At 44.6% G+C, this 576716-nt stretch overlaps 10 protein-coding genes, 1 long non-coding RNA gene and 2 pseudogenes across 12 annotated transcripts; 4 read left to right on the forward strand and 9 right to left on the reverse strand.

Annotated features, from left to right (window-relative positions):
* Nucleotides 1-30844: 30844 nt before the first annotated feature.
* On the reverse strand, nucleotides 30845-36947 carry LOC137917787 (claudin-4-like; annotated as a pseudogene).
* A 40488-nt stretch (nucleotides 36948-77435) lies between these two features.
* osr2 (odd-skipped related transciption factor 2) lies at nucleotides 77436-79007 on the forward strand. Its single transcript, XM_068760327.1, has 3 exons — nucleotides 77436-78073; nucleotides 78363-78462; nucleotides 78775-79007. The coding sequence occupies exons 1-3, from the start codon at nucleotides 77436-77438 to the stop codon at nucleotides 78955-78957; spliced, it is 921 nt and encodes a 306-aa protein (XP_068616428.1). The 3' UTR covers nucleotides 78958-79007.
* A 3212-nt stretch (nucleotides 79008-82219) lies between these two features.
* On the forward strand, nucleotides 82220-385646 carry LOC137917696 (intermembrane lipid transfer protein VPS13B-like). Its single transcript, XM_068760421.1, has 68 exons — nucleotides 82220-82309; nucleotides 83394-83552; nucleotides 84946-85089; nucleotides 102354-102471; nucleotides 108153-108320; nucleotides 109377-109558; nucleotides 110475-110649; nucleotides 115414-115679; nucleotides 118252-118347; nucleotides 119766-119888; nucleotides 120541-120678; nucleotides 122802-122889; nucleotides 125091-125279; nucleotides 127766-127935; nucleotides 128217-128411; nucleotides 131849-131973; nucleotides 149618-149802; nucleotides 162706-162840; nucleotides 163452-163631; nucleotides 207073-207182; nucleotides 210487-210619; nucleotides 223573-223706; nucleotides 236060-236294; nucleotides 237539-237756; nucleotides 242402-242605; nucleotides 247140-247311; nucleotides 249680-249794; nucleotides 254332-254473; nucleotides 255303-255575; nucleotides 255838-255994; nucleotides 256387-256498; nucleotides 277003-277206; nucleotides 282153-282279; nucleotides 285169-285312; nucleotides 300472-300813; nucleotides 301457-301874; nucleotides 302124-302261; nucleotides 309747-310142; nucleotides 323163-323365; nucleotides 324387-324603; nucleotides 326407-326591; nucleotides 334303-334499; nucleotides 336259-336440; nucleotides 336695-336915; nucleotides 337015-337146; nucleotides 343210-343371; nucleotides 359188-359343; nucleotides 363227-363493; nucleotides 365364-365447; nucleotides 365580-365755; nucleotides 370199-370369; nucleotides 372290-372497; nucleotides 373399-373587; nucleotides 373864-374010; nucleotides 374965-375251; nucleotides 375585-375712; nucleotides 375792-375988; nucleotides 376484-376602; nucleotides 377134-377584; nucleotides 377800-377964; nucleotides 378036-378264; nucleotides 380849-381025; nucleotides 381108-381278; nucleotides 382108-382284; nucleotides 383098-383200; nucleotides 384470-384638; nucleotides 384708-384788; nucleotides 384914-385646. Exons 2-68 carry the CDS (start codon nucleotides 83406-83408, stop codon nucleotides 385160-385162), a joined length of 12198 nt encoding a protein of 4065 aa, XP_068616522.1. The 5' UTR covers nucleotides 82220-82309; nucleotides 83394-83405; the 3' UTR covers nucleotides 385163-385646.
* LOC137917697 (uncharacterized) lies at nucleotides 247014-261132 on the reverse strand. The gene is made up of 4 exons (XR_011106670.1): nucleotides 261012-261132; nucleotides 247467-247608; nucleotides 247320-247381; nucleotides 247014-247238 (listed from the first exon to the last, which is right to left on the reverse strand). It is a non-coding gene; the product is annotated as an uncharacterized lncRNA (long non-coding RNA).
* A 5-nt stretch (nucleotides 385647-385651) lies between the features above and the next one.
* LOC137917788 (regulator of G-protein signaling 22) lies at nucleotides 385652-404085 on the reverse strand. Its single transcript, XM_068760522.1, has 24 exons — nucleotides 404064-404085; nucleotides 403954-403982; nucleotides 403793-403855; nucleotides 399279-399458; nucleotides 399123-399208; nucleotides 398679-398771; nucleotides 397872-398528; nucleotides 397596-397757; nucleotides 396947-397109; nucleotides 396754-396861; nucleotides 396581-396682; nucleotides 395536-395730; nucleotides 393756-393848; nucleotides 393374-393564; nucleotides 393034-393196; nucleotides 390969-391133; nucleotides 388890-388958; nucleotides 388251-388409; nucleotides 387479-387658; nucleotides 387205-387381; nucleotides 387012-387134; nucleotides 386357-386456; nucleotides 385856-385942; nucleotides 385652-385785 (listed from the first exon to the last, which is right to left on the reverse strand). Exons 1-24 carry the CDS (start codon nucleotides 404083-404085, stop codon nucleotides 385757-385759), a joined length of 3396 nt encoding a protein of 1131 aa, XP_068616623.1. The 3' UTR covers nucleotides 385652-385756.
* A 574-nt stretch (nucleotides 404086-404659) lies between these two features.
* fbxo43 (F-box protein 43) lies at nucleotides 404660-407288 on the reverse strand. The gene is made up of 5 exons (XM_068760495.1): nucleotides 406567-407288; nucleotides 405690-406436; nucleotides 405332-405434; nucleotides 405021-405215; nucleotides 404660-404908 (listed from the first exon to the last, which is right to left on the reverse strand). Exons 1-5 carry the CDS (start codon nucleotides 407286-407288, stop codon nucleotides 404660-404662), a joined length of 2016 nt encoding a protein of 671 aa, XP_068616596.1.
* Nucleotides 407289-408773: 1485 nt separating this feature from the next.
* On the forward strand, nucleotides 408774-419424 carry LOC137916014 (sperm-associated antigen 1-like; annotated as a pseudogene).
* A 1566-nt stretch (nucleotides 419425-420990) lies between these two features.
* Nucleotides 420991-428114, reverse strand: LOC137917789 (E3 ubiquitin-protein ligase RNF19A-like). Its single transcript, XM_068760523.1, is given in 11 exon segments — nucleotides 420991-421132; nucleotides 421134-421524; nucleotides 421594-421679; nucleotides 421781-421930; nucleotides 422015-422207; nucleotides 422291-422452; nucleotides 423253-423367; nucleotides 424839-425001; nucleotides 425214-425358; nucleotides 425435-425643; nucleotides 427417-428114. Coding segments are annotated over 11 exon segments (2454 nt in total).
* Nucleotides 428115-435605: 7491 nt separating this feature from the next.
* LOC137910268 (polyadenylate-binding protein 1A) lies at nucleotides 435606-444250 on the reverse strand. Of its 2 annotated transcripts, none has more exons than XM_068754721.1 (16): nucleotides 444048-444250; nucleotides 443517-443730; nucleotides 443054-443247; nucleotides 442823-442938; nucleotides 439025-439155; nucleotides 438831-438925; nucleotides 438595-438732; nucleotides 438253-438348; nucleotides 437872-438144; nucleotides 437688-437775; nucleotides 437457-437579; nucleotides 437233-437375; nucleotides 436501-436585; nucleotides 436274-436404; nucleotides 436076-436163; nucleotides 435606-435962 (listed from the first exon to the last, which is right to left on the reverse strand). In XM_068754721.1, the coding sequence occupies exons 2-15, from the start codon at nucleotides 443707-443709 to the stop codon at nucleotides 436077-436079; spliced, it is 1893 nt and encodes a 630-aa protein (XP_068610822.1). In that variant the 5' UTR covers nucleotides 443710-443730; nucleotides 444048-444250; the 3' UTR covers nucleotides 435606-435962; nucleotide 436076. The 2 variants fall into 2 exon arrangements, with proteins under 2 accessions (XP_068610822.1, XP_068610814.1); XM_068754713.1 differs by having other exon boundaries at nucleotides 439016-439155; nucleotides 444048-444249.
* Nucleotides 444251-445140: 890 nt separating this feature from the next.
* On the reverse strand, nucleotides 445141-453514 carry LOC137916724 (14-3-3 protein zeta/delta-like). Its single transcript, XM_068759698.1, has 6 exons — nucleotides 453423-453514; nucleotides 450256-450558; nucleotides 449108-449231; nucleotides 447646-447809; nucleotides 446549-446644; nucleotides 445141-446135 (listed from the first exon to the last, which is right to left on the reverse strand). The coding sequence occupies exons 2-6, from the start codon at nucleotides 450547-450549 to the stop codon at nucleotides 446091-446093; spliced, it is 723 nt and encodes a 240-aa protein (XP_068615799.1). The 5' UTR covers nucleotides 450550-450558; nucleotides 453423-453514; the 3' UTR covers nucleotides 445141-446090.
* Nucleotides 453515-459887: 6373 nt separating this feature from the next.
* On the forward strand, nucleotides 459888-473397 carry LOC137917790 (grainyhead-like protein 2 homolog). Its single transcript, XM_068760525.1, has 15 exons — nucleotides 459888-459907; nucleotides 460521-460698; nucleotides 460773-461120; nucleotides 461270-461325; nucleotides 461739-461958; nucleotides 463817-463928; nucleotides 465250-465344; nucleotides 469357-469515; nucleotides 469620-469677; nucleotides 469756-469895; nucleotides 469973-470010; nucleotides 470775-470866; nucleotides 471819-471904; nucleotides 471982-472046; nucleotides 472193-473397. Exons 1-15 carry the CDS (start codon nucleotides 459894-459896, stop codon nucleotides 472305-472307), a joined length of 1776 nt encoding a protein of 591 aa, XP_068616626.1. The 5' UTR covers nucleotides 459888-459893; the 3' UTR covers nucleotides 472308-473397.
* Nucleotides 473398-476945: 3548 nt separating this feature from the next.
* On the reverse strand, nucleotides 476946-481356 carry ncalda (neurocalcin delta a). Its single transcript, XM_068760598.1, has 3 exons — nucleotides 480979-481356; nucleotides 478004-478109; nucleotides 476946-477043 (listed from the first exon to the last, which is right to left on the reverse strand). The coding sequence occupies exons 1-3, from the start codon at nucleotides 481354-481356 to the stop codon at nucleotides 476946-476948; spliced, it is 582 nt and encodes a 193-aa protein (XP_068616699.1).
* An 81314-nt stretch (nucleotides 481357-562670) lies between these two features.
* Nucleotides 562671-564293, reverse strand: id4 (inhibitor of DNA binding 4). The gene is made up of 3 exons (XM_068760381.1): nucleotides 563886-564293; nucleotides 563326-563391; nucleotides 562671-562744 (listed from the first exon to the last, which is right to left on the reverse strand). The coding sequence occupies exons 1-2, from the start codon at nucleotides 564291-564293 to the stop codon at nucleotides 563344-563346; spliced, it is 456 nt and encodes a 151-aa protein (XP_068616482.1). The 3' UTR covers nucleotides 562671-562744; nucleotides 563326-563343.
* Between the last annotated feature and the right edge of the window lie 12423 nt (nucleotides 564294-576716).

The following is a 576716-nucleotide window of genomic DNA, read 5'->3' on the forward strand; positions in this document are numbered from 1 at the left end:
GTCAAAAGACCCGCACCACTGAGGCACCAGGACTATATGTCTTGATTCTGCTCAAGTGTAGACTAAGTGGAAGAACATTTGAGATTGAGCAGTCATGGAAAAAGTAATAACTGAAGAGGTGTTTTTTGGCCACATGATGACAATGTAAGAAAAAACTTCAATATATTAAATGTAAGAAAAGAAAATAACGCCACTAAGATCACCAGTCAGTTAATGGTCTGCCAGTGTGAGCGTGCTTTCAATCAGCTTTTCTCTATAAAGTAAAATAATGCTGGGGAGGAGTGAGAGAAATAATAATGAGGACAGCAGTAGCTCAGTCCACAAGGACCGGAGGCTGGCCAGTCCGAGTCCAGCAATTAAAACATCTGACATCAGACACTGACTAGTGTCTGATGACTTCAGATGTTATGCATTAATTGCAGTTTGACCCTATATAATATTCAATTTGCAACTGAAAGTGCTAAAACAACGCTCGTGTGTGGTCCACGTCTGCATTCGCTGCTCGGCAACCCCGAAATAGGACAAATGACCTAATTTCTAGGACACGGCGAAGCCCCTCACACAGAGGGGGTGCAGCTTTATTTAAAGAGGCAAGCGAGAAAATGAGGGATGAGCAGCGCGTGTTTCACGAAGGAAGCTGGAGGACGGACAGAAGAAGGAAACATGTCAAGTGATGGGACTCGCTTGCTGCACCGGACGCGGGAGAAGGGAGACACTGCCTCTTGTTTATTCGAATCCCACTGGAGGCACCCAGGGTGTGAATCTGAGGAAGCAACTGAAGATCACAGATGGACGGCTCCCCTTTAGGTTTCATTATAGCATCCTGTCACCTGTATATCTGCTAATTCGTGTGCAGAACAGTTCTTGTTTGTTCTCAATACGCTTGTTGTGTTTTTAATCGGGCTTGTAAAAGCTTAAAGGAGCTTCATGTAGCCGTTCACAAAGATAATGCCTCTTTGACATGGACACAAGCGGCAGCTGGATGGCACGCCGCCGTGACGGCCGTCCAATTGCAGGAGGAGCACAATATCTTTCTCAACAGGGACACATGAGCGCACGCACGATTAAAATGCCAACGTCCAAAACTCTGACCCATCACATAGAATCATTGGGGGATAGAAAGAAGGCAATGGTGGGAGGGAGTCGTAGAAATGTGCACCCCCCCCCCCACCCAGACACTTCTCATCTATCTGTCTGGGCAGCACGGGCAGCATTTTGGTGCTTTCCGGCGTTTCCTGAATATGCGCTCTGCCTTTCGATGAGGCGTCTCTCCCGACAGCTCGTCTGGATTCCAGTCACATCTGCAACCTGGAGCGATCCTTCTGCATCCCAGGCTGTACCCGGGGCTGGCGGGCGGACCAGGGGAGGGAGACACAGTGGGACCTTTGCCGGCCTTTAAGCAAGCTGCCTTCGGGGTGCTTCTCACCGTGGGAGGGCACTCTGCCTCTGAGGGGCAGATGGTAGCGGTTGCTTTCTGGTGCGCCGTCACTGCCAATAGCGTAAAAGCTCTTGGAGCCACTGGAGACTGATGTCTCATTTGTAGGAGCTCATTACTCTTTCAATATGCTTCTAAGTACACCGCCCCCCCCCCCCCCCCCAAAAAGAAAGAAAGAAATGCACTCATCCATTCCTAGTGCAAGAGAAGATTTGTTTATAAAGACAGATGTGGGACAGTGATGGATGGCTGATATTTCCTCAGAGCACATGCCGTTGTGGATGCCAGGTAAACAGTTTAGCAGCAAGGGTTATGCTGTCGTCTTGTTTTTGTTTGTTTGTTCTGTTTATCCACAGGCAGGCAGCTAATTTCTTCTGTTTGCCGAAGCCACTATGCTGCAAACACAACAAAGAGAATGGCATCTGTGTGGATGTGTGGCTCATCTCTGGTGCAGGTGTCACAAGGAGCCCACCTCTCCTCTCAGACCTGCCAGGCATGGCGCATAGACGGACACATGCAGGGGCTTTCTTCCTCTCTTTCACTCATATTATTAACTCTTCTGTTATTTTTAAATCTTTCAAACACACTCTGCACTCACAATTTTGCTTTCACCACATTAATGCTGCAGGAAAAACTATATAATGCTCTTTCATCAATTGTTCGTGGCATGAGGGATGTGACAGAAGACCACAGCATCCTTCCTCCACTGTTTATTAGACCTGTCTGTTCGTCTGCAGATAAAAGTATCCAACAAAGTCCAAAGTCCTGAAAGTAATATTTAAACATGTCATTACCCCCATGCAACTAACTATCCATTTTAGCTGCGCTGATGTTATTCTCTGTATTCAGTACTCTGTGTAGAAGAACGGACTCCTATTCCACCTGCAGCTGTTTCTTATACAAACAGATTTGGAAGTTGCATCTCTCAATACCTGAATGTCTTAAGTAAAACTAAAAACCGAAGGGCATTTTTAAGATCTGTATTACCTGTGAAATATACCTGACAAACAAAACAGTAGAATGTAATCTCTATAGGAAATTAGTTGAGCCTTGGAATGAGGTTGTAATTTAACAATGATATTCTCAATGGATAACTTTGCCAGAATTAAAAATGCAAACAAGCTTGCAAATTCCCAATGCCAATTCCCAATGCCAGCCAAAACCGGAATCCAATAAGCACATTCGGAACAACAACAGCAGGGTAGCACATCTTAAATTTCAAAATGTGCATGTTTCAAAGATGCAGAAATTGGACTGCAAGACTTTCATTACCGTTTGGCCTTGTAGCGTTGTGGTGGAAACTGAATTCAGCATTAACCACACGAGGTAAAACAAATCTAAATGAAGTTAACATTTTGATGTTGGTAGTATTCAGCAACAAATTCAAAAGCAGATGATGAAGGAGAAAGGAGGAGCACTTCAAGGACTTCCTGTTTACAGCCGGGACTGGTCGACAACAGAAGCATAAAGACAGCATCCAACAAGGTAAGATGGACAATGTGACATTCAGAACGGGGTCAAGCAGGATGGCGAGGGGTTAAAGTCTACACCCACATTATCAGGGAAACACTGGCAACAGCATATTAATATTCACACTATAATCATGGCATTGCTTTAATATGAAACTGTAAAACAGCACTTGCTCAAAAAGGGAAATAGGTTCTATTTAAATAATTGTTTAATAAAGGCAGAATAAGAAATTATACTTTTCAATTGCCTATATTGATTAGAGTGTTGTTCTTCTTTCAGTTTTGCAGGGTAGGAATCCAATCATTCCCATCATGCTTCAGCTACAAACCTTAATTCCGTTCTGTGTGGTTCTTCCTGTGTCTGGTTCTCTCCGGGTTCTCCGGCTTCCTCCCAACAACACCAAACATGCAGTTTAGGTGAACGATCACTCCCAATCTCACCCATCTCGCCTGGGACCGGCTCCAGCAATACCCGCAATCAACAAGGTGGATCAGCAGCTGTAGACGAGATTGAGATGATCTCGTCTACAAGAAAATGAATGAAAGCATGCAAGGTGGACAGATTTGTGAGCTGTAGAAAGAAATGTCAGCGATTTCAACCTAAAAGTAGGAGATGGCTCATTTTTCTGCATCAGTTACAGTGGTACCTCGACTTACGAATGTCCCTACATCCGAAATTTTCAGGTTACGAAGTTTCTGAATGGGAAAATATTGCCTCTTGTTACGGAAGCATTTCAGGATACGAGGTGAACTCTGGGAGCGGCGAATAGCGCTATTCGCCGCTCCCAGAGTTCCCCGAACGTAAACAAACTTGTAGCTGCTCTGCCATCTGCCTGGCAACCCGTTGCGTATGCGTGTATCTCAGCATGCTATTCGTGTCCCCCTCGTGTCACCCGGAAAAAGTGTTGACAAGTCGGGCTATTGCTCATTATGATGACGTCTGCCTCGCACATTTCCGACGGATTGTCAAAAGCCGGCAAAAGCAGACGTCATCGGATCAGTTTTTCAAGAAACGCGAGGCAGAAAACACCGCAAAGGACCAGTAAACAAAGAGGACAAAAAGTAACAGCTAACAGGTAGATTAATATTTTAAAAAAATATCATAATGTAGCGTCCGTCGGACGCTGGAATAAGCACACGACGGGTAACTCTCTGTGTGTGTGGGTGCCGCGAGGAGGAGGAGAACGGGAGAGCTGCGGGAGCTACGCAGCTCTCCCGTTCCCCTCCTCCTCCCCGCGGCACCCCCACACACACACCGCCCCTCCTCCCTGGATGCCTTTGCGGACTCTCTGCAGCGTAGGAATAATGAACACTCCTAAAACATGAACCGTTACAATACTTTTGCGGGGCTTGGAACGGATTAGTGCATTTACATTCAAAATGCGTCTCTACTTACGAAGTTTTCACGTTACGAGGTTAGTCCCGGAACGGATTAAATTCGTAAGCTGAGGTACCACTGTATTTCAGGTTGCTGCTGAGACTCTTCTGAAGTCAAGTCAGTGTCAAAACAGAATAATGGCCCATGATGAATGCTATTTTATTTTCTTCTCTCTTCAGAACAGGATATGAAAGTACCTAATTTGTAAATATGCAGGACACTTCCACAAGGGATGATCAACCGCTGAGGACCTGAGGATATTTCGGCTAGACAACTGTGCCACAAACACCTCTTAACCAGTACATCAAAGCTGCAGAATGAGGACAAGAATCCATAAAAGTAGTGCTCAAAACAAAGTGTGGAATCTCTGACAAGCCATTGCTCACTTTCAAATGCAGGCAAATAAAACGTCTGACATTCCCCTACTGTGCAGGATCAGAGGCTCATTAAGAGGGAAATGTGGAGCAGCTGATCACAGGGAGTTCATGCAGATCCAAAGCATCATCGACCTCAAAGCGTCAGAGTCTGTCACTGCTGCGCCGGCAGTTGGATGGATGTCTGCGCCCTGATTTTAATGGGCTGCACTGATATCCACAGATTGATCAGTGGCTTCAGCTGTTTGCCTGATCAGCCATTCACAGCTTCCTTCCAGGTGAATCACACAGGATCAGTCACTCGTCCAACGATTTCTCCACTAGCGGCTCACGCTATAGGTAGGGGAACTCTCCTCCACTGAGATCATTTATTTTTACCTGCATTCAATTATTATTATCCAAATATAATAGCACTTGATGTTTTTTTTCATCAGTGTGCAATGTGATTTTTAATATTTACTGAAAGAGTTGTGATTGCATACTGACACAGTCAGGGTGTTTAAGTTTATCTTGATTGGTGACACTGACAGATGCTAAAACACTGCTTTACCCGAGAGACTCAAAAAGGGCAGTTAATGACCAGATAATGAAGTTATGACAATCCCATTCATTACTATTACTAGTAACTAAGCATTATTATGTCACTAAAAAGACATTGCTATTCCTTCTATTTCAAAGTGAGGGTAGATTAACTCTTCAATGAACTACTAGCTGAGCCCGGTAATATCATATTTTTTGCTTTGTACATATATATTTCAGAAGGAAAATCTTAATATACAGATTTAGCATTTTGTACTAAAACCATGGCATGGTCCTAAAAGACAATGTACAATTAGAGAATATTTTCATCTCATGGCTCCCTTTTTCATTTTATAGATAAGAGGATATACGTTTACAAAAAAAAGTGGAATTCTGCTCTCCGAACCGGCCGGCCCAAACGCAACAACTCGACAAAGCACCAAGGCCTCAGTCAAAATTTGGACTCTCAAGGAAGCCGAATGCAGTTTGTTTTACACTCTTTATAATATTTATAATATGAATCTGTCCGTCTCTCTGTTAACAACATAACTCGAAGCGTTACGGACGGTCTCTGAGAGCTTTTCTAGTTATGTCCATGTGAAGATGCGTCTGCAGAGACGGAAGAGGAAGCGCCTGGTCACACGCACACACAGACACGCACGCACACACACACACACGCACGCACACACTCTCTCTCCCGCTGCATGACTTCATGAGACTTTGTGTGTGATTTAATGAGCGCTCCACATGGAGAACCGGTCATGTTAACGTGAAGGAATGGCCGGACGCGCAGCAGCAGCGCGTCCGTGTGAAGCCCAGAGCTGGTGTGAATGAACCTCATGCAGGAATAGACTGGAGGACATTTGTCCACCGGAATCCATCGGGTCCAAGTGGGTTTTATTAAGGGGAGATCGGCCTTGCGCTTTTTAGCGCTCATTTGTAGCAGCATATGTTCCTCCATCAACTGCGCCCACGTACAAAATGACAGAACCCACGAGAACCGGCGGATCGCGCGTCTGGAGCCGGAACCTCCTCAAACACCACGCCAATCAGCTGATCGGAGGAAACACACGCACGTCACAAGAGGCCCCAAAATAAATGTTACATCAATTCAGATCATGTTCTTCGTTTTGTTTTTTTATTGTACAATGTCTGGTTTATTTAAGGGTATCGCGGGGTGGCCGGAACCATCGTGGGGTCCCCCCCCCTCACATTCAATTTGGAAACACGCAGAACGCAGGTATTGAAACACCTGTGGAAATCATGAGCATTGGCGTGCAGCAGTGTTCCGCGTTGTCGTTGACAACCAGCGTATAAGTTGGTCAAGTTCAAAGCGTCAGTTGGTGGCAGAGGAATATGGAGCTGTCGAACCTGCAGACTCTCATTGTTGTCCAGAGAAGCAGAGAGTCAAGTCGCACAGCAGGAGAGAGAAAGAAGAGAGAGATGGAGCCAAACACACAACATGAGTGGTGAGTGATCTCTGCAGGAACGAGGACGTGCGTCGGTACGCGCGTCCAACCGCGCTTCAGTGCGCGGCTCGATGGAAGCGGGAAAAGTCTGTTGAAACTTGTGCAAGTGGCGGAGGATCCCGGTGCTGATCAGAAGTGATCGGATTCACTTTCATCACATCATACGCGCAATATTGTTCAAAAACGAGGTGCAAAGTGAAACGTTTGGCTGCAGGAGGTTAAACCGGCTTGACTGGGTCAATATTTGAACAACTTTGTTTTGGATGTTATTAATTGTGGCTCAATAAGAGTTTATTTAGATAAAAAACACTTCCTGTCCTCCTGAGCAGTTTATTCAGGACAACGTTTCAGTCCAAACATTAACGCTGTTCCATGAATGAGCTAACGTTGATGTGTGTTGCCGGTTGCAGCAGCAACGCGCCCAAAGACAACCTCAGATATGAGACTGAGCAGTCGGACAGGATTTCCCTGGAGGAGCAACTAAAACTGCTGATTGAGTCCATGGAGGAGGATCCGGGCACAGCGTCACCCAGCAGTGACCCACCAGAGGCGTGCCCCCCGGGGAACGTCCCGAACGCGGCCCCCTGTTACCCCCCTGCTGCTCCACCACAGCACATGCCGGACCAGTGGGGTGGACAGAACCTCCCGACACCGGAGATGTCCTGGAACGCTCCACAGTTTGCTCCTCTACAAACTGTAAGTCCAGCCCCAATTCATTTTCTTCTTCTACTTCAATGTAAATGTTTAAGGGGGGGTAACCCAGGTGCCACCTTGGAAGCTCATCTAAGCACCATGTTCTGCTCATGCATGCAGGTTCAGAACCTCCCAGTGGTGAACATCCCTGCGTGCATGGACCAGCACCGGCAGTTTGTTGGAATGCTGTAAGTGCCGGACAGAATGAAAGCAGCCGCTGACGGTCTCACGCTGCTTCTGTGATCTAACGCTTGTCTCGTCTCTGAAGGAACGGAGAACCGCTCTACGTTCTCCCACAGCCCGTGTTCTGCCAGTACGGCGCTCCTCCAGATGGAGCATCCAAATCTGAGATGCTACGGTGAGTTTCTTCCAGAACGTTTCATCCTGGCATTAAGAATGAGCTAACGTTGAATGTGTGTGTTGCAACAACAACCTCAGATACGAGACTGAGCAGTCCCACCGTCCGGACCCACGGAACCGGAGTGAGGACAGGACTTCCCTGGAGGAAGTAATGGACCTGCTGATTGACTACGTGGAGAAGGACCCTCTCTTTGCTGCAAAGCTGGAAGAGTTGTGTGACGAACATGTGAAGAACACTCAGTCCAGCATGGATCCGTCTGCTGCTCCTCCACAAACGGAACGCCCGGCCCCAAACACCTCCAAACGGTGAGTTCCCTCTCTCTGGACACTTTCATCCTGAATGGACTCTTCTACCAACACACGTTGTGAATCACTCTGTTGACTTGGGCGCCCTAAATGTGTGACATGATTCGTACCTCCAGCAATTTGAAGGACGGCCGTGCATACGTGAAGAAGCCTCCAAACGCCTTCATGCTGTTCCTGAGGGAGCAACGGCCTTTTGTGGACCCTAGCATCAGACGCCTGGGGAGCGGCGCCGTGAACGCAGCGCTGGGGCGGCAGGTAAGACGTTTAGTTTAGGACGTTTGGGACGCTCACATTTCATCAGTTTCGTCTAACAGCGAAATACGCTGCAGAAATGAAAGCCACGGTTTGGACAGAGGCTCCGTCTGCATCCATGCGTTTATAGCGCTGAGCAGAGATGAATCTTTTCCTGTGTTCGCTGCATCATCGCTGCATCATCGCTGCATCATCGCTGCATCATCGCTGCATCAGCGCTGCATCATCGCTGCGTGTGCTAGTGTGTGTTCCGCATTATGACTCACTGTGTGTGTTTGTCATCCGTCCACAGTGGAAGTCGCTGTCACTGGAGGAGCAAAATCAATTCTACGCTCAAGCCGACAGAGAAAGATTACTGCACCAGCAGCAGCACCCAAAATGGACGGGAAGAAATAACTACGTGAGTATATAGCGTCACCACGACGACAACATCGGCTCACACACACGGGTCGTCTGAGCCAAGATCTCACTGGACTTCATGTTTCTGTGCAGGCCAAGAAAAGGAAGAGAGAGAGGCAGGGAGTGGCACAGAGCAAGATGCAGAGAGTGGAGTGACCACAGTCTTTAAGCAGATGTAATTCATCTGCCTGACCAACTGTATATATTCTTTATTGTTATGTAATAAAATATTTTTTTCTTAAAAATCATTTGAAAGAATTTTTGTTGTTAAATATTTCAAATCTGGATTTTCCCATTTACTTATAATGGAGGATATGCATTCAAATTCACTCAGCAAAAATCCCGGTCATAAAGGGGTCCGAGATGCGCCATCATGAAAAATGTCTTCGGGATCTGATCCAGAATGAGGTCAGGAAAAATATTACATTCATTACAAGTCCATTTATTGATTCAAAAATCAGTTAAATATACACATCAACACCCGATTCACTTTTACATTTCGTGGTTGGGTGTATAAAGATGCCGACAACAATTTAGAACCTTTAGGTGACGATCCAGAGCATCCAGGAATGTTTAAATACCTGACTGGGTTATTTATTTATTGTACCTTGGTGGAGTTTTTAGCGTGCTTTCCTACTTATTATTATTGATCCCTACTCAGGAAACACAGTTGCTCTTTCCAGACATTAAACTGGAATGATTCTAGCTGAGCTCAGATTTACTGTTGATGTTATTTAAGGATTTATCTTGGTAGCCAAGCTCTTCCTCCACCCTGTTTGTGTTTATCTACTGATGAACCCCCCCGGCCCCATTCCTAAACCACCATCCACTGCTCCAATACCAGTCTGATCCAGCCCTCCCAGTCCCTATAAGGGAGATGGAGCAACTTCGTGACTCAGACGTAAAGATGGGGACTCGTGACAGAAGGCGTGGTCCCGTTTTTAATCAACATGCCTCATTTTGTCTGCAGTAAACACACACACACACACACACACACACACACACCAAAAAAAAATTCCACACTCAGAGGCTAAACTGAAAATATGCTTTTTTCTTTTTATATTTGGTTTTATTTTGTTAATTCATGTTGAATTGGGCGGCTCGGTGGCGCAGTGGTAAGCACTGTTGCCTCACAGCAAGATGGTCGCAGGTTCGTCTCCGACTTGTGGCCATTCTGTGAGGAGTCTGCATGTTCTCCCCGTGTCTGCGTGGGTTCTCTCCGGGTTCTCCGGCTTCCTCCCACCACCAAAGACGTGCAGCCTAGGAGGATTGGTGACACTAAATTATCCGTAGGTGTGAGTGTGTGTGTGGCTGGTTGTATGTCTCTGTGTTGCCCTGCGATGAACTGGCGGCTTGTCCAGGGTGTCCCCCGCCTCTCGCCCATTGATTGCTGGGATTGGCTCCAGCTTGGCCCGCGACCCGATAACGGATTAAGCGGTTAGAAAATGAAATGAAATGAAATGTTGGATTGTTTTACTATGAGGTGAAACTTTGTCATCCGTCTTTGGACAACTTTCTTTCTGTCCCACATCTTGTGTGCGTTGCTGCTGTTGCGTTTTGTTGGCTGGACTAATGATCAGGAGACGCAGGAGGGAGCCAGAATTGAATAGCTGTTGCTTTCATCTTCCAATCTGTAATCTACATTCAGATTTATGTGTTTATATTATTACTAGCTCCAGTCCTGGATCCAAACGACTCCCCTCATCGAGCCTCTGAATCACCGGAAGACAACAACACATCTGGCCTGGCCATCTTCATCGGCTGGGCCGCCACTGCGCTGCTGCTGCTCGGGGGCACCCTGCTGTGCTGCTCCTTCTCCCGGGGGGTGAGAGGCGCGTATCCCATCAAATACGCGCCCACTGAGACGATCGCAGCCAACAGAGAGTTTGACAAGAGGCATTATGTTTAAACCCCAAACTGTTGCAAGTGCGTTAAAAAAGATGCTCCGGCGCATCCTGGGACGGAACGAGCACGGACTGCAGATATAAAGCGCTGAACTGATTGGCAGGTCTTTATTTTTTATTTTTTTATCAGATGATAACTCAAGCCGAAGTTGTAGGATTTGGAGGCTGAGATTTTTCTGTTCTTCATGTCGGGTCAGAAAAGCTGCAGAGTTCCTTTGACAATAGTTTTTTTTTGTTCATCCCTGGTTCCCACAGTGAACCACGCATCGACGTGGGAAAGTTATTCAGGCCAATGTTCACGCATGTTGTGATCAAACAGGGGGATTTGGGTTTTGAATGCATGTACAGTGTTTGTTATCTTTTAACTGAATGGACTTTTTCTAATAAAGAGAAAATATTTTATTTGTCTCAATTTGTCATTTATAACCTCATATAGCTGCTATTTAGCCCTCTGTAGTCATTTATGTCTGCTGAAAATTCATTATTAAATCTTGATATACAGATTTAGCATTTTGTATTAAAAACATGGCATGGTCCTAAAAGACAATGTACAATTAGAGAATCTTTTCATCTCATGGATCCCCTTTTCATTTTATAGATAAGAGGATATAAGTTTACCCAAAAAGTGGAATTCTGCTCTGGTATTTTCTATAATTAAACTACAACTTTAATCGCTTGAATATTTCTTCAAATATTGCACTGACACACCGTTTTAGAGATGACCTGAGATATAGATATCAGGAATATGGGCCTAATGTCCATGAATTTGTTTTGATGAAGGCTTTTGCCATTAGATTCCTAAAGCAACCACTGTTTACTGTAGCACATTAACCAAAGTTAGAGGCACAAGTCTATTTTGAAAAGAAGATAATTAACATGATAAACCTGCAGTGGAACCCACCGACACTGTGTGTGCTGAAGAATTCAGTGAAGCGTAACTATTGAACGTAAGACTCTACCACAGCCTGTCAGTGTGGTGTAAACCTATTATTTAACCTGTCTTCAGCTGATCGGCGTTTACAAGCACAACGTTGGCGTTAATTCATTTCATACACAAATACATTGTCCAGAAATTGCAGCCTGTCATCATGAATGCTGCCACACTGACCCTCTGACATACAACATGAAAATATACAATGCTTTGAAAAATAATGATCAGATTGCAGGTTGTGTTTGGCTTTTATTAATCACGGCTAATACCCCAACACAATATAAATAATTAGTGTTAAACAACTGCAGGTAGCACATCTTGATTTTAGATTGTCACTTAGCATTTAAGCCTTGGCTTAAATTCCTTAAATTATTCCAAAAATAATTGTAAAGGCTATAAATGTGAGAAACTGATTTGTTGTCATTTCAAGCTCAAAGATAAGCCTAAAACTAGAAAAGCACTCCAAGAGTGCAGACCTTCACCAAGCAGCTACTCAATTTATTCCAGATCAGAAATACAGGAAGAGAAACCTCTTTCCCTGAGGGGGGGAGAAGAAGATAACAGGAGTGTGAGTGCATGATAGAAGGATTTGGGCCCAATTATCAGTCTGGTCGGAGATAACAGAGTTTCTTATTCACGGTGACTTAACAGTGAGATGAACAGGGAATTCTAGTTTGGCAGTTCAGTCTGGAAATACATCTTCATTTACTCATGAATAAAAGATTGCCCAAATATTGGAATGAATGAATCATGGGACGTAAAGTAACACAATGTGACCGTTTTGATGGTTGAAGGGTGGATTTAAGGGTGGTAATACAGTAGTTCAGGAACTCTTAATATTTTGACATCAGCCATGCTAACACCACTCAGAATTTAAGCCATTAGAGGGGGGGGGGGGGGGGGGGGCTGATGGAGAGCCACCAGAGGAGAGCAGCTTTACGAGGTCTGTGGAATCTCTACGCCAATAAAAGCTGCCCCCCCCCCAGTCAGCCCAACACTCACTGGTACAGCATGCTGTTTGCAGGCCGGTGCTTCAGTCAGCGTTTGCTGGCTCGCTGAAAGGCCGTGAGTGTGTGTGTGTGTGTGTGTGTGTGTGTGTGTGTGTGTGTGTGGTCAACCGGCACAGCAGCACGCACCAGATTTGGCCATTTCTCCTGTTGGCTGGCTGACAGAAAGTGCTGCCGTGCAACTCGGGCGTCACACAAACAAAATGAAACGATGATGGCGGTGAGTTTCCCTCGTTGTCTTTCGAATAGCTACGACAGGATGGAGCCGTAAGAGGAAAGGGAACATCCTGGAGTGGTTGCGCAGGTACACTCATGAGATTCTTATATGGGGGGGCGATTAACGATATTAAATACACCTGGCCTGCTTTGCACTGCATTTAAAACACTGTTTGGATGACTGCAAGGCAGACATGCCAGATTTTAATATGCCAGGAGCATATTGCAGGTCATCTTATCTTCTTTCCACCACAGAGCAGCTGCTCTGCTCAATTGAGAATCAACCTTTAACAAGGATTCCTTTTTTCTTTTTTTTTTTTTTTTTTTTAATTTATTTATTTCTAGCACGTAAACAACCAAAAATGATAAAACAATGCCAAATACATGTGCACACATATACATAAACATAAATACATATATATACTGTACACACATATGTAAAGACATATTCACACACACACGCAGCACATGTAATATTAATTAACAATAACTCAAACAATAAATAATAACCATAATGCACTAACTATGCAATTTACGTGAGCGAAAGGGAGTAGGAAGAAGTAAATACTTATTTAACCCTACCCCTTCTGAACTTAAACATCATCTTTCCTTATTAATTTGCTAGCTAATGTACATAAAATTCTTTTCCTTTTTATAATATACATTATTTGCTAATAAAGATAGCAATTCACACCATGTTTGGACTCACGAGTGATATTGTCAGGTATTGTCCCTGTATGTTTGCAAAATCATTTCTTTGTGCCTTCTTTTAAATCAAGTCAAACTCAACATATTTTTCATTTCATTACTCAGTCTATTCCACAGTCTTACTCCACAGACAGTAATACAAAAACCCTTCTTTGTTGTGCGTATTCTACGGACCTTTAGATTTGACATATTTCTGAAATTGTATCCCTGGTGTCTCTCATGAAACATTTTTTGTATATTGTGTGGTAATAAATAGTGTTTTGCCTTATATAAAACTTGAATTGTTTTGTGCTGTACTAAATCAAAAAATTTCAGACTTCGAGATTGCCAGAATAAATCATTAGTGTGTGCTTTATAATCCACATTATGAACGATACGTATAGCTCTTTTCTGCAAAATAAAAATTGGTTGGAGTGCAGTTTTATATGTGTTTCCCCATATCTCCGAACAATAATGTAGATATGGCATGATTAGAGAGTTGTAAAGAATAAATAAAGCTTTATGATCTAAGACATGCCGAGCTTTGACAAGGACTAAGATACTGCGAGAGACTTTTGATTTAACATACTTAATGTGAGGTTTCCAGCAAATGTTGTTGTCGATTATCACTCCCAAAAATTTTGTTTCCTTTACTGTTTCAATGTTCATACCATCAATTTGTACCTGATTCTGTATATTATAATCTCCAAAAAACATAATTTTTGTTTTGCTCAAATTTATTGATAATTTATTTTTGTCGCACCATATTTTTATTTTACTTAATTCCAAAGTGATAACATTCAAAAATTGCTGCAAATTCTCACCCGTACAAAAAATATTTGTGTCATCAGCAAACAAAATACATTTACCGTATTTTCACGACCTTATGGCGCACCTGCTGATTCGCCGCAGTCTCATTAACAGCTGATTTTTCGGTATTTCAAACATACAAAGGACGCGCGGATCAAAAGGCGCCGGCATGATAGGTGCGCAAAATAAAGCAGGAGCAAAACTGAGTTTGGTACTCACATCTTTAATCGTCATCAATCAAACAAGCATACTGGTGCGCGTTTTAAGAAATAGAGCCGGAGCAAAACAGAGTCATTAATCAAACCCATCAAAGTCCTCATCCTCTGTTTCTGTAGTGAACAGCAGCGCTAGATCTCCGTCAAACATGCCGGCCTCTTTCTTCATTGCCAGTCACTTTCCGTGCGGCGGCGCCTCGGAAATGATGCGAACAACAATGCTAGCAGACAGTTAGCCGAAGCAGCTACAATCCAGTCAAACTGTGGCGCTGCACTGCCTTCCACTCTGAGTGGAACTGTGTTCTCCTTCTGTCGTCCAGCGCTCCCACGCAGCCCGCAGTTTAACGTTGAACGGCTGGAGTTCTTTGGTTAATCCACCGGGGATGACGATGTTAAGCTAGCTTGCTAGTTAGCCCGTTAGCGCGTTAGCTAGCTTCACTCCGGTTTAGACCGTATCGGTGAGATCGCCGCGCACGGAGTCGCAGATCTCAGGAGCTGAGTTGCTGCAAGTCGTCTTCTTGCTTCCTCCTCTTCCTCCATTGATTCATTAATGCTGGATTCTCTCCCCGCTGCTCTATTCCCGTGTTCTGCTGCGGGACCGGCAGCCACTTGCGTCAACACGCCATAATAGTTTACTGTGGTGGAGCGCGTCGCGTATCACTCCGCCAGGCGCCTGACTGAGTCCGCCTTACAACAACAAATAGGCCGCGCGGACCAATGGACGCGCTGCACATTTTGAAAAAAATCTAAGACTTTTAGGTGCGTCCTATGGGTGTGAAAATACGGTAACCAGTCTGGATACGTTGCATATGTCATTAATGTAAAGGAGAAATAGTTTTGGTCCCAATACTGACCCCTGGGGGACCCCACACGTAATTGTCAGTCTTTCTGAAGAACAGTCACCAACCTTAACATATTGCTCTCTATTTTCTAAATAACTTTTAACCCAATTCAAAGCCACACCTCTGATCCCATATAACTCCAATTTCTTAATCAATGTATCATGGTTAATTGTATCAAAAGCCTTCTTTAAATCAATGAATATTCCTGCTGCATATTGCTTTTTATCTATTGAATCTGTTATCATTTCTACGAGTTCAGTTAAAGCAAGTGATGTTGAATGTTCTGATCTAAATCCATATTGACTATCAGCGAGTAAGTTATATTTTCCTATGAATTTGTCTAATCTGTAAGAAAATAGTTTTTCTAGGATTTTTGAGAATTGAGGTAGAAGAGAGACTGGCCTATAATTAGTGAAATGGTGACAATCCCCAGTTTTATATATCGGTATAACTTTTGCTATTTTCATATGTTGTGGAAATTGCCCAGTTTGAAATGAAAGATTGAAGATGTGAGTAAGTGGTTTAGAGATCCCTATGATGACCTTTTTTAGCATCTTCATGTCCATATCATAATCATCAGTTGATGTTTTGTTTTTACATTCATTAACCGTATTTATTATTTCATTTTCCTGTATTGCATTTAGAAACATTGAAGAGGAATTTCTTTCCTTAACTTCCTCGAAGGGTCCATTCATATTTGTCTTGGGTATGTTTTCTGCCAATTGTGGGCCAACACTTACAAAGAATTGATTAAATTTGTTAACGACCTCCTTCATATTATCAATCTTTAAATCATTATCCATAAAGAAATTTGGAAATTTATGCTGTCTCGAGCCATTTCTTATTATCCTGTTTAAAATATCCCAAGTACCTTTCATATTGCCTTTATTCCTTTCTAATATTTTATTTTAATAATCCTTTTTACATATCCTCATAATACTCGTCAACTTATTTTTATATTTCTTATATTTATTTTCAGCTTCTAACGTTCTGTACTTTAGGAATTCTCTATATAATGTACCGTATTTTCCGGATTATAAGTCGCGGTTTTTTTCATAGTTTGGTCGGGGGTGCGACTTATAAATCGGAGCGACTTATATATGCTTTTTTTTACAAAATCTGTGAGCGCAGAGACAGTAGCCTACACATTTCTATAACAGGTGTTACAGGGAACTCTGTGACCCGTCAGAATCTGTCGCGGTTTCTGGAGGTTCAGAGTTATCTGTCACACCTGTTATCTAAAAACACAAATTAGAAGGGCTGATTGAAAATGGCGCCGAAAAGAAAGTCATATTCCGCGGCTTACAAGCTTCAGATAGTGAAATATGGAGCCGAAAACGGCAATCGAGCAGCAGAAAGAAAGTTTGGAGTGAGCGAAAAACTTGTAAGGGACTGGCGAAAAGCGGAGGTTACGCTTACTGAAATGAAGAAAACAAAGAAAGCTAATCGCGGGCAACAAGCTAGATGGCCGCAGTTGGAGGAACGAGTTCACGCATGGGTGCTTGAACAACGTGCTGCTGGGAGAGGTTTGTCAACGGTGCAGTTGCGTCTCCACGCCCAGGTGGTTGCCAGGGAGGTGAATATAAACGGCTTTGCGGGAGGACCTTCTTGGTGTTACCGCTTCATGCAGCGCAAACGCCTCTCTATCAGAGCTAGGACGACACTGTCCCAAAAACTGCCAGCGGACTTCCAAGCCAAGGTTGACAGTTTCCGCGCGTTCATTGAAAAGCATGTAAGTGATCACAACGTGACACCGGATCATATTATTAACATGGACGAGGTCCCCCTCACTTTTGACATCCCCATGGGCCGAAGTGTTGCAGAGAAAGGGCAAAAAAGTGTGAATATCGTTACAACTGGTCATGAGAGATCACACTTCACAGTGGTGCTGGCATGTTGTGGAGACGGATCAAAACTGCCACCGATGGTCATTTTCAAACGAAAAACCATGCCAAAAATCCAATCCTCCTCAGTTGAAGTCGCCGTGAACGAGAAAGGGTGGATTGATCAAGAAATGATGAACTTGTGGCTTACAAAGTGCTACAATAAGCGACCGGATGGCTTCTTTAGAGCACGCAAAGCTCTGCTTGTGATGGATAGCATGAGAGCGCACATCACACCACAGTTAAAAAATAAATTTAAATTTTTCAACTCCATACCTGCCATCATCCCTGGAGGCTTAACCAAAATACTCCAACCACTTGATATCTCCGTGAATAGGAGCTTTAAGTCAGTTTTGCGTAACCTGTGGGAGCAGTGGATGACGGATGGAGAGCACAGCTTCACGGCAACCGGGAGAATGCGCCATGCAACTTTCCTGGAAGTCATTGAATGGATCGACAAAGCATGGGCTTCAGTGACAACCGCAACCATCCTGTCGGGATTCAGAAAGGCTGGAATAATTGGAACTGCAACTGACGACGAGTCTGATGTAAGCGACGTAGAAGAGGAAGCGGCGTCTTGTCTACCTGCCGAGTTGGGGGCGTTGTTCAAAAGTGACACCGAGGATGAAGATTTCCTTGGATTTCGTGATTCGGAGTAAAACCTGATATTTTGGTAAATGTGTTAGCATGTTCTTTGTGCTATATGTTGTTTGGTGTTGGATTTTATCAAATAAATTTTCCCCAAAAATGCGACTTATCCTTCAGTGCGACCTATATATGGTTTTTTCTTCTTAATTATGCATTTTTTGGCTGGTGCGACCTACAATCCGGAGCGACGTATAATCCAAAAAATACGGTATTCTTCTTTTTACAAGCATTTTGAAGACCCTTTGTAATCCATTGGTTATTATTGGAACTTTGTTTTATTCTGTTGTGTTTAATTGAACAATGTCTATTGTATGAGGCAGTAAAAATATTTATAAATAAATCATATGCTTTATCACTCTCATTTTCTTTATATACAACTTCCCAGTCCTGCGCTAGTAGATCATTCCTCAGTTTATCCAAAGACTCATCTGTCTTAACCCTTCTATACTGTGGTTTGTTGTCATTCTGGATATTTCTATAGCTATTGTTGTAAATTGTGAAGACTGGCAGGTGGGCACTGATATCACAGACTAGTAATCCACTCACTGTATTATTGTCAATATGATTTGTAAAAATATTATCAATGAGCGAGGCACTATGAGAGGTAATACGGCTAGGTCTGGTGATTTTAGGATAAAGACTTAAACTGTATAATGTGTTGATGAATTCATTTGTTATTTTATGTTCGTTTTGGTTCAGTAAATCAATGTTAAAATCACCACAAATAAACGTGACTTTTTGATTTATGGAAAAATTATCTTCCATCCAGTCCCTGAACAGGTCTATATTTGAACCTGGTGTTCTGTATATGCAGCTCACAATGACATTTTTCTTTATCTCTAATAATATTTCTATCGTAATACATTCAAGAACATTATCCACTACCACAGACCGTTTTTCATCAACTTTGAAAAGCATCTTCCTGTCCACAAACAATGCAACGCCACCACCCTTCTTATTTTCTCTATTCACATACACCAGTTCATAACCATCCAGCTCAAAGTCAATACCCCTTTCACTATTCATCCAAGTTTCTGAGATGGCAATGATGCTAAAAGACTGTGTGAACTGGCTTAGGAAATATTTTATATGATCAAAGTTAGCATACATACTTCTGCTGTTAAAGTGAATTATTGATATTTTGTCTCTAGAAATGATAGTATCGTTAAATTGACCTTCTGTGTCATTTGTTATTCATGTTAATGAGAAGGTTATTTTCTGGATCAATGTCATTTTCTATGTCCTGTGGATGATGATCAGTGTAATGAAAAGGGTTTATTTCCAGTTCCTCATGTTCGTTAATCCATTGTTGAACATTCATAATTCCAGGATGCATGAATGTTGTGTGTTCTGTCATTGAACTTGTGCGCGTAGTTACCCATACTGGCTGGCTGGCTGGCTGCTTGCTGTTGTCGCATCTACTTTGAAGCACTGTTGCGAGGGCGAATGATCAGTTTGTCATGTCGTAGATAAGCGATGTCTCCTCTTTCTCTGGCGGCTCTCAGGTCTGGCATCAGCTCCTTCCTCTTCCTCCTCACGACATCTGTGTAGTCTTCATTTATGTAGATCTTGGTTCCCTTCAGGTTCTTGGTATGTTGAAGTATGATTGATCTGTCCGTATACCTTAAAAACCTCACCAAAATAGGCCTGGGCCTATCTCCGGCAGGTTTTCCTATACGGTGTGCTCTCTCCAGCTCCATGTCCTTTCGTATCTGTAATTTCTCTACCAAAACGCTTTTCACCTTTTCCTCTGTCTCAGACCAAGTCTCTCCAGGTGACTCGATTATCCCATCAAAGACCAAGTTGTTCCGTCTGGACTGTCCCTCCAGATATTCCATCTTATCAGTGACAGCGGGCAAACTGTCACAAAGTTTGGACAAATCTGTCTGTATAGCATTGCAGTGGTTAGCTTGTTTAGCGTTGTTCGTTTTGATGTCATCCACCTCTTTCTGAGTAAATTGCAAGCTTGTTTTTATTTCCTGTACATCTTTTGTTAATGTCTCCAGCCTAGTGTTAGTGGAGTCCATTATCATTTTGACAAAGCCTTTAAAGTTTTCTTGCTGCTGCTGGAGTAAGGCTGTGAACATCTGCTGCTGCTGTTGCAGCATTTCTTTAACTTGTGCGAGCGATACTGGATCGTCTTCATTTTTTCCATCTTGTTTGGATTTCGGTGGCATTTTACTTCAGGCTAAGTTACTCACACTTCCTGAAGTTGTCGGTGTTGCCCGAGTTGTTATTGTTGCCGCTGGACCCGTGGTTGTTGGCTGAGGTAAAGCCGCAACACGACAGACAACCCCACCACCGAGTTCCAAAATTAGATCCAAGTCGAAAAAATCCAAAGCCGATATTTTTCCTTGGATTCTATTGTTACTGTCCCGTCCACCCGCGCGCCTTTACTTCCTCGTGAAATCGGTTTGGGTCCGCAAAATAGCTCCGGATCTCGGCCTTAGCGTCGCTAGCATCAGGCCTTAGCGTCACAGCGGGCAGCTTCCTTTACTTCCTCGCGAAATCGGTTTGGGTCCGCAAAATAGCTCCGGATCTCGGCCTTAGCGCCGCTAGCATCAGGCCTTTCTGTGCAAACTGTGGAAGCAGTGATGCAGCACTGGCACAATGCCAGGAGCATGCAGCTTCAATGACTCCCACTTGGCTTTTCCTGAGAACTGCCAACATGTGCTTTGATTGATTGACCGATTTGATTAAGTAAAAAATGGTAAGTTCCCTGCAGCTTCTTAATCAGAGCCCACAACCTCATGATTTCAGTCATTCCTGCTGATTAGGTTTCGTTTGAAGATGGCTGGAGCCAAACCCCTTCCTACCATCAGGTCAACCGACGTTTGAGTTTTAAAAGAAGCCTCATGCTTTTTCCCCACATATAGAGGCCTCTAACCAAGCACTAGAATAATCCTCCACCAGGGATTATCTAAGGAGAGCTAATGCAACATGGCTCTCTGACAATCCCCGGAAGAAATCAATTCTAGAGGTCATTCCTTTCTTGTAAAAGGAAAGTCATGGAGGAGCTGTTTCGAGTCATATGTACACATTGTGTTCATCAGTGCAGCTGCATACATGACCCACATTCAACCATCCCACAATATGCAGGAAGAGAAGTCGTTGCAATCTGACGCGTTACCTAGGAAACAGCTTCCCACTCCACTGTTGGCTAGGAGGAGTTTTTGGCTTTAACTTTTCACTTCTCACGCAAAAGATATTAAAATCACATTTGTCTTCTTTTATTGTGTCGTATGTCTTTCAACATGACATTTATGTGCAGCAGTTAGATCGATGAGAGTCAGAGGCAGCGAGGGACACAAGAAAGAATCATTACTTTAAATCGCATCTCTCTCTTGGAGACAAATCTTCATTTGGTGGACTCTCGGTCGGTTGGCTTCCAATTCAGAGTGATTCAGCACTCAAATGGAGGATAACAAGAGTGGCGTTGGATTCAAACCACCAACACCACATTGCAGAAAGAGAGGAGATCCTAATGACAGCAGGAGGCCGCCGCCGACAGGACAGCTCTTTTCACCCGGAGAGTTGTGCCCTCTTTCTGCTGATGAGTTTGCATCATCAGAATGTTCCACAGCCCACCGCACTCCTGTTGCGTCAGAAATGTCACAGACTCCTGGTTTAAAAGCTCAGGTGTGCTGCTAAATACAGAGCGAACGGCAAGGCTTGGTCACCAGTCGAATCGAACATGATGGACTAATGTAAACGTGTGACCACGTCTTCTACACGCAGCCTGTTGATGCTGTATTAATAGCATTGTACCAAAATGAGATGCAGTTCACACAGGGCACATGCACAGAGTGGGAGGGGAGCTAAAAGAAAAGATAATGATTTTCACCTACTTTTAAACAAATAAATCCCACATTTTATGCACTTTAGTTGACGCAAACTTAGCATTGATTCTATATCCATGACATAATAACATAAGTTTGCTTTCTTACTCGCCTTTTAAATCCTTAACCATGACATAATTGCCAAAATCAAACTATTCAGACAAGAAGGAGCCCGGAGAAATCATCCAAAACCCTGAGGCTAAGATGAGAGAGAGAGCTGCAATATTTCATATCGGTCAAAGAACAAACATCTTTCATTGCTCTTCCAGCTCATGCCACGGACACATGAGCTGTGTCTGTGAGACACTGGCCTCATTTTGGATTAGTGGATTTAAAGCTGGAGGCCCTCTGCAATGAGCCTTCTCGTCCGTACACTCAGGAAATGAACAGCCTCAGTCAGCCCTGCGGACCAACTTCAATAACAAAGTAACGAAGAAAACGATACAGTCTCAGAAACACGAACCTACATCTGTGTGCAGGTGTTGCACTATCAAGATTTCTTGTTTATTGCACAAATCAGTGCCGCCCTGTGCTTGATGAGGTTCTCAGAAGGACCATATTCATAACTGACAAGGAGAAACAACATCATGGAGCAGTTTCTTTTACCAGACAGACGCAGCCATCATTTGTGTTGCTTATTCTTACAATTACAGGAAGTGCGAGAGCAGTTTGGTCCGATGAGACTGCATTGCTATGAGAAATCAGTCACACCGTTCTAGCAGAGAGAAGAAAGGAAATGCACTTTTGGGAAAGAGTAAACAAGGATGTCTGCGGTGATGGGGGGGATGGAGACTCTTAGCTAAAGACTACAAGACATGCAGCATCAGGATTATTCTCATCAGAAAGACAAACATGGACTGACCTGAGGATAATGGTGAGAGAGAGAAGTCCTAAAGCAATCAAAGAATAAGCAAGTATAAGGGTCCAAACATGGGAAGCGCCTCTACCCGACTGACTTTTGCAGCTGTGGTCCCGTACAGAGACCCTGAACTGTGGTGGAAGGAAGGCAAATAAGGCCAGAAGTAAGTCATCATTTGCAGCAAAAAGTTCTGATCCATCACATGGAGCCAAAGAAGGGAAGCTAACATTTGGGTTTCATTCATTCATCTTCTTGAAGACGAGACAACGGCAATCACCTTGTTTTAGGCCGCTCATCCAAAGTTACGGGTTCTGTCGAAGCCGGTCCCGGCACGCAACGCCCTGGATGAGATCTAATTATGTTTTACACTTTCAGGGCCACATGCAAAGTGCCATTTAGATCTATTAGAGAAGATAGACCTCTCCAGAGTCGAAAGCGCAAAACCTTACCACCCTAAGACAATAGAGTACAGAGAGAAGGCTCCAACGGGGGCACACAGCCTGCTGCACACAAAAAGAGGACAGACTCAAATGGGTTGCACAGGTACTGATAACCGTAGGAAGAGACACCCACCAAAATGTCATCCCAATGCTTATACATTTAGCATTTACAGCACATTCATCGGAGAATGCACGTTGCATTAGGTGTGCTTCAGCGCCAGAGCTGAGTTTTCACATAGAGAAGCTCCGACACTATTTCTTCTCACAACAGAACCCCTGCTTCACTCTTCACGCGATCTGTTCAGTTCTAATGCGGCACGAGATGATACTGGTGAGGCTCCTCTGTCTCCTCTGTCTCCTCTGTCTCCGTTCAGGCGCTCACAGGTGGGCGACGCGACCTGCGTGCTCCTCTTTGCTGCTCTAATTGGTCACAAACGGCCCTCTCCTTTCTCAAGCCACGATGACAGCTGCTGGAAATATTCGTCCACTGACTGCAAGTAATGATGTACTCTGTGACTGTTACTGTGTAATGAAATAATAAACTAAATGTACTTTATGAGTGTTTGCATCTGTAGCATAAAGCAGAGGTATGGTGCAGCCACCGCATCTTCAAATGCCCAGACAGATGGGAGAGTGGGCGGAACAGCAAATAAATCCGAGCATCACCTGTCGGCTGCCTCCTGAGCCTTCCTTTGTGGGTGACATATGCTCTTATTAACAGCTACGGTTGTTTGAATCACTGCACGGCTCAGCCTCGTATACACCCTGCCCCACTCGACAGCCGAGTCGCACTTGTTTTCTTTATTCTGGCAGCTTCCCTGTTCTCCATCTCCCCTCCTCACGTCATTTTCTCGAGCATTTCTCTTTGCCTCTCTGTTGATGAGGTGATATTGCAGGGAATTAAGTTGTGAGAGGATGTATGTGGTCCGAAGAAATGAGAGGGTGTGTGCTTGACAACAGGCCAAGGATAATGACAAAATAGTGGGAGCCAGCATTGGGAGCTGGAGAGGAGAGGACGAGTGTTGTCAACTTGTCCTGCACACATGGGGGATTCACACACTGTTCCTCCTCATCCAAGCAGGTTCTGATGTCGGTGTTCTTGGAAAGTGGTCATCACAGAACATGCGTTTTGTGTCTACCATCCAGAATAATGACACAAAGAAAGTTTTTGAGGTTGTTACACTTTTTGAAAAAATACCGATCATTCAGCTCTATTATACTGGGTTAGGGTTAGGGTTAGGGTTACCGAGCGCTTGAGCAGACCAATGCTGTGTAAGTAAAAAAAAGAATATTTCGATATTTTTTGTCCTGAACCTTAACAATTAAAATAAACTTGTCCTTTGAGATTGTACTTGTTTTGTTATTCTTCTACTGGATGTTTCATCATCGTACATACCTGAGCATGGCTGTAAAGAAATATAAAAATCCAATCAGCCTAGGGCAGCACGGTGGCACAGTGGCAGTGTCAGGGGCCAAGGCAGGTAAGAACGAAGAACCCAAATGCAGGAGAAGGGAAATCCAGAAGCTGAGCTTTATTATTCAGAACCAGGTGGTCTGTCCAAACCAGCAGACACATTTCTCTGGGTCCTCCGGTTTCCTCCCTCCTCCAAAAAACATGCAATTTAGGTGGATAGATTGCTCCAAATGGTCCCTGAGTGTGTGTATGAATGACTGTCCGTCTCTGCTGGCGACGCGTCCGAGGTGTACCCGGCCTCTCGCCCATAGCAAGCTGGGATACGTGACGTGCGAAGAAGAAAAAATGGATGGACGGACAATTACGCTACAAAAAAAATGGCTCAGGTGTCCACACAGACTCTGCAAAACCACATCAGAGAGGGTTGAAAATGAATTCATTATCACTTGTGTTTGATGTTTAATTAGGAACCTGATTGGTGCCAACAAAACATTCTAATGAATTATAGATACTGTATAATTACTTACATTCTATCCCCATGGACACTAAAGATCAAGCAAACATCACCTGTCCATCACAGTTTGGACTGATACACAATAAAAGAAAAAGTCAGTCAAGCCCATCGCTCCTCCGCCAGAGCGCTCTGTCCCGGGCTGCTCTCCAGCTGTCTCCAGGTCCTTCCCATCTTCTTGATGTCAGTATCAAGAAGATAAATAAATAAATAAGTATACAGTAATACAAAAAATAAGACCGCCCCCTCATTTGAATAACATATTTTGCTGCCTTTTTCATCTGCAGCATGAAAATAAATAAATATAATAGCAGAGCGCTTTTATTTATTTATTGATATTTATTGATATTTATTTTCGTATTTATTTCCACATATATTTAACATTTTTGAATCTTGTTTTATATTTTTGTATTTATATTAACTGTTTTATTAATTAATTTATGTTTAATGTGTTTCCCATTTATATTTATTTTTACTTGTGGCAGTTTTGGTCCTCCATATGTATGAGGTGTGAATGATAAGATATGAGAAACAAACGAAAGGGATAGTCTTCCTCACACAACGTTCAGTTGAGCGAAGGATACAATTTTATTAAAATAAATATGAATATCTTTAAGCCAATCCTGTTTTGTGTCATAAAGTTCAAAGCATTGTATGGAAGGTAATCAGTGATCCAAAAGAGGAATGAAAGTTAAAGCATGGCTTAACAAATGTTTGATTCTCACACTCTCTAAGGTTTACACACCAAATGCAAAACCATTACATTAATGACGCCGTGCGATCTTCTAAAATCTCCCGTAGAGAGCATCGTTATAAAGCGATCACGATGAGAGGCAATCACACTCAACAAAAGCAATACTGGAGATGGTTTTTGTAAGCCTTCTGTCTGCCTACTTACACAGTAGCATCAACACGGTTACTGCCTCCCAAAGCCCACACACACTCACTTCCCACTCACTGCAAGCCGCAGAATAGAGCATTCAGGAGGCACAATCCGGAGCAACTGTTCCAGTTACTGGCCAGCTTTGTTTTAGCTATCAGGGCAGCTCCTTTACTCAAGTTTTGTGCATCTGACCAATTGGATACCTGGAATAACTTTGAATTCTGACCCTATATATATATATATTTCCTGTACTGCAAACAGAACTGTGCATAATCATGATAAATGTATTTATGTTTGTCGTTACCAAATCCTCTTGCATGATTATTATTATTGTGGTCTCTGGTGTGCAGCAGCTTATCTTTGCCAGCGTGCCGATTAATTCATAAAACACTCAATAAAGCATTTCAGCAAGTGATTTATGAGCACATATCTACTCTAAGAAAGAGTATGATTACTATGTTTGAATGTGCATACTATCCCATATGCAGATTTCTTACTAGACTCCAGCTTCATCTCTTCAAATATGTATTTTATGTTATGTCACTCGGCTCTGTGGATTTCTCATAGGAACCGAGAGCTGGCTTTATCCTCATATCTAATTCATATGAATAGTTTATGCTCTCAGGAACACCTCCAACAAAGTGAGCATTTAAATATAAATGACTCATAAACATTAAAGAATTGATGCAACATAACAGCAGGATGCAGATGATAGTGTACGACACAGCAGCGCCGCACAGCGCTGGTGAATTCCTCTGCGTTCCGGTTCCTTCTCTGATTTTACAGATTTATTTACTAGATTTTTATGAGGATTTAGGCTAAAACGTGTGTAAAACTGCTTCCAAATCTTTGTCAAATGTGGTACTTCACACTCAAAGATATTGTAGGCTTAAATATTTTCCCTGCAGTATGACTCAAACTCTGCCTCAGAGAAATTTGCGACCGCCTCATGTGTTGCATCACATGAATTCAGTGCCTCTAGCTTCATTCTTACCTTCTCCAAGGAGGGTAAGTGATGAGTCAATATTGTTAGCAGGATTACACAAACACTGTTTGAGGGATTTTCATGAAGATTAATAGCAGAATTGGACATGTGGCAGGGAACAACCCGTTAGAGTTCAGAGTGGATACAGGTAGGGCCAGACTTGTGCTACTGGAAAATCGCACCGGTGTCAACCAGATTCACCCCTCCTGATATTACTCTGAATTTACTTTGATCTCTGTGTTCCTTTGAGATCAGAGAGAGCCAGTCTCTTCCGTCTCCGGGCCTGCTTGTGGACAATGCCTGCCACGGCAATCATTCATCAATGCCTCAATTTTCTTGTAGATGCTTTGCGGGTCACGGATGTGTTGCTGGAGCCTAGTCCAACTTGCTATGGGCGAGGGGCGGTGCATACCTCAGATGCATCGCCAGCGCATCGCAGGGCCACACAGAGACAGACAACCATGGCTGGATCCCAAACTGGACCCCAAAATGCGGAGACGGAGGCGGGAGATAAAGTGTACAGGTAATTTAAGAATACAACTTAAGCGCCAAACAAGAAACAGAGTAACGACAGGCAGGCGGCAGAAAAACGATACCTGAAATACGCTGCCCATAATAAAAGTACTGGAATGAACAGAGCGACAGGTTGGAGTCCAGAAAGAAAAAGGAACATGACGTCAGCTGTCGCTTCCACATTCCGCTTCAAGCATTTCAGACTGCAGCCCTTCTGATGAGATTTTTATTTACAGCACAATAGATAATGGTGCAAAAAAAAGCAATCACAGTTGGGAAAGGATCTGTGGGAGGCGGCAAGGAAATAGCCAGACTTGTTAATGCGCAGGGGTGGGCAATTAATATGCAAATCAGGAGGCAGAATTTGTCAAACTGTGACAGCTTTGTCAGTTCAATAAAAGAAGCAGAGCGGACATGCAATTAGGAAAGATAAATAACTTGTCTTCTATAGCGTGTTCAACCCTCGTGTCTTTGCCACAAAAACAAGGGAACAGATGGTATATATCACACATGAAAGAAGACTTAATGTTCCTCAGAGATTGTTAATCTTAAAAATATCAGTTGGTCTTGGTTTCCAATCTTAAATAGTCTCTGCGTGCCCCAGAAAATGACAGGATGCCATTACGTGAGCAGTTTCCTATTGGTTTTTTAGGGCAACATATGAAATTCTCCTCCTCCCCTCCCACATCCTCCTTATTGTCTGACCTGATTGTAGTTAAGTTTAGATTTGAGTCTATTTCCTCTCTGTTTTTGAATCCGTTGTCTTCTCAGAGGCAATGGAGAACACGGCATCTTGGGAAAGGGAGGCATCCTCCACAGCCGAGCGACTATTCCTCATCTTTGAGCAGCGAAGCTCACAGATGGGAGAGTGCAGCAGTTATGAGCAGGTTTCTGATGGATGCCATTGTGAGGTGACACACACACACACACAGACACACACATGCACACTCATCAAAATGACAGAGAGCTTTAAGAGCTGTCGTAAAGAAATTTTCAAAATCTCAAGAATCCTTGTTAGGGAATACATGACCGCTCCCTCAGCCCATCTATGGTTGCACATCTGTGGTTTCATCACAGTGTCCGCCTGTGATTTGGACCAAGGAGCTGTCAAACCATCCCACTCCATTTGGACTCCTCCGTTTGTGGAAATGCGACAGGCATTGTTCAATTGAGGGGGGGGGGGGGCGTTTGTGGGATGCTTTGGAAAATGTTTGTTATGGACTGTCACAAGATCTTAGCCCCAAAATTCAGACCCCGAAACACGGAGAAGAAGAAGAGGGAAAGGGTGAATGGGGCTTATGATGGAGTCCAGCTGAGGCCTGGGCCTCCGGAGAACTGAAACGGGAGAGCTCGGGAAGCGGAGGCAGCAGATGGCTGCTGGCGTGGGGTTCCTGAACACAGGGAGGGAGAGGATGAGCAAACAGAGCACTGATCCAAAGTGAGCAATGATATTAGCAATTAGCAAGGATGTTATGGAACCGATATTTATCAACCACTTAAGTTGGTCAGTAACCTGGTGAGTGGTTGAAGACCTGGAGTAATGAGGAAAGGACACACACACACACACACACACATACAGGATATGGAGGAGGTGGGAGCACACACACGCACACACACACACACACAGCCACGGCAGGTTCTGCCAGCCCTTCAGCGAGCCAGCAAACGCTGACTGAAGCACCGGCCTGCAAACAGCATGCTGTACCAGTGAGTGTTGGGCTGACTGGGGGGGCAGCTTTTAATGGCGTAGAGATTCCACAGACCTCGTAAAGCTGCTCTCCTCTGGTGGCTTAAACTCTGAGTGGTGTTAGCATGGCTGATGTCAAAATATTAAGAGTTCCTGAACTACTGTGTTACCACCCTTAAATCCACCCTTCAACCATCAAAACGGACACATTCTATTACTTTACGTCCCATGATTCATTCATTCCAATATTTGGGCAATCTTTTATTTATGAGTAAATGAAGATGTATTTCCAGACTGAACTGCCAACCTAGAATTCCCTGTTCATCTCACTGTTAAGTCACCGTGAATAAGAAATTCTGTTATCTCCGACCAGACTGATAATTGGGCCCAAATCCTTCTATCATGCACTCACACTCCTGTTATCTTCTTCTCCCCCCCTCAGGGAAAGAGGTTTCTCTACCTGTATTTCTGATCTGGAATAAATTGAGTAGCTGCTTGGTGAAGGTCTGCGCTCTTGGAGTGCTTTTCTAGTTTTAGGCTTATCTTTGAGCTTGAAATGACAACAAATCAGTTTCTCACATTTATAGCCTTTACAATTATTTTAGGAATAATTTAAGGAATTTAAGCCAAGGCTTAAATGCTAAGTGACAATCTAAAATCAAGATGTGCTACCTGCAGTTGTTTAACACTAATTATTTATATTGTGTTGGGGTATTAGCCGTGATTAAGAAAAGCCAAACACAACCTGCAATCTGATCATTATTTTTCAAAGCATTGTATATTTTCATGTTGTATGTCAGAGGGTCAGTGTGGCAGCATTCATGATGACAGGCTGCAATTTCTGGACAATGTCTTTGTGTATGAAATGAATTAACGCCAACGTTGTGCTTGTAAACGCCGATCAGCTGAAGACAGGTTAAATAATAGGTTTACACCACACTGACAGGCTGTGGTAGAGTCTTACGTTCAATAGTTACGCTTCACTGAATTCTTCAGCACACACAGTGTCGGTGGGTTCCACTGCAGGTTTATCATGTTAATTATCATCTTTTCAAAATAGACTTGTGCCTCTAACTTTGGTTAATGTGCTACAGTAAACAGTGGTTGCTTTAGGAATCTAATGGCAAAAGCCTTCATTAAAACAAATTCATGAACATTAGGCCCATATTCCTGATATCTATATCTCAGGTCATCTCTAAAACGGTGTGCCAGTGCAATATTTGAAGAAATATTCAAGCAATTAAAGTTGTAGTTTAATTATAGAAAATACCAGAGCAGAATTCCACTTTTTGGGTAAACTTATATCCTCTTATCTATAAAATGAAAAAGGGATCCATGAGATGAAAAGATTCTCTAATTGTACATTGTCTTTTAGGACCATGCCATGTTTTTAATACAAAATGCTAAATCTGTATATTAAGATTTAATAATGAATTTTCAGCAGACATAAATGACTACAGAGGGCTAAATAGCAGCTATATGAGGCTATAAATGACAAATTGAGACAAATAAAATATTTTCTCTTTATTAGAAAAAGTCCGTTCAGTTAAAAGATAACAAACACTGTACATGCATTCAAAACCCAAATCCCCCTGTTTGATCACAACATGCGTGAACATTGGCCTGAATAACTTTCCCACGTCGATGCGTGGTTCACTGTGGGAACCAGGGATGAACAAAAAAAAAAAAACTATTGTCAAAGGAACTCTGCAGCTTTTCTGACCCGACATGAAGAACAGAAAAATATCAGCCTCCAAATCTACAACTTCGGCTTGATTTATCGTCTGATAAAAAAATAAAAATAAATAAATAAAGACCTGCCGATCAGTTCAGCGCTTTATATCTGCAGTCCGTGCTCATTCCGTCCCAGGATGCGCCGGAGCATCTTTTTTAACGCACTTGCAACAGTTTGGGGTTTAAACATAATGCCTCTCGTCAAACTCTCTGTTGGCTGCGATCGTCTCGGTGGGCGCGTATTTGATGGGATACGCGCCTCTCACCCCCCCGGGAGAAGGAGCAGCACAGCAGGGTGCCCCCGAGCAGCAGCAACCCCGATCTCCCTCTTCTTGGACGGGGGCACCTGCGGGTTGTAAAGATCCACTATGATGTTGTTGGCCCTCCAGCAGAGCGGCACCAGCACGAACAGCCCGCTGATGACGTAGATCAGCCCGCCGGCGTTCACCACCCTCGCCTGCACCAGCTCGTCCCTGATGCAGTTGGTGCACCGGGCACCGGCGACCGTCACCGTGAGGGCGCGCGCCGTCTGCAGGTCCTGCGGCAGAGCCAGCAGGGAGTCGTGGACTTTGCACTGCATCTGGCCGGTGCTCTGCGCCACGCAGGACATCCACAGACCGTCCAGGGACTGCGCCACCACGATGTTTCAGTCGATGAGGGCGGTCACCTTCCACATGGGTAGCCCGCACGCCATCATCACCAGCAGGGAACCTGTGACGCACGGCGCCATCCCGAAAAACTCCAAACACGCAGCGAGCACGGTGCGGGTCCTCTCAGTCTGAGCTCCGGAGCCGTGCGCTCGTCGTTTATATGGGACCTCCAGAATGTCGGCACTTCGGATCAAATCCAAAACTTTGGGCCAATCAGGGGTAAATGCGTCACGGCGTCGGCCAGTGAAGGAGTTTCTACAGAACAGCAGCGTTTACGCACGTCAGGAGCGCGCCAGGCCAGATGTGTTGTTGTCTTCCGGTGATTCAGAGGCTCGATGAGGGGAGTCGTTTGGATCCAGGACTGGAGCTAGTAATAATATAAACACATAAATCTTAATGTAGATTACAGATTGGAAGATGAAAGCAACAGTTATTCAATTCTGGCTCCCTCCTGCGTCTCCTGATCATTAGTCCAGCCAACAAAACGCAACAGCAGCAACGCACACAAGATGTGGGACAGAAAGAAGGTTGGCCAAAGACGGATGACAAAGTTTCACCTCATAGTAAAACAATTCAACATGAATTAACAAAATAAAACCAAATATAAAAAGAAAAAAACCCTAATTCTGTTTATTTAACATTCTTCAAAAATGTGAGCATATTTTCAGTTTAGCCTCTGAGTGTGGAATTTTTTTTTTGGTGTGTGTGTGTGTGTGTGTGTGTGTGTTTACTGCAGACAAAATGAGGCATGTTGATTAAAAACGGGACCACGCCTTCTGTCACGAGTCCCCATCTTTACGTCTGAGTCACGAAGTTGCTCCATCTCCCTTATAGGGACTGGGAGGGCTGGATCAGACTGGTATTGGAGCAGTGGATGGTGGTTTAGGAATGGGGCCGGGGGGGTTCATCAGTAGATAAACACAAACAGGGTGGAGGAAGAGCTTGGCTACCAAGATAAATCCTTAAATAACATCAACAGTAAATCTGAGCTCAGCTAGAATCATTCCAGTTTAATGTCTGGAAAGAGCAACTGTGTTTCCTGAGTAGGGATCAATAATAATAAGTAGGAAAGCACGCTAAAAACTCCACCAAGGTACAATAAATAAATAACCCAGTCATGTATTTAAACATTCCTGGATGCTCTGGATCGTCACCTAAAGGTTCTAAATTGTTGTCGGCATCTTTATACACCCAACCACGAAATGTAAAAGTGAATCGGGTGTTGATGTGTATATTTAACTGATTTTTGAATCAGTAAATGGACTTGTAATAAATGTAATATTTTTCCTGGCCTCATTCTGGATCAGATCCCGAAGACATTTTTCATGATGGCGCATCTCGGACCCCTTTATGACCGGGATTTTTGCTGAGTGAATTTGAATGCATATCCTCCATTATAAGTAAATGGGAAAATCCAGATTTGAAATATTTAACAAAAAAATCTTTCAAATGATTTTTAAGAAAAAATATTTTATTACATAACAATAAAGAATATATACAGTTGGTCAGGCAGATGAATTACATCTGCTTAAAGACTGTGGTCACTCCACTCTCTGCATCTTGCTCTTGTGTTGTCTTGGCTGGGGTTATGTAATGGCCGGGGCTGATTGATGATGCGCTGCAGCTGGTGACGGGAGCAGGTGACAGGGATCAGCTGATTGCCGAGCGGGGCAGTGGGTGTGGTGAGCGGCACAGCCGTGACAGTGTGAGGCCTTGGTGCTTTGTCGAGTTGTTGCGTTTGGGCCGGCCGGTTCGCAGATGATGGCGGTGAGGATGATGTGTGTGACCTCTATGTGTGACCTCTGTGATCTGTTTTGTTTCTGCGCAATAGAACGGAAAGATTTTACACAACAGCGTCATTAAAACTGCAGGTTAGAGACCGCAGAGAGAAATCTGCACCGATGTGAGCCGCTGTATTTAACCTTTATTCAACCAGGTAAGTCAATTGAGAATGAATTCTCTCTTTCAATAAGGACCTGGACCGAAGTTGCATGTTTTTGGTGGTGGGAGGAAGCCGGAGAACCCGGAGAGAACCCGGAGAGACACAGGGAGAACATGCAAACTCCTCACAGAAAAGTCCACCCAAGTTGGATTTTAACCTGCGACCTTCTTGCTGTGAGGCAACGGCGCTAACCACTGTGCCACCGTGGCTGCAATGAGACCAATAGAGTCAGGAGGCGGGGCTTCCTCCTCTGCAGCCTTCACCTGTCTCACCCCGCCCATCGATGGGAATGCATCCATCCTCTATAGACGCTCCTCTCTTCTAACGAACTCGATTGTTCGCCTCCGTCGACCCCATCTCCCAGTCACAGAAGAGGAAGGAAACGATGACGAGGTGAATTTCCCTTTTGATTACTCCTGGACGTTGGTTCAATGTTTTTGAATGCCTTAAAGGACACATGAATCAGGGCTGGTGTAATTAGCTGAATTATTGTTTTAGAATTTAGATATCCATTTTCTGCTTCCTCAGTAAATGATCTATTGATTGATTACATTGTCCCTGAATGTAAATCGTGGTGCAGATCCAGATGTTACTCCGGTCCTGGACTAGGCATAGCGAGGCGGCGTTGCTGATGCTAAGATTGTCTTTTTCTGTTTGTCAGCAGACTGGCTTCCATGGAACTGGGATGAAGGGTGGAGCATGGCCCAAAGACCAACCTATTAGATTATGGAGCAGATCAGAAATCAATAACCTTTCTGTTTGCATGAGTTTGATTTTGTTACAGGTTTCCTCTGCCTTCCTGATTTGAGACAGTAAATAAGTGGGGGGGGGGGGGGGGGGGGGGCAGCAACGCTTCTGATTCATTCATGGTGGTCTAAAGTACAAATAAACACCCCAAACAAATCCTGTAGGAAGGGCCCAGGTCACACACACACACACACGCACTGGATACACGGTGACACGCAGGTGAAAATACAAGAACAAGGATCCTGGGGAGAGCAGTGAGTCTGAGCCATGCTTGTCCAGACTGAGATCATGTTTATTATGTTAAGATCCTTGTCATGTTTTTCCAGGAGTTGGAATCCTTTCAGGAATTCACTTTATGCTGGTGAGCAAGCCGTGTTGCCGTCGACTCCCAGGGGCCTCATACGGATCTACTTTCTTGTTTATTACCTTTTTTCTTCTTCTTTAAATTAGGAGTCTGTAGCTGTTTTTCATTTTAATCCAGTTTAAGCAAAGATCTGCACCCTAGATACGCTTACACTCATCAAGTGCTGCAGAGAAGAAGGAAAAGAATGAGCTTTATGTGTCATACAATTTAAGGGGCCCCTTTCCTTTTGCCTCCAGCACTCAAACAGCTTTACACTATTTATCCAAGTACTGTGTGAGATGAACAAACCAAACGTCCACCAGATGGCCCCGTTTTTTAATCCTTTTAACCCATCTATTTGTCCATAATTTTTCGATGGACGAAGCTGATATGACTTTGTTACAATTCCTCTCATGTGTAATATTTGCTGCATAATAGTTAATTCATCAGGGCATCCAAACCAGAGCTGGGATGACGATTGCTAATATTCCTCGTGCATGTGGCAACAAGCTTCTCAAACAGTGACTCAGGCCCTCACGAGACGAGCGATGGCAAAGAAGACGATGCACAGATGAACATACCGCTGCGTCCTCACAGTAGCAGAGGTGCTGCGCGTGTAGAAACACAAGCACACTTACTTCGCTCCTTAGGCCTGGCTGCAAATAAGATTTAGGGAGTCAACAAAAGGATATTTATTCCGGAGAGTAGCAACGGTCAGCAATGTGACTGCAGAGTGATTTTGTTCTCGCAGTCGGGTGCAGAGCAAACCCTCGCTGTCAGTAACTATAAAGCTGTGAAGTCAAGAAGGAGTGAAGCGTTAACGTTACATAAAACAAATGCAAACAATACACATTGCACAGCCCTGCCATGTCAGACTGCTTTCCATGAAACAGAATCTTTATTCTGCTGTTTATCCACTCAGAGGCCCCAGAGCTTTAGTGTGTTTCAGCGCAGCGCAGAGCCGAGCGGCTTTAACAGGGCCTGGGATCCGTACGACACTCCCTCATCCCAGAGACGCCGCTCCGGGGCAGACTCATGCTGACATGTGTTGGGCAGATGTGCCTGACTAAGAGCCGAGTCGGTAAGTTGGTCTCATGTGACTCACGCGGGTCACTTTCCTGAGTCTCTGTGTTTTCTTATTGCACTGGCAGCAGGTTAGGTTTGTACCAGCGGTGCCATGGTAGCTTGGCACAAATGTTTCCCGGGTGATGGATCAATCACTAGACAGTTAACCATTAACATTCTGCACAAAAGTAATTTTAGGTTATTACGCTGTAACTTGCCTGCCGTGCGTTTTACATGACATACCAACTGGTCGGATGTTCTAATCGTCTAACACCTCAGACACTTTACCAGCTAAACCTCAGCATGTTGGCCCAGTCTGTGTCAGAAAGCGCACGCGCGGCCCTTAGCATGGTGGTACACCCTCACGCCCATAGCGGGTGTCTGTGTGTTTAACCCAAATCAGGAACCTTTCCCTGAAGCTAACAATGCAGTTGTAGTCCCTAAGCCGAACCAAATCACTGAAACTACAACAGTGAATCACCGTTTCTGTTATCGGGCTCTACATCCGGTCTTTGTGTGACCCACTCCCCACGCCGAGTCTTCAGCTGTTGATGCTAAATGTTTCTGACAGCTGACTTCTCTCATCACTTGTGAGCCTCATCGAGCATCAGCTTGGTTTCATTTCGATCAGTGGCAAGTACTTTTTTCTAAAACAAGCCAATCCCAATAATAAACTGCAGCGCAACACAATCCAATGTAGTCAGATGGGGGAGCGCTTGCGATAATGAATGCTTCTGTTCTGTCCCACCCGGCACCATAACCGTCCGCACGGTTCACGAGATTGTGGGAGACGTTTTCACTCTTAACTACGGAACCCAGCCGGTACGTGGAAATTCTACTACATTACAGGAGCAGGAACATTTCCCAGAAACACACGAGCGATTTCTGTTTTGACACGGAGATGCAACTAGAGAGCCGTCTTGTGCGCCAGCTCTCCTCATATCAGTTTCTACTGTCAAAACCTAATACAAAAATATAAATAATACAATAAGTTGTGCTTGTGGAAATTACTAAAGGAAAAATGAGACATTGAGAGTTGAGGGGAGGACAAATTTGCAAGCCTATAAACGTGTTAGCGAAAGGAAGACTGCACAATACTGAAAAAAAAATCCCATTCACATTATCAGCTGCTAGCAGTTTGTCGCTGTCTAGAGGCCAACTTCTTATCAGAGACGGCTGCTCTATTGGAGAGATAAGACTTCCTGTCCAACAAGTCTGAACACCCCAGAAGCTGTAAAGTCTTTCAGATGTAAAGTAGCATCTTCTGTTGTTCGTCTCGCTGCCTCTCATCATCCAGCATCAGTTCTTTCCCCCAACCAAAGAGGACAATTCAATCATTGTGCTCCGACACGGTTCGGTTTCATCGTGTGGGCCGGCGTGCTTGACAGCGCAGATGTGGGTGGCATTTTTCATCAATGAGGCAACCTTAGTAAGCTGCAAGGTGAGGTAGCCACATTCAAGCAGATATGTAATACCCTGATTATTTTAATGGATCATTTTCACCTGGTCAGAACAAACACAGCTTACCTCACATTCATTGTTAATCTCTCGTTGGACATAAATAGTGCTCGCCGCTCTATGCCAAGACGCAGAGCGGTAACATGATGACTCGTTTAAGCCCTTGTTCTGTCTCACCTCTATCCCTTCTGTCCATTTAAAACATTGCACTCTATCCTCTGCTCTTGCTGCCATTCCGAACCCTCTAATTTTAGTTTAGATAATAATATTTTTGAAAATCCACTCCACAACTTGTTGCATTTCAAAGAGGGTTTACAACAGATGATTCAAAAACATATAACACAGATTCCAGGGGCTGAGCTGGGGCATCAATAACCGGGGCTGCAGCTGGTGCAACACTCACATCTAGTGGTGGAGCGCAACCTTGCAAATGTAAATCCCTTGTAATCGACGCCTCACGCTGGAGGAAGAGGGGAACACGCCTCCCGCTTGTGTCTGAGCAGCTCTAAGCTCCCATCGGTCCAGAACCAGATGATGACTTTTACAGGAATAAAGCATCTATTTAGAGTCACTTCATCCCACTTCATCATGAGTCCAGTGGGCCATGGAAAGGCTGCAGCAACTTTTCCATGACTCTGCATGTAACTGTGGGCCTGTCCTGACCCCTGGCTACGGGATGTTCCAAAATAAGTCCATAACATGGCCGTCCCACCTACGTATCTATGCTGACTCGCAAAGTTCTTCAAGGTCCATTTTCCTCACCGTCAGCATCTTTTACCGCTGTCGCCGACATCATCTCATCCAGGGAACAACTGTTTCTTCACTCTGTCCCTGCTCCGTTTAATCCCGCTTCACGCTGTATGGGCTCCTGAATGTTTTTCTGTTGCTTTCTTTCTAGTTCATCTTTTCTCACCGTATGTTCATTGGCAACCAGATTTAGAGAAAAAAAAAACTTCCCTGGTCCAGACAGCTGCGGTCAGACGTAAGCATCAATCACCATGGCAACCAGAGCCTGAAGGCAGGCGTGCCGCATCAACGATGGTCCTCATTTTCTGTCCTTTCTCCGACAGCAGCCACTCAATCCCAATGTCCTCACTGCATGGACAGGGAATTTGTCGTCTCCTGGCTATGTGCACCGAGAGTCTGCTGGCATCTGTTTGAAGTTCCTCCGATGCAAGAACTAGTGCTGCTAGGAAAAACATGTTTTAAAGGACATTAGGCGTCCAATGAAAACTCAGTCAGAGTTTTGCAGCATCTCTGGTTCTATTTGAGATTGACAAGCAGTTAAAGGCGTTGGAGTTGTGAGGATTGCGCTTGTAAAGTGTTGGGAGAAACTTTTGTTGGATGGGTTTGCTGTGCCAGGTTCAAAAACCTAACTCTGACCTGAAACACAATAGATCTAAAATGGGTTAGCACAGACGATTACAAGGTGCTTCTTGGTAAGTTTGAAGTGTTGTAAACGGAGCGTGTTTGTTTGGACAGATGTGAGCTGAGATAATCTGGCCGGGGGGGTGGGGGGTACATCATGTTGAGAGGAGCAGGTCTGGCTGGAAGCGGCTGAGATGAGCTTCTGGTTTGGGATGGAGTGCATAATGCTCGCTGGACTTCATGCAGCTGGGCTGATGATTCACAAAAAGGATATATTTTCGCCTCTTCTTCACGGATGAGAGCATGGGGCCATATGATGCCATCACAGTAGTAACAGCGGTGACTGATTCAAATGTGTCTCAGGCAGTGGACGCAGTCCATCGCACACCTAAACTCTTTCTTATGATGCCTCAGAGGGTGTGAAACTCCTACAACCCCCCCATGCATTTATCTGCTCATTGAAGCAGCTAAGGCCACGGATCTCGAATGTCCATGTCATGACTGTGTGTGTGTAGAGTCCAGGGCAGATAGATGGGGGGGGGGATTTGCCGCATTCACCCCCAGCTACATTCTCTAGTGCTGGACACCAGATCCTGACTGAGGCTGAGTCTGATTGGTGGCCTAACTTGTTCACGAGGAACCGCAGCCGAGCTTCCCTCACATGCACACTAGCGTATCCATTTAACTACCGACAGAACACGTGGGGGGAAACGTTGTGATAAAGTACACCATAAGCAGTTCCACTTAAAGGTCAATCAAGGCTGTGAACATTTTCAATAATCTGATTTTTTTTTTACACAAACTGATGTGTTTTAAATTGTCTCTTAAATACTCTACTCAATAACTCCTTACACATACATGGATTTATCACATTGTAATGCACTGTTGTTAAAAAAAAACAAAAAGTACTTATATGAGGTCACACATCCAATAGTGTTTAATTTGACTTGAGCTTTGTTTGGACAACAGGTCACAGCATCTGCTGAGCTGCAGCTAAACTGAAGCAGGAATGTTCTAGAAAAAGAAACAGCGGTACTGAAATTACATCTCCTGCAGATCAGCGCAGCCGAAACTGAATGTGTGGTCACTAAAGATTTGTTAAGACACGCAGTCTGCTGCCAATGGCCGAGGGGGGAGCAGTAATCAATTAGGCTCATATGGTATTGCAGTAATTACTGTATGTACTCCAATTTGCTCCTGGAGGGTGGAGAGAGAGAGAAGGGGTGTAGACAAGAGGAAGGTAAAGAGGCCAGGGAAACCATTTCATGCTACTCCAAACCACTTCCATCCCTGTATCTTTCAGATCGTATCACATTACAGCATCAGGATGCCGATTCAAACTGGCACGGAAGAAACCAGGTCCACATTACCCAGTAATTGGTCATTTCCAGGGGAAGACTTGGTTTGCAAGACTTACTTCCAGGACAGGCTTTCTTAAACAAGCAAGGGCTTAAGACTTAGGCTACATCTGGGTACCAGGCAGGCAGGCAGGCGGGATGACAGGCAGGCGGTGATTGGGTCCATCCCAGCAGCACACAGGCTGATTGCAGGATTGGCAACATGTTGCATCAACTTGTAGTTTCCTCTATTTACCTTACGCTAGAAGAAAGGTACCGTATATACCTCAGGGAGCTTCAAAGTCATTGGCGAAGCAGCAGCCTGGATGCATTTTAATTACAACGTCCTTGACTGTGAAACAACACAATTCACTGATGCTGCTGATTGCAGAGCGAACAAATACATGGTGAAGCATTTTACAATAGGAAAGACTCTGTGTAACTCCTGGCTTACCATGGTGTACTTGTCTGTACAATCTGTTGATTGCAGGCATGTGCAACAGGTATACAAAAATGTGTTTCCTCAGACGCAAATGCAACAGCGGAACCTGGAAATACTTCATCCACACAGTAAAACACAAGCGTGGATGTTTAACCTCAATCTTGATCCATAAAAGTCTTTGTTTTACACTTCTGCAGATGAATAGCACTGATTTCTCTTGTGCCCTTTTTTGCTCCACCTTGCCCAAGGACATTTCCTGCACGGGACCTTAATATGTAGTAATATTTAAGAAATATTTGTTTCCACTGCACCACATGTGCTAAAGTCCTGCACACGGACACACAGTGGTTCAGCTGGGGACCAGACTGCTAAAGACTCTGATTCCAATCATATGAGTGGCTATTGGGTTTCTAGCTGCAGGTTACGAGTAATCAGCAGATCCATATCTAATAGATGCTAATGTGTAATTTCTGTGTCACTCCTGTGTGTGTGTGTGTGTGTGTGTGTGTGTGTGTGTGCATGCATATCTTTGTTTCTCCACTATGTGTACACATCTACCTATACTTGCATGTAGGACTGCAAGCAAGGACTGATTCTGTGTTCCTATAGTTTGGTGTGTGTGTGTGTGCGCGTGTGCGTGTGTGTGTGTGCGCGCGCGTGTGTGCGTGTGTGACCCTGGGGAAATGTGAGGTTGCGTTGATGGCTGTCAAACAGTCAGCAAATCAGTGAACAGTAGGCGACCGTGGATCTGATTGCAGTCATATTTTAGAGGCATGGAGATGTGTTGAGCACACGGGGGCAGTGCACTGTAGGGCTGAATGTGCCCCCACAGTCCATCGTGTTTCACATCGGTGCGCAGGACTAACAATAGACTGGCTGTTACAGCATGCGAGCCAGAGCTCTCCTCACCTCCAGCAGCGGAAATCACTGACGGAATTTCTCCAACTGGTGTAGTGAGGACTGAGGCCTCGGCGCTCATCACAGAGCTGCAGCGCCGTGTTAAGACTTTAAAAGTTAACCAAACACGAGTGGGTCTGGACAGCCTTTCAGAAAGTCGCACAGCACTCATGGCTTAATGAATATTCCTAATGGCTTATGTAATAGCAATCGTTTTGAACCGCAAGAACACACAAGGTCAACACGGGAATAGTTAGGTATCAAAAATAGAAAGACAATTATGACTAAAGGCCATCAGACACGGTGTGTGTGTGTGTGTGTGTTGGTTTGGGCGCTGTTCTACTGTAATAACATCGGCAGGTGGCCCAGCTAGTCCCGCGCCCCTCCACCCCCACTGCTCCACTGCAATGGAAAGCAGGTGTCCGACCCCGGTCTGGGGACGAAATTGAATTAATGTGCAAAAACAAATGACTCCATCAGCAACGTCTAGAGGGGCCACAGTGACAGGCCCAACGCTGACCACACTGTCACCCGACACGGGGCCAGCCAGCGCTAATATCCACACCCAATAGACAAGGTTTCATGGGAAAACAGCAGCCGGGGCTAAAGGTGAGGATGAGACAGGAGTTTCACGGCACACAGGGAGGAGTGAGGAGGTCAGGGAGGACAGACCTGTTCTCATTTAGAACCTAACAGCCTGTTCGTCTGTGCCGAACATCCAACTAGGAGTGTGTAAGTCCCTCCAATCTGCGAGGCTTTGAGGAAATGTTTTGTCTAATTGGAAGCGACGGTAGTCAATACACAGGCAGAATCCCACCCTTGAATGACATGTCCAACTCTAATACGCTCTCCAATTTCAGGATTACCCCGATAATAACTGAGACAGCCATTTCCAACACACACACACACACATCGGGCTAACAATACACACAGACAGTCCTGGCATTGACATTGTAGCAGGGCACAGAGAACGTAAACGTCTGGAACCATTAACTGCATTGCCTCCAATGAGGCTCTCTTGGCAGGCTGTTCATGAGAACCAGCTAGAAGAGCTGTAAAAATGACAAAGTCAATATCGGCGATGACCATAATTGCAGGCTTTCAGGGGACAGACGAGTCACTGGTCTTCCTGGGACGTATGTCTGCATGTGGGCAGTGATTTCTTCTTTATTATACTTTTAATTAGGTGTCAGCTTGCACTTATAGTTAAATTAAAAAGCTACCAAAGTAACCTTTAATCATAATATGCTAATGTAAATATCTGGTCTAACTTTTTGGCCCCCCTGTTCTTCCTATCTACACGTTTGAATTGTGTTCTCCCCTCAGTGAATGCCATTCTCATAAATAGGCTGCTAACAGCGGTGAGATCTAGAATGCAGAATGGCTATATTTACAAATGTTTCCCACTGGTTCCCAGGCAACCAAGGGCTTTCCCCCACGATGAACGCCAAGCTTCCAGTTGCCCCCACCTCGTATGCTCCTTTACACCCCCACCACTGCTGCAGCTACCACTAACCCCTGGTAATCTTATCATCTCCCATCATTATACCCTTCTCCCCTGCAAAAAAGAAATCCAGCCGGGCCAGAGTTGAGACGCTGAGACTCCTTTGCCCTTAACTCGCTCTCCCAAAAGCTCGTTTCTATCATTTGGTGATTTGTAACTACCCCCCCCCCCCCACTGCCCCACCGCTGCAGGAACCCAACTTTCTGTCACTTCAAATAACAGCTGGTGGGTCAGACGGGTTCGGACAGAGGCCACCGTATCCAGTGATGCTCGAGCCAACAGCCAAACTTTGATATTGAGGATTACGCTCCCGTCGGGCTGGCAAAACATGGTGAGGGAAAGCGAGGCAAGGCGGCCCCTTAATTTCAGCCCCCTAATTTGTGAAAAAATGTATGGAACGACATCAGCACCTATCAAAACAAGAACGGCTCGGGAGGGGGGGGGGGTGTCCTGTGGCCAACCGTGGCCGAGTTAGTGATGAGCGGTCTATCAGTCCAGTCTAGTCAGCTCAGACAGACAGGCATGGGGGGTTAAAGGATGGGATAGATGTTTGGGGGGGGGGGGGGGGGGGGCACTGGCATCTCCATTTCCTTTAGCCCACTAAATCCCAGATGATGCTGTAAAACCAGTGGCCCGTCATGTGGGGGTTGGCGGGGATGAGGAGATGAGGGGTAGTTATCAGCTCTGATAGCATTATCTGGGAGCAAACAGGGAACGCGTAGGGGCTGGGAAGGTTGGACTCCGGAGCGCTGCGGGCCGGCCACCGTGTTACGTACAGACCCGCCTGCATTGCCAGACTCTCACACCATCTAAAGATATCAGCGGTCTCACACTTCACGACTGGCACGCTAATCATTCCTAATGCGCGTCGCGTCCCCCCCCCGTGAGTTCATGTGTTGATTTCACCAATGGATCCATCTGGATCAGGGGAGAGGCCGTCAGCAGGCTGATGAAGTTTGAAGGTGCCCTTCCTAAAAGTCATTCACAGGGGAACGCTGGCAGGAGTTGCGTATTCATATATCAATCAGCAGGTGTATTCATGTTAATGGGGCTCATAAATATGTGGCTTGATAAAGATATTGGTATTTGAAGCTGCTTCAGTTTGATGGAGAGCTCTCTGTCCTGCCGTCTTTCTTTACCAAGTGTACAACCTTCCTGAGGGGTCATCAGCAGGGTTGCAGGTTTTACATTCCCAACAGAGAAAAAGGAATGAGGGGGGGGGGGGGGTGAAAGCGGATGAGCAGATAGTCGGTAAGAGAGTGAGGAGAAACAGGAGATTGGGAGGGAGAAAGAGATAACAAGTGGGAGAGCAGTGCTGATGGCTATAGGTCAAATGCCTGAGAGAAACCGCCAATAAAATGGGAGCCCACCTTAAAATGTGATAAGAAGTTGTTGTAAGTGTGTGCCATATATCTCAGCAACAACCCCCCCCCCATGTTTTTTTTTGTTCCACGCATAAAGCAAATGTTTTTCGATCTTTAATTCCTTCCATTGTTAAATATTCTGGTCCTGTTAATGAATAAAATGAAGCATCTTGTATTTAACACAAACAGCGAGATCTTCCATTTCTAAAGGAGCAGCTGTCATTAGTGAATGAATCCTAGTGGACAGGTTCTAAAGCTAAACCCAATCTGCATGAAACCGCAGATGGAACAGGGACACGACGGTTTGGCTTTCTATTTCAAAAACCCTCTGAAATTCTTCTAATCACTGACTGACATCAAAACATTCAGGAGTCTGGCTCCATTAACCAAAAACCAGCTGGAGCTTCGCCGTGTTTCTGAGCTGGACTTGGTGGAATTCACTTTCATAATCAAGACCAAGAACTTGAAATATCAGCGAAACAACACACACGCTGCCAGAGCTGATCAGCTTCCAGCAGGCTTTGTTTGTTCTGCCGTTCCTCATTGATCAAAACAGAACAATTCATTTATTCAACTCAATCATCCTGATCAGGAAATACTTAGAGCTGGATGCTGTTGGTGGAGCTGTTCTCTGTTTTTTCCAATGACATTATTGACTTTCTTTTCAGCTGCTAGGTTCGATGGGATAAACTGTGCTGTGATCAGCGCTCAACTTGAAACCTCGGAGTAAATTTGGATCGTCACTGAGGACCCCAGAGGTTAATACATAAATGTGATTGACGGTGTTGTCAACAGGTTATCAAAAGTGGCTGAATTTATCTCTGTCTTCTCACCCAGTCAAACCACCCACATGGGGCTCATATGTCCAAACGCATCCTCCCACACGCGCTCACGAAAGACAAATTACGACTCTGTCCTGCTCTCGTGAATACACACACCATAAAAGCACGTCCTGCTCAGACATCGACACACACACACACACACACACACACACACACACACACTCCAGCAACGTATCTGACCCCTTCTCAACAAGGCAGCAATTTATTTTTGGCCTGCTCCTCCAGCATCCAAGATACACCTGTGAGGGTGGGGGGTGGAGGGAAGTCTGAAAAGGGGCTGGCAAAAAAAAAAAGAGCAAAGACAGGGAAGCGTGAGGCACACGCACACACACACACACACACACACACACACACAGACACGCAAATGAAACAGAGAAAGAGACAAGCAGACAGCAGGAAAAAGTGCAGAAAAATATGAACCCTTGTTGCCTGAGATTCGTGGAAAATAAACACTCCCTGTTCAACCCCCTTCAATCATACCGTAAATCTAGAAAAGGCATTCAAAGGGCTGGTGTGTGTGTGTGTGTGTGTGTGTGTGTGTGTTTTTTTTGGGGGGGGGGAAATGAGCACCCGGAAACTCCTCCATCTGCTACCAATGTAGCAACTTCCATTAAATTTCCTCCCAAAAAGGGCATCACAGAAAGCCCATCACTTCTGCATCGTTATCTCCACCCGGCTCAAAGCTCCTCTGGAGGCGCCCACCTAGTCAACTCATACCTCCGTCCATCGGAAGAAAGTTATGTATCCTGTCAACCTTGAGCGCTGCGTGCTGGAGAACACACCCGAAGGCGAGCGTTGCAAAAAAGACAGGAAGACACGGCAGCTCGACTTCTGGGGGGTCACGACTTTTACAGTCTGCACATGTCCTGTTCTCCATGAAGAACGGTTCACTCATTTCAAAAATAGATTTTTATCTTAAGGGCCCGAGACGGTTCTCTGCCCACGCTCGCACTAACAATTTTGGTTCCGCTGGGTGGAAGGGAAATTACGGAGCGTGTCCTGACAAATAAACACCACTCAGCGCCGCCCAGCCAGACTGCAGAGGCCTAGACAGGCACTCATCCCCGCCGCGCCGGCATTTATTCATCTCCCCAGCGGAAAGAATGACCGACTGAGGCTGAAGGCCACCTTCAGGAGCACTGACAGCCTCCAGCGCCGCCTCTTCAGTCTGGAGTTCAAAAATACAAAGAGAATGAGAAGGACAGGAAGAACGATCGCCAGCTATATCTCTGGTGAGTGTTTTAGTACAAAGGGCAGTAAAATAAATAATTTGTGTGCATGATAATTAAGCATTAAGCATTTGTTATTAAAGAAAAATACATTAAAGGTCACATATTAAAAACTTTTTCCACAAGTTAACGCAGTTCACACTTATATGAAATATTTGTGCCGGTCTTTGGTCCAAACAGCAAACAGATGCTGCAGGACATCTAAACTAAATTCATAGCTGGCACACGCGTGCAGCTGCACGCTACCATGGTAACCCATGAGGTGAAATCTTTTTTTTAGCACACACTAAAACAGTTTTGCCAATTTTCGCCGGAACATTACCACCGGAAATAAACTTTATCCACTCTGTCCTTCTTCTTAGACTCATGGATGAGCCACAGGTAGCGTGGACCGTGGACGGCGCGGAGCGCGGACATGGGGAAAGTGCACGCACATCTTGTGAACGTCCCCCCTGACAAATGAAAAGAGTGTTGGCAGACGTGTTTCAATACTTTATTATAAATCTACGTAAACTATGCAGGATTGGCTGGATGGTTTAATTTAGCAGTTTTTGGGTTGGTAATGACCCAAAACCACCAAACTATAGCGTAGAAACATGGGAAAAGTGATTGTTTGTTTTTCACAACATGTCCCCTTTAAGATAAACTTGAACTCAGTGACTGCTGCCTTTTGAGCAGTGGCTCAGGCACATCTGAAGAATGTCCCCAGTGTGAAAGGACGGGTGAGGGCAGCAGGGCTGGGCCTGAATGGATGGATAGAAGGATGGATGGCGCAGCAGCAGGGGCTAAAATAGCATAGGCATTTAAAGAAGGTAACTAATCAGTGCTCATTATAGGCGATGTCTAGCCAGAACACAAACAGAGGCTCAGTGAAGGCTCAGGCTGAAGTGACACTCGTTAGCTGAGTGGGCACGAGCCAGGCTCAAGACTCGCCCCGCAAAACCTCAAATGATGGGCATTAAAAATACGCCACAACAAATTATTCAAGTGCTCACTCAATGCTGTTGCTAGTTAGACGCTTAAATTATGAGGGCAGAATGAAAATAGCCAAAAAGCATTGTCGGAGTTCCAATCTTAATCTTAAGTATTCATTAGATATATAATACATGAGAAAGGCGTTGAGCATCTCAGGGAATTAAAAATTGGACTTGCTTCAGAAATCATGTTCAAACCGATGGGGTTTTTTTAGCCAGAGGCTAAAAATGTACATGTATTTCACAATTTAAAAAAAGGGTATTTCTAATGTATAAGGATATAACAAAGGCCATTTGTTTGACAGGCACTATTGATGGGATGTCACAGCAATGTACAAATATTTATGAGAGAACCAAGTTCACTGACTTTGACCTATTCATTTCCCCAGCTTTCTATAGGCGAGAGGCGGGGCACACCCCAAATGTGTCGCCAGCGCATTGCGGGGCAACGTGGAGACAGACAAGCCGGTACCTTCTTGCTGTGAGGCGACAGTATTTATCTCTTCGACCTATTTTTAGCCTTATGCCAGATATCTCTGGTACTAAGACAGTAAAGACACAACTTACTTACTCGAGCATCACATTTATGATTCTGGGTAAATTGCCTGACCAGCTGACCTGTGCTGGGACAAGTTTTTTTTAACTTGAATAACATTTAATGGGGGGGGAAACTACCTGCTAAACTGATGACATTCACGCTATCCCCAACATTCCCCTAGATTTAGTGCAATGGTATTAATACTAATAAAATGCATGCATAACTGTATGCTTGCAATGCTATTAAGATCATGTTAGTATACTGACCCATCTTCAACTACATCTTGTGCCTCGGTGAATCATTTGTACATATAAAAAAGTCAAACTTTAAGCTGCTTAAAGACCAATTAATGTCTTTAATCACACAAACAGCCAGCATTTGGTGTTTTTTGCTTTTCTTATTTAAATGTATTTCTTTTGGTCAGTTTTCTTAGAACCAATGGTTTTAACATGCTAAATAACCCAGACGGGCATCATTGTTTGATTTTGAAGAGAGTGAGCTCTGCTCCTTGTACCCTTTGAGCCCTGCAGCACTCTTCCCCTTATCTCAGCAGATAAAGAGAGATTTCCAAACAAGGTTGGTGGCCAACGATCCCCTCACTGATCTGGAAGAAAATCCAATGTAATATCTTCATGATGCAGCAGTACAGAGCGGGGCTTCCAGAAGATGGAGTGGCACTAATAAAGAGCTCACCTTTGTACTGGGCCATCACTGCGAGTGTCGGTGATGGCATTGGGAGAGATGGAAGTAGGATAAGGAGGCCATACAACCGAGCAGACTGCACCTGTTTACACAGATCCATAAGGCAAACTCTTATTTTGAAAGTACGGCTTATATAAAAAATTGATTTTGGAATGGTAAAAGATGGGGGGATGATGTGCACAGCAAAAAGCGGCAGTTATTGACATGCAGAGGATTAGGGAGTGTAATGATACAACCACCGGTCCTTATCACATCTCAATCGATGTTATATAGCTGCAGCTACATCCCAGAGTAGTTAAACAGGTGCTCTTTATATTTGAACCCTTCCCTGCAGGCCTCATTGCTCTAATGGACCTTTTACTGATCTGTCATCAGAATCGGACCACCGGCCACAGGGGACATATACCAGATAGGGACTGCGATATGTTGTGGTCAACTGATTGATATGGAAGCCAGATAGCGGCCTTATCATTATCTTATCACAGGCATCTGCTTGCACAGAAGATACGCTCTGCTGACAGTCAGCTCATTTTTATGCCCCCAATAGGTGTGGTTTGAAAGGTCATAATGACAGCCATCATACCATGAGCTACAGAGGTCACCATCCAATCGCCTGATTGGATGGTGACCTCCACGTACATGCATAACGCCTAGCCGCATGAACATTTGCACGTAGGCAAGCTGATGTCCTGCAAGCACACTAACGCCTAGGCTCTAACAGACGGAGCCTCTATTTAGAAGATACGGGAGTGCATTAGTCAGGAAGGAATCCTAGAAATCAATGGACAGCAGCTCTGATGATGCCAAACGAATATTTGGTTGAAGTTTTACTTGGAGCACGCCTGCGGCCCATTCATCCTCTTAAACATGTCAATAATACACGGTGATGTGCAGCAGATTATAATGAGAACATGTGGTAAACCATCCAAAAGACGTTTTGTAATCTGACTGATGTCAGGATGAGGACATTTTTGATAAACTCTTGACTTCACTTTCCTTCCCGTGCATCCTTGCAGTGTGCAGTGTGCGGTCTATTTCATTCAGCAGGATCCATTTTCCACTTGTGAGCAGGCTCTCTGTCCAACCATGACAGGCTTGAGTTTGTTCTGCTGGATTAGCCCTGACATTATATCATGGAGATTTACGCCTTACATAAAGAGACACTGACAAAGTGACAAAGTGCTCATTCTAACAAACGTACATAAAATTCAAAAACTCCAAATGTGTCCAGCTGTGTGCGTGAGTGTGTGTGCGATGCAGGAAAAAAGTGTTTGTGTGTGCGTAAATGTTGCAAAGTTTACAACTGCTGTCAGATTCAGCGAACAAAAAGTCACGTAAAGCATGAAAGCTGAATTATGGATCGCTTGTTCTTTAGTGTGCTCTTTAAAATAAGTCGGTCAGGTTGTGTACACTGTAAGTTTGTAAAATCTCTGACAGTAAAGGAAGCAAAGGTAAACGTGCATGTCAGAGGCGATGCACTCAGCCAAGAAATCAAATGGTGCCCTGCTTTCATGCAGCCCGCCCTCCTATCAATAGAAGCCGAGGATGAGCTCCAAATAAAACACCCCCCCCCCCCCCCGCCTTCCTGGAATGGAACGCGTCTTGGGCTTTATTGTGAGCAAAGGTCTGCAGCAGCTGGCACTAAGGGGTCCAAAGCTGAAATAATCTTATCTGCCATCAGCTATAAATATTTGACAGACAGGGGAGAGGGAGAAGTGAGGAGAGAGGAAGAGGAAAGGAGGAGGACAGGTGGAGGCAGTGGGGTGGCAGGTTGTCTCAGGGACGTTCTGAAAGCCTGCCGATAACGCCACTGGGACAGGCCCAGGATTTGCTCGTCTCTTTGAGGCGGGAGCAGATTAAGAGGCATTTTATAGTCTTGTGCTTTGGCTCAGGAGCGCCCAGGCAAACCTCCAGCCCTGCACAGACTCTGTTCCTCATCACGAGCTCATTCCTCTGTAAGGAAACACAGGTGGCACCACAAATAAGCAACATTTAAACCGTCTGGACAGGTTTTTTTACATTTGTACAGCACTCCCATAACACTCTTAATCAAAGGAAACAACCCCCAAACACATTTCAGGTGGTCTGTATGACTTTGTGTGTGTGGGTGGACGGATGAGTGCGGAGGGTGGGGTGGGTGGGGTGGGTGGGGTGGGGTGGGTGGGTGGGGGTGGGGGGGGTCTATTCTTACATCCAACTACGTCAAGTGTTTTATTTATTTTTATTGAATCCATATTACCTACCGACCCGTTCTGTTTTGCTCTCCAGCTCATGGTCCAAACCCTGACACCACAGAAGAAGATTATAGGAAGAGTGGAAAGTCAAAACTAATTACTCAAGGTATTTCAACCAGCCAGTGCTGCTTAAAATCTAATTACATGGGTTTACATGGGTTTAAATCTCACATAGACCCTGGATGACAGCGGGTGTCATGTCGCGGTCGCCCACTCGGAATTTCCTTTTTCAGAAGTAGGGTTTCTCGAAACTTCATCCTGAAAGCTCAGTTGGTAGAGTGGGTTGTCCAGTGATCAGAAGTTGGCGGTTCGAATCCGAGCTCTGACTGTCCGCGTGTCGAAGTGTGGGCCACTGGACCCCAAATCGCTCCCAGTGGGCTGGGAGCCCACACACATTCACACTCCAGTGGAGTGTGAGAGAGTGAATGGGTGAATGTGAGGCCTAAAGCGCGCTGCAAAGCGGTGGAAAAGTGCTATATAAGTGCAGTCCAGCAGATAAAGTTCAGCCAATCAGCTGCCAAATACAGCAAGATTGATGCCACCATCATCAACCGGACCAACGGGCCTGTTCACACAAGCGACTTCAGCACCCGACATTCTGTGTGAATGCAATGAAGGTGCAAGAGAGTGTCTGTTTGTCCTGCCTCTGTGGCCCTGTGGCATTTTTGCTCATTCAAAAAATTGAAGATTTGTCGTCTGATTAAAGGATGAGATCAAGCAAGACTTTAGATGAAAGTTAAATAGTTTTATTGTTGCCTCCGCCAAGGAGCTTTTACAGAAAAACTGCTGGAGGGATCTTTATGAAATAAATCTTAAGGTGGGACTTGGTCTACTTAGAGCCCATTGAATTTTCAGAGCGACCCAGATGCCCGTCTGGCTTGTTAAAAAAATGTCATATCTTGTAAAATATGCATTAAATTCAGTCACAAAAAATCACAGTCATAAAGGGGTCTGTCATACAAAATGTCTTCTGGATCGGATCCAAATGTTACATTTTAGCATTGAAAACCTCATTTTTGGATTCAAAGATCAGTTGAAAAAAAATTACTGATTCACTTTTACTTTTCATGGTTGGTGTATAAAGATACCAAGAACAATTTAGAACCTTTTGATGATAATCCAAATCACCATGTGGACACTGTAGAGTGTAGATCCACTTCCACTTCCACTTAGAAGGGAAATGAGCAGCTTGGCGGAGGTCTGCCCTATAGTGTTGCACTCGCCGTGTTAAACATCAGACTTCCTTTGCTAGCTGAACGCTGAAACTATTTAAAGGGACTGTTTGAGAGATTGTTTGGGGTGAAAGAACAAAGGCGTTGGTGAGAAACTAATTTCTTGCGGTACTGTGCGGAAGTCTAATGATGAGCCAGCATCTCATTAGCTTAGCTTAGCTTAGCAGGGAAACAAGAAATCGGATGGTGTAATAGTCATAAAATGAATCTATCAATGGCTGAAATAGTAGATTGCATTTAGTTTAACATAGGGTTAAATACGGAGACGGGCTTCTGTCCAGTGACATCGCCCAATCATGGCGTTTCTACGTCTACTGAGCAAACAAATTCTCATTTTGGAATAGAATAAAATCCATTGCATCTTTTGAAAGCTTATTAAAAAACACAACACAGGTAGCGACATTTTACAAGCCCATCTCGTCGTTTAATCACCAATTAACTACTGTAAACTGTTATCTTTGGGCGAATGCACCTTGGAACGCTATCCCAGCTGAAGAGCTGCACACAAAGAGTGGTAAAGCCATATAATTAGGGTAGCTATTTGACAAAAGGCAGATACCAGTCTGTGCAAGGCAGAGGTGAAGGCTTTGCATTGAGAGAGCTGATAAGAGAGGCTCATCTTTCCTCAGTCCGCCGACCGCTGGAGAAGAGTTTTGCTTAAATGTCCAGAGAGTTATCTGTGGTAGCTCTGGGATTTTCCATGCACACTGTGCTGAGAGGATCCTGAAAATCAGTACCCTAACAGGCAATGTGTGTGTGTGTGGGAGTGGACTAATCCTTGTTGATCTGTTCCTCCAAACACCTTTACCCCACATCTAATTCATTCAGGTGTAGGAGTAAAAGTCCAAACATTTCAGAGGAGCATCAGAGGAGGTTCTCGTCTCCCCTGAAAGGCTCCCGCCTGCCCTGCTTATGCAACATGACAGTAAAACCCCAACCATAAACTACTGTTTATGTCCCGGCTGTAAAAGCAAGGTGTGTCTCCTCTGCCCGGTTTACTGCATGTCCTCTGCAGCCCTTCCATCACTTCGCAGTCTTTTATAAGGCTGTCTGTAAAAAAAGGAATCAAATGCAAATGTTTGGGAATCAAAAGCAAACACCAGCCACTGCGTTTGCCCATAAATGCAGAGTTAATTGTGGCGTTAAACTGAGGTATGGCGTGTTGTCCTGTGTGGCCTCATTGTGACTCCCCTTGAAACACAGATTTGTTTCGTGTGCTGCATCGTTTCTCACTTTGAACTCTTCAAACAAGCCTCAATTATCACTCCTTTCCATCATCTTCTATTTGGCAGCGTGTGTCTGCTCTTGCGTTAAGCTGATGTATGTTACTAGTGATTGAAACTGACACAGAAGCAACTTGCTCTCCTTCAGTCTGCTCCTGTCTCCAGCTTGATCATACAAGCTGGGGAGGGAGGGCTGCGTGGAGGGGGGGGGGGGGGGGGCTGCTCCAAGAGCAACAGAATCAGTGCTATTAGAATTGCATTACAAACCTGTGTAAATATGCCAAGTCCTTTGACAGCCTCAGCAGTGCAGAACAGGACTTCCTCCACACACAAAAAAAAACGTAGATGAAGTTTTGGGCAGATGGAGCACATGGGCCAGGGTCTGGCCGGTGATTTAATACAGTCAGTGTTCGGAACAACAAAGCACGGAGCAAGCAGCCGCTTGGACTGCGCTTCAAAGTCCAGTGCGTTAAACACTTGCAGAGAGACATTCTTTGGACTCGTGATCATTCAAAATGGAAGGGGTGGGGTGGGGGTGGGGGTGGGGGGGGGAATTAGGGAGGAAGTTGAGAAGGAGGAAGGGAGAGACTAAGAAGAAGAGGAAGCCAAACACACAAAACTGTCAGCTAGATGATGCCGCAGCAACATGAAAGGAAAAGGGAATTCATTAAGTGTTTCATTGAGTTTCAGCTTAATCTCCCGGATCCGTCTTCTCATTCTTCGTCATCACGTCATACCATCAGCCGCTGCCTTTCGGATTAATGATAATTCGGCGCAGGTCAGCTGACTCTAATAACCTGACGCACAGCAGAGGTGCAGACTGAACAGCGGGTGAAGGCCCTGCAGCCAGAACGTGGCTGTCTCTCATCAGGTGGCTCAGTTCTCTTCCTGCACCAAATCTAGAACTCTGGCATCGCGTTTCTCAGGCCGGCCGGATCAGGCCGACTGGCACGGAGATCTAAAGAGCCTGTATACAATATAATGTGAAATAATAAACTTCCTCAAAAGTATCGGTTCTGTAAGTCAGAACCAGCTTACATGTGGTTTAAAGAGGATTTGGTTTAAAAATGAATGGCAGATTGTCATACGTCATTGTTAAATCCAGATCAAATGTGGCTGCAGTTCAATTTGGACTCTCGAGCGCTACAGAGTCACACCTTGGACAGCAGAGGGCACAGCTGCGTTTTATCTGAATTCATTATACAAAGATGGGGAAACACCGCTTTGTGATAATCAAAGAACGGAGTCCTGGTTTGAATAAGGTTGTCCTCAGTGGGACAATCATAATTAAGTCATAAAAAAGGCTATTAAAGTTCTTCTTTTCCTGCTCCAAATGACCCTGACTTCATCATGCAAATGAGAGGAATTGGAAACGAGGCTGTTCATTATAGCGCTCCGTGAACGAGGAGTGTTGTTTTTCATTACTTATTAGATTTCTGTTAGGTAAGCAGGAAACTATTCCTCGTGTGCTTCAAAGGGGAAGCGGAGGATGCTTTGACACATCCTCCAGTAAATTAAATCGCACGCCAAATGCTACTGCAAGAAAGAACAGAGTGTTCTCCTCGCTAAATATCTAGCCAGCCCCGCTATAGCTTTGCTCCGAGTAATTAATCAAAGTTAAGAAAAGCCAACCATCAACTGGGGGGCATGTTTTGCATTTCCTTCTGCATGTGGACGAGGGCCCGGCTGCTTGGCCTTATGACGAGTTAATTGAAACCTTGTTTAGAAATACCAAGGTCAACATTTCCAGCCATGTTATCCCAATTACTCTGCAACGAATCCCGTTAAACACGGGGGAACTGCGTGGCCGACGCGATGCGCTACTTGAATTCCCAGCTGGACACCAACATTCAAAGCCGGACAATGAGATCTGGGCGACTGGAGGAGACATCAGGGAGGGGGGGGGGGGACGGCCTACTGTAACTGCCCCGTCTCTACATTTTAATATGTGCACCTTTATTTCCTGGAGCTGTTCCTGAATACGCTCAAGCTCTGTAAAGAAGCTGCAAACAAAAAAGGCACTCAGAAGAACACACACCTCTGTTTTTTGTGAAGTAAATGAACCAACCAATGGACAACAGCGACTTTAATTGGAGATAGAGTGTGCTAGTTTTGGTGCCAATCTCCAAATGTCGGGTATTTTCGCAGGCAGTAAAGTTCATGATGGGCACACAGCGTCCTCTGCTTATTCCAATGCTTTCCTGTCCGCCTCTGCCCTACAGAGAGAACAGTTTGGGAACGGGAACGCTTCGCTGTAAAGCTTGTCATGCAAGCGTTTCGATCCAACCAAAAGGCTTCATCAGCTGATTTCCATGATTAGAAGGAGAAAGACGGAAAACTTATCATCATCATCATCAATCAGCTGGTCAACAATGAAAGCCAGCGCGCTTGCAGCCTCCTGGGGCGTGCGAGAGTCGCCGTGAGTGAGTCTGAAGGAGAGCTGGAAAATAGAAACTGCATTCGTTTGTAATGCGAGTTGGATGACAGGTCGGATGCAGTTCAGACACGCTAATCTAAGCCGCGTATTCATCCTGTAAACCATCCGATCACATGACTACAGCAATGGCTTTTTACTGATGCAGGTTGCCTCCTTGCTTTCATGACTTTCTTTTGCAGTAATTTCCAAACCCATATAGATGTTTAGGTCCACATCCATGCAGGCTTCTTGCTCCAGCCGAGGTTTGAGCATGCTGAACACAAGGCACAGCTGAAGCTGACTGCTGTTATGAGCTTTGCGGGTATTTGGCTCAAATAATGGACAAATTAAAACTTGGACCTGATGATGATGACAAACAAAAACATGGCAGCAAATCAAAGTTATTACATTTCATCCTGAGGAGAACATGAACATGTGTCCCAAATGTCATGGCAAGCCTTTGCTGAAAAATGGCAAATGTCAAGCCTCATGGTGGCACAAGAACAACAGCAGATCGTGACAATCATCGGGCTTGAAGCGGAAGATGAAGTGGAGTCGCTCACATTCCTGCACTGATGAATCCCAATAGAGTCGGCTCCGCATGTTGCAAAGACGCAGAGCGCAAACACACTCCGATAGCTGATTACATTTCTCAGAACAAATTGCTGCATCTGGAAAGGAGTAATGCAGACATTTCTTAAAAATATCAACCCGATTCTGTCGGACACTTTTATTTGATTGTACTCCAAGGAAAGGATGCAGTTTGATTTCTGCTTACAGCCATGTGTTATATTACTCCACGCTGCTCGAGCATCTTGTAAGGGAGGACAAAAGCAGTTCTTAAAACACTAAAATGTGATTACAACTCGTCTGTTTCGAGTCACTTGATCGCTCAAAAACATGATTAAAGTGTTGTGGCTGTTTGAGTCTTAATGCTGCTTTTGAACTAGAGCAGATAGAAATCTATTCAAGCTCTATAATATTTGTTTTTCCTGTATCATCCCTGAAACATTTTCTCAAATGCAAAAAAAAATTAACCATCGCCCTTCTATGCAAAGAGGTGACATCATGATTGGTATAATAATACATGGATTTTATACAAGGGTGTTTTGGCACGGTGGCGCAGTGGTAAGTGCTGTTGCCTCACAGCAAGAAGGTCAAATCCGGCTGATGTAAGCGCAGCACAGGACGGAGACCACGCATTCCCGCTAGCAGTCTGTATCAATATCTCTGTGATGTGAGCAATAGCATGGAATTACGGTGAAGCAGTTCAGGGGAACCCCCCCCCCCCCCCCCCCCTGTGGTTTCACAGCTTCCAGTAGCACACGCAGACAGTGTCATTACTTTGCTTTTAAGCCAGCGATGTTGAACGCCACCGCTTCTCCTTTCACTGCATTTCCACCCCAAATACACAGATCTCAGCGCAAGGTTAAGAAAGCAGGGCCTGTGTGTTTTGGCAGGTGGAATGTATTCTGAAAGAGCAGCGAATCTGCTATATTTAGCTTCGATGGCGAGGGAGGGAGAAGAGGGAACCTTAAATCCCACAACCAGAGGAGGGATGGACAATGTGCAGCGTGACCAAGCTGATAAAGGAAGACGCAAACCTCATGCTTGCAGCAATGCCAGCGCACATAGTGTGCTACAAACTTGGGAATTGATGATGATGTTGCACAGATATAGTTTCAGCATAAAGTCTTAGGTGTCAGAGTGCTGTTTATTACAGATCTGTCCTTCATATTGTCCCTGAAGAGAGTGCAGCTTATCCTAAACTCCCATCAGAGTGTGACAGAATGAGCATTAGCATCTCTCTTTCCAGCACGCAGCTCCGCTCAGCAGCTGCTTGTGCTGCCGCATGAGGGAAGAGAATCCTGTTTACATTCAATCGGTGATTTCCTCACCTCTGAAACCTTGAGAGAGCAAAGTCATGCAATAATTTGTGTTAAAATAAAATAAGCGTAGAAGCAATGGGTCCACTGGCAGCATGCAGTGAGAGGCGTTTGTGGCCGGGCCAAGAGGGCCTGCGGAGAAACGCAATCGATACGCTCAATATTCCAGTGTGTACTCTCGACTAACAATAACCCACATTTAGACCTGCACCACAAGACCTCGAGCTGCTCCAGAGAAAATAAGGGAGACTACTTTCTGTGTCCATGTTGATTTGAGCCAGTCGGTGAGGATGATGAAACGCAGCAACTGCTTGTGCGTGTGTGTGTGTGTGTGTGTGTACCGATGAATGTAACCGTGTGAATCTTAATACTAAGTTTAAAAAAAGAATAAAAATGATAAAACACATAATAAAATGTTAATTTCAAATTTTTTCAGGACAAGCTGGTCTTTCAGCAGATCCATCATAACACCTCGGTGTGACAACTTGGGATGTTGGTATGATGATGAGGAGGAGGAGGAGGAGGAAGAGGAGCAGTTTATGGGTAAACTCAGTTTGAATTATATATAGCAGGTCATGTGTTCTGTAGGTGAGCAGGATACTGGGTCTAGAATTATTACAGCTTCCTTGTGACGCTGTGGCATGAGAATATCTCTGCCTGGGACTTGGAATATTGTTTGGAAAGGCCGGATTCTTGTTCGGCGGTCTCTGGATGGGTTTTTCCTAACAAATGCTGCCTGTATTGTGGCGGAATTCTCTGCCAGAAGTGGAGGCTTGGCTACAGGAAACGAGCAGGCAAATTTGCAGCCATCACAGCCCTCTGGTGGGCTTCGGAATGAAACAATTGAAACTTCCTAAAGAAGGTGAGAGGCAGTTCGGAGCACAAAAGGTGGCTTTGAAAGCGAAGCTAGCATTTCATTGCTGGACTGAGCCACCGGTGTGGAATGCCCACAGCACAGTGAGGGAGGGCACAGAGGAAGAACGCCACTGCTGCGATGTCAAACCCAGTTCCCAAACAGCTGTAGTTAACCATAAATGAAAAGCAAGGCTGGGACTACGCCTCCCTCAGGTGTCATGCACCTTTGATTTCTCCAAGACGGCTTGCTTTTGCCAAGAATCCCAAAGTCCCCTTCCTTTATTCATGGAAGTTTATGGATTTATGGAAGGTCTGGTGCCATAGCAGCACTTTCTCAATGAAGACACACACACACACACACACACACACACACACTGCATGCACAAGTGTATGGAAAGATGCACACACAAAAAAGCATGGTTTGACTATTCAATGAAACCAGCTGCAGCCACTAGAATTACCACTCTCACTCTCGTCCAAGGTTTGAAGAAGAAAAAACAATCAAATTGTGGCTTAAACCAGAAAAGAAGGAAGTTCAAGAAGAGTTCATATCACATAAGTGCTGACTTTGTGCAAGCACCTTGGAATAAACACAAAGCTGGTCGTATAAGCAGCAAATGAAAGGAAGTCGGGATAGAATAAGGTAAAAACACAATGGAAAACTGCGTTCTTTTTTACAGAAACGACATTTCAAACTGCAACCATCCAACCACCACATTAAAGGGCTCCCATTCTTTTGTCGACCACTGGAATGCAATGTGGACGCCAGGGCGGTGTTTCCCATTAGATTCCTCTGTTTTTCAGTTGATCTGGCAAATTAACTTACAACAGGCTCAACACAAAGACGTAGGCTGGAAAGGAGCACAGCAGCAAATTGCATTTATCAAAAACACTCACCAGGACTGTTTACTATATGTGATCTAATAAAAAAAGAAAAGAAAAGAAAAGCTCGTGCTGAAAGTGTTTCAGTGATTGCATATGGATATCAGAGAGCAGCCAGAAACCACCCCGACCACATGAAGGCGCGCCACATTTAAGGCCTGTTATTTGTTTATCGCTTCAACTCATTCATGGTATCTCTGTGAGACACTTTTCCCATGCTGATTCGTCTGAGGGAAATGCGATTGCTCATTCTCATTGTCGAATTCTTCAAGGCTCACCCGGCTTATAAAAGCTGCAGGTCATATCCTCACTGGTCATTTAGCGCTCCTAAATTTGCACATATACAGCTATTACTTCTAAAAGTGCCGTATTCTGTCAAAGGCCAAGTTCTGGCACGCACATTTTTTTTGTTTCCTACCACAGTTTTTATTGGGCCATGATATGAGTTCAGCAAGAGACGTGCAAGGCAGGCATATGGTTTGCACAGCAGCGCTCTCATCATCCCGCCACCCTCCTAAAACAGCATATGAGCTGATCTCAATAAACAAAAATGCAGTCGCTTCAGCGGCCTTCCTCTTCCTTCGAGGACCATTTCTGTGTAAAGCTATTAAGGTTATGCCTCCTTCTAACATATCAGTGGAGGGGTTCCCTTCATTTCCCCGCAGGTGTTTCCACAAAACATACAACTGTTGCTCAAGCTTTTGGATGACGTCCTCTGTCAGCCAAATGGGTCTTTTGGGCTTCAGCATCTTGAGACGTGCAGGGAGTGAGATGAAACAGGATCATGCTTGTGAGAAGAATCCTTCCAAATAGGCCAATGGAGCCTTGGACAAGAACAGGGATGACCCTGTGAAATGCATCACCATTACACGCCATTATCCAGCCCTTTCCCCCCTCAGAGCCTTGACGGAGAAATGCATGATGAATATTGCAGATTTCGTTGGCCGTAGATCGGAAAAGAGAAGAAAAAACCAACCTGCTTCTTACCCCCTGGCTTCTTTTCAAATTATTTCTGTGTTACATATGTTACGTCTGATATTTAAAATGGTTCATTGTGCTATATATATTCGTCATGCTAAATCGAAGCCCGTTCTAATAACTCCACCCTGTTCCCGATGTCCCATCCAACTCAGCCAGCGCAGGTTTTTGAGGGTCATGGTCCTCCAGTTTTTATGGATCTATTTAAATCATCAAGTGCTTAGCAAAAATTGCTAAGTGTCCAAAAAAGTAAGACAATCCAGCCAGGTAAGTAATGGGGCGCTCGTTCTCCGTGGACTGCGGACCACCCAGCCGGTATCAGCAGCAGGCCTGGTGCGTCTGCAGCTGTTTGGTTCGGAACCTCCAAGCCCTTGTCATCAGCTCTCGCTAGGAACATCCCAGGAGACTCTAGTTAATAAAACATTCCTTAATTCAGTAAAAAAAAATCTTCATCCTTTTCAGGGTTTTATTTTAGTAACTTAAAAATAATTATTTGCCATTTTCCCTAAGGGACAATTCCCTAACTCCTGGCCTTCTCCATGTGGAGTTCAAAGGTCGCCATTAGCAGCACTCCTGCAGCTGGTAGGGATTTCTTGCTCAAGGGCACTTCAGCAGAAGGAATCATCCGGACTGCTGCTCTCAGTGTCGTGTTTTTTGCGGCGTTTTTCTCGTCAGGCTACAGCGCTGTGTTTCTCTTGCCCACAGTACCGGAATAGTTCCTCGCCCACACATTCTCCACTGACTGACCGTCCACAGAGAGGTGCGCTCTGAACCCCCCCTCAGAGGGACGCTTGGCCCATTGCTATGGAAAGAAGTCAGATAAAGCCAGTGAAGATACGCCAGTGTGGGAACAGTAAAGCAGCAGCAAGGACCCAAACCACAAACTTCTGTTGGAAATAAGACCATCAGCCACGGCCTGAAAAAGATGCACTGGAGCTCGGCGACATGCAAGTCGTGATGGATGTCCAATGTAAGGAAACTTAAACACGAATCAATTCGGCTGCTTGCATCAGAAAAGTTCGTTTCATCGATCGAGGGCAGAAATGATTAGCACATTCCGTATTCTCTGAGGGGGGCCTGTTTTATTATGTTGACTTTTAGAAAGCGGAGGGCCCAGTGGAATCCCAGCTCACCGTCGACTGTCCAGCTCGTTTCGCATGACCTTCCTTGTCACAGAGTAAATTCCCAGCTTTCATCTCCCGGTGGATTTTCATTATAAAATGCAGCACAGGCCCTTCAAGGTTGATCTGAGGATGGAGACTATCTCATCCTCGTTGAACTGTGCAACGAAAACATACAAAGCTTATTCATCCAGTGATTAAGACGCTCCGAATATCCGGTAACCAAAGAACATCGGTTCGGTTTCACAAGCCTTACGTTTCGGAGCAACAGGTTGCATCACTGGAGGCTTGTCGTGATTCTGGTGGTTGTGAATCCCGTGGAAGCGAGCAGCCGTGTTTGAAATCATTTCATCTGCATGTTTTATTTTTCACTCTAAAGAGATCAAAATCGCAATGGCAGCTTCTCTTTTTTTTCAGCTTCAGCAACAAATTTCTTAATATTGTCTGAACTATTTCAGTGTTAGTTGGTGAAGATGTACTCGACTTAACTCTACTTCTGCATGCGCATTTACACATCTTTTTTATCTTATCATTGCTCAACATCTCATTTCAGCCGTGACTTTTCAGCCTTTTAGCTTGTCAGACAAGGCAAGTCAGCTCTCTGGCCCAACAGTGGCAAACATAAAAAAGAGAGTCTTTACCCAAACGGCCCCCGGCTGATGGTTAACTCTTCAGGACGTGAGTCACCACCAGTGTGTAGCAGTGGCAGAGAGAGCGGCAGGCAGATATGGATGGAAGATGGGGAAATTCCCATTAAGAAATGCCCAAGGAACTGAGCTCAGCACAATATGCACTTCATTAATGGTAAAGTGCTGGGAGAACCAGGCCGGGCCAAGTTCTCTGAGGCTCGGGGAAAGGCTCATAAAAGTCCAAGCCAAGGAGACATACAAGTGCACTCAAAGTAAGACATGACACAAAGCAGCAACGCAGCAAGGCAGCGTTCTCATCAGAAAAGGGACCAAGGAGGAGCAAAGGTATGGTACCTCGTTCCAGTGGTCAGGTGTGTGCGTGTGTGTAGCATCACCTGTAGAAATACGAGTTCCAGGGCGGCAAAGACAGGCAGCAAATATAAAACAAATAAAAAGCAGCTTTGATCCACACTTCTCAGAGCGGCCCCCAACAAGCTGAAGAGTCCCCGTTCTGCCTACAGTATCCTGCCCGATTACGGCCTTTGCAGCTGGGCTGGAACTGACTCACACCAGTGCAACCCCCCCCCCCCCCCCCGGTGCTGCAGCTAAACACATCCCCAGAACCCCTCCAGCTGTCTGAGAGCGCACATAAAACACAAGCCGTTTCATTGCCTTTACACATACGGGTACACTTATATCACCTCGCACTGCTTTGACTTATGCAAAGAGAGTTTTCTGCTGGAATGCCACAGTGACCTGTAGTTGGAGGCGGAGCCATCAAGTGGGAGAAGGCGAGCCGGGATAGCAAGTGGAAGCTGACTATATGTGGAATTCTAAAGGAGCTGGAATGAAAAGTGTTTCAGAAGGGGATTTCTGAGGGCAGACACAGGAGTTGCGGATGTGATTCACTCATCATGTCGGCACAAAGGGAAGCGACCAGGGAGAGTTTGTGTGTTTGTTGCTATTGAAGTCTTGTACACAAAAAAGGCAGGATGGCTGAACGCTGATAGCAGCACGTCCTTCTACTCCAGTGAGCAGGGTTCGACCTGCAGAGGTCTGGCCTCCAGCTTGTAGCACCTGAACAGTTCCAGACCCTCAACGCCAATTCTCATGGCCTGGAGGAACTGTAGGAGTCTTCTTCGCCTTACCATCCAGGCACAGAGTCCTCCACGTCAGTCTCTCTGCATGCACTTAGCCTGTGTTTATTCTCAAATAGTAACAAAAGAATGGGACCGCTGGGAGCTGTATTTTTTTACAACGTGGTGACATCACTTGTAAAAGCAGCGAGGTAAACAGTCAAAACTAGAGCTCCTGGTCTTCCAGGTTTACAGTTCTCTGCTTGTCCATCCAGAGGGGCCCAATATACCCCCCCGCTGGCCTCTGGGTGGCTATCCGACTAGCGATCAGGGTCAGAAACATTGCTCATGTTGATTTCACAGCCCGGTGAAATCACCTCGATGGACACGCTGCACTGCACTGTTAATTTGCTCTCAGAGGAAGCCGGGGGAAAGAATATTGTTCATGCTGTGGCATGAAAAATGTAAAAGCATAAGAAGAAACGTCTGCACTTACAAGGTGAGTGAAAACATAATTGAGATAATAAGTAATAATATCATCCAATTTATTTTATAGAAAGCAGGAAGCAGCTGGGAACATGAAGACACGGGACACAAACAGGAACTGTTAGAGAAGCCTAATTTATGTTTTTGGGGGTCTTTAAGGGTCTTTAAGGGAATAAAATGGAAAAAGGGCAGATATTTTATTTTCTACATGGTCTTCAGATCTTTGGATTATAAGAACAGATTTCTTTGATGGTTTGAATCGTCTTTGAGAATCAGCCTGCAGTTACACTCGGCATGTCAGTGTTATTTGTGATATTAGATCATAAAGTGAATTTCTAGCGAGCCCCAATTGACCTGAAAACCTCGGTTATATGTCTCATGTGGTTGCATTTAATTAAAGCTGCTCATATTTTCCTTCATCTCGTTATGTTTTTCCGATGAACAATGCAACTGGACAGTGTCCAGTTAGTTCTGTTCCACTGAAATCCGACCACCACGGATGTGGTCTCGCTCATTGTGCTGTAAACACAGTCCCACTTGGGAGTATCCTTGACCTGTCAATCAATGCATCGCTGCATGAGTAGATTGCAACAACATGTAAAACTAAAAAAAACTTGAAACTTCAGCTTGAATGAAGTCACCATAAGTCCACATCTGCTGCAGATGTTGGCAAACATATGAGCATCATGTATTTATTTTGAGCGTCTACCCTGTGTTGGTGCCGCTACAGCTGACACAAACACAACAGATACTTTATCAGCTGAAGCAATAACGATGAGCGTTGACTCTAAATGAAACCATCGAGACATGGTGCTGGTTTCTGCTGGTTACTGGACCGCTGGGCAGCAGTCGGTGCTGTAATGACGAACGTTTGTCCCCCCCGTGGTCACTTTGGCAGCATTTGTTGACTGTTGCTGTACCCTCAGTCGCCTCCACCTCCACACCAACCAAAAGTCCCAGATGCACAGTAACAAAATAAAAGCACACAAATTAGCCCAGTTTCTCAATGCAGAGCAGCTGGAGCGTGCCAGAACTACATCTGCTGTATTTGAACAGCAAAATCAAAGACACACACACACACACACACACACGCACAATTTGGAGCCTCCAAAGATTGAATGTCCCTTGCTCCATCAGTTCAAATCTGTGAGGTCTCATGTAAAGCGCTTTGAGCACCGCTAAGGTGGAAAAAGCGCTACATAAGTGCAGTCCATTTACATCTACAGCATATATACAATAGACTTAGTGCAGCAGAATTGGATCACCTCTAAACTTGTTTGTTTTTAATTTAAAAGACAATTAGGAGAGCAAAACTAAAATCACCGTATTCAGCCTGAAACTGTTCTTTTGGCCACTTGGGGGCAGAAGAATCAAGTGACGAATCCAACGTGTTATGAATGTTAACAATAAACGTGCAGCCCCACCAATACCGGTTTACACATCCATCAAACACACAACACCATTAGCATCCACCAGGTGAACACTTACTCTTTTACTCTGCCATATCCTCTCATCTCTGCTGGAGACGACCTCATGTCTGTTTTCTAGCTCCAGCCAACGTAACAGTCCTAAAAGCTAAGGAAGTGCTGGAGCCTATCCCAGCGGTCCACGGGCTCGGGGAAAGGTACACTCTGGACAAGCCGCCAGTTCATCGCAGGCCATGGAAAATGTAGAATAAGTGAAATATGGAGGAAGAGTTGTTCACTTCACTGTACGAAGATCTGACAAAGATGGACATGTGAAAAGAAAAAAAAGCTATTTTAAGCACATTTCTAATTGTTTCTCGATGAATGAAGGAATGAACCTTTTCTCTAGTGTCTCATGGCAGGGCTGTTCTCATTCATGCACTGGTCACATAGACTTCCAGAATTCTGTCTTCTATGATCTTCTTTGCAAACATAAAATACTGCTGATTTAGAAATCATCTGCCCATATCCATTTATTCAAGCATATCACTTCACTAGTTCTTTAAACATCATGTTGACTTCAAGACTTTTTTTTGCTGCTTCGATTCCACGTTAATAAACCTCTGTAGCTCTCTGAGCTCCCTCACATCTGCACACCTTCTCACTCCCTTTGGTCATGGTGCTCCTCATCTGCAGAACCTCTTCCCACAAAACAATTATATCAGAGAAGGAAGGACCAAGTCACAAACAATCTGGCAGAGAGGTGTGGCTGGAGCAGAGAATGCGTAGAGTCAGGCCTGATGGGAGATGAGCTGCAGGTGAGCGTAGGAGGCGCAGGTGACGGGAATGAACTGACTGCAGGAGGAGGATCTTGCATGGAAAAATGCAGATCCTCCTCATGCTGTGTTAGTGTAAGTTATCAACGTTAGAGAGTGTCAAGAGTTGAATGCGAAATAGCACAGATATCACACTTCTATTTGAAATGTGAGCTTGTATCAGTATAAATGCTCTGTGTTCATTTAAATCAGTCAGAACCTGGACAGGCCACTGCATGCTACCTGTGCCAGATTCTGTAAATGATTGGTGCCTTTATGGGTTGACATAAATCAACCATGAACTTTAGCAGAGGTTTATGAATCTGAAAAGTCTGAATAACTATGGCTATGGAGAGTTTACTGTGTTTTAACAGCTCCCAGAGCCGTGCAGCCAGGCCTCAGGCCCCCAGGGCCTCCAGCCATCCCTCCATGTACATCGCAAGTACTACAATCCCTGTCTTCTCCTGCTTGAGTCGTGGTAGTCCTGCTCCACATGTGGAATCAATACCGCATCATTTATAGCCGATTCTCACTTGCGCCATCAAATCTGAAACGCATTGGCAAACGCGTTGCCTTTTTCCTATATTCTCTCCTCAAAGATGAAACTCTCATAATGAGAAGACACTCCCAACAACTGGGAAAGACGGCCGTGATATGACAGGACATTTAAAGGGGTGACAGCATTTGCCCTTTCAAAATGCATCAACGAATAATTATAAGGTTGATGTTTGACGCTTGGTAGTAAAAGGATTATTGAAAATCATTTTCATTTCATGCCCAAATGGTAAGGACGTGTGATGAGGGTCGCCAGGGAAAACGAAGTTGGATGTGCACGGGCCTCCACCAACTCAAGGACCTCTCATAGGTGTTTAATAATAAAGCCGTGGTTCATCCAGCCCAGCACTTTGAGATTATGTGCTTCCCAGACCGGCCCCAGGGACCTTTAACTTTCATAAAACATAATCCTGGAACACACGTCCACCATCCATCACTCTGACATGCGCTGCACATAGAGACACGCACTCGCTGCAATGGCAGGTACAAATTCAAGGCTTTTAGGAAATATTAAATCCAGCGGAATACCGTTCCACTCCGACAGGTTTCTTCACCTGTCTCGTTCAGGACGGGGCTGTGTGAAGTTGAAACGCAGCAGCAGCGATTGGAGTGGCACGGCCAGGGAATGCGGGAGCCTGGATTTGAACTTCCACCGAGGTGAGAAATATATGATTTGTGAGCAGTTTTAACACTACATCACACCTCGCTCTGCAAACCCCTTAACATCCAATTACAGCATTCGTGCACCAGCGGCAGGGGACTGGTTCCATCCAAAAGAGTATGAGGGGAATGTCGTTTTTCTTTCCTCTGTGGCACAAGGAGCATTTTACCAGAGCCTGGGCACCAATGTCAAGTCTATGCAAGGAGAAATGCGAGTGTTTTCCGGTGCGTTTCCACTCCCGCCACACACAGCAGCACACAACACGCATATGGTCCTGCCACAGGGGGACTTTTTTCCACTCGCTTCAAACAAATGCTCGAGTTGTGACTCGACTTCCCTCATGGTTTTATGACAAAGCACCAGTGTTGGCATAAAACAGGTCACTGGGACCTCCCCGGGAACAGCTTGGTGAAGCCATGCAACCTGCCAATATCCACAGCCACATCCCACTCCCCCACACCAATAACTCCACTCTCACCCGTATGTCATAAACAGTTTTAAAGCCTATTAAAAGCACAAACACATTTCGAAACCGAGTAGACATTTATCAAACAATGTTTCCTGACAGAATGTACGGCATTATGGCTGTCTTGGCTGTGCAGCTGCGTGGACGCAGAGGCTGCTGATGTGTTCCTGGTGGTGGTCAGAATTTTCCCCAGCTAGGAGTTGTGAACATGCATCCTATACAAGCATCAGGAAAAGACGGTGATTTACGAGGCTGAAAGGGAAGTGATTATCAGTGACTGATGAGAAAGCGAGAGAAGCTTTCCCAAAGACTGCACCTGTGTGCATTAGCATTTGCTCAGTGCACGTGAGCTAGTCCGAGTGCGGTGCTGTAGAAATGCATGAAAATCATTCACTTTCAACACAAGCACGTGCGTCCACACACTAAATGCAACCACACTGGCATCCGAGCGATGGAGCATTAATCCATCGATAGCACAAGAATCCGTTCAACGTATTTTGTTATTTTAGTTCAAAGCAAGTCGGATTCCAGCCAAATGGGAATGTTTAAGCATTGAGGAAAAACATTTGCCTTTTCATGCTTTTATGTTAATAACCTCTCAATGAGTCATTGGCAGGATAATGATAATGCTCTGTAGAAATATTGTTCTTCGGGGGTGCATTTAATTGGATTGTTCCCACTCATATGAGAATCTGAGAAACGGGCCCGCCTGAAGAGCAGCCGTCCCAGCGGCCCTTCACAGCCAAAGGTCCTTCTTGTAACAGTGTCAAGATGTGCGCTCATTTCTGAAGTGGAGAGCCATTTCCGGACTCTCTTTGTAATGCGCATACGTCTGGCACATCACAAAGGCAGATGAAGGGCAGGGGAATAAAGAAATTATATGAACTCACACAGGATGGATATTATTGTTGTTGCTGTTGATGTGGGAAATGACTGGAGCCTATTGCATTATTCATTCCTCATCCAAGAACATCGCAGAGGCCTGATGACACCGACACCGGGCTCGCAATCCAGATGAATATTTGCAGCCATTCATCCATTCCTCGCATCAAATCTGTCTCTCCATCTTTCCCCTGCTTTCCTTTCTTTCCAATCACAGATGATTTATGAATTAGTTATTTACTCTTTTTATTTCTATTTTTTGTAAATATATATATTTGTTTACTTTATTTTCTATTTTGTGGACATATCGGGTTAATTTTCTAATTATTTTCTATAAAAAAATAATAACAATAGATATGTTTATTTACTATTTTAATTTTCTATTTTCTGTAGATATGTATTCAATGCATGTGTTGTTCATATTATTATTGTTGTTGTTTTGACTTTGTTATTGTTATTTTGACTATTATCATTGTGTTCAGTTTGTTTATTTGTCTATTTGAATTTCTAAATAGCATGTTCAAAATAAAGCATTCATTCATTAATTCATTCCTTCATTCGTTCTCCCGCAAAGTCTCCTGAATCTTCTCCACACAGGTTCTGTGAAACTTCCTCATTCCTTGCTCTGTTTTGATCTTTCCATCCCACCCCGCATACAGGATGGGCGGGGGGCTGGGGGGCAGCAGTCAGTGGGACCTTTCATAAATGTCACTTCTGATATACTGGATGAGACACGCTACCGCTGTGTGGAGTTCTCCATGCAGTGCTCTGCAGTAACGTTTGTTAGGGTCTCTCATCAGCCTATTAACAGCACATGAGCACAGCCAGGAAACAGGTGTTGGGAGAGTTTAACTGTCCATCACCTCGGCAGCAGGAGCTGATCAGCAGCAGGGGTACAGGCGGCGGGGCTCACATGATGCGGGCCCGCAAAGTCACAGCCTCAACCGTAGGAAAGAAACAGGATTCCAGCAGTGACGGGCAGTTGAGTCCTGCATCATGGTACCAGAGCAGTTCCAAGGCAGCAGCTTGATGCTTTGGGAACGACATTTATTTGCTGTCCTGCCGAGTTGATACCAATCTTCGGCTGCCAGTGTGCAGAATTTCTTGTCAGATGGTCTAATGTCGGACCTCCCCACACTCCTTCCACAGCTCTCCGACATCAGGTGAGGAAAGTGAAGTTTTTCCAAAACTGACAATCCGGCTTTCACGCCCGTCGACTGGCCGGCTACGCTGAGGCGAGGAGGGAGCCGGGGCTTTGCCTTCTCTGTCTCGCTCGCTTTTAAAATTCTTAACACAACTACTTTGCTCAATATTCATTTGAACAACAGTGTGCAACATCGAGGCGGCACACTGTTGCAGTGAGTAGCGCTGTTGCCTCACATCACAGCTAGAAGGTTCCAGGTTCCATTCCCTTCTGGGTGGACTTTTTAATGTTCTCTCCGTGTCCACGTGGGTTTTCTCCGGGTTCTCCGGTTTCCTCCCGCCTCCAAAAGCATGCCACTTAGGTGAAATGATCACTCCTTAGGTAACAAGTGTGTGTGTGTGTGTGTGTGAGGGGGTGTCTGTCTATCTGTGGCCCCGCAATGTGCTGGTGACGCATCCGGGATGTACCCAACCTCTCGCCTGCAGTCAGCCTGGATAGTTTCCAGCAGCATTGGAGACCTGCAATATGACCTGCAATATGGATGAATAGGAAATGGATGAATATATACAGTATATATGGTACATAATATACTCTATATATCCATGTACATTACAACACAGTGGAAAAAATGTACATCACCAGATCCTCCAAATGGAAAAAAGTACAAAATTATTATCCTCAAAGGTAGGAAAGGCTCTACATTAAAAAAAAAAAAAAAACCTTGGATTCCTATCAGATTGAAACTAAGCCGTTAAACTGAGGTGCCAGTCACACAGCGCTCAGTGAGAAAAGAGGCAAAACAGCCATGATGCAATGGGGCAATAAGAGCACCACAGCCCTCACACCAGCAGGGCAGCTGCAGCCAGAGAATCCCCACCCGGCAGCAAAAAGGTCACGCCTGTCACAGCTGGAGCACGAAGGGCTTCAGAACATGCTCTGGGAAACACCTTTTTCATGATGAGTATAGCAACGCAAAACACCAGCGAGTGTCAAGCACAGAGAACATGGAGACACTTTGATATGACCCCGTGTGCCTGTATCGGAGCTGCGGAGGGCGTTGAGCCTGGAGCTCGCAGGATACCGTTCACCTACTCCAGATCTCCTGCTGGCTTTTTACACACAGGCCCTCCATGCACACACACCCACACCCACACCCACACACACACACACACCCACACACTTACACAACTGTTATGAACCGGGGAGTGATACGGTATGCAAGAATCCTTATTGCTATCTTTCTCTCTCAATTTCCATTTCCTTATTTTTTTCCATGTATCTAATAAAACCTTTCCATCCATCCGTTCCAGCCGTTCCTCTCACTTCATCCCAGATCTCCCATCCTTCCAGCGTTATTATGCCAGTCATTTTTTGATAGAGCTGAAGTCTCCTGTCTTTAACCTTCACGTCTCAGCTACCAGCAATTAAACCAGCAATTGATTCAACAGATCCGACTGGGACGCGTCTCTGCCGCCCCCCCCCCCCCACACACACACACAGACACACACTCTCTGTGCTTTGTCCTCGCTGTGCTTGCCATCAAATCAGAAAACGTGCAGCTCAAGATGTCATGTTAATGGTGGAGAGCACTTCAGAAGTGCTTGGCCAGCACAGACAAGGAGGAAGCTATTTGCTGACAAATGGGATTTAATGCCGGGCTTGAGCAGTATTAACTGGTGGGTTTTATTGGTTGAGAGAGCACGATATGCCGGTTTTCCTCTATGCCTTTCTGGCAAAGGGGATGCTCTCGAAGGGAGCAAAGGCATTTGGTCACGCAAAGGTGCCGAACGCTGTTAAACAGATGGCAGGAGACCAATGAAGAGAGTGGCAATGGACAGCAGATGGAGAAGAGATCATGCAGGAGACCAGAGGAATGCAGTGAGTGCATTCAGCCAGCACGCTGCCAGGCCACTGCTCCGGCTCGCACAAATACATGATCGGCCTCGTCTCCTTGCCTCATCAGCAAAGTTCTGAGTTTAATTTCAGGCATTTCTAGAAAAGATGCATAAATGAGAAGAGAAAACAACAGAGGAGATATTTGAATTAAAAGCATTAACTCTATCAGACCTTTTTATGTTCTTAATTTAATATCTGATAGCTGATCTTCGCCCCGACACTCGCAAAAATGCGTTTTACACGTGCATAATGCTGGACGTTTCTGTATTGGCAATTTCAGGATGGACCAATAGGGGGCGGTCTTGTACAATAAAGCAAGGCAGGACCGCGCATGTTGTTTTCACAGATGACATACAGTATGCGTTGTTCCGTTCAGCGCCCTGGGGTTCTGCAGAATGTCTTCATCATCTGGACTCTCAATCCAGTTTTAGGCAGTCGTTATTTCACTGGACCATTTGTCCAATATTTAAACTACATGAGATATGCTACTGCATCTGTGTTCATTTTGACTGATGTGTGTTTTTGGATTGTGCAAGTTTCAATATTTCTCTGTCACATTCTGACAAACAGCAAGACGTCAGCCTCGCGTTGCCAACAAGTGCTCTCAGTGATATTGTCCATATTCAGATTCAGAAAACATAAAAAAAATAGTTCATTCGGGAATGTTGGGTTCATGCAAATAATATTTCAGATTATCAGAGCAAAAATTGAAAAGAGTTAATACAGATACATTTTGACTCGATCAATCTGCCTATTTGATCTTCCCTGGCCTTATTTAAATACTCATTCCACAATGACAAACTCTGCAGAAGTGAAACAAAGAACAGCAGACACCTCTGAAAACGTCAAACCCGAGGCCAAACATAGTGCCGCAAACAGTCAACATTTCATTTAATTTTGGAAAAAATAAACTGTTTAGCGGCCTGAAAACATTTGATGATTATCAATGATTTGCTGCTCCTCAAATCAGTTAGCTTTTATGTATGTCTAAAAAAAAAAAAAGCACCAAAAGGGGGAATAAAACATCTGCAGCACAGATTCCTAATCCATGACACATTTATTTAGAACATAAAGAATCAGTAACAAAGAGAGAGAGAGGTGTTTTCAGGTGAAAGCGTGTGATGTGGAGGAAAGTATGACTATACTGGGGTCGTTGAGAGAAAAACAGCCACTGAGACCTGCTGCTGCCGGGACAGGATGAGCGAGAGTGTAGGTGGGGATGTGGGGGCTTTAAAACCACAACAGGTAAATAAGAATGAGAGTTTTAACCTCCCCACATGACACACACACACATAGTATGGACCTGACATCCTGTCTGCCAGCATACAGTTAGCTGCACAGAGAGACATATTGCTGTATTCCACAACAGGACAGTCGCTCCACGCTTTCTGACAAGGACTGTACATGCGAGAAGGACAACGGTAAGGATCTGAATGGGAACGCAATGACAGGATATTCAAAGCATCTGATCAAAGAGCAGAGACACAAGATGAGTACATGATGAACACACAGAGGGGATCTGTGCTTTATAGGAGGGGGGAGGAAATGAACAGTCGAATCTGGGGACTGCTTGCTTAGTTTGACTTCATTTCCTGAGTACAATATTTGTTACATTAATATAATGAGTTTTTTTTTTTAACTATTATTTAAGACAAAGCCTGGATAAAGGTCTAAATCTATTTTCAAGCCATCATTAGACCACACCGTGATATGTCATACTATAGGACACATTTTTTATCATCAAATTGGAATGTCGAGTCCAAAGGAAATGTCTTCCTGTAGATCCAGTAGTTCCTTGTCATTGCTGTCTCAGTGCTCGTGTCACTCTGTGCTGCTGGAAGAGGAGTGTCGGCCATTGCAGGCTTGGCAGCTGCACTGAGCTGCAACACTGATACTCTGTGGGAGTCAGATTATCACAGAGAATGATGGCGGCTGCAGGAGACTCAGGGCCAGGCCAAAGGGCAAGGCACTAACTCTCTCGCTCTGACATTACCCCCCACTATAAAGAATACGGTAATCCTATCTCACAGATTAGTGGAACAGTAAAATAAAAACTGTAAACTGGGGAGCAAAGAGAAAGCGTCCTGTGAGGAACGTTTGAAAAGAGATAAAATTCCACCCTGTTTTCAGGTCGCCATAAACTGAGTCCGGAATGTGTGAGTCACATTTTAAGTGTATAACTATAATATTTTCTCAGTAAGGCGAGATTTAAAAAAAAATACAATAATTAAAATACACACATTTAATAATGTACATCATTATTATTGTTATTTGTGAAAGCTACATGTAATAGGAAAAAAACAACCACCATGAAATGGATTAAATCAGGAACATCCTGGCTGAAATGCATCCCAGAAAACACGAGTTCCTGTCACATGAGGAATCTTTTAAAAACACATCATTTATCGGGGATGCTGCACAAATAAGGCTCAAGTGTTTCGCAGCTCTACCGCAGGAAGTCGAGGCTTCTCGCAGATTCTAATGGATTTTGACGTCGAGCATGACTCGAAAATGGAAAAATGCATTAATGGTGATTGTACTACAAATCCAGCATGAATGTTAAAATACCCAAGTAAACATCATTTTCATTGCTGCACAGGATATACGCGCTGAGAAAATGCCATCATCTGTAATGTCAAAAAATGTGGGGTTTTGTGTGTCTCATAATCTGCCGGCAATTGCGCAGTGTTTTGACAGTGAAGATAGAGACCCGGGTGATATGAAACCGAACGAAAACCACAAGCATGTTGTGTGCAGAGAATGCTCTGCAGCTCTACAGACACTGAGGCTGAGGCTGCCGGAGCTCTTGGGTAGAGACGCTGCGCTTTATCTCCCATTAATCTGTCACCTCTCTCGGGCCCTGCAGTGACATTAAATCGAAGACTGGTGTGAAATGGTGTTAGAAGCGCTCGTCTATAATCGGAGCAGTGATTGTTCTGAATTTAAATTGTTTTTCATTCCGTTGCCTAAAACACTTTTCCCTATTCCGTTCGTTCGTTTCGTTCGTTAGGATTAAAAGCACGGATTTATCCCCATAGCGATGCATCGGATTATTTTCTCAGAGAATATGAAGTTGTTGGAGCAGACAGTTCAACTGGCAGAGCCGCAGACGCGGAGGACGCACGCTTGTTGTTGCATTGCCGTCCCAATAGGCGGCGCTGCAGACCTGCCTACGGTGACGTTTCCAGCCGAGCGTCAGTGCGGTTGTTCTGGAGATTAAAAAGTTGAATTTTCATGCTCTAAACTTAATGTTTATTCTACTCGTGTTTTCATGCGTGTCAAAAAAAATCACGAGATAAATGTAAATGTAAATAATTAGACCTCAGACGGGATTTGGCCATTTCACATACATCTATTTCTCATTATTATTATTGTGATTTATTCTTATGTTAATTCACACTTAATTACATTTTATTTATTTCAGTATTGGTGAAAAATTCTTCAAATTACCGGTAATAATATATTTTAATAACAATCTATATGAAGTACATTACATGGAGCACAAATAAATTTTCATTCAGCCTTAATCTCATAGATCTGCAACCAGAAACAAACCACAACCGAATTAAAACGATACAAAAACATTCCAGATATCATATATGCTGTCACTCAAAATAGAATGAGACCTCATTTTCTTTAACTCATTTCTTTTCTAAATTGGTTTTAACTAATGGGTCTTTTCCTGATTTAGGTTGATTGCTGCTCATCAATGTAACCTCATTATTACTGACTATTTTATTGCACATAATCAATCCAATATAGTATAGTGTTGACTTTCGAAGAACATAAGATGACTTGTATGGTCAAAATCCGATTTAAATGCTGTGAATTACCCAGTACACTGTCCAGGATACCTCTATGACTTTTATTTTATTTTATTTTTATGTAATTAGTTAATTTTGTTTACTTGTTTGCAGTTTATTCAGTAAAAATGAGCAGTACTGAAATGGAAACGCAGCTAATATATGGCGTTAATTGTTGCTTATCTCAGGAAATTATTTTTCTGTCACAAATCTCTCAACCTATTATTTTTTTTATTTTTTTTTACTGTTACTACAAATAAATAAACCGATTTCGTGTGACTATTACATGTGCCCTCTATTTTCAAAAATGAGTCTTTATATGTTTTCGAAAAATGATCTTGAAAGCCGGAGCATCCAAAAGCACGTTTTTAAATGCGTGGAGCTGGAGGGGGGAAACACGCGATCAGGGTTTCCTCCTGCACTTCCAACCAAGTCTCCAGGAGAAGGTATCAGCCTCGGCTGGATATGGCGCAGGAGAGGTGTCAGAGGCAGGTTGAACCGAACACGCTTCTCCATGGTCTGCAGCCGCAGTTGCTATCCAAACACAAATAAACAGAGGAGGAACATTGGAGTTAATGATAGGAGGGGGGGTGGAGGCGTGTCGGAGGGCGGGCTGAGCGATGAGCCCTGAAAAGTGAAGGACCGGTGCCCATTACGCACACTTCCAGCCCCAGCTCCGGACGCGGCGCTGCTGTTGTCTCTCCTCCAAACCGCCTTCGCTTCTTTCAACAACTTTTCACAACTTGTCACATCTGCAACGATCCCGCGCGTCACGGTCTGACTGCATGGCTACATGAAAGTTTCATGGACTTGGAACTTGGGAAACTTTTAGCGGCGCTTTATTGGAGCTCGTCGCTTCTGGTCACTGTGGATTACTGACATACCGCAGGACCGTTGGCAGCTGATTGTTGGGGTAAGATTCCGATGGACATCAGTGCCACTCTGCTGCAGGAAGAACTGACCGTGCTCAGCTCGCTCGGTCCAGGCTTCCAATCGAAGACATGTTTTAACGCTCACTTTGAATCCAACGCGATCTGGCTGTCAGTCAAAAAACAAAGTTAACTTTTAATCGCAAGGCAAATGTTCCCAGAAGTGATTGTTGCTTTGCCTTGAGGTCATAGTTCGTCCCCTTTCGACATCACTGGTCTCTGTCCTCTGAGCGTGGAGCTGCTCAGAGGCGCGGTGGCCTTCACGCTGCCGATGCTTGTCAGCGGCTTGACACATTCAAGTCTCCTGTCATTCAAAGAGCCGGGCGCAGGGATTCAAACTACAGGGCACGGGGCAGATTGTGGTCGAAGTGGAAAAGAAGTCCAAAGGTTATTGAGAGAACAGGATGCGCGAAGTCGTGGGCAAGAGCGAGCGCATGCACGCTGTCCTGTTGCACCTGTGCTACATTACATTTAACCCCATCCCGTCCGTGGATGAGGGAGCGCAAAGTGATCATGCGTAAAACTAATGAAACTACCGAACTATAAATCAACTGCTCGGTCCTGTGGTTGGCCTTCCCGCAGGACGTGCACGTCCAGCGTGTGCACGATGCTGTGCTGTCCAGAAACATTTAGGTTGGACAGATTTCCGGCGTTGAATATGTTTTGGCGAAATTAGCCGAAAACACAACTCTGGTCTAAAACGAGAAGCCCAAGGCTCGTTTCTTATTCCGTTCCCCTCCAGGTCGCCGTTGCAAACCTGGCTTGCTGCCAGTACCGCGCTCACCATCCGGAGCCTTAGACTAACACCGGGGACTTTTCTGTGTGTCAGTGGGCCGCAGCTCCTCTAATTTCTTGCACCTTATTTGACCTACACTGTGGAGAAAAGTCGCCCCTGCTTTCAATTAGCGCAGAACAGTTCTGTGGAAAAAAGAAGGTTAGAATACACAGAAGTTATTCGCGACAGTCGCCTCAGAAAAAAGAACAAAAAATCATTTTACATATAAAAATAAAATAAAATGCAGCTCAAATAAATGTAACGCATCAGGGAAACAGTGGGTCCAAAAAAACCTACTAAAAAGCATGCAAACGATCAGGCCACATGATGAGCCCCAGCTTCTCTACGCTTCCCTGGGACTTTCCTGCGGCTCGCGTAATAATGATGACTGCGAATGTTCTGACGTCTTCAAATCTGGGAACAGAACATTTGTTTTGCGTCGTGGAAAAAAAAAATAGTTATAGCCGGCATGCACAAACAACAGCGTGTCTTCTCTAATTACGCGCTGCATTAAACTGATTTACGCACAATGATATTGGCGTTTCATTTACAGCGTTAACTGATGACATATGGGCCGATTTATACCCAATTCAATAAAGTACGGTGTTGGTGACTGTTACTTTTTAATTGCATTGAAGATCATCGCTGTTTTTAAGGGACAAAATGTTGTTTTGCTTTTGCGTAAAATCGTAAAACGTATATGCGTTAATTTTCTTATGACAAAAAGTACTGCGACGGCATCCTAAAATACTACTTTATTCAATCAGCTCCACAACCTTGTGAATGTTGTTAGAATGGATGTAACTGTTCATGCTGTAATTTGATGATAATGTAATAACTCTGTGGGCGCGTTATGAATATTACCATGTTAAGATTAGAATGAAAAGTGTGTATGAAATATTACTGCATGGTCAAACACTGAAAATAACCGTCTTACATAATGTGTGCATTCTCATCGTTTTGTGTGGTTCTTATTTTCTCCAGGGTTCTCACCGTGTCTTCTGCAGGCGTCTGAGGCGAGATGGGAAGCAAAGCCCTGCACGCACCGATCCCCCTGCACCCGGCCCTGCAGCTTACAAACTACTCCTTCCTGCAGGCCGTCAACACTTTCCCCGCTGACCAGTTGCAGGGACTGTACGGCCTGAGCGCGGTGCAGACCATGCACATGAACCACTGGACTCTTGGTTACCCGCACATCCAAGGACTGAGGTCGACGATCACTGAGATGGCAGCCGCCCAGGGTCTGGTGGACCCCAGGATTCCCTTCCCAGCGTTACCCTTCACAGCCGCAGCGCAACTCTTCCATCCAAAACAAGCTGGCGTTGCGCACGGTGTCCCCTCGCTGTATAAGGACAGGCCCAGATTTGACTTCGCCAACCTGGCTCTCGCCGCCACTCAGGAGGATCCGCCGAAAGCTGCGGATCTGGCAAAGTTGGCAAGCATCTCTGATTTGAGCAAGCTGTCCCCGGACAGGAAGCCCACGCGGGGCAGGCTCCCATCCAAAACCAAAAAGGAATTTATTTGCAAGTTCTGCGGCAGGCATTTCACGAAGTCCTACAACCTCCTCATCCACGAGAGGACCCACACAGACGAGCGGCCCTATACCTGCGATATTTGCCACAAAGCCTTCAGAAGACAAGATCATCTCAGAGACCACAGGTAAGACAGAGTTCGACCAGACACTGGGGGGGGCTGACACTTGGGGGAAAGCAGGAATATGCGTATTTCACTAATGGCTCACTTAAGGACTTGAAATCCAAATCCATTTGTGATTTGGATAACAGCCGCATGCAGGCCTGTTCCCAGAGTTCTCTCCATGAGGGCGCTAAAGCCCTTTCTTTACGCAGTCGGCTCCTCAGACGTTGCAGAGTTGAGAGTTTGTTCGTCCGATGACTGGAGTGTGTGTCATGCTTCTCGAAAATGATTAAGTGATATTTCTGTTTTACAGATACATCCACTCCAAGGAAAAACCATTCAAATGTCAAGAATGTGGGAAGGGATTCTGTCAATCTCGAACTCTAGCCGTCCATAAAACCTTACATATGCAGGTAAGTTTAATATAATTATAGACAGCATGATTTTATTCTCACTGAACCTACCGAAGTCTATTTAATTTTTTTTTTACCTGTAATGTTAGATCTGCACGCATCGGGAAATTAAAATAAGTCTCACTATGCGATTGCTTTTGTCATATAATACCAAATAAAAAAATGTTTGATGAAGATAAAAATCTATATAAAATACTGTGTAAATGAGTGCGTTTTAATTCACGCAATAGTTATCTAGTTTGAAAGATACAATTGATAGACGTTCTATACAATTAAAGGGAATAATCCTTTGCTTGCTTTAAATCTAAACAGGAGTCTCCCCACAAATGCCCCACATGCGGAAGAACCTTTAATCAAAGAAGTAACCTGAAAACTCACCTTCTCACCCATACAGACATCAAGCCCTACAGCTGTGGCCGCTGCGGAAAGGTGTTTCGGCGCAACTGTGACTTGCGACGGCACAGTTTGACGCACAGCCCACATCAGGACTACTAGCCTGGACAGACTAAATAAAAACAAAAACAAAAACAAACAAAGGACAAAACGCGGGAAGACATGCCAGCGATATATATATTTTTTTTCTGTCCAAAGACAATCTCTGAATCAGGACACGTTCACTGCAGCACATATCAGAGTGGGATTTGGTTGCTCCGCATCTGGAACAGCTGCGGAGCCACGGTGGCGTCCAGCTTTCACGTCGCCTGTAAATATCATCCATGTACATAATGTCTTTTTTATTTTCTTCTCTGGCCTTGAAATGATACAGTCATAAATGTTAAAATGTATTTTAGAAATAAATATTTCCATTATACATTTGTATTTGTTTGTCTTTATTTCATGAAAGAGGAGACGCGGATTTAAATCCAAGTGACATTTATATGAAAGCATTTATGCCCATCAAACTGATGGCTATATGTGTCTGCTGTCAGCCAGCAACAAGAGCTCAGTGAGAAGGACTTTTACTGCCCAGCGGAGCTGCAGTCAGGACCTAACAGATAGAAGACATGGAAGTTAACTAAAATAATAAATTGTCTGTTTTTGAGCAATAATCGGAAAAAGTTCGAAACTAATATTTTTGAGGGGACTCTGTTGTATTTTATATATGATGAACCCCTAAGAGACTGCAGTCATTATATTAGCCCAAATATCGCGTGTCTTTACGTCATCTGTGATATCACAAATAAAACAAGAACAAGCGCAGAAAGAGTGTTTTAACCCCAGAAGATGACAGCTGGTCAAATTAGTATTTTTTTGGGGGGGGGGGGGGCAATGATACTAAAATCTGACGCGACTAACAAAAAAGTGAAATAAAACAATTTGAGCCTATTTGGTCATGCGGAAATATTCGACATGCCAGATTGACCTGAGTGAAAATAAAATCGGTGCTCCTCGGGGATGGAGGGTAATTCGGTTTTGCTTTTTTATTTGGAGGTGTAACATGAAATAATAAAACTATATAAAAACTGCATTATTCATTACCACAATAAACTTACATTAGGAGGCTTAGATTTAAAGAAATGGATGCGCTGGGGTTTGAACATTGGTTGAGTTCCTGTACTGATATATCATCGGCTACTGAAAACGTCATACTGTGCTTGAATAATAAGAGAACTGTGGAGGTGATCTATAATATTTTTATTATTATTATTATTATTATTATTCGGTGAAGATAACCCCTCGTCATTGCGCCCTTGTGTTTTTTGTTTTTTCTCTTCTTGGCCTTCAGGTCACGTTTCATGACCACTAGAAACTCTGGCCGCTGAAGAACCGTTTTTAAAGTGTTCATGTTTAATGTGATGAGTGGCTGAAATAACAAGAGGGCGTTTCAAACTCTAATCATGGCTGCTGAAAGCCATTAACCGGATAGTCTTTAGTTTATTACGCAGTTCAGACATTTCGTAGTTATTTTCTATACGGAAAGATAACGCGCAACGTCCGCAGCAAACTCATACTTACAAAGAGGAGCATTTTTTAAACTCAATAATCGGGAAAAATTATTACATTATTAAAAAATAAAAAAAGTGGAAACGCTGAAAATAATCCACAAAAATGAGTGTTGCGCAAGAAATATCAATAATATACCGCCAGTGAGTGGGAAAGCATTTATATCTTACTTGCAAATAATTATTTGACAAAGTTACTTCTGCTGGATTTATTTAAAATTCATTTAAATGCGCGTTCTCTTGAGAATGAACACGTTCCATTAAACATCAGATAACTAATTACACAAAATATGCATATCAATATGTAACAGAAAACAAATTCCAATCAACGAAATTCATTCACAAATGCTATATTTTAAAGTACAAATATTAGAACATTTGTAAATTCGTTTTTATTCCATATTTTTGGAGCACTGACGATGAACTGGAATTTAGAAATATTTTTCCAACTCTAATTGATATGAAAACACTGTCATGGTGAAACCCCCCCCCCCCCCCCCCCCCATGTACTGACCTTGTAGTGATTGTAATGGTGAGCGTGACACGGAGTGGACAGTCGGACGGGGAACTTCTTCAGTGACCGTGGACTGTGTACTCAGGAAGCTCCCTGACAGGGGAGAGGCCGCGGCCCACTGAGCCTCACCGCTGCGACATGATCACTAAATGACCCTCAACGACTTAGTTTATTTTTATTCATTTTTTTATTTGCAGCGCAAAACAAAATTCCTTAAAATCATGAATTATTTTGAGCTCACAATGACACGAATCTCTGAAGAATACATGTACTTTCCTTTTGGCAGGTATCTGTGAATCGGTGGAAGTGCTAAAAAGTAAAGCCTTGACAAATACATATTTGACATAAATCCAAAGAACCAATTGGCTGCAGAAACCACTGACGCGTCCAATGTGGATTGCTCATGCACGGGGCCGAACCCTGCAGGTTGTCAGACCGACATTATATATTTGTTGGGACAAACTTGTTTATATGCTTTTTATTTTTTAATTTTTTTTCGATTTGCATATGTGTTAATATTAAAATGTTAATATCTAAAGGAATTTAGCCTTACACGTATAGGATCAATTCTGCCCCCAGTGAGATGCTTAGAAATATATAATACATAAATGTAATACAAATAAAAATAAACAATTGACCAACGCGACAATAAAGCAAATGTGCGCCTATTATAGTCAATATTTACTTTGCAGGACTTTTCCACAGGTCTCCGTCTCAATCCCTGAACAACATCTGAATGCAGTGGAGCTGCAGTATATATACTGCATATATATATACTGGAGCATATATACCGGTATGCTCTAGTACTTCAGTCACCTTATAAAAGGAAGCGACACCAGTCAGCATGACGAGGTGAGGGGCGGAAGAGAGATTTGACGCAATGATGCCTTTAATGTTCGGTGTAAACACTTTTATTTTATTTTATTTATCTATTGGAGAGATCGGTGTTGTAGCTCGAAGCAGATTTTTACAAGCAATACTTATACAAATGACTTCGACGTGTAATTATATAATTTAATTTTTAAACTGGTTGTCATTACGGCGTCTGGTCCGCACCAGCGGCTTAAATGGTCTCCTCGAGGATTTTTCTTTTTTCTTTTTTGTACTGTGTCCATTCTCTGATTATCACACTGTATTCAGTTATGCCTTCAATGAAACGTCCAGCGTGTCTCAGGTGACGCAAACTTTGTTGTTCGTGCAATGAATAGTGAAAGGCAAGTTTCCGACCGTCTCAAATGCAGCACCGTGCATACGGAAGCCGCGTTGGTGTTTACTGATGACGTTGCGTCGCAGCTGTTGAGAGATGTGGCTAACGCTAGCTCACAGCGCGAACAATGTTATAACAAAAGCCTCAATCGAGCAGTAACAACGCGATATAAGCGGGAGTCAAGTAAGAGTTGATTTATCTCATTTCCCGGTGGATACACGTTTTAGCAAGCTGAAACGAAGTTAGGGGGACTTTCTCCACATCAGCTAGCTTAGCTTCTTTGCTGCTCTGTCGTGTGTAGCTAGAATGACAGTGAAGCATGTCTAACCCTTCTGATGATCTACTTCACACGAAATTACATTTCTCACTGCTGCGTTTACAACACCGCTTTGAATCGAGTTATCGATATGCTAACCTTTGCTGCTGGTAATATGGCAAAAGCAACAACAACAAAAAAACATTCAAAACAGGCTAATTCAGCTGCTTGAATGAATTGAGACGAACCAGTGAAATTAAGTTCAATTTAAAAGTTGAACCTACAACTGCATCACCTAAGGCTGACACGTTTTCTGTCTAACTATAGTTTCTGTTTAGTTTTAAATGCTCATTTATATATTTTCGACCCTAAGGTATTTGTATAGCACCTCACAAAAACCGGATGTAACAAAGTGTACATAGCGACACGTGAAAAGCGTTGAACTATAAAAAATAGGCACGTAAGATAAAATAGGAGATTGGGAGAATTACAATATTTACTATACAATAACCTAAAAAGTACAGTCTCTTTTCTTTAGCCTGTGAGGCAAGTGGACAAAAAAAACCAAACGATAAATAAAATAAATCTTCTGAATACTTGGCAGGAGCGTTTTGGCCCACATGTAAGCATTTTCGGTACGTTTTGCTAATGCAGGTTAAGAGGAAACTTCACCTGTTGTAAGCAGGAGGAAACCAGACATTTTATGACCTGGTTTGGAGAAGCGGCTAAAGACAGATCAATCTTGTCTTCAAAAAGATCACTGAAGATGGAGCCAGCATTTAGGGCTGCTGCATTGGGGCTGAGTTTGTTGAATGTAGTAATTATTGTACTTTATTCCACCTCTGTGCTTTGACATAGAAAAAAAAACTCTGTTGTGTTAAAGATTTCAGAAGAGATGTTTCTTTAAATAGTTCTGCTATATAATTCTGACATGGGATTTACTATTTCAATAATGCAGAAATAATTGCAATCTTAACTAAAATAACAATGTTTTGTGTGACCTGTGTACAGGACTGGGACAAGATGCTGGAGTCCTACGTCACACCGCTCCTTATGAGCTATGTTAACAAATATATTAAGAATCTGAAGCCATCTGACCTGCAACTCTCTCTCTGGGGAGGAGATGTGGTGCTCAGCAAGTTGGACCTCAAACTGGATGTGCTGGAACAGGTACTGTATGTCGAAGGTGTCCTCTGCTGCGTGTAACATAATCAAAGCAGGACGTCCTGTGAAGACAGACATACCATAAATAGCCTAAAATAAGTGTTGTGTTACTCTAAATACGTATTGTTTGCAGGAATGTCTTGCAGTTATAGTTGTATGTGTGTTGTTTGCGTGTGTGGTTGTGTGTAAAGAGAGAATATATAATTTTTTTTTGTTTGTTTTTTTTGCATATCGGCACTGCTGTAATTTTGTTATTTCTGTTTTGTTTTGATTGAGGACCCTCTTGAAAACGAGATGGTTTCCTCTCAAGGGGTTTTATCCTTTTAAATAAATAAATAAATAATGATACTATTATGAGAATTAGGAAAAATATGAACTCGTTTCTTTTCTGTTGTTCATAATATCCACTGCTAATATTACACAACATCTATACAATAAAGTCAGAATTTTAGTGTCCGTTTGACGATTAAAATAAAAAGCCGGACTGTCCGTTTGTGTCATTACATTTCATTTGCTCAGCATCTCGTCCAGAATGTGCACTGGCAGATGTCAACGTAATAGGGAGATAAAAAAAAAAAAAGAAATTTCTTTTTGTTTTATCAAACAGACATACTGTAAACCAGTGTCAGATTTTCCCCTCAAAAATATTTGGTCATTTCTTTTTTGGCTTAGGTTTAGGCCTGGGAGGCAAAGAAATGTCAGTATTTGGTCTTATGTAGTGGGACTTGCGCAAAGTAGTTCAGCATGCAGAAGAATGATATCAGAATCAGAATACTTTATTGATCTCAAGGGGGAAAATTCTTTTCGTACAGTTGCACTGCTCCAGGACTTATGAGAGACAATGTTCCCACGATCAAGAGCGAATTAAAGAAAATAAAAAGTATCTTACCACAATATGCTATCCATATGTTCAGAATCAATAAGAGAATGAAAGTTCTTCCAGAGCTACAAATGTCAATACTTGCATATTTGTGGATGATAAAGTTTCACAAACATATAAAGAAAGAAATAAGTAAGAACAAGTGAGTAACAGTAAAACAAACACTTAAATTGAGCGTAGCAACCGTAACATGCAGAATGCACGGTGGCACAGGAGTACTAAGATGATGTCTCTGAGAAAACATGTGTATATATTATATACTATATGTATATATTATATTGATAAAGGTATGATCAGTATGTATTCTGTAGCTGTTGTTTTTTTTTAATATCCTCTCATTTTAATTTCAAATAACTGATGACAAAATTAATGATTGAAGGTTACACTCATTCTTGAAACCTCAGTTTTGATATCATCCCATGCCGTTATAATGCTGCCTGCAACACAGAGTAGTGCCGCTTGTTCCATCAACACCTTGCTGTCTGTTGTTTTCATCTTTATCTGCCTCTATTCTGGTAGGAGCTGAAGCTGCCCTTTACATTTTTGAGCGGTCATATCCATGAGCTGCGCATCCACGTGCCCTGGACCAAGCTGGGCTCAGAGCCTGTGGTCATCACCATCAATACCATGGAGTGCATCCTCAAGCTGAAGGATGGAGCCCAGGTTAGTAACTTCCTCTTCATGGCAGTGCTGATCAGATCTCCTGGCTATTGATGAGAAATTAATCTTAATGTAAATGTTTAGTGTTTCTCTCTCTCAGTAATAACAATAAGATTGATAATGGCTTTAGAAAAAAAGAACAATATATTATTTAGTTTGAGTCCAGCAGGCAGCTTGACTCTGGTGATTGATTGTGTGTAAAATCACTTTAAGTCAAAATGATCATTTATATTTTCAGCTGTTGCTAGATTTGTAAAATGTAAAAATTTTGAACTACATTTGCAAATGTGTGTTTGTGTATTTGCTTAAATGTCCTGAGAATGATATATATTTTTTATTTTTAAAAACTTCATCTTTATTAAACTTCATGTACACAATATATCATAAATAATAAGAAAATATGTGCTGCTTTTTAACCACAATTTGTTAAAGTAATGAATATCAATTTAAAATTTAATAAATGTAAAAAATGTAAGCTTATTGATAGTCTGAGCTCCAGGATCAATCCCTCTGCCCTTTTGAAGTTTTGTGATTCTTTGATTGCGCCCCACCTTACTTGAAATTTATTTTGTGGAAAAGAGCTGTGCTCTGTGGTCTAATGTGAATCCATCTTTAATGAGGTAGCATGATGGCATCTTGTTAACCCCCAGAACAGGATAAAAAGGACACTCGTGATGTTGGGAAAGGTTCATTCACATTTTACTCAGTGAGGTTCCTCGGTATGTTTTATATTCTGTTAATATAAATTACAATTTCATTTTTAATTACCACTATTTTTAATTGCCACTATTGTGATAATAAATGCACTGAACAAAAACCAAAGCAATCACAGTTCCTGGTAGCTCCCCTCCCCAAAAAAAGAATCCTGCCTCACTGCGGGAAACTCTTGAGTTTATTCCTCATGAAAACAGTGTTTATTAATAATTTATATATCTTTTAAAGCTGGGGACACTTGCCGGTGCTATAAGGGCTCTGTTTTAATAAAATGTAGAATTAAATCAGTTGGCAAATCGAGAGCCCTGCCATTTGTTAGCATGAACATAAATCTCAGGATACCAACCCTCAAGAGAAATACTGACCATTGTAAAGTGTGGTGTATAGAAACTATTTTTCATAGAGTTACCCAGCGTCTGCATTTGCCACCCATGCTGTTTATAAAATGAAGTGTTGGTTGCTGCTCGCCCTCCTAGTGGGAAGGTTGAACTTTCAAGGCCAGATGTCCCAGAAGAAACATATTTCAAAGGGAAGTCAATTAGACCTTATTATATAGACTGCAGCAAAAACATTTGTAACACATGAGCTGTAGCTACCCAAAACTAATGGTAAATATCATACTACTGGTCATGGGGAGCATTACTGTGGTCGGAGGGAACTGATATTCCCTTGCATGCCTCATACACAGCTTCAGGTCACGTCCCAGTACCTGTCCTGGTGTGCATGTATGCATGTATTTTCCAAACAAGCATTTGCTGCAGATGTTCCCGAAACAGCTTCCAGTTTAGTAAAGATTTTTTGGCAATTACAAATGACGTTTGGACAAATTATTCAGTGGTATGCAATCCCATGAGACATACTTTGGAGCAAAGCCAGACCTGCAGCAGAAGTCCTTCTAGCACGTGGAATTTAATTGAGCTGCTACACTTCTCTCTAGTGTGAACGGGAGGCAGGAGACTGTCTACTGTGATCCCAGCTACTAATATATTACTTACATGCTGGAGGTATGCGTAACCCAGTGACTTAAATGACCTTTATTTCATTTTTATTACACTTTCAACAGTATTGGAAGTTGAAATGCAGTGGCATTGCTTGTGGTTGCTATTTCTCACTTTGGTCAGCCCATAGAAACAATATAATATTTCTCTGGATGTTAGATATCCTGTTGGTACCTCTCAGGGATTCAAGGAGTTTGGCATAGCTGTATACTAAATGTACTCCATGACGAAGCCCACGTCATTTGGGTGATGGGCCACAGGTTTCTTAAAAGCCTCTGGAGAAATTATCTTTGTATGGGAAATATTACTTTTAAAGTTTTGTAGATTGTTATTGTTTCTTTTGTTCAATGCAGATGGGAACTTTGTGCTGCCAAAGTGTGGGATAATAAATTATACCATTGATACGTTTTGTTTTCATAATTACTGTTAAAGCTTCAGCACTGGCCTGTAAAAACATCCGCAGATCTTTTGAAGTTCATTAAGTGTGCTGTAATTTGTCCTGAATTATTTGGACTTTTTTTTTAAAGGGAGTCTTTTCCCTCAAACGGGAACTGAGTAATAGGAATATTCTGATTGCTCAATAGGACCCATCTGCAAAGTACTGAGGGCAGCGTGCAATTATAGTTTCCAGCAAATGTTGAAATCTGGGCGTTTAGCAGCAGTTGGGGATTACAACTCCTGCTGACAGTGTAATTGCTTCAAATAAGCTGCATGGAGAACTTCAGAAAGAAGGGTACCGTATTTTCACGACCTTATGACGCACCTGGTGATTCGCCGCAGTCTCATTAACAGCTGATTTTTCGGTATTTCAAACATACAAAGGGCACGCGGATCAAAAGGCGCCAGCATGATAGGTGCGCAAAATAAAGCAGGAGCAAAACTGAATTTGGTACTCACATCTTTAATCGTCATCAATCAAACAAGCATACTAGTGCGCGTTTTAAAAAATAGAGCCGGAGCAAAACAGAGTCATTAATCAAACCCATCAAAGTCCTCATCCTCTGTTTCTGTAGTGAACAGCTGCGCTAGATCTCCGTCAAACATGCCGGCCTCTTTCTTCACTGTCAGAGTCTCTTTCCGTGCCGTGCCGTGCGGCGCCTCGGAAATGGAGCCGGCTTCACAGAACAACAATGCTAGCAGACAGTTAGCCGAAGCAGCTACAATCCAGTCAAACTGTGGCGCTGCGCTGCCTTCCACTCTGAGTGGAACTGTGTTCTCCTGTTATCCAGCGCTCCCACTGTTAGGGTTTTCCTTAACCCTCCCCAGTTCTTCTTCTCCGTGTGGGTGCGTGGTCAATAAAGAGGATTTGGGTCATGATTAAGATATTTATATAACATGCAGATCAATACAAGTTGGTTCAGATATCAGCGCTGAGGTTCGATCCTGCTCCGTGGGTGAGTCTCAGGACCGAACAAAGACGCGTCCGCGTCTTTCAATGTCCATGAGTCCGGCCTCCTCCAGGTGGGGGTCCCGCCCCCAGCCAATCTAAGCCCATGTTTATCTGTGTTGTGTGACATCACTGTTGTGATGCGTTCAATTGAAATCAGTCATTAAAATAACAAACTAACTGTGGTGCGTTCCTAGTGGTGTCGGCATGTAATTACTTTGTGGAATCCCATCTAAATACGGAAATTCCCTACAGCTCCCACGCAGCCCGCAGTTTAACGTTGCGCGGTTGGAGTTCTTTGGTTAATCCACCGGGGATGATGATGATAAGATAGCTTGCTAGTTAGCCCGTTAGCGCGTTAGCTAGCTTCACTCCGGTTTAGACCGTATCGGTGAGATCGCCGCGCACGGAGTCGCCGATCGCAGGAGCCGAGTTGCTGCAGGTCTTCTTCTTGCTTCCTCCTCTTCCTCCATGGATTCATTAATGCTGGATTCTCTCTCCGCTGCTCTATTCCCGTGTTCTGCTGCGGGACCGACAGCCTCGGCAGCCACTTCCGTCAACACGGCATAATAGTTTACTATGTGTAGTGTATCACTCCGCGAGGCGCCTGACTGAGTCCGCCTTACAACAACAAATAGACCGCGCGGACCAATGGACGCGCGGCACATTTTGAAAAAAATCTAAGACTTTTAGGCGCGTCCTATGGGTGTGAAAATACGGTAATTGAAAACAATGTTGTCAACTTTTTTCTGACCTTAATATTGCAAACCAGTGGCCATTTACAACAAAATGCATTTTGTTTTACACACTGTATTTGCGTTATGCCCTAAAGTCGCTGATGCAAACTCGGAAGTGAAATTTTTTTATAGGTCAAATATTGATTTGTTCAGATTCGATATGTTGATATTTCTCCATTCAGCTGTCGTCCAAAAGTGGAAGTAATCGTACTTCATGTATGAGCTAAATTATTAGCGTTGACATATCCATGCTAAATTAGACTAAGCCCCGGTCTATGCCCAAGAGTTCAGTTTGTGTGGCAGGAGATTGGTCATGGGGCTGAACTCAACCAAAGAGGCGTGTTCTGTTCCCCTTGTCCGTCCATCCATCCGTCAATCCTTCCATATGCAGATTGATGGGGGGATATGGCCTGCCCACATCTCCTCGAAAGCTCATCACTGAATTCTGGGACATTTTTACGTGTGCTTAGTAAATGTGCATATCTCATAATTTGTTTCCTCAGTTTGTCATTTAGCATCTGAAGGCATATTTGGGTTATTATTTTATCTTGTTTTCATTCTACTATGATGGAGATTGTGGCTTGTCCATATCAGCACAATCTGAATCTTTCTAGGAGTTGCGGGGGAAGGGCATCTGAGTCCTTGGAGTCTAGTTAGTGGTTGACTTTAAGTTCTTTTTGTTGCCCAAAGATGCACTAAATGTTCCTCCTCTTCAATTACTTGATGAGGAGGAATTGTTCAGTGTGAATTGAAACGCAATCTGATAAAATGGTGGCTTTAAAATCTGCCAGTCTAAAAACAGAGCCCCTGCAGAAAGTCGGGCTGTTAATAAAAACCTTTTTATTATTTGGTTGATCTTGTCATTTTAAAGTTTTCAGCTTAGATACGATGGATTGTAACTTGCCACTAATATGATGCTGATCATTTTGTTCCCTGCATTAATGCTTTAAGCTTACAATTAAGTATAAAGTTTGAGTAGTTTTTTTTTTTTTTTACATTTTTTGCTAGTTATAGCAGTAACAGAAATCGGTAAGATTGGCCTCTGCTTGGTCTAACTGCTTACATTATTGTAATATTGCTAAATTGTGGGCAATTGACATCTTTGTAAACTGCTCCAGATGTTAAAGATGAGGTGTTATCGACAAAGACAGAGGAGAATTGGCTGGACAGCAGTTAGAGTGGATCATAACACTCTCAGACGCGCTTGATTCTTCTTGAGACAAAGATAAGGCAGAGGAGAGCCTTTCTGGTTTTGGCTCTGCTTACACCCTGATCTGGGAGTTTTATGGCTGCTGCATGTATTTGCCACTGATGTGGAGGTTTTGATTGATGCATTGCCTTAAGATGATTGGGGAGAGGGATGCTTCTGGGACTTGTTGGTTTGGCACATGGTCCAACTGGGCCCTTTATTCTGCGAGATTCCTTCCAAAGCATTTTAAGGGCTTTACACTACCTAATTCAGTGCTCCTAAATAATGGGTAATACATGTGAATTAGGGAAGACCTTTTTGAAGATGTCTGAAAAAGCCCAAAATTGTTGTTCTGTTGCACAAGTACCAATATGAGAACTTATTAATGTTAGTTTATTTCCAAAATATGCTTTGTCATCGTCTGATGTCTCTTACGCTCTGACTGCAACAAAATCAAGTTTGCAATATGATGCTGTTGCATCGTGTCATGTGTTATAATTCAGCTGGGGCTTTCTCATCTAATGACCTGAGCGGTGAAGTCAGATTTTAGCTGGTTGAAAAGGTTTTAATGACGAACCTGGTAAAAATAATAATTGACAATGGAGAACTCTGATGTGTTCCAAGAGACCATTAAATACTTCTTGATTGTTGTGTCCATTCACATTTGTTGCATATAAGTTAATGTTACCTTGTCCATAAAGTGGCATTGGATTTGGTGGTACCGGGTTCCATTCCCTTCTGTGTGGAGTTTGCATGTTCTCTGCTGTGTCTGTGTGGGTTCTGTCCGGGATCTCCGGATTCCTCGCACCTCCAAAAACATGCAGCTTAGGTGAATTGGTCAAGCCAAATTCTCCGTAGGTGTGACCATTTGTTTCTTTCTTGTGGCCCCGCCCTGAGCTAATGAATTGTCCGTGTTGTACCCCGCCTCTTGCCCGTTGTCCCCGGGGATAGGGTCCACCAATGCCTGTGGCCGGAATAGTGATACTGGTATCGACATACAGTAAGCTCGTCCTTATCCATAACCCAGGAAACCTTGAATGTATGGACTTTCATCAGGTTCTGAATGTAACCCTTTTATTAGTTCTCCTGTTGTTGTGCTTTACGTTCTGACTTAAATTGGATTCATATTTCTCACTGACAGAACGTGAACCTGTTGTGTAAGTGTCAATGAAAAACATAGGACTAAAGACTATGAAAATATCAGTCGCCTAGTCGTACGCAGCCCCGTTTGACAGTTTGTTTGTGCTTGTGCAACTCAAATTTCACGTCAGAAAACACAAAGGAAAAAAGTTAAACAAGTAAAAGAAAAATAGCCTGTGGAAGTTTGTAATCAGATAGCACAAACTGGATAATCTCTGTCCCAATGCCATCCGGAAATCTTGCCTTTGATTCTCTGACTTGCAGGGAGTAAATAGCTCACAGAGATTGGACCATTAATCCATCTGATCATCAGCTCAGCGGGGCCTTGTCTTCAGGACTGAGGACACAGAGGGCAGTCATGGAGCTTTGCAGAATCTGTTTTCTGTGGATCCAACCCCCTGCAGCAGTAACAAAACCCATCTCTGACTGTTAATAATAAAAACGTTTGAGTAATATTGGCGCACTGTGGATTCCTCAGGCGGGTTGGAAGCCAGAGCAAACGTTCTGATGAGAGACAAAGACAACTATATAAAGACAAATGAAGATTGAACATCAGAGTGCATGTGCTTGGGAGTGGTTATGAGACAATATGTGGGTGTAGTGTGCATGGGTAGTGTGTGAGTAGGTCACAGTAGGCCATTCCTTTTGTGAGAAATTGCAGCATATCCATGGCTATGAGGACGAAACCTCCAGATTGTTTGTAGTTTGTCAGGCGTTTGTGTAAAAGCTCCCATCTATTGTTTGTTTTATGACCCATGTATAAATGAGCCCTCTACTAATCCGTTGTACTGGCAGATTCTAATAAAATTCCAACCCCAAAATCAACATGCCACTGGCCTTGATTTGCCTGATCTTTTCGTGAGTCTTCAACCCGTCACGCTCCGTCTCCACCCTCATCCTGATGTTGACTCCACTTCTTTTGTGATTCCGTCATCCCCGCTGAATCGCGTGCTGGCCGTGGTACGGTTGCCACACCCGATCTCAACCAGTCAGCGCTGAAGCTTGTAGATGCTAAGTGTGTAGTAGCTTGTTTGAGAAGCATCCCAAATGTGACCCTGTGTTCTGCTCTGTGGAGAATATGCATGTAGTCTACGTTTGATGGAAGAGGCATCAAGCTTCCCCGAGTGGATTGAGCTCGGTAGGAAGTCAGACTCAGGAGCAGCTTGTAAAATCCAACAAGTACTGACAATTAAAACACCCTTTGCTGCCTGCTGATCTTAAAGGAGCAGCTATATTTCTTGTAGTGGTCGAGATTCTTGTTTGTCACTCTGCCTTGTTTATGGCATAGAGCTTGAGAACACCAGAAGAAAGTTGGTCCCCCGTTGGGCTCATTGGACCATCTGCTCCTTCAGATAAGGAACTGCTGTTTTATGCCACTATGCCAGAGAAGTCAAGCGATTTGGTGGAGGGAATGTGTTCAAGAGTCTGATAAAGGTGACAAGACTGCTTTAAAACAGCTGCAGAGGGCAATGTCAGTCCCGTAGATGTGCCTACATTCAGCGCCGTTGCCTGCGAGTCAGCCAATGCTGCACAACCCACAGTAACTTTGAGATTTGAAGGAGTTTTGGGTTGTAGTGGAATGAGGTTATTCCAGCTCCTCAGACAGTCCTCAGACACAGGAAAGCATTTGGAGGGAAGATTAAACCTCGTGGCTTCCTGCATCCAGTGAGTCAAGTGGTGATCAATACCCTCTGGGCAGGATGCTGCCGCTGCATGGTTTAATCCCTGCTCTCAGGCCATCCGGACCACAGCAGTTCTTCATTGGAGTTTATTACTTGCTGGATGCTTCTGGTGACATTGCAGTCTGGGAAATTATTACCTTGCAGTTAAGGCTAATGCTCATGTTCATAGTGCGTTCTTTGGGCGGAAAAACTGGCAAGATATTGTGTTGCAATTAAACACAGCATCCAATTAAATCTTAATTTACACCAGAAGTACGGATTGCATTGAATTGGGGGGTATTTATCTTTATAATGTGGCATGACCAGCTTTCTTTTAATTCATTTCATTTCATTTCATTCTTTTTTTTTTTTACACTGAAATCCTTTTTGTGTGGTTAGCTACATTTCTAGAGACATCTGTTGCTGAATGCGAGACAGCAAGGAGTAACACAGTAACTGGGGGCCTCCGAGTGTAGTTTCTCTGTAGAGAAAGGTAGTACTGCATATTACACAAACTGTGTGTGGTCTGTAGTTTTATGTCTCAGAGTGAGTGTGTGCTCCGCTGAGCAGACCCCTTTGACCTATGAATAATTGCACTCTTATTATAGAAATGCTGATAGCATAAATGACACCATATAAGGCAGGACATTTGAACCAGTAAAATCAGTCACACAGAGCTACTCGGTCGCAAGCTATTTGGCAGAGCATAATTCTTGTGATTTCCAAAAAATTTAAATTCTACTGGACTTGTTGCGTTGAGTCGGACTTGAAGACAGCGTTGAGTTAGATTCCACTTGTACTAGAGAATGAGATTGTAACGTGCATTACTGCACAGCCTGCTACTCGCTGGAACTAAATTCGATATGTGGGGAGAAACCCAGGATGGCGAAAAATTCACAGGCTGCAATTGAGTAATATTTGATTAAATATTTAATTAAAACCCCTTTTGATAATTAATAAAATACGGATCGATTCCAGTTGACAGAACAGGGAGTATATATTCAGATGCTGTGGCGATACATCACAGACAGATATCATGGAGTGCAAGGCGATATCTGATTCACTGAAACTAACGGCGATATTGAAAGAATGGCTTAGGCTTCTGGGAAGTCAGAAATGGGATGGAATGTTTCAAATGTTTAGATTGAATTTGATTTGTCCTCACCCTTCATTTCAAAGATTGCTTGGATTTATAAGGGGCTTTAATTATAGGAACAATCATAAAGTGCATCTTAAAGCCAGTCAAACCAGCCTGGCAATACCAAAGAGGCAAGCCACCCCTTCTGGTCCCTTTGCATGCTGTGTTCAGGAACTCCTTCTAGAGTTGTCTGGAACATTTTTGCCATCGCTGACTTTAACTTTAACTCCATGTACTGCATATGCCCAATTTAGCTTCTTCAGCTAATGCTGCTGCGTGCATGATTTAAGCATGAACCGCTCGAGGACGGCAGATTAAAATTATGCTGTCATTTATGCTCAATATTGTGCATTTTAGATAAATCAAATAAAAGTAATATTCAAAGCCAGTTTTGTTATCATTGAAGCATTGTATAGTTTTTCTTTTCTGCTTTTGCTCTCACCTTCTCAAAGATTACTTTAATAAAATTTTAATTGTATAGTTTTTCAAGTTTCATTTTGGCCATTATAGCTCATAATTCAGAGCCCTGCTCTTGCCAGGCTTCTTGCTCCAGTGATTTGTAATGCAAGTTTAAGTGAAGAAATGAAACATGCCTCCTTTCATTAGACTGATGAAGATAAGAAGAGAGCCGAGATCCTTGGACAAGGACTGAGTTACAGCTCCGAGATGTTACAAGGATGAAATTGTAATATGTTTTTTTTTTGTTGGTTTTTCCTTTCCAAAATAAGGTTAACATCCCTCAAGCAAGCTGATGAATGTTGACAGTACCTCAGTTGCTTTGGAAGCCGAAGTATAAAAGCTATGCAAACATGAGGCCTGCTGCATTCCACTTGCGTGCTCAGACCTTCTGCAATATGGCTTTGGTATTTCTCAACACTGTCTTCAAGTCCTCTCCCGTTTCTCTGTTTGATTTATTCTATCTTGCTGGTTTCAGAACATTGATACTTTTCCAGATAACGTAGGCCTCTACAGTTCAACCCTTTTCGCTGCACCTCGCGTGTGAATTTAAATTGTTAGCGTAGCCACCGCGTGCATTGTGTGAGTGCGAGTATCATTCAGGGGCTCTTGGTTATCCTCGTGTAATGGGACTGAAGTAATGGTCAAAGCTGAGGATAGAGATGGTTGGTCTTCTGACAAATGAAGGGCTGCTCCCATTGAAATTAAGGTTGCTTCTGTGAATTTCAGCAACGCAAGAAGATAATCGAATCTGTGGGTGTTTGTTTTCATTGGTAGGGGTGATGTTTGTTTTTTCATAAAGTCAAGCAAAGTATCAGCGACGTGCTTGAAGTGAATAATGACACAATAAATAATTGACACACAACGACTGATTATCTTTGGATAAAGAATGAAGAGTTTAGATTAAAAGCTCTGTGTTTGGAATTCCACCATGTGTGTTGTAATTGACATGACTAGTATGCGTCTTTGACTCTGGGGGACTTGTGTGTGTGTGTGTGTGTGTGGTGTTTTATTGCAGCTAACACATTGCAGTTATTAGCATTAGGGGGTAGTCGTGCCAGCGTAAGCAGCATGCCTCACATGCTCAGTCTGGGCTTGCGGTTAGCGGATGGAGACATCTGAAGGACCAAAGTCTCTCAGATCTAAATCAGGAACAATTTCTTCCTCTCTCCCAATTGCTCTGTTTCCTTCTCTTTTTCTTTTTTTTTCTTTCTTTCTTGCCAAATTTTCCTCTGACTGTTTATCTTACTGCTTTTCATTCTTTCATTCGCTTCTTGTTTCTTTGCTTTATGTTTTCTCCTATATTCACTCATGAGAAATTAGCGTGTCAGGTGCAGGAAAAAGATGCAGGTTGGTATGACGCTTTAACCTTGGGAGGTTGCAGAGTTAATTGGAATCGGCTGTATAGAAGAGAAGACGGAGATAGCGGCGATCAGCCTGGTTCCAAATTCCATCGCTGTGCCTTCATCAGGAATAGTCGCTAGCTGTCTGAAGTCTTTGCTCCTTCATCGAGTCTAGGGATTTCCATTACTCTGACTGAAATCCTTTGCTTGAACAATAGTGGGAAAACAACAATTGTAAGCCCAGATGAATGAGCAAAGACCTGAGCAGTCCGTCTGCTATAATATCGTACTGCGGACTCTCATACGGCTGTGGAGAAATGATCAGGAAAAAGGCTTTCTCCAGCAAAGAAGTCGATTCAATATGTGAATAGACTGGCTTTGCGATTTCCTAGATTAATGGAGAATCAAACGTGCTTTAACTCAAACAGCAACAGCTACTGTAACACAAACACAAGATTGGTTTCTGTTGGTAGGACTAGAGACTTGAGAAACACAGACTTAAGATCATTTCCCAGGGTTTGCCACGGAATCTACTCTGTCCATAGTAAGAACTCATCATAAAAGGGACACTGATGCTTAATGCTTACATATCTTTTGTTGTGCAACAGTTAAAGGTCGTAGTTACATTATTTGGAAATTGTCTCTGCTCAGGTGAAGATAAAGGACAACAGGTTGAGTGGAAATCCAAATAAAACATGGAGAGGCCAGACAGCCTCCTGTTGCTCTGTGGGGGTCTGATCCATGACTAGCATCCCTGTTTTTCTTTGCCTTTATTCTGGCCATGTTGGAGCCAGCTATTAAACATCGCCAGTTTGACTTGGGCACATCGGAGGCACTCTTGGCAGAGATCTCCAGCATGACATCACCGGTGCTGTTGTTGTCATTCCTCCCACTTGAGAGTGAAATAGTTTAGTAATAGTTCATGCTCCTTTTGGCAAATCCAGTGGAATCTTTTCCATTTCCAAGTAACCTATAGTGCTTTCATTGTATCTGTTTGCGGAGATAAAATGTGCTTAGTAACACTTCTGGTATTACAAACCCTGCAAACAGACCCCCCCCCCCCTAGAAAAAAAAAGAAAAATTCCAAAGAAATACCACAAGTACATCTGTTCTCTGTTGTGGTTGTGGTAATTAAATAGATATGACGGCTGTGAAAACACAAATTACAGATCATTCATGTGACTATAAAAAAGTAAATCAGTGATGGTTACATATTTTATAGATATCTCCCTTTTATATGGCATCAAAGAATAAAAAAAAGAAATCAAACTAAAAATATGCAGCGTGAGCTCTGTAGTTGGGGTGTATGGCTTCAAAAAGAAAATTGATTTGGAAACTTTTGCATAAGAATAATTATGACATTAAAAAGCCTTCTGCTGGACGCCATCACTTTATCAAGATGTGTAATTGCAGTCGTAATAAACAAGTTATCTTTTCCACTTTTATAATCCAGACATTAAGCGATGGTGGCTAGTTTTTTTTATTTTATTTTAATGTTGAATCAGAATTGATTCTTTAGCTTATTAGCAAACTGAATTTGCACATCCTTCACTTAGACTGATTTTATACTAACTCATGCTTCCCTTGCTCAGAAAAACAAGGCAGGGGACAAGAATAACCCAGGTGAGTTTAAATACTAGCATGCTGCGTACATTACAGGATTAATATTTAATTAATAATTACATGCATTGTAAATAGGGGGTTTCTTTTCCAGTAGTGGATTTAATTACTTAAGTAAGGACAAGATGGAGAGACCGCATTTTTGTAATAAGCTGTTTTCATTGAGATAATTATTTAGAATGTCATAAGATGTGATATTCATCTGGGTTTGTTTCAGGCTCTAATCCCTCCAATCTGCCATGGATTCCAGCTGCGGGGCTCTACTGTGCATTTCTTTTACCCTTATGCTGTGTGTGAGACAGTGTGTGCATTTGTGTGTGTTGCATGAAGGCACATCTTGAATGCAAGTTATTGGTTGGTGTGTGAATATACACAGCATAATAGTGACATGAAGAACCTTTACTCATTTTAAGTGAGGGAGGAATTTGAAATGGTGTGCTTAAAGTCTGGCTGGTCGCAGCCTTCTCTCGTGCACCTCCATTTGAGGCGAAAATGAAACCGCTTTCTTTAATCACGGTGTTAATGGCTTTCTGCATTTGTCACAGTTTCATTATAAGCCCATTAGCAGCTAATTCTTTTTAGCTGAGCTGATAGATGACTTCCAAGCCAAGAGACTTGAAAGAAAAGAGTAATCTGAGTCAACAGCTATGAGCGCTGTTCTCTTCAGTTTACATTCCGCTGAGGTCGTCATCGATGGACTGAACAGTAGGAGTGTGAAACAAGCGGCTGGATGCCGTTTGACTTTACAATCGGCATCATAGGACGATGTCAAAAATGGTTGAACAAGACAAGATCACCCAGACTGTATCTACAGATGTTTGAAAGAATTAAAGATGAATGGGGCAGGTGATGGATCGAAGGAGGAGTAAGGAGCAGGGAGAACAGAGGCGCTCCTTCAGGGTGCTTTCTGAAGTCCACTCTAAGAGAAGGTCTTTAACAAGTTTGAAGCAAACTACCAGGCAACCCGTGTTGTCTTTGAGTGTTTTTGAACAAGGACGGAGGAGACCTGATGGCTGCATCCTCCCCAGGGATGGCGGTTTGGGGGGCCCTGACATGATGTGTCAGATCCAGTGTGTGTGACTGTGTTTGTATGTGTGTGGATGAGTGATTGGGAGAGGGAGGGGGGCTCTGTCTGAGATAAGGAGCTATTGAGTTTCCTTCATTTATTTTCTCACTGCTTAGGCGTTCGCCCTCCGCTGCCTGGCCTCCAATCTCTAGGCCGGCTGCTTTGATGTCAGCATGAGTCCGCCGGCAACCTGCGGAGGAAAAACAACAATAACAAAGAGCGTGTTTATCCAGCAATGGTCCTCTGCACGTTCTCATTAATCCGCCGAAGTTTTAGAAATGTTTGGGTTTCGAAGTTTCAAAGATCAGGCAAGTTGCGAGCGGGGAGACCCCCCCCCCCCCCCCCCCCCGTGTTCCCTGAAATTGAAAAATTGCTTTGTAATTTGTGGAAGGGAAAAAAAAAAAGTCAGAAGAAACGACAAGCAGTGAGAGCCCCCACACTCTATGCATATATCGTTTTCTTTAAGGGTACATTAAACTAACCCTTTAAACAAGTTGGGCAGATGCATTAAAAACATATAATAAAATGGAACGGCAGCTTCAGTTATTATGTCCTTTGGGTTGTCCTTATGTCCTGCCGTTTAAATTTTCCCTGGCTGTGACCTGAAAGGATCCACTCATCCACATCATGGCTTTCATATAAGTTGTGTTACCAATAGGAAGTAAAGTTGAACTGGTTTCTGGGGGGGGGGGCTGTGACACTATCTGCATTGGTGCTGTTACTAATAGCTCCTGGTGGTGGCAGGCCTCAACTAATGGGCTGAGTGGCTCAGATGTGAGTCGACCCTCCAGACACGCTCAACACATTGCCTCACGGTCCCTTACTGAGCCAGACGTCTGCAGAGGGACAGGGGTCAGCTGTGGCCTTCCTGTGGCCTAACCCTCCATGGGTGCCCACTTACCCTCTGAGTAGGGGTCCCCCCCGGCCTGTCACTCACCCTGCCAGGACCTGTTCCTTTTTAATGCCCTCCTGAAAGCTCATCATCTCACTGTTGCTATCTGCTCTCGGACTCAACTTCTCCATTTATTTCACGCTGTTATTTTTTCCCACTTATCTCTTTGTCTCGTCTCCATTCCTTTTTTGCTACCGTCATCTTTGGTCAACAACGAAGTTGACATGCCTGCAGGGGAAGCAACCCCCTCTTTTCCTGGCAGTTCTCTCATTCTATTTCTCTATTCCCCCCCCTCTCCATCCTGTGCCCGACCGTGGTGTTGGAGGGATCAGTTTACCCAGCAGCAGCTGAGGCAGGCTACATTTGTCCCTGGGCTTCCCTCTGAAAAGGCATTTTTCGCCTCTGGAGAATTGTTCTCTGCCCATGGTGACATTGAGCACTTAATTGCACTACTACCAAATTTGGCAGCCGTGTTCTTTAGTGGCAATCTTAGCTGCTGAACTCTGCGTACACTTCGCCTGGGGGGCTAGGCATTCCTTTAGGTATAGATATGCGAGTGTACATGGGAGAGAAATTGTGATTGCGTGATGTAAACCAAGCACTTCGATGTGTGAGCATGCTTTATTGTAACTAGGCCTGATCTAATACAGCCATTTTTTGGGGGGGGCACTGTATCATTTGTGAATTTTGCAAATGCACTATAACTTTTGAAGTGATGACAAGTTAACAAAGTAAGTGTGAATAATGAGTAACAAATTTGCATTTCAGCTACCGTCTCTTCTTTGGAACTTTGAATGAACTATTTATTATTTCTGGACTACTGTTTACCAGTTCCCACTGCTCTCTGGTGGGGTAGAAAACCTCTTGCATAGTGCAAAACTACCACAAAGGCCTGAAGTCAAGGATGAATATTTCTGCCAGACCCTCTCGACTTGGCAATTTCATGTTTACTTTACTGCAATGGGGGGGGCTACTTGGTTCTCTGTCAGTTTGTCCACAAGTCATATTATGCAAAGTGTCTTTAAAACCTAATCTTCATTGCGACAGCAGACAGTGAAAGGGGCTCATTGTCATGAAATATTGTCGGAAGCAGAAACTGTGTTTAATTCTGTTGAGGTATTTATGTGTGTGCGTGTATAGCGTGTGACTGGAATTTCATTGCCCCTTTGAGCATGTGTGAATGTGTGTGTGCGTGTGTGTGTGTGTGTGTGTCCATGGAGTAGCCAAATACATTTGGTTTTGACACCTTTTGTGTTTACATTAGTCAAGATAAGAGGTTACTCCTGAGACACTCTGCCACTCTGATCCCCCATTTAAAATGCTAAACACATGTGATCACCCCCTTTCTGCGTTCGGCTTGTCAGACTAACGTGCCACCCGGGCGGACAGTGAAGGTTACAGTGCTGCACTGACCTTTAATCAATGCCATACTGGGAGTTAACTCACTCAGCTAGGATCCCCCCCCCCCTGACTTCTCTATTTTTAGAATGGTTGTAATTTGTTGGTTTTCTTCCAACCATTAACTGTTGCAGTCTTGCGTCTCCTGTGAATATGAATATGAGGTATTTGATGAACTACACTTATTTGTTTTATAGGAGTAGAACCGGGTAGTCCTATTATGTCCTTTGTGGTTTGATTTTGTTGTAGCAGGCTTTTCTTCCTTGTTTTCCAAATGGATTATTTGTGTTTGATACATTTTCCCACAACAATATTAGTCCTCTACACGCATAAATACATTTTAGATTGATAATAGCTCACAAAGGACAGTTGAATGAAAATCTGTGAACATGCTAATCTCTCCTAAAGCTAAAGGCACCAAAAATCTTCTTAATGGCATTCAGCTAATTAAAACAAAGCCAGTCTTTCTATTATTAATAGTGCTGCTGGGTTGATTTGATGGGCTCTGATGGGGACACAATGGCTTTCTGCTCTAAGCTTTAGGAGAGTATTTCCGAAAACAGTAAAAATAAAGGGGGAAAACAACTACCGGTATCAGATGATTCTCTCTTTTCTTGCATTTGTTAATTTGAAGTTAAAACTGCATCTATCCAGCGGTAACTCCATTTAAAGTCCTTGTTTGTTGTCACGCTGTTATAGTTTTAATTGCGCCTCATGTCGTAGTCTCCTAGCACCCCTCGAGCACAATCAATAAATAACCCCCCGATCCCAATCCCATTTTCCTGGCTCATTTTGTTTATTTTCAGGCTCATCTCTGGAGTGGATGTCCATTTCACTGTCATTCCTACACACACACACACACACACACACACACACTCACCTACACACACACACAACACACACATCATGTACTTGCATTCCTGGGATGAACAGGCTGCTTGGTATCTGAGTGCGGATGATATGAGCTGCTGTGGAGGAGAGACCTTCACCCCCTCATCCAAGGACCGGAGTTTATTTGTAGAGCCCATGGAGGTGGTTGTTTAATGGGGATGGGAGGAAGGTTAGTGGGAAGGTTTGGTGTGTGGTGGGGGCTCAGGAAACAGTGGGGGAATTGTAGATATTCCCCTAATTACACCTCTAGTAGTGAGCACACATCCATGCAGAACAGATACACATCTTTCATAAGATGGCAGGGTCTGTATGGACAGTTCAGTTGATCCCTATTGCTAGATTTGTGTTTTGTTTGGTCATTGATCAGCCCATTTTATATCTGACTGTGCTGAATATATTGAGCTGTATCTACATATAAAGAATAATATGACACCGTGAAGTACCACAGTGGTTACATATACCCTCTTGGATCCAGGCAAATTGGATCATTTAATGCATTAAATCATTAATGCATGAAATCATTCAACGATAAGGTCACTTTATCCTGTTACAACTGACATCAGAATGCACTCGTTCTGTAGAGAACTAGCAATCCACTACCTGTCCTCACAGGCCCTCGTGTTTATTTTTTCACCAGGATGACCACGAAAGTGGCTCTAGCTCCACCAGTCGCAGTGTCTCAGACAGCTCCAAGGCTGTAGCCAAACCCCGCCGCCTTCAGCAGACTGCCCCCAGCGACCCGGACCTGCCACCAGGTGAGTGATGGCCCCGGGACCGGCGAGGGAGTTGCACCTCCCTGCACATTAAATGACCACCAGGGCAGCCTCGGTGGGGGAGTACCAAGCCACTGAGTGAGACGTAGATTTCAACTTATTTACGCTATAAAGAAATCTTTAGCCTGAAACATTGCTATATAATGTCCAATCAATCCCATGGATTCTTAGCTAAGTGGCTGCAGTCGTAAGTCTCATTCAACATCGTGTATGTCGTGCCTATTCACTCAGTAAAAAATCTTATTTCTGCAATGACCTGTGAAGCACTGCATTTAAAAGAGATTTTTGACTAGTGTAAATCAGCATGAGGGAGCGTGGAGGATGCTCCTGTGATAAATCACAAAGAGATGGCTCTTATCAGTGAGGCCACTTGACCACATGCCTCCTACAGGGCCAGGGATTCCAAGCCTTCCTCGCTCTAGCACTTTACTGCACCCCACAAAAATGCTCTTGTTTGATCAGGGGTGTTTAATGGCCTTTATAGAGATTTATGACTTTTTCTATCAGCTTATTGCTATTTCTGGAAAGAGGGAAACATACATGGATATCATTTTAGCGATTAAATGTTTGATTCATTTTCACACTGGCTCCAGCAATATCTATCTTATATATATATATATATATATATATATCAACATGCAACATGTATGGGGGGGGTGGCAGGGAAGGTGAGAAAGAAGCTAGCTGGGGATAGACTCAATTAAAGAAAATGAAAGAAGAGATGGAAGTCTTGAGCTTTAAGAACTAGGTCACCATCTAAAATCCAACCACAAGGATCACTCCCAACGTCCTAGTATGCTTAAATATATGAAGCTCTTCTCCTGGCTGACTGCTTGTATCTGGGGAGGATCCGTTTCCAGGCTTGATGTTATGAGATAATATCTCTCTCCAGCTGTTAAAGCAGGGTGCCTCACACCCCGGCATCTCCCTTCGGGTCACATATCCCCCAGGTGTGTCTGTTTGCTATTCTGTGTCTGTTTGTAGCCATGTGTGTATGTTTTTGTGTGTATCTGTAATGATTTATGTGCACACACATTGCAGTTTCAGCTATGGTCCACGTCTCAACCCAATGCAGGCTGTAGAGAGAATTCAGAGGTCAAAGTTTGCAAAGTGTTAGAAATCACAGAGGAAACAGATGGATGCTGTAATCCCAGCTTTCCTAATTAAAAGATAGAGGTTAAAAGGTAGATGAGGTAAAACAAACCTGCTATGACTCAGACAGAGGATGTTTTCCTTAAGAATAAGATATAAAATAAACCTGTCTGCAGTCTTTAATGTAGTAAAAGGATGTTTTTCAAAGGTTAGAAGGCAGCAGAGCAATTCACCACAGCTCACGCGGGTGATTTTAAGACACTCGCATATCTGCCTTGTCTCTGTGTATGGATACAGATGTCGTCGGAGTAATTTTTTTCCGGCCTAAGAAAATATCTGCGGTCTGCGCGGCCTTGGCTGTAATGTTACACAGTGGAAATCCTCAAATATGCCAAAATGCATTGTCTGTTTTGATATTACCGCAAAAGCTGTTTGAAGTTACCGAATGCAACAGTTCTAACTTCCCACTCACGCAGGCTTCAGTGAATCATTTGACAACTGTATTAAATCTGATCCTTTGTTTGTGTGCTCAGGATGTTGTATGCTAGCTGTCAAACATGCCCAATTGTGTACTCTTAAAACATAGAAATACTGAGCCATTCAGTGTTTTCAGTGAGGGAACCATGCAGGTCAAAGAAGAATCTAATAGCCACCAACAATTTGGGTTAATCAGTAATGGTAAGTTGAAAAACTAGTATCTATTCTCACATGGTGACCGAACTCTTGCTGCTGCCGCTGTGGTTCAAAGATCATTCAAAGTGTTAATATGCCACAACATGTCCATATATGCAGTCCTCTTAATTCATTATAATCGTAGTATTATACAGATATTATATCCTTTATTATATGAAAAGAAACAGACAATAGAAAACAGATATTAAAAGAAGACGTTTTGAAAACCCTGTTTGTTTTATTTATATGTATTGCAGTAAATGTATATATGTATTGTGTATATATACATGTACATATGCAGACCCTTTAAAAAAAATAGGAATATCAGAATCAGTTTATTGCCATTGTCAATGAGGGTTGACAGACTAGGAATTTGTTTCGGTGCAATCGTGCAACATGTGAAACAAGGTAATGACAATAATAAAAAGCAAGCTACAGCGTACATACATGGTGTCAGTCATTTTTCGAGTTTTATGCAATTTATTTTTATTGTGATTGTGACCGTCACCTGCCCTCTTGTCATCACGACTCTCTCTGGATCAACCCCCCCCCCTTTTTGTCCACATACGTTGTACATAGTATGTGTCTTTTTAATTTATTGTTCGTTTTGCATCTGTGGTGTAATTTATTTTTTATTTATTTTCATTTTGCATCTGTGGTGTAATTTATTTTTATTTTATTGTTATTTTGCTACAATTTAGTAATTTAATATTAGTTTTATTTGTAGTTTTATGCTCCTCTTAGACAGGATGTTTGACTGTACTTGTACTCTAACATTCTATCTAATAAATATATTCATCATCATCATCATCATCATGTAATGTATGTCCGAGCTTGACTGTATATGTGTGTGTATACTGTACAGAGGCTTTGTTCTAGGACCTTAATCCTTCATTTTTGAAGTCACACACAGGCTCTATTAGATTAGTTGTTGCTCTCTCATAAGGGAGTGATGGTCACAGCCGGAGATGCGTGAATGGGTTGTCAGACAATGTTCGTAGGTGGGTTTGTATTGGCCAGCCTTGCCTTTTTGCTGTCGTTTGTGTCGACACACTTCTGTTCTGCGTCTGCTCCATTCCCCTTCAAAACGACCAAAACAAAACATGGGCCGACACTAAAAAGCAGCCACCAGTAATTATCCAGTCATTTGGCCCTAAGCTCTCACATACTGAATGAATTTATCCTCCCTGTTCTCCCTGTGGTGGAAAATAGTGACGTTAATTCATATGCCATGGGATTGGTAGCCACACAAAGACCAAGTGCTTCCACCTTGGGCAACTGTGAGTGATTATGTTTACTGCTGCTTATAGGGAACCTATGGCCACTGTTTGTGAGAGCTGCTTTTCCCTCTTGGGAATGTCTGCTTTTACCTTGTTCATATTGTTGAAGATGTTTTGTTTTATGAGTTTAAAAGACAAAAAGTCTTGCTTTGTGACCGGCGCTACCTTTTTGTTGGGTGGATCAAAGTTACACTCAAGATTTACAGTCAAAGCTGCATGTTCCTAAAGAGCTTCTGAGATTACCGGTACCTTCTATTCTTGCGTTAGAACATTTAGCATGATGCACCTTTACAGAAGGACAGTTTGGCATAAACTGCTTATCAGATGAAGTTCCAACAAATATTTGCCTATATCCATCCATCCATTCTTCCTCTTAAGCTTTTCTGATTTGTGGGTCACGGGACTTACCCTATTACCCGTGTGAATGTTGTGAGCAAGTGAATGTTGGTGGTGACCAGGAGGGCCGATGGCGCAAATTGGCAGCCTCGCTCCTGTCAGTCTGCCCCAGGGCAGCTGTGGCTAGTAGCTTACCACCACCAAGTATGGTGTGAATTAATAATGCACAATGTGAAGCGTCTTTGGGTGCCTAGAAAAGCGCTATATAAAATCAAGCATTATTATTATTATTATTATTATTATTATTCCAGCTTTGCATGGGCGATAGGCGGGGCATTGCTGAATACCGGTAACTGTTGATGTGTTTAATTTTTGCTTGTTGTGCAAAATAAATTTCCCAAAGAAGTGCGACTTATTTATGTTTTTTTCTTCTTTATTACGCATTAATTGACTAATTCGACGTACTGTCCGGAAAATACAGTAATTATTTTTCAGTACAAAAATATCAGTAAAAGAAAAAAGGGGACTGACACTATACACACTCATAGATAGCAACATCATACATATGTTTGATTATATCACAATTCATTATTTCTTAAAAAATGCCCCACGGTGTTGATAAAAGTCATAAAAATAGCCTAGATTGGCCCTTTTACCTCTGTCTCTAAATTTCCTGCAGAACCCTTCCATAATGATTCATGGAAACGAGTTAATTCGATTTCTTTTTTTTCTAATCCTGCTAACAGACAGAAAAACAAACAGTCAGATGCAGGTGAAAACATAACCTCCTTGGCAGAGGTAATAACACAGCAGGACCAGCGTACAATACATTTACTGTCTGATGGACGTGTCAGTCTTTCTCTTCTAGTAACTGGCACGGCTGATAGTTGGTAATACTTTCCATATATAGTAAAAATGGTGAGCGTGGACAGTATAGTGTTTCTTTCCTGTATTTCACAGGAGAGAGTTGGTCTGTTCTGAGATCAAATAAAGGAGGTGGTTTTTCCAGTCATTTTATGGTTGAACAGTTTTAAGTGGGCTCCTTCCCTGTGGGCCGCTGCACAGGTGCTGGCTGTGTCAATTGTTTACAGAAGGTCAGAGCATCAGATGGAGTGGGGCCCTGGACTCGGGACGAGGCAAAAAGACGTAGAACAAGTGTAACAGAGTGCAAGAGAGACATACTGACACGGGTAAATTAGATCCAGAGAGGGAAATAGCAGGGGGTAAAGAACTGCTTTTACTGGGCAGGCTGCAGGTGCAACAGCAGCTTTCTGACCGACCCCAGAACCACAGCCATGCATGGAAACACACACTCAACATGCAAGAGAACAGTCAGGCACACACTGAAACTCAAGCAGCACATGCATGCAGCGAACACACATTGCGTTTATGAGTTGAGTTTACATTATGTCATCCTCCTTTCCTGCCACTCTGTTTGGTCAGGCAGAAAACATTTGAGCATTTTGTCAATTGGATTATGCTAATGAATAGTCAGGCCTGAGTACAAGTAGCTGAACAGTTGACCAATTCCTGTAAATATTTTCATCAACAGCACCATTTAGTTGTGCCTAATTATTGGCCATGTGCCCTGGACCAGGCCCATAGACACAGGAGGATAAACCTTCGGTTTGAAAAATAAGGGAAAAGCATTAAAGGTTTATATGTTTTAACTTGTTGTTACTCTGTTTAACAGTACACGGGAGGAATGAATAATGCCATTGGCCCTGTGGCTAGGAGGATTTATTGCTGTGTATTTTCATATTTTATGGTTGAAACTCCCCTGTCTGTAGCATTTTAAGTTCTTTCTTTCTTGGTTGAGTAATGACCTGAGCATGTATGTTTTTCCTGCAAAGCTTCTGTTTCTGGGTGTTACTATGCCTATTAGGAGGTGTAGGTTTCTCTGCAGGATGGCTCCCCCAGCTCTGCTGAAACACAATATGTTGGACTGCTTTTTCTCTCCTTGTTCTTGGTTACTACGTTTCTCTACCACTGAACCACAAATCTGCCAGCCACCTTTTTCCACCCTCTCCAAAAAAACAATTTCTGTACCCCTGTAGTTTTTCGTATTTACATAGATTCTCTAGGAGGTGAACCTTGCTGGCGTATTCCTTATTGTATTAACATTTTAAAAATACTCCTCTCCACTGACCACACGGTAGAAATAATGCATTTCACGTATTTCCAGAATGGTTGCCTGCTATATGACAGTCAGGACGTTGTGAATGTGGTCTGTCCCCACGTGCCTTTAACAGGTGTCTCGTGCATTTTCTTTTGCTTCTGTAGGTTATGTACAAAGTCTGATCCGACGCGTGGTGAACAACGTGAATATCGTGGTGAACAACCTGATCCTTAAGTATGTGGAAGATGACATCGTCCTATCGGTCAACATTACCTCAGCAGAGTGCTACACTGTAGACGACATATGGGAGCGGGCCTTCATGGACATCGCTGGTGAGCAATAGCTGCTTCCATTACTTGCTTGTGGTAAATCCACCCAGTCGAGAACCTATAAGTTACAGTAAGTGTTTAATTTTGTTTGTTCAAACTAAGGTCAAACAGACTTCTAACTTTCAAAATAGCTGTTTGTGTAAATTGTCCATAGGTGTGAGTGTGTGTGTGAATGATTGTCTGTATGTGTGTGGCCCTGGGACGAACTGACGGCTTGTCCAGGGTGTACCCCACCTCTCGCCCGTTGACTCCTGGGATAGACTCTAACACGACCTGCGACCCGGTAACGGACAATGAATGTTTGTGTAGCTGCCATGTCATCAGGCCGAGTCATCTCACAGTCTATTGATAAATTCCCCAGTCATATGAATACACATGTTGATCCGTGGATACAGAGAAGGGCTAACATTTGAACTCCCAAATGATAGATGAGTAGTGGTATTATGACCCTCACAGTGCTACTTCTAAGAAGAACAGCAGGAAGTGCAGTCCCTCTCTGGGCCCTTGATGGTGAGCGTCGTGTTGCGTTTTCATTGCTTCAGGTAGAGCCGATCTTTTTTGACAAGAGAGTGAGGATTTTGACAAAACCTGCTCATTGATATAGTAACTTGACGACATCAAAATAATTTCAAAACCTTTGCAATCTTTACAGACTTTGGGTGTTTTGTGCAACACTAGCTAATTTCATTTAGATAGATCCCATCCAGTTTTACATGATACAGGCGATAAGTCTTGAATATTGAATTACATAATGCCTCTGATATCAAGTTCTTTATTTTGCCATTGTCATTATACACGCATTATAACATCCATGAGAGCAAAATCATTTTTCGTGAAGTCTGCTGTAACGAAAGCCATTCCAAGATAGCACGTAATGTGAATTTATTGTCAGGGCCTGCACACTGTTAGTGTCTGATTGACCGTGATCAGTCTACATTTCTCTACAAGCATGCAAGTATAAAACACGTACTGCATGTCAGCAGTATGGTTAGTGTCACCCTCTCCTGTGCAATGCAAATTCTCTTCACTTGCTTGGTTTTCTTTTGATTCTTTATCAAGCTCCAGAACTCGTCCTGAGGAAAGTGATCAACTTTGCAGACTGCACGATGTGCTTGGACAAGCGGAATGCCAGTGGCAAGATTGAATTTTATCAGGACCCACTGCTCTACAAATGCTCCTTCAGAACCCGCCTCCATTTTACTTACGACAACATCAATTCCAAGATCCCCTCTGTCATCAAAGTGAGTCGATCCAGTTTTAACAAAGATGATGTGTTTGTTAGAGAACTGCTACAGTCATTTTTCTGCCCTCTGGCACCGGAACAGCTGAAGATATTTGTTGACCTGACTGTCTTGTTTCTAAATGTGGTTGACTGAGGATTAGATCTAATTTATTTCTGATGTAAGAGACAACACTTCTTCTGTTGATGTATTTTAATATCTTTAAAATCTTTGTTTCTAAACATTTGTAACTTCTCTATGGCTGTTGTTTCCATCGTTGTACATTATCTTCAATTTATCTGTTATCAAAATGCTAAATTCAATCCGATTATCTCATTCTTATCTAGGGGTAGTCAATGATGTGATTTTTGTGTTAATAATCTTAATTAACGTTTCCTTCCCATCAGCAGTTAAACATGTGAGATTGTGCTGATTTAGATTAGTTGCATTAAGTACAATTACTTTCATGTGTTTAATATTACTGTTGTCCGTGTTCTGGATTGCCATCTGTTACTTATAATATTTAATATTGTTGCAGACACACAATACAAAGTGAAATGTAGCCAAGCAGCTGTAACTAAACACGCACTGACGCTCATGCATAATCTCGGCACCATTGGGACCTGACATCTTTTTGTTGGTTCGTTGGTTTTATGGTGTGGGATGCTTCATTCGTGCTTCATCAACATGCATGCAGACCATAATTAGTAGGCTCCAGCTATAAAACATCGACGGGAGCAGGGATTGCATCTTTTACATGCAACGCAGGGGAATCTATACGAGTTCTAAGAGGGCCTGGGGCTTTTTTTATTTAACATTCCTGTCCACATTTTGTGGGAGCCCACCAGAATTGGTTGGCCCGATTTCACATCCAAACATACAATTTATCAATTAAAATATATATATTTTTTGGAACCTTTCCTCTCTCTTTCCACAGATCCAGACCATGGTGGAAAGCCTGAAGTTGTCCATTACTGATCAGCAGCTTCCCATGTTTATTCGCATTTTGGAGCTCATTGTTGCCCTTTATTATGGGGAAATCAGAGGACACAAAGAGAGCGAGGCAGAAGAGAGCAGTGGTCATGTGAGGGAGGCTGGCACAGTTTTACCTGGTAAGAGAGGCATCCTCAGGAGGGTCCTGACAATCTGTCAAGGACCATTTGTTTTGCATTTGTAATTTATGACATAATTATTTTTTTTATGATGACGAAACATTTATGCTCTTAATATTTCGTTTCATCTTGAATTTAATGCATGACTGGCAGTGGCAGCTTCATATATACCGAAGCTCCGATCCTTTTACTTCCCTGTCTGCTTCAAAATAGAACGAGTCGGGCTCCCATTTTTATTGTTGCAACTTCTGTGTTGTAGCCGTTCTACTGCAAGAGATGAGCCTAAAAAGAAAAGAATTACAGCCATTATTCTGTTCCATTAAAGTCAATTTGGAAATAAGGGGGCTCACTGCATTGTAATGGTCGTATTCTTCAGACAAAATGTTGTCCAGGACTCTGAAATGGTAAATGAACCGTCAGACCATGCGTAAAGCTTTGACTTTTCCCTCACACAATGTTTTTTCTGTTGTGACAATCTGCATGTTGCTCCGTTCAAGGCCCGCGTCTCTCCGTTTGCTGCTGTTGTTTCTGAACGGGACATTTAACATCACTTTGAGCATAGTGCATACTCCTCCTGCTTTTTCCACAAACAAAAACCGGAGCGTGTAACTCAACGCAGATCGTTGTTGTCAGGCCTGATCCCGTCCATGTGGAGGGAGGTAGGAGAGAAGAGGAAGAAAGGCAGAAACGAGTATGAATCAAACACAGGCCCATCTTTCTGCTTTGGGCCAAACAGGACCAAACTTCCCAAATTCAAGGGCTGAGAAAAACATGCACATTCAATTGACATCTCACCCAGGCATACCACTTAGACACACAGATACACACACTTTCACACGCATCTACATAGACTCAATACACTTTTAATAGCTGCAGCCTCTCCCTCAAAAAAACCAAACTCACCTCATTCCCTAAACGGCCATCTCATCTCTCCCCAACTGCCCTGCCTCATCCCAGTCAAATAATGCAGGCTCAAATCCCACCGGGCTAAATCAGCCTCTGTAACACCAGGAGCGAATTACGGCGCAGGGGAAGTGGTGGGCAGAGGGGAAGCAGGCAGCCCAATGCAATACAGTCAATTCCCTCACTCCCTCTAACTTGCTCCTGCCTCTTGGCCTGGAACTTTTACTGCAAGCTGGCGCAGCTTCCAGTTCAGTGTCCAATGCCAGATGTAAGAGGCTGTGTCATGCTACTGCTATGTGGAGCCTCTGAGAATGAATTAGTATCCCATCACACAAATATACAAGGGGGGGACCAGCATTTAGAACCTGAGCGCCCCAAGATCTTGTTATGCTGGAAGCAGTCGACGGAGTGAAGAAGCTAAGTTGTGCACGCATGTGCTGTAGTGTGTGTGTTTGGGGCGGCTGTGGCTCAGTTGGTAGAGCGGGTCGCCCAGTGACCAATAGGTCGGTGGTTTGAATCCCAGCTATTACTGTCCACATGTCCCAAGTGTCCTTGGGCAAGACACTGAGCCCCACATTGCTCCCAGTGGGGCCTGGCAGCGCCTTGCATTTGAGCAGTCGCCCACTGGCATGTGAATGAATGGGTGAATGCGAGGCTTAATTGTAAATCGCTTTGGGCACCGCAAAGGTGTGGAAAGGGCGATGTGCAGTCCATTTAGCATTTGTGTTTATTAGGAGGGGCTTGGAGTTGTTCACACACATGTGGCTCAGTGTGTGCATCTGAGAGATAAAGAATGCAGGAAAATCCCCTGGTAATAGGAGCATCATTTATTATTTGCAATAAGAAGATCTAATGCGTTTGTCTTAGAGAGACATTACCACTGCAGCATCCGAGTCGGCCGGCGCTTGTAGCCGCTGGCTTGGCGTATACGTGCATATTTATTTCTAGTGGGTTCTAGTTTGTAGGAAACACAGTCACATGATTCTACCATTGATTTCACGCTCACTTGATTTCCGGTGAGCTACTTTATGTTGAGTTTTGTACTCTGTGGACATGGAGCAGCTTCTCAGTCAGAATTAGGCGTCCACTTCTCCCACTGTCTAAAATTCGATGAAGTCGGTAAAACACTGTAAAAACTTCAGCGGTTGGAAACTTAAATGACTAACATGCTTGAATGGAGCACGGACCAGCTGGTCACGGCATCCAAAGCTGGACGGTTTCAGCAAGTATGTGAAGAATTATGAACCGAGGCCTGTGGCTGCTGAAGTGTGAGCGTGTGAGCGTGTGAGTGTGTGAGTGTGTGGGTGTGTGAGCGTGTGAGTGCACGAAGTCGCTGTCTGTCTGTACAACGGTGCGCCGAGGTGTTTCGTGTGTGCTGGACTTCAGGAGAGCCTCGGCATCCTCAGAGGCATCTTGAATGGAATGGGCCCTCGCCCACGCATCTGCATCTCTTCCTTATAAACCTCATGTGGGTTCTTGCTGCCAGTGCGCTGACGTGAGGGGGGGGGGGGGCTCTCTCTCTCATCCTCTGTTCACATTTGAATATGGGTGTGAAGAGGAGTCAATATGGACGTGGATGAAAAACACTTTGTTGTCTTGCAGAATGTTTTGTGTTCTCCTGCCATCATTGCAAAACTGGATTTTGCAACATTTTGATGTTAATGTCACACTGGTAGTGTTCAAGCAAAACAATATGCAACACACAGTATGTGTTCCAGTCTCTCATGTCAAAGTGGGGAGGCCTTTGCACAAGAGTGTCTGTGTGTATGTGCCGTATCACTTGGGAGCCAGTGCTGAAAAGACAGATGTAATTCATCAAATAGTCTTGCTTGAAGAAATGAAAGCTGTGTGTGCGTGTTTGCTTGCGTGTGTGTTTGCTTGCGCTATTTCTCGAGTATTGTGATAATTTTTTCTCAGTAGTTTGGTAATCCATCCATTCTTTCCCTCTCTAAACATGGAGGGACATCTACTGGCCTACGAGGGCACTGCCTTTTCTCCCTCCGTCCCCCGGTGTGTTTCAGTGTCACTCAGCTGTTCTCTTAATTACACCCCCCCCCCCCCACCCCCTTGCTAACTCAGACATACGTCACTGCCTGGAGACCTTTGACTCACGGAAACCAACCATGACCCTGGCACATCCTATTACACAGTGCTCTTGAGCGTTGCTTAAGGACATATGCATGTTTACGTGTCGCCACAGCGACACTGAGTTTTCCACATCAAAAGATCCAGTCGGGCTTTGGTTACTCTCACGCTGGCGCTGGTGGCCATATTTCACACCTTTATGGCCATGGTGCAATACTTGTCAGCAGCCCACTCTCTCTTTCTGGAACTCTGCACATCTTTGGATTCCTACTTCAAAGCCTCCTTAAGCCAGGGTGTGTTGATCACTTGATTGATAATTGCACTTTTATTTTCATTGCCTCTCAATCCAAATGGCTTCATCAGGGCTGTGGAATGAAGCAAAGGAGCTTAGCTGGTTGACTGACGCCTCAGCGGCTTCCATGGAGCTGAAACAAAGAAATGGAAGATGGAATATAACAGGGGTGGGATAAAAACGATACAATGGGGTGTCCAACAGTCAATTTGCCTAAGTGAAAGATTTAATTAAAATATGTCATAATTTTCACCGCCTCAGCCTTTGGGATTCCGAAGCTTTGACCTCACGGACAATATTGTTTTCTCACCGAGGCCGTGTGGAATGGGATTACACATTCTTGTCTATTGACATCAGCTTCCTCTTTCACAATGTTTATGGAAACACATACGATAGGACAAGTTCAGGTGCCGACATCAGGCACTAGAGGTGAACATTGGGTTTTGGGGAACCCTAGGACCGCTCAGTGGTTTACTAAGATGAGGTTAGATGAGAAATGCTTCCGTTTGTCTTTTGTCAAGGCTCATTGCGACAATATCCTTGTCATGCAAATTAAATCTCATGGATTACTTTTCTGAACGAGTCTTCTGTTTTCAGATTGTGCATGGAGTGACTGCATGGTGGCTTCGTTCATCTTGTGAATGAAGGCTTCCTGGTGTGAGACTTGCTACTTCCAGTAGCTAGTGCTTCATGGCTAGGCTTGGCGGGTGACCTCCCACCTCCTCCAGCTAACGCTGTCCCATGGAAGTGGCGTTTGCTGTTTGGCTCCAGCACAGGCAGCCCTGACTAGAGTGATTTACTTGGCCAAGTCAAGGCTCTCCTCTTTAAGGATGCTGGTTGACGGGCCCTGCCCTCTGGCCTCCATGGGGTCGGACTTCCCCCATTCTCTCTCTTTAGAGCTAAGGTAGCAATGAGATCATGCAGCGCGCATTAACTCACACACCTGCATTCTGGAGCATTGGCAGTAACTACTGCAAAACTGCTTTGCTATGTGCTGTTTTTGTGTTTTCAGTTGACAGCTGAAACATCTTGCTTATATTAAACTACCCTAAAGGCATGTATAAATTAATTTAATGTGCTGCACCAGGGCACGCATATTCCCATTTGTAACAATTTTCTCAGTTTCACCATTTCATTCTTTGAATTTGCCTTTTTTCTTTTAATGTATTTTATGGAGTAAAAGTGTCAAAGAAGAAACAGAGTATTTTCTGCCTGGAGCCATATTTGAACGCGATATAATTTTGCACTGTTGTGCACTAGTACAACATTTTTTGGCACTAGACTATGACTTCCTGCTGTTTTGGATTTTTCTTGAGGATAATTATCCAATTTTGTTCCGACTCTGTGTCTATTTTAAATTACACATCTTAAAAAGTCGAGCATTAACAGATTTCCTAAAACCCGGGTTTTCCCTCATCGCTTTTAAAACTACCCTGCAGCCATATTTCTATTATAATTGAGAATTCTCCCCCCCCCCCCCTCAGTGATGGATGTGGATATGGAAAACCAAGTGAGTAACCAGTTCTCCAGCCCAGACCTCTACACACTGTCTGAAGAAGCAGACCAGGGTTGGGCGTCCTGGGCTTGGTCCTTCGTCCCTGCCATTGTAGGCACAGAGGAGGATAGCGAGGAAGGCCTCTACCAACAGCGGGAAATGGGAGGCATGCCCAGCAACCCCCAGCAACAGGCACCCAAAGACCCCATTGTTGCCATCGGCTTCTACTGCACCAAAGCTTCGGTGACCTTCAAGGTAAAGCAACTGTTAAACTGAACATTCAGCATCATAGATATTTCATCACCAAATACTTTCCAAGTGTCACATGGGGGCTGGAATATATCCCAGCATGCAATGCCTGAATGACATTTATATTTGTTCCATTTTTTTATCGTGTCACTTCGTTAGGAGCAACGGCATAAAGTCAAACATCAAAATGTAACGATCAACTTTGAGATAGAAGCTTCTCTACAACACGCTGCTAATGATAGTAATGGGATTTAGGCTTAATGTATTCTTTTTTAAATCAAATAATTATTTCAGATCAGAAAATCGTATAAATATAAATACAATATCAATTGAAATCATGCCCATATAATGGATAGTAGTGAACGTCAAACTTTGTATTTCAGTGGGACGTAAGTAGAAAACCTGCAAATATCGGTATTATACGATGATATAGAATTCCTTCATTTAATCTAATGTTTTGCTTTAAATTAAAGTCTTTTTCCACTCCTCTGGGATTGTTTATTCACTCCCACTGCCCCCCTGTATCTTTATATGTCGTGGCCATTTTCAGTTTAAGTCTTAAATAACAGCTTAATCCTCAGGAAGTTGCAATCCTCTTTGTCTGTGTGCGGTACAGGGGAGGCTAGTCTAACCACTAACTGGCGTCTTGGGTCACGTTAATGTTTTAAACATTATACATGGTATGATGACTATTCAGAAATGGATCCCAAACTTTAATCCTGCCTGCTCACTCGGAATAGTTGAAATTCATCTGCGTTTCCCCTCAGGTTTTGGCACTCCAGATCACATTACTGCTTTGAGTGTGTGTGTGTGTGTCCCAGTCCCAGTGAAGGGGAGGAATGTCTCAGGCCAAACAGGCTTTGGTCCTTTTCTAATAATGATCAAATTGTTCCTGTATTGAGTTCTTTTAATCAATTAAATGCCTCTCATCTGGAGTAATTGCATACAGCTGAGAGGATGTTTTTCTTTAATGTTCTCTCCTCTTTCCTAAAAGGAAGTATTCAGTTTGATGGAATTTTGTGCCTTTGAAAAGCCACTACTTATTCCCCAGATCTGTTTGATCAGAGAAATTGGTGCTATTCTTTGAGGAGTTTTACCCACATTATGCATAGTCTAGCACTGACCCCCCCCCTCCTCATCTTCCACTGTTGATCACACGCTAAACTATTCCTTTTTGGGGTTTTTTCTTTGTTGACACAGAAGAACTACTGCACATTCCACTTTTGTTGGGCATCCAAGGCCTTTAAGTAGGCCAGAATCTAATGATAGGTGGTAGCTGCATTGCGCCGCCTCTCTGCCCTTTGACCTCTACTGTTTAGTTAGCAATGTCCCACCAGTCGAGCCACTAGTCTAAATTTTAACAGTTTTTTTATTGCATAAACATTCATTAAGTAAGTGTGTCTTTGTTTCGTTGGTAAGTCCTCTAGGTCAGCACCGCCTGAACTGATGTCTTTTGGACAAAGCAATTCTTCAGTCTGATTGTTTCGTATCCTTACATGCTGCTGGGTACACGGGGGATTGGGCTCGAACAGGGGCCTGGCTCCTCCTGCACATGATTAAACCATTGGAATTTAAAAAAAAAAAAAAAAAGGAAAGGGAGCGAGGGTGAGAGAGTCTTCTCCATCACTACGGATAATCAAGCACAGCTGCTTCTAGCTCTGCACCTGCTTCCTGTGTTAAAGTTGAGTGGGTTAAGGCCTGCACAGCTCTGTGATACACCCACAGTTCTTACACTGACCAGCCTAGCATCTCCACTCACACCAACCCACTAGTGTTGTTCAGACCCCCTCTGTCTCTTTCTCTACCTCTGCCTCTACACGGTCTAGAGTCCAAACTATTAATGCTCTAATCAACAATCCACCTTCTTTGATACATTTAACTGCATGCTTAATAAACAGTTGCTTGTACATGATTGGTTTTACCTTGGCTTCCTTCGCACTTTAGTCATGTTCTGATTGCCCATCCCCAGTAAAGCCAGAGCGGGCCTCTCCTAGAATCAGAGTCGTGGTTGTCATGTGGTTTGATGAATGTCTTTGGCTTGAGTCCAAACTTGGAAGAGAAAACGACCAAAACGTCCCAAGGCTGGCATCCAGCCTCTGATCTAAGAAAATGTCATCTGTCCTTGTTTGAATGTTATTGTTTCTGGTCTTGAAGATCATTTTCAAGGGCCTCATCCCCCGTCACATCCAAAGACTCGCATAGCTTTTGTTTATTTTTACATCACGCATCTGCTTCAGCAGTGACTTGCGGGTGCACACACACGCACACACAATAATGCGTGCCTTCCAGGTTTTAGGGCTGCTTTTTCGTGACATCTGTATTATTGCTGTGACTGTTACTTATGCTGTCAAACAAAATGTATTTCTCCCCTCAGTGTCTCCTGAGATTCATAATGGGAACAATCTCCTCCATTCCAACTCACTGTTGCTCACTTTTCTTTTGAAGACTGCCGTTTTGAATCCAACACTGCCACAAAGCCCTAAATCCAACACAATTTCATTTTATGTGATTATATTATTTGTCATAGTTTTGACTGTAAACTATATTAAATACAGTCTGTCTCTCTTTTTTCCCTCAGCTGACTGAGACGCAGTCAGAGAGCAGCTACTATAGTCCACAGAAGGTCAAATCCAGAGAGGTCATGTGTCTGGAGCAAGAGGGAATCACTATCGAGGTAAAATTATATTGATTATTTGATCTAATTAAGCCTAAATATGTTCAACTGTTGATTCTAAATACATTGTTATTGCACTTTTTAAACAGCCAACATTCCATATAATACACAGTGAGTAGTCACAATACCCAATATTAGGTTTATTTTTTAGTAGATAACCAAAGTCAGATGTTAGAAATTATTAACTGGTCTTATTGTAGTGGAAAATAGCAAGATAATTGAAAACTAGTTACAATGAAATCAGTGGTAATAATGGAAATAATTCAATATTGTCTTCATGACAATTCATGATTGTAACCAATATTACTGGATATAAAGATCAATATCACAAAGTCAACATCAGTTTTGTTTTGTTTGTCCTGTACCGGCTGTCTTTGGTTGGGAAGTAAACCTCGTCTCAGATAATTGGCCGGGACCGTCCATGAATGATTCTTGTCCTCTGTTTTGATCCTCCATGATTATTTTCATTGTCTCCTTGCTGCGGATCCGAGGCCCCTCTTAATTACCACTTTAAGTACATTCATAAAACCTCTGCAGGTCACTGATCCGTGGCCTGTTGTGGAATCTGTGTCTCATTTCAGCATTTTCCCTCCGGTGTAGAAAATATTTTAAAAACTTTTTCTCTGATTACCTGGTTGGAGCAGGAAAGGCCATTTCTGCTCCTAAGCGTTTTACCAGATGTGAGAATTCTAAGGAGATTTCCAATTCCAATTTCTGTAATTTATGCTTTTGCTGGAAGAGAAAGAGCAACTGTCTGAACCGGGACCAGAAGTGAGAGCGCTGAAAGGCAGAGAGATGGCTAGTAAAACAGGAAAAACAAGGTCTTGTAATTATTTTGTGGTGAAACATAAAGTTTTATTGCATTGCCCTCTGTTTTTTGGTCTGCTGGGTGAAGCAAATGCAACACTGGGTGAGAGAACCATACCTTGCTGGTTACAGGGTCTGCTGGACTCTTACAACATCTCAAGCTATCTGATCTGCAATGAGGGAGCCTGTAGCCTCAACATCACCACAGTCCAGAATGACCTCGATCTAATCTGTTGTCGTGATAAGGCCACATCATCTTGCTTGTCTAGCTGTCATGAAAATCAGGCTTTATGATTTATTGCAATTTAAAATGTAAAATTAAAGTGAATTTCTGTTAATAATTGCACTGATATGGTTTTTGCTGATTGGCCTTCCCACACTAAATGTTACATCATCAAGTCTCCACTCAAATGTTGTTGCCATCTAGCCAAATCTAGATGTTAATAGGGTTCTTGTTTCTTCCACTGTAAAAGCCTTTGTTTAGTATTTTCTTCACTGAAGGGAAAAATGCTCCAGAGTTTATCCAGGATCGACATTATTCTTCATGTGGAGGTCAATAAATCTGCTGTATAAAAACTTGGTTCAATTATTTTCCTGTGGTTTTATTCCAGGTGCTGATGATGGGGGAGCTCTTCTTCGATTGTCAGATTGGTTTTGTGGGCTGCCGGGCACACTGCCTGAAAGGCATCATGGGAGTGCGGGATTTTGAAGAAAACATGCACAGAAGTGAAGAGGTAAAGATTGCCATTAAACCGCAAAAAAAAGATGAATAATCAAAGTGAGAAAAGATTAAAAGATTATTTAAGACCCCAGAAAGATGCGTTTCCCCTAAAGCACATCTACTGCACATCTATCTCATGAAGCTCAGTGGGAGAAGGCTGAGGGTTAGCAAAGCTGTCAGCAAAGCAAAGAGTTGCTACTTTGAAGAATCTAAAATAGAACACATATTTAGGGTTATTTCATAATGTTTTGCTCCATAATTCCATATATATTAATGTTTTCAGTTTATATCTGATGGTGATGAATATATTTATTAGATAGAATGTTAGAGCAGTACAAGTACAGTCACACAGTAGAATGTATTACAGTACAAGTACAGTCAAACAATAGTATGTATGACAGTACAAGTACAGTCAAACAGTAGTATGTATTACAGTACAAGTACAGTCAAACACCCTGTCTAAGAGGAGCATTTCAAAAAAGCCCTTGCGGTCTTGTTCCTGTTGAAAGTCCTTCATCTAGATTAAAGGTGCGTCCAATGTTTTGACTGGTAGTGTAAATGATATTGTCTGGATTATACATTTTTGATATCTGAAGTTAGATTTGATGTTTTCCTATATACTGTTCCCTACCCCTCTTATTTCTTTCTTCCCTGTGGTTCTGCAGGATGCCGTGTTCTTCTTCTGTGGGGACAGCCTGAGCAGTAAAGGGATGACCTACCTCACCAACTCTCTCTTTGACTACCGCAGCCCAGAAAACAACGGCATCAGGGCTGAGTACATCCTTGATGCTGTTAACCACAAGGTGACAATGAATTTTAGATTCTCCCTCATACGACTACACCAGAGAATCGCGTTTCCTCAGTCACTTTGTTTTCTGAAAACACCGCTTTTGTGTGGTTAGAAGGGCAGCATGCAGCACTAGACTGCAGATGTTGTTTATGTGATGTATTCATCACTCCAGAAGACTAAACACAAAGTATTCAAAGGACAGCCACCAAACTGATGGTAGAGACTGAACCATATGGCAGAAATGACTCAGTCAGTTCCAAGGCAGGCCAACAACCAACCCAACACACACACACCTCCCAGCGAGGTCGACAGTTCTACACAGAAACGCCTCATCATTTTTCAACCGACGGCAATAATCAGCAAAAAGCCTGAAACATGATGCTGATGCTGCTTATTTTGACACACCTGCCAATGACAAAGTACGACACTGTCTAATGAATAAATACTCACACAGTGACTGTAAAGATATTTTCTTAAGATGCATGGCCGTTATTTCCAGGCTTGTGCCACCAAACCGCGAAACAAAAGCGGTTTCCTGCCAGGTTAGTGTTGAGAACGTACACTTTGCTGATACAGTCATTTATCTATGTTAATAAACAAAAAACATCTGATCAAAGCACTTCCTGTCTTACAGCTTCATTTGGAAAATGAGTCTGAACAACATATTAATATTTGTATGTAGTAGTACTAAGTTTAGAATGGTGTTCTTTTAGAGTTCTTTTCTAAATTATTATAATTTAAATACCTGTCACTAAGATTTCTGTCAGTGCAGTGGAGGAATGCTCTCGCTATCTCAGTGGTAGTGTTGAAGCCACTATTCCTGATAACTCTCTGCTCCCCTCAACAGCCATCACAGCTCTCGTGTTGATTCAGCTCAGAAACGTTCATGACCCTCAGTGAAGTAATTGTTTGGACTTCATCCATCCATCCGACCGTCTATTTGTACTTTAAAGTCTAAGAGTCAAAGGTTTTAGTGCTAATTCATGAACTGTTTTGAAACTAGCCAATGGCTTTGATCCAAAAGCATGCCAGAGCCATTAGAGGTCCCTTAATAAATATTACTCATTAACCTGCCCCTCTGATAAGGCCCCATTGCAATCTCTGATTGGAGACCGAGTGGATTAGTTTGGGCTGGGGGTGTTAAACGCGTGTTTAAGGGGCACCTCTCTCTCTCTCTCTCTCTCTCTCTCTCTCGCTCCCTCCTCTTTGTTTTCCAGTGTTTTGATGTTCATGAGAAGTAAAAATGTCCAGTATTGTTTAGGACAGGGTCAATAGCTCTTGACCCACAGACTAATAAATGATGACAGGTTACACAAAGGTAGGTCTGAAATCCCCCCCACCTCCCCCCCCAAAAAAGTGATCACATTGGTTGAAGGAATTGGCAGTACTATGTATTTTTTAAATATTCATATTCATGTGTAATTGCCATATTAACATCTTACAAAGCAGCTAATCGCATGAATCTATTGGGCTGTATTTATGAACAATGATCAACATTATAAATGCTTTAATTATTATTGCTATGTTTGTTCAAATGTGCACCTATTTAGGTAAATATTCTACACTGCATTCATGGTTTTAAAATCGCTGTCTTAAATATTTCCAAATAACATTTCACAATTTCATATTGAAAGTATTAGCCAAAATCCTCGTCTGACAGATTTGATTTGTTATGGAAAAGTCCAATCTTTAAGTCGATAAGATAAGTATTTGCAGTGGCATCCATCCAAGCACCAATTGAATGACGAAACGTTGGCTTCCTTTTATCCACAGCTTATTACTCAATAAAGAACAGACATCATATCTAATAATTCACTTTCCTATGCAGTATAGTACAGATTAAGGTAAACGCTCTGGCTCTTTGTGCTCTCTTTAATAGGACGTTTTCAGTTTTTTTCGACTAGAGACACTTCTATCCTCCGCTAAGTGTGTTTTCATTTCCAAAGAGTTCCAAATATTAGTGATGCTGTTGGCCCGAGAACAGCATTATCACCAACGACGCCATCAATAACGCTTCTTATCTCTGGTTTCACCCCCTCTGCGCTATCCACATGACCCCAGTCACTGCCACTTTCTGCTATCAGCATGTTTGCTCCCTCACTGCCATGTTTGCTGAACTCTACCTTTGTTTGACAGGAGACCTACACGGAGATAGCAGGCATGCAGCGCTTTGGTGCTTTCTACATGGATTATCTCTACACAATGGAGAACAGCAGTGGCAAAGGTATTGTCTGATTCATTCCTCTTCAAAGAGCGCGTTTGCTCACCCTGCCACCTCTTCTCTCGTTTCTTCATGCCGATCCGGTTCTCCTTTGCTCGGCCATGCTCTTGCTGCCTATCTGTGCTCCACTGTCTCTGTTTTTCAGTTTCTTTCTCTTCCTGCTCTGTTCTCTGTTAAGCAAGCCCCCTGGAAACTTGGAGATGGAGCTTGTCTTGTTTGACTCACAGCCACCTGGTCTTTGACCCTTCCTGTCCTCGCTCTCACCCCAAACTTACCTGGAGGGCAACTGTCAGAAGTGTTTAGTCTGTGCTGACGCGTATTTGAGTTTCTTTCTCCCTTCTGCTTGTTGAAACACTGTTTCCCTCTGTCTCTTTACCTGTAAGCTGTTGAGAAAGTGAGCAGCCCCTTCTTCCCTAATTAGGTGTCACTCTTCCTGGCAGAAGCTCGAAGACAGGCGGGATTTCCTCATTCCTCGGCTAAAGCACTTAAGATTGTTTATTATAAGTGTGAAAGATCTGCAGTTCCCTGACAGATAAATGATTCTCCCTTCAATTTCAAATGATATATTTGATCCCCAAACATCTGTGTGTGCTTAAGTGTCTGATTGTGGAGCATTTTATTTGAATGCTCCTATGATGATGACACCTGACTGATATTCACAAGTACTAAGACACACACACACAAAAACCTTTCAATCACTTAATTAAGCAGCGTAATTAAATCTAGTGGCAACAGTGTAATTTAATAGATTATTAAGTGGGACAGGGATTATTAACTTTGGCAGATTTTGCTGATGATCTAATCCACTGTTTCCTTTTCTTTAGCAGGATCTAGTTGAACCAATTCAAAGATCTGAACAGATTCATTTGGAGTCTAACGTAAACTATGTTCCCCCTTGTCCCCCCTCTTTTTGCTTTCCTTTTTATTTTTTACTTCTCTGACTCTACCGCCACATGACTCTACACTCTTGTTTCCTCCTCCTGTCAGCAACAGATAAAAATCTAAATTAAAAGAAACACTGATACTGTCGTCCTTAGCTGTCAAAATCATTTCTGACAGCAGGATAAGTGTCATTCTATTTCCTTGCGGGACGGCTGTGGTTACCGTTGCCAATCGGAATGCTTCTCCTCTGTCAGTGTTTCTCTTCTTTTGCGGACACGGACCAGATCCAGTGTCAACCAAACAAATTAGCCTCCGTCGCCATGGGACTGACATAAACTCTGAGTCAACCGAAACACTAACCAACCCAGGTCACATTCACCATTGACTTCACATTAGAGTAAAGCTGGAGATTAAACACTTTTGTTGTTGTTGTTTTTTAAATCGTGCGAGTTGGAGACACTTTAAAATTGTCTACCGGTACATTTCGACTGATTTCTGCCTCCTCATCATCCCACTGACCGTTCTTGCTGTAGCCATATGGTTAATATTAGACCTAATCATCCTTTGTTGCCAAATGTCACTGAAGAAGGGAAGAGGAAGTGGCATTGCCCATCGCCCTTTATAAATCTCCACAATAGGGGGTTCAACCCATCCTCAAGCCTTTCCATCTAAATGTTGGATTCATGGTGTTGGCTTTCTGAGCTGTGAGGATGTTTGGTTCAATAGTGGAATAGCGATGGGAATAAAAAAAAAACAGTTTGTGACCCTTTGTCCTCTTCCTCCCTCACTGCCATTCATCCACCCCCTTCTTTCATTTTTAAGTTCTCCCTTTTTATTGTCGGAGAGTTCAGTCTTTTAAGTGGACCTCTGGAACAGAGGCATGCGATGAATGAGGGGACAGCTGTGTGAGGGAAGTGGACATTTGGAATAGTCATCATTCAAGTGGTTGTTATGTGAGCTGCTCTCTGCTGCTGCTTCACACCACTGCCGTGTTTGCTGGTTTTTCACCCAACAGATGAAGAGATTCTGTGGTCCAGGAGTCAATAAACATGATGGAGGGTCACACTCTCGTGCAATTATTGCTATTAGATGCAATGCTAATAAGTAAACTAAGATGGTTTGCTGGACATGTTATGTCGAGACAAGAAATCGACTGTGGGGAAATGTTGCTTCCCAAAGCATGTGCATTAAAAACACAAAACTACATGTGAAATACAGTAGGTGGTGTATCTCCTGTAGTACCTACTCTTCTACACTTTGAAATGTGTTAAATATTCAGTTACTCTAAAGGTTATACAGTGCATGTCGACTTTTGTCCGTAGGCTCTCAGGACTTCTCGGTGGTGAATTCGGAAGAGGCAGTTCCAGCTGTTGTCCAAGAGACATCCATCAAGAGGCTAGTGGTGGGACCTCTGGATATCAGGCTGCACAGCAGTGCCGTCCACCGAATCCTCAAGATGGCCACTTGTGCAATGGACCATGAGTATGAACCCTACTGTAAAGCACAGCAAGGTCAGGGGGCACAACCAAACACTCCCTGTGTGTGTGTGTTACTGTGCTGACTTTAAGAGCTGCGAGTCAGCAAGAACGAGTGCCTACGCTCAACTAGTGTACATTCGACACCACCTCTCCTCTTCTTTTGTCTATCACGCTGTTTTTTTTCTGGTCTCTAGTCTACTCTGCCAGTGATCAGAAACTGTTACGATATTCTCAGATCATCGTTATTTTCTTGCATAACGCATCTTTCGACATACGGCAGTGCATGAAAGTCGTGACCTTTTCTAATACTTAAGGAGGGTAAGCCAAACACCTTTTTTCGTGGCCGCCGCTCCCCAGCTATTGATGAGCTCATCCTGGGGTTATTGTGAAAGAACACGGAATGTGTGTGTGTGTGTAATATCTGTAGCAATAACTCCTTTTTTGCCAAACGATAACATCCTTGGGTTTCGGTTGTTTCAGCATCTGTGATAGATAATAGATGGCGGGGTAATTACTACAGAGCTTTGACTGAAGCTCGGCTGGTCGGTGTGTTACTTCCTGTTACTATCTGTGTCTGGACTCTTTGGCATTTGCTGGGGAGGGATCAGTATATTTAGAACCTTTGGAGGATTGAGAAATAGAGAAGTGATAAAAGAGAAAATATTGTTCATCAGTCTAGCTGTTACAGATGGAGTGATGAAAACACATTTTACCTCTCCTCTCCTCTCCTCTCCTCTCAAATTAGAAACAACAGAATATAGATGGCACAGTGGTTAGCAATGTCGCCTCACAGCAAGAAGGTACCGGATTCAAATCCTATCTGAAGTTTGTGCGTTCTCCCCTTGTCCGTGTGAGTTTGCTCCCGGTTCTCCGGTTTCCTCCCACCTCCAAAACGCATGCGATTTAGGTTAGTTTATTATTCTAAATTGTCCGAAGTGTCCGAGTGTGTGTGTGAATGGTTGTTTGTGGCCCCATGATGCACTGGTGACGCATTCGGAGTGTAGCTTTTTGCCCATAGTGATAGGCTCCAGCAACTCCTGTGACCCGCAGAGCGGAATAGCAGTAGAAAATGGGTGGATAAATTAATCTATTAATCATTCTGAACAATTGGGAACATGCATGTTATTGATCCGAGAAATGTATAACTGTCAAATACTTTACTGGTAAAATTTGTGTATATAGAAAATGTATTTGTCCCTCTACTATAAAAATGGCAACCTGCGTAAACACAAGAGGTGAGGTTGTCCGATATAGAAAAGGTATTGATTGGTCTGTAGAAAATAAAAATCAATTCATCAATCATATTTCGAAGCATGACGTTGGCTAGGAGGCTTCACAACTACTCAGTGATGAAATAAAAACATATTCAGGAAGAGGGTGATTGAAATATATTGGTACTATTTCAATCAATTCTTTTTCCACACTGGTGATTGTCCTATTTTGGGCATGAGATTCGAACCAGCCAATTACTTGTCCATTGTCATAATTGTGTCTGTTCATGTGAATGCTTTGTTTTTCTACCTCCTAAGAACAAGTGAAAAACTAAATAACAAGAACTGGATCTACAAGGTGGAAGAGAGAATACCGGGCAGGCCATGACGATGGATGTTGGCATACACATGTGTTTTTGGTCTTATTTTGTGTGCTGGAATTGAAAAGTGTTTTAATGCTAATAGTCCTGCCTCTCTGCACCATATTAGCTGCATGTTCTTTGTAATTTGAATGTTGACTATGGATATTGATTTGAGCCCTAGCATATGATTACATTGGACATGGCAGTGCCAAATGAACCTGATATCAGCAAGGCCAAAGAGCAGAACAGCTTTCGGATCAGTTTCTGAGCCCGCCTTGGAGCTGGGACTGTCGCCCAACAGATCCTTTACTGAACCAAAACAAGCCTGGGATTAGATCCAAGACCATTCAGTAACAATTGACTCAGGATTTGGTCCACCTTGGACCTGGGACATGGTTTGGTGTTCAATGCCCCGGTCACTCTTTACTTTGGTCACTGCTGACCTAGCTTGCCTCTTTACCATCTTGACCTTGTTCATTTCTTGTCTGATTTCCTTGACTGATTTTATGAGATTGTTCATAAACAAAGCTACTGGGAAATAGCCACTGTAATGAATATTGCTTGGACATGCCAGTATTTTTATAGTTATGTTTATTTTATTTAGTGTGTGAGGTGGAGGGTTTTGTTGGAAAGTGTTTGTTATTGTTTTAATACTGCAGCCATAGAGGAAAAATGTCCACTCAAAGAAATCGGTGTGCATTACAGCCAACCACTTTCTCTCTTCAACAATCTCAGGTCCACAATTCCCATATTTGTTCGGCCTTTCCCATTCTGTCATTTTGGTTCCGATAATGCAACACAGATCACATGCTTAGGTTACAGTCACTGTTATAAAACCGGAACATTAGCTGTGTTTCTAATTAGTCATCCTCCCCTACAGCGACACTTTCATGGTATTTCTTTCAAAACTAATGTTATTCTTTCTCTTTTGACACCGCCTTTTTAGAAATGTCTGAGGAGAGCCATGTACCAACTACTCCAGAGGAAATATCAGGCTTAGAAGAATTCATCCCGACGAGACTCACGTGTCTCACGCTGCTCCAAGTCACAGTCACCGTCTCCATGGCGGAGTTCAACCTGCTCCACACACTAATGCCTGTCATCACGCGGCAGAAGGTAGCGTTTACAGGCCTACCCTGAGCTCTGTTCTACCAACAGGCTTGTATCCTTGTTCTTGTTGTCCATGAGAGCATTTTTAAGGTTTCATTAATGGTCAATACATTTATGGAGGAGAACAAATTCTATCAACAAATTACATCAGGTGCTGACTCTACTGTCGGACTGCTCTATGTCTTAGAAGGTGTAACGTCTCAGTTAATGAGACTAATTAATAACCAGAATGTGAGCTGGATCATTGTTTAATGCCTGTCCTCACTCTCTTGCCTTAAATCCCCCAGACGACACCGGGACCGTTCAACATAACAGTGTTCCAGCCAGTACGTCCTTTACCTTGTGTGCAGTTCCAGGTGGAACGGGTTAACGTTGAACACTCGGTGCCCATGTATGCAAGAGGCCTGGTCAGCACTGTCAGCAGTCTCAGCCAACCTTCAGAAAACCTTCTGCATCACTGCTATGCACACCTCTACCTCAAGGTGAGCATCAAAATATTCAGCTAATCCCAGCTGTCTGCTTAAATGGGATTTATAGTAAACATGCAACTCATTTAGTTGCATTTAACAGTCATTTGAATGGACTTTACACTTTTTTTGCAAAAAAAAGTTTCATAGTTTAGAGCTGTAGCAGTTGAATAAAAAAAAAAAACCCCATCAGTCTGTATGCTAACATTCTATTCGCTAATATGCAATGTCCAAGTCAGAAGACAATTACAATAGATTAAAACCTTAATCTCTAAACGTTTCCATTTCAATTTGCACATTAGGTTTTATTGTTTAGAGCTATATTAGCTTAGATACATTATTCTGCAATTTAAAACTTGGATACAAAATTCATGTGGGAAAGTAATTTTAATCCTATGCCAATTTAAAATGTTGTTGTTTTTTTTTTTTACATGTATTTCTTTATCATCTTCTGAGATGAGAAAATACACACTGACTAATTTGGCTAGTTCCATGTGCTGCAGTCTGAAGTCAATAGGTCATCACATGGCCAGAGTCTTAACCCAAATGGCCCTTTTAAAGCCCTCGATGACCCTTGTCACCTGGTCATAAAAATCTCTGTGCAATGTTCTTGATGAGCACCAGTCCGACTCTGGTCTACTTCTACGTCTACTTCTTCACCTTGCAAAATTGATGGGATGTTACATCCTTGCACTCAGCAGCTGGAAAAGTTCCCCATTACTGCTTTTGTCCTGGGCAGCGCAGTGGATAGCGCAGTTGCCTCACAGCAAATCCAAATTGTAGCCTTTCTGTGAGGAGTTTGCATGTTCTCCCCGTGTCTGCGTGGGTTCTCCGGGTTCTCCGGCTTCCTCCCACCACCAAAAACATGCAAATGAGGTGAATTGGTTACACTAAGTGAGTGCGTGCATGTATGATTGTTTGCCTATGTGTGGCCCTGCGATGAACTGGCGACTTGTCCAGGGTGCACCCTGCCTCTCGCCTGTGGATAGGCTCCAGCACGACAGTTACGGATAAGCAGTTAAGAAATGGATGCATTTGTTTTCATGTCTGGTACTTCTGGTAGTTAAAATTGCAAACAATATTGCATCTATGTCAATGATTATAAAGATTCAGGTTCAGACTTCATTGAATACATTACATGAAGGGCAGTTTCTGAAAGTAGCTAAATACTAGCTGACATTTTCACATCTTTTGGGCCTTCAATCAGACCTGTAAAATCATTAAACGTTTTGTGATTGCTTATTTAAAGTCCATAATAATTTGACATGGGCCGACTTAGGACAAAAACCCTCCGAACCAGTTGTGGTTGTAATTCGTCAGCCCCCCCCCCCCCGCCCCCGTTAGTTCTGAGAGGGGATGTGTGGCCTAATGAGACACGGTTCAGAAATCAATCAGAGCAATAGCCTGTCTCGTGCTGGGGCTTCTGCTTGTCTAGGTCATAAGTCGACGGCTAGCTGTATCTGTCTATCACATTTTATTATATTCATCCATTCATTCATATTCCGAACCACTTTGTCCGTTACCGGATCGTACTGGAGCCTATCCCAACAGTCAACGGGCGAGAGGCGGGGTACACCCTGGACAAATCACCAGTTCATCACAGGGCTACACACACACACACACACACACACACACACACACAGCATATTATGTCCATATTTTTCTTCTTGTACAAATAAGTGTGCCCAAGTATGTGATTGTTCACACACACACACACATGCCCTGTGTATTAGGTTTGTCAGTATTTTTCTTATCATTTAAACAAAGAATATTAGTGCACAGTACACTAATCATGAAGTAGCATTTAAACATTTATTTACAGCAATGTATTTATCAGAAACGATTCTTTATTTTCCTCTGAATATGTCTGAGGGTTTTCCATATGTAATTGGGAATAAATGTTTTATCTGCATACTGTATTTAAGTAGATGTTCTTTTAACAAAGGCGATGGCAGAATCATATCTGATGGTCTCAGTAAGCATTTCCCCCCCTCTGTATTTGCTTTTTCCCTTTCATGACTTGTAGACTTTATAAACCTGCAGTAATCTGGGGTGGTACGACTTGGGTGTGTTTTGTTTTGAGGCAGGATGTTTGCTGGGTATCATGCTGGTAGTCCTTATCACAGGGTCACTGCAGGGTTAACTGTCAACTGGTCAGTGGCCAATCTGTTCTGGTACCAATCTGTATTGCCAAGGTACTGATTCTACCTCTGGATTTTGGCAGCAGGATCATGACAGGGTGGAGGTCATTCTGGCTGCAATTCACCCACCTCAGGAAGTCATTTGAAATGGGTATAAACCGAGGCTTATCTTAATCTGTGTTTTATTGACACTGGCTGTCAAAGCTAACGGGTCTGTCTTGAGGGTAGCTGTTAGCTATTGCTTTACTTTTCCATGGCCACAGACAAGAACCCCGGATCAGCCTGTAGGTTTAGATGGGGGGGGAGTGGGGGGCGCTGAGGCTAGACCAATCACTACTGACACAGCATCTGTGTCCTGAAATCATATGATTTAACTCAATATAGCACCATTGTGTGCAATGTGAATGTAAAAATGATCTCTGCGTCCACATACTCATGTGTTCAGCTGCAGTACTTTATATATCTGGCTATATGGAAGAACCCTCCATTATGGCAATACCTATAAAAGACATGCTGCCATTAATAGATATTGCATTGACCTCAGGGAACCTAAAAATCTTTTTTTGGAACTTGCCAGCGACTGAATCCTAGCGCACTCCGGACCAGAGCAGTCTGACCCATATACAGTAAAAGTATTCGGCTGTGTTGCTGATTGAGTGAAAGCACAAGTATTATTTCTTGCTGCTGTAATGGTAATATTAATCAACAGGGGTTGTTTTGCATGTTCTAAACTCATACATGGCCCTGTATGCTGTTTTCATGAAAAATCTTTATTCAGGAGGAGCATTCATCAAGTAGTGTCTGTGTAATCCTAATACTAATATTCAGATGTTATTGAGATGACTGCATGAATAACCTTTAAAATAAGGAATAGAAAATTGTATTGAAAATGATGATCATTACCCGCCGCGTGCAACATCAGTCTTTGTCTCACATGGCACCATGTCAGAATAAGACTCAGCATTTGGCTGGTCAACCAGGACACAGTCTGCATCTAACTGGATATTACCAACCTCTGCCAGCCTCTTCTGTAGAGTTTGATAAGGTTCGTGACCCTTGAACCTAATATGCACTGGAAAACTCAAAAGACTAATCTCACCGAGAACAAGATCAGCTAGCAGAGATCAGGGGAGATTGCAACTGAAAAATAACTTTTGGGTTTAACTGATATTTTATTGGAACGCTGAATTCTGCAGTCATGGTGATGTGTGTGGATGTGCTGCTACAGCTCAGCTGAACACTTGTCAAGGCTTCCCCTCCCTCCCTACCATCATCTCTCATGCACTCTTTTCCTTCTGTCTGTCCTTCCAGGTGTTTGGGTTCCAGGCAGGCCTGACCTGCCAGGACGTTATAGGCGGCTTCCTGCCTCTCCTTCCCATCATCCCTTCCTTCAGCACTGCACTCTATGGGAAGTTAATCCAGAAGCCTGTGTACTGGTGAGTTAAAAAAGCTGTCAGACATTAGGTTCAGTAGACTTAGATGTAGCTCAGATGCAGTTTTGTTTGAGTTTAAATTATTTATTTTATATCTGTTGCTCCAATCTATTTTAAAAATAAAGCGTAAATAATAAAGCACTGCACTGCAACTTGTTTCAGTGGCAGTGATACTTCTGTGTCTGTGTGCTTGGGATTATACTTGTGTGTGTGCACGTTACATGCTAAATAAAGTGTAATGCAGCCTTATGCATGTAGTGCATCAAAGACTATTTAAAGTGATGGATGAGCAACACCATCAGTGGGGAAGCAGAAAACAAGAGTCATTGGGTAACAACTTCAACAAATTTTCAGATGTTTGGAAAAAACGAGAGGAAAGTAAGACATCACTGTTTAACACGATGAAAAGCCGTGCTGCCACATCCCTGTCCCTTCACCAGACCTAGACAGTGAGTCATCGGGGATGTCCCCTAAACATCGAGGGGGTTAACGGTTTAATAGAGGACAAGTCAGGAGAGGGCTAAGTCTTTTGAGGTGGAATAGCTGAATAATTTGAGAGGGATGGACCCCAAAATAATTGAAGTCTTTAAGGGTTCAAGCTATCAAAATGCAAATAGAATGGAAGAAAGCAGGGGAATGGAAAGGGGGGGGGGTATTCTGTAAGTATAAAGGGACAGTTTTATGTGATTGAAGGGAGACAGTGTGATACATGTGCATGAGGGATGGACCATGAAAAGGTTGATGAAAAAGAGGGAGGGAGAGAAAAAGATGAACAATGAAACAGTGGATGACTGTATGCCATGTTTCTTTCGGTCTTGGCGATTGGCCATATTTTAATCATAGTATTGTTGGAATCAGTTCACCTGCATTTGATCTGTTGTCAATATAACGTTTAATAATCCGTTGCTGTCTGGTTGCTGTAGCAACAATCATAGGAATCCGTAAACCTGTGCAGAAGTAATCATGTGGAAAGCCCTTGATGTAAACCTGTGCAAGAACACCAACCCGGGAATTGATATCCCCCCCATTAGTTCAGACTCAAACATGTCAAAGAGCTGCAGATGGTTGTGACTTTTCCTGACTTCTTCTCCCGTTGCATCTAATGTACAGTGCTGCGCAGGCCACAGGAAGCCTTCATTCAATGTGGCGTGTGTGCGTCTGGAAGCAGAACCTGAATTCCCTGTGCTCTCTGCTCCCAATAACAGACTGTTAGCTGCTTGTTTGATCTCAAGCACCTACCCCCCCCCCCCCCAACCTTTCCTGCCTTGCCTCAAATAGTGGATTCAGATGTCAAACGGATGTTATTTTTCTTTCTGACAATCACTAAATGTTTCTCATCTCCAGCGAGCCTTCCAGAGCGATGCCCTCCTGTGGCTTTTCTTTCAGCCTGAACCAAACCTTAGAAATAACACTGTCAACCTTTCACAATCTCCTTGGCACGTGAAGAACGAACGTGCTCTTTGATTGAATGCAGCATGCACAGGTCCTGTATTCATCAGGGCGCCATTATCTTTTTGTTGTTTGAATAGGTTGTAGAATGAGTGAGGGAATTGTAATCATTCCTCAGAATATGTGATCACACACTGCCCAAGATAAGTGTTGCTGCCCTTAACAGACCTATTTCCCCTCTATCTCATTTTTGACATTCCTCAGAGTGCTTCTGACAGGCTTGAAGCACTTCTTTGATTTTCGCCGGCTCTTTCCGGTTGACGATATGGGTTTTGAAGTTATCATTTTAGGTTTGAAGTGATTCATATTTGAACCTTTCTGTCCAAGTGGCTGCCTCGCGTCTTGCTCCAGTCAAAAACCTAATTAACTCTCGACCTATCAATTTTGTTCTGGATGAATAATGAGGAGCATGTTTGACAGATAAGCAAAGCCAGTGAAGTGAAGCGCATCCTGCACTTTTCTTTTGAACACCTGCCCTTACCGAAGCTCTATTTCGATGACAAACTAGCTCAAGGTGTCTAAAGAAGCTCTACAATCTTTCAGCAAGAGCTGTTTTCATGTCGGCATGATACAAGATGTTCATTCCAGTCTCACAGAGATTTCTTGGTGTTTGCTTCAAGTAAAATTGTCCCAGCATCTTGGATATCCAAGCCAGTGGCTTTTCCTCAGTGCAGGGTGTTGGGGTTACCTACCTAACCCGCCTGCCTACCTACCTAACCCACCTGCCTACCTACCTACCTGCCCTTTATTTGGTTGCTTCACATTGTTGACAGGTCTTTGTTCCACAAACCTTATTACTTTATATGTCATGACAGCAAATTGGCAGCTTTAAATTTGTGAAATGATGTGATTGTTCACACTCACTACAAATATAATGAAGTGTAATTCCAGCCCAGTTAGCTTTTCACTACTCTCCAAAGATGAGAATAAAACAGTGGAAATAAAAGGAAATCTGATCCTTCCAAAACATATACCGTACCTTAGAATTTTGACAAGGTGGTGTAGTGGTTAGCGCTGTCGCCTCACAGCAAGAAGGTACTGGGTTTGAATCCTATCTGTGTGGAGTTTCTATGTTCTCCCCCACCTCCAAAAACATGCAATTTAGGTGAATTGATGACTCCAAATTGTTCGTAGTGTGTGAGTGTGTGTGCGTGAATGGTTGTTTGTCTCTTTGTGGCCCCGCAATGCGCTGCCGACTCATCCGGGGTACACCTCAAAAGCTGGGATTGGCTCCAGCAACTCCCATGACCCGCAAAGTGGAAAATCGGCAAGAAAATGGATGGATGGATGATCAATACTTCTATCAACAGCTGATTTGATTTCATCGGTTTAAATGTAATATCTAGCCACACTATAGTGGTTAGCTGCATCATAACTGGGTTGCCCTCAGCCTCGTAAATGAAGGGTATTCTGGTTGTCACCTGTGACCAGAAGGGAATGTGGCTCCACACAAGCCTGGGTGAGGTGACTCAAGTCACATGAGGTTGTGCTACACATGTAACACACTAAATGAAGTATATAAAGTAAACCACCACAGTATGGTAGGCAGGATTGTTGTTCCAGCTCTACTTCTACCTGTTGGCCTACGAAGACGTCCAAACAGAATTACACTTGATGTCCATATGTAATATGTAATATGCATATCATTGTGTGATGGCTTTGGGGGCAAAGGTTCTTTATCTGTATAGAAAAAATAATAATGACGGTAATATGTTTCCTTCTGCCCTGATGTCCTCTGCTGTTGGCTGCACCAATTTTGTCTTGTGGCTGTATACATGGAAGAAAGCCAGACGGTGAACGGACAGTGAATTGAAAATCCGATAGCACATATTAACTGAGACACTTGTGTGTGTGTGTGTGTGTGTGTGTGTGTGTGTGTGTGTGTTTGGGCTGTTGCCTGTTGCCCAAGAATATAAATGAAGAAAGACAGTTCTCCTAAAGGTGAAAGTTGAGTGACACACTGGGTGAAGCCAAAGGATGTATTCCGCCAGGTGGTAGCATTTATGTTGGACTGTATTGATGTTTGTTTTTGGACTGCTTCTCAGTGCTGATGTCACTCCAACAACACCTCTTTCCAAGATATTCTGTTCTCCGAGCAGATACTAAGCAGAGCCCTGCAAGTGTTTGAAGTTTTACGGAAATATATGGACCAAACTGGCAAGTAGGAGACCTTAGTGAAGGTGTGTTAGAGAGTCCGACAGAGACTAGCCTGAGAAAAGAGCTGTTTCCAGTTCGCGTGTTTGTCAGTAATTTTGCTACGCAGATGCTTGGATAATAAGCTTTTCCATTACCAAGGTAGCGGCGGATTTCTGTCCATCTTGACTCTATTAAAAGTTAATGATAACTGACAGGAGAGAGGGGTTGCTTTGAGTGGCGCAGCAGTTGAAGTCAAATGCACACATTTTGCATCCTTTACTATATTCCTACTTGGACACAGTTTAGGTTTATGCAAGCATGTATGCCAAGTGATCGTGAGAGATTTGGAGTGCCACTGGTCCTGTCCTGATGAGCTGGCTCACGTTGGAGCTCGTGTTTCCGTCAGCCTCACCACAAACGCTTCAGCTTCTTACAATGGGCAGCGCCGTGCCTTCAGCGTGGAAATGCTCAGCTTTGACATTTTCATCCTGCCAGGTTTGGCTTTCACTAGGTGTTTGGTATTGTGTATGAGATCTCGGGCATGTTCAATTAGACTAAATGTCTCACAGACTTTTTAAAGTAAAATCTGATTTTAAGAAAGGGTAGTTGCTCTGCAGCAACTGCAGATTGTTAACTTTGTAATTTTGTCTGGAAATGAAATATTTGACAGACGATTCCAATCTGTCTTATGCAGTTTTTTCCTGCGGCCATTCCCTAAAATGCCCTTGTAAGGACATCTCACCGCAGTTATAATATTTAACCTGACTGGCTTTAGTCAGAGTGACTTCAAATGCTGTAATACATCCCAGGTGGACTGTGAGAATGTTGGATAAAACCTTGGTCGGACATTTTAAAAACAACTGAAATGAGTCTTATTGTATGATCTCCTGTGACATTGTGCCCAGACATGAGTATGGTTAATATTTAACGGAAAATCAGCATTGTCTCAGGGTTGCTACATCTTCTGGGGCATTTCTTAAAACACCCAACTCTGATTGTCTGAAGTAATTCATTCTCAAATGCTTTAGATTTTTGACAATGCATATTGAAGTATCACTCAGTGATGAAGCAAAAGTGTAAATTAAGAAAATGCATGAATGAATGAAGTACCGGTAATAATAATTGTATCAAAGGATAAGCAAGAGTCGGTAGTGAAAAAGTCTATCTGTCTAAAAACAAATCACATAATTAGCAGCATCCGTGATCTGAAAGCCAAGTTTGATCGTGGTCCCTCCAATAGTTGTCAAAATCACCTTTTCACTTTTTCTTTTTATTATCGAAATTGTTCATTATAAAAGTTATTTGGACACATCCTCTGCATAACTTGAATATCTTAAAAATAAAACGACAACTAAAAACTAATGTTTCATTTGAGCATACATAAACGGTCTCCAGTTAGCATGTTCAAAATAAAAGATGCATAGTATTACATTAGAACAAGAAGCACGTTTTCATACCACCATTATGTACATGTATACGGAGCATTTCATTAATTGATTGTCAATACTGTAAGACATTTAATCACTCCATTGTGATCAAACTTTCATTTAATTCCATTATTTTTTATTTACCGTACTTGGTTGGTACTAAGTTCCTGTGCGTCACAGGTTTTGGATCAAATTGGATTTGTTCTTGTGGAGTGAAAATTTGGAAGTACACAATACTATCTCATTTTAAATGTTACATTTGTTATTCTGTTTAAAGAAGTTGGTAAATTATTTAACATGAAATGTAAATGATTTACATAAAGAATAATGAAAATGTAACATTTGAGATGAATGCTCTGACAAAGCGAAACACTTGATGAAATTAGAAAAATGCAATTGCAAGGAATTAGGATATAAACAAAAGATTACTACTGAAGGTACTGAAGTTAGCCTCTTTGCTTTATTTAGGCTAACCTTTAATTTTTTTTCATCATTCTGTCACAAAAAGTTGAACTGTCACTCCCAGTGAATTAAAGTGCAGCTGAAAGGCATTAGACTGTACTTATTCCTAATGAAAGGCAATGTAGGGAGCGCCAACTTCAGAGGAACTCTATAGAGTCTCAATTGGTCAGGCTTTTAAACCTGTTATCCCAGATAAAATCTGTGCCTGCAAAAAAAAAAGTAAAAGAGAGGGAGGTGGCAGTCAGTGCCACCTGCATCGATCTCCCCAAAACCTCACTCCCATACGCGAACCCACACGCACACACACATACTTGCACTCACACCATATAATAATCTTTATATAGGGCCAGCTGATGGCAGCAGCATATGGAAGCAGGCCAAGGCCGGGGCCCACCAACCAACCAACCAACCAACAACCCAGCAGCAGCCCAGTGTGGCTCGTCACATTGCAGGTCGTAATTCAGCCCCATGCCAGCTTTTATGTGGCGTTTTTAGCAGTCCCTATTCGTCGCTCAGCTATTTCTGAGGGGATAATTTCTTGAAGCATGTGGTGTTACAGGTGCATGTTTTATAGCCACAAAAGCTGACTTGCCTCGTGAAAAGTTCTAAATTGAAAAGAACGTTTGCTCTCCCTTGATATCTAATTATTGAAGCGACTCTATTACATTTGCAATGGCCGGTTCAGTTTTTAGCACTACCTGTTGGATTTATTTTAATATGGAGTTGAGAAGTCCATTATGGCATCTGGATCAGTAGTCTAGACTCTAGATTAGCTCTAGTTGTGATTTATGAAGGCTGCTTGAGGCATCTGAGGCATGAGTCTTCTGGTGTGATTGTAATGCCTCATTACTCCTGTTCATAGTTACCAGTCATAGCAAACTGCTCCTGGTCTGTGTCTCCAAGCACAGCCAAGAATGGGCAGACAAATGCTTTCTATGTTATTCAGACGTGAGCCATAGACAACCAAGTCAAGTGTAGTAAATATACAGTGCATGCACAGCTTTGACTGGTGAGAGCATTGCCTGTGGCTGTTTTATTTGTCTGCTGGCCATGTTGGCAGGCAGGATTATTAGCAAGTAATCAATTTGGATGATGAAAACTGAATTGGGTGTGGCTGTTGGAGGGAAGGGGCCATTTCTGTGCACTGAGTATACATGTATATGACAAAGACTTTGTGAATGATGTCACACACAGTTTCAACGTCGACTGCTGTGGTCCTCAACCAGTCTTTGATTCGTGTCGCTTGTGTGATGAATGAAGTAATCGCTTGCGTTACTCGACAAGGTCTATGCAGGCAGGGTTAAAGTTACTAAGAACTGTAATGATGAAGGATAATTGAATGACCTTAAATCAGAGTGTGGTTGCTGTGGCCATGCCCAGTTTTGAGCTGTGGTTCAGCCTCCATAAGAGCTGCAGGGAATTAATGTAGTTGAACAAGGCGACACATGAACAGGACCCTTCCGTGTTTTTGGGAAACATTGGAATGTTTGGAGAAAGAAAAAAAAAAGAACATGTTTTCACATGATGAAGCTGAAGGGATGTCGACTGTACACTCTGAAACAAGTGGGCTTTCTGTATTAACAGGTGCGTATTAAAAGCCCAAAATGGCATATGATGTAATATTGTTCCACTTTTCACTCACAGCACAGGAGTGCAAAAGATTGTGAGCCACAAGTTAAAACATAATTTTTCATGTGCCACGACCTATAAAGCATTTTGGCCCGGTTTGGTGGTGAGGATTATTTCTCCCGTGCGTCTGGTGTCAGAGAGTTTTATTTGGTTTTACAGCTGACAGTGATCAATGGATGTATTGTATGCGAGGCTTGAGTTCTCACTGATTGACCTTTCAGTTTTCTTCTTCTCCTCACCATTCAGACACTCGGGGCTACAGACGCTGCAGTCAAGCTGCTGTGGAAGGTGTTTACTTGCCCTTCTGATTGCAAGTGTCTTTTGGTAGCTTAAAACAACATGGGTTATAACTCAATCTTAAAGAGTATGTTATGAACTATATCTCGATATGTATTCACACGTAAAGGCCACAGCCACTGTGGTGGATTCAGGAGCAGCTGTGGATGCTTTCGTTTGACCGAAGGAATCTATTAATGCCAGAATTAGTCATCTAAGAAACTGAATTTTGAGGGAGGAAAAACAGTGGGAAATAGGGAAGGATATATGGATTATCAGCTCTGAGTGGATTATCATCTACTGTGGGGTGCATTCCACTGTCCTCTCCTCCCCACCAGTCCTCAGTACTGATCCATCACTTCCCAGAAACAAGTCCTTCCAGCATTCACCAGTGAAAAAAAAGAAATGTTCACTTGGTAATAAATTAAAGGAAACGTTGAAAAATCATCCAAACTTTATTCAATCATACAATTTCTATTCTGGCCATCAATGCAGAGGACAAAGTCCTTGAGAAACTAATACTGAAAACAACCAGTCTGTTTTGTACGTCCCCTTGTTGTTATGACAACGGGACATACAAAAATCCACAGTAAAATCTGAAATAATAAATTTTGTCTGACGTCTCTTATCTCTGTGCATCCTTATAAGGAACAGCATGTCCTGTACTGTACAGCTGGACAGGGGCAAGAAGCTACATGCACACACAGACACAATATTACACACGCACACAGGCCTCCTGATGTGTTTTCCTTCAACGCCTGATGAACCACGTCATTGCCATTTTCTCGCCTCGCAGTCTGCAGCTGTCTGCACAACTTGATTAAAACATTTCTTTTAGTAATCCCTGTGTAATGAAACCCTCTCATGAGAAGTGTGTGTGTGTGTGTGTGTGTGTTTATGGTCAGGGGTGCTCCATATGGGAGGAAGGGGAAGGCTGTGTGTGTATATGTGTGTGTATCAGGGAAAGAGCCCAGCATATTTTACTCTATGGAGACTTTAGGCTGTTGAAGGCCGATGATTGAGAAATACACACATGAATCACCTTTGACCCTGGGGAACCACAAACCTTTGTGTTGTGGCCACAAATGCAGTCCTGCCTCCCCTTAACTCACACCCAGAACCAGCACAGACACTTCAAAGACTTTGGTAAGTTTGGAGTGGATGTCTGTAAACTTCAGGGCAGACACTAAAAAGACAATCCAGTACTTCATCGACAGAACGAAAATGAAAACTAATAGGGTACAGTGATATGTAATAATACCCCATCCAAAGGGAGCGAACAAATTAACTTGCATCTAGTGGTGGTATAGTCAAGTGCATCAACAAAAGATGGCTTGAATTTACTGTAGCACTTTTGCTAAACAAAAATATATTTCCCCCCCCAATATGTGGGACTGTAATCTTGTTTTCCTGCTGATGTGGTACTCTCAGAGTTCAGCCAAACTCCAAAGACACTCGAGAAGAGTCTAAAGGCTTGCTGTTGTCATTTAAGGCACTGCTGGAAGCACAGTTTGCTGTATTTTCTGTGCCAGCTACAGCTTCAGGTATTTCCCATTGAGCGTTTGACAAATCATTTGAGGGTAGATAATGAAAAGCTGCAGCAGAACACACATTTTTCCTCATGATTATCAATTATTTCCCTTTTCTTTTGTTTTAATACAGTTTTCTTAGTATTCTGTGATAATGTGAGTTCTCCTTTTAGAAATGCCAGTCTTCAGCAAAATTGCCAACCAGGTGCTAAAATGACAGGTTTCCCATTCCCCAAATTGACTACTTAGATGTTATTGTTCAGGGTGAAGTGCTTGCACGATTTATAACGTTCCTGCGGAGGCTTTGCAAGACACTGTAGCAAGACTTTTGTAGATTAAAGAGGGGACATGAGAGCAGGCCATAACTCAAGCTGGTTATTTTCAAGAGGGTCAGTGACCTTGGCTGGGAGAGATGGGAAATTCTGCAAAACTTCAAATCAATCTGCACAAAAAAGAAGAAAGGTGCAAGCATGTCAGTCTTAGCTTCCCTCTGCTTTCAGTCGAATTCCCTCCAAAGAAGCTTAAAATAGTAGGAAACAAGAGCAACGGAGGACTGTTTGCGTTAGGGAGTGTTTGTGTTGCTTAATTAAGGTAGGGGTGTGACAGTGAATGATTTGTAGAAACTTCAGATAACTTATCACTTGTGCCAAGACGGTGGCTATCTATTGTATCTACCAGACAAATATGTCCCCTCATAATGGATCACATTGGCGTTGCCATGGACTCAGATAAGTCTAAGTCAAGAGAAAGTAGCACATTGGGGGGCCAGTCAAAAGTGATTGACTATCTCGTTGGCTTTTTGTTTGACTGCCTTAAAACTAGTCTTAAGTTATCTTTTTGAGTGTGTCCACCCGCTCCTAACCTCAGGGTTTTTTTTTAGGTTATTGAGGTATCATGTTCAAGCTTATGTGGAATTTCCCATTTAAATCCCATTAGGGACAAAATCCACCTGTGTTAGGGAAGGAGTGCTTGTGTGAATGTCTTCTTTGCAATTCACCGACATCTCCTGACTCCCACAGCCGTCTGTGTCATTGTATTTGGGGGAAAAAAACGAGGTAGCAGATTTTGAGTACTATACAGTATATAAGTAATAGATAAAATAAAAAAGGACTTTCTGGAAACTGCACAGATTCACAGCTTGTATTCTGAGACAGTGTGTAAAACATTAGGGTCAGCTGCTCTGGATGATATTCCTTCAATCATGGAGTAATGCTGGTATAAAAATAATTTCCTGACCACATTTGGTGTGTAGTTCAGGCATATAAGATTGCTTTACACTCATGTTCCCAGTAGTGTCCCCTGTCAAAAGATATGCCCTTATGTCAACATGCCTAAATTTTGACACATTACCAGACACCTCTTTGCAATGCAGCACCCACATTGATTTATTTCTGTGCAAGTACAAAGCACGCTATTGGATCTTCCATTCCTTAAATTGTACTGGAGCTTTTCCAAATTGCTATTTTAATCAGCCCTCCCTATGTTAGCTATTAATTCGCCTGGAGGATGCTACATGACTTACACGCTTGTAGTCTGCCCTTTTTCCTTTCTTTGCCTGTTTTCCATTTTTTCTCAGTTTGCAGGACACATTCTTTCAGTGTTTTCTGCTAATCAGAGGCTTGATTAAAACCACTGAGGCAAAGAGAATAACACTGATTATTACATTTTAGACAAATGTCTTCGAAAATGTAGAATCTGACCGTAACCCCACTGTAGACAAGAAAAAATCTCTTGTATGCAAGAATATTTTACCCTTATGGCGCTGGCATGCTCCCCAACAGGACTATTCCCTCCTCAGAAACTGATCAGGAATAGCTTGAATGAATAATGAAGCAAACAGCCGAAGGTGTGACCAGGCCTTCAGACGCCACAGCTTTCATTCCAATCAAATAAATGCCGAAGACTGCGACGACCCAACAAGAATAATCACTGCTTGATGAACATTGACCAGTCATTAGTCTAACATTTCATTTAAACTTTGGAGACCTGTTCAACTTGCTTGGAACTGCGACAAAGCAGGTAATAAAAATGTAGTCAGTAATACGCAGTAGAAATGCAACTGTAGTAATATCCAAACTGATGCTATCATCCAAGATCTCTCAGCAGAACATTGAATTGTTGTTACCCACTTTGTGGCCACACACTGAATGTCTGCCCCCGAGGGCCCATTTATTCCCCCCCGATGTACGCAAACAGGAACGCACATTTAAGATGGTTTGCCTGTTAATGCTTACATGCTATGCATCCATACGTCTTTTACATATACATCAATAGGGATCACTGAGAGGTGACATAATATTGCACGTACATGTTAGAAAAAAGTGTCTGATTGTGACGTCATGCTGCCATCAAGACCCTCTTTATTGATCATTTGTGTTCTTTGCCTACTTGTATGGTCATTTTAGAGTTCAGCTACATTCTGAAGTCACTGGAATTAAGGCACAAGCGCTGTGAGCCTATGTTGTGTCAGTCGTTTTACCCGATGAGGTAGTTTATATAGACACGCACACAATAACGATCGCGTACGTTTGTTGAATACGCAATGTACACATGATGTGAATGCACTTGTACGTGTATGATAGTGAATGCGTTTCTATGTAAGTACACACTATGTGCACTTTGGTAAACATATATTAATGATGGTACACCGTACAGGTCTGAGTGTCTTTCTGGTTGGGTGTCTGTGCATTTCTGTTCTTGTGGCCTCTATAAAGCAGAAATCACAGCATGGAGCGCCATTTCTATAAAGTCATGACCACAGTCAGACCAGACCAGACCAGTTGATTAGCCTGAGAACCAATTGTCCGAAAGGATTTCAGCCATTATGATGCAAAAAGGATAATGGACAAGCATGGCGGTGTTTTCAAGCCGTTTAAATGGAAGTCTAGGGTTAGGTAGCGATACCTTGTTCTCAAATTGTCATGACATGTCTCTCAGCCACGTTTGGAACTAATCAAAATATTTTGTGTATTTAATTTGTGTAAAGTCTACTTTACTGGTAGATTGCACTCATTCATTTTAATGACTAAAAATAATTTGCTGCCGCTGCTTTATGTCTGCGCCGGGCAGATACACAGAGGAAACAGTTGAGGCAAAGGCAGCTGGTATGGTACTTATGACTGACTCACACCCCCTGCATAAAGCCGTGCCCTTTCATTTTTTCTACCTGATTTTGACAGGGACTCTGGACAGCGAGACTTTGTGTCAGCCATCCAGCCAATTTTTTAGCCAAGCAGTTGCAATTCTGCCAACTTGCCCGCCCTAGCCCGCGTGTAGCTCTGCGTCACTCAGTCACGCTACTACCAGGGGACAGGTCGGGAAATGAGGCCTAATGTTGTTGAAATACACCAGAGGAAAGCATATTTCATTGGCTGAAATTGAAACACCTAATTTTTCATAGCTCCTGACTAATTTTGATTTCCTTTTAACATCCTGGTGGCCTCTGTTTTAATAAAATAAAGTTATTGACTTATAGGCCTACTGTGAGCTCAGCTAGTTCAATCAGGCTCTGAAGTTCAAGCCAAGGACTGGATTTCTTAAACTATGAGTCAGAATCCAAAGTGGGTAGTGGGCCTGATTCTTGTAGGTCTCCATATTTTAAAAGCAGAAATATGCTTTAGTGAGGGTTGCTCCGCCTGCAGACCCAGTTCCTAATAGGGATTCAGCACTATGCAGAAGGCGTTATGCTCATACAGAATATCTCCAGTTTAGACATACTTTAATGCAGTCACTTATTACTATTGTTAATGCTGCCGGTTTTGCATTGAGGACCCTTTTGTTTCTGTCAAGGCATATAGTTATGGAGGACAAAAACTGCCACAATTAAAAATAAATATAAATGGGGGAAAAACAGTTAATATAAATGCAAAAATATAAAACAAGACTCAAAAATGTAAAATATGTGTGGCAATAAATATGAAAATACATATGTAAACATTAAATAACAATAATTAAATAAAAGTGCTCTGCTCCATTTATTTTTTTCATGCTGCAGACGAAAAATGCAGCAAAAAATGTTATTCAAATGAAGGGGTGGATCTTAAGTGTGTTTTGGGTTGAACTGTTCGCCTACTGGTTGATCAACAAAAACAACAACACGTTTAGTCTCCACGGCTTGCATGGAGAGCTCCAGCGATTGACGACCAACTTGCCCACCGTCACCAGAACTTGCGACTTGACTATTTACTTGCTCAACAACTTCACACAAGTCAACTCAGGGACTCAGTAAACTATCAGCAATATCCGATAACGAACGGAGATCCCTCAAGATTGTAGCCATATTTACTGCCTTTGAGAGCCGGGTGGCAACTTCCTCTTGTCGCTGTTGCCAAGACTACCTTGTCGATTTCTGCACCAACCAATAGGCGAACAGTTCAACTCAAGACACACTTAAGACCGGCCCCTCTGTTTTTTGCTGCATTTTTCATCTGCAGCATGAAAAAGAGCAGAGATCCTTTATTTATTTATTGATATTTAATTAGATTCATTTTCATATTTATTTCCACATATATTTTACATTTTTGAATATTGTTTTATATTTTTGTATTTATATTAACTGTTTCTAATTTATTTATGTACCGTATTTTCCGGATTATAAGTCGCGGTTTTTTTCATAGTTTGGTCGGGGGTGCGACTTATAAATCGGAGCGACTTATATATGCTTTTTTTTACAAAATCTGTGAGCGCAGAGACAGTAGCCTACACATTTCTATAACAGGTGTTACAGGGAACTCTGTGACCCGTCAGAATCTGTCGCGGTTTCTGGAGGTTCAGAGTTATCTGTCACACCTGTTATCTAAAAACACAAATTAGAAGGGCTGAATGAAAATGGCGCCGAAAAGAAAGTCATATTCCGCGGCTTACAAGCTTCAGATAGTGAAATATGGAGCCGAAAACGGCAATCGAGCAGCAGAAAGAAAGTTTGGAGTGAGCGAAAAACTTGTAAGGGACTGGCGAAAAGCGGAGGTTACGCTTACTGAAATGAAGAAAACAAAGAAAGCTAATCGCGGGCAACAAGCTAGGTGGCCGCAGTTGGAGGAACGAGTTCACGCATGGGTGCTTGAACAACGTGCTGCTGGGAGAGGTTTGTCAACGGTGCAGTTGCGTCTCCACGCCCAGGTGGTTGCCAGGGAAGTGAATATAAACGGCTTTGCGGGAGGACCTTCTTGGTGTTACCGCTTCATGCAACGCAAACGCCTCTCTATCAGAGCAAGGATGACACTGTCCCAAAAACTGCCAGCGGACTTCCAAGCCAAGGTTGACAGTTTCCGCGCGTTCATTGAAAAGCATGTAAGTGATCACAACGTGACACCGGATCATATTATTAACATGGACGAGGTCCCCCTCACTTTTGACATCCCCATGGGCCGAAGTGTTGCAGAGAAAGGGCAAAAAAGTGTGAATATCGTTACAACTGGTCATGAGAGATCACACTTCACAGTGGTGCTGGCATGTTGTGGAGATGGATCAAAACTGCCACCGATGGTCATTTTCAAACGAAAAACCATGCCAAAAATCCAATCCTCCTCAGTTGAAGTCGCCGTGAACGAGAAAGGGTGGATTGATCAAGAAATGATGAACTTGTGGCTTACAAAGTGCTACAATAAGCGACCGGATGGCTTCTTTAGAGCACGCAAAGCTCTGCTTGTGATGGATAGCATGAGAGCGCACATCACACCACAGTTGAAAAATAAATTAAAAGTTTTAAACTCCATACCTGCCATCATCCCTGGAGGCTTAACCAAAATACTCCAGCCACTTGATATCTCCGTGAATAGGAGCTTTAAGGCAGTTTTGCGTAACCTGTGGGAGCAGTGGATGACGGATGGAGAGCACAGCTTCACGGCAACCGGGAGAATGCGCCATGCAACTTTCCTGGAAGTCATTGAATGGATCGACAAAGCATGGGCTTCAGTGACAACCGAAACCATCCTGTCGGGATTCAGAAAGGCTGGAATAATTGGAACTGCAACTGACGATGAGTCTGATGTAAGCGACGTAGAAGAGGAAGCGGCGTCTTGTCTACCTGCCGAGTTGGCGGAGTTATTCAAAAGTGACACCGAGGATGAAGATTTCCTTGGATTTCGTGATTCCGAGTAAAACCTGATATTTTGGTAAACTTGTTAGCATGTTCTTTGTGCTATATGTTGTTTGGTGTTGGATTTTATCAAATAAATTTTCCCCAAAAATGCGACTTATCCTCCAGTGCGACCTATATATGTTTTTTTCTTCTTAATTATGCATTTTTTGGCTGGTGCGACCTACAATCCGGAGCGACGTATAATCCAAAAAATACGGTATATATATTTTTCTTTTCGTTTTATTTCCGATTTATATTTATTTTTAATTGTGCCATTTTTTGTCCTCCATATGTAGTAACACAGAAAAGCGGTGCTTCCCAGGCGGCTGTTTACCATGTTGCAGCAAGAAGCAGTAACTGTGCCAGCTACTTAATGAAATCCGATGAGTGTCTGGCTGTCCTCACGTTCAACGTTCCTAAAACAGCCTAATGAGTTTCTGCTTCTCATTTAGCTCCAAGATCCAAGTTGCTGTTTGCAGAGAAATGGGCATTATATAATAAAAACAGGTGCATAATTAAAGTTTTAGACAACCACATGCACATGACAGCTCCCCTGAAACGCTATAAACACTTGAATAAGCCAACAAACTTTCATCGCTTGCCAGTCTTCCTATTGAAGTGGCTTTGCAGGCACATTTGCTCTGCATGTGGTACATTGTTGTTGTTCGGTCCACTTCACTTTCTTTTGTTCACCAGCAACATCAAACTATGTGTACACACGCAAGCATGAAAGCATTTGAGCGCCGAAAAACACTCATGAAAATCTCTTTGATTGATGTCTTGCTGTATAGCATGCAACAGTAGTGGCTTCTAATCGTGGAAGGGCACAGTTCACCGTGATGCCATGTGCAACATATGGTTCCAAGGAATGCAAAATTCGCCATATATGTGTGCTCTGAAGATAAACTCATTGACCCTGTCAGATTTGAAGTTTTTCCTGTCTTATTCCCTTTGTTCTTCCTGTAGGTTTACAGCTCTCTTTATCAAACACTCTCACTTTCAGTCTCCTAGTAGACCCCCCACAGCAGAGTTCTGGGCCTGCCTGTGTGCAGCTAACAGCTCATGTCACCCTGGCGAACCACCCAGGAGTAGAATAAAGGGAAAAAATAAGAGACACAGAGCGATGGAGAGGGAGAGAACCAAAGGAGCTAAACGATTGCAGAGCTGCTGAGCGGAGGGAGAGACCCTGTGACATATCCCACCCTATGAACTAGGACCAGACCAAAATGGATGTGTGATTAAATGAACTGTGATGCTCGTTTCTGACGCACCACAACCATCCCTGGAATTAGTCACGGCTCTATTTTCACAGAATGTGCCGCTCAGAGTGCTTCCATTACGATATGTAGTCAAGCAAGCACATGTGCACACATACATGCCCCAAAAAATTAGATGCGTGTCCAGGCAGGGGCAATGCTAGTGATCAAGAACTCAACTGAAGAGGATAAAACAATGGAGGAACCAAACTGCCATGTTTTGAAATGTTTATTTCAGCCTCCTTGGGTGTCTTTTAAATGAAAGGCGGTTTCCTGGCGCTCAATGGGAGGGACATGTACCTCAATGGATGAACACGTGAAAAGAGAGAGAGAGAGCGCGGTGTGAAGGACAGAGATCAGCAGTTGTGATCAAGACAATTCTCAGGAGTGTTTATGTGTATAATGCCAGATTGTGGTTGGTGTATGGTTGGTTGAAGCCATGACTTCACAGCCTGGAGAGAAAAAGAACCATGATTCAGGGATCTGAAGGACTCTTGGGGGGGGGGGGGGGGGGGGTTGAGGCTAGGACAAAGTTGGGAGGGGGGAATTAGCTATGATTAATATTATTCTTTGGATTAGATTGTAGACAAGGAATGGAAGTCAATGAAATGTCCTAACAATAATTGTTGTGTAGATCTCTGTGTGTGTGTGTATTTGTCGGATGATAAATGAGAGCGTGGTCCACTGAGGTTCTGACAGACAGGGGCCTGGAGAACTCCAAATGACTGGTCTGTTACCTCATCCCCCTGAACGCTCATCTCATCAGCTTGTCATACACAAATACACGCTCACACTCACACACTCTCTCACTACACACTCTTGGAGACAGATGAAATGTTAAATGCGTAAAGATTCTTTTCAGGGTCAGGTTTCTGGGCTGTGCATCTCTTCACATAAATCATCGTCACAGTTTTGACGGAGGGTAGAGAGGGGTCTGCGGCAAAGAGGGAAACTACACCTACATGCCAAGTAACTAACGAAAGCTTGGCTCGGACGACGGACTCCGTCAGTTTGTTTTTGGAATGCACTTCTACCTATTTATCTATCAGTGAGCTGGTTTACGGTGATTTGATTTGATGTATTCGTGGAAGTCATGAACCATTTGTTTCCATCGGTTTATATTTCATAAAGTATAGGTTGGCGCTTACATGCAGCTCTCCATTCTTTCATTATCCCCAAGACATAAAAGTCACGGGGGGTATATAGTCATTTATCCCAATCATATCAGCAATCGATTCTTGCTGTTCCAATTATCACACATGAATTAGCCATGAGAGTTATACCTTTTAATGTTTGTGCTCATTTTTTTTCTTCTCCGTGTTGTTTTAAACTTCTCGACTGTGAGGGTCAAAGGTTGTGACTTCGTAACTAACTCTGTCTTTGTCTCATGTACCTATCTTTTAGGAGCAAACGGTCTTGGGTCCCCACCACTGAGTGTATTTTTGAGCTTCCCCACTTCACTATCCAGGCCACAAGAGCCCAGAAGCTACTGTTGCAAGCGATCTGCCAGAGCTGGACCCACAGCATACCCAGCGGAGCCCCATTTATACTCAGTGAAAGCCTCCTCAAAGAAGTGTATAAAGCCCCAGGTAAGCAACACCCTCGACAGTAGACGCATGAAGTCAACTGTACTTGACTTTTCTTTCACAACAAGTTCTCTATACCCGGTTGAATATAATTAAACGTTGAACAGCTCCAGCAGAGAAGAGACAGAAGAGTTGTCGTTTCAATTCATTTGTCTAAAAATGTGATTTCTGTTCTGACAGAAGTGTCACAAGACAAAATAAAAAAATATGCACAGGATGAAAAGTGATAGAACAACAAGCAAGCATTGCACATCTGGGCCCTTTTTAATCTATTATTTATTAGAGTTAATTTGTATTGTAGTTACTGCAGTTATTACACTTTTTTTCTCAAATACCTCTACTCTAATTTTTTGACCAAATATACCGGTATTTTTTCCATTAAATAAAACTTATTTCTCAGTACCAGCTAATTATCCAGAGATCATTTGGAGCTGGTTAAAGCTTCCAGTGATTTGACTCTCATGAAATGTTAACAGCTATGTAATTTGCCCTATTACTAGTCAACCTAAAAGTAGCTATACAAAATAAGAATAGAGTACAAACAGGCTGCAGTCTCTAAATAATGGGTACACGCACATCAAAATCTTAAAAGCAATGAAAACAAGGGCATTAATACAAGACACTTTGACATAAAGGTCATCTTGTTCTTTGCCCAGTGTGGGGTACTGGACCAGCAGCCAAAAGCAAATTAACTCAGGAATGGTTTTACGCTTAATGTTTTACTCTTCTTCATGTCTGAGAATGCCGTACCTTAATGGTCAAAAAATAAATGTTGCCCCTTCCCTGAAAGGAAGTAGAGTCTGAATTCAATAAAACAGTAGCATTTCTCATGACGGTAGCATCTGGACAGTCCTCTGGAGGGCCAGGGATTTTCCAACTCATTAGGATCATGTTGTTCAGTATGTCGTCAACATTCTCCCAACATTCTGTTGCCCAAGCCAGCCAAGCTACCTTTTTCACCGTTGTGTAGCTGCCAAGATTTATGAAACTGGTCTCCGGTGGAGTGAAGTCAAATATTCCTCTCCTCTCACTCTGCCTTTCTGTTGGAATAGGGCTTGAATAGCAACACGGAGAAACATTTACACATCTGGTCTGTGAGCTGGCAGGTTAAAAAAAGAGCACTGAGGAAAGAGTTTGGGGTAGAAAGCAGTAGAGTGAAGGGGAATAGGTGATGTGTTGTGTAAGTATATGTTTTGTGGGGGAAAATCTCTGCAATAATTCCCATGATATAACCAAATATGTTGAGAACTATATTTCTGCTTTTGAAATTGTTGTTTGTCCCTCTCAATCTTTAGTCTGGCAGATTAAGTGCAGAGGAAAAATGGAAAGTCGGCATATGTAAGAAATATATACTCACTGTTGTGGACTACAGCTGATCAACCATAACGTTATAACACCACTGGGGCACGTGAATATCATAGATGACAATCAAATCAAAGAATAGCAGTATTTGGAGTCATGATTGCCCAAGTTCCATTGATGAGTATGGGGAGTGGAGTCTTGCTTGTTTTGTCCAATCCCACAGAAGAGGTACTGTAAATGTTGAAGCAGAATCACAATCGATTTATTCACTATTGTCAGTGAAATGATTCACAAATTATGATTTTTTCTCTGTGCATGAAACATAAAATAACAACAAATGATAAAATGTAAAGTTAATGTAACAAACTCGTGGGTGCGTGGATAGGACATCAAGGGGGACGACGCGGGTGACAGTTTGCCAGCATTTATTTTCCTTAGCAATGCAAAACCATACTCCTGTAGACGACTTAATATATAATGGAAAATAATAGGCACAAGCGACGTTGGCATAAATGACTCGACCTACGAAGAAAATCACAGCAGAGTCTTTTCCCACAATGTACCGTCAGCAGTGCAGAACCGCACTGACAACCACAAGGCGCAGTGCAAAAGGGCACTTCAGCACGGGCAAAATCAGGAACACAAACGCAAGTAAAAATGACACATTGAGATGAAAACTCACAAATTCATAACATATTAAAAAACATGAAAATAATAATGAATAAAGTGCACTTCTATCTCTGTTACAAAAAACACATCCATTGACAAAAATATGGACCTGACTGTTTATGACTGAAATGTGCAGTTTACATTGGCACACACACACACACACTGAATATTGAACATGGCAAACAATAACTGTTCACTTCTGAACATTTCTTTTTCTTGGAATTCCTCCTCCCTTCTATCTTTTTGATGTTGCAGGGTCTTTCAATACTGGAAGGTGTTTCATATCGAGGTCTTGCTGATAGCACAGATGGTCAGTGTCCTTCAAAGGGGGGGGGGGGGGGGGCATTTGGGGATATGATTTAATTCCCTGTCCTAAGAACATGCCACAATCCAGCAATGGGGACTCAACCAAGCTTCGGCAGAAAGCTTTCAGAAATAATTTGTGGTTTCTGATTAAAGCAACAGTCAGAGACTTATAGTCACTGCAGCTGCCTGACTCCGAGCCCTCCGAGTTGAAAGACTTGGAGTTATTGTATCGTGCATTAACCCAGCGAGGGTTCAGTGTTTGGTCTATATCCTCAGGTTTGTCGGTTCCACATTTACTGTAACATTTGCTTTTCCATTTTATTTTCTATGCAGTTTAAATTTTTACAAAATGTATTTTGTCCAACTTTTGTCAGCCTTCTCTGTCCAGTTTTGTTGCTGAATTTAATGCTTCCACACCATCTCACTTTCCTCCCATTTACCCTTTATGCTCGTTTTTTTTTTTTTGTCCTCTTCCCCTGTGATGTTCGACAGCCAGCTCCTCTTCCGTGTACTTTGCTTATACTTCCAGCATGCTTTCGTGGTTTGCAGTAGCAGCCATACTGGTAATAGCAGTGGCAGTAGTAGTGGAGAGTAAGCCAGTAATTCCTGCCCACCGCTGCTTCTGGCCACTGCTAACCTCAGATTCAGTGACACACACGGACCACAGTGGCCTCCCACACACTACCATGTACATTCATGTGTGTGTGCTTTATGTTTGTGTCCATTTTTGGTATCTAGATTTTTGTCTGACAAAGTTTACTAAAGGAAGTAGCATAGACACTTGGAACAGTAATGCATTTAAAGCATCTAGCCCTGCAGAACCGGTTCGCCATAAGTTTCCACCAGTGATGGATTCAGCTTTAATACTGTTACCGCAGCTGGCCTCATAGCTTTGTGGTGGTCTGGACTAGAACATAGGTGGGTGGGTGGGTGGGCGCATGGGGGTCTGGTAGAAGTTGGTTGGTGGTTAACAGACGTGCTCTAGAATGATTGCTGGACGCTATATGAACCGTGACATAATTGTAGCACGACAGATTATGGGGGGAAAGCAAAAGGAAGAGAGAGTGAACAATAGGACGTGAATAATAAAAAGAAATAATAGAACGAAAATGAAAGTTGAAGGGAAACTACAGCAAGAAGTGCACAACGAGATTGAGAATGAGGGGTGGACCTTACACAACTGGCCATTTGTTCTCATAATTGAACCCAGATTAACAGCTATTTAAGTGTCAGGATAGACACACAAACACACACACACACACGTGAAGAGTTGAATTTGCACAGATGGATGCCCAACTCCAGCATTCACAGCTCTTGTATGTTCTCACACACAAAAAAAACCCACCTCGCAGCACAGCATCCCATTTAAGGCAAACGACAGCAAGAATGTTTGGCTACAGGGAGGCTATGCACTCACTGCATAGTGACAAGAAGCATGTTGCTAATAATAGCCCAGGACGCATGCGCTCACTTAAAACAGTATCATTAATAAAACATTCCTGTTTTTACAAGTTTCCCCAGCACATCCAATGGGGGGATGGGGTGGCAGGGAAAACATAGAAAAATACACACTGTTCAAGGTTATGTGAGGGAGACTGATTTCTTATTTCTTTCACACTGATATTTCCCTGGAAACAAATGCAATCTCTTCTAAAGTTTTTTTATGCATTTTTGAGCTACATGAAAAAGGCTGCTCCTGTCATGGCCAGCAGTTCACATCCCTGTGATCTGAGTGCCTGCAGGAGCCACGGGTCAGACGCAAATCCCCCTGTGACGCTGTGCCATAATGCGTGTTGGTGTTAGAGGGGAAACGTGTCTATTATCATATCAGTGCATATCCTCTGTGAGGTCATCTTTGCTATGCTTTGCATTTAATGTTTTGTTCTCTCTCCCTTTCAGCCTCATTGGTGTTTCTCTCTCATTCACTATTGGTTTCCACTGTTTTCCTGTGCAGCTGTTTGACTGGCATGGCCTGTTTTTCTTTTTTTTTTTTTTACTCACAATTGTATTGTCTCTCATCTATTAATCAAGTCAGGCCAAAGGAACATGTAGTTTTGCCCTGTCATATAATGGCCCCACACACCCATGCATGTTATTTAGATAGCCCCGTTCCACAGTCACAGAATGAAAAAATAAAATAAAAAATGAAGGGCATAAACCTTTCATGGTCTGCGGTTGTTACAAATGTCAGGAAAGAGATGGGAAGCATAATGAAAACCCTGAGATGTCTGTTGTTGCGTGGCCTGGCCCCTCCATCAAGTACCCACACTTCTTTGAAGAAGTAACCTATTGGTTTGAGAGAAATTTCTGCCTGTCTACTTGTCTGTTTCACGGATTGACATCAGGGCTGGGGGAAAAAAAGCAGGCGGGAAGGGACAGGAAAAGGACTTTTCATCCATATGCAACCTTATTTCTGACATTAAAAACACGTTGTGTCAGCATCAGAGAACCAATAAATAAATCTTGGATGGAATTTGAGACTGTTCTTGTCAGTGAAAACTTCAATGAGCCACAGACTTCCCTTGCTCCACTCCTGGCAGATGGTAATGGTGTTTTAAGTCAATCCAGACTCCAGCCTTTCTATTTTCCTTTGTGTTCCTGCTGTTCTCTGCTCTTTGTCTGTCGCTTACTTCACTCCAGAACTAATGAGAGAAACCAGTGGATTCAATGCAAAACAGAAGATTGTTGTTGGCTGTTGTCTCACAATTGGACATCAGATTACATGGATATTTATAGTATGCTAAATGGGATGATAGGAACATCAAGTGCCTGAGGTCTGCTCTTTTGTCAAACAACATTGAAAGTCGACTTGAGATTTCCGCCAACAATGGTTTGCATATGCAGGCAGAAGTAAAAGTAAAGAGACCTCCATATGAACAGACAGTCATCAAGGGATATCAGGCGTGTCATTTTCCACCATGATTCTCTATCCATCATTCCCACTTTTCTTCGCACTGTCTGCTGGCTTCTGACATGAAATGATATTTAAAAGAAATCAGAAGTCAGCCGAGAGTGTGCCAAGGATTTTTGCTCCACATTTGTTTGAATAGCAGCCCGCTTTTCTGTCATGGGTAATAAGATGTGATTCCAGACATGGACGATCCCAGGCCAGGATCTAAGAAGCTGCACTTTCATGTACAATTTTGTTTTTTTTGTCCATAGAAATTAATCATTGACAATTTCTCAAAGGCGTCTTTCCACTTACCGCTAAATCCAGCGTAGCGTTGGAGCAGCGCAGAATTTAAATAGGTAGATGATCTCAGAGATCTATTCTGCTGCTCAGAAACCTGGCTGGTTGTTGCTCTGAGAATAGGGCAGTGCATTTAGTTAACTGGCCAGGTTTGGGAAGAGCTGAAATTTGTTTAGATTTAAGGTTTCATCAGTTAGAGCAGGATTTCTCTCCTTCCTCTGTCCCCTATGGAGATTAAACTAAAGCAGGTTTGGTTTATATGCTTGGATTGTGATTAAGTATTGACTTAGAAAGACTTAAAACCTCCCTATAATGGGTCATAAGTCAGCAATGCTTTTAAATTGAATTGAATTGAAGTCAGTGAGTGTAATTGCAATTAGGTATAAATAGTTGGATTGACAAATAACATAAATTGGGACATTTTAATAAATAAATGAAACAACCATTCATTAATTAACAGCAAAACAAAGTAACTCAGTCTCTTAAATGTATTTAAAAATGAATTGGGTGAATAATATAATTCATAAGGGAGACATTATTCTCAATCATCTGTAGGAAAGTTCATTTTGAAGTAATTTAGTGGATGAATGACATTTAAAATCTTAACAAAGCTAAGCAGCATAACCAAGATGTAAAACAAACATTCACTGTATGCAGTATGATCAGTAATGTAGAAGACATCTTTAAAAGCCCTGAATCAAGAACAGCCCCAAATAAATCTGTTTGTCTTTATGTCATCTGGTCGTTTCTGCAGCGCTTGCTCCCTGCTGTGAGCCAGCCATTCCAGCTAAGGCTGGTGGCTAGTGTCGACTGAGCGCATAACTCCGTGTCACAAGGACATAAATTTCCACTGTTTCAACTCCCATTGAAGTGCTTCAGCGGCACCGAAGCCTCGGCCTCGTTCTTGGCTACCGCCACACGCAAGTCGCAGTCGGCCACTGCAAAGCTCAGACATAAATATTAATCGCGGCGGATAAACAAGAGGTGGTTTCTCTTTGATTCTCTTCGTCAAGTAAAGGAGAGGGAAACCTGAGAAAACGAAAGACGCACACGCTACGTAGTCAGAGGGATCTTAAGAATCAGAGAAGCCAGCCAGAGTAACATTTCGGCGATGGATGCGCTGGTTTAGCATCGTTAGCTGTGGTCTGTAGTTTTGGGCATCTCCCTCATTGGTGGAACCACACTGGCATTCAACCCTGGTGGCTGCTTCAAAGCCAGAAGGCTCTTGCTTCTTCTGCTAACATAATTTGACAGGGCAGCATTAAGACTGAGGATATGGGAGATTGAGAGGCAGGCCCTCTCATCCAAAACCGTGTTTTAATGGCCGATCTGACCACCAGCTAATAACCCCCTTACAAGTTTCAGGGTGGCAATCCTTTATGTCACAACACATGCTTCTCTGTTACTTTTTTTAATTCTCTTTTTGCTGTTCTCCATTGTTCACTTGTTTTATAACTCCTTCACACACAGTTTTGCGCTGCACACTGACCACTTTTGCCATCTTTTAAACCTCACCGCCGAGAACCATTAGTGTTGTCCAAATTGCTTCCGCCTGAAGACTCCTTAATTGTGGTAATTCAGTGGCAGAGAACCACATTTTTTTTATAATGTTCGGGGAACATGTGTCACTGCTTTAGTGGGCAGACGGAAAGGCAGACACCTGGAGGGGATGCAATCATGGAAATTATACCCCCAGCCGCTGCTACCACCAGCACTTACAGCCTGTCACTGTCTTTAGACCATGAGTGCCACTCACATACCTGTCCCTGAACCGTCGACTCGGTGTTCTGGAAACAGCTTGTCTGGCCTGCCGTAGAAGTTTCTGTCTGTCCTCAAACAACAACATTGTCAGGGTTCTTTGGTGCACATTCTGTCCCATCCTTGCCTCTGAACGACGGAGCCTTTTTGAGGACTTTTTTTCTTTAGCATCACAGAAAGGAGCATCCTTAGTCGGCATGACGATACTATCAACCGTTATCAAATGGTTACCTTTGGAATGATCCATTTCCAGTTGTTGTCCCTGAAGCAGCATCGCATTTGTAGACATGTGTTTGTACCATATTCATTTGTGTCTTTTTTGATCAAGGTTAGCAATTTGTCACATTTTGTTGAAGTAAGTTTGACAGTGTTCAAGCTTTTATGGAAGCAGGTTCGCACAATAATAGAATATTTGTGCGCCATTGGGTGAAAAAAAATATGTTTCTGCTACATGACATTTTCTGGTAAGAAGTACTTAAAGCATTTTCCATGAAATTATCACGCTAAAGGGACTGATTATAAATATTTGATCCACTCTAAAGTTACTTTTAAGATTACTTTATGTTTCCACTGTCTCAAGAATCATTTTCTCCAAGAAACAAAAAGAAAAGACATTTCTTTGAAAGCAGAAGCTCTCCCCATCAGACAAGCATTTGCATCCTACCAAAGCTGCGCCATCCTCTGCTTCAGCTATAGGACTAATCAATACTGGTTTACAGGTTCTATTTTCCTGTCCCACTCTCTACTACATCAGTCTGTAGTTTTGTTGTGTGTCAGTACTGGGCCTGGAGCCAACAGGCCTCCTGCTCCTACTTACTGGTTCTATTTCAGCATCATCTGATTTAGAAGAGACAGTTATTGTTTCTGCATCAGCACTTAATGGCTCAGCTGACTGCTTTCTGTTTCCCCTTGTCTATGTCTACCTCTTTTTCTGTCAGGCCTCTAGCTGCTGTTGGCCCATTGCCAGACTTGGAACGTTTGGTTTTAAAGGTCTGTCTGTCTGTCTGTCTTTTTCTTCTGTCCTTTATGGCATGAATGAATAAATGCAGAATTTGTTTGCCCATTGCAGGAGCTCTTGCATCATGACCATATTGTGATTCTGAGAAGTGAGATATATTGGACAAAGCAATAGTAAACAAACTAACTAATGGGCAGTTCGTCATTTTGAAGCAAACGTTTCAAAGTATTCTTTTCCTTTCCCATGCATTGGATTATAACAAAGATTATTAACCTAATTTACTTTACACTCTAATTGTAGAATCTGAGCAAGTAAGTGAGGAAAAGCTAACAAATGGCTCCATGTGTAAAAATGTCTTTATTCTCTGTAATTATGCATGCAAATATGCACAGTACAGACACACACAGCAAAATTACATTTACACCTATAGTGGGCCCCTGCAAACAATCCAAAGACACACATATATACGTAGTGTGGGGAAAATGTTGCTTCTCGCCACACTGTCGGTATATGTAGTGAACAAAAAATTATTCACATTTTAATTGAATGTCTTGAGGTACGGTATTCAACTGCTATTGACAGATATTGTCAGTCAATAGCAGACAAAGAATTGTTATTCCCATAATCAATATCCTCACACTTTGAAGGTTATAATTTGGCTCATCTGTAAACGCAATAGCTTCTTGCAACATTGAAGGCTTCTAAGTGGAATGTCTTACCTGCTTTAATAAGTATTATAAGGAAAATGAATTTTCTTTTTGGGTCAATATTGCAGTATCTTGTGAATCGAGGCGAAGCACGGAGCTCCTCTTTTTGAAATGTAATTTCAGCTGCTCCAACATGAGAGGCATGCAACGTTCCCAAACCATTCCTCAAAGCAGTGAGAGCAGGACATGTTGGAATGTGTAAAACATGGCTTTTAAGTCTGCAGATGTGCAGCACACACATCCACCCACAGACATGTGCATGCGGAACTGTTGAGGTATGCAGAAGGAAAAAGAGTAGCGTCCACATCCCACACTACCCCTCCATCGATGCGTGCTTTCTCTTTTTACTTCAGTATTTCTTTATTGACTATCCATCTTTCCTTCCCTCTGAATTTTCCACACTCTGCTCCGGACTCTGCTCCAGCTGCCCGTGGTTGCCCGAACAGTGTTTGATGGAGTGCCGTAGCCTCTGGCCTTTAGCTGTGTGTTTATGTACTTCTTGCACCTGCCCCTTACTAGAGCAGTAACAGCACGGCACACACACACACACACAAACACATACATACATATATCGGACACACTAATGTGTCTTGCAAAGTGAATACCACCCTTTTCTACCAACCACTGTGCTTTTCCTCTTCCTGTGTACCTCACTTTTTATAGTCTAACAGCTGTACAAATCATTGTCCAGAACCCCCCCCCCCCCACACACACATACTCAACAACCCCCACACCCCCAGCAGGTGCATGTTGCCCTGTTGGACATTTACATGGGCAAAGGGGGATAGGGTTTAGTGATACCCCCAGAGACATTTATCAAAGAACAAAAAGTGGACAGAATGACCCTTGTCATGATCCAGATTGACTTGCTCTTTTAATGGCTCCAGATTTTCCAGAAATAGTGAAGCACTTAAAGGAAAAGTCAGTGTCTGTGGAGGCCAACTGCCTCACTGGTGCAATAACTTACTTCAGTAAGGTGACTGGTTTGACATCCATTCTTTGCGATAGTCTGTTCTTTTATTATTAGCTGTTTCAAGAAAGGGAAGCCATGCTGTGTGCAATGCCTTTCATTTTTCGGGGTATACCCTGGACAAGCCGCCAGTTCATTGCAGGGCCACACACAATCATTCACACAGACACACACCTACGGACAATTTAGTGTAGCCAATTGGTCTGATTTTGCATGTTTTTGGTGTTGGGAGGAACCCGGAGAGAACCCACCCAGACACGGGGAGAACATGCAAACTCCTCACTGAAAGGCCGCAAGTCGGATTTGAACCTGTGACCTTCTAGCTGTGAGGCAACAGCGCCACCGTCACAGATATGACAATTTCCAAAATGTTGAGACATTTGTTTCAATTCAATTTCTGAAATGAAATACAAAACCATTGCGATGCGTTTGAGTACACCATGAGGAGAAACGGTCTTGCCTTTATGCTTCCATGATCTTTAAACAAACACACTTGGCAACACATGGGTGTTAATCGGAATCAGAATACTTTTATTGATCCCAGAGGGGTGTTCTATTGGAAACAGTGCTCCACTCAACACAACTTAGAAAGAAGGAATGAAGACTATGCACATAGATCATAGATCAGTTCTATATAATAGAAGGTTTACAATGATGCATTGTGTATTGTTATTGCCACAGATGGGGGGTCTCAGTCGGTACATGTGCTCCTGTGATGTACCAGGAGTTGATGGAGGGGGGTGGGTGTAGTTTCTGAAGCATCCTTCTCTCCATCGCTGTCTCTAAGGAGTCCAGTTTCACCCCCACAGCATCACCTGCTTTACACCTCATTTATCCCTTTGACCTGGAATACAGTAACGATAAAAACGATGCAAGTTATTACCAGTATGCTAAAATATATTTTGATGTACTGCATATTAATTCATCATGCTCTAGTTCTAGACTCGTTCTTGGGCTACAGGATGAAATAAATCTCGCTACCCAGTTCCCCACTTCATGTTGCACACAGACAGGGGATGTCGATAGAGAAGCAGGGCACCAAATCCACAGACACAAGGAACACTTCTGTGTGACCCACAGAAGTATTAAGCACCGGTAGCAGGAAGGGAGACAGAGGGAGGGTTATTAACGTTCCCATCTTCCATATGGGCTGATGGAGGGCCTCTCAGACAGCAGGTGAAGAGGTTGCTGGGTAATTTGTCTGGAAGAGGGAGAGGAGGGAAGTCAGTGGTTAGGGATTTTAGCAATTGGCAGTAATTCCCTTGGTTAAATATGCTTTGCGTATGCCTGTACATGACTCCAGCCTGTATCAACATTGCCGGCTGTTTTGCATTAAAACTACTGTTTAACTAAGATTATTGCAATAAAGTTTTGCAAACAGAAATCTGCTAGGTTTGGCATAAAGCAGCCTCACAAAGTTATCTGGGTTCGGAGCATTACAGCTTTTTGGATTCAAAGGTGACAAGCGGTGAAAGGGAGAAAAGAAAACTGAGCCAGAAACAGGTGAGGGAGTTGTATAATGAGAACTTCAAGAAGAAAGGTCAGAGAGGAAGTCGACGGACGGAGATGAAATGACAGCCGTTGTGTTTCTAGGAGTTGATTCTTCCCAATAGCTTCAGGAGCTGCTACCAAATAATGGCCTGCTGTGCGTTCATTACTCTGCTCGTCAGTGCTGTGATAATAAAGCCGAACTTACTTCCTGATGCGCATTAAATTCCTCCTATCCAGCCCATCTCATCTGAATCCAAACACGTTCTATGCATGCATGGGTAAATGCTGCATTTACTTTTCTTCTCCGCTGCCTGCGCTGCCTTGACACATAAAAGCCTCAAAGAGTTGTAAAGTCACTCACAAAGTGCTACTTGTAGGAAATTAAGTGCAATCACTGTAAGAGAGGATTATTCTGGGAAGTAGAGCCTTATTGGAACAGGTGATGTAAGAATTTAATGTGATTCCCCCGGACTGTTCCAGCTCACTGGAAGAATGTAGCATGTGATGGATGGATCCTCCTCTCCTCTCTCAACAGGCGGTTTGACACACAACTCCCTAAACTCCACGGTATCTTTAAGCCAGCCAGCTTTTTCCTCCCTCCTCTTCCTCCTGTTATGTGTTTGAAATAGCCTCTCATCATAAAAATAACATTGACATATCCTAATGGCAAGTGTGTAATCCTTACCACAGTGCAAATGGTTTCATTTTGGAAAGATGGCAGATAGACGATTCTTCCTCCACTAGGCTGCCATTAAGAGAAATAATCATAGAGGGAAGAGCACTTGAGACTTCTGTGATGTAATGCTGGTGTTAGGTGAGTTGCAGTCGACACTAAGCTGGATACCAGCGCGACTGTGTTAGATATTGTGTTGGAAAGCTATGTCCGTTACTCATATTTCTAATAGTCCCTGTTATTTGACTGAAAATGTTGGTCATGTACCGGTAACTCAGTAGATTTACTGGGAGCTTGTTAAACAGTTCAGACAAGCACAGGGGCTTTTTATCTCCTTTAATATCCTTTCTGTGCACCTTTTTTAAAACAATATGGCTGCGATGTCGGGTTCTTACTGCTGGATGGCCAAACTCCCATTGGTACACAGTACTAAATCTAAGAGGAAGATTTTAGATCCTGTCAGCTTGAAGTCACAGATAAAAAAACACACATAAACTTGACTGGGGATTAAAGTCATATGCTAAAGTCGGCGTATCACACCTTGTTTGTTATTTAAATTGTAGCTTTTGGGGACTGTTATTTTATGTTTTAGCAAACATTTACAGCTCATATATATATATCACAGATATTCTTCACACTATGAGACACCAGCCGTTTGACCTTGGAAACTGAGTTCATTCCACAGATCCCTGCTGAGGCACTCTACCTGCTGTCGGTCACACCTGTCCTCAAAAGCAGAAATGCGAGAGAGAGGGGAAAGAAAGGGATCGGGAGCAATTAAAGGCCAGACAAGTGTTAAACTGAGCTACGGCAGCAGCGATTAAACCTGCCGGACTTCACTTCATTTTCACTTCTCTTTTTTTCTTGTCCTTTTTTTATTAGGTGTGAAGTCTCCGGGCCCTTCACCGACTCTTGAGGGTTCAGTCCAAAACCTGGAGCTGAAGTTCTGCAGCCGTGCAATGGTGAAATGTGCCTCGGGAACCGTGGGAGCTGTAAAGGTTTGCGCCAGGACCCCAGGTGTGTGCAGCTGTGCCCTGTTAAAACTTTACTGCCTGTGTAGGAGGCAGTCAGCGAGACCAACTAGTCTCCTCTTTTACTTTCTTTAACCTGCGGGTTTGCACTCTCCTCGCTCCTTTTCTTTCTGCTGCTCAGTCTTTATCTAGATTTCTGTCCAGCTGTGTGTTTCAGTTGCCGTTGTCTCCTGGGGCGCCGTCTTTGGGCCGTGGCCACGTCTTTGATGGCTGGGATGTTAGTAAAGCTAGTGTCATAACATAGAGTTCACAGAGGTCAAACTGGACACGTGATTTGGTCGGGCAGATAAAACGTTTTGCAGCTGTCGGTACAGAAAAGCCGAGAAAAAGGATGTGCAAATAATAACTGTACATATATAATGAATCTATAGAGATTAGGTACAATTTATCACACACGGAGTGATAATATTTACTGGTTGCTCCCCATGGACTTCATTTTCATGGTACTGAACATACCTTTTGTCAATTCCATTTAATGAATGAATGTTTTTATTTTAAACCCAACTCTTGCTTTATAATTTCTTCTTGTCTGTATTCCTGAAGGAGACTTTCTCTCTTGAATCTGCAACGTATTTGCGTTTTACATTTTTCTATCAGGCACTGGAGATGGGGTCAAGGAGAAGCTGATTCCTCTGATCCAGGGACCGTCTGACACAAAGGAACTCTACATGAGCCGATGGCTTAATGAGAGCCGCAAGCCGGAGTCTCTGCTGGCCCCCGACCTGCTGGCCTTTTCCGTTCAGATCCCTCAGCAAGGAGACGATTGCAGGAACTCAGGTAGCTCTCCTCTCCTCTCCTCTTCCTCCTCCTCCTCCTCCTCTTTCATTTAAGTATTTTTCACTCAAGCGTTCTTGAATCAGGGCTGGCAACATGACTTCTCTGAACACCATTTAGTTTCTGTCAGCGCTGGACTCTAACCACTACCTACTGTAGGTTTTACTGTACAGGATGCACCGACACCGGGTTACGGTTTCTGATGGCGTCCTCCATAGGGTGTCGGTGTCGGTGTGAGTGTGCATGTGTGTTTGGGTTTATTCAGGTGTCCTTCCAAAGGTCTGAGTTCAAATCACCAAGTGCTGTAGTGCTTGATTTCGTCAGCTTGATACTTGATGACTACAACTCTGTGCATCTCATGTATGAACGGCACGAACCAGATGTGCAGCATGGTCTTCAGGGTTCTCTTATGCAGAAACTAACCCCTGTAAAGGGCACATCATTATCATTATGTAATTGCTAAGCTTCCCTTCCCTCTTGCAATGGCAACTCGTCGTGCTGTGTAGTAGCACTGCTGGGCCATCCAGGATGGATTGAAAGATTTAACACTGATGCACTTGACAGTCTTTCAAGTTTCCAAAAGGCCACAGAACGTGTTTACCAAAGTACGTTTTGAGCTGTTATCCTGCCGTTCCTTCCCAAATAGCAGATACAAGAGAAGACAACGCAACACACCTGTAGTATTTGTTGTATACATTGCCTACAGAGTCACAGCTTTGCATCGCTTTGTAATGCAGAGCTGCAGCAGAGATTCATTGTGTGGCCTTGACTCGCACAAACCCCCCAAACCAGGCTCTGAATCATATCAGGCCCCGGGGCCTTAAACATGTCAGCGCTGAGATGGCGATAGAGCCGGCCTCAGGTGGTTTCAGACTATAAGGAAAAGATACAACTGTATGTTAGGGTGCAGTCAAATAAGTAGATAAGTATGTTTTATAGGCAGCGGATCAGGGAAGTCATCCCGATCCAGGGATTCCTGTTCTGTTTGAATGTCACCCAGTCAATCACTGTCCCATTGCCTGGGAAGCCATTGCTATAAATTGAAACGTAAAGCAGGGGAAAGCTTGCATTTCGTAGGTGAGGCTCACCGTTTGATAAATGTGAGGACTACCTTTCACTACGCTTCTTCAGTGACATTATCTTCATTCATCTGACAAATTCTAGGAAAGGTTAGCAGGACTAAAAGTATTGTGTATGTTATGTAAAAATGTTTTACACACACACACACACCAACAATCAGCCTATGAATCTGCTATCGGCTTTTTCCAGCTGCAAACTATCATTATGATATCAGCCTTTAAGAATCCACTATCGGTCAACCTCTAGATTCTATTTAGTGCACAGTCTCAGACTATTACTTTGATTTAGAGAGCATATTATTTCAGCAAAGCAATAGCTCATAAAGACAGTACATATTTTGGAATATTAAAACCTGATATGAACACAAACCAGAAGGAAGCGAAACAATGGGGATTGAGAAAGAAGATGAAGGTGAAAGGGGGGGGGGGGGAGCTGACTCCCAGAAGCACTGGCTATATCTCCAGCAGATGTTGCGCAGCGGAGGCCCTCACTCCTTCTCATCGCTGCCTCGGTCCTCTGTACTCCCTCCCCCTCGTGTGCTTGACGTTCTTTTGTTTCGAGCTACTTTCTTTTCTCTCTCTTTTGTCTCTTAAATCTTTGAGTATCTTCTAATCTTACTAATCTGAAATAGTCAAGCATAAATCTCTATTCCTTTAATTCTTGGAGGTCTGGCAAGATCTTAATTTCTCTTTGACTGATGGTGCAAGCAAACAAATCAATTTGACAAAAAGCCTGTTTTGCATTTTAATTTTTTTTAACACTGCAAATTTGATCACAAAGTGCTGTCAAAGTGTCGACGCTTTCACTCTTTCCGTCGCTCTCAGATACACATGCATGCACGCATGCGCACGCACACGCACACGCACACATGCACACAATATTTCTGCCAGAAATGTCACTTTTATCTGCAATATACATGTCAGTATAGTCACAGCTGGAGACAGCAGCATGGTTTGACGGTAACAATTTCACCAGACTGGAACATTTCTCTCAACGTGTGTGTGTGTGTGTTTGTGTGTGCGTGTGTGCACGCACACGCGTTGTGGTGCTTTGTGCTCAAAAATTAAGTGGAAAAAAGTGAGCCGAGTTAACGCTATATGTCAGTTATTGTGCTACAGGAAGAGCTTTCAAAGTCAGGTTGTGTGTGCGCAGGCATCTCGGGTGTGTAATTGTAGGGTCTGTGTTTCGTATGGTGGTTGGGTTTACATCAAAGCTGTTGGTCTGTCCATATGTCCCGTGTCCCTGCTGTCATCCAGAGGGTGACTGGGAGCCTGTTAGAACAGTGTTAATAGAATGATGGATGCAACACCTCATTCAGCCAGAGATGAAAGGTGAAGTTGCACCACTCTAAATGGGCTGCACCTTTTGCTCCCAAAGGGCCAACCGAGGGTAAACATTCCATCATATATCTAGAAGTGGTCTCGTGTAGAGTTTGGATTTTATTCGTATTTATTTTGGTACTTACTCTGGGGTTTTTGGTCGGGAGCACCAGACAAAGTACAGCCATCCTGTCATATCTGCCTAACAAATTCTCAAAGCTCAAAATTGAAGGGCAAATGGGGAAAGTCTATCGTACGTTCGTATGGGTGTACTTTATTTTCTGCTTGTAGCGTACGGTATTGACCGCAGCTGATTAGAACTTGAGCGATGTCTTGCCTTCTTTGTTTTCCCGATGTCATGTATGTGTGATTCCTGTGTTGTCTCATGACTTAGAGGATGTGACAGGCTCTGGAAATTGCCAGCACTTTCCATATGGATATCTTAATTCCTCCCAGAAGGTATGCCCTCCATATATTATTATTTTTTCCCTTTTTCGAGCTCAGAAAGGCCCGTGTCTTTGAGATCTCTTCTTGTATGTTATATATTTGTTCTAATAGACAGCTAAATCCTGTACTAATGTCTAACCTTGTAAATCTCCTCGCACGCCAGAGTTCTTTTGTCTTGGCCCCTATCTGGGACACCAAGGAGATAAGTCCCTTTAAAATATTGCCAGACACATCTGTTTTATTTTAATTGTTTGCTAGTGAAACAAAATAAGTGTTGATTTGGGTGGCTAAGCGTGGAGGGTCGAGACTCCCAACTCTGCAAATCCAGATTAATGTGTTTTCTTTTATCAGAGTCGAGGTTGGAATGTTCTAATAAATTAAGTACAATTAAAGGCATGGTTTTGAAAACAGAACAACCGAGCAGCTCGGCTTAGATTCATACTTTTTTTTTTTTGCAGATCCAGACACATCCAGTAAATTCGTACGTTGTCATGTTGAATACCAAATGATTTCTCCTAATTGAACAGGAGGGCCTAAAATAATCAGATTTTTTTGGGGAAGTTGCAGAAGTACGGTTGTGGCCGCAAACTTTCCACTTTTTTATTTTCATTTGTCTCCGTCTACGTGAACATTACGTGTTCTGTTATGATAAAATGAATACCGAGCATCAATGTTATTATTGAATAACGCGGGGGGGGGCTCCAAAAGTGAGTGAACTTGAAGAAAGCGAGACAGCTATCGGAGGTGTCGCGCTCGTGAAGCTCATTCGATGATGTAGTTGCTTTTAAGTTGAAGCAGCCAGCAATGCAGGTTGGCAGGCTAGATCAGAAGGGCACAGGTTAGTCTTCCACATGGACCCAGTTGAGAGCCAGGGAAATGTCATCCTTCCCTAGCACACACTGGGAATGATGCCTGTATTCCTCGACTAGTATTAGATCTATAAATTATTTGTGGATTTAATTAGAGTAGAACAGAATCACTCGGACCAACATTCCCTGGCCATGTCGTTCAGAATGACCTTCAGTGATACAGTGAGTGTAAATTATCAGCGCTCCTCCAGAGACAACCTAATCATTTTGATCCCTGGACAGTGGCTGGCTGACTAGCATCTCTGGCTTGTACTTGGGCTTGTCACCAGTGATGGATGGGAACGGCTAAGAGGGGCCTCGGACGGGGCTAGTGTGAGCGAGCACATGTCTGCAGGGTCTGAGAAGCCAGGGTTTATGCTGAATATCATGGTGAGCGGCAGCTTGCAGGTGTCCCTTCCACCCCACTTTCCACCACCCTGGTTTGCAGCAGGAGGGACCAACGAGTCGGGTGGGCTTTATGATCATAGGGAAGACTAAAAGAGAGTGAGAGAGAGAGCGAAAGAGAGAGGGAGAGTGAGGGATAGCATGTGTTTTCCCCAGGCACGCCAGCAGCTGCGAGACAATGATTTATGCTTTTCTCAGAACTCCGGGATCTGAAAATGTTACATTTAATCAAGCTTACTGAGAGGAGAGCAAATGTTAAAGATGTTCCCTATAAAGCCCTCCAGTTTTGATCTCTTTACCATGCCATGGGAGCTTTGGGTATAGGGGAACAAAGTGATCTTTAATCTTAATTTAAACATATTGGAGGGAATTATGAAAGCTACGTGGAATTAATCCTGGGAGAATTCCCTCCTCACAGTAATACCTAACATATTTAGTTCTCTAATAGATATTAAAGCTGTTTCCCCCCCAATTACTGTTTTTATACTAGACAGAAGGAAGGAAGACAACGTTTCAGTGTTTAAAGTATGCACTTCAGCTTCGGCCTAATTGTTTTAAGTGTAATGCATTTAATACATGCATACGGTGAAGCATCCATAGACGTGTGTGTGTGTGAGTGCCGGCATGTAGTTGTGCATGTGTGCGGACTAAGGTAGGAGCTCTGTTCCCGGCGCTCTGGAGCAGGTGGGATCTTGCGCTGCTCAGAGCCTGTAGTCCCAGAGACTAACGAGAACAGGTGGGATCGAAGCGCCACCTGACTTTGATCTGATGATTTCACACCAACGCACACATGCACGATACTCACTTCATAGTCCATGCACCGTACACACGCATGCACACAAGGAGACCCGTCACACATGCTGTCCTTGCCTCCTCTTTGAAGCTGCAGCCTTTGAATGGGTTGCACTGACACTGTAGATGGGGTGTGAATTTTGGGATCTCCCCTGGTAGCCTCCTACATTACAATCTTTCAAAGGCTCGTCGTACTTTCGCATGTCCATCTATTAAGCCCCCCCCCCCCCCTCCTGTGCATGTGCTCGCTCACTCCATTGAGTGTTAAATCAACAGTCTGGCTGCGGCTGGGGCTCGATGGCTTTAAGCTGCTGATCTGAACTTTCTCAGGCTGATAAACCTGTAGAGATCTTTGGACCTGACGCAGGAGACGTGCATACTGAATGTCCGAACTACTTCTCCAGCATTTTAACCATGTTGACTAAAAGAGTCCGCACTCCAATCTGAATTAATGTTGGTGCACAAAGCGAGGCCACATGAGGTGCTCCCATTGTTTGTTTGTTTAAACGGCCTGTAACGTCCTCAACCTTTTCGAAGCAGCTACTCTCATCATGTCTCCTCGGTCGGTGTGTGAAGCAGAGCAGGTAATGTGGAGATTAGACCCGAGGGAACCCACTCAGTGCCTGCTATTGAAGTCAATCATGGCCCATTACTGAAGCTGTTCATCTGTGAAGCGCTGGGCTACTTAGGCCACTCTCACAGTGCTTAAAGCCTAGCTGGAGTGTGAGGCTGATGGGGCAGGGGCCACACATTGGGTACCAGGGGATGGGGTTGGTGTTGGAGTGTAACTGTGTCTAAGGCGGCTGCTTAGCCTGGCTTGCACTCTTATATGATATCCCAGCACCCGAGCAGCTATTTGGAATTGACTATTCCTCTGAACCGTTCATTTAATAATGGGTACAGGTTGTGACTGGACAGAGGTGCGGGTTCATGCTTAGACTGGGTTTGATTAGCACAGATTACACACTTTAATTATCCCTGTCTGTACATTGGTAACTTCAGAGTTACTCAAAACAGAACATGGACTATAGGTAGCACAGTATTGCGCATATTAATCCTAACTTAATCTGATCATTTATTCTACTTTAACAGGCGGTTGAAATGTTACAGGGACAATATTGTAGGACAGGCAGGAGCCGTTGCTTAGCGGTGGTCAAGAATGAGGCTTTCTGGTGTTAAGCAGAAGTGTTAAGCATCACGGTGATGGATAAGTGAGTCGGATGGAGAGGAAAGTTTAGCCTTTGAGTGTGAACAGAGGTCATTGTGGGTCAGTAGTTTTTTTCACTTAAAGTTATCTAGATGGAGGAAAATAGGGATATAATTAGCATTATTCTGTGTGTGAAAGTGGAGACTGTAGAGCTCTTCTGTTTCAATAAGATGATGAGGACCTGATGACTGACTTTAATGGCTCTGAGAGGATCTCTTAATTTTCACTATTAGTGCAATACATTGTTAAATGCCACTTAGACACATTTAACTTCTAGTTTAATGCTTTCAGGAAGGTTATTAACGAAAGGTTTGCCATCCACATTAAAACACCAGAACAGCAGCGAAGGGTCCAAATCTCAGCAGGACACTTGTTGAAGCAGCTGTTTGCCAGCTCGCGTTGTTTTGAAGAGCTTGCCTTTTCTTTTATCCAGTTTTCACGAGGCCTGCATGACAGAATAACCTTTTCAACAGGAAAACTACACTCAGATTTTGGCAACTTGTGTGTAGCACCTCAGTTCTTGCTGTTATTACTTGCTGCCAATGAGGTTATAGTTACGCCTGCGTTGGTTTGTTTGTCAGCAAGAAAAGCTCAAAACGTTTCTGATAGATCTTGATGAAATTTTCAGGAAATGTTGGGAATCTTACCAGGAACAGGTGATTAAATCTGGTGATTATCCACAAGAGATCCTGGATTCTGGATCACTTTGAACATTTCGGTAACATTGCAGGCAACGGAGCTTCAAAAATTGTTCCTCAATATGTCGGTTGATTATTGACCGATGTTTATGGAATTTGATAAAGTCATGTAGGGGGGGGACCCCTGTCTCTGCGGAGGCATCGTTGAACTGAACGAGACACACCTGTTACTCATCTCACCTGATCAGTTCCTGCCTATTTGGACCCGACTCTCTGGACAGTTCTCTGCTAGACCATCCTCTCTTGTTCCTCTGTATTTTCAGGTTCTCACGTTCTATGTGTCGTCCCGTATTCCCTTGTTCTATCTTTAATACCTCGGGAAACAGATCCAGTTGAAATCGGGGTAAATTTTCTCAGCAAATCAATTTTGTTTTTGGTCCCTTTCAATAATAAAGGAGGTTCTGCTTCTGCTGCCTTTACCGAGACACTGTGGAATTAGTAGTGGACAAACGGATTTGTTACGTCTTTAAAAGCTCTGGATCTAGATCCAGAAGAATCCACCATCACTGAAAGTGAGCTTTTTTGTGAATAACTTCTAAACTAATGATATCAATGACACACACTTTGCCTTTCTTAGGACTTAAGTGAGGCTTTGTTGTAAATGACTAAAATAAAAATGTCATTTTGTCACTTTACAGTTTACACAGACTTGACTCGGTGTGACTTTCATTATTAAAGTTGATTGCATGTCCAATTTTATCTTCAGTTTTACGCGGGATGCCATTCCTGTATTTATCTGGGTTCAGGGGAGACGCTGGCTGTGCTACGCTAGCTCCTGCTGGGCGTGCTACCCGTGCTACCTATGAGGCTGCTTTAAAGACGACATTCTGGAATCCAGTTTAAAATGTTTGTCATTCCAGGTCACCAGAGGCCACGTGCCGTTACCGTACCATGTACAAACATCCAGACCGCAACATAAGAGCTACTGTTTTGTTATGTAAATACCGCTGAGACAACACCTAAAGCAGTTCCATTTTGCAGCTTTCCCTGCATTCAGTGTCTTTTCTTTGCGTGAGTGTTGTAGGAGATGTGTGGGGGTTTCTTGCCCTTGGTTACTGTGCAGCTGGAAAATAGCAATCCAGCTTGTCAGCTACTGGGCGTAATGTTATTCCCAAGGCAACTTGATTCATTTCCCACTAAGGTGCAATTCATTTTTAATGTTTGTCAGTGATACATTCAGCTGCCCCCCCCTCCCCGTTCTATACACTCCATTTAAAATTCCCACGGGCCAACAAGTTCAACTTCTTTAGAGTCAGGGGGAGAGAGACTCAAAGTAGTTTGCCATCTGTATCTTTAAGATTCTTTCATTCGTCATGACGAAGCGGAGGGAAGGTAATTCACTGGGTTTAATGCAGAAGCGCACAGCGCATGTTGTGTATGGGCTGCAAACGGCATGGGACCAACTGATCCTGGTTCACTGTAGCATGCACGCTGTTGCACTTTAGCAGGGTTGGAGGGGTCAATTTAGTTAACCTTATCTAATTGAACGTTGTCACTGGATCAAAGGTCGTCACATTCCACACAGACGGATCAAACGCCACACAGCGCAATCAAAACAATTGGCTTCCGCGGATCACCTAATCTGGAGCTTGTGGTTTTATTCTCACCAATCAGAGGCGCCAACATTCGGGCTGGGCCGGGCAGCACTGAATATATGTGCATCGAAATAACCTTATAAAGATGTGAGTGGAACACAAATGCTGCCAAATTGAAACGATCAATTCATGCTGCATGACATTTATTTACATTTGTAAAGACGGTGTTTGCTCTTTAATGAACCTTAAACATAAATGGTAGAAGAATGAATGAAATCATCACACACTTTTTAACTCTGATTATGATATTGGAATGCTTCATGGTGAACTATGTAGATGAGCTGATGCCACAGGCAGGGCTTTAGGGAATTCCCTTTTACAATCCACGTCTGTATTGACAGCTGCCAACATTCAGATTAGCAGTGCATGATGGTTTCCTGCCTGGTCATCACTGAGATCAGCAGAGTCTGTGAGCCATGCTTCCTTCATCTCTCATGCTCTTCCAGTATCTCTCATGCTCTTCCAGTATCTCTCATGCTCTTCCAGTATGCTCTTCCAGGCTTTCAATAGCACCCATTACAAGGGCTTTGGGCTGTTTTCATGGTTGACTCGTCTTCACAGCCGCTGTTGGAACAGGCGCAAAACAACTGCCGCCGCTTTACGTGATCAGAGAATGGTTACTGATTCATACTCTGCCACTTCCCAAGTCCGGGCTAACCAGAGTTCAGACATGCCGAGTTGGCCTACAAAGCCAGGCTGCAGGTCTGCGCCGGTAGCCAAACCAATATGTGTCTCGCCGCTTGGGTGCCCATCAGAAAACACGTGGTGGGCGTGGGAAGGGGATGAGAGCCCATTAGGTTCTTCACAGCTCAGCTGCCGCAGAGCACCTCCTCCCTCGCTCGGTGCCTTCCCCCTCCTTTCTTCTCCCAGTCCCCTCGCACTCCTCCACCTCCACTCCCCTCCTGCTCCGTGCTCCACACACATTTTCCCAGGCTGCACTGCTGTTGCTGCGTGCACAACAGTGGGCAAAATGTAACCACCCCAAATTGCAGCAGTACTTGCTCTTCAAAGTGGGTTTAATACTGTGACACATGAAGCCGGTGGGGGGGGGGGTAGATGAAATAGGGCTGGGTAGGGAGTTGAAATGCAAAGTAGCGGTGAGAGTTTATATTCTTGGAAGTTTCTTTTGATGCTAATGTGAATGTAATTGCTAGCGCGATGCATTCAGGCCTGATTAATTGAGCTAATTAAGCTGGTGGCGATGTGGTGTAGCTGCGGTGGCAATGACAGAGGTTTCTCACAGAGAAAAAAAGGCCAAAGTAATTAAGAGAATCAGCCGTCAGGAACGAGACGCGAGGGGAGGAGGGGGTTCAGCGAGGCTCAGTCGAGAATGGAATGTGACACAACCCACACTAGTGTTGAATTCTCTCAGATAATTGGCTTATTCTTATGCACTTTCATTCACAGACACTGAAGGCTTTCAATAGCACCCATTACAAGGTCTTTGGGCTGTTTTCATGGTTGACTCGTCTTCACAGCCGCTGTTGGAACAGGCGCAAAAAACAGTTTAGCATCATCTGTTTCTTTGAGGGAAATCTGCAAAAGAAAACGGCTGATGTAAGGTTTTGCGTGTCACATACTCGAACCCTCTCGTGTCCAAGTTGGATTTCTTTCTATCATCCATCCAAAAACCACTCTGATTCGTCCCAGTGACAGACAGACAGACTGAAGAATGGCTTCTCAAAGTCTTCACTCTATTGTCACATAATTATCCCCTAAATATGGAAGCTGATCCCTCTCCTTCGAGTTCTGTAATTTTTCTTGTTGTCTTCAGCCCCCCCCCCCCCTTCCTCCTCCTCCTCCTCAGACCACACTGAAACATCTTTAGCATCATTTCCCATTACAGAATTCAGAGTCATGCTGAGATGACTAAGTACATGCAGGTTTCAGCGGCTCACTGCAGCAGCAGAATGATTGGCAGCAGAAATGGAGCAGGCGAAAAGAAGAGCATGTCTGCTTCAGTTTGTGGTTGCTGGAAATGTCAGCCGCTGTCCAGTCGACGTGTAAACAATTTGTTTGTTTGTGATGTGGGTAGACATTGTCAACAGATTAGTTTGATTGCATTCATAAAATGATGATTAAACTCACGTTTTATGTAATTCGGCCACCAGTACGAACAACATTGCTCTTATAAAAATGCTCCTGGCCAGCCGTCACATCCAGATTTAAGATTAGATTAAGCCTTATTGAAGTGCAGCATGGCTGAGCTGCGACTTCACGCTTTATTTCATACACTGACAGAATTCTAAACAAACCTGGAGGCATTTAATTTGAATTCAGCACTCAAGTAAACATATTTGTGAGATTTATAGGAACATTTAAAGGAGGAAATCTTTGTGTATTTTAAAAGGTCCAAGTTTGAAATGAATTTACAATGTTTAAGATTTTGCCTCGTTTGTTTTGTGTGTGTGTTTACCTTTTCCTTCCACACTTCCTTCTACGTCTGTCAGGCGAGGCGGTAGCATTCACTTTTCATCTTCTTCTGCGTTTGCTGCATCATGAGTATGAAAGGTTTCTGCATTTGCTCAACAGAGCCATTTCTCGCCCAACTGTCAGATTGTTCAAAAGTAAGAGAAATACTACATATGGATTTGAATTGGCCTGAGCCTCAGGCATGTTTGGTTTCATGTGGAGGGACGTTTTGCAGAATAATCACTTAGCATTTCTGTACATATGACACTCGGTGGGATGTCTTTAATGGTTTCCAATATGCAGCTGCTGGCTATTTGGTCAGATCCCTGCCACAACCATGTTCAATCAATGGTTTTAAAAGCTGTTTGAAATCAGAAATAAGTGTTTATCTGTTTAACTTCTGCTTTGCATTCACTGAGTTGTCAGGGATAAACGCGATGTAGGAATATTTGCACGAAATGATGTTTGTTGCGATCGCGATTCAAACGGCAACCACAGTTTACACCCGGGTGTGGATCATTCGCCGCTGAGAATTACGCAGGATATAGTAGTACAAGACAGACACACGGTCTTTATTAGCGGCTGTTCGGCGTCCCGGCGCTAACCGAGGGAGGTGTTTTCGGTCAGTGCTGATCAATGATGGCTATCGTGTGTGTGTGTGTGTGTGCGTGTGCGCTCAGTAGCCTGGTTTATGTCAGCCTCCCCACTCATGTCTCCACTGCTGACCTGGGACAGCAGGAATCAGACCCTGATGAATATCAATCACTGCTCCTCCTGTTGTTTCTCGTCTCTAGTTACTTCTGACATTTGTTTGCTGTTTTGCCCGCAGGCTTACACTAAAGTTATTGAAAGGGTTTCAATCCCACTTTCTTTAACGTGGTGATGTAGGGTGTTTTCATGCTATCATTTCTCAGGGAATAAGTATGGATCTTGAACTCATAGATTGGGGATATTAAGGTGTGGGTGCTTGAAACTTCAAATTGAATCAGAAGGCTGAGCTTTTTACAGCTGTGTGTGCTGTCTTGATTCCCATTTTGCTTTTCTCTTCAGTGGTGATTCATGTGTTCTTATTTCCTCATGGGTTTTCTATCAACCCTTAAAGCAGAGGAGATTTTGTTATAAATCTTATAAAGTCACTCATCATTCACACACATAACATAAAATCAGCATTTAACTTCGATGCTTTCTTTATCTCTGTGTCTTGCTCAGACACACACACACACACTGACATTTGACATCAGCTCTTTGCTGCAGGCCTTTTTGTGGTGTGACTTCAGTGATTTATTGTGTCCTCCTGCTCTCTGATTGGGGCATGCAGACCAGGTTCAGATCCCTACTCTGGCCTTCCCCACTCTGTAACCCTGGTTTCCTCCTCAATGACTCTCTCTCTACTCTTCACCCCACTCTGACTCCCTCTTCCTCCATTTTCCTGCCCATCCACTACTCTTTTGGCCTGATCTTGGCCCCCAGTTTCTTACCCTCTCACCCCACTTAACCTTCATTCACTCTCTCCGACCAGGTTTGGCAGGAATGTAAATGAATGAAACTGTGCAACAGATTTAGAAAGCAGCTGGAAGGTCCATTCAGGATGTGCTGTCGCAAGAGTTATGTTGTTTTTTTTGCTTTTTGCTGAGGAGAGCATCCTCCTCCCTCTGCCTCTCCCCGTAACGTGAGCCTAAGAGTTTCTGTGAGCCACGCCGGTTCTTGTGAAGAAGCATCTTCAAGTCAAATAAACTTTTATAGCCTCTTGTCATCCTCTGATTCTGAGTACCACTTATTTGTAGATCTTCTCCACTTGTTTTTTTTTCCATCAAATCGTATGACTTAGGTGGTCCTCGCCGAAATACGTACCGGTACTTGTTTAACAACGATTTGGAGATACAACCGATTTACCTTCTTGCTGTGAGACGACAGCACTAACCTTTCAGACACCGTGCTGCCCGAAATCAAGAATCATAGTACTGTGCTGGTGGCTGGAGAGGGGCCAGTTTACCCTCAGAGCACTGCCGATGTGCCCTTGAGCAAGGGCTGCTTCAGGTGCGCCGATCATGGCAGCATCTTCACCCTATGCCCTCTCCGCATGCTACGGGGCCCCTATGCATATATTGTACTAGGGTGAAAATGAATTTTGTTGCAGTGTGTTTGTAGTGGTCGACATTTCAATGATAAATAAAGCTTTCTTTTTTTTTTCTAGAAAAGCACTCAGAGAGCGCAGACTTCCTCCGAGCACTCAGCCCCCCTATATTGTGATTTACACCAAAAATAATGGTGTAAATCACAATATACCTTTAGTTTATCTCTATTTTTAGATTCCTTAACCATGAAAACAAATCTTTAACAATTGGATTCACGTTGATATTATTATTAATTTGGATGTTATTCACAAAAAGCTCACTTTCAGTAATGGTGGATTCTTCTGGATCTAGATCCAGAGCTTTTGAAGATACAACTCATGCATTTGTCCACTACTACGGGACCTGATCAGGTGTATCTCGTTCAGTTCAACAATGCCTCCGCAGCTGTGCAGGGCAGAAATCAGCCTGCAGCAAATGTCACACATCGGTCAATAATCACATGAGATATTGATAATGAAAACATAAGCAGTTGAATTACACAGAAAAGAATAGTTTACAAATAGATTAACAAAAATCAAACGGCATACCCAACGCAATAAGTACAGTCTATAAAAGAAAAACATCCTACATCATCTTTCTCTTGTCTGATTTAAAGGTGTTAACTTTTTTGTGTTCACTGTTTTATCCCCCCCCCATCAACATGCTGTTGTTTTTGACCCCCTTTGCATAATTCATCTTTGTTGCCATTAAGGTAATTTGCTAGCCTAATAGCATAATTTATCTAAGTCTTAGGCCATGCCTATTGATGATGGACAATTATGCTGTGAGGCTAACTTTATGTCTTATGCATGCCCTTTGCAGCATTTAGATTTCTTCCCAGCGAAACATGGATCTGAAAAAGCTGGGAAAAGTTACCTGAATTAATAAGGAAAGCGATTTGCCACAAAACCAAATCTGGTGTTTTGAAAGCTGCGTCTAATGTATGCCTGTACCCACACTGCATATTAGCTTAATCAGCTCTCGCCCTGAGCTGCATTTATACTGGGACGGAGTTTTGACACCGTCCTTGAGGCAACACAGAGTGTCACAGCCAAGGTGCAGATTTCACTCCAGGGCCGCAGACCTGAGAGCCTCCTGTCAGTTTTGTCGTTGACAGCACCATTAAGGAAAGGAAATCCTCTGGCACACGGTCTGAATGTGTATGTCCTTGCCCTGAGTGGTTTGTTTGGATATCATATCTGTCTGTGTGGCTATATTTGAGGCTAATGTGAAGTATGTGTAAAGCAGGAGCCATTATAGGATCAGGGCGTTCTCTGATACAGTTTCCTGCAGTTTCTGTCCTGCTGGGTAAAAAAGGTATAAAAAAAAATGTAAATCCTGAATTAGGAGGCTCGCCGGCCAGTAACCAGCAGGCAGCTAATTTATCTGATTGAAGGCCAGATGAAAGCAGTGGGGTGCACTTAAAGCTCCCTGCTGTTGTCTGTGTGTTTGTTTAAGTGCATGCGTGGAAAATGGAAAGTGTACAGGTACTTTGTACCCATGTGTGTTCAAGTGCCGCAGATGGTAAGTGTTTCTGCTGCGCTCCTGTTGGTCAGTAGCAGCCAGAGGCTCCTGTCTGCAGCAGTTAAAGGCTTTCAGATCACGCAGCCCACTACGTCTTGCCTTAGGCGCGTTAAGATTCAGCACAGGAACACATGTGTAATATACACGACGGTAACAGCATAAATGAAAAACACACGTTTCTACCTCGTTGGCATTGACACTCAACCACATGATAAAGCTCGATCTATTGTGTTTGAGGATTTTATATCAGGAGCCCTTTAAACACAGAGCTGGAGCAATACCACATGAAGACCTCTCTCGGAGGTCGCGGATGACTACAGTTAGCTGGCTTTAAAATCTACGGGTTAAGACTTGCTTATATAACACGTGGAAACTACAGGTAGATGGATGCTTCTGTGCCCCACAATAGCTCAAGTTGCATGCGGAAAGCTTTCCATCAACTTGAAGTCATTATTTGTTTATTAAAATGTTGTGGATGGCCATGAGCTTTTTATTTTAGAAAATACAGTTGTTTATTTTTTTGTCTGCTGTAAGTTGTGGTTTTTAAAACTTCTTAGAAACAAATTCAAGGTGACCTAAATCTGAAAAAAATAACAAAAATCAGTGTCCAGGTTATTATTTTTTTATGTGAATATGGCATATGCAGTTAGATAAAACTGATCACATCAATGACTATCTTTCTCATGATCTTTCATTTTTTTAAATATTTCCTGGAAAAAAACAAACATCCAATCTTCATTCATAATTTTATGGCAAAACTGTGAAACAATGAAGGGAATCGCTTTGATAATAGATGTGTAGGAACAGGGAAGAGATTGTAACACACGTCTCATGGGGGGAGGAGGTGGAGCCTCTTGATTGACTGCTGGATGAGTCTGTTCTGTTTTAAAGTGTCACTGTGAGGCCTGTTCTTCAGACAGCAGAGGTTCTCTGGCCAGGTGCAGGCACTAAATCCATCCTGCTTCTCCACGCAGCAGATAGATTACTTCTCGACATGTGTGGTGCTCTGTGCGCACGGTAGGCCGGAATACACTGGGGCCTGTTACCTCATACACGAGACTGGATATAACGCTGTGGTTACTCAAGAAAGACCATCTATGACATACGAGTAATAGACTTTAAGCCACATGAACTCAAACTGTGCATCGGTATTAAAAAACACAAAACAAAAAGGTCAACCATGTCAAACTGTCTTCTCGTTGCCACACGAGAAAGATACTTTATTCTCATAAGAAAATGTTAAGTGACAAACCGTTATACACCCTGATGTCTTTGTTTTTATTAATCGGCTCATGAATAGTTTTGCACCATCAAGAGTCCAGTTTGAAGATTCTATGGTAAACACCACCTCTTTGTGGGAAATCATATTGGTGGACTAACCGTTGGTTGACCCCAACACTGGCCACAATTCCACTGGAGCAGAGTTAGAAATATTACCCTCTTCAATCCTAAGTTCTAGGCTTGTGGTCCTTTATCCAAACTAAATCGACACATTGATCTAATTCTCATTTTCTCTCTGATTAATCGCCATGTTTTGTGACTGCACTCTTGGTGCACTTGGCGTGTTTTTCCACATAGCGTCATTTTACCGCTTGTTGCAAATCATTAAAATACAAAAGGAAAAGTCTTTTTATCTATGTAGACATGTGTTAGTGCTGACTTTTGTTGTGGTGAGAATCTTGGAGCAGAGCAGTCTGTACGAGACCAATGCGCTTTGGCGCATATGTGCCTGCGTATTTTCTGATGTGAGTGGGTGTCCGGGTTTGTATGCCTCTTTGTAGCAGAGCTTGGCGGCTCTTGTTAAGTTCTCCAACATTACTGGATCATTTAATCACTTTCCCCCCTTTCACCTCCATCTGTGTCTGACAGACAGACGCTCTGCGTTCATGAGACAGGGCCTCAATGGGCAAGGCAGCAAAGTGACGTGTGACAGTCCTGAGAGCATGCCTATATACCAGACTAATAGACCAGAATAATCTGTAAAGCCTCTGATGGCCAACACCCCCCCACCTCTGCCACCTCCAATGTGTTGGCGACAGCATTTCAGCGCCACTGCTTCTGGATCCCTCTTAGCCTCTGGGCTAGTCAGTCAGTCGCCCTTGTCAGTACAATCTGCCCAGTCTGTCAGTTTTTTAAGAGGCTCTTTAATAGCCTTTGGTTAAGGTGTCAAAGGCCACACTGTCGTGCTTTTCCATAGTATATAGAGGAGTGTTAGGAAGAGAAGAATCATGTGCAGGCAGGCTGGAACGGGTGGAGGAAAGTACCAGGTGTGCTCTGTGATAGTGTCAGCGAGGATGAAGGGAAAGGTCTACAAGACAGTGGTGAGGACGGCCATGATGGACGGCTTAGGGACAGTGGTGAGGACAGCTTAGAGACAGTGGCTCTGAGGAAAAGACAGGAGGCTGAGCTAGAAGTGGCGGAGATGAAGATGCTGAGGTTCTCCTTGGGAGTGACCAGGTTGGACAGGATTAGAAATGAGTCAATGAGAGGGACAGTGAAGGTTAGACGTTTTGGAGACAAGGTCAGAGAGACCAGACTTTGATGGTTTGGACATGTCCAGAGGAGAGACGGGGACTATATCGGTAGAAGGATGCTGAGTATGGAACTGCCAGGGAACAGGGCTAGAGGTCGACCCAGGAGAAGATACATGAACGTAATGAGGGAGGACATGAGAGGCGCTGGTGTTGGGGAGGACGATGCAAAGGACAGGGTGAAGTGGAGAAGGTTGGTTTGCTGTGGCAGCCCCTCATGGGACAAGTCGAATGTCCAGAGGGGTGTCAGGTGGGATGGTGCAGGTGAATGTTAGTGTGATAAGGAGACGGGGGGAAGGCGCAGGATAGGGCTCTTATTGCATGTCACATACAACTGCAGCATTACATGAAGGAACACTAGCAGTACTTCTAATGATGTAGACCAAGAACCACAAGACTCACATCAGTCAGTATAAATCACAAAGTATCGGTTCTGGTCAAACATATATCATAATCTAAATACTGAATAAAACACACGTCTAAACTTCAAACTAAACTGTTACGGTGACGTCAGTTATTTCTTCATCAGTCACTGAATCAGTTTCTTTCAGAACAGTTATGTTTCCAGTTATGTTTTTATGATCAGTTCACTAAACGTAAACGTGATCCTCAGTAACAAATCCAACAACTAGCCAAGGAAGACATTCCCAACAAGTTATTTTTGAAGATAGAATATGACACATCTTAGTAATACAGCACAGTGCATTGAAGTAGTCTCCCCCAGGAGAGCTATAATAATAGTAAAAAAAGAATTCGTAGTGACAGCTAGCCATGTCTATGTCCGCCCGTTGCTGTGGCTTCCAGTCCTGCAGCCTTGTAACCCTCTAACCTCTGAAGGTCTGTCATTGCAGCCCCCCTGTAGTGACAAGCACACACTGCTGTTCACGCCTCCGTTATCAGCCGCCAGTCCTTCACTGCTATCAGGAACCTTCACAGGAGCTTCCTCTGTTGCTGCAGGGAAACCGGAGAGCCAGAGGCACAGCCTGCACAGGAGAGACAGTTTGACAAATGGCATCATATTTCGATTTAGAATCAGATTCTATGCTCAGATGGTTAAAACATGTCATGACCTCTTATTTTAGAATGAAGGGTTCAAGACCCTAAACCTCTTGTAATCTGTTGTAATCCACGCATCTGATCCGAGCAGACCTCATTGGTAGGAAGGTGGCTTATCTTGATATCCAACAGATCCACTCAGCTGGTGTCCACACAGTATGTGGTAAGGTGAGCATGTGAGCTCAGAGCAGCCTAACATTTAGGGACATTGACAAACCCCCTGCTGCTGTCCCAAGTGTGAACACGGGGTCATCCATGCCAGGGGAGGGCCCGGACATCTAAGAGCAGCAGGGTGCTGGAGACGGATGTCAGACGGGCAGACTGCTGCTCGCTGCTCGCTGCTCTCCCTCCGTTGAATCGTTGACACTGATGATGGACCACAGCTTCAGTACTGGCTCACCTCCCGGAGGTCCCCTCATGTAGCTCATTGACCAAAAAGACATACATAAATCATTTACATACACGATTTAAGCCCTATCAATTTATTACATTCAAACGGACCACCATTGTAACAATTTCATCTGCATGCGAGTCAGCAATTTGGCAAACTAGCGGAACAATAATAATGCTGATGTTTTCTGGTGTGAGTACCTGCAGGATAAATGACTCCGGGATCTCTCTGCATATGAACGTCTGTAAGTCAGCTACAGTGGAAGCAGACGATGCAGCTAAGGCGAAACTTCTGTAGCAGTCTGCCACGGAGTAGAAATGCTTGACTTTATGGACACTGAAACTCTGGTCTTGAAACAAAGTCTTAATAAACACCATTCGAGAGTTAAATGGAGTGCGGCATCGTGGCTGTTTGTGGTCTCCGCTTTAATGCGTGTGAGTAATTACCAGCACCGTTTGTAGTGAGCACACAAAAATGTTAGAGAAACCCAATTAATGTGCTGAAGTACGTGAAGACTGACGGAGAACGCTTCGGTTGCTACGGGAGTGATCTGGTTGGTTTGTCCTTTTTATGGAACTGAAAATATAATTATTATGAACAGCTGTAAATGCTACTGTTTTTACAGGTAAATGCCATTTCTGGCGTCCCTTACGCAGGCTTGCTCTGAGCTTTGTGCGTGTTTGCACGGTTCTCCTAAGCTGAATTCTTTCTTGCCTGCACTTAGTGCGAAAAATGTGGAATTGGGCGGGGGGGAGTGTGTGCCCAGGTTGGAATTGTTTGGCAGGACGTAGGACAGGAATCCTCGGTTTGAGTGCGTGTTCTGCCTTGGTGCATGTGTTACACTGTCACGGGACTCTTGATACTTGTAGTCCGCTATTAGAGACCCTGCGGGAAGGCAGGCAGAGTCAGAGAAAAGCAGCAAGATGTAGAAAGAAGTTCTAAATCATGTGTTTTGTAAAGTAGAGAACCTCGCTCCGTTTTTGCTCGTAACAATATTGAGAAAGCCCGGATCATAATCAAGGCACTATCCTGCGATGCCAAAGAGAGTGGGATGACCCACATGGAAGCCGGCCTCATAATATACAGATGGTCCTCGTTTAACGACGGAGTTTCGTTCCAAAGACCCCATCGCTAAACGATTTCATCATGAAACGAAACCCCCGTTGACCGACAACTTGGCTGCCATTTTTTTTGCGGTCAAAACATATTCACACACCAAGGACCCCGTGATGAGTATCTGATGCTTCTGGGGTGCACCCCTCCTCTCCCCATTACAAACGTTGGGATAGGCTCCAGCAACACCCGTGACCCGCAAGGCGTATACAGTGGACATGAAAATGATTGAACAAATATTTATATTTACAGAAGTATAGGTCATTTATACAGTACATTATACAGAGTGAGTTGTACTCACTCACAACTCCACTGCCAGCAGGTTGCGCTTGTCGTAACAGCGATTCTTTCTCGCTAAACGTATACTTTTAACGCTCTTTCAACTACCGTAGCACCGGCGCTATTGCCGTCTAAGGAAGGCCAGGAGGCCTTGTTTGTCTGTGTGCACATCTGTGTTTCTGTGGATGACCATTCAAAACGCAGGCTTTAATATTTTGAGTACACTGTTTGGATGAAGATTTTATTGTTTGGTTTGGTCTCCTAGGATTTCTCCCAAAATGTGCTCTTGTTTGTGAGGTTGTTTGAACTTTTGATGATGTTTTGTGTGAGTGACCGTTAAACTTGTCAACTCCAGGCATGAGTTGGGGGGGGTTATTAGATGCTCTCCTCTTATTGAGCCAACTGCACTTTATTATTTATTCAACGGCCGTAATATTTGCTTCCCTGCTGTTTTTACCGTCCTATTATTAATGACCTTCCTAAATCTATTCTACACATCCTTCGTTCCACGTTTCCCTTTTTTTTTGGGGGGGGGGGGGGGGGGGGGTTCTTACTTTGCTGCTGCAATTCCTCCCATGGATGAGATTGTTCCCTCTTATCATGTTTCTCTGTCCTTCTCTGTTCCACCTAATCTCCCCTCTCCTTAAAACACTACACCCCTGTATCCAACTCTTTTTTATTGCTCTTCTGTCAGTTCTTAATGAGGAGGCCACCCTAACCTTTTCCAACTCCATCACTGCCCCCTTGTGGTGTGGTGTTCATTATGTTGAGCCCCCCACACCTTATACACACATGTTGATGGTATATCAACCCCCTGAGAAGTGACAAAATAAAGTTAATGTATGGACTATTTAGAGAAACAGAGTACATCAAATACTCTAAGTATTCTCCTGTGCTTAATTTAAGTAATTTAGGATGCAGGGCAAGGTTTGGATGACAAATATTGGTCTATCAAAAGTGCTCAAGACTGTAGGGGTGTGATTCACACTTATCACTTAAGTCACTCTGCATGGATTTAAGGGTGATATTTCATATCAGCGTATTAATACACAACTTCCAGGCTTTATAGTTAAATTATGTTAATTTTTCAGAAAAGTCATTATTCCGAGAACACTAGTTTTGCCATGTTTCAGTCTTCATTGGCACTGAGCACTGCCCCCCCTCCAAGGAAATCATCAAGACACATAATCTAGAAGGAGCAAGGCACACAAAAGAAGGGGTGCAAGCCAGACAGGAAGTAGCCATGATCCTGTAAATACCCACAGTCACTTTCCAAGCGGAGCTGACACTCACCCAGCCGAGTACACACAGGCGCTTTATAAATATGCAAGATGGTTGTGAAAATTCTCTTATAAACATATCGAGCCGTGTCTCTGTGTGTGTGTGTGTGTGTGTCTGTGCGTGCGCTGTTGCTGTTGCTGTGAAGCAGAAGGAATGTGGCCATTCAGAGGTCCTCTCCTTTACAAATAAATATTTGGCGATGACAACATTGGAGATATGTTAAACACTAGGAGGGTAATTTTCAAGTCAAATAAACCTTAGCTCTGGTGGTGAGGGGGGGCGGGGGTGTGGAGGCACAGATGTGTCTGTGTTTCTGACACGCTGTAATGAAAGAACAAATGATGGAGAGAAACTGACTGATAATATAGAGAGATAAGTGCGTATTTTAACTAACAGAGAGTTAACTAACTGACAGAGGTTGATACCAGATACTCAGTCGCCTCTGTGTAATTTGCTTTTGGCATTCGCCACTTGTTTAAGTTAATGCTAATTATTGGAGACTGTGGTGACTGATGCTGCATCTATACAGCCCCCTCAGTGGGCTGTTTGGGATTCCCTGTGCAGGATTTTTACTGCATTTGTTTTTTTTTTTAAAGGTAGAAATCAAATCGTTATACACTATTCCATGTCACATAACTTGTCTGAAATCCTTTCTATAGCCCTGCAGATTGGAGATGTCCTGTAGTCTGTCAGTGTGTAGTAACTCCTGGATAACAATACGTTAACCGTACAGATTTTGTACATCTGATATGTTGTAATACTTAGATGCAAGACTCTGGCCATTTGTTTATCCATTCAATTCAATTCAATTCAATTTTATTTCTATAGCGACAGATCTCAAGGCATTCAGGAATCTTACCAGGACCAATTGATTACATTTTGGTGATGATCCACAAGAGATCCTGGATTCTGGATCACTTTTGAAATTTTCTGTATCATTGCAGTCAACGGAGCTTCAAAATTTGTTCCTCATTATCTCGATTATTGACCGATGTTTATGGAATTTGACACAGTCATGTAGGGGGGGGGGGGGGGATCTCTATCTCACCCCCGAATTTCATTACCTCCACAAAGGAGGTTCTGTTTGTGCTGGCTTTTACCAAGACACTGTGGAATTAGTAGAGGGAAAACAGATTTGTTGGATCTAGATCCAGTCAAAACTCCGTCCCAGTCTAACTGCAGCTCAGGCCGAGAGCTGATTAACCTAATATGCAGTGTGGGTACAGGCATACATTAGACGCAGCTTTAAAACACCAGATTATGTTTAACTCCAGGTTGCTTTCTGCCCCTGCACAACTGCATTGTTGAACTGAATGAGACGCACCTGTTACACATCTCACCTGATCAGCTCCCGTAGTAGTGCATGCATTTGTTTTATCTTCAAAAGTTCTGGATCTATATCCAGAAGAATCCACCATTACTGAAAGTCTGATTTTTGTGAATAACTTCTAAACTCATAATGATATCAATGTGAATCCATTTGTTAAAGGTTTGTTTTCATGGTTAAGGAATCTAAAAATAGAGATAAAATAAAGGTAAGGCCATTATTTTTGGTGTAAATCAAAATATAGCGAGACTTGGCGGAGGTCTGTGCTCTCCGGGTGCTTTTCTAGTTCTCCATTTATTTAATTGGGCTAATAAAGCACATTAACATTTTTTTCTACCCATTCAAGTCATCTATGGAACTGGTGAGGTTTTTCTAAATTCAGGTGTAACTTTATGAACTCTGATCCAGACCTTCCTCCTCCACCCAGTCTTCTATTTGACTGAATTAGATGGAGCTGTGCTATTTTAACTTTAGTTTAGTTTTGTAGTTCTATAAATGTGTTCCTTGTGAACAATGGCTGTCTTTTTCTTTTCAAACTATGTAATTAAATTGGTATTGCTCATAAAATTTCGAAGATAAAGATTATTTTTCCTTTTCAATAAATTGTGTTGCCACATGAGGCAATATTTTACATTTATGTGCTGTATCTCCTCCATCAGATGTGGCTCGCCTTTTTATTATCGTTCAGTCTTCAAAATGGCCTTATTTACAAAGCCACACTTTTTGCAAAATCCATAAATATTACACTGTAAAATGATCACAATTTGAGATCGCACTGCAGAGTTCAAAGTGAGTGTATTTTATTCCACCCTCAAGCAGACATGAAAAGGAAGTCTGGTCCTTAGATTGAACTTTGTGAATTCCAAACTGTTTTGTGTGGGATAGTCTTTCTCATGACATTTTCATCTTTATGCCCTAACATCATTAAAACCGTCATTTGCACTCTTGGAAATAAGACATTTAGAATTCAGTTTTATTTGGTAAATTAATATATTTCCATATTTATTATTTTTAAAACAACGTACATTTATATATATATATATATATAAAAAGACCAGTGGTTTGATACTGCTTCCCAGATCAGTCTCAGATAAACTGAGTTTAGCCATCCCGCTGTAAACTATCAATTCAGTAGCGTGGACATTGTCTTGGACTGATGGTCCTGCTTCCTTTTACCACAGTGTGCCTTGTAGTAAACAATAGACATTTTGCAGGATGCACCCCAACCACAGCTGATTGTTCTGAGGTATCACAGGCTCCAACAACCTTTTTTTTTTTTAGCTCCTTTGTGGTTGACAGCAATAGATGTAATCAGGCATAATCATACATTAGAGGCAGGTCATTGTGGGGTGAGCCAGCAACTCCACATAATATGTCCACACTCCCTTAACTTTATGGTAGGTTGGGATGAGAGGAAACACGAGAAGAACAGAGCGATAGACTCTCAATGTCATTCTATTCCAACTGTGAAAAGGACAGAAGTTAACAGTAGCCCAGAAGAGGTGGTAGGTTTTATTTTTTATTTTTAAATCTTCCAAGTTCAGTTAAGATTAGGTAAAGATGTGGTCCGGTTGTTCTGTAGTTAGACCCGATTTATTTGTGATTTGTGATTAATCATGCAGATGTTCTGGCTATCATGCTAACATTATCTGACAGACAAAGTGACTCTTGTGCATTTTCTTACCTGTGACTTTTAAGGAACTTACACATTTAAAAGTGGTCTAACCAGGAGTGTGTCAGAACCAGGACTTGGGTTTGAAACGGGTTTACGCAGCTGCACTACACTGTAATGACGTAGCTTTAAAAATGTTTAGCTCATCTCACCCAAATGCACATAAAGCAATCAGTTTTATAATACAGACATCTCCCCTCATAATGTCCGTCGGTAATGACTCAACCGCTAGTCGGTAAAACTTTTAAAAGTGTCCAGGATTTTTTTGTTTTAATTGCAATGAATGAGGGCCTACCATGTCCTGTCCAGATGTTGTGCAGAGGGGCAGCCCGGGCAAACTGTGTAGTTCGACACACTGGTAGTGGTGAGACTGGAAGTCGTGTCGAATGGCACGATAACCTGCATGCTAGAGGAGATGCTGGGGTTTATTTGAACAGCAATTCTATTTAAAATTTTTGTGCGAGTAACGATTTATTGTTTGGCTGTGAGTCCGTCAGTGAGATTCTTATTTCATGACTTTTCTGATAGGTCCAAGAAAAATAAAGCCACACCTGAGCTGGGTTTATGGGTCTATCTGACGTCAGGCCCATTATCCACAGCATGTACTGCACGTTTTTATTGCACAATCTATCATATGCGAATGTGTACGTACATAATGTTTATGTGTTTGTGTACTGCAAGCGTACGTCAAGTTTGTTTTTGCTCCTGCACGTGTGTCATTACATAGACATGGTCTGTGCATGCCAAGCTGGTATCTGGTAGCAATAGCTAAATGATGCGGTATTTCATGTGTCAGCCAGTAAGAAAGATTTGTTACATTAAAAGACATCTAAAATATAGAATCTAGAATGACATGGAAAGCATTGAAGAGAAACCTCTAGATTTGTTGTAAATAAATATCACCAATAGCGTTGGCTCACTGTAAGACAGGAAGAAACAGATCTTTATTTAGCACAGGAGTCTGTATATATATATCTATACAGTAATGCCTCCACATACGAGTAATTTCAGCGTTCCGGGACGCGAGCAATATTTTGCTTTGAGACACGAGCGTGAATTTGAGATACGAACAACTTCCAGATGCTGGCGCTAAATGGGCGAGCGCGCTTCACTCGTAAACACACTGCAGTGCTCACGCTTGGAATAAGATATCAGTTGCTTTGAGCTTGTTGTCCTCTGCTCTACTGGTGATGAAAGAGATGGCTGGATTTCCAAACGCACGTCATCACCCAGATTAAATTAGCCCATTGTCTTCCACTGAAGGTGCGACCGTCTTCACCCTCGGATCACGGTTTCCCCTGGCTTCCGCATAGGCTTCGGCAATTGAGCTGCCAAAGATGCTGAGCTGACATTTACGAATATTACATTGCAAGTTTAATTAGAAACATTAACAGTATAATTAGTCTGATTTCAGTGTAACATATTTACAAAGGAATATCTACTCTAAAAAATGATGTGGCTCACCACTCAATATAATTGGGCTTGGCAAGATGCAGAAATGTCACGGCTCTGTCACAACGCTTCACTGTTCCTGGCATGTAACAGTTGCTGGAGATGAAGAGCCTGCCGAGCACGGGCTCAGTAACGGTTCTCAAACTGAGAGGTTTAAAATGTCAGCTGGAGATTCATGATTGGATAAAGTAGCTACGAGTACCTTCCTGAATGCTGCTATGCAGCCTCAAAGGAAAAGAGTCAACCAGAAAAAGGAAAAGCTAAAGGAAGGCACGAGTGTCTATCAGTTTGGAGCCGGCTCATGTTTTGCAAATCACCCTTTCTTCTCCCGTCCCTCCCTACGCCATTGAGTGAAGCTCAGCAGAGGGAGGATTTGAAGACTCGTAGGATAAAGGCTGATAATGATGTTGGACCAGCGGGACTCCTTTGATGCCGGTTGTTGTTTCTGTGGGGATGTTTGGCTGGACGCATCCCCCGCCAGCAGCTGTACGCTGGGCCTTCAGAACACAGAGGATGAGACATGCAGCGGTGGAGTGTACTGACGTGCACACACACACACACACACACACACACACCATCTTGTATTGTCACTTTAATTGACCGCTCACCAACAAATCACATTTTCATCATCATCATCACAAAAGACATGCATGCAACATGATACATTGCATTAATAACAATAATGTGTTCAAGCTCAACTTGTGAAAACCCGACTTATCAGATGAAACACTGAATGTTTCATTGGCTCGTGTATTTCGGACCCTCTGGTCAGCTCGCTGGGAGAAAACTCAGAGGGTTACTAGCGCCGTGGAAACCATAAGTCATAATATTAATATCTCAATATTCAGCCGTGTTAGTGCAATCAGCTAATCTAACTCAACAGTCCATTTAGGTTATGTCCTGTGCATTTACCCAATAGGCACTCCTGTATTTGCTAGTACGCCGATAGTGTACTTATAGACACGTGAGCGATCTATTAGCCTCCGAGCACCTGTGACTGTTGTTGTTGGAGTGGGCGTCTCCCTGCTCAGCTGAGATAGTCTCTGTAGTCATAACAGCAAAGATTAAAGCCATGAAGAGATGCCGTGAACTTGAGAAGCTTTCGTCGCTTAAAGGGAGGCGTGTTGTTCATTCTTCATGCCGCATCCTTTAGCCGAACAAGTCTATTAGCCTTTTAAGGGTAACGACACCCAAGCAATAACTGATCTGAATGGGCCTATCAAAATGCCTGTTTATTGTCATTCTGTTATTGACGTAGAAGTTTGCTGCTTTGATGAGGACAAATATGGGCCTATGATTTTGACCTCTCAGTTTGAAAAATGAGGAAAACAACTTCTTCTTTAAAGTATTTCTCTCTCTCTCTCTCTTTTTGTCCCCCTCTCTTCAGCTTCCTTTCTTCTCTAATTCCCTGGACCTTAGGAAAGTTGTTCATTAACCCTGGATGTAATTATTTTTGTTTTAGTCTCATATTGCTGACATTTCAACTCATGGGCTCCTCAATCAGGATTAGGCCAAACCGCAAGAACTCACATTCACAGCCTTTTCTTACAGCAGCGCTTGTTGCCTCTAATTTCAGTCAAATTAAATGTTTATTTTATTTAGACGGGTCGCCCCCCCCCCCCCCCCCACACACACACACACACACACACTCAGGGCCTGTACTGCGAGAAAACAAACCCGACTGGTTGCCTTTGATTTGCTGGTTGCCAATGGCTTTCTCAGAATCCCCGACTCTCCCTGTGCAGCCACAATGCAGTCCTCTGTGGAGGCACCGGTGAGTCCACATTAAACAGGTGGCAGCACTTTGACCACATGCTGTTGTGCCACATAAAAATAAGAGCTTCAAATTATTTTTTTGCTGTTAAAACTCCCTAAATTTGATCTTTAACACAGTGCAAGCCAAGCAAAGTATTCTCAGTAGTTGTTGGTTCCCCCCCCCCCCCATGGGTTTTGTCTGTAAATTAATGAGTTGAAGTCGGACCACACTGTTGTTGTATTGTTAGCCTAAAATTCTATTTGTGTATTTCACTCCAAGCGTGTAATATAAATACAGCCGATTCAGAGTACCAGTCTAGTATACACATGCTTGGCCTTCTCAAAACTGCATTTTCCTGTCTTTGCCTTGAGGGCCTTAAGGTCCACAGGACTCCTCAGCTTGTCTTCCTGCCCCGGGGGCACTTAGTCTCAACAGTAGTAATAAACTCTCATCACTCTGAGTCTGGGGTGTGTATATATCAGTCTGTTAACTCAATCGTGGATGTGTGTGTGCAGCAGCAGCAGCAGCAGTAGTCATAGACGAAGCAGTAGTTGTAAAATCTCATCACTTTTAGTGGTCCTTCGGGGTTCCTGGACTCCTCTCGCCGTGTGTGGCTTGACCCGCCATGGCCCTCCAGCCCCCCCCCACATGCCCACTTAGATAAACAGGCAGTAAACACAGGCAGTCGTAGCGCCACTCTCTTCTCCTCTCGGCATATACAAGGTCTGGAGATGAAAGGACCTGTTCCCGACGCTAATAGCCACTCGAGATTATCTTCAACCAACCTCCTCTGCCTCACAATGAAAAGAAGTTCGCCCACCATGTTCGAAAGAGCTTCTAATAATAGAGAAAAACCAATCACTTTGGTCACCTTTTCTTCATTTCACAAATCCACTTACTTCACCTTAACCATAAGTGTAAGATGGTCACATATCAGCCCCTGACCTGTTGTGGTGCCATTGTAGCTGCTAGTAAGAACAGAATGGGGACTTGTCATCTTTAACTAAAAGTTAATTAGGTGAGCGCGTCTTCATGAAGGGTCCAGTTTTGAGCATGTTGGAGCAATTGTGGTATGGTGTTCATTGGGGACGTCCCGATCCGATCTGGCCCGATCACGAGCTTGTGGACTCGATCGGAATCGGACGTTACCCACCGATCAGCACTCGGATATATGTGGATAGTTATTTTCATGACTTTCTATCAGCTCTGGAGTTACGCTGTGGCGCAGAGTGAGCCCTCTCTACTCCAACAGACACGGCAGCGCATGCAGCATGACATCACGGAAGCAGCGTGAACCGAGTCGCGCGAGTATTTCTGCAGTGTAAAATGGAAGTATTTTGAAGTGGATGAGAAAAACCTCGCGATTGAGGTGTTGTTCATTTTACTTTAAATATTATTATTTAATATTTCCTGTTGCAAAAGTCCACCCATCTTTATTTTTATGTTTTTTATGTACCGTATTTTTCGGATTATACGTCGCTCCGGATTATAGGTCGCACCAGCCAAAAAATGCATAATTAAGAAGAAAAAAACATGTATAGGTTGCACTGGAGGATAAGTCGCATTTTTGGGGAAAATTTATTTGATAAAATCCAACACCAAACAACATACATGTCATCTTGAAAAGCAATTTAAAATAAATTAATTAAATTAAAATAAAATAGAGAACATCAGGCTCCGCTTCACTTCTTTTTTTTCCAACATAACACCGCAGCTCTCGCTCTACGCAACTCCGATGGACACACCTCCTTTTTACGGTAACCCAGAACAGTCTTTTACAAGAGTTATTCAGATAACTCTAGCACAAAGAACATGCTGACAAGTTTACCAAAATATCAGGTTTTACTCCAAATCACCAAATCCAAGGAAATCTTCATCCTCGGTGTCACTTTTAAATAACTCCCCCAACTCCGCAGGTAGACAAGACGCTGCTTCCTCTTCTACGTCGCTTACATCAGACTCATCGTCAGTTGCAGTTCCAATTATTCCAGCCTTTCTGAATCCCGACAGGATGGTTTCGGTTGTCACTGAAGCCCATGCTTTGTCGATCCATTCCTCTTGCGGTTTAATGTGAAAATAACATGTGAAATGATATACGGTAATAAAAAAAAGCATATATAAGTCGCTCCGATTTATAAGTCGCGCCCCTGGCCAAACTATGAAAAAAACTGCGACTTATAATCCGAAAAATACGGTATTATAGAAATATCGGATCGGGTCTCGGTATTGGTTAAAAATCAAAGACTCGGACTCAGACTCGGGGCACCCACAGTTGGCTTGGCTTTTTTAATCACCTTAGAGAAAAACCTATATCTGGAGAGGTAGTAGATCATCTATAATGGCCATGGTCATCTCCGGTAGCCCAGAAGAGACTTACCAAACACGGGCTCCAGAGAGAGGCTTCCACCACGTCCGTGGTGAGTCGATGGGCTGTCTGCAGCCACGCACTAGGAATTTAGGGAGATGTCTTTATCACCTTAGCAGGCTGACACGAGTCTCAATCTGACTTGATGATTTAAAACCACAGCGGTTGCCAAATGCAGTCTTTGGCTTGTCTGAGGTGTATTTTTTAACCAAAGAGCAATGGTGGGGCTCTGCATGCTTCCACTGTGGGGGGGTTGAGGTAATGCCACTAAACAGATTATTGACCTACCATGGTTCAGAGATTTCCTGCTGCAGCTGTTGCTGCCAGTATCAATGAACTGTAATGAATGAAGTGTCTGCCTTTTGAAACTGCGTGTTTTACGGTACCATTATGGATTGATTATGAGTAGAAATTCTCCGGGTCAGATGTTTTCCAACAACTTTTCCTCCATGTTTCCTGCTCTTCATGACATTCCTTTCAATGGCACGGGCCTCTAATTCTCAAGGCTTATTGCTTTATTGCTTTGTGACTGTCTTGAGTCTAGACAGAAAACATTTTCAACAGCCTATAGATTTTCATGGAGATGCACATGTGTTGCTATTTTCTCTGCCTTGTCCAACAAATGTGTCATCTCTCCGGCTTTTTTTTTTTTCATCAGCCAGCAGACGATGTGGATTATTGGCAAGCTGGTCTTTGCTGCTCTCACCATCTGCATAATCTCAGCATTGCATGTATGAGAAATGGCGCAGTGGTGTTATGAGATGAACGACAGTCTGCAGAATAGCTCCACGATTATGCCGTTCTCTTCTGCCTGACAGCGGTGTGTGTGAGCTGTGTTCATATCTTCACGTGACTATGTTCTTGAGTCTGTTAGCTTTCTTAGACAAGTATTTTTTTCCCCCTTTGTATTAGTCAGTATGAGTGTGATCGTTGGATCAGGAGAGGGTCTTTGTAGACGTAGACCTTGTCCTGATGTTAACTCTCAGATCAGACCTTGAAGAATAAGAGCAGCCGCTCTGGTTGCTGCTGCTGGTTCTCTACCTTCAAAGACGTATCCTTCCTCCCTTCCTCTTTTCTACATGTTCTCCCCATCCTCCTATCTCTCCTCCCCTTTGTTCTTTGTCCCTACTGCTCCCACACCAAACACACAACCATTTTCCTCTCCTGCCTCTCAGTCCTGTTTTTACAGTCTGCAACGAGCCAATCTGGAGAGTATTTCAAGTGTGTTTAGAGTAGCTGACTCATCACTGCTTTGGTGCCATGGTTTGTTAATGCAGGGCAGCTGATAGCAGTTTAGATGTCCTGTGTTGCAGGTGGCCAACACATTCTTTGTTTGTGTGTGTGTGTGTGTACGTGCACACATGACCCTCTGTATGCATGATGTCTGACTGTATTAAATACAGCTCTGATGAGTATAAACACGTCTTCCTTATTATCACTGTGTGCGCAGACATGAGCGACATCCTCTCATAACAAAACACAGTCTCTGCTTTTACGCTGCTGTCAGTGATGGTTGTTAAAACCATGGTTTCATTCAACAGTGACTAATTACAGGCTGAAGAAGCAGACGGGCTTACTCTGAAGCTTTAGGACGCAGGGATGCACACATGCATAAAACTGCATGCCCTTGGTAAGCTGTCAGACTTATCGGTCACTTAAACTCATGGAATTTGGAACAAGAAACTTCTTGTAGAAGTTATATTTTAAAGGCTAATTGAGATACGAGTGCATTAATCTCTCCCTGCCTGTCCTAGTCCAGAAGAAAAAGCCCACGATATGAGTTTAGCCATGAACTCACTCTAACACCTGACCTTTATGGGATATAAACGCCCACACTGTGCTCGTCTGTCTCAGGATTGTCCATCTGACAACTTTTAATTGTTAAGTTCTAATCATCCCATCTCAGTTTCAAGTCATCCCTTGCAGCATTGACATCGCAGTGACCCTCTTCCTGGATAAGGAAGTCCATCCAATCAGAATTAGTGTTTCTTTTTAGCTTACACCCCATCCATCCCTCCATCCCTTCGTCCCTACATTGCAGCTAAAATAGAGCATCCTGAAACCATTAGGCCAAATTACTAAATGGTTCAAATGTGTAACCGCTTAAGGCTATGTCTATAAGAGGAGTAATCTTCAATCTACTGTGGCAAGCAAAAAGAGGACGAGTTTCATAGTGGGAACAGAGAACTAAGAGGAACCCACAGAGACCAAAACGGAGACAAATGGAGATAGATAGGTGGACGAGGGGTCAAAAGATGTTACCTGCCCATGGAACATAATTATCTCCCCACTTCGCTTTTCTCTCTTACTCCATATCCAACTCATACATCTATAATTCTGTTGACCGTTTGCGGATAATGTGTATTAATAAGTATTTTATACTTTGAGAAAGACACGTGTGCAGTCACTTGAGAGACAAAACCGTGCTACGATGTTCACTCTGAGAACATAGTTCCCAAAAATCATAAATCCCTCGATTATTTAACTCACTGTAATTCTTCGTTTCCCCCCCAATATATTTATATATATAACGCATAATCACTCTATTCAGGGTAAAGGTTTGTTTGCTAGAATGTTTCCGAACACTGTGTTATGCAGGTTTTCCCGGTACGATATCTGGTGTGCCGCCAATTATGCCCCCCCCTTCCACTTCTGGCAGGAGCTGTACGTTTTCTTTGGAATAAATATAAGAACCTAGTAGCTAACACTAGTAGTAATGAATCGACTGTCTGAAGAGAAAAAAGGCATTAGAATCCTGGCTATAGCCTTTTATTAATCTCTGAGGAGCACCGTGCAGACATGCCTCAGCAGTGACTGGTTATCATCCAACATGTTGCCAAAACGGTGAGACTATTTAACATCACCTTGACTTCATTTAGAGATTGAGCAGGCAAATTTCCTGACAGAGGAACTCGGAACAGTCACTGGCTGGCTGTCAAGGTGGATATTTTACATAGAGACCAAAAGAGATGATCCATAGCCCATTGCCGTGCAGCCATCACATTCTTCAGCGCAGCATTCCCAGCTTCCTGAGTAACCCCACATCTCAGCCAGAAGACTTTGATCTGTCATTTCGATCATTACCGAGTCTACTGAACTGACAAAAGGCCAGGCTGAAAGATAGAAAGATCAGAGATGTGAGATGGACAGACTTGAAGCTAATTGAAGACAGGATCACATCCTTGCATCCCGTGTGTTCCTCAGAAGTTTGAGGGCTGTGAAAAGAGCTGTAGGGAATGACTGTAGAAGACGGGGTTGGACGCCCCTTCATGTGGATCTGTGTAATGCAAGAATCCTAAAATAGTGATAAAGAGAAGCAGCAAATGGAGACCGCAGGATCTTAGAAAGAATTTATATAAAAGATTAGAAGGGAAATTGTAATGATCAAGAAAGGGAGGAAGCAACAATAGCTTTATTTAACTAGAAAAGCACTCTGAGAGCGTAGACCTCCTCCGAGCACCTCTATATTGTGATTTACACCAAAAATAGTGGCCCTACATTTATTTTAGCTATTTTTTTTTGATTCCTTGATGCATCATATATTCAGAGAGTCTTAGAGTATAATAGTGAAGTAAAATCAAGGTTACTATACTACTACTATTGCACTAATAATCCAGTGCAATAGACAAAATAAGCTGTAGACACTGGCCAGAACACAAAGCAGCATTTGGCTTCAGAAAAGAAAGCAGAGATGCTTGACCATCCTCATGCCGTCCCACTGTGTTCCTCACAGTGTTCAAACAGTCTAGTTCTGGTCTGACATCTCTGACAGAAATAGTCAGAAGCAGCCGAAACCCTGTCGGAGAATCCACCGTGAACATTTTAACTTTTAGCCAAAGCCAGTAGTACACATGCAACATCTCTGGTGTGGTTGATGCTTTTGTGACTACTCCAAGGTACTGAAACTCTAACATTGCGATTTGTAATTTTAAGTCATTATTGTACTTTCCTTCTCTTCTCTTCCAGCCACATTTTTTCCTACAACTTCTTTCCTGCAGCAGCTTCTTGTTGCACTTTTTTTTTCTTTCATCTCACATAGTTTGTCATGAGTTTTCATGTCACCATTGCATTTACTCACTAATAGTGAACTACAATACTAAAAAAAAATGTCCTGATGGTAAAGTAAGAACAGAATTAAATCATTTTAAAAATCTATAAAGTAAAAAGAAATATGCAAAAAATAAGTGACCTCCACATTTACACTACTCACAAAAAGTTTGGGATATGTGGCTTTCGGGTGTGATTTATGGAATACATAAATAGTTCACGTTACAGTGATATTATTTCATGAAAGCAGTGCATTTAGGTAGAAGCATAGAATGGTGATTTCCTCATCCCGAACAATATATGGAAACAAAAGCCAACAACAATGTATACTCCAACAAAATATGTCAATGTCTCAATAACTTGTCATGAGCATCAATTACAGCTTGACAACGACGTCTCATGCTGTTCACAAATTATTTGCCTCAAGCGACAAATAATTGTCGCTTGAGGCATTAATTTTGCAGTTAATCTTATTAGAAAACAGCAAGTTGTGCAAAGAGAACTGAAACATTGAATAGTTAAACATATTAAGTTCACCTTTGAGTGCATTTTAGGGTCATTCTGAAATTTCACCAAAAAGCTTAATATTGCTTACTTTTTAGTAGTAGATTCGTTTATATCTGAAATACATATTATTTTTCTGCTTCGTACTTTGCCACTGAAGAAGACATAAACAAAAATAAAGCTCTGGTGTTTCAGGTTGATTTGAAAAGTCTGTATCTAAACCCCTTTAAATCTGAAATAGTTGCTGTGGCCTCAAAGCTAAAAGCACAAATCACAGTTGCTGTGATCTTTGTTTGCCTCAGCGTTTACTTGCTGCACAGAATACGCGTCACACAACGAGGTCTCCTGAAGTCAGGGAAACCATCGCATGCTCTGTTTTCACTTTGATTTGTGTGCTTTTAAAGCCTCACCACATATTTATTAAATTTGGACTCCAACTATCCATACATGTATGAAGATAGACTCGTACCATTATTTCTTTTGACAAAGTATTTCCTCTACTTTATATTTGCTTTCTTTTTATGCACATAAATTAGCCTCAAGAGAATAAGAAGCAATTTTACAATATCAACTAAACTTCGGGTTTTGCCATTTGCGTCAAGGTTTCCAATTTGTTACAATGTAATTCATGTAGAATATTTGGAAAGAGTCCCAGCTAATGACAGACGTTAGAGTTGCTTGACTCCCACTCCCCTTATGACAAACAGAGAGAACTCAGCTTGAACTGTGGAGAAAGCCCATGAGCCGGCTGAATGATAGCAGCGATAAGGAGTTTTCAAGGTAACTGTGTAAAACTGAATGTGTCTGTGGGAAAGCAGAAGCAGAAGTCTGTTTATTTTAATGAGCTCAGAAGTGTCTCTCCTGTTCGTCTTACATTACAGTGGGGCTCATTTAGAGTTCAAACAGTGCTCTGTATATCCATGATGGATACAGTAATGATGCATTAATGCAATCAGGACAAAGTCTGTTTTGTCTCTGATTAAGAAGGCTAGCTATCTTACTGACAAGGGCCAGGTCACATTTGGTCGTGACTTTAACTATTTTCCTGCGGTGTGATTTGAAGGAGACAGAACGAGGCTGTGTTTTTGTGAGTATAATAGGAAAATGCTGTAGGAAAGAGAGAATCGGGAGAAAGATAGCAGCTGGAATTGTCCATAATCAAGGCTTCTTGGGTTTCAGCTGCGGCACAGGCACCGATTGTGCAGTGTCTGTTTGTCTTTTCAACACCATGCGAGTTGATGTGGATTTATGAGGGCGAGGAACCAGCTAGAAAGGAAGGGGGGGGGTTATGGAGTCTCTTATCAACATATGGAGTCAAGAGTGCTGCTGTGCTTCCGCTTCAAACCCCTCATCTGGACTCATTCCTCATTATGTGTGCCTGAGACGTGCATAAGTCCATCCAGTCATCCATTTTTTTGTAGATGAAAAGATTACCAATCATGTGTGTGTGTATATATATACAGTATATACCGTATTTTCCGGATTATAAGTCGCGGTTTTTTTCATAGTTTGGTCGGGGGTGCGACTTATAAATCGGAGCGACTTATATATGCTTTTTTTTACAAAATCTGTGAGCTCAGAGACAGTAGCCTACACATTTCTATAACAGGTGTTACAGGGAACTCTGTGACCCGTCAGAATCTGTCGCGGTTTCTGGAGGTTCAGAGTTATCTGTCACGCCTGTTATCTAAAAACACAAATTAGAAGGGCTGATTGAAAATGGCGCCGAAAAGAAAGTCATAGTCCGCGGCTTACAAGCTTCAGATAGTGAAATATGGAGCCGAAAACGGCAATCGAGCAGCAGAAAGAAAGTTTGGAGTGAGCGAAAAACTTGTAAGGGACTGGCGAAAAGCGGAGGTTACGCTTACTGAAATGAAGAAAACAAAGAAAGCTAATCGCGGGCGACATGCTAGGTGGCCGCAGTTGGAGGAACGAGTTCACGCATGGGTGCTTGAACAACGTGCTGCTGGGAGAGGTTTGTCAACGGTGCAGTTGCGTCTCCACGCCCAGGTGGTTGCCAGGGCGGTGAATATAAACGGCTTTGCGGGAGGACCTTCTTGGTGTTACCGCTTCATGCAGCGCAAACGCCTCTCTATCAGAGCTAGGACGACACTGTCCCAAAAACTGCCAGCGGACTTCCAAGCCAAGGTTGACAGTTTCCGCGCGTTCATTGAAAAGCATGTAAGTGATCACAACGTGACACCGGATCATATTATTAACATGGACGAGGTCCCCCTCACTTTTGACATCCCCATGGGCCGAAGTGTTGCAGAGAAAGGGCAAAAAAGTGTGAATATCGTTACAACTGGTCATGAGAGATCACACTTCACAGTGGTGCTGGCATGTTGTGGAGACGGATCAAAACTGCCACCGATGGTCATTTTCAAATGAAAAACCATGCCAAAAATCCAATCCTCCTCAGTTGCAGTCGCCGTGGACGAGAAAGGGTGGATTGATCAAGAAATGATGAACTTGTGGCTTACAAAGTGCTACAATAAGCGACCGGATGGCTTCTTTAGAGCACGCAAAGCTCTGCTTGTGATGGATAGCATGAGAGCGCACATCACACCACAGTTAAAAAATAAATTAAAAGTTTTCAACTCCATACCTGCCATCATCCCTGGAGGCTTAACCAAAATACTCCAGCCACTTGATATCTCCGTGAATAGGAGCTTTAAGTCAGTTTTGCGTAACCTGTGGGAGCAGTGGATGACGGATGGAGAGCACAGCTTCACGGCAACCGGGAGAATGCGCCATGCAACTTTCCTGGAAGTCATTGAATGGATCGACAAAGCATGGGCTTCAGTGACAACCGCAACCATCCTGTCGGGATTCAGAAAGGCTGGAATAATTGGAACTGCAACTGACGACGAGTCTGATGTAAGCGACGTAGAAGAGGAAGCGGCGTCTTGTCTACCTGCCGAGTTGGGGGAGTTGTTCAAAAGTGACACCGAGGATGAAGATTTCCTTGGATTTCGTGATTCGGAGTAAAACCTGATATTTTGGTAAACGTGTTAGCATGTTCTTTGTGCTATATGTTGTTTGGTGTTGGATTTTATCAAATAAATTTTCCCCAAAAATGCGACTTATCCTCCAGTGCGACCTATATATGTTTTTTTCTTCTTAATTATGCATTTTTTGGCTGGTGCGACCTACAATCCGGAGCGACGTATAATCCAAAAAATACGGTATATATATTAGAGCAGAGCTATTTTATCGATTCTGCGATGTATATTTTGTTTACCCAGAGAGTATCGACTTTTCAGCAACGAGCATCGATACGTTAAACCCCATTCAAATTCCCCCCCATGTCCCGCACTTTGCATCAAGAGCAATTATGTCTGCCAGTCGCTGTAGAGAATTTCTAGCAAGTTACTCTTCCGGTCAGAGCAGAGCGACTCAGGAGAATGGCGCCGAGTATAAATCCAGCGCCTGCAGGCTTAAAAGCAGACGTGTGGGAGCATTTCGGGTTTAAAAACAAAAAGGAAAGTGACGATTTAGACAGAAAAATATGGCGGTTTGCAAGCTGCGTCACACAAACGTGAAGTTTCTATTCCTGAACAAAAATCTGAAGACAATGTAGATCACTTGGTGTACAGTTATGTGGAGAAGAGGTTTCCTGTTTATGGTTCACTGGTTGGTCAGCGTGACCTCTTACAGGCCTTAGGCTACTCTGCTAAGATGGGTACATTTTAATTATTGGCTGCCATGGTTTATTTTTACTTAACCTGGTGGCTAGACTGGCTCCTAGCAACCTCATATGTTCAGTATCAAGCTACAGAAGCTGCCAAAGAAGCCACTCAAAAATCTTGTAAGCTACAATTTGCACTGACTGTTTAATTAAATTAAACACATTTTCTTACCCCATCTTTGATTCATTTTGTCCAGTATTTGCGAGCTGCCAGCTAGAGCCATATATTGTGTAATTGATGCTTTCAGTTCAATTAATTCAATCCAAGTCACTGGAACACTCACAAGATGTCACCAAAATCACTGTCTCTCTTAAATCCTTCAAAACATGATACAAGTTTATCGAATCGTATCGTGAGCTGAATATCGTATCGCTACAGCCCTAATATATATATATATATATATATATACACACACACACACAGGGGAACTAGGGACCTCAGCCCTACTGGAATAGATCTGTCGGTGGTTGAGATTCAGCCATGTGCTACTGCATACATAACCATGTTGACGTGTACACATTCTGTTTTGTATACTCGCATTTATACAATTTGTAGTGTATGTAGTGCATGTTCCTGACAATCATGTAACACAGACACATGAGCTGTTGCTCATCCAGACTTGCCTGTATGTGAAATATCTGTTTCACAGAGCTTTGAATGTATGGAGCTTTACTGACGTCATCCCATAAATCACATAGATCCATGGCCAAATTCGGAGGCCCCCCCACTTATCAAGGAGATGGAACTTAAAACTCTCTCTTCATGCCGTCTTTTTTTGTTTTGTTTCTGTGAGCAGGCTGTCTCTGTCTTTCTCTCTACGTCTGTGTCTGCCTCTACGACTCCATTTTTGTTGTCTTTTCACTGACTGGAAATTAGTGTGACTGTGCCCCACGGCCATCGTCAACCTTTATGAGGTCGGTGCAACCTGTCAGCTGTAGGCTACTGAAGTTAGGCCATGTGGAACAACACACACACACACATGTGCAGAGTTGTGTGGGCCCAGAGTGAGAGCAGGCTTTCCGTAGACCAGGATCTGTTTCAAGTCCGACCTGCCTGTTCTTCCTGAGGCCCTGGGCTCCTGTGGCGCTGTGACCCAGCCTGGAGCAATGGTGTGTGTTTACTGTCCTAAAGCACGCACCAAGGAATACACAAAGAAACACTTTCTTACCATCACATACACACATGTAGACACTTAACATAAACTGCACTCACCCACACACAGGCAAATCCTTTTGCAGTGGTGTCAACTGCTTCAGCTCTTTCTTTCTCTAAAATGCACACACATTCATAGTCACAGACACTGAAACACACACACACAGACACACACCAGTAGAACACCTGTCGGGCTGCTCGGCTCGGTCCAGGACACCTTCAAGTCATGAGCTCATCGGAAAAGCAATTAAAGGCAGCGTAGGCCCCGCACGCTGGCGTAATGTTTTGTTTTGCTACTTGGCTTCGAAATTAACCAAACCTGTCAGAAGTCATCTGGCTGACGTGGGCTGGATTATATTTATTTATTTTCTATCGGTAAAGCTGGACGTAGGGTCCCAGCGCTGCCTCGCGTCCAACAATGAAGCGATTCTGAGAGGATGATTAGCTGGCTGGGACGAGAATCCGTTCCCCCCCCCCCATCTACCTGGGGGGTGGAACGGGAGGGCCTCCCGCCTCTATTTGCCCGTCTGTAACTCTGGTGGTTAGGTTGTGACCCTGTAGTTGGGAGGTCGTGCCCTTTGTAACCCCAATCAGGGCCTTGGTCTCCACTGTGGGACTTGGTTTTGAACTTGCCCTGACCTAACCGCTCCCAGTTTATTGAATTTCACGCTTGCAGTGACTGAACGAAATCCGATTTTGCATTGATAAATGCCAATGGATAAATGACATAACCTGATAACAAAGACAATGTGCAGTTTGAACGATGTTTGGCTGTTAGCCCCCCCCCCCCCCCCCCGTTTGGTCAGCCATGGCCTTAGGCTCTCAGCAGCCTGATGTCACTCAGTCATAAAATAACACCAGTAGTCCCACTCTCTTTTAACTCTACTGGTCTTAAGCCACTGAAGAAACAAAAAACACCTTTGACGTTAATAGGCACACTGTGGGTGAGTCAAGGTGAAGTGTGTCTTCACAGAGGCCTGCATGTGTTGGTGCACGCTGCGGCGTTTAGCGTCTCTGCCGCTGAGCAGAGTTCTGCTGTTTTCTTGAGGAACCATTTAGGGCGGAAGAAAAACATTTCTGTTATCATTGTCATCAAATTCTGTAATTACCCAAATGCCCACCCTGTTAGAGCAGAGAAAACCAACAGCTAGCCTGCTGCCGAGGTCGCCCTCTGAGCATAGCCGGCTGCTTCATGGTGCTGCGTGCTTCAAAGGAGGTGTCACTCTCGGCCAGTTATGTCAACACAGCGATGAAACAAGAAAACACGGCGGATGGCGAAGCCTTGCTCTTCAAAGTCCCGAAAGCCGGGCCAACTCCTGTGTTGTTTCTGGGTCACCGTCAGACTGGCAGCGAGCGATCGAGAGAGAGAGAGAGAGAAGATTGTTTGCTCTGTTAATCTAGGAGAGAGCTTTTTGAGTGATGCTGCGATGGATCAAAATGGTCATGGTTGTCATTGACAGAAACCAAACAGACGTGACACACGGCGGCAAAGAAAGATGACAGCTGCTGGCACGGCACTTTGAGCATCGATGATACACTTGCCAATTACTTCAGCTTATTTGGTTACTTAAGCAACCAACCTACTTGACTTAAATGTACTCAACAAGTCCTTGTCATTCATCACCATCCATGATGAGATTATTTTATTTGGATGGAAACTTGCATGTTTGGTTTTTTTTGTTTTGTTTAATCACTTTGTTAATGGTGGTGACCAAGCTTTGGCGCTGCAGAGCATCCACCTTTCTTATGGTATTCTAAGAGGACATGGGATGCAGAGAAGCCACTTTACATTTTCTTTGTGACTGCCCCACCCTCAGAAGGAAGAGTTGTGCCTTTCCAAAGTGAAGTTGAGTTTCTTATTTTACTAAATACTGTTTGCCGCACTGCTTCAGCATTCTCCTTAACGACTGAAGGACAGGGTTTGTCTCAATATGCAGAGGACACCCTAAAACCAACATGACAGGACAGGTCGTGCAGCATCTCCAAAAGCCTTGAGAGCCCAAATCACTTTGAGAATATGATATTTGCACCTTCATTTATGCTGGACTCTCCGTAAGTAGCCTGAGAGCTAGACAGGCTTGAACACACGTGCATTCACTGCAAGATGGTCCTGCAATTGCTTCAAATAGCTGATACCAGATGTATTTAAATGTTAGCCTCAATGTTCTCCATTTCCTGTGATGTTGTCTATAATCTGTGTTTGAGCAAAGCTCACCTATTTTGGTTGATCTCCTCAAGCAGCACATGTGTACACATCTGCACTTTCTTCAGTTTCTGATGTCTGGGCTTCTTGAGGCTGAGATTATGCTGTGCACCGCGTTTGGAGGTGGATTGTGTTCGTCATCTTCTTCGGCTGTTCAGGAGAACGCAGAAGGACCAGCGTTAAATACATGTTTTGTGGACTGAGAAACTTCATTTGGCATTCCATCAGCATGGGCTTGAGAAGATAATGACTCAAATTACATTTTTGCTCACTTTTAAGGTGTATTGGCTTTAATGCATATTGTGCAAAGACCACAGCAGAGCTGCTGTAGCTGAAAGAGGTATCTGAAATGAGGCATTTTATATCTTTATTTGCTCATTTATCTCTGTAATAACTGTTAAATCAAACAAGCCGTTCTCCTGAGTTATATCTTTTATTACGCTATGACTCATTTCTGCTGAATGTGCTCTGTCGGGCTCAAGTGCTTCCATTTGACCACAATTTAGGGTCAATTTATTGAACCTATCTTCACGACTCAGCCCATTCCCAGCCCTTTTGGTTCTGCGCTGCTCTGAGCTACGATGAAACCACTTGAAGCAGGGCCCCGGCAGTACAGCCACAGCCAAAGCCTATTAAGCAGCCACACTGCGGTATGGGAGTTCAAGCCACAGGGCTGAGGTTATGAATCCTCGTCAGGAAGAGGGGAGAGAGGTGGATGGATGATGATGATGATGATTGAGGGTGGAGGTACGGTTTCAGAAGGAAGGGTAAAGAGGGGTGAAAGAGGATAAATGGAGGGGCTAGAGGTGGGGACGTGACAGAGGGACCGGGAGGGCGAGAACACAGATTGTAACAGAGATGTAGAGATGAAGGATGCGAGTGAAGATTTGATTAAGGCAGGGTTTCAGAGGGGAACAGAAATATATCCAGTAAGGCTGTGGTTATAGTCGGAGAAGGTGTCGCTGGCTAGGGAATTGGCGAGGCGACGGAGGTGACGGAAACTGGAGAATGTAGATAGAGGAAGCCAGAGATGAATAAATAAAAATCACTTTAACTCGACGCAGTCAAGGAGTTAAATGTTGCCAAAAGCACAAGCCACAGTCCAAGATGCACATTCAGAAACGACTGCTGCTGTGTGCATGCATGATGTAGCATCACACTGCGAATGCACACACATTTGACATTGCTGATGCAAACATTTTTCAATTCGGTTGAGCTTTAAGTTGCTTTTCACAGATTTACACACACACACACACACACACAGACCTACATAAACACACACACAGGCCACAAATCACTAAACCTTGTAAAATGTTGAGCAAATTAGAGCTGTTTTATTTGCGTTGTTCTCAGAACAATGCAGGAGGGAGTAATTGCTGCCAAGCTGCGGGGCCAATGAGCAGAAATGTGTGTGTGTGTGTGTGTGTGTGTTGAGGTAGAGTTTGTCATTATGCTTTGTGCATGCTTAAAAGGCACTAAAATGTACAGTAATGCAACAAGCAATCTGGATTTATATGAGGTCAAACACACACACACACACACACACACATTCCCACATCCAGTCTGGCACACACAAGGCTTCGCCTCGGGGTCTGAAACAGAAGACCAGGGTCCTGTCCAAAGCTCCATTAAAATGTCCAAAGTCCTTCTGGAGCTGAAACATCCTTCTATCGTCATGCTGGGACATTCCACGGCACGCCAGAGGCCCCGCGCTAATCCCGCCGGCATGGGAATCATTATTGATAGGATCCTAACGCATTACCTCAGGGCCTGCAAATTGTTGGTAAAGATTATTATTTAAGCGTAAACCTAAACCCGGAGAAAGTCTCTAGTTTCATAGAAATGTATCAAAAGAAAATGTTATTCTTGGCTTAATGTGTTACCACTTTGAACAGCACAAGTGAAACAAACTGTGCTCCTCGTGCCCGATGCCAACCAGCAGGTCATTGTGAAGCAGGGTAAACTGTGCAGGAGTACAAATCTGCCGCTCTCTTTGGGCAGATTTAATCACCTCCACTCGTCGGTTAGCAGCGTGCATTGATTTCAGCATTCCATATTGATCTTTCTTGATAGAAACGATCCACAGCTTTGGGGCATTTTGTCTGTGCATGTTCAGCTCCCGTTTTCGACAGTAGTTCTGTGTATCTGCTGATGTCTCTGGTTGTGTTTTTGTGCTGCCCAGGTGGAGTCCTGCTGGCTAGTGTCCAGGGCGTCGCAGTCAACGTGGACCCAATCTTCTGCTCATGGCTGCTGTTCCAGCCTCATAAAGGAAGCAGCAGGCAGCAGCAACAGGTACCCGATCCTCTTTCTGTCAGCTCCCCTTCTCAGTCTTCTGCTCCAACGTTTGCTTTTGAAGTTTTCATGGTTTACTAATAATTTGTATTAATAAAGTACTTGTATCAGTAAAGCAGCATTTTTCTTTCCTCTTGTAATCATTCCAAGTTGCTCCGGATGAGAGCCTGGGGCCAATGAAATTGTCCCTCTCCTTTCTCCCTCCTGCAGTCTTTCCCGGCTACCCTTTTCCATTCTGCTCTGCTCTCTATCTCCCATCCAGTCTCTCTCTACTTATTTGGCAGGGGTCATGGTGATGGTTATGGACATTGAGTGCTCTGTGCCCACACTGCACAAACGCACGCATGCAGCCATGCTCAGTCTGGTTGCCTGGAATATAGCCCAGGTTCAGAATAAAGAAACACATTACTATATATATAAGTATCATATTATAATATGATACTGTAGCTCCTGTAGTTTGGATGGCCGGTCTGTGTGCGTGTGTCTCAGAGAGAGTTGATAGCGCCAACCTCTTACGCTGCAGGTTGTTAATGTACTGAGGTAAACAGTGTTATGAGTTGATCATGAGTGTGTGTGGAGACGCTGCTACATATGTATGAGCTGGGAGTGTCTTTGTAGGTTCTCAGTCATCCAGGTTGAGGTAAATCACGAAGAGCCAAACGGAAGAATCAACTGGACTTGTTCAAGTTTGATTGAAGACATTTCACTTCTCATCCAAGAGGCTTCTTCAGTTCTAAATGACTGGTAGAGAGTCCAGATACTTAGACTCTTGTTGGAGCAGAAAACAAAGAAAGGGCCGAAACCGCCAAGAAAATAACACTCATCGGGAGCCATTAGCATCCATAAGGTGAAGGGCCCTTGTCTCCGCCCACTCAGGTGAGCTGTTATGTTGAGCTGGCTCAGGATTGTGGATTTTGGGGACAGAGAGACGGAATTCTTTCCGTAATACTGTTCGAAAACCGAAGCTATATTTCCCATAAGGAATAATGGGAATGGGATGAATCCGTTCCTGCGCACCAGATAAATGCCCATTTCCATGCCTACAGTTATATTAATATGTAACTACATGTATTTAAACAACAGAAAACACATAAGAGTGTAAAAAGTACGAAAAATAAAAGCATAATAAAAGTTAATTCAACACAATTCTATATCATTTACTCGTTTTGGCTGCGGTGTCGGGTAGACTCCGCCTTCATCCGCGTGTCTTCGGTTCGCTCCGGCTCCACTCGTGTTCGAACTCTGAAAATCTGTTTGACTTCCGAAGCATATTAACTCATTCAGTACCAGCCGTTGACAGCTCTTCCAAACGGTTTTTGCGTATTTTGCCATATATTTTAAGACCCACAGAAGATTATGTAATATGACTGCGCAAACACCGAACCTACCAAATGAAAGATTCAAGTGTCGTCTTTCATCAGGAAAAATAACCGTGCTCCTACCGTTCTGGAGTTACGCACTGGAAGGTGTGGATTTATTTGGACTTGTATGTTTCAGTGTAGAATGAGTTAAGCTCCATTTTCTGATCATTTATGTGTTCTTATGAGGACATCCACTTCAGCTGCCAGGAAAGGTCACTTTGCAAGGCCTGACTTGTTTGGCAAGGCCTTCATCTGAAGGCCAGGCGGCAGCCTGTGAAGGACAGAAGAGAGGACCCTGATAGGTCCGGTCAGATTGACAGGAACGATTGAGCAAGGAGGCGCTCAGGGAAGAACAAAAAACAGTGTGCAGCAAAATTCTGAGTTTAGTTGGAGGTGGAAAGGTTGTGAAAGAGAAATCACAAATAACAGCGAGCGGAGGCATGATGGTGTGAGGCAGACGACAAGGGTAGAAGCAGGTGAAATGGAACATGTGCAGGGAAAAATAAAAACGGGGGGAAGTGGGGTTGTGCAGGAGGAGTATGGAACAGAGAGGAGACAGCAGCAATGGGAAAGCACTGCAGCATCGAGAATGAGCAAAGAAAGAACAGGGAGGTTGAATTAAAAGAAAACTGAGACGACCAGAGCGAGCGGGAAACACGGGAGAAATCAGAGACGAGGGAGATGGTTGGGGAAATGCGTCATGAAGAGAAAGGGAATAAGATTCAAATAAGAAGGCTGAGAAGTAACCCCAAGTGTGTGTGGCAGGAGTTAGCTCATACTATGTCATCTCTCAGGAATGAACAAGGTACCTGCATTGGATATCCAGCTGTTGCCAAGCACATACCTTCCATAGACTCTATGAAGTGGGATTTTTCTTTTTCTTCTGTCTGCCTCACAATATGTTGGATTTCTGTGTGTTTTGTAAGTTGCTTAAGGATTTGTTTGTTGCAATAGTCATTTATTTTATTTTTATTTTGAGCATTCTCTCAAGTCGTTCACAGGGTTGAATGTTATATTCCAGTCAAGCCCGAGCTGTGAAACTAAAATACCGGCCGACAGTATTTCACTCAGTCTTTTAAAGGATTTGGCACCAAACCTCAGTCAGTAGTTTCATGTACTAATGTAATTTGGGGACTGATTCTCAGTGTTACCACAACCAGCCTTTGGTTCTCGACAACTCTGTGTGTGTGTGTGTGTGTGTCTTCACACAGATTCAAATCTGTGGCCTTGTGCAACTGTATTATAGCCTTATGCTAATGGGGTTTCCCTATTTCTGACCAACCATCCACTCTTCTCTTTCATCCATCTTACTGCCAGCATGTGTGTGTGTGTGTGTGTGTGTGTGTGTGTGTGTTTGGACTACCAGCAGCATGGGAGACTGCTCAAGAAAACAAGGAGCAGTCACTCCTCCTTATTGGTCTTGGAGCTCTCTGTCGTGTTCCATTGATTGTTTTCGTTTTTTTCTTTTGTCTTCCTCACTTTGCCTCCTCTTCCTGCTTGGAATATAACACAGAACGTTGTGAGGCCCAACCACACAGAGACTCATCTCTCCAGTCACACCTGCTTAAAACAATGATTTGGAGAAGCATTACAGCATCAAAACCGTGTTTTACACCTGTGCTGTGCAGCTTTGTGTGCACTTAACCTAAAAAGCAGTGTGACTCTAACGAAAAGGTCAGCAGTTTATTTGCTGATGATGCATTCCTAGTTGCGTATCTCTGACTTTTTGAGGATATCTCAAAGGCATAATCATACCAACATAAAGCTATGCTGGTGCAGCACATGGACATTCCTGATAAATATGGGCTCTTAAATGATAAACGGCTGCTCTTTTTAGCTGGTGTCTGAATGCATATTCAGTGGAAACGCGTTCACTTCCAATCAAACATGTTTCCTTTGCTTTTGGTTCACATGTGCTCAATCAGACTGAAATATGATTTCAGGCTCCAAGTCCAGTTCCTTCGGCCAAGAGGAGAGAAGACGACGTGTCGGTAGGAAGCACACCACTGGCCAAACAGCTGTCCAATCAGGCTTCAGATTACGCCAGCAGCCCAGTCAAAACCAAAACTGTGACAGGTAAGGTTGACAAACCCCTGGTGAGCAGCACACATGATGTTAATAAGTGTGAGTGAACATCATGCAGCGATTGCCACTGTTCCTGTCTTAAAGGATTTGATCTTACGGTAGTGAAATAACAACAATATGCTGTTTTTAACCGTGTTTCCATGCAATGAATCCATGCCACTGTGCTGTTACATAACACCTTACAGCTTACTAACACCAGAGTGAACCCATTCCTCTGAGGACGTCACATATCCGAGCATGGCCGTCTCTGTTTTCCCCTTCTGCTAGTAATGCTGTGGGCTTTGGATGCCCAGAATAGATGAGTGGCTTGGCTGTGTGAAGACTTTATCTATGCCAGTTTTCCATTCTGAGATCTTCCCCTAGTTCAGGGCAAAAAACAAAACAAAACCCACACACAGGCAGGTAGATTAATACATACACACACCTGCACATGCCATACGTTTGTGTAGCATAGTTGGTGTCCCTCCTTTGCTACGTTCCACAGTTTTCCAAACCAATCCCATCTCTAAGTAGGAATCTCTGAGCCCTTTGCACTCTGATGGATAGATCGGAGAAACAGAGAAGGGGAGGGCAGATATGAGCGAGAAAGGAGGCTGTTTCTGAACTTGCCACTAACTGCTTGTGTTAGTGTGAGAATCCCACAGTGAAGCACATGAACATGTATCCCATTATTTACTGACATCATTGATTCATCAGCGATTGCACAGATGGTGTATTGGGATGTTGTGTGATGATAGAATGCTCCCTGAAGCACATGCAGCTTCTTTACAGCACCCTTCCTCAGAGGACGCTTGAAGCGGTCACTGTTTAAGAGCTGCCTGTAACACAACACAGGGCCGTTCTCATACAGATATGGTTCTCATTTCATACTCGCACAGCGTATTTATGAAGCTCCGCCTCCTCTGTCTCAGGTTCCCCGAATATGTATTTCATCAATGTGATCAAATCAGACATCTTGGCCAACTTCATGTAACTGTAATAAATAAATTGATATAGATGAAAATTCTTTCCAGTCTCTGCTGTTTGATTTTCAGTGTTTAGGATCCAGGTCCGCTAACCTCCTGAACGGATGAAACATTCCCTGCCAAAGCATTGCATCGACGAGACAGCAGCGTAAAGAACTCGATTTGTCTCCTTCTGTTTTACATCCCTGGAAAATGTGTTCACAGCAGGATTGGTGGATCCTTATTTGGGATTCGATTATCCTGTAGTTGTAAATAACGCTGAATATGCGTGGAATTCCTCGCTGTCGTGTAATTTGGTAGGAAAAACGATTCTTGGACGTTTGAGTTGGTAAAATAAGTCATTTTCCCCCTGCTTGCTTAAAAATGTACTTAAAGGTCACACCTCACGGTTCCCATCTCTTCTTCTCTTTTTTCAATCATTCTGCACGAATGGATTTTACCACAGCATATGTGCTTCCTCACATCTCTACGGTATATTTGGGGTCATCAGTAAACAGTCAGCCTGGCTCTGATGTGTGCAGCCTCCCGTCCACCAGTGGTCCATCTCTGACCTTCGCCTGTCCTGCCTGTTTTTAATTAATTCCTGTTCTTGCTGTGTGTTTGTCTTCGTGTTTAGATTTTCTTTTCGTTTTTCTCTCTTGCCATCTATTTTCTATTCCGGTTTTGCTGTCTACATTTTTCTGTCATCCTGTCTCCCACACAGGTGTTTGTAAATGAGTGTAAACAGAGCCCTGGCTGGATTTGAGAAGGAACCGATGTCCAATGCATGCATACATTCACATTCACCCGCGTCGTGCTGGCTGCTGAAACGATAAGTGGTCCACACATCTGGCCAAAAAACTGCGTGTGCATGTATGTGAGTTAGGCCTATTTGCATAAGGCGTCTCATGTTTGGCTCCATCAGTAGAGGAGGCTCGAGCCCTTTCCCGTTCATGAAGTGAACAACACATTTGGGGCCGCAGTGGTTTGGGCCTTGGGCAGGGATGTAGAGAAGTCCACCGGTTCAAGTCCCAGCCCGGAAAAAATGAAGAATGTGTGCTGGTGGCTGGAGAGGGGCCAGTTTTACACTCAGAGCAATGCCGAGGTGCCCTTGAGCAAGGCAGCGCCGCCTTCACCCTATGCCCTCTCCGCATGCTCTGGGCCCCCTATGCATATATATGCATGATGTGTGTGCGTGTGGTTGTTTCAAGGGGCCCTTGTACTCGGGTGTAAATGGAACTTCGTTGTTTGCAGTGTAAAAAGTGTAACAATAAAAACTGTTAGAATACGGGCTTTAAGTAACTGGATAGCTTCTCTGGAAAAATGCTGTGGTGTTACAGCACTAGATGTAATGAAAAGCTACAAATTGTTTCTGTGAGCAATCAGAATAAGAAGGCCAGAGGCATTTAGTCCTTGTGGTTTTAATCACGGTGAAACTGAAAGCCTCGCGGCTGCCAGTAGCTCTTGATGGACTGCAGCTCAACACTACAAAGAGGCTTACACGACTGCAGGTACTCTGTTTCCTGTATTCCACTGTATCCGTTTTTGCACAATAATACATCCTTCCTGCAATTAGCTATTGCTTCTCTGGATGCAAAGATGCCATGAAGCCTTGGACCGTGAATGAAGAAGGCAAATGCTCCAAACCTTGCACTAATGGTGATACTTGATCTACTGTTTGAGATGCATAAATGGAATTTCTGTTCCACCTCATTTCTCTTAATAATCCAGTTTCAGTGATTAACTGGGGAATGATAAATGATACACAAACTTGATACACAGAGTGATCTCTCCTGACGTTTGCTTTGCCCTTTGGGTAATAGTTGTGTAACATTGATTTTTCAAGGGCAGATATATTTGCTGAGGCAACTCAGGTGAAACGAATCCACCCAAAAATGAAATTCACATGTTAGTCCAATACTCAGTTTTGCGTGATAGAAACTTTAGAAACCAAGATTGCCCAGCGCTGAAAATCTGAAGGTCATGAGAATAGCAGATGTGGAATTCTGTTGTTGGGGTGGAATTTCCCTTGTAAGGCCTTCCCCCTTTCACCTCATGAGAAGAGCTGCTGACATGTAACATGTTGTGATTGGAATTAGACTCTGTAAAGATGATTTATTAATTGCTTTATCATGTGTGGAGTACACCGTGGATTAGGAGATGGATGTTTAAGCAGGAGGGGGGTGATGGGAGCTCATTCTAAATTCTAAAAAACAGAATAGCAACACTCAGACTCAGCCCTTCAGGCCAGCGTCGCTATTAGTTAATCGTCTTTGCCTTCGGTATTTACACATTGTTGACCGTGAGTTGGACATTAAACTGTCTTCTGCATTTTCTTGTCAGCAGGATGCATTTAATCTCAAAAGCTTAGTGAGTCATCTGATGACTTCCTCAGAATCTATTTGTAATTGCTGGGTGTTTACCCCAGGACATCCGATCCAGCTGTGGAGCTTCAGTTGAATCAATAAGCCATAATGATTTACTAATGGGTAGAGCTGATGCGAATGTAGGCTGCCTCGATGGGCCTTAATCTCATTGATTGTATTGGAGCAAAGTTTTTATGCAAATTAATAATTGCTCTTAGAAATAAATTATGAGGGATATACTTTACTGTACATCTGTACATTTTTCCTGCCACGGACCGGTTTCGTGACGGACAATTTTTCCGCGGACAGGGGGGGTTATTAAATTAAAAATCTTATATTATGCATTTGTAACAACTCTCCATCCACCCATGTTCACGGGAGTTGCTAGAGTCTATCCCAGCTTGCTCTGGGTGAAAGGCAGGGTACACACGTAGACAGACAACCGCTCACACACACACGCGTACACTACGGACAATTTGGAGTAATCAATTCACCTGCATTGCATGTTTTTGGAAGAAACCAGAGAACCAAGAGAAAACACACGCAGTCACGGGGAGAACATACAAACCCCATGCAGATCGACACAGACTCGAACCCGGTACCTTCTAGCTGTGTTAGTTGTGCTGCCCCACAAAGTTTATTACACCAATATATACTTGCGTACTTGTTGAAATGGTGCTCTCAGTATTTGCTTCTGCCCTTCATGTTCACGTTTTTTTCTTTCGTTGGATTCTAAGCTCATATCTTGTAATCCAGGGTTCTTGGTCTCGATGTGCTGAAGCGGTTCAGAAGGCTTTGTTGCCTCGTCTCCGAAGGAGTGGACTTGGTGCAGAGTCAGCTGTAGATGAACCCGTGTTTATGTATGACTCCTGGTTTGTCTGTTTGTTCTTTTCTTGGAGGTTGTCGGCTCCTCTTCTTCCTTCTCAGTTGGCCTTTTCCCCTTCGCAAAGAAGCTCTCCAAAGACGTTTGTTTTTGTGCTCATTTTCGCTAGTTTACGGCTTTATTTTGGTCACTTGACCAAGAAGATTCACAGGCGATTGTTTGGTTTGAGAAAATCCGGCCAGTTTTTCAAAATAAAACACCTGTCAGAATCAACTGAACTTAAACAAATGTGCAGACCGGAAACAAATGTCTCACTGACCGGTGCCGGTCGTAAGTATGGGGGGGGGGGGTTGTAAGCCGCACAGGTTGTAACTCGGATAGTACCTGTATTTGTTTTAATACGCCTTCTAATAAATGTCCAGATATATGACGAGGCTGATTGTAGTTGCGAGTTTATTGGTGTTTCATTTTGAAGGGACTTGGACAGAGTTTGTAATCACTGCATCTGACATCTTATAATCAATCTTCAGTGGTAGTTCTGTGTGAACAGAAGAGGGATGAGCAGGTTGTTTGCCAGTTGTTGTGAAATGCATGGGGAATAAACACAAAAGGCTCGGGCTGCCACTAATCATGATATGGGCAATAACGCTTGTGATTCCGTTGCAAATGAATTTACCACAAATTGATTGTTGAGACTCTAAATCCTCTTTGTGTGTGTGTAGTGCAGCCATTTGTGATCCTCCCTTTGAGCTTCCCCCTGAGTCACTTCGTGAAGAGCTGCTGATTTTAAATATGTTCCAGATTAAGTCTTTAAAGTTACTACTTTTCATCCCACATCAATAGCAATTCCAAATGCCTCGATGCTGCTGTTATTCCCTTGTGGAGGCACAAAGGAAAAGAAGTGCATTCTTCAAAAGGCTCCTTTTGACGCTGCAAGATTTCAGAGCCCAGCATGTGGACCCGAACTGTGGTTTAAAGTGGTCAGAAATATGATTCAACAGTTTACATGTCCAGAGTGTGGTTGTTTTATGAAACGCTGCTATAAGATTAAATGACCCGATGTGCTGGTTGTATGGAATATTGATATTGAGCGGTGTTTTGTTCTGCCTGATTATAAACTGGCGGGAGCATTCTGTGCCGGTTTATAAGCATAGTTTTCCACTGCAGCTATTGATTTCCCCACAGAAATCACCTCAGGGATTTACAGTAAAATCATAATCCACTGAAAGAAAATCATTTTCAGAGTTTTAGCAGTTCAAAGCCTCCTCAGAACAATTGCACTCGCTCCACGTCCCTGCTTCCAATCGGCCATTTGAACGCATGCCTGGCACTTTTATGATGTAAAGAGAGTGTTATGTTGTTTTGTTACCACATTCAGCCTAGCTACAGTTTCGTAGTAATCAAGAGGGGACTTTCCTGCAGGCTGTTGTAAGGTGCCTGTTAATGTGTAGGCAAATGTGCAGAGACACACAGAACCAGTTCACTGTGGATCATTTGCCCCAGAAAGCACTGAGGGCAAGGTGATATCATACTGGGCCTGTGTGGCTGCCCAGCTCCAATCTCTGAGCCCATATCCACTCAACTCCTTCTGGAAACAAAATATTTCATCCTGGCTTTCTTTCTCTCTGGTTTTGGTCACTGCATATGTTAAATATACAGCGTGCATGTTACAAGATACCCCTGACTCTCAGGAGCTGCGTTGGCTTAATTGGTCTTAAGCCAGCTTCACTCATTTGCAAGGTGGTTTTTGTGCAAAAGGTTTTTTGCTATACCCTTGATCGGTTACTGGATACCTGTCAGTTCATTAGACCCTTTATTACTGATTACCTTGTGTTGTCCAAATAAATATTCTGGTTGATATATAAAGGTTGACTTTATTTTTAAAAAGGAAATACAAACCGGATCATTGAACTCTTGTATTTATTTGAATGTGTCTCAGCAACATTGTCATATATATATATATATATATATATTATATTATATCCTTTGAAAACAAGTTGTTTTCTCTCAGTTTGAGGTCCATTTCTGTCTGTTCGCACAATTACACCACAAATTGGTTCACATAAAACTAGCCTCTAAGTGTTTTCTATGTTTGTCCCTAATGAATGTTCTTGTTGGCAGGGCACAGCGTTTCTGATCGAGAGCATCCAACGTCCAAAACCTCTCATTGTTCTGTTACATCGACTACTAATGATCTCACTGACTTTTTTCAATCCTAAAATTAGCTTTTCTGCTCCGAGAACATACATGACTGAGAAACCTATCCAATGGTCTGGCTGTGCTTCTTGAAAGTTGGAATCAGAACTATTGCATTAGTTCCTGTCTGCTATTAGTCAAGATTATGGGATTAGATCTAATGTTGCTGTTTAGTGGGAAGACCAGAAAAATAAATAGAGAAAGGGAAAAGGAAACTTGCATTGTTCATACTCTAAATCTGTAATATCTTGTGTTTGTCAGGTTAATAAAACTTTTCTCACACTGATGGATCTGCTGTGATCACAACTGTAATGCAAAACATTGTCCAAGGAACAGAAACTCCAAGTTTCATGATTGAGAGGCATAAAGTGAAGGAATAGGAAGTGACAAAGATTAGCACGAGGGAAATTAGAAAGGCAATGAAGAGGATGAAGAATGGGAAGGGAGTGGCCCCCGATGACATACCTGTGGCACAACACGGGAGACGTGCAGGAGACGAGTACGGAAGGTGGTGAATACCTGAACTGAACGAGTGAAGCGCGCTCGCAGCGCTCGGCCGTCTAGCGCCAGCATCTGGAAGTTGCTCGTATCTCAAATTTAAGATCGTGTCTCAAAGCAAAATATTGCTCGCAGGTTTGCTCGTATGTCGACGTATTACTACGTGTGTTGTTAGATTTTATTTTCATCCAGACGTATTTAAAACATTTCATGAAAAGCAAATTTTGATTCTTAATACTGCAAAGCTTTATTTTTCTTTGATATTATGATCAGGGTTTATTATGCGTCTACCACGGACCCTTCTCTCTCTCTCTCCCCTGGTCCTCGTGCTCTTTGGTGAAGGGATTTTAAAATTTCTCGACTGTGTGTGTGTGTACACACAAAAGAGTGTGGCTGAATTGTCGTTCTTTTAGACGTAGGTTGGATTAGTGTGAAGGATCGAATGGGTTGAACCCTGGATATATATATATAGTCCGTTTGTGAAGAAATTCGAAATAAAGGAGCAAACTTTTTAAAGACACATTGCTCTCGCCAGACTCTGACCCTCATTCCTCATTTTTTCATGGCGGCTTCAATAACGCCAGAACAAATGGAGTCGCGTAAATATTTAAATAAACAATGACTAGCATCCAAAACAAATAGGCGGGCAGATTTATTAAAGAGACCCGTTTCGGCTGCCGGGCACAGCTGTAAGAGAATATACAACACTTCAACTCACTGTAAACCATTTATAATGGAGAACATACCAGAAAGATAGAGAGCGTCATGGGGAAATGCAGAGATCCCTCGTCGAGGCTGTTTTATGGGTGACTTGCTCAATCACTTGGGACAGACAAATGCATGCTTTGCCATTGTTATTGTTGAAAACGTCACTGTTGTGTTATTAGTGATGTGTTACTGTTGGCCTTTCAGACCGAAAATCGGTGTGTGTGTGTTTTTTGGGTTGTGTGTAAAAATCGCACATTTGTATAAAGTGTAGTTTACACTCTGCAAACTGCCACGGTAGTTCTAATGGGGCCTCTGGGCACTGCATTGTCTCTAATCACTTAACATTTGCTTCAGGCTTCAAAGGCCTAGTTCTTTCACTTTGCTTGGTGATGTTATGAATGATCACCATTAGAATGGTCGAATGTTTATAGGGGACTGGACTGGACCGGACCGGACTGGACTGGACTGGCAGCTCCACACAACAGCTGAACACTGAGACAGGAAGACAGAGGGAGTGTTTGGAGAAGGCAAGAACACAAACAGAGCAGGAAGGGTGGATGGTCAGAGTCTGGCCAATAAGGCATTAGCCTAATGGCCTAACAGAAGGTGAAAATGAGGACAAGGCGAAGATGGCACGAGACAGGGAATAACCCCACTTTAAGAGGACTCTCGGGACTTGTTAGTCCTGGGTAGGTTTAAGAGCTTCAGTTTCTCCGGTCATTTAAATGTAGACTTCTTGGGTTCTCTCTGTCTTTCTCATTTTCTGTCCCTGCCTGCCTCTCTCTTTCTCTCAATCCCCTCACTGCAGAATTGGTGGGCGCCAAGGTACCATAACGAGATATGGCAGTCTCGCTCCAAATAATGAACCCTGGATTAACAAACATGGTCCTGGAAGGGTATTTAAAACAAAGCGTACTTGAGCACACGTTCTGATTGGCATACCAGACTTTCTCTGTGGAAGGACTTTCACAGTTCAGCCCATCCCGAATAAAAAAAAAAAAGGTTTCGGGTGAAGGTTGGCTATAAGATATTAAAAAAAAGTACTGCAATACTGAGTTTTTAGATTAAAAGTGCAGCCAGCTTCACTGGTAAGGCCCAGCCAAAAAGTAATACTCTTAAGAAGGCTGATGGGTTCTCAGGGAAGTGACTTTAGTTCCAGTTTGAAGGGGGTCCTGATTTGATGTGAGACGGCAGTAGAAGGTCTTCATATTTTAAACAGGCTTTAATGGTGATTGCTCTAACTGCTTGCCACCTTCTCCTTTGTCCCAAGGGGAGGCTGTCAGCTGGCATGTGTTAATCGTCACTTTTGCCTTGTAGATTTACGTGTGTGTGTGCGTGTGCGTGTGCGTGTGCATGCATTCATGCATGTGTGTGTGTGTGTGCACGCTCCTTGTTGCACACTGCACTCAAACATCTTTGTAGATGTGCGTGGTCTCTGGCTTCTTGTCATGCCTGGGTGGACTTCACCCTCAATGTTAACAACATGCAACAGATAATTGACCAAGATTGATGTTTCTCCTGCTCGCTCTGTTTTAAAAAAATCTGCAATGATGACTGGCGAGGGTGTGAACTCCTTGGCTCTGTTCTCCGTGTAGTCACTGCAGTGTGTGGATATATATATATATTTGATGTGGCAAAGCACTGCTTGGTTGGGTAAGGGTGTATTCTGGGTATGGGTATGTCACAAGTTGGCTCAACCTTGCAGCAAGGAGGAAGCTCGAACAAACATTAGGCCAACCTTTTATTTGAACTGTTAACCAAATGAACATGAGCGTTAGCAAAGCCCAACAAAGACGGTAAAGATCCAAATAATAAGGGTAACTGGAGTGCCCCCAGCCGGATGCATGGTCGCAGAGAAGTAACGGAGTGGGGGCAGAGCAGGTTCTGGCAGACATGTTTAATAGTTGATCCGAGCTGCCCAGGGTGTGCCACATCACTGCTGAAGACTCTTGCCTACAAGCACTGCAGAGGACAATAATCAGCAACACAGTGTGCATCCACAGGGTCACTAATGGGTTACCCAGAACTTTGACATAAATAACTAGAAAGACAATCAGAGATTGCAGACCCCGCCTCCAAAAGACTATTGGATCTTGTGAGACAGTAAACAGTACGGTGGCCCTGAAGTGCAAAACACAACAACAAATCGTAGCGCACACAATAAAGAAGGAATCGCGCAAACAAGAAAAAAACACGCACACAAATAAGAAATCACGCAAACAAGAAAAAAACACGCACACAAATAAGAAATCACGCAAACAAGAATAGAAAACACACAAACAAGAATGGAAATCACGCAAACAAGAAATGAAATCACGCAAACAAAAAATGAAATCACGCAAACAAGAAATGAAATCACGCAAACAAGAATACAAAACACGCAAACAAGAATCGAAATCACGCAAACAAGAAATGAAATCACGCAAACAAGAAATGAAATCACGCAAACAAGAATACAAAACACGCAAACAAGAATCGAAATCACGCAAACAAGAAAACTCCAAACCGGAAATGCTAAATATCGGACATACAGAGGTCCGGATGATGATTGCTGAGAAAGTTCATTTGTAATTATGGCTGCCACCGAAGACATTATCAGTAATTATTTTGATGCGGGACACACTTATGATGCAATAGTTGACATGCGGTTGGTTCATTGTCCAGAATCCCTTGAAGTCTCTTGCCGCAACCACTGCAATAGTTCGGCCGTTCTTCTTCGGGTAACTTTTTACCACAATGACGGCAAAACATATTTTCATATCTCACGCTGTTCTCTTACCTACTACTCAATTGCTACTAATTGCTGCTCAATTACGGGAAACCTGTAGCGAAAGTCAGAATGATTGACAGTGCTTCTGTCCAATCAGCAACCAGACCCCTCATGTCCGATATTTAGCATTTCCGGTTTGGACTTGTCCGATATTTAGCATTTCCGGTTTGGAGCTTTCTTGTTTGCGTGATTTCATTTCTTGTTTGCGTGATTTTGATTCTTGTTTGTGTGTTTTGTATTCTTGTTTGCGTGATTTCGATTCTTGTTTGTGTGTTTTGTATTCTTGTTTGCGTGATTTCGATTCTTGTTTGTGTGTTTTGTATTCTTGTTTGCGCGATTCCTTATTTGTGTGTGTATTTTTTTCTTGTTTGCGCGATTCCTTATTTGTGTGTGTGTTTTTTTCTTGTTTGCGCGATTCCTTATTTGTGCGTGTGTTTTTTTCTTGTTTGCGCAATTCCTTCTTTATTGTGTGCAATACGATTTGTTGTTGTGATTTGCACTTCAGGGCCACCGTAAAACAGGGCTTCCGGATCAGAGGGGCCAAACCTGCTCTAGCTTGCTGCTCCGGAACGTACTACAAGACTCCTTCTGGACTCTTTTTTCCATCATGCCATTCGTGTCCCTTCCTCTTAAAGTGACACTCCCATGTTACAGCACAGGCACAATTCCAAATGTAAAAATAATTCTAGAATCTGGATCCAGATCCGGATCAACGCTATTCTCAGAGAGGACCGAGCCACGGACAGAACCTTGCTTGTGTAAAAATTTCAAGTCAATTGGGTTACTAGTTTTTGAGTTATGCGCTCGGACAGACAAACAAGCAAACAAACAAACAGACAGACAGACAGACAAACGCACCCAATTGCAATACCCTCGCCTCCCCTTCGGCGAGGGTAATTAGACTGTGGTGTTGCCAGTGACAACCACCAATGACGTTGAACTTGTACACACCCGCGCTGACACTATGTCTGTGTTCATTCACGCTGATGTCAAATTTGGTGCAGGCATTGACTCATGCGTTCGACAGAGGCGCGCAACATTGTCACAATCGAGCTACAAATAGACAAACACATGCTACGGTCTAAGCATGGACCTTGCAGATTTCCTGGGACAAAGTCTCCAAGGTGGAGACAGCTGGGACGAATGACAGCGAGTAGCAGCCACAGAGCTCTGTCATGTTTCTGTGACCACCCCCCCTGCAGGGATGAAGAGGAAACGGCTCTTTAATACCGTGTGACACGAACTCTCTAACTCACACCCACTGCAACAAAACAATGTTGACAACAATGATATCACAGCGGTTAATGCAGCACTCTGCACATTATTGAATAAAAAGCGGTCCATGAAATATAATCTGTCCTGTCAAAGTCAATTTCTTTTCCATCGGTGCGTTTTTTAATATTTAGCAAAGTATGTGAACATTGGGATCGATTGTGTACAAGGATTAGAGAAGTAATGTAGCTGAGGAATAAAAATAAGTGAAGGGGCAGATTGGAAAATTGGGCTTGTCAGATGTACAAAATGTGCTGTGCTTAGTGTGTTATGATGCAACAAGGACTGTAGGCACGATGACAAATATGGTCCCTGAATGCCACCGGCACCTGGATAAGAGTGTGAGAAAATCCATTTAGGAGTCCAGAGCGGATGATCTGGCCTCAACACACGCACACACACACACACACACACACACACACACCTGTGACCTTAGTCACTTACTCACACACCCATCCACCCACAGGTTTTAGGCAGGTTGCCACAGCGGCCGCAGACTAACCCTACCTTTCATCCATTCCCCCAGCAACACGCTCATGTTTCCATGCCAACTCCTCCGGCTGTTTTTTGGAGCATGGCGTCTGAGGAGACATGGCAGTGCTGTTTCATGACAATTGTGGGATGGAGCTATTGAGCAAGGCAGACCTTTAAATCATGGAATATATCTTAATGTGTCTTCAGAGAGACCCCCTTCCCTCACCTCTGACGCCCTGATGACTTTAACATCCACAGACCTCAGGCTAGCCTGGTGGAGCGGGCCCGGGCCCGGCTTTCATCCTGCACCTTGGTCTTACGCTTGTGTTTCTCCTTTATCTGCCGGCCTTCTCTCTTAAACAGTGTGTCTGGATCGATAAAGGTGTGTTTAACCTTTAGGTTCATATGGTTAGTGCAAAAAGCTATGAGCGGGGCTTTTTGCTGTTTGATTTGTGTGGTTGACTGTTGCCATGAGTGTCAGCGCAGACAATCGGCCTTCGTCTGGACCACAGCAGGACATGTCATGTCTAGAACGCTGTATGAATTCTCTCTGTTCTCATCGTTCCCTCTCTGCTGGAGACGAGAAACCTGAGTGCCAACATTACATCACCTCAATGAAGTGTCACCTAAACATCATATAATACGATACTGTAGCGCAAATGAAAATAACAGATTTATTAAAGGATGATTTCAGGACAGTGCATTTTCTCATGTACCATATATCGGCTTTATATAAGACATTACAGGATGCTGCAAGGCCTCTCTGGTAAAGGGCTTATTTCATTACAGTACTGGAAACTGATGGACAACCAGAGTACAGCTGATTGTCAAAGCTAAAAATGTATGCATGAAATGGCTTTATGTAGCTACTTTACTTTATTTTTTTCTTCCAGAATCACGTCCCTTGTCCATCCCATTAAAAGTGATACCTAATGCCACAGCAGAGGAGTCATGGACGACCTCAGAGGAGAGCATGAAGGAGCTCATCGCCCATGTCTGGGATGCTGTTAAACGCCTTACTCTGCAGGTACTCTAAACCATTATTGTTGTGTGTATTGGAGCAGGTACACAAGAAGCCCATTTTTTGGACCGCTGCCATTTGATGTTATTCATCGGTCAGAACGTGAAGGTTTAGTTCAGCTAGGCTAGATGGCTGTCCAGGGACCTCTGTTAGCTCTTAGCCCTTTACACTATTTTACATACAGATGCATACGTGACACCTCGTGACCCTTTGTGGCATGCAGGCCAATCACTTTGACTGATTGGCCTGCAGGATGTCTTTGTCTATCTGATCAGGTGTCTAACTGCACAGTTAAATACGCCCATTGTGTTGCTGCATGCTGCATCTTGACTCCACCAGTGAGCAGAGCCCACATCACAACCGGGCCCATCTGAAGAGCATCAAGACCTGCTGACAACTCTCCGACAGGGCTCCACTTGTTTCAGGAGCAGGACGTACGCAGACGTGCGTCTATGCACACACCGCTCATGTAGCACATTACTGAGTGCAGCATGTGGATGGCTTTATGTTCAGGAGCGTGCCACACTCATTCATGCAGGCTGGCCGAAAGTGCAAACCTCGATCTGAAAATGGTGACCAAATCAAAAATCTTGATTTTTGGTTGGTCACTGCAGATTGTGTTATAATACCACAGTGAGACTCGCAAAATGAGAGATCTGAGCACAACATAACTGACATCCCACAGATCGATGGATCTAGTAAGTATTCTTTGACGATTGTTCTGTCAGCACAAAGTCCGACTCGAACTTTTAACATCTACAGTCATTCTGAGGATCATAACTTCTCTGAATTCTATTTCCACTTCTTTTCATCAGCATCTTCTTGCATAGACAGGCAGTAATTTTCTAGGATGAGACTTGTTCATGCTGAGAATTCAAAGTGCAAGACAGCTAAATCAGTCTTTAGCTAGACTATGGTGACAGGCTAGTTTCTTTGGGGCAGTGTCACTGAAGTTCAGCTACTATTCTTAATTCATTTGAATTCATATTGCAAGGACCACACAAATCGGTGTCAGTCAAACATGAAAGTGAGAATGACGCATGCGAATTGAACGAACGCTCCAGAGCCCAGGTCCCAGGTCACACCATTGAGCTGTTTACAGTACTTCCACAAAAGTTAACTCAACCCTCTAATAGTTTGCGGAGCCCGTCACTGCCTCCACTTTCCTCCGTCCCCCTCGGCTGCATGACTGGGGACCACACCATGTACTGTAGCAGTAATTAGGAAACAGTCTGTCCTGTTGACATGGGAGTGGAAGCAGACCAAACCGAACCACCCGACAGCTGGTACCCCAGGCCTTGGATATCGCCAAACTTTAAACCACTCCATTTATATGCGTGTGGTGTAAACAGAATACCTAATGGCTCACACTTCTGCAGCACATGTGTCCGATGTGGTGTGCAGGTCTTCCGCCCTCTTTTATAGAAGAGAGAGGAACGATTAGTGATGGCACTAAAGGTGGGAGATTCTGTCGTTCAGATTCTCAACCGGAGGCAAGGAGGTAGCGGTCGAGACTAGACTGTGGGATCCTTTTAATAGGCGTGCAGTAATAATACACAATGTAAAACCCTACTGTTGAGGAAGCTTTTCATTTTCCGATGTTGTCAATTGTAATTTATTCCACTGGTTTCGGCAGTCTATAGAACGCTGAATAAAACAAGGCGCACGTTTTCCGTTTAGTTACATCGAGATCACACGCTGACATTGTCGAATGCATTTTGCAGCATCGTCTTTTAGCTTACCTCAAAAGAAGTGATTCTGTGCCACTGAACTGTGCGTTTCATTCCAGCGTGACTCTATACTTTAATATCGCTTATGTAACGCCTTAGATCCATGTCTCACTCCAAATCTAAAACCAGAATTACAGCTGGAAAAAGCAGAACATGCTCTCCTTCTATTCGTAGCTTTCCGCTCTAAAATCAGGCTTTACACAAGACAGACGCGGTTAGCATTAATTCCTCGTGATGTCCTGTCATGCGTGGTTAAAGCAGAGATTATTATCTGACTCCATCTGTGGCTGTGCTTCAACCAAATCCCCACAATATTTGTAAACCACGGTTTACAAAGAGGAAATGAGTCCATGTCAGTGTCACAGTCACACCGATGCAACAGGCATGGTGATGTCAGAGAGGCATCCCGTCCAAGCTGAGCCCCTCAGGCCCAAGAGGGTGACGTCTACTTGGAATGAGACACAACACAGGTCATCTATGTTGTGTAAGTACTGAGTGAGTGAGCGGCTGTGTGTGTGTGTGTGTGTGCTTATAATACGTGTAGGTGGTGTTCTTCTTGTAGTCGGCTCGCATTAGGTCTGAGGGACAATGCTGCCGATGTCTTCCTGGTCAGAGCAACCTAGCACATCTTGAAATGGCCTTTTGCCGTCATCCTCGGCATTCCGATCCTCAGCTTTCCTCGTCTCTCTCCAAGTTATTGTGTCATTTGTTAAATGCAGTCTATCTCTTGAACTTTGCCTCCAGTGATCTTACCTTTTGTGTCCTCTTGTCCCCATGCATATTTCCTTCCTACCCCAAATCTCACCTCACACTTACCCCCCCCCCCCCCCCCATCCTGATTCCCCCTAAGAGCACACATGTTCTCTCTGGTCCCTGATAATAACAGGTGATTTAGGTTCTGATTCTATTTCAGGAATTTTTCTATGATTTCCTCATGAATGCATTCAATGCAGGAAAGAGTACGTTGCTACCAAAACTGAAATGGGATCCATTGAAACAGAGAGGCCGTTGCCATGGAAAAATGATGTAACATGGCTCCCTGCAGCTGCCATGCATTAATAAGTACAATTCTTTTTGAGAGCGAAATAGGAGAGAAAGCAGTGGGGTAGAAAATGTCCAGTGATGGAAGGGAGATGGAGGTTAGGAAGTGAGGAAAAGGAAGACAAACGAGCAGAAGGTGAGTTGGAAGGCAAGAGGAAAGCAAGCAAGAGATAGGATTAGAGATTGGCTGGAGGATTGCGTGTTCTTTGTTTTCGGGGTGGCTCAGATGGAGCTGGAAAGATATTTTTCATGAACAGAATCTGACCCTCAGCTGCATTGCGTTCTGCAGGCACATTACTTCATCCTCTACCCACCTTCCTCCATTCTATCATAGCATCACTCAAAACCTCATCCTTCCTGTCTGTCAAATCCAACAACAAAAAAGCAATTCCAAATTAAATTATTTGCCACATTAAAGACCATGTTTTTCTGTGGAGTGTGGTATTAAATTATCAACACTTCAAACAGTCATGTTCTAAACCCTAAATAACTATTTTAAATAAATATAAATAAAGACTTTTTCTGATGCTGCAATGTCCTATGTTTGCTGCAGGGTGAATGCGTTTTATTTATAATGATCTGCGAATGGTGAGACACGGAGATGCCGTGGCTAATAGCCCTGTTGCCTCTCTCTGAGACTTTTCTGTGCAGCGTTGTGCATGTTCTCTCTGAGTCTGCGTGGGTTCTCTCCAGGTTCTCTGGTGTCCTGCCACATTCAAAAATTATTGTTTTTCATTGGTGATTTGCTTTAAATTGTCCGTGCGTGTGAGCGTGGCTGTCTTCCGTGTGGCCCTGTGGATGAGCTGGGGTCTCATCCAGGGTGCACCCTGCCTATCGCCCGTAGTCAGCTCGAATAGGATCCGGCAACACCCGCGACTCGTGCTTTGGATAAGCAGCCCGAGACGAGAATATTACGATCGTCTTGTCTTCGTGAAGATGAAATGAAGGAATGAATGATCTGCAAATGGCACTTGGTCACAGCTCTCGCCAGGAAAAGGAAATGTGAGACACCTGTGCAGGAAGATCTGAATGTGTTTGTGACTGTTCAGTAAAATATTTCAATTAGTATTTGATCACCCACCAAAGCAAAAGCTGCCACTCACACCATATATGATTAACATATATGGTTGCAAGCTGCCTTAAAGGCGTCCTGCACTGACCGGTTGAAACTGCGTTGACATACTTGGCTTGCCATTGTGAGGTCTTAATGTTTTAAAGTGTTTTTTCCTTTATTCTTAAAGTTCTTTCAGAGCCTGGTTGTCTCATAGACTGCTAAGTATCGTTTGGCTTTGCTGCAGAGAGAGAGGCTAATGCTGAGGGCAGACCACAGTGTATATCTCTTGTTGTAGAGTAGGGGAAGGAAGGGAAGAAAGAAGGGGATACAGCAGAGGTCCTGAGGTAATACGGAGGAGGAGAAAGAAAGGATCCACATTCTCTCCTGATTACACACATCGTCCTCTCTGGTATCGGCTGGTCTAAATCCAGACCTCAGCCTCTTTCACCGGGCGACATCGGATGAGTATCCTTTTGTGTCTTTAACCTCCTGAACTTCAGAGAACCTGGACCAGATTTTCACGAGGATCAAAACTCACAGCAGCTAAAAATTTCAAGATTACGATGTGTTAAAGTTGTTGGGTAACCTAAAGGAACTTTTCTCTCTGATCTACTGGAAGGTTTTTGGATACGCTGTTTCTGATGGTGCCAAGCACAGGTCAAATCAGGATCAGCTATTGATGAATATTAGCCAGTAAAAGCTGGTTTCATCTGAAGTCGATCACATTCGTCTCCAACGTGGCCTCGTATTCCATACTGGATCACAAAGCCCCCTCCTCTCACTTGAGCTGCAATAGAGCAAATTGTCTGTGGGTAAACCAGGCCAAGCCATTTCCATACGTCTGACAAGCTGCAGTCCATCCAGCTTCCCATTATTCTGTTGTATGCACATGCTGCTGTTTCTCTCAGCTATACCACAACCCATTTCTGACCCTAACCCAGTTCAGTTCACCCCATTTCACATCAACAGCCAATCTCGCCCACCCTGTACGAACTGAAACCTGGACTATCGCATCAGAATGCTCCGCTGTTACCACCTACTCTCCGTGCGTTGTCAGCCAACGTGGCCAGCCCCTCAAATCCCATCGGAAAACGCGTGTGGTGACGTATGATCATTGGAGATTGGGTGTGGAAGCAGGAGAGGCAGGCCAGGCTGGCCGCACTCCTAAGGGCCACTGCTGGATCAATAAACGCTGCGATCAAAGTCGCAATTAACCCACCGTGATAACACAAGCAGCCAGGCCAGCAGAAACAAACAAAGCCTTCATGTCACCTAAAGCGTTTATTTTTGCAGATTTCCACCTCGGCCAGGGGAGGACCTCCAGCGCTTGTCAGCTTCTGTAAGCAGCGTTAGAAGGGAGGAATGCGGGGCCACAGGGATGGCTGGCTGCCTGGCCCCCGCTGCTGCGGTGCCAGGCCGCCAGCTTATTGCTTGTGGTGCCATGTGGGTGAGACCTTGCCTATCTGTTGTCAGGAAGCATCATGCTTCGATGCCTTCCACATAGACATCAGAGCGGAACGTTTCCTGAGGTTGGAGGGGAAAAACAAAAACGTAATTTGTGTACGCGCGTGCACCACAACACACATCTGCAGAGTGTCATCCTCAGATACAAACATTAATCATGTTAATGCACACGGGGGACACTATTTACATTAGGCTTTCCACAATTTACTATTAGGCGCACCATTCCAAATGTGTTATTGGACAGAAGTGAATGCTGGAGGATATGAAGGGGGACCAGAAGGTTAACAGTGGGTGGAGTGTCCAGAGAGATGTTGTTTTTGAAGGGGGTTTGCTCTGTGGGACCTTCTGTTCATCTGACCGGCCACTTAGGAAACACAGCGTCCCGTCTGGTGCTGGAACAGGAAGATTACGTTTGGAGCGGTATCGGGTTTTTAAAAACAAAAGGGATGTGTTTTTCGTTCGTGGTCGATCTCTCCGATGAGATTTCTCTGCTCCAGTTTGTTTTCACCTGGGATGCAGGGAGGGTGTTTCTAATTTCCTCTTCTCTACCTCTGGGTTGATTTCCCGTGTGTTGTGTCTTGCACATTGTGTGAGCGCGACATATACGTGCTTGAATCTGAAAGCTTGCTGTACATGCAAGTGTGTGTGTGTGTCCCTCACACGCTGTGGACTTGCTCCTCAGGGAGGTGATCTTGGCCTTCAGGGTTTGTGCTGTCTTGAGGTCTTGTACAGATCTGGAGCCTCCAACTTTCTTTTCCCTGCAGCGATATGAAAATAATAATCTTAACCGCTGGACAGATATCTGACACTTAACTTCGCTGCCCGGATCCAAGAAAGCTCACTGAGCGAGAGAATGTATTTAGTACTGTAAGTATTATGCAGCTAGACAGCTTTGCTGCTGAAAATATATTCTTTAAATTAGGCACATGGCTGTACATCTACAGTCTCGGAAGCATCTACAGTCTCAGTTCAGGCATGTTAATCAGAAGAGATTATGATAGTTTAAAAAAATCCCTTTAAACAAGGCAGATATTCAAATTTTCTTCAATCTGTCAGTTCATGCCTGAAATACTTCACTGGACTTCCAACAAGGACTATCTGAGAATGATGTAGTCTAAGCTGAACTTGTTTTTCAGCGCAGACAAGCTGTCCTATATCAGACTTCAGTCATTTACTGGCAAGGCACGGCGGACCATAAGAGCCTCCTGTGGTTATATAGGCCAATTCCACATGTCCCCAGCCTTTTAAAGCCTAAGTGTGTTTGGCCCTTTAGCTTCCTCTCTATTAGAACCTGCTCTGCTGGAACCAGATAAACCATCGCTAAGGCTCAAGGGAGAAATTCTGCACAAGACAAATCATGCACTCATCAGGAAAGGAGGAGCTTTGTGACGCTTTTTAGCAGTATAAAGGCTGAAAGAGATGAAACAGGGTCTGAACATGTGTCTGGACCCTAAATGCTATCTGATGGCAGGGGGGGAAGTGATCAGAAATAAAACTGAGCAGAACTTGCCGCAACAAATGGAACAATCCCATATTTAGAACTCTGTGATCTGTCGCCAGGCAGGGATGAGAGGGAACAGAAAGACAAAGCACAAAAATGTGTCTTTATGCATCTTACCATTTAATCAAAGTGCTTTCCAAATGGACATGTCGCTGGACTTTTTTTTTTCTTTAAGTATTTCAAGATTTGTTCATCATCTCCCCCTTTTCTAGTAGTATTTATTTACTCCTGACAGGATATGCTGGCTTCCTGATCCAGAATCCAGATTGAATTAGAGGCCGAGTGATTGTAGATCAAAGTGTAAGGAGATCCTTGTTCATTTGGAGGCCTACGAGGAAAGGATCAAGGCCTAAGACTCAGGATAAGCAATGGTCACCTACTAAATAACCAGGCTGTCACTCAGACTGCTGTCACGCCCACTCTTTGAGGCTCTGGGCTTTTTACTGGATGCTTTCTCAGTGTGTATACAGAGATTGATACACCAGGAGAGGACTGCATAATATACTGTTTGTATTAATCCCATCCAGCGTCTTTCCCCTGATGGCCATGTGCTGTGAAATCTTTATCACTCATCTCTCCAGCAACATTAGCACATTTTCTCTGCATGCAGGGACCCACTGATGAAAGGCAGTGAGTTAAAAACCCATGCGCTCTGCTTGCTCTTTGATTCTGTGCCAAACAACAGTACCCTCACCATTCTCCTTAAATCCTATTGAAGGGGAGTTTCCCCATCATCCTGCTTTTTGGGGGGGGGGATTTTTCACCCTCAGGGCAAACATAAGACCTCGTTGCACTGAATCAACTCAAGGCTCAGCCGAATATAACCTCGTGTCAGCAGTGATGTGCCATCCTTCAGGGGAAGTTGCACAGAGACCAGGGTCCCAGGAATAATATGTTAATTCAGGTGTTTTAACTCCAGTCTAGTTTTTTTTTTTTTTTTTACATGACTGATGACTGCAGCTGCACAGACTGTTGCGATCTGTGAACATGCATGCGCACGCGTGATGCATGTGTGCCGTTTGAGCCCAGCGTGTGCAGCCTCAAGGAGTTGATTGGTTGTCGGTCTTTTTTTTTATCCCGGTCAAAATTGAAAAGTGTCTCTGCTATTTTTTGAAGTATTAAGAGAGTGTGCTTTGAGTGGTAGACCCTGCCTCTGAGTACACACACACACACACACAATCCCCCAGTGTTTCCGCAGTTAATTTGTCAGTGGGTATTGAAGTGCAGTCCCACGGCGCCGGTAATGTCCACTGATTGTATTCAATAACTGAGTTTCACTTCGACAGGAAATGATGTTATTGGATGGAAGAAACACGAACCATGACTTGACTTTTTAATCTAATGAACCTGCTGCAATGATAAATATGCTGCATTAAATCTCACGACTCTTTTATTTCTAACAGTAGGCTTCTGCCTGAAACCAAATCTATATTATAATAAATATGAGTCAGCTCCAGATTCCTCCAGCCAGCCCCCCCGCCCCCTCCACTCTGCGCTCTATTTACTCGTTGTTGTACCTGAGTCATTTCCAGCGGTCATCTATCTGTCAGTTTTTGGTGCAGATTTATTCCACATTACCCTGAACCCCACAGAGTTTAACGTTGTGTAACAGATATTCCACACTGCAGTTAGAACTTTGGCTTTCAGATATTATTTGTGCCCATTTCTATTTTTACATTATTTTCCCCCTTTGCTGTCCCTGGAAACGCTGTCTTTCCATGGGTCTGCCCTAAGAGAAAATACATTTTCACACCGCGGGGCAGATAGAAGATGAATTTAGTCTGCTGAGCCTTGCGACTGTCTTCTTAGTCTAATGACGAGTTTTAGTTCAACCTGACATCCCTGTCAGTTTCCTGTTCTGCCACAACAATGCTATGCATGCTTTTTCAGTCACACACACACACACACACACGTGCACGCTCGCAAACGCACCGACCTGGCATGGCCATTGGCTCACAGTAGGGGGACATTGTCACACAAGCTAACTGCTTCCTGCGCTGTGTTTATTGGCCTGTTACAGAGCTGTTAAACACAATTGTGTGTAAAACCAAACATGACCCTGCACAACCTCAAGTGAACTTTTACACCTTCTGGTGTGACATAAAACACACACATACGCCAGACCTTTATGTGGCCTGAAGCAGAATTTGATTGGATGGACTTCCAATACCGTCAAGGCTTTACCATTCAAATAAAGTAAAAGCATTCATATGCCGATTTCTCCTTAGATTCCTTGAGATAAAAGCATCCATGACATCACTGTCAGACATCTGACGGCCCACCCATCCTTCTTAAGAGCTTCGATATGATTTATATGCAGTTTATATCACCAGAAATATACAAAAACAACCACGATGTCCACTCTTACAACCCCAGATCTATTCATGTGCCCCCACAACTCAAGCGAAACCTCACTATTTATTTAGTATTTTAACAAAATGGTAAAGACAGCCACACAACTTACCTGAATGCAGTTTTTTCACCCAGTTAAAGGCCAATTCTTTTTTTTTTAATGAATTTCTAAATATCAAACGAGTACCACCATCCAGGCCCCAAAGAGAGAGAGAGACCTGGGAGGACAGGGTGACGGAGGGACGCTTAGTTGGGGGAGAAGAGTTGTCAGTGGTTTTGGCAGCGGCTGCAGGAGTGATGCATGGGACATTCTGACCTCAGACTGTTACTCTCTTTGGACCTGTCAGCACTGCTCAACACTGCCAGTGCTCCTTCTCTTGCCCTCCGTACCCCTGTCATCTTTGTTTGGATGCTGTGCGTGTGTGTGTGTGTGTGAGTCACAGCTTAAACATGAGACCACAGAGTGGGGGGGGGGGGGGCACCAAGAGCCCTGCGAGGTTAACCAGGGTGACCTGCCGTTACAGGGTAGAGGATAGCCAGTGGGTTCCCAGAGAGATCTCAGAAGGGCGACAATCTGCTGAGCAATGTTTACATCGCCGTGTTTGATGTCAGCATGAAGGTTTGACGTCCCGTCTTTAAATGACCAGTGATTATAGACTGAGCCGGGTCTCTATGCCATCGTGTTAGTGGACACTATGTTAAACATTCTTGTTTTTGATTCTCCTTCTCCTCCTCTTTTTGGAGCACCAGCTGTCCACTGTCCTCACATGAAACAACAGAAATGGAGGTGCTGTCCTCTCACATCCGGGTTCTGACAAAGAACGTCTTGCAGTAGATCCTAAACTAGAACTTCATTTAAGAATTTGTCGACCTTGCATTGGGGCATGTTTAAAATGTTTTGCCCTTTTCATATGAACTCATGTACTCGAGAAAGCTCTGCCACATTTATCCCATAATTGCATTTGACAGTGTTTATTTTGCCTTCAGATTCAAATGCAGGTTAAATGTTCTTAAACACTTTATATTATTAAAATAACAAACGCAGACGATTGTGCAGGCTCGGAAGATAGATGCTCTCTGTGTCCTTCCTGCTGCATTTTGTATTTCAGATTGTACCTGTTTACAGTATTAGTCTTGGCTACAATTTCAGCCATTTATATGAACTACAATAACTCTGGATGTGGACTCTTTGCATCAAAGACTTACATTTAATTTGATCCATTATTTCACTCACATTCCTTGTGTTTCTTTAGCGTGTTGTAATTTCTCTTGACCTTTCTGCCATCATGGCTTATATATTGGACACATATTTATCTGCAGCAGCCGCTTGTTCCCGCTCCATGAAATCCCCAGTTCACTGTTGTTCTTATCTGCTATGTTGACATAAGCTCCTTCTCGCTAAAGAAAATGTTGCTTTATTCGCAGCCCCCGCCTTAGGATCGGCTCATGGACTCTTGCCACAGTGAATTGCATGTTATTTGTGGCTTTTATTAGCTGTCACCAAATGGAGAACAAAAAAAGCCGACTAAAGATTGGTTTTATCGCTGCGATTTAGCAATGATGAGCCATTTTCTTTTCCATGACATATTTTGGATCTTTGAACCGTTTTGCGTATTTTTGAATTTCTTTCGTTTGCCGTCATCTGCGAGACGTTATCTGATTATCATTTCACTGTGTGATGTGGCACTTCTGCAGCTACCATACAGTTGACATCATCTGTGGTTTTTATGTTGCCATGGCGAACAATAACAAAGCCTTATAAAGTCTCGGCAAACGCCAATAATGGAAATAAATCATGATTTTCTTATTCTGGTTTTATTTATTTTTTCATCATCTGACAGTAGCACCTATGCTGTTCACTCAAACAGTAGTTTCCCTTTTTAATCTTCTCTGTTATAGAAAAAAAATAAGCTGGCTACTCATTTTACCTCTCATTTTATCTCTTTAGTACTCATTTTATCTCTTTAGTATTTCTATAATGATCCATTTTCTATGGTTAATTCAGTGTTTTGAATGCTTCTCAAAAAAATCCGTACGATATTTAATTTTTTCAAAAATTAGAGGAGAATGTCGAATAAAAAAATGTCACAGTGTAAAATGTTCCTGTTTTATACATAAAGTTTGATATATAGTGACAGATGTCGTCGACCATCAGACACACAGAGTCGGCGCGTGTGCTACGAGAGCTATTCTCTGAAACGACCCACGAATGTTTAAGTGTACGATTACTTTCTGTTTGCTGTCATAGGACACGGTGTTTATCTTTATCTCTGGCAGTAATAGCACTAAGCTTACACACATATACAGAGATGTACGCATTCAATTAGAGCTTGGTCAGGTAATCGACTTTAGACGGAACATTTTCATTTACAATTCTAATAATGCTTTAATTATTTTAGCACTTTATTCAACAAATGTATCAAACAGCTGCTGAGAATTCTTAATATATGAATGTTGTCTTTCACAGAATGTTTTTCACTTTACTTGTGTTTGTTTATCCCTTTATAGCCAAACGTATCATATTTGATACGCTTGGCCTTTCAGGGTTTGAGACTTCTACTTCAGATGTTTGATACCCCCCCCGGAATAAGCTGATGGATTCAAGCCAACACATGCGTCTGCATTTTCCATGAACACTTTTTTCCACCTTTAGCAAAAGTTAAATAAAGGAGAGCACTTTTATAAAAATGTATGTTAATTATTTTTTTGGGATAAATTTGTCAGAAGGTTCCATTAAGACCATATTTTCCAAAAATGAGAGTTTTCTGACGATGACTTCAGGGTTCGGGCTTTAAAGGGTTACCAGTCTTGAATTTATTTTTGATCATAAATAATCTTGGTTCTGCTAACTAAAATTATATTTATGTTACGGAAATAAACTAACAATATTTAATATTTACAGTATAGGTAGAAATGTTTACCTCGCTATAAATACGTTCCTTGTTTTTCCATCGGTTGTTCCCACCGGTCTTCACGAAGACGAGTAGTGACGTGCAATAATGTGAAGTAGTGTAGGACTAAACCACGAGCTCCAGCTGGAGGGCGTTAGCATCAGGGTGTTAAACCCATGGCTTCCATTAGCTTAACCTGCTAATGTATGCAGCACACCAGGTAGTTTAATGCACGTTTCTCTCCCTGTGGGTCGGCTCATAAGAAAGGCCAAAGACATGATATGCTTTGATTCATGTCTCTTTTCTTTTTCTTCTCTTTTCCCCAGTTGGAGGTGCAGTCATGTTGCGTGTTTCTGCCCAATGACAGCCTCCCCTCCCCGACCACCATCATCTGCGGCGACATTCCCAGCACTGTCCGAAGCTGGTACCACAACCAGACCTCCATGCCCGGGACGCTGGTTGTCTGCCTTCCCCAGATCAGCGTCCTCAGTGCTGGACACAAGTACATGGAACCGCTGCAGGAGCTCCCTTTCCTCGTCCCCAAGCCCGTCTTGGAGGAAGGTCAGTTTTCATGCTGCATGTGATTACATCTGAACTTTAATTAGAATGATTTAAAGTCCCGGGAGAATAACACACACCCAGATGCAACCAAATGACCCGGTGTCAAAAAAAGATGGATCTGAACGCTTCAGTGTGAAAACCAAATAGTGCACGTTGGAAAACGAAGATGGTGATAGGTTCATAGGTGGGAAATGAATTTACATGGGAGGGGAAAATCTATACAGAATTTGCTACAAATGAAGTTGCTTTTAATAACGTCTGTATTCTGTAATGGACGCTTTCAGAGTACTAATAGGCTGCATAATGTGGATTCATTCATTCATTATGGCCTTTTCAACACTGAGCAAACCTTTGACCCTCCACTACTCATTTACTGTGACAAAAGACAAACAAACTTAAGTAAAGCAGCTTTGAGAGATAGATCTTGCACATGTGGTGCGCACACCTGGTCGGGTTGACCTAAGCAGCACTCGGACGTTCGGGCAGTGTTTTCTCTTCAGAAGGAAAGGAAGGAGGCCGCCCTCCTTTCTCGTTCTCCTCTCAACTCTTCAGGGACATCAGCATTGGGCATACTGATTTTAAAAACAAAGGAGAAAGACAAAAACAACAGCAAAAAGCAGTGAAATCATCAGACTTGTCACTGATGCCATTATAATTCAGCGAGCCTACCGGTTGACAAGCTGTCCGTCCATCGTTTTAAAGCCTCTCGATCAAAGCCTGCAGGGCTTTTGCTGCAAGTTCACCTTCTCTGTGAAGGATTCTGTCTGGGCTGGAAAGCTAATCGGTTCAAGCTCTCCTTCAGACCAACAGATTTAAAACAAAAAGAATCAGCTGACACTGCTGTTTTTGAGTCTTGATGCTATTCCCTAATGTGTTCCAGAAAGCTTTGTCGTCCCGTGTTCAGTAATTGGCTTGATAAGCGGAAAGAAAAGTCTGGTTGTCACATTGTTTTTAATATTGAGCCTCGCTGACTGGTCCTTCTTATACTTTAATCATTTGCACTTCTTTTTGTCCCCTTTCCCAAATCTATTTTCTTGCCTTCCTCTCAGTTTCACAATGTCTTGGCTTCTTGTTCTTCGCTCTCCCCTTTCTCTCCTCCTCCTCCTCCTCCTCCTCGCTCCTTGGAATCTCTGCCAATATCTCTCAGCAGCAGTTTGCATCCTCTTTCTACCAATTTGTGTATCATTCCCAAACGTTTCATCTCGTCCTCCTTTTTTTTGTTGTTGTCTCGTGCCACCCACCAGGTGACGCCTTCCCGTGGACTGTCAGCCTGAGTCAGTTCAGCGTGTACACGCTGCTGGGACAGCACCGAAGCTTGAGCCTGCTGGAGCCCATGGGCTGCACCTCCACGCTGGCTGTCACATCTCATAAGCTGCAGAGCTGCTCTGAAGGGAGGAGCTCCTTTGTAGTCTGCCTCCATGTTGATTTACAGCCCATCTACGTCAAGTGCTCCAACCCTCAGGTCAGTCAGACAGTCCCGAGCCTCAATAAGTAGTCATCAGGTTTTTATACAAATCACCCTGTTGTAAACTTTCCCTGAAACATGACCACGCTAACCCTGGCATGAAGACCCCGCCTCTGCAGGATTCTCTGATATAGATTGACTCCAATAAACAAACTGCCTCATCTTGCTACCGCGTATCATTTTCAGAAAAATGCGAGTGTAAACAGGAGAGTGTTGCGTTGTTTTGCTTTGGTCCAACGTTTGGGTTCTGAGTGACGGGGAGTTGTGAGGCTCATTGTGGCGGTTTTACACTGTGTTCTAATGTCTTAGTGAGAGCATGATTGCTATGGACGGAACCGTGTTTGTCTCTGATGCTTGTTTTTCTACATCTCCATTTACCATTGCGCATGTTTTGTTTCTTCGCAATTGAACGGACTGCATTGAGTTAGGCCCCTCTGTAAACACTTAATTGGAAGGACCTTTCGAGTGGTCACGCTGTTAAGCGTCTCCCACCACAAAGATGAGCTGTGGTGATTTTGAGAGGAATTGGTACCAGAAGCAAATGAAAAGCCTTCATCTGTTGCTGGTGAAAGCATTCCCAGAGAACCGGTCGTTTATTACGGAGAGGTTTCTTTGTTCTGTCCTGTGTCTGGCAAAGCTAGGGAGGCTTATTGCTATTATATGATGACTCATTATTAGTTTTTGAGACCAATGAAAACTTCTCTTCTCCCTTTCTTCTCTTTCATTACAGCGTCTCTGTTCTCTTGTCTCCTCTCTTCACCTCCTTCTCTTTCCTTCCCTCTCTGGCGTAGACGTCTGACTCAAGGGGGCGGGTATAAACTAATACTGTACCATCTGAAGTCACGCAGCAGAGCTCTGAGGACTGCCATCGGAACAGCCCCACCCTCTCTCAGCACAAGCGAGACCTCACCCTACTTACCCTCTTTCTAATTAGCGTTGCCATTTGCTGGATTGCATATGAGGATGTAAGAGTGGCGTACAGTTGCTGCACGAGGAGTTCCCACCAGCTCTACTGGATGTGATTGCTTTACCACACAGGAGGAGTTAGATCACGAGTTGCATCTGCGCTTCAGGTGAACACATAATATGTAGCCACAGAGTTTCGTTTCTTAAATTCTCTGGGAATTTAAACAGCATTTTTTCACCACATTCATATTTTCCATAATTTGCAACTACTTCATGGCACAAGCAAAGGTATTTTTAGAGATAGGCATGGAACAGTCACGCCCCTTAAAGTTTATTTTAAAGTTGTACAGTGAAAATGTACGGGAAAGGGTTTTAATTTTTTAATGGTCTGAGTGAAAGTTGAGCTGCAGCTAAAATAGGACATGATGCAAAAAGTCATTTAAAGATATAAAGATCAGCAGTATTAAAAGAGAGCAAGAGAAATATTAAAACAAAGTTGCATGCTTACACACGTGCACACAATGTATGCATAAAAATGAAAGCGCAAATGCAGGCTGTTAAGTTTTGATGCATGTTTCCAACACGTGTTCAATTCATTTTAATGCAGAACACCCAAGGTGAACTGTTGCATCCTGGAACAGTGGAGAAGAAACACACACACACACACACACCCGTGTGGCAATAAATGCACATGTGTTCTACACGCAGAGCTCAGGCAGTTTTCTTGTTTAAATGCATCCAGTGTCATCAATCGCATCTCCCTCCCTGTCAAAAATGATAACTGAACTCTCAGTTTCCTGAAGCTGCAAGCTAACTTCTAATGCAATGTGATCGCCGTGCATGTTGTGTAGTCCCTGCTGTGCATGGAGCTGTGCATGGAGACAGTGCATTTGTGTGCCAGAACTCAGGATGGGCCTTGCTCTTTCCCATCGGAGCCACTTTAATCCACCAGACACCCAAAGCACTATCACAGCGTTTGACCTGTCACCCTTCATTTTACAGCTGCACACTCACAAAGTGCAGCACTGACGTATTAGCACCCAGTTGTGACTGGGTTTAAATTATAATTCTGTTTAAGAAGATAACAATGTTATTTACTACCTACTGGACCTGTGTGAAGAAAATGTCCCTCCTAGAGTCGTAAAGAATAGAAGTGAAACTGCATTGATAACTGGTTGCAGCTGGATTAGACCCACCCAGGCCTGATTAGGACCAGCTCTGTTCCATCAAATCATCCCCTAAATAGACCATTTGCAAAAGCATGAAGTTGGCGAGGAGAGCTCACCAGTAGGACACTACGACAAAATTGAAAGAAATCCAGAAGAGCTCTGGAAGAGGGGGATCAAAATAAATCACTGGGAAGGGTTAAAATGCCGTTTCTAAGGCTCTGGGACGCCACAGACCCGCAGAGAAACACATTACCCACAAACAGAGAAGACTTGGAACAACAGCACACCTTCCCAACGGTGGCTGACCTTCCAAAGTTCCCTCAGGGCAAAGGCTCATCCAGGAAGTCACACGAGAAACCTCCAAGAGCCAGCAGGTCTGTGTCGCCTTGATAAAAGTCACTGATGGTGGCTCCACTGTTCCGAAGACACTGGAGGGGGGGGGGGGGGTATATGTGAAAGTGGGGCGATGAAATCTGAAAGATTATGAAGGCTCATCTGAATTAATATAAAACATACCCGGATGATGCATCTGGTATTAGTATTAGTATAATGCGTCGCTGCGTCCTGGCCTAACATATTCAAACATCTGATGCGCAGACAAATCGAATGAATCAGCACATCCAGACACGTACACAGCAACTTGTCACATTTTGGATCTGTCTTTATTAAATCTGAGATAAAGGCAGGCGTCTCTCATCTGTGTGTTATTAATGAGTGATCAGTCTCCAGTCCTTATTCCTCCAGCTAGAAGACCTTCTAATCCACAACTGACAGGTCTTTGGAGATTCAAGGCCTCCAAGTGTTCTGCTCACTTCCCCAACCCGTGTGTGTGTGTGTGTGTGTGGGCAGTGACCCACTGGTTTGACAGCAGTAGCCGAGTTGAACCAGCTAACCCTCCTGAGCAGGAAACAGATTGAGAACAAATGGTCGAAGGGAGATAAGAGAGGAAGATGGATAGTCCCGTAAGAATGTTGAGAAGAAGAAAAATGAAATGTGAGGACAAATGATGAGAGTGTGGATGAATGGAATGCTAAAAATGTCACCATGAAAGAAAGGTTTACGGGATTGAACTCTGGACTCCAGAGGGTGTGTGACGACCCGTCCTCTCACCCTGTCCCTTGTCTCCGCCACGCTCGCCGGTCTTTGCTTTCCATATCCACATCTGCTGGCAAGTGCAGCCGACCTTGTTGTGCTTGGTTGGACTTCCAGACCCCAGAATCTCAGAGAGGGGAGCGCCGCGCTGTGCCCCTGCTTTCGGCAGCAACAGTTGGGTCGGGCATGGCAGGCAGCTGTTGGCCCCGTCCCTGGACGGCTGCTGGATCAGCGTTTGCAGCTCTTCCTGGACATGTTTGAGACGGTCCAGCTGCAATTTAGTGCACTGCTTTTCATTTGATTTATGCTTTCTTATGGAAGGCTTCCCTGCTCGGTGCCGACTAGCAGGCATTTATGTGTGTGTGTGTGTGAGAGAGCAATAGAGACTCAAACTGTGTCTTAAGTAGACTAAGCTAATGTGATAGAGCACCTTTAGTTTTGAGGGACCCTCTGTAGTGGTGGGTTGTGGGGGGGGGGGGGGGGTGCTGTTGGCTGCAGATGCAACACATTTTAAATCCAGGAATTAGCTCACTGTGAAAGACCGTTGCTTTTCTCCCCTTCTCTCCCTCCCTCTCTCGCTCGAGCACTGAGTGGATGCATGAAGAACTGAAAGGATGGCGTCGCATTCCCTTGCCTTCCACTCATGTTTTCCACTCTTGTTTTTGGCTTTGTTGTTGTTTAAAGCCGAGGCCTCGTTTCATGTGAGCGCATGATAAATAGTTGCGAGCGCCTGATGCTGAGCCTTCGGTTTTTCCGAACTGTGGTGAGTTCTTCAGGGGAAATTGATGACACAACTTAAGTTTCCTCTGTGGGTGTTTCTTTGGGAATTTTGTTGTTATGGATAGCAAATTTGCACAGTGAAGCACGTGCATGAGGGCGCGAGCTTGTGCCTTTCAATTCATCATCCATCACTTTTGTGAAGTGAGGCCTCTTGGAACGACGCGCAGAAATCGAGAAGAGTGCTAAGTTGGAAAGTGAAAGAAATGGGATCAGATAGTGGCTCATTTCTGGCTAATATTTCCTCCCTCTCTCTTGTGTTCGCCCTCAACTTTAACTAAGTTTAGTGTCACGTAACGACAAAGCTGCCAAGCCAAATCACGGTAATGGCCTCAGAAGTCAGAACGACATGACAGCCTCCCCAGCGCAGCTCTTCGACTCTGACTTTGGCAAAAGCACATTTGAATGCGGTTTCAGATATTGAGCCCACTTGCGGTGTCTTAGGTTTATCTTTTGAGTCGCTCAATTGGTACGGCAGACTTGATGCGTTGAAAGTGCATTCAGCTCGTCCCATGCTCAGGCTATGCTTAGCATGTGTGCTGTAAGAAGGGTCCATGTGAATATTACTCCCAGATAATGAATAAACTCCTTCATTTGTGTGAGAATCATTTGTTAAAGTTGCTTCTGACTGGACTCCAATCAGTGTGATTGATCAAATATTAAATCCACTAACTTGTGGTCTTTTTTTTACTCTCCAGGTTCAACTATTGTATGAGCTCCTCCTCAGATGGAGCTCTACGTGGGCCCGTCTCCAGAGGCGTGGCGCCTCGCGTCAGGTATCGAGCCTCCCAGAACCCCCCGCTGGTGCTGCTCCCTCTTCCCCGGTGCGCAGCAGTGCTGGCACTGTCCTACCAGACACCAGCACCTGCAGCCCCTCAGCAGACTTTGGCTCCCCCACAGAGGTTTGTTTTTCTCACCCGGCAACACATTTCAGATCTGTGTTTTTTATCGGTAGTAGCAGAAGAGGAAAAGAGATTCCTGTACTGTCACTGTATTGTTTCCGCTCCTGTGTTTTTCCTCTTGTTTCACAGAAACAAAAGGAATGCAAAGAGATGATCGCAGCAACCTGTTCTTAACCAAAGCCAAAGACTTAGAATATGGATTTCTAGATTTGGTTTCTCACTTACCTCTCGGCGTGTCCTCAAACAGTGGTTCATTTATAAATCAGGAAGCCCCACAACTATCTATCGTACAAAACCCCTTCACAAAGATTGTATTACTGACACAGGAGGTGCTGGATTGAATGAAATAGGTGCTGGTCCAAATCCGGGACGTCCTGCAGCACAAATGAAGCCCTGTCCATTGCTACGAGAAATGTGCTATGTAATTTGTTACATAGCACATTTGTTGAATACTTCATTGTGCCTCTGATTTATGGTTTTAAGTAGAAATATTGTAGTTTGTATTGTTCTGAGTGGTTGAGGCATTGCTAACACATGCTATGTGTTAGCACACGTTAATGGGTTTTGTTTGGGATGAATTTTTCATTCGTTTTCCTTTGCCAGAACAGACACTCCAGATCGGCCACGAGCCGGGTTTCATTTGTGTAAGCTGGAGCTTGATTGAGTATAAACCTGCTCCTTAATTTAGGGAAAATAATAACCAGTATTTACCGGTATTTTTTTTTTTTGTTCAGATACAATATCAAACCCAGAGAGCAAAGTATGGAAATGTGTGCAGATGTGCAAAGCTGATGGAGACTGCAAAGGCCGTTTTTAGGGGTCAACAACAGATGAGCTGTTTTTCCCCGTCGTCCTGAGCTGATGCGTATCCTAGGATAATGTGGTGTGAATTGTTTTCTCATGTAGAAGCAACAATATCTAGATCAGGTGGCTGGGCCTTCGGTCTTCAGCCGCCGTGACCTCAGGATTAGCACCAACAGGGCCCTAGTATCGCAGCATAACCGTCACACACCGGCCTTGTGGGAAACAAAGTGCATCTGGGTCTGCGTTTGTTTCTCTCCAATCAACATGTGTGTGTTCTTGCGTCATATGTGGAGCCAAAGAAGTGGCAGCACTTGAAATTGGCACTGGAGGTACCGAGCGTCTGCAACAAGGCCACGGAGGCCCCTGACAGCCCACTTGTTACTGTTTACCTAAGTACAAACACTGGTAGAAGTGTTTAGGCCTCTGGGAGGCTGGGTGATTGAGCAAGAATGTAGGAGCTGTTTTGATAAGTCTCAGCAGTAGTGGCAGCAGCTTCTCCCCGACAAGCCTCCTTCCTCCCCACGCTTCCAGATCAGCCACATTCCCATCACGTCCCAGAAACCCCTGTCCCACAGCCCCCTGTCCCCCAGCCCCCTGTCCCACAGCCCCCTGTCACACCGCCCCCTGTCCCACTGCCCCCTGTCCCACAGCCCCCTGTCCCACTGCCCCCTGTCCCACTGCCCCCTGTCCCACCGCCCCCTGTCACACAGCCCCCTGTCCCACTGCCCCCTGTCCCACAGCCCCCTGCCACTCAGCCATTTCACTACCTTCAGCTGCGGAGCAACAGTCTGAGACATTCGCCACGCCTTTTGCTTTCCTTGCCTTTTTAGTCTGGGGGCTCCCTTCTTTTTCTCGTTTGTTATTTTCATCCTTTCTTTTATATCTCTTTCGTATTGATCCTTTATTGAGCCACAAGATTGGCAAACAACATCTGCTGCAACCCAACAAGCCTGAATCTGGTGTAAAGCCCCACCAGCCTCGTTCAGCGTTAGCAATAATTATAGAGGTTTGGAGGAATTCATTTCTAAATGGGATGTAAGCTGTCTTTGGCTTTGACTAATGAGTAATATTATCTTGTAGTAGCTTGCCTTCATGGCCTTTCTTTTCTCCATCCAGACTTAATTCAATCTCCACAGCTTCATCTTCTTGCCGCCTCCTCCTGCACCTCTGTCCGCGGCGTTACCTCACGTTACTCACGCTATCGCTTCTGTTTCAATCTGTTCTGTCTGTCATTAAGCCATCCTCACAACTATCTATCCTTCCGCCTGCCCTTAAAACATCCTCTCTTTCCCATCCAGCTTTCTTTGACACTTCCCAGCCTGTTGTTGTCTTCCAGTGTTTGGGCTCTCTGATGAGCGAAGAAAAACTCTGCAATAATAAACCCGGATCCTCAGCCCGTTTATAACGGAGAGGCCCAAGAACTAAACTGTATACTTTACAGCTTGGCTTTGGGAGGTGTGGGAAAATAGCTCCTTCACGGAGTGTGTGCGTGTGTGTGTGTGTGTGTGTGTGTGTGTGTGTGTTTGTGTGTGTGTGTGTGTGTGTGTGTGTGTGTGTGTGTAGGCGTGCGTGCATGCGTTCACCTTCTACGAGTAAGAAGGGGTATTTTACACTGATTAAAGAAGGATCTGCTTCGTCTACTATGGGATTCGTTTAAGGTTAACAGTTAGTCATAGCAGGTTTTCCAGCCAGACAAATAGCGCTAGCATGCTAGGCAGTGTTATTTAGGATGTGCTAAAGTTGCTGCAGCCGCCGCTGCTGCTGGGTGAGCCTATTCGTTCAAAGTTATCGTTGCTGTGTGGGCGAATGTTTTTGCATATCGCTATTGTTTCCTCCCGTCGATGTTTTATTGCAAGTTGCCCTGCTGTCATCCTTTTTGTGAAATAAAGCCAAACTTGGAGGCGTTTGTGCCGCGTCGGCGCCATATTTCCTGCTGGCTGCTTGGAGAATGTCGTCACTATATGCACGTTGCGACGTCATTTGCACCCGCTGGAATCGATGAGGGAATCGTTTGCAAAAATGGCAAAAGATTCCAAGGAATCGAAACACTGGGAGCCGGTTCTCAACAAGAATGTTTTTTTTTTTATTCCCATCCCTAATTCTGACCCTATTGAAGTTAGCCTTTGCTCGAGTGACAGCCGTGGTTCTGAAGCCGGAGCAGTCGGGTGTCCGATGCTGCAGTGGTTACACAGCGGTCGGATCTTCCCACAGTGCCAGCGGCTGGCTCCTGTTCCCACACATGACATTACCAGGCCTAATCCTACAGACTGTCCAGAGCTGTAAACTAAACAGTCCTAACCACACACACACACACACACAGAGAACCATGTTTTGACTGTAGCCCAACAATAATTAGTCCCTGAATGGTAGTTGACTCTAGAATATCTCTCATTAAGACCGACTGAACACCATTACTACTGGGCTCGTATTGCTCACTGCCAGTACTGCACACACACACACACGCACACACAGCTTGACTGTTTTGATCCATGGAAACACGTAATGATACTGTTCGACACTTGGTGGGGATAAATGCTGGTTCTTGTGAAATTGAATGATTCAGTGTTGTTTTTGTGGTGTTTTTGTTTATATGAGAAGAAGTTCATCATTGAGGGTTATGAAAATGCAGAATGTTATACGCCACCAGTTGAAGTTTCTTCTTTACCAGAATATGAGTGAATATACTACACATCCCTCGTGTAAGTTTTACCTTGAATACCACGTTTCTGTTTCTGAGCGCTCTGTAATGTTGAATCTATTTTTGAATCAGCATAACCCTTCAGTCGTTTCTGTGACTGTCATCATCTGTTACTGAACTTTGCTGTCTGCATCCTCATGCGTGATCGAATTAAATGTGAAGATTTAGCACCCTCCACCCAGCTGCGGAGCAGGAACTTAGTTTCCTCATCTGGATCCTCTTTAAGAGACTGTAGTCAGTCCAGCAGCTGCGGGGTTTCTAATTGAGATTGTTGATAACCTCCTCCCCAACCACAGGCAGACTTGATAACCATGACATAATGTGTCTTTACCACGCTGCCATGCGAGAAGCTGTGGAAAAAGTGAAGCCCTGCGATGCCAGCGATGCAAATTACCATGTTGTTTGTTTGCAGGCTTTTTACTTCCTGAGTCAGCCACACTGAGAGATTCATGTGGAAGACAATCTCCACAGTGCTGTTAGTCTCAGTGTGTTGCAACACCCCCCCCCCCCCCCCCCCAAATGAGATGAGAGCTCACATGAGGCAGCCTCCTCCGCAGCCATACCCTCCTCTGGCCTTTGCCTCCTCACTCTGGGTCGTTATACGTGTGTGTCCTGATGGAGTTGAGTGAAAGCAGGCCGTGTGGGTGCCGGTGGCTTTAGTTGGGGGTTAATAGCAGTGACAGCGCCACTCAATAGTTCCTGTCCCTCCCACATCATTCAGCTCTGAGTAGCGTTCTGTTCAGCAGTCCCTGATGTCATCTTCACCAAAAGACTGGAACTCTTGTGGTCGCTTTTATCATAGTGACAAAACTTTCAAGCATCCATACACATTTGCCAAACAGATGTTTTGGACGGATGAATAGACAAACAGCATCACACGCAGCAAAGTAGGTATATTATGTGTTTAATTCCCTGTGAAATCATTGTTTGATTCCTGCCCCAGCCTCGGAGCTCATTATGTTGTCTTCTATCCACGGCTCATTGCATCTTCCCAGCTGCGATCACTGAACACATCTTGTCTTGGGTCCGTAGGGTGACTCTGTGCCTGCTGGAGATGACGGTCCTTTTGCTGACACGGTGACGCTGGAGCAGAAAACCAGCAGCATTGGTGGAACAAGTGGGAAGGTCAGCCTGTGGATGCAGTGGATGTTACCCAAGGTCACTATTAAACTGTTTGCTCCTGAACCGACTGCCAAAGAGACAGGTACTGACCTTTGACATCGCCCGTACTGTGTTTGTGTTTAGTGGGTTTCACATGCAGCGATTTCCATTTCCTAGTGACGACATGGATGTCTTCAAGACCAAGTTTATGATTTAAAGAATGCTTTGCCCTTAAATTAAAAATCATTATCGACTCACCTTTTTTAGTCCACGAAGCCTTAGTCGACAAAACGTTTTTGGAGCTTCACAGCAAAACAGCGTTGCAGAGTTCTCCTAATTGGAATTCTTGACTTTAGCCAGGCCGACATCAGGCATTCTAACTCGTTGTTGTTTGCTGGTGCTGTTGGCATAAAGGTTGCATTATTTTCCAGTTATCAACTAAGCCTGGAATTTTGGATCTCAGAACTTCGTGGAGTCATTTTATGTTTCTTTTCATCAGTTCTACGTGATTTGAAGTGAGCCTGTAAAATAAAAAAGGACACTATGCTTTTTACTGTGAAGCTCTAGAATTGTTTTGTAGAAGAAGAAACTTCATCAGACTTCACATGCAGATGTTGGGGAGTAGATAATGACTTGACTGAGCTGCTGCTTCCTGTGTACCTTATATTTATGACATCAGTGATCTGAAGACCTGCATGAATTCCCGCAGTAGTAACCGTGGCCTTTAGATCCATCTTATTAAATCATTAGTGTTTATGTTAAAGAGCACAGGAAGACTCCGGACTCTTTTCTCGTTCAAACTTCGAGCACTCCGGAGGGAGAAGCAGCTGGAGAGAATGGGGGGGTGAAGGCGGAAGACAAATACAAAGATGGGTGATTAATTCCAAGCGAACCATCTCTTGTCCCCTCAGGATTTACTGGAGTGATGAAGGGCTAGCTTTACCTTTAAGCGGTGGCTGCAATATTTAGCATTTGCCAACCAGAACGCTTGGCTTAAAGTATTCTATAGTAGAACAAGGACATTAAAAAAAAAGAATCACAGAGTTGGGTTAACTTCCTAAAGAAGAAAGCTTTTTTTCCTGTCATTGTTAGTGAATGTTAACCACGACACGCACAACAACGAAATTACATTTGAACCAACCCAAGTCCCAGCCTCCTGAGCCACCGCTGCCCCACAAATAAATAGGAATTATTCTGGATTCTGGATTAATAGAGCCATCTGGGTTGCAAGGTGAACTAGCAGCTAGATTTTAGCGTGTGTGCTACACTGGGAAAAACAAAACAAGATTTGTGTGTATGACATATGTCCGATGCCTGATATCACAAGCACATTCGTGGAGATAAGTAAGCCACAGATATGACTGCAGACTAGGTTATGATGAAATATGCTCATTTCAACTGCAAAGGAAATTAGATTCTTGTCTCTCCAAAGCAATGGAAAAGCAGCCATTCCAGGCATGCTGGTTGTCGGGTATAATGTTATGCTATTATGTGTTGGAAGATTAGCGGTAGAGAACCAAGAATGAGTCTCCGAAGGCTCGACTCAAGGCACAAATCAGCGCTGCACTTTCCTCCTTTCAAGATGAGCCCTTTAAGACGAAGGGAGTAAGGGTTTCCAGGACTCTTGCAGGGTGGGTTTAGAAAAGTCATACATCAGTATCAACACCATGTTCGGAGACGATGACTTTCTGAGTATCTCACAACTTGGGAGAGTTCTTTCCACACAGTCTCAACAATAAAGCTGACGGGCCTTGTGTTTCAAGTTCAATAAGCCATCGCAAAACCTTCGTCAGAATCACCGCAAGGCAACAGTACAACAACAACATGCATAGCTTCACAGGCATGAAGTCCGCTTTCCCAAGCTAGCCAGTGGCTGTGGGACTTTCTCTGTGGAAACTGTGAGAGACAACAGCTGAACTCACCGTTCTGTGAAGCTTAGTCACTTCGCTTGCAGTGGGTGGGTTTGTAAGCCGTGAACACACACATGCATTTATATGAATACACACGCACACGTGTAAACACTGATGGCCGTATGCACGTCACCTTTAGTCCAGCTGAGAGGCATCCTATTGATGCTTTCTGCACAGCAAGACCTCTTGAGGTGTGTGTGGGTTTGCCATGTTTGTGGTGTGCACGGACTTATGTGTGTGCACAGCTTCTAACCTCATTCAGATTCAAAAACACACTATCCGTCTGTACGGGACCCGACCGCAGCGGTTGGCTCGGGACCAGAGATCCCTGCCAACTGAAACTAGAGTCACACACAGATGAAACTTCCTTTACTCCCAGCTGAGTTTAGCTTTATTGCCTCTCTGCTAAATACTGTGGTGTCCGTGCAGCATGCTAAAGCAAAAAGAGATTGTCAGCACATTTAGGTCCTCCTACATCATGGCTGTCCTTCCAATGTGATTCACTTCATGATGTTAACGTAAAGTGAAACATGTCACCTGACCTGTGTGTGTTTCTGTCAGAGATCTGCGTCATCAGTGAGCTGGAAGACCTGAGTGCCTCCGTGGATGTCCAGGATGTTTATACCAAGATCAAATGTAAAGTTGGCAGCTTCAACATCGACCACTACAGATCCAGGTAGGGTAGCAGCATCTCTCTCACATCCGTCCGTCCGTCCGTCCGTCCGTCCGTCTGTCCAACATCAGCAGGCAGGAATAGCTTTGATGACAATACACCTAATGATGACTGGGACCACCTGGCTACTCTGCTACCCCACCAACTCAAATGCTCTCAGTGCCAGAGTCCAAACACACATTAACCACAAGTACCACTGACACTCTATCTGTTACCACTTCTGCTCATATGAGTGGATTTTGGGATTATCACCTCGCCATGATTGTCTTTACAGACAGCTGTTGTGGCGGTTACCACAGACAGGCTGATGGACAGAAAGACGGATAGACCAGGGAGCAGGCTCACACGTCTTAGGGTTTCAGTCAGTCACTTCTCTGGGTTGTCTCAATCTTTTCACAGAAACATTAGTGCTTCTGGGGAAGAAACCCACCGAGCGATATTGCACTCCGTACTTAGACGGAAGGACGATGCTTGATAAAAATATTAAAGCGCATACTGAAGGCATCAACAGAAGCTGCAACTAAAATGAATAAATGTGAAGAAAGTGTGGCGTCGTTAAAATATCCAAGCCATTGTTTTTTTTTCCCTGTGTGTCTTCCTTCTCGTCTTCATCGCCTTCCTCTGTGATTGGATAAACTCTCAGTACGAGCTGCATGCTCTCCTGAGCTCCTGCTCTTCTGGGAGGAGATCACTTGTGCTAACTCCGGCGTATTTACGTGGAAGCTGTTTGCTGACACATTGATTAATATGCACTCCGAATTTAAATCTGGATTCATTCATTCATTTTCTCTAACCACTTTATCCGTAATCAGGTTGTGCTGGATCCTATCCCAGCAGTACAGGCGAGAGGCGGGGCACACCCTGGACAAGCCGCCAGTTCATCGCAGGGCCACACACAGACAGACAATCCATTCACACACACACATACCTATGGACAATTTAGTGTACCCAATTTGCCTAAGTTGCATGTTTTTGGTGGTGAAAGGAAGCCGCAGGCACGGGGAGAGAACCCACGCAGGCACGGGGAGAACATGCAAACTCCTCGCTGAAAGGCCCCGGGTCGAATTTGAACCTATGACCTTCTTGCTGTGAGGCAACAGCACAGCCACTGTGCCACCGTGCTGCCTCAGCACTGAAATGATAATGTATATCGATTTGCCAGATAAGAATCCCCTCAGCTGCGTCTTAGGGCATGTCCACACGTATCTCCAAAAACGAAGATGCTTTTCTACGCCGATCATCACTAAAAACGAAGATTTTTGAAAACTCCGGCCAAAGTGAAGATTTTTGAATCAATTCGGTCCACACGAACGAGCCTGACGTCATGTTTTGCTAACGGGACGACGAGAGGCGGAGCGTTCTGATTGGATAGGATTTGGGGAACTATGCCTCCGATTGTTTGGCATGCTTATGAATGTGTTTAACAACGCGCTTATGCAGTTAGGTTTGGATGGATATTTTTTTAAACAAGGTCGTGTGGATGCAATTCTTTTTCAAATTGGAGGGGGAAAGAGATTCAGCTTTTAAAAACCCCAGACGGGTCAGGGAAGGACCGAAGCCATCGTCTTGGTTTTGGATCTAACTGTTGAGCTTGCCTCTCTCAGACCTCCCTGTTTCACTACAGTCAGATGATTTATATTCTGCCACGCCACATGTGTTGCACACCGCACGGAGCCTCAGCCAGGACAGTGTCAGCGGTTGGACAGTTTTGGAGCGTGAAGGTGTCGGGGGTCATTATAGCTATTCACAGGTGTGTGTCTAATTGCTTCTGAGCCTAAGCCAACCTTAATCTTTGACTAGACCTCTGTGCCTTTCTAAGTAGATAATGGATCAATTTTCTCATTTTGTTGGTTATTTCAGTTTAATGTGCATTTAACAACACACTTTTAACCGAGCAAAGTTCTGGCACGCAGAAGCGCGCTCCCATCCAAGCCAGGTTACAGTCACGACTGTTTAGGACACTGTGAGGACCTCGGGGCTGCTGGCACACGATGTAATCTGCATCATTCACGTAATTTACACGAAAGCCCACTGTGGTTGGAGTCTATATGAATCATTCTGAACAGATAATTGTGAGGTATTTCTTCACCAGGCTCAGGTTATTTGTGTGCATTGGGTCAGATTAAAATCAAGCTTGACAGCGAAAGCGTCTCATCTGGCCCTCAGCTATCTCACTCCTGGAAAATGAATGGAAAGTCTGATTGCCCCGGCAAATATGGGCAGTGGATATAGATAATTGAATCCCTGATTGTATCAGAATAGGAGGAGGACAAGAAAAGGTGGATGAGAGAGGGAAAATGGCACCGAGGGAGGGAATTTAGAAATAGGTGTGGGGCTCACTTATCATAGCGTAGTGGAGGAGAATGTCGAGGTTAGCATGAAACCAGTAATGGAGTGGTTGGGAATTCAATTCTGTGGAAGGGCTTCTCCTTCCCAGTGGTAAAATTAGAAACGAGTCTCTTCTTTATTTTAGCCAGGTCTCCAATGGCAACGGTGCTCCAAAACGCACAGATACCCTCTGAGAGAGGACAGCCGGTGACAGGTCTCCTTTATCCGCACCTCACACAAATTAGAGCTGATGTCTTCCAGCTGTTCCACAAAGGGCTCGGAGAGGAGGATTGCTGCATTGGAGCAGAGAGAGATGGGGGAGATGAAGACCTGAGGGAGGGTGGGGGGGGCATATGAATTAGTCACTGTTACAGCTGAGAGTGGAGATTACAAAGAGATATTCACCAGTAGGCCTACGCTCCTCTCCTGAACTCCAAGGATTTGGTGGGGAGTAATGAGCAGAGCAGCGGTGGGGGTGGGGGGACATTTTACATTCCACATGTTATGTTTCTTCTGTCGATTGATCGTTCATGTTGCTCTGCTTTGAATGATGATTGCGGAGCCTGCGTTCATGCTCATGGATTTTAAAGGTGCTTTTCAGGTGCTCTCATGGATGGCGTCTACAACATCTGGAAATCTGATGCCCTCAGTAATATTCCCACATTACAGCGTTTATGTGTGTCATTTAGCTACTTTGATCCATGCATTGCATTTCTTTTTTGCCTGCATTGAAATGTCAGCGTTTTGTCCAGGCTGCTGAAGATAGAAAATGTTTTCCTTCCGTCCTCGACTCTGTGTGGCCCAGGTTAAGCTTGGCCTTGTGTGTGTCTCTAGGCCAGGGCAGGGTTGTCACTATGAAGGACTCATTCTGCAGTGCAAAGAAACAGCGGCGGTGAGGCCCCTACCTGTCCAAAAGCCGACCCTCCCAGGCTTAGGCCGCTACATTCTGCGCCTCTGCCACTCTGCTTCTTCTAATCAGGGCCCAAACCTCTGCTCATGTTGGACAGATGGGGAAATGAAGGAAATCACAAGAAATAAAAAGTGTTGGCTCTTTCTCAAGGTGTCCACGCGAGCAACATGTTGAAGCACACGAAAAATTCAGCAAGAATTTAACTAAAAACTAGAATAGCGCTCGGGGAGCTTCCGCCAAGGAGCTTATTCCCCTTTTAATTAGATCCACACCGTCCACATGGTGATCTGGATCATCATCAAAAGGTTCTAAATTGTTCTTGGTATCTTTAAGCACCAACCGTGACAAGTAAAAGTGAATCAGAGTTGATTGATTGATTTTTGAATCCATAAATGGGTTTTCAATGTTAAAATGTAATAATTTTTCCTGACCTCATTCTGGATCAGATCCAGAAGACATTTTTTCACGATAGTGCATATCGGACCCATTTATGACTGTGATTTCTGGCGAGTGAATTGAATGCATATTTAATAAGATATAATTTTTTTGAGTAAATGGGAAATTCCAGATTTTTTCATACGCAGCCGGGTATCCAGATCGCTCTCAAAATTGAATGGGATCTAAATTAGACCGAGACCCATCTTCAGATTTTTTTTCTCTCCATCAAGATCCATTCGGCCGTTTTTCAGTAATATTTGCGAACAATCAAACAGACAGACGGACAAACGGCATCAAAAGCATAACCTCCTTGGCGAAGGTAATGAAGTCATTTTAGGGTACAAGCATTCCCCTGTCTGTCCAGAGGCTCCGACTGGCTGAATGATCAAACCAATGAAGTGTGGCGATGGCTGTATCTCTGGGTGTGGGATGACATTAGGACATGGGCCTCAAATCGAGTTCTGGGAATGGTTTTATACTCCTAATCGTGTTCAATGGAACACCTGTCTAAAAATTAACTAATCTACTGAATTTGATAATTGAATTAATTATTTTGTGTTTTTCCTAATCCCAGATTTAAAGTGTTGCTTTAGTCCTATTTCTGTTAAACAGTGTAAGACCATTCCAGAAATGTTCAAATGGTTGAAGCTGGTGCAACTTCCTGTGGTTTTAATTGCTTATTTCTAGTAATCTTAATGTTTCGTGGATTTATGTCTTCTCTTCCCTTCTTCTCTTTTCTTCCACCTTTCTCTACATGTGTTTGTGCAATTCTTTTCATTGCCCATTCCCTTTGACCTCTTGCCTTCTTTACCTCTTCCGGCTACGTTTCCCCCTCTCTCTCTATCTCTCTGTTCTCGCCTCCAGTAAGGAGGAGGGTGTTTGGAGCTCGGGCAGTTTCGGAGGAGTGCTCCTCTCTTGCACTGACAAGCTGAACAGACGTACTGTGTTGGTTCGACCCGTCAGCAAGCAGGACACTTTCAGCCACTTCTCTGGCTTTTTCCCTCCTGTAAGAAGCCATCTTTTCTCCTTTTTAGTTGACTCTGTGTAATCTCCTTTAACAGTGGCATCCAACAGTCCTCCTCAGAGATTTGTTTATATTGGGTTTGAAACATTGTTTCTTTGTTGCTTTATATTTTTCTACCGCTTCTAGATTGCAGTCACAGTGATCATGTCAAAATTCCAAAGTGAATCAGATCTGAAAGTAAATGTCTGCGTGGTTTATATTACGCTCAGTCTCTGAGGAGAATGGAAGCCCACTGATACTGGATGTTTTTGCAGACTTGACTGTGATGTCTTAAACAGCCTTGCTTTTAATCATTTAGATATTGAGATTGTTTTTATTTCGCTTTAATGGCTGTTTCAGTGATTTGTCATTTTGTATTTTCTTTGCATTCATTCAATGAGCAAATATGTAGCTTGTTTTCATAAAGTAAATATTCCAGCCTCAGAAGACAACTCTAGTTGGTAGTTTTATGTTTTTTTGTCATCTCATAAAGGCTACTGATCTATATTTCTTCTCATACTGACCTTAATGTTTTTATTTTAACCGAATAGCCCCTGACTGTTTCTTTTTTCTTTTTCTAGTTGTAACACGCAGGGCAAGTTGATTTGGCTCAGGTTCAAGTGTTAAAACTGTCTCTACAAAATACATCCAAACATTACAGTTAGCTGTTTTTTTGATGACAGCAATATTACGTCAAATGAAAATAGTGTCGTTGCATGACAAATGGCGAAACCAGCTTTCAAGACGTCAGACTGAGAAACATTGAACAAGTCAAGTTTTGTCTGTGGATACCTATCGTCACCGTGATTTGTCCTGTCTCACCGTTGGCCAGACTGCTGCCAAAGTCCTGGAGGGCTCTCACCAGCAGCATGGCTTCCTGTCTATCACCTACACCCAAGCTGTCACCAAAAACGTCCGTCACAAGCTCACCTCCCGGCCTGAGCGGCCGGCACGCAGCGGCGCTACTACTGCCAGTCAGCGGGTGACCTCTGATCCTCTGGCTGACAGCTCACCTCAGTACCTGAGAGAGATCCTGCTGACAGCCCAGCCCTTTGATGTGGTGCTGTCCTGTCCCCTATTGGCTACAGTAGCTGGAGTGTTCCAGGTAGACCTCTGATGAAGCAGCACCTTTTATGAATAAATGATGATGTCCGAAAACATATTCTAGAGTAATTTTGGAAACATCATAGAAAGATGTATAGTCAGGGATGAAAATGTCGCCTGAAGATTGCTCCACATGAGGAGAAGAGATGCTCTGTCAAAAACACAATGATGAATGTATCCAACCAGCCCTTAAAACAAAATGACCCTCTGCTTCAGCTTTTTGTGAATGTATTCTGAATATTTTCAACTTGATTTATGTTCAGGCTACAATACCAAGGCGCTACAAAGAGCGCGGGAAATCAGCAGGTCAACCAATGAGGAGCCACACACTGACCTCTCGCAGTTTGCCTCTCATCTACATCAACACCAGTGTGATCAGGGTCGTCTGCCCCGGGGCACAAGACAAGCATGCAGCGTCAGGTTTGAGAGCCACTTGCTGCTTTGGGACTCCGTGCGTGTGCTTTGTGCGTTCACATGGGAAGCGTAGAATCGGTGGGGCGTTGCGATGTCTCCTGTGGTGCCTGGAAGAACGTTTCTGTCGCAGACGCAGCAGAGACGCCACATTAGAATGCAGAGACATGAACTCAGTAAAATAGTTGACGTTCTGAAGACAACCACAGCTCCATGTGCACACCGAAAGAACAGAAAAAATTTTGCATTGCCTTTTCCTTCTTCTGACAGGTGGTAGCAACGAGTAGTTATACCTCTAAGGTGTGTCAGACGGCGTTTGTGTGTGTTCATATTCCTTTAAACGTCTGTGACATTATGCATGTCCATTGGTCTAGATTTGGTCCATGTGTCTGTCTCAATAGATCCCCACGTGAAGAAGGAAGACACGGTGATATTAAAGCTGGCCTCCCTCAGCATGGCTCCTCAGGCCGACAACCCTCTGACCCGCACTGTGCTGCGAAAGGACATCTACCAGTAAGGCAACCTGTCTTCTATTATTACCGGCGTGGGGGCTGGGTAATCACCAGCGTAGCTTTGTCTGTCTGTCTGTTTGACTGTTAGCAATATAACTCAAAGATTTACAGACAGATCTTGATGAAATATTCAGGAAATGTTGTGAATGGTACCAGGAACAGATGATTACATTTTGGTGATGATCTAGAAGAGATCCTGGATTCTGGATCACTTGCCATCAATGGAGCTTCAAAATGTGTTCTTCAATCAATTAAAATCAACTCTGATTCACTTTTCCTTTTCATGGTTGGTGTATAAAGAATTCCAAGAACAATCTATAACCTTTTGGTGATGATCCAGATCACCGTGTGGACGGTGTAGATCCAGTTAGGGGGGGAACGAGCTGCTTGGCGGAGGTCTGCGCTCTCTGACTAAAATACAATATAACATATTAAAGTAGACTAACTAGAATGTGTTTGTACAGATGTATGTATAAATATGTGTGACAGCATAACTGGTCAGTTAACAATAAGGCTCTTCCTATTTTGTGAACTCTCTCACTGACAATGGCAAATAAATCGGTTCTCATTCTGTAGTCAACGTCACAAAGCCCTAAACTGGTAGCAGATGCCATCGAGGAATGGAACGAGTCCACGAGCACAGGACGGAACTGATACTGGTATCAGTGCATCCTTAACGCAGATTAATAAATATCCATACGTCCGAGCAACATCCCTTGAACAGTGTGTTGAGTAAAGAACCTTTAAATCCTATTTCAATTCTTTTTGCACATAAATGTTTGTCGGCCGCAACCTCACTTCAAGGTACTGTACAGTATGAAACCTGTAGAGGGCGTGTCTGTGCAGGATCTTAGTCATCCTGGTTGAGGTAAAGCAACCTGACTTGTTTAAGGTTGTGTGTGTGTGTGTGCGTGTGTGTGTGTGTGGGTCCTTGTTTGTTTGTGATCCCATAGAGGCCATTTTTAGGATTGTCAGATGACAGCACCACATAATGGTTAACCTGCTCCAGAAATGACAGCGAGCAATGAGTGACACCCAAGGGGTGTACAGGGGCCCTTCAGCTGAAACACAAGACTGTTGACATAACAGCACCCCCCCCCCCGCACCCCCCCTTGCCATGTGGATCAAAGCTGCTTGGCAGGGAAAATCTGGACTTCTGAGGCAAATGTCTCTGTGCAAAACACGTTTCCCTCCTATAGGCAGCTAGGAGAATCTGGATTGTGTCATAGCTGCCTCAAAACCGCAGGCCCATGTGTGTGTGTGTGAGGGAGAGAGAGAGAGCGAGAGCCATTGTATGAAAGGGCAGATATGGAGCTGGCAAACACATGTAATGAGGCAGATAAAAGCGGTGCCAAATGCTTTGTGCAGCTGCAAGTGAGTTGTGAGCTGACACAAGTGGAGCAAAGAAACCGTTGGACAACATAAGGAGAGAAGAGGCCACTTTAGGCTTCATTGCCACCTTCAGTTGGTCGAAGTGTCACATGCTGAGGGGAGCTCGGCCCACAGCCATGTCTGACTAACCATAGCGTTTGCATGGACAGAAATACCACACTCCAACTTTGCACAAATTTCTTCCTGATTACTCAGGCTATCTCCCTCGCGGTCCCTCATTTAACGCATTGGAGCTAATATGGTATTGATCAGTAACCATAGCTACTGTTCTGCAGGGCCTTCTGAGGTATTTGATTCCCTGCTCGCCGCACACAGTGTTCGTCTTGCTACAAGTTGCTACAGCCAATGGGATGGAACCAGTCTGTTTCCATAGAGATTCTGTCCGGATGTATTTTGTTGACATGGTAGCCGCACTGATAAATGATGATCTTGTGGATTTGGAAAAATATCTGGAGTTTTTCTCAGTCTTTCATGCCAAACACAGTTTTACAGTTATACCATCCATGCAATTTCTCCCCGTATTTGCCAGTAATCTTCTTCCTCTAGTAGTTAGAGGATCGGTCGCTCTTTTCTGCGGTGCCCACATCTGCTCAAACACAGTTTGCCTCGCACAACGCTCCACCCTGGCCTAGACACAAATGCTATCATGTCCTCCACATGCCTTGAAAGTGCAATGCACACTCACGCATTCCCACCCAAATGTGCCATGGACACACCCACGGGGTCAATGCGTCCCGGCTTTGGGAATGACCACTGCGTATGTGCACCAAAAAGCATATTCTGTCACATCCTAGCAGCGGCCATGGCCATGTGTACAAACACACGTGCACTCACCCTTTTAACCTCCACACCAAAGCCAAGATTCACCGCTTCCCTTCCAGCAGCGAAAGCCTGGAATTATGACAAACCTCCATCTGCGTTCGTTCCTCAATTCCTCGCCGTGCGTTATCCGCCGCCAACCTGCCCGCTCACATCTGCCCTCCAATTTAGGGTGATCACAGTCCTGAGTCGCACGATTGAGAACCTTGAGATGGCGACTTGTTGACACGCCATAAGCAACAGAATTTCATGCTTTGTCTGTGCTGAATCTTCAGCACCTAGTAAGAGCCTGTAATCGTGCAAACCAATGTGTGTTTACAATTTATGACCAACTGCGGCTGAAGGAAGAAATATGTCTGAGTGCCAGTAGCCATTTGCTCCGATTCTGTTTGAAGGCCGCCACTAATTGCATCCGTTGCCATAATTGAATGAGTGATCTAAGCGGCTGTGCTGTTATTGTCTACTGTACATGAAATGATTGCCTTGCGATGCCTCGGACCGTGATTTACTACGATACCACCCTGGGAGAGAAGACGAGATTGAAGGCTGGAATAGCAAGCACGTGTAAACATCCCGACGGAGCGTATCGTGATGCTGCTCAGATCACACTGTCTCCCGACACACTTCAAAGCTCCTCGGCTTCCCTTTCAGCCGCCGCATTTTTGGGGGCAACAGTGTATAGTTACCATTTAGAGTGGCTAGATTATCTGAGAGGTAAGATAAGCCATGTTTGATGGTAAAGCTGCAGCGCTAAGTTGCTGTCTACCCCCCAGGTTCATTTGGTAACAATTAACACAGTCTCATTTGATGGCATGGTGTTAAATTTTGTTTCCCTGAAAGAATAGGTCCCCGGCGGCTTCTTTACGGCGCAGAAATGATGGCACACAGCGCCGGCCTTCCCTCTTTCTCCCTTTCTATCTTCAGCTACAAGGCCAGTGTCGATTTACACAGCTGAAATCATTTTCCTGCTTTTTCCAAGCCCGCGAGTGCCGGCCCTGGGAATGTCCAGCACGCGTTCAGCCCTGACTTTCTTGTGGTTTTGTGCCCTCTGTAAAATCTGACAGATCTTTTACTCCCTACTGCTATTCTCTTTCATTCCCTCCTTTTTTCCAACATGTTTTTTTTTTATTCTTTCCACTGATGGAACACAATTGAAAGCTTCTCGCGTTGGAGGAATGGTGGCCACGCCTTCAGATACCATGTGGAGATTGGGGGTTGAATTGATTTGCTATATTTTACGATGGGCATAGATGCAAATGTTAAAATGTATAGTGTTAAAGCAGCTTATACGCTTTAAATATCAATCTGCTTATTATTGACTCTTTATTGGCTTTCCGACATGGCTTACATTTTCATTGTCTGAATGCCTGATTTGGCTGCCAGTTCTAAAATTGCTGTTAAATCGTGCGTGTATTGATAGATCTGAAAGCAGGAAGTCTCTCTGCTCGTCCGTCCAGTTTTACAACAGTGCAATATATTTTTCGAGCTAATCAGAAATAACAGAAATTGACAAAATTGATGCCGTAAATTTGTATTTAATGATTTTATAAATGTATACATATGTATTTTATTTTCATATTTCATACTTACACACACACACACACACGATATATTTGCTGTTTCTTATTTCGGATGGACATTTCGACAGTGCTGAGAATGTGTTTGGTAGTTTGTGTGGGTTTATTTGCCATTGCATGTTTTGCCTATGAATCAGACACCACTAGATAAAAGACCAAAGACCATAAGTGTACCAAATGTTTAGTTTGAAGCTGCAGCGGTAAAATAAAGTTAGCGCTTTGGTTCTGCTCATGAGCCTGGATGTGTGTGCGTGTGTGTGCGCGTGTCTAAAAATACCCTGAACATTTCCCGACAGCTCCACACCTCGATGACACAGCTTCAGCTTTCGATTCCATCACATACTCAGTTACCTCATGGAGACTCAAAGAGCATCCTGCTGCAGTAAAAATATGCTTTTTGTTTTTTGTTTTGATCGGTGCACATGCCTGCGTTTCTATGGAAACAGCAGAGAAGACTGCTGCGTCATCGGTGACGCAGAGTCGAGTCGACATGATGTGGCTGCATTAATGTCCTCTGTTTGACTCCTTGCTGCATCTGTTTCTAACACACTTTCCACAGTGGATATTTTTCATACCGTACATCCCTCTTTTTCACTCGACTTTATTTCCTCATGCCACTCTTGTTTTGGCTGTTGAATTGTATGTGTACCGGTATGTGTGTGTGTGTGTGTGTGTGTGTGTGTGTGTGTGAATTCTCCATATCTAGTAGTTACATGCATCGCTCACCTCCTGCTGCCCCCCGTGTCTCTTCTATATTTCGTTTTACTCTATCCATGTGTATCTGTTATTTCCTTCCTGTCTCGCTTTTCCTCTCCGCTGCTCCAGTGTCGGTTAGACTGGTCTCAGTCCCAGCACATTGTGGTCAGTAAGCAAGCCTCTTATTGCTGTTGAATGACTGCCTGGTTAAGCCCACATATATTTCCTAATAAGTGGTTGTGATGGGGATCTCCCTTCCTCAGATAAACACAGCCTGTGAACGCCAGCACACTGCCTGTTACTAATCAAATTCTCTGGCAGTGCACGTTATGCACCCTTCTCTCCTACTAACATCCTTATCATAGCGTTGCGTATGAATACACAAGGTGGGACCGAGGTGTTCTCCTCTTTCCCGCCGTGTTCCTGCTTGTCTTCTCAACAGTTCTGTACTTGTATTGTGTTCAGTCACAGAATGGAGAGTACGGGTCGCTACTGACCTCTTCAACGAGGCCTTCCTGACAAACCTCTGTCTTGGCATCCTATTGAACACAGTTAACGTTTGGCTTCAGGGCGCTGCGGTCTGAGGAACGTAGCGACAGCAAGCATTTGAACTGGCGTCGACATCGCCAGCTGGACAAGCCACCATCTTGGTGCTATGAGGAATCGCAATCGTTAATCAATCCAATCGTCTACTGGTGGTATGTCGCTATTTTTAAAGATTAAAATATCCTTTGAGGAAGACTTTGCAATGATTAATAGCAGGATGTATAGTATTTAAAGATGAATCCACATTTTATTGACAAGGGTATATGCCTATTATTATTACTCGTATTTGGGTACTATAGTGTTGTGGTTTTAGAATGACTTTTTATTCATGTTTATTAATTTGAAGAGAGAGGAGTTCAGTCAAGCTGTGGAATAAAGCTCAGCATCAGCAGTGACCAGCGCTCACCGAGGCTTATCCGCCGCCGTCTCCACCGCCGCTGCTTCTGCATCAGTTGTAGGATTAGGACATGCTGTCATTTCTTACGCTTTCTAACCTCGTGTTCAAATTTTGCCAGCTGTGCTTGTCTTTCTCATTTTGTTTTTTTTTATCTAAAATGCAATTTTGTCTTTTCTCTCTCTCATCCAGCCTCCTTTTCTTCATCGTTCTTTTCCTCATGAAATCCAGCATTCCCAACAAATGATTCATTAGATGCTTCAGTGCACACTTGCCTCATCACTCACTTTAGTCGGCTGCCAAGTGCCCCATTTCCCCGTTTGTTTACACCAGAAAAAAGTGCGCCGGCTTTACTGCGCTGCCACAGCAGAGGGGAAGAGCTGCTGGGGCCACACACGCTGACACTCGGGGCCTACACTTGCATTATACACACGGATTTTGGACTTTCTTTCAATAACTCGCCAGGCTTCTGAGCAGGTTTAATGAGGTTTCAACGCGCTATGATGTCAGTGATCATAATGTCTGTATCCCCAGGGTGAGAGAGCTCGTAAATCTGATCGAGCTGAGCAGCATTCATACATGGAAATTATGAAGTTGTTGTTTTTAAATAATAATGTATGTAAACTCAGTTTCTCCCTGCTGCCGTACGACATTGCTGTGCAAGCGCTTTAAGTGGTGTCAGAAAATGAGTCAAGCGCTGAAATTATTATGGGACTGCTTTAATTTAATTTTGTATTTTTGGGAAAATCTCCCCGAGAGTCGTTAAAACAGGTCTTTGGTTTGTGGGGAAAAAAAACAAACCGATTTTAATAAATCTGAAATAATAATGAAATAATAACAATAATAATAATAGGCTTTATTTATATAGCACTTTTTTAGAAATGAAATTCCCAAAGTGCTTTTGCAGATAATAACAAATGAACCATACAAACAAAAAATACATAATAAACAAACATTCATCAATGTAAAACAGGTGTTTAAAAGCAACAGTGGCGTCAGGACACAAGTGATGAGAAGAGGTACCCAGCAATAATCATAAAATAATAAAACAATGCTAAAAAATAAATATAAAAATAAATACATTTAAAAATGTAAATAACTCTTGCCTTGGTTTTTTGGGGGGCCTGCTAATATAATATAATATATATATATTCGTTAATACATATGTGTACTGTATATTGATACCATTACTCTGACTTAAATATATTTTATTTCAGAATTCCCTATTGGCACACGATTATTGTGAGGAACTTTGCATTGCATTAAGAACACATTTTCATCAGATTTCATGATGGACAGTAGAAACGGCGCTGAGCCCATCCAACAATCACCAGAGGTAAAGCAGTTTTAATTAACTCATTGAGTGCCAGCCATTTTCAACTCAGATATATGCTGTGCCCCAGTTTTCTCGCATTTTCCACGATATTCCAAGCCCCACAAAATATAATTGACTGTGACTATGCAAATTAAAAATTAAAGTCTCTTCTTTCATCAGAGAAAAGTGTGTTTCTACCATTTTTCATTCCAGAGTTACTGGCCGTTGAAGAGAGGCAGAGTTCAAAGTCAGGGTTGGCGTTGAATGTTTGGGTTTCAAAAAACGTCTTTAGATGTAAATGGCACTCAAAGAGTTAATACGAGGGCTCGTGAGGCTCGGCGTCGTTCCAGCTGCACGCTCCTTTGGGCCTGGGAGACTGAGGCAAGCAACATGCAATGGAGAAGATAGGAGCGAGACCTTTCCTGGTCCACTGTAAATCATTTTGTTCCATTTGTTTCTTTCCCATTCATTTAACCCTCTCTCCTCCTCCCTCATTTCAGATGTATTCCCATGTTCTCCGTGTCATCTGAACCGAAAGAAGATAAAATATGCAAGGATTGGAGGGTCAGCCAGAATAAACGTTGTTCTTTTTGTCAGTCCAGCAAACGAAACACCTGGTGCTGCTAAACGCAGCGGACATATTTCCGATCAGCCTGACTCTCTGGATTTAAATCATACACCTTCTGTTAATAAAGTTTGCCCTTGAATTGATGTTTTGAATTGGACAGGATGGGCTGTGTAAAGCCAGTAGTGGTACAGAAGGGCTTGTGTTGAACCATCCCTCAAACAGCGAGTCGTAATGTGAACAGGAAGTTCAGACTCGGCCGCTGAGTCCCGAGGTAGATTATTTCCCCCGTCACCTTTCTTCCTTCTGGACGTATTCGTGTGTCCTTCCTTTTGTTGAGATGCAGAGTGATGCATGGATTTATTTTCTTCCAGATGATTCAGCGAGCATATCGCATGACTTGCAAGCTGATTTCCTGGAAGGGGAGAGAATGTTGTTTGTCTCGACGGCTGCAAGAGCGAGGGAAACACTCGGCCGATGCTTCTTGCGCTTAATGTTACAAGAGTGGGACAGAGTGGAGAGACGGATGACAGAGAAACCGATATTGAATCCAGGAAACCGAGGAGTTCAAACAAGCCAAACCTGAGTCTGCGCTCCACCAACCCTCCTGCTGTTTGCCTAGAGCCGGCCCCTTAAAGAGATCAGAAGGCATTCACATGGACACAGAAGAGTTATCGCTGCATCTCTTCACCGTTGTATCGTCTAATCTTCTGTCCCTCTAATCCATTGTTGAGGAGCCTTTGGCCGCAGGTCTGCAGCGTCTCTGTGTACGAGTCGGGAGCTGTACACAGCATCGTGTGTGCTGTGTTGTGGTGTCTGCTGACTTCTGTATACAGCCTGTGGTTCATTCCATAAATATCTGTGGCCTCTGTGATGTTATTCTCAGGCCCTCGACTCTGTGAGAAGATTGCACCACAACACTTGTGTTCTTCGGCTCGCAGTTCGAGGTTTAGGGGGGATTAGGAGGGAGAACCCCCCCTCCCCCCCAGCCTGGGCCCCGCTATGCATTTTTAATGCCCATTTTATTTTCACATCATTCCGATGTAGTGTGCAGAGAAAGGAGGCAGTATTAGGACTCACCACAACGGAATCAAACAAGTACACCGCAAAGTCTTTTCCCTCCATTTCCTTTTTGCACAGTGGAGGTGTTGAATGAAATCTCTGTTGCGAGTCTAAATCTGTTATGGATGGAAACGGATGATCCAGAGAATCATTCCTTGATTTTCAGAATGCCTCGCCTTCGTTCGGGCCGCACCCTGAGGTCACAGAGGTCATCCGGTTTGTCTATTTGGTGAAGATGCTGTAAAGCGTATGTCATTGATTTGCTCGTGTGGCTTCATAGTCCTGGTCCTTGGATGCTGAATTGGATGAAGACTTTTATGACCTCAGTGTTACCCAATAAAAATTGGTCAGAGAGATAGCCCTCATATTTTCCTCTTATTATTTATTAGTATTGATTTCATGTTGATTTCTTTTGAAGCTTTGGAAGCCGGTTCCCAGTCTTTCAATTCTTTGGAATCTTTTGCCATTTTTGCAAATGATTCAAAGCCTCAAAGTTTCGATTTATTTCACAAAAAAAAGGAGGACTGCAGGGCAACTAGTAATACTTGCAAAGTGGATACAACATCGAATATATATGATGTTTTATGGATGTACTTTACCTGTTAGTCCTTTCCAGTAAAGCAAAGCATTATTCCCAACGGCTCCCCTTCCTGTTTTTCCTCGTTCTGCATCGACATCTGTTGCCGTTGGGAGCAGCTTGGATTCCAAGCTTCCCGGAAACAGCTCTTGTGTTTTGGCTTATTGCTGTCGGTCAGGTTGGGATGCATACTGACAGAGGCGAGAGGATCACCCCTCAGCTGTCCAGCCCTCATAAAAGGGCCTGATCCAAGGGTCGGCTTCCTGACCACGGGGGGGGGGGGCTCCGTGCTAAATATCTGAGCCTGATTGTGTGTGTGTGTGTAAAGGGATCATCCTGAAGCAGGATATCAGGGCTCTAAGAATACACCCGGAAGCTCTGCGCCCAACTGCAGCATGCTATCCACACATTTTACCGGCGCTACCTTGTCAAAACTTGCTGCGTGTTCACGTTTAATTGTAAGTGCGTTGCCTGTGTGTAGTCAAAGCCCAGGCTTGTGCTACGTTGTGTTTCAGTTCCTTTTCTCCCTGCTCATGACATGTTGATGTTCTGGCATCCTGTGCGGTCGGTTTGAAGCTGCCGCCGCTCTGACAGGGAGACGGACTGGCCGGTCAAACAGCAGCAGCAGCTCCAGGTGGACTCTCAGGGGAATTCAGGAATACTTTATTGATAGTCATCGTGTCACCCGGTTTCTTTGACTTTGCATGGAAATAGCTGAACCTGAGCCATGTGTCATTTCACACAACGAGGTCTAATGGAGAGTTGGAGAAAGAGTTTTGGACAACTTGTCTTTGCGTATTAGAGTGGCAATTCTTTGTGTGTACTTGTGACTTGGTGTTCCTTTTCTAGTGGCTGTGGGTGGGGGTAGGGGTTGGATGGGTGGGAGTGTTTGGGTTAGTGGAGAGTTGAGTAGAAGAAAGAGGGAAAAAAGTGAACCTCAAGAAAGAAGGAATGTGCCGATGCTTTCAAATGTCCATGTGTGAAGCCACAAGCTCCTCTGTGGCTCCGGGAAGCCAATATGAAACCGGTGGCATAATTGCCTAATTCTCGTGTAACAAGAGGCCCATTAAAACCCCAGGAGGCCCGGCCAGACTTAAAGAACCAGAGGCTGGCACTGAAGTGGGCACAGAAATGTATTCCTCCTCTCAACACCACACTGCTTCTTTCATGTTCACAATATTATCAACTGTAATGTGTGTGTCTTGTTCTGCTACTTAAACCATCGGTCTTAACACACGATTTTTCCTGTTCAATAAACTCGCTCTGTTTGTGAATGGGGAATGTCCCGTGTTATGCTCCTGTGGTCTGGAGGCTCTTTTTGGAGGCTTGAATGAGTCTCTTCTCCAGCATGCTCACACTCTGGAGATGCATGCAGGCTTGTACTGACACTGAGCTCAGTACTATACTGCAGTGGAAATACTATTGTTTTGACCTTGCAGGCAACCCTTTGCAACAGGGCAGGGAACTGAAGCCCCCGTCTACGATCTCTTTGAAACTATGTCACGATCCACAGAAGGTGAGAACCCAAAAGCATGACACAGATCAGACGTTCAAATGTAGTTTAATGCAACAGGCAAAGTTCAGTAACCGGATAATCCGATAAACAGGCAGATAGTTCCAAGCAGGGGGGCGTGCAGAGACAGAACCCACAGAGTGGGAGCAGAGGTCGGCAGAGTCTCAGTCCAGACAGGCAGTGCAAACCAGAGGAACATGCAGGAGGGCAGAATCAAGGGCACGGGCAAGGTCATCCACAAAGGCAATATAGATATTAATAAATGGCTGGAAGGATATAGAACAGAGTTAAGCAGGACTAGTCAGCCGCCGCGACACACTAACCCGTTCACAATGTTTTACTCTGCCAGGATAGTTATGATTTCACCATTGTGTGATTGCTGGCTTGATCATTAGTAGGATTAATAAATAAAGGACTGATGGAAAGAGCTCGTCTGGGTTTGGATCCTTTGACTTTGCTGCCATGAAAATCTTGTTGTTTTGAAGACGAAGCCTCGGACAGCTCATCACTGCATTATGTACATCCAATTTCATTTTGATTTAAACTTCCATCTGAGTGTGTGTGTGCGTGTGTGTGTGTGTGTGAGAGTGTGTGTGTGTGTCAGTCAGTCATGTGCATATAGCTACAGGTTTGAGAGAACCACAAGGGGAAATGTGAAGCCACCGTGGAGACAACTCTGCTGTGGTGGTCCCTTTTCTTCTCCCCCCCCACACACACACACACACACACTCTTACTGTCATTTTATCATTACTTACATGCACAGCTCTATACTCTTACACAAGTATCTAAGTCGAACATCACCTTGACCAAATACGTTTATATATTTATGCAGAAACGAAACGTCCTACTGATGTCCTCTTCATTCCTCTGTCATGACGGGTAGCCAGTGTTCAAAACATCAACGCTTCCCCCTTGATATTTTTCCATCTCCTCTTCTAAGAACTGTGATGGTATTTGAAGCGCTTTGAAAGCAGTTTTTTTAAGGCCTCACATTATGTGTAGCATAGTAATGGGATATTATTAGCATTCTGAAGCCGCAGAGGAGTTTCTTTTTTTTTAAGGCTGGTTTGAAGGTTGTGGGAGACATCCAGCTGACGCACACATGGTGGACAGATAGACGCACAAGAGGCTCACACATCACAACGACATGTCACTTTCTGCACAATCACAACACACACAATACAAAACATATGCGTGCACACACACACAACTCAAGCACACCGCTCCCTCACAACATTAGTTTCTTTAGTCCCATACATAAGGCTTGCCTCACATTTTGTTCTGCACCATTAAACTCTTCATAAGAGTGTGCTCGACTCTCTGAGGTCTGCTTCATTCCATGAATGAATTCTTCCTCCACTCCATCCAACCCTAACAGATCTACTTCAACTCCAAGGCTGCTTTCTGTTGCATGATTCAGGCTTCATGCATCTTCCTCGCCTCCATCGTTCCCCTCCTTTCAGCCTCTCCATGCCAACGGGACACTATAGAGCGTTTCCCCTCTCCACATCACGTATTCTCTCCTTTTCCTGCCTCTCTCTGCAGAATGTCTTCTGTTCTCCCCTTGTTCTTACCCCCCTTCGCTGTGATTCCCAGTCTCTCTCTTTTGTGCAGGATGTTGTTCTTCTTTCTGTTTTGCATGTGCCCTTTTCTGTTCTTCACATCCCACTATATTTACTCTCCTCATGGCTCCCTCTCCCGAGTTTCTCTCTGGTCAGCTCACAGGATGCTGTCGAGCATTTCCTGCCACCAGGGCTGCAGGAAAGAGGCCGAGCCATTTGATGTGCCATCTTCTCTAATTTTTTACACCTGGACAGATTTTCTGCTCAACAGAAGCACTCCTCCTTCGTTCTTCCTTTCTGCCCACAGAATCTCACTGAACTTCTATTATTTAATAATAAGATTTCCCTCATTCCTCTGTTCAATAGGTTTTTAGGACTTCGAGTATAGAGTTACAGTAAGCTGACTCATCACGTCTTTGTTTTCTCCTGAATCTAACGTCCTGCATGTTTTTAACTTTTATCTGTCCTCCTACTACTTATTTTATTATAGCTGTCGTTTTTTTTCCAGTCCTTCTCTTTGTCCATTAAAGCTCCCCAATGCCTGCTGCTCTTTAGATGTTAATATGGTGGCCATACATTTTGGCATCATGTTGTTTGAATGCCATAGTTTCACATCACTGCCTGTTTGGAATTGTGGTTCATCAGGAGCCTGTCCCGCAGGGGCCACTTCCTCCCCACTGTTCTGGAGTCACTGTACCAAAACAATGAGAGAAGCAGGGGAAATGATTACAGAGGGACAGGACAGCGCTGTCTTCTACTCCTGATCTCTCTCTCGCTCTGTCTCTCCTTTCACACTATCTCCCTGTGTGTTCGCCTCATGAAGGGGGATTTGTGTTTTCATATCTTGATATTTTCAAATGCATTAATTAGAGGATTACTTTCACCTCTGTTCATTTCAGTATTTCAGATTTTATTGAGTCGTTCCAATCCATTTGTGCTACATTTTCATTCTAGACTTTATTTAACTTTCAATGCTCTTTGGTCTTTTCTTAAAATCAAATCAACAGCATTGCTAAGGGAATTAGGTAAGCGTAGAAGCCCCCCCCCCCCCATGTGATTTTCACGGTAAGTGGGGGGGAAAGGGGGAGATCTCCCATAAAGAAATGTCAATTTGTGTAAATATACTCAGTGGTTTGCATGACTGCGAGATCCGCTTGAGAATTATAAACACTGGCGCTGCAGCCATTTACAAAGGAGGAAGAATTAGCCGATGTTGGAAGCATGTGTGCCCCAGATTATTGTAATTATTTTATGCTGCGTTTCCCTGTTGACATGAAAGTATTTTGGACACAATGTCATCAGAAAGCTCTTTATTCCACACCAGAGACTGGAAGGGTGCTTTCATATACTCAAACCTGCCTCTCAAAGCTTGTGATTTAAACATGCGTTTTTAATTCCATTACGTCGGCGCTTCCAGCAGCAAGAGTTTGTCTTCTGTTTCACTCTGCCTTTTGTTTTCTGGAAAGGGATTTGTAATGGAACAAAATGTTGTTCTAGTGAATGCGATCGCTAGTGAGGAGGACCTACTGTTTGAGCTATCCCATTACATTCATACATTAAAGCTGTAGCCTAGGTTAACCGAATCGAGCATGGCCATCATTTACAGGACTTTCTTTTTGGGACGGGTTTTCTTGATTCAGAGATGTCGTCAAAAACCCTCATTTTCACAGATAAAAATTAGTGTCTTCATAAATACACAAAATGTTGCCTGTGTTTGTAGCAATGTGAACCAGCTTTGCAATATTGAATCCCTTAATCAATATCAAGTTGGGAAAAAAACCAGTAGTGCTTCATGCTCTTGGATCCATAAAGTGGGCCTAATTTTACAGCTCCATAAAACACCCTCCTTGCTGGAGTGCAGCTCGAACAATTTATGTGCAGGAGTAAATCAGCAGGAAAGCTCTGAAGACTGTAACCATCTACTTGTATCAGGCGGAATGTGCGTTGTGCATGTGAGCGTTTTGTTTTCATGCACAGTGCTGTTGCATCTTTGCTATAGAGTCTTTCTTCTTTTGTTTCTACATGTGCTTCTCTGTCTTCAGAGCGTGTCGTTGCGGGCTTTCAGAGCCCTGTGTGTTTTCACTTTAGCTTTTCAGATTTGCAAATGACAGGATGAATATACTCCATGCACTTTTCTTTCATGACAGGCTGGACACTATGTCTGAAAAACATGTGAGGTGCAGCTGTAGCAATGTAAATCTCCGTACCGTCATTTAGTGTCCATCTGCTTGAAAGTGCATCGTGTGGAATGCATACGACATTTTGGTCCTCTGTACATCTAAAAGGGTTGGACGCACTTCAGGCTTTGTCAGTCCGACTGGTGACGAGGGACAGACTTTGGATCTGGAATCTTCCTGCAGAAACAGGATCATTTTCCTTTAATTGGTGTAAAAGTAGCATTGAGGTATGTGCCTGTTCTGCTTTAGCCTGGTGAAAATGACTGCCTCTGAGGGCAAGCCAGAAACGTTGCAGCTCCTGCCATGTTCTCTACTGCTGCCAGTTATGAATAATCTATTCCACGCATATGTTTATTGATTCATTAAAGATAAGACCTTTCAAATTGAAATGGCGGTGGGATTACGTCATTGTGAAACTGTTTGGTGGGGACACAAATCTGGTTTCAATCTGATGTCTGAGGAAGTCGGCGGTGCGTTCCCTTCACACCTCTGCATCAGGGACCTACTGCTAAAACTCACGCATGACATGTTCTATAAAAGCAGCATTATGTCTGTCCTCAGAGCCGGGAGGCGGAATATCAGATCGGTTACTGCGAAGAGAGGAAGTGAGTTCACAAGCTCAGACCCCCTCAGTGTTAAAATAGTAGCTTTGTCCTGCTCTTTTATTCATTTACTTTACTTCAATATAGTGTTGTTGAAAATCTAAGCACCAAAAACACTTGTTCTCTCTGTAGATATGCTGCAGATGTACCTGCTGTACAGTAACTTAACTTACTGAGTGCCAGCCATTGTCAGCTCAGCTATATGCTGAGTGCCCAAGTTTTTGCTCATTTTCCCCGATTTTCCAAGCCCCACAGAATATTCTATATGTCTGATGTGTGAATACGCCCTACGGTGAAACAGATAAGGTGCACACATTTCTGATGCTAATAAAATATAAACATAAAACCACACAGAGGAACATTTACGCAGCAGTAATTAAATTAAATAAAATAGTACAGTAAATTAGACAAGTGAAAGTCTCTTCATGAACAGCATGTATTCTTATATGATTTTAGATAATAGTGCAAGATAAACAGATTGGCAAACCTATCAAATGAAAGATTAGAGTCTCTTCTTTTATCAGGAAAAAAAAAAGTCTGTTCCTACCATTTTTCGTTCGGTAATTTTTGGCCGTTGAAGAGAGGACGATTTCAATGTCAGGGTTGGAAGTGAATGTTTGGGCTATAAAAAAAAGTATTTAGACGTGAATTGCACTCAAATAGTTAAGAAATGGCCACACAGAAATATAATGTGTCTGTGTGTACAAAGCACAACAGTAACCCCCCCCCTTTATGGGCCACTATGTACCTCAGAACTAAATGTAAGTTTGGAGTTGCAGCAACATCCTGGCTGATGATATGTGGTATTATTTGACTTTAGAAACACGTTCTTGTCAGTTACAGCGTGTTAATAAATGAGTTGGTGTCGGCGGGATTCTGGCAAATTGCATTTTTCAATTGTAGGATTTAATCCTGGAATATGATGAAAGGTTATCAGATGATTTTTTATAGCCGCTGGCATGTGAAGGCCATGAAATCCACATTTGGCCAAAGCCAAATGAAATTCCTTCTTTGCAACACAGACTTTCTAATACAAGAAACAGGTTTCGAATTAGTGCAGGATGAGCCTGTAAATCACACCACCATGGTGAGCACGTGTCAGCCAGCGTGTTCACAGCAACATGTCTGATTGTAACTATGTTTATACCGATACAGCCTCTTCGGTATGTAAACGCATAGCAGATAAATATATCCTGCAATTAAGATATGTTGACATCAGACTCCAAATGCTGACTTTTGGTGTACAGCATGTCATTGTAAATAAAGAAGGCCTTCTGCAGCGCTCTGTCAGCTCCTAGTTATCCCATGGCATTGTCATCTGGGCTCGAGCTAAGCCTTGCTTGTATTGTATATAGAAGTAATAGTCTCCCTGTAAGATCTTGTGTAAATATGATACAATCGGTCGAGTATGACTGTCTTTAAAGTGCAATCATCCTAATGAATAACAGGCTTCTGTAGAGAGCAGCAGCCGGGATGAGTAATGCCGTTTCATAGGAACGTGTCAGTGCATCAGAGCCTTTTTTATTCTGCAGCAAAGAAACACTTTATGATTTGTTTTGCACCATTGAAAGAAATAAATCAGCTATAGATTTGAATTGTTGTACTTGGCCACAAGTAAGTACTTTATTATTGCCAAGTATGACAAATTTGGAGTGTTGTCGCAACTTTGTTGTCTTGGATATTTTGTTGATTTTATGACTGTGTTTGACTCATTAAAAAAAAAAGTGCCCAGTCATCAAAAATGATTTTGGTAGCAGTGGCATAAAGAAAATCCCCGAAAGACTTGGTCTTATATTCTGCTGACTCGTCATATTCCACGACATCATTTTCTCCTCTCCGTCCAGGGGCTGCTCAGCATTCTAATTCAGGGCCTTAATTACTATAATTGGTGGATGCAAATTAACAGCAATTGGACTTGACTGGAGTCATAAATCCACAGCTCAGAACTTCTGGCACACTGGAGCGGACCAGCGTAGGCAGGGGTGCTTAACTTACTAAGTAATTGCAAGTTTAATGAATCATAATGCTTGTGAATTCCCCCTCGGCATACGAACTGGGCCAGTGGGATTCCGCTTTAAGCCACTGGGAGTCCTGGCAAGCAGAGGGCGAAGCACTGCCCCCCCTCACAATAGGGATGCCGCGGAGGAGCTGTTGAATCCTGATGGTGTCACATCTGCTGGTTATGATGCTGCTTTCACAGAAACGTCTCGCTTCTTGAGTGCAACTTTGGCTTGCGAACGTAGCCGCTGTTAAGACGCAGCCGCACGGTGGTCGTGTGCGGCTGTAAGGCATTCGCCATCGTTGTTCCACTCGCTCTTGAAGTTCAAACATACAGTAGTTGGGTTGGTCTCGATGCAAAGAACGTGAAGCACTTGTGAAATATAGCATATCTGTGCACAAATCTAATTCGGCTTGACTTGGCACAATTAAGTCTGCGATAGCAATGAAATTTCTAGTCATTACGTTTGTCCAAGCCGGAGAGTTGAAACAGAGGGCACTTAGAGACACACACTTAGAGACACATGCATTTACATACGCTCCTGCCTCTGTTGAACATGTAAGTAGACGTGTATTGCATGTGATTGTTGGGGAAATGGAGTGAAAAGCAGGTCTAGGGTTGTGGGTTCAGGTTGCGGGTTTCAGAGTGACGAGATCCAGAAGCCGACCACGCATGGTATAGCCCTGGTGCTTCCTGACCCGCTGGCTCGGGGCAGGGAATGGAGATTGGATAGAATTTGAGAGGGATGGTGGAAGGACACTTAAAGCCAAAGGCCAGAATGCACCCTGCCCCTCTGCATGAGGCTGTAACACAGCCTACCGGCATGCCCTGAGCCTCAAGCAGATCCCAATGTGGTTTGTTTTACAACCTTGAACCGGAGTTCAGAACCTTAGCGTGGAACTCAGACTCTCTGCAGACTCCACTTTCACTCTTTTTCAACAAACTCTCGTACTTATTTGCACGTCGATGCTGTTCAAGGTTGTTGTGAATAGTTGCAACTTGTTTTACATTTAATTCACTTTGCTCTTCTTGCAATTCATCCTCTCCTGTCATGCAAGTTCTTTATACCTCGTCTGGATGTTGTTTTCAAAGGTGCGCATGGGAGTGAAGGAGATTCTTTGCCTGTTTCACATCATGGCATCTGCAAGAGCTCATTAGCTGTTTATCAGTTAATTGTGCATTGGTAAATGAGTGCGTTAACTTAACTTGTGTTATGCGTGCCCTCAGAGGGATCCTCCTTAAATCTTATTACTGCCTGAACACGCACTCCCGAAGCTGCTGCACGTGAAGGAGTCGGTGCTCCCACGCGTCTGCTTCATAACTGATCATGATTGATGCGTTGCCTGGCACATGTGTAGATTCAAAGAAGTCTAAACAGAAGGACCAAGCTTGCAATTAATTATCCATTTGAAAATGTGTCTGCATATTTTCTGTTTCAGAGAATTTGGAAAGTCTTTTTTTTTTATTAAGTATCAGAGAACTGCTGTTTCCCAGTCTTGAGTTGAGCTACATAACGCTGCCATGCCTTTGCTGTTTGGTCTGCTGTGTCCCAGTGCAGGGCTAGAATTGGATGGAGGCTTTGACATTGAGCCACAGTTATTTTGGACCGGAGCCCTCCATATTTCAGGTCTGATACGAAATCGGACCGGTGGCTTTTCAGACTCCACTTGGGTTTAAATTGTGTCAGCAGAGGGAGCGATGTTTTTTACAATACTAGCTATCAATGCCATGGAACAGAGAGTTCTTGCTGAGGAGCTTTTGATCTGGTTTTATAAATAGCAGAATTTTGTCATAAAAAATAATGTTTCGGTGGTATTTTCCTGCAATTAAAATAAGGTTGGCTCAGGAACAAGGACAGAACTAAGTACTTGCGTTTGAGAAAGGTTCCCCCCTCCTCCTTCCCTCATCTGTGAATGCATGTCATTATTTTCACTTTACTCCATATTTTCCACATGGTAGAAGCAGGCAGAAGTCTGACAATGACATGTGTGACCCAGCAGAAGCGTGTATTCCACCTGCGTTGCCCTGCATGTTTTTAGTTTGTTCCTGTATATGGTGGCAAAGGGAGTGCCGCACTTTCCCAAGGCACACTCTGATTCCTCTTGGCCAAGCCGTGTGGTCTTCACATGACCAATCAAATATGTCAACCCGCCAGTGTTTTCCCCCCACATGTACAACAAGAAAATCTGGCTTCAATTATTATTGCACCCCAAAGGGAACTTCCAAAATTCCTCCCCTCCTCATTTGTCAGAAATGAAGCTCTCTCGTTTCCTGCGATTGGCTGAAATATGTCTTTTGATATTAAATCACACCAGTTTCCACATGCTGCATGACCAAGACAAATGTTGATCATATTTATTTATGTCATTGGAGATGACCCCGCAGCTCAGCGATGCAGAGACTTGGCTGCAGACTCCTGTGTAATGGTGATTATGAGTGAGAGAGTCTCCTAAATAAGCTGAGGCAGAGAGATCATTTGGGAAGCATATGAGGTAACTGCGGTTTGTTTAATGTGAAAAATACAGTTGGGGCGGGAGGCGGGGGGTATAGGTAGTGTTACGAAATCCCTAATGAATTTAGACTGACACATCCCACCCAAATCTTACAGGGCTCTCACTTTGATTTATGTTACACTCTGTTGATAAATGTGGTTCCAAATGTTGATTAAGGCTCTGTTTCGCTTGTTTGTATGTCAACAAATCCGGCTCAATCCAGTTATGCACCTCTGATCTCCCATTGCCGTTGTTTTTGCGCTTGGTGCTGATTGTCATAACGTCACGCTCTGGTCGAAGCCTTTGCGCCGTGGCTGAGGGAGGAAACACTATATTGGAAATTGCCGTCGACGTTGCCGAAGCAAATAAAACCGCTCGCGCTGCCACTACATCTGTAGCCATTTTGAGCCCTTATTTATACCATTTAAGCTCTCATTTGAATTCACCAGTACAAATAAACACATCACAGCGAACCGAAAGCCCTGATGTCATATGCAGATGTTGAATTTTGATTATGCCTTTTCTTTGAATTCGTCAGGATCTTGTCTCCCAAAAGCAAAATAGATGACCTCATTATTCCTCGGCGCTGTTGGGACGGTGTTTATTCAGGATTCAACTGCCCAGTCTTGACATATCTACACATCTATTCTGCCATATCACAGTTTGCGTACAGAAATAGAAAGCGCGTGTGCTAGTCTCCAGGCTACCGTGCTGTCCAACCAGGGGTTTAAGATCTGTTTGCTGTCAGTGATAAGCTGGCATAAATCAGAACTTTTATAAAAAGGAAAATGATTTCACCTGAGGTCTGGGGTTGTTTATCTGAGGCCTGGCTGTGCAAGTACCAGAGGCCTTTGATTTAGTCATAAATCATGCTGCATGAAACTTGTGCTACTAAACCACTGAGCAGGCAGAGGGAAGAAGTAAAGCCAGCGGCGCTTAGGGACGGCTGCCAGAAGCTCTTTACTGGTTCGGGCTAACAGACTACCTGGACCGCTCCTGGAGGCATGCACCTCATTCTAACTGACTGTATAAAGTACAGCCTCCACAACAATAAATAAAACCTTTCGACTTTAATGTTTGGACTTTTGACACCTTGTTGGCTCGTGCAGTACTCGCTGCAGTATGTTGCTGTCCTGATTGTCTTAGCCGAGCTGGGCCTCGCCGTAGTCGGTGAGTTTCCAGAGATGCAAAGTGAATCCATCTCCTGTCCTTCCAGACGTGCGTTGAACCTCGGCATCCTACGCGACCCAGGCTCGGAAGTGGAGGACCGTCAGTACCAGGTTGACCTCCAGTGCATCAACATCGGGACAGCTCCTTGGGAGCAACTCAAGCCAGAGAAGGAGGGAATCAAAGGAGGAGTGTCAGCGGAGAGTGGGAGGAGCTCCCAGAACCCAGCCCTGGAGTGGAACATGGCCAGCAGGTCTGTATTAGCGTGCGAATCACACTGTTGGTACAAGGGTTTTGTTGCCCTGTTAGTTTAGGGAATAATTGTCAGCGCATTTGAAAACAAATCATGGTCCGCTTCGAAATGTATCTCTTATATATATATTACATCATGTACTCTGCATTATATTAGTGTTTTATTTATAACTTTGATTAAAATGCTGAAAGCAGAGTGCAACAAAAATGGTGATAAGTCATTCTGATGTACAGATGTTTGCTGCTTCAGATGTGAGAACAGGCTAATTTTGCCTCTGTGCTTGGAGTCAAATTGAGGTTGTGAGCTCTAATCCTCGAGAACTGCCACTGTGTTTAATGAAGATGTCGTCCCAGCTCATAGCCACTGAGTACAAACCGCTTTGACTACTTGACTAGAGTGCTTCAGCTGAAAATGCCTGCATGACCCTGAGATGCTATCTGGGGTAGAATGACATCAAGTGGATCGATGCCATCAGTGGTTGGAATAAAAAAATAAAAACCAAGATGCGTTCTGGGGCATGTATGTAACGCATGGACACGGTGCATATTCAAACTATGTGCTTTGCGATTCTACATGTTTGGGTTGGCCACATGTGCCTCTCAGTGACCACAACACGCCCCGTATAATTGGCATTGGTACTAGATTACTTTGCTACACCCCGAGTCAGGTGCTGTGTGTGTGTGTGATTTGCTGTGACTGTCCCAAAACTGAGCTCACAAGTCTTGTGTGGAAGCAGCGTTTACTGAGTCAGTCCCGACCATGGAGCCTCTCCATGCAGTCATAATTACAAACCCTGTCCTTTTTTTTTATGGACTCGGGAGCTAAAACAAGCACCAGTGTAACAGCTCGTTTGGCCCCACATCCTTTTTTTATATATATATAACTCATGTCATGAGAGGGAACAGTCCCAAACATCACAGAATCACAGGCAAGGAATCCAAATTTGTTCCGTGTTGGCTAAAAATAAGCCGGCATGGAAGAATGCAGCACAGAATCAACACTGGCCTGATGGAGACTGATCAGTCCCAGGTCATCAGAGCATCGAATGAGGCTGGGTGACACACACACACACACAGGCAAACACTCAATCGCTCTCTAATCCAAACTCATACCTTTATTCATACATACTCATCTCGAAAACGGACGTTTTCTGTGCTGTATGGGTTACAGTGTTCGTTTGACCCCTCTATTGAAGGAATAATGGCCTGAACTACCTCCATGCTGGTTGGATACAACAGTGCATGATATTCATACGCATGTACCCTACAAACAACTCAGGGTTAACAGTGCATGATATTCATACGCGTGTACCTTACAAACAACTCAGGGTTAACAGTGCATGATATTCATACGCATGTACCCTACAAACAACTCAGGGTTAACAGTGCATGATATTCATACGCATGTACCCTACAAACAACTCAGGGTTAACAGTGCATGATATTCATACGCATGTACCCTACAAACAACTCAGGGTTAACAGTGCATGATATTCATACGCGTGTACCTTACAAACAACTCAGGGTTAACAGTGCATGATATTCATACGCATGTACCCTACAAACAACTCAGGGTTAACAGTGCATGATATTCATACGCATGTACCCTACAAACAACTCAGGGTTAACAGTGCATGATATTCATACGCGTGTACCTTACAAACAACTCAGGGTTAACAGTGCATGATATTCATACGCATGTACCCTACAAACAACTCAGGGTTAACAGTGCATGATATTCATACGCATGTACCCTACAAACAACTCAGGGTTAACAGTGCATGATATTCATACGCGTGTACCCTACAAACAACTCAGGGTTAACAGTGCATGATATTCATACGCGTGTACCCTACAAACAACTCAGGGTTAACAGTGCATGATATTCATACGCATGTACCCTACAAACAACTCAGGGTTAACAGTGCATGATATTCATACGCATGTACCCTACAAACAACTCAGGGTTCAGCGTCTTGGATTCTGATACTCTGAGCTCCTTTTGTTCTCTCGCTCTCTCACCATCTGCTTTGACCGTCTGTTCCAAAGTTCTCCCCTGTCGTGACTTTCTCTTGCTGTGGTGGCCAGGATCTGTTGTAAAATAGCTCTTTTACAGTAAGTAGCAAACTTGGATGCACACACGGTATGTCTTGTTCCTTGTGGCTGTGGCTGATGAACTCATGTAAGCAAGCGGGCTACTGAGGCTCGTATTGTTTTTATTTCACTCTCACTTTGTCTCTGTCGATGAGAACGGGGCTTCTTGGGGCCGGCGGTGAGGCCAGATTGTCTGGCAGGGCAATGAGGTGAGATTCTGGGCTCACACCTTTCACTCCAGAAGATGCTAAATGCCTTTTGCATGGACTCAACTTTTCTTTAATGGTTCTGTAGATGAAGGTCTGGATTTCTATTCGAAACGTAATCATGGGATGACATTACATGTATCTTAACAGTTACTTCTGTACCTGAAGTATTGACATACACGTTTATACTGTAACAATGGCTGCGTTTACAATTTACAATCCGCCCTCCTGACCACCACCGACATTCACTCGCTCACTACATTCACACAGGCAATGTGGGTGAAGTGTCTTGCCCAGGGATACAACAGCAGTGGACACATGTGCCGGAGCCAGGAATCGAACCGCCAACCTCTCGATCATTGGACGACCTGCTCAACCACCTTCCTTCTCCACCGTCACATGAAGCATTTTTATTCCGATCAGGCTTTTAATTCGATTAAATGTGTGTAAACGTTGCCAATGATCTCATTCTTTTTCAGTGGCTCCTTCTGAGTGAATGCAGCTTAATATATATCCATCTTTTCTATTTAGTCCTTCGTCATCAGGAGTCACACCAGTAGGTTCCTCTTTGCACTCGCGCTGACAAGGACAGCATTTCTGTTGCTGTTCAGGATTTTGAATTCCACCCTCACTCTCACTTGTAGCTTTCAAACAAATCACTCAGGGTGGCTGTGGCTGCCTCCTCGTTCCCCTTTCTCCGTGCCATGGCAGGAGCAACGCTGGAAGGTCTGTAGGAAAATGGGCTTTGTTGTACTGCACTTCTGTGCAGAGCGCCGTACACCACAGCCTCGGCCTTCACCATGAACGAGTCAAGACTGAGCCAGTGATTTAGAATGTTCCAACACACCGAGGAAAGGGGAGTCCATTTTTTCAGCTTTACTTGTCTGTCACAATCACCTGCAGAAATACACCTCCTCTGGTAACAAGTTGTGACACGCCACTTCCAAGGTTCACACCTTTCCCTCATTCCCTACATTGATGCCTCCCCTCCCTCCTCAGCTTTGGACTCGTGGCATGTTCACTCTTTTAGAGTTTAATTCCAGTAGTTGCAGATCTGCAGTGGCCTCAGTCCACTGACTTCCTGAGGTTTTGCAAAAAAATAAAACTTATTCCAGCACCACGGATAAACTGACAGGATCTGTCCTCGTCATAATGTGTAGAAGAAGCCCGTGTCATGAAGCCATGAACCCTCTTCATCTCTCCTGTCAGCCACCTAGTGCAGGCCTCTCTCTTTTGTCCAGGCCACAGATATCTACACTTACTGTTCACACTGTGTGGCTTTGTGTGAAAACACAGTCATTCTTTCCAACTTTTGTGCTTTGCACCACACCCATTCAATCACTCATGCACACACACAGAGTTCCCCAGCCCAGTCAGAGGACGCTGTTACTGGTAAACGGAGCCTCGCGCCTTCAAGCTTTGCTGGTGACTGATAACACCTGTCTCCTGCAACGAGACACTTTTTGTTTCAATGCCTGCATGAAGGGAGATTAGCCAACACCAATTGGCCACACGGATCATTTCTCCTTCGAATTTGGCCTCGCTCAAACTTTGTAGGCAAAGAAATGTGTCAGAAAATAATCCCTTAAGGCCACTGGTAATGCACATTTGTGTATCCTATGCGAATATGATATTGGTTCTGGTTAAGTACTGTACTTGAGGCCACCTAGAAACTGAGCTTTTTATAATCCTGGCCAGTTATAAATATTGGACACTGTACCCCTTGATTGTTTTAATAATGGCAGATGTGGCAATTAACACCACCTTATAAATCCCACTGGTATATTTGTTTTCCTGCTAACAAATGTTCCCACAAATTTGCCTTGATTCTTGGAATGAACATTAGTGAAATGAGGAGAACTGATGTGAGAAGGTCTCTATTTGATCTTACATACACAATTAAGGGGTCTTCCAACTGAGACTAGTCAAATAATGTCTCACTCTGTTACCATAGTCAAGCTTCCGGCTGTAAAAGTAAAAAGATCTCACTCTTGGAAACATTTCACAGGCCTATCCAATAAGAGAAAATCTATTTTGTGACTTCAGATTTTCATTAGTTAGAATTTTTTGAAAGGCCGATTAAGTTTAAAAACAGTGTCTGACTGTCAGCAAAGGACAAAAACGAAGGCTCAGTTTTAAACATTCTTTGGTTTTGACTGTATTGTGTTGAGTTGTCATTTGGGATGAAATATGTACTGATCACGAGGTAATCATAACACATTTATAGCAAGCAAAGTTTGGGAATGGCCCTTTGTGGTTGCTGTTTGTACTGCAGTCTCAGACTAGAACCACTTTATAACACTAAACCACTAATATACTCTTTTCAGTGTGTGTGTGTATATATATATATATATATATATATATATAGGGGGTCGTTGACTTACGACCACAACTGGTTTCGAGGTTTTTGTTGTAGGCCGACTTGGTCGTAAGTCAACCCATGTTGAATTAACGTAAGTATCTTACGCTGCACCATGATTCTATAAACGAGAAGTCGAAAGCGGCAATTTCCTCTTGCTAGATATCATGGGTGAGACCGCAGAAACTGTGGTACACTCGATTCACTCACTCGATACACTCAATGACCCCCTGCATGTAAAAACTTTGGCACTGCTGACACTTTGACCCCCTTTGTATCTCTGTTCAGTATCAGGAGGCATCAGGAGCGCCGGGCCATCCTAACACCAATACTGACTGACTTTTCTGTCCGGATTACTGCTGCCCCTGCCATCATCTTCAGCAAGAATCTATCCCCAGACTGTGGACAGCCAGAGGTCAGTCGGGACTTTACACAGCTGTTCAAGCATTCGATCGTTGTCATCAGCAGATTAGTGTTTGAAGCATACACTCTGGAAAACTATTTAAAATGTATCAAAATATAAATGAATACATATTATTTAAATTTTTGGTTCTGTGTGATGAATGTTGGGAGTCCATGCCATTTTAATTTCCACATTTGGGGATTAATAAAGTTCTATCTATCTATCTATCTGCAAAAGAGAAAATACTTCTGTTTAAAAATCAATGTTTAAAAATAGTATGGCGTCTCCTTCAAGCTCGGGTCCTCGACTAGAGGCCTGGGAGCTTGAGGGTGCTACGCAGGATCTTAGCTGTCCCTCGGACATCGCTCTTCTGGACGGAGATGTTGGACATTGTTCCTGGTATCTGCTGGAGCCATGCACCCAGCTTGGGGGATACAGCCCCTAGTATCCCGATGACTGTTGCCTTCACTCCCCACATTTTCTCCTGCTCTTCCTTCAGCCCTTGGTATTTATCGAGCTGCTGCTATCGCTCGGGATTGCTACAACTATCACTACTGCTGTTTATCCACCACCACTATGTCAGGCTGGTTGGCCGTCACCCGTTTGTCTGTCAGGATCTGGAAGTCGAGATCTTGGCTCGAGGTGTCCTCCACCTTGACTCTGGGGTCTCCAGTCCGTATTTGATACAGATGTCCCCGTACACTATGCCCGCTACCGGGTTATGTCGTTCCATGTATGCCTTGCCGGCCAGCATCTGACCCCCTGCTGTGATGTGCTCCACTGTATGAGGAGCTTCTTTGCACAGCCTGCACCGGGGGGGGCCTGTCTGGTGTGGTAGACCCCAGCCTCTATTGAGCTTGTGTTTAGGGCCTGTTTTTGTGCTGCCATGATTAGTGCCTCAATGCTATCTTCCAAATGTGCCAGTGGCTGGAAAAGGCAGGCACTGGTATTTTGTTGGTGGTACATGCCATGCAGGCTCGTCCTTTCATGATAGCCCTTCTGGCTCCTCCTCCTTACTGGGCTTCTGTTGCCTGAGGCATTCACTTAGCAGGTCATCATTGGGGGCCATTTCCTTGATGTACTCTTGGAAGGATGTAGTTTCCTCCTGAATAGTGGCCTTGATGCTCACTAGTCCTTGGCTTCCTTCCTTCTGCTTTGTGTACAGCCTCAGGATGCTAGACTAAGGGTGAAACCCTCCCTACATTGTGAGGAGCTTTCTTGTCTTGATATCAGTAGCTTGTATCTCTTCCAGGGGCCAGTATATTATACCAGTGGGGTATCTGATTACTGGTAGAGCATAGCTGTTAATGGCCTGGATATTATTCTTGCCGTTCAGCTGAGTCTTCATTCTGCTTCCTTGATGTTGTAGCCAGGCGTCTCTAGGATGGCTGATGCTGCTGCATATATCAGCTGATTGGTCTCAGTGATGTTTGCGTTAGGGATACTTAGTGCTGCTGTGTTTCAGTCCTCCAGTAGAGATTCTGATGGTACTTTTTTACTTAGCCTTGGCAAGCAGGAGGTCGCTAAGTTCCCCCAGGACTTCACAATCTCCTCTCTCAGGTCAGCTGCTCTCCCTATCTGCTCTGTCCTTGGGGCTTGGTATTCAAGCTCAAACCTTGACCTGGCGTCCTTGCTCCCCTTTTGCCCTAGCATATTTGTATTTTAGATGAGGTGCATTGTGCCTCATCAATCTCTAACTCGAGCAAGAACTAACCATACACATCTGCTCAGCATGTCAGGCCCATGCCCATCCCCTCCACAAGGTTTTGTTGAAATTGGGTCAGCAATTTTTCAGTAATTATGGAAAATGTAGAAAAATACCCGACATTGTTATCTTTCTGGATCTCCACGAAAAGGTGATGGCTTCTTTCCTGGCCTGTGCCACATCCTTCCACAGAGTTTAATATCAATCAGCCCAGTAGTTTTTGCATATGTTTTAGTTGCCTGCAAACCGACAAGACGTGGACGTGAATTAAACTGTAGATACAAGTAAACTGTAGATACAAGTAAAATACATGTTTGACTGGGGGGGGGGGCTTTACCTTGGAGTAACGACAACAGAAATGTCGTCAGAGGAATATTTTTATTCTACTTGCGTGGTATTCCCTTTTACCATGACCTGTTCTAACCATGATTATAAACATTACTCTCAAATTGTCCGCATTAAAATAGACATTAATTATGTGAGATGTCACAAGTGTTTACATTTTCCATCTTACAGTAACTTACTCATTAGGAATCCCTCAGCCAGTCTGCCGCGTAATGGAGGCTTTTGACCCGCAGAGTTCAAACCTTTTTGCTTGTACAGCTGATGTTTTCTGGCACCGCGCTCTGAGACTTCCTGCCTCTTTTATGCCTCATCCGTCCACACTAACGTGCCCCTTGACAATGTGTAACAGCTAATCCATAGATTGCACTGACATACACGTTACACACAATGTATTCTGTGTGACTGTGATTTGTGACCTCGAGACTCAAGGCCAGTAACAAACAGCGCTTTGAACTATGTTGTGTATGTGCAGCAACAATACCACTCGGTATCAAGATGCTTCTGATAGCTAATTTTCTCTTTGAATAAATACTTATTAAGATCTAGAATCATTCTCTGATACTTTTTCTCTACCCTTCTGGTATTATGACCCTGTGTGCTCACATTATTACTGATAATATCTTGTTTGGACTGACGCCTGTGGGTGGAACCCTGGAGGAGGCTGAGGAAAGAGGGGACTCGGGGACAACAGAACTAAATCAAGCACGTTAGAGACAGTAAAGTAAAGAGAGCATACAGGACAGACTTGCGGTCACAAACAATCATGTGCTGTTGAGTGTATTCCCCTCTTGCTCCACCCACTGCATCCCCTTTTACACTTCCCCTGTGCTATCTCTCCCATCTCCCTCTAGGAGGTGGTGGTGTGTGGCCACTCGCTGGAGGTAAACGTGACCAGCAGTCTGGATTTCTACCTCAGCGTTGCCCAGGTGCAGCTCCTTCAGCAGCTCCTCAGAGACAACATGTCGGGGTTGGACACTCCTGAGAAAAACCCTGAGGTAAACTCTGTAACAAGCAGATCTGAGTACGCAACACTGCTGCTGCTGGAGATTAGCATCTTGTCCAGCTGTGCCATGATCTATCTCTTCACAAACCACTGCATTGGTCGACGCTGGTGTGGATCAAACGTCTGTCTGTTGTGACCATTTTTCTGATCCAGTACCCGTCACTGTCGCCCCTGACTATTTGGACGAATCCGTCACTTTTAAATATTTACTTTCTCCGAGCAGGACAGTACTCTAATGTCACCTGTGTTTACCGTGCTGTGCTCAGCGGCAGCTTTCAGGGTCCTTCCTATTGTTTACAGGACAAGGAGCTCTCAGGCCCCATTTGCCCTGTCTGACTCCGTAATAAAGCTTTTTAGTGGAACACAATCTAAAAATATTTACCAGCTGTGATGAGGATGGGAGTGCTAGAGGAAGAAAAAGGATGGGGGGGTGAGAAATAGGATGAAATGAAGTGAGCTGATTGTTGTTGCTCCTCTCTGGATGCATTATGGGAGGATACCCGTAGTGATGTGAGGCGACAGCATTCGATCTGTAAAGTCATGGCTTCTATGCTTTAACTGGATAGGACAGAGGTCACACTTTGCCATCACCGAGACACTTATTATTCACAGAGCAGATAAACAACCAACAACAACGCCGAATTGGATGTCTTGTTATTCGGTTGGCCGATTAGCCGTCGTGTGAAGTTTGCTCTTTCACTTTTTTTTGTTGCCATTTATTTAGTTATTTATACAGTTAGGCCTAAGGTGGGGCCTGCCGTGCATCTGGTTCTGATTTGGGTGATCTCGGAGCCCTCACCCCTGACTTGTAATGATTCATGGCTTGATTCTGTTGAGGGGCAGTAAACGGCTGCACAGAGTTCATCCAGGTTCAAGGCAGAATGTGAAAGTTCAGAAAGATGCTCTTCTGGGAGGTGCCTTGGCAAAAAATTTGAAAATGCGGTCGCTCAAGTAAAGGCAGCAATGTCAACTCCTTCTTTCAGCATTTCCAACAACAAGTGGCTTCACAAGCAAACGGTCCTTCACACAAAACGTTTTATGACTCTAATTTTCTGTTCTTTTTTCTGCTCTGGGAGAACGAGCTGGGGATTAAGCATATTGTTCGAGAACATTGTGACAGTGCCTCTGATGTGTGATGTTCTTCTCCTCGGCCAGTTTTCTCACTTTACTGATGGATACAACATTTGGTTCAAAGATTCTCATCCAAGTGCTGCAATCCTGTCGCCTTTGGCTGGATTAAGTTAAATGGAAAAGACCTGTACTTCCACAGTGATGCAATATAACCATCGATCCTCTGATGTTGGAGAAAAAATAAACTTTTATATTTGCTTGTTAGTCACAGCTGTTGGGAAATGTTTTACTTTTACTGTTCCATATGAATTCTGAGTGTATTGTATCATGTTCTTTATTCATTCATGTTTGCAGTAGTGCCATGATGGAGCCTGGCGCTAGGCTCATCAGTATGTATCCGTGTGCAGCTGCATGAACGCTCATCTCAGTGAGCTCTGGCTTTCTGGGCTCTATCTGTAAAACTCAGTGTGTTTTGGTGAATGCATCTCTCCGGCTGCTTGGTCCAGGCTGTTTAAGAGGGGAGGCCTCTGTGGCTAAGACGGGGGGTGCAGAGGCTCATACTGCAAGCTGTGGAGCCCTCTAGTGGTTCATTCTGTCACAGCATCTTGTGTTTCAGAGCAAGTCGGGCTGCTTGTCCTCCCTGGCAGTGAGCTCTGCCAGCAGCCTGTCTACCCCCCGCTAACATATTAGACACACCACCATCTAATAAGCCGTATGTGCACAGAGAGTTTTGAAGTTTGGAAGGAGTAAGGTTTTTTGACATAGTTAGAGAGGACTAACTGGATAGGGTAAAACAGATGTCCACCCCCCCCTGCTTAAAGTTTACAAATACTCATCATAGAGTGCAAATGTATTTCCTTTGCTCAGAATCTGAGTTTGGGGTAAGTTTTTTTTATTGTATTTCATCAAACTTCACTTCCATATTGATCCTTAAAGTATTAACTGCTTGGTTTGTTCTTCCTTTTATGTTCAGCGATCACATCAATAGCAGATCCTGGATCATCTGGTGCAGGTTGTAGTTTTTGTGCTTCAATTAAGCATCTCTGCTCTCATTGTTTAAATTGAGCGTTGGTCCTTGATGAATTGTCTCTCATTTATTTATATACATATATATATATATGTATATAATCTAAGTGTATATGTTTTTCCCCCTGACATTTTGGAAGACCACTCCTAAACAGACTGCACAATCCCAGGCACTGATTTCAGACCGTTCCCATTGCCATCACAGCTGTGTTTTATTGTCTGGTTAATAAATTTGTTTTTTGGGGGGGGGGCTTTTGGGTTCCCTGGCAGTGCTGAGGCAAGCAAGGCGTGTGGGCAATGTATGCGAGCCATGTGTGTGATTCCATTCCTATCTGTGCACTCTGATGTGCTTTGAGGGTCGGTCCACACGTGCACAGTCACACATTTATTGCGACGCGGCCATTCTCACGTGCAGACGCTGTCCCGGGATTATTTTCTTAAATCTCTAACAGTCTGTGCCGTTGTGTGCTGCAGCCAGTTGTCCACACTTTGCCTAACAGTTTACACCGAAATCACGATGAAGCAGATTTGTTTCGTTTCACATGGCCACATTATTCAAATGTGCATTGCAGAATTAGCTATGTGAATTCATCTCTGTGTTGTTGTTGTTGTTGTTGTTGTTGTAGTTGGGGTCTGTGTTAACGATGATGAAGTGAGATCAGACAGCTTTCATCAGCAGGAGGTGCTGCAGCCAGAGAGACACATCTCACTGTCACCCAGCAACAGAGAAGTGCATCCCGTCACACACACGTAAACACACACATGTCCCAACACACATGTAAACGCACACATGGCCCTCACATTCTCTGCATGGTGACTGCCAGCAGCCTTTTATTTGGGAGCCAATGCTGTTATGCTGCTTTACGACTGAACAGCTGCTTTGCGTGTTTGTTTGTGTGTGCTCTGCAGTCCGGGCCGTCTATGACGTTATTTGTTCTTCAGTGTGAGTCGCCAATGCATTAATGGCCTCGTGCAACAGCGTGCAAATCGCTTGTAGTCCGTTTCTCTCTTTGCCACCACTTCTTCTTCTACACCTCATAACATTCTCTTATTGATCATGTCAATAGATTAATTCGCTAACATAGGAGTTGTCATCATTGACTTCCTGCCTTCCACAGCGTTTTACTAATGTGACATCAAACGATCAAACGGATACAGAGGAAGAATAGAGAATATAAAAAAATGCTTTCATTGCCCTATGTTGGCATCTCCCTCCCTCTCTCTCTCTCTCTCTCTCTCTCTCTCACTCTCATTCTCATTCAAACAGACACACACACACACACAAAGAGGTAGTGCAGGTCAGCCATGTGCTCGTACCACAGTGTGAGAGGAAAATACCCTCTGGTGCAGGGGAAGTCCCGCACTGCTTCATCCTCCACCTCATCCTGGGATGATTACACGCATGGGAAACAGGACTTTAGACTTCCTCCAATGCTCATGTGCACACACACACTGATGCCAGTGCACACGCAAACACACACTGAGGCAGCACCCAGGTTTAAGTCTTGATAAAGGAACCTCTGAATTAAGCATTTTAGTAAAACAACACATGGGGAAAACTTGTCAATGACCGATGACCTGTTTTATGTTCATTCTTACACTCCTCGCCCCCGTTTCAGTTTACATTGTGAGGGTGTGTGCATCTCTACCAACTACTCAATATCCTGTATCTTTATAATTCATCCTTTTATTATTATGATTATTTCATTCTGTCCTTTGTCAGTCTTCATCTCATTCCCACGCTCTTCATCTACCCTCATCTATCCCTCCTTTCCCCTCCTGAGAGTGGCACCGCTTGTTGGAAAACCATAGTTCCTTCCAGAGCTGGTTGGCTGACAATGATGAGGGCTCCTCTTCTGGAGGCTGATTAAATTTGAAAGACTGTAGATAATGATATTACTGGGCCTACTAAATCTGTGTAGTCTTAAACGGCTGGATTAAGGACACACAAGATGAACTCCCATGCAGAGCTGGCCTATTGCGGCTGTTGGACTCCAGGGCCAAGAAGAAATGCTGTGAAAAGTAAACCTGCAGTAGGCAGAAACTTGCTGCTGCGTAGCTGGGCTGGTTTGTTTGTGGGTTTGGACGGTAGCTTGAACTTAATTTGCGGGGAGGAGGCAGCATTTTCCTGATGCGGTTGTTTTTACCCTCGCCGAAGGGGAGGGGAGGGTATTGCAATTGGGTCTGTTTGTCTGTCTGTCTGTCTGTCTGTTTGTCTGTCCACATGCATAACTCATAAACTAGTAACCCAATCGACTTGAAATGTGGCTCGGTCCTCCCCGAGAATGGCGCTGATCCGGCTCTGGATGGAGGCGAGGGTCTACAATCTCTGATTGTTCATTGTCTCTGTCATCCACACGACAACAAAAAAAACTCAGCTGGAGAGCAGATTTTATTTCATAAAATGTTTTGCTTCATTGTAAAGGCTTTCCAATATGATTGTTTGCCATTTGTTTAAAAAAAAAGCCATATTGTGATGGACATTACTCAGGAATGACATCAAGTGTCCCTTAATGGAACTGAAGACAGGAACGTCATGAAACAGATGAAGCCCCGTCTGCTCCTCCGCCTCTGGTCCAATGCTACAAACTGAATGTGAGGGAATCGAAGCTCGGTGGCCTCGCTGCCCTCTTGTACAACGATTTTTTGTGTAACTATTGAGCCGTGCTGTTGTGGACAAACGGCTCCGTAGGGGACATGGCACTGGATCCCAGGCTGTGTGTGTTTCAAGTAAGCCCTGTCCAAGACCGCTTTTCTTCACACTGAGCGTTTCATATTATCGCATAGATATTGAGCTTTGAAAACGGAACTCTTTCGCTCTACTTCTGATATTTCCGAGTGGAGTGGAAATGTGATGCATGGAAATGGAACAGAGCAGGCAGGAAGAGACTGAAGACAGCTTGAGAGAGGACGGACAAATGCTTTGTGCATGCAGGACAGAGTGGGGAATCCACGCAGACGAGATGCAGTGAGTACGAGAGAGTCCGATCCGGTGGTTCTGAAGTGTTTGTCTGTGAATGCAGGAGCCGACGCTCTTCACCATTCAACCTGACTATTAACCCTCTCTGTGGGCCAGATCCCTTTCACCCTGACCTCCTCCCATCCTGCTTAGTACTATCTTCTTTCATCCTGTTGCTGCTGAGCGTGATAATAAATAAGGCTTCCTACGCAACCATCTCCTTTTCCATGTTGGCTGCCGTGCATCTGCTAAGTCAGCGTCATTGCTTACCTAAAGCACATATTTTCATAGCCAGCGTTCGTTTCACTGCCCCTCTTTTGTTATGAAACCGTATCTTTTTTTCACCTTTCTGTCCGTCTCTCACTGACCCTCCTGTGTGAATCAACTGCTAATTGACAGCCAGTCATAACAACTCACCTTGCCTGTTCAGCCCCCCCACCCCCGCGCTCCAACCGGCCTTCTTCTCAAAGCAAAGCCGTTGCACATTCTCAAATTGGCCCCATGGAAACTCAATCTATTTGAGATCAGTAGCAGCTGAATTTGCTCTCTCCGCAATCGATTTGGGCAAAATTGGCGTGAAAACTCCAGATAAAATCACGAAGGTTGGAATTCTGCGAGAGCCTGGAAACAAACGGCGCCTTTGAGGAGAGGCGGCAGGCCCCCCCGCGCCGTGAACTCTGGGATCGGGTGTCGACTCAGGTGAGGAGGAGTCAGGAGTGCCTTCTCACTTTGCTGCAAGGGAAACAGGGTCACAGGGGACCAGTAAAGGCAAGGCACACCGGGCCAAGCGGTACAGACACATGTGTCCACACACCAGAGGGTTTTTTTTAGCGAGAAAGCCCAGATTTTTTGTCTTGAGAATGAAAATAATATTTTTTTCTTCTTTACACCTGTATAAGCAAGATTCCACTTAGAATATCAGGTGATGCAGAGTATTGGCTTCACGCTCTTTAAAGCGTTTGCGCAGAGTGAGAAAGACTGTGTGTGTGTGTGTGTGTGTGTGTGTGTGTGACTATAGAAATGTACAGTGTCTGTCTTGTGGTTAACAGGACTACCACTGATTTCCACTTGGACCGTTTGCATGAAACTAAATATTTATCCTTAAACAGGATTTGTGGAGGATTTTTCATTGGTGCGGGGCACAATTGTATTTTATTTTACATCTGTCTGCCGCTGTATTATTTAGGCCACATAGGGCTAACCAACCTGAGTCTCTAGTCTTCATGATTTCACGTGATTTTTACACAGCTGGTTGGTTAGTTAATTTGTTGAAAATAGCATAAACACAGTATCCACACCAAACAATTGGTGCTATCACAAATAATGAATTGTAGAGAATTACCGTCTTTTAGCAAGATAACTCAAATGTTCGGCACTGATCTTGATGATGTTTTTCGGAAAAGTTGGGAATGTTATCAGGAACAGATGATTACATTTTGGTGATTATCCAGAAGAGATCCTGGATTATGGATCAGTTTGAAATTTTCAGTAACATTAAAGTCACTGGAGCTTCAAAATGTGTTCCTAAATATCTCCGTTTTTCATCCAGAATGTTTTTTCTCGCTCAGATGTTTTGCATAATGAAGAGGCGGTCTTGGTTTAGTGTTGCCTTTCAAAGTACTACAGGTGTTCCGTCCATGTTAAACTATGAATTACACTGTACAAGTAATTGGGTCGTAAAGCCGTCTCATAAGATGTCCACTTCAACCATTTGTTCAATTCAGATGATGTATTCTGAAATCTGCGGGCTGTTTTTGTATTCTGCTAAGTTTTCTTTTTTTTCCTGCAGTTTAACGTTGGTCTCTCTTCTAAGGTTGTGTCCTCAATCCCTGTCCTCGATGGTCCCCTTTTCAAGGACCTTCCTACCAACACAAATGTGGGGATGGCAGTTATTGCCTCATTCTCCTTTGAGAACCTAACATGCAGCACTTCAGAACCTTGTCTTACTCAGACATGGAGAACATCCAGAGAGAAATTATGGGAAGATTACTTCAATCCTCTTCTAATTTCAGCTCAGTTAGAAACACAGTGAGCCAAGATTGATCCTGCCTTTGCCCCGCTCCTTGACTGTGTATGGAATCGTGTGTGTGTGTGTGTGTGTGTGCGCACGCTGGTTCCACAGGTTGTGAAGGAATCACAGCAGCAACATCAGTCGCAGTCCTCGGCAGACCAACTGGGGATCATCTGCCCCCCTCAGCAATAACACTTCCCATCCTTTCCTGCTCCAACAATCCTCATCTCACCTCGACTCATCGTTGTTTTCCCTGCTCTCCGTTGCTGTTTCTCCATGTTACTAAAGCAGAGCGTAGCGACCTGACTGCCAGGCAGAACACGCTACGGCCTAATGAAAGGCATATCCCCACTGCTTTTTTTTTGCAGTTTCTCGGACGTCTGCTCTCTTGAACTGCAAATGCTGAAGACAATGCTGCTTAAAGTCTCCTTTGTTGTAGCCAAAGCTGTTGGTATGAAGTCGAAGCTTGGGTGAATGATCTTCAGCCGGGGGATTCCCTGTTGGGTGTGTTTCCATGCCTGTCAGCTGTGGTGCATTGCCACACTTTGCTTAACCCAAGATATATAAGCACAGATGAGATGACAGAAGAGTCTGAAATCGTACAAGTCATTCTCTCTGTTGGCCAAAGACATAATTACCTGGCTTTTAACGTTTAATCATGTTCTTAAACAAACTTCGCCACAATCGACTAGAAGCCTTCCTAGCCCTCAATCTTAAGATGCCAGTGTCTCCACCCGGCCCACCCCCAAACTGCACTACAGTTTGAATACTAGAGCAGGAAATTACACACTCACAACTACGCTAATGAGAGTATCTCCTTCATTCCCATGGAAAAAGGAAAAGTGGCAAAAGCAAAGAACATCTGATGATGATACTGCGATGCTGGTGAGGTGTGCATCATTTAAGAGAGACCCCAGGGAGGTTCTGTCTTTCATTCACTTTCACTTTTGCCTTGTGTCTTCTAATAACACCTTCCTTTACATCTGGTTCCCATCTTCTATAATCAGATGTCTGTTGTCACAAGCATGGCGACCGCCGACCGGTGCAGCTCATATTGATGTTTGTTCTGTAAATGTAAAAAGGCCAATCAGCCATTCATCAGCCGCATTTATTTGGACAAATTCCCCATCCAGCTTCAGCCCCATGATAACGTTGTCATAAGCTTTCCCCATCTTTGCCGCCCCTACTTTGTTTGCCTTATGGCTAATAGCCTGATATCTTGTTTGTAATTATTGATGGAAGCATGTGATAAAGTCTATTCAGCAGCAGATTCCAGCCAAGAGATTATGTCGGATGAGCTGTGAAAGTCTGTGCATGATTTTTGAATGCTTACATCATAGAGATTGAGCCACTTTTCCCTCGTTGTTTATTTTCACTAACACACTTATGGTGTTAATCTAGAAAATGTCTTCTGGCATTTTTGAGCACTTCCTTCACTGACTAATGCAACTCCATCGCATTGTGCTTATCCAAACAGACAGTGTTATTGTAGTGATATGGGCCTCGGTCCTGCGTGTCCTCGCAGTCACCCCGTCCTGAGACCTTTGTTTCGATTGGTGGATCTGTTGAGGATGACTATATCAATAGCTCTCCTGGTGAGAATTAAGTGTGATGTCTATCAAGCCTTTTAAATCATGCTTGATTGCTTAATCCTATAAGTGGTGCATGGTGGGCTTGAAATACCTTCTCCGAATGCCTGGAGTCAAACTGGGGTAGTCGGGCTCGACATGTTGAGAAAAACCTTTCCGCCCCTGGGTCCTGCTTTGCTTTATTAAACAATGGCAATTGCCATCCTATTTGTAATAAAATATTTGCAAGCAAACGAATGCCATGTGGATGGGTATGAGAGCGCAGGGTTTGAAGCCCTTTGAGTCCCAGAGCCAGGTTTCTGTTGAGCAGCACGCTGCAGCTCCCCAGATGGACCATATTAACTTACTCTTTCACAATTTTTCTTTGCATTCTCCAGCTTTTATCATTTGCATCTTTGTTTTTGAGCCAGGGCTTTTGCCAAGTCCTGAAGCAGCTGAAGACTAAAAAGCATCATCATCTTTGTCTCCGTGTTTTCTTGTCTGATCATCCTTCCTTCTTAAAGTTAGGTGATGATGATAATAGAATGTTAGAGCAGTACAAGTACAGTCAACAATAGTAAGCATTACAGTACAAGTACAGTCAAACATCCTGTCTAAGAGCAGCATTTCAAAAAAGCCCTTGCAGTCTTGTTTCTGTTGAAAGTCGTTAAGGTGTCGCAGGCATTCATCTCTCCTCGCGCAGACATCCCTCTGTTCTCCTCTCTTCCTCTCTCGGAGGTCTCTCTGTGTAGAAAACGTTCAACAGAGCCATGGCTTTAACACACATAAATTATTACTGTTACATGGATGTTTGCCTTAAACCTGTACAAGAGAGTGTCTCCTAGGGATGTCCCGATCAGTGTTTTTTTGCCTTTGAGTCATTTGATTATGAACCGATACCAAGTTCCAATCCGATACTTCTATAATACATAAAAACACTGCAGAAATACTTGCGTGACTCGCTTTAAGCTGCTTCTTTGTTTTGCCAGCATTCAGCCAATAGTGTTACAGGAAGTGACAAGTTTGTGTTCGAGTAGAGAGGGCTCACCCTGCGCCACAGCGTAACTCCAGATCTGATAAAAAGTCATGAAAATAACGATCCATATATATCCGAGTCCTGATCGGTAGCTAACATCCGATTTTGATCGAGTCAGCAAGGTCGTGATCGGGCCCGATTTTGGGACATCCCTAGGATCTACCATAGAAAGCAAAATATCACATTATAGTGTAAAACACAGTTGACCGAGTGAGGACAGAGTTCTCCGGGACTGGATTGTGTGAAGGGAAAATGACGAAGAAAGAGTGTCCCCCCATGCCCCTGTGAGAAACCCCTGTTAAACCCGGCAGAGTAGACCCACAAATCAGCAGCCCTGGGGAGAGGGAGCTTGTTAAAATGACCCCACTCGACACCCTGAGCTCTGGAATAAGCTGTGTTTAAAATACAGTTGACAGTCACTCTGAAGAACTCAGCGTCCATTTGGAAGCTCGGGGGTCATGGCCCTCCATGGCTTCTTTGTTGTGGTTCAGTTGAAGTGCATAGCAGGTTGCTTTTGTTATTGAAACAAAGTCCAATGCATTAAATGACTTCTCTTTGATGCCCTGTGTTTTTTCTCTCGCTTTGTTACGGCGTACAAAGAGCGGTGACTTCATATAATAAATGTCTTCCCCTCTCTGTTTTCCACTAGAAAATGAGAGAATGAATTGTGGCCTTTATGGCATTTGGTTAAGTATTACTCTTATTACTTTTAATTAAGATGGGGCTATTGAGGTTTTCATCCACGACCACAGAAAGCACAGAGGCCTACTCTCAACTTCATGGTTCTGGTAAACAATAGAGGGTAAACTCTGATCCAGTCAAGATACAGAAGTTCATCTCCATGCAGGCATCCTGCAAGCAAGTAGCTCGACTGAATAGTACCGTCAGAAAGATTTAGTAATATGACTTCCAGCTTTCCCAATGGGAATTCTACGGCAGTTACAAAAGTACATGGGAAAACTGTGCTGAACATGAGATGATTGTTCAACAGGAAACCTGAAAGGCAGGTCAGTGGGTTGACCTCGCCTGGTACTACGACTACTGCAATTGCTTGTATCTGGTTGAATCCGTGTTCAACAAAGGTGTTTTGTGCACATGTTGTACGTTCTCTCTACAGTACAGGTTGGTGATGGTGATGCCTCCAAAAAAAAACAGCATAGTTAAGGACATTTATTCCCTTTGGGATTAATATAGTATTCTAAATTTACATTACCCGAGGAGACAACCAGAAATTAAATCACAAATCATGTGCCTTAACTTTATTGTGGAATAAAATACAATAGAGTCGAGCATTTGGCCTGTTACTGTTTGCCAGTGATGACTGTCCTTGCATGCAAAGGCTTCTTTGAACTGCTCTAATTCCGTAATGATGTCATGTTGCTGACCTTCTCCACCCCGCCATGAAGTTCTAGTTCTTTTGGCGTCGCTTCTTTTTGAGTCTTTCAGCCTGTACACTGGCCGGGACATTAATTGTCACCAAAATATATTTACGATATATATGAATATCTCATTGGCATTCACTGTTGATTTGAGGTTTCTAGTGGTATTTTGTGCTTTCTCATGCAGTATATTGTATTCTCTACACCACACAGGGTATTCAATTCAATTCAATTCAATTCGATTTTATTTTTATAGTGCCAGATCATAACAGAAAGTCATCTCGAGGCACTTTACAGGACAAGCAGGGAAAGGCAGAACCCAACTTGACCCACAAGAGCAAGCACTTTGGTGACGGAGGCAACGAAAAACTTCCCTTTAACAGGCAGAAACCTTGGACAGAAACTAGGGCTTATAGTGGACGGCCATCTAAGGGTAGTAGTTTGTCACGCATCATCTTTTGCTTGTATTTCATTTGTTTCTGCCTGTTTTTGGTCCCTTTCTGGTTGCTTTTCTTGCCTCCAAAGTAAACTTGTGAAGCTTTTCTTTGAGTTTGACTGTATTCAAGCTTGGTGATGATATGTGCTGTTAAATTGACTCTTTGAAAGGGAATAACAGTCACCTTTGTTACTTTGACTTTATTTATTACATTCTTTCCTGTCGACTACCAAGGGCTTCTCTTAAAACATCCAGATTTTCATGTTCCCTGATCTCTGAACCTGAATTGCAGCCTACTTTTCTTTTGTCTGGAAGCAATCAACTGCATATGTGGTATTCAGATGTAAAAGTTATGTTGTCATATTGGACGAGCCAGCCAATGCTGTAAACGGGTGGCATTTGGATGATGTGACATTTGCTTCCGCATATTAGCCTCTCTCCAGCCAGGCTTTTGTGAGTTACACTGACAGAAATAAGGGTCAGAAGTCGTACAGATGCACTCAGACATGATTGGCACTTAGGTTTCACGCTATGGGGATTATCCTCTATTTTCCAGAATGTTCTGTCTAGAGACTCTGAGGGGATGACCTCATGATTGGATGATGGGGGGTGTCCGGGAGGGGGTTTGGTGCATGTGTGTGCAGTTGCACATTCATGATCATGATCAACTACATCCAGAGGAAGATTGCATTGGGTTCTGGAAACAACGCTTCAGAGCAGCTATTATATAATATAATCGAAAGTAATGGTTGGAAAAGGGGATTTTAGCTGGGACCAGGCCTGCTGCTACAGTTTATGTTTGTATTCTGAATTGATTGCCCCCTGTCAATGAATAAATTGGCGAAAGGTTAAAGCGTACTGACTACAGAGCCATAGGTTTATGTTTTCAGTGTATACCTTTTCTCTTTTTTTTCATGAGTAAGCACAATGGGGATATAACTAAGCCCAGAAACAAGCGAAGGAATCCACTTACAGTAAGCGCTCTAAAACCATAGCCGAGATCAAACCCTGGGAAACCAACTGACCCTGTGTGTGTTTATGTGTGCATGTTTGTGTATGTGGTAATTGCATATAACTCTGAGTATAATGAACAACTGTGTTTTGTGGTTGTATTTTTTTTCATTGTCTCTTTCTTCTAAATCCCCAATTGTGTTCCCCATTATCCGTTACTCTGCATGTAAGCACACCTAAATATAGACCAGGAATTTGCTTAGGGGGCACTCTCTTAGTAGTAGTGCTTAAAGAGAAGACAGGGTATTTGCTGTAATTGTAAATGCATGTGTACAGCCTGAGCTTGGGAAGAGAGACAGAGCAGCGTAAAGAGTCTCTGGCAGCTTCTCCTGGCTCTTGCTCTTTCCCAGCTGCTGTGCAGCTTATTTGTCCCTTCCAATGTGGCCCCCTCCTCAGAGTGGACGTTTTGCCTTTGCGGAATACCTTTTCAAATACCTTTTCAAATACCTTTTTAACTCAATACAAGTATCACCAGCTTAACACAACACATATGGAAACAGATCCAGGCCCTTTTCTGCCTTCTCTCCCCTCCCCTTTGCTCGGAAAATCGTACATTTCTACAGAGAAGAAGTGCACACATCCTGTCCTCATTAGACCATGGAAAGGAGAGGATCTGGCAGGACCAATCCTATGGAAGTCCCACACATGAGCCTAGGCGAACAGAACAGGCAGTCGGGCAGGCATGCCGCAGTGTTTTATATGGCTCTTGTTCGTAGCCTTTGATGACACTGTTTAGAATGGGAAATATCTAATAAGTCAAGTATTCTGTCTAAAGTTCTGCCAGTGGGTTTAGTATTTGCCTGGAGGTCTTGAAACACTATCTCCACCATAGCAATAATATGCATTTAAAATTCTCACGGAGTGGGCGGGAGAGCGCGATGTAAAGTGAAGGGGAGGTAGCAGCTGTAAGCATGCTGTAATAGCAACCATGTGTACACTACAGGAACAGACCAGGGCGAGACAGGATGACACATACCTTGGTTTGGGTGAGAAGTCCTTCTGTATGTTTCCTCTGTTTTTTTAGTTCATCGTAATCATTTCTGAAGAGAACGGCAGCAGCTAATCGAAATGATGTTGTCATTACAATTAGTGATGGAAATGTTAGTGGAATCGACGATGATTAATAGGCCCAAGTCCCTTCATGATGCAAGACACAGGCTTGCAGTTACACAGTCCACAGTGTTTAGTTGATGTGGTTGGATTGAAACGGCCTTACATGTTTACATGAGCCTTTTTCTCTATTTTTATTTGTGTCTTCCTGACAGCCCGTCTTTGTGAGAAATGAGGAAATGCTTTTGTTCGGTTTTCTATAAGATCATTTTCTCACCATTTACACAATGTTTTTTAAATACAAAAACAAGTTAATTCCAGCTTCTTCTTTTTTTTACCACCATTTTCTGTCAGTGTGTTGTTTTGGTAGGTACTTTCTGTATGTCTCCTTCCTGTTCCGTGGGAGCCAGCAGTGGCTTCTTTATAGTCTTGAAGATGGCATGCTCTGGTAGCAGAATAAAGATGCTGGTTTTCATTGTCACTTGAAAGCCAGAAACCTACTTTCATTGATTAATATCATCTGTCACTGAAAGCTTTTTATTGTCTCGATGGCTGGAACTCTCCCGGCACCAATTACTTGGAGCCAAGCATAAAATCTCAGCTGCTTTATACATAATACCACAGTCGTTGCACGAAACAATTCGATTTGTTGGAGTAAGGCCCTTTTCCAAGCGTATTTTCAATATTGCAAGAACTGCAAAATCATTTAAAGATCACTGAAAAAGTCCCTCAAGCTTTCTTTAATGTCTGCATGGCTATACTACTCTCGTCAGTTTGTCAATGGTTTCAATCAGGCAAGTTGTTTGGTTTTTGTCCTCTTGTAAAGTCCGTATCCAACAAGAAACAAATGTTCTAAAACAAGTGTTCTCACTCATTTTTGATCATCTAAGAAATTCTGCGAATTTACTTTTTTTGCAGATAAAATTCTCAACTGTTTATTGTTGTTTGTGTATTTTAATAGATAAATGTTTTTTGTTTGTATAGAGTTGTGCTTTCATGAATTTGGGAATAATACTGATTATCATTGATAGCAGACTATTATATTGTGTAAGTAAAGCGTCACAAGGCGTTCTCATGTTTGTTGTGGTTGTTTCAGAAACAATCTAATCTTGTCTCACTGCATCGAGGAGCCAGTTGGCTAGCAAGCAGTTGCGAGACATGATTGTGATGTGTATATAAAAAGGTTGTTAGAAAATATATGAAAAATATTAAGCATTTCCTTCGAGTGCTGCGTGTTGCTGCTAATCCGTGGTGATCCTCCCTTAAACCAAACAACGTGAACGTGTTGGTTTTCTTAAAAATTAAGAACGAAGAACATATCTCAGGCACAGTTCAATTTATGAGTGAAGTGTCTAAACTGCATCACCTACTGCTTAAACCACTATATCGTTCATGCTTTAACAAAAACAGAAATGTTCTCATAAGGGATTCGCCAAGTTTTGGCATTTAATCTTTTATTTGTGTTATTCAGTACTCATTCTTAAATGTCATTTTTGAGCCGCTTCATCTCCTGTCTTGCAGTCATCTCAAATTGGACCATTCTGGACCCAAGGAAACAATCATCACCCTGAAACAGTCTTACCTTGCAGTGTTTCTCATTGCAGGTGTATCGAAGGGAGCAGAAGCATGGGGGTCGCGACCCTGCAGCCGGTGCTGACTCCTCGTCCCGCCGCACCTTTACCGGGCAGGACAGCGGCTTTGGGAGCGACAGCGCTCGCATTCGTATTGTCCAAATTGAGCAGCAGAGTGGGACCAGTCACCACTGCATCGCCAGGCCCTCCCACAAGTCTACCATCACCAAGAACCTCAGCTTCATCCCTTTTGACATTTTTCTCACCGCAAGTAAGCTGTCTGTCATGACCTATGCTTGCTCCAGCCCCCCAAAGACTCTTCCCTCATCAGCAGACACCCCCAGCACGCCCGAGAAAAAGGAGCCCGTGGAAACGGTAAATGAAAAGCCTGCGACTTGGACTTGAGAGCTGCTTCATGAGACAGATGTTTCAGGTGTCTGTGTGTATATTATTTTTCTAAAGTATGCACAATAGCAATATAATTATATTTTTGTGTATGCACAAAGAATTAAGATTGCAAAGTTTTCTAAACATATAATTTGGAATTACTTTGTGTGATTGATGAAAGTCATTTTCTACGGTTCATGGTAATGAGATCCAGGCAGATATGAATTTATACCCTTTCTGGGCACCGGCTCAACACTGTCCCACACGAAACAGAGGAAAAACAAACACAGCGTTTCCACAGGCATTTAGACGGTAATAAGTATTTCTGTTTGCTCATGTCAACTGCATGTTTATTGTGAACAGACAATTTCTGATTTGATGTGCGTGGATCGGATGATGATGAATATATTTATTAGATAGAATGTTAGAGCAGTACAAGTACAGTCAAACACCCTGTCTAAGAGGAACATTTCAAAAAGGCCCCTGCGGTCCTGGGGTCAGTCACCTCTGATGCCTGATGAGTTCGGTGGACAAACGTTTTTCCCCGATCATCTTATTGACATAACTGCTCGAGTATCTGAAATACTTAATTTTTGCATAATACTGAACTTGCTGCCCGTGTCTCTTTTAGATGGGGAAGAGCGCCCTGAATCAACCTGACAACCTGGCTGAGTCTCCCTCAGCCTCAGTGTCCCCATTGTCCCCAGATCCAACTCCAGCTGCCCAAAGTTCCCTCGCTGGCCTAACCGCTGAGGACATCCTCAACAGCAACACCTCCCAGCCGGCCTCCCCACTCTTGAGAGGCAGCCTGCTTTCCCTGGATGGTCTGCCAACTCCCAGCCGCTCCTCCGCCCGCCAGGCACTGGGCGTGACCATAGTGAGGCAGCCGGGAAGACGAGGGGACGGGGACCAGGTGATGGAACCACTCCTGTACCTCCAGGTGATGCAGCCCTCTGCACTGCTCAGCTGTCACCACCGAAAGCAGAGGATGGAGCTTTCTGTGTTTGACGTGACTTTACAAGGAGTGCCTTCTGACTACAAGTGTCTAGGTAAGAGAGATTAGGCGAGTGTGGCGGCAGAGGCGAAGGGCTTCTGCTGAAGGAGATGGTGGGATTGGATCCTTCTTATAAAATTAGAGACCGTTTACTGCCACCGTAATATACTGTCAAAAAAAGGGCGGACCGGTATTTTGATCTAAGAGTTGATGGCTGTTTTCTTTGTCCTCTGCTGTTCCTGTCCCCATTTTATCCTCTTTTTTCTCATTTTTGTCTTTCTCTTTAATGCCCTCTTTGATCCAGACCCAGGAAAGACTCTGCCAGAGCCTTTGGACTATAATGTGTATTGGTTGCAGACAGTGGCTGGAGAGGTGGACAGTAAAACGGGCATCCCACCCCCTCTGCTCGCCCTCCAGATCAAAGATTTCCTCAATGGACCAGGTGGCGATCATGCACACACACACACACACAGCAGTTGTGTACACTCATACTCATATGTTCATACTCAATTTAAAGTCTATTCCACATTCAATTCCATTTGAGATGGAATGTCCAGCACGGCATGCATTGATCAAACACATACCAGACGCAAACACAAGGTCTGCTTCTCTGCGCTGATCCAGATAATCTGCTGTATAAATGACACTGCTGATGTGGGCCAGTAATATTGCTTATATTACACTCTTAAAACAGCAAACGGCAAGCTCCTGTAGATTTGAATGTGTGTGTGTGTGTGTGTGTCAGGCTCCCGTGGATTTGGCTTTCATAGGATTTGTTTGTCTATTTTTAGCCTGATGTGATATCCATGTGCGCTTTAAGCTAAGGTTGTTGACCTAAAGGTGTGGCTGACATTTTACCCGGATAGAACAGCAGTCAGTAAATGTGTGAGTGGGCCCGTTATCCCTTTGAGGATCTCGTGGAGAGTGTGTGTAGGCGCAGGACATCCTTTGGACTTCAGCTTCTTCAACCGAGCAGGCCAGATGCTGCAGACACACACACACACACACACATACACACAACTATGAACCTTCTTTGAATTATGGTCTGTCTGGTGTTACAGATGAAGGTTTGGGAAAGTGTACATCCCCCTCTCTCCCACACACATCGCCTCCTGCTCTCAGCAGAAGGCCTCAGCGTCTTTGTCCTGGAATCAGATAACAGTGCAGCAGTCACACAGCAGCAGTCACACAGCAGCAGTCACACAACGCTGTCACTCAGCAGCAGTCACACAGCAGCAGTCACACAACGCAGTCACACAACAGCAGTCACACAGCAGCAGTCACACAACGCAGTCACACAACACAGTCACACAACGCAGTCACACAACGCAGTCACACAGCAGTAGTCACACAACGCAGTCACACAACGCAGTCACACAACGCAGTCACACAATGCAGTCACACAGCAGCAGTCACACAGCAGCAGTCACACAACGCAGTCACACAACACAGTCACACAACGCAGTCACACAACGCAGTCACACAGCAGTAGTCACACAACGCAGTCACACAACGCAGTCACACAACGCAGTCACACAACGCAGTCACACAACGCAGTCACACAGCAGCAGTCACACAGCAGTAGTCACACAACGCAGTCACACAACGCAGTCACACAACGCAGTCACACAACACAGTTACAGTGCTCACCTGCAGCTCTGTCCCTCTTCTAGTCCCTTAGATCAGTGGTCCCCAACCTTTTTTCTGCCACGGACCGGTTTCATGCCGTTAAATTTTTTCGCGGACCGGATATTGTGTGTGCACTTGCACACACAATATCTACTCACCATAAATTGTGGTCCTTCACAGTTTTTTGTTTCATAAATTCCACATTCTTGTCTTTTAATCCAGGTTCTCGTTTTTTAATCCAGGTTTCTTGGTGTCTGTGCCGAAGCAGTTTTGAATCCTTCATTGCTCATTAACGAAGCTATTCAGCTGTTGATAAACCGTGTTTTAAGTCTTAGTCCTGGTGTCTCTTCTTGGAGGTCATCACCTCCTCTTCTTCCTCCTCTTCTTCCTCCTCAGTTGGACTTTTCTCCTTAGCAAAGAAGCTCTCCAAAAACTTTTGTTTCTTTTTATTAATTTTCGCGAGTTCACGGCTGTTTTTTTAGCAACGTATCAAGAGGCGATTGTTACGTTGGAGAAAATCCGGTTGTTTTTCAAAATAAAACACCTTTTAGACGCTAATAATCGATACAACGGAAATTGTATGCATTAGTTGTTCTTTCTTTGCGGCCCGGTAACAAATACCTCACGGACCGGTACCGGGCCGCGGCCCGGTGGTTGGGGACCCCTGCCTTAGATGATGACAGTCAGTAATTTACAGCAAGATTAACTCTTGACGATACATGTCGGTCTGTTTTTCAGTGCATGTGTCATGAATGACTCCTTTCTGGGTGCATGTGGATGTATTGTATATTATATACTATATAATCCCGTCCGTTCCCAGTGATCAAATAAAGAGTAGAATAGATTTAGGTTTGCTTCCTGTATTTATCCACGAGGAATGGCATTATGTATGCTTTGTGTTAATTTTACAACTTTACTGTGATTTATTAACAGGATGTCTCGCGGTATCGCTGCAGATGGTTGCTGCCTGTTATATCTCTAAAGATAATTACATTTCATTGTGGTTACATCTGATTCCAGTGTTTAGTTGAAGAGCAGATGTCGACATTGTGCAATTACAGTCAGGTGTTTCCCTTGAACTGTCCTCTCGTAGGATAGATACAATCACATTTATTCTCTTCCCTCCCTCACACACACACACACTCACACACACACACACACATAAACAGCATCCTTCCAAATGACTCAGACAGGATCCAGGCTCAGTGTGAGGTTGCCCCAGGTCAGGCACTGCTGGAAATATCAAGAATTGGCCACACATGCTACTGGTTCTCATTCACCCACACAGTCAAATAGGCACACACACATTTTCAAACCGTGTGTTGTTTGGTAATACGAATCTGTGGTGCACATAATTTTCCTCTTCGGGGGATGAGGAACCAAGTCAGCAGGGAAAATGCTACAGTGACTTGACAATGATCATCTTACATATATTATATATGCATATAAAAAAATCCATCTTGCTGGATACGCAGAGAGACAAAGAATCACACTTTACCACGTGTAATATTTAGTTGAGTGGGATTGTTTAAAGCAACATAGTTTGAAAAGGAAATCAAAGGAGGCCGAGAGAAAATGAGAAACGCCTTGATGATGATTAAAAAAAGTGAGTCAGATTTTTTTATATCCACCCTGCTGCTCACGGTTGGCTGATTTGCACGTGCGAGCCTGTTGTTACGTGCATGTGCTGCTATGTGTGTGTGTCATGTCTGACAGCTCCACTTTGATTAGACAATATTTCACATTTGATTTATTTCACGGAGGCGCAAACCGAGCGCGGACTGCCGTGAGGCCACGGCTTGCTTTGTTTACAGCAATATGCTCGCAATTTCAACAGCATTTACGCCGCAGCACCAATCAAAGCTTCCCTCCCAAGGATGCGGAGCGGGGGGACTCTTGTAACATGTGTACTGTAAACTGAATGGTGTTTCTGACCCTCAATCAGCAGCCACGTCATCACATACACACATGCATAGTCTCCACTGGTGCAGAAACACATGGGAGGTCACATTATTCTGAACAAAGACGGTTCAAGGAGTCGCCAACAACCACGTACTCCAAATCTACCAGGGTGGCTTCCTTGTTTTTTTTTTTAATTGGACATGAAAAGGGTTCAGCTTTTGACCAATGAACACAGAAAGACACACTTTCCATCAGTCTTCGTTCCAATCCTACTCACGTCTAGCCTCTGGGCGGCTCAGTGAGTGAGTCCAGAGATGTAACTGCTACCACTTGCAGACAGGAGAAGCAACAGGTGATAGATTAGCTCGAACAAATTGAAACCATTGCGCTTTCATTTTCCTGGTTCCCTTCAAACTGTTGATTTGTAAAAAGGTTGTCAGTTACTGTATACAAGCCATTGCCCTTCGGAACATCTAGAACCACTCTTAATTTGAGTCAGATGGTGTCTTGGGCGTGTTTCACTGGCCTTATGGGATGTGAGGAGGTTTTTTTTGTGACACTGGAATTCTTCAGAAACTCAAGCTGTTCTTGGCCCCCACAAACATGGGTATGGATAGCCCTTACATACAGGTCCTGTGTAGTTGGACACCATGCCACCTGTGTCAGACATGGGACTTTTGTTGTCAAGAATCAAGCATAAAAGTTTATCTAAAAGAATCAAAGGTGGGGTTGAAATGAAAACAATGTTCGAAGTGGACGCACATGTGCGCGCACCAAACACAGGGTCAATGTGGGAACGGCGTCACGCATGACCTCGCAGAAAAAGGCACAGTAACCTGGGGTACGAAGAATATTTGATCTCCCCATCTCTTTTCCACAATATATACTTGTGTGCATGTGCCTCTGTCAGGCCTTGATCTTCCACTCTTCTAGCGCTAATAGAGGCTGACACTTAAGAAGGGCCAAGTCTATGACCCCCCCCCCCCAGCCTGTTTGCATTAAGTCCTGTACTTTAAAGGTATGTGAACACTAACACCACCTCTCTACTGCCAGGCTTGCACAGACCTTCCACTGACACCGTCTGCAGCTTGAAATAGCCATTTGTCCTGCAGCTGAAGTCACGGTGTTCCCAACAAAAACTCTCCGATGAGTGAAAATGCCACTGCTGGAAAGCCCTCTTTAAATTGCCCCACTCTGACCACAAGTCTGTCCATAATTGATATTTCCTCCCTATAAAAAACGGCGTTCCTTGTCTCCCTAAGGTATAACATGTAAATTATCCTACAATTAGAATGTAAGGGGCCTTCAGTTCCTGTCTTTGTAAGGCTTTAGAGTTATAGCATTGTAGTTGGTCAAGAAAAGTCTATTTGATAAATATCTTTCTTTGCAACGTAGTAGGTATGTTAAACTTAAGTTTGTTTGTTTTTTTCTACCCAGTTGCGAGATTATAGTACCATCATGTTATGCCTTCTCTGCATTGATAGCGTAACCACATGCTCCACTCCACCATCAGCTCCACGGAATCAACACATAATGGAACATAAATATACGACTTAAAGCCATATAGTGCTGTAATGAGATTTTATTAGAATTCATCTTTTGACATTTTGCCAGTTTGAAAAAAAAAATGTGCTCCACTGTTTAGCAGAGAAAGCCATGGGGGGGGCTGCACAGATGTTGCATTCCACTTTCTTTCCAGGGTGCTTCACGGAGCATTCAATTTAAGATCCAGATACCGGATACACACGCTCCTGCTGGGCTTTGGCAGACTTTCCTTTAACTGGTTCTCCAGTCAATTATTCAAGGAGTCACTAAAAATAGATTCGGCCAACAAGCACATTTGAAGGAAATTACTATATCTTGGCGTGATGTAGTCGACGTACAGTTAAGAAGAAGTTACAGATCATTTTACTGATCTTCACTGAACATCGTGAAGATCATGGAGTTGTCAAGTCATTGTGGGAATTCCACGTTGTAAGATGTAGTTTATTTCACAGAATTAATGTCTCATAATAACCCACCTCGGAAGGATCATCTGCATATATAATGCTTTTATTTGAATCTTCATCCATTCAGGGTTTTTTTGCCATTAATATGAGTTACTCATAGCTACCAAAGGTGTACTATACATGAGACAAAATCTATTTATTAAAGTTTCTATTGAACAACATTGAAGTACAGTATTTACACACACATAAATAAATAATTAAAATAATATAAAATAGCAATAATAAGAAAACTCTGACAATAAATAAAGAAATCAAAATTTAAATTTAAAACTAAGGGTGGGGGGGGCTCAAATTAATTACATATTTAAGCATTAGCATGTTTATTTTTGCTAAAGTGCTCCAGTAAAGCATCCCATGTCTAAATAAAAATCATTTCCCTTTTAGTTCAAATGTAATTTTTGGAGGAGGTCGGAGGGGTTTTTTTGGTTCCAGTTTAATCGGATGATGATGATGAATATATTTATTAGATAGAAGATAGAATGTTAGAGTACAAGTACAGTCACACAGTAGAATTATTACAGTACAAGTACAGTCAAACATCCTGTCTAAGAGGACCATTTCTAAAAAGCCCTTGCAGTCTTGATTCCGTTGAAAGTCCTTAGTACATAAATCATTGACATTTAACAATACAAATAAAACTAAAATTAAATTACTAACTTGATGCAAAATAACAATACATTAAAAATAAATTACTGTAACAAATGTAATAACCGTTTTTTGCCTGTTCGAGAGATTAGTCAAGACTGAGGGTATAGACTCCAAATAATACCACTATAGGATCAGGGTGTAGGTGTGTTTGACAAATGTTCGACAACATGTTAAATATTTTTAGTCCAATAAAGCATTATGTTAGGTCATTTCCAGAAAGTATGAGCTCGCCTCTACATGAGACATTTCAAACAGCTCATGATATTAGTCAGACAGATAAAGTAAAGGTTGCAGCCATTGTGCTGCATCCATGGCACGATTCACTCAGGCCAGGTGAGTTTCTGATGAATACACCCCTATTCTCATTCTAGAGCTGACTCGGGGTTGGTGGCAGGATGCATTTTTCTCTGGCGGGGGGGGGGGACCTCAGGACGTAGGACAATGGATAATGAGGGCCAGGACTCCTTGTGTGGAGAGCCACGTGAGGCCCTGGAGCTGGGCCTGACTGGGTGATCACAGACAGCTTTATGTGATTACAGAGGCGGGGGGGGGGGGGTCGGGGTGATTAGATCGAGGGGTGGAGGCAGTGTAAATGATAGAGAGGATTAAGAGAGAGGTAGAAGGATGGGCTGCATGAAAACAGAGGGAGCAAATGAATGGATGAAAGGGAAACTGAGGGGAGCCATGAACACTGGATGAATAGCTGCATGCGGGTTATTTATTCCACCGCTGGACATTTCCTGGTCAAGAGTCAAGTGGAAATGATAAGCTACATTACACAGCAATTCCTCCTATCTTTCCTCCAATTCCTGTCTCCAGCCGTCCTTCCATGCCACACTTCCACTGGATTAAATGAGAAAGAACCCTGAAGGCAGGCGTGTGTGTGTGTGTGTGTGTGTGTGTGTGTGTGTGTGCATTTTGAAGCGTCACACTAGCCTGTTGCCTCTCCTGGCTGGGCTCTCCCTCATGTCATCCAATGCTCCTACCTGGAAAGGAGACAGACAAACACTGGTGCCTTGATGAGACCATGAAAAGCAGCTGCACTGGTTTTCGGCTGCTTCCCTCTCCCATCATCATGACCAAGTGGAAAAATGGGATAATGGAAGCGGTGTAAAACAGCATTGAGTTCATTCACGTGTCTTTGTAAATTCCAGTCAAGTGTTTGAAGGCTGCAGTGGAACAGTGGAGAACAGCGTCTCAGATTTACGGGGCTGGCACGAAGGGGAGATTCTCCTCTGCTTTACTGAAGTGTCACGTCAGGATGTTACAGTGAGACAGCCAGTAATTTTGTGTGTATAAGACAAGGAAAATCAATTGAGACTGGACCCAGATGTTCTTTAACAGGTCCTTGCCTGCGAAGCTGCGTGATGATGACATGACATAGTGCCGTTCGGTATTCCTCGGACGAGATGGTGATATATCTTCCTCAGTGGGACTCGGGTGAAACCGGCCTTTTCTTAAAACCACCGACTGGATCGTGTCGAGGCTTTGTGGACTAAAGCATTACAAGTTTATACAGTTGAGTTTAATTTAGTATAAGAGAAAGCATGGTTCAATGATGCAGACTAAATATTCTGTCTTTAAATTAGTAATCATGAAAAAAATCATATGAATTTCCTATTTTGAAATGCAAATAAAACAAACTCAGAGCCGTTTTAATATATATATTTTTTAATACTTTCTGTTCTTCACTGTCTGTCATTTCCCCCCCCTTATTCTTTCTTTCTCTCTCTCCACAGCTGATTTGAATCTGGAGCTCTCACGACCTCTGAAATTAAACCCCACACTGGCAAAACTGGAGCAGGCCAAAGCCTACCTACAGAAAGTTCTACTAAACCCTGCGTGGAATACTTGCAGTAAACTTCCCTCAGCATCGTCCACCCCTCTTTCCTCCCCTACGAAGACGCTTCCTGGGGCTGGCGTTCCTCGTTCAGAACCACAGCATCAGATGTCAGCTCTGGGTAAAGGCAGCAGCATCAGGGCTTTGGCGCTGTCCTTCCACAAGGTGTCTCTTCACTCTGCGCAGATTGTGGTAGTCATGGAGACAGAGGCCCAGCCACTAAGACCCAGCGCAACAGTGATTGTTTCGTCCATGACAGGAAGTCTGGACATGAATCCAGGACCCAGGACAGAAGGTGAATAAAATAAAATAAAACTACCGTATTTTCCGGATTATAAGTCGCGGTTTTTGTCATAGTTTGGTCGGGGGTGCGACTTATAAATCGGAGCGACTTATATATGCTTTTTTTACAAAATCTGTGAGCGCAGACAGTAGCCTACACATTTCTATAACAGGTGTTACAGGGAACTCTGTGACCCGTCAGAATCTGTCGCGGTTTCTGGAGGTTCATATTTATCTGTCACACCTGTTATCTAAAAACACCAATTAGAAGGGCTGATTGAAAATGGCGCCGAAAAGAAAGTCATATTCCGCGGCTTACAAGCTTCAGATAGTGAAATATGGAGCCGAAAACGGCAATCGAGCAGCAGAAAGAAAGTTTGGAGTGAGCGAAAAACTTGTAAGGGACTGGCGAAAAGCGGAGGTTATGCTTACTGAAATGAAGAAAACAAAGAAAGCTAATCGCGGGCGACAAGCTAGGTGGCCACAGTTGGAGGAACGAGTTCACGCATGGGTGCTTGAACAACGTGCTGCTGGGAGAGGTTTGTCAACGGTGCAGTTGCGTCTCCGCGCCCAAGTGGTTGCCAGGGAAGTGAATATAAACGGCTTTGCGGGAGGACCTTCTTGGTGTTACCGCTTCATGCAGCGCAAACGCCTCTCTATCAGAGCTAGGACGACACTGTCCCAAAAACTGCCAGCGGACTTCCAAGCCAAGGTTGACAGTTTCCGCGCGTTCATTGAAAAGCATGTAAGTGATCACAACGTGACACCGGATCATATTATTAACATGGACGAGGTCCCCCTCACTTTTGACATCCCCATGGGCCGAAGTGTTGCAGAGAAAGGGCAAAAAAGTGTGAATATCGTTACAACTGGTCATGAGAGATCACACTTCACAGTGGTGCTGGCATGTTGTGGAGACGGATCAAAACTGCCACCGATGGTCATTTTCAAACGAAAAACCATGCCAAAAATCCAATCCTCCTCAGTTGAAATCGCCGTGAACGAGAAAGGGTGGATTGATCAAGAAATGATGAACTTGTGGCTTACAAAGTGCTATAATAAGCGACCGGATGGCTTCTTTAGAGCACGCAAAGCTCTGCTTGTGATGGATAGCATGAGAGCGCACATCACACCACAGTTAAAAAATAAATTAAAATTTTTCAACTCCATACCTGCCATCATCCCTGGAGGCTTAACCAAAATACTCCAGCCACTTGATATCTCTGTGAATAGGAGCTTTAAGTCAGTTTTGCGTAACCTGTGGGAGCAGTGGATGACGGATGGAGAGCACAGCTTCACGGCAACCGGGAGAATGCGCCATGCAACTTTCCTGGAAGTCATTGAATGGATCGACAAAGCATGGGCTTCAGTGACAACCGCAACCATCCTGTCGGGATTCAGAAAGGCTGGAATAATTGGAACTGCAACTGACGACGAGTCTGATGTAAGCGACGTAGAAGAGGAAGCGGCGTCTTGTCTACCTGCCGAGTTGGGGGAGTTGTTCAAAAGTGACACCGAGGATGAAGATTTCCTTGGATTTCGTGATTCGGAATAAAACCTGATATTTTGGTAAACGTGTTAGCATGTTCTTTGTGCTATATGTTGTTTGGTGTTGGATTTTATCAAATAAATTTTCCCCAAAAATGCGACTTATCCTCCAGTGCGACCTATATATGTTTTTTTCTTCTTAATTATGCATTTTTTGGCTGGTGCAACCTACAATCCGGAGCGACGTATAATCCAAAAAATACGGTATATATATATTTTTTCTAAAGTAAGTTAAAGATCAGAGAGCTTATGGGTTGGGTAAAAAAAAATGAAATTAGTCTGAGACAAGAGCTTGCATTAGGCACATAATATTTAGCAGGACAGCTGGTTGAAATCCTAAATAGAATGAATAATAAGGTTTTTTTTTTTAGTCTAGTCTAGTGAATAAACACACAAAAAAAGTGACAAAGGTAAGCATGCTTTGTAGCTACAACATTGATTTCCATATTTCTTCATACCCCAAGACATTCTCTGACTCCTGATGAAACCTGTTTGACCTCAGTGAGGTATCCTCATTGCCTGACTGAGCCCGCACCTTAAATGTATCAATGTTCTTGGTCATCCATTCATTCATTCATCCATTTTCATCTGCTTATCTGGGGCCGGATCGCGCGGGCAATCGGGAAGCCCAGACTTCCCTCTTCCCAGCCACTTCTTCCAGCTCTTCCGGGGGGGGATCCCGAGGCATTCCCAGAACAGCCGAGAGACAGAGTCTCTCCAGCGTGTCCTGGGTCTTCCCCGTGGTCTCCTCCCGGTTCTTGGTCATGTGGGGGGAAAAAATCAAAATATCACAACAGTGTGTTCCATCATTTCTGCTGTATTTCAAGACTTTTACACTTGTTTGAAGGACATTCCTGAAACAGGTGGACCTGACTTGGAAACAGCTGGCATGACTTCACCCTGCTTGTCAGGTTTTATCATCTTTTTAAGCACCCATCATTTTAAGACCTCAGCATTACCCTACACTTAATTAGCATTTTTTTGTGGTGTGGCATTTATTTTGTATTCAAATCCACTTTATATGGGAATTCCAACTAAACCTAGAATATTGCAATTGAAGTACATTTACTTAGCGCTCTAAATATCAAATGCAGATTTATGAGAGAACAAATCCTTCTATTTCACTACATTAAACATTAAACTTACAAAGCAAATACACTACAAAGCGCTGGACAAAGCACTAGACCGCTGTACCTCACACATAAATGTCTTATTCATTTGGAGGAAACTGACATTTTACAGCATCAGGAATGTGCAGAGATGAAGCAGAAAGTTGAATACATAATTGCAGGTCTGTTGTTATACTTTCATGGCCACTATCTCACTTCATAGCACCTAGTCAAACTTTCCGTTTTGCAAAAATATCTGTTTTTTTGGAAACGCTGTCATTCAGTACGTAATACTGTAAAATGATGGGAAATTAACACCAGTTCTGCTTTCATTATTATTTTAAATATAGCTGTTTTTTATGATGGCGAAGCCATCATCTGCCAAAGACAAGGTTTGTCAGTAAACTGTAAACTGATATGTTTGTGTTAGTCTTGGATCTAAAGTTGGTCTAAGAACATACATGTATTTGATTGCATTTGATTTTCCAGCGAGAGAGAATATTTTCATCCATTTACTTCTTTGTGTGTGTGTGTGTGTGTGTGTGTTTTGTTTTTCATGTCAGGACAAAACCGTGCCTTTATCAACAATGGCTATGACCCAGGAGGCATCACAGTGTTTCCATTATGACAATCAGAACTGCTAATGCTAATATAAATTCAAAAGCTTCCAATTTCTCTGTGCCATTGGGTGTGAGCCGACTCGCTCCGTCAGATTATCTGGAAGATTTGTTTGTGTTTCAGGTTTTCTTTTTTTTCTTTTTGGAACATCTTCCAGATTGGACAGCAGGAAGGAACAGAAGGATGAAAGGCATCGAGGGGCTGACACCATATACTAGATTACAAAGAAAACTCCTCACTAGTAATTTTGCAAGGAGATGATGATGGTGCCTCAAAACCGCTGAGCAGCACATCACTTGTTGTCTGGGGTTTGGGAGGGACAAGGACAGAATTGAAACGGGGTGCCTGCATCTGTTTGACAGATGTTTTTAGATTGGCTTACACCAGATAAAATGATTGTAGAAAATGTTAATTAAAAACCATAACTGGTTTCACTTTGTTTAGTCCAAGCTGCAGCGCTACGAGACTCGGCGCTGCTGCCTCACACTAACTCTTACCAGTGTCCATCCATCTTTGTTGTCTTGGCTTTGATGGCCGTAGTTTAAACTGCATGTGGCGTGCAATGGAAAAAAAAAACATGTTTAGAGACAAAGTACCTAACACAAAACTAATCCCCTCACCCTCCTTTTGCTTTGACTTCTATTTATAACGATAGAAGTCAGTAATATGTTTAATAGTACTGTTTAGTGTTTTGTTATTGGTAGTTTGTTACAGTAAACACATGAAATAGAGATTCGTGTGCCGTGAACTGGATCTTGCTCTCAATATAATATGCCTGGATGTAATTAAAATGTTGGGATCAGAACAAATTGGTGTTTATTGACATCTGTGGGATCCTTCATTCTCACTTTGGCTTGATCTATTAGGAAAAATGTTTGTTGCTAAGACCCCAAAAAACATAACAGCATGTATCTGTTCTGTATGAGACATTAGAATAAACTACTCAGGCGCTGTAATCTACCGAACCCCTAAATACAATAAGGACTTCATAAATGGACTCTGTGGCCCCACTAATAACTGTGCAGCCTAAAGCTAAACCCCAGCCCTGTTTCAGTGTCAGAAGTCGTGCCGCTAGACGGGAGTGTTGCAGAGCTGAATGCAGGTGGAAGAAGGACAAGCTGCGAGATTCACATCAGATATTGAAAGACTGCTCTGTCCTAAATGGCCCACAACATTTCTGTTTGGAAGCATCTCTGAAATGTGCAATAATTTTCTGCACTCTTTTATTGACAATATTGCTACCGCTAGGGCTCTGATCTCTCCTGCTGTCTCTGGCCCCTCTTGCTCTGTCCCTTGTAGGGCTGTGCTTGACACATTTGAGTCTGTAACTCTGTCCCTTTTCGAGGACGTGGTTTGCCATATTAAGCCTTCAGGTTCTCCTCGTGATGCTGTCAATTTTTTTGTTAGCATAGGGCAGTCGGTCCTTGCAGTCATTAACAGCAGCTTGTCTTCTGGTGTGGTTCCTGTAGGTTTTGAACATGCAGTTGTGAAACCCCTGCTAGAGAAACCTGGCCTTGATCACACTGTGTTGGGTAATTTTTGGCCCATCTGCAACTGCGTTTTATTTCAAACATTTTGGAGAAGGTTGTCTACACTCAGCTGAAGTCTTTTATCGAAGACAATAATATCCTGGAGATTTTCCAGTCAGGTTTTAAAACTCTACACATCACAGAGTCCGCCTTGCTTAGGGTTTTTAATGATATTCTCCTTGCTAATGACTCTGGCGATGATTCTTGTTCTGTTGGATTTGACCGCTGCCTGTGTGTTAGCCTTGGTGGTCATGAATCCTCCTCTGCACAGTTGCCTCATGGGGTTCCACAGGGCACAATTTTAGGGCCTCTACTTTTTACTTCGTAGAACAAGAAAGCTTTATTTGTCATTGAAATGTTGGCCACTAGAAACACCACAACTAAATTTCATATGCACCCTCGTACAAGGAGCCCCTTGAAACAATCACACACATGCATATATGTATAGGGGCCCCATAGCATGAGGAGAAAGCATAGGGTGAAGGCGTCAACATGATCGGCACACCAGGAGCAGTTGGGGGGCGGTGCCTTGGTCAAGGGCACCTCTGCAGTGCTCTGGGGGTAGACTGACCCCTCTCCAGCCACTTGAACCGGTTACTCTCCGGTTCCAAACCCAAGGCCCAACCAGCTGAGCCACTGCCGCCCCCCGTCTGCCTCTGAGTTCCGTTTTAAGCCTACCTCTCTGAGTTTCTTCAGCTGTATGCTCCTGCTCGGCAGTTCGGGTCAGCTGATGCTGGAAGTGCCATTATTTGATTGTTTCTTTTGTGATTTCAGATTTCTTGTGTACATTTTTATGTTTACTTATGTACAGCACTTTGTTTCAGCGTTTGGTTGTTGAAAGGGCTTTATAAATAAAGCTGAGTTGAGCATTCTTATAGATTTTTGTCACAACACATACTACATACTCCATCCCGGGGGGGGGGGGGGGGCTCTCTACATACTCTTTCCAGAATTGTTACCATTGAAAGGAGAAAAAATGTCTCCAGTTACGCTGACTGAGCTTATAATAGATGCATCTGCTGACACTTGGCCTTAGCTGCTTCACCTCAATTACTCAGCCTTCCTGCCTCTCTGGTCCATTCTGTACGTCCGAAAACGGATATCTTGGAGTTTTTACGAAGATAAAGGTTAGGATTCCCATTCTGTTAGACTGAGAATTTGAGCTGTCACAGTAAGTCGAGGGGAATTACCCTCTTGGGAAAGGCTATACATGAGAGATGTAAGCGAGGAGTTGTTGCATTACTACTGTCGCTTCTGCTGGTCTTCATCAGCAGATGAAGACTGATGGACCACATCCTGATCAGACCCCTCAGGATGATGCCAGTGAGCAAGGAGAAGAAAGAGAGGGAAAAAGAGGGTTCTGAAAGAAGAGAAGCAGGAGGGTGATAGAGATGTAGAAAAAAAGAGTGTCAGACTTTAGGATAGAAATGTGTAGGCACAAAGAAGGAACGGCATTTCAAATAAACAAAGTGAAATAGAGATTTAACAAAAAATGTGACTCAGTACAACAAAGGAAATAAGTTAAAGAATAAGCAGATGAGGATAAAGGGAGCAAAGAGGAGAGGTACAGAAAGAACAACAGCTATAATCCAGGGCAGAAGGAACATTCAGAGGACAGGCAGATTACTACGTCTCAGCAGTTAGAGGTCTCTTCAGTGTATGCCGTTACACTCAGCCCACCCCACCCTCTCTTCAGCCGCATACATCCATAGCCACAGCGGGGTGAAGACCTTGTCATCCTCCCCTCAACATCCGTGGAACATCTGGGGCTCTATACCTGGTCACGGCAGCTCCCCCTCTGCCAAGGGACAAGATGGAGAGAGAAGGGATTAGGTTGACAGTGAGGTGTGTTACCAGATCCTGTGTTAATGAAAAGCAAGTGGTAACCCAGCATTCCTCCCTACATCCAGGGCTCACTACTCCCCAAGGTAGGGGGGCATTTATAGTTCAATGAAAAAAAAAAGAAGGGAGATGGGCAAAGGAGAGAACATATGTCTTGAGGTCCCTAAAACAAGACGCTCTCTAATCTCTCAGCTCGCCCTCAGACTGCCCATAGAATGCCCCCAAATTCCTAAAAACACACTTGTATACTGTACATGCAGTATTTAACCAAGTACACACATTTTCATTTGCATACAACAAAATACATACACACAAATCTTTCTCTGCTGTCACATCTTATTTATATCGCTTGCATTTTGTTTACCGGGCCCTCCAATCTTTGACGATTACTCAGCTGACAAAAGCACTCATTTGGTTTTATCATCTTATGTATTGTTTCTGGGGGGGACGTTGACTGAGATTTAGGCTGAGACACGTGGACAAAATTCTTGGTGCTGTTGATGAAAGAAAAACCTGTGATGGTAACTGACAAAAATAATAATAAATTGACATTTACATGCAAAAAAATAACCAATGAAAATCAGACATTGTTTTTGAAGTATGATTCAACAGAATCACTTAAAAAAAAAAAAAACCCAATGTAACACACCTGGATAAAAATGATTGTAACCCATGAGCACCTTGGAGGACATAGCTTTGTTTAACATGTCTCTGTGGGCACATAGAGACATGTTAAACAAAGCTATGTCCTTTAATTAGCATCAAAGGTGTCTTCAAACTTAATCCATCAGTCTGTCTACTTAAAGGGTGCAACTGTATTCAGAGCAACATCAAGCTGCTTGAAGATGGCATTTACCATTAACATATTCACATATAAATACGACTACTGTACTTTCTTCTTGTCACCTGAGGGATCACCACAGCAAATCAACCATCTCCACTTCACCCTGTCCTTTGGATCGTCCTCCCCAACACCAGCCACTCTCATGTCCTCCCTCACTACGTCCATGTCTCTTCTCCTGGGTCGTCCTCTAGTCCTGTTCCCTGGCAGCTACATCCTCAGCATCCTTTTACCGATATAGTCCCTGTCTCTCCTCTGGAAATGTCAAAACCATCAAAGTCTGGTCTCTCTGACCTTGTCTCCAAAACGTCTAACCTTCACTGTCCCTCTTATTGTCTCATTTCTAATCCTATCCAACCTGGTCACTCCCAAGGAGAACCTCAGCATCTTCATCTCCGTCACTTCTAGCTCCGCCCCCTGTCTTTTCCACAGAGCCGTTGTCTCTAAACCGTCCATCATGGCTGTCCTCACCACTGTCTTGTAGACCTTTCCCTTCATCCTCACTGACACTGGATGTTGTGTGCAGAAAAATTGATGAAGCAAACATCTTATAGTTTCTGAGTAATGCTCTGGGGAGGAAACGTGACAGATGGTCTGAAACCTCTTCCTCAAATTATTTGTGGCAAGAGATTCTAACTGAAATTGAACCAAGCTTGAAGATGTCTGGAATAAGGCTTGAAATCAATCTTGAACCTGGTAATAACATCATGGCTTGTGCTGAATCCAGTGTCAATGGAATTTCTCTGCCTGGTTCTTCACACATCTGAATATAGAAAGATCATATTTAGAGCCTAAAGCCAAAATGTAGCTGAATAGAATTTGTGTTGTGGCTGTCATTAAACACAGTGACTATGCCACACATACTCGGTGAGCAGCCTGTGCTATTTCAGCCTACACGTCACCTCCTGTCCTCCAATGTGCGACGGTGGTCTTGTGGTAAATGACTAGTATATTTATGTGGTATTACTTATATTACTCTTGCCATCCCAGACAGTCTTCGGGGGCCTCTTCTAGTTAGGTAATGACTCCTTTAGGTTTGCTCTAATTGATACAGTACGTCTCAGGGTATAAATCAGCCAGCCAGTGGTCAGATAAAGGCTGCCAAAGAAAAACCAACACTATAAATCACTGTCTCCAATCTTATCTAATCTTACCCATGCATTTTCACAAAATTAACTTGAGAAAAATGTCCATCTACCATTTTCGCCACTCCACCACTGTGTTCCCTGGGTAGTTTGGTTGTACCAGAGGGATATGCTTATATACAGTGTTCTGAGATGTTTGGTTTCTTTGTGTGAGTTTTTCTGTTCATTCAATTTAGTTCATTTTTATTTATATCATAACAAAAAGTTATCTCAAGGCACTTTCCAGGTAGATCGGCTGCAGGTCTGGGAAAGTAAAAGAAACCAGCAGCACACCTGTTCTAGTTTCTAACTATAACTTATTATACTTCCTATTACCGGAAGAAGGCAGGAGGGGGGCTGTGTCGCGGAAAGGTCCATTGGTGCCGCTGTGTCAAATCTGTTGAAAAACAGGTTCAGCTCATTGTCCCTGTCAATGGCGTCCTCGACACCCCTACTGTCTTTTGTCCTGTAGCCGGTGATTTTGCTAATTCCCCTCCAGACCTCATATTGTTAGTGTGCAGTCTGGATTCCAGCTTCCTCCTGTAGCTCTCATTGTCCTTTCTGGCTCTCAGCTCCTCCCTGTTGCCATCCCTGAATGCCCTCTTCTGTTCATTCAGGATCACTTTTATGTCCTCTGTTACCCATGGTTGCGGGGTTTTTTTACTCCTTGTTTTTGACTCATAGTATTTGGTAGTTCGACTATTTCAGCCATCTCACTCATACATGATGTTAATAACCTCTCCCATTGTCTCTTGGTTTAAACTTTATGTGGTTTACACATTGTCCATGTGGTCAAACACAGGTACTGCCCACCTCCTCCTCGAATGCTTTCCAGCCTCCTTTTTTTGTACATTATTCCCCATTCTCCTACTCCTCCCAGCTTATGGCAGGACTTCACAGCCCAGCAGTGTAATTTCTTTGGCTTGCCTGGCCGACACATCTCTGGAGACGAACATAACTGTAATACGGTCATATGGGACAAAAACAGGGATGGAGCGAGTGTTGAGAAATGTGCCTCTGAATGTTACTCAGCCTAAATGGAAGGATGGAATGAGAGACGGAGAGAGAAAGAGATTCTCTGTCATTAAAACCACTTCCAATTAGGTTGATTATTAAGAATGCTGGCTGCTTTTGCTGGCTTGATCGCCCTTGTGCTGCGGTCAACTGGGCTGTAAATGAGGCATGGGGAAACAGAGGAGAAGGGTTTGATGCACACTATAAGTGGGTGTGCAAAGGCATATTTGAGTGTGTTCTTTTCCACTCTTTCAGATGGATGTACATAATTGCCCATCTGCATCTACGCACGTAGGTGTGCATGTGGTTGTTTTTCTTCACACGCTTAAGCATGTCTGCATTTGTGTGCTTGTGTCTGGTTTTATGTATGTGTGTGTGTGTGTGTGTGTGTGCGCGTGAATGAGAGATTCTCCATTTAACAAGCCAGCGAGGGAGTTCCCTTGTGCTGTCTAATAAATCTTGTCCGTGAAAATAAACCTGATGTCCAGGGTTCAGTAAGTAATCTCTCGCAGCACTTTCTGCACCACAACACCAAAAGACATTAGCAGGTAAACTGCCAAATTGTATCAACAATGACTTCCTGAGAGAAATGAGTCATCCCTGTGTAATATTTCCCCTGGAATGATTTATCAAAGAGAAGGGCTCTTTCATCACAACCCCCTGTTGTGTTATTGGGCTCTGACGTTGAATAAGATGTCCCTTAGTCAGTTTACTGAGCATGAAAAGATGTGTCGGCTTGTGTGTCATACATTAATCATATCATAACTCACACACACACTTAGGTTCCATGTCTCGTGCTCTTTCCTACACGTCTATATCTATTCATCGCTTCATCCGTTGCCTACCCCTCCCTCTCCCTTTTTCGTCTCTTCCATCTAGCTCGGTTTACCCCAAGTGAACTCCAAGTACACTGTAGTCAAAGTTCCTCAAAGGATTTAAATGTCACTGAGTAACATTTGAACAACCTTTAAAAGGAAACTCTGCATGGATCTTGCCATATTACTTTGGGTGTAATACAGTTGTTAAAGGACAAGCCAGTTTCTGACAACACATGTTGGCCATTAGGTCACTTATGTCATACAATGTGTGGGTGACAAATGGTTGCTCCTTGTGTTTTAGCGATACAATGGCTTGTTCGGCTGTTAACGTAAATCTGTTCATTACTCATGTATTATTGCTGCGATGAATGTGATGAGACATTTCTTTTAGACATGTCTGTCTTCATGAGCTACTGTTGAAGCGGTAAAGGTCAAACAGGTAATAGGAAGTATAAGAAGTTATAGTTAGAGACTGGAACAGGTGTGCTGCTGGTTTCTTTGACTTTCCCAGACCTGCAGCCAAGCACGCTGGAGTGGGAATTTTTCTCGTGCTTAAAGGTGAGTTTAAAGCGCCGGTTCTCAGGGCAATATTTAGTCATCTACGGCTAAAGGCTTCCAAATGGGCTGCTGCTGTATCTTTAACTGACCGGAGCAGTCCTCCCATGTCAGCAACCAGAAGAAGGGGTTTCAGCTGGCTGATTTATGAAGGCCGGGGAGCCAAGTTCAGGATAGCCTGTGACCGCAGTGACACATCTCTGTTATAATGGAAAGGACAAAGAATGCTGTCCTTCATAATTTGAGGTTTTTGCTACTTTTGGTTCTTTCTGGATGAGTGGGTGTTTGGCTCATCATCCTGAATCAGGGTTTTCTCACTGTCATCATGTCTGCTAAAGCTTTTTAGTTTACCAAGTAACAGAAACGCCGGGTTCAAACTCGAATGTGGACTGGGTCAGACAGATGTAGCCATGATCCCAGAACACCCCTTTCAACGGAAACCCAGGAGTCACAACTAGTTCTGCTTATTTTTACCAACAGGCCACAATACTGGAACATTATTATCCATCTGTGTCAAATGCGTCTTCCTCGAGCACATTTTGTTGCACATAAAATTTATTGGTCATCAATTAATTAAGAGATATAAAGGTGAAGGCAGAGAAGATACAGTTTTTCTCAAATGGTTTGGCTTATTTCTTGAAAATGAAATTACATTCTGAACACAACAAGGACAAACTTCCAAACCACTAATTATTCACAACAGAATTGAATTTGCCCTTCATTTCATCAAATTAGAAATGTATCAATCCATGTCTCTACGTCTCAGTGCATCTTACGCCAAGTACGGTTAGCCTGCATTTCATTATTTCATTGTGTAAGTCTCTCTGTGCATGCACTATTGTGTGTTTAGTTACCTGATTGTGAAGGCTGCCAAACATGTACTAAATATAGAGCTTCTTATTCTGTTAGCTAGCACAGCAACAATTGTCAAAGAAAGACTGGACAAAGACTGAGAGGAGGACATGAGGGGTATTTCAGTGGACATCTGCCATAGTGATAAAGCATCTAAACGTTTTGACTTGCAGGGCTCACACAATGCAAAAGGGATGCTGATGAATTTTGGTGGCACTGACTATTTATATGGGAGAGGAATTTGGTTTTGAAACCTGAGTGAATGGTTTTGGGAGAGATATGAGCTTTTGTAAGTGTCGTGGTGAACAGTAAGACCGATTTGCCAAATTATCTTAGAGTTTTGAGAATGTAATTTCTGTTTCAAGAAATGAGCCAAACCATCCGAGGAAAAAAAAACTGCAATTGCATGTACAAAAGAGTTAAAAACCCCGTTCTCTTCTTTCAGGTTGCTTATGTTGATGAAACTGATCGAAAAGGACAGTTTGGAAGCCACTTTTTATTCCTTTGGAAGTTCTATTGAAGTTCCCTACATTGCATTCCCTGAATCAGGGCACAGTATCTTGAAATGACATAAACATGAAATACATCGGAGTAATAATAATAGATTAATTGGTAATTAAATGGCGATAATTACACCACATCAAAGTCAGCAACAGGAAAACAAAAGTTGCTCCATTTTCAACTGTTTCATTGTTATAAATGATCTCGTTCATTTTACTCCAAATGTTTAACATCTACACATGTTTGGGGTGAAAGAAAACGTTTTTTAGCTGTTGCTGTTGTTCGTTCCATTGGATATGCTTAATTTACTCTCTGTTCCCATGGAGCTGTTGGTGGGGACTTTGTGTCCTTCCAGTTCATTGCTTTTATGTCATTTCTAATCAGTCAATGCAAATATTCCTAGTATATATCTCTGATCCGTACTATGTCACTGTAGGTACAGCTACATACAACAACAGTGCATCTGAGGGATATTCACTTCTAAAATTATAGTTTTTACGGAATCCTTGTTTGACCTGGCAGTCCCAAAAAAGTGTGTGTGAGCTATTCCTCAACAGTTTCTCAAACATGATTGGGTCTTTTCCGTGTGTTTCTCACCGTGTTCCAATCTTCTTGGATATTAACCCTCTGTTGTCCCTGTGCATCGTTCCAACCTGGGCTCTACATCTGTCTGTCCTCCTAGATGCGGGTCAGGCTGTGTCCATACAGATAGATCTGCAGGATATGCAGATAAAGACAGGGCTGAAGGGCCGAAGCCGTCTGCTGCTGGGGCCATTCTCCTGCAGCGCCTCCTTGGAGGCTCGGTGGTGTCGGCACATTGGCAGCCCTGCACCCGAGCCCGGCCCCCCTAAACTACTGCTGGACCTGAAGGGAGGCCTGCTGCAGGTCTGCATACTCATGACATTAATTTAGCACTAAATGCTGCTCCGGTATGTAGAAGTCAGGTCAGGTGATCCGCCTATATCACAGCAGCGGGATCTACTTTTATTCAGCTGCCCATTTAAACATCATTAGGTTCCATACTTATCGGATTGATAAGATGCCTCTGACGGAGCTCATCGTACGCCTCTTAAATCTGCTGTTCTTCTTTAGGCCTGCTATGGCTTCTATCCTTGTGGCAGCTGAGGTGATGACAGTAGGAATTGCATGCTGTAATTTTACTGCAGGTTTTAGTCACATCTGCTGGTTAGGTATTGGAATATTAAAAGACTATTTTTAGGAGGGATTATATCGAATGTGTGCCATTTTCCTGTGAGAGGTTACATAATGTCCGCACTGAAAAGTCCCCTTTCAATGTGACTAACTGAATGCATTATTACTAATGTATTATTCCACATTACTTCTTCAGGGGGGGAATCCCTAATCCCTTCCCAATTTTTAAATGACTCCCTCAATGCTTTTATTGCGTGCCCATTGACAGAAACTCAACACTTAATACGTAACCATACATTTCCCTCTGTAAATATTGGCGTTTGCGGTGTTTTAATCAAGTGCTGAACAAAAACCACCGGAATTCCTTCCCATTCCTTCTTCTCATGTTCTCGTCCAAAAACCTGGAGAAAAAAAAATCCCCACATTTTCCTGTTTTTAGAGTTTAGTCATAGCCCACCCTTGCAAGCTAGTGAGTAGAATGCAGGCAGCTCCATGTGTGAAAATATTTTGACTCAGAGGTTCCTGGTCCTTAGTCCAAACCCCAGGCAGCGTCGCTTTGATGGAGCAGGGGAAGGGGAATGCCATGGGCAAGTAAGAAGGATGTACGCTCGTACTGGGTAATGTTAGAATGATGCAGGTCTCCCTGATTACTTCTCTTTGTGGTTTAATATTTATTGTTTTGTTATTTTGTTTCTTTTCTTTTTCTTTTTGTTCTGTTCTCTCTCACCTGTTTTTGCCATCTCTGTCTTAATAGGTCTTCTGGGGACAAGAGCATGTGAACTGCCTGAAGCTGATTGAGGAGCACCTACTGGCTAGCCTGAACCTCCAGAAAGGGGATTCAGCTGACAGCTGCTCCAAGGACAAGCCCTGCCACACCCAGCCACCTCTCTCTCCTGGTGCTCCCTCGCCTCAGCCAGAGCACAGCTCAGACGACCTGCGAACCGGACGCTTTCAGTACCTCCAGGACTCAGGTGAATGTTTGAGCAGTGCACACTGAGCGGGCAGGCTAAAATGCAACGTCTCAAAAGCCACTATAGTGTCACCGTCAGTAAAAGGAAAACCAAACGCATGGATGGTTTGATGGTGATGGGGGGGGGGGCATGAGAGCTGATTTCTTTATTATTAGACAATGAAAATGAGGTAATTCAAGCATAAATTATGACACGCCAGGTCATTTATTTACACACAGTACGTTTTATCACTTTCAACCTCCTGAAGGTAACAGGTGATGAAATGAAAGACTTTAGGACTCAGAGTTCCACTACCTGGAACAGTGGTTAGCGCTGAACCTTCCGTCATTCATGAGCACATGCTACTGAGACTGCAGTAACTGAAAAAAGACGCTCAACGACAAAGTAAGACGTCACTTAAGATACACATCGCCTTAAATCAGCGTCGGATCAAAGCCCTCTGCGGACAGACGTTTCGTCGTACATGTCTGCCTGGTTCCACTCTGGTAACATGCTGTTTATCCCCCCCTCTGTGTGCAAAGTGTATGTTGTCTGCTATGCACACACACACAGGAACATTATACACCGAGGATCAAACTTCTCTCTGGCTGTAGACCAGCCGTCCACTCTGTCAGCTGTGGTTGAGCCTTTGTTTGTTGCACTGTTCCACTGGTCTTTGATGCATTTAATATGCTGGCTGAAGCAAGAGAACGTACAGTAGTGAACAAGAACAGAGAGCACAATCTGTCCACAACATGTTGTCCTCGGCCAGGGAAAACCAAACTCCGGCGTACAAAGAGCGGCGAGGAGACCTCCCGGGGCTTGACACAGGGACGGGTGGGACGGATGGGCGGCGGATGAACGATTGATGCAGAGAAGAGTAAAAGAACTCTGTCTCCCTTTCTCTCACTTTCTCCAACATCGGGCTAACTTGAGTGAAATCAAAACCTCATGAAGGAGTCTGTTTTTTCTTTCATTCACCCTTGTTCCAGAAGAGCAATACGTTTTATGCCTTCAGTGGCCGGGGGGGGGGGGGGCACGGGCACGGCTTCACATAAAAGGGAAGATTAGCCCCAGACAGATCTTGCTGCCCCTTGGATTGGGTTTTCTGCGACGAGGCTTTCAGTGTTTGCACCTCCGGGGGCCAAACAAAGCAGCAGTTCTCTGCTTGACTGTTTTTTTCTTTCTTTCAAATAAACATTTTTCCAAAGGACTTGAATCCCAAACAGCAGCCACGACTCAAGTCAAACACCACTCAGGAGTTTAGAGCCGGCGTCTTCCAGCTTTTGCAGGTGCTTGGCGTAGTTCAGTCAGTGGTTGTTGCTCAATCGCACAAAAATGTTTGCTCTGCAATTGTGTTTGTATATGGCTTCTTAGACATATGAGCAATGTGAAAGCATGGGAGCATCTACTGTCCTCCTTTTAAGCTGTTGTGTCACAGAAGAGGAATTATATAATGTCAAAAAGAGCAGTATACTGTAATGTATCATGTTTTTATCTCTTTTTTAAAATTGTGTTTCTTTGTTCCTCAAGCATCTGCAAATGTTCAAGGATGTCAGCTAAACATTTAGACTGGCTTTCTACTCTGAGGAAATGTGTAGTCTGGGTTTATGTTCAGAGTTGAGCACGGCAAACGTCTAATCTACCGTATCTTCAGGCAAAGCATCAGCAAGTTCCTTCCACTTGATCCATTTTGTCTCTTTTACTCTTCTCATTCTCTCGCCATATGCTTTCCATCTTTCATTGTTTTCCATGAAGTGCAGCTCAGCCTGCTTTTAGAGCCACGGCAGATTCGTGTGAGGCTATGTGTTCTCTCTTTCGCAGCTTCCCAGAGACTTCCAGCATCCCATGAGGTGGTGTTCTACAGCGAGACAGAAGACAGCCCGGGCATGATGCTGTGGAGGTACCCCGAGCCCCGGGTCCTCACCTCCGTCAGGATAACGCCTGTCCCATTCAACACCACAGAGGACCCGGAGATCAGCACTGCAGACCTGGGGGACATCCTGCAGGTAGCGACTGGCATGCACAGCTCCTCATTAGAAAATACGTTTAGCATGTAATGCAACTGGTTGGTAAGCAACTTTCTCTTCATCATCGATGACGCTCCCAGCATAAATACATGTGAATAAATCTGGAGCAACGGTAGCAGAGAGCAGTCATGCATTAGGCATCCCGATGTCGTCTTCATCATGTATCTGGACGTGTTGAGGTCTGCTGCTGCCATGACAATGAAAGAGTCGTAAACTATTTAAAGAATGCGCACGTGTCTCGCTGCTCCCTGCTTAGCGTCACCTGCAATGTATGAGCAGGAAGCTGTCTTGGAGTACTCCATTTTGACTCCCATGACAAGAGTCATTCGTCCTCTCTTGTCCTGCCTGTTGTTGAATGGCAGAGACCCCCCCCCCCCCCCCGCTGTGGGAGGCCTTTTGCCTGTCATAGTGTGCCATCTAACCCCTAAAGTTAGAATCCGGCAGGCTATCGCTGCTACTGAGTCTACAAGGCCTCAGTGTGTGTGTGTGTGTGGGGGGGGGGGGGGCACGGGGGCACCCCACTTTTCTTCCTGTCATTCATCTTTTGTTTTTCTATCCCACTTTATCGTTTACAGTTTATCATCCGTGACGAAGGCAAGCCAGGTCCAAAGTCACCTTCTCTCTTAGACTGCTCCACGATCTTCCTTTTCTCATTCCTGCACCAGGAACATGTGATTTTAGGTCAAACTGCTGACGCTGTCGTCCTTATTGTCACATGCTGAGCTTGTTTTTGTAGCTATGCACTTAGGAATGGAATTTCTGGTAATGCGATATATAAAACATGTGTGTGCCTTCCTATCAGCTCAGCTTAACTTGCAGATGTTCACAGGAAATATAATGTCCCTTTTCCATCCCGGCACATATAAAGTTTCAGTTTGTTTTAGCTCATTTTAGTCAGATATTATTTTAATTTATGTTGGCCTTGTGGTTTTAAATTCAATTCTGTGGGGGGGGTCGCATACACCTCTCTAGAGAATTATGATGTAACAACTATTGAACTATTCAGAACTCAAGAACAGTTTGAAAGTGTAAAAAGAAGGTGATGTAAAAAAAATAATTCACTAATATTGGTCCAATTAATCAATTTTGACCTTTAAATTGGCTAATTACTTATGGAGTATTTGTCATAAATGTATATTATAATTTCCCAATATTGCCTTATCCTGATATTAATGTCAATAGCTGGTTATTCATTATTATCCCATTCACATGGACTTGAACTAGATTTTTCAAGCTTTGGGGTTTGGTTACATTCCCTCGTATTTTTATCAGTCTTTCCTAGACTCCCACTATCACTTTGATGTTCTTTCTTCTGTCTATGTCGGCACAGGAAAGATAATATAATGGAAGGTGCAAATCCTCCATCTGACTGGCCTCATTCTAAATTATAGTAGAGAATAGAGATGACTGGGATTAGGGAGAGTTAGGACAGTTGAAGATGGATGGAGTTGGAATAAAGACAGGGCGCTGGTAGTGGCTGATAGTAAGGAAAACGTGTGGGTTTGAAGGATGAACATAGTGTTATGGATAATTACTCGGTTGATATTGACCAATCACAGACGCAGATTATTGTGCAGAAAAATATTAATTAATTATATTAATCATTTAAATGAATGTCCAGGCCATAGAGATGTTTCTCCACTATAGCCGCTAAAACGAAGGCCTGTTGAGGGCCAGGCAGAGACGCAACAAACCAGCAGGCAGGTTTCATGCGTATCTCATGTAGCACAGGTACTGGAGAGGATGGATGAAACACGGACAGGAGATAGATGGATACCTCCGTGTGAGTGTGAGTGTGTGTGCGTGTGCGTGTGTGGATCCAGTGGTAAATGCACATGTGGTTTCAAAATCTCCTTCTGTGCTCTCATGTCATCTGGTATTGTCCCGCCTCCTCTGACAAGTCTTTTAAAAAGAAATTAGGTGATGAGACTTCCACACAGGAGGTGGTGAAAGGAGGACGCTCTGAGCACCCAACCATCACTGGAGCCACTTTGTGTGGGGCTGACGTGCAGTGGAAGCAGACACCCTGCCTCCAGAGAAATATTGACAGCTGAGAAAATCATCTAACCAGTTGTGCACAATTAGCCCTCCTCTGTTTGAAAGAGGAACGACACTAGCAGTCCGAACTTCACTGGAGTGAGTGACGGATACGAATAGACTCTCCCGACGGTGCGGCGTGTTTTCCCGTGGCGTCCATAGACACGCCCCAGCTAAGCATGCGGTAGATATGCGTGTAATCGGAGACTCAGATTCCTTTAGCAGCGAGCAAGTTAGCGATGGTAATGTGGGTGATGATAATGAATAACATCAGTGGCATATTGTGTGTGTGTGTGTGTGCGTTAAGCTGTTTTAAATCCATTGTTGAAAGCTACTCTGATTCCTTTTGTCAACACTGCTAAAAACAGTATCACATATCATGGATATTTTGAAAAGAGCGATTGTAAAATAATTCCAAGACATTTGATCCATTTGCTGATATGTTACACACTACCTCATATTTTTGTCCAAACACTCACGAAGCGTCACACGAGTTGTGTGTAAGGCAAAGGGGGTTATGGGGGTTATTTCAAGAGGGACCTCTTGGTCATCGTCCAGAGGCGCTGTGATCCCAGATCTGATTTAATTCAGGCCCCTGGCAGACAATAGTTATGCTTTCCTCGCCGCAGAACTTCAAAAGTCTCAATTAATTCATTTTATTTATTCCCCCAAAGACCAGATTGAAAGTTCAGCTACAGAGAACGGAAATGCAGTCACAAAAATTTGTAATGTCTCGGTTTACATTCCAAGGGCCTGTTATTTAATTTACATCTACAAGGGTGCTGCGAAAGAGAACAAGAGGCAGTCATAATTTCTCAGGCCTCTAAAATTACCATGTGGCCACGCCGAGATGGAGGTTGAATGTTTTTGGAAAGTGAGAGGCATAGGAAGGAAAGAAGTACAGAGAAAATGGACAGCGATATTTAGCATGCAGCGGTCTTGACATCCATCTCCAACTTTGAGGCAATAATATTCCAGTTTGGGCTGTTTACCAGCAGATGGAGGGTAAAACAGATGCCCACCCTTTCATTGTTCCCCATCTCCACTCTGCTGAATGGATGACTTGGGTTTGGGCAAGGGGTTTCCTTTTTCTGAGACATTTTGCTCCCCTGTCCCCAGAGCGGATCATATTAACATTTTATAAAATCAAGATTTCCCGCATTTAAATAGTTGTGGTTTCCCAACTGGTTCCAGTATCTCAGAGGGGGAATTCAAACCTCCTTCCATTATTCAAAATCAAATTGCTTTCTACACTGCTTTACTTACGGTAGAGAACTGAGCAATGTCAGATCGGGGGGGCATATCGCTTACAGAGCATTCACAGATTCCCACCTGCAGGGGGCTCAAGTGCTGAAGCCATAGGAGAGGGAGAGGAAGGTGACTCATTCTCACCTCCTCGACGCCGTGTGGTCCAGTTTGCTGAATCATAAGCAGGCGTCCTGACTTCTCTTTTTCCGTGGTTCTTGTCCTCTTCCCTTCCTCCCTCTTTTCTCTGCGGTTCTAAAGCCTGAGCACAGGAGCTAAGGTTCAGCCTGACCCCGGATGAGGAGAACGACAGAGGGAGATGCACAGCGCTGAACCCTATCAGGATGTCCACGTTGATGCAGCGATATGACATTTGATGTTTTGACCTGTGTCCAAATACCTCTAATGTCTAAAAGAAACCTTTCCCCGTCTCCTCCCTAAAGGTGCAATAACGCCTCTGAGGCTACGAGCCTGCAACTCAGTTCTCCATTGTTGCTATGACAACCAAAGGGCCAGGATCCGTGTCTCATCCACAGCCTTCCTGGTTTATTGATAGGAATATATGCAATCATTTGGAAGACATTTAAATCTGAGGAAAGTCATTGGAGCATTTCACTTCAGAGCGACACATTGAACCAGAAGAACCAGGACTATTATTTTGGAGGGACAGAGCTCAAACAGATCTGCATTATTCTCAGCTAATGCACTGAAAAAAAATATTTTTTACACCTCATCCACTAAAACTCCACATTTTAAAACATTTTAAAAGTTGAAAGTTTAGCATGAAGCTCTCAACGTGGGCTTATGCCTGATTTCCACATTGATTAACATTAACATATATTAACCCACCTGAGACGGCATAGCAGAGTCATTTTCAGAATATTTTCTCCAGAGTAAACATTCACTCAAGCTGATGTCAATTCAATTTGTCTGCTGGCTGATAAGAGGTAGCAGTGGACTTTTTTTAGACATATAGGCATCGGTGAAATAACAGAAGACCTAATAGCAGTTAATAAAAGTAATGGCATAAAATGCTGTAGATGTCAGCAGCATCGGGGGGAGCTTGGGGAGTCTTCAGTTGCAGAGACATATTTAAACTTTGGCAGTCACCAGATTATTTTGAGGCCCTAAGCAAAATAAGGACAAGGGGGCCTTGCTCAAGGGCACCTCGGCAGTGCCTTGGAGGGTAGACTGACTCCTCTCCAGCCACCAGTCCACAGTCGGGTTTTTTCTCTGGGCCGGGAATTGAACCGGCGACCCTCTGGTTGAAGTGCAACGGACAGACTGTTTTTTTGTCTCATTTTATCATGAGTTATGTTTTCTTGTTATTTCTACATATTTCATCTGCTGGTGCTCTTCTCACTGTCATTTCTGTGTCGACAGGCAGGGCCAGTCCGGTTAACAGAAAAACCATCTCGGTCTCGGTTGCAAAAAAGTCACAACCGAGCATGCGCATAAATAACCGTCCTATCAACCTCGCCGTCACAAAATAACATTAAATACTTAACTTGCGACTGTTGTTTCCTTTTCTTCTTCATGACTGATAAATTATCTAAGACCTATTTGTAGCATGCATTGCTTGCTTGCACGCTAGTTTGCTTACAATAAGGCGACCAGCTCAGGTCCAGGTTGCCAGGTTGTAATCACACAAAAAAGAAGAGCTGCCAAGATTACCGTTATATGCCCTGCCGTTTTCACGTGCGCTGTGCACAGCACTCCCTACATCATGCAAAATAGGGTTGGCAGGTCGAGGGGCCCCCTAGTGGCCAGGGGGCCCTAAGCAGCTGTATAGGCTGGCCGGCCCTGGTCACCTGGAAGGATCATGAAAATGGAAATCATTTCAGTATATATATGTGTATTTGCTTTAGTTTGTCTGCCTTCAGTTAACCTTTGAGAGTCTGTGATTGGTCAATCAGTCTCAGAAAAGTGAATCCATACCGAATAGTATTTTGCTATTTGGCAGACACAGGCATGGTTGACAGGGATGGAAATCCAATCTGTATATACAAAATGCAGCCAACAGTCATGGATTTAAATATATTTGTAAATAGTTTTCAATATTTAAACTAATTGAAAAGACCTCAACTGTGCTCGCAGGCATTTGAACCACCTCCAAAATCAAGCTTTGTCTCGAAAATTAAGATAACATTTATGATAACCCCTCACTATGACATGTTGCCCTGGGCTCTGGTTGCCAGGCTCACTCATGTTGGAAGAAAATACAGACTGGACCCATCCAGCCATGGAAACGTCAGCTGTTCAGGGTTACATGTTGTTTATCAGATAAGGTACACACACAATCAGGCAGCGGAAACTGACACTACTTGGGCTGCATCGAGCGCTCACGTACACGTGCACACCTGTGTATACACACATGTACGCATGCATATTGTCTTTCATACCTATAATTATACCTAGTCTTCTATTGAACACATATACACAATCCGTCTGACATATACACAGGTGCCTCCTGCTCCGAGGAGCCCGTGCCAGACTTCCAGTTCAGCATAGCGAGACTTTTCATTTCTTTTCTTTTCTTTTCTTTTCTTTTCTTTTTTCCTTTTTCCATCATTTAGACATCTTTTCTTTTTTTTTTTAACCGGTTATCAAGTTCATCTCCATTCTCCTCTGCCAGGGCTACAAGTCAAAGGGAAAGTGACGCAAGTTCAACCATGCAAATGTATTCCACTGTACCATATAAAGTACCTTAAATATTCATTTCTGCATGCCGTCATGTGTATTGAATATCACAGGTGGAAAAAAAACACCCTCTGTGTTTTAGCAACGCAGTTCTTGGAATTCGCTGTGGAGATTTAGCGGAGTTTCCGCTCCGGTGGCTCGGTGTTGGGGTTGCGGGTGCACCGCTCTGTCAGGCCCAATTATGAGAAGTGGATTCCAGGAAGACCTGTGTGGCATTTCATGCATGATGTAAGCTACGGCTACCTCATGCATTCCTCCCAAAAGTACAAGCCTGCATACTTGAATGCTCACAGATTTAGTGCACATAAAGCTTTGCACATGTCGCCTTGTTGACAGTGCCATGAGTTTTGTAATTATCTACCAGGCATTATGCCTGTGGCAAATGTTTGGATTTTCATAGACGCACGCACAGTAACACGCGTCCGAATGCTGTCATCCTCCAGGTGTGCTGCTAAAAGCTCCTGCCACCATCGATCCATCAGGAGCTGGGTTTTGCAGGTGGCCGAGGGAACTTGAGAACCTTGTTTAGTTCACACAGGAGCAGCAGACACATGAATGCTAATTCTGGCATGATATGAGAGGAATAAATGTAGGAAAACCAGTCATCACATAATGTGAGAACACTCGCATAACCTGGTTGCTATTCAGTCTGATGACCAGCTCCAGCTCCAGGACGTCGATGCTAACGGCCTCCTCGTAGCGCAGTTTCCTGCTGTTTATTTATGATGTGGCCATGTAGTGTTGTTATGGCGATGAGCCGTCATCTTTCCGCGTTGGCGGTCCGTTTCCAAAAAGAAGATGATTTAAACGTCTGAAATGAGTGAAATTCAAGGTTGTAATTTAGAGACAATACAAAATCACTTGATCGTTCCCATCCCAGGCAGCGATTCCTCCCGCCCCCCATGACTTCAAAGGGTTAGGAAAGTATCAATGGCTGATGATCATTAGCAGACCACTGCAGTTGCTTAATGCTTTATGTGTGACTGGGGATCCACAGAACTGAAGTAGTACCTGTTGTCCAACAGCAAAGCTTTACAGTAATTAGAGTGACATGGGGGATACAACTGTCATTTGAATTGGACTGGAGCCTTAAGGTTAAACTGAGGGATACAGAAGACACAACTGGTGTCTGTGTGAGGCGGAGCGGAATATGAAAGCACATCTATCGGCAGGTGGAGTCACATCCAACACCTGAAGAAAAGAATATATGATGCGTTGGTGTGATTTTCATACATGAAGACACCCCCTGGCATGCTACTGACGAGTAGCCGTTAGTGCTCAGTAGGACCATATAAGGCAACCTGAAGGGATGCAAAGACCCACGTTGGCTATGTTGTGTCTTTGTGTCCTCATGAACTGTCCAGCCATTCCTTCACATTTCCTCTAAGCTCTCCGGGAGAGAAAACAAATATCTATGATCATTCTATTTTAGTCATTGACATGTAAAAAGTTCCTTTAAGGCTTTTATTTTTCATTGATGTTGCCCTTAGCCTTTTCAGGTAAATGTCATGACAGAGATGCAAAGATATGATTCAGCATTATTCTTATTTTATTCTTTTTGCTTGTGACTTGTGACATTGAGACAGTCAACAGATGGATGCTGCGTCATCAGTGAGGATTCAAGGACATTAATTACAGTGCGAGTTGAGGGAGCATATAAAGGTAGGTTTAATAGAGACTCAATTGTTTACTGCGTCTTCTCTTACAGGTACCATGCAGCCTGGAGTACTGGGATGAGCTCCAGCAGGCCTTCGTTCCGTACCGGGAGTTCAGCCTTTCAGAGAGCAGCGCCTGCCAGCTGCAGCTGCCCAGCCTCAGCCTCGCCGACAAGCAGAAGGAGCTGGTGACCTCAGACCTGTGGAGGATCGTGCTCAACAGTAACGGAGAGGGAGGGGATGAACAGAGGTCAGGGCAAGATCTAAATATCACATACTGCCTGTGCTTGTAGGAAACTGTATGTATTGTATACATGTCTGTACTGCCGATCTCGTTTAAAAGACATTAGGCCTTCAGTGTGAGAAAAAGAAGAGAGAGAGAGAGAGCACCCAGGCCACGAACTCGCAATGTGTCCCTCGCCCCACATCTGGCGTGCAGGAACAGGGAGCGGGCTTGGAAGGCATTCAGATCGGCCTAATGAGATTTCCCAGCTCACCAAGTGCCTGTCAGGACCCATCCGGATTCCTTCCTGCTTACCTTGAGTGTATCTAATCGAGGGGAAGCTCATGGGAAGCAAGGGGCGTAAAGCCCCCTTTGGGCCGGCTCATTAGTTCTTAGGCCTGGCCCGGGTTGGGCTGGGCTGGACTGGGACTGCGTAGCACTGTCACACCTCAAAAAGTCCCTTCTTGTTGCTACTACTTCTCCTTCTATTCAACTCTCATGCAGCATCGTGTTACGTCTCTTGCGCTTCACCTATTTTTGTCTTTCTGTCATTTTCTCATTCCTTCCTCGTGTTATATTGTTTAGTCTCTCTCTCTCTCTCCTCTGTTGCTTCCTCTGGGGATTTCGGGAACTTTTAGAGGAAGAGAATTGCCAAACCCTCATTCTGTGTGGCTTAGAAAGCTCCAGAGGAGTGAAAAGGGAGGTTTAAGAAAACATGTAAGAGTAGAAACAGAAAAAACTCTACATTACCAGAAACAGTGTAAAGCAAAATATACATCTGTGTTTCATTACAATCATACTCCATACACTACATTTCCTTTGTGTTTAAATTATTTGTCTTTTTTGATCAAAATTGATTTCCCTTTCCTCGCTCGCTCGTTTCATCTTCCTTACTTTAGTCTCCACCAGAAAAATAACGGCTGCCCTGCCAACTGGAAGTAATGAAAATTGTCAACATGTGATGCTTATCTTTTTAAGGGGCGCTCGGCTGCACCAGTTGTTTTGCAGGTTTTGAACGTTTCCTGCTGGAGTTTTTATGGTGGATCATGGTAGCAGCAAATTACAGAGCAAATGGTCATTCACTTCAATTACATTCCAACAAACATCATCAACCATGACATCCAATTAATGTCCATGTCGGGGTTCTGGTGGAAACCATGGCGGTAATAATGTACCGAACCCCGGGCAACGAGGAGGCTCTAAGTGCATTGTTGTTCCCGTTCAATCCTTTTGTCTGGATGATTGCTATGTTCGGCTTTACTCTAGATAGCTGGTGTGGATGTCGGACAATTTGTAACTCACTGGGCAAGAGACAAAAGCAAGCTATGAAGGTCTTTGATTTCATAGCTGAGCCTTTCCTTTACTGCAAAAAGCACTTTGATAGATCACTGAAAAGGGTTTTCCAGTTCTTCCTTCATAACTCTCAAATGCGAACTCGTAGTCATGTTTTGTGCGTTTTCAGCCACACAAAATAACAAAACATTATTGTTTGTTATTTTGCAAGCTGAGACCTGACTCTCTCATGCCCCCTCCCTCCCCAATTTCAGACCTTTGTCCCTGTGCTCAAGCACAATGACATTTTGCTTGCCATGTCAAATAAAAATCAACACCAGATAGATAGAAACATTGTTTTAAAGAACTAACATCTGTTCGGGTAAACCTTTAAAACAAATATGTCGCTGCAGCATTATGTTGCTCTCATTGGTCTCTACAAAATAAAAGCACAAGTCCTCTAAAATAATTGTAACACAACAACTGCATGTGTAAATATCTTTCCCCCCACCAGTTTGGACAGCGACTGTGGCTCCCAGCTTCCCTGTGATCAGTTGGTATCTCCGACGGCATTGGCAGCCTGCACCCGTGTGGACTCCTGCTTTGCACCCTGGGTTGTGCCCTCTCTGGGCGTGTCCCTACAGCTAACACAGCTGGACGTTCACCTCTGTCATCACCTAGAACAGCTGGGTACAGGTAGGATACGGGGTACACAGCGACAAAGTACTTTTTACTGTCCAATATCCGTCCTCCTGACCAGTCGGTTGGAACTGAGGAGGTCTCAGGAGGTGAAATGTCTTAAGACCCTAAACAGAAGTCAAGTTGCTACAGATTCAAGGATTAGCAGGACCTGAATAGTGAGAACCTATTGGATATAGATGTGTAATTTGTTTTGATTGAAAATGTCTTACAGTCCAGTCTCTAACTGCCGATGCCGTCTTATTCTTTAGTTCCATCTGGACAACTTCATCCCTTCCTGCCAGACAGGAAGTTACCTCTGGAGCAGCAGTTTCTGGTCATGAGTGCTCAGCAGCCGCGGCTCCTCCTGCGTCAGTGGAGTAATGGACCAAGCCACTGTCAAGAGTTAAGCTTCTCTACCCAGCTCGACTGCAAGCTGCTGGAGTACCGCAACCTCACGCACCTTCAGCTCTTCCAGCCTTGTGTTCTGCAGGTAACATTCAGATTTTGCTTTTTGTTTGTCTTGACTTTTGATGTAACACATTTGTCAGGATATGTGAACTTTGGACCTCATTTTATTGGTGTGTTTTAGGGCCAGGCTACAGTCACACGCTGCCCCCAGAGTACTGCGCTGGATGTCAATGTGTTTGTTGACCCGGTGTTTCTGAATATCAGCCAGTATGCCATCCACACTTTGGACACCGCCCTGCACAGCTGGCAACAGGTAACAAGCTAAAATTGAAACGTTTTTCCTGACCTGATTCTGGATCCGATCCAGATGAAATTTGGTGGTGAGATAGAGGTCCCCACCCTACATCTACTACTACTACAGTACTTTTGGCTTGTCCTGTGAGGGGTCGCCACAGCCAACCAACCTTCTCCACTTCACCCTGTCCTTTGCATCGTCCTCCCCAACACCAGCCACTCTCATGTCCTCCCTCACTACGTCCATGTCTCTTCTCCTGGGTCGTCCTCTAGTCCTGTTCCCTGGCAGTTCCATCCTCAGCATCCTTCTACCGATCTCGTCCCTGTCTCTCCTCTGGACATGTCCAAGCCATCAAAGTCTGGTCTCTCTGACCTTGTCTCCAAAACGTCTAACCTTCACTGTCCCTCTTATTGTCTCATTCCTAATCCTGTCCAACCTGGTCACTCCCAAGGAGAACCTCGGCATCTTCATCTCCTCCACTTCTAGCTCCGCCTCCTGTCTTTCCCACAAAGACACCGTCTCTAAGCCGTCCATCATGTCTGTCCTCACCACTGTCTCTAAGCCGTCCATCATGTCTTGTAGACCTGTCCCTTCGTCCTATCACAGAGCACACCTGATACTTTCCTCCCCCCGGTCCAGCCTGCCTGCACACGATTCTTCACCTCCTTTCCACATTCTCTCCATCACGCTGCACTGTTGACCCGAGGTACCTGAAGTCCTCTACCTTCTTTACGTCTATTCCTTGTAACCTCACTGTTCCCCCTGGGACCTTCTCCAAGGAGCTTTCTGTCTCGCCCCATCTATTAGTCAAATTCCACAAACTTCGGCCAATAATCAACCGAGATATTGAGGAGAAATTTTTAAGCTCCATTGATGGCAATGTTAACGAAAATGTCAAAGTGATCCAGAATCCAGGATCTCTTCTGGATCGTCACCAAAATGTAATCAGTTGTTCCTGGTGACATTCTCAACATTTCCTGTATATTTCATCAAGATCCGTCTGTCACTTGTTGAGTTATCTTGCTAAAAGACAGACAAACAAACAGACAAATAAAACAAGACCAGTGATTATGTAACTCCCACCTCCGCGGAGGTTAAAATAATAAGAATATTATGAGTAATGAGTTTATTTTAGGTTTTTATTTCTTTCATTATTTAGATTCCTCATTTTACAAGTAATAAAAGTAAAGATAGATTTCTGTTGTTTGTGCCTGGAAAAGTACAAATGAATTTTTGGTGATGTTTTTTTCTATTGCGTGAGGAATCATGTTCAAAGTGACCAAAGGTAATATTTAAAGCTTAATTTCAGATTCAGTATTGGAAGATTTATTCACTTGTACATTTAAGTAGTGGGATACATTCAGACTTTAAGGTAACAAGGGATTTCCCCTGTTGCTTGATAGTTAGCACTTGCATGTAGCTGTTACAGTATATTTGCAGCAAGGGAGTAGTAAATCGATAGAGGAAGTCCACATGTACAGCTCGAGAATACGCAGAAAGACGGACCTTTTTTCCCAGATGGAGTATCAGCTAAACAAACGAAAATGGTTTCGATTACATGTCGGCGCTAATAAAACCTTCAGGATGGAACTGCCTTTCAGCTTTGTGTAAACTCTGACAGTGCGTCCGTTCTTGGGCTTTTAGTCCTGTGGTCCTCATCATCTCTCAGCTCTCAGCTCTCAGCACTGTCTCTGGTAGCCAGGATATTTGTGTGTGAAGTGATGCCCGTAAAAACACGGTAAAACTTTAGTGGTGACACCTGCCAAAACTGCATCTGGCTGCAGTCATCCACCCACTGAGCGCGGACACACACACACACACACACACACACGCACTGGCCTTTAATGCATGTATGCCCTATCATGGCCCTGCTCTGCTCTGCTCTGGCTGTGCTGACTCATATACTGGCCTGCAGCAATAAGGTGCCCTCATGGTTTTACTTGCATTCAGACTCTTGCTGCCAGGTGAGAGGAATAACAACATGGGACTTTCTGGGACCAGCTGTCATTTTTCACCCGTGGAAAATGGAATTAAGCGAGTTGTCTTGAAAGGCTGCAGTAAAATGATTGTTATGGCTAATGGTTTAATTCCTTTGTTTTCAACCTTTGCCATTATCGATGCATCAAAACCTCTTAACCAGGGGATCATTAGAGACCCTTGGCTCCATTGTTGCATCATGCGGTGCAGACCAGAGAATGTTCCCTATTTCTTTTGCTTAATGTAGCCGTAAATAAATCTTTAGAGCACTGGATGTGTTTCCGTGAATTGCAGCCGTACTTGAGTGTTTTCGATATAGTCGTGTCCATGGTGGGCTTTGCCCGGCATTGGGTTATTCCACGGTCATCAGATCTTAGCCAAGGCCTGTTTGATTCTGATTGAGTGATATATTTGGCTTTCTGAATAGTATCTGTGCCCAGTATACCGAGAGCCAAAATAACGGCATGCAATGCTCATACATACAAACACACAATAACATTTTTGCACGTTACACAATCTTAACTTATGACTCCATACTCACACTCAAACATAAACCCGGAACACTGCATTTACACAGGTCCACTGATAGAAGACTAATTCCTAAAATGGTTTTGCCTGCTTTATTGAACTTGGCAGCAGCAGCAGCCTTGTAACTTTAACAGCACTTTTTAACCACCTTTAGCCTCCAGCTCTTTGCTGAGCACAAAGGAAACCCCCACTACAATTATAATGGCAAGTGTGCTGCATATTGGTAATTCAGATGGTCTTAAATAATTGATCCGCTTCATGAAAGTTGTACAAACTTAGATCACGGCGTAGTCATTTTTCTTTTTCTATGAAACAGGATGTTGTTCCACAGGAGAAAATGTTAACTAAGCATGAGCTGCCTGGTGGTGTGGCGCAGTAACGCACGGATGGATATAACTACTGCCCAGCTTTGATCTAATAGAGGCTCACATTCCAGACTCATGCATGCACAGACAAACTGGATCTGAACTGAGAAGCTAATCACAAACAGTTGTAAACGCTGACGGGCTCTGTCCTTCCGCAGCAGAAGGATGTATCCTAATGTGTGTAATTGTTTCAGTGATTTTCACGTTTCCTGGTGTCAAGGCTGGCAGGCAGGCCTGTTGTGATGTGGCCTGTAAGGCCAGCATTGAACCATAGGGAAGATTCCTGGACGACCACACAATTGAATTCTCACGACTCATGCATGGTCAAACCAGACCGCCACAACCGGAACAGCTGGAGCGCTTCCAGATGCGTTCCAATAATTACAAATAAAAGACACTGACGGTTGTAATTTCTTCTTGTGTTGCCATAAGTTGTTATTATATATACTTGTAATCATAGTAACATCACCGAGACCTTTCTGGAAGTTGTCAGTAGACTTAATGACTTATAATAATAATAATATAATACCTAGAAAAGCCCTCAGAGATTGCAGACCTACGCCAGGCAGCTCATTCCCCTCCTAATTGGACTTGCACCGTCCACATGGTGATCTGGATCAGCATCAACGGGTTATAAATTGTTCTTGGTATCTTTATACACCAACCATGAACAGAAAAGTGAATCAGAGTTGATTTGTATTTTTAACTGATGTTTGAATCCATAAATGGGTTTTAAATGTTAAAATTCAATAGTTTTTCCTGACCTTCATGATAGTTCTTTTTTAAAGCCTCCATTGTAAGTAAATGGGAAAATTGGGATTTTATTGGGATTGCCCTCAAAATTTGATGGGATCTAAGTGAGACCAAAAGCCATTTCTTTCCCCCCATCAATATCCATCCTGCAGTTTTTCTGTAATCCTGATAAACACAATTTATAGTATCCGCAATCTGGATCTGATCCAGATGAAATTCGGTAGTGAGACAGAGATCCCCACCCTACATAGCTTGTCAAATTACATAAACGTCAGTCAATAATCAAACGGGATATTGAGGAACACATTTTGACGCTCCTTTGACTGCAATGTTAAAAATAATTCAAAGTGATCCAGAATCCAGGATCTCTCCTGGATCATCACCATAACTTTAGGTGTCTGTTCCTGGTAACAATCCCAATATTTCCTGAATATTTCATCAAGATCCATCTGTAACTTCTTGAGTTATCTTATCAGACAGACAAACATACCAGCGGCAGTGATTACATAACCCCCGCCCTGGCGGACGTAACATAATAATAATAATATTAATAATAATAAATCTCAAATTATATGGGGAAATTGTTTGTTCTTTTGTTACAGGACAGAAGGTGATAGTGATTTGTAGCATGTGTATCCAAGGGTCATCTTATTTTTGATATAAAGGTGACTTTGGATGAGATTTGGGTGAGATTATTGTTTCATGTAATCGTCTTCTCCTCGTATTTCACGAGTGTTTGGCTCATCGTTGTCATTCTGTCTTCCGGCCGTTTTACTGTACATTTTGTACATGTGCCACTCTGCAACGCTGCTCTTGGATAGACTCGAGCTAAAGTAACTCAATCTGGATGGGAGAGGGGGATAGATACTTTGAATCTGCTGCATGTTGGTCTTTAACAAGGCAGATGCGTTGACGGTTTAAATATCTCTGTCTTAATATTCGTCCTTTTAAAATTCCTGGCTCGCCTGGAGTAAATATGATGACTGCCGGGAGCTTTTCGTCTGCGTGTATCATGTTGCCCAATGAATTGAAACAGAAAGGTGATACCATCAAAGAACAGACTTTGCAGGGGCTTCTTCAGAGAGCGGCAGGAAGTTTGTAAATTGCAGTGTCGGACTCAGAAAGGAAGCGCAGATAGTGTTCCGCTATAAAACTGGACTGGATCGAGCCTATCGCTGCAGCTGTCCCGTCTATATTTTGGTTTCCTACCTCTCTCTCACATCTTTCATCAAGTCCTCTCTTTAATGGTGTAAACTTTCCCATCCATTTTTAAGAGCATCTCCAACCCCAGGACCCGGAACGTGCTTGGCAGTCAAACTGAGAGCTTTTACTGCCAGCCTCTTTTAACCATGAAGCCCCCTGCCATTCGACTGCACGGCAGGCCGGGCTCCCTCTCAATAGGGGAGAACTTATTGAGAAGTCGTCCGAACCACAGTCGTGTGTGTTAAGAGTCAGGGAGGGGTGTGCAGGATAGATCCCATCAGGGCCTTTTGGAAGGAGCACAAGTAAAAGCTAATGCATACACTTGCACCCACACACACTTGCTATCCAACACATGTACGCTCTGTGCTGTTTTGAAATTGTGTACTCGCATTCCTGTATGCTGGAGAGTTGACACTCTCCCTTCTGCCTGTTAAACTGGAGCTGCAGGCCAGCGAGCGCTTTGCTCTTGCATGCAAGGTGACGTAAGGGTGGACAGAATCGTGTTCTACTCTCATGGATGGAGGTTTTTTTGTGGCTCTTTCTCATCGGCCCGTTACTGTAGGTGGGCCAGACTCTCACCGCAATATAATAATGATGACTATTTCCAACAGGAATGCCTATTTAAAGGTCGGCTTTGTTCCCAACATAAAAATAAAAAAACATTAGGAAAAGTTGTATACACGAATGAGTTCTCATTTCAAATGAGTTGACATCTCAAAGTGTTTTTTTCTCGCCAATGACCAACATTTGGCTGCTTAAAGAGGGATGTGAGTATTGAGTATGTTGCAAGGAGTCCGCTGCAGGTAAGATGTGGGACCAGGGGGGCAGATGTAGGACCAGGGGGGCAGATGTAGGACCAGGGGGGCAGATGTAGGACCAGGGGGGCAGATGTGGGACCAGGGGGGCAGATGTGGGACCAGGGGGGCAGATGTGGGACCAGGGGGCAGCCCGGACCGAGCTGCTGAAGGCTGGACAGACATCAGGATGTGATATGATTCATTCTCTTGTATTGCTCCCACGGATGACATCACTCATCTCTTTTTCCTACTGCTGCACCCCCATCATCATTTCTACAAGAAGATATGCTTTGTTGACGCCTGCATATGTGCTTACACGAAAGTTACACACACACACTGCACAATGCACCCCCAACATAAACATGTCCACCTGGAGGTATCTGCATACGCCTTGATTCTCAAGCTCGCTTTCTCCTTCCTTTCATTCATCCGCCCTTCACCCCCCTGTGTTTTCTCAGAATGGGAAGCCAGACGCTGAGGAGCTGGTGTACAGCCACTATGTGATCTGTAACGACAGCCATGAGACGCTGCGCTTTGGCCAGGTGGACACGGATGAGAACGTGCTGCTGGACAGCCTCCATAGTCACCAGTACAGCTGGAGGTCCCACAAGTCCCCTCAGGTAGTGTGCACACACACACACACACACACACGGCACTGGTACTGGGAAATATCTGGTGGCTCACATCATTGGTTGTCTATGTTTGACTTGATACCTGTATATGCGCATGCTCATGAACAAAGACTCAGCTGTATGCAGTATATTCAGAAAGACATCGGTCGGTCCTCAGTAAATGTACATGCACCGTAAACACAGACGTGTACACACACACACACACACCGACACAGCGTTAGCATAGTGGAATACATGATGTGGACACAGTTATAATTATTATGTTGTGCAGGTGATGCCTCCATAAGCTGTACAAGCACACATGTGTTTAATCTACTTCTACCTGAATACGCATGTACTGTATACTACACGTACTACATATGCACAAACACATAAGAGTGTATATAAAGGTGGCTTAGACACATAAACACTCACTGATTGAGCCTCACAGAGGTGTGTATGTACAGACACACCTCTGTGTGTAGTCGCTGTCTGTGGGTTTCTGTCAGAGACTTCTGACACTAACCCGACAGCATTGTTAAAGAAGATTGATTATATTTAACCCTTTGTGGTTTTGAGGTTTTACCATGAAGTTGAGAGGGAGGTGGGCTGGCAATGTGTGTGCGTGCATGTGTGTGTGTGTGTGTGTGTGTTGGTGCGCACATGTTGGAGGACCTAAGTGTCTGTTTGTTTTGTGGCGAGTATGAGAAAGTCAAACTTGAGAAAAGACAAGGCCATAATTGCTCACAGTAAGTCAAGTTGTATTAATCATGGTTAATCTATGCTATTACTTTGCTGTAGCTTGCAAGCAAACACACACACACACACACACGCAATCATTTGGAGAGTGGTAATCTGGAATATTAGAGCAGCAAATACCACATTTCATTTTAGCAGTGAATCAAGGTGACCTCTGTATTTCTACGGACGTTTTTGGAGGAGAGATTGTTAGAATGGGCCAAATGTCATCATCGGTGAGGAATGGGATTCCAAGATGGTTCTGTCATGTGCTATTTTATCTTGTTTTTGTGGTCTATAAAAGTGATTTGTGGAACTAAATAAATAAGAAGTAGCGTAACTTTGCCAAAAACACTTGCAAACTTGAGTTTGATGAATTCCTGCCAATGTGTGTGCTTAACCAAATTGCAGCGTGCACACACACTTCTAATTTAATTTGGGGGTTGTAAAAATACTGACACTGATAACAGGAAGGCTTGGATTTCTTTAATGGTTCCTTGGCCTGTTTTTGTAGGTCTTGAAAAGCACGTTCCGGACTGTGTATAAGGGACTGTTTGGTTTTGCTTTGGGCCTGTGATGCTTTTTGTGATCACCGGTCCCCAGACCTTCCCACTCTGTAGCAACATTTCTACGGTGAGCCTGTTGCCTTCTTTAACCCTAAAACCCCGCCCTTAACCTGTGACCTCTGGTCTATTTGTCAACAATTCTCCAAATAGTGCTGATTGTTTGAAGGATGGACTTCATCATGTTGATGGCATTTGTGTCGACTCAGCAGTTTTCATCTCTTTCCATGATGCCCGAGCTCCATTTATTCATTCATCAGTAATCACCTCTCTTGGGTCCTGCATGCATTTGGCTCACTCTTACTCAGGATATGCTAATGTTGTGCATAGTATTTTGTGTATTTTCTTAAAATGCACCCAACAGACCAAGGCTTCCACCCATTTCACCCCCCCATACCGCAGAAAGCTGCACAGTACTCCCTCGACGCCGGCTCGGTCCAGTTCCCTCTTTCTCCCTGATGCCTCACCCCCATAAATACGATGACATCAGTGAACCTGTGCAGTCTCTGGCCTCCACCACTTCTTTAGGGTGTCACTTGGACGTGTCTGTGGACACCCTCCCACAACAGCGCAGCAGCAATGTTTCCCAAACACAGCCTTCGATTCTGATGCTGAAGACAAAACTATTTTGTTCTGTCCTGTCCGGCTACCCTGTTCAATCTGTCTTTCATCTTTGGTCATGGATCTCCTCCCCTTTTACTCTCCTAGACCTCTTGAAGCCCGATCTACCGTTAGTACCACAACGGTCATGCCTTTGCCTGTTTACCAGCTAGCTTTGCTGCTTGTCCTCACTTTATCCAGTTTACATTCATGTTGAAATATGCATGCATGCCCCACCCGTGTTATTTACGGCCAGTCTCGTCTTGTCAGGGACGCCTGGGGCCTGTCCTCATGGTTCTGGTATGACGTGTGAGTCCCAACTGACCGGTCCCCCGGGCAAACGCACAGCAAAGGTCAGAGCCACTACTTTGCTGGTGTAAAGTAAACGGCCCCTTTTTCTCAGTCTGGCTCCACTGAAAGGTTGCTGGACATGAGATCATCTTGAGGAAGATAGAGGAAGAGACAGAGCGACGGTTGGAGGGACAAAGACAGGATGGACAGGGAAACCTGAATGCGTCTGAATGAGGAGGATACTGCATACTGGAAAATGGACTGGCTTCACAAACTCAAAAAGGGCCACTGTCCTGCTGTGCCACCCACACCTCAGTTTCTCTGTTGGTGATGGACAAGCAGCGTTTCAAAGCAACAGTTTTTTGTTGTTGTACATGAAATCAGCTGATCCGGTCCGTTAGTTAAATAAAGAAGCGTCAGGGCAGAGATGAACGCGCTTCCTCAATGAACAGGCCTGCTGTTAAAATATGGGAGCACATTAAAATCCTGCACTCGGCTGCGTGTGCATTTGTGTGTTCGTTTGCAAAAGACGGGTGTTTAGCGTGCGTGATCCTGTGCAGTGGAACCGGTGCACGCTTCCCGCCATGTTGACATGCCTGCGAATGTCTGTCAATTCTCCGATAGAAGAATTCTCAATCGGCGTGTTTTTGCAGTGAAACGTGAACCTCAGCTCAGGTCACACTCCCTCTCACTGCTCCTCTGTTCCTCCCCTCTCCCTTCCACTCCTCTCAGCCCCCCCCCCCAATCCTGCTGTCAGTCATAGCATTTAGATGCATTAAAAGGGTCGATTGAGACAGTCACGTCCTCGCAGCCCGCTGTGGTCTAACACTAGATCGAATTCAGACACGCACACGCACACACACACTGTGATCAAATGTTTCCGAAGGCCTGGAGTCTTTCAGGCCTCCCCGTCTTTCGGGCTCAGCATGCCTTCACACCCCAGCGTTTACCAGCCAAGGTGAAGAAGTTTATAAACACACAATTTCACCATTCATAGTTTTTTTTTATTACTTTATTCATACATATTTTTAAATAGGCAGCAATAAGCAGATGATTCCGGTGGGTTCATACATCTTCCACAAATTGCCAGGAAGGTCATGCATATATTTCTATTTCTACCTTCTGCATAATGAGCATTGGTTGAATCCTAGTCTCCCAGCCGATCCTCCTGCTCTTCACGTCTCTGATGGGTGTTGTGGTGAGGATGGATGAAATGTCTGGCTGCTTGGTACAGGATGCAGCGTATTTGATGGAAATCTCTGTGGTTGCTGCGGTTCACCGGTGGAGGGGTGCACATAGAAGCTCAGGACTCTTAATTTGCGGTTGAATTGGTTGTGTTATTGGAAGCAAGCATGGCGGGGACATATTTGGTGTGAGTGTGTGTGTTGCAGGTTGGGTTTTTTAAACCCACATCATTATTTATGTCTTTCTTTTTTCCTTAAAATAAAAATTGTCAAGGGACTGCTGTCTGATTTTTATCTCAGGAGAAAGTCTGCACTTCCCTGGTAAATCACAACGAGCAAAGAAGAAGAGTCGCCTGGGCTTGTTCAAGTTGGTTTGAAGACGTTTCACCTCTCATCCAAGAGGCTTCTTCAGTTCTAAATAACTGGTAGAAAGTCCTGTTAAAGCAGGAGACCAAAAGAAAGACTGAATCCACCCGGACAATAAGGCTACGGTCACACTAAATTGACCCAAATCCGATTTTATTTTTTGCCCCTATGCGACCTGTATCCGATCTTTTCTTGAAAGTCTGAACAACACACGTCTGATTTTTTCAAATGCGACCCAGGCCGCTTGGATATCTGATCCAAAATGTGATAGGTAGCCGATCTTCTGCCATGTGACCTCAGTTCACACTGCAGGGCTTAATGCTCAATTCAGATTTTTTTGGCCCCCTACTCTCATGTAAGCTGCTATGTTGGTCTTGACAAATGTCCAGGTCGAATGTCAAGAAGGTCCAATCTAACAAAAACTAGAAAAGCACTCGGAGAGTGCAGACCTCCTCCGAGCACCTCAGTCTCCCTATATTGTGATTTACACCAAAAGTAGTGGCCCTACATTTCTTTTAGCTCTATTTTTAGATTCCTTAATCATGAAAACAATCTTCTGGCAATTCGATTCACATTGATGTCAGCTCACTTTCAGTGATGGTGGATTCTTCTGGATCTTGATCCAGAGCTTTTGAATATATAACTAATCCGTTTGTCCACTACTAATTCCACAGTGTCTCGGTAAAGGCAGCAGAAATAGAACCTCCTTTGTGTAATAAGAGAGATATTAGTGAAAGTGTCCAAAAACAAGAAAATGTTTCAGAAAGACAGAACTTGGGAATACGGGACGACACATAGAACGTGAGAACCTGAAAATACAGAGGAACAAGAGAGGATGGTCTAGCAGAGAACTATCCAGTGAGTCGGGTCCAAATAGGCAGGAGCTGATCAGGTGAGATGAGTAACAGGTGTGTCTCATTCAGTTCAACAATGCCTCCGCAGCTGTCAACCTGCAGCAACAGTCACCATAGCAACCCTCACATGGGGTTTTAATGTTAAAATGTTATATTGTTTCCTGACCTCATTCTGGATCAGATCCAGAAGACATTTTGCATGATAGCGTATATCGGACCCCTTTATGACGGGGATTGTTGGTGAGTGAATTGAATGCATATTTTACAAGATTTTTCTTTTAAAGCCTCCATTGTAAGCAAATGGAAAAATCCAGATTGCGACATTATCTGCATTCCGTATCCGGATGAAATTCGGTGGTGAGACAGAGGTCCCCACCCTACAGGACTGTGTTAAATTCCATAAACATCGATCAATAATCAATCAAGATATTGAGGAACAAAGTTTGAAGCTCCATTGACTGTAATGTTAAAGAGAATCCAGGATCTCTTGTGGATCATGGCCAAAATGTAATCAACTGCTCCTGGTAAGATTTCCAAGATTTCATCAAAATCCATCCAGAACATTATTTGTTATCTTGCTAAAAGTCAGACAAACAGTCTGGAGGAGGTAACAATAAACAGGAGCGGGAAGACGAACGGAAACCCGCTGGCATTCGCTACATTGCAGGTGCTTCTGAAAAATTCAAGAGAATTTTCAGCAAACACAAGATTCCCATACACTTGAAACCTGGCAACAGCCTGAGACAGATGCTGGTCCACCCGAAAGACAAAACACCCAGAGACAGATGCTGGTCCACCCGAAAGACAAAACACCCAGAGACAGATGCTGGTCCACCCGAAAGACAAAACACCCAGAGACAGATGCTGGTCCACCCGAAAGACAAAACACCCAGAGACAGATGCTGGTCCACCCGAAAGACAAGACAACCTGAGACAGATGCTGGTCCACCCGAAAGACAAAACACCCAGACACAAACAGAGCAATGTAGTGTTGCTGTCCAGTGCAGTGAAGAATGCCGCGGCTTGGACATTGGGGGGACTAAACAATCGCTCCACAGGCGTCTGGATCAACACAGGAGAGACAACTCCTCAGGACAAGACTCAGCAGTCCACCTGCACCTGAAAGAAACAGGACACTCCTTTGAGGACAGTAATGTCCAGGTGTTAGCCAGGGAGGACAGATGGTTGGAGAGAAGAGTCAAAGATTACCTCCAAATCTCAGACAGGACAAACAGTGAGGCTGAAGCTTTTGTCCTTGGGAAATGTGAATTTGCAGTTTGTTCCAATTTATTCTTTTTATTAGTGGCTGGAGGGCTGAAATAATTTGTCTCAGCGGGCCCGGTTGGATCACGCTTGATTAGTGATTAATAGAATATGTCTCGAGAGTTCCTGAACCTTGTGTTTGCTTTATATTGAAACGTTTCAACAACATTGTGTTGCCAGTAGTTCTTTTAATAATCAATGACTCCTGAATAATCTGGGGACTCATTCTCATCTCTCCGCAGCCCCTCATCTGGTCCTCATCCAACCATTGAAATCATTTCTCAGCTCTCGAGCACTGGCGCTCCAGCCAAGCTTTTCATTTGAAGTACAGGGAGGACAGTTCTTTTTTTTTTTTGGTCTACTTTTTCTTTTAAATCTATATAATTAATTATTGCTCATCCCTCCGAACCAGTCTTTCAGACTAGTCTGTTTTCTACTCCTGACATGCTGTATGATTTTATGCACATTCTGCTCCACTTGTAGTTTGTTAAGGAGACTTGATTATGAAAGCTGAGCTGCTACAATCTCATATTTATTTTTGTATGTACGTTTTTTAAACATGCCAATGTGTTAGCAGCTTTTTTTTAATCTGTTTTCATCTTCTCCATCAAATCCTTGGCCTTGAAACTACAACAAAGTGTCTAAAGCCATGGGATGTAACTGTTTGGGTTTCTGCTTGGTCTCCACATGACGTGTTGGTAGGTGTTAATGACCCGAGGCCACATTCTGACAGCAGATTTATTCATTTGAGAGCCCAGTCTTAACAATTTCAAAATTCATTGTTGTATTATGATGTGACATAGTTGCTGCCTCTCTTTTTTTGACAATGTCTTGTTGAGAAATATGGTCGGAGTACGACCTGCAATCACGTTAACGCTCCTCCTAAATTCTGCTGAAAGAAATGATGAAGACCTTCAGTCTACTCAGTTGTGATATCTCAAGAGCAGGATCACACCTATGATCGCACGCATCTGTGTGTTTTGACTCACGTTTTACGTTTCAACGGGCCCCGCTGCGTGGCTAGAACCTGCGGCTTTTATGTTCATACTGTTCGGATCAACTGAACAGCCGAAATGTGGTGTCTGAACCGAACATACGCATTTTCTCCTTTATTTTCTTGGCAGTAAAGTGTATTCAAACAAGATGGTTGTGTGCTCAACACTGTCAACAGAGAGAGAGAGAGAGAGAGAGAGAGATAGTCTTTTTACTTTGTGCAGTCCTGCTATGGATTCAAACAAAGAAGATAAGAAGAAAAACATGGCGCAGCAGATGGATGGAAGGTGCAGGAAATACTGACCATATGCCGCGTGTTCTGCAGCGAAGTTCAGTTTTATATCAAGATGACAGTTTCAGCTGCAGCGTGTAAAATGGTATTGCAATAGGATTTTTAAAAATGCTCACAATAAATTATTTTGGATTGGCCACGGAACTCGTCAGCGTCCAGACAGTTGATCGGACGCCCATTGAAAAACCGCCAGCGGATTTTGGACTTGTCAGAAATGCAAGCATTCATATTGCACCACACTCGATCTCCAAACCAAGAGGTGGCAATCTGGCAGAAATGGAAATAGTTGGATGGATCATCAGATTGGAACCAAAAAAAATTGTGCTTCAATCTATCAATCGATCTGTCTGACTAGTCCGTAGGGTTCTCTCCTTAGTCCCGAGTGAGGAAGGTGATCATCAGTGGTGTGGTCCCTCGGGTTCAGCACCATGGACAGCACCTGGTGGTGCGTGACCAGCCCCCATTGATGCAGCGTTGGAATGAAAGGTCATTTGGCATCATCAGACACAGTGAGACCTCTTGGACCTTTTAATGCTCGCTCAAAGCATTGCAGTTTATATAGCTGGACTCAGTTACTTTTCTTTTTTTTTTTGCTGTTTTTTTTCTTCTTAGTTTAGCTTTATAATGATCCACATTTGAAAGATGATGTGCTACATGTATGTTTAAAAACCACCAATCACTTTCTCAAGATGTATGTGCGGGGGGGGGGGGGCAGCCAGAGACGGGCACGCGAGATGAGAAGCCTTTGTGATGTATGGCCGTGTCGTGCTGATATGCTGCCCTGGCCTTCAGCTACATCAAACATCGCACCGCTCCGTGGTTAGTGGTAGCCGTTTGGGGTTAACCCATCATGCATTTGTTCTTTTGCATGAGAGCGTGTGGTTTCATTGTAGTGAACTAAACCCCTTTATAGTGAAGTGTTACAATGCACTATGCACTGCATTGTCAAACCCCTGAAGACACAAATTGCTTTCACGTTGTCTGAGCTTTGGCTGCATTCAGCCCACAGTTGCTGGCGGATTAGAGGACGTTTAGCTGTAGCTGTGATGTGTGTAACTGGGCTCTCCTCTTGCCTAAGCAGCTTGTGGTGGAGAACATGCAACGTTTTGTTCACTTGAGCCGACAGGACGTGCGTGTGTTTAGTCTTGTTGTCCAAATATACAATGGGTGTTCAGTGTAGTGATGAATAAGCTACCACTGTGGATCGTGTGCAGTGTCTTGTGTCCCTGAACAGGAAGTTGACGGTGTGGCCGTTGTGAGTGCATGTGCCGCGTTTCACCGGTTTATCTTCACACCTCAGGAAAGGCTTTTTGTGTGTGTGTTCTTTGATTGTAACTCGGTCTCTGTCCAACCAGGGATTATTGGCTTCTTCATCTCACCACCGTGCGGAGACCTGTCTCTCAGACAGACAGGTCTCCTTTTGTCTGCTCCCTTCATTTGGTGCAAACACTTGCCATGTCTTCATCTCCTGGAACCCATGAGGCCCTGGATACCTTAAGATGCCGTGGTAGAAACCAGAGGGGGGGTTCTGTGGAACAGTTAGTCATGCATAAACATCTTAACGTCTCCTCTGTCAACCACATGCCCCCACAACGCTTTCTCTCTGTACCTTCTTCGAGCTCTCAAACTACTTCTTAGACTGTAAATCTTGGGTTTTTCACTGTCTTACTTATTTTGTCAGGGAGGGGAAGCGTGCAGACGACTGTTGAAGCCGCCACAATGCTCTCGTGTTACACAGGTTAGCCCTCATTGCCCTGGCAAGGCTGCTGTTGTGTCTATGCTCTGCCTTTAGCTACATTGTGGGCTTTCTGTTGATCTGACTGCAGTACAGCGCTGTCTATCCCTTGTTTTCCAAACTCATCCTTTCCAAAGGACGTGTCCTGTTTTTTTGTCTGGGTATAAACCTGCTTCTCATTTGCTAGGTAGCAAGACAGCTCCCTGGTCCAAACACAAAATGCCTCTGTCCCACATCCTTTTCTTCTCATTTATACCCAGAGGATATTCGATTGTACACAGACAGTAATTTGTGTGGTACTTAATCATCTAAGAACTGCCACAAGCCTCTCTGGCCCTGTTGTGGAAAGTACTGTGAGTTAATGGTGTTGTTTATCACTCTGCTCCGTGTCTCTTAATCTCAAATATCTAATTATAGTCAGAGTGAGAGGATTTAGAGGCGAGGAGCAGGCACCCAACCGCCGCTGTGGCTTGGTCAGCCTGCCGTTGCAGCATCCAGGAACACTCATTGCTTGCAGATTCCATAAACAGGATCTGTCTTGTTCTCGCTGTAGGAGAAACAGGGGTCGGGTGCGTTTGGTGTGTGTGAGAGAGTGATTTGTGACTATGTTCACCCTGACACATTATCAAAGCAGGCATGAGTGTTTGCCATTCACGGGATTGTTAGCAGCATTTTAATAGTCATGGCTTTGACTGATATATTACAACAGTAAAACCTTGTTGCTAATGAATGGGGATCTGGGGACTAGGCAGGGGTCCTGGAAGTAGACGTGACATTGCACACATGCAGGAATTTAGTTGGCTCATTGACTCACTGAATACATAATGGTAATTCTCAGAAGTTAACGCCATTTCCTAATATGTCAGTCTTCATGTTTGGGTTCTGCATCCAGTTTCCACAGCAACGAGGAATGGTGGCTGATAGAGTTTCAAGAAGTTCATGAGGTACTGATTGTTATAAGATGATGCACGGCTCTGGAATGATCATGGTTGATTTTTACATTGTCGTATTAACTCTTGGATATCTGTTTACACGACAGGTTTTTGTTGTTATATTTAGGGTTGTCAAAAATTCAGAGGAGCAAATTAGAAAAGTATTTTTCATTTTATTTTAATTTAACCTTTATTTAACCAGGAAAATAACCCATTGAGGTTAAGAACCTCTTTTTCAAGGGGGTCCTGTCCAATGTTCCCTCTAATTTTTCATACATCTGAGCAAACACACAAACTCCCTGAGCAGTCCCTTGGACAACTTTGAGCAACATTATAATAATACATTTTATTTTAAATGCACTTTACATTTGAAAGCAAATCTCAAAGTACACAATAAAAAACAGATAAAATCAACAAACAAAGGATGTGTGTACTGTGGTCCCGTGAGTACTCTGTTCACAATGGCGTCTATTACCTGCGTAAAAACATGTGAATCTCATCATTAGCCGGAGCAGCCAGTCACCGGTCACTCACTGACTCACCGTGGAAAATAGCACAGAATTAATTTTTACGTGTTTATGTTATTTTCAATTTAGGTTGGATTTTCTTTTGTGCGCAACGTAGATTTTTGCTGCGCGAAGAGCGTATCAGCTGTGCGTAATTATGCACGAGCGCACCTTAGAGGGAACGTTGGTCCTGTCCAAGATAGGCAGCAGCAGATACAAAAAGACACATTACAAGGGAACACAGGAAACACAAGAAAATACAAATAGTAAACAAATATGTAAATAGTAAACATATAAAATATGTGCATGTTGTGGAATCAGCCTCAAAAACTCTTATTTTAGATTTAAAAGTGCTCATTGGAATCAGATTAGTGAGCTTCCAGTCTTTCTGCCACCTGTTCCATGCAAAAGGAGCAGACTGGACAAAAGCCTTTTTACCCAACTCAGTCCGGGCAAATGGGACAGAAAACAACAAATGATCATGTGACCGAAGCGAGTAGGAATCAGCAATCATTTGTACAATGAAAGTACAGATGTACCGGTAGGTGGGCAGTAGTCCTGGTATTGCCTTGTATGTGAATGTGTAAAATGACGGATCCTTCAGGTGACCAAAGCAGGCCATCCCAGCCACGAGTATAACTCACAGTGGTGTGTCGACACTTTACAGTTAGTAATAAATGGACGGCACTTATAAAACCGGTGCTCAAAGCGCTTTACATGAGGCCTCACATTCACCCATTCACACACATTCACACTCCAGTGGGGGACTGCTGCCATGCAAGGTGCTGCCAGACCCACTGAGAGCAATTCGGGGTTCAGTGTCTTGCCCAAGGACACTTTGACATGCGGACAGTCGGAGCTGGGATTCGAACCATCACTGATCACTGGACGACCCACTCTACCGACTGAGCCACAGCCAACCTGAATGCTGAACAGTAAACAGGATCATTATGTACTCAGCATTGATTATTTAAGCAGATTTATTGTGGCAAAACCAGCGTTAATATAGAAGCCATATGAAACGGCTTTCGTCTTTGCCGTGGTTGACCTCTACAAGGCAAGTTGTGCAAGTCTCACTGTGGACACTTTGACCAGGGAAGAATGGAAGTGATTTAGATCACAGAGGAAATGGACTACTCCTTTGCCCAATCAATCCATGGAGATGAATCATCTCCATGGATTGATTGGACAAAGGGGTTGTCCATTGTTATTGCTTTATCGATGAATCATCTCCATGGAAAAGAAATGACTCATCTGCATCCTGGTTGTGCTGGTGGATGCGGACAAACATGTCAGTGTGAGCCTTCATGATGACACAAGACTCGCGCTGTCAAAGCTTTCATACTGTCACACGTAAAGCCTGAGACTCATTTGATTGTACTAATTCATTGAAAACAAGCTTGTTGTTGCTTTATCAATGCCTGTTGTCGTGTTACGGCCAAGGAATGTGGATGGATGCTGACACAATGCAAAGTCAGGGCTTCTGGCCATTGATGCTATTAGAAAAGCAACAGGACAACATGACTCCGGCCAAAATCCTGTTCACTATCAGTGGAAAAGATAACAGGCCATTTCGCAGTGCAGCACAATGCAGTCATAGGTTGAAAATGTTGTGTGTGGTTACATCCAACTACTCTGTGTAGTATTCCCCATGCTGATCACTCTTATACTAAAACGTTTCCATTATCAGCCAGCCATAATCACAACCCCTCCCCCCGGGGATTTAAGGGAAATGAGGAGAGATTGAGTTTTCACTTTCACATTTCTTTCGCACTCAATACCCGACTTGGGAAACGATCACGATATGACAAATGGTTTCTACATTGGTTTTGGACACAAAATGTTCATCTCAGCTGCAGTTACTGAGGGTGAGAGCAGCGGTTTCTACAAATATTATTTTTGAAATATTTGAATCTGAGGTTACAAGGTGAACTTGGTTTCACGCAAAGAAGCATTTGATTTTTGTCTGTATTGCTACAGTAAAAGAGTCAAATTAATTCAATTATTTCAAATTTCATTTTAGGAAATTGTGTTGTTTTTGTTTGTCTTTTACACCGATTTACAACTTTCATACATACTACATCTACATCTTACAAGTATAAAAGCATGTCAACAGCCTATTGGTTGTGAACTCCTTGGATTACGTAACTTAAAGGTCACATATTAAACCCTTTTCCCACAAGTTAACGCAGTTCCCAAACACTTATATGAAATGTCTGTGACAGTCTTTGGTCCAAACAGCAAACAGATGCTGCAGGACAGCGTCCCTCTTTTCTGTCAGAAACGCCTCTGAAACTGAAACTAAATTCATTGCGTGCACGCGCGCAGCTGCATGCATGTGCACACACATCTTGTGCACGTTTTTGTACTATGACATCACAGTAAGAGAGATTTCTTCCAGAAGTGTTTCAGTAGGTGATTATAGAACTACTCAAACTACGCAGGATTGACTGGATGGTTTGTTTTGCTGTTTTTGATAATGACCCAAACCCTCCATACTAGTCTAGAAACATGGGAAAGTGAGTTTTTCATAATACCTTTAATAAGTGATAGGAGGTGTGTTTAACTCAGTCGGTAGACCGTACACCCCTTATGTCAACGCTACAGCGCTATAGCAGCCTGCACAGGTTTGATCCTACCCATGGCCCGGTGTCGCATACCCCCCCCCCCCAGCCCCATCTCCTCCCTGCCTGCCTTCCCCTGTCGATGACAGACTCTAAATCATCAGAGTCTGCCTTTACCCCAGCAAAGTCAGTTTCATCGTCGTCATTTCTCTAACTTGTCTTTTCTCACGTTTTGTATTAGTTTAAGCTTAGAATCTCTTTTCTTGATGGAACAAAGGATGGGAACCAGCAACCAATTTCCCTTTCATTTTCATTCTGAGATAGGGTCTAAAATAAGGGGGGGGGGGGTTCTTCTTGACATTGTGATCAATGAATTTCTGCTTTCTCCTTCTCCAGACCAAAGCATTTTCTCAGTTCACTTGAACATCGCTCATGTGAGGCCAGGCTTAATGCACGAGAACAGTCGAGCTGGCGCTGCGACATGTGGCTGACTGGTTTTCCTCAGTGTCACAGCAGAAGATGCGTCACAGAGAGGCAAAGCAGTTCCGTGTTTTTCATTCTTGATGTTCTATGTGCTCGGCTCATGCGTGTCACCGCTGTTTGTTTTACTCCCGCTTTTTGAGAGCTGACTCGCTGTTTGAAGTTTAAGGAGGGACATTCATATGACTTCTCCCGTAAAAGTCAGGTTGAGCCACAAGCGTGATAAAGTGCGCCGTTAGAGAGGGAGGAGAGGAACAGAGGAGTTAAAGAAGAGGGAGAAGTGTTGAAATTAAAAAATAGTTTCTCACAGATGGGGCTGAGGCACGGCGAGCCGGTTTAACGGCACACGATGGTTCCACTCTTAACGCAAATACTTAAAAGAAAGGACGATCTTTTAAAATATATTTCCCTGGTATTATTTTCTCTCAATTAGTTAGAACTGTTGATGCATGGATGAGAAAAAGAAATCCGACTGCTTTTTATCAAAGGTTTCTGGTTTACCACGATCTGGATGAATGAGGATCTACAGAAACACCTGATCCAGGAAAAGGGTCCCCTGAAGAGCAAGTAGCTGCAGAATAGCTGGATATTATGCATAAAAGTTACATTCAATGTTTCATCATGATCTTAACTGGCCTTAGTTATAATGCTAATGCTGGTTTAGGGACTCATATGGTGGCTCTGCAGCCTGAGGGTTAGCCTTAACCTCGGTCACCTGGGCGTTTACGCCCTTCTGCCACCTTCCTCGTGAGGAGATCCGAGAAATTATGCAGTCGGCAGGGAGAAGGGATGATCTTGAGGAGAGTGAATTCAGGCTTTGATTAAGAATGTTATTGTAAAGAAATCTGCCTTCAAGCAGTGAGGGAAGACTGAAGTGGAAAGAAACATCGAAGGTCTGGACCAGGGTCCCCACGAGCTCTTTGACCTCAGAAGTAATTTGTTTTTCTTTGAACAGATTCTCTAAATGTTCGACACATTGGAGCGATGAGCCAAAGTGTAAATGTTCAAACGCACCTTCCAGAGTTTCAATCGAGCCGTTACTCCTCAGGGAGGATTCTAATCCCGTGCCCTCATCCTCCACCCCGTCTGTCGGCAACACATTTTCTCCCTGGTTTGGCTTGCAGTCATGTTGGCCGCGAGGCCGGGCAGGTAGAAGGTCAACCTCGGTGCCTCAGGACGGGAAACGGCTCCTGTGTTCTGAACATAATCGCATCACAATACTCACATTGTTTGACAAATGAGTTCCCTTGTCATGTGTTTCTCCTGAATATGACTGAGCTGTAGCACAAATGGATGTGCTTTATGCTTGGATGAAAATCTGACCTCCACAACCTACTTTTTTACTTTACGTTTTCTGACTGCATTCAAACGGCCAATAGGACGACTTTAGTGACACTATAACGACAACATGGTGTAATGTGTACACGAAAACCAACAGACATGTTTTCTTCCAATTTTACAGACTAGCCTTACAAACTACGGGGGGGGTTCTGACTTCATGACATGTCATGTCATTTTTTAAAACCGAAGACACTGCTGTCATTAAAATGTCTTGATTATGCCACGGTGTATATTTTCATTTGTTGTTTTTTGTTTATTGACAAAGAAAACTTAATAAAAACTTAAATGACAAAAAAAAGAATGACAGCTGACAATTTTGTCTTTGGTTTATGTGATCACCAATCAACATGTCTGGACTTGTTGATTGGCTGAGAAATAGAATAAAAACGATTTCCTGTACTGAGCGATTATCCTTCCCTATCCTTGATGCAAAGGCGGGTTCCTCTGGGCACACTGAACGGGTTCTTCCAGGTCCAAGCTGTGCTCACTGCCTGCTGTGTTTTAACCAAGACAATATGCGAAACTCTCGTCGGCACATTTGAATCCAGTAATTTGAGGAATCAAGCTTCCTCGCTTTCAACCCTGCCGTGATGTTTGGAACCACAATACAGGGAGCAGGCAGAAAATTGTCTGCCGCAAAATTATCACAATTGTACAATTGTTTAAATGTCCAAAGGGTATGACTGTTTATTGCTGTTTCCATCCAGCCACACACACGGTTGTTTTTCACATTGAAGCGATAGATATGAAGCTGAGAGGTTCGAGAGGAAAACTCTTGGCCTCTGATTTCGATGAGGAGAGAGCTTAGCCTTCCTCATCCAACCACACAAGCCCTCACACACATGCAGCCATAATGAGCTTCCACATCAGCTGTTTTCCACCAGCCAGTTTATTGTGTGCGACCTTCCATTTCTCCTTCCAATAGCATCAGGCTGCTCAGGACCAGTAAACAGGAACTTTCCCCCCCCCCCCACACTAAAATCTTCTAACAAAGAATCGTGTTGTTTACTCGTCTTTTGCCTTGGGATAAATAAAGGGCAAGAAACGAACCTCTGATGTCTGGTGTCTTCTGTCTCCTCTGCTTGTGTGTGCTTTTTTTGTCCTTCTCTGTCCTATACTGCAGCTGCTGCACATCTGCATTGAGGGATGGGGGAACTGGCGCTGGTCGGAGGCCTTCAGCGTGGACAATGTAGGAACCCTGCTGAGGACCATTCAATACAAAGGACGCACTGCCTCACTCATCATCAAGGTGACACAGCTGAACGGCGTCCAGAAGCAGGTACAGGCACCTCTTACAACCTTTTTCCTGTTTGGGTTTTTCATTACAATGAAAGGTACACCATAGCTTTTACTTACTGTATTGGCATTATATATATTGCCATATAATTATAGCATTATTTATATAGGCATTGAAGAAAGTGCACAACAATAAAATGTAATGAACACATAATTTATTTCCTTCTTCCAGCAAGTGTTATGCACAGTTTTTCATTCCTTTTAATTATTCTGCATTGAATAAATTTCTGCTTTGCTGCAATGCTTATTCAATTCGATTGATTTTTATTTCTAAAGCGCCAGATCATGAACGTTATCTCAAGGCTCTTTACAGGAGTAGCAGGGAAAGACAGAACCCAAATTATCCCACTAGAGAAAGCACATTGGTGACGGAGGCAAGGGAAAACTTCCCTTTAACAGTCAGAAACCTTGAATAGAACCTAAGTCTCATAGTGGGCGGCCATCTTTCTGGACCAGTTGGGTTGAGAAAGAGAGAGAGAGGTAGAAAGACAGAGAGACTGAGACAGAGAGGGAGAGACCAGGAGCAGACAAAAACATGTTTTTACACTACATCCAGGGAGTTACAACATATAAGCTGCTATGAGCAAACCACTGACTAAAGAGCTGCTATATAACTATAAATGCTAATGTTATCAATAAGGATATCTGATATGTGAACGTATTTCAGGTGTTGATTCTAAACTCCACTCACTGCCTTTTTTCAGCATCTTTTTGTCTTGAGTTTACGTAGGTGTCGTGTTTTTTGCAAGAATCATTCCTCGTAGAAAACATTTGAAATTTTACATTTCCAAGCAACATCAAGTTAATCGTAAAAACTATTAGTTAGTGAATGAAGACGAGGCGACGGAGAGCATCACCCAAACCTGATTTCCTTCATGGAGAATAAAGGCTGAAGACTCAATTGGTGTTTTAATTGATGTGAAGATTTTTACTGCAATACATCACTAAATACATAAGTGAATGCATCTATAAAAAATATTTTTTTTTACAAAATAAAGAATATCAAAGTCCCGTAGCGCAGCGTCCTGCTAAATAACGTGTTGTAATTCACTTACTGCTACTACTGGACTTTCGGCTTGTCATGTCCGGGGTCGCCACAGCAAATCAGCTACGTTCATCTTTTCTACGCCCAGATCGGTGGTGGGTAATCGTCACATTTTTCAACAAATACATGACATTGTGTCCCTGACAATGGAACAATACAATCAGATTCTGGTGATGACAAAGGGTTATGCAAACCATATCCCTATCCCTCCAGACAAAACAGTCTCAGTCGGTCACATTCCTGCCTCCATCTGTCCCAGACTTTTGCTTACATCTCGTTCCCATTGATCCAGCGTTGGGGCGTGAGCACTGGTCACATCCAGTTCACAATGCAAGGCATTCAGAGTGGGACAGCAGCTGCCACCAGACAGGAAGCTGGCTTCAGCTCGTGTGAGCATGTTGATGTTCCTTTTCAAAAAAATATTTAACTTTATTTTTGTCACGTTGCGGTACTCACCCTCCTCGGCTAGCTACTCTGTGGTCTTTTATCATGGCAGCCTTTTTATTATCATTCATATTGATACCTTATGTTGCCTGCTGTTGGAAAAAATAACCTCATATAAATCACACAGATGTGGTGCATCTGCAGACTCGTGCATTCTCTAATTATGTGTGCGCCTGCACACACACATACATACATACATACATACACATGAAGCATTGACTTCATCACAATCAGATTTACAAACTTAGAAGCCCAACAGAGTAGCTTATTCAACATTTGATTGGCAGCATGGGTTATGTTAAAAATCTCATATCCTTTACATACAAACTGTAGCACATAAAAAAGCACATTTAATAAAAAAAAACATTCTTATGGTCTTGCCTTTACTTATAAATGAATTGTTTATTGGAGTTTTCCTTATCTTCCCTCAGTTTTAAAAGAAGTTAGTTACAGCTAGCCATTGTAGCTCGCTGTGACTTACTCTGTATGAGTCACAAATAGAATCCCTGGGATTACAGCGCCCCCTACCACGAGGCAGGAAAACTACATGTCTCTGTGTCTGGATTTTTATGATCGCACAGCACAAAACACGTTACACATAGAAAGCTGCTGTTCAGTTCTGGATTTTGTCTGCTCCTACAAATATTGTTTTCTGGGTGGACCACTCACATTCTTTCAAGCTCCACATCAAAAACTTACAGGCCAATGTTAAGGCCTGTAAGTCTTTGTAGGTTCTCAGTCATCCAAGTCGAGGTAAATAACGAAGAGCAAAAAGCGAGGAATCAACTCGAAGACGTTTCACCTCTCGTCCAAGAGGCTTCTCCAGTTCTGGGAGGCTGGTCGACGGTCGACCGCTGTCTTCGCCCAGAATTCCTTTTACTTTGCTGCAGCAAATGATTAAAACTCCCTTCAAAACTCATTTAATCTCTCAGCTCTTCCATCAATTCATGTGTTTAAACAGAAATTCTATTATTCAATAGTTGACTGTTGCACTTGTTAACTGCCCTCCCGCTCTTTCCCTTTATACTTTAGTATTGAAGTTGTTTTTAAGTCTTGGATTCTTCTATACTTTTCCTTTTATCTGTTTTTATCTTTTGTCTGCTGGGGCCTCTTGGCAGGTTGTCATTACCCTCGCCGAAGGGGAGGCGAGGGTATTGCAATTGGGTGCGTTTGTATGTTTGTCTGTCTGTTTGTCTGTCCGAGCGCATAACGCAAAAACTAGTAACCCAATCGACTTGAAATTTTTACACAAGCAAGGTTCTGTCCGTGGCTCGGTCCTCCCCGAGAATGGCGTTGATCCGGATCTGGATCCAGATTCTGGAATTATTTTTACATCTGGAATCGTGCCGCTGCTGTAAACTGCCACTTTAAGAGGGAGGGACACGAATGGCATGATGGGAAAAAGAGTCCAGAAGGAGTCTTGTAGTACATTCCGGAGCAGCAAGCTAGAGCAGGTTTGGCTCCTCTGATCCGGAAGCCCCGTTTACTGTCTCACAAGATCCAATAGTCTATTGGAGGCGGGGTCTGCAATCTCTGATTGTCTTTCTAGTTGTAAATGAGAAGCTGTTCTCAGGTGATTTCACCTGTTAAAATAAAGGTTAAATAAATAAATGAAAACACTACATTATATAAATCAGCTGAACTATGATTATTTAGTTTAGAATAAACAGAGACAGCAATACGGTCTCACTGCTAGCATGTAGCACCGTTAGCCCAGTGATTGATCAATCCGTGGTGAGGCTCAGCTGGCTGCTGCCTCACCACACATCAGTGTTTGAATGACGAACAGATTTTAAAAGGAAAACAATCTAAAGCTGTTGAAGTTAAATGGAAAATAATGTTTTAATCAAAATCACTGGATAAATACAACTATTTAATGTATTTTTATAATTATAATCTTGCATTATAGCAGGTGAGACAATGCCTCACCTTCCTCCTCTGTCTGCACATCACTGCATGCATACATACATACATATTCATTTTCTTGTCTGGGTCAAGGGGGGGGGGGGGGGGTGCACAACAGTCTCAATGGAGAAACCCAAACCTCTCCCTCCCCAGCCCAGGAAGCTCATATCAACCCAAATGCAACCCCCCCCCCCTCGTTTACGTCACACATTTTTAATGAACATTCCCAGTAGCAGGGAATTATTTTAGTTTTTGCATTTTGCAGTTTTAAATTCCTGCTTATGTATTAGTATCCCAGTGGGCCGGTGAATGGGGTCCTATTAGAGTCATCAAAAATAGCTTTCGGTATTGAGCTGTAAAATATGTTTGCGTGTTCTTCTCTTGAGAACATTTTGTGGTCGTAGACTTCTGTGTTTCTGTCTCCATTAATTGTCAGGTTTTAATTGCGGCTCCTCTGTAACCTTCCTCCTAGGTGATCATCTGTGGGCGGCAGGTGATGTGCAGCTACCTGACCCGGGACATTGAACTGCGCGTGGTGCAGCACTATGTGGGGCCTGACAGTCAAACCGTGGTGAAGGAGCACTCTGACTGCCTGGAGGCCGGCGCCAAGCTCCCATCATACGTGCTTGAAGATGCTGAGATGACAGAGCTGTGTGTGAGGGCCCGCGGAGATGAAGACTGGTCGCAGGACGTTCAGCTGGAGAGCGGCAACAAGGGCAGCAGCAGCTCTGTTGTGCAGGTACGGCAACACAAACAGATCGGTCAGGAAGGCTCCGCGTGGATGCTACTACTACCGCCGCCCTTTGGAGTCATATATAAACATATTTTGTTTTACTATTATCTTCATTGCGCCGATGTAGCTGCTGAGTGTGCGAGCCAACATGAACAGATGGAAGTGCAAATCGGACACATTACTTGCTCTTATCTGCATCCACACGTTTGACGCTGAAGACTGGACCACCAACAATGGCCGGCCTGACACTCCTGGGTGGCCACAGTGGCAAAGCTTCCATGCTTTCCCTCAGATAGTCTTACAAAGGCCCTTTAGCTCATAGCCTAATGTTGAGAGGCAGAAAATACAGTTTAAGTGCTCTCATAACGGCACTAACCATAGACAGGAAGCACTGATGTGTGGGCATGGGGACAGGCTTTGAAGGCACTTGCACACTGCTGGATTCGTGCCAGAGAATGTCTCCTTCACTTCATCCCTGCTTCTATTGTCCTGCGGTTTTCCTTTTATCCAGTCTAAACTCTGGCTCGACCAGCTGGAAAAGAAAAATTGAGAGTGTCCTCTCCTCTGACACCCAAGATGGACTTCTCCACTCGTCATCTTTAATACCGTCAAGGACATTCTCCATTAGAAGAACTTAATGTCTCTATCTCCAGCATCCAAGCTCTTCCGTTCGTCCTTTAATCTACTTCTACTCGTAGACACTTTGTCTGCATGGATGCACAGCTTTTCATATCGTACATAATATACAGTAAACATTTGCTGTTTATCCACTGCTAACACAGACACTACACTCTGTGGAAGATAACTCTATCTGCCCCCCCTCCATGCTGTAAACATCCAGCCCCTCTCAGCTTCTGTGTGTGGGTCTGAACATCTCAGTCCAGTTCAGCCTTCACCGTTATCTCTTCCCTTCAGATCTATTGCAACACAGCCGCCGGGGGTTGGCTCTGAATGAGAGAGCTGCCTGGACTGGTAGCCGGATCCTCACATCTGTCTCTGTCGGTTTCCTGCTATTTCACTTTGTCATTTCCTCCCTTTCTTTTGCCTTCCAACCCACACGCTGGCTTGTTCATCTATCTCCCATTTATTAAGTTATCTTTTTTATTTACTCCATCCTCTGGAATTCCAGCCTCTAGCTGTCTTGGTTGATGTCTTTCTCCTTTCTCCTTTCTCAGGCCTCTTCTGATTATCTGCATTAATAATCTAGCCCTGATACTCCTCTTCCTCCTATCTTATCATCCTCTTTTTCTCATGTGTCCTTTTCTTTCAGGTCATCTTGGCCTCATCCTAGCAGTAGATGTTTTCTGTGTATGCGTTTACCACAGTTCTACTCCCTCATCTAGACGAGCTTTTTTGCAGGGTCCGCTCTATTGAAGCTTTTCACTTTGTCCCTTTGTGCCACTCTGCTGTTCACGCCATTAAATGAAGTCCAGAGTCATGTGTTATAGGCAATTGTAGTGCGCTTTGGTATTCCAAGGCTTTCATGAGGATTGAGGAGTAAATGAGACAGTCATGATGATGAATATATTTATTAGATATAATGTTAGAGTACAAGTACAGTCAAACAATAGTATGTATTACAGTACAAGTACAGTCAAACAATAGTATGTATTACAGTACAAGTACAGTCAAACAATAGTATGTATTACAGTACAAGTACAGTCAAACATCCTGTCTAGCATTCGGCCATCTAGCCTCAGCATCTGGAAGCGTGCTAGTATCTCAAATTCATGCTCACATCTCAATGCAAAATATTGCTTGCAGGCTGGCTCATGTCTCGCAATGCTCGTAAGTCAAGACGTTACTGTACCACAAACAGGCACTGTGTGCGCCCGATCAGTCCTCTCCTGACGTTGTCCATTTGTCTTCCTCTCAGGTGCCGTGCTCCAGCGGTTCGTTGCTGTACGTGTGGTGCACTGTCATTACAATCGAACCTCAGTCTCTCATGCAGCAGAGAGTGGTGAGCATCCTCTCCTGTTGCATCTTTCAGTTTATTATTTGTAAAAAAGAATTTCAATCATGTATAATTTGTTTGTGGTTGTCATGTGACAAAACGTGGAGAAGTTCACGGGGTATGAATGCTTGTTTTCAGGTGGTTTTCCACCCACTCTTTGTTATGAGGAGCCACTTGCCAGATCCAGTTATCCTCCACATAGAGAAGCGGAGTCTGGGACTGAGGGAGAGTCAGCTGATATGCGGGCAGGGCCATCAGGAACCGCTGTTGAACACTGAGGCCGACCTCACCCACCACCTCATGTTCCAGGCCAGGTAAAACTACAGTGAGGCCTCGTGTCATTCTCCACCGAAGCAGTCTGGACTCCCATAATACATGGAGGAGAGAATCTGTATGGATTCACTGAAGGTTATTCAGCAGCCAGGAAAGTGGTTTTGCAAATTATTGTGTCTTTTTGGTATCTGATTTTTCATAATGAGTTACCGGGTTCTGACCAAAAACAGGATTTTAGAGGCGTCTGTGGCGGTTCTCAGTCATGCAGGTCGATAAATCACAAAGATGTTTCACCTCATCCAGGCGGCTTCTTCAGTTCTAGAACTTCAATCGATCTTGAACAAGTCCAGTTGATTCTTCGTTTTTGGCCTTCGAATATTTTAGAGGTGAGAATTTACCTCCAAAATCTAATCTTTTCATCTTTGAGTCCATGTTCCTGGACTCAATGATGGATAGGTATGTACAGACAAACAGGTGAGCAACCCACAAACACAACACCTTCAGCTATACCTATCATTACGTATAGCTGAAGGCGTTATTTGAGCTTTGGTGCATTAAGACAATCGCGTACATAGGATTGCAGTGGCAGCGGGCCGTGCATTTCACACCTAGGCCTTAAGCGATGTCCTACTTAGTCCGACTTGAATAAATACCCCTCATACTACCATCATTTATGACACCACGGCTGGAGAAATAATATACATAAATACACTTACACAGTACTGGGTGTTGCATCACCTCAATCGTGTACAACACGGGATATTTTCCAGAGCATTTAAAAATCACTAAACCTGCATCAGCAATTAAAACTTATCACTATATGTGGTACTATCAAACTTACAAATGAAAGGGGATTTCAAATAATTTGTCCAAAAAGTTTTAATAAGTCCACCAAGAATAGGAAAGCTTTAACAAGATTGGGAAATTTCAGTTTAATATAAGATAGACAGAAACAAGATGGCCACATGCGACAGCGACACAATGAAACAAGCCTCTTTGTGTACTTCCACTACAATCTCACAGCTGCCCCACAATAATTACGTACATTGCAGAGGAGCAAGAAAAAGTAAATTTTCATTTTTAGTAAATTTGTAATTTTATTTTTCGTTATCATTGATTTGATATGAAATAAAATGACAAAAACACATGAAAAATAAAATGCTTGCACTCACCAAAACGGCTGTCCCCCAAAACACTTATTTCAACACAAAATACATGCTCCTTTCTTTCCTCAAGAAGACTTTACAGTTTCTCTGTGCATTTCAGGTCCAATAACATCCTTTTCTATCAACATGGAGGACGATGCTGAAAGCCGCGTCTGTCCAGTCGTGTTTCTGCCGTATGTTTTGATTCGCTTTAACCGCTCAGCAGAAGCAGTGGACACAGGAATTGCTAGCTTGGGGTTGGCTGACCTCGTCTCCCGAGAGCTAGCTTCTCTTGAAAGGTCCGTCTTGGAAATGGTCTTGCGAATATATCTGCAACCAAATCTACTTATTCCCCTCCTTTATGTGTTAAAAAATCAAGTTTATGTATTTTTGATTTTTCTGCTATCGAATTTTCTGTGGCTCTGGTGTGACTTTGTCGATCTAAAAAATAAAAAAACTTTGTCGATGTGCAGAGCGCTGCCCGGCTCTCACGAGTGAGTATCCAATCACAGGACACGTACAGCTAGAAGGCCTTACTGTCGCCAAATCGTGATCTGATTGGCTATCGCAACTATCTATCAACTATATGTGCACGTTCACTCACAGTGCACAGACGTCCACATTGTTCATTCTGAAGGCCTCGGACAGATTTCATACAACCTGGCAACACAAGCTAGCTGAATTCTGATTGGATAAAAACTCTCACCTAAAAATACAATACTGGGATATAATATTACATGAATATGAAGAATAATATTTACAGCATATGGAAAATAAATAAAAAATGACATTAACTTTTATATGATCATGATTTTTGGTTATGTTAGGCCAGCAGAGAAGGCCTTGCTGGCCCTGATGGCCAACCACTGGCTACCGGTACCATTAAAGGGTTTGATGACTTGTATTTTAATAGAAACATCTATCCCAACTCCAAAATACTTTTAAAAAATGTACAGATTGCATTATTGTCCCCATTAATGATAATAATGCACATCAGTGTTTGTCATTACTACCGAGGCAGAGCCTCATCTCTGGTGGATTCTCTGTTTCCATCACAGCTGTTTGCTCATAATTCAACAAATAATTTATAAACGTGGACAGCTTCCTGTCCACGTTTATATTAGGTCGACAAACCTGCTCCTTCCGCTGCAAAGGTCTACTGTAATAACCTTTTTCCGTGGCGAGACTCTTTCTTAAGATCGTTGCACGTAGTTTTCTGGTTAGCGAGAACCCTCCTGCGGATGTAAGCTGGAGGATCAGGCACGTCAGTGGAACAGGAAGCCAGCTTGGCAGCAGCTGAGATGCGGCTCCTATCCTGACATGTCAGGTCGGACCGTAATTACACCTCATTCTGATACAAGCACTAACACAGAGCAAGCTTTTGGCCCCATATCGGCACTCTGTTTGTGTTGAGAGGATTGTGTTTGTGTGGGTGGACGAGCAGCCTAGGAGCACATGTGTCCTCGTGGCTGTGTGTGGTCCGTGTCTTCTGCTGCATTGAGTGGCGATGGAACAGTCCCCGTTTGACAGGCAGCACTTTATCTGTCACAAACATCCCCACTACTCCTGTTAGTGTGTCCCGCTTTGTCAGTGTGCGTTCACACTTTCTCCTGTTGTGCACGTCACTCCAGCGAGACGCAGTTTGTCGTAGTCGGATCCACCAAGCTGAATCAAAAGTTTTTAAGAAATGCCATGTGTCTGTGGATCTGTGGATTATATAATCTACACCATCACGCTGGTTTCTTTCTGTGGATGCTTTGGAGTGGTTCTTTTTCAGCATGGGGGGGGCGGGGGGCTCCAGGCAGGAGAGCTACCACATGTGCATCCTATATTGTTGTTGTTCCTACTGTATTTGTTATCTGTGTATCTGTAATCTGTGTTGTTTTATGTGAATCACAGAAGAAAGAGAGCAAACATTGAGCATGTTTGACTCCCCTTGAGAGAATCTTTAGTGTGTTTAGATGTCTGGTCACATCGTTTATTTTTGTTCCAGCTACCACGAAGGCCATACAGTGACTGGGAATATATTTGGACTGGGTTGCAAAAAGCAAGCTCTAAAATCACCAAGTGTCTTGTCTCTCTGTGTCCCAACCACAATGCTCCTTGTGTTCATGATCCGACCCTTCTCTAAACTGCCTCTCGCCACACAAACTTGCACACCCTCCTCCCTCGTCTGCCCAAATCAATCCATCCTTCGTCCCTCTCTATCCTCACAAATGCATACTCTAAAAGCCACAATGGCGAACATCCCCCCCGACCTCTTGGACGACATCCGATCTTGAATGCTTGCTGGTCAACAGCTCGTCTTTCCTTCCTGTAATCTGAAATAGTTGCGGGCTCTAATGGATGAGGTGGAGAGCAGAGCTGTGGTCTGCGACACAAGAGGCTCAGAGAAGCCTTAAGCAGAACCACCATGTCCTGCTCTTCTCATATTTGGGCCGCCACATTAGAAAGCTGAGGAGTTTCAGTCAGAAGCCTCGTGCAGTTTCCCAACTGAATCAAAAACTTCCGGTCGCTCTTCTGTGTGTTTCCCAGGTCCATCGGGAACGACCTGTGTTCCTCATCGCACAATGAGCTCTATTAATACACTGTCACTCTGGGTAACTTTGTTTTAGCCAACTGGATGCTGCCCAGAGAAAGAGGAGCGTTTATTACTGTGTTTGGGTCTTGTTGTTTTTACTCATTGTTGAAAAGCCAGAACCACCGAGCGTCTGCGGCGGAGGTATCCCGTATTTACTGCTGTCTAATTTCTCTATCATCTTTTAGAATTGCTGTTTCTAAGGCACGACTGTATGTCACACGGGAAAATGCAAAACAAAAGGCAGATTAAACCCCCGGCAAGGCTTCGGGGTAAAGGCAGGGTTTAGCCGGAGGTCGCAGATCGTTCTTCACGGAACAATGGGACTAGTCAGCTGCTGTCAAGAGATGTCTTGTCCTACAGTGGAAAACAAATAGGGTTGATTTTGTTTTCTGGCATAGAAGAAGTAAACATGCTTCCAAGCAGGATTTGCTGGCAAAACATACAGCAGGGGGTTCACAAATTGTGTGTCTGTGTGATCCAGAGGTTTTCATTTCATGCAATCACTTATCACAGAAGAGGAGATAATCAAGATAAGTGAAATCAGCTGGTACAGTGCCTGCTTGGCAGGAGGCGCTGCAGCGAGTTGGCCAAAGATAGCTGGATGCTTGAGAATCTCTGAGAATGATGGTTGTAAGGCATCCCTCTCAAATGAATGCTGGCTGCAGTTTAGCTCAGAGGCTAATAAACATGTGCATCGCCCTTACGTCTCGTTGGAGGAATCTAACGGTCTGATTTAGTGTTTGTCCTCCGTCTAACAGGGAGGAGGAGGACGCTTCCCAGTGTGCTGTACCAATCTCCACCAGCCTAATCAAGCAGATTGTGAATAAGGCTGGAAATGAGGACAACCTGGGACACATCCTGGCTGACTTCTATGGTCGGAAGACCCCCGCTGAGCCGCCGTGGCCCTACGCCGCCAAAGATATGGACAGGTAACTAAAGTAAAGCCACCCAATGTTTTTGTCTATAAAGTTTTGTGCTTTTGAACAATAGACTTCTGTCGCAGGTAAACCTGCGGGTCATTTCCACCTTCGCTGTAGCAGGGTTGGGATTTAATAATAAGCCTCGATGACACACTGTCTGAAAGCATAATGCATGTGACAGCGCCTTCTAATGACGGAGGCTCCTCTTTGTTGCTGAGCCTTTCTTCACATAACAAAGCGATTAGCTGCAAAGACAATGCAGAGCCAAGCGTCAGATGTTAGCAGGGGACCCTGCTGCCTTTCCCACAGACCGGAGATCTAGGCTGTCGCTCTGTCACGGTCCCACATTCTCACACAAGTCACAGGGCCTTGCATCCAGTTAAAAGTTGGCATCGCTACGCAGCGAGCGGACTGCATGTGGCCAATGCAGGATTGTGCGTGCATTCGTTGGGGCAGCACACACATGTGGATCTGTCCACAAATGTCAATCTGAAATACTTTTGTCACAAAGCAATCACATCTTGATCGCAGGGTTAGGAAACATGCCCACATGCTCTCCCACAGGCTCCGAGCCCGAGTCTCCGTGGATCGGCTGGACGTGGGAGCCACATGTCTGCTGTGGTTGCGTTTGGCTTTCTGTTCTTTGTGTGTGTGCTAATGCTAATGCACACGCACACACACATGTGAGCTGGTACCGTTTCACCTTTAGTGGGTGTGACACACACACACTGCATCTCTTGGCAGATGTCTGCTGGTTTCTCTCTTCTCTGTGCGATAGTCATTTCCTGTCCTGAAGTGAGCTCAGAAATATGCTATTTGATCAGGAGCATGAGACAACGTTGCTAGGAGGATCTCAAGCACTGGTTGCTAGCTACAGCATCAGTAGCCATTCAGGTGAGTGGGCAGGTCTGGCCATGCTGTGGACTGATACTGTAAATACACTCAGAACTCGGACAGCAAGGTAAAGCCACAATTTCATGATTGATTGTTGCCTTTAACCGTGATATCAGTGTCCGACCTCATGCACGCACACACACACACCAGTAAATGGTAAAGAACAGCGAGTGTCAGTGTGTTCTCGGTTTGGTTTAGCGGATGCTTTGGGTGTGTGCGTTTGAGATGGCAGGTTGTTCTCGATGAGGAAGGAGGGACTGGCTTGTCTTTGATGGTTTCGAGCTCCAGAGTCGGACTCACAGGACTGTTTGTTTGCTCTTTCTTGGCGCTCGCCGCTGTTTAGGGTTCACGAGAGCACGATTACTATGAAAGGGACGCAATGCCGGGGGATTTGTGGAAAAATTGCTGCATACTTCTGCCTGCTTGTTTGTCTGTGTTCCCAGCTGCTCTCTGTCCCTGTGTACGTTTGTGTTGCATAACGTGGTGGCGGACCTTTTTCTCTCTCTGTATTTGTTTAGGCTGGCTGACTGTCAGTATGTTAATGGCCTGCATAGTGTAACGGTAATATTTGTTTAAACACGACACATCTGAATGACTCTTTAAGACGCATGCCGCTCGGTTTGGGCGCATGTGAAACACGTCCACACAGAAGTGACTCGGGAAGTCGTAACGTTTGTCATAAATACTGAGCATCAATTTGGTTGCTTATCAATTCCACATTACAGGTAGCTGTGTGTCAGCCTGGCTTCTACATGTTTGTTCTAATCCAACAGTATGGAGGGGGGGGGGGCTTTTCATCCATCCTCAGTGAAGCGAGAGAAGGTTCTGCAGCTGTCTGGTTCTGTCTAATCCATTGCACAGAGCAATGTTATGCAAAATAGCACATTTCATTCCAGCTAGTTTCAATTGAGTTGAAATGTGTCCTGAATTTTCCAGCGGAAACCAAAGCATCCACTGTTTTATTTGGTCCATGTCATGGTACCACGCCGTAAACAGGTGCTGTTGAAGTTTTAACCGCCTGCTCACTTCCCACAGGTCAGCGCCAGAGCCCCTCGCCCAGTGGGACAGTCCCATGCAGGTCAAGTTGTCCTGCTTGAAGTCCGGCCTGAATACCCTGCTGGTCGAGCTGCTTCCCTGGGCCCTGCTGGCCAACTACTCCCGTTGGGATCTGTGGCTGTTTGAGGGGGAGACCATCGTTCTCCAAATACCAGCTGGCAAAGTCATCGTACCACCCAACTTCATGGTAGAGAGTCCATCAAAATAAATGATTTAGATTTGATTACATCACCAAAACCTTCTATGAACTTCCTTGACAGGTAAATTACAATATTAACCCAACTATTTGCCTGCACCGCGGGGTTTCTATTCAGCATCTGGCCTCTGAGCTGATCGAGCTAATAGCACCAGGGCTGTTTAATTCTCCCTCCATGCCGACAGCGGAGGCAGTCGTGACATGAAGAGGACTCAACCTGATTAGTAAAGAACAACACAAACAACGTAAAATATGTTTTCGTTTTTGTGTCCACAAGCAAACTTTATATCCCCCTCTGAGCAAAGATTTGATGTAGTTTAGAGCATCGTCTTTCAGTTTGACTTTTTCAAAAATAAAATTAATGGACTGTATAATTTCACCATGTTCTGAACTGTAATATCTGCAGTGATCTTCCTTTTGCATTGGATCTAACAGCCGCTCGAAACCATCTCATTCTTTACTTCAGTCACACAAAACCCAAGATCAGTTACTACAATATTCCCTTCCCTTCCTGCAGCCAGCTTCCGTCATTGGATAATGTCTGCATGTTTTTGCACCGATTTCTGAGATGTCGGAAGGAGAGGTCTGCTGATTTTTTTTGGGTTGGCATGTTAAACGGAGCTGCAGAGCTAGACGATCAACGTAACACTCGAGCATCTGCGGGGCACTGAGGTTGTCCTCCAGCAGTAAAGGAATGTCCATGCTCTGCAGGGAAGCACCGACGCAGCAGCACTGCTGTTAGTGATGGAGCAAAATGTGACTTGTTTCCAAAATACAACTAAATATATAGATTTTTAATAACCTCTGTCTGACACTGATCATTTTCCACTGTTCTTCATCTGATTGCCTCCCATCCTCAACCATTCCTTCCTTCTCTCCCACCTTCCTTCAGGAAGCATTCCAGATTGGTATCTACTGGGCCAAAACCAACACCGTCCACAAGTCTCCAGCATTGAAACTGGTCCATGAGCTGACTTCCCCCCGATGGAAAGAGGGAGCGGGCTCCGACGTGGTTACTCTGGATGAGGAGGGATGCGTAGAGTTTGACATCACCATGGGAACCTACCCCGGAAAACAAAAGGTGCTTGAACAACATTGGGTCAAATCCGTTTGGTGACGTTGGAGGTTCTGGATTTGTAACTGAAGCCCAGAACATTTTCATTTTATGATGTGTGCTTAGAATTCTATATTGTTTTCTGGCTGCTCTTATACATCAACCAGGACTGTAGATTTTTATTTTCTCTGTAAATACTAACTATTCCCACACAAAACACAAATGATCTATTGTTTCATATGTTAAACCCCATTTGTGTGCCTTAAACCATTGATGACAGAGTTTACTGTCTTTGTCACAAAGCTGGGTCAGTTCTGCGTGTCGTCTGTGGTGAGACACGGCATCCAGATCCTGCAGGTAGAGGACAGGACAGTTCTGGTCAACAACACTCCCTACACGATCCAGTACCGCGCGCTGCTAACCGACCACGCCCTGGGCACGCATGACCAGGTAACGTCCTTCTGTCTCTACACTCAGCTGAGGTGACATTTTCTACATAGAAACGCCTCTCCAGTCTTTAAGATCCCACCAACCTAAAACCGAAACACTGTCTATCCTATCCGCACATCTTCACTGCAACCGCGTGACCAGTTGGCCTGTGTGCCTGTCCACGTACCCCCCCCCGGCACGGCTGGACATGGACTCGGATGTTGTGATCTCATTCCCTCCAGCTCTCTCTCTGCCCCCACCATGCTTACCATATGGTGGTAGCACTTCATAGGGACATTAGACAAACACCCAGAATTGGATGCAGGTTTCCCTTCTTGCTTTCATCTGCTGCTTGTTCCCAAAAGAGAGCAACAATGCTGTGATGTCATTTAACGATCCTTCAGAGCCTCCGAAAGGAGGACGGCAGGGTGCACCAGTTGCTGCTAATTGTCTGAAAACCTTTATAAAAAAAAAAAAGAAGCGCAAACTAAAAAAGAAAACGAAACAGTGGGCAGCAGTAACAAGGCCCAGAATGTCTTTCTAGTTGTCCTATTCATCATGCTGAGACGCCGATCCCTGCAGTCCTCAACAACGGGCTGCTAATCCAGCGCAGCAGCGCCTCTCTGCTACCAATTTAGCACAGCGGGAGAAAGAAGCGTGGTTTTAGTTTGCTTCATGCTTCTTTTTGTTATGTCTTGCATCTTCATTGACTTCAGTCCCTTTGTTCTTCCCGGGCTGTTGGTTCCATCTCTTGTTCTTTTTTTTGACGTGACCTTTAACTTTATCTTCCTGTTCATCATTTTGCTTTTCCGGTTTTCCTTCCTAATCTTCTTTTTTATTATTATTTTTTATTAACCCTTGTTGTTCTCTTTATTCTCTGCTCAGATGTCCTCTCTTCTCATCCCTGTAATGTCTTCTGTGTCTGTCCTTTCTTTACTGTCCTTCTCTCTTCCTCTTTCTCTCATGTCATCGCAGGCCTGTGAGTTACCGGAGACAACAGTGTTCAGCCTGGCCGCCTCGGAGGGATCGTCCCTGGCTAAGCCCTGTTCTGTTCCGTACTGGGACCTCCTCCAACCCAGCGTCCAGGAGAAGGTGGAGTTCCCCCTGCCGCTCAGGCACATGCTCTTCAGCTCATTCCCCAGGCCTGCTGGTGCAGCTGGATCTGCAGCATGGAGCCTCCCGGCTCCAATTCGACCAGACTTCCCCAGGCAGAGTTTGTCTGTCCCTGTGGAACCAGACTCTGCGGGTGGCCTCGGCAGCAGGTGGGTGAAGTATTGCGTTTGTTGTTTGCTGGCTGTGACTGCCCATTCAGAGCAGGCCCTCAACATTTCCACTGTTGTTGATCCTTTCAGCCTTCCTTCTATCTTACTTCCTTTATTTTTTGAGAGCAGGAGCAGTCAAAAACAAGATGAATAAAACTATAAATGCTAATGCCAGCGATATGGACATCAGGGCCTCGGGTCCAGGATCTGGGAGGTTTGGCAGGACTGTTGTGTCTCTGAGCTTTGATCTGTGTGAACAGATGAGTTTAGGGCATTAGCTTCCTGCAGACATTGTAATTATGGCTCATGTACGTTAACGTGCACGTTTTGCAGGTGCATCGTCCTGACTTACCAGGAGCACCGCGGGGTGACGTACATCATTCTGAACGAGGACCCCTCCCCTCGGATGCTGGTCCACAACAAGTGTCCCATAGCCCTGCTGCTAAAGGAAACCGTTAAAGGTCGGAAACGGGAAATGCTCGCAAATTCTGTGATGCTGTTTAGAAGATTTTCTTTTACCCTTTTCTTTTTCTTCTTTAGAAATTCCACGAACGGAGGTTTACTGCCGCCCTCTTCCTGCTAACTCCTCTCTGCACCATGAGCTCTATCACCACTTTTCCAGTTTCCCCTCGTGCCGACAGAAAGATATGCTGCCAACGCTGCAGCTGAAAACCCCCTCAGACCACAGCCCCACAGACTGGACTGATCCCGTCGACATCAACTGTCCCGGCACACAGGTAAACGCACCCGGGGGGGGGGGGGGCAGGGGGGGGCAGGGACGGACAGACCCTCAGGATGGCTCAGCCCCTAATGAGAGACAGAAACCACTCAATGTACTGGATGACAAGAATTCAGTGTGTGAACCCGTGGGGGGGTGTGTGTGTGTGTGTGTGTGTGTGTGTGTGTGTGTGTGTGTGTGTGTGTGTGTATGTGTATGTGTATGTCTGATGTTTAGTGTTGTGTCTAGCTCACTGCGGGTTGAGTTTGAGGTTGTGTATCTCCGGTTACTGTCAGGTCCGCGTGTGACCCCTGCGTCGGGGCAGAGGGGTCAGAGGTTAGACTTGTTATGACTGCTCGACGAAGCGCTGCTTCACGAGGAGCCGGTTGCCCTGAGCCCAGAGCAGTGGAGGTTCCAGTCAGACGCAGGAATGCTCTGAACCGGATCAGTGTGGATCTCTGGGTGGCGTCGCCTCCTCAAAGTTTCACGGCCGTTCTGTAATGTCTTGGCTCAGGTGGTATTCCTGTCTGGCTTCGGCTGTCTCTACATCGACGTGGCGTTTGACAGAGGCACCCTGGTTCTGGTTCTGGCACCAGAGGGCAGCATGGACGCCGTAGCCAGCCAGCACAGCAGGTATGTGTTTGTTGTTGTTGTTTTATGCTTCCTACATGTTTGAACCATAAGAAATCATCCGTGCGTGTTCCTCTTCCTGACCTCAAGGTATCTATCTAAGTGCTTTTTGCTGTGTTCACTTCAAATAGCTTTCTGAATTATTGTTAACAGCAATGTTTTCTTGCAGCAGCTGTTACTAGACTACAAGCATGAAGAAACAGACATCATTCTCACCACAGGAGGGCAATAAAAGCTCCGCGCTGTCATGAGTGAAATTAGTACAGTAGAACTTGCTGTTGCAGCTTTATTCCATTACATCAACGCAGGGCTGCCCGTCCCTTTGGCAAAAACAGGAAATGAGTCTAATCAAATATTAGGTACACGTAAACAGATGACGTCACTCTGTGATCTGTGAGGGCATTGAAGTGTGAAACATCAGCACGAGATGAATGGCTTAGGTCTCACTCTGTCCTCTGGCTGGCTGTTTGGGTTAAGGCGAGCTTCTCGTGCTTCTTTATTTCTCGGTGACATTAATGGCTTGTTGTGTTTCAGGCCTTCCAGGCTGTCCGTCGGAGTCCTCCTGAGTCGGGCCAGCGTGGTGTTGAGTGATGACATCACCAGTCCGTCTGGTCCTGTGGAGCTGCTGAGACTCACACTGACCAAGCTGCTCCTCAGCCTGGTTCCAGCGCCCACGCCGCTGCCCCCGGAGCTGATGGACGACCCTGGCGCGGCCGCGGCGGCCACCCAGCTGTTGATGCCTGATGCATCTCTGATCGAGGTCTGCTGCTCCAGTCTCCAAGTTGACAACCAGCTGTATAACCGGGCCAGTTTCCACTTCCCGGTGCTGCTATGCCAGGATCAGAGGGGGGGCGGGGAGCACGGGGATCCGTGGCGTAGCGACAGCAACCCCGCTCAGTCTTCTGAAGCCCTGGAGAAGTTCAAACGCTCCTGTTTCCTGCAGCTGGCGGTGCTGCTGGCCGGGGATGGACGCACCGTGGAAGAGGTCTGTGGGATTCTCTGCCTTTTTACAGCCGTTGGCCGACTGTCTCATCATTAGCATTAGCAGCACCAGTAGTGCTAGGAGTCTAGTCCTATCCCACAAAGGTGCCTAGCATTGTGCAAACACGTAGCCCCCCCCCCTTCTGAAAGGGGCCGGTCAGTCACTGCGTCTGTCTGTCTGTTGTAGTGCTCAAACCTCCGTTGCGTTCGTCCCCTCAGGTTTCCTTCCGGCTCCAACCTGCTCGAGTCTACCTGGAAGACACGTTTGTGTACTACATTAAGACCCTGTTCCACACCTACATCCCTGACGGCACGGCGAGCTCGGTCCCAGCAGCAACTCTGAGGAGCAGAGACCCCGGATCGGCCCCCGTGCTGCCTGAACAGGTGCGCCTTCATTTAGGCCCATTAGCCGTGGTAGCGGTGACTTCATCAGGTGCCTTGTGACTGTCTTCCAGGTGCTTCACTCTGTGCAGGCGTTGGTGCAGCCTGTACGGCTGCAGAGGCTGACCATCCAGCCGGTCAGCCTGCTGGTCAGCATCCATGCCTCCCTGAAGCTGTACATCGCTTCAGACCACACCCCCCTCTCCTTCGCCCTGTTTGAGAGGGGGCCGCTGTGCACCACGGCCAGGCAGCTGGTCCACGCTCTGGCTATGCACTATGCTGCCGGAGCGCTCTTCAGAGCAGGTGGGTGGTGAAGGGAGGGCGTGGCACGGCTCCACCTGCTGCCAGCAGGGGGAGGGGCATACGGAGCCGTATGTAACGCAGCCAGGAGCGCCAGAGGGAGGGGGGGTACGGAGCGTATGTAACAGCCAGGAGCGCCAGAGGGAGGGGGGGTACGGAGCGTATGTAACAGCCAGGAGCGCCAGAGGGAGGGGGATACGGAGCGTATGTAACAGCCAGGAGCGCCAGAGGGAGGGGGTATGGGGCGCCAGAGGGAGGGGGGGTACGGAGCGTATGTAACAGCCAGGAGCGCCAGAGGGAGGGGGTACGGAGCGCCAGAGGGAGGGGGTACGGAGCGTATGTAACAGCCAGGAGCACCAGAGGGAGGGGGGGGTACGGAGCGTATGTAACAGCCAGGAGCGCCAGAGGGAGGGGGGGTACGGAGCGTATGTAACAGCCAGGAGCGCCAGAGGGAGGGGGTACGGAGCGCCAGAGGGAGGGGGTACGGAGCGTATGTAACAGCCAGGAGCACCAGAGGGAGGGGGGGGTACGGAGCGTATGTAACAGCCAGGAGCGCCAGAGGGAGGGGGTATGGAGCGCCAGAGGGAGGGGGGGTACGGAGCGTATGTAACAGCCAGGAGCGCCAGAGGGAGGGGGTACGGAGCGCCAGAGGGAGGGGGTACGGAGCGTATGTAACAGCCAGGAGCACCAGAGGGAGGGGGGGGTACGGAGCGTATGTAACAGCCAGGAGCGCCAGAGGGAGGGGGGGTACGGAGCGTATGTAACAGCCAGGAGCGCCAGAGGGAGGGGGGGTACGGAGCGTATGTAACAGCCAGGAGCGCCAGAGGGAGGGGGGGTACGGAGCGCCAGAGGGAGGGGGGGTACGGAGCGTATGTAACAGCCAGGAGCGCCAGAGGGAGGGGGTACGGAGCGCCAGAGGGAGGGGGTACGGCGCGGCCCCTAATGATTTCTGCGCTCGTCGTCATGACGCTCCACATGCACGTTTTGCTTTGAGTGAATGCAGACCAGAGACTGAACATGATGTGTTTTAAGGACAGTTCACGCTTCGGGGGAAGCACGACTCGATTTGACTGACGTGAGCTCGATTAGGGCGGTGAAAGGTTTTAAACGTTGGCTTTCACTTTCTTTCGGTTGATCGCGCAGCAAACGGTCCTTCACACCAGCTTGTACTTCACGTCTTGACGCGAGGCTCATAACGTTGCACGCTGTTTTTATTTCCCCCTCGCACATTTGTGAGCGGTGCAGGATGGCTGCTTTTATTCACCAAGTCTAGTGACATGATCGCACCCAAGGGCCCCCCCTGGTCTGTGCAGTAACATTGTGGAGCTCCGGGGAGCGAGACGTGAATCAGCGGAGGCTTAAAGGAGGTTTAGATTTAGTTTTTGTGGTGATTTACCGGTTTTTCATGGCCTGACTGATCGGGTCTGTCGGGGCCCGTGATGGCTGCCTTCCTCCCTCCTGCGTGGTCCCTCCCGTCTTCTCGAAGCGGACACACGTGTTCTGACTTACCCCGTCATTTCCACGTCAGAAACCGCCATTCTGTGCGGACGCTTCCTTCCTGCTGTCTCTCGTTGGAGCCTTCGTTTCTGCTCGTATTTCAACACGTCACTTCACCGCCGTCTCCTCGTCCCGAGTCGTCATGGAGTGAGGGGCACTGGGAAGCATTGCATTCTGGGACTGATTAGTACTAGTACAACACTCTAATGGCACACGCACATGGATCTAAAAAGGCGTATACTTTGTGTATGTGTGTCTGAAAGCATGACCCAGGCCTTTACACGCTGCTGTCAGGACATTCTGCTTCACAAAGCCACGACTGGGTGAGCAGAAATGGCCGCTCGGCCCCGGTAGAGCTGGTTTCTACCGCCAGAGTCCATCACTCACGGACAAGTTTTATAGAGTACAAGACCAGAGCGGGCTTTGGCTTCTCAAGAAACGACTACTCAATTTTTTATTTTTTTTTATGCAATTGTCAGCACATAAATATCAAAGATCCGTACCATCTGAAGGAGGCTGCATGAGAGCCGCGAGATGGTAGGAGGCCGTAAATCTTACTGTAACGTATGCAGGTATGTGCGCATGGGTATACAGTGTGTGTGTGTGTGTCTTCTATAGAGTTCTGTTTGATTAAAGCTGCAATCCTTCTATGAGAACCTTCAGCGTTTATGTTGGCGGAGCCCCAGCTCTAAACCGCGTTCTGGGGAGTGGAGGATCATGATGGGGATTTTATGTGGGATGTTACGCATACAAGCAGGTGCGCCACATATAATCCTTTCCTCAGAGAAGTTGGGTAGGCTAAAGCAGCGCTGTTGGATTTTCAGGTATGGCCTAGAAACTGTGTTTCTGGTTCCCTCCAGAAATATACCGGTAACAGTACAGGTCTTCAGTATTGCAGTTTTCTTCCTGTCGGTTCTCGAGAACGGTTCTAGAAAAGCTGATGAGAGCCTGAAGCTCAGGATTCGCTTTATTCTAAATGACTCTGCAAACAAAACCTATTGATACTGATAAAATGCAGTAAAATCACTTCTGATTACACACAAGTACTTGATTACTTACAACAGTATAACGAGTGTGCCGGTCTGCTCAGGTTGGGTGGTGGGCTCCCTGGAGATCCTGGGCAGTCCTGCTAGCTTGGTGCGGAGCATCGGTAACGGCGTGTCCGACTTCTTCCGGCTGCCGTACGAAGGACTGACCCGCGGCCCTGGAGCCTTCGTCAGTGGCGTGTCCAGAGGGACCACATCCTTCGTCAAACACATCTCGAAAGGTTACACGTTTGGTTTCCGGCTATTAGATGGCTCGTGTCTGTGTAAAGACGCCGGCCCTGAACGCATCACGTTTGTGTCCAGGCACGCTGACCTCCATCACCAACTTGGCGACGAGTCTGGCCCGGAACATGGACCGTCTGTCCCTGGATGAAGAGCACTACAGCAGGCAGGAGGAGTGGAGGCGCCACCTGCCAGAGAGCCTTGGCGACGGGCTGAGGCAGGGGCTGTCGCGGCTTGGCATTAGCTTGCTGGGTATGTGATGGCGCCAGACGATGCTCTTTTTAGAAGCGTTATTTCTCCTGAGCAGCCATGACGAGTTTTCTTCTTAAAGGGAGCTTCCTCTCAATGTGCCGATAAAGGCTTGCCGTTGTGCCGGCGGTTTCTGTGAGCAGTGCACTGCAGAAAGTGCACGTTGCTAAGCGTCTGCGCTTTGCAGATTCGAATGGTTTTGGAAACCAAACTTAATGATTGAGGAGTTTGTCGACATTATTAATGGCTAATTTTCCTGGGGTGCCGCGTGGACTCCCAAGTCGTCTTCATCCATTGTGTGTATGTGTGTGTGTGTGTGTGTGTGTGTGTGTGTGTGTGTGTGTGTGTGCAGGGGGCGTGTCCCTCCAGGTGTCACAAAGACTGCGTGACACCAGGAATGTACACAATGTAGCAAGTTAAAAAACCCATTACAAGTAGTAAAATCAGCACCAGTAAAGACGGCTGCTTTTACTGGTTCTGTTCTTTTTCAAGTCCAAATGAGATCTGACGATCTGCCCTGCATTGGCTTTAACTAAACTAAACCAGACAGTTATAGCGAGCCGTGATCTGTGACATGAGACAACACGGCTCAGAGGGCAGTAACACACATCACACTCCCGGGACACACACATCCCACCATCACAGGAACCAGCAGCTGCTCGCTTCCCCGACATCACTGAGATGTCTTCATGAACCCAGGGGTGCGTGACAGATTCTCAGGGGACACGGTGTTGGCAAGGCTCGCCCCTCTTTCTCGCAAAAGATGTCCTGAATTTGTGTGCGTCATTTAGCAAGAAACAAAAGATCAACCAAATGGTCCTTGTTCTCTCAGGGGCGATAGCAGGGATCGTGGATCAGCCCATGCAGAACTTCCAGAAGAACTGGGAGATGCAGAGCTCGGCCGGTTCCAAGGCCAAAGGGGTCATCTCTGGAGTGGGGAAAGGCATTGTGGGGGTTTTCACCAAGCCCATCGGGGGAGCCGCTGAGCTGGTGTCCCAGACTGGATACGGTGAGTCCTGGATTCTGGGAATGAACTTCTGCTCATTAAAGCCTGATTAGTAGCGTGTGCTACAATACACCGCTCACTTTTACTGCGGCTTGCAAATGCATTAAACATAGGAAAAAGGAAATCATTAATTAGGGTGAAGGAGTCTGAATACCTTCTGATCGTTCGAGAGCAGCTTTTCATGTTGTCGTTTCCCCGTTTTGTGGGGAAACATTGAGCACAGAACGCATGTTAGAAATGTTTCTGTTCATTTAACCTCAAGTCATTAAAAATGCATTTGCACAAGAATGATCAATGTCTATCCTCAGCACACGAGCACATTGTCACCGCTCCACTTCAGTAAACCGCTTCTGATGATAATGAGAGATTTGGCCCGGTCTCAACTTTCCAAGCAGCCTGAGGCAACAACATTCTAATAAACACGTATTAACTGGGGGGTTGGCGTGTCAGGGAAACCCTAAATGCATCGGCAGATGGTCAGTCTGCGCTCTCCTCCTCTCGGCTCCAGTCAGAAGTATTTATTGAGCCAGAGCTTCCTGTGACGGACGCACACTCGCGTCCTGGTCGGACGCGCGGCAGCTCTCTGTTTTTATTGGGATAGGAAGATCAGAGGAGTCGAGCAAGGCACGACGAGGCAGCAGGAGACGCCTGCCGCTCATGTGTTCACTGCATCAGAGGCTCCCACCGATGGTTATGACCCCGCCCTGAGCTACACACTGACTGAGAGGCCGTCCCGACCCATCAAACGTTTGATCACACGTCTGTGAATGCGGGAGCGCCGGCGCTGATGCTTTCTCTGACTGTCTGTCCCAGCAGGGATCCTCCACGGAGCAGGACTGTGGCACCTTCCTAAGCCCGTGTACCTGCCCACAGAGGAGAAGTCTGCTCAGGCCGCAAACAGCCACCTTAAATATGTCTGGTATGACCGTCCAGCCGGGTTCTCAGCTTTGGTTGTCTTGGAGTCTGTCCAGGCTCTGCAGCTCTTAACATTTTTTAGCTGTCTGATTTGTAAAAAGAAATGTTGGCCTGTTCATCGCCCGGTTTCTAAAAAGGAGAACAAGCGAGCCGAGGAAGATGCTTGACCTTGATCCCAGACGTAGTAGCCAGCCTGGTTTTTAGACGCACGCTGCCAGAGCCGTCAGCTCGGAGCTGTTCTTGTTTAACTGTGAGACGATCCAGAAATGTTTCCCTGTGCCATCAGGTGGAGGAGGAACACCTTTCTGTGTGTGCTGGAATAGTTTGGAGGTCAGAGGTCACATGTTGCACCAAGCGAGTCCTGCGCTGTCGGCACTGAGCATTTCATAGATTCCAGCGCGCTCTCATTACAGCATGTTAAAACGACCTTCCTGTCTGCAGGAGGGCGTCGCGAGCTGCAGGAAAAGCGTTTTAAACAGTTTAGTTCAGTTTCCATAGCAACGACTTTAACTCGATTCCGTGTTGACTGTCGGCTCCCATGAAGGAAACACTGAGATCCAGTATTTGTTCAGAACATTCTCCTCGAGTTGTCATCCCCGGGGGGGGTTAGCAGTACGCTGAGCTGATAGAGGAAGCTGAAAATATGAGATAATGCACCCCGGGTGGGGTGGGGGGGTCATGCTGCACTGCAGTCCTGCTGGTTTCCATCAGTGATTTTACTACATCAGGTAGCCCAGACCCTGGAGGGGGTCACGTCGGTGGAGCCGAGGGACACTGACCAGAGCTGCTGCAGCATTCTGAGCACCTGCTTCCAAAGCAAACGCTCCGTCACAGAGACGCCTGAACGCCTCACCGCTGCACATCCAGCGTGTGCCGGATGGGAGGGGGCCCGTACGGCCTCTGGTGTGAGCGTTGTGTGTTCTGGGCTTTATGGGGTCCACCATAGTGCGTGACTGTTGCTTGTAGCGCATGTTGAAGCGTTACGGACCGCATGCACACACCAGAGGGGGCAAATCTGATTACCCCCCCCCCCCCCCCCCATATGTAGGAGGATTCGTCAGAGGTCTCGTTGATCCACGTGCCCTAAAATAGAACTCAAGAACCTTTCCCGTGTGCTTTGTGGCGGCCCTCCACCTTTAGGCTGCTTCTGATCCATCATGTCCAGTAGGGGGCGCATTTTCTTGTCAATATTTGACTGTATGTTGTTAAACCTTTGTAAGCCTGTTAGCATCAGCAGCACAGCTTGATGCTAACGGCCGCCTCCTGTTCGCAGGAAGATGCTCCAGTCTCTGGGACGGCCGGAGCTCCACATGGCCCTGGAGGTGACCATCGTGAGCGGGTCGGGTCAGGAGCACGCCGGCTGTCTGCTCCTCACCTCGGAGGTGCTGTTTGTGGTCAGCCTCAGTGAGGACACGCAGCAGCAGGCCTTCCCCATCCCAGAGGTAACCGAGCAGCCGGAGGAGCAGCGCCCCCTGCTGCTCCGTTACTGAAGCGCTGTGTGTCCTGTGCAGGTGGAGTGTCAGCAGGAGCCAGGCGAGCCGGGCCAGCTCACCCTCAGCTTGCAGCAGCAGGCGGTGGCCGGTGAGGCGGAGGTGAGGCTGCACAGGAAGCTGCACAGGAAGCTGCACAGGAAGCAGCACGCCGCGTCCGTCATGCACGTGGATGCCGCCTGCATCAGGACCGGCGTGCTGACCGTCTTGTCTCTGTCCTCCCTCAGAGTGACGGCGTCCGCGAGCGTCTGTCTGCGCAGCAGTATCAGCGACTGATGGATTACGTGATGCAGGCGTCCCAGTTCCTCCCCGCCCCCACCGCCGCCGCCGCCCTCCAGGCTCCAGTGACGCTCGCCGAGCCCCCGCCCTCCATGACCAAGTCTTACCGTTACCTTGTGGACCCTGCTTTCGCCAGGGTGTTCATCAGCAGGTTCTCCATGGTGAAGAGTAAAGCCTTGTGCAGAGGGTTCCACTAACGCTCGTCTTCCTCGTCTTCCTCGTCCCCGGTGCCTTCGGGGCGTCGCCCGTTCTCCGACGCCGTTTGGAAACCACTTCACACAAACCTGTGACTGGTTTTAATGGCGACCGCAGCTCGGCAGCAGCATTCAGCGACGGCTTGAACCGCCTGCAGCCGTTCACTCGACGCCGGCAGCTCGCCGTTTGCTCGCCGTTTGCTCGCCGTTTGCTCGCCGTGCAGCGGCCACGTCTCTCGCCGATGTGAGGCGCAGCATCATCGACGTGCTGACGGGCGCTCCAGAGCCCAGCTGTCAACCAAAAGGTTCTCATACGTGATGTAACTTATTGTTTAACGATACGACGGATCTTTGCGACCGCGTGTTGAAGCCAAACCCCCACGATGCGTGCGTGTGTGTGTGCGCGTTGTTGTGCCTTGACTTTCTTGTACAACAATCTAACAACTTTAATGTTTGTAAATGGATCAAATATTGAGAAACACTTGAATAAATGGATGTTCTATTCTTTATTCTGACTTCCTGGATGCTGTTTGAGACGAGTCCCGCTTCGTTATCCAGGCAGCAGCAGCAGCAGCTGGGCTGAAGCTCGTCTCTTCATCACTTCCTGTTGCAGGATCTGGCACTTCCTGCAGCGACACGAGTGTCACGTTCAAGAGGCGGCGTCGCTGGAGTGAGAGAGAATCTCTTTGGACTCACGGCTCTGCCGCTGACCGTCTGTTCTTGGTGAGGGCTGCAGGCGGCTGAATTTACTGCCTGCTGATTGGACGCTGGAGTCAGAGGCGTCTGGAGGGAGACAAAGACGTTCGTACTGCGTGGCCCATGTTCGTCGTGCACACAACCCCCCCCCCCCCCCCCCCCCCCTCTGATTACCTCCATCTGTGTCTCTGAATCTATTTCTCATCCCATTAAAACACAATTTGTCCTGCGCTTCATTTCCGTCGGCCCTCATTCATTATGGGCTGCGTTCGCATCACGCCTCATTTAAAGAGCAACTCCGGCACAGAACATTGACCCTCGATGGACGGGCTGAAGTGGCTGGACGTCTCCCTGAGGAGGCGGGGCCTTGGCCTCCGCCCCCGGCTAACATCACAGCAATGGAGATGTAGCCCGGCTTTGACCGTGGGAACGGCAACGTGTCATCGCAGTGCATGTGGGATCCTCGGAGCTGGGGGTGTGGGGGGGGGGGGGCACGTGTACCTGTAGCTGTGGAGAACGAGGCTTCCAGCTGACTCTGGTTCCCCAGCAGCACCTCCTCTCTCCTCAACGCTGCCATGTACTTGGAGTAGGACCACGACATCTGAGGAAACATTCCCAAGAACGCAGAAACGCAACGCGATGAGCCAAACGGCTCGATGAGGGGCTCGATGAGGGGCTCGATGAGGGGCTCGGTGAGGGGCTCGGTGAGGGGCTCGGTGAGGGGCTCGATGAGGGGCTCGGTGAGGGGCTCTGTGAGGGGCTCGGTGAGGGGCTCTGTGAGGGGCTCGATGAGGGGCTCGGTGAGGGGCTCGGTGAGGGGCTCGATGAGGGGCTCGGTGAGGGGCTCGGTGAGGGGCTCTGTGAGGGGCTCGGTGAGGGGCTCGATGAGGGGATCGCTGAGGGGCTCTGTGAGGGGCTCGGTGAGGGGCTCTGTGAGGGGCTCGATGAGGGGCTCGGTGAGGGGCTCGGTGAGGGGCTCGGTGAGGGGCTCTGTGAGGGGCTCGGTGAGGGGCTCAATGAGGGGCTCGGTGAGGGGCTCTGTGGTCGGGTCTGATGAGGCTCTCATTGAGTTTATCTTCATCACTGCGGGCTTTGTTCTAGATGTGCTCTCAGATACGTATCAAAGGCAATCACTGTGTTTCAGAATGCTCCTTACCGGCTGTGTGGGAGTCAGCAGCACTCTGCTGGATTCCCTGATCTGCTTGATTTCACCGCTCCCCTCTTCATCGTCCGTCTCTTCCTCCTCCTCAAAAATGTTCTCCAGTCTCTCCAGTTCTGCCTGTACAGAAGCCAGATAGCATTCTTCAATCATTGCCATTCATTCCCCACCGTATCGATCATTTCCTCACCTGGGCTCTTCTCTCATCCTCCTCTTCCTCCTCCTCCTTTCTTCGCTGTCTCCTCACTCTGGCTCGGTGCTTGATGCTCTTCTCCTGCAGCAGAGGAAGGAGTTGCTCCTCATGGATGCTGCTGCTCAGCTCTCGAAACTCAGGCCAGAACTTCAGCAATTCACCAAACACTGACATCTACGTCCGGAGACAAAGGACACGCATGGAGAGATGAGATGCATGCCGCCCCCCCCCCCCCCCCCCCCCACACACACACACACACACACACACGCACCTGAGCCTCTCTGAAGACGTAGGGTCCCAGCTCTTGTCGTTTCTCCAGAATGTGCTGGGCCTGTTCAGGAGGGATGTCTATCTGCAGGGCGGGGGGCGTGGCGGAGTTGATGAAGCAGCCAATGATGGTGGAGATCTTCTTCTGGATGGTGGCCTCGTCGCTATGGGAATGACAGAGGTCCTGCATCCAGGAGGAGAAGGAACGGCTGGGAATAACTCTGGGGACACCCTCCCAAGTAGCTCCTGACTAAATGCTGTAAATACTACGGGCTGTTGCGAGAACACTGCTTTCCAACGGAGCTCAAACGGGCTTTGATGTTTCTGTGTTTGTGCTTTAACCATCAGCTCAGTCAGGATTTAGTGACGCCTGAAGATATTATCTGTAGACAGACGATCTGAAAGGTCATCCGAACATATTCTAAGAAAAATACTCCAGTCTGGTTTTTCCACAAGGGTTTCAAAGTTATGTACTTCTCCCAAATACATTCTTTAATTGATTTATATATATATATATATATAAAGTGAATACTGTGTAAGTGAAGTTACTGTATTCCGATATTCTGTAGACAAACAAGCAGAACATGAGACAGTTGCACCTCCTTTACCTTGCACCTCTGCACCTCCTCTACCTTGCACCTCTGCACCTCCTTTACCTTGTACCTCCGCACCTCCTTTACCTTGCACCTCTGCACCTCCTCTACCTTGCACCTCCGCACCTCCTTTACCTTGCACCTCTGCACCTCCTCTACCTTGCACCTCTGCACCTCCTTTACCTTGTACCTCTGCACCTCCAGCCAGAAGAGCAGGTCATTCTCCAGGAAGTCGTCCTTCAGAGAGACAAAGTGCTGGAAGTGCACACAAGAGACGGGGTTGAGGAGGAGCCGTCGGAACAGCAGGATCTCTCTGGAGGAGCTCATCCACAGGCCGTCGGCCTGCAGAGGCAGAGCAGAGGACGCCCTGGGTTGGATTTTGAGGGGAGAAGAATTACCCTTTGGGATCAATAGAAGCCACCTAGCAGCCCCTCGTCTAAGCATTATGAAAGCATCCTACATTTGCACAGCAGTGGAAGGTAACCTGCAGGCGAGTAACGGGCGAGACGTGGAGCTGCAGCCGGAGCTCTCAGAACACTGGGATAGAGGCTGCTCGCTGCCAAAGCCGAGATAATGATCATAAAGATCACAAGTATGGATCACAAGTCCTTAAAACGTTTTATATGAGATGGGAGGACGGGAACAGAGCCGCACTATTAAAGGGAGGTTAGCAATGATGATGCTTTAATCTTATTTATCCTGGATACAATTTGGGAAAACTCGCTTCAGGGCCAGAACAATGTTTGACAAAGCCAGCGCTGGAAGCCAAGTCCTGAACGGAAGGCCAGGAAATAGCCCGCTCCCCTGGAGGAGAATCCTTACCTTCCAGGCGTCTCTCCTCACTCTTCTTCGACGGCGGACGTGCCTGGAGCGCCGTGCTGCAGCTTGGAGCTGCCCCACACAACACACACACACACACACACACACACACACACTGGTCAGGTCAGAACCTAAATAAACTCAGATTAACAGAGACATTGAACACCTCGCAGACCTCTCTGCAGCTCTTTGTCAGTAACTGAAGCTCTCCCACGTCTTTCACCTTTGACCTTCCCACTGTTTGTTTCCCCTGATCTTATTCCTCCACTCCCTTCTTTCTTTACCTCCCTGACATCTCTTCCTCCAGCGCGTAACGCTAAACGACATCTCTCTTTCTCTCTCTCTCGTTACGTGATGAGAGGACCTCTGTGAGTAAACTGATAACACGATGAGGTAGAGCATTGGAATCTGCGGCTCATCTGTTCCCACCTGATGAGGCAACCTGAGAAAGTGACACCATTCGGTGGTTTCTCACAGAACCAAGGCGTCTGTCGTCTCGTCGCTGTTCCCAGTTGTTGCACGGCAGCGATCAAACCGGAGAGCAGCACGTCTGCAGCTCATTTGAATCCCATCACTTCAAACAAACTGAAATGGGATTCTTCTCATTACGTCTCAGCCGCTTCCCAAACCGTCCTGCTGGCCTTCGCCTCCTTTCCACAAGCCGCCACTGACATCACTTTAGCTTTAGCATAGTGAAAATCGGGTCCTGGGTTCTTGCTAATAGACCAACAGAGAGATGCGTGTGAAACTAGAACCTCCTCTCTAAAGTCCTGGAGGAGATGATGAAGGCCACTAATGGCCCCATCGTGGACTCGTAGCAGTCCAGCGGCTGTGTGTTAGCGTGTTAGCAGCGTGCACGCTGGAGGGGTGCGGTCCGCCTACTCGGTCACTTTGACCAACATGACAAGCCTTCACTTTTGGGGCTCAAAGTGCAAAAGGAAATAAACTGAAACAGCAGTTATTCAACCTGTTACGCTGGTTTTTGACCAGTTCCATGTAGGAACTATTTCCTGCCCCCCCCCCCCCCCTCATGGACAAGAAACATAGTGGAGTCCTGCCCGGCTGCCTCTCCTCCCTGAGTGGACGCACACTGCCTTCTGAAGGAGGATGAGACCGATAAACCTCATTGAACACAAGAGCACATCCAACAGGTGATCCAGTGTGAAGCCAGCCCGGCTCTGTCCCACCTGAACGGGGGGGTTCCACCTGAACAGAGGTTCCATCTGAACGGAGGTTCCACCTGAATGGGGGGTTCCACCTGAACGGAGGTTCCCACCTGAACGGAGGTTCCACCTGAACGGGGGGTTCCACCTGAACGGAGGTTCCACCTGAATGGGGGTTCTACCTGAACGGAGGTTCCACCTGAACAGAGGTTCCACCTGAACAGAGGTTCCACCTGAACGGGGGGTTCTACCTGAACGGGGGTTCCCACCTAAACGGGGGGGTTCTACCTGAACGGGGGTTCCCACCTGAACGGAAGTTCCACCTGAACAGAGGTTCCCACCTAAACGGGGGTTCCCACCTGAACAGAGGTTCCACCTGAACGAAGGGTTCCACCTGAACGGGGGTTCCACCTGAACGGAGGTTCCACCTGAACGGAGGTTCCACCTGAACGGAGGTTCCCACCTGAACGGAGGTTCCACCTGAACGGGGGGTTCCACCTGAACGGAGGTTCCACCTGAACGGGGGTTTCACCTGGATGGAGGGTTCCACCTGAACGGGGGGTTCCACCTGAACGGAGGTTCCACCTGAACGGGGGTTTCACCTGAACGGAGGGTTCCACCTGAACGGGGGTTCCAGCTGAACGGGGGGGTTCCCACCTGAACGGGGGTTCCACCTGAATGGAGGTTCCACCTGAACGGGGGTTCCAACCTGAATGGAGGTTCCACCTGAACGGGGGTTCCACCTGAACGGGGGGTTCCACCTGAACGGAGGTTCCACCTGAACGGGGGTTTCACCTGAACGGAGGGTTCCACCTGAACGGGGGTTCCAGCTGAACGGGGGGGTTCCCACCTGAACGGGGGTTCCACCTGAACGGAGGTTCCACCTGAACGGGGGTTCCACCTGAACGGGGGTTCCCACCTGAGAGCGCCGCTCCTGTCGCTCTGTGAACTCTGCTGTGGACAGAAACAGCGGCAGCCACGCCTCCTCGATGTGCTTCCTGACAATGTCCTGGACCTGAACAATGTCGGGGCTCGAGAGACATTCCAGCTTCAGAGGCTCCGGTCCACCTGCCAGACGCAACAACTACACACACACACACACACACACACACACACACACACACACACACACACACACACACACACACACACAGAGGGAGGGGGTGAAACAGACACCTAGTGGCCAGAGGAAGATGGATTCATGCTACAATCTAAATGCTTAAAAGGACATGCCTGTACATGAGTTTGGAATAACCTACAGACCGCATGAGGACTAACCCCCCCCCGTTGGAAACCCGACTAAAGGCGCCCGCTGTGCTCTTTATCACTCCCCACCTCCCTCTGCTTCCTGTCTCCGTACATGGACCTGACCGCGTCTCTCTATTTATATCCTCTCGTCTCATTCTGCATTCACACACGCTTCACAAATGAGAACCAGAGGAAGCAGATGAAAGCAGGCCGGCCTGTGACTGGATGAGGGATTGGTTGAGAGAGTCAAAGCCGTCTCTCCACATCAGGGATGCAGACGTGGACCAACCAGCTGTGAGAGCCAGCATCAAAGGCCCGCCCTCATTCAGCGCCGATGGAGATCCCCGCTGACTGATTCATCACGACATTCCTCACACCGTACCCACCTGTATGAAAACGTGAAGGTGCGATGTTATTCACTACAGAGCTAGAAACGCACTCAGAGAGCACAGACCTCGCCCAAGCAGCTCGTTCCCCTCCTAACTGGATCTACACCGTCCACACGGTGATCTGGTTCTTGGTGTCTTTATACACCAACCATGAAAAGTGGATCAGAGTTGATGTGTATTTTTAACTGATTTTTTAATCCATACATTTTCTATGTAAACATTTTAGATTTTTTCCTGACCTCATTCTGGATCAGATCCAGAAGACATTTTAGACCCCTTTATGACTTTTAGTGAGTGAATTGAATGCAGATTTTACAATATAGGATTTTTTCAAAGCCTCCATTATAAGTAAATGGGAAAATCCAGATTGTCTAAAATCCAGACGGGCTTCCGGATGGAATCGAAGTTAGAACAAGACCCATCTTCAGATTGTTTGCTAGCAGAATTACGGAAAAACAACCAAACAAACCAAAAACATCAACAATGCATAGCCTCAGATATAATCCCAGTCCGCTCCACTATAAATTTAATCCGGTTTATAAATGTAAACATCTGTGCAAAAAAGATTATTACAGATAAATAAAGCAGAGAGGAAGAGGAGGAGGAAGGCCTGAGTGTGTGGTCGTCTCATCTCTGGAAACGTCTTTGCTGAGCTTCGAGTCCTTGACTTTAGACTTTCCAGACATAAACCATTAAGTTTATGAAAAGCTAGCATTAGCTAGCCTTTCTCGCTAGCCTGTCATGACCCACACCAGACTCAGGTGAAGGCCACACTTTCCCTATTATATTATTTTATTTATGTACTTAAATAAAACACATCAAAAGAACTTCACTTTCGATGACAAATATAGTTCAAGTTTTATCTCTCTTTCCAGAAACTTTCAAGAGCTTGATTTTCTTCCCTTCAAATTCCCAAACCAGCACCTCCGGGAGCTTTGAACAGAACCGCCTCTGGTGTGCCAAGAGGAATCAGGCCCGCCGCTCAGCGTCCAATCACCATCGTATCCCTACCCAGCATGCCCTGCAGTAATCCGAGCGCTCAGAAACCTGATCTGGCCCTGTAAATGTCAGGGAGCTTTCACTCTGCAGCTGATCTGGATCCAGACTGTGTTTTTATTCTAACCGTGTCCTCATCCTGCTGTCAGAGCCGTCAGCGTGCAGAGATGAGAAACCGAAGCCGCTCTGGCTGCTGAGCCTCTGATGGCGTCCCGTCTTGGATTTGTCATGTCATGGGCACCATGTGTGTCTCTTTGATGCCTCTCCAGAAAGTTTAAAAAGCTTTCATCTTAATTGAGTTGAGACCGTACAAGAGCGGGAACATTTGCTAAAAAACACTGCATGACGTACATCATTCTGCTGGTCCGTCGTGGCGGGACTGTCAGATCCAAAGAAGTACTTCTCACTGAGGTATTTGGATGCTATATGAGCCGCCCTCTCCTGTCTGACAGCCACGTCCTGCTGAGAAGTCCTTCTGTACTGGTCCAGATCCAACCAGCAGGCCAGATGAACACTGATCAGAAACGCACAAGCACCATTATTCCTGCATGCATCCTGCCAACAGAAGCCACCGCGTTCCAATACTGCCTGGCTTTATGTGACGGTGACGCGCATGCAGAAACCCGGCTGTGTAATATATTACTCGTGCTTCTAGACCTGGATCTAAGCCATGGGAAGGTTTCCGACTCACCCAGCGTCGTGATTCTGCAGAAAGGCCGTGAAGTGCCTGATTTCATGTTGGTGAGACAGCAGGGAGCCGAGACGGTAACCTTGGTATTTTGGAAGCACATTGGACCAAGCCTCAGATTCCTGGTGACCCTTTGAGGGGGGAGTCGAAGGCGTTTCGGGACAGGGACGTGTCGTGGACCCCCACTGCTCTGGCTGTGGATGAGATGCAGCAGCAGCAGGAGGGGAGACAGGAAAGAGGAGAGAAAGATGGCGTGGCCTAAAACTCCTCCCTCTTAGACGAAGCCGAGTCAGCGAAGCAGGGATAAGATGGATCATCCTTCCTACAGCATCAGGACCGCATTCACACCGTGCAGTGATGACATTGGACATGATGCGCCCATTACCTGTTTCAGCTGTTGTTCTGACTCCTCGTACAGACCCTGGAGTTCCCTGTACTCCTCACTCTCCAGGTGCCGCACCTCCTCCTGCACACACACCTAAACACACAGCCATGAAGGTCCGGTCTGCAACAATTAGATGACTGGCCTATTTGTTTTTAAGCAAGAAATGCCCTAATGTACCATCAGTCACTATGCATTTGTCCCACAGCGGTGAAATGGAAGGAAAAGTCTATTTCGCCTAGTCTTAGAATAGTGCAAACGATGTTCAACTTTAAACTGCAGAAGTTGGAGTCTGGAATGGTTTTATCCCGACTAAGACTCTCTCCCACAGATCAACTGAGATCTCTACACCTGCATCGCTCCTCCAAGCCTCGTTGACATGACTCGATGGAGTTGGTCTAGACTCTAGAGAAAAGACTGACGCATTGTGAAACCAAATGCTTGGAGGTTCCCTCAAAACCCCATAAAAATCATGTTGTAGAGACATGATGAGTAAGAGAATGTCTCACAAAATGTCTAACCTGCGAGGACCTGAAAGAATGACCAGGTGGGAGATTGAACTTTGTTTGCAATTGAATAAATGATGCAAAACCATTATTGATGTAAAAGTCTTGAATGGAGATTATACCTTTATTTGACCCCTGCTCAAACACGGCATCTGATATAGCTGGTTTAAATGCTGGATTTTTACATACAGTTGCATCAATAGAAACATCTGGAAGATGCAATATCCTCTAAATTTGTTTCAAACTTCTTGCAGAGTTGTGTAAAACATGTTTAAGTGTTTTCAGAAGGACTAAATAATAAAGCCGGTCAGGATGCACCAGTGGACGATTCACAATTATGACATTCAGTTGCAGGCCAGCTGGCGTTTGGCCATCGTTATCATTCCGTTAGCCGGCCCGAGCATCGCAGGCCCAGGAGTCACGTCTCAACACGGGAAAACCAAACCCCCCTGCAAAGAGGGCTTTTGGAGGCGCACTTTAGAAGTGTGGGGAACCTCGTTGGCCTGTGGCGATCCAGAGAAATCCTCTATCACTTTAACATTTTCAGTATCATTGCAGTCAATGGAGCTTCAGAATTTGTTCCTCGATATCTCGGTTGATTATTGATCAATGTTTATGGAATTTGACACAGTCACGTAGGGGGGGGGGGTGGGTCTCTATCTCACCACAGAATTTCATCCTGATCGGATCCAATATGACCGTGGTGTCCGTAAGTGATGGGACACGCCAGTACAAGCAGAGTACATCGATGTGTACAATCCTCAAAGAGAAGGATGCTGTCAAGAACACACACCCTTTGAGAGGCAGAACTATCATGTCTAAGTTTATGTACTAAGAGTACCTGTGAAGGTACCAATACTGAATAAAGTGTCTACCATACCACCCCCCCCCCCCCCCCCCCACACACACACACACACACAGCACACCGCTGTGTTTCTATACTGCACTTTCTTTTTATTTTTCATTGTTATTAGCGCTGACTTTAGTGTTTTTAGATGCCGGAACGGATTAAACTGTTTTCAGTTATTTTATATGGTAAAATAAATTTGACATACGAGCGATTTGAGTTACGAGCTCAGTCCAGGAACGAATTCTACTCGTATGTCACGCTATTATTACATTATCAAGATGTTTCTTTTAAATGGGGGTACACTTACGTTTCGGCCGACTGTGCATTTAATATAAGAGATAGAGATTTTGTAGTTCCGCTTATCTTACGTTCCAGAAAACCGACAAGCTGCAGCTTTCTGGAACGTGGTTGGATGGACTATGGTTACCTTCTGGAAGGACTCTTCGTCCCTGTCGACCAGCAGTACCCACGGATCCAGCAGAACCTTCAGAACATGTTCCTCAACGCTGTCAAACAGCTCCTCAAAGGCAGGCGTGATCCGCATGGACACTTCCTGTCTGATCTCCTCGTCCACGCCAATGCTCCTCCTGGCAGAGTCGGACAGATAGGTGGCGTAAAGGAGCTGGAGAGGAAGAGGAAGAGGAGACATCATTCCCGTTGTGTGGTGTCGTTCTCCACCTCTCAGCACACAAACATCAGTCGGACTCGTTTTACCTGCTCTCCGCGTCGCCGCGGAAACAAAAGTCATTCCTCTGGTGAACTAAAGGTTAAGCGAGGGAAAACGGACCCGCCCCGGCCCAGCTGTAGTCAGACTGGGCGGTTCTGGGTTAGTGGACTGGTGCAGAGCTGGGGGGGGGGGGGGTCTGACTCACTTGTTTTTCTGGGTGTTTAAATCTCTCCATTAAGTGAGGGGTAAAGAGGGCAAAAAGAGACAGAGGGGAGGAAGAGGGAGGAAGAGGGAGGAAGGTGAAGAAAACCGAAGCAGGTACGCGCCCGACATGGACGGCGAGAGAGGAGGTTCAAGCTTCACTGGAAACGGAATCTCTTTTTCACTGCCTTCGGGATGACGATACATTTTTCAGCGGTTGCCTTTCAATCATTAAAACATTTCCTTTTAGTTACTTTGACTAAACAGGTATTTTGAGCCCTTTGGATATTTCATTCCACAAAGCATCTGGATTTAACTTTCAAATGAGCTATTATAACGTAGTTCTCATACAAATATCAGTTTAAATGATTTTTGATGACGCACTGTTGACCTTGGCATCAAAACCTAATTTTGTCATGATATCATTGATCATTGATTTTGTGGAATAGTGTGTTGCTGAGTTTTTTGGCAGAAGTCAAAAAAATAAGTCATAAATAAGAGGTGTGACGAGAAAAACCAGCTGAGCCAACCTGGGCTCAACCCAGAGCAGACCGAACCACATCTGTGTGCGTGTGTGTGCGTGCGTGTGTGCGTGCGCGCTGACCTGTGCCTCTCTCTGCACCCTGTACGGGTCCAGTCCATGCTGATAGAACAGCTCACGGTAGTGCTGCAGGTCACTCCAGAAGCTAATCGCGTTCTTCCAAAGCTGAGACAGTAATAAACTCAGCAGCTGAGATGCACATAAAGGTGACGACAGTCTGGTTGCTGATGTTCTACCTGGTTTCCAGATCGGTCACAGAAGTCAGCCACGTATAAACCGGCCCACGAGTCCACACTCAGCGCCTGCAGCATCACTTCTGCTCGTCTGCTGTCGCTAGAAGACAGCTGTTGACACAGGAGAGACGGTGTCCCGAGTCTCCATGGATCCCCTGATTGATCTACTACAGAGGAAGGACAGCGTGCTTCTTACCTGTGTGTGAGCAGTAAGGGGGGATTGAGCCTGGTAGCTGTCAGGGTGGGGCGGGGGCAGGCCCATAGAGCCATGGTGGGACAGAGGACAGACCCAGCACTCTGCATAGGAGTCGTCATCTCGGTCCTCCTGTGCACAGTGGGACGTCCAGAACCGAGGAGCCCTGTAGGGCATCACGGAGATAGCAAGGACATCTCTACCGGCTCGTTACTGAACAGCACGCCATCTAAGGCTGAAACTACAGCCACCAGGAGGAGCCAGTGTCAACAGGCGCAGACACAAACTCACCCGAATCTGTCCATGTCATCAAATTCAGTCTCCACTTATATATAAAACAGTAGAAATATAAAACTCAAATCAGGAAATCACGGATCAATCTGTGTCCTCAGCAGCGGTCGAGGGACGAGACGCAGCGCCCGGCTTGGGTTATCTGATAAGGACCCGTTTATAGATTATAACGCCCCTCCTCCCTGAATGTAAGTCATGCAACAACTAAAGCCTCAATCATTCCTAATTCATTCAGCCCGATATATTTAATGCAGCTTGTTTTGTTGTTCTATAGAAACAGAATTAGCAAACAAATATTTGTGCAATAAAAACAGACCGTGTCTCAACACCGGGAACTTGAACTCTGAGTGGAGGATCTCACCAGTAGGAGAGCAAAGACTCTGTGAGGAGGCACTGAATGGAGTGCAGTTTCTCCTCCGTCCAGCAGGGGGAGGTAGCCAGTCCCAGTCTGGAGAGCAGCTCTGCGTTCAGGCTGCTGGGACTGCTGCTCAGCAGGTAGCAGCTCCTCATTAGGGCTAAATACCTGATCAAAGCGCACTACATTTAATCACACACACACGCACACACACGCACACACGCACACACACGCACACACGCATCAACCAATCAGAATAGCGGATGTTGTTGTGGCGTTTACCTCGTCTTCCGCTCTCTGCTCTGTGTAGTTTTCAGTCGCTCTATATCCATCCACAGATTAAACAGCTTCTCTCCTTGTGTCCCTCGCAGGAACTCCTTAAACTCATCCAAACCCAGGCTGCTGCCATGGCAACAGGAACCATGGCAATAAATATCAAGGACGTGTCCTTGGTCTGTGCAGCATGTTCTACCCGCCTCCCTACTCTTCCTTAACATATTGGTCTTTTCTTCCTGTCCACTCCCCTCAACGTTCCATTTCTTGCTCTCCATTCCGTCGCTGCTCTGGTCGGCTGGGCGCCGGCGACCTTTACATTCAAAGCTGGAACAGTTTGTCTGGTCTCCTGGCATGCTGAGACGGTCGGCGGTGTTTGCCCGGCTCTGCCCATCCATCAGGTTCAGGACATTGCTCTCGTAGCTCGGGCCAACGGACTCGCCGAGATGCTCAAACTCTGAGTGGCCAGTGGATGGCGCCGTGTGTGAGCTCTGGGGCTCCTGCGTCTCCTCATATTTAGAATCAGGGCAGGAAGAAGAACACGGGGAGGGTAAGAAGGCTACGTTGGATGGCTTCTCTGGCAGAGACAAGCCGGAGGAACATCTGGGTGACGTGTTGACATGGTCCTTCTGGCCAGAGGGGAAACTCGTGGATCCTGAAGAGCAGGTGAAAATAGAAAATAGAAAATAGAAAACAGAAATGGATTCACAAACGCAGCAGTTTGGTCTCCGCTCTCCTGAAACGTTGTCTTGACAACGTGAGCATGCTCGGATATCCAATGCGTCACGATTACCTCTGTGACCCCGGGGGGAGGCCTGAAGCTGCGGGGCCGACAGGGTGATCTGGCCGGAACTACATTTCCTCCTCTGGATGAAGCGGTTGAATTCCTGCTGGAGCAGCTTGGCTAGTCTGAAAACAGACCAGGAAGAGACACAATCAAGTACAACACAGGATCAAATGGAAAAACTCTTCCAGCGTCTCCGTGTAGGCAGAGCGGGTCCGATCTGTGCACAGACTTGTCCTGACGGCGACTCATGCACTGGGTAAGGAACCCAGCAGAGGACAACAGAGCAGGAAGTGGAACACTGGGCTGGTGGACGTTCTTATACCCATAAAAACACGCGTCAGACCCAGTCAGCCGGAAAGCTTATTACTGAAGTACATGCGGAAAATACCGATTACAAAGCTAAAAGGCAAACGCATGATGTAAAGAACAAAGCAGAACATGGTCTCGTATTGATATTCAAAGGACAGCAGTACCTGTACTCGTTGTAGCAGTCGCTCTGAAGGAAAGGGGGAAACCTCTCGTTCAGAACCCACCGGATCCCTTGTTCTCCGTCCAGACACTGCAAAGGTCAGCGAGAGGGATTCCTAAAGGCACCAGCTCCCCAGGACAGAGAACGAGCCATTCCTTACATGAACAGAGTAATGGTTGTCCACCGGGGTCCCGGGCACCCCTGGGGGGTCACCGGCTAGACGCTTCGCTTTGCTGCGGGACAGGGCTGACCGGATTCTTCTGGAGACGAGCTCAGCTGCTCCATTCCCCACCTCAAAGCGGCCCGTCTCCTCGTTGTAGAGCAAAGACTCTGTGAAAGTCTACAGAATAAGATGAAAGAGGGTTCTAGAGTACTGTTAGAACCCAACGCCGTCTATGCAGCACGAAAAGTACTGTTAGAACCCAGCTCCATCACGTAAAGTACTGTTAGAACCCAGCTCCATCACGTACAGTACTGTTAGAACCCAGCTCCATCACGTACAGTACTGTTAGAATCCAGCGCCGTCTATGCAGCACGTAAAGTACTGTTAGAACCCAGCTCCATCACGTAAAGTACTGTTAGAACCCAGCTCCGTCACGTAAAGTACTGTTAGAATCCAGCGCCGTCTATGCAGCACGTAAAGTACTGTTAGAACCCAGCTCCATCACGTAAAGTACTGTTAGAACCCAGCTCCGTCACGTAAAGTACTGTTAGAACCCAGCTCCATCTATACAGCACGTAAAGTACTGTTAGAACCCAGCTCCATCTTTACAGCAGGTAAAGTACTGTTAGAACCCAGCTCCATCATGTACAGTACTGTTAGAACCCAGCTCCATCACGTAAAGTACTGTTAGAACCCAGCTCCATCACGTAGAGTACTGTTAGAACCCAGCTCCATCTATACAGCACATAAAGTACTGTTAGAACCCAGCTCCGTCACGTAAAGTACTGTTAGAACCCAGCTCCATCACGTACAGTACTGTTAGAACCCAGCTCCGTCACGTACAGTACTGTTAGAACCCAGCTCCATCACGTAAAGTACTGTTAGAACCCAGCCCCGTCACGTAAAGTACTGTTAGAACCCAGCTCCATCACGTACAGTACTGTTAGAACCCAGCTCCATCACGTAAAGTACTGTTAGAACCCAGCTCCATCACGTACAGTACTGTTAGAACCCAGCCCCGTCACGTAGAGTACTGTTAGAACCCAGCTCCATCACGTAAAGTACTGTTAGAACCCAGCTCCATCACGTACAGTACTGTTAGAACCCAGCTCCATCACGTAAAGTACTGTTAGAACCCAGCTCCATCACGTAAAGTACTGTTAGAACCCAGCTCCGTCACGTAAAGTACTGTTAGAACCCAGCGCCGTCTATGCAGCACGTAAAGTACTGTTAGAACCCAGCGCCGTCTATGCAGCACGTAAAGTACTGTTAGAACCCAGCTCCATCACGTAAAGTACTGTTAGAACCCAGCTCCATCTATACAGCACGTAAAGTACTGTTAGAACCCAGCTCCATCTTTACAGCAGGTAAAGTACTGTTAGAACCCAACTCCATCACGTAGAGTACTGTTAGAACCCAGCTCCATCATGTACAGTACTGTTAGAACCCAGCTCCATCACGTACAGTACTGTTAGAACCCAGCTCCATCACGTAGAGTACTGTTAGAACCCAGCCCCGTCACGTAGAGTACTGTTAGAACCCAGCTCCATCACGTAAAGTACTGTTAGAACCCAGCTCCATCACGTACAGTACTGTTAGAACCCAGCTCCATCACGTAAAGTACTGTTAGAACCCAGCTCCATCACGTAAAGTACTGTTAGAACCCAGCTCCGTCACGTAAAGTACTGTTAGAACCCAGCTCCGTCACGTAAAGTACTGTTAGAACCCAGCGCCGTCTATGCAGCACGTAAAGTACTGTTAGAACCCAGCTCCATCACGTAAAGTACTGTTAGAACCCAGCTCCATCTATACAGCACGTAAAGTACTGTTAGAACCCAGCTCCATCTTTACAGCAGGTAAAGTACTGTTAGAACCCAACTCCATCACGTAGAGTACTGTTAGAACCCAGCTCCATCATGTACAGTACTGTTAGAACCCAGCTCCATCACGTACAGTACTGTTAGAACCCAGCTCCATCACGTAGAGTACTGTTAGAACCCAGCTCCATCACGTACAGTACTGTTAGAACCCAGCTCCATCACGTACAGTACTGTTAGAACCCAGCTCCATCACGTAAAGTACTGTTAGAACCCAGCTCCATCACGTACAGTACTGTTAGAACCCAGCTCCATCACGTAAAGTACTGTTAGAACCCAGCTCCATCACGTACAGTACTGTTAGAACCCAGCTCCATCACGTACAGTACTGTTAGAACCCAGCCCCGTCACGTACAGTACTGTTAGAACCCAGCTCCGTCTATGCAGCACGTAAAGTACTGTTAGAACCCAGCTCCATCACGTACAGTACTGTTAGAACCCAGCTCCGTCTATGCAGCACGTAAAGTACTGTTAGAACCCAGCTCCATCACGTACAGTACTGTTAGAACCCAGCCCCGTCTATGCAGCACGTAAAGTACTGTTAGAACCCAGCTCCATCACGTACAGTACTGTTAGAACCCAGCCCCGTCTATACATCACGTAAAGTACTGTTAGAACCCAGCTCCATCACGTACAGTACTGTTAGAACCCAGCCCCGTCTATGCAGCACGTAAAGTACTGTTAGAACCCAGGTCCATCACGTACAGTACTGTTAGAACCCAGGTCCATCACGTAAAGTACTGTTAGAACCCAGGTCCATCACGTAAAGTACTGTTAGAACCCAGCTCCATAACGTACAGTACTGTTAGAACCCAGCTCCATCACGTAAAGTACTGTTAGAACCCAGGTCCATCACGTAAAGTACTTTTAGAACCCAACTCCGTCACGTAAAGTACTGTTAGAACCCAGCTCCATCACGTAGAGTACTGTTAGAACCCAGCTCCATCACGTACAGTACTGTTAGAACCCAGCTCCATCACGTACAGTACTGTTAGAACCCAGCTCCATCTATACAGCACGTAAAGTACTGTTAGAACCCAGCTCCATCTTTACAGCAGGTAAAGTACTGTTAGAACCCAACTCCATCACGTAGAGTACTGTTAGAACCCAGCTCCATCATGTACAGTACTGTTAGAACCCAGCTCCATCACGTACAGTACTGTTAGAACCCAGCTCCATCACGTAGAGTACTGTTAGAACCCAGCTCCATCACGTACAGTACTGTTAGAACCCAGCTCCATCACGTAAAGTACTGTTAGAACCCAGCTCCATCACGTAGAGTACTGTTAGAACCCAGCTCCATCACGTAAAGTACTGTTAGAACCCAGCTCCATCACGTACAGTACTGTTAGAACCCAGCTCCATCACGTACAGTACTGTTAGAACCCAGCCCCGTCACGTACAGTACTGTTAGAACCCAGCTCCGTCTATGCAGCACGTAAAGTACTGTTAGAACCCAGCTCCATCACGTACAGTACTGTTAGAACCCAGCCCCGTCTATGCAGCACGTAAAGTACTGTTAGAACCCAGCTCCATCACGTACAGTACTGTTAGAACCCAGCCCCGTCTATACATCACGTAAAGTACTGTTAGAACCCAGCTCCATCACGTACAGTACTGTTAGAACCCAGCCCCGTCTATGCAGCACGTAAAGTACTGTTAGAACCCAGGTCCATCACGTACAGTACTGTTAGAACCCAGGTCCATCACGTAAAGTACTGTTAGAACCCAGGTCCATCACGTAAAGTACTGTTAGAACCCAGCTCCATCACGTACAGTACTGTTAGAACCCAGCTCCATCACGTAAAGTACTGTTAGAACCCAGGTCCATCACGTAAAGTACTTTTAGAACCCAACTCCGTCACGTAAAGTACTGTTAGAACCCAGCTCCATCACGTAGAGTACTGTTAGAACCCAGCTCCATCACGTACAGTACTGTTAGAACCCAGCTCCATATATACAGCACGTAAAGTACTGTTAGAACCCAGCTCCATCTTTACAGCAGGTAAAGTACTGTTAGAACCCAACTCCATCACGTAGAGTACTGTTAGAACCCAGCTCCATCATGTACAGTACTGTTAGAACCCAGCTCCATCACGTAAAGTACTGTTAGAACCCAGCCCCGTCACGTAAAGTACTGTTAGAACCCAGCTCCATCACGTACAGTACTGTTAGAACCCAGCTCCATCACGTAAAGTACTGTTAGAACCCAGCTCCATCACGTACAGTACTGTTAGAACCCAGCCCCGTCACGTAGAGTACTGTTAGAACCCAGCTCCATCACGTAAAGTACTGTTAGAACCCAGCTCCGTCACGTAAAGTACTGTTAGAACCCAGCTCCATCACGTACAGTACTGTTAGAACCCAGCTCCGTTTATGCAGCACGTAAAGTACTGCTAGAACCCAGCTCCATCACGTAAAGTACTGTTAGAACCCAGCTCCATCACGTACAGTACTGTTAGAACCCAGGTCCATCACGTAATGTACTGTTAGAACCCAGCCCCATCTATACATCACGTAAATTACTGTTAGAACCCAGCTCCATCACGTACAGTACTGTTAGAACCCAGGTCCATCACATAAAGTACTGTTAGAACCCAGCCCCGTCTATGCAGCACGGAAGGATTACGTTACCGGCAGGCTCAAGAAATCATTGAAGAAATGAACCAACAGATCATCAGAGGCCAGAGAACTCTCCTGCATAAAAACAGAGAAACAGCATCAATGGGAAAAGGCAGACATCTTGAAAAAGCTCTCAAAACAAAAACAAATCAGTGATCAATCCTTGAACTCACAAAGTTGCTGGCTGTGAGACTGAAGAGCTCTAAACAGAGAGAAAAGTTACCAAACCAACGTTAGCGCCCAAAAAGGTCACTGAGTTCCGGAGCTCAGGTAAGTTCCTCACCTGCTGAGATCAGCCCACACATGGTGGCTCGCCGCAGAGACCGCGGACCAGAGCCGTCCGGACGCTCTGCTCCTCAGACACACACATGGCGTAACTACACGCTCAGGTTGCTAGGGAAGTGGAAGTGATTAAATGGCGTTGAAGCTGCGGTTACACGCACGCACCACTAGATGGCGCAAAACACCGGAAAAATAATAGAAATGGATCAAAGTTTAAACGTAAAATAATTCATACACAAATAGAAACATTTGTTTAGAAAAATTTAATTTATTCAAAACAGTGGCAAAAGTTGAAAATCTCAGCAATTCCAAAAAACAGCATTTAGAACATTTCATCGATGCGTCTGGAAAAGTATACCAGTAAAAAAATAAATCATCCACCAGCAAGAGGCTTCATTCACATTAACAATTAAAAACACGAGTAAGAACTGTTTTATGAAAAGAAATGCATGTAAACACATTACATAAATACGCACAAAGACACGTTGATAAGTACAGAAGGTGCTCTCATGCACTGGCATCAGTTTCCTTGTTGCTCGACGAAAAATAAAAAAATAAATAAATACTACGGTGACTCTGGCATGGCTCACTTTGTGCTCATAGTCTCCTAACATTTCGTTTGCTTTGAGCACTTCCTGGGAGAACGATGTCCTTCTTGTGCCGGCCGACAGACTGGCTGCCGCACTCTCTGGAGCTGTGGAACGCACACAGACACGCCGTGCAGAACTGGAAGCCACAGTCAGCCCCGCAGCACACGCCCTCGCGTTTCACCGAGCTGCACCTGGCGGGATGCTGACATCGAGGGCACGGCTTGAGGCACTCGTCGTTGAAGAGCGTTTTGGCAATCTGAAAGCACAAAAAGGATTTGAAATGATTAAATATAGCCTTAATATGAACTTCCAAATCTTTTGAGATGCGAGACAGTTCAGAAAATCCAGTGGCGTTTTTTACAACGCACCTCCAGAAACTTTTCCCGTTTGCTGCTTCTGCCTGAATTTAAGCAGCTGCTCTGTAGCGGGGTTAAAGCATCGTTGCCAGACTGAGGGGTGCAGCAGCTGGAGGTCCTCGACTGGGCCTGGACCGTCTTGAGGGCTGACCTCTTTGAGAGAGCGAGTCTGGTCTCTGCATCAGGGACATGGATAGACCCACCCAGCTAGAAGACGAGCGCACAAAGTCGATAAATCATTTTCCAGTGTTGATGAGCTGGATTATTTTGTTTAGACCTTCGTACTGGTGATCTCCGAGACACTGACTTGGTAAAGCTCATACCTCAGGAGCAGCCTCCATTTCCCTCAGGTGGCTCCCCCTCTTAAAAGAAGCTCGCTTGTCTTGTTGAATGATTTCATCCCAGCTCACGCACACCTGACCACATCTATCAAACAGACGCATGCACGAGATCAACACTTGTAGAGTTCTCATTCTGACTCCGACCTTAGCTGTTCAATAAAGTCAAAACACTAAGAACTACAAAGGTTAGGTATCATGAGTTGAATTTGGAGTTAAATCGACGTGATATTTGAGAAAGATGTGCTGAAATATAGATCGTATACACACACACAATATACAAGCAATTAAAGCTCACTTGTATTTTACATTGCATGTAGCTGCGTGAACCTGGACTCCTCACCTGTAGGTGGCCTCAGCGTCCAGGTGACCGAGTACGACTGCCAGTACGTGCCTGAGGTCCCTCTTCCGAAGCTCTGTGAGTATGTTCACCTTGCCCAGGCCCATCTTCCTGCCAATCAGTCCTGCCAAGGGCATTGTGGTCTTGAACGTGACCGGGGTCCGAGTCAGTGCTGCTGTGAACTTTAGCTGCTCCTTCAGGCTTGGACTCTGGCCAACAAACATCTGGGCTTTCTGTCGGCACATAGCATGAACTAGCTCCAGGGCTGGCGTCAGGGACAGATCGACCGGGGTCACCCTAACGGGGGTCACATCGGGAGTAGCAGGAGCTGTATTGCACGGTGTAATGTTCTCTGGCTTGTGCGTGGCGGCTCGGATCGGGGTAGCACAGTCTGCTTTTGTAGAGGACAAGCTATCGGGGGATATGTTATTACCACACTTAGCAGAAAGCACACTGTGAGAGGCGTCAGGGAAAACCTCATCTTTAGAATGGCTGCGGCACTTGGGCAGATGTTCATGCTTCCTGTCTGAAGGGTCTTCTTCTGACTGAGAGCCGCCTTCTTTGAGAGTCGAGAGCCTGTGCTGGCGCTGCAAACGCGGCCGCCGCTTTGACTCTGCCACATTCGGGGTGTCACGATTTCCTCTGGAGCCAGAGAGGAGCAGCTCCTGAAACGAGCCATCGTGATCCACCGAGGAGTCCTGTGATTTATCAAGGCTCAGGGAGCAGAAGCCGCTGTCTTCACACGCAGACCTGCTTCAGAGTCAGGAAGGGGAGGGAACAGGAACAGGAACAGGATATTCATTGAGCTGCTTCAAGCTCAGCCGAGCACACCAACAAAAGAACGAATTAAGACATTTAGAAAGTATCAGCAGACACGTACCTGGTGTACTTGGGTGTGTGCGTCGAAGACGGCGTACACAACACACTGGAGCTGTCGAATAAATCCGTTGTCACACTGCTAATTGGCGATTGAGAGTTTTCCTTTGACGAGGTACGTTGGAAACTGCTGAAGCCGGGAGTCTCAATCACTTCATCAGAGGCAGAAATGCTCTCGCTGAAATCGGCAACAGAGAAGGAAAGCTGCTCACAGCTGGCTCGACCATCTTCAAGTGTGGAGGTCCTGGCCTGCGTGAACAGAAGCCGGCGCTTCATCCCAGAGACGGGCAGATCCTGCTCCGGCTTTAAAGCGCTCGATGCCAAAGAGCCCAGAGATTCCAACGAGGCGCTGAGCCAGGCGGAGGACTCCGTGCTCGTGATGCACGGCGATTTGGCGGTGACAGCTATGGTGGGTTTGCACATTAGCAGTTTGGGTCGTAATGAAGAATCTCTTTTAGGAGTTTCACACCAGCTCACTGCCGCTGGACGCTGTGCTCCCCTGCAGTCGTGGTCCAGACCCCCGACGGGTTCTCTGCTGCCTTCCTTAGGCGTGACGGGGAGCTTCAGGTTCTCTTTAGGCGTTTCAGTGGATTCTACTGGACATAGAGCACTACTGGAGTTCTGTGGGCTGCAGAACAGCCCCGAGTATCCACTGTCGGAGCAGTCGTAACAGTGATGGCCTTTGCTGCCCTCGAGGCAGATGTTTGACTCAGGAGTGCACTGCATTTCTTAATCCTGTGTGTACGATCTGCCCCAAACTCAGAATGATTTCAGAAAAGGACCTGCAGGCAACAAAAACGGTAAGTGAAGCTGCTCGCCAGTAATTTCACAGTTTGTTTGTTTGTATAAAAGCACTGTCCCAATACAAATGATCAATGTGCAAACAGCTTGAATGCAAGTACGCCACATTTGGCACAAAAGCTTAATTTCATCTGCTGTCCGAAGGCTGGTAAAATATTAAATTACCCAACATACACAATTCACATTTGATACAAACAGTAAAACCAACCAGGAATTAATTTATTCCTGGATTGATACCAATAAATAAAAGTCATATCGGTCAAATAAAAAATGATTACTTCAGTGGAAATAACGACACAATGGGGAGGAGATTGGGCAGATTTATCTCATGGAGTCTATTACCTTTATTATAGTATTACTGCTAGTTATAAGTGAGGTTAAGGTCAACAGAATGAAGGGGGAACATCTTATGAAGTGCGCATGCGCGAACCTGAACCACGTTCATTCATGAGCAAATAGTTGTCTGGGTTGCCATGAGAACGTGACGACTTAATTTCCTGGTCACGTGCCCTCACCAGCTGTACGCCACTAGGCAGTTGCGTTAATGTTTAACTTGGTCTACGTTCAGTGAATAGTACACAAATACGCTATTAACGCGCATTAAAAAACCAAACACACAATTATATGCACTAAAATTACATGTTATTCGGTTAAAAAAGCACACCAGACAAACGAGCTGGAATTAATTATTGTTAGCTGTAGCCGATACAAGCTAACTTAATGAGGATTTAGACCGAAGCCCCGGATGTAAATGTTTTTATACTGCGTCACACATTCCCGTGAGCTCGTAGCGTTATTCTTCATCCCCAGCGAGGAAGTGTCTTACCAGTGAAACCGTCAGCTTTGCTGTATCGCCATTTTCCAAAAGAAAAACACCAGATTTAGCACTTAATCGTGGTCTACTGCGTTAAGTTCACACGAAGCTGCGCTAACCTGAACGCACTGCTCCCAGGCTAACCTCGAGGCCTCCGTCGCATCCCCGTCGTTGCTCACTACATGCTCACCGACAGCGGAACTCTCTCCCGCCACGTTTTCAAATTTGGAGCCCGCTGTTGGCCGTAGTACGTACGTCCGGTTTGGCGTGCGGTTTTCTTCCGCATACGGTTGCCATAGTAACGGACCCAGCGTTACGGATTATTTGTGTCTGACGACAGCAGGTAAAGCCATTTCCATTCACTTTATTAGCTTTACTGTTAAATGAGAAACAAAACTATCTTTGTTTAATGTCAATTCCTCAAATTCGACCGTAGCATTTACATTTGATCACATTCTATGCTAATTCTACTGTCAACATTACGTTAGCTTTAATAGCTTCTAACTAGCTTTCATTTGCTACTGATCTCCAGCAGTGTTTGACATAATAACTAAACTAATAAGTAACTAATAAGTAAACTGATATTCTTTGCAGACATGAGTGCAAAGGCCTTTTCCGCTCCTCAAATCAAGACTGCCATTGCTGCAGGTCCTGGTCGTGTCCCTGTGGAACACCTGGACTATGAGTACATAGAGACATGCAAAGATGTAAAGTACTTGGAAAGAATCTTGCAAGAACTCAGGTAAAAGCAACATAATTAAGAATAGACATTACGGAATAGTTCTGTGCATTCATTCATTGTTCTGTCCCTAGAGTGTCGGTGAGCTTTTGTGATTTAGGATTATTATCTCATGAGAAAATGCATGTGATTCTTCTTAAATTACAACAGTTTGATTCCACAAGTTGCAAAAGGGAAGTGGAGTACAGCAAAATACAGTCTGACAAACATGACAAATACATTTGCTATTATCCCGGAAGTAACGTTTTATTTGTGTTAAGGTCTGGAAACGAGGGCCTCTTCCCTCATCTGATTGAGTTTTGTGAGCGTCACCTGGAGAGACTGCAGCCGATGAGCTTCGCTCTCAGGAAGGACAAGCCTGCGGCCACAGCCGCCAGTCTCTCTGAAGATGAATGGAGCCAAGTGTTTGATGAGTTGAATGTACAGAACGCTCGCCATTGTAGTTAAATTCCATTTATTTGTATTTGTATAGCACCAGATCATAACAGAAAGTTATCTCAAGGTGTAGCAGGGAAAGAGAGACCACTTGTCCCACAAGAGCCAGAACTTTGGCGACGGAGGCGTGGAAAAACTTCCCTTTTAACAGTCAGAAACTTTGAACAGAACCTAAGACTCATGGTGGACACTAGCCATCTGTCTTCACCGGATGAGTTGAGAATGAGAGCGAGGGACAGGTAGAAAGACAGAGAGGGAAAGACAGAGACAAGGACAAGCAGGAGGAAAGTCAGAAACAAAGAGAGAGCGTGACAGAGCGCAGACAAAAACACAACGTAACATATAAGCTGCTGAGCTGCTATATAAAACTATAAATGCTAATATAGGGACATTTTGTATTAAATCCTTCACCCTGTTGTCATGGATGAGGGCTACTTTGGAAATGAGAGACAAACAGCTCAATATAAATCCTCTCTTCTGGACAGATGTGGCAAAAGGAAGCCAAATACACAGACGCTTCACTCAAATGGCAGTCTTTGTTTGATGACTTGATGAAAGAAAATGTGCCACTTGTGAGAGGTTCCAATTCCACAATTCCACTAAGCAAGGTAAAATTCAGACAATAGTGTACTTTCTTTTACTAGTTACAAAAATAATAAAAAACTGTTTTTTGACACCACAGAATTCAGTTACAGAAGAAAAGATGGATCCTTTAAAGCACCCTCTACCACGGGATTATCAGGAATGGGACAAGTGAGTCGTCAGTTTGTCTCCACCATTGTTTATTATGAAGTATTCAGCAGTTGCAGGTACTGTACATGAAGGTACAGTACCTGCAACTATCCAAGCTTCTCCCATTATGACGGTCCAAAGTGAAGAACTTCATGAGAATGTCCTCTTTCACACAAAACCATTTCTCTCTCTTTCCAGGTTTGATGTGGAAAAAGAATGCAAAATAATCTATGAAAATGTGGTCAAAAAGGATCCACCCGCTGATATAAACACGAAGTACCCAAAGCTCAAGACTCAGGAGGATGCTACATGTAATATAATATACGTTATGCCTCTCGTATTTATTTAATGGTCATTTTAAATTGCTGTTTATACACCAGGTGTGTCTCTCATTGATGCAGTGCTGACACGACAAGAGAAGCTCCTCCTGGCAAATCGCGAAAAGGACAAAGGCAACGACGCTTTCAGAGCAAAGGATTATGAGGAGGCAGTTGTGTTCTACTCCAGGTGAGCTTCTTGATACGAGGGCTTTATTACAGGAAGCATTTTACTTCTATAGATACGTTTATCTTATGTAGCCTGCCACACAGATGGAGCCCTCATTTTGTGTTCTTGCTGTGTGACAGGAGCCTTTCCTTTGTAACGACGGTGGCTGCATACAACAACAGAGCACAGGCAGGGATTGAGCTCCAGCACTGGGACGAGGCCCTGACAGACTGCCAGAGTGTGCTCAAGATGGAGCCACACAACACGAAAGGTGCGTCCCTTTTGTGTTGACTTACAGCAGGGGTCGGGAACCTTTTTGGCTGTGAGAGCCATGAACACCACGTATTTTAAAAATGTAATTCTGTGACAGCCATACAATATGTTTAAAACTAAATACAAGTAAATGTGTGCATTTTATATAATAACACTTTTAAAGTACAATAAGTCTGAGTAATTTTTAATAACATTGTTATGCTGTTTCTAACCAATGATGGACATTTCTTACCATTAATGTGACTTCTGGTGCTGCGTGGTTTTGCTGATGACTTTGTGACTACAAAGTGAAAAGTACGATTCTCCTCGTTTTTATTCCTTTCATTTATTTTCTCAAAGGTGTTTCTAAAATTAGCTAGCTGACAACGCGATTAAAACGAAGGAAGTTTACTTCCTGATCTCACAACAGGCCGTCGTGTGGACCCTTTTGCACGTGCGCACATCGCCCGCTATTTTCGACAGCAAAATACAGCAACAACACAGAACAGTGTCTCTGCTTCATCTGCGTTGCCTATAGGCGATTGATAGATAGATAGCGAGATAGCTAACGACATTTGCGACTTTCCCACTGAAATGACTGGTTTAACAATGTTTCTGAACGCAGATCGACCCGCTATCAATCACCGTTTGTCCCTTTCCCAGTGAGCAGAACGTCGCATATAAGCCGGACTTCCTGATCGCTGCCTCATAGCGAACCGGCTTTCTAGTCGCCGGTGACCGTCGCCGGTTCGCCTGCGCATGCGCAAAGGAGTGTAACAAAACATGTTTTTTTATAATTAAAGATTTGTCTGTGAGCCAGATGCAACCATCAAAAGAGCCACATCTGGCTCCCGAGCCTGACTTACAGCGATGCACGCAGATAGCGTAGGATGTTCCCCCTCCCTCATGTGACGCCTCTTGACAGCAGCCTTAATGAACGGCATTTGTTTTGCGTCATCAGCTCTGCTCCGCCGGGCCAAGATTTCACTTCACATGAGAAACTTCCAAATGGCTGCTGGAGACCTGAGGATGGTCCTGGAGGAAGAGCCCTCAAATCGTCCGGCCACCGTAGGTGTTCCACAGAAGGCTTTCTGACCACAAGGTGTCGCTGTACTCAAACGAGTCGCTGCAGCATGTAAATGGCACCATGATGGAGCAGTGATTAGTTTCTCTGTGTTAGAGGACGAGTCCAGCTCCTGTGCTACTCGATGTCCAACTGAGGACGTGGTTCATACGTCATCATTATGTAACTGGGATTTTCCCTTTGATGTCTCATCGTCAGACTGGCTGAACAGGACGAGGTCGACTTCCTGCCTTTGACAGAATTCTTTTGTGTGAACTCTTTGTCATTCAGCAACTTTTGGCTGTGACTGAGAAGAAGCTGAGAATGAGTCAAAGCAAAGGCAAAGCGATCCACATCCAAGAGGTAGAGGAGGAAGGCAAAGCGATCCACATCCAAGAGGTAGCGGAGGAAGGCAAAGCGATCCACATCCAAGAGGTAGAGGAGGAAGGCAAAGCGATCCACATCCAAGAGGTAGAGGAGGAAGGCAAAGCGATCCACATCCAAGAGGTAGAGGAGGAAGGCAAAGCGATCCACATCCAAGAGGTAGCGGAGGAAGGCAAAGCGATCCACATCCAAGAGGTAGAGGAGGAAGGCAAAGCGATCCACATCCAAGAGGTAGAGGAGGAAGGCAAAGCGATCCACATCCAAGAGGTAGAGGAGGAAGGCAAAGCGATCCACATCCAAGAGGTAGAGGAGGAAGGCAAAGCGATCCACATCCAAGAGGTAGCGGAGGAAGGCAAAGCGATCCACATCCAAGAGGTAGCGGAGGAAGATGGTGCCGTTAGTGGCGACACAGAAGCAGAGCAGACTGGTGAGGTGGTCAAAATGGCTCCATGTATAATCTAGGATGTACAGACACCGAGTGGACGTCCCTGTCCCCGTAGAAGTCCACCAACACACCCAGAAATCTACCTGTTTAAATTTAAATTGATCTTCTCTTCACAGTATTACATGTACTGTGTTTTTTAAAGGTATGCTGTGTCAGATCGACGTACTGCAGTTGTTTATATATTACTGCATTAAAGCAAGCCCTCCACCTTCTGACTGATCTAAACAAGAACAACTTGTGTAGATGCTTGAGTTTGCTTTTGGCCAGTATATAGCAGAGTAAATACGATCAAACACAATTGTGTAGAAAATTGTAGTTAAAAAGATATAAAGACGCAAATATATGTTTGAGAAGTGAGGAAAGCCCTTCTGTCCCTCTGAGGGGGGGGGGGTACCACAGCTGCCCAGCCCCCACTCAGCTGTGAGTCACGCTGAGCGTGGCTGCTTCCTGGAACTCCCTCTTTGAAGTGCCTGACCCTCCCCTCCCCCCACTGTGATGTAACCACTGACTGCTTCCTGTGGGCGTGTCTCCCTTGCTGTCTATCTCTCCCTTTGCCTTCCAGCTTGTCCGGTTGGACCTATCCAGTTTGTGGGAGGGGAGGAGAGCTTGTCTGCTCCGACTGGAAGGGGAGACATGGGTAACACTCAGAAGAGGTCCCACAGCAAAGGAGATGGGGGGCCACACAGCGAGCACAACAACTCCCCCCATGGACACGGGAAGGGCAAAGCAGGAAGCTGTGACAAAGTCACGCAGGAGTCCACGGAAAAGGTAACCAATGGAGCGAGCAAGAGGGGCTCCACAGCAGCCCCCCAGGCTGGTGACAGCAGCAGCAGGAAGGGGACTCCAGCCGGGGGCACCAACCTGGATCCTACATCTGGAGCCCTCCCCCCACATCTGTCCCGGTTAAAGAACGAGGGAACGCTGCTGTTTAAGAAAGGACAGTTTGCCGACGCACTGGAGAAATACTCATTAGCCATTCAAGGCTACACAGATTCAGGTAGGATGGAGGACGCTGTACTACGTCGTAGTACATAAGGTGACGCTGTACTACATAGTAGTACACAAGCTTTAAGGCATGTCTGCACACAGCATTTATACAAACAGTGTGTTATAAGCATGCTGTGAAGCTAACAGCTGACAGATGAACTAACTCCGTTTATGGTCTTCACTGTGTGTCTGACTCATAGGTCACGACCTTGACGTTATTCTGCAAGCGCCTCCGTTGCTTTTTGTTTTATCACTGTGCAGGACATGGAAATATTTAAAGAAATAACTTGCAATTTAGGTGGATCGGTGACTCCACATTCTCCGTAGTGTGTGTGTGTGTGTGTGTGAACGGTTGTCTGTCTCTGCGTGGCCCCGCGATGCGCTGGCGACACATTCGGGGTGTGCCCCGCCTCTCGCCCGTAGCACGCTGGGATAGGCTCCAGCAGCTCCCGTGACCCGCAAAGCGGAAAAGTGGAAGAACATGAATGAATGAATGAGGTACCCAAACGGCGGCGATGACCTCTCCCTGAAGCCGTCAGCGTTAGTGCACGTACACACACACACTAATGACTGTCAGCCTGTTTGTCACCCCACAGCGATGCGTCACAATGTGGCGATAAACGGTTTCAGCCTGACGCTAAGCCACTGAGCTCAGGCCTGTCAGATCACATGACCACGAGAACCTGCATCAGCTGCAGTTCAGTGGGGCGACCCCAAACACCCCAAAGCGTTATCAGGAACAGAAGACGGGCTGCCTGGCCCCGCGGCGTCCCGGCAGAATCTCAGGGATCCGGGTTCAACCCGGAGAGCCGAGAGTCACTACGACACACACCCAACGCCGACGGTGGAGTGGCGAGCTGTTCTGTGTTAAAGTCGTCTGGATTAGCCAGTAATCTCTGAACTTTAGAACTCTCACACTGGTCCTAATCAAGGCCTCACCCAAGCAAGGAGGAAAGACCAAGAGCGTCTGAAAACTATGTAGACTAGAGCGCAGACCTCCCCCAAGCAGCTCGTTCCCCTCCTAACTGGATCTGCACCGTCCACACGGTGATCTGGATCAGCACCAGAAGCTTCTAGATTGTTCTGGTATCTTTAAACACCAACCATGAAAATTAAAGGTGAATCAGAGTTGATGTTAATTGATTCTTGAAACCGTAAATGGGTTTAATGTTAAAATAAAATAAACAATTCCTGACTCCATTCTGGATCCGATCCAGATGAGATTCGGTGGTGAGATAGAGAGCACCCCCCCCCCCCCCCCCCATCCAGAATACAGAATTATTTGTGATCTTGCTAACAGACAGACAGACAAACCAACCAACGGCGGTGATTACATAACCCCCGCCTCGGTGGAGGTAATGAAATCGTGTGTGTGTGTGTGTGTGTGTGTGTGTGTGTGTGTGTCTCCTCATGCAGGCATTGACGGCGTGGAGGATCTGTGTATTCTGTATTCTAACAGAGCAGCTTGCTACCTGAAAACAGGCAACAGTCATGGCTGCATAGAGGACTGTACCAGGTGAGGACGGGATGTTGGTTCCGGCCCCGTGTTCGCCTCACCTTTGACCTCAGCGCTTCATTTCAGTCTGGAACTGCCCCATATAAAATGAATCCGTCACAAACCAGGACAAAGACAAGTCTGTCTGACATAAGCTCCGGATGCATTAAGCAGATGGGCTGAAACATGGGCGTGGCCGATCGGTCTTTGCCCGGGTCAAATGTTTTTCATTTGGCAAACCTCACAGGAAGATGCCCCTCGTTTTATATCGGCATCCTCGTATGGAACAGATTTGATAAGCCGCTAAAGGAAGGGAGCTATCGGAATGAAACCTTTTGTTCATAATCCGTGCTGTACTGCGTATGTCCAGTAGTCACCATGTTGCTGCTTTCATCTCCTCTGTCTGCACCAACCAGCGCCCTGCAGCTGCAGCCGTTCTCCCTGAAGCCCCTCCTGCGCCGGGCCATGGCCTACGACTCCCTGGAGCGCTACAGCCAGGCCTACGTGGACTACAAAACCGCCCTGCAGATAGACGTCGGCGTGCAGGCCGCACACGACGGCGTCAACAGGTATCAGCCTGCCCACCCCAGATCCACAGGGCGGGGGGGTTCTGCAGTCCACCGCTGAAAACCTGCTGGGCCCCGCCCGAGCGCCTATCTGGTTCAACTTCACTTACTGACCTGAGGCCCAACGTGAAACGAGTCAAATGAACGAGCACACAGAGTGTTTATGGGCCAACAGGTTTAGCTAGCGTTCAAAAGCAACCCCAACTCCGGGCTCCAACTCCTTGTTCTCTCTCTCTCTCTCTCCAGGATCGCCCGGCTGCTGCTAGACAAGGACGGCTCAGAGTGGAGAGAGAACCTTCCCAACGTTCCCGCGGTGCCTCTGTCAGCGCAGCGCCACCGCAGAGAGGAGCCGCCAAGCGTAGCCGTTCTGCAGGCCCGAGCAGAGAGAGCAGGTCTGCTTTAAGACGCTGCGAGTGAGGAAGTGGCCTTCACGAGTTTAAAAGCAAAGTCCATGAGCAGGGACGCCTTAGCATGTGTGTGTAGATCAGAGTCCTCCACCAGGGGCGCTTTAACATGTGTGTGTAGATCAGAGTCCTCCACCAGGGGCGCTTTAACATGTGTGTAGATCAGAGTCCTCCACCAGGGGCGCTTTAACATGTGTGTGTAGATCAGAGCCCTCCACCAGGGGCGCTTTAACATGTGTGTGTAGATCAGAGTCCTCCACCAGGGGCGCTTTAACATGTGTGTGTAGATCAGAGTCCTCCACCAGGGGCGCTTTAACATGTGTGTAGATCAGAGTCCTCCACCAGGGGCGCTTTAACATGTGTGTGTAGATCAGAGTCCTCCACCAGGGGCGCTTTAACATGCAGTGTGTAGATCAGAGTCCTCCACCAGGGGCGCTTTAACATGCAGTGTGTAGATCAGAGTCCTCCACCAGGGGCGCTTTAACATGCAGTGTGTAGATCAGAGTCCTCCACCAGGGGCGCTTTAACATGTGTGTGTAGATCAGAGTCCTCCACCAGGGGCGCTTTAACATGTGTGTGTAGATCAGAGTCCTCCACCAGGGGCGCTTTAACATGTGTGTGTAGATCAGAGCCCTCCACCAGGGGCGCTTTAACATGTGTGTGTAGATCAGAGTCCTCCACCAGGGGCGCTTTAACATGTGTGTGTAGATCAGAGTCCTCCACCAGGGGCGCTTTAACATGTGTGTGTAGATCAGAGTCCTCCACCAGGGGCGCTTTAACATGTGTGTGTAGATCAGAGTCCTCCACCAGGGGCGCTTTAACATGCAGTGTGTAGATCAGAGTCCTCCACCAGGGGCGCTTTAACATGTGTGTGTAGATCAGAGCCCTCCACCAGGGGCGCTTTAACATGTGTGTGTAGATCAGAGTCCTCCACCAGGGGCGCTTTAACATGTGTGTGTAGATCAGAGTCCTCCACCAGGGGCGCTTTAACATGTGTGTGTAGATCAGAGTCCTCCACCAGGGGCGCTTTAACATGCAGTGTGTAGATCAGAGTCCTCCACCAGGGGCGCTTTAACATGTGTGTGTAGATCAGAGTCCTCCACCAGGGGCGCTTTAACATGTGTGTGTAGATCAGAGTCCTCCACCGGGGGCGCTTTAACATGTGTGTGTAGATCAGAGTCCTCCACCAGGGGCGCTTTAACATGTGTGTGTAGATCAGAGTCCTCCACCAGGGGCGCTTTAACATGTGTGTGTAGATCAGAGTCCTCCACCAGGGACACTAATGAAAGAATAGACCTGCTGGCAGAAAGTGTCCTCCACGGAGACACTCTGCAGCGTATTGTCTCCCCCCCCCCCGTGATGGACCGCTGACTTAACAAGGCGTTCATTTCTAGCGTCAAAGCCTGCAGGACGAACACGTTTCCACGCGTCACAGGAAGGTGGCGAGTCGATGCATCAACAAGCCGTAATCATGACTTCATTTTGTCTCCCAGAAAGGAAAGCAGACGTCCATTTTGCAGGTTTAAAGCAAGAAGGAAATGACTTTGTGAAGAAGAGCCGGTACCAGGATGCACTGGGGAAATACACCGAATGTCTTCAGCTCAAGCCTGGCGAGTGTTCCGTCTACACCAACAGGTGAGAGGCCCTTCAGTTCTGCCTGCTGGGGACAGTAAAGAGACTCATGAGTCGTGTGTGTCCCCAGAGCGCTGTGTTATCTGAAGCTGGAGCGGTTCTCTGAGGCCAAACAGGACTGCGATGCAGCTCTGGACCTGGACTCAGCCAATAAGAAGGCCTTCTACAGACGGGCGCTGGCCAGTAAAGGCCTCAAGGTGAACAGACGTTCACTTCAGATTGCGTCTGAACCCCGTCGACGTTGTTCCTGCTGCTCTGTCTTGGCCAGGTTAAATAAACACGACTTTATTTTTTGTGTTTCTCCACCAGGACTACCTGGCATGCAGCTCCGACCTGCAGGAGGTCCTGCATCTGGATCCCAACGTGAAGGAGGCCGAGAAGGAGCTCGAGGAGGTCACGGCGCTGCTCAGGGAGCGCCAGGCCAAACACAGGAGGCCCGTCCCCATCGCCGAGGTATGAAGCTCGTCTCATCCGCCTCAGACCCGCTTTCAGCCACTCGGTTCTGCCCCGCAGGTCGACGGCGACGGCGAGACGATCGTTCCTAACTCAGGAGACGCCGCCGTGGACCTGCAGCCGACCAATGCTGACGGGCTCGGCCGCTGCCACGGAGACGAGCTGCCTGCCACCCAGCTGGACACCCCCTTTTAGAGTAAGACCCCAGCCGGCTGCACAGCCGACGGGTTCAGAGCGCCTCTGTCCAGGTCGTCGTCCTTAACTCTGCTGTTATTTGGCATCTTCTTTATCAAGAGAGGCCCAAAACAAAAGCATCTGTCGTAATGGTGTCAGGATTAGTGCTGAAGTTTGCGTCGGTGACGGCGACGTGTGAATCCGTGATATCGTTTTGGGAGTCATACTTCCTCTTTGACCTGAGCCGCTGAAGTTTTGCTGATAAATCCTGATCACACGTTCACCTGTGATGCATTTCCTGCAGGTTGTCCTGATGCTGCTGGAGAAGGATGGGCGTCGCCGAACGACTCGGCTATTTGAGCGCCCATCTGCAGTGGCGCGTTCAGAACGCGGCCTCCGGACCCAGCGCTCTGCTGCATCTCTACTCCTCCTGGATCTATGCAAACACGAACCGAACACAAAGGCAGGAAGCTGCACAATGTCCCATTCGCTCGCCTGCTCTGTGCTGTAAATGATTTCATTCCCAAACATTCGGGCGAGGTATGCAGAATATATTTTTCTCTCTAGAACGTTTTGCTATGCAGATTTTCATTTGTTCATTTACGTTGTACTAAAGTCAGGGATTGGGTCAGAATGAATATTTCACCTGTTTAAAGCTCGCATTCCTACTGCTGTGTAGATGCTTAGGTGTTTCCTGTAGGGACACAGGTACGCTCAGGATAGGCTCCGGTCCTCAGAACTGAGCCCTGGTTGTTTGGGTCCTCGTTTGGGTCCTTCTGCTATTAATCATTCCCATCAGAAGCTTCCGTCTGACACCAGCAGAGCTCAGAAATGACATTCAGCGCGTTCTCAGCTGCAAAGCAAAGGAGCCACGCTGGATATAAACGTATTACTACTGCGGGAGAAACAGTCTGGCCTGACTTGTGTTGCAAGGACAGAACCTGTTAAACTGTTAAATGGAAATGTATTCAAAAGTTCTGAGATGTTTTAGAAAATAAATTCCATTCTGATACGTCTTTGTGAATTCATGAGATGACCCGTCAGGTTAATTCAGAAAAACAGGGCAAAAAACGAGACGAGTACCAGCAGTACTGTAGTAGTAGTAGTCTGTGTTTTTCTGTCACTCCCATCACTGGGCCCATCGGGTCACCTGAGCCGACCAGCGTGCATCCGCCCATCTTCGTCTTCCTCTTCACAGAGTTTCATATTTCCCAGTTTCTCTATTATTTCTACAGAAGTACTCAGAGTCAGTAAATGGATAGAAATATGAAATAAGTTAAATAAACATCGGAATGAGTTCCTTATTTAAAGAACTCCAATTGACCCTGAAAACATTTCATATCATTTTTATTTGTTTTCTGATATGCATTTACACGCACGTAGTAAACACACACACACACACACACACACGATGCACAAATTATATCCGGCACGCGTGTTCAAATTAGGGTCAGGAACAGAACCGGGGAAGAAGAACAACGCTGGTTGATCTGGCGTGGGCTGAAGCATGCCCCCCCCCCCGTGGAGGTTCACCTGAGCCTTGGTTAAAGCTTTCCTCTGAGCAGCAAAGACACAGGTGTGAAGCAAACGCTGAAACAAAGTGACGAATACACAATCTGACTCCAGGCCTGCTGAGCAGCACCGATTGGCCACGAACTAAAACAACTGGGGGGGGGGGGGGGGTTACAGAACCATGTCACTGGAGTACATGTAACAGAGCAGCGCCTCGAGCCCTTCTCTGCGTGTTTATTGGCTCCCATTCATCTCCGTTGGTGTAAAAGGGATTCGCCACTCTGTCGTCCAGGCAACAGGCCGAAGGTACAACATTTAAACCTGAGAGACGTCTTTGGTAGGAAAAGTCTTCATTCACCAAGTCGACCACAGCGTGCGTGCGAACGGACGGCGTCGCTCCACACAAACAGATCAAACGCGTCCTGAAGGCACCGCGAGTTAAAGAAACAGAACGAAGCTCGACTCGCCGAGGCAAAACCGTCGGCCCGAAGAAATCACCTTCCAACAGACGGAACGCTTTCTTGATAATTGATCGTTCAAGTTTCACAGAGTTGAACAACCCAGCGGTATCTTTACAACCATGGCCTTCCAGAGACCGTTCTCAAATCTATCCGCAACACAAGCCCCGCCTCCTCCACCGCCAGCCCTGGGCTTCACTAAAACACACGGCAAGCGCTTCAGCAGGTCTGAGCTCGGTGGTTACCGAGCTGCTCAAAGGCGCCGTGTCTCACAGCGGCCCGCACATTTGAGGGGGGGGGGGGGGGGGTCACACTGCCTGGTCCCTGTTCCAGTTCACTCCTGCACGGCGTTGCATCCGCACAGCGGGCCCCCGAAACCAAACAGTCAAACCGTTGACAGTGTGGACGAAGACAGAATGAGAGTCAGCAGTCTGGGGGGGGGGGGGGGGGGAGAGATGGAGACACACAAGCATTCACAACCTCAGTATGGCACGCAGTTGCAGTTTGGAAACCTGTTAATGCATCCGTCACTCCCATTGACCATCAGTGGACACAGAGCCCCCCCCCCCCCATGTCCCCTTTACTGCGGGTCACATTTACGTTCTTGGGCTGCTGCTGGGCTTGTGTCTGTTGTTGTTGTTGGCTTCTCTTAGCAGCTCTCGGGTGTCGCTGTGAGAGACCAGCCCAGCAGGGCCCACCAGGTTGACATTCTCCCCCCCAGGGACGAAGCAGGGAGGGGGTGGGTGAGTGGGGGGTGGTCACAGCTCCTTGACCCGGGGACGCTGAAGCAGGGCAGGCCTCCAGGCGGTCGTTTCCCCCCTCTGGTAAAGGGTCCTCCCCCCCCCCGGAGCCGTGGCTGCACGACGTCTTCATGCTTTCCAGGTCGGAGTAACTGAAGTCGGAGTCGGCCACTGACGGCAGGCTGCCGCTCAGCGAGGGGGGGTCGACCTCTGAGGAGTCGGTGCCGTGCCGAGCGTCCCTGTCCTCCCGCGTCTCGCTGATCCTCCGTTTCCCCCCCGAGCTGGAGGAGGATGAGCCAGATGCCCCTGTGGCCCGATTAGTGGAAGCTCCCCTGCCCTCTGAGGAGGGGCAACCGTCGGAGGGGCAGGTCCAGCCGCACCGACCACCGTCTGAGGAGGGGCAGGTCCAGCCGCACCGACCACCGTCTGAGGAGGGGCAGGTCCGGCCGCACCGGCCACCGTCTCCGCCGCTGCTGCCGCTGTGGCGCCGCAGTCTGACGGGTTTGGACTCGATGTCGGCGTGAGCCTCCAAACTATTCCCATCTCTGGAGCAAAACAAAGGACATTAGGAGACGCTTCAAACAAACCTTTCGACAGGAAGCCCGGGATGGTAACAGCTCCTCTTTCACACGTGCTACATGCTAACCTGTCAAGGGGCGTGCAGGCGTTCAGAATGGATCCAGCCATCGCCTTGGTGCTGGCGCCGTCGCTGATGCTACCCAGGCTCACTGTGCCGGAGCCGGACTCCCCACTCAGGCTGCAGCGCTCCTTCTGCACATCGGCCTGCACTTCCAGCCTGACAGCGCGCGAGGGAAGACGCTTCAGAGAAGCAAGGAAGCGCCTCACAATCCACGGCCGGCTGCGAACGCCGCGTCGGTACCTGTTTGAGTAACGGACCCCGGCGCTGCCGGAGAGGCTGCCGGTGATGCTGGCTCCAGCCATGGCCGTGGTGGAAGCCGTTTCACTCAGGTTGTCCCTAATGGCCCCCAGGCGGTCCACGTGGCTCCCGCCGGCACTCAGGCTGCCTTCGCCTATGCTGGGCTCGCTCCTGGCGTCTGCTGCTGATGTAGCGTCTGCATAGGAGACGCCACCAGCACAGTAAATATACAGCCGTGGATAAAGACACAATCGAGCAGGAACACTAGGGGGCACCGACCCGTGGGAGCGGCGCCGCTGCCGACGTTCACGTCATTCTCGTCGTCAAACTCGATGCGAACTCCTTTTCCATTCCCAGCGGAGACGCCACAACCGCCACTGCGGCACAGCGAGATGGGCACCACGCCGTAGACGTAGGCCAGCATGATGGGAACACCGACGCCTGAGAGACCGAGCAGCAAGGGACATGTTGGAAATAAATCTCCAGAGGCGCTCACTGATCATCATCATCATCATGATGATGCTACGGACAAATAAAATCAAAATGTTACTTACCGTATTTTCCGCACTATAAGGCGCACCTAAAAGCCTCCAACTTTCTCAAAACTTGACCCTGCGCCTTATAGTGAGGTGTGCCTCTTATATGGTTAATACGGTAATGGCAGCCACCATAGTCTTGTGTGTTGGGAACCGGAGCTCAGTGTGTCTGTGTCCGTCTGAGGTGTGCGCCCCTCCCCCGAGAATGAGTGAGTGAGTGAGAGAGCGAAGCATGCAGGCGACAGAGAGAGGGAGGATAGATAGAGTTACAGGAAAGTGAAACTTAAGTCTGGAAGGACCGGAGCTAACAGCTGAGCAACCAGCCGGCTGGCTAGGTACGTGGATCGGTGAGCAAGGCAGAGAAATCTACAAGATGTTGACCTGGGCCGACGGTGAAAAGGAGGATCCTTCTAAGGACAAGTTTGCAAGCGAACTGCGTGGGAACTGAATTATCTGACTGTTTTGCTGACATTCCCTTTAACGCAGCGCCACTTAGTGGATGCATAACACAACCCAGCCACTACAGTAGTTTCTATTCCATGCGCCTTATATGTGGACAAAGTCCTAAAATAGTCACTAATTGAAGGTGCGCCTTATAGTGTGAAAAATACGGTAATATGAACACAAACTTTAAACAAAAGCAGCTTCAAGCTGGTAAAGTCAAACAAGGATGTGTGAACGAAGAGGGGGGGGGGGGGCACTGACCGACAGTGACTGCAGCCACCACTGGAGACACGATGACAGAGAGAGTCACTCCCCCAGTGATCAGCAGGTTCCTCTTGTGCTTGGAGATATCTTTGCCTTCGTAGCGGTTATGAATCTGATTGACAAAAGGAATGATGTGAATCCCAGAGGGAACGGATGAGTGTTAGGACACAGGGTGTCGGGGAATTACCCCGTCAATGAGTCCCCCTCATGTTCCAACAAAAAGCCTTTTGATGTGGATAAGATTTAAGACCGTAGACCCCAAAAAACAAGAAAGTGTCGCTTTAAAAGTGACTTACCTGTTGTTTTGTAATACTAGCCACCATATGTTATTTTTAGCTTTATTGATGCATGATAAACCCCCCCCCCCCCCCCCCCCCCTCGAACTGCCACCTTATTATGGTGGGGGAGTTTGAGTGCCCGAATGATCCCAGCTTGTCGGGGACTTTCATGCTCCTGTTAGGGTCTCCCATGGCAAACAGGTCCTGGGTGATGGGCCAGAAATCCCCTATGCTGTGCCGCCGCCCTCTATGGCCCAGCCGGGGGCCCAGCCGGGGGCCCAGCCCGGAGCCAGGCCCAGGGTCGCGCCTGGTGGCTGGGCCTCTGCCCTCGGGGCCTGGACGTGTGCCCGACCTCCAGCATACTCACCACCCACCGAGGGAACCATAAGGGACGGGTTCATTGTGGATTGGGTGGCAGTCGACAGCAGGGGGCTCGATGACCCGATCCCGGTGTCTTCAGACTAAGACTGAAGACACCGTGTGTTTAGTGTAGCGCTGCAAAGATTCATCGATTAATTTGAGTAATTCGATTAGAAAAAAGTTTCAAATTCAATTTTGTTGCCTCGAGGATTCGTTCAATAAACAGAAAGTATCCAAAGTTTGGATACTACACAGTTTGGATACTACATCACAACAGTACTACATCAATGTCGCAGCACTTAAACAGGAATATTCTTAAAAATGCACTTAAGGATTAAGAAGTGAACGTCCTGTTTTGGGCTGAGCCTGTTTGCCTTTGTTTTCTGCAAAAGGCAGTAAGTAGTACGGCACATTAATGTCAATGGTTGTTTGATCATTCATTTCCATACTTGATACAGAAAGTATTCTTGTATAATTAGATTGAATCTATATATTTATTTTAGGTCGTTTATTTTACTTTTATTTGCACTAAATGCTCTTGTGAAATTAAAGTGCAAAATATTTTTTATTGCAAGCATTAACATTTGTTTGTTTAATACCTCTTAAAATATTCTGTAACACTTTAATGTATCTTTATCCAATTACTCGATTAATGGAATGAATTAATCAATAGATGATTCGCTTACTTAAATAATCGATAGCTGCAGCGCTAGTTTAGTGTACGCGAAGGACACACAAACCCATGTGCTAGTTTTACAGAACATGACACAGTTGGACTCCCTACGGTCGTGTTAGCACCATGCTAGCAACATGCTATTTCTAGCTATGCTTTGTGAGAAGTGTCTGATCAATAAATAAGACGAGCATCATGGCTGAAAGGCCCGTCTCGAGTGTGCGGTGAAACGTCAGTAGACTGTAAACGAGATCACGCGTCCGGAGCCTCACCTTCCGTCCCACGTAAACGGGGATGCCGATAATCATGGCAGGGATAGCGATGCCGGCGATGAGCGCGATTCCAACAGGAGCACCCACCAGTGTTCCCAGCTGCCAAAGGATCTTCTTCTTCCTGCTCCATGGCGTCTTTCCCCAGAAAGTACAGCCCGATGGACTGAGAGAGCGGTAGAAGAGGTCGATAGCGTAACAACTCCATGGCAGAAGACTGAGGAACAAAGTATCTCTAGATATTCTAGTTACACGACAAAGATATTCAATATATATCTAATCATCTCGACACCATCTGAACGTAACAAGTTATGGACCACAGGGTTCACCACAACAAACAGACAGGGCTGCTCCTGAACACGGGTCGCACATACGGACCTGAGGTAGTGCAGGTCTGAGATCTCCTTCATACAGAGCCAGCAGAACTCGCAGCCGCAGACAGCGCAGGTCATGTGGTTGCAGCTGCCGTCGTTCATCTTGATGATGTAGGCAGCGCATCGTGGACACGGCTTGATGTCGTCGGCTGGGAGGCAGGAAGACGGAATGCAGCTCGTGAGCAGCTGTGTGCCGGTGCCCCGTCGTGTGCGCGCTGAACACACCTGCGGCGCCGCTCTCCTGGCTGCAGCTGAGGGAGGCGGAGCGGACCGTCCTCAGGCGGAGGTTCCGGGCTCTCTGCCGCCGGGCTGCGTCACAAGTCTGGTTGGGATGCCACAGCTGCTTACAGTGGTAGCAGAACTCGGTGCCGCAGCCGTCCCTGCCGCATTTGATCTTAGGACAGCTGGCACAGCCGAAGGCGATCACCGCATACCTGGAGGAAAGACAGGAAGAGGTCACGGCAAACGAAGGATTAAATACGGCGTGTCAGCAATAGTCAGTGAAGGAGGACAGAAAGTGTGCTGCATGAAGTTCAACAGAATCGTGTTGCCTGAAATGGAGAACTGCCGTCGTGTCGTTTCAGGGAGCGGCAGCCACAATGTTTGTCTGCAATCAAGTCACTTAAAAATATCCAGTTGGGGAAAATGAGTGTTTCCACGAAGGCATTGCCGACGAGCGCTCATTTATCGCTCTGCACTGCAACCGCCCACCTTTACAGCAATGCTCTCTCTGTCGGCATGGCGACGCAGCTAACACAAAGGCATCGCCGACGAGCGCTCATTTATCGTTCTGCACTGCAACCGCCCTTGACGTCTTTTTAAGCCCTTCCCCTTCCTGCGATGCAACCAAGATGCTGGTCACCATTCTACTTTGAACTTTTGCTTTTACCTTTACAGCAATGCTCTCTCTGTCGGCATGGCGACGCAGCTAACACAAAGGCAGCGCCCACAGCAACCAAATCCAGATTCCTCCCTCCAATTCTCATCTCTGGCTTCTTCCTCATGTCTCTGCTGACGCAATAAACCACAATAAAACAGCGCGGCTTCTTCACCGAGGAAACACATCCAATAATATCCTAGTAAGACGAGAGCAACACACCCACATGTAAAGGTGTCCTGTCAGACCAGCAGAGAGAGAACGGGGTCTGTGCACACTCCTCCATAGGAAGCCATGCCGCTCGCCGCCCTGCTTCCAGAACTCCCCTCAAACATTCCCGTATCCTCTTCCTCACCGCTTGAAAAACTGTTTTGGTGTCTGCTGCCGGATTCAAGAAGTGACTGTAGCAAACCACTTTTCATTTAAGCATCCAACCTTCCATAATTACATTTGTTCATGTGACACGATTACAAAACATCTCACCAAGCTGCAGCGCTATTAACGGAGAGACCGGCTCACCCTGATTTAGTCCCGATGGATCACAGTTACCGGAAGACTTTGAGAGCGACTCATCCGACTGGTTGTTCACTAAAATCTTCTTTCACAGAGAGAAGCCATCCTCCTCAGCCTGCTACAGGCGACCATCCACAAACGCACCTCATCCAGAGGAGTGCTGCTTCAATCCTGAAACTCATTAGTGAGAAACGAGGACGAGGACGAGGACGAGGTCGAGACGGGAGCATCGCATCGTAATGAGGAACGAACCGGACTGTTCCCAAAGGTTCGCAGTGTCCAGACCGTCTGGTTAACATTGTGTGATTTAGCTTCCTCAAGCTAAGGAGGCGCGATGCTTCACACCCGGCGAGCAGCACGTTACATGCTGTCCTCTGATCGGAGGAGGAGGAGCCTCCTGAGCTCAGTGTCTAAGCTAAAAACTGATTTTTAAAGGTCCTACTTGTGGCTTCTGTAAATAATTATTGGACTAAATGTTATATGCAGATCCTGTCCCGCTGGCTCACTCCACTGTTTACTGAAAGAAGAGTAAAACACGCCACGGCAAGACTAGAAATGAACACGAGACCATAGGAAACCTATAGCGGAACAGATTATCTCCATATAAATGCTGTACTTTATGTACTCAAAATTAATTCAGTCTATGTATTTACGTAGTCGATTTGTTTTAATTTGTTTGTTTTAACACATAGATTATAAGAGACGAAACAACAAGTACCCTATTTTTATTGTTGTCTTCTTCGCCCCCGCCTCAAGGCTTACGCCGTCTAACAGGATTAAAGATGGCTGCCACTGAATATTGAGATTCACTCCTTACCCACAGTCCGGGGCGGGGCACCATCGGCAGTCCGGGTCAGCCACGAGCCACCTCCTCAGCATGAACTCCCCGTACTTGCCCATGAGCGCCGTGTCGCCGAGGATCACCCGGATGTCGTGCGGGTTGAAGCGCTCGGCGCATTCGGGGCAGCTGATGTTGACGCGCGACTCTGAGATCTCGATGCGCAGGTACTGGCGCAGGCAGTCCACGCAGGAGCGGTGGAGGCAGGTCATGATGTCAGGGAAGCTCTCCCGTGAGTGTTGCAGAAGGCACAGCGGGCACTCCAGTAGCTCAACCCCCGCACCTCCCTCCATCTTGGAGGAGGGCCACATGGAGGAAGAAGGGCCCGAGGCAGATGAGGTCGAGTCCCCGGCTCCGGTCCCAGCCGCCATGAGGAAGGCAGAGTCCTTGTCAGAATACATTTCAGAGTGGATGTTCTCGATGCTGGCAATGTCATCTCCATCTCCATCTCCGAGCCCGGGTCCGGGTCCGGGTCCAGGAGGGCGGGGCTCTCGGGGCCTCTGCCGGCCTGATTTGGGCTCTCTGCCTCGCCGTCTGAAAAGAGAGGCAAGGGAGAGGCGCCTCTTCTTGGGGGCCTTCTTCAGGGAAGGCAGAGAGATGGAGGACGCAGTGGACTGCAGGTCCCGATCAGAGCCCACCCCCCCACCACCCAACTGCTGGTGCTTCTGCAGGCTCATTTCTCCGGGGGGAGGGGAGGGGGTCGCAAGTGGGGCGCCAGGGCTGGGTAACCTGACTCTCACATGCGCTGGGAAATCTGGGAGTGGTGGCCCCGGGTGGGGGGGCTGGGCTCCAGAGGGCCCGCCTGTGTTTAAGACATGGTGGCTTCTCCTTATCAACCTCGTGGTCACATCTAACAGCCGGATTTTGGCGATGGGGTGGGGGGGTCACCTTCTGTAAGACCGATGCAACAGAACCTGGAGAACAAAAGCGGACATTGTAAAAAAAAAAAAAAAAAGAGCAGCAGAATAGAAGATTAACGCAGCTATGGAGACTTCAGTCAGTTACGTGGACTCGGGTTTCCCTTCTACCCAAACAAAGAGGTTTTAAAGCTTTATTTTCTTTCTATTGGGTACAGATTCTAATCAATTAAAGTGATCCCTGACGGTTTTGACAAATACGTAAATACATAGACAAAAATAGATATAAAGAGGGTCTTATATTTACGTCGCAAGGCATTCTGGGTGTGGCGTGAGACAGCTGCAGCACCCAGCTCACTGCTATTGATTAGCATGGCAGTGATCTGTTAGCAGCGATCAGCTCACTGCTATTGATTAGCATGATCTGTTAGCAGCAATCAGCTCCTCCGTTCAGCCTTTAGTCTGAACCACAGCGTCAGCAAAGACGTGAGGAAGATGAAGATTAAATCGACGGGAGAACTCTAGATTTGGTCGTTCTGTTATCCGTGGCGTCTGTGTCGCCATGCCGACAGAGAGCGAGCGTCTGCTGTAAAGAGCTCCGCCTCTCCCCTGAGACGGACTCCAGCGACTTCCTGATAAACGAATACAATTCACAACTCTTCAATCGCTTATCATTTAGTCGTGCAGAACGATCAAACACAACACTGGACCGTCCGCTGTGTGTGCCGGAGACGCTGCCGAGCTTCCAACAATCCTCCACCAGAGATTCACTGATCTCATTCTGTCCAATCGGTTCTGAAAGGTTTCACACAGACCACACCTTCATAGATCCATATGCACAAGCAGGCCAAGCAGGCTTTCCCAGTGTCGTGTGAACGGGCCTCAGACACACAGTCAGTAATTCAACCCGTGTTCGTCACGTTTAGAGTCAGGAGTTCAACACCACAAACAGGAAACGTCGGCGCGGAGGTCAGGCCCGGGATGGCTTTAGAGTCTCCTGCACAGATGGAAGGACGCACGAGAACCAGGAATGACCAACATCCACAAGAATAAACGTTTTGCCCTCCACTTATTCCACCCGTTTCTTCCAGGGTGTGGTCACGCAGTCAAACACAAACTAGCTGCACCACAAACAGGTGGATGCATTGAGCCGAGTGAAGGCTAAACAGCCGTTATCTTTCACTCAACCACCATTCTCATTGACGTGTGACACATGGTACCCAAGCACTGCATCTCAATGAGCCACGGAGTGTCTACTGGCACGCATCGCCGCTCAACAGGGCGCACGGTGCGATGCCCAGTCGGACCGGTCCAGCCGCCTCATCTGAAGGCCCCGACTCCGCCCCCCTAACAAAACGAAACACCGTCGTCAGCTAACTGGCTGCAGGCTGTGGTCAGCAGGAACGGCCTTTCTCTCCGAGTACGCCGATTTAAGTACATAAACACAATCCAAAGCTGGCTAGCTGGGGGGGGGGGGGGGGGGGCTGGAACTAAATGCTCAGCTCTGCAAAAACAGAGATCAAGGGAAGAGACCTCTGTCATCAAAACGGCCCTAAAAATACACCTTTCAGGGGGACAGAAATGGAGATAGTCATCACGACTCTCTCCGGATTAACCCCCCCCCACCCCCTTTTTTTGTCCACCTACGTTGCACATATTAAGTGTCTTTGTAATTTATTATAATGTATTGTAATTTATGTAATTGATTGCCATTCGTTGTCATTCTGCATCAGTGGTGTAATTTATTTTTGATTTACTGTAAGTTTGCATCGGTAGTGTACAATCATTTTATTTTTCTAATGTTACGTTGCACCAATTGAGTAATTTAATATTGGTTTTATTTTTATATGTATTGTTAAATTTGTATTGTTAATTGTGGATGATTTATGTACGAAGGACTTTCAACGGAAACAAGACCGCAAGGGCTTTTTAGAAACGCTCCTCTTAGACAGGATGTTTGACTGTACTTGTACTGTAATACATGCTACTGTGTGACTGTACTTGTACTGTAATACAAGCTACTGTGTGACTACTTGTACTGTAACATTCTATCTAATAAATATATTCATCATCAAACAGTAAACTGTAAAAACAGGAGACATAAAGAATTTAAAGTAAAGCTAATGACAGGGGATGCTGCTGTGCACACTGAAAAGCAAGGAAAGGAACACTGTTTAAATTTGAGCACATGGCATTAAGACTGCTAAGCACAACACGAAACTACCGTGTCGTTTTCACACTGGCCCAAGAGGACTCGGTTCGATTGGGGAGCTGAAAGACCCAACATGGTTGCATTTATAATTTGTTGAAAGGTCTGCTTTCACACTGTGGTTTCTAACGTGAAGCGAACTTTCTGAGCAGCAGCATGTGGTTGAAAGAGGCGCTCGTCGATTGGACAAGGCAGGAGGGGAAATCCTGCGTTTGATCAAAATCTGTCAAATAGCAGCAAAAAAAACTCATGAATGAGATTTCACTCTGATATTACAGGCCAGAAAATGATGGGAGATCTTCGTCACTGTACTTAATTACTTGAACACTTCTGTGTTCGGTGTACTATCAATAGGAAATGAGTACCACAATAATTTTAGTTTGTCACTTTACAACATCCTTAAATTTTCACTTAACCACCAAAGAATTTCTAGATGTTGGTCTGACTGATCAAGTGACTGTAATGCTTTATGAGTTATCGAAGAGGCACTTCATAATCAATGTCAGCACCGTAATGTCTTAACCAGACCACCAAGCATCGCGTTATGCAGCGGTGTTTACCAAAAAGAGGAAAGAAGAACACGTCAAACGGACACGCACAGGGGGCACGGGTCCTGCTGGGTTACTGACCTTTCTTGGAAGAACACACATGAAGGCCTGGACGAGACTTTGCTACGTGTTGGGAGGCCTCTGGCACAATCAGACTAGTCGTTAATTACAGAGATGGTGTAACATCACTGCAACAGACACGTTTCACGATGCAGCCTTTGTTTGCTTACAATGAAAACACCAACAGTGACACACAACGTGACACACAACGTGACACACAACGTGACACGCAACGTGACACACAACGTGACACACAACGTGTGCTGGGCCAGCACTCCACTAGCGACTAGCCAAAGAGGCACGATGTGTGATACAGCAGCGCCGCTCTGAAGTGTGATCTTCCCTGTTATAAGACACTCGCTTTGTATCATTTTCTTCTTCTCAGGTAGTTGCTAAATGCTTTTAGCTGCTTTTCAAGATTTCACCTTTGGGTTAGCACATAATTAAATAAAAGTCTAAATGTCCCACCCAGCTATCATAATGACCATCTACTGATTTGGTTGGTCCTGCCACAACTCCAGCCACACAGGGAGAACAGCAATGCCCCATTCCACCTTTGTTTTGGCTACACAAAATCGTGAGGAGTGATAAAGATAAACGTGCTCCGTAAAAAGAGGCTCGTCATCGCTCCGAGATGCTGACGCACAACTGCCATGAACAAGTTACCGATGAGGAGTTCTAATACTTAATCTGAAGGGCTCAGCATTAAATAATGGTGACAGTTGTAAACCTATTCTGTCCTTCCAACAAGATTCATTTGTATTAAAATCAATTGTAGTCTTCAATTATGAGGAATTGTTCCTCCACTTGTTAGGTCCTTGTAATGACAGCATATAAGCAATGTGTAGGAGAGGGACTCAGAACGCCTGCTTCACATTCTACAATGCAAACAATAACCAGCAGCAATACCAAAGAGCGCCGGGAGAAAGAATCGATACTTCACTGCCCCCATGGGGAGATTTAACTTCAACTATACCCCTCAACTCATCATAAAACTCCTCCACAGTGGACATAAGAGAACAGATGCAATCAAGTAATAGTTTAATAGTTAAAAAGCAATCAATGAATAATAATCGACTCCGTCTCACGGACCTGAAATGAACAGCGCCGAATGAGAATACGTGATTTGGGAATGGTCAAAGAATATTATTCTTACCTGAGTAAGTGCACACCATTCAAGATAAGGCGTATAGTATCGTAATTCAAAGTATTAAAGTTGTAATCAAAGGCAAACTACACAATAGAGGAGTACTGCAATTTATGAAAAACACAATCTTTACCGATCCGTCGGTTTTTATAAACATGAGGAGAAGCATGGAGCACCCAGGTTTCCTCTCCCACTGACAGAGATCCCTGCTTCACTGCATCGCTGAGAGATCACACATCCTACTGGAGATAAGAACCTTTATCTCGCCATCGCGCACTCAGAGGGAACAACGTGCTGCGTGTAGGTTAAGACCTTAAAGGCAACTCCAAATCCCAAAGAGGCCACAGGCTGAATGAAGCATGGAAGTCATGCAATTATAAGCATGTGTTTTTTAAGAAAATAAAAGGAATTGTGACGTCACTCGACCTCCTTATAATATATGGCTGTCTTGTTTAATGCCCGTTTACGTCACCTCCAAACTTACCTCCATCTGGCCCACGTTTACGGCAATAAAAGATAACATGACTTTAAAAAGCATAACTGTGAGACGCAACAATAAGCGGCTACCGTGAACGACCAGAACCGAGGGTTAGCAAGCGGCTAACGCGGTCGCTAGCTAGCAACGATGAAAGCCTACCGTCTGTTGCTGGAGAAACTTCTTCTGCAGACAATCACGAACACGAAAGGAATCTTTCCAGAGAGGATTCCCGTCGGCTGATCGGTGCCGATAATCACTCCGCTTGTTTTCCGCCGCCTTCGGTGCCACCGATCCGTCCCGCTTCGGTCCTGCTTCGGTCCCCACAGAGCTCGCTGTGTTCTGCACTGTGTTCTCGTTCAAGCGACGATTTGAAATTCGTATCGCGAGAATTTGACCAAAGTTTCATATGACCTTTGACCTTTGTTTATTCTACTTTAAAAAAAACTTTATTAACATAAATCACAGTACAAACTCACTGCGTCTGATGATGATGAATATATTTACTAGATAGAATGTTAGCGTACAAGTACAGTCACACAGTAGCATGTATTACAGTACAAGTACAGTCAAACAGGAGAATGTATTACAGTACAAGTACAGTCAAACAGTAGCATGTATTACAGTACAAGTACAGTCACACAGTAGCATGTATTACAGTACAAGTACAGTCAAACAGTAGCATGTATTACAGTACAAGTACAGTCAAACATCCTGTCTAAGAGGAGCATTTCAAAAAAGCCTTTGCGGTCTTGTTTCCGCTGAAAGTCCCTAGTACATATATCATCGACATTTAACAGTACAATTTTCGCAATACAAATAAAAATAAAAATAAAAACAAAAACAATATTAAATTACTCAATTTATGCAAAATAACATTAGAAAAAGAAAAAAAAAAAAAACATTTACACCACAGAGGCAAACTTACAATAAATCACACCACAGATGTAAAATGACAATGAATGACAATAAATTACATAAATTGAAGTAAACACAGGGTTCACCCTTCGACATGACACAAAACATTCACTGTTCAAAGTAGAAGGAAATCTAACAGTATAAAATCACTAAAACAATTGTTTCTCCGACTTAAACGAGGAAAGCTGTTACATAATCTTTCTTTAAGGTATAACGAGTCAATAATTTAAATATGAATAGGCTAGTTCTCCGGGCCTTAAGCCAGTGACGCCTGATATCATCCACTGCCAGTCACGTTAACACGACCACCGACGTCCACAAAACACGTATTTCTTCTTTTTTTAAAACCGAGCATGCCCAGTAAATAGAGCTCAGTGTGACAATGTTGATAATATATTATTGGGAAGTAAAAATGTAATCGAGTATTACAGAGAGAAAACAGCATAATAAAGAGTAAGATTTAATACATTAAAATGTACACCATCAAAACAATCATGTATCATGTACATAATGTATGTGTACATCTGGTGTCCTGCTATTGTGTAGAGACAGTGTATCCCACATTTAAATAATAATTACAATAAATTCGGGTACTGGACAAAAATACTAGTGATATGACTGCACAGAAAATCAACGTTCTCCACTTCACCCTGTCCTTTGCATCGTCCTCCCCAACACCAGCCACTCTCATGTCCTCCCTCACTACGTCCATGTCTCTTCTCCTGGGTCGTCCTCTAGCCCTGTTTCCTGGCAGTTCCATCCTCAGCATCCTTCTACCGATATAGTCCCCGTCTCTCCTCTGGACATGTCCAAACCATCAAAGTCTGGTCTCTCTGACCTTGTCTCCAAAACGTCCAACCTTCACTGTCCCCCTTATTGTCTCATTTCTAATCCTGTCCAACCTGGTCACTCCCAAGGAGAACCTCAGCATCTTCATCTCCTCCACTTCTAGCTCCGCCTCCTGTCTTTTCCTCAGAGACACTGTCTCTAAGCCGTCCATCATGGCTGTCCTCACCACTGTCTCTAAGCCGTCCATCATGTCTGTCCTCACCACTGTCTCTAAGCCGTCCATCATGGCTGTCCTCACCACTGTCTCTAAGCCGTCCATCATGGCTGTCCTCACCACTGTCTCTAAGCCGTCCATCATGACTGTCCTCACCACTGTCTCTAAGCCGTCCATCATGGCTGTCCTCACCACTGTCTCTAAGCCGTCCATCACGGCTGTCCTCACCACTGTCTTGTAGACCTGTCCCTTCGTCCTATCACAGAGCACACCTGATACTTTCCTCCCCCCGTTCCAGCCTGCCTGCACACGATTCTTCACCTCCTTTCCACATTCTCTCCATCACTCTGCTCTGTTGACCCGAGGTACCTGAAGTCCTCTCCCTTCTTTACGTCTATTCCCTGTAGCTTCACTGTCCCCCCTGGGACCTTCTCATGTACACACGTAGTTTTACTCCTGCTCACCTTCTTTCCTCTTTTCTAGAGCAGACCTCCACTTCTCTAGATTCTCCTCTACCTGCAGATCACAGTGTCATCTGCAAACATCATACTCCAAGGAGCTTCCTGTCTCACCTCATCTGTTAGTCTATCCATCAGCATGGCAAACAAAAAGGGGCTCAGAGCTGACACCTGGTGGACAGTACCAAATACCGTGCCCTGAAGGTTCCGAAGCACAATTATGATTGAATTCTTTTTTCCTTCGTTTATATTTATATGAAATACCAGAACATTATTCCAAGGCACTTTACAGGTGTTTGCAGGGAAAGACAGAACCCAACTTGTGGACCGGCTTATTTCCTCCGGCCAATCAGCACAAACTCAAGTACACCGAGTCACCGTTATAGACGGCGTGCCACGGTTCGGGTCTATGAATCTAACTGGATATTCAATTTGGCATTGCTGTTATTCTCATTTGTACTCTAATGCATGAAAGGACAACACCACAAAAGAATAACTTTTGAATAACAATTTATTACAGCCAGCAATTAATACAAATCACTTTCCGAAATGCTCAGCTACCACCTGCCTGAACATGGCTGATATTCTGAGCACTGACAGTAAAATGACATAAAACAGAAGAATGCATTCAAATTTATAATCAATTTTCTCATTTTACTTTTTTTTTTATTAATTTTTGTTTATGATCAAGGTCTAGTCAAACCATACCTAGACCTGGCAGAATCAATTGTTTTCTCCTTTTTTTAAGAAATGATTTATCATTTTGCGATGTTTTCAGAGTTTTGGATTTTTCAATGTTTAATTTTTTTTTCCTTTTTCCATCGGTGAAGCAGGTTTCAAAACGCTCGATCTGCAAGACACACAATGTGAATGATGAAGATGTAGCTCATTTACAGTATAATTAGAGATCCGTCATCTCGGCATGAAGTGACGATGGCCACACACACACACACACACACACACCTTAGACGCTGGGAACACCAGCAGGGGTGGACTTCTGTGCGGCTTCCTTGGCCTGGTGGGCCTGAAGTACAGCAACAGCTTCATCCACCTAACAAGAATAATAAAAAAGCTTAACAGAACTGATTTAAACATGACAAGAGCAGAGTCGAGCATTTATCTACTTTTTGGGGCATCACGAACGTGCGGGACACGACTGACCTTGGAGCGCAGGGACTCGGGCGACTCGAGCATGTGGAGGAGTTCAGAGTTGTCGATCTCAAGCAGCATACCTGTGATCTTGCCTGCGAGGCTGGAATGCATCATCTGGATCAGGGGGAACAGACGCTCGCCTGCAGGGGGAGCAGTTAAATAGTGTAAGTGCCATTTGTCCCTTGCTGAGGCAGCTCTCGACGTTCCGTGTGAATCTGAGAAGCTGCTGAACTAACCCAGCATCTGCTTCTGCTCCTGAGCAGGCGCCGCAGCCAGCATTGAGGCAGTGAGGGGCTCCTGACCCTGGACATGGACAGCAGGCTGGCGAAAGAACAGACCCAGATCAGACACGGTCTCAGACCCGTTTAGCCCTAATCAAGGAAAACCGCATTCTGAGATCAAAAATCTAATCGTTTTACTATTAAATTAGGTAGCAAAGCGTATTCCATCTTACTGCCACTTCAGTGACGAAATGAATTAAAATGTAATGATAACAATAACAAAAATAATGTTTATTACAGAACGTTCATAGCATGAAACCTGTGTCAGAACCATAAACCCGTTTCACAGTTCTGTCGGGCACATCTGGCCAGATGCTGAACTGCAGCATTTCGTTACCGAGTTCTCTCCCTGCTGCCGGGAATATCAGAATACTACTGAGAGCGTGTCGCTTTGACTTTGACGCTTTCTTCTTGGTTCACGGAGTCACCCGAGCTCCCCGTGAGACGGTAAACATCCCGACCGTAGCGGCAGGTCGGCCGTCTGTTGGTTGTGGCTGAATTAAGTTCAGAATAATGCCACTTTGCCGATGGTACGATAGATCGGAATGCTGCATATTTTTCGCGTCTTATGTCGTATTATGTCCCTCAAATGCATATTTTAGTCTGCAAACCGTACAAAGTACACCATAAGCGTACGAGATCGGTCTAACTTAAAGCCGACACAGTGAAAGCCAATGGAATGGTCACCTGCTGCATGGCAACCTGTGGCTGGGAGGCGATGTGCTGCTGGGGGTTGCGTACTCCTGCTGCGTACTTGTACTGCGGCATGGCACGCACTGGTGCGGCTGCAGCCGAAGCCCCAGCCGGGCGCTGGCCGAGCGCCTGAGTGGCTGACGGGAGGAATTTGAAAAGGTCACTTCAACGAAACACGCTAAACGGTGACTCCCAAACAATCAAAGTGAAACCCTTACGCATGCGCTGCGAGGTCATCATGCGAGGGACCTGGGCGTTGGTGGCGGCGGGGGGGCGGATGGTGTTGAAGGTCTGAGGCCTGGGGGCTGTCGGACGCATGGCATTGGGCATGTTCTGGAAATCTGAAAGGCAAACCGGAGGCGGTTATAATTCCTTTTAGCAGTGCCAGAAAGATGGAACCGACAGCCACAACATTTAAATGGTTTGTTTTTGGACGAGTGTCTACTCACGCTGAGGACGCACGCCTTGCGCGGCCCAGCGGGGGCTTTGGCGGAGCTGAGCCAGCTGGTTGGCAGAATAGTACGCACGGTTCTGGGCCTGAAAACACATTTACCGTGAAAACGCCGTTCTCCTTTGACCCACGGATCACTGTCCGAAACACAGCTCTTATTTATACACACGTTTGAAACTCACCGGAGGTATAGCGGCCATGAAATACCCTGAGGGCGGGGCCGGCTGGTATGGGTTGAGCACAGGGTTGGGCACGGCGCGCACAGTGGCCATCCTCTGCATGTACTGGTTGGTGAGGTGGGCCTGGCGCTCCTCTTTGCGCTGGGCGAGGGCCACGTACAGCGGCTTCGTGGCGACGATGCGCCCGTTCATCTCCGTCACAGCTTTAGTCGCCTCCTCCGGGGAAGAGAAGCACACGAAGCCGAAGCCTTTGCTGCGGCCGCCCTCCATCATCACCTGTGGGAGAAAGGATTGATTCTGAAGCGAGACGCGTCTTTAACCGGAACACAGATGATCCGGCATCTAAATCAGACCCGGCGCCGTTTTAGAGCACCAAGTCCGTACCTTGGCGCTTGTTATGGTTCCAAATGGAGAGAACTCTTTGCGCAGTCGTTCGTCATCCAGGCCATCGTCCAGGTTCTTCACGTACAGATTCACACCCTGCATGTAGAAAGCGCCAGTCGTTACCACAAACCACATCAGCCGTTACCACAAACCACATCAGCCGTTACCACAAACCACATCAGCCGCAACTAAATCAAAGACGGTCTCAGACAAAAAGGAGAAAGGAAATCGCAGCTCATTATTATATCCAAACAAATGTTTGCTCTCGAGAGTAAAGCAAAAACAAAACCGTATTAAAATAACACCAGAAACTACCTTTAAATGAAGTAATAAACATCAAACCTGGTATCTGGTCATGCGATCCTGTTTCATCTGCTCAAATTTGCGCTTGAGCTCATTCTGGCGCTCTCCTTTCTTCTGTGCGCGGCCCACGTACACCTGTCTGCCATTCAGCTCTTTACCATTCATGTCATCGACAGCCTGCCAGAGAACAGACCGTTTACAAAGTGTCAGGCTGCAGGCGGGGGACGCCGACGAGTTCAAAATGTTTAGGAGAGGATTTAAGAACAGATATTAACCTTCTGAGCATCTTCATGCCTCTCAAAGCTGACAAAACCAAATCCTTTGGATTTGCCACTCTCGTCAGTCATGACCCGAATACTGAGCGCTGGACCTACAGAACAAACAGCGAGTCAGCCGAGTTAACCGGCCGGTAACACGCTGCATGCACCGGTCAGGCTAACCCTGACTAAAACGGTCTTACCGTAATTACCAAACAACTCCCTCAGTTTCTCGTCGTCCATGTCCTCCCCAAAGTTCTTGATATAAACGTTGGTAAACTCTCGGGCACGTGCGCCGAGCTCAGCCTCCCTCTCCTTACGTGACTTGAAGCGTCCAACAAATCTGATGGTCAAACGGTGCAACGTTTAGAACAAAGAGAGAATGCTGAGACATTTACAACTGCTTTCCACGAAATCTAAAGGACAATCCTGCCGTTTTAATTTAGATCCCTGCTGTATGCGTAGCTTTAATTTAGATCCCTGCTGTACGCGTAGCTTGAATTTAGATCCCTGCTGTACGCGTAGCTTGAATTTAGATTCCTGCTGCACGCGTAGCTTGAATTTAGATCCCTGCTGCACGCGTAGCTTGAATTTAGATCCCTGCTGCACGCGTAGCTTGAATTTAGATCCCTGCTGCACGCGTAGCTTGAATTTAGATCCCTGCTGCACGCGTAGCTTGAATTTAGATCCCTGCTGTACGCGTAGCTTGAATTTAGATCCCTGCTGTACGCGTAGCTTGAATTTAGATCCCTGCTGTACGCGTAGCTTGAATTTAGATCCCTGCTGTACGCGCAGCTTGAATTTAGATCCCTGCTGTACGCGTAGCTTGAATTTAGATCCCTGCTGTACGCGTAGCTTGAATTTAGATCCCTGCTGTACGCGTAGCTTGAATTTAGATCCCTGCTGTACGCGTAGCTTGAATTTAGATCCCTGCTGTACGCGTAGCTTGAATTTAGATCCCTGCTGCACGCGTAGCTTGAATTTAGATCCCTGCTGCACGCGTAGCTTGAATTTAGATCCCTGCTGTACGCGTAGCTTGAATTTAGATCCCTGCTGCACGCGTAGCTTGAATTTAGATCCCTGCTGTACGCGTAGCTTGAATTTAGATCCCTGCTGTACGCGTAGCTTGAATTTAGATCCCTGCTGTACGCGTAGCTTGAATTTAGATCCCTGCTGTACGCGTAGCTTTAATTTAGATCCCTGCTGTACGCGTAGCTTTAATTTAGATCCCTGCTGTATGCGTAGCTTTAATTTAGATCCCTGCTGTACGCGTAGCTTTAATTTAGATCCCCGCTGTATGCGTAGCTTTAATTTAGATCCCCGCTGTACGCGTAGCTTGAATTTAGATCCCTGCTGTACGCGTAGCTTGAATTTAGATCCCTGCTGTACGCGTAGCTTGAATTTAGATCCCTGCTGTACGCGTAGCTTGAATTTAGATCCCTGCTGTACGCGTAGCTTGAATTTAGATCCCTGCTGTACGCGTAGCTTGAATTTAGATCCCTGCTGTACGCGTAGCTTGAATTTAGATCCCTGCTGCACGCGTAGCTTGAATTTAGATCCCTGCTGCACGCGTAGCTTGAATTTAGATCCCTGCTGTACGCGTAGCTTGAATTTAGATCCCTGCTGCACGCGTAGCTTGAATTTAGATCCCTGCTGTACGCGTAGCTTGAATTTAGATCCCTGCTGTACGCGTAGCTTGAATTTAGATCCCTGCTGTACGCGTAGCTTGAATTTAGATCCCTGCTGTACGCGTAGCTTTAATTTAGATCCCTGCTGTACGCGTAGCTTTAATTTAGATCCCTGCTGTATGCGTAGCTTTAATTTAGATCCCTGCTGTACGCGTAGCTTTAATTTAGATCCCCGCTGTATGCGTAGCTTTAATTTAGATCCCCGCTGTACGCGTAGCTTGAATTTAGATCCCTGCTGTACGCGTAGCTTGAATTTAGATCCCTGCTGTACGCGTAGCTTGAATTTAGATCCCTGCTGTACGCGTAGCTTGAATTTAGATCCCTGCTGTATGCGTAGCTTGAATTTAGATCCCTGCTGTACGCGTAGCTTGAATTTAGATCCCTGCTGTACGCGTAGCTTGAATTTAGATCCCTGCTGTACGCGTAGCTTGAATTTAGATCCCTGCTGTACGCGTAGCTTGAATTTAGATCCCTGCTGTACGCGTAGCTTGAATTTAGATCCCTGCTGTACGCGTAGCTTGAATTTAGATCCCTGCTGTACGCGTAGCTTGAATTTAGATCCCTGCTGTACGCGTAGCTTGAATTTAGATCCCTGCTGCACGCGTAGCTTGAATTTAGATCCCTGCTGCACGCGTAGCTTGAATTTAGATCCCTGCTGTACGCGTAGCTTGAATTTAGATCCCTGCTGCACGCGTAGCTTGAATTTAGATCCCTGCTGTACGCGTAGCTTGAATTTAGATCCCTGCTGTACGCGTAGCTTGAATTTAGATCCCTGCTGTACGCGTAGCTTGAATTTAGATCCCTGCTGTACGCGTAGCTTTAATTTAGATCCCTGCTGTACGCGTAGCTTTAATTTAGATCCCTGCTGTATGCGTAGCTTTAATTTAGATCCCTGCTGTACGCGTAGCTTTAATTTAGATCCCCGCTGTATGCGTAGCTTTAATTTAGATCCCCGCTGTACGCGTAGCTTGAATTTAGATCCCTGCTGTACGCGTAGCTTGAATTTAGATCCCTGCTGTACGCGTAGCTTGAATTTAGATCCCTGCTGTACGCGTAGCTTGAATTTAGATCCCTGCTGTATGCGTAGCTTGAATTTAGATCCCTGCTGTACGCGTAGCTTTAATTTAGATCCCTGCTGTACGCGTAGCCTTAATTTAGATCCCTGCTGTATGCGTAGCTTTAATTTAGATCCCTGCTGTACGCGTAGCTTTAATTTAGATCCCTGCTGTATGCGTAGCTTTAATTTAGATCCCCGCTGTACGCGTAGCTTGAATTTAGATCCCTGCTGTACGCGTAGCTTGAATTTAGATCCCTGCTGTACGCGTAGCTTGAATTTAGATCCCTGCTGTACGCGTACATAATAGTTCATGTATTAACAGACTGTCCTGAGCTTTCCGAAAGCACCTGTTTAGCGAACAGGACCGGCCGTTATGACGAGTGGAACGCGCTGGCTGCAGAGCTGCGAGCGAGGACGTCCAGCATTAATGAGCTATACATACGCAAACCACCAAAGATCTAAAGAGGTGCCGCTTTAAAGACGAGAGGAGCGACTGAAGGGCTCGTCCTCTTCTCTTCCTTCGGCAGGAAATCAGGTCTTATTATTTGACACATAGCCGACGTTCAGAAGTGGCGGTTTGGTTGCTTAGTTTAAGTGCAACTCCCTCCATAACATATAAATTAGGAATTACATCAATCCTCTCATTAAGTGTTTTTTTTTTACACCCCACTAACAGCATCCTTAAAAAGTAATTACAAAAGGCCTCACATGTTCAAGTCCATCCAGATCACTTTGTAATTTAACATTTGCATTAAAAAAAACGAAATCGTTCCAAATTGCAGCAACATTGGGACGGCCCCAGAAAATATTTAAAGGATCTGCGAGCCCCCCCAACAGGCGGGTTCACCCAACAACCAGATGGTTCAGTGACGGGACACAACTCTGCCGCTGAGTGAGGCCCGGCTCTCTTTTATGCGCTACCTTTAACCCAGCTAATGAGATTAACAAAGACAGCCAATCATTCTCCTTTTGGACACCCCATAAGGTAAAGTGTCCAATGTGGGAAACCTCTTCAGTTCAGTTTCTTCTTCTTCTATGGTTCTATCAACCAACTACATCAAGACATGCTTCACACAAGGCCAGATTAGGAAGAACACTTAAATTATAGACAACCACAGGAAGCTAATGTTCACCGCTTAAAGTTTAAGATGTTACACGTCGGCATAGACGAACCAGATTAGGCAGGAAGAAGAGCACGATGCATTTAACACCACCAGCGCTGAGGAAGATAATCCCACGTGGAGTCCCAACGCGGTCCCACTTACACTTTTCTGTCATTGAGCAGCATGCCATTCATTTTCTCAATGGCCCGCTCAGCAGCCTCGTGGGTCTCAAAGTGCACAAAGCCGTAACCCTTAGAGCCATTTTCATCACAAACCACCTTGGAAAAGGAATTGACGCAGGTCAGAAGCATCCAAACACCATGCAGAGAATCAGAGACAGAACTCGTGTTAAGATGTGCAGGGAGAGCCACAGCGGGGCGGCGCGCCGCTCACCTTGCAGGAAAGGATGTTCCCGAAGGCAGAGAACGTGTCGTACAGGGCCTTGTTATCGATGGACTTGTCCAGGTTCTTGATGAAGATGTTGCCCACGCCGCTCTTCCTCAGGGAGGGGTCACGCTGTGACCACATGATGCGGAGCGGCCTGCCTTTGATCACATCGAAGTTCATGGTGTCCAAGGCTCGCTCGGCTGCACGCAGAAAAGAGGCCAGCAGTGCCACGTCACAATCCATCCTCTGTACGTCATTAGTGCGGTTTACCGGGTGCCATCTGCGCATGCGTGCTCGGTAAGTGATCGCATCTTATCGCTACCGACATTCACTCAGCTGGAGGAGCACTAGTCCACTAAAAACAAGTTAGAACGTGCCTCCGAAACCAGGGCACTCAATATCGATGCTGTAAAACAGAGAATAAATGAGTCCAAGATGGAGGCGCACATCCGCGATCGAGCCCACTGACCGTCCGCGGGTTGCTGGAAGTTGACGTAGGCGTAGCCGAGGGACCGGCGGGTGATCATGTCCCGGCACACCCGGATGGACAGGATGGGCCCGGCCGGGCTGAACTTCTCGTACAGCATGGCCTCGGTAACGTCCGGGTGGAGGTCCCCGACGTAGAGGGAAGCCATCGGGTAGCTCGGCGCGCTCGGGTTCATGTTCTCAGCCGTACTATTACACTGCAAAGAACGGCTCGGTAAGACCCGTGTTCGGTTAAACTCACACGCAGGACGGTTCTGTCCCCGAGCTCTGCCCCCCAAACACACAAACGCACGGACGAGCTCGCACAACGTGGGCTAGCTAGCAAAATGTCGGACCGCGGCCTGGCGCGACGGACCTCGCAGAATTCAGTTCCCAATTCGTAAACCCACAAAATGGGGGAAAAAAGCTAAATGGCGGAATGTATTTGACGACGCGGGCTTAAAGCAGCAGCTGTAACAGAAATGACGGATAAACAACACGTCATCAATACGAGTGATTGGCGGCGATCACCCACGTTTCAACAATGGCTAACAGCTAAGCGTGCTAACGCTCGTCGTCCCGTCTTTCCTCTCCAAGTCGGCGTCTTCTCCGCGTTGCTTGAATTGGCAAATCAAATCCTGCTTCACCGATTTTTTTTCTTTTTCTTATAAAAATATATCTGCGTGTGGCCTCTAGCTTCTGGTTTGCTTCATAATAAAATGTGTGCAGAGACTAGCTCCGGAGCACACCCTACGCAGACGGAATACCGGAATGGAAAGGGCGCTCGGCGACGGCTGCTTTCCGATTGCAGTCGAACCTCCGGCGCGTGCGACGCCAGGGCTCGCGTCACAAATCTCGCGATATCTTAGCTATTCGTCTTCCGAGTCCCGACCTCTCCCGCTTTATTCCGGAGCTTTGCGTGCTTTCCGCTGGTAAATAGCTGTTTGTAAGTCAGAGTCCGTCCTCAATACGCGCTTTGGACAGTTTTTAGACATCGGAAATGGTGGCTAGACGTTCTCCTGTCAAAGACATGGACATTTATGAGACATGTTGCGTCTCCGTCACGTACACGATGGCTCCTCCACATGAGGCAAAAGTATTCCAAACAGGATCACAAATACATGATACATGATTTACAATCTACCCCCACAGCTTTATCTAACATGTCATGTACATTTGTCTTCCTTCTACACTTTAGTTTTACTTTATTTATTGAGTACTGCCTCAAGTCTGGACACCTCTGTTGTCAAAAGTACATATTTACAACAAATGTGATCAGAATGATCAGCTGTTCCGGTTACAGGAGAGCAGGTCTGTTGGGTAGATTTTCCACTCTGTTTCAAGAGGACATCTCAACATTTGTCAGCAGACAGGACCATGAAGTTCTCCCCGTCCCATGCACGGTTTGAACAGTGGCAGGGGAGAACAGAAGACTGCTCGAGCTGCACGACATGCTTGTTCCCATCGCTGTTCACGCCATCACGGAATAGGAAACTGTGTGATGTAACGATAAATGTGTGAATAAAGCAACGTTCTCCGTCTCCACCTCAGGTTTACGCACTAATTATTTACATCAAAGAAAACGGAGCTGCCACTTTATTTTTTTTAAACCTCAACCGAGACGTCAGAAAGCTTTTTAAATAATTTTATTTCCACATACATGAAATTACACACTTCTCCCCACATAACGGTTATGCTTAGGTGTTTTGTAAGAAAAGACATGAACGAAGCTAGCATCCCAACAACCTCCCTTACACCTTTACCAACATGCAGTTACAGCAAATATTGAAAGAAAACAAACAAAATCAAGGAAAGCTGCAACTAGAAAAAGTACTGGTATGCCATTTTATTGTACTGCTTCGTTTGTAAAAACATCAGCATTAAAAAGCTTGTGCTCTTTTGTTCTTCAATGTTTTCTATACCTCGTAATTGATATATAGAAATACAAAAGCAGATAACCCGGGGGGGGGCAGCAAAACCATGGAGTACAAAGTGGAGCAAATGACAGTAAATGGAATGTAACCCTTGTGTTCCATCAGAGCCTCGCCTTCCTTCGCTTCCCCAACAGACCTGCATTTTAACCACTGCTGCATTCCTCTCTCCAAGCCGCCGTCTCCTGCAGCCGGAGGAGCTCCTGATTTTACATCAAAACATGCCGGTAATCAAAAGCAGGCCCATTAATGTGAACAGGTTACATACAGTATAAGCAATTTGCGACTAAAAGCTCAACTTGCTGCATCTGTCAGGAGTCGAGAAATGGCCCACCACCAACTTAATGCAACACCCACGCTGATCCCACACGAAAAGCTGACAAACAAGCAAAGAATCCCAGACGCACTGGATTTCCACATGGATCTTCCCGCCACACGATTTATAACTTAAACTCACTCCTCATTCCTTTCTCCCTAGTTACTACATAAAGTGTAGTAAATTTGAGGAGTGAAACAAGTGGTGAGAAGAAACTAAATAGAAAAATGATCAAGAGACACGGACATCAAAGATAACGAGGCTGTATCAATGTAGATGATCAGGAAGATGAGCCAGGACGATGGCTGGTAGACACGGACGCCTGTCTGGTTCACTCTTGATCCTCTCCATCGGGCTGGGTGTCAGAAGTCCACAGCTACGGGAAGATGGGAAACAAACAGCCATTAACAGGAAGCCAGTCAGCGGTAAACAGCCGTAGAAGCGTCACAATACTTTTGTGCATAAAATGGAGTCATGTTGTGAGTTCATAATTTTGGTAATAAAACATTTACATCTGTGGTGTAAAATTATTGTTATTTTTCTAATGTTATTTTGCATAAATTGAGTAATTTAATATTGGTTATACTTTTATTTGTACTGTTAATTGTCGATTTACGTACCAAGGACTTTCAACTTTCAAGGGCTTTTTAGAAATGCTCCTCTTAGACAGGATGTTTGACTTTATTCGTACTGTAATACATGCTACTGTGTGACTGTACTTGTACGCTAACATTCTATCTAATGAATATATTCATCATCATCAACAAACAGAAAGTTGTGTAAACTCACTGTGAGGTTGTCTCTCAGCAGCTGCATGATAAGCGTACTGTCTTTGTAAGACTCTTCACTCAGTGTGTCCAGCTCAGCAATGGCATCATCAAAAGCCTGAAGGACACCAAACAGGACACAACCTTTATTCCTGCTGCACTGTGTAGTTAATAAAATCCTTTAAAAAAATAAAAGTTAATACATGAAAATACATTAGTCCAGAGGCTTTTACTGTTGCAACTCGATGCAGAATCCACCCATCACGTGGGTCACTGTCTTGTTGGAACACCCGTCTCAAAGGCATTTCCTCTTCAGCAAAAGACAACAAGCTCTGGCTCTCTGACACAGAACAATCTTACTTCCATCAGTCCACAAAATGTTCCTGAGTTTGTCTTTGTCGATTTGTATAGTGTCCTTGGGTGGCGTTTAATCAAAGTACGCTTTTCGTCAGATCGATGTCTGGAATGACCCATTCTCTCAGGTTTTCAGGGAGAAACGTGTAAACAGCGTGTCGGCTTCACCCTAAAGCCCTATCTGATTGACACCCGTCCTTCCACAGATTGAATGACCTCTCTAAACGAACTCAACACTATTATTTGGAACACTCCTTTCAATCAGGTATTGAACTAGAAAAGCACTCCGAGCACAGACCTCCGCCAAGCAGCTCATTCCCCTCCTAACTGGATCTACACCGTCCACATGGTGATCTGGATCATCATCAAAAGGTTCTAAATGGTTCTTAGTATCTTTATACACCAACCATGAAAATTAAAAGTGAATCGGAGTTGATGTGCATTTGAATCCGTAAATGGGTTTTTTTCAATGTTAATTTTTTCCAGACCTCATTCCGGATCAGATCTAGATCGGACCCCTTTATGACTGCTTTTTGGTGAGTGAATTGAATGCAGAAACAAATCTATTTTTTTCTACACCCCTATCATTGATCTAACAAAGCAATTGTTATTGACTACCAACACATTTTATTCTTGATTTACTTTCGTGTGTCGTAAAGCCAGAACATTTTCATTTGAAGTGACTTTAGTCTTGTGGCATGCCTGATCCGATGTTCTTTCTACAAAATTGAACAACCATTTTGGAGTGTGGCATTATGAACATACTTCTTTGGCCATTTTGCAGGCTTGTTCTGGCGTGTTCTTGATCTCATAGTAGAAAACAGAGAAATTCAGGGCTAGACCAAGACGGATGGGGTGGGTGGGCGGCATCTTTTCTTTGCCGATGCCCATGGCACTACTGTAGGCCTCCCCAGCATCGTCAACCAATCCTGAGAGATGAAACAGAAAAGTGCATGAAATATGAAACATGACCAAATAAAAATCAATGTAAACATTTTAAATCTTTAACCGTGTAGAAAAATAGAATACACTTTCACAAAGGCAGTGAAAATCTTACAGAATAAAGGAATGTCCTTCTCCGTCACGCTGGAGTAGCATTATGACATCGCTAATTTGTTACTGTAAACTCTAAACTGTGCTGTACAATTAAACTCAATTATACTCTTGGGGTGATATTTTGTTCACTTCAGAGATACAAATCTCAAATTGGTAAAAACTATTAATAATCGGTTAAACCGTTAAATCACACATTAGATCTTGATGTACCAATCACATCAGTTGATTTTTTTACCGATGTATACTGCTGAGAACAACCAACAACATCCGGGCTCACTCCGATGACCTGCCTCCTTGACTACTAATAATCTGTATCGGTCATACGAAAATCATATCAGTTGATCCCTTATTTTTACGAGCTAAAAATGGCCTCTTCACATCAGACCAATGAAATCATCACACATGAAACTATTCGAATTACATCAAACACACGCACTAAATTCTTGACCAGTACGCCTATGGCAGACAGTGTTCAGAACTTAATTCAGCCATAATCAATAAATGGTCACCTTTCAACCAAATATTCTACTGGTCTTGAAATATCTTTAAAATGCTAAAAAATGGATAGTACCGAGTGTAAATGCAATTTTGCATGTTTTTTTTTTTTTACAGTGTTTGAACCCGCATTGTGTTCCGCTATAGCACAGCCACGTCAAATCAGGAGAGAATGGACCGTTCAACAGTAAAGATTAACAGTTAACTTATTGATACACACAGAACAGAACAGGCTGAATGAATATAACAGCCGCGTGTCTTTAGATATTTGGGGCTAACTTCATGTTTTAACGCTGTTTGCTAACTTACCAAACACCTGTCCTCTCACACAAACTTCGTGATGGAAGTAAATGACGCATTGGGTTGAGGGTTTTGACTGACAGCTCACATGTCCAATAGCATTCAAGAAAGGGACCGAAGCGATTACGAGATAGCCAATTAGAGGGCGCAGGGGTGGAAGTCATTTTGGCTTTAACATGTACAATATAACGTGTGTGGTAAAAGGTTTACAGCCTTAAACATATGATAATTGTAAAAATAATAAAGCTGACTACTTTGTGGATTTCGCCTATCGCGGGTTATTTTTAGAACGTAACCCCCGGGATAAATGAGGGACCATTGTGTGTGTGTATATATATATATATAAATAAAAACAATTATTTGAAACTGAGTTTACCTTCCTTGTCGTCTCCCCTAGCCACTTCAGCCAAGTAACGGTAGTAGTCGCCCTTCATTTTATGATAGAAGACTTTGCTCTCTTCCTCTGTGCCCTCTTTAATTAGATGATCGTCCAAGAGTTTCTGCGGCAGAAAACAAAACTTCAGTCAAAACACGACCAGAATATCATCAATATTGAGTTTTACAACTGGAACTATCCAAAAGCATCAAAGCACACCGGACAGAAGCTGCGCGCGCTGGACTCATCGTCAGGCTGTGAGGGATTGACTGTCGCACCTCATCTCATCCTTACATCAGATGCTTTTTCCAAATGGAGACGTCTCATTTCATAAGTGCATTTAATATTTCCACCTTTGACATCCGCAACAGCCCATGGAAATCATGAACATTGGATGTGCAATTACACTTTAATCCAGTACGGCAAAAAAAAAAAAACATGTTCTCCGCGGCCACAGCCCCCCCCCCCCCCCCCCCCCGACATCGCACCGCGACCCCCTCGGGCAGGGGTGTCAAACCTGTCCAGTGGAGGGCCGAGACACTCCAGGTTTTCCCTCCAACCATCAACCATCTCTCCAGCAGCTGACCTCACTGATGAGTTCCTCCTCTCAAATTGGAGGTGTTGATAATTACAATCACCTGCTTTAGTAGCCGGCTGGAAGGAAAACCTGCTGCCTCTCGGCCCTCCTCCAGACAGGTTTGACACCCCTGCCCTAGGGGGCCGCGCCCCACTATTTGAGAACCACCGGTCTAATGTGACCCGTTTGAGTATTTTGTCGGTCTGATGTGACGAGGCTAAACGCATTGGTGTCATTTTAGCCTGTAAAAATCCATCAGGTGGGCGGATCGTCGTATAAGCCGCAGGGCTCAAAAGCGTGTTGAAGGAAGTAGAAAGTAGTCCGGAAATTAGTCGTTTAAGGTTTTCCGGATTTGAATGAAGTACCAGTAGATTATGAATCAACCATCTCTCTTCCCTCCCGTTTCTTAGATACAAATGTGCAGTACTTACTGAGTCTCAATTCAATAAGTATACTCGCTGGGAAATGTGATTTGAAATCAGCGGTTAAAAACAAAACAAAAGTACAGATGACACAAAAACAAAAATATTCACAACAGCAACAATAGACATGTATAAATAAAAGGTCTCACCAGCACTTCCTTGCAGATCGTTTCCAGTTCCTTCTCAATCTTTTCCCGGTAGTCTTTGACCAATCCTTTCTTTCCTTCGTCACATTTCTGCTCAATGCTGGAGATCACACGCCATGCAGAGCGGCGGGCACCGACCACATTCTTGTAGGCCACAGACAGCAGGTTTCGCTCCTCATTCGCAAGCACTCCTTTGCGTTCCGTCACATCTTTCATTATAAAGGCCATGTCATCATAGCGCTCGGCCTGCTCAGCCAGCTTGGCCTTTTGCACGCAGTCCTTCAAATCACCACTCATGACTGCTCACTGGAGGAAGGAAAGAAGGGGAGATTGAGGCTGGAGGTCTATCAAGGGAGGAACTAGCAGGTATTAGCCATTTGGACCAGTGCCTAAGCGTCCTTTGTAGAATATGCAGAAAAATAACAACTTTCAACTGCTTTTGCAGTTCATTGTGGAATATTTATTTAGGAAATTTCACGACTGGACAGGATTACAGAAAAAGATGCAAAAGTGCAACAGCTTACACGGTCTGATTAAGAAATTAGATAACTGTATGTCTTAACATACATCACTATTACAATAAAAAAACACTTGATCATATTGCGAGTACAAATTGTTAACGTAAATGTTTTAACTCATCGTAGCAGTATCACAAATTTGTTTCACGACTTGAAATGCAGTGGCGGCCGCTGGTCATTCACGGAGGGGAAGCTCAGTTTTTCCTGACCTACATCATAAATGTATTTATTTATATGTAAATGCTACGTGAGGATACTGTGTGACTGGCTGTGAGTGATCGCGGGGAAAGAAACCGCAGCATGACAGAACAGAGTCGCCGGGCAAAATGCTAGTCATTTTTTACAGACAAAGTCGCCTGGGATCAGTTCAGAACAACGGAATGGAAACTTGGAAGATGCTCCGGTGCTTTAATACTTCTAAAATTGCTGATTTAACTGTCAATCAGAAAGGGATTCCACCTCAGAAAGATCATCCAATCATCACGCAGAAGCCGAGTGTCCGGGCCAGCCCACTGGCCCACCGACCCCCAGAGATCTGAGCGTCAGATGGGCAGGACAAAGCCCAGCATCTATCCCATGACCACCCCCTTCCACGCTTCCCCAGCGGTCAGTCGACGCTCAGCGCCCGACTTCGTAACAGCGCCGCGGACATGAACGAGAGGGAGGCGTGGCCGTGACCTGATATGTAGCTGATTCTGAACAAAAGACGAAGGTATTCTAGCGCATATTCAGTCAATGAAATGTATACAAAGTAGTACATATTCCACTTCTTTTTTTGGACTTTTTAGGGGAAGCTGAGCTTCCACTGCAGTCAGAGCGATTACGCCTGCTGGCGTGTCCTCGTCTCCTCCTACATCACATAAAATACACCGAAGCAAGCGACTACCATGCCATTATTTCCTTTCTTTTTTCCTTTTATTTTAAAGCTTGCGACTACAGCAACCCGGTTTCAAATTGAAGGTTCACTGAACTTGATTGTGACTCACTCTGCTCTGGCTTCCCCTCTCGTGCAGAAGCGCACGTTGTTTAAGCGCCGGGTAATACGCACCAGCAGTTTATGGGTGATTTTAACACGCAGCACTAATTAAACGACTTCAAGGCAACAATTGATTTTGAAGCTTTTCCAATCGTTGCAGCACTAATAAATTATCCCTCGGTGCGAGGATGTGTGTATGAATGATCGCCCGTGTGTGGGCCTGCAATGAATTGGCGACTTGTCCAGGGTGCACCCCACCTGAGGATACACTCCAGCGTAACGCAGTAACAGACAAAGCAGTTCAAAAGATGAACGAATGAGAAGGAATGGTTCAGCGCCATTCAGTGTCTTAATAACCAACATTAACGGTCGTCAAACCTCACAGACGAGGAAGTGTGCCATCAATAACGAACCTGAGCTTCCTGCTGTGACGTACCAAGATGTCTGCGCTGCAGCCACTTCTCCATCTCATCACGTCATCCTTCAAAACAGCCCCGAAAATGCAGCTTTCAGGAGGCCAGAAACGGAGAAAGTCACCAGGACTCTCCAGATCAACCCCCCCTCCCCCCATTTTCTCCACCTACGTTGTACATAGTCTTTTTAATTTATTGTTATTTTGCATCAATAGAGTAATTTATTTTTATTTGTATTGTTAAATATCGATGATTTATGTACAAAGGACTTTCAATGGAAACAAGACCACAAGGGCTTTTTAGAAATGCTCCTCTTGGACAGGATGCTTGACTGTACTTGTACAGTACAATACATACTACTCTGACTGTACTCGTACTGCTCTAACATTCCATCTAATAAATATATTCATCATCAATCAATAACTCCCACCCCATGTAGCGGTGGATCATATTAACCTGTAGACATGCGCAGACAGAAATCCCGCCCGCTAAACGACACAGCAGACTCAGCGACGTACCTGCGGCTCGCCCATGAAGCCTCGCTAAGTGCGGAAGTAGCCATTTTAAAAAACTATTTATGTATATACGACCAAAATAGTCTCGAACACCAGTTGGATTAATTTTACCATCATTCTAATGACTAATACATTTCATCGAGTGAAAATCGTTGGGTAAAGTTACCACATAGCATTATGTAGCAACGCCGCTTTGAGGCCTCGTGACCCGATTCAAGCGCGGCACCAACTATTTCCTGAAGGAAAATCGGCACAAGCCAGGCATCAGTCACCAAAAAGGGTTACTGTCCGCATATCAGTGACATTGGTGCGCACCAAAAACAACTATTATAGTCTACAACGACTAGTGGATTATAGCGACTCCGAGTGTAGCAATCTGGAGTTTTAATTGCATGTACATGATAGAAGCGATAAGAATTGCGGGCATTTAATAAAGCGTCGACAGGGGAAATGTAACATCTTACATAGCCTAATAATTTTGTTGAGATTAATTGTTTGTAATCAACACAATTTAAGAAAGGCTCCGACCTGACACGCCTTCCTCGTCTTTGGCACGACACGTTGAAACCAGCCCTTAGACACATCCCAATGTGAAGCTAAGCTAACTATTGTTCTTCGATATGACGATTGTCGCCATTAGATGAGGCGCTATGGTGAAATGGAGACAATAGGTTTTCATTCAAACAACACATAAGACCTCACGATAAATTACACAAATAACATTATGCTGCTAAAAGTCCATCCATACCTGAGTACTAGCAGAAAGCAGCGATGTAGGCGCACCAGGGTAGAGCTGACCCTCTCCGCCAGACAGCCTGAATGTAGTGCACGGGGTTTCCCTTCACCAACCAAAGGCTTCTTCTTCTTCTTCTTCTGCTGCTGCTGCTGCTTCTTCTTCTTTGGTTTCGCAAGACTCTGCAGCGCAACCGCATGTTGCTGCCCTCTACTTGTTCCACGTCAACCCTCCTGATATTTAATCAGAATTCTGTAGTCCAGGTCTGTCGACAGCAAGTACCGGAGCAGCTTGCTAAGGTATCATTTTTCCTTTCTTCTGAAAATTAAAATAGAACCTGATTTTTCTACAATGTCCCCATAATCATTGCTGCATTTCTTTTCCCTTTCAGGTGTATCGCTATTGTATTCAGTTGGTCGTCCTCATTTCAAGTCAGTGTCTTCTTTTTTCTGTTTAGTTGCATTTTTACCTGTGTGCTGAAAAGGAAAATAAATCCCACCCACAACCTATTTTGTTGATTCTATACAAAATTAGGCAACTTTCAGCTAAAAAATTAGATCTAGACTTGGATTAATAATTCATTTGTCTTTGACATTGCTATATCGATTGCCACTGTCTGAGTATCTGTATAAATTTGCAACTGCGATCTCGGTTTTTGCTGCAAGTGCTTTTGAATTTTGTTAACGTCACATTCCTTTCTCTATTTATTTTCTAAGGACTTCAAATCAAATCAATCTCAGGTTCTGGTAAACCCATGGTGGTAGAGCAGGCAACCAGACAGGTGAACACACTTGAATTTCCAAGGTTTTTTCCGGGTGGCACGGTGGTGTAGTGGTTAGCGCTATCACTTCACAGTAAGACGGCAGGCTTCAAGTTTGTATGTTCTCCCCACGTCTGCACAGAAAAGAGCTATTAGGATAATAAATTAAGTTGGATATTGTGATTCTACAAATCTGCATTTTTATAAGATCACATACATTGAAATGTCTGGACATTGCATATTTATAAACATTAGTAATTATGTTTCGAGTGGTAAATGAGACAATTCCGGTTTGTATTCAAAGTATTATTTAAACTGAGGCAGGGGATTTATAACTTTAGGGGGTTGCGAATGTTTGAAACTCACAAAGTCAGAACTAATCTCAAGTACAGATGTGTCTGTCAGTTCTGGGTGTAAAATAGTGGAGTGGATGAAATGGGGAAATAAAGATGTGTAATTCTACGTTAGTTTTCTAGAAGACTTTAAAATCTAAAATGATCAAATGTTACAATGAAATTTGATTGAATTAGATTTTTTAGTTTAAGCTATCATGTGTTCTGTAATGAAGTAGTACTGATGTTTTATTAGGAATTACTCCAATGATAATATAGGAGAGGTGAAAATAAGCCTGGGGGCTTCAGCCTATTCCATTTTCGGTTGTTGTCTGATAAATTCTGTTTAGTTTTTTTAAACAGAAATAAAGTATTCATTCAATTCATCCTAAAAAAACTTATTTCAAAGAAGCGGCGTTCCCTGTCAGGGGCCACAATTCTTTGAAAAAAGACATAAAAAGTTTCAGTTATAAATTTGTAGGCATGATTTAAATGTAAAAATAAGAGTGTGTAATTATTGCTATATAGCAAAAGCAAATGGTTTAGTCTGCTGTTGAAACGTGCATGGAGCTAAGAGTTACATTTAATGGAGACACCAGTAAATCAGCGGGGCATTTCTCCATCAACAAAAATCCTGTCATTCCGGTATTTGCTGGAGATGCTGGGGGTCCGACAGCAGAACACAGAACACAAACGGCTATTTCTGCAGTCTGGTCAGTTCCCAAGGGAAGAATGTGAAGCGATGTTTGTGCATTTTCATATGTTTTCCCTTTTGGCCAAGGTTTTAAGCTTGTAAACAATTTAACAACAAATCGGATAATGTATTAACAGTGTGCGTGTCCAGGAACGGTGCTGCACAAACCAGAGGGACCCAGTGACACTGAAACAAACCAGTTAGATGAGTTTGCAGTCAGTCAACCACGTCATGAGAACCAGAACACGCACACATTGTGTGGAATAGGCGTGCTCGTCTCTTAACCCTTGTGTGGTGTTCATATTGTTGTTACTCAGCCAGTGTTTGTGGGTCTGATGGACCCGTTGCATTTTGTGGCTTTTAATGCCTCACAATCACAATTTTATATTAAAATACTGAACATATGTTTACCTTATCCCAATTACAAGCAGTATAAACAATATATATGGTTAGTATTTGCCCTTTACCTTTGTTAGGTCACATTTATAAAAAAAATTTTGTTTAAAACATAATAAAGAAAATCAATTAAAATCAAGATATGAGTGGAAACACATTTACAAGTGAAGCAAGGTTTTTCAAAACTACTGACTTTTATTTCTTTGAACTTGAAATTTAACCCATTCAGGTGCAAAACACAAGCTGAATTCAGAGTAAACATATCAGTCAAGACAACACATCAGCCCCATTGAACACATGGCCTTTAGCCGCTAGCCTATACAACACATGAGGGGCAGAGCTTCACTGTGTGTGTGTTGCAGATATATTTTTTGCACTTGATGCATGTATATTGTGTTTTCCTGTCCATCTTGGGTCGGACACTTCACACCGCTTCTTCTTGTTCTTGGTGTTCACAACCTAGAATAATGAAAACATCAGACATTTTACGAACACCTCTCTCTCTCTCTCACAAGACATGAGTGCCAGACATGCACTGCAGCAGCATCACACACTTACTTCAGGCTCTGCAGACTGTGGTTCTGTAGGTTGGGTGGACAGGGCACCAGCATTCCCCTCCTGAATCCTCCTCACCATGGCTACAGAGGCTGAGGTTCTGGGGATATGTTTTCTTCTCTTGATTTGTGGCCTCACCAATGCCTTTCCCAGATCCTCAAGAAAGAGCCGTCTTTTCTGCAGCTTCACTCGTTTCCACTCTGGGTTCGTGCCATCCAAATGACAAAGGCATTGTACGCTGAGAGAATATCACCAGTGGCCAGCGTAGAGTCCTCCGTTTGCAGCTGTAGGCCGTCACCAGCTTGCCCATGTTGTCTACCCCTCCTCTTGTGGCATTATAATCCATGATGATCTTGGTTTGTGATGCTCTTAGTCACAGATTCTTCCATCGCCGTGCAGTGTACTCATGAGTACCACATTCTTGCCTTTCTTTGGCATATAGGATACCAGGGATGTGTCAGCCGTTTATACAAACTTGGAAGACTTGACAGGCCTGTTCTTTGAAGTCAGCAGTTGAGGTGGGAGCTCTGAGCATCACAGGCAGCCCAGATCTCGCACATTTGACCCACTGATTTTCTGTGTACCTACATTCTGTCATCCTCCTGTCTAGGCCGGCTGTGTGTGTAAGTGTGTGTGTAGGTGTGTAGGTGTGTTTGTGTGTGTGTAGGTGTTTGTGGTACACACAACATCAATTTCCACACTTCTATTAGCCCCGGGTCCAGTGGACCCGAACATCTTATATGTAATAGAAATGTGTAGGGGGGGTGTATGGTGTGTTGTTATTAAATATGTATTCTGATATATGTTCTTCACATAAAATGAGCCAAAGCCAGTGAGTCTCAGTTTGAAAAAATAATTAATTGTATCCTTTTTCTTTGATTGAAAAGTGAAAACGGGTCCCACAGACCCGAACACCACACAAGGGTTAAACACACGTCCATTTTCAAGCCGTTTGAGTGCCCATGTGAATTGTGCTCTGAAAGTCCTTCCTAAAATTTGAGGGGGGCATCAGGATAACCTCAGCATTGTTGCAATGCATGAATGGCACAGCAGACTGTGAGGCTCTGACCGAAGATGTGGGTCATGGAGTCGGACTCAGACAGTCAGGGTTGTCTGTGGAGGTTCTCAGTCCTCCAGGTCAAAGTCAATCACGAAGAGCAAAAAGAAGGATCAACCAGACCCGTTCAAGTTTGATTGAAGACGTTTCACCGCTCATCCAAGAGGCGTCTTCAGTTCTGAGTTCATATTAAACAGTGCAGAGCATTTCTATTAGTACCAAGGTACCAGCATCTACAGTGTTGACTCTGTTTTTCTACACCGAGTGGCATTATTCGTACGTCAGGAGAGAAAAGGTCTCACTGGTGCTGCATTGAGCTTCGTAGTCCTTGCAGCACTCACCATAAACCAGGCAGTTGTGTCACACGGACACAGCGTCCTTTGCAGCTTGCTGTTAATGACAAACATAAACTGTATCTTTAAAAATGTCATACATTTTTAACTTAATAATTGTATAAAATTATAATAATAATTATAATAATAATCATAAGCTTTATTTACATAGCACTTTTTTAGAAATAAAATTCCCAAAGTGCTTTAACAGATAATAACAAATCAACATGAATCATTTAAACAAAAACAAAAAATACATATTAAACAAACATTCAACAATGTAAAACGCGTGTATAAAAGCAACAGTGGCGTAATTGTCAAAAGAAACCTCAATAAAATGTCATGTTATTTTTGCAAGAATTACTTTCATCTTGAAAATGTTGTGCTTTTGAGGATCATTATTCAAGAGCTTGGGGATCCGAGTGGAAACCTGTTTTTATAGGAATATTGTATGCAGCATTCAGATCAGGCCATGATTGTTACTCAAGGTAGAAGGGACACTTGGTCAGATGGCTTTTGTTCAGAGCGGGGTCTTTAGGCTCAGCGAGGTCTGCGGCGTTTTGCCCACGTTTGTCCTTCAGTTTAACTCCTCGTTGCTGGGCCTGAATAAAAGTGTCCACTGACCCAGCAGGTGAGGGGCCGGAGAAGGGCCCTTCGTATTCGCAGTGGTGACAGGGTGATGGATGATGCAGCTCCTCTGTTCTGCTGCCCCGAGCTTTAGAAACTGACCAAAGGATTTACAGAAGGACCGAGCATCGGTCTCGCTGCCTCACCTCTAGTTCCCAGCACACCATCAGCCCAGGAAACCTTGCCGACCCCACAGCCACTCAGTCCAAGTCTCTTTCCCTCCTTCCTGTTGGCTGTAGGAATCACACTGTCATTTGTCATGGTGCAGTGGTCAGTGGTGAATTACTGCAGTGTCAACCGGGAGCGCCCTCCAGAAAAAAGAAATGGAAAAAAAAAACAGAGGGATTGTTGTTGTCTTACCTCCAGGGTACCTCAAACCTACACAGATGGATCGAGTTTACGCCACCGACCTTAAAAACAGACGAGGACGAATCGTTTCCGTATCCGGTCGGAGTGAAAAAAGTAATATATTACTTTTGAAAAAAAAGTAATATATTACTCAAACTGAAAAAGTAACAAGTTACACTACTCGTTACTGGTAAAAAGTTATATTATTACTTTAACTTACTAGTTACTTTAGTTACTTTCACAACACTGATTATGTAAACTGTATATTTTCTGGCCGTGCTATAAGCCTGGTTAAAAACAGCCATATGTCATTTTTTCTTTTCTCGTTTGTGAATATCTGGTATTCTCGTACCATCTAGTCGACTTTACTAGCTGCCTCTCAAATACACTAAACAACACATCCAATCAGCTCTCTTTGTCATTTTCTACATTCTTTTAACATTCAACAACTTTTAATTGAACAATTTTCATTTTGTCTTTTTTAAACTGCACATGAACTCCTCTAAGCTTTTTCACCTTGTCCTTTCACCGGTGTTGCGGACTACCATCATCTAATAATCCAGGCCTACATTAAAAAAATCAATTTCAATCTGTAAATAAATTACACTGAAGGCTTACACTCATTTCAGAAAAAGATAATGCTAATAAATAAATAAAATTATTATTATTATTTTATTATAATTAAAAATTTCATGATAATTATTTTAACAATGTTATACGTTTTTAAAAAAATCCTTTTTATTTATTTTCCACGATTTTATAACATAAAAAATGTGATTTGTTTTACAAAGTCAATTTTTATTTCATAATGTCGTTTTTCAGCAGAATGACTTGGTCTGTCAATATTTGTCTGTTATTTATCAAAATGGTATTTATTTAAAAAATGCTTAACATTTTTATTTTCTTTAATTCTGAATCTTTTGGGCTTCCGTAGAGTTGATATTAAAGTTATTTCCATGGAGTTGAGATTAATGTTATTTCCATAGAGTTGAGATTAAAGTTATTTCCATGGAGTTGAGATTAAAGTTATTTCCATAGAGTTGAGATTAAAGTTATTTCCATGGAGTTGAGATTAAATTTATTTATTGTCAAAAATTAGCGCGTCCATCTTCCGGTCAAATCACGCGCCTGACGGTGCGCGTGCGTTCCGGCTTCTAACCAATCAGCAGGACGACCTTCGCCTCCTTGTTGATCCTGCTTCAGGGTCCACGTGTTCGTTCAGCGGGAGCCCGTGAAGCAGCTTCACAGATATTCTCATGCGGCTACTCCGGATCCCATTGGCTGTTACCTTACGCGTTGAATAGAGCCCGCCTCTTTCTCTCCCGCACTAACCGACCTGCACCAACTAGAAAGTCCAGTTTCTCCAGAAACCACCTGGAATCAACATGGACCTGCACAGGTAAGGAGAAGTTGTTCACAGTACCGGGAAGTTTTTCGGATGCGTTCTTTTCTTTGCACAGAGACACAATATACTGCGTTAATCTTAAATGAAAACATATTCCTTTAACATCCGGTAGTAAGAATACAGATAAAACACGAATCAGATGCAGATGCTGCAGAAATGAGCGAGATAAATATGTTGTATTATAAAACAAGGCGCACCAAAATGTTTCTGATATAATTGTTGCTGAAGCTTAAAGTAAAGCTGAACTAATTATTGAAACTTCATAGCATGGATCCTCAAAACTGAAATATTACACAACATAAATAAAAATAGCCCATCAGCTGTTTAAAACAATCTGTAATCAACGTTTTCTTAATTGGTTCTATTTCACATTCCTTACGTGGCACAAAGCAGAATAGCACCGGACTGATCTGTTAAAGCGGGACGTTGCACATTAAATCATCTCTGAAAAATATTACAAAATAAAATAACTTGTTCAGGCCACTGTTAGAGGAAAACAAAATAAAAGCATACCTCCGACAACAATTTGTTCAAAGTTGGTAATGACGGATTCACATCTCAACCACAGGGCATATCGCCTCTTCCCTTTGTCTGACTATCTTCTCAGTAAACGGCCGGCACCCGACCAGCTGCGTCTGGCGTCTCGCAGGGCGCCCGGCGGCGAGGACGAGGCGTGGAAGAGCTACCTGGAGAACCCGCTGACCGCTGCTACGGAAGCCATGATGAGCATCAACGGAGACGAGGACGGCGCGGCAGCGCTGGGACTGCTGTACGACGACTACAAGGTGCAGACGACGGCACTGCAGACGGGTTTTACACGTGGGCCGGCTCTCAGCTGCATCTGCTCTGACCCCGTCAGGTTCCGAGAGCGAGGAGGCGTGTCTCCAGCTGGGCTGAGGGCACGGAACCCCCTGCTGTCGGGTCTGATAACTGTGGGACCTTTGAGGTGGTAGATCATCACCTTCAGGCGCTCGGATCCACGCCGGTCAACCTCTCTCTAAACGGCACAGCTTCGGCCCACCGGGACTCGAGGTATGTGCCTCCCACCCCCGCAGGAGACCTCAGGGGTGGAGGCGGGGTCGATCCCGGAGAGCAGCTTACGATGCTTCATGAGCAGAGCCGCTGTGATTTGCCAATCGCCGGGCGCTTGAAAAAAGAAACGGGAAGCCGCCCAGGCAGCACGTACGGCGCCGCTGCGGACGGGGAGGTGAGATCTGTTACACGGTGGAGGGGGCGGGGCCGGGGCCGGGGCCGGGAAATGTTCCTTTCATGTCTTGACCCGTCAGCCGGGAGCATTTTGTTGCTTTATTCGTGGCACTTTTACTTTGACAGCGTTGATTCTCCTTCCTCTGGCAGATGCACCGCAGAGGCTCCGGCTCGGGAGACGAGGATTCCCGCTGCGGCGCACCAGAGTATGTTCAAACCCGCTGAGCCGAACACACAGACAGGCGGTCTGATCCTGCGTCTGATCCTCTCTGTAGCAACGATCAATAACGAGTCATATATTTAACATTTGCTGCTTGCAGCTTCTTGAATGTGAGAATCTGCTGTTTCTCTTTGTCGTTTATGATGACAGACGCGACGCGCTGGCGACGCATCCGGGGTGTGCCCATAGTAACGGCTAACTCCCGTCACCAGCGGAAGAAAACGAATGAATTTATGATGGCAGATCTATAATCTTTGGCTTTTTGATTCTTCAGGGATGAAGCAATTTGAAGAATTTATTTAGAACACTAGGAAACGGAAAATTCTTTTAAAAACTTTTAATATAAGAATGTTAAGATGACCCCCCCCCCCCCCCCCCCCCATGCTTTGACGCTTCCAGCGACAGCTTCCGGTGCTGCCTGGGGGCCAGCACGTCGCTCAGGCTGCGGATGGCTGACGGACCCATGGCGTACCTGAATAGGGGTCAGTTCTACACTTTGACCCTGGCGAGGACCGGCTGCTCATCGTCCTCCCCACGAGTGGCGCCTGATGGGAGCCCGTCCAGGGGTCAGCCGCACGCCAAGGGAGGGGCTGAGCTGCAGCAGGACAGCGTTGTACAGGCGAGGAGTGGATACATTATATAACGGGGAATCCAAAGGACGTAAAGGGGTTTCCTGTCTTCTTCTTTAGACCTGACGATGTTGTACTATGTCCTGTATATCTCTGTGTCCTCCTGTCCTGTATATCTCTGTGTCCTCCTGTCCTGTATATCTCTGTGTCCTCCTGTCCTGTATATCTCTGTGTACTATGTTCTGTATATCTCTGTGTACTCCTGTCCTGTATATCTCTGTGTACTCCTGTCCTGTATATCTCTGTGTACTCTTGTCCTGTATATCTCTGTGTACTCCTGTCCTGTATATCTCTGAGTACTCCTGTCCTGTATATCTCTGTGTACTATGTCCTGTATATCTCTGTGTCCTCCTGTCCTGTATAGCTCTGTGTACTCCTGTCCTGTATATCTCTGTGTCTTCCTGTCCTGTATAGCTCTGTATACTCCTGTCCTGTATATCTCTGTGTACTGCTGTCCTGTATATCTCTGTGTACTCCTGTCCTGTATATGTCTGTGTACTCCTGTCCTGTATATCTCTGTGTACTCCTGTCCTGTATATCTCTGTGTACTCCTGTCCTGTATATCTCTGTGTCTTCCTGTCCTGTATAGCTCTGTATACTCCTGTCCTGTATATCTCTATGTACTGCTGTCCTGTATATCTCTGTGTACTCCTGTCCTGTATTTCTCTGTGTACTCCTGTCCTGTATATCTCTGTGTACTCCTCAGAGTGTAATTATTATGATTGTATTTGGGTCTGATGATGTTGTACTATGTCCTGTATATCTCTGTGTCCTCCTGTCCTGTATATCTCTGTGTACTCCTGTCCTTTATATCTCTGTGTACTCCTGTCCTGTATTTCTCTGTGTACTCCTGTCCTGTATATCTCTGTGTACTCATGTCCTGTATATCTCTGTGTACTCCTGTCCTGTATATCTCTGTGTCTTCCTGTCCTGTATAGCTCTGTATACTCCTGTCCTGTATATCTCTGTGTACTGCTGTCCTGTATATCTCTGTGTACTCCTGTCCTGTATATCTCTGCGTACTCCTGTCCTGTATATCTCTGTGTACTATATCCTGTATATCTCTGTGTCCTCCTGTCCTGTATATCTCTGTGTACTCCTGTCCTGTATATCTCTGTGTACCCCTGTCCTGTATATCTCTGTGTACTCCTGTCCTGTATATCTCTGTGTACTCCTGTCCTGTATATCTCTGCGTACTCATGTCCTGTATATCTCTGCGTACTCCTGTCCTGTATATCTCTGTGTACTATGTCCTGTATATCTCTGTGTCCTCCTGTCCTGTATAGCTCTGTGTACCCCTGTCCTGTATATCTCTGCATACTCCTGTCCTGTATATCTCTGTGTCCTCCTGTCCTGTATATCTCTGTGTACTCCTGTCCTGTATATCTCTGTGTCCTCCTGTCCTGTATAGCTCTGTGTACTCCTGTCCTGTATATCTCTGTGTACTGCTGTCCTGTATATCTCTGTGTACTCCTGTCCTGTATTTCTCTGTGTACTCCTGTCCTGTATATCTCTGTGTACTCCTCAGAGTGTAATTATTATGATTGTATTTGGGCCTGATGATGTTGTACTATGTCCTGTATATCTCTGTGTCCTCCTGTCCTGTATATCTCTGTGTACTCCTGTCCTGTATATCTCTGTGTCCTCCTGTCCTGTATATCTCTGTGTACTCCTGTCCTTTATATCTCTGTGTACTCCTGTCCTGTATTTCTCTGTGTACTCCTGTCCTGTATATCTCTGTGTACTCATGTCCTGTATATCTCTGTGTACTCCTCAGAGTGTAATTATGATTGTATTTGGGCCTGATGATGTTGTACTATGTCCTGTATATCTCTGTGTACTCCTCAGAGTGTAATTATGATTGTATTTGGGGAGGAGAAGAGCAGAGATGAGCAGCTGAAGAATTGGAAATACTGGCATTCCCGACAGCACACGGCTAAACAGAGAGTCCTGGACATTGGTACGAAGTTCATCATCTGCCCGCGATGGAGGAGACCCCCCCCCCCCCCCCCCCCGCTACTCTAATTCATGTTATAACGAGAGCAAGCAGCTGGTAGACATGCAGCAGCCTCCAGGAGAATCAAGTCGCTTCTCCTGAGGTGAAACTCGACACACTTAGACAAACTGTCAGTCCTCCGTTTCCATGGAAACGGTGTGCCGAGACAACCGAGAGCCTTGCATTTGCATGGATGTTGAGAACAGAAATAGGCGGGGGCCTGGACTGAGGCCATATCCTGCGTGATCAGAAGGAAACAGGCCTCAGCCTGCGTTTAAGAACTCCGTGGAATGAGACGCTGGTTTGTCTTTGGCAAGTTGGTGCCAGCAGCCTGGTGAAATCTAGAACCTACCGGCGGCCTCCCTGCAAGCTCAGCTAAATATAAGAGAGGAACCATTGTTTGGGGCGTTAAAGACTGCAAACAAGTGAATTTATCTGCCACCGCGGCGAGATAGCGATTCAGGAAAGCGAGTAACGCATTGAAATGTCAAACGGCTCATTTTGAGCAAATGCAATTTAGCATCCACTGATTCTGTAATCGGCTTGAAATTGGGCTATAATCCTGAAATATATTGATGACTAATAACATCGGCCGTCCTGAGTGAGATAAATGTATTTGTGTGGTTAGAAATTAAATCTATTTTCTAAGAGATTAAAAATATATTCCAAACAACAAAGAAAACTTGATCTGTCTGGCAGGAGACAAATGATTTAAGGTCTAAAATGGCATACAATGAAGAGCAAAGGCTAGCAGATCATTTCTTTGATGAAACTACACGGTTGTGTATTTTCACTCTGTTTTGAATCCAACAGCTCTACAAATCAGGTGATTCTGCTTTCAAGCATCAGGCACCTCAGAAACAGGGAAAACAATTCAATACAATGAAATATATGACTACTATTACTGCTCCAAACGTCTGGCCTCACAAGAACAAATAGAACAGAATTTTCATCGTAGATTTTTGAAGGACATTTTTCACTCCTCAAAGTTGTTTCACTCGTGAATAAATACCAGCCCGTATCTATCTGAACATGTTTTACTTTTTGTTCAACTTCAGTTAAATTTTAATTACTATTAGTTACTTTACATATTATGCACGTACTTTTACAGTATGATAAACCAATAAAATATTTGATTAAAGTTGAACCAACCCGCTCCGGACTTGCAGCATTATGTCAGTTACTCTGGCTCTTTCTGCAGAACAAGTTCTTCCCAGAATGTTTGAATGTTTCATCCCTCAGCATCCGACGAAGCCGTTTTAATTGTTCTTCACTTTCTCTGCAGCCGACTACAAGGAGAGCTTCAGCACGATTGGGAACGTGGAGGAAATAGCCTACAACGCCGTGTCGTTCACCTGGGATGTCAGTGAAGAAGCCAAGGTACCCCCCCCCCCCCCCACCCCCCGCTGAGAGTTCTACTGTTCAGGGCACTCGCTGTTCTGTTCTACACACACATCGTCACATTTATACGAAAGCGGGTTCCCGGAACATCCAAAGGTTTTTCCTTTTGCAACATTGTGAAGGCGATCGATTGAAAATGCTGCAGTATGCACTCCAGGCCAGTAGCTGGCGTATCTCTTACTTTACAGTGATGGTATCCGTGGCGATGTTGAGTTTTACTCTGAGCCTAGTTTTAAGAGTTATAGTTTTAAGGTTTTCAAAATACATTTTCATATAAGCATAAGGGAACAAATGAGAGGAAGCTGCACACGTTTGCTGTGGAGTCTTCAGCTTTTGAGACTCTCTGTCCCCTCATGGTCCCCTCAGACTTTCAGAACAGTGGGTGGAGCTGCCTGCCAGCCCCTCCCTCCCTCCACCCCCAACCCTTTTGTCCCCTGACAGAGGCAGCCCCTCCCTCTTTGTGTTGGGTCAGAATTTGGGATTGTGTAGACACTCCAGGCACAATCTGATTTCATTTTGACAGGTACAGACACTATCCGAGTTACGACCTGCTTACTTACGATCGTTACCGGTCCGGGAGACATTTGTTACCGGGCCGCACAGAAAGAATAAATCATTTGAATCATTTCCGTTGTATTGATTATTAGAGTGTGACAGGTGGAGTAGTTAAGAGGCAATTCCCTTTTGGTAGACATTGTGGGTGAGACCAGAGAAACTGTCGTACACTCCATTCGCTCGCTTTTTGGTATGTCGTTAAAACACCTCGTAAACAGACAAATAAACCAACAGACCAGTAAAGAAAACATGGAGTTTAAAATAACAGAAAGTCATCTCGAGGCACTTTCCAGTTAGTGCAGGAAAAGACCTGCAGGGACGGAACCCAACTTGTCCCACAAGAGCAAGCACTTTGGTGATGGACCGAAGGAAAAACTTTCCTTTAACAGGCAGAAACCTTGAACAGAACCTAAGACTCATAGTGGTTGGCCATCTGTCTTGACTGGTTGGGTTGAGAGAGAGAGAGAGAGAGGTAAGGAAAGATGGACAGAAAGGAAAGAAAGACAGTGGGACAATGACAGATTCTATCATTCTTAAACATAGAGACGGCGTCTGCTCCACAAACGGAAGCAGGGAGCTGATCCTACAATAAAGGAGCTTGATAACCCAAAGCTCTGCCCCCCAGTTTACTTTTGGAACCAACAGCAGATCAGCATTTTTCGAGTTGGAGTTCTGGTTGGGCAATGAGAATGTTAGGACTCAAAAGTTAGGACAGCAGCAACAACCAGACATTTCCAGTAAAACAGGTTCATCGAGTATCATGAAAGGCCGTTAACAAGCAGGTGTGGCAGGTGAACCCCGCAGCTTCACAAAGGGGCTCACTTCACCATGGCAACGCTTCATGAACCTTTGTTGGGAGAGGTTCTGTATGGTTGCATTTACCTGAATGTTTGGAAGGGTTCTCTGCAGAAAGGAGCGGTGCAGGAGGCTTTCCAGCAGCCGGCCCCCGCCTGACAAGTTCAGACACGGTGCCTTTGAGGCACGCTGGGAAACGTGGCTTTTCCTGCCACTGCGAGGAATCTCCACTGTTACCCTTCAGCCCTGAGGCTATCAATCCGGTTTAACCAGAAAACATCAGTTTGTTGTTATGGGGGTTTTGGTATTTAACAAGTATCATCAATAATCCTGGGAATCTGTTGAGCGTATTGTTTGTTTAAAATGGTTCTACTCTCGGGCTGGTTTAAAATGGTTCTACTCTCGGGCTGGTTTAAAATGGTTCTACTGTCGGGCTGGTTTAAAATGGTTCTACTCTCGGGCTGGTTTAAAATGGTTCTACTGTTGGGCTGGTTTAAAATGGTTCTACTCTTGGGCTGGTTTAAAATGGTTCCACTCTCGGGCTGGTTTAAAATGGTTCTACTCTCGGGCTGGTTTAAAATGGTTCTACTCTCGGGCTGGTTTAAAATGGTTCTACTCTCGGGCTGGTTTAAAATGGTTCTACTCTCGGCTGGTTTAAAATGGTTCTACTCTCGGGCTGGTTTAAAATGGTTCCACTCTCGGGTTGATTTAAAATGGTTCTGCTCTTGGGCTGGTTTAAAATGGTTCTACTCTCGGGCTGGTTTAAAATGGTTCTACTCTCGGGTTGATTTAAAATGGTTCTGCTCTTGGGCTGGTTTAAAATGGTTCTACTCTCGGGCTGGTTTAAAATGGTTCTACTGTCGGGGTGGTTTAAAATGGTTCTACTCTTGGGCTGGTTTAAAATGGTTCTACTCTCGGGCTGGTTTAAAATGGTTCCACTCTCGGGCTGGTTTAAAATGGTTCTACTCTTGGGTTGGTTTAAAATGGTTCCACTTTCGGGCTGGTTTAAAATGGTTCTGCTCTTGGGCTTGTTTAAAATGGTTCTACCTTGCGCTGGTTTAAAATGGTTCTACTCTCGGGCTGGTTTAAAATGGTTCTACTCTCGGGCTGGTTTAAAATGGTTCCACTCTCGGGCTGGTTTAAAATGGTTCCACTCTTGGGTTGGATTAAAATGGTTCTACTCTTGGGCTGGTTTAAAATGGTTCTACTCTCGGGCTGGTTTAAAATGGTTCTACTCTTGGGTTGGTTTAAAATGGTTCCACTCTTGGGCTGGTTTAAAATGGTTCTACTCTCGGGCTGGTTTAAAATGGTTCCACTCTTGGGCTGGTTTAAAATGGTTCTACTCTCGGGCTGGTTTAAAATGGTTCCACTCTCGGGCTGGTTTAAAATGGTTCTACTCTTGGGCTGGTTTAAAATGGTTCTACTCTCGGGCTGGTTTAAAATGGTTCCACTCTTGGGCTGGTTTAAAATGGTTCTACTCTCGGGCTGGTTTAAAATGGTTCCACTCTCGGGCTGGTTTAAAATGGTTCTACTCTTGGGCTGGTTTAAAATGGTTCTACTCTCGGGCTGGTCTAAAATGGTTCTGCTCTCGGGCTGGTTTAAAATGGTTCCACTCTCGGGCTGGTTTAAAATGGTTCTACTGTCGGGCTGGTTTAAAATGGTTCTACTCTCGGGCTGGTTTAAAATGGTTCTACTCTTGGGCTGGTTTAAAATGGTTCCACTCTCGGGCTGGTTTAAAATGGTTCTACTCTCGGGCTGGTTTAAAATGGTTCCACTCTCGGGCTGGTTTAAAATGGTTCTACTCTCGGGCTGGTTTAAAATGGTTCTACTCTTGGGCTGGTTTAAAATGGTTCCACTCTCGGGCTGGTTTAAAATGGTTCTACTCTCGGGCTGAACGATGATTTCTAATCAACGCTGTGTTGTTCTGTATTTGACGACATGTCTAAAGGCTCTGGATTTCTTTCACATGCTTTTAAAATCCTCTTCATCTTGTGATTATGGAGGTTTTTGTAGAGCCTCCATAAATGGACTTCTGGAACATGAGAGCTGAGCTCGGATTCCGTTCACCTCCCAAATCATTACACACAGGTAGTCGTCGACTTCCAACCCGTCCCTCAGAACCTACGACTTGAATGTGTTTCCAACGTAAAGTTTAACACAAGCAGCAGGTGGAAGTGTTGCAGCACGCGAGAAGGAAACGCTGCTGCTGACGCTCACGACAGCGAAACGGGACAAAGAAGCCCAGACTGAGCTTTAACTCAGCTTACACGCCGTTTGCTTCCATTAGAATCAGCGAGCTTTTAGTTAATAAAGTGAGGTCGTCATCAGAACTCGCCCAGACATGATTGGAGGTCTGATTTCCTCCTTTAACTTTTTGCCTTTCGACCGTGCAGCTTTAAGGGGATTAAAGTTTGCAGGAAGGTTATTCCGGTTCCATCGTGGCAGTGGAACATCCGACGTTTCCAAAGCCAAATGACGGGCAGTGGTTTAATCCAATTGATTTTTCTAGATGAACAATTCATCCACAATGTTTCTAATTGATCTCAGCCTTTGTCCGTTTGATGAGCGTCTCTCGCCGCTCGTTTCGGCTAACAGCATTCCAGAAACTAACGCTGTCCTCGGACTTCTGTCGGCTCCCCAGGTGTTTATTTCTGTGAACTGCCTCAGCACAGACTTCTCCTCACAGAAGGGTGTGAAGGGGATGCCGCTGATCATCCAGATCGATACCTACAGCTACACCGGCTGCGGCGGCAAGCCCATCCACAGGGCCTACGCCCAGATCAAGGTCTTCTGCGACAAGGTTAGGATGGTCGACCATGAGCGGATCCTTCAGGCCGAAACGAAATACTTTTCTTTTTAGTGTTCCGCCTTTTCTGTCCATCCAACCGCTTCTGTGTTTTGCAGGGCGCCGAGAGGAAGCTGCGCGACGAGGAGAAGAAGCAGCTCCGGAGGAGGATGAAGGGTAAAAAACGTTTGCTGCGTCCGCGTGACGTTTATTACTTTAACTTTCTGAGCTGAGTTCAGGTTCTCTCCTGCATAGGGAAACATGTCAGCATGGGGAGGACCTCTCTTGTGAAGAAGGCAGACAACACGCTGCTCAAACCCATAATGGACCTGGACACCCAGCATGTCCTCTTCATTCCTGATGTCCACTTTGGAAACCTGCAGCGCGCAGGGCAGGTGAGGGATCCTGTGGGACGCGCACAGAGAGCTCCTGTCTGTCCAGCAGGCCTGATGCCGCGTTTCAATATTTGCAGGTGTTTGCTTTCAACGTTGAGGAGATCAGCAGAGATCGGCGAGTATCATACAGCTTTCCTGTTTTGGAGAATCGGACCATTTTCCAGAACTGTGATGTTTTGTTTGATGTATCTATTCTGGAGCTTCTTCTATGCGTTCAAGATGAGATTTAGAAATGTTGGCAACCTTTGGTTTGTCCGATCTTTTTATCTGTAGTGCATCGTAATTGAGAAATGAACAGTTGCATGAAAGTTCTGAAATGCTTGGCCATAAATCAGAAATATAGAAATCATATCGGAGCTCTTCATCACATCACAGTTTGATCCTTCATATGGGAATGTTGGCATTAGAATTTCTCATGACATTGCTGTCATCATCAATGTGACAAAATGGTAAACAGATGTCATCACAGAATATAATCCCCCCTCCTTCAGATACGTAGAGACGGTGTAGGTCCACCTGTAGAGGGCGGTAGAGGTGCACCTGTAGAGGGTGGTAGAGGTGCACCTGTAGAGGGTGGTAGAGGTGCACCTGTAGAGGGCGGTAGAGGTCCACCTGTAGAGGGTGGTAGAGGTGCACCTGTAGAGGGCGGTAGAGGTGCACCTGTAGAGGGCAGTAGAGGTGCACCTGTAGAGGGCGGTAGAGGTGCACCTGTAGAGGGCGGTAGAGGTGCACCTGTAGAGGGCGGTAGAGGTCCAGGTCTCTCTGGTCACAGAGGACATTTTGTATGTGCAGACTTGGGAGCGATCCAGTAGTTTTCCCTCCAGATGTTGACGTCTGTGTGTGTGTGTGTGTGTGTGTGTGTGTGCGTTTGTGTGTCAGGAGTGTGTTCATGAAAAGGGTGTCCCGTCCTGCTGAGGAAGACGTCTGTCCTCCAACGCCAAAGAAGTCCAGAGTGGGACTGGAGAGGAAAGGTGTGTGTGCCGGTATTTCCTCTGATTGATCGTCTGATTGATCGTCTGATTGATCATCTGATTGATCGTCTGATTGATCGTCTGATCCATCGTCTGATTGATCGTCTGATTGATCGTCTGATTGATCGTCTGATCCATCGTCTGATTGATCGTCTGATTGATCGTCTGATTGATCGTCTGATTGATCGTCTGATCCATCGTCTGATTCATCGTCTGATTCATCGTCTGATTCATCGTCTGATCCATCGTCTGATCCATCGTCTGATCGATCGCCTGATTGATCGTCTGATTGATCGTCTGATTGATCGTCTGATTGATCGTCTGATTGATCGTCTGATCCATTGTCTGATTGATCGTCTGATTGATCGTCTGATTGATCGTCTGATCCATCGTCTGATTGATCGTCTGATCCATCGTCTGATTGATTGTCTGATCCATCGTCTGATTCATCGTCTGATTGATCGTCTGATTGATCGTCTGATCCATCGTCTGATTCATCGTCTGATTCATCGTCTGATTGATCGTCTGATCCATCGTCTGATTGATTGTCTGATCCATCGTCTGATTCATCGTCTGATTGATCGTCTGATTGATCGTCTGATCCATCGTCTGATTGATCGTCTGATCCATCGTCTGATTGATCGTCTGATCCATCGTCTGATTGATCGTCTGATCCATCGTCTGATTGATCGTCTGATCCATCGTCTGATTGATCGTCTGATCCATCGTCTGATTGATCGTCTGATCCATCGTCTGATTGATCGTCTGATCCATCGTCTGATTGATCGTCTGATCCATCGTCTGATTGATTGTCTGATCCATCGTCTGATTCATCGTCTGATTTATTGTCTGATTCATCGTCTGATTGATCGTCTGATTGATCGTCTGATCCATCGTCTGATCCATCGTCTGATTGATCGTCTGATTGATCGTCTGCTCTGTGATTCGTCAGTGCTGCTGTACGTCAGGAAGGAGTGCGATGACGTCTTTGACGCCCTGATGCTGCGCGCCCCGACCCTCGCTGCGCTGATGGAGGCAGTGAGTATTAACGGCGTCCTGATGGCGAGGCTGAGCTTCAGCGCCGGAGACCTTCTCTGTGCTCTCTGCACTCCCAGATCTCTGATAAGTACGGCGTGCCCGTCGACCAGACGGCCAGAGTGTACCAGAGAAGCAAGAAAGGGTGAGATGTGAAGAACACTAAATGTAAAGGTTGTCGTTTTTCATTCATTTGGTTTGAACTTGACTTTTCTCTGGCACACATTTCTGTGTTTTGACCCAGACCTGTATTTACTAGAAAGCCAATCGCTTCGCGTTGTCTCCCCGCAGGGTCCTGGTGAACATGGACGACAACATCATCCAGCACTACTCCAACGAGGACGCCTTCATCCTGGCCATGGAGCGCTCTGCAGACTCGCTGCGCGTCACTCTGGCAGAGATCTGACGCGTCACGCAGATACTGGGCGTGTTGGGACTGATTCTCACCTGCTGCAGGGCGAGGACTTAACGGTGCATCAGAGGAGCGGAGGGGGACGCAGCCCAACGGCCTTCCTGCTAGGAGCGGATGTTTAAAAGGCTCGGCCCCCAGCGGTCCAAAGTATCGGCTTCATTGTGAGGAACGTATCGGATTTACTTTTAGATTTCTTTGAGATTCTTTGAGATTAGAGTTTGAGTTTGAGTTTATTTAAACAGGGACAATACATATTGATGAACGTTTACACGTAAATATGTAAGATTATAGCCAATGGCTAATTTCCATCTTTAGTCCCTTTTACATCAACAACATAAAACCACAAAATCAATAAAACAACAGTCATAACAAGAAGAACAATTCTATTAAATAGTACAAATTAATAATGAGGAAATCTGCGGATGGTCCCCCAACAATTAGCCAACGGTAAACAAATATATCAGTTTAGGCATGGGTGTGGCTACAATGTTGCTCTTCCAATAGCCATGCTTTAAATTGTTTGGTATTTGTCGTTTAAAATGAAGTTGTGAGTCGAGAGTGATTCCTAAGTATTTAAATTCCTGTACCACCTAATTTTTTTTACCTTGCACAAAAACATTGGGTTCACTGTCAGTATTTGCTCTTTTTGAAAAGTACATACACACAGTCTTGGATATGTTCAAGTAAAGTTTGGGATTTTGCAAGCCAGTTATACACATTTGTCTTAGCGTCTGTCAGTTCTTGTGCCGCATGTTTTTTATCCTTTACGTGGGTTTTTTACATTTGATGCCGTGATTTCAAGTGAAGTTGAGGCCACATGCTGGTTTCTGAGGATCTGTAATTACACGAGGCTCCGTCACAGAGCAGGGGGGGGGGGGGGGGGCTTCCTGTGTGTGTGTGTGTGTGAGTTTATTGATTATCTTGATGCTGCACTCATTAGTATTTATGACATTAGATCGGCCCGCCCATTCACACTGCCTGCGTTTCCCCCCCCCCCACTCATGGTTCGACCCCCTCCCCCCCGTACTTCCTGTGTCATGACCCACGATGTTGTCTTTTAAAATGTCAATAAACACACTTTTATACTGCAGATAATTGTCTCGCGTTATTGTACTTCTGCACTTCTTAATGAGGCGTTAATAGGGTTGTAATTAATGGTTAATAAACTGCAACATTTGAAAATGTTTAATCCCATTTTACGCCATTTAACTTTTGTCTTTAGACCCTTTATAGTGTTAACAGCAGAACAAAACCTCCAAATAGCCTTATTATTTGTTAACAATAATAATGCATTGATTTTATATTGCACTTTTCTGGGTACTCAAAGACGCTTTACATGGTTTGTGCATTATTCATTCACTCCACACTCGGTAAGGTGACGGGGTGAGGCTGCCAATCCGAGCCATCAGTCCTCCTGACCCAACAGACATTCACTCGCTCACTCACTCACACAGGCAATGTGGGTGAAGTGTCTTGCCTAAGGACACAACGACAGTGTACACATGTGCCCGAGCCGGGAATCGAACCACCAACCTCTCGATCATGGGACAACCCCCTCAACCACCTGCGCCACCTTGTTTGTATTCCATATAATCTGTTTACCACAGTCTGGAACTTTAATCCTCTCCAAACCACAAAACTCCAGCCGCTTGACGATGTGACAAATATTAAGTCTATGAACACAGACATCATTTCCTGTTCTTGTTTACACGCCTTGTGGGTGGGCTAATCGACGCCATTGTTTCCTGTCAGCAGGAATTCATTGGGTTAATTCAAGCATGGGCAAACCCAAACTTGTCCAAATTATATCATTAAATAAAGTTGTATTATAATTAAACCTCATTCATTTGACCTTTTCCCTGTAATGCTGCCTGTAAAAGGCCAAATCCTTTAATGCAATAGCTTTCATGTGTCATTTATATTAGTTCACGCAAATACTCCATCCATCTGTTCTCGGTCCGGCCCCTCTGTCAAATTTTAGAACCTATTGTGGCCCGTGAGTCAAAATGTTTGCCCACCCGTGGGTTAATCTATACCAACTTTAAGTGAACCCCGGCCGGCGTGCCGTAAAACAATTAACCAGAATTCAGTCGCACAATAAACTACATTTAATTGTTGCTTCTTTAATGAACCAAAAACAGAATCCTGCAGTCGCTACCAACAGAATATTATACAAAAGCTACCAGATGCAAACGTTACAAACATTCTGTTCAACAACAAAACTGTTATAAAGTACACATTTTTATGATACCGTTATTTTTTATTTGGCACTTGACCACAATATGCTATTTTGTGTTTTAACAGAAATATTACACCTGACTTAGCTATAAGAAAACAACAAACAAACAAACAACAACAAAAGCAACACGCCGTAACGGCCTCGTTGCAGCCGCTTACCTCAATATTGTTTTGCAGCAGAGAAATGAACGGCAGCCATTTAGTAAAGCATTAAAAACAAAGCGATCTCGTCGCTCCGTTCCATTCAGGGAGGGGGGGCAGGTCGGGACGGGCTTTCCACTGGACAGAACCTGCTTTTTGGCCGTGGACTTGGGTGTCGTTTAGGGTGACCTGATCCAACACTAACAATGAGAAAGTGCGGACCGCTGACGGGTCAGACAATCGGAAGACACACACAGGAAGACACACACAGGAAGACACACACACATCCCGCACACACCGGGCTGTCTCTAATCAATAAGCTGGATCGACCGGAACCACCATTGTCGTTTTATCGAAGCCGTGCTCTGAGAATGTTCCAAACGTTCTCTCTGGAGACGTTCTCTCAACTCAGGAACTCACGGCTTCCGGGTGGAACTACTGCTAAAACAGTTTAACCCTTTGATGGAACAGGAGAGATGACTAGAAATGAGACAACAAGAGGGACAGTGAAGGTTAGACGTTTTGGAGACAAGATCAGAGAGGCCAGACGTCGATGGTTTGGACATGTCCAGAGGAGAGACGGGGACTATATCGGTAGAAGGATGCTGAGGATGGAGCTGCCATGCTGATTAGGAAGTAGGTGGTACCGAAAGTAGAGAGGAGGAGAACCATGCAGTGGAAAACCAGTCCTGCTTCAGTCTGGGGGGAAAGCATGGGACACGTAACCACCGGCAACACAGCGGTGTCCATCATCTCAAGTAATACTGTCAACTGTGTACACACATGCGTGCACGTCACATGCATGCGTATTATTTATTCCAGACAGTCCCTGCACTGATTCAACATGCAGCATTTAAAATCAGCCGAAAGTGAACGGGACAAAGTGTCTCCGCCCCTCGCAGAGTAAAAGTCGACAAAGGAGCTGGCGTGCATGCTTCACATCCCGCAACAGCGTGAATAAACCGAAGAGCGGAATTAGTTTTACAAATATAGGCGCGCTCGAACATATCTACACGGCCCTACGTCTCTAGCGGCCCGATCCGTCTCCGGAGCAGATGAAGCGCTTCGTCCTCCATTGCAGCGGTCGGACTTCACAAAACCAAACGACCGACTAGGGAGCATAGACATGGAGGCATAACAGAACGCGTTTGGGTAGTATGTCCCGTCAAAGAAAGTCTGGCAAGTTGCCCGAGTACACAAACGAATAGTGAGAGTAGAAAAGAGAAGCTGAAAGCAGTACTCGTTGAGGGAGACGCGTTCTCTCCAGACTGAAACGCTTCACCCACAGGATGTCCTGTTATTCAGCACATCACATCCTCTCTGCACGCACACACACACACACACACCCTGTTTATACCGTGTGTGTGTGTGTGTGTGCGTGGATATACACATACACACACACACGCTGCTGCTGACCGTTTTACATGCTATAGGAGAACGGAGGGAGCCTGGTCAGCTACACTCAGGGGCTCTGACCCCCCCTGAGGAGAGGTGGGAAAAGTCTCCAGGGGGGGTTGGGAGAGTTTACATGAACAACTGAGGGGGTACCCTGGAGAAGGGGTCTCCTGCTGCCCATCCTACTAGTCCTCAGTGCATTCTGAAAGCCTGTCCTCTTCATCGTTGCCAGCTTGTCATCCTTCATCATCGCTCTGGAGCGGTCAAGGTCATTTAGAGTCACCCAAAGGCTGCGGAGAGAGAACAGGGTGAGAGGTCAGCCTCGCTAGGGGGGTGACCTTCAGCACTGCGTAACGGTTCTTCATGCTTCGATGCAGAATGAACGAGAACGGAAGACGTTCCTAATAACCCGAGCCCCATAGAATCATCACAGCAAACAGAAACACTAGCGCTGATGCTAACGGGGGCCTGCTACATATTATATATGCAAGCTAGCATGCTGATTTATGTCTGGTGTGCAGCGCTTTCAACCAGAAGCACTGAGGGAAGGGAACGAGGATGAATTATACTGCATGCAAACACCAATAGAGTAATCAATATTCCAATCGGGTGCTGTGATATTTGTGATGTCATCCGTGTAAAACAGGCTTTGCCTCAAAGCAGGTTGCAGCACGAAGCCACGGATGCTTCCTGTGTCAGATTATGGATGATGATAATCTCTGGATTGACCTGAAGTGATCAGAATCTCAGATAATCGGTCAAGGAGCTGAACGATCTCTGAACCGGCTGCTCTTTGCTACTCCCGAGCTGAATGTGAAGCTTACAGGCGCGGGGGGGGGGGGGGGGGGGGGCTCCGGCTTAGAACTGCCCGGCGCTGCTGGGGTCGCACTGCAGCAGGCGGACGATGGAGGGGTCGCTCTTCGCTCCTTTGATGAATTCCTCCAGAGAGAGCTTGCCTAAGGAGAGCAGACAGAAGAGACACCTGAGGACACTTTAGTGCTTTAACGTGACCCGACGTGGTCAGAGCAGATCAAAAAACAGACACATTTGATTTTAAACCATCTGAAGTTAAGTTAAGGCTCATTCTGATGTGATGGAGATGAGTTCCAGAAGATATCAGCAGGAAAGGAAACACTGAGTTTCAGACAAAGATTAGAGATTCTCTTTTCACACAAAGCAACTGGACTTGAAACCAAGACTGAATGAACTTTCAAGCTTCTCTGATGAAATGCAATTCATGCAGAAAATCTTGGACTGAAAGAAAACTTTCTGGGAATGTTTTCCACAGACAGAAAACAGCAGGGATCAGCGATTCCTCATCTCTCCAGGCCGCTAAGCCTGCAGGAGCAGGAACAGGAGCAGGAGCAGGAGCAGGAGCAGGAGCAGGAACAGGAGCAGGAACAGGAACAGGAACAGGAACAGGAACAGGAACAGGAACAGGAGCAGGAGCAGGAGCAGGAACAGGAGCAGGAACAGGAACAGGAGCAGGAACAGGAGCAGGATCAGGAGCAGGAGCAGGGGCCGGAACAGGAACAGGAACAGGAACAGGAACAGGAACAGGAGCAGAAACAGGAACAGGAACAGGAGCAGGAGCAGGAACAGGAGCGGGAACAGGAGCAGGAGCAGGAGCAGGAACAGGAGCAGGAACAGGAACAGGAACAGGAGCAGGAACAGGAACAGGAACAGGAACAGGAACAGCTCTGTGGGGCGGTCTGGATGGGTCTGCTGGGCGGCGACAATATTATAAAGCCGTCTGCTCAGCGTAAGAGCATGCATGCAGGGTCAGATGAATTCTGCATCAGTCACGACGCTCCACGTCTCACCACCAGGTGGCAGCGTTCACACGGCTCCTCTTCCTCCTGGAGATAAATCTCATCAGAATAAAGACGAGCGAAAAACATCTGAGGAGCGTCTACCGTCTCTGTTGGTGTCCATCTGCCTGAAGATCTTCTCTGTCCTCTTCTCGGGTGTCGACTCGTCTTCAGGCATCTTCATCACAGAGGACACCATCTTATAGATGGCCTGCACAAAACAGTGGAGAGGTGATCTGAGCAATGATTGATCCACGGATCTCTGAAGCGTCACCCTCTGGAGCTAGATGGTGACTGATCCGGTCTGCCCTCTTTAATGAATGTTGACACAGAGGAAGGCTCGCTCATCTTCATTGAAGGAAGTCCGTATTTGTAACAGCTAACCGGCATGTCTGCCATGTGACACCAGCTCAGTCCCTGTTGCTATGGTTACCTTCAGCCAAACAGCAGCATCCTGAACACACTCTTCTGATGCTTTCTTTTTTGTTCACATTACTTTCACGGGACTTTAACGATATCAGACTCTAGCACGACCAGATCCCAGGTGGTTTGTGCTGTTCACACTGCCATGAAAAACACACACACAAACAAACAGACAACCAAACTAGCCCCCGGCCGGGGCATGTCTTTCCTGTCGTGGGAGTCACATGGTGATCATCACCCCTCGTCTGTTGCAACTCAGTCATGTTTATCTTGTAAAGTCCTCTCCAGGACTTGTTCTCGTACTAATCTGGATCTGCTTGGATCCGTCTACCTCTCCCGGGACCCACGAGCTAAACTCCACCTGCTGTTCTAGTCCGACGGCGAGGAGTCGCTGCTGTTGGTAAAACGCTGAAGCTTCTTCTGTCTGCACGTGGGTCCCAATCCACTCCACTTGCTTGTGTGACACAAGTTATGACTTAAACTTAACAAATAAAACACCCTCTCCGAAAAAAGAAAGGATTTCAGAGGTCGCCTGAAAGAATAGTCATTTCTCAAAATAGTGATTTCAGTGCAAGGATTTCCTTTTTTCTTTGTAATTTATGATATTACCGTAAATGAACTTTTTTTTGGATGGAAGTGTTGCTGGACAAAGAAGCAACGCAGAAAGAAAATTTGTTTATTTTACAGTTTAAAGACTTGATAATAATAAAAACTCAAAAAGCTCTCAGAAAGCACAGACGTCCTCCAAGCCCCTCAGCTCCCCCCATATATATAAATAAACATTTATATATATGCAAAGGTGTTCATTATTATCTTAGCAGTTATTCACAAAAAGCCCGCTTTGCGTAATGGTGGATTCTTCTGGATCTGGATCCAGAGCTTTTGAAGATGCAATGATTTCAACTGGATCTGTTTCCTGTGGCATTAAAGACAGAACAAATCCTGAATCGTTCTATCTTGTTAGAAATCTCAAATATTAAATGCACAGCAGGCCGAAACGGAGGGTACCCCCCCCCCCCCCCCCCACACACAACTGTGTCAAATCCCATAAACATAGGTCAATAATCAACTGAGATAAAGGAACACATTTTGAAGCTCCATTGACGGCAATGTTAAGTTTCCTGCTTGATCTCGCCTGTGAATCTGTCCGTTACCATTATGACATAACTGGTATGAGTATAAAAATAAATGAAAAACAATTTCGGTCAAATTAAGTTTCATTCCGATTCCAAATGAATCCCGCGTGAACACGAAGAATGAAACGACGCTAAATGATGGCGCCGACAAGCTGCTGTTACACAACGTAGAGGAGCCAGAGAAAGCGTGAGGGGAGTAGTGCACACACCCACGTGCACTGTTATATGCAGCATGTGAGAGTGTGCGTAGCTCTAATGGTCTGTTTACATGAGAAGCTCTTCTGCCGGAAATGCCTCCCCCCCCCCCCTGCTTCCCTTGTCGTTTTCGTTTTAAAAGGTGAGAGGCGTCCTGCTGCACAATAAGAACATGGAACATGGCACCCAAAAAGTGGGCTTCAGCCCACAAAAAACTGGGGCACTGCATCAAAATGGCTCGCTCAAAGATCTCGTCTTAAAAACAACGTTTTAGAGGCCACACCTGGGGGGGGGGGCGTTGGCTTTCATCATCATACCAAAGCATGAATTACAACAGGCTAGCGTTCAGGGCTTTTAGCACCACCAGTGATTTAACATCCTTCCACATATTTCATCTGCTATAAAAGAACCCAACAACAACTGGCGGCTTGTCCAGGGAGTGCCCCGTCTCTAGACTGCTGGGATTGGCTCCAGCGCTACCCGTGACCCATGCTAATGGGGGGGATGGACACACACAGTGGGGCAAAAAGGTATTTGGCATCCCCCGATTGTGCAGGTTATCCCACTTAAAAAGTTGAGTAATTCTCATTAAAGGTGCACGTCAAGAATAAAAAAAATATCCAGGAAATCACATTGTAGGATCTTTAAACAATATTTGTATAACGGTGCAGAAAATAAATATTTGGTTCGACTCAATACGAGTACTATCGGAGTTACAAGCCGAACCTACGACCGACGTCTGGCCGACGCCCATCATGAATGTTTAAACGCCTGGCGACGGCGCACAGCAGAGGGAGACGCATGTCCGAAATAGAAATCAATCATTTGTATAATTCCAGTTGTATTGATTATGATTATTAATTATGGCGTGAATGGATAATGCACAATGTAAAGCGTCTTTAGAAAAGCGGCCAAAGCAACAAACTAAATTGGCTTAAATGAGCTTTTATTATGCTTTTGTTTTTGGTACTAGTTACACTTTTTATGTGTAATCTATTGTTTAGATACACATAGTTACATATTAATATAACTGTAGGCCTGCAGATTGACATTTATCTGGTACTTAGGAACAGAATAATCGAGTTTCCATTATTTCTTATGGGAAATATAGTTTTGTTTTTCAAAGCGTTTGTTATGTTGGACAACCGAGGCTCCCCTGTCGTAACACTGCCCTGGCTAATGTTCTAGTTTGTGTGTGCTTGACACACAACTCAGACATGTCTCGAGTTTCCTGATAACGTAAAAATAAATAAATGGTTCTTTCTTTCGTTCAGACACTGGGATCTTTGGTTTTTTCATAGCCCGTCTACCCCCAGATGCACTCACCTGAACAATCTCCAGCATCTCTGATTTACTGATGTACCCGTTTCCATCCAGGTCATACATACTGAAGGCCCATTTCAGCTTCTGCTCCAGCTTGCCACGTGATGTCACACTAAGAGCAATGATAAACTCCCGGAAGTCTATTGTCCCATCGCCATTGGCGTCGAATGTGCGAAAGACGTGCTCCGCAAACTTTGACGCGTCGCCGTAGGGGAAGAAGTTACCGTAGATCTTCTTGAACTCCTCCATGGAGAGGTTTCCGCTGGGGCAGTCCCTCAGGAAGCCCTTGTACCATTCCTGGATCTCATGCTCAGTGAAGTCAGTGCTGTCCAAGAGGTCCTGCATCACTTCAGGACGAAGCTTGCTGTTCTGCTTCCCCATGTCTGTCAGTCCCGCTAATTACTTGCCTCACAGCTGAGAAAGAAAGGGAGACAAATAGGTCTGGTTTTAGAGCGAGGCAAGCACAAATCTAGTGACGTCATCGACCGAGGTGGAAGGACAGAGGCCAAAGAAACCATCACACACTCAGAGAGCCTCCGTATCAGCAGTATGACCTGCTGATACGGAGGCTCTTATCTGACTCTCTAGACACGTTTAGGAGTGAGGAGAGGGTAGCGACTTGACAGCCCCCACTGATCCCGGATGCTAACGGCGTTCTAATGAATGCTGGGCTCCGTGGGGCTCCGTGGGGCCCCGTTTGACATGCGCTTCATTTCCGTGTGTGATCAGTGACAGCTGAATACTCTGAAATGGACGGCGCTTCATGGCTCAGAGGAGAAACAGTGTAATTGTCCTGACTGCGTTGAGGCTAATGCTATTTGTGCGTGTGTGTGTGTGTGTGGGGGGGGGGGGGGGGGGGGGGGCGGTGCTCTAGTTAGCATTAGTCCTGCCTAAGAATGATCTGTGATAAACACAATTGACTTCTTACTTCATACAACACCTACATTTGTACAGTTGTCAACTACTCCTGCAAAAAATATATTTTAGTATGAGGCAATAAAAATGTTTGAACCCCACCCATACCAGGTGACTGGTTCATTTAACGTAACATAATATATTATATAAAACGGCTCTTGAATTGCACTTCGCTTTGAAAAGACAGTTTGTTAATTCATCGCACCATCTGTTGTGGCTTAGATGTCTTCACCGAGGTAAGAAATACAAATGCAAGCAATGCGTCTTTGTAGATTTCATGTGTATCAGGACTAAAATCACTTTCCACGGAGAATAGCAATGTGTACTCTGAGTACACACCGCGGCATATGGCAAACATGGGTTTAATTATTCTATAAAATCTGTCTATACACAGAGAGACTAAACTAAGCTTAGATGCCCTGGAAAGAGAAGGCGGTGCAGTCAAATGATATTTGAACTAGGATGGCCGACAAACATCATTCAGATTCATAACCTGCGGAGAAACAATTCCTGAATTCTCTTCCTGGAACTAACAGTGTTTGTGTTGGGCTCTTTATGGACATGCTGTCTGTCTCAGTGTTAACGTAACATGAGAAATAATCTACTCAGAGCAGTGCGTCATCTGCATACAGTAGAATGAAGGCACATTATATTGCTTAGTGACAATAAACATCTCAGTGCCCATAGAAGTGACCGTTTGCTCCGATTGGTGACACACAGAAAATCCGAAATGTCAATGTCAATGACGAGGCTCTGAATCACGTGCTTGACTCTGGATACCTTGTTCTAGTGCATTAATGGTCCAAACGTCGTCTGCTTGGCTGATTAATCAGCACCGACAGCTTGGTCTCGGTGGAACTTGGTCCTAGATGTGTCCTGCGGTTGTAACGCCTGAACCGGCCAACTTCTGAATCGCTGAAAGGACAACAATGAGATTATTTGCATTTAGTTCTTCAGGTCCATATTAATGACTTGGAGTCGGATGTTCAGTGATCCAGATCAAGGAGGCTGGATGGACTTTCACAAAACCTGGCAGGAGGCGATTTGGGGTAGAACCAAGATAAAAAAAAAAAAAAAACATTTTCCCATAATCACATAAATTAGTGATCCATTTTCTGCAGAACATTCCGTAGAGGTGGGGCATGGGAGAGGATGTGGAGGTTCAGAACAGGCAGTTCAGTTGTCCAGTTTTCTAATATAGTCAAACAATTCAACTATTTTTATTTTTTCTTGGAGCAGTAACTGATGACATTCATCAATTTATTGATTATCAGCTTTATTCATTCATTCACTTTCTGTAATTGTGTCGCATTTTTATATCTACCAGTTTGGTTAACAATGAAATTATACCTTATATTCGACTAACTATAACTTAACTATGACATGTCACTATGTGTTCAGTTTCATGAATAGAAACACACATATAACAGAGTTTATTTTAGATTATACTTCCTGAAGTTTCCATTTCAATATGACACCTTTATTCCAGAACAGCTGAGTTTTAGAATGTGTCTTTATAACACAGGACATTTTATAATATTTTTTTTTATTTGCTGAACACTTATCAAAATCAGTGTTATGTTGTGTCTAACAATAACCATATACACACAATGATTAAAACATTTTACTGCATCAATAATAATGCCATCATATTAAAAAAAAGAGGAATAAAAAAAACAGACAAACAGGACAGAGCCAGTTATGATAAAGGGCTGCGGTCCCAACCTTGTTTCTGACACGGAGGGGGTAATTAAATAACACTAAACCTTATATTGTAGACTTGTAACAACTCTCCATCCACCCAGCTTGCTCTGGGTGACAGGCGGGGTACACACACAGACAACCGCACACACACACACACACACACACACACATAGACAGCCGCTCACACACACACGCGTACACTACGGACAATTTGGATGTTTTTGGAAGAAACCAGAGAACCAAGAGAAAACACACGCAGTCACGGGGAGAACATACAAACCCCATGCAGATCGACACAGACTCGAACCCGGTACCTTCTTGCTGCTTAGTTAGCTGTGCTAGTTGTGCCGCTCCACAATTTCTAATAACTATTACAAGATTATTACACATATATAATATACTTGTTGAAGTTGTGCTCTCAGTAATCGCTTCTGGCCTTCATGTTCACGTTTCTTTCTTTCATAAATTCCAAGTTCTTGTCTTGTATTTCAGGGTTCTTGGTCTCTATGTGTTGAAGCTTTTGAAGGCTTGTTGCCTCGTTTATGCAGAGTGGACTTGGTGCAGTCAGCTGTAGGTAAACCTGTGCTTTAAGTATGACTCCTGGTTTGTCTGTTCAAAGGAGCTTCCTTTTCTTGGAGTGCAGCACTAATTAGCGCTCCAGAGAAAAGGTCAGAGCTGGACAGAAAAAGGATGATAGTGTGGCCCGAGGGAACGAGAGCTGCAGCGGAGTCTGTTGCTTTAGCTAACGTTTGGTTACACAAACAGGACGTGTCCTGCTCTATGTACTAAATTAATCATGATCTTACGGTGCGTTTAAGAAGTTCTGGGATCAGGCTATATGAGTTACTGTAAGCATAATACAAATTTAGGACGCAACCATGTTTAAAATGGCAAACACCACTACGGTATATGCATCTTTTTCGTTTTTAAGTGGTATGTACTTAGTTCTAGTGTGTTTTCAACCATGAGCTACATCTTGTTAGCCTCAAGAAATGACTCACTAGTGGACTCTACCACTTGGAAGGTCCGTAAATACAACTTTGCTTTAGAAAACTCGAAATGACATCTGTGTTGAATGAAGCGTCTTGGATGGGAGGTTCACAGGTTCAGCTCACTTTATTCAACACAGAGATCTAGCTTGCCTTGGACTTCAGTAGCTCCGGCCACAAGGACTTGGCTCAGGAACCGGAGCCTGGTGTAAGTTCAAGTCCAGCCTGGATCACCGTCTGGAGTGTGAACTGGTAGCTGGAGAGGTGCATTTTATTTCTTGAGCACTGCCGAGGTGATGAACCCTAAAAACCGCTTCCACTTCACTCCACCAGCTCCTCACTATTGCATGTCTGCAGGCCCGTTGTGTGTTTGTGTGTTCTGATCTGTATTTGTTTATAATCTATATACAGAATTTCCGCACTGGGCATTAATATAGTATCTTAAATCTTAAAAATCTAGATGACAGAGCATCTTCACAGACATATAAGAAATGACCAACAAACTGCTGTTTCTTTTTATGGCAGCACAGTGGCGCTGTAGCCTCACAGCAAGAAGGTTGCAGGTTCGAATCTGACTTGTGGCCTTTCTGTGAGGAGTATGCATGTTCTCCCCGTGCCTGCATGGGTTCTCTCCAGGTTCTCCGGCTTTGTCCCACCACCAAAAAACATGCAAATTAGGTGAAATAGGTTACACTAAATTGCCGACAGGTGTGAATATGTGTGTGAATACTTGTCTGTCTATGTGTGGCTCCAGCTCGACCCACAACCTGGTAATGGGACAAAGCAGTTCAGAGGATGAATGAATGAATGCTGTTTCTTTTCGGAAGCCGGTTATGTACTGTGTTTAGCTGACTGATTTCCAGTCTACCGACATCAACTCTTCATAGCAGAGACCAAAACCAGACCTCGTGTAATCAAGGCTGCAAGACAGCCGTCACATGACAGCAAGGATATCTGAGAAGTGCTAACTTATCAGACGGTTGAATTTTCTACTCTTAGACAGGAAAATGAAAATGCACGTCCATTGATAAATATGATGAAAATGGTTCTGAAGTCTGGGTGAGACACAAGCATGACAAAAGAGAACAATCACTAGAACGGAACACATATATATGAGAATGATTCCTGTGCAGATTTGTTTGCACAAACACAATAAGCAGAGCCCCCCCAAAAAAGTCTGACATTTAGGCATCAACACACTGAAACTGGGGAGGGGAGATAACACAGGAGCAGACAAACACATTTCAGAAGGCCGTGCATCAGGATGTTTAACGAGTGTACAGCCATGCTAGCGACTGTGGGAGGTTGTTATTTCAGATACTTGCTCACAAAGACATTGCTAACATTTCCATGTTGATGTTTAACAAGGAAATCTTTCCCACACATTTCATCGAAGTTAAGCATCTTAACATGTTAACATTTTAGAATTAGTTTCCGCTGGAAGTGAAGCTGACGGTGATGGGAATGTCATTAGGTCTGCAGATCAAAGAATTGATTTGCACATTTTAATTATCTTTTAGCATGTAATGATGGCACTAGAAGACAGGTTAGGCAATCAAAGAGAATTGTCCATCCAATTTCATGGCAGTCCAATCAATAACTGTTAACGTATTCTTGAACTGTGGATGAATTGATGTGCAGAGTCACTTGTGGTGGTATAGCTCATCGTCAGTGTGAAATGAGTTCTTTCCTCGATTCCAGGTAAGTTGCAGTACGTTTCAGCTGCTGTTAAGACAGACATTTACTGAGCTCTGTTTCTCCACATTTCTTTTGTCCAACTTTGTAAAGGCAAAAACAACAGAAAGTGCAAAACAAAAACATGAAATGAAGCTGAACATTTTTGACTTTTGCTTAGTAGTTTCATTGTGTTTGGATTGCACCAATGATGGAGTGCTCCTAAATGACACTAAACTGGCCAAACAACTACTTGTTCATTGTTCAAATACCCACAAGAAGAAGTTGCTATCACAGTTAGAGATTGATGAGGCCCAATGTCCCCCTTGCTACGGCAAGGGGGAGCCAGGATGTCAGGCCAAATTGGGGGTGGTTTCATCTTCACCTCCAAACATCAAGATTGGGTATCACGCCTCCAGAACAGAGCAGCTGACCTGAAAATCATGAAGTCCTGGGGGAACTCAGCGACCTCCTGCTTGCCAAGGCTAAGTAACAAAGTACCATCAGAATCTCTACTGGAGGCTTTAAACACATTAATGCTAAGTATCTCTACCGCGAATATCGCTGAGACCAATCAGCTGACCTATGCAGCAGGATCAGTAACCCTAGAGACGCTTGGCTACAAATAATTACAACACAATAAAATAATTTCCAAACTGTAGCAGAGCAACCATTTACTCAGAGAACCTTTCAACTGATTTGAAAAGTCAAGCAATTTAACTGGTATTTGAATAAATATTTTTATATTCTAATCTCGTACATTAAAGGTTCCATATGAAAAACTCACTTTTCCCATGTTTCTACCTTATTATGGTGAGTTTGGGTCCTTATCAACCCAAAAGCAGCTAAACAAACCATCCAGTCAATCCTTCGTAGTTTGGGTAGGTCTGGAATCACCTCCTGAAACGTGTCTGGAAGAAATCCCTCTCGGCTTGACGTCAAGCGGGGCAAACGTGCACAAGATGTGCGTGCGTACGTCCCTGTGTCTGCGCTCTCTTCACCGTCATGGTGACGAGGAAGCTGAGCCGAAAGGCGAAGCTTTCCATTTACCGGTGGATCGCCGTTCCTACCCTCACCTGTGGGTATCTTCCCCTGGGTCGTCCTCTAGCCCTGTCCTTTGCATCGTCCTCCCCAACAACAGCCACTCTCATGTCCTCCCTCACTACGCCCATGTCTCTTCTCCTGGGTCGTCCTCTAGTCCTGTCCTTTGCATCGTCCTCCCCAACACCAGCCACTCCCATGTCCTCCCTCACTACGTCCATGTCTCTTCTCCTGGGTCAACCTCTAGTCCTGTTTCCTGGCAGTTCCATCCTCAGCATCCTTCTACCGATATAGTCCCTGTCTCTCCTCTGGACATGTCCAAACCATCAAAGTCTGGTCTCTCTGACCTTGTCTCCAAAACGTCTAACCTTCACTGTCCCTCTTGTCTCATTTCTAATCCTGTCCAACCTGGTCACTCCCAAGGAGAACCTCAGCATCTTCATCTCCTCCACTTCTAGCTCTGCCTACTGTCCTTTCCTCAGAGACACTGTCTCTAAGCTGTCCATCATGGCTGTCCTCACCATTGTCTCTAAGCCGTCCATCATGGCTGTCCTCACCACTGTCTCTAAGCCGTCCATCATGGCTGTCCTCACCACTGTCTCTAAGACGTCCATCATGGCTGTCCTCACCACTGTCTCTAAGCCGTCCATCATGTCTGTCCTCTCCACTGTCTTGTAGACCTTTCCCTTCGTCCTCGCTGACATTCTCCTTTCACAGAGCACACATAGATTATATTATTCTAACAGTAGTCAAAATAGGTGTCAAAGGAGATTCAACCAGAATGACAACAACAATGTGAAAATAATCTTTATTCTGTTCCTGTACAGGAACGTATCTCTGCTCTCTTGCTAAGTACATAAATGAAATTCCAGTACACATCTCTTAAATTTGGGAATTGTCTTCTTGTGCTTCACATTAGTTGAATTAGTGCCAGCTTCCCCCGCCTCCTCCTCCTTTTGCTGTTACCATAACAACCTAATGAATACTGAGAAGGACATTTTAAAGTATAAAGGCATGAGTGCGTTGTTAAACACATTCATAAGCATGCCAAACCGTTCAGCGGCAGTAATGATCCAAAGCCTACCCAATCAGAACGCTCCGTTTCTCCACCGACATGGACCGACAAGGAGGCAGAATTGCTACAAATAAGAAAAATTGTTAACACCAACACAATATTGAAGGCATCCATACTGTTTTCTGAATGTAAACGCAGGTCGCACATGACGTCAGCGCAGTTTAGGTCGCAGGCAGTGACGGTTTCGAAACCTAAAACCCGGTTATTGACGTCAGCGCACACACAGACACATCAACGGAGTTTCCCCAGAATCTTTCCATGAATGAATGTTTGACTGATTCGTAGGGTCCGACTGAAGACTGACTCGTCCCGGTAAATGAGCACCTGAAATCTACTGATAATAAAAAAAGAAATCTTGTTTCAAAAGTAATTTATCTGCCAGTTTTTTATTTACTTAAGCCTTTGAAAAATATTCCATGAATGAATGTTTGATTGATTCGTAGGGTCCGACTGAAGACTGACTCGTCCCGGTAAATGAGCACCTGAATTATGAGAACACTGTTGTTTGTCGTGAAATTGCCAACCTGTCAGAGGTCGTAGCTCGTTGCCTTTGTGTTAGCTCGCTTGTTTACAATTTAGCTTTTGCATCCCAGACATCCACGTAATGTGCGGACTCGTCTCCATGCGAGATTCCTTCTCCGCAGGAACGTGCTGCAGCTTCAGGAGCTAAAGTCGGGAAAGGTGGGATAGCCAAGGCTGAAGGACTACTTTGATCATTACACGTCATAATGACGGGGATTTATTTGAAATCATTCGTACAGTTTAGTTCAGGAGGGTTGATGAGCTACAAGTTTTTAGTGAACAAGGAAAAAGTGGTTAATTTAATTTGAACAAATGTTAATTATGATAAAGGTGGAGCTTCTGCGTTGACCTAATGTTTAATACTGTGACCGTAAATCCTGGTATTCCGAGCACTGTGTTTCTAATAATCTCTTATATCCTATCTAATAACATTATTATTAACACTAAAGGAACCCCATAAAGTTTTTTTTTAAAGTCTAATTTTGTTAGTGACATACATGAACATGAAAGGTCAGAGTATTGTCAGTATTTTCAGTATGTGAAAAATAGTAAAAAAATTGTGAGAAAAACTAAAAATGAACAAATTCCTCTTTTCCATGTATTCCCAGAGATTGTTAGGCATGTTGTCGAGAAAAATAGGAGCGCGTTTCCCATGAGCGTTTGTGCCTCAGAGCTCAACTTACATCCACAGTTAAGCTCCGACTGAAACGATGAACGCAGTTTGAAAGGCTGTGTATTTCTGCTGTGGTTAATTCATTTCAAGGAAGCGAGAATAGAGAATATAGAAGACACTGTCGTGTTTTTGATCACAGTTATGCCTGCATGCCTGATACACCTACACGAATTGTCACACACATCCTGCAGTCACTTGCTCAGTGTGCTTTAATGTGAGTAGTGTGTGTACTCGTGTGCATGTGTGTGCAGCACACTCAGACAGCTCATCATTGGCTGTAGGACTCAGCTGAATGTTACTATGGTAACTGCAGCAAAATTGCTCCACAAGAGAATCAGCTGCTGATGTGTAGGAAGAAATAAAACCAAAGAAGGAAGCATGTGGAATAAGGTACAGCTAGAAAAATGTATTTATGAATGAGCTAAAAACAGAAAGTAAACATGGGCACGATGAAGAACATCTGAAGCGTATGAAGAAGTAAAGGAGGAAAATTATAAAGGAGAAGAGAAAAACATGTTTAAAATGTAAATCAGCCCTTTATGTTTTCATCCTGCTTCATGAATCCTCTGCTTCTCTCACTGCTCAAGATGTGCGGGGCGCAATTAGGGGAAGAGTGTCTCTACACACACACACACACACAGCGCGATGACGCCAATAATCTCAGGGCGTAATAAAAACATCTCATAATAAAACGCTTTATATTACAGTAATACTGTATATCTTTATATCATTGTGTGTGTCTATATAGCAATTAAAAACGTTTATTTAAATGTTTTTGGGAAAAATGTATTTGACATACGAGTGATTTGAGTTAGGAGCTCGGTCCAGGAACGAATTCTACTCGTGTCAAGGTATTACTGTCATGATAATTGAAAAAATTGAAAGGAATGCAAATATTTATCTATCAAAAAAAAAAGATAGGATGGTCCCATGCTGAAGTATAACCCATAAAATATGTTTGCAGAGTAACCAACTGGAAAATACAATGTTGTTAGGGAATAAAGACAAGATCTGTGTGTCAACAACACTAACACCATGATCAATAAAGGAGGGTGAGTTGAGTGAAAAGATAAGAGAAAATGTGACTTGGACAAAGCTCGGGAGCGCCTGGAGAGGGTTCTGAAAGAAGACTGCCCCTGGGAATGGAATGAAGCTCGCAATGCTTCCTGTGACCAAAGAGAATTCAAGAAACGGGATAATACATCATGGAAAATGAGGAGCAGAATGGAAATTACATGGCGGTGGAGGTCAGTAGTCAGGGTGTAGAAAAGTGAAAATGTTGACTACTGAAACGACCACTGGGCATCCGTCCTTGAGGACAAATACTTGTTGGTTTTCAATCCAAGCGTTCCCACGCCACCACTTTCTTTTTTTTAAGCGGATGAAGACCAGTCATGTCTGACTTCTCTTCACTGCAGGATGTCCAACACAGTAATTTGAGGATATTTGTAAGATATAGACAGTCAGTGATGTCATCATTTATTCCTAAATACATCAAAATTTAAATACATGCACATTACAATAAAAATATTATTTGTTCACAATTTTAACAGAAATGTTCTAAAGCAATACCATTCACCCTTGGATCCAGAGTTCACATGATTATAGTGAAAAAGACATGTTTTTTTTTTCCTGAAGGCTGATACTGCAGACATGTGGAGACACTGAGCAAGCCCTGGACAAGTTGCCAGGTTATCACAGAGCCACGGAAGACAACTTAATCATTATTTCACAGATAAAGGGGATAATGTAAGAAATCGATTGTTGCCAATAAATATTATGCAAAATGTAAATTTTTATTTAATACGGCAGGAAATGAAAAGCTGTGTCTGGTAAACCTGGTTGCTATGGTAACTTGATCTATTACCACATTTCTGTCAGCTAGAATTGTGAAAAAGCCACAGTGTAATATTTTCAATGTATTTCTCAAGGAAGGTATTTATCCATAAATGTGAAAAAAGCAAAGGTTATTCTTCACCCCCCCCAAAAGGAGCTATTTAACTGTAACTGTCTGTTGAGTATACATTTCTATTTCTATTGTTTCTAAACAGATTCAACACTATTTCTCAGAGCTGAATCTGTTTAGAAACACATGGTTTAATGGCAGTAGAACTCCCCACGGCAGCGATCTCGGAGTATCGATAATGGATCAACTATATGTACGAAATAGAAAATGCAAGAATCAGTTAAAAATACACATCAACTCTGATTCACTTTTACTTTTCATGGTTGGTGTTTAAAGATACTAAGAACAACCTAGAACCTTTTGGTGATGATCCAGATCACCATGTGGATGGTGTAGATCCAGTTAGGAGGGGAATGAGCTGCTTGGTGGAGGTCTGCGCTCTCTGAGTGCTTTTCTCGTTGTTTTTGCATTTATTATGAGGTAACCATATTTGATATATATATTTTTTAATTATCATGGAATTGGGAATCCTAAATATACAATATACTGTACATGTACCGCAACTGTTATCAGTCAAAATCTGTCCTTGAATTAAAAGTTCATATGAAATGTAGAATGACTGGAGGCCCAAGAGGAAGTGTCAGTTACTGTGTGTGTAATCACAGAGAAGGAAAGGAGCTTATAAACAAGAAGCTCTCAAAGCAGCATTTGTAATATCTGTGCAAAGAGATTCCAAACCGGGATCAATGAGGTCCTGATCTGTGCCGGCTTAAAACATTGTATTTCTACAGAAGCTGTTGCATCATGGTCTCGCAGCTCATCGCCACAATCATCAGTTCCAATAGTTCCCAATAAATGCACTACTCCAGAAAGCAAATTCCAAGCAGATATTGTATCCCAGTGATTTCATGAAGGAATGGATCCTGCCTACCATGACATCAAGACATTCCAAGGAGTTCTGAGATCAAACACTTATAACTTTCACTCTGTTAAGGCTCTGGAGCTTCCTTTGGGAAATTATTTCCATGCTGCTTTCTTTGTGACTAATCACCGGCGTTTGTCTGTCTGTTAGCACGATAACTCAAAAAGATCTGGACGGATCTGGATGAAATTTCCAGGGAAAGGTTTGGAATGTTACCAGGAACAGATGGTTAAATTGTGGTGATGGTCCACAAGAGATCCTGGATTCAGGATCAGATTGAAATGTTCTGTATCATTGCAGTCAATGGAGCTTCAAAAGTAGTTCCTCAATATGATGATTAATCACCAATGTTTATGGAATTTGACACAATCATGTAGGAGGGGGGTCTCTATCTCAGCACTGAATTTAATCCAGAATGACGTTAGGAATTATTTTTTACATTCAAGAATCAGTTAAAAATACACATCAGCTCTGATTCACTTTGACTATTCATGTTGGTGTATAAAGGTACCAGGAACAATCTAGAACCGTTTGATGCTGATCCAGATCACCGTGTGGACGGTCCTGCTTGGCAGAGGTCTGCGCTCTCTGAGTGCTTTTCTAGTTCTATATCATCCACCCACGTATCTGTGTTTAAGCTGAATTCATAACAAAGCCTGTTGTATCTGGACATCTCTCTTCGTGAGAATCTGATAAAATCCCCCCACCCCCCCCCCCCCCTCCTGATATCAGAACAATATTTCTCTTGACTATCTATTTCTCGCGATGCTTGAATACGATCCAGATATCGAATCACTGAAGCCCTCGCGGTGAACATGCAGTCTTCTATACCAAACCTTCCTCCATAATGACAATGCTATTCTCACTCGCACCTTTTACGACACACCAACGCTGCTTTCTGTGTCGGTTATGCAACCCTCAATAAATGCGATTGATTCCTGAGTGGAAGAATAACTATGACTCCCAAACATTTAGACAAGTGTGCCGAGGCTCTCTCACCCCTGATGAGCACAAACAACAGCCAGGGAAATGTATTCTCCACCGGGATGAGACGCCGTCCTTCCTCTCTCACCATCAAACACCAACCGAAGAGGAACAGCAAGAAATTGAAGAAGAGTTGGAAAGAAAGAGAACATTGCTTCCTTTTAAAGGGAATACGGTCTAGCCTGCTTACCCATCTATCATCAGATGCCCAACAAGACACACACTTGCCCAGTTCTGTTGCTATGAACACGAATAATGCAGGACTCAGAAAGTACTGATCAATGTGACATTTAGAACGCTACCGCTAACATGTTTAGTGTAGTAGTAGTACATGTGCATTCTTCTCTGTGGCTGAAAATAGAACATCTGTTTCCCATAGTTTCCCTGACCAAATACATGGGAGTGTATAGACCAAGGTTATCTTTGAAAAATGTGGGTCTATTTTAACCCTTTAGCTTGGGGCGATTTCTCAGAGCATCCTATTGAGGCTGTGCTCGAGTTGACCTGTGACCCCTTTGTAAAGAAGCCTGCGGGAGACCGAGGAGAGCACCGCGGCCATCTGTCCCTCGAAACTATGGGCTAGTATTCAACTTGTGCACCACACAGATGAATGCGTTCACGTGGGAGGGGGGATATGAATTCACAAGGTCTGCTGGTGCTTTAGGATTCTTCTTCTTTTGGCTTTAGGATATAATTATTGAATTAATTGCCTCAGCCATGTTCAGGCTGCAGGAAAACAACCCTAAACATGACATGAAAATGGCCTAAATTCAAATGTGTCTGTAAATGCAAACGTATTCAAATTGAGAACTTACTTTCCTCCGATTATTAAAACAAGCTTCCATGAAAATGTGTGTTTTTATGTCCGAATCTAATATAAAATCCCTTCTTTACCGCAGCAGTTTGGCAGCAGAGCATGCAGCTGCCTTTTTTTTGCTCATACTTAGACGACACATGTTTCTACACTCGATGTGTGAGCGAAGTAACAAACATTTCAAAGTCTCAGCCAGATGTGCCTCCTCAGCCGGGTTGGGAAGTGAAACTGCTCAAAAGTATTTTGAAATACTTTTACCTAAACATGACATCCAGTTCACCGCTGAGGCAGGAGCTCTGGGGCGAATGGAGCTCTCGCTGTTTACATGAGAGGACTCACATTTTTAGAACTTTTTCCTACAAGCTAAAGTTACAGGCTACAAAAAAACAAAAAAAAGAAAACCCCTAAGTATATCACAAGGTATTCCATCATGATGCTGTGGAACATTCAAATGAGGAGGCGAATGTATCAGAAACCGGAGAAAGATTAAGACACTGTACAAGAAGAAACAATTGCCGGGACAATCATAAGCACACAAAGTTTTGTTCTTTCCGTTTTCATCACTTACACCAATGGAAAAGGGATGTGAGTAGTTTGTTGCTTTAAAGCAAAACTGTCCTAAATGAATGAAGAGATCAAAAACGGACAAAAGCAGAACCCTGCACTGCACGAAATGCGTAAGCACTTATAGGACGGCCATTATTTGATGCTTGATGGAAGAGTGAACGGAATCCAGCAAGGAGGTAAAACAACATCCATCATATCCCCCCCGCTTCAAGTGTCTGCCTCTTCTCTAATCTCCGAGTATCTGTGTCACTAATCTCTTTCTCTAATTCTCTCCATTTCTGTCTCATGCTCTGGTCATAAATCAACACTTACGTAAACTGCCCTCAAGTTAGTTTCCATGAGTGTAATATAAGAATCCCTTACGTAGAAAACTGGATGTTTTAGAGCCCTGGATCGGATGCATGATCCAGGGCTCTAAAACATCCAGTTTTCACAAATGTTTTTTGGTTGATGGATTTTTTAGACAGTTTTATCTGTGGGGTTTTGTTGCAAAGGAACATCTAAACATTTAAATCTGCATGCCCCGGAGTAGAACCACACTCATCTCCGAATACAAATACTGCACACTAAATACAGCCGCTGCTGCCACTAACGTAAGGCAATGAATGACTATGCAATACCTTTTACCGTATACGGTAAAAATAACCATCCTGATTCTTGCTGCAGCAAAACTGAACACACTTCACCTGCGTGCTTCATGCTTCAGCTTCGACAATGATCAGTGTATGTCATTGGAGATGGTTTCTTAGGGTGTGACAGTATTGATGCACACCGTATGTGTGCAGGTCAAACCTTTAACCCCGGGACTCACAAAGAACAGCATCCTGATCAACTACCATCACCACATTGTGAAACCCAAAGAAATTAGAATTTTGGTCCAAGTTTATGCCACATTTTGACGGAAACCTCACAAATCTTAGGGCTAGAGTTAGTTACCAGGGTTCGATGTTAACCTTTTTAGAGAAAACTGCCTACAAATATTTAACTTTTTTTTTATCCGAGTCTTCAGTTGCCATTGAACCCCGTTACGCCAAAATCAAATAATTTACATTGTTTTGACATTTTAGAGAAAGTTGTCCCATATTTTGTTTTGATTTCATGTTCAAATGTCTTGATAAAGTCGTTTGAACAACTTGTGGGAAGTTAGGCTAAATGTAAAAAACATGACCTTTTCCCATCATGACACGGGGTATTAGCTTGCGCAAGTGCACAACAGGCACGTTGCCACCGTCAGCTACATGGTGCCAGCAGATGAAGCTCACCGTGTGAAGTCGTTCGAACGACCTTACAATCTACGTTCGAACGACAAAAGTATTTTCTCAATGCTCCCGTACAAATTTGATAAATAATTAGATGGTTGGTTGTCCCGTTGGGCAGCCTGCATAAGGTAAGTCACTGCCCAAAGCGTCTTCATGCCCCGGGCAGTCGGTAATGTCGAACCCTGGTTACGGTACTGAGAGGTGTTTCATGTCGATATCTAGTATGCAGCATGATGTTAAAGAATGCAAGCCACCGACTCCTAGTGGTTGGTGCACATCGTTAGCTCTTCTGTAATGTTGGCTGTGGCATCAAAAACACATCTGCTGCATTTACAGCAGATGCAAAAAACTGGTGCATTTGCAAGAGTCGTGCCGAATAACGCTGCTGAATTGCTGTGAAGACGTTAAAAAGCTGAACAGTGCAGTATAAAACAATCCATCGCAGCTGGCAGTGGTATGAAAATGTTAAAGCTGACCACAGCACCAGAAAAGATGCCATGGAACGTTTAGATGAAGGAGTTCACCCAGAGGTCGCAGGGTGAGTTACCATGGTAACCACCTCATCCCAGTCATCTCGTTTCAACTGTTCTAATGCGCATGAGGAGTGTGTGTCTTTTAAACTACAAGTATAAAGGTTGTTTTGCTTTTGAGCTTGGAACAGGATCGTCCTACGCCTCATGCCGTGGTGGTAATATGTGATCATCTATAGCTGCCACCTCCTTCATGAAATCAGTCTGCAAGTATACCACACAATAGCACGCACACACACCCTGCTGCAGGATGCCAGATAAAGTGATCGAGGTGTGTGTGTCAGCGGCTCCTTTCTTCAGACTACATTTTACTGACATACCTTCTTACCAGCAGATAATACGCAGCAACAAGGTTAGCAGTACGACTGGGAGCAGAAGCACCCTCCCGACAAGCGTCACGGAATTATGCTGCCTCTTAAATGTGGAATGCAATGGGCTTTAAACCCATGCAGCGTAATACGAGTCCAACACTTAAGACATAGCTCGTTTTTTTGGCGTCGTATTATACACAACAGTAGATGCACCAAAGACAGATGCACAACAGTATTTCTACATTGGCATGAGTAGAAAAACGGCAGCTTTCTGACACCGTGTTCCAAAAGCTTCTTAGCACGGAGCTTCACAGCATCAGCGTAGTGCAACGCCGTGACACCCGGTGCCAGACGACTACTCTGTGTACTGCGATGGGCTTCCAACCATCGGCTTTTACCTATATGTAGGTCTGCATTACTTACAATATTAAACTTTATCAAGACGTCATTTACACCATTTTCAGTCTGCAGTACTTTCTTGAGATCACTTGCTATTGATACGTACTTAAAGTCCATTTTAAATCAGCCTGGTCTTCAAATGCTCCCAACTGTTGAGAAATATCTTCAAATGGTGTACTTACTGCATGTTAGGCTAAAAACCACAAACCAAACCCAAATACTGCCAGAGGAGCAAACGCTGAGTCTCATCCTAATCTCCAGCACGGTGCCGACTCGGTCTTTATCTGTGACTCGGATATTTCCCACAAAGACTTGTTACGTTCTCCTGGCTCGTCGCCACTTCATGAAATTGCAGAACGGAGGCACAGTTGGTGAGGGAAAGAAGAGCTCATTTCTGCAGAGGTAGAGAGAGAGAGTGGAGAGAAGAAAGTGTTGCTACGCTCCTTTATGTTTCTCTCCACTCAATTCGGGCTCAATGTGGGATGGCGTGCTTTTGTTTGAGGCTCACAGGGCGGTCAGGTGTGTGTGTGTGTGTGTGTGTGTGTGTGTGTGTGTGGGACTCATTTCAAGCTTGTAAAGGCATTGGTTAAAAATAACTCAACATACCTTGGATTCCTCGTCCAATTCCTGATCTTACCTGATCTTTCTATTTGATATCACTGACTGAGTTTGACAATTGAAGACATTGACATTTTTTTAGGGCGTCGCTCTGAGGGCTTCCCACCCCCACTAAGATGGGCCGGTGGCTCTGCCCCCTTCAGACAGACAGAGCCAACAAATGCAGCCCACACGCCGGCCGCTAACATTGGCAATGAAAAGCCATGTGGAGCTGCCCATCACATCAGCGACACAGCACGAGACACCCCCCCCCCCCCTACATAGATAGATAGACCCCCCTCTATCTTGTAGCGTGCACTCGCTTCCTGCAGAGTGTTTTCACAGAAAGACTATTTGAGATCACAGCCTGACCAACCACCTTCCTTCAACATCACGCCAAATTCTTGCTCTCCAAAACGTTCAGCCAAACACACTATCGGACACTCAAAGAGCATCAAAGAGCATCAAAGAGCATCAAAGAGCCTCGGTCACGTTATCGGAGGCGACGTCCCTTTTGATCAAGCGTTTGTGCAAATTCATGAACTTAAAGACGTTACTTGCTGCACAACCCTCTAGAAGTGAACGCTAGCATGCTGAGACGCGCACACGCACACACAAAGGGAAGCTTACCCCACTTTGCAGCAACGCAATGCAGGAGACGTTCAACAGTCCATCGCCGAACACTGTCTGGAGGCTGCGTATGTGGAAGCAGCAGCAGCAACAGAACTACAGAAGAGAAGGACGGACGGGGTGGGACAGACGGAGGGACGGACACCCGGAGACCCCTTGTCTGAGCAGGTTTGTCCGAAGCTCCAAACTAATCCGTTTCTCCGCCTGCCTCTCCGGCTTGAACTCAGTGCGGTCACATGACCTCACGCTGGCGTTGAGGGGAAATGAGTGGGGAGGGGGGAGGAAGGAAAAAGAGAGAGACGAGTGCAATGGCAAAGTCTGCATTACCATGGCAACAGGCGGAGTGCACTGCAATGATTTCACAGTCGTAACACACACCCCGTGACCCGCAAGGGGGGGTAAGCGGCTGTATGTGAGACTGTTGTGATCGTCTTGGCTACAAGAGGATGGATGGATGATGGATGGATGATGGATGGATGACACACATACATAGTTTTTTTTTAGATTAGTTTGAGTTTCTTTGAGAAACAAAAGTCCATATGTTTTCCATTATTTGGCCTTTAAGATAAACAAGTGAAACATTATCAAGACCAAATCCAAACAAGACTTGAGTTACAGTAAACAAAGCCTCCTGATTCCTCCTCCGCCACTTTGAAACGCACAATAATCTCCAGTTTACTCTTTTGACTCGAAACATTTCAACACACAATTAATACAATAATTATATCTGTTCAAAGTCATGGGGAGATCAAATGAATCCAGCATCTTCTGCTGGAGAGAGTCTCTGGGGGCTACATGCATGGGTACACCCCGGATGAGATGGGGCCACGTGAAAGGCAAACACACACACACACACACACACACACACACACACGCACTTGCAGCTACAGACAATTTGGAGTGATCAATTCACCCAAGCTGCATGTTTTTGGAAGTGAGAGGAAACCAGAAAACCCAGAGAAAACCCACGCAGACACAGGGAGAACAAAGGAATCAAACCCGGAACCTTCATTCTGTGAGGCAACAGGGCTACACACTGCGCCACCATGCCGCCCAATAAGAAACTAAATTACTTTGGGGATGAGAGGAATAAATCTGCCCAGGCTTCTATTGCATTATTTAAATGATGACACTGCAGAATGAGCTGAAGAAGCTCACCTCGATAGATATCAAATGCAACACTGCAATTAAAAGCTAATCACCAACGACAAGAACATTAGCAATGGTGCCATCCGCCCTCGGGAGATGGGTATGTTTCATAACTCAATAAGAGAGGAGGACTAAACGGAGGCATTGTTGTCAACCTGGGAGCTAATGATCAGCCAAATATCTGTTTTCACACAGTAACTAACTTCTACTCAGCTGTGCTCTACGTCTGGGGATCGGGTCGTCGAGCCCCCTGCCACCGGCTGCTACCCAATCCGCACTGCCCCCGTCCCCTATGGATCCCTCGGCGGATGGTGAGTCCACCGGAGGTCGGGCCCACGTCGACCTTTCGGGCTGAGCTCAGCCGAGCCCTGTGGGTAGAGCCCCGACCCCAGACCTGGCTCCAGGGAGGGGCCCTGGTAGCGCCATACCGGGGACATGACAGTCCTTGCTTTTGATTCTTTCAGAGGGGCTTTTGAGGAAACCCAGATAAATGTATCTGTCGACCTGCATAAAGAGACAAATCTGAAAATAATAAATAAAAACTTTTCCACTATTGTTCCTGTTTTGGCAAAAACGATCAAAGTGATTTCCACTCAGATTTGTTTGTATTAATGTAACATTTTAAGATACTTGTCTGTTGCAGTGCCACCACCCATCCATTTCCAAAATGTGCTGTGTGAAATGTTTCATCTATCGGTCGGGCTTCAGGAGAAGACAAAGGGGGGTGAGGCGTGAGAATAAAAATCATTTCAGGGTCAACCAACTCCCGATCCCATGCTCCACTCACCCAAGCTCGTCACACTCCCAGCTTTGGGGTTATTATGGCCTGTTGAATGGAGAGCAGTGGGACTCAGATTAGGGTGGGGTGGGGTGAGGCCAGCCAAGTGAAAACCAACCCCCACTGAGCTACTGTGAGGAGGGGTATGTGCGACTGAGTCAGAGCCACGGTGAATAAGACACAAGATGAAATACCACAGAAGAAGAGTCGTCCGAGCTAGCTGGCTAGAATACAGCCTTAAGAAGGCAGAACAAGAAAGCAGGAAGTGATCCGATCATAAAACTGAGCTGAGAGCCTGACTATCAGGTGGTTGAAATGGTTCAGGGATAAATTATTTAGGATACAAAAAAAGTCCTGGGATTAGTGGGACGACTCACGATACCTTCGGTAAAGAAGGCCACGTTTTATTGGGCTGCCTTAAAGAGTGGGATGAAAAACAGGTCATCACAGTTAATGGCAAAATGGAGTTTTCCAGTTACAGACAGCAGAAATGCAGAAACTGCATTTGTGGGTAACACTCACTGCTTTGTATGCTTCACATTTTCAAGGCCCTGCATATGTGCTAAAGCCCCAGCGGGGTTTGACTATCAAGTTTGAACAGAACACAAGGATTTCTTACAGCAGCCCACCTTATCAGAACAACCAACCGGGCCTTTTCATTGCTGCAACAGCCTTTCTGTGGCGATGTGTAACCAGTGCACGAGCGTGTGGCTGTGTGCTTTATGTGGCACCGACATAAATCTCTTCAAACAGTAGGACTATCCATCCATCCATCCATCTTCAACTGCTCCCGAGGTGTGCCCAGGCCAACCGAGAGACATCATCTCTCCAGAACCAAGCTCCGACTTCGATCGTACAGGGACCGGACAGCCTTCAGCGAAGGGCCCTGGACCCATACCAGTAAGATCACATGACTCTGAATGCCTTATGAGGACAAAACAGCAATGCCTTTCATGTAAAACATAACATCCCTCATTTCTGTCTCAAGCCAGCCAGCCTACGGGGGAAGCTCATTTCAGCCGCTTGTACCCGTGACCTTGTTCTTTCAGTCTCTACCCAAAGGTCGTGACCACAGGTGAGGGTAGGAACGGAGATCGACCGGCTCAGCTCCCTCGTCACCATGCCGATGCAGCGCCGATGTCTATCTCTGTCTGGATGGTTTATTTTTATGTTTTGGGGTTGATAAGGACCCAAAATCACCAGAATAGTGTAGAAACATGGGAAAAGTGAGTTTTTCATAACATGTCCCATTTAAGGTTAAACTAAGATTCGGTTTCGAGATCATATAAATCTATGGACTGTCCTCAGAATCCTTTTCTGCTTGTGTCCATGTGTGTTAGGATGTGGGGTGGGTAACCGGCACAAGAGGGAATTCCTTCCAGCTAAAGTCTCAGGAAGCAACATCATGGGCGGAAGAGAAAACAACTTTTCTTTCCAAGACAAACCCTTGGCAAGTTGTTCCTTTGGAAAAGGAAACACTCCCCAGACTGTGTCCCTGTGGGACACTCCTAAATACCCCTCCTCCCTATTGTCTGCAGCAATTTTCTAAATAAGGATTTACTCACAAATTTCCCCGATTACAATTGAACACACAAAAAGCAATACTTTTTGAAAAAATGACTTAGAAAACAAAAGTGCAAGTTGGTGCTGGGTGGCGAACCTAAATCCTGCTGTCGTTTTAATCTCAGCAGTTGACCCAATAATTTAAACTGGTAACTAGAAAGACAATCAGAGCTTGCAGACCCCGCCTCCAAAAGACTATTGGATCTTGTGAGACAGTAAACAGGACTTCCGGATCAGAGGGGCCAAGCCTGCTCTAGCTTGCTGCTCCGGAATGTACTACAAGCCACCTTCTGGACTCTTTTTCCCATCATGCCATTCGTGTCCCTCCCTCTTAAAGTGGCAGTTTATAGCAGAGGCACAATTCCAGATGTAAAAATAATTCTAGAATCTGGATTCAGATCCGGATCAACGCTATTCTCGGGGAGGACCGAGCCACGGGCAGAACCTTGCTTGTGTAAAAATTTCAAGTCGATTGGGTTACAAGTTTTTGAGTTATGCGCTCGGACAGACAAACAAGCAAACAAACAAACAAACAAACAGACAAACAGACAAACAAACACACCCAATTGCAATGCCCTCGCCTCCTCTTCGGCGAGGGTAATGACACAAAGAGGATGCTGGCAGTGAATGGACAGATAAGACAGCGACTACCGTCTGTCCCGTAGCAACATCTGATTGGACAGGCACCGCGGGACATAACGCACAGAGGGGGCTGGAGTAGCATTAACAAATACCTCGTCAGTAATCGTGCCTGACAATGAAGAAGTACGACTGACCAATCACTGTATCCTAAATGGGGAGACAAGCCCAACTAAACTGAAGAAGCCAAACTGGAGACTTTCTAAAGACCTACTAATTTAACAACCTTACTGGAAATCACGAGAGATGTCAAAGCGGAAGGCAGCTCATCCCTCTCTACTTACAGGAAGTTGTAGTTTTAAGAGCATCATGATTACATCGTTGAATTTATGAAATTATAAGGTGGAAGCACATTTTGCTTAACTGGTATTAACATATTGAAGGACACCCACCACCCTTGTTTTTAGTTCAATTTTCACTCCGTACTGTGTTTGGCTCTTATTTGCGTGTATCAACCAACATTGTGTTTGAGTGTCATCACCAGATACCAAGCGTTTAATCGACTTCTAATCGACAGTCTTGAGGTGTCCGTTGAATATAAGGGTTTGTCCTTCTGCTTTGACCTTTTCTGCTTTACAATGTCTAACTTATGCTTTGTTTATTCTTATATTCTTCTCAACCCTTTCTCCCTCTCCTATCTCGTCTTAGAGGTAGCACTAGACTACCATCATCTCTTCTTCCTGTATTACTCAAAGCAGAACAACTTTTGTTTATCCCCACCAGTTTCTTGCCACTCTACTGTGACTGCCCTCCTTGACCTAACAGAGCAACGTTCTCTCCTCTGTCATCACACTGCTGGACCTCTGACACGCTGAAACACCAGATCCTCTTCAAGAACTGGCGTTTTCAGGCTCTGTTCTATCCTTGTTCACAGGGAAATGACGTGGAGATGTATCTGGATGACGTGAAAACAATTCAATTTGAGCAAGACATATATGCAGAAGAGCATTTTGAGTTGTCTCCATAAGCAGACAAGAGACAAGAGGAAAGCAAACAGAATTACCATAATAATGGTGAACGCTTTCATTGATGCCGATCCAATAACATGAGTGAAGTAAGAACAAACTTTGGAGTGAATAAACTCATATAAATACTGAGGTTCTCCTTGGGAGTGACCAGGTTGGACAGGATTGTAAATGAGACAATAAGAGGGACAGTGAAGGTTAGACGTTTTGGAGACAAGGTCAGAGAGACCAGACTTTGATGGTTTGGACATGTTCAGAGGAGAGACAGGGACTATATCGGTAGAAGGATGCTGAGGATGGAACTGCCAGGGAACAGGACTAGAGGACGACCCAGGAGAAGAGACATGGACGTAGTGAGGGAGGACATGAGAGTGGCTGGTGTTGGGGAGGACGATGCAAAGGACCGGGCTAGAGGACGACCCAGGAGAAGAGACATGGACGTAGTGAGGGAGGACATGAGAGTGGCTGGTGTTGGGGAGGACGATGCAAAGGACAGGGTGAAGTGGAGAACGTTGATTGGCTGTGGTGACCCCTCAAGGGACAAGCCAAAAGAGAAAGGAGCAGTGAATAAAAACAACACGTTTATATTCTGTTGGTCTAAAGATGAAATGTTCAACAACAATTAGCTTATCAATCATAATGGATTCCCAAAAGAATGTATTGGATTTGATAATGATTTGGATTTTCCAAAACAAAGCACCTTTTTAGACGCTAATAATCGATACAACGGAAATGTAATAAATGAGTTATTCTGTGCGGCCCGGTAACAAATGCCTCTCGGACCGGTACCGGTGGTGGGGGACCACGGCCCTCGGACATAGCCACACTTTAAAGGGTGAGGTTGTCTCACTCTCTCTCTCTCACGCTAACATCATAGCCCAAGTTACACTTTCATCCTGCCACGCTCTCGGGAGCCAACATTTCGGAACCTGATTTCAGTATTCACCCTTGGTCGTATAAAGATCTCTCAGAACTGCAGTTTTATTGCCTTTTTAAACCATTCTGCTATATTTAATAAATAGGTGAGTCATTATGCTCAAACATGTTGAACTGTAACGATACTATTAATGTGTAACGCTGCTCCAGGCTTCTTGAAGCAGCGCTAACGTTTTCACTGCCGTGCACACTGTATGAGTATATATTTCCCCATATTACAGAGTGGCGAAAAGAACATTACTTACAGAACCCACTTGATTTCATCTGAGGCTGGCAAGGTGGGCCGTGAAGGAACACAAAAGGTTGGTTACACAAGCTGCAAGAGTTACAGCCCACTCGTTCCTTGGTGATTCAGGAGTTATAAACAGAAGCCAGGAAAAAAAGAGGGCTGGCCAGCCTGTCCCGTCTATTGTACTTTATGGCACACTGCAGGCTTGATGGAGGGGCGAGGGTTAACCTGGGCCCAGCATTATCACAATGAAGCAGGCAAGGAGGCACAAGCAAGAAAACGGCAACTCACGACATGGCCAGCTCGCCTGTGAGTCACACTCCGGTGCCTTGCTCATCATTACCGAGGCACTCACATCATGCAGAGACGCTCTCCCACACTCGCACCAATAATGTTGTTGCAAAAATAGAGTTGTTGACTCTGTATATTGATGACTGTTGCCGGGATGGACAGATATAAATTCATTTATGGGATGAGTCGTGAGCGAGGACACTTTTTCATTGTACATACATGTGTTTTTTTTCTTTTTTTACTGTGTTAAAAGCTTGCAATCAGTTACAACAACACAAATCATTTAATATTTAATATCATGTTATCAGACCACATTATACGATTAGCTGACCTGCTAAAAAAACAATCAGCCACTCCTTTTGGACCTGAAATCATTGCTAGTAATCTTACAAGAAAAGAAATTGGAAAACGGCAATGCTTTGGGACGTTATTTGTCGTCATTGTTTTCTCAACCAATTTGATGACAGCATCAAATGCAAAAACAAATGAAGGCGCTGAAACCTCGGCTGATAGGGTGAGGTACTATTACTGTTAATCTCATTAATTCATAGAATACAGTTAAGACGAATCAAAACATGAGGACTTCAGCTGATCCTTTTTATTGTATTGAGCCCTTTTATCTCCCTAATAGAACTTAAACTTAAACTTAAACTTGTCTAACCTCTAGCCTTCAGTCATAATTCAGAAATAGTGACTTGCCTTTATTTCTGAACCCTGCCAGTGTGTGTGTCCATGCACTCTGGTGTTACACAGTGGGCCTCTTCAGAGGAGAAGCTGCAGCTGCCCCTTACTGCAGGCCTGTATGTGTGTTAACGGTCGGCAACGAGTCTGCAGCAAAGAGCAAAGGATGTTCAGGTCATTTATCTCTTTAGTAAAACACATGCACACACACACACACACACACACACACACACACAGTTTCCCCGACTCCCTGAGTGAGTGTGTAAGCGTGACAGTGTGTCACAGCCTGTGTTCGGATGGACCTGGGGGGCCTGGGAACTTTGTGGAAATCACACCGGGTTTCCGCTAGCTCATCTCAGTGTCATGGGAAACCAGGATGGGGGCTACCCCCCCCCCCCCGTAACTCTGTCACGGATAAAAGGAGCGGACTAATGTTCGATAAAGCAGCTCACACTTTGTTCTGCGACAGAAATAAAATAAACATAAAGTTAGCATATTTAAATGCAGATCTGGCTTAAGATCTGTCACAAAGGGGTCCGATATGAACTATCAGGAAAATGTATTCTGGTTCTGATCCAGAATAAGGTCAGGACACAATATAACATTTTAACATTGAAACCCATTTATGGATTAAAAACTCAGTTAAAAATTCAACTCTGATTCACTTTGACTTTTCCTGGTTGGTGTATAAAGATACCAGAACAATCTAGAACCTTTTGATGATGATCCAGATCACCATGTGGACGGTGTAGATCCAGTTAGAAGGAGAACGAGCTGCTTGGCGGAGGTCTGCGTGCTTTTCTACTTTACTTTGTTTTCTCAAGGTTTTTTTTGTCTTTAAAGTTTTTTTCCTCAGCTGAGTGATTTTCAGTTCTTCATTGCACTTTATTAATAAAGATTGGTTATTTATACTTTGCTTTGAGCGTTTGGTTCCACCGTGTCAATATTTTCCATGACAAAACTATTTTCTCTGTAATAAAGTAGTGAGGAGAGAAAGACAAGGGAAAAGGGTTGAATAACAGATTTGTGATTTCTACAACAGTTGACAATGAATTCATAGCCGCAATAACAATTCTGTCAAAAGACTGCTGCCTTCAGTTCAAAAGGCATTTTGGTTCTGATTGGGCTGCTTTGATTCAGGTGAATTTGAATAGTCCCACGAGAAACAGCAGAACCTCTCCTCTCACACGGACACATGCCGTAGAATGTCCCTGGCTTGAAAATATTTGTGAAACTACACAAATGCTGCTGAGCGAGATGTCTGCGTGTCTGACAACCGTACATGGCATGTAACCTCTGGCTCCGTAAAAAAACAAAAAACAAGACCCGATAACTTTGAAGTCACGGCACTCAAGACTAAAAATAGAGCAACTCGCAGTCCAGCTTTTGGATTCTGGAAAGAAATTGCGTTCAATGCAGTTACATCAGCTCGGAACCATTTAAGCAAGCCGATAGTAAATACTACAAGATTGATTATTGTAGTCAGGCAGGGAATGAAGTCCTGAAGGTAATCGGAACAACGTGAGACGCTGATGATTTCACTTCTTCCCTTTTCACTTTTAGTCATCTTTTTCTTCTTCCCATTTCTAAAACTCTCTGAGGAAGTGGTCGCCCCCCCCCCCCCCCCCCCTGTGGAGACAGATGGTTTCAGTCTCAGGAACATCAAGAAGAAAATGTCCCGGCAGACCGGAAGAGCAGAGTTTGGGTTTGAAAGCTCAGGTTTTCTTTGAATTTGAACCGGGAGACCAGGTGTGTTTTCTCTCTCTCCACCTGATGTCATGGCAACCTGTTCAATTTAGATAAAAGTTAAGAAATGGTAGCTCAAATGAAGTGTAAAAACGACAACAATCAAACGACAACAATCAATCACAATCACAAAGGCGTGATATAATCGCTCTCGCCGCCTTTCAGACATGCTCCCATTATTTTGGGACAGCTAGCATTGCTGTGTAGCCAATCATGACTCCACTTTGAAATAACAAAAATAATAGTATATTAATAATTACAAAGGAACGACGAGAATTGAGGCATTTTGCAGCAACAATCTGTCACATTAAAAACAAGAGAGCGAAACAAAGACTCAACGTTTTGCTGCTAAGCTCTTTGGACTGAAGCCCAGGCAGCGAAGGTGTCCGGATGAGAGACGGCTTCTGGCTCATCTGCTAAATAAAACTGCATCGTGTCGTCCTCCTACACTATTTTCTGTGGCGTCCTCCCACATGCAACCCCTCCTCTTATCCAGTCTTTCTGTCGCCCCCCCATTAGTTGCGGACCAGCTGTCACGGTTCCAAACCCCCTCGTTTCCCTTTCTCTCTCTGATATAACTGTCGCTCTGAGCAGCTTTCACTCTGCAACTCATCTAGAGCAAACGTTTGGGCCTCGGCAGCAGTTTTGTCTTGTCTTCGGTATCAAATATATTTTTATGGCCGTGCTTCCAATCGAGTTGTTCATCACAGATATGTCCTATCTTGATATTTGCAGTGACTGTAGGCTTTATACTTAATGCACTAAATTAGCAGGCATTCTGAAGTACGCCCCAGCCTCCACCGAGTGGGGAGGCCCTGTGCTAGTTCAGGGCTAGCCGCTGGACTCCTGGTGAACCAGCCTCTCGGTCTGCCGTTGATGCCCCCACTTCTAACAGCCCCCCTGGCTTTGGTGGAGGCGTGTCACTGTGCATCTGGTGAGGTAATTACATGTTGCCGTTAAAGTGCATACACCTTTTAAGCACGTCAGATTTCAGATGCATCTCTGCAGAGTTGTAAAGTAGCTATGAGTGCCTTTTCATTGGATACAGAATCACCATGACAATATTAAAGTCTTTCATATTTTTGGTTAATGTATTCACATATATTTTAAGGTGTAATACTGCATGCATGTTTGAAGTAGGCAGCTCTGTGAAATGCTGCAGCTGCTGCCCATCAAGGCAGGTGATAAATGGATGCATCATGGGATGCTGCCCACTGGGGGGTGTTTGGCTCCAGCGGACCTTTGGCTGGGCCCACGGTGTTAAAAGTAAGCCTCCCTGACACCGGGTCCCATTACACAATACGGATTTATCGCTTATTGCTGTCTCTTTTATAAAGTTAAACACTTTTAATAAAATGAGAGAGGATAAGGACTTTGTTATGCAGCAGAGCAGCAGTTTTGTTTGGCCACTTGGGGGCAGCATAAACAAACTATAAACACAACAATGTTTAAAAAGATAAGAGAGTAGAAAATAGAATAGAAACATTTGACAAATGTATTATTACTTCTGGGAGATCTAGTACAATGTGGAAAGTTAGGGAAAAGAGGACCTGAAAGGTGCAGGAAGAGACCAAGTTCCAAGTTTATCGTAATTATAGAGCGATGAAAACATAACTCTTGACATAATATTAAATTTCTGCCACGACATGTCCATAAATCCTACAGGATGAAGTGCTTTGCAGGTTCACTGTTTTGCAGTTACGACTGTTACACTGTGTAACCATCAGCAGAAACACTGGATTCCTTTTCTGAGAGGCGTTCCACCTGGCATCGGACCTTGAAACCCATCACCAGCTTGTCACGCCCTGCCAGCTGGCCTCCATCCTTCTACGACCTGAACGTGCCAAAGAGGCGCGGACGGACACACGGATTTGAGTAATAACTGCCAGCTGGTGTGTACATATGACATTTGAATGGAGCCACAGAGGGATGTGGTTTTCTGGGCCTATCGACACCAGGGTGTGGCAAAGGATGCAGCGCTGCTCAATAAAACATGAAATAAACAATATGCATCCAGGGTTGATCAGCAACAAATGTTTAAAGGTGAATCCGCTTCATTAAATACTTTCACACGCCGAAGAGAATGGAAACTGTGTTTTGGATACTTTATTTAACCACTTATTTTTGTGTTGTGGCGCCTGAGGCGGGCTAAGCCGTGCAGTTTACGCTGTACGCTGAGGGAGGGGCTATGTGGTAACTATCCCTGCTTTTAGAGTATATAATCAAGAACATGTCCTGATAGTTATTTTTCGTCTTCACAGGACATCAAGAAAGCTTTGCCTTCAAACGTCCCTAATATGGAGCAGGCTGCCGTCTAACAGCATGCAGCCATGAGCCATGACATCATGAGTTCTGATCTGGTATGTGTTGCCTGCTGCCCCCCTGCACATATTCATGAGCGATAGCTGCAGCGTAGTCATGCCCTTGGTTTAAATGAGGAATGCTAACAATTCGAACCATCCATCCTGGGAAACCAGTTTCCCACACTATGTCCGTGCTTGATAAGGAGAAAGAGCCACGGAAAACCAAACAAGCGACCCAGAGTGATGTCACGCCGTCGGTCCGGGCGGGATCACAGGGCGCCTGTTTAGCGCTCTCATGCTGCCAACCACGGCCTTCATACGCTGGCTCTGAAATGATTTCAAGTAGCTTCAAGATTCAGAATTGGATTTTGTTGGTTTAAAAAGTGTTCTGTTTGAACGCTGTCAGTTCCTACACTGGCTACCATCACTGTACAAGATACGCGTCTCAGAGACATGAATAATACCACAAAAAAATACACATCAACTCCGATTCACTTTGACTTTGTATGGTTGGTGTGTAAAGACACCAAGAACAATCTAGAACCTTCTGGTGCTGATCCAGATCACCATGTGGACGGTGTAGATCCAGTTAGGAGGGGAGCGAGCTGCTTGGGGGAGGTCTGTGCGCTCTGAGGGCTTTTCTAGTTCGTTATGGTGTAAAACAAGGATCCGCTATGATGTAACACCCCAGTAAAAAGGTTTACATATCTGAGAGTAAATACAGCCCTCTTTAAAATAACAGGCGACAATTATCAGCGGTGCACAACCGGATTCCTCTCAGGTCATCTCACAGTGCGTCCTTCAGGCTGACTGTTCACTGATTCAAGATTATTTAAATACTAGCTCCAGTATCTGTAAAAAGTAAACTCGGAAGTACCGCTATTCATGTTTTGTTCAATTTAATGGAACAAACCTGCTTTTTCAACAGTGCTTATCTGCATATTGCCGCTCTGCATTATGCTGCAGTCAGAAAGATAAGCATCTCCTCTGTCAGTACAACGACTGATACTGTAAAGGTCACATATTCTACCCTTTTTTCACAAGTTAACGCAGTTCCCAGACACGTATATGAAATATCTGTGACAGCCTTTGGTCCAAACCGCAACCAGATGCTGCAGGACAGGGTCCCTCACTTCTGTCTAAAACAGATGCTGCAGGACAGCGTCCCTCATTTCTGTCTTAAACAGATTCTGCAGGACAGCGTCCCTCATTTCTGTCTCAAACAGATGCTGCAGGACAGCGTCCCTCATTTCTGTCTCTAACAGATGCTGCAGGACAGCGTCCCTCATTTCTGTCTGAAACAGATGCTGCAGGACAGCGTCCCTCATTTCTGTCTGAAACAGATGCTGCAGGACAGCGTCCCTCTGTCTCTAACAGATGCTGCAGGACAGCGTCCCTCATTTCTGTCTGAAACAGATGCTGCAGGACAGCGTCCCTCTGTCTCAACCAGATGCTGCAGGACAGCGTCCCTCATTTCTGTCTCAAACAGATGCTGCAGGACAGCGTCCCTCATTTCTGTCTGAAACAGATGCTGCAGGACAGCGTCCCTCATTTCTGTCTCAACCAGATGCTGCAGGACAGCGTCCCTCATTTCTGTCTCAAACAGATGCTGCAGGACAGTGTCCCTCATTTCTGTCTCAACCAGATGCTGCAGGATAGCGTCCCTCATTTCTGTCTCAAACAGATGCTGCAGGACAGCGTCCCTCATTTCTGTCTCAAACAGATGCTGCAGGACAATGTCCCTCATTTCTGTCTCAAACAGATGCTGCAGGACAGCGTCCCTCATTTCTGTCTCAAACAGATGCTGCAGGACAGTGTCCCTCATTCCTGTCTCAACCAGATGCTGCAGGACAGCGTCCCTCATTTCTGTCTCAAACAGATGCTGCAAGACAGCGTCCCTCATTTCTGTCTGAAACAGATGCTGCAGGACAGCGTCCCTCATTTCTGTCTCAACCAGATGCTGCAGGACAGCGTCCCTCATTTCTGTCTCAACCAGATGCTGCAGGACAGCGTCCCTCATTTCTGTCTCAACCAGATGCTGCAGGACAGCGTCCCTCATTTCTGTCTCAACCAGATGCTGCAGGACAGTGTCCCTCATTTCTGTCTCAAACAGATGCTGCAGGACAGCGTCCCTCATTTCTGTCTCAACCAGATGCTGCAGGACAGCGTCCCTCATTTCTGTCTCAAACAGATGCTGCAGGACAGTGTCCCTCATTTCTGTCTCAACCAGATGCTGCAGGACAGCGTCCCTCATTTCTGTCTCAAACAGATGCTGCAGGACAGCGTCCCTCATTTCTGTCTGAAACAGATGCTGCAGGACAGCGTCCCTCATTTCTGTCTCAACCAGATGCTGCAGGACAGCGTCCCTCAATTCTGTCTCAAACAGATGCTGCAGGACAGCGTCCCTCATTTCTGTCTCAAACAGATGCTGCAGGACAGCGTCCCTCATTTCTGTCTCAAACAGATGCTGCAGGACAGCGTCCCTCAATTCTGTCTCAAACAGATGCTGCAGGACAGCGTCCCTCTTTTCTGTCTCAAACAGATGCTGCAGGACAGCGTCCCTCATTTTTATCTCAAACAGATGCTGCAGGACAGCGTCCCTCTTTTCTGTCTCAAACAGATGCTGCAAGACAGCGTCCCTCATTTCTGTCTCAAACAGATGCTGCAGGACAGCGTCCCTCTTTTCTGTCTCAAACAGATGCTGCAGGACAGCGTCCCTCATTTCTGTCTCAAACAGATGCTGCAGGACAGCGTCCCTAATTTCTGTCTCAAACAGATGCTGCAGGACAGCGTCCCTCAATTCTGTCTCAAACAGATGCTGCAGGACAGCGTCCCTCATTTCTGTCTCAAACAGATGCTGCAGGACAGCGTCCCTCATTTCTGTCTCAAACAGATGCTGCAGGACAGCGTCCCTCAATTCTGTCTCAAACAGATGCTGCAGGACAGCGTCCCTCATGTCTGTCTCAAACAGATGCTGCCGGACAGCGTCCCTCTCTTCTGTCTCAAACAGATGCTGCAGGACAGCGTCCCTCATTTTTATCTCAAACAGATGCTGCAGGACAGCGTCCCTCATTTCTGTCTCATACAGATGCTGCAGGACAGCGTCCCTCATTTCTGTCTCATACAGATGCTGCAGGACAGCGTCCCTCATTTCTGTCTCATACAGATGCTGCAGGACAGCGTCCCTCTGTCTCAAACAGCTCCGTCAAAAACGCCTCTGAAAACGAAAACCAAACTTCATTGGTAGCGGGCACACAAGCAGCTGCACGCTACCATGGTAACCGGTGACTAGGGCTGCACGATATGGTCTAAAAGCAATATTGCGATATTTTTAGGCTTTACAGCGATACACGATATAGATCTTGATATTCTGATTTCTCCTCTAAATCACTAGATGAACGTAAAATTCAACCCTTTGAAGTAGAGCTGGGCGATATATCGAATATACTCGACTGTATTCATCTAGTTGGCAGACACGGGGACACATGGGAAAGTGATTTTTTTAATAATATGTGCCCTTTAAGACTCCATTAATTTTTCCATTCCCTTAATTTGCTTATCTTGTTTGGGAGCTGGAGCACTTATTGGGAAAGTGTCCCTCTTATCTTAGGGCAAACATTAAATAAACATCACACGATTACACTGTAAGTCACCTAAACGCCTTTTAACAGCAGCAGGAAACTCTCTCAGACAGGGGTGTCCAAACTACGGCCCGCGGGCCAACTGCAACCGGCTTTAAGTGGAGCAAATAATAACTAGAAAGACAATCAGAGACTGCAGACCCCGCCTCCAAAAGACTATTGGATCTTGTGAGACAGTAAACAGGGCTTCCGGATCAGAGGGGCCAAACCTGCTCTAGCTTGCTGCTCCGGAACGTACTACAAGACTCCTTCTGGACTCTTTTTCCCATCATGCCATTCGTGTCCCTCCCTCTTAAAGTGGCAGTTTACAGCACAGGCACAATTCCAGATGTAAAAATAATTCTAATCTGGATCTGGATCCAGATCCAGATCCAGATCAACGCCATTCTCGGGGAGGACCGAGCCACGGACAGAATCTTGCTTGTGTAAAAATGTCAAGTCGATTGGGTTACTAGTTTTTGAGTTATGCGCTGGACAGACAAACAATCATACAAACGCACCCAATTGCAATACCCTCGCCTCCTCTTCGGCGAGGGTAAAAATGAAACCGAGTTGTAATTATTAGTTTCACCACTAGGGGAGCCCCCTGCATTCATTGAAGACTCAATACATATATGCATTCACTTTTGGTGGTGAAAGGAAGCCGGAGAACCCGGCAAGAATCCATGAGGAGAACGTGCAAACCTCGGCACAGACAAGTTTCCCCCAAATTAATTACTGAAAATGTTGCAAGAGATGAACCAAAATGGTGGAATCAAAGAAACACAAGATAGAAAGCGATTGCAGAAAATATCACAGTTCTGAGCTTGGCGACACAGTGGGAAAGTGAATATCATGGGGACGTGTGTCTGTTTGACTTGCAATGATACTGTTGCTAATGTATATCCCAATGATATGTCTCATTCACATGTTGACAAGTAGCATTAGACAAAGTTGATTTTCTAACAAATGTTGTTTGATATGGGCGGCCCGGTGGCGCAGTGGTTAGCACTGTTGCCTCACAGCGAGGTGGTCGCAGGTTCGTCTCCGACTTGTGGCCGTTCTGTGAGGAGTCTGCATGTTCTCCCCGTGTCCGCGTGGGTTCTCTCCGGGTTCTCCGGCTTCCTCCCACCGCCAAAATCATGCAGCCTAGGCTGATTGGTGACGATGAATTGCCCGTGTGTGTGTGTTGCCCTGCGATGGACTGGCGGCTTGTCCAGGGTGTACCCCACCTCTCGCCCATTGACTGCTAAAATCGGCTCCAGCCTGGCCTGCTACCCAATGACGGAATGGAAATGAATGTTATTTGAAATGTAAATAATGGCAATAACTTATTTGCATAACTTAAACATGCCCCCTTATATTCCCTCTTTGTACAGGGCTGTGAAGGAGGGTCTCCATCCTGTCTGAGAACCAATCAGAAGCCGCCCCAGAGACCAACACTTGTTCACAGCGCCACACGTTCTCTCTGACACTCACCAGGTGGAACGTTTAAACTCTTGTAGTGCAGGTGAGTGGGTTCAGAACGCCGGGTCCTTCCTTAACCCTCGATGTTCTGATTTGGGAGCAAACAGCACCTGAGGGAGGAGATGAATTCTTATGTTAAAGAACCGACTGAATTCAACCGACCGGTAAACACGAGAGTGTTTCATAATTTACTCGATCATGTTTTTACTCGAGTTAAATTGTTTCTGCGTGGTAAGATCATGCAGGGCGGGCCACACCCTGCAACAGCTGCAAAGTCCACCGCGGTGACCTGATGAATGACTTATAATACTTTTCTGGGTTAATAATATGAATTGATTTAAGGCAGTGACGTTCCTATGTCGGATCCACGCCGTGTGCTAACGAGTCGTTAGCCCCAGACAGACCTGAAGAGGTGAGGAAGCTCCACCCAACACCGCCTTCAGACTGCAACCAGTTATTACGCTCCTAGAACTACATTCCAAATATACGAGTATACTCAGAAACTAATCAAACTGCATTAAGTGAATAGGTTTTATCACCAGAGGATTAGTGGGCGGGACATCCGCCAGCATGCAGGGATTAAGATTAAATAGTAGAGAGCAACCGGAAAATCAGATTTGCCATTTTGACAACATCGGCCTTTTATTTCTCTTTTTTTAATTATCCAACCGAAAAGTGATCAATTTAAAACTGGTTTATTTTGGCTCTGATGCGTTTGCGCTGGTTAACAGCCAATCAGCAGTGAAAGCTGTGCGTGCACAACGTGTAACAAAGTTGTGTTGGTGTTCACGCCCTTCAGAATTTCAACGGCAACATTTTCACTTTTACTGCTAATGAATATCGGCTCCAAATATCAGTTTCCGTGGGAACTCGGCGCCTTCTTGCGCTGTCGCCTCACAGCAAGAAGGTTCCGGGTTCGAGTCCTATCTGTGCAGAGTTTGTATGTTCGCGTGGGTTTTTTTCTCCGGTTTCCTCCCACCTCCAAAAACATTGTCCGTCGTGTATGAGTGTGTGTGAATGGTTGTCTACATGCGGCCCGTCAATGGCGACGCATCCGGGGTGTACCCCGCCTCTCACCCATAGCAACTCCTGTGACCCGCGAAGTGGAAGAAAATGGATGAATATCTTTCAATTCACTCACTAAAGATCAGCGTCATTAACGGGTCCAACATTCACCATCATGTAAAACGTCTTCTGGATCTGATCCCAATCAGGACTGAGACTAAATCCTAATCAGGACTGAGACTAAATCCCAATCAGGACTGAGACTAAATCCCAATCAGGACTGATCCTAAATCCCAATCAGGACTGATCCTAAATCCTAATCAGGACTGAGACTAAATCCTAATCAGGACTGAGACTAAATCCCAATCAGGACTGAGACTAAATCCCAATCAGGACTGATCCTAAATCCCAATCAGGACTGAAACTAAATCCTAATCAGGACTGAAACTAAATCCTAATCAGGACTGAAACAAAATCCTAATCAGGACTGAGACTAAATCCTAATCAGGACTGAAACAAAATCCTAATCAGGACTGAGACTAAATCCTAATCAGGACTGAGACTAAATCCTAATCAGGACTGAAACAAAATCCTAATCAGGACTGAGACTAAATCCTAATCAAGACTGAGACTAAATCCCAATCAGGACTGAGACTAAATCCCAACCAGGACTGAGACTAAATCCTAATCAGGACTGAGACTAAATCCCAATCAGGACTGAGACTAAATCTTAATCAGGACTGAGACTAAATCCCAATCAGGACTGAGACTAAATCCTAATCAGGACTGAGACTAAATCCTAATCAGGACTGAGACTAAATCCCAATCAGGACTGAGACTAAATCCTAATCAGGACTGAGACTAAATCCCAATCAGGACTGAGACTAAATCCTAATCAGGACTGAGATTAATCCCAATCAGGGCTGATCCTAAATCCTAATCAGGACTGAGACTAAATCCCAATCAGGACTGATCCTAAATTCAACCTGTAGCCGTGGAAAATGAAAGAAGGTCGGGCTTCGACACAGCGAGGGGCACCATGTCGGTACCGGGCCGTTACGTTTGTTATATTGTGAATAAGAACGGCTGGATGAATGAAACCGATCCTGTGCCCTCCTCCTAATTTCATTCATGGCAGGGAGAACTAAAACGAATCTCTCTCGCGTCTAAAGACGTATTACTGTGATTACCGTGTACAATACATAATATTACTGCATGCAAGCGCTATATTAAAGTCACAGTTTACATTAGCCTGCTCAGGTTCAGTGTGGGAAAGCTTCCTCCCCACTGTGTTGTAACATAGTTATAACGCTGCTCCTACAGACACAGATCTCAGCCTCAAGGCAAACACCTTTAGGACTTCCTGCTGTGTAGTGAGTACAACCTAAACCACGTTAGACAACCCGGCAGAGTAGTAGTACTTCATCAGAAACCTCAGCAGAAATGTCCTCTTCATCAGCTTACGGCTTCATCTTCATCAGAAACCTCAGCAGAAGCGTCCTCTTCATCAGCTTACGGCTTCACCTTCATCAGAAACCTCAGCAGAAGCGTCCTCTTCATCAGCTTACGGCTTCACCTTCATCAGAAACCTCAGCAGAAGCGTCCTCTTCATCAGCTTACGGCTTCACCTTCATCAGAAACCTCAGCAGAAGCGTCCTCTTCATCAGCCGGGAGGCTACAGAGTGACACAGACCCGCATGCATCCCCAGCAAGTGTCAACACAGTCAAAGATCGTACAGAAACAGGATGCGCTGCAATGTAGGAAAACTAATTCATCATCTTCCGGTATCATACATTATGACAACATGCACACACAGAAGCTTGCGCTTCCAGGCTAACCGTAGATTTACGTATCACACATTTGCAATTCTATTTTTCTAGGCGCCCTAAAAACAGATAATTCTAATTGTGTGTCTTCAAAGCAACATCTGGAGGCCACATCTGCACACGGCTGTGCATTCTGAAATAGAACAGAGTGAGATCTCTGTAATTACTCTTCCACAGTGAGCGTTAGACTCTGCTGCCATCTAGCGGTGAATAATGTAGGGCGGCTATTTACTCGAAGCCTGTGTTTATTATGATATTACTAACTTTAACACAAGCATAAATTACATTGATATTCACCGTGCACCAACTGCGCTGTCCAGCATGAGACCGTGAAACACTACTTCCGTTTATTCTGGTGAAATGAACTTGTTTGTTTTTCAGTGTTTACCAGTCTCCTCAATTACTGCAAATGCTCAAGCATTGGCATGTAAAATATATGCCTGTAATAAAATTCAGAGTTAAAATGTTTAAGTATGCGATTTTGCTAACCAACGTGTTCAATCATATGAAATAACACACTAAAAATGGATTCATTCACACATTTGTATTGAGAAACAAAAGTTTCTGAAGTGTCTTTGCTCTGAGGCGATTTCTCCTCTTGGACACCAGTTCCCCTGCTTAGAAAACCCTCGTTCACAGGGAACAGATGAAGACGGTGTACATAAATATTTAAGTGCCAGTTGATGAAGGTGTGGATATGTTTTCTGGTTACCCTTCCAATATTTTAACGGGTCTTGTGTTCTGGGTGGGTTGCTTTCAGCCAGGTAGCGTTGGACTTCAACTATGGAATCTGCTGTAGTATTCGAGGTCATCCTGTTCTCCTCAACCTCCATATCCAGAGGTTGTGCCCTGACAAATGTCTTTGAAAACAATTGTCATGTGACGAAACACTGACAAACCACAGAAAGATACATATAAACACACAAAAATGTGCTTCCATACCTGAACTGGGTTCTGATCCATGTGAAGAGCACGGTTCTTCTGCTGGGTCAGGCTCATGGCTCCGACTTCTTTTCTCTTCCCGCCACTTGTAGTCAATCCATTGCATTCATCTCCCATCAGTTACTTGAAATCATGTATCCAGAATCCTCGTCGTCAATATGTAGTAATGTCTTAAATGACGGAGTCACTTATTCCATCTCCGTTCTTCACATACATGTCACTGACCACGTCACGTCTCCCTCTCGCTGCATTGCCTCACTGGCCCTCTAGGTTCACCACTCCCTCTGGTGGTGTGGGGCGGTGAAGCATGTAATTCAATATACGACAGCACGTGTCAAACTCAGGGCCCGGGGGCCAAATGTGGCCCTCCAAGTCATTTTTTGTGGCCCATGAGAGCTGTGTGCAGACATTTGTTTTTGTAAAATGCTGCATCTGTCACACATGTTCTTAGCAGCCCACATTTGTTGGTTGTTCTGCAGTTCTGCCCCTCTCAACTGTGACAAAAGAGTTTTGAACAAATTTAATGCCATAACTTGTGTTGGATGATATTTTTCTTTCTTTATTATTTAATATTATTTACTTGAATAAGTTTGATTATTGATCGATGGAGTAGTGTGGTTTTCTTAACCTGATCAATTGAAAGGATTTATGTTATAATAACAGCAATAATCTATCCATATATTTTTACAACTATACAATTGAATATGCAATGTTTATAACTTAAGTAGTGAACTGATCAAACAGAAAAATTCCGCAACATGGCAATAACAACAGCAACACGCTGCAGTCAGGAAATCAATCATCTGCTGTCGGTGACTATTGAAAGTTATTTGAACTTTTTTGTTTTTTCCAGCATATGCTGACATGTTGATCCCAGCTACATATGGATCAGGATCAGCACTGGACAGCTCCATAGGTAGTCCGCTACATACATCCAGTGCTGATCCCGAAGGTGAACTTCAGCACTGGACAGCTCCATATGTAGCCGGCTACATATGGCGCTCAGGATCGGCACTGAAGAGCTCCATAGGTAGTCGGCTATATCTGGAGCTGTCCAGTGATGATCCTGAAATGACATCTTTTCCGCGGCATTTACTCGGGGAATGTTCTTTATCTTCCCCACTTCGGTTGTTTTTTTGGTTTCTGCATGTCCATGACAAGACAAGGTGGTGGTTTTTTGGTTTTGAATGGAACTTTTCCACATTAGATTTGTTAATTTATTCCCATCACTAACTTTGGTTCATACTTATGATTTTTCTCATTTACAGTTTGGCTTTATCTCTAACATTGTTTAAGTTACAACCTTTTAAAAAAGTGATATCAAAACTGAATATTTTATTGTAATTACTGTGAGAAAAAAAAGAGTTAAATAAAAAAAATAATAGTTATTTAACAGCATGTTAAATAAGTAGTAGTTACATTTATTTTACATTAAATGACATTACATTTAGTTTTTTTTTTTTCTTACTCTATTACAGTTTACATTTGGTCTTTGGAGGGCAAACATAATGCTAATGTAGCCCTTGGAGAAAATGAGTTTGACACCCCTGTACTACAGCGTTATTATTATTATTAAAGATCATCACACAAAATCTATTTTCTTGTAGATGAGACAATTGTCTCGTTTACAGCCGCTTTATCCGCCTTGCTGGATCCTATCTCAGCTGACTATGAGGGAGAAGCGGGTAACAACTTGGATGCGTTGCCAGCGCATCACAGAGACAGACTGGACGGATGGATGTACTATACATTGTAATGTGCACCCCTGATTGTACTACAGACAACTGTGTATGACAATAAAGCTTCTTCAGCATGAATGAATGATTCGTTTATTTAACAGGGACAGCGCACATTAATAAACATTTCTGTCAATGTGCCAGAATTAGCCAAAAGGCTATTTTTCATCTGTTGTCCCTGGACAGAAATTCCATGGCCCCAAAATATATATACATATGAAATAAAATTAATAAAAATACAGATATAAAATAACCACATAAATAAAAACTATATCAACTAAAACAATTTCAAGTAACAGTAAAACTTAATGTCTATTAACTAAAATTTCATAACACAGATAGTCACAGAGGAAACAGAGCACAACTCTCCCGCCTCCCGCCCCGTTAGCTGGGATAGGTTAAAGCAACACCTGGCCTGCACGGCGGATGAAGCGGTTGCAGACAAGACAGTTGAGGTTGTGTCGTCTACAAGAAAATGTATGGACGGATGTTCTGCTGTTATGAATCAAGGAGATCAAACAAAGAGTTTAGCAGACTTCCTCAAGGCTGTTTGAAGATGTTACACCTATCATCCAAGAGGTCTGAAGAACTGAAGAAGCCTGTTCGTGATTTAACCCGACTGAGAACCCAGACAGACAGGATGCCAGTAAGACCAGCAGGTGGTGGTCAAGGCCTATGCTTTACAGCCCGGCCACATTTCCTGCATCTGACTTTATATCATGCAAGGTCAAATATACGACGTTTTGATTAACAAATTAATATTTTTGTCATGCATGTCCAACTCATCAAAACAATATCTTATGTACTACGGGGCACTTCTTTGCATATATACTCCATTCAAATCGTACAGTGGTTGCCATGCCAACATTAGGAACATGTAGCATATCCATACATTGATTTTGCACAACAAAGCAGTATTTATTTGTTGTACTGTACTGAGTATTATAACATGATTACAAAAAAAGCAACAAAAAAGCTGAAAGTATGTACACATAATATACTTGCATGTGTGTGTGTGTGTGTGTGTGTAAGGGATGAACTTCAAACATATTAATCTATGACACTTGTTAAAACGTCAAGCACATGTCACTGGATCATGTATAGATTTGCCCCCGCCCCCTTCACCCATGCATCAGTCTGCCGTGTACATTTAACTTTAATGGGTAGAGAGGTAATCATCAAGAAGCCGTTGTAATAAATTCTGGAGGAATAGTAATGGGGGGTTTGAGGGGTCAGTTGCATAAAAAAAAGCCAATTTCTGATCTGAACTGATCTTTTGCTTCTTTTAGACCAGTGGTTCTCAAATGGTGGGGCGTGACCCTCTAGGGGGTCGCGGTGCGATGTCAGGGGGGGCGCCTGTGACCGAGGAGAACATGCTTTTTTTGCCGTACTAGATTAAAGTGTAATTGCACATCCACTCCAGTAGTTGGCAGTGACGCCTTGATTGTCAGAGCGCACGCAGGGAGTATTATCTCCATGGTGTTGGGCGGCGCGGCACACAGAGCAAAGCAGGCGATATGAAGAGCAGTTGTAAACAAACCCTCAAGAGACAGCGTGGAGAAATATTTACCAGAGAGTCAAAAGCCAAGACGAGGAAATATGACGTAGCGTCCGTAGCGCTTGGCTTCACCGTGACTACGGTGGGAGACGAGGGAAGACCTGGCTTCCTCATTTTGCTAAAAGAAAATCAGCACAATTTATTTTTCATTTTGGTTTTGTAGGTTAAAGTGTTTTATATTTTGTGCTCCTGAGTTAATGTTGCTGATCAATTTTTATTTATTATTATTTAATTGTAAAAATTGTAGTTTAAGGATTAAAAAAATATTTCAGGCAAACTGATGTACTTCAAATATTTTCTGTTGCAGACAAAAAAAAATGGTAATAAAGTAATTATTTGTTGTAAGTTGATCTATATTTCTTTCTTTTACATATTTCTTTTTATGGTAATAAGGATACAAGAGTGGGGTTTTTTTTGGGGGGGGGGGGGGGGTCGCGAAATGTTTTTTTCTTCCTAGGGGGGTCGTAAGTAACAGAAAATAATTGAGAAGCACTGATTTAGACCAACTGTTTATCATGCAGTGCATCAATTCAGCTTCATTTGTAGCTTAATTTACATAGAATTCCGTACAAAATCTGTGCAGGAGGTAGGTGTGGTGTTCAACCAATGTAAAGATGAATCGTTCATTGTGCAGAAACACAACAAATCCATGTGTTTTGTTCATCTAAATCTTAATTACTGTAAATCACATGCCAATAAAATAGATCAAAATAGAAATAATGGCAAAATAAAGGCTAAATAACAATTTCTACCTCGACAAAACCCAAGAAATGAAGGAAGAGCTCCATAATAGCAAAAGCTGGCGATCAGAAGAGAGCGTCAAAATGGCCCAAATAACAAAAGAATGTGCCCAGAGGGGAGGATTACATTTATCAGGACTGCAGAGCTGCAGAGCTGCCATGCAGACAGGGACGGGATCAGAGAGGGATAACCCACAGAAAGATGGCTTAGCACAAAAAGCCATCATAAAAAAATCATAAAAAGGAGACAAAATAGGACAGAAAAAAGTTTTCAATGATTTCTGTTGTATTTTGGAACATAAAATTGCTATTTATGTCAACAATGATTCCATAAAATTGTTATCTCCAGAAAAGATTTGCTAGTGCCTTTTCAGGCTGTGCAGCATTTTTAAATGAATTAATTAGGCGATCACAGTAATTACTGTTTATATTGTTGTTAATGAGCCCAAAGGCAAGCGAGCTGCACTCATCCAAATTACACTCACGAGGCACGGAGCCAAGTAAAGGTTTAAACCGGAGCTGGGCATGGAAAACATTCCATGAGTCTTCCCGCTAAAGAGCAAACGCAGGGCAGATTGAAATATACTTCATTTATTTTGCTTTAGAATCTAGCAAAAGTAAATAATTAGAAATAAAACTGCACTTTGAAGTCAAACACAGCACTATTGATTTGATATACAGTAGGGCCGCAGCTATCGATTATTCATGCAATCGAATATGCTATCAATCAATTAATTCGATTAATCAAGTGATCGGATAAAAATACATTAGTGTCTCAGAATATTTTAAAGAGGTATAAAACAAACAAATAAACGTTAATGCCTGCAATAACATTTATTTTGAACTGCACACTCATTAACATCAAGATTGAACTTTACTTTCACAAGAGAATATCAAAGTAAAATACCTGCGTGAAGCCTCACACTATATAAAAGATAAATATACAGATAAAATATCATTATACAAGAATACTTTCTGTATAATGCAATATCAAACAACCATTGAAAATAAAACTAGCATGCATCAAACCTTGTCAAACTATAAATTAACAACTGTCTGCACATTTTAACCTGCACTATAATGTTGTTCAGAATCAGAATCAGAATCAGAATCAGAATCAGAAGGTGTTTATTGTCAATAAGGGTTCACAGACTAGGAATGTTTCGCGGTGAAGTCGTGCTACATGTAACAGTAATGACTAAATACAAAAAAAATACAAGTACAGACACGGCAATTCATTGACGGGCGATGAAGGAGTTGAAAACATCTCAGACAACGTAATCAAACATGCACCGGACCAGGAAACACATAATAAGTGCTTGCATGCTGCCATGAGAAGACTTTCTGAACTCGGATTGACCCTAAACCCAGAGAACTGCCAGTTCAATATGGACAGACTTGTATTCATGGGAAAACTACTGACACAAAAAGGCATTGGACCAACAAAGGAAAGAGTGAGAGCTGTAGCAGAAACCAGAAAGCCGAAGAATCCTTCCGAGGTGACAAGCTTCCGGACTGGTAGGCTTCAGCAGCAGGTTCATTCCACAGTTTGCTACACTATCTGAGCCACTGAGACGCTGAACCCCAAAAGAGACCACATTTACATTCGGGCCAGAACAGAAACTTTAAAGACTGAATTAGCTAGAGCTGGTACTTTAGCTCAGCGGTCCACAACCTTTTTTGCACCACGGACCGGTTTCATCTAAGACAATATTTTCACGGACCGGCCTACATTTGCTCGATAATCGTTAATGACGCAGCCGTCCTGGTGTCTAATAATAAATCATCCGCAATGGTCTTACGTCAAATGCAAACATCAACAGACAATAATCAACATATCTGTAAATTATTTATTTCAGAACAAAACTACCTTTGAACAAGAAATACTTATAAAAAACCTGATTCAAGTGACAGCGCTGATAAGGTTTATTTTGAAATATAGCGACTCACAATCAACGTGATTGTGAGTCACGTATGCATTCAACGTAGGAGAACTACCCGATCATTTCTATATAAAAAAGGTCTATCAAATTAGTGGGATCCCTGAGCTTGTTTCCATCGAGGGGTAATGGGAGACAATGACACCCGAAATGTGTTCCGTAGTTTGGTTTTAGTTGTATAAACGTGCTTTTTAAATATAAAAAAATATTTATTTCATCCTTGTCCATATTAATTGTGTCAGCTTTTTGTTAAATGGGACAATTGTAACAGTTTTATAACAGTTTTCCTTATGTAAAATTGTTTACAATAGAAGGTTTTCAGGTGTGGTAACCGATGGGAAGAAGAAGAGCATAAATAGTGTTTAAGTGATATGGTCCAATGAAGAAATAAACAGTCAAAGGAAAAATAAAGAAAAGAAATGTGTGAAAAAGTGATAGAGAGCCAAGAGGACAGGAGAGCAGAGAAAAGTATAAAATTGTGGCAGCAGCCTATAAAGGTCATGTGTAATGTCATCAGTAAAGGTGGTCTGTTTAAAAATGAGACATTTTTCAGAACCATGGATCAAACCATGGTTCAGACTTTCCCGTGTGAATGCGCCCCAGACAGGTTTCAAAATGAATTTAAATAGTCACCTAACAGTTACTGCCCTTCCAGTGCACATGGATGATGTAACATTTCAGAAATAGTTGTAAACCTTTTAAAATGGATTCCATGACATTTAATTCCCACATGTCTCACTTCCCTGCATCGCAGTCTCGTGCCATCTTTTGACTGCGTAAATGACTCTCTGCTCCTCTAGTGCTGTTTTACACACCCTCCACCTCCCCATCAACACCCAGTCTTTGAGGCTCATCAACCGCAACTGTGTCTGAATTCCAGCTCGTCTTTCAAGCCTTCATGACACCAAGGACTTTGTGACAAATGACATCTCATCTGATGACATAAACAATCATATTTATACCAACGTCCTTTGACATGTTTATCACAGGAGCGCTGGAGCACCCGGAGGGAACCGACACAAACCCAGTCAATACCAGCAGTCCGCAAGACCCACTGACAAGAGAAGCAGCAAACTCCTACAGCCATGAGACAAGAAATACACAGTATAGATAGTCCACCAACCAGCTAAAAGTATACCGTAGTATAGAATAGAATAGAATAGCGACAGTGACAAAAAGAAAGTAACAGACAAGGACCACCAGTGAGATCATAGAGTTGATGGAGTCTTCCTGTTGTGTAAAAGAACAGGAAACTCATTCCTCTGTCACCGTGGTAACATCACGCTACCCCCCTGCCCGAGACCCCCCCCCCCCCCGAGGAATGACGGAAAAAAATCCTGCTTTTCTGTTTCAATTGTGTTCTCAGACGATAACAATCTCTATATATATTTTTTTTCAAAGCATTCAGCCAACCGACACGATATAAGATGCAATATAAGTAAACTAGGTTGATGCAATCTATAGGTATACAGAATGTGCCACTCAATTTCAGTGGAAAAGGTTACAAATTACATTTAGGACATGTATTCTGTAATCTATACATCCCATAATACTCCCAATGCTACAGAACCTTTAATTAAGTTACAAGTTTAATTGTGTAATCAAGACAAGTTATTTAATCCATTTTTTCTCCATTTCATGTCTTATATTATTGTCTCCAAGTTAGTAAATACTACAAAGGATGTTTATGGATAGCCAAAACCCACAAAAGCATAGTGTCTATGAGCTGATGTGTGAGAGTTGATCCCAGCCTGTGTGTGTGTGTGTGTGTATGTGTGTGTGTGTGTGTCGACTGGGGTCTGGGCAGCTGCAGCACCAACACCATCGGGCCGATTGAGATGCTGCCTCAAACGGTTCTGACTGGGAGCAGATGGAGGACAGGATCCTCGTTAGAGAGGGTCACACACACACACACGTATGCATGCATGTAAGGGCTCCGGTAAAAAACACACGTTTAATCATGTACAATTACACACCTGCACATATCTATGATATGTAGCTAATATTCACAAACGAACACACACACCTGTGCTTTTCCATGCACTAACCTCCCCTGTCTTCTCAGATCCTCCTCCTGCAATCAGCTCATTCCGGTCACCTCTGCTCCAAGGCTCACCTGCAGCTAATCTCTCATCAGTCCCGACTCACATCCTCAGCTCAGACACCACAGCCTTGCCATATTGTTAGTGATGATTCCTACCTTCAAGCGTTCCAGATTGCTCTCCCGCGTTTCGACCCTGCCTGATTCCTGGATTCCGTCTCTTTGCCTGCCCCTTGGGATCCGTCTGCCTGCCTATTCGGATCACCCAGTTTGTAATTGTGCCTGATTTTTGGAACTTCCCCCGTCCTGATTTGTCGACTATACTTTGGACTGACTACCTGGTAAAGAACAATAAAGCTCAGTTGCTGGATTCCCCTTCTACGGTTGTGCATTTGGGTTCTTACCTGCCTTGGTCCGTGACACGCACACACCTGCACACACAAACGGATATGCACAGAATGAATGAAGACAGTAAAATCAACATATGGATACAAACTACTATTCAGACAAACTAACATTCATAAAAAATGGAATATATATATATTTGCTAATAGCAGAGGTGCCATTTCAACACATTAAGACAAATGGTATGCAATTATTTCCATTTTGCATATCAATAACTACCCTTACTCTCTTCTGCTCTCCTCAGATGTTTATCTAAATAGATGCGCTCTAATTAATGTGTCTAGCGGCCTTATTATTCTTTGAGGGTGATATTTTCCTCTGATGAAAGGCAGAGAAGGTCAATTTTAGCTGAGACCCATGGGAGCGAACAGGATGGCAGAGACCCTGTTTGTGTGTTTGCATGTGTGTGTGTGTGTAGTATGCTGCAGTGATTGACTAAAGTGTGTGATTGGATGAGTAGATGATTATGTGTGTGGATGTATTGTGTTATATTCACTATTCACTGTGGGAAAACGATAAACTAAACAAATAGTTGGAATGTTTACTTCCCAGACATAACTACTGTACTTGGGTATAATTGTTAGGTACTTCTACTATACTTGATTACCCTCTTTTTATGTTAATGTGACTGCTTACTTTCATACATTTATCTGATAGATTGACTATTGAAATAAAAAAATTCAACTTCGAAAGTATCAGCTTGTAGAAAAAGAAATCAAGTTACCAAACCAAATATAAGGTAGAGAAAACTGACATTGATGATGGATAATAAAAAATGTAATATTTCAACTAAGTGGATCCATTCCATATAAGATGTAAACATTTTCAGCCAAATAGCTCCATCTTTTTTGCATGCAGATTTTGGTGGTCGCAGTGACAGTGTGACCACCACGCCTCCTATGCCTATAAGATTTGGTCATACTAGCTTGATCATGTGTTATTTAAGCAAGTGAAAAAATATTATGCATAATAATGAAATAATGTATCTTTACAGCGTAATTCGATTGTGCTGTAATAATTTATTTTGTTGAGAAATATAAAGTTATCAACATTCGTCAGTAACATAATAATATGAATAAGCTAATAGCATGGTAGGAAACCCAAGATAAACCACAGCAGACTACAGAGCAGCGTCTTTCCTCGGGCTGTGAGATGTCTCCATTTATCTCAGTACTCTGCAATAAAAACAACTTTAATTTTATGACTGATCGACTCACCATCTGCCGAGGGAACTACAGGGAATGGGCGCAATGTGGATAGGGTGGCAGTCGACGGCTGGGTGCTCGATGACCCGATGCCCAGACACAGAGACTGGGAGGATGTACAGCTACTGAGGGAGGTTGACAATTGCCATGTAGATAAAGTCGGCCTCACCTCCACCCACAGCTTGGGCTATCCAGACCTAGGATACGCTGGAGAAACCATGTCACTCGGCTGGCCTGGGAATACCTCAGGATCTCCCCGGAAGAGCTGGAGGAGGTGTCTGGGGACAGGGAAGTCGGGAAATCCCTGCTGAAACTGTTGCCTCCGCAACACGACCCCAGTTAAGTGGCGGAAGATGGATGGATGTTCTAGGAAATCCAACCAGTTAACAGGCATCGATAATATCCATGTAGAAATGGCAAATGTTCTTACTTATTTGTGCACCGTTATTTTACGTTATTTTCTTTCGTGGTTTCATTGAACAATGACACCGGTTCTCCATTACAGCCATATCTATACTTAGAGAAGTTTGCCAGTTCTTAAGTAAATAAAACAGAAAACCTTGTCGTAATTATCTGGTAAGTTTGCCTTTGTGCTTCCTTCGTTAATGGATTTCCTATTATACACAAATCAGATTGTGTGGGAAGAAAAGTGGGCAATGCTGCTGGAGCCTTTGTACTGTGTCAGTGGTGCAAATTACTTCCTGTTTTCTGTGTGTTTAAAATAGAGTAACACAACAGTGAAGTCAGTAACTATTCATTCTCTCTTGGAACAGGGAGTGGTACTACTGTATTCAAAATGAATGCTGAAATTAATTAGATTTGTGATATGGCAGCGGTACAATGGATGCCTTGGAAGGAGCTGAAACTATACTATATCTACTGCGTGATGGAAGATATCCTCCAGGAGCTTCTGACAGAAGACAAGTAGAGTAAAGAGCAACGGTGGATGGGTGAGATGGACATAGAGCTTTGCCCAACTACATGATTTAGATATAAACACAAAAACTACACAGGCAACAAAACTACCTTGGTGTGGGCAAGCACCTACAGCAAGGTGAGGGATGGCCCTCCTTATAGAGGAGCAGTATCATGTTCATCTCCTGGGGGAAAAAATATGTTTTTACCATTATTGGGTGGAGCCCATGTTCTCCCAGCCTTGAATAAAACACGGTTATTTATCCAGCAGTTTTCACTCATATTGAGGCACTCATAGCACATTTGATGACCAAAAGCATGACCTCCAGCATCACCATCCCCATTCAAAAACTTGAAGCTCGACGGCATTCGAAACCCTTTCCTCTGTGGTCTTGGTGAGGTGGAACAGACAGCATAGGGGTCTGCAGGTAACGGATCCACCCCTATGTTACAGGAAGTAGGAAGAAACTTACCGCGTGACAGAACCTAGTCTTTACAGCGGCTCTAAGAGGTCTGCCCCAGATCAATGTGTGATTTTTCCATAGGCTGAACAAATTTGATGAAGTGGTCAAGACAATAAGCTCAACCCTGCCCCTATTAACCACCCGCCTCTGTCCATCTTGTAAATAATGACTACAAGGCTATATGTTTGACTGTGGATGAGGCTTGATTGTCTAATACGTGGCCTTGGTGGAGGAATGTCATGGACTAAGTGCCCTTTTAGAATTACTGTAAATGAGGCAACTAATGTGTTGGCGTAGGATTTAAAATCATAAAGTGATGGCAATCATCGGCTCACACCTTGTCTTACGAATACATAACATTGTAGTCATTACTGGGAAATGGCATATTTGACAAAAGTCCTAATCGATAGTTGCTTGGCACGAATAGACTACAGGCCCATCTCAATACAAGCAGAGTGAGACAGGAGACAGTTCAAACTAAATGATCATATAATTAGTATATTTTCCATGATGATGATTAATATATATATTAGATAGAATGTTAGAGTACAAGTACAGTCAAACAGTAGCATGCATTACAGTACAAGTACAGTCAAACATCCTGTCTAAGAGGAGCATTTCAAAAAAGCCCTTGCGGTCTTGTTTCCGTTGAAAGTCCTTCGTACATAAATAATCGACATTTAACAATACCAATAAAACTAATATTAAATTACTCCACAGATGCAAAATAACAATACATTAAAAAGACATAATATGTACAACGTAGGTGGACAAAAAAAAGGGGGGGGGGGATTGATCCGGGTCGTGATGACTATCTCCGTTTCTGCCCCCTGAAAGGTGATTTTTTTTTAGGGGGGCGTGCTGCCCCCCTTTGACTAGAAACAGTATTAAAAAAATATTCAGCATAGAATGATTCACTGTGTTTCTCTTTGATGTTTAAAACATACCGTTGTTTCAATTAATCTAATTTTAGCCCCCCCGGTTCAGCACACAAGCCTGCCCAACAGACACACCATGCTGCTTTACCTGACTCTCTTTGAAGTGGTCACACCTGTAGAGATTAGTGTGTCTGGGTCCATGCCCAATACAGCACAGAATCTATGTCCAGCTGAGCACAAATAATTCTGATGTCCAGTTTGGTTACGTTATGCACCTGCTAAGAGGTGATGCCATCTATTGTGCTGCATTTGTATTAGTCACATACAGACGCAGCATGGATGGAGAAATGCGGTGGGATTTGCTGATATGACAGTAGAAGCATGGGAAAAGCACAGACGGACAAGTATTTGACTAGAGGTGCTTACAGAACATGACTCTTTTTTACCGTCTGTTGAAATGCTGTGGTCTAATTACATCCTCGTGGGTGTCTGGAGAAAGAGGTTTGATTATTGCACTAACTCTTCTTTTGGGTTTATTTCATTAGATAATCCACCACGACTGCAGCTGAAAGGGTGCGTTTGTGTAGGTGTCTTTAATGACTGGCTGCACGCCTTCTTATTCATGCTACATATGTTTTGCACTTCATTCTTAACCCCTGAGCTGAAGTGTGAGGGCAACTGGCTGAAACCTGCAACAATGAGACCTTCACTTTGTGCCGGCCAATCAATGAGCGCGGGACTGATTGGCTGTGAGGGAAAGGGAGGGGCTTGACCGGCACCATATCGACTTCCCCAAACCAATTAGTTGGGTTGAGCCCAGCCTCGTTCCCAAGGCGCCAAATGAGATGGGGTTGGCGGTTTCTACCACTTTGGAGCGGTGGTCCCCAGCCATCTGCTTCTGTGGAGGAGACACACTGTTCTATGGATTGTACGCTGTGCAGATCCATTTTGTATCTCTGTGTGGCTGCTGAGGGAATCTAAATGTGGATCTTCGTTCATGAACTCAATCTCATGAATTTGATGAAGAGCTCATATTTTTTACCGCATACGCGGTGTGGTGGATGAATGTAACAGCCAATCAGGGCTTGGATACTGTAAAAGTATTTTTTTTTACATTGGTATATTAGTTTACCAGTATTTGAGGTAACTGTTAAAATCTGTATGTGTCATCTCGAGCTTTCATTTCTTACAGTGGAGATTACAATGACAACACGTCATCGGTCTGCTTCTCATTCCGCTGGCTGTACCTCATGCCCCGACATCTCCCGTCCTTCCAGATCCTTCTCCACCTCTTTGGCCTCCTTCAAAACGGCCCTAAAAATTCATCTTTCAGGGGGGCAGAAATGGAGATAGTCATCACGACTCTCTCCGGATCAACTCCCCCCCACCCCCTTTTTTGTCCACCTATGTTGTACATATTAAGTGTCTTTGTAATTTATTGTTATTTTGCATCTGTGGTGTAATTTAATATTAGTTTTATTTTTAGTTTTATTGGTATTGTTAAATGTCGATGGTTTATGTACTAAGGACTTTTAACGGAAACAAGACTGCAAGGACCTTTTAGAAATGCTCCTCTTAGACAGGATGGTTGACTGTACTTGTACTGTAATACATGCTACTGTGTGACTGTACTTGTACTCCAACATTCTAATAAATATCTTCATCATCGTCATCACCTCTCTGCTTGAAATCAGCTCATTCCCATCACCTGTGCTGCGGCGCCACCTGTTGCTCATCTCTCAATCAGCCCACACATTACTTATACTCGGTTCAGCTGCTTTGCCATACTGATAGTTGATCAGGTTTAGACCACTAATTTAACATTTGACTTTTTTAATGACATTTGTATGATGCACAGTTGGTGGGCCTGCCTCTTGCTCCCTCCTCCCCCCAAATGGCTGGATATGGGTCGGGTTGAGCTGAAGCCCCTGTGCTACCTACGCCCGTTCCCCATACGCTGGTCCTCTGGGTTGGGGGGTTATAAAATTATTGTTTTGTGATGTGTCTGTACTTGTATATTTTTTGTATTTTGTCATTACTGTTACATGTAGCACGACTTCACCGAGAAAAACCTTCTGATTCTGATTCTGATTCTAAATGAACTGCAGACTGATTCTCTCGTTTCTCTCTCCGCATTATGGCGTTTACACCTTCTGAGTTCCAGAGTGGAACGTCATTTTTTATTACGGAGAAAAACCGTTTTGCAGACAGCTAAATGTCTACAGCTACTTCCACTTCAGAGGAAGTGCTCCTGAGTTCATCATCCCGTCTTGTTGAGATGAAGACACATGCTCAGCCAGGCCTTGTATTGATTTGGAGGTTTGTTTCCAAGATCTCCATTTCAATTTATGTGCCAGTAATGTGCAAAAGGCAAGTCTCTCCATCAAGTGAAGCCATTAATGCATGCAACCTGTCCGAACACAATAACATAACTACTTGAGATCAGCCTTGCAGCAGCACCCCCCACACACACCTTTCTCCTCTTCCAGAAACCACAATCACAAAAAACATTTAGTACTTTTCAGAGTGAAGCTAAATGGATCTCTAATTATAATGACCTTCTCTGAAAAGGTTGGGCCATAATTGGAAAGCAGCCCTAGAGTAAAGGCCACCGAGGAGTGGCAGGGATGGAGGGCAGATAGTGGCAGAGAGGTGAGGGAATTGTGAGGCGGATCAATGCTGGCATTAATGCCGGCAAAATAAGCTTCTCTTCCCCCTCGTCTGTGATCGTCCAGTCAATCAGTCAAAGTAACTTTGAATACTAGAGGTGAATGGGAACAGAGTTAATGGGGGGGGGGGGGGGGGTGACAAATGACTGATTTAAAACTTTTTAAGTTACAGTCATCGTCTTGGCACCATACATGTCTAAAATATAGTAATGTAGTAATACCTCGACATACGAGCGCTTTGACATACGAGTGCTCCGAGACACGAACAAACCAGCGAGCAAAGATTTTACTTTGAGGCACGAGCATCAATTTGAGATACGAGCAACTTCCAGATGCTGGCGCTAAACGGCCGAGCGCTGCGAGCGCGCTTCACTCGTTCAGTTCAGGCATTCACCACCTTCCGTGCTCGTCTCCTGAGCGTCTCCCGTGTTGTGTTCCCATTATGATTTTTGCTGGATCTATGAGTTTTCCTTATAAGTGATACATTTTATTTCTATAGCACCAGATCACAACGGAAAGTCATCTCAAGGCACTTTACAGGATTAGCAGGGAAAGACAGAACCCAAGTTGACCCACAAGAGCAAGAACTTTGGAGATGGAGGCAAGGAAAAACTTAACAGGCAGAAACCTTGGACAGAACCTAAGGGTCCAAAGAAAGCGAGTGGTGAGGATGGCAATGAGAAGAAAAGACACATTATGATGATGGAGTTGAAGCATAAAATTATTGATCAACATGATCGTGATGTCCGTAAGTGATGGAACACGCCAGTATGAGCGGAGTACATCGATATGTACAATCCTCAAAGAGAAGGATGCTATCAAGAACACAAAACCTTCCAGAGGCAGAACTATCATGTCTGAGTTTATGTACTAAGAGTACGTGTAAAGGTACAATTACTGAATATAGTGTCTATGTACCGACCAAAGCCCTCCCTTCTCAAGCGCACTGCTCAGCCCTGTTAGCGCTACCGTCTGTCACAAAGTTAATCTCATAATAAAATCACATTTTATATTTCAAGATTACTGTACATCATTTATTATATCATTGTGTGTGTATTGCAGTGAAAAACGTTTTTCCTTTGATATTAGCCTTGATTGATACGGAACGGATTAAATTGTTTTCAGTTATTTTAATGGGAGAAATGTATTTGACATACGAGTGATTTGAGTTACGAGCTCGGTCCAGGAATAAATTCTACTCGTATGTTAAGGTATTGCTGTATCTACAAAAGCTTTTTCTGATCTCTTGTCATCAATCTAATTTCAAGTTTGACTCCCAAAGCGCTGCCTCCATGGAAGATGCGAAAAACTGAACTACAATCTCCAGGTGAGAAATAGGAAAGGGGAATATATGCTAAATTATGGAGACATTAAAATGTTTTTTCACATACCGGTAACTTTGTTTTGTCTTTACTTGCTTTTCCTCCCGTATCATATGTTCATACAGGATATTATTTCCACAGTCAAATTAAAATATAGTGACTGTTTCTGCAAACCAGCAAACAAATAGCTTTTAATCTGTTCTTTGCATCCATTTTACACACACACACACACACACACACACACACACTGGCTGCCTCTTTCAGAAGCACACAGAGCCACTGCTTCCTCGAGCACGCACTCTTCTTTCTTTTATTGTCTTCAACAAAGCCAGTTTATTAATCCAAAGGGGAAAGAGAAGACAGAAGAGATGGGAAGAGAGTGGAGGAAAGAAGGAGAGTAAGTTAGCGCACTGCAGAGAAAGGGAAGTCAAAGCAGTTTTGAGTTTCATCTCATTTTTCTTTGAGTACTGAGGGGTAGAAAAAGAAATCAATTATGGAGCACACCTGAATATTATTTCGAGCACCCAGCCACCCGCACGCTGTCTGTCCCCGAGAAAACCAAATTACTCAGCAAACTTATCGCTTGCTGTAGCAGGACTGGTATTAAAGAAAACAATCAAGCGGGCCTGGATTAATCTCTGACAGGCGCCTTATCTTTAACTTGCACCTTTGTTATTTTCTGATGAGCTGCTCTTTTTTTCGCGCCACATTGTACCATACCTCACTGCCCCCTTTCATTTTCTCTATGGGCCACGACAGAGGACCTTTCAGTTTATAAAAAAAACCCAAAAACCTTTATTTGTGAAGAACAAAGAGAACGTTAAGGCAAACAATAAGGTCAGGCAATCTCCTTTCTACCAGCAGTCGCTCACCTGATATTCGGAGTGTTATCAGCACTGGGGAGGGAATCGCTGCAGCTGAGAGCGTCAGACAGAATGGCAGACTGCTGCTGCTGCGTGAGGGCGGAGAGAAGAAGCTGATTGACACGTATCTGCCTCCAGACAAAGACCTTTTGGATGCTCTTCATATCAAAGAAACAAGGCCCCTGGCTGCTGCACACCTCTGCTGGATTGCTATGCAGGTCGTTGAGGCTCACAGGGCAGTGACACACATGCACCTTATTATAAATGTGTGGATAGATATCAATGCACAGCTCCATGTGTTTAGAAACACACGCGTCAACAGGCATTTGATGCACTGTCGTGGTTGCCGAGCGACTGTGGAGCTTGCATTTGGCCTGCAGCTGATGGAGCTTAATAGAGCAGCAGCTCTTTGTTGCTCATTGCTGACCCCCCCATTTCCTACCATTTGTCCTTGACAGCCCAGAGAGAGAAACACCTGCTTTGACGGACATGGCCACACATCTGAGACACTCGGTCAGATGGACAGGTATTGATTGCTGGGATGAAATACAGACACACATAATTATGATATAGAGTATAATGAAAATGTAATGGAACGCTAGACCTGATCAGCACAATTTGGTGCCTTTAAATAAACCAATTTGGGCAATGGAAAGATGCCACCAACCCGTTTAACTCCAGCTCATCCCATTGCTGCCTTGATTCCATTCGATTTCACCCGTCCCAATCTGCGGGGTGGAGGTTAGCGATGAGTGTTGCTGTTCACCTCATCTCTCTTATCGCTCTCCTTTCGCCTCCTCGCGCTTCTGTCTTTCTGGAACTTCTTATCTCCCTCTGTGTTGAAGGGAAGAAAACATGCAAGCGCAAACAGTCGCGTTCACCTGCACACAACACCAGCACATATATGCAGATGATGTGCAACTTTTCTTGTCAGTATCTGGACTCTCTACCAATCATTTAGAACTGAAGAAGCCTCTTGGATGAGAGGTGAAATGTCTTCAACCAAACTTGAACAAGTCCAGTTGGTTCTTCTTCAACCCTAAAGACCGGCCAACGTGACATACATGAGGTTACGGAACGTGAAAAATATCTCAGCAATGACAAACAGCTTTGGAAATGTTGTTCTTAAAATGGGGAGAAAAGAAACCCTGTTCAGAACTGACTGATGATGCTAGTTCTGACTGCAGTCAATGACTCAGAGGCTGCAACACTTCACTGCCACTTTTCCTGTGAGGTGATTGACTTCTGATAAAAGACAAGAAGCGTTCTGATGATTATGAAATCAGGTAAGACAATACAGATGTGAACTATGTAGAAAATATTTCCATATTTCTCTGCAAACTGAGAATGTTTCTCATATGTAATAAATGCATAACAAAGACATTTTAAATGGGATATGCCGCCAGGATGCCAGGTGTCTGTTTTCTGGTATCTTTTGGTGCAGAGTGCCAAAAAAAGGTGTCCGTTAATTCAGATCTTCTCTAATCAGAATCTGAGCACCCTGTACGGATGAAGAGCTGCAGTGGGCACCACAGCCACCTCGAAATCATGGCACTCCCAGTATGCTGCGAGAAATGCTGACGGAGTGCGCCTCTCGTCTTTCCTCCCATTGTCATCCTCCACGGCCGGTTTTGTCAATGCAACCCTGTGCGTGTTGTTTGATGCTGTTCTAGAAGTAAATAGACATGGTAAACACTTGACACAGCCGATAAACAGGGAGCGTCTGAATGTCTCCTAACGCAACATCAAACGCTATGCTAATGTCTGTTGCATTAGTGATAGGGCGTGCAGCAGGGAGGAGGGACGTGTTCGTGAGCTGCAGAGCGCGGCGCCGACCCACACGTCACACACCTACTGCACCTACTGCACCACAGAAGAAGATAATGAACGCACAGAAGTACTGAGGCTCGTTCTTGATGCTGGACGTGAGAGTGGACAGACTTAAACATACCAGCACTGGTGGTTTGTTGTTTGTTGTGTATTTGGGATCCTCATTAGCTTCCACAATAGTGGTTGCTAATCTTCCCGAGGTCCCGCTTAAAATCATAATAAAATTAATCCATTGATACATACATTTAGTGAATATGGTAAATGGCCCGAATCCATCAGACACCCACAAGCAATTTCCTCCACATAATGCATTCACATACTCACAGTAGTTCATTTGCACGTTCACAAAAGTAGAATATACGCAGATGAAAACCGACCCAACCATCTCATTACCTATTTTACAACAGATGTTTCAGTGTTTTTTTTTTAATGAGTATAAGTTAGCTGAAACTCTTAACTCCTTTGGCAGGTTGTTCCGCAGTTGAGACGGGTTCAAAAGTTCATGAAAATAAGCATTTCAAATTCTAGTTCATAAACTACTGGCTCCATTCATAATACATTTACACAAGGGGGGCTTACAGAAGTAAACACTCTAATTTAGGCATTCATGAATAAACTGATTATTTGAGGATATATACCGTACGGCAAAAAGTGTTGAGTAACCAACAAACAAATGGGCAGGAGAGGTGAGAACGATGGACAAAGCAGGGGGCAGCTGGTGGAAGAGTCCAAGCAGAAAGCAAGAGAGAGGCTTATTACAGCCACAGACTAATTACAATGTACTCAACACTAACAGGCACACGTCTCAGGCAAAGCACCCACACCTGAGACCTGCCATTGGCCGAAAGGAGGGCCCATTTCAGCCAGTGGGAAGTCTGCAGAGATCCTTTAATAAATAATGATGCCCCTGGATTCAGGCGTGCACCTGCGCCAATTAACAGGTTACTAATTGGGCAGTAGAACGCAGGATGTAACAAAGATGTCTGCTCGCTTCAGCAGACTGATTGATCCACAGGGGAGGAGGTGTGCTGTTACTGCATGTCGTGCAGCTGATCAATCAAAAAGCACGCAATTTCAGCAGCAGAAGTGATTATATCGTTATGTTTCCCAAAATGCTTCTTCATTTTCCTTTTAAGGGTGAAGATGAGAGTCTTATTATCAGAGGGGGGATGTGCTCACTGTCAGTCTCTAGTGTAAATTTAATGTAAACACGTAAGAGAATGCCGTTACGTACAGGACAATAAACTTACCTGTAAACAACAGAGCATCATGGAAAAACTAAATATAGGAATTCATGTTTTCACTGAAACAGACAAGCTACAACATGTTTGCCTGTTGCTATAGTGGCTTAGAGCTACAGTGGTAAGACAGTATTGGTAGATAATATATATATTTTTGTACAGTAAGTAATGCATTTTTTAAGGGTTTCAACACACCTGCAGATGCAATGCAAACTAAAATGAATAATGCTGCTGCATTGAACCGGTGCTTTTTAGGGTTCACTGGATCTTTCACTGGCTGACGTTTGCATTGTGGGGACGTAGAACGCAGAAAACCACACGATTTTGTGAATTGATGACACCAAAATTGTCCGTAGGTGTGAGTGTGATGGGTTGTTGTCTTGTGGCCCAGCGATGAGCTGGCATCTCGTTCAGGGTGTGCCCTCTCGCCCGTAGTCGGCGAGAATAGTGTCCAGGAGACCTGTGACCCGCAAGGCAGACAAGCAGCTGAATATGAGTCGTCTCGTCTTCAAGAAGATGGATGGATGCTCTGATTAGGTTTGGGCACAATCCCACTTGGTCATATTCAGGAAAAGATAATTGTTTGGGTTAAAATAAGGATATTAACTAACAAATATACACACTACTACTGCTGTACTTTCAGCGTGTCCAGTGAGGGGTCACCACAGCAAACCTTTTCCACTTCACCCTGTCCTTTGCATCGTCCTCCCTAACACCAGCCACTCTCGTGTCCTCCCTCACTACGTCCATGTGTCTTCTCCTGGGTCGTCCTCTAGCCCTGTTCCCTGACAGTTCCATCCTCAGCATCCTTCTACCGATATAGTCCCTGTCTCTCCTCTGGACATGTCCAAACCATCAAAGTCTGGTCTCTCTGACCTTGTCTCCAAAACATCTAACCTTCACTGTCCCTCTTATTGCCACTTTCTTTCCAGATTCTCCAGGACTCTGCACTGTTGACCCGAGGTACTTGAAGTTCTCTACCTTCTTTACGTCCATTCCTCACTGTCCCCCCTGGGACCTTCTCATTTACACACATGTACTCTGTTTTACTGCTGCTCACCTTCATTCCTCTCTTTTCTAGAGCAGACCTCCACTTCTCTAGATTCTCCTCTACCTGCTCCCTGCTCTCACTGCAGATCACAATGTCATCTGTAAACGTCATATTCCAAGGAGCTTCCTGTCTCACCTCATCTGTTAGTCTATCCATCAGCATGGCAAACAAAAAGGGGCTCAGAGCTGATCCCTGGTGCATCCCACCTCTACTCTAAACTTCCTTGTTACTCCTACTGCACACTTTACTGCTGTCGTACAACTGTCATACATGTCCTGAACTACTCTGACATACTTCTCTGCCACTCCAGATTCCTCATGCAGTACCACAGTACCTCTCTGGGCACCCTGTCCTAGGCCTTCTCTAGATCTACAAAGACACAATGCAGCTCCTTCTGACCTTCCCAGTACTTCTCAATTGCTAGCCTCAACACAAACTGTGGTACTCTTCCTCGGCATAAAGCCACACTGCTTCTCACAAATACTTACTTCTTTCTGTCCTTAGTCTAGCCTCAAACACTTTTTCCCATAACTTCATCGTATGACTCATCAGCTTTATCCCTCTATAGTTTCTACAACTCTGTGTGTCTTCCTGCTTCTTGAAGATGGGCACCAGAACACTTCTCCTCCGTTCCTCTGGCATCTTCTTCCCCTCTAGGATTGTATTAAACAACCCCGTTAGAAACACTACAGCTACCTCTCCTAGACACTTCCATACCTCCACAGATATGGACCAACTGCCTTCCTATTCTTCATCCTGTTAGTTGCCTTTCTAACTTCACCCTCTCTCATCTTTGTCATTTCCTGGTCCACAACAGTTGCCTCGACTATCATTTCTTCTCTGTCATTTCCCTCATTCATTCTTCTTCTTCCTCTTTCGGTTTGTCTTCTCAGGGGTCACCGGCACAAGGGATTCACTACCTGTGTTACCCCGAGGCTGCATTATTTTGCCTCTAAGTGTCGCCAAAGGGCTAACAGCTGTAGAACCGTGCGTATGGCAGCTATGAATTTGGCACGAGGCACCACATATTTCCGCGGCCATTTCACTCTTGATACATCTGAACTTTGACTTTAAAAAGTATGTACGCCAGGTTGTTGTGCATACACACCTTTTGTACATGAGGTCCCAGGTCTCCTTATCTCCTTTCCTTCCAGAAGACGAGTGCCGTCATGCGATACAAAAAATGGAGCAATTAATTAATTTAATTAATCAATTTTTTTAATCTCACATAAAAAAATGCAGAGAAAAGCCCTCAGCATGAGGTATTTTCATTTAAATGCATTACATTATTGTGGCAGATCAAAATATTCATATATAACAAATAGTAGATTTATAAAGTAAATTATTGTTTGACTTGAATCAGAAAACTTTATGAATCCCAGAGGGAAATTCCATTCCAACAGATGCAGTCCTATCATTTACATTCTGCTGTATTTGCAGAATTTCTTTGTTTTTCTTTTCGCCGTCGTGCATCTTTCTGATTTTGGTCATCACCTCCGTGCAGAAGGTGATGCCCGAACAGGACTAGAGGACGACCCAGGAGAAGACACATGGACGTAGTGAGGGAGGACATGAGAGTGGCTGGTGTTGGGGAGGACGATGCAAAGGACAGGGCTAGAGGACGACCCAGGAGAAGAGACATGGACGTAGTGAGGGAGGACATGAGAGTGGCTGGTGTTGGGGAGGACGATCTAAAGGACAGGGTGAAGTGGAGAAGGTTGACTTGCTGTAGTGACCCCTCACGGGACAAGCCGAAAGTACAGTAGTAGTATTAGCTGCCTCTTCTTTAGTTTTGATCTGAGACCCTGGTACTCCAGTTCAGCATGTAATTGTCGTGTACGTGAGCCGACACAACCTTGGGGATTACGTTTTATGTCCTCTTCATCATAATCAATAAATGATTTGACTAATTGTTATATGATATAATGCAGATACAAACGATGTATGTAATAATATTACATAGTGAAATTTTCACGTAAAAGGAACATAAAATTTTATTTGATCTAATTTTTAATGGTCCCACTGGTGGTATTCACTGGTGCAGACTTTATTACACTGGCTACTGCCTCAAAGCATGATGATGTGCTATGAGAGTGTTTGATCAATGCATGTTCTCAGTGTGTATTAATTGTCCTCACACATAACCTGCTGTTTCTGCACTGCATCCCTTTTGTCTCCATCCTTGCCCATATCACTTCATCTTTCATTCTCAGTTTCTCCTCTTCGTTTTCTGCTGCTCTTCCATCCCATTTCTTCTCATGGCTTTATCCTTCTGTTCAGGGCTAACTCTTTCTCTCTTTATGCCTAGTCTACAGTGCATCCACCATCCATCCATCCATCCCTGCCTTCCCTAGATCCTCTTCATTTTAACCCTCTTATCAACATCAATTCATCCTGCTTTTCCTCTCTCTCTCTCTATACAGCTCACTCTACCTCTCTCTCGCCCTTGTCTTTCTCTGTGCAGCTGCACACTTAAAGACCCTTGCTGCGTTATACTATTAATAAAGGCATGGGCAGGAAGCAGGGTGGCAGAGGACGGAGACAAAGACGAAGCTGCCACTGCTACAGCAGCCTTCAAACCTCATTAACTTGTCTTGTTGTGACACACACACACCTACACACACACACACACACACACACAAACATGCACAAAAACACCCAACCCCCCAATCCTGGTCAACGTAACATGAAATTGTTTGACTTGTTCATGCACACATGCTCTGCTCTTTGTATCAGATTGTCCAGTTATGGCCCTGAAATCTGTCTGAAACCATTGTGTAGGACAAAGCCCCCCATTCCTGCCTCAAATATTTGCTTTTGATTGCCAATGTGTTCATTATTTCTGTCTAACTGTTGCAATTCATTTCATTTTCTAAAATCTAGACTGATATGTATGTATGTACTCATAAACAACAAAGTAGTTGGTTTGTATTGTACTTTGGAACAACTTCCCGGCTGTTCTCCACCGATATATGATTGATGGAAAATAGAGCTCTGTAGCAGATATTTGTGAATTAGGAGCTCGGTTGGTGAAATGAAGAGATTAAATCATCCAGGAACTCGAGCAGAAATACGTTTCATCCAAATCTCAAATAATAAATTATATGATTGAGTCAGAATAAAAAGGGTACATTCTAAGTACTCCATGTTTCCATGTTAGGTCGTTAATTAATTAATTAATTAATTCATGGAACTAAAATTGCATGTTCATCTCACAGCAAATTAAAATGTCTCCAAACCTCCTCCTCTGTCTGTCCTGAAAATCTTGCATTTAAACAGTTTTTGAAATATAATAATTGACAATTCCGGATAGTAACAAAAAGAACTGGTCTTCCAGAATGGGTTTGAATGCAATTAGTACAATATACTGAATATATAAATGCAATACACAATGGTGATTGATTGCATTACAGTTCTCTTTGAGATTCCAGAAACAATTATTTAAAATAATGCAAGTTCTTTATCCATCCATCCATCCATCCATCCATCCATCCATCCATCTTCTACTGCTTGTCTCGGGCCGGGTCGCGGAGGGGACAGCCTGACAGGGATAGTCAGATTTCTCTCTCCTCAGACACCTCCAGGGAGAGCGACAAGGGGGGCGTGGGGGATGTTCCCAAGCCATGTCCTAGGTTTTCCCCGAGGCATCCTTCCGGCAGGACATGTCTGGAACACCTCCTCGGGGAGCCATCCAGGAGGCATCTGAAAGAGATGCCTGACGGATGCCATTCTCCCATGCAAAGCACTCCCCACAAGATACTACGAGGGACGTGGTTTGAGCGCCTTCTCCAAATCCACAAAACACACGTGGACTGGTTGGACAGACTCTCATGAACCCTCGAGCACCTGCTGGTCCAGTGTCCCCCGACAGGGACAAAAACTACAGTTTTTCTCCTGAATCCAAGTTTCAACTACTAGTCTAATCCTCCTCTCCAGAATGCAGAGGCACCGTCCCTGACCACCATGAGAGAGACGTGTCAACCGAGAGAATTCCCTCACATATAGAGACTTACTCAGGGGAAATCTCATCCACCCCCAGTGCCCTGTTGCCGAGGAGCCTCGCAACCACCTCAGTTACTTCAGCTTTGGTGATGGATGAGTCCACCTCTGCTCAGTCTCTGCTTCCTCCATGGAAGACATTCAATTCAATTCACTTTAAGGTAGTAGGAGATCCTCAAAGTATTCCTTCCACCACCCAACAACATTCCCAGTCAACAGCTCCCTGCCTCGACTATAAACAGAGGTGGTGGTGGTGCACTGTCCCGCTATACCCTCTTGAGGTGCAGGATGGTATTCAATAATTTCTTCAAGGCCAACCAATAGTTCTTCAGCATGGCTTCTCTGAACTTCCAGACTCAGGTGTTTGCCTCCCTAACCACTTGGACTGCAGAACACTTGGCCATCTGGTACCCATTGGCTGTCTCCAGAGTCCCACAAGTCAACAAGACTTGACAAGAATCCTTCTTCAGCTTGACGGCATCCCTTACTTAGACAGCAGCCGCTTTGTTAGGGTTAGGGTTTATCCCAAACACACACCCCCCGGTCTCACTGTCTAGCCCACGTGAGCATTGAAGTCACCCAGTCAGAACACTATCCAGTACCCCTCCCAGAGACACCAAGGAGGGGTACTGGATAGTGCCACAAGGATGTGACCCTCTTGTAAACTGCAACTCGTGGCGGCTAAGCTGTGGGGCTAAAAGCAAGCCCACGCCAATCCACTGCCTCTCACCGTGGCTAACGCCAGAGAAGTGGAGAGTCCAGCCCTTCTTGAGGTTTTCCAGAGACCAAGCTGTACCTCTCAACCTCCCTCACAAGCTCCGGCTCCTACTCCTCCAAGGAGGTGACAGTCCATGTCCCAAGAGCCAGAAAGTCTCTGTGTCCGGGGATCGGGTTGTTCAGCCCCCCGCCATTGACTCCCACCTATCATGGCAATATTGCTGGAATATTCAAGATCTCTTTAAAATAAGTCTAATTTAGATGTGGATTTTAACTCATCAATGCTGGTGCAGGACAGTCTACAACATCCTGTACACCAAATAAAAGTAACTAAAGTTACAAAAACAAAACAAACAACCAAAAGGCCAAACAGGAAGGAAATTTAAAGGAGGTGCCGGCACTATTTGTGCCACTCAGTCACCCACTAATGAGTAATCAGCTTTCACAGCTTGAGCGTTGGGGTGGTAATTCAGATTGCACACCATGTTCCTGAACCGTAGAGCAGCAATTCATTATCATGAAGATCTGTATAATCAAACAATTAGTGAATTTCTTCTCATCAACAAGGCATGCTCCCTGTCTGACGTGCTTGTTGGGGGGGCTACAGAGTAGAGGGGCATGATAGTCTCTGACAACTGTCTGCCTCCGTGACGTTTCCCTGGCTGTTTTCCAGTTGGGGGGCCTCGCGAAGGCTAAACATCTCTGATGAACGCGCACACACTCCACGAACGTGTCAGACTGAGGAGGGAAACCGCTGCGACAGTAATTGAGAGTGAGGGAGGGACAGACGGAAAAAAGAAGGGTTGCAAGTCTCACTTATGAGAACAGATCCACTGAAATAATCGAATGTATTATTATTTCTGTTTCCTTGGCAACAACAGTAATGTGTAGAATAAACAGGAAAATGAGAGGAAAGGGAGATACAGTCATTCACAGAATGAGCCACGACCACTGGACAGAGAGACTGTTTTTATGTGTCACAAACTGACATTGAGTCACATTCGAAAGCACCAAAATGACCTTTGTGAGGATGGAGGGCATTTTCCTCTGTAAAAACTGGAAGCAGTAGAATACCTTTTTAATAATCCCTTCAAATCATAGACGATTTAAGAGGAAACATCACAGCCACCATCAAAATGCAGGAAGAGTACCAAGCATTAAAATGCAATGCAAAACACCCTCTGGAATAACATGCAAGTCCAATGATAAAGCCATAAACACAATAGAAGAAAATCATTGGTTTTGTTTTTTGTGCAAAAGCAATGTTCAAGAGGGTATTTACTATTTACAAGCACGGCTGCACAACGAATGAAAGGCAGCGATGACAGAGTGGCTAATCAGGTCTCTCCATTATGTCCAAGCAGCAGGTTGTCATTAGACGAACACACGGCGCCTCTCTGAGGCCTGCGTGGCATCATATCTGAGTAAGATATGATGGGGGGGGGGATAGAGAGAGTATGTGTGGGGGAGAGCGAGAGAGGGGGAGAGAGCAAGGTAACTTGTGCAGGTTAGGCTCAGTAATGACTCAGGCTAACAGGTTAGCGTGTTCTGTTCAAGAATCAAGAATCAAGAAATGTTTATTGTCATTCAGACACTCTCATGCCCGAACGAAAAACAGCACTCAAGTCCCAGCTTGAGGCACACAACAAACACACATTCATTCAACTTGTTGTGCTGTAACTGTGTTTTTCTCTCACTAATATAAAATACATCTGTTGAGCGTTCTTGACATGCGTGCTAGAAAACACACACTCTTACACTGTGGCTAACAATGGCTACAATTGGTTCACTTTGTGTTTTTTCCGGGGGCAGATGTGGCTCAAAAAGCAGAGCGGTCTGATCTCTGAATATTCATTCCTAAAGGAAGACCACAAACGTGGATCTTCTTGTGTGCTGGAACGGCTCCCGCCGCTCCTCGTCAATGCTGCGAAGGAATTTCCTCCTGTGGGATGAAAAGAGTACGTAAAAAAAGACAGAGAAGAATGGCTCCTCATTGGTTGAATTGCAGCCTCTTTCATTTTGTTGTCTTGTGTATGGAAGCTGTTCGATTGTGCTGACGTAGCAGTTTCTGCTCTACTTTCTGCAGCTCACTCGGAATAGAGGTTCGTAATCTCAGGGCGGATTTCACCTGGTTAAAGGCTTGTTGATTACATCTCTTATCTACACCAACATTAATAAGCATGCTACTCAAGAAATGTCCATCCATCCATCCATCCATCCATCCATCCATCCATCCATCCATCCATCCATTCAGCCATCCAGCCATCCATCCAACCATCCAACCATCCAATCATCCATCCATTCAGCCATCCAGCCATCCATCCAACCATCCAACCATCCAATCATCCATCCATTCAGCCATCCAGCCATCCATCCAACCATCCAACCATCCAATCATCCATCCATTCAGCCATCCAGCCATCCATCCAACCATCCAACCATCCAATCATCCAATCATCCATCCATCCATCCATCCATTCAGCCATCCAGCCATCCATCCAACCATCCAACCATCCAATCATCCATCCATCCATCCCTTGTAGACCAGATGATTAAGATCGTCTTTTCTACAGCCGCTCTCTCCGTTTTGTGGGCCACGGTTCTGCTGGAACCTTTCCCAGCCAGACGCCGGATGTCATCGCAGGACCAGATGAAAGACAACCAACCATGCATGCTCCCACTCTACACACATACATATACATACTGTATATATATATGTGTGTGTAATCGCTAATTTCTAAATAATGAAACTGATTATGGTCCCCTTTCTGATTAGAATAAATCATTTCTTTTTTTTGCACTGGGGTTATATTTAGAATAAAGGCTCCTGTTTTGTTTCAAGGTGTTTTTCAGTTCCTTTAAAACTGTCGCCCTTCAGATGTCGGCCTCACACGAGACAATAGAGAAGGCAGATGCTATGAATCACATCACCTGCTTTAATTAAAAGTAAAATGACATCACAGAGTTAAACACTGTGTGCTCCACGGCACTGTAAGACTCAGACGAGTGTAATATAAGGCGCGGTGATTCAGTAGTGAGCTACTCCTGCAATTTTATGATTAACTGTATTTGCAGCTCTGATAATTTAATCAAAACAATCGCATGGTGCTTCTTTATTGGTTTGCATGAAAACAATATCAGCCGCCGCCAGCGAATAATCCACCGCAGAAATCACATTTGTTTGTCGCTGCAGTGATGAATTGTGTTTCACAGGGAAAGAACCCTCCCCATTATTCCTGCTGCAACGTGCAGCAGTGTCATTAGATTGTGTATTACTTATCTGGAAAAAGTCTAGCTGGGAGACATTATGCATATGATGAATAATGTATTCACTCAGTCACCATATTAGGGTGTGTGTGTGTGTGTGTGTGTGTGTAAGAGGCTTGCAGGTCTGATGTGTTTCTGTGGGTTATAGCAGTGGAGGAAACTTGGTCAGAGCATGACAGAAATGGGCGAATGCATCACATGTGAACAACGGTGAAAAGCTCAAATACGGCCACGACAACAAATAAATCACATTTATTCAAATCACAATCTCCTGCTGTCTGTGAGAGACGGTCCGATATATATATAGTTCTAACAGACAGGACGCCAAAGCCCAGAGTAATGTGAAGTATATTTTACTGTCTGCCAAAGTTAATTTACATCTCAAAATCTGACAAATTGTTGCCATTTTACCCGATTAATGTACAACGGAAGCGGATTTCCAGAGAATCCTGAGACATCCTGATTTCCAGAGAATCCTGAGACATCCTGTTGAATCCTGAGACGTCCTGATTTCCAGAGAATCCTGAGACATCCTGTTGAATCCTGAGACATCCTGATTCATTCATTCATTTAGCCATCATTAAATAACAGTTAACATGCGATCGTTGTACCAACAATAAGCACACCAGCCTCAAAGACGCGTTTACCAAAGCAAACCAAGCTGGTCGGGGGCCTAAACGTCCACCAAGCTAGTGAACATGCTAGTCTAAATGCATCAACACGACGGAGCATGTCGTTAATGCTAATGTTCCACACCTCCCCACTGACCACTGAGCACGGTGCACCTTGACTTCAGCCTGTGCAGCAGAGTCAAGGAGACGTCGTCCATGTTGCAAGGCTGCTGTGTGCTGGAGCTCCTTCTTTGTTGCTCATCTCAATAAAGGTTTTGGTTGTATCAGCACAACTGAGCACTGATGGTACCTAACTAATCTCACACAGCTGCAGAATGGAGCATTAGGGAGAGGGTGCAAGGCCCCAGCCCATCTGTGGTGGGACCGATTCACGGTCCCCTGAAACCAACATCACTTTGGCCTTGTCAGATGGTCCCTGCAGTCTGACTTCATTCGGGCATGTGTGTGAGAGAGGAAGAGAGGCAGCGGGTGTGTGTGTGTGTGTGTGTGTGTGTGTGTGTGTGTTTGCTTTTGTGTGAAATTGCAAACTTTAATATCGTGGGCATCTGTAATGGCGGATAAGCACTTCTCTTACGATGCCCCCCCCCCCCCCCCCGGACGGACACAGCTGTGATCAAGGTGCTTTTAACAGAGATGACAAATTATTTAACGGTACTTTCCTCGTAAATTATCGCTTTTCGACTTGAACTGGGTGCAGATTTCACCGCTTTGCTCCCTCGCTGGTGCCCACATGGAGAACATTTTTTCGAATCCGCTCCCCTCCACGTCTGACGCGTGTGGAACGGTTGGAGGTCTGTCCGACACGCCCGTCCTTCGGCGTGTCTGCCTCCGTCTCCGTGTCCCGCCATGCTGCAAGTCAGCAGCTGCTGCCGTTCTCACAGCAGAGCAGAGCTAAAAGATGAAGGATGATCTTTCCATCCCGGTTCGCATTACTCAATGCTTGTTTTGCACGCTACACTCACTTGACAGATGTGATTAATAGCGCCGTGGAAACATCGTCTGGTGACTTGCTGATGTGTCGCCAGGATTTCAGGGTTGGTCTGATTGTCTATGACTCTACGTAGAGACGCAGCAGTGGGGCACCAGGAAGCGGGTCCTGGTCTCCCTGAGCCGTCCATGGTGGACCTCGGGTGGTTCTGAGTGTGGCGCCAGTTGTTGGACAGTTCGGATGATAGCAGCTGATACACTGTCAACACTGAATACCATGACACCAGCTCCAAGGGGCTGCGAGTGAGGCTGGGGCCGAGTTTCACCTGACAACAACACTCAATGGCTGTCTGCATGTCTGTCTGGCTGGCTGTCTGCATGTCTGTCTGTCTGTCTGTCTGTCTGTCTGTCTGTCTGTCTGTCTGTCTGCATGTCTGTCTGTCTGTCTGGTTAATTAGGAGTGAGTGATAATAATGTTTCTTACTAGCAATGAACAGGATTCCAAACAAACAATCTATTAATTTAAACGCAAGAAGGAAGAAGAGCAAAGCTTTCCTTCCTTTGAAGAGGAAAGACGCTTCTTTGACCTTTCATGGCTTCATTGCTGACATCATTTTCCAACAAAGTTTGTTGGACATCCGTTTTGTATTTTGTGTGTGTATTAATGCTTAGAAACAAACAAACAAACAAACAAACAAACAGTCATGGGCGATAACAACCTCTCTGGTAGAGAATATAAAAAATACACAAATGCATATTTGATAAGAGAAAATCATTGAAAAGCATTTAGTGTGTTATACAACAGCAGGAAATCAGAACTGCATCATTCTTATCTGGATTAGGTTCTAATCCGAGGCCGTTCACGTCTGCATAGATTAGATCTTTGACCAAAAAGCATTTCTATCCAATCAAGACTCAAATAAATGCTAAATAGTTCGATATAAACAAAATCACTATAAATTTGGTTTACAGACCTCTTTCACATCTGCCCCCCCCCGCTCTTCATCCTTGGTTAGCCCTTCACGATCCACAGAGACCATTAAGTTAATGAGACCTGAGTGAAGCGGCGGCTGCAGCAGGCTGCCCCCCCCACCATCCCTGCTGTTGCTTGTTCTTACTCTCCTGGCCATCTCTTTCTCTTGCTCCTTCCACCTCTGTCGGTAGATTTCTTATTGAACGCCTGTTGTTGTTGCCTAACGTGTGTCACAGCAGCAATGCACTGCCGCGGGGGCAGCTCGGGGGGCAGCCATTTCATTTCTGCCCTCTTAATAACGAGGTGGTGGGGAAGCGTGAGTTAATATGTGTGGTTCGGCATGAGAGGCTGCAGAATTCATTGCTGTCCTCCTCCTCCTCCTCCTCCACACTCTCATACAGAGATAATGGGGGCGCTGATAGCAGCCTTGGAGACTGCCGTGGCTCCGAGCACAGATATGGTTCTGATAGTGCTTCCACCACCTTGCTGGCTGCTCCTGGCAGGTGTTGTGTTGCTACCTGGAATGTCTGTGTGCTGCAGCACGTGTGTGACTGTGTCTTTACATGATTTGTTTTGTGTGAAGGATTTTCAATTTTTTTTACTTTGTTTTTATTGGGTGGTGGTAGTTTGTGTGTGTGTGTGTGTGTGTGTGTGTCCTACATTTGCTCCTCTAAAGAGTGTGTGTTGCTTTTCCTGTGTCTCTGCAGCCTCCTTCATCTCACCAGACAGTCCCTGCCTCCTTTTTATGGACACAGAAACAGCTGGCCACCCCAGTAGGGCTTTCTCACAATGAGACAAGGTACCCCCCCTTCCCACGCACACACACACACACACACACACACACACACACACACTCATGAGTACATACATTGTGCAGAGACAGACGCTCTGGTTATTGCTAATATGTTTTGTGTTGTGCTGCTGTGCTGCCGCGCCGTCAGGATCTAACAGCCGGAGTGTGTTTCCAGTGAAACTGTGTTCTTCATCTTCATCTTCATCTTCATCGCTGTTTCCTCTTCGTTGTTGCAGCTCAGGCAACAGCGATCGCGGCAGTTTCTGCATCGCTTTCCTTTCTGATTAAATTGTCTTTTTTTTCCGTAAGACTTTGATGAATGGCAAAAGGCGAATCTTTTCGCTGTACTTCCCACAATCTCCTCGTACGACAATCACATCCTGACAGTTCAAATGAGAAAGTGATTAACAGGGCTTGTGATTAGCATAATGAGTTATTATCCAGGACAGAGAAATGATTTCATCAGGCCAGGCTATATTTATCTTTCTGCACCTATGCACCTGTTCTTTACTTTTCACAGCGTTTTACTGCATGATTGGAACGCTTTTCCATTTGTGGCTCTTAGTTTTGAAAACTGGCAAGATGACTGGGTATTAATGATTTTCTTTTGTGTATCAATATGCATATTAATGCCTTTGCTCAGCTTGAACTACAGTGTGTTCTCATTCTCATAACACAATACTTTATGAGACTATTCGTGGATAGTTTTCAGGCGGATGATCGATTTGTGGCTCTGATAAATCAGAACAGAATGTGTTCAGAAAACAACAACTCTGTTAGTTGCTTTTCTCCTTGTAATAAAATATGCATAAAGAAATGTGGAGCACCAGAGTAGTATTTCTTATTAATTACACAATGCAATATGTGTTTTCTTACTCTGATGATGTCATTGTAAGTACGGTATATCCATTTATCTGATTATGAATTTGCAAACTGCAAATTTATAAAAGCTTTTATTGAAAACTGTAGATATAGTTTTAGAGATGGGTGTAAAACAAGCCTAGATATTTCTATTGATTTCTATAGAGATTGCATTGTGGGAAATGTAGGATCCTGCCTTTTGCTGTTTCTTCTTCTTTCTTCTTCTTTCGTCCCATCCCGTGAGGGGTCGCCACAGAAACCCAACGTTCTCCACTTTACCCTGTCCTTTGCATCGTCCTCCCCAACACCAGCCACTCTCATGTCCTCCCTCACTACCTCCATGTCTCTTCTCCTGGGTCGTCCTCTAGCCCTGTCCTTTGCATTGTCCTCCCCAACACCAGCCACTCTCATGTCCTCCCTCACTACCTCCATGTATCTTCTCCTGGGTCGTCCTATATTCCTGTTCCCTGGCAGTTCCATCCTCAGCATCCTTCTACCGATATAGTCCCTGTCTCTCCTCTGGACATGTCCAATCCATCAATTTCAACCTTAAAATTCAGGACTTGTCCCCTTTATTTCCGATGAAAGGCTGAGGTGTTCTGAACAATGTGAATTTATTGATTACTTGATTGTCTGATTAATTGCATGAAAACAAATCTGTCTCCAGATTGTTGCCTTAAGAGACTGAAGTAATCTTGAAATATGAATTTGCTGTAGTCTGCCTTTAAAGTGATCCCTGACTGTTTTGACAAATTGGTCTAAAAATACAACCATATACTTCTACTACGTAAATACACAGACACAAATATATAAGTATTTCTCATTAGCTGTAAAATTAGTTTTGTTTGGGGGGCCGCCAATGTTGTTTGTCGCAAGGCATTCTCCTTGTTTTTGACTCTTCTCCTACCTGCTTCTCTCTCTCTCTCTCTCTCTCTCAACCCAGCCGGTCAGACAGATAGAGTCCATCATGAGCCTAGGTTCTGTCCAAGGTTTCTGCCTGTTAAAGGGAAGTTTTTCCTTGCCTCCATCTCCAAAGTTCTTGCTCTTGTGGGTCTAGTTGGGTTCTGTCTTTCTCTGCTAATCATGTAAGTGCCTTGAGATGACTTTCTGTTGTGATCTGGCACTAAAATGTAGTTTAATTTAATTTAATGTAAGGAAGCCATCTCTGTGTTGACGATGATGGAAAAATAATGACGTGCTTTTAAACACAAAATTATTCTAAACAAACCAAAACAAAGAAATGACATTCCATTAATTCGGTGGGGTTTCTGGATCATCCTGTCTGGCAATCCCACGTGACTCCGGTTTGTCGAATTTTGAATTGTTTTTATTCATGTCATGTCTAAAAGTTCATTGTGTGTGTGTCCAAATATTCATGCTTCAATTTGCCCATTCGCTGCTTACAAAAACACAACTGAAAGTAAACGGCAGTACCCTTGTTCTTGTATGCCTTGTTCCAGGAGCCAGTCACACTCGTTTTGCGCTAATGAGCACATCCAGGGGATATTTCTACACACACACACACACACACACACCTACACACACACTCAGGACTAACATTCTCCTCACATCGCACAGAAAGTCTCCTGAGAAAGAGTGCTGGCAGGCACGGAAATGGAGAGAAGAGAGAAACAGCAGAGCAAGAGGTGATGAGAGATGTGAGGAGGAGGAGGAGGAGGAGGAGGAGGAGGAGGAGGAGGAATAGGGAGGAAAAGCAATGCCGCTTTTTATTTAGCTTTTTCCTCCGTAGGTCTCAGCCTTGTTGTCCTCGGTGCTCGCTTCTTCACTCGTGCTCTGCTTTGATGGCATCGCCTTATCGACTGTCGTCTTGGCAACCATGAGGACAAATCAATTAAGGGTGTCAACTGATATAGCGTCTGAGCCGTCGCCAAAGTTCACACGCCATGTTGTTGTTTATCTGGATGATTGTTCATTTGTTTATTCATAAGCTTGGGAAATACTACCCCCCCCCCCCCCCCCCCCCCCCCAACAACCCCGTACCCTGAGCATAAACACAAACAGACGTCTGTGATATTGAAAGATGGCCATCTGTCCAATCAGGGAATGAAGTCAATAAGGGAAACCAGTTTGGGGGCGAGACCTGATCTGGAAGGCATTAGCATGTGAATTAGTCGTTGACTGGGTGCCAACGGCAGCCGGCTCACCGCTGCCAGCGCGACGACAGCGTCCCCCTCATCGGTGGCTTGATAGCTGTATGGAGGCGAATGGGGGGCAGGCTGTGTGACAGAAAGACGGTGCTGCATAAAGCTGAATGAAACATGGAACGCACGGGCTTGGACATTCACTCGTTCATTCATCTTCTTAACGGCTTCGCCCGTTACCGGGTCGTGCTGGAGCCGATCCCAGGGGTCAACGGGCGAGAGGCGGGGCACACCCTGGACAAGCCGCCAGGTCATCTCAGGGCTCTCATACACAGACAGACAATCATTCACACTCACACCGATGGTCAATTTAGTGTGAACCCTGAGAGAACCCGGAGAGAACCCGGAGAGAACTCTGAGAGAACCCGAAGAGAACCTGGAGAGAACCCGGAACGAAACCGGAGAGAACGGTCTTCTCCTGGGTCGTCCTCTAGTCCTGTCCTTTGCATCGTCCTCCCCAACACCAGCCACTCTCATGTCCTCCCTCACTACGTCCATGTCTCTTCTCCTGGGTCGTCCTCTAGTCCTGTTCCCTGGCAGTTCCATCCTCAGCATCCTTCTACCGATATAGTCCCTGTCTCTCCTCTGGACATGTCCAATCCATCAATTTGAACCTTAAAATTCAGGACTTGTCCCCTTTATTTCCGATGAAAGGCTGAGGTGTTCTGAACAATATGAATTTATTGATTACTTGATTGTCTGATTAATTGCATGAAAACAAATCTGTCTCCAGATTGTTGCCATAAGACACTGAAGTAATCTTGAAATATGAATTTGCTGTAGTCTGCCTTTAAAGTGATCCCTGACTGTTTTGACAAATCGGTCTAAAAAATACAACCATATACTTCTACTACGTAAATACACAGACACAAATATATAAGTATTTCTCATTAGCTGTAAATCATTCACACTCACACCGATGGTCAATTTAGTGTGAACCCTGAGAGAACCCTGAGAGAACCCGGAGAGAACCCAGAGAGAACCCTGAGAGAACCCGGAGAGAACCCAGAGAGAACCCAGAGAGAACCCGAAGAGAACCCGGAGAGAACCCGGAGAGAACCCGAAGAGAACCAGGAGAGAACCTGGAGAGAACCCGGAGAGAACCCGGAGAGAACCCTAAGAGAACCTGGAGAGAACCCGGAGAGAACCTGGAGAGAACCCACGCAGACACGGGGAGAACCCGGAGAGAACCCACGCAGACACAGGGAGAACCCGGAGAGAACCCACGCAGACACGGGGAGAACCCGGAGAGAACCCACGCAGACACAGGGAGAACCCGGAGAGAACCCACGCAGACACAGGGAGAACCCGGAGAGAACCCACGCAGACACGGGGAGAACATGCAAACTCCTCACAGAAAGGCCACAAGTCGGATTTGAATCTCTGACCTTCTTGCTGCAAGGCAACAGCGCTACCCACTGTGCCGCTTTTTTCAGCAATGTGTGCTATAGGCTACTAGTAGCACAAAAACCCGACACAGTAAGAAGCTGTTCACGTCGCCATATTTACAATATAAATTCAGATCTAAGCTAAAATTAACGTAATTAACTACAAATTAGACTGCAGTCACATTGCAGTGGAACTATTTAGATGATAGTATGTTGGGAGCAGCTGGCTCGGTTTCCCAGCATGCCCTGAGACAGCTTTTGAGGCTTGAGCCCTGATGTGAAATCAAGCTGTAGTTTAGTGTAAAAGCAGACTTCTGTGGTGAGCGAGGGTACAGTGGCTTTACCATGACTGGAAACAATGCAGTGCATATGCAAAGGAAGCCTCAGCCCCCCCCAATCACCCTATACAGGATAAGTGGTTGTAGAAAATGAATACATGAATCAATGAATGCATGTCTGGCCAGCAGCTGGTTTAAAATCAAACTCAGAATAAGATCCGAGTGGAGGTTCATCAAATCTATCGCTGGAAGAGCATGAATAAAGTGAACAGCACAAACCATAGTGGGCAGTCTGACGTTGATCTAGCCATAGTGGGCTGCTTGCTGCCGGTTTACGCTGAAAAAGCTGTTTCCACTCTGGATTGACAATGACCCAAATCCTCCAAGAGTCGAGTAGAAACATGGGAAAAGTGAGTTTTTCATAATGTGGGACCTTTAATAGAACTGTCGGCATGTAAATGGGCATTTATTTGGTTCTTAGGAACGGATTCATATCGTTTCCAGTATTTCTTATATAGTCTCGGTTTGAGAACAAATCAGTTTTCAAACAGCATTACGGAACGAATGATGTTCGAGAACCGAGGTTCCACTGAAATGGGCTCTAATGAACCAGCTCAATAGAACAGTAGCTTGGAGGATGGTCAGATGTCTGAGGGGTCGTTTAGCCTCAGTAGAGCTGCAGGTCCGACTCCTGCTACAAATCTAACGGGCTCCGGAGCAGGTCACAAGTAACGGATCAACGCCTATAAAAGCTCGACCTCCCGACCCACTTCCCTGGAGTATGACATCACCGTTTGGGGAACTGCTGTAACGCCGGCGCTCACATGACGTGTCCAGAGGCCAGCAGGGCCCTCCGGTTGCCCCTGCCGGGTTTCCCTTTTATCAGACATGTAAAATCAGAGATCCTATCTGTGGCAGCTTCTTGAGTCAGCATTGCATCACATCAGAGCCCCTGCAGAACAGCAGACAGAACGCACGGCTCTGAGTGAATTCACCCAGTTCACTGTTCAGGGGGGCCACAGACACAGTCCGTGATGTGTAAATGCTTTCCTAATGAAATAATAAATCATCTTTGGCAAAATGTAGATCTGCAGCTGGGCTGAAACTGAAACGTTGCAGTGCAATGAAGTTCATTTCCCCCGCATGCAAACGCAATCATGGGAATGCAGTTATTGGAGGAATCCGTTTGTCATCTGTCTCGGATGTGATTTCAGCCGGATGTAGTTTAGCCTCAGGCAGTCACTGAAATACAATTCCCCATATTCTGTCTGCCTGTCTGTCTCCCTGCCTGTCTGCCTGCCTGCCTGTCTGCCTGTCTGCTTGCCTGCCTGTCCTTCTGTCTGCCTGTCTGTCTGTCTGCCTGTCTGCCTGTCTGTATGTCTGTCTGTTTGCCTCCCTATCTGCCTGCCTGTCTGTCTGTCAGTCTGTCTGTCAGTCTGTCTGTCTGTCTGTCTGCCTGCCATGTAACAATATGAGTTTCTGTATTCTATGCATGTATTTGTTTTAACACTAATACATTAACCATGAATGGAACAGAACGCCTTTATTGTCATGGCATAGATGAGATTAGGAGCGCTGCTCCGTCTGGTGTCTAAAAACAACATAAAATTCAAGTATAACGAGTGCTTTTGTTATTACGGTAACAAAACATACTTGATTGACAGCCCGGTTTTATAAATCTGTATCTGGAGTGTTTTTCTGTACTATTATTATTATTATATGAATTCATAATTCTTTACCTGTTACCTTGATTGGTGTGATTCCTGGGTATTTGAAGCAGGCGCTGCCTCTCCGGCCCGACTGCTGACGAGATGGTCGGCTTGTACTCTTTTGTGGGATTGACTAATTATTTTCGTTTATTTTTCGAGAGGCTGACCTTTTCCAGAATCTTGATTGAGTGATGCTCAGCAGCTTTAAAACCCGGGGCCACTTCTGTTAGCGATGTCGTATGCTGCCCATCACTTCATTGCCTCCGCCCAGGTTCTGTCTACCCGTCTCCACCTCCTTATTTGTTGGCTGATTTTCTTTGTTATGACGTCAGACCCATTCGAGAAAGAGTCCATTTAAATTCAGTGCAGCTCCGGCAAAAATCCAGATTTTCTTTTATGTTTTGAGAACAGGTATTTAATCGTACAAACAAATGCCTGAACTAAATTGTCTGGACCGACGGGGGCTAAAACCAAGCTAAACAGACACGGGAGATACTTTGATCGCCATTAATTTAACTTTTTCTTCAGCATTATGTTATTTTCTTTCAAATATTGTCACAAAAATCAAGCAAATAACTTTTGACTTGCAGCTTTCACAGCTGGAGTTGATGGAACGCACCTCTGCCCGAGACGCTGCATTGTTGGACTCCATCCCCCCCCCCCCCCCCCCCCCCCCCCCGCCCAGCCCCAACCAGCAGAGGTATGTAATCTACGCCTCATTAGCGGCGCTCGTTTGTTTGAATGGAGCCAGTTGGCGCCCTCCCGCTCCGATGCCGCCGTGGTATTTAACTCTCCATATTGGCTGTCTGATGGCTGCACCTCAGGGTCATGTTCTGTGACATGGATTTTGTCCCAGTGCCACCCCTACACACACACACACACATTTTTAAGGGGCTTGGCAGACCCCCATTCCCCCCTCTAATCACTGTGTTCTCCAGGGGGCACAACCATTCTTGCAGCTCTTTGCAAAAGCTTGGCATTTGTCTGTGTTCTCATTTCTCTAATTCATTTAGGATCTCCTGGGAGCCGTGGTTGGCACAGGCGATGCCAATCCCCCCCCCCCCCCCCTCACACTCTATGCCACTGTTCCTCCCGTCTTGCGTCGTTTTCTCTCCATCTTCTTCATCCGCCGTGGCGCTTGTTTGCTGTCGGCCTGTGAGAGGCCCCGACTAAGGCAAAACTGGGGGCCGCAGGCCCATTTACGCTCCTGTGATTGTGTTTGATGGCCGCTCCAGGCTCACGTCACGTAAACACATCGAGCTTGTTTGTCTCAGAACGTCCTTCTTCTTTGGCTGTTACATCGAAACAAACGCTCGGTTGCTGGGGCGATATGTTTCTTCCTGTTTCTCGTTTGTCTATAAAAGCTTTAAGTGTCAAATCATGAATTCACAAACGGCCCAGATGAGGAGATAATAACGCATCAGTTATCGCTGGTGGTTTAAGGGTGTGGAAAATAACATCCAGATTAATTAGGCCTCTGTAAAAATACACATCTGTTGCTTGTTCGGAGAGCAGAAGGGAAAAAAGATGGATGGCAACCAATTTCAAAAAGCATTTTTTTTTAAAGTACTGTAGTGCAGTCAGAGAACTGATGGCTGATTGAGGCCGACGCTTCCTGCTCGTCTGCCGCTCCGGCTCAGGTGAGTTGCTGCAGCTCACATTTTGTTTATGAGTAAACGGCTGCTGGCGGCATTTTAAGCTAATGGCTGCTTTAAATAGCTGCAATTAGTGAGGGAGCATGAGATATTTAATCACTCTAGACCAATTAGTCTGTAATCAAGTAGTGTCCAAGAGCGAGCTCGTTTGTGTCCTCCACTGTTCCTCTGCAAGCGCCGCCATATATTTCTCTGTGCGCCAGGAAGCGCAGTGATTAACACGCAGGGATATGGGCCCCCGTGGAACGCCGTAATGTGGAGTTAAATCAGGGAGAGAGGGAGGCGAGACGCGGCAGACAAACCTGTTATTGCAGTTTAACATATGCAGGAGGTTAATTCATGGCAGAGAGCCTCCTCTTTTTGATGCGTTTCTGCTGCAGCTTGTTGTGGAATGAGGAGCTGTATGTTCCCTCATTTGCTTTAGGTTTTTTTGTATCTGATACAAACAGTTTTACCTGAAAGAGGATGATAATAATAAAAAAGGGCCGATTTAATCAGAAACAGTGAGTGATAGATTTCATTTTGTTCTGTTCTGCAGGGCAAACTTTTTTTTTATTTTAAGACATATGGGAAAATGCACCGATGCATAAACAGTGACACAGACGCAGACAGTCCCTGTCCCTTACTTTCACAGCAATGATGCTGCGCTCTTAAGGCCGTTTCCCAGTGCGTGGCCACTGGGCCTCAGCGCAACAGTGGAAGACACGTTAGCCAATGCGGCTCGGCCTCGTGAAAGAGGATGTGATGCGACCTCACAGTCTGGAGTTGGGAGTGCGCATGCAATGCAGACCGGATGTCTGCAGGATCGCTTTGCCCAGTTTGTGTGTGAATGACAAGATGCAGACAGAACTGATGAAGAGCCGCACATCTTCCACGCTGCAGCTGCTAATGCAGGAACGGGGTGCGCTAGCTACCGGCAGGTCAGTGGGAACTATGAGCCAATGTTGGGCTGCAGCAGAGTTTAACACGAGCTCAGGTGGATGGTGCATCAGCGGATAGCAGCGGTTTGCCCGCTGACTAATGGAGAATGAGCCCTGCATGTCATGGAGCTGCAGTAGAAGTCTGTGTTCATGTTCTCTATCGAAGGAATGGAGGATCCTCTGAGGGCGGAAGTGGACTGTACTCCTGTGAATGCGCTGTGAAGTAAAACAGTTACCGAAATGATCTAGTACTTTCAGTATCTAGTACTACTACTAGTACTACTAGTACTACTCAAGACAATCCATGCAGCCAATGAAGGGTGATGTGGTTCCATCATCCCGTTTCTGTGAATGAATTCTGAAATGCTATTTATTATAAAACGTGTTCAGCAGGGTTACCTGAGTCTCTGAATGAACCCGCTGCAGCACCGAACCCGTCAGCTGAGCGGCACCGACTGCAGGGGCCTCGTGTGAACTTGTGCTCTCTGAGAGCCGCCGTGTTTTTGCTCCTAAAATAAAGCGCTATCTCTAAAACGCACCATCTGTGCTCTGACATTGTTCCGTTAAATCCTCTTTTATCACTCATTTCAAGGGCAGTTCCCCTCCAGGGCTGTGGACTATAAACACACGCAGGTGTCCTGCGTGGCCTTAGGAGCTCGGTGTATGTTTGTAGCGCCCGCATGGCGGCGCCGGGGCCGGGCCTGCCAGGTCGATGCGGCGGCGAAAGGAGGAGGAGGAAGAGAGGATCCTCACCGGAACCGGAGCAAATTGCTGCATTAAAGATAAATTCAATCATATTTTAGATTATTTTCAATTCTTTACCTTTGAAAAATCAAGAAAATGTTTAAGTAAAGGAATGACAGGAAAGAACAAACTGAAGATTATTATTATTATTTATAAATTACATGGGTGCTAGGATTTATTTTATTTTCCTGCTACATGTGAGTCACTATTTTCAACATCATGGCCCTTCGTGGATTTTCTTTTTCTGCGTCTGACAGGACATGGAGATGATTTACTCTGCTGGTTTGCTGCGGAGATATGCTGCTATAACGCTGTAATTTATCCACAGGGATCAATAAAATATTGTCCGTCTGTCAGTCATTTTTTATATTTAAATCATGGTGGAAATCTAGGAAACGGTGTTTCCTGTTTTTACCAGCATCACGGCTCACCCTGCTGACAGGAGCAGCTTAAACCAGACACCTAAAGTAAATACATGCGTATTATTTCACTAAATGCTAAATGTTCTCTGTTTCAATTAAAGGCATGTCTTTTTCTAAAGATGTATTTCCTTAGCAAGCTGATGTGTTTTACGGGCCTGTGTTTGATTTTAAAGCCTGCATCCTGCTCTGTGGTTCAACACGAACGCGCCTTCTCTTGTTTTTCACCATGTTTGCGATGGAATTAGCAAAAGATGTACTTTACAAAAAGGCCCCGTCGCTGAATCCCGTGAAGCAGGTTTAAGGACTCTGCAGCAGTCCAATATCTTCATCCGCCCTTTATTTCCCACGAGAATCACGCCGTGCTTTAGGTTGAGTCGAGCCCCCTCCTTCATTATTCTACGTTGCAGCTTTGGCACCAAAAGGAGGGGAAGCCATTAAAGACGCCCGGCGGGAGACAAAAGTTCAGACGACACAGTTCTTCCTGCAAACTTTAATTGTTTTGACAACTCCTCACAAACCAGTGAAGGTCGAGTCCAACAGTGCAGCCGACAGTAATGTACAGGCGCCCCCCCCCCTACGCTGGCAGGGGGGCGGGGAGGTAAAGGTCTCTCTTTACATTAACAAGGAAATAATTTCATATTGACTCTCAGACATTTCCCGTCTGAATAGAATTGCTGTCCGTCCCAAAAAGGAGTCTGTTAATGTTCACCGTTCTCATCGACTCAGGAACCAAAGTGGAACTTCACGGGGTCAATCGTTAACTTCTCGAGGAGAAGCACAAACAGGACGGAGCGACTGCGATGCAGCGGTTTACTTCATGAAGGCGTTTGATGATTAACGCTGTCATAAGTGCTGAACTCTGATTAAATGTTCAACTAGAGAGAGAGAGAGAGTGTGCGTGTGTGTGTGTGTGTGTGTGTGCGTGTGACGGAATCATATCGGGCCTTTTTAAAAGGAGCAACGAGTGGACCTTGGCTGGAAGGTCAATGTCGTCAGTTAATGAGTACAAAACAATTCAGGAGAAAGCTGAGCAGGACAAATAATACGAGCTGTGTGCTAAACTCCAGCACATATCTACATGGGGGGGGGGGGGGGGGGGCACATTCAATATCTCCGCACTGATTCTGACATGCTGCGTATTAACGACCCAAAAACTAGGCAAAGAGGGAACCGACATTATTGGCTGGACACAATCATTTACTAAAGACTTCAAATTAGGAAACACAATATTTACATAATGACGACAACAGCAAAAAAAGTTTTAATAAAAATATCTTATAATTACAATAGTCTATTTCGAGCGTATACGTTTTTTTCCTTTCACATGTTTTTACAGACGTCTCTCTATGTACAACCCCAATCGTCCCGAATGCGAACGGTTCCTCTCCCAGGGAGGAGGTCGCTGCCCGACACTCGCCATCTATTTGAAACAATAGATGCTGAAAGCATGTACAACAATAATCGCAGCTCAGCCACGCTTTACACTGGAGGCATGTTTAGTTAACCCTTTAAGCACTGTGCTGCTCACAAACAGGTTTTGGACGGGTCGCCGTGTGGATTCCGATTCTCGCTCCTTTTGGACGATTTCACACGACAAGAGCAACTCAAACAGCAGGAAGGACAGGGAGGTGTCCAACATTCGGACTCCTCTTTCCATGGAACCGGGAAAAGCTGAAATGGATTGTGACTTTATTTGGGTTGAACTCCTCCCAGCGGTTTTGAAATCCCCTTGTGATTGTGCCTCCAGTTGGGTGTGAGTCCCCCGGCAAAGCTTTGCTGGCTTCGGAGCGGCTCTTGAGCAGCCTGCACACCTGTGGAGGGGATGAATAGCAGTGGATGGGGGGGGGGGAGCTACAGAGCTCCAGACTGGCTGGCGCCACCGACAAAACAGAACCCATGCTTGATCAACAACCCAAAACAAACCAGGTCAGACAGCGAGCGCACGGATCCTCGGGCGGCGGCGAGGCAGGCGAGGCTCTGAGGCGCTTCCAGCCTCGCCCTGGCGCGTTTAGAGCCGAGATATAAATCAAGTGCAACGCCAGAACAGAAGCTGAACTGGAAGGCGTGCGTGAGAGCGGGCTGAGGTTTTAACCCTTTCCTCTGCAGCGTTGCTAAACCAGCGACAGTTATTGCGCAAAGCGCAGCTGCCTCTGAGGTCAGTGCCAATTTAATGTTCCTCAATTATTCTTCCCTTGGACGTGCACGGGCCTCCCCTGAGCTCTCTCCAGACTGTCAGCCTCACGCCACACAGGCTGCAATAATCACGTTAATGGGGGTGCTGCTTTTCTGCTGACCACAGGTTTATATGGGGGGGGGGCGGAAGCAGCAGCCAGTCGTTGGAAAACAAGACAAAAAGATAGTGGAGAATGATTTGAGTTTGAATTCCACTTACCGATGCAGTGTTTATATCTCAGCGGCATAAAATAGAGTCCTCCGGCTTTTTGACTATTGACGTCCTCTACAAAGAGAAGAAGAAGAAAAGGAAACAAATGATTGAGCCGCCATGGATCAGGCAAAATATAGGGGGGGGGGGGGCAAAGGCCCGCAGAAGAGCACAAGAACAAGAACCGGCTACAATAAATGCTCTCATGCTCTCTACTGAATAACGAATGAGCCTTGTTGTGCGCTGGGGGGGGGGGGGGGGGGGGGGCGCTGAGGTGCTTCGCCCATCCTGGGATCAGGGGGGGCTCTGACACTCATTATCATGTAAATCATAAAGCCCGCAATCCGACCCGCACCCAACGCGTTTGTTGGGCAGGCTGTGACGCGGGGTCTTCAGCATTTCGATCCTTCCCCCCCCCCCCCCTTTACTCGCACTAAAAGGACAATGACACATGACGCGCACGACGCGCTTTGTCTGACTGGCGCACGGCGGTCTGGCACAGGGAGGCACAGTCAGCCGGGGGGTTCTCCGGTGCGTCCCGGCGCAAAGGAGCAGGGGTAAAGTCTTACCTGGTGGGGCTCGACGTTGAGCACTGTCAGTGGCGTCCGACTCGGGCTGGCGGCCGGGGGGGGGCAGGTCCCGGTGCGTCGTGGCTGCTGCTTGTGGAGGGACGGGTGCGTCTCCAGGGCCAGCTGCAGGTCCAGGATGTAGTCGATGACATGCTGGAGGATCTCCACCTTGCTGACCTTCTTGTCCTGCGGGATGGTGGGCACCAGGCGCTTCAGCCGGCTGTAGCAGTCGTTCATGTCGTACTGCAGGCAGAACAGCTCCTCCTCCTCCAGCCGGTACCGGGCGATGCTGAAGCTCTGCTTCGACAGGTAGTGCAGGGAGAGCTCGCCGCCGCCGCCGCTGGAGGAGGAGGAGGAGGAGGAGGAAGAGGAGGCGTCCGGGGGGCTGACTGGAGGAACAGCCTTCATCTTAGAAAACCGACGGCTCGGGGAGAAGCACCGGGGGGGGGGTGGAGAAAACGAAAACAACAAATAGTAATAAATAATAATGGCACGACCGGTAGCTGCGCTCAAAGGAACGAGAGACTGAGATCGACCGAGACTCGGGTCTGTCGGCACATTCCGTGGAGCAGCTCGGTGTGAGCGAGATGAATAGATGCTGCACATTTATAGAGGGGAGGGGAGGGGAGGGGCCAAGCCAGCCGGCTGACAGCTCGGGGGGGGGGGGGGGGTCAATCAGCAGCGGCGCGCCGCGCTGCGCACCGACCGCGCAACGGAGCCAGCCGAGGAAAAGGCGTGTCTCTTTCTGTGCGCGCCGCAGCAGGACTGCTGTTGGAAGGATTGTGTGCGCGCGTGGAAGTGTGCGTGTGTGCATTTGCGTGAAAGAAAAGAGAGGAGAGGCCGCTATTGAAGCAGCCGGTTGCGTATTACTGTCCGCCGGTCGTTATCTGGAGGTGAGGCTGTGATTGGCGCTGGATTGCATCTTTAGTGCCGGACTCATTGGTGCGTAATTACGCAGAGCTTTACCATCACGACAGAGGATCCCGAGCCGAAGCACCTGCTTAGATAAAGAAACCTGACAGCGGGGACAGGTTTCCTACGAGTGCAGGAATGTGTCTTTATGTTGCTCTGACAGATTTGTTTTTGTACCAGTTCCTTATAAATAATTTATTTTATTTTATTTTTTATGGCTGAATAACTTTTTATTATGACTTCATTTTCATCTCCACAGCCCGCCTGCAGCTCCGGGGAGGCTGGGTCCGGCTGCGCCTCCTCTTGCTGTGTTATTGTGACTTGTGCGTTCCTCTTCTCTTCTCTCGGAGACGCTCGGTCTGCTCCTTCCCTCACAGCCACACACAGAGCTGCCCAGACTGGCTGGCGCCACACGCCTTCTCTCTCTCTCTCGCTTTCTTTTTCTTTCTCTCTCTCTCTTTCTTTCTTTCTCTCTTTCTCTCTTGCACCAGAGTGTTTTCTATCCAGGAGGTAGGGCGGCCCTGAGGCCTGCATGGAGCAGGGAGGTCACCTCGGTGTGTCTTTGGAGGGGTTAATGTCCCACACTTTATGGAAGCCACCACAGTCTCATCTATCAGGGATGGTGAAAGGCTTAAATGGCTTTAATGGTATTTTCATCCTCTCCCTTTCTGCTTTCTGTTGCCATGGGGAGTGACTGTTCTGCTCAGTAATGTGTGCCACAGTGTTTGCTCCAGGGATGATTTCAAAGGGGTCAGTGGCATTCTCCACTTGCAGCGTGGTGCACGAGCCCTCGCCCACGGTAATGAGTGTGTGTCTGCGTGTCCAGCTCAGCTCCGGCAGCGACTCACAAACCTTTGTTTTGACCATGTACGTACATAATAAAACAGAAAGTTGCCGTTTCTGCAGAGTCTGAATTTCAAGCATTTGGCTGTCTCCCCGAAGGCTAATGGGCTGAAAGAAGCTCCTGCCAACAGTCGTTTTTCCATATAAAATAATTCATTTGCAGATTGTCAAATGGCTTCAGAGCAGTCAAAGGCAAACTCAAGAGTGCTGACGCCAGGGACGCTACAAAGCAAGTAAGGAAGCCTGTTTTGATTCACCTGCTTTCATTCATGTTGTTCAGTTGAATTACAAACATTCAGATGGTGCTGCACTCACTGCCTCCACCACTGCAGCACCAACACTGCAGCACCAACACGGCAGCACCAACACTGCAGCATCAACACTACAGCACAACCACTGCAGCACAACCACTGCAGCACCACCACTGCAGCACCAACACTGCAGCACCAACACTGCAGCACCAACACTGCAGCACCAACACTGCAGCACCAACACTGCAGCATCAACACTGCAGCATCAACACTACAGCATCAACACTGCAGCATCAACACTGCAGCACCAACACTGCAGCACCACCACTGCAGCACAACCACTGCAGCACCAACACTACAGCATCAACACTACAGCACAACCACTGCAGCACCACCACTGCAGCACAACCACTGCAGCACCAACACTACAGCATCAACACTACAGCACAACCACTACAGCACCAACACTACAGCATCAACACTGCAGCACCAACACTGCAGCATCAACACTGCAGCACCAACACTACAGCATCAACACTGCAGCACCAACACTGCAGCATCAACACTGCAGCACCAACACTGCAGCACCAACACGGCAGCACCAACACTACAGCACCACCACTGCAGCATCAACACTGCAGCACCAACACGGCAGCATCAACACTACAGCATCAACACTGCAGCATCAACACTGCAGCACCAACACTGCAGCACCAACACTACAGCATCAACACTACAGCACCACCACTGCAGCATCAACACTGCAGCACCAACACTACAGCATCAACACTACAGCACCACCACTGCAGCATCAACACTGCAGCACCAACACTGCAGCATCAACACTGCAGCACCAACACTACAGCATCAACACTGCAGCACCAACACTGCAGCATCAACACTGCAGCACCAACACTGCAGCACCAACACGGCAGCACCAACACTACAGCACCACCACTGCAGCATCAACACTGCAGCACCAACACTGCAGCACCAACACTGCAGCACCAACACTGCAGCACCAACACTACAGCATCAACACTGCAGCACCAACACTGCAGCATCAACACTGCAGCACCAACACTGCAGCACCAACACGGCAGCACCAACACTACAGCACCACCACTGCAGCATCAACACTGCAGCACCAACACGGCAGCATCAACACTGCAGCACCAACACTGCAGCACCAACACTGCAGCACCAACACTACAGCATCAACACTGCAGCACCAACACTGCAGCATCAACACTGCAGCACCAACACTACAGCATCAACACTGCAGCACCAACACTACAGCATCAACACTGCAGCATCAACACTGCAGCATCAACACTGCAGCATCAACACTGCAGCACCAACACTACAGCATCAACACTGCAGCACCAACACTGCAGCACCAACACTGCAGCACCAACACGGCAGCACCAACACTGCAGCACCAACACTGCAGCATCAACACTGCAGCACCAACACTGCAGCACCAACACTGCAGCATCAACACTGCAGCACAACCACTGCAGCACCACCACTGCAGCACCAACACTACAGCATCAACACTGCAGCACCAACACTGCCGCACCAACACTACAGCATCAACACTGCAGCACCAACACTGCAGCATCAACACTGCAGCACCAACACTGCAGCACCAACACGGCAGCACCAACACTACAGCACCACCACTGCAGCATCAACACTGCAGCACCAACACGGCAGCACCAACACTGCAGCACCAACACTGCAGCATCAACACTGCAGCATCAACACTGCAGCACCAACACTACAGCATCAACACTGCAGCATCAACACTGCAGCATCAACACTGCAGCATCAACACGGCAGCACCAACACTGCAGCACCAACACTGCAGCACCAACACTACAGCACCAACACTACAGCATCAACACTACAGCATCAACACTGCAGCACCAACACGGCAGCATCAACACTGCAGCACCAACACGGCAGCATCAACACTGCAGCACCAACACTGCAGCATCAACACTGCAGCATCAACACTGCAGCACCAACACTACAGCATCAACACTGCAGCATCAACACTGCAGCACCAACACTGCAGCACCAACACTGCAGCACCAACACTACAGCACCAACACTACAGCATCAACACTACAGCACCACCACTGCAGCACCAACACGGCAGCACCAACACTACAGCACCAACACTACAGCACCAACACTGCAGCATCAACACTGCAGCACCAACACGGCAGCACCAACACTGCAGCATCAACACTACAGCACCAACACTGCAGCATCAACACTACAGCACCAACACTACAGCACCAACACTGCAGCACCAACACGGCAGCACCAACACTACAGCACCAACACTGCAGCATCAACACTACAGCACCAACACTACAGCACCAACACTGCAGCATCAACACTGCAGCACCAACACGGCAGCACCAACACTACAGCATCAACACTGCAGCACCAACACTACAGCACCAACACTGCAGCATCAACACTGCAGCACCAACACTACAGCATCAACACTGCAGCACCAACACTACAGCACCAACACTGCAGCATCAACACTGCAGCACCAACACTGCAGCATCAACACTGCAGCATCAACACTGCAGCACCAACACTACAGCACCAACACTGCAGCATCAACACTGCAGCACCAACACTACAGCATCAACACTGCAGCACCAACACTACAGCACCAACACTACAGCACCAACACTGCAGCATCAACACTGCAGCACCAACACTGCAGCATCAACACTGCAGCATCAACACTGCAGCATCAACACTGCAGCACCAACACTGCAGTGGCCCAAGAGGGGTGGCGGTCAGGTTGAGGCGTGTGTTTCACACACACATGACCTTCACACAGGAGACACCAGTTTGTGTCTCGTATCGGGCAAACTGCTGCTGCTGCTTCATGTTAGCATCTACAGCCAGAGACGTCACTGTTGTCCTCCTGACTGGTCAACAATGAAAGTCATTCTAGCTTGGTGGCCTTTACTTTTTCCTTTGGTGACTCCCAATTTCTTATTTGAGTTATTGATTGATTTGTAGCATGTGGGCCGGATCGACTGTCAACTATTCAAGGCGTGAACCCAGAAAAGGATTTCAAGGAAAATTCCTTTCTCCTCATTTATGAAAGTGTTGGCGGCTGATTGAAGGCATAACCTTGATAAAGGTGTGTGAACAGGGATGTAACCTTTGTGCCTTCTCTTCACTGACGTACCTTGTCAACGATGTCGACCTCCAGTTTAACAGTAAGAGGAAACGTGAGCATTATCTCCCTGCCCTCTCGTCTCCGTGTTTGTTTTCTCATGCTTCCTCTGCACTACTTCTCTAATTGTGGCCCTCCTGACTTTACTTCCCTAAAGGTTTATGGCGGTGCAGACGAGGGACCAGAGCTCAGCAGCGAGAGACTCGTTGCCAGGCTGCACTATGTGGAGACCGTGTTACAGCGTTAGCCAGTCGCTTCACTTTAATAGACATTTCGACTAAAGCTTCTCTCTCTCTCTCTCTCTCTCTCAACCCAGCCGGTCAGACAGCTGGCGTTCCACCATGAGCCTAGGTTCTGTCCAAGGTTTATGCCTGTTAAAGGGACGTTTTTCCTTGCCTCCATCTCCAAAGTTCTTGCTCTTGTGGGTCAAGTTGGGTTCTGTCTTTTCCTGCTAATCCTGTAAAGTGCCTTGAGATGACTTCCTGTTGTGATCTGGTGCTATAGAAATAAAATAGAATTGAAATACACACACAATACAACACAAGACAACAAGATTCAAGATTCAAGATACTTTATTATCATTATGCGAACATAATAAAATCGTGTGAAGGCCCACGGCTTAAGGCAGTCATCGGAACATAACGAAAAACACAGGACAACAAGAGGACAACGGGCAACGAGATTGGACATGATTGTTCTTCATCAAAATGATGGCTCATGAGGCATTGAGGGCCGATGCACCAGCTTCCTTTACTGGGTCTGTAATGGAATAAAGCGCCCAAATCTGGCTCTAATTAACTGGTTTCCATTGTTGTTGTTGGTTGTTCTGGTAGGATGGGATGGATGGGTCAGACTCAGCGTTTGCCGACTGTAATCTGAGGTAAAATAACCGTAAAATGCTCCAGCGGGTGGTGAAAACTGCACAACAAGGACTCCTCTTGCAGCCATTGAGGACATCCAGAGGAAACGCTGTCTGTGCCGAGCCCGCAGCATCCTCAAGGACTCCTCAAGGACTCCTCAAGGACTTGTCCCACCCTGCCCATAGAGTGCTCGCCCTCTTGTCCTCTGGCAGGAGCCTCCAATCCAGGACCAGTAGACTGGGGAACAGCGTCTTCCGCAGAGCTGTTACTGAACTCTGACCCCTGCTAACCCCCCCGTCCCAACATATCACTGCATGCTCATCAGCCCCGTAATGTAATCTCTTTTCCTGAAGTCATTCTGGATCCGATCGGTGCCGACGCTTCCGTCCGTCTAACTCTCATTCCTGGAATTGTTCACGCTCTCCTCTGAAGTCAGACACAGCCGTGCAGGCTGGGCGTGATTGGTGAGGAATACAGTCTCTCCGGAATAAGTCACTGGTGACACTCCTCCACCGATCTCTTGCAAAACAGTCCTTAATCACGAGAATGATGTCTGACATTTGCACAGACAGCATTCGGTGTCCATTAGGAGGACGGCTGGTGCGTTCTGAGCCCAGGATGGTCCTTGTCGGCTGTTGTCGTGCCACGCTTTTTCTCTCGAGGTGACACAGTTTGCACAACATGCCTGATTCCCTGACGGCCTCCCAGCTAAACACAACATCTCTCAGCGTGTCATTTGCACAGGTGCTTTCGCTGTTTACACTGTGCAACCTGAGTAACCACACACACAATCTCACACACACACACATGCGTGTGCACTCATTCATCATGAGCGATACCTGGTTTAAGTTAAAGTAATAAAAAGAAAAGGAGTGACCGGCTGCTGTAGCTACACTCGCACAGCGTCATCTGTTCTGCAGTGTTTTAAGCTGCGCGTAAAAATAGAAATAAAAAGGAAAGGCTGTCCACGTAGACGATCCTCGCCGCAGACGGATGCACCGCGCGCCGCTCCACCTGTGGGGTTTGTGTCTAGCAGCCATCATCTATCCTCATATTAACTGTGCTAAAAGTAGGAGCGTGTTCTGGGCCACACTCATTTAGGTCAGAAGCAGCTCAGTCCAATCAAAGAGCTTAATTCTTCGCTTTCTTGTAATCACCACTGGGAGTCCCTGACATTCCCTCAGCTGCTGCTTTCACTTTCCCCCACCGTGGTCACATCAAACGGTCCAGCCCCGGCGCTCCAGACGCTCCTGTGCGTTCATGGCTTTGACCCCAAACTGAGGAGGGAGCTAACTGCAAGTAGGTGCAGGCAGATATTTGTCTGAATGTGTGTGGCGTTGCCTCGTGATGGTCTGTGCGAGGGACAACAGGTGCACCTTTGTTGCATCATGTGCTGCAGCTGCTGCTCTGCTTGTTGCCTCTGCTGTTAGCGTCAGGGCCTTAACTGACCTCCCTAAGATCTGCACAATATCTGTTTTAAATTCATTTTGCTAATAGATTTTCAACTAGCCGCTTGAGCTTTACCTGAAAGGTGTGATGGCATCATTTAGATCTGAGCATAAACACGTTTCTTTTCCTTTCACCTTTCTGTTCAAAAGTAGGTTCAAGTGAGGCATCACGATGGTCGGGTAATAAAAGATTCAAGCCTCTCAGTCTAATAAAGCAGACGGTTTTTGTGCAGGGTTGAAGGTAATAATAATTTTTAAAGGCAGTATTTAGTCAATACCTTATTTCGAAGTAGGGCAAAAGGTTCACTCACTCTCAAAGATTATAACGGAGCTGAAATTGTATCTATTCAAACAAATTACTTAGAATTCTCAATCTCCCAAAAATGCAAAGAAGTATCATTTATTTATAAAACCATAAACAAAATGTATCCTTCAAATGAATTCATGAAAAGTAGATTTAAATTTGTAGTAGATAACTGCTATATTTGTAACACAAATCTCAAAACAACAGAGCATGTGTTCTATGAATATCAGATTGTCCAAAGGTTGTGGAAATCTCTCTATGATTAAATATCATTCTGATCCATTGATTTTTGGTCTCCTCAAAATATTATATTAGGATTAATCCTAAAAAACAAAAATAATGATTTTTTTTTTTGGTCAATAATCTCATTATTATTACAAAATACTATATACACAAATGTCAGTATGCCAAATCACCCCCATCATGGCCTGCTCTTAAGAATAAGCTGTCCCTGTTACAGAAGATACTGAAACAAATAAATAGTCCCCATGCAAATAAACTGTACACATTTATATCAGAACTGAACTTTTCCCAAACCCCTTGTTTGTCATTTATTTTGAATTTACCTGTATATTTTATTTTTCTTCTTCTTGTGTTTGAGTTTATTTTTGTATTTATTTATTTTCCTTGTCATTCTTTCCTTCCTTTTGAACATATTAGTGATTTTATATTCCTCACTGTTAGATTTCCTTCTATTTTGACCTCTGAAGATGTGAATGTTTTGTGTAATGTCGAAGGGTGAGATCTATTCAGTGTAGTTGTACTGGTGAGTAATGTTAATAAAGCAAAAAAATAAAACTTAAAAAAAACGTATTCTCATTGATGCATTTCCTTACCTGTCTCTTTATTTGTGAATCTAATCACTCGCTAAGTCTTGTGAGCATATTCCATATTTATTTTGTATTTGTTTTTAATTATTTTTTTATTTCAGCAATGAATTTACAAACACGCAGGAAAATTAAACACTTATACTCAAAAAGGAGGGGGTTTAAGTCCGCCCCTTTCTGTAAAATGCATCATTTATGTCAAGCAAATACATAATAGCCGTCCCGAGAGCCAACACGTCACAGTTAACGTCACAAAGCATTTAAAGCACATTTAAGATGCATCAAAAATAACAAACACATAAACATCCTTAGAAATACTCTTTAAATCTAAATGGAAGATCATCGGTAAAACGTGAATTCTCAGCCGTCTGGGTTTTATTATGTATAATGCAGTAACGATCCGCCCCTTTTTAAACATGTTAAGAATAGATGAATGTTTTGTGGAGTCATTGATCTCATCCCAGAGTTCTGGTCCCTTACATGCTACATTAAAACCTAAAACGTTTACCCTTCATCTCACGCTTTTTCCCTCGCAATAATGATTTTTTCAAGCGTTATATTCCTGTGTTGTAGAGGTCACTGGACTGAGGTGACGGAGTCAGGGGTCGATGACCTAAGACACGCGTGCCACGGCTGGCACAGACAATACTAAGAGTACGTCGATCTGACACTGACAGGAATTTGGTCGACTTTTTTCACAGTCTGATCAGATTCGTGCTGAGCAAAATCCAATTTGCTGAAATGAAAACGTGAAGCAGTCATCTCATTGAGTTAGACAGATGCATGAGGCAGTGGGGTGTCGACTCAATAACCAGTGTACCTGACTGAAGGCAACATCTTCAGGCTTTAGACGGACCCTCATTTCCACCATCTTCACCAGGGATTTTTAATCCAGATGAGTGGAAGTTGAGAGGATTAATCCTCAAAGGAAGTGTCCAGAGAGAGAGAGGCCTAACGGTGACACCAGAGATTTGACCCCGTGATCTGCAGGGTCATTGGGAGGCCCATGATGCAGTATGTTGACAGCTGACAGCCTGCACGTCACTGCTCATCACTGCAGACCTGACAGGGCAGCAGTGGACGGACAGCTTGACTGATGTGTTGATTGATCGCTTTGGACAGTCGGCCAGGCGACGTGGTGGCTCGCAGCATTATCGTGATGTCATGTTTTTATTTGTCATGACAAAGCGCACCTTTGTTTCACTTTGAAACAACTATTTCATCTATTTGAACCTATTTCTTCTTTCTGCCTTTGGGAATCCCAAAGTAGACCTTCATGGTTTGCACGCGCCGTTTTTGCCTTTATAAAAACCCTTCCTTTCAACGCTGTTCTCCCGGGACCCTCCCGCCGCAGCCCCCCACCTCCAAACCCCTCTAAACATTTTTTTGGAGGGACTTTAAGGAAGAATGTCATTCAATGCATTCAAACCCGGGCCCCCAAAACATGTTCCCACTGATTCTCTCAAAGAATTAATTGCTCCAAATAATCTTGCCATCTGGTTACAGAGGTCCATACCTATGAGGCTGCTTGCATCGCGGTAGTTGGGGCCCATTCAGACCCCCCCCCCCCCCCCCAATGTTGTTGTGGTGCAGAGAGAGAGAGAGGAGGTGAGGCTTGCCAGAAGTCTGAAAAGAGAAGGGAGTCACAAAGACCACCATCTGCTCCTTGTCTTTCTTGTCGGGGACCCCGGACGCCAGCAGAGACCCTGAATCTCCATGATCCAGCTGCAGGTCACTGACTGGAATGTTATTGAGAGAAGGTGAAGAAGAAAAGAGAGAAGTCTTTTGAGGACGAGGAAACCACTCGTCATCATCATCCCTCTTTTGCATCCCACTGAACTCCAAGCCAAATGTTAACCACACTTCTTGAAACACTGAAAATGCTCAAATGAAAATCTCGTGTGGTTTCAAAAGCGAGGTCGGTGAAGACTGAACGGTCCCATGATGTTGGAAAACGAGATGTCCAAAAGCACCGGGATCACAACCAGGATCGCTCCGGCCATCCGGAGCAGTGGGAGAATCAGCTTCGACGTTCCCCTCTGTCTGAGTTGCAGGTCGTGTGATTCATGCCTTTTGTTCCACACAGCTGACCCTGGTTTGAATCTAATAACTGCAGTTGTTCGTTTAAAGGTCCCACATTATTCCCTCTTTCCACAGTTCTCAGGCACGTCTATGAAATATCTGTGCTTTAATTTCAAAGTTCTACAGCCGAGCTGTCTATTGGAGGGTTATAGTTCCACGGATTTGTTGTGTCTTCTAGCTGTGGAGCCAAACCAGAAGAAAACCTCCATTATTAAACCTCCTGAATAGCTGCTGAAATCATAACGCTATCATGTTTCAGTTAGTGATGTAGGGATTGAAATGCTGGTACATATTTCCCATCATGGTCTGCTGGATTAGGTCATGCTTGTAACTATTTGTGTCTCTAAGCATGGTGGTTTTTGTAGTCCTTAAAGGTCCTGTCCACATCTCTGATCGGTGCTGTTTGAAACATCACTGAAGTCGTTACATGACTCCACTTTACATCTGCCCATTTGGTCTTAAAAACAGGAGGCCGTCCTCCATCAGCAACCCGCCCTCTTTTCATTCTCTCATTCCAGAAACTCGTCTACTTGTTCTCCGAACTCATCGGAATAATGATTTTCCCCTTTGTGACCTTTGTGACCTTGAAGACCAAAGTGATGCCCTAACATCTCTAAAGTCTCAGTTATGGTAACGCATTTCCTTTTGCCCCCCTTCGGATTGTTCTCTTGGAAGAAAATAGATTTATTGTGCATATCTGCACTCAGTGAAGAGACTCTCCCCTGTTTCCATTCAATGAGGACTCTTCATAGGACAACAATACAATAGTGTGTGTGTGTGTGTGTGTGTGTGTCTTCCTGGTTCCACCACCAGGTCTCCTTATCTCCTTTCCTCCCAGAATACACACCCAGTCCTCTCCTACCTGTCTCCCTGATCACCTTATCTGTTGTATTCCAGTCTTCTGGGAGCCTCGCTTGTCCACCCAGAGCCTGTCTCACGTCCTCCCCGAAAGCCACACGACACTCTTCGTTCTTCAGCCTCCACCACTTTGTCCTCTGCTCTGCCTTCATCTTCTTCTGTTTGAAAGACACACATTCCCTCGCCTTCAGTCTCTCTTTCTGAGACTTGTTTTTGTCAGTTACTGTTTCTGAAGAACAAACTTTTAGTCTTATAAAACAGTTCCAGTGAAATGTCTCTAAAATTATATTTACAGAATAGTAACTGTGGAAATGAATCTGGCATTTAAATTATTTTTCTTTCATTCATGAACTGTACATTTTACTGGCGGCTTTACACAATCTGCTTTTAACAATCCCAAAGATGATAGTTGGAGTGAATCCTGACGTTGATGGGATGTTCAGACAGTTTGATGTTCTTTGCAGGGGGGGGGGGGGGGCACATTTCTTGCACGTTCCTGTTTTATATCACACCACGCTAACAGCTTGCTTTGGCGGAGCATCCGCACAGGAACCTAGAGATTTTCTAAATGGACTTGGTCATGGAAAATTGCCTTCATGGTATTGAGTCCTCACAGCTTTATCTGGAATAAAAGATGTGACATAAGAAAGGCTTATTTTTCCGACGAAGGCCCTCAGTGTGCCGCGTTTGAACCCGGGGCTGTGAGCGGCTCCTGAAGTTCTGTTTGCGTTGCCAGCACAGATGGTTCAGAACAAACGGCTGCAGTCGTTTTCTCATGCCTTCAAATGGGAGTGCTCTCTTTCTTAGCTAATATTTAGCTCCTTCAAATGCTAATGGGGTGGCTTTGCTCGCCAAGGTTAGCATAGCAGCTATGAGAAAGCCTTTGTTTACCAGATGAAAAAGCCTGCATGTGGTGAAAGCAGAGAGACTCAGGTCTCTCAGTCGTTCGTCTCCTGAACAACCCCCCAGTCCATTTCCACTCTCAAGGCCGCGTTGCTTTCAGACTTCATTCGCACCAACACTTTTGCTCTTTGATAATTATGAGAAGAATCTCCAGCCATGCTTAATGCAACGTCACATTCCACGTGTGTGTTAGTGTTAGTGTGTGGGAAGTGGGATTGTCTATGATGATAATAAATAAAGACTGGGAGGACGGACAACTGCATTGTGTCCTCCGTTAGGATCCACAAAGGTAATACGAATAAACACTTTGTATCTTTTTTTGC

The sequence above is a fragment of the Brachionichthys hirsutus genome, chromosome 3, assembly GCF_040956055.1.
Source record: "Brachionichthys hirsutus isolate HB-005 chromosome 3, CSIRO-AGI_Bhir_v1, whole genome shotgun sequence".
In the NCBI taxonomy this organism is placed as follows: Eukaryota; Metazoa; Chordata; class Actinopteri; order Lophiiformes; family Brachionichthyidae; genus Brachionichthys; species Brachionichthys hirsutus.

What these genes read in the sequence shown, in the direction of transcription:
- id4 (XM_068760381.1), bottom strand. Translation starts at nt 564,293, where the DNA reads ATGAAGGCTGTTCCTCCAGTCAGCCCCCCGGACGCCTCCTCTTCCTCC. An exon ending in TCAACGTCGAGCCCCACCAG is followed by an intron (nt 563,392 to 563,885) that starts GTAAGACTTTAC and finishes TTCTCTTTGTAG; the next exon opens with AGGACGTCAATAGTCAAAAA.
- osr2 (XM_068760327.1), top strand. Translation starts at nt 77,436, where the DNA reads ATGGGAAGCAAAGCCCTGCACGCACCGATCCCCCTGCACCCGGCCCTG. An exon ending in GATCATCTCAGAGACCACAG is followed by an intron (nt 78,074 to 78,362) that starts GTAAGACAGAGT and finishes TCTGTTTTACAG; the next exon opens with ATACATCCACTCCAAGGAAA. An exon ending in ATAAAACCTTACATATGCAG is followed by an intron (nt 78,463 to 78,774) that starts GTAAGTTTAATA and finishes AAATCTAAACAG; the next exon opens with GAGTCTCCCCACAAATGCCC.
- LOC137916724 (XM_068759698.1), bottom strand. Translation starts at nt 450,549, where the DNA reads ATGAGTGGTGATTTGAAGGACTGCGTGCAAAAGGCCAAGCTGGCTGAG. An exon ending in TAGGGGAGACGACAAGGAAG is followed by an intron (nt 447,810 to 449,107) that starts GTAAACTCAGTT and finishes TTCATCTCTCAG; the next exon opens with GATTGGTTGACGATGCTGGG. An exon ending in TGCTGAGAGACAACCTCACA is followed by an intron (nt 446,136 to 446,548) that starts GTGAGTTTACAC and finishes ATCTTCCCGTAG; the next exon opens with CTGTGGACTTCTGACACCCA.
- ncalda (XM_068760598.1), bottom strand. Translation starts at nt 481,356, where the DNA reads ATGGGGAAGCAGAACAGCAAGCTTCGTCCTGAAGTGATGCAGGACCTC. An exon ending in AGATGCTGGAGATTGTTCAG is followed by an intron (nt 478,110 to 480,978) that starts GTGAGTGCATCT and finishes TGTTTTGTGCAG; the next exon opens with GCCATCTATAAGATGGTGTC. An exon ending in GATGGACACCAACAGAGACG is followed by an intron (nt 477,044 to 478,003) that starts GTAGACGCTCCT and finishes TGCTCTCCTTAG; the next exon opens with GCAAGCTCTCTCTGGAGGAA.
- LOC137917696 (XM_068760421.1), top strand. Translation starts at nt 83,406, where the DNA reads ATGCTGGAGTCCTACGTCACACCGCTCCTTATGAGCTATGTTAACAAA. An exon ending in TCTCTGGCTTTTTCCCTCCT is followed by an intron (nt 254,474 to 255,302) that starts GTAAGAAGCCAT and finishes ACCGTTGGCCAG; the next exon opens with ACTGCTGCCAAAGTCCTGGA. An exon ending in CGGAGCGCTCTTCAGAGCAG is followed by an intron (nt 378,265 to 380,848) that starts GTGGGTGGTGAA and finishes CGGTCTGCTCAG; the next exon opens with GTTGGGTGGTGGGCTCCCTG.
- LOC137917790 (XM_068760525.1), top strand. An exon ending in GCGCCGCTGCGGACGGGGAG is followed by an intron (nt 461,121 to 461,269) that starts GTGAGATCTGTT and finishes TTCCTCTGGCAG; the next exon opens with ATGCACCGCAGAGGCTCCGG. An exon ending in ATGTCAGTGAAGAAGCCAAG is followed by an intron (nt 465,345 to 469,356) that starts GTACCCCCCCCC and finishes TCGGCTCCCCAG; the next exon opens with GTGTTTATTTCTGTGAACTG.
- LOC137917788 (XM_068760522.1), bottom strand. Translation starts at nt 404,085, where the DNA reads ATGTGTGGGCTGATCTCAGCAG. An exon ending in GTGACCGATCTGGAAACCAG is followed by an intron (nt 396,683 to 396,753) that starts GTAGAACATCAG and finishes TTACTGTCTCAG; the next exon opens with CTTTGGAAGAACGCGATTAG. An exon ending in AGGATGAGAGAAGAGCCCAG is followed by an intron (nt 387,135 to 387,204) that starts GTGAGGAAATGA and finishes GCTTCTGTACAG; the next exon opens with GCAGAACTGGAGAGACTGGA.
- fbxo43 (XM_068760495.1), bottom strand. Translation starts at nt 407,288, where the DNA reads ATGCAGTGCACTCCTGAGTCAAACATCTGCCTCGAGGGCAGCAAAGGC. An exon ending in CACACACCCAAGTACACCAG is followed by an intron (nt 406,437 to 406,566) that starts GTACGTGTCTGC and finishes ACTCTGAAGCAG; the next exon opens with GTCTGCGTGTGAAGACAGCG. An exon ending in AAATGGAGGCTGCTCCTGAG is followed by an intron (nt 405,216 to 405,331) that starts GTATGAGCTTTA and finishes CTCGTCTTCTAG; the next exon opens with CTGGGTGGGTCTATCCATGT.
- LOC137910268 (XM_068754713.1), bottom strand. Translation starts at nt 443,709, where the DNA reads ATGAACCCGAGCGCGCCGAGCTACCCGATGGCTTCCCTCTACGTCGGG. An exon ending in GGAACATCCTTTCCTGCAAG is followed by an intron (nt 442,939 to 443,053) that starts GTGAGCGGCGCG and finishes TCCTTTTCCAAG; the next exon opens with GTGGTTTGTGATGAAAATGG. An exon ending in CCGAGTCCCTGCGCTCCAAG is followed by an intron (nt 436,164 to 436,273) that starts GTCAGTCGTGTC and finishes TATTCTTGTTAG; the next exon opens with GTGGATGAAGCTGTTGCTGT.